Source organism: Corylus avellana, chromosome 9, assembly GCF_965113065.1.
Source record: "Corylus avellana chromosome 9, dhCorAvel1.hap1.2, whole genome shotgun sequence".
Classification (NCBI taxonomy): domain Eukaryota; kingdom Viridiplantae; phylum Streptophyta; class Magnoliopsida; order Fagales; family Betulaceae; genus Corylus; species Corylus avellana.
In genome coordinates, this window is record NC_142498.1 from 4,257,403 (window position 1) to 4,834,118 (window position 576,716).

The 576,716-nt window shown below is 36.3% G+C and overlaps 28 protein-coding genes, 2 non-coding genes and 11 pseudogenes across 47 annotated transcripts; 20 read left to right on the plus strand and 21 right to left on the minus strand.

Moving 5' to 3' along the window:
• Positions 1-8,002: 8,002 nt before the first annotated feature.
• Positions 8,003-10,794, plus strand: YUC1 (Flavin-binding monooxygenase family protein). The gene is made up of 4 exons (XM_059603882.2): positions 8,003-9,109; positions 9,201-9,449; positions 9,547-9,669; positions 10,389-10,794. Exons 1-4 carry the CDS (start codon positions 8,474-8,476, stop codon positions 10,629-10,631), a joined length of 1,251 nt encoding a protein of 416 aa, XP_059459865.1. The 5' UTR covers positions 8,003-8,473; the 3' UTR covers positions 10,632-10,794.
• A 1,136-nt stretch (positions 10,795-11,930) lies between these two features.
• LOC132170231 (phospholipase A1-IIdelta pseudogene) lies at positions 11,931-13,718 on the minus strand (annotated as a pseudogene).
• Positions 13,719-34,284: 20,566 nt separating this feature from the next.
• On the plus strand, positions 34,285-52,295 carry LUG (transcriptional corepressor LEUNIG). 7 transcript variants are annotated; one of them, XM_059603886.1, is made up of 19 exons: positions 34,285-34,360; positions 34,634-34,752; positions 35,260-35,357; positions 35,479-35,588; positions 37,154-37,561; positions 37,644-37,732; positions 38,930-39,008; positions 39,091-39,166; positions 39,407-39,456; positions 39,789-40,100; positions 40,816-41,013; positions 45,227-45,472; positions 45,554-45,686; positions 46,037-46,146; positions 46,336-46,485; positions 47,044-47,199; positions 47,434-47,550; positions 49,377-49,583; positions 51,777-52,295. In XM_059603886.1, exons 2-19 carry the CDS (start codon positions 34,721-34,723, stop codon positions 51,918-51,920), a joined length of 2,715 nt encoding a protein of 904 aa, XP_059459869.1. In that variant the 5' UTR covers positions 34,285-34,360; positions 34,634-34,720; the 3' UTR covers positions 51,921-52,295. The 7 variants fall into 7 exon arrangements, with proteins under 7 accessions (XP_059459869.1, XP_059459868.1, XP_059459870.1 ...); XM_059603885.2 differs by having other exon boundaries at positions 34,289-34,360; positions 34,545-34,752; XM_059603887.2 differs by lacking the exon at positions 34,285-34,360 and having other exon boundaries at positions 34,447-34,752; positions 45,242-45,472.
• Positions 52,296-52,665: 370 nt separating this feature from the next.
• Positions 52,666-52,821, minus strand: LOC132191187 (5.8S ribosomal RNA). The gene has a single exon (XR_009441216.1). It is a non-coding gene; the product is annotated as a 5.8S ribosomal RNA (ribosomal RNA).
• A 1,616-nt stretch (positions 52,822-54,437) lies between these two features.
• On the plus strand, positions 54,438-63,028 carry LOC132190740 (paramyosin-like protein). Its single transcript, XM_088510498.1, has 10 exons — positions 54,438-54,686; positions 54,799-54,961; positions 55,647-55,760; positions 57,453-57,632; positions 58,338-58,417; positions 59,748-59,787; positions 59,935-60,042; positions 61,147-61,227; positions 61,910-62,032; positions 62,678-63,028. Exons 1-10 carry the CDS (start codon positions 54,475-54,477, stop codon positions 62,723-62,725), a joined length of 1,149 nt encoding a protein of 382 aa, XP_088366624.1. The 5' UTR covers positions 54,438-54,474; the 3' UTR covers positions 62,726-63,028.
• Positions 63,029-71,697: 8,669 nt separating this feature from the next.
• Positions 71,698-73,877, minus strand: LOC132190369 (gibberellin 3-beta-dioxygenase 1). The gene is made up of 2 exons (XM_059605341.2): positions 73,292-73,877; positions 71,698-72,492 (listed from the first exon to the last, which is right to left on the minus strand). The coding sequence occupies exons 1-2, from the start codon at positions 73,768-73,770 to the stop codon at positions 71,889-71,891; spliced, it is 1,083 nt and encodes a 360-aa protein (XP_059461324.1). The 5' UTR covers positions 73,771-73,877; the 3' UTR covers positions 71,698-71,888.
• A 9,451-nt stretch (positions 73,878-83,328) lies between these two features.
• On the minus strand, positions 83,329-96,744 carry TIFY8 (TIFY domain protein 8). Of its 2 annotated transcripts, XM_059603874.2 has the most exons (6): positions 96,189-96,741; positions 95,033-95,217; positions 94,476-94,930; positions 94,259-94,346; positions 84,052-84,283; positions 83,329-83,665 (listed from the first exon to the last, which is right to left on the minus strand). In XM_059603874.2, the coding sequence occupies exons 1-6, from the start codon at positions 96,457-96,459 to the stop codon at positions 83,577-83,579; spliced, it is 1,320 nt and encodes a 439-aa protein (XP_059459857.1). In that variant the 5' UTR covers positions 96,460-96,741; the 3' UTR covers positions 83,329-83,576. The 2 variants fall into 2 exon arrangements, with proteins under 2 accessions (XP_059459857.1, XP_059459859.1); XM_059603876.2 differs by lacking the exons at positions 83,329-83,665; positions 84,052-84,283 and adding an exon at positions 84,300-84,490 and having other exon boundaries at positions 96,189-96,744.
• Positions 96,745-106,949: 10,205 nt separating this feature from the next.
• Positions 106,950-110,158, minus strand: LOC132190682 (Pentatricopeptide repeat (PPR) superfamily protein). Its single transcript, XM_059605723.2, has 2 exons — positions 109,539-110,158; positions 106,950-109,198 (listed from the first exon to the last, which is right to left on the minus strand). The coding sequence occupies exons 1-2, from the start codon at positions 110,125-110,127 to the stop codon at positions 107,979-107,981; spliced, it is 1,809 nt and encodes a 602-aa protein (XP_059461706.2). The 5' UTR covers positions 110,128-110,158; the 3' UTR covers positions 106,950-107,978.
• A 1,391-nt stretch (positions 110,159-111,549) lies between these two features.
• LOC132190487 (2Fe-2S ferredoxin-like superfamily protein) lies at positions 111,550-117,999 on the plus strand. Of its 2 annotated transcripts, XR_009441141.2 has the most exons (7): positions 111,550-111,765; positions 111,862-111,975; positions 114,943-114,996; positions 115,359-115,421; positions 115,720-115,782; positions 116,242-116,332; positions 117,932-117,999. XR_009441141.2 is itself a non-coding variant. In XM_059605494.2 (6 exons), exons 1-6 carry the CDS (start codon positions 111,565-111,567, stop codon positions 116,275-116,277), a joined length of 531 nt encoding a protein of 176 aa, XP_059461477.2. In that variant the 5' UTR covers positions 111,550-111,564; the 3' UTR covers positions 116,278-116,421. The 2 variants fall into 2 exon arrangements, 1 of the variants encoding a protein (XP_059461477.2); XM_059605494.2 differs by lacking the exon at positions 117,932-117,999 and having other exon boundaries at positions 116,242-116,421.
• A 4,746-nt stretch (positions 118,000-122,745) lies between these two features.
• CYC3B (mitotic-like cyclin 3B from Arabidopsi) lies at positions 122,746-130,661 on the plus strand. Of its 2 annotated transcripts, none has more exons than XM_059605491.2 (12): positions 122,746-122,831; positions 124,102-124,466; positions 124,921-125,212; positions 125,509-125,639; positions 126,407-126,499; positions 127,210-127,343; positions 127,901-127,976; positions 129,152-129,228; positions 129,315-129,348; positions 129,449-129,598; positions 129,693-129,827; positions 130,216-130,661. In XM_059605491.2, the coding sequence occupies exons 2-12, from the start codon at positions 124,137-124,139 to the stop codon at positions 130,282-130,284; spliced, it is 1,521 nt and encodes a 506-aa protein (XP_059461474.2). In that variant the 5' UTR covers positions 122,746-122,831; positions 124,102-124,136; the 3' UTR covers positions 130,285-130,661. The 2 variants fall into 2 exon arrangements, with proteins under 2 accessions (XP_059461474.2, XP_059461475.2); XM_059605492.2 differs by having other exon boundaries at positions 124,107-124,466.
• A 3,571-nt stretch (positions 130,662-134,232) lies between these two features.
• LOC132189768 (Protein phosphatase 2A regulatory B subunit family protein) lies at positions 134,233-138,024 on the minus strand. The gene is made up of 2 exons (XM_059604552.2): positions 136,386-138,024; positions 134,233-134,887 (listed from the first exon to the last, which is right to left on the minus strand). Exons 1-2 carry the CDS (start codon positions 137,517-137,519, stop codon positions 134,531-134,533), a joined length of 1,491 nt encoding a protein of 496 aa, XP_059460535.2. The 5' UTR covers positions 137,520-138,024; the 3' UTR covers positions 134,233-134,530.
• Positions 138,025-143,423: 5,399 nt separating this feature from the next.
• Positions 143,424-149,738, plus strand: LOC132189897 (C3H4 type zinc finger protein). Of its 2 annotated transcripts, none has more exons than XM_059604729.2 (6): positions 143,424-143,576; positions 144,780-144,863; positions 145,255-146,090; positions 147,609-147,734; positions 147,851-148,118; positions 149,203-149,738. In XM_059604729.2, exons 3-6 carry the CDS (start codon positions 145,429-145,431, stop codon positions 149,389-149,391), a joined length of 1,245 nt encoding a protein of 414 aa, XP_059460712.1. In that variant the 5' UTR covers positions 143,424-143,576; positions 144,780-144,863; positions 145,255-145,428; the 3' UTR covers positions 149,392-149,738. The 2 variants fall into 2 exon arrangements, with proteins under 2 accessions (XP_059460712.1, XP_059460711.1); XM_059604728.2 differs by having other exon boundaries at positions 143,424-143,559.
• A 4,881-nt stretch (positions 149,739-154,619) lies between these two features.
• LOC132189320 (uncharacterized) lies at positions 154,620-163,945 on the plus strand. Its single transcript, XM_059604003.2, has 5 exons — positions 154,620-154,771; positions 158,208-160,637; positions 161,810-161,930; positions 162,679-162,738; positions 162,831-163,945. The coding sequence occupies exons 2-5, from the start codon at positions 158,338-158,340 to the stop codon at positions 163,782-163,784; spliced, it is 3,435 nt and encodes a 1,144-aa protein (XP_059459986.2). The 5' UTR covers positions 154,620-154,771; positions 158,208-158,337; the 3' UTR covers positions 163,785-163,945.
• A 690-nt stretch (positions 163,946-164,635) lies between these two features.
• On the minus strand, positions 164,636-168,848 carry LOC132189321 (DNAJ heat shock family protein). The gene is made up of 4 exons (XM_088510651.1): positions 168,763-168,848; positions 167,139-167,457; positions 165,953-166,356; positions 164,636-165,417 (listed from the first exon to the last, which is right to left on the minus strand). Exons 2-4 carry the CDS (start codon positions 167,301-167,303, stop codon positions 164,979-164,981), a joined length of 1,008 nt encoding a protein of 335 aa, XP_088366777.1. The 5' UTR covers positions 167,304-167,457; positions 168,763-168,848; the 3' UTR covers positions 164,636-164,978.
• Positions 168,849-168,894: 46 nt separating this feature from the next.
• LOC148583603 (uncharacterized) lies at positions 168,895-173,532 on the minus strand (annotated as a pseudogene). The gene is made up of 4 exons (XR_015909138.1): positions 171,290-173,532; positions 170,808-171,180; positions 170,037-170,127; positions 168,895-169,438 (listed from the first exon to the last, which is right to left on the minus strand). The product of XR_015909138.1 is annotated as an uncharacterized LOC148583603 (transcript).
• A 3,503-nt stretch (positions 173,533-177,035) lies between these two features.
• On the minus strand, positions 177,036-180,652 carry LOC132190348 (polyadenylate-binding protein-interacting protein 5). 3 transcript variants are annotated; one of them, XM_059605318.2, is made up of 3 exons: positions 180,544-180,652; positions 178,964-179,391; positions 177,036-177,563 (listed from the first exon to the last, which is right to left on the minus strand). In XM_059605318.2, the coding sequence occupies exons 2-3, from the start codon at positions 179,387-179,389 to the stop codon at positions 177,420-177,422; spliced, it is 570 nt and encodes a 189-aa protein (XP_059461301.2). In that variant the 5' UTR covers positions 179,390-179,391; positions 180,544-180,652; the 3' UTR covers positions 177,036-177,419. The 3 variants fall into 3 exon arrangements, with proteins under 3 accessions (XP_059461301.2, XP_059461300.2, XP_059461299.2); XM_059605317.2 differs by having other exon boundaries at positions 178,964-179,422; XM_059605316.2 differs by having other exon boundaries at positions 178,964-179,428.
• Positions 180,653-181,232: 580 nt separating this feature from the next.
• PPD5 (PsbP domain protein (Mog1/PsbP/DUF1795-like photosystem II reaction center PsbP family protein)) lies at positions 181,233-186,510 on the plus strand. The gene is made up of 11 exons (XM_059604910.2): positions 181,233-181,447; positions 181,580-181,746; positions 182,589-182,697; positions 183,143-183,192; positions 183,396-183,463; positions 183,556-183,654; positions 184,512-184,571; positions 184,805-184,864; positions 184,954-185,008; positions 185,336-185,385; positions 186,223-186,510. The coding sequence occupies exons 1-11, from the start codon at positions 181,377-181,379 to the stop codon at positions 186,319-186,321; spliced, it is 888 nt and encodes a 295-aa protein (XP_059460893.1). The 5' UTR covers positions 181,233-181,376; the 3' UTR covers positions 186,322-186,510.
• Positions 186,511-186,695: 185 nt separating this feature from the next.
• Positions 186,696-216,804, minus strand: EMB2410 (embryo defective 2410). The gene is made up of 24 exons (XM_059604909.2): positions 216,656-216,804; positions 214,234-216,261; positions 208,521-208,719; positions 208,360-208,419; positions 206,742-206,846; positions 204,560-204,700; positions 199,473-199,535; positions 198,906-199,136; positions 198,720-198,803; positions 198,104-198,261; positions 196,240-196,765; positions 195,172-195,342; positions 194,979-195,038; positions 193,715-193,837; positions 192,614-192,889; positions 192,300-192,365; positions 191,974-192,102; positions 190,454-191,254; positions 190,035-190,315; positions 189,449-189,705; positions 188,819-189,057; positions 188,499-188,690; positions 187,638-187,910; positions 186,696-187,216 (listed from the first exon to the last, which is right to left on the minus strand). Exons 2-24 carry the CDS (start codon positions 216,138-216,140, stop codon positions 187,070-187,072), a joined length of 6,489 nt encoding a protein of 2,162 aa, XP_059460892.2. The 5' UTR covers positions 216,141-216,261; positions 216,656-216,804; the 3' UTR covers positions 186,696-187,069.
• A 1,332-nt stretch (positions 216,805-218,136) lies between these two features.
• On the minus strand, positions 218,137-224,429 carry LOC132189314 (uncharacterized). Its single transcript, XM_059603994.2, has 3 exons — positions 223,618-224,429; positions 219,526-219,781; positions 218,137-218,869 (listed from the first exon to the last, which is right to left on the minus strand). Exons 1-3 carry the CDS (start codon positions 223,963-223,965, stop codon positions 218,484-218,486), a joined length of 990 nt encoding a protein of 329 aa, XP_059459977.1. The 5' UTR covers positions 223,966-224,429; the 3' UTR covers positions 218,137-218,483.
• A 13,382-nt stretch (positions 224,430-237,811) lies between these two features.
• Positions 237,812-244,020, minus strand: SYP32 (syntaxin of plants 32). The gene is made up of 6 exons (XM_059604596.2): positions 243,727-244,020; positions 242,951-243,234; positions 240,991-241,241; positions 240,612-240,787; positions 239,676-239,882; positions 237,812-238,195 (listed from the first exon to the last, which is right to left on the minus strand). Exons 2-6 carry the CDS (start codon positions 243,186-243,188, stop codon positions 238,036-238,038), a joined length of 1,032 nt encoding a protein of 343 aa, XP_059460579.2. The 5' UTR covers positions 243,189-243,234; positions 243,727-244,020; the 3' UTR covers positions 237,812-238,035.
• Positions 244,021-255,830: 11,810 nt separating this feature from the next.
• LOC132191136 (Enhancer of polycomb-like transcription factor protein) lies at positions 255,831-268,016 on the plus strand. Of its 3 annotated transcripts, none has more exons than XM_059606149.2 (5): positions 255,831-256,042; positions 256,203-258,728; positions 264,107-265,882; positions 266,715-266,970; positions 267,068-268,016. In XM_059606149.2, exons 2-5 carry the CDS (start codon positions 256,287-256,289, stop codon positions 267,646-267,648), a joined length of 5,055 nt encoding a protein of 1,684 aa, XP_059462132.1. In that variant the 5' UTR covers positions 255,831-256,042; positions 256,203-256,286; the 3' UTR covers positions 267,649-268,016. The 3 variants fall into 3 exon arrangements, with proteins under 3 accessions (XP_059462132.1, XP_059462134.1, XP_059462133.1); XM_059606151.2 differs by having other exon boundaries at positions 267,072-267,164; XM_059606150.2 differs by lacking the exon at positions 255,831-256,042 and having other exon boundaries at positions 256,062-258,728.
• A 2,011-nt stretch (positions 268,017-270,027) lies between these two features.
• On the plus strand, positions 270,028-271,511 carry LOC132189961 (putative F-box protein At1g65770). Its single transcript, XM_059604819.2, has one exon. It carries the CDS (start codon positions 270,058-270,060, stop codon positions 271,189-271,191), a length of 1,134 nt encoding a protein of 377 aa, XP_059460802.2. The 5' UTR covers positions 270,028-270,057; the 3' UTR covers positions 271,192-271,511.
• Positions 271,512-276,865: 5,354 nt separating this feature from the next.
• LOC148583604 (uncharacterized) lies at positions 276,866-277,792 on the plus strand. Its single transcript, XM_088510468.1, has one exon. It carries the CDS (start codon positions 276,866-276,868, stop codon positions 277,790-277,792), a length of 927 nt encoding a protein of 308 aa, XP_088366594.1.
• A 5,264-nt stretch (positions 277,793-283,056) lies between these two features.
• On the plus strand, positions 283,057-284,503 carry LOC132190046 (F-box protein At2g26160). Its single transcript, XM_059604927.2, has one exon. The coding sequence runs from the start codon at positions 283,077-283,079 to the stop codon at positions 284,244-284,246; it is 1,170 nt and encodes a 389-aa protein (XP_059460910.2). The 5' UTR covers positions 283,057-283,076; the 3' UTR covers positions 284,247-284,503.
• Positions 284,504-285,890: 1,387 nt separating this feature from the next.
• On the minus strand, positions 285,891-288,157 carry LOC132190289 (UPF0481 protein At3g47200). Of its 2 annotated transcripts, none has more exons than XM_059605233.2 (2): positions 287,935-288,157; positions 285,891-287,350 (listed from the first exon to the last, which is right to left on the minus strand). In XM_059605233.2, the coding sequence occupies exon 2, from the start codon at positions 287,285-287,287 to the stop codon at positions 286,019-286,021; it is 1,269 nt and encodes a 422-aa protein (XP_059461216.2). In that variant the 5' UTR covers positions 287,288-287,350; positions 287,935-288,157; the 3' UTR covers positions 285,891-286,018. The 2 variants fall into 2 exon arrangements, with proteins under 2 accessions (XP_059461216.2, XP_059461217.2); XM_059605234.2 differs by having other exon boundaries at positions 285,891-287,353.
• A 998-nt stretch (positions 288,158-289,155) lies between these two features.
• Positions 289,156-290,562, plus strand: LOC148583605 (F-box protein At2g26160-like; annotated as a pseudogene).
• Positions 290,563-297,757: 7,195 nt separating this feature from the next.
• On the minus strand, positions 297,758-299,902 carry LOC132190495 (UPF0481 protein At3g47200-like). 2 transcript variants are annotated; one of them, XM_059605503.2, is made up of 2 exons: positions 299,736-299,902; positions 297,758-299,196 (listed from the first exon to the last, which is right to left on the minus strand). In XM_059605503.2, the coding sequence occupies exon 2, from the start codon at positions 299,131-299,133 to the stop codon at positions 297,865-297,867; it is 1,269 nt and encodes a 422-aa protein (XP_059461486.2). In that variant the 5' UTR covers positions 299,134-299,196; positions 299,736-299,902; the 3' UTR covers positions 297,758-297,864. The 2 variants fall into 2 exon arrangements, with proteins under 2 accessions (XP_059461486.2, XP_088366806.1); XM_088510680.1 differs by having other exon boundaries at positions 297,758-299,199.
• LOC148583606 (putative F-box protein At1g65770) lies at positions 299,858-313,455 on the plus strand (annotated as a pseudogene).
• Positions 313,456-341,701: 28,246 nt separating this feature from the next.
• Positions 341,702-341,809, minus strand: LOC132191213 (small nucleolar RNA R71). Its single transcript, XR_009441240.1, has one exon. It is a non-coding gene; the product is annotated as a small nucleolar RNA R71 (small nucleolar RNA).
• A 15,807-nt stretch (positions 341,810-357,616) lies between these two features.
• On the plus strand, positions 357,617-366,414 carry LOC132190080 (ArfGap/RecO-like zinc finger domain-containing protein). Its single transcript, XM_059604961.2, has 15 exons — positions 357,617-357,858; positions 358,193-358,312; positions 359,675-359,736; positions 359,964-360,051; positions 360,154-360,215; positions 360,290-360,389; positions 360,621-361,061; positions 362,401-362,845; positions 362,952-363,007; positions 363,238-363,402; positions 363,483-363,590; positions 363,680-363,763; positions 364,643-364,817; positions 364,906-364,951; positions 365,805-366,414. The coding sequence occupies exons 2-15, from the start codon at positions 358,214-358,216 to the stop codon at positions 365,941-365,943; spliced, it is 2,070 nt and encodes a 689-aa protein (XP_059460944.2). The 5' UTR covers positions 357,617-357,858; positions 358,193-358,213; the 3' UTR covers positions 365,944-366,414.
• A 14,278-nt stretch (positions 366,415-380,692) lies between these two features.
• Positions 380,693-389,588, minus strand: LOC148583607 (molybdate transporter 1 pseudogene; annotated as a pseudogene).
• A 23,302-nt stretch (positions 389,589-412,890) lies between these two features.
• On the plus strand, positions 412,891-413,910 carry LOC148583608 (L10-interacting MYB domain-containing protein-like; annotated as a pseudogene).
• Positions 413,911-414,524: 614 nt separating this feature from the next.
• LOC148583609 (secreted RxLR effector protein 161 pseudogene) lies at positions 414,525-415,280 on the minus strand (annotated as a pseudogene).
• Positions 415,281-455,510: 40,230 nt separating this feature from the next.
• Positions 455,511-462,677, plus strand: LOC132190819 (disease resistance protein RUN1-like). The gene is made up of 5 exons (XM_088510708.1): positions 455,511-456,083; positions 458,267-459,368; positions 459,701-459,976; positions 460,090-461,016; positions 462,045-462,677. Exons 1-5 carry the CDS (start codon positions 455,560-455,562, stop codon positions 462,675-462,677), a joined length of 3,462 nt encoding a protein of 1,153 aa, XP_088366834.1. The 5' UTR covers positions 455,511-455,559.
• Positions 462,678-465,346: 2,669 nt separating this feature from the next.
• On the minus strand, positions 465,347-466,404 carry LOC132190776 (blue copper protein 1b-like; annotated as a pseudogene).
• A 3,784-nt stretch (positions 466,405-470,188) lies between these two features.
• Positions 470,189-474,490, minus strand: LOC132190785 (cysteine-rich receptor-like protein kinase 10; annotated as a pseudogene).
• Positions 474,491-487,588: 13,098 nt separating this feature from the next.
• LOC148583610 (uncharacterized) lies at positions 487,589-488,586 on the plus strand. Its single transcript, XM_088510709.1, has 2 exons — positions 487,589-487,818; positions 488,130-488,586. The coding sequence occupies exons 1-2, from the start codon at positions 487,589-487,591 to the stop codon at positions 488,584-488,586; spliced, it is 687 nt and encodes a 228-aa protein (XP_088366835.1).
• Positions 488,587-504,931: 16,345 nt separating this feature from the next.
• Positions 504,932-505,997, minus strand: LOC132190771 (blue copper protein 1b-like). The gene is made up of 2 exons (XM_088519346.1): positions 505,848-505,997; positions 504,932-505,255 (listed from the first exon to the last, which is right to left on the minus strand). Exons 1-2 carry the CDS (start codon positions 505,995-505,997, stop codon positions 504,932-504,934), a joined length of 474 nt encoding a protein of 157 aa, XP_088375472.1.
• A 7,366-nt stretch (positions 505,998-513,363) lies between these two features.
• Positions 513,364-514,570, plus strand: LOC148583611 (uncharacterized; annotated as a pseudogene).
• Positions 514,571-527,578: 13,008 nt separating this feature from the next.
• On the minus strand, positions 527,579-529,052 carry LOC132190744 (molybdate transporter 1-like). Its single transcript, XM_059605797.2, has one exon. The coding sequence runs from the start codon at positions 529,050-529,052 to the stop codon at positions 527,676-527,678; it is 1,377 nt and encodes a 458-aa protein (XP_059461780.2). The 3' UTR covers positions 527,579-527,675.
• A 46,316-nt stretch (positions 529,053-575,368) lies between these two features.
• The window catches only part of LOC132190746 (molybdate transporter 1 pseudogene), a 1,425-nt pseudogene continuing 77 nt past the window's right edge, over positions 575,369-576,716 (plus strand).

Consider the following 576,716-nt stretch of genomic DNA (forward strand, 5'->3'; position numbering starts at 1 on the left):
GTAAGCATGACGATATCGCTTAAATATAGAAACCCATATGAATAGTTGATCAACCACCCCCAATGCCTTCATCCTTCCCTCATGTAAGCAGTATAGCACATCACCAGCAGGTAGATAGAGGGGGACAATGAAAGAAATATCTATAATAAAAGTGTGACTCATCCAAAACCATAGGGAGAAGAGTATTTTGTGTTTTATTTTTTGAAGAGTATTTTGTGTATCGTGTCTTATTTTTCAATAAGTGTTTTAATTTTTAATTTTTATTTTTAAACACTTTTCAATTGTTATTCAGAAGTCAAAAATCAGCAGGGCAACCCGTTTTAAACCCGAATTTATCTAAATTAAAAAAAAGTCAAGCCCAAAATTCACGCCCGGCGGCTAGCCACTAGTTTTGTAGGAAGGTTGGGGAATAAGTGATGGAATGCAGAATTTTTTTGGGTTTAGGAGACCTTTGTGCTTCTTCAAAGTACTGTTATACAACAAAAGTTAATAGCTAGGTCTAGTATATCTCTCCAATTATTGGTCTAAGTTCTTTTCTTTCTTTTTTTTTAACCTATATGTTTTATTACAAGATAACCAAAAGAACGAGCCTAATTTGCCCAAGGAGATTGCCAATCCTTTCCCGTCAAACATGGGAGGATTAGTAGGAGAATTATATAGGGCTCATGAAGCTATAGCCTAGGGTATTAGTTCAGGATCTTACCCTCTTTTGTTTTTTTTTTTTGTTTTTTTTTTTCCCCCTTTATTAGTTCAAAATTTTGATTACTTTTTTATTTAGTATGAAATATTAATCTAATTTATTGTTATTATTCAACAACAACTACTGATTATTGATGTGATAAATATTCTTTTCTTTTATTTATTATGTCTTTATAATGAAATTTCAAAATATTATCTATTTTTAGAGCATGTTTGAGATTGTATTTTTGAGCTGTTTGAACACCTAAAAGCGCTTTCAATTTTTTACAAAACGGTTACTTTTTTCTTCAAACGAACTTTTTGAGTGTTAAACGTATTTTTAGACCCCTCAAATGCACACCCAAATAGGCCTTTATGCAATTCAATTCAAAGAATTTAAAATAGTTTTGAGAATAAAAATACCTTTCAAAAAAAATTTAGAAATCCCACATGATTTTTTATATATGTTTTTTTTTTTCTTTTATGATCTTTCTTTTTATGAGAAATGATTGGTGTTAATAATTTGTTCATATTTATTTATTTTTTTTTTACAAATTTAATAGAGTACTCATTAGATTTAAGGAGTCCACTATTAACTTATGTAAGATCCATATAAGTCAATAAATTTAATAATTAATTTATAAGATGAAATAAAAAATATATATATATATATATATAAAAAATTATTAACACTAATAATTTCCCTTTACATATTATGGGAGATACTTAAAAACAGCCCAAGGTATTTAATAAAAAATAATAATAATAAATAAATAAAAAAGCACAAGGTCTCAGATGAAGACAAGAGTTAAGCCACGCGGCGCAAAGGTGGTCGAAAATTGGTGATCGGACGGCTGTTGACTGAAGCAAACTTGGTCCGGATGTCGTCATGGAACTCCGACTCCTGGGTGCGTACTTGGCATCCACGTGGCTCCGTGCTCGGCCCCACTCAAACGAACCACGTCTCCGCTCTTCATTATTTATTTATTCTTTTTATTTTTATTTTTCTTGGCAAACGCCCTTCGTTTCAGACGGCAATACATACACCTACCACGCGCCTCGGTGCACGCCACCACATATTTTGTTTATTGCGATTTGCGACCACCTATATTACATGTAGGAGAAGAAAAATGCCACGTACTTTTTTTTTTTTTTTGTATTAATATTTTTTGACAAGATAGTAAAAATTATTATTATTATTATAGAAATCTTAATAGTAATTCATTCAAAATTTAATAATAATTTTTAATGTCATGTAGTGACGAATTTAAGATCTTGTGTTTATAAGGGTGGGAAGCGGGACAAATAACTAATTAATATAATATTTAATATGGTCTCTTCAAGTAATGCTATACGTTGGACTCAAGTATTTATACCCAAAGGTGATGTGATTTATACCATTTAATCCATCACAAATTCTATTGCAATTTAAAAGTCGCATTATTTTTGGGGATAAGAGAAGAACATAAGTCCAGCGTAAAACATTACTTTGATTTACCAAAAAACCAACATAAATATATATATATTTTTTAATTCCAAACTCCCCTAAATAAAATATTTTGCATATCTAATTAATTGCTACTAATATTTAATTATCTATCAATGGTATACAATTATTTCGGAGTTATTTTCTTTGATACTAACGTCTAATACTAGGGCTGGCAATTTTGCCACAATCCGCGAATCCAACACAAACACGACACGAAGTTAACAGGTTTTGGTTTTGACCTAAACGAGTTCAAGTCATAATCAAGCCACTCGTTTAGTTTTCGTGTCTAACAAGTCACTCGGTTAAAAAAATTTAAAATTTAAAATTTAAAAACCCTAAACTAACGTTACTAACCTAACTGGTCCCCGTTTAGGAGTGCGATTTTAAAAATTATATTTTTAAAAATTGCTTTTTTAAAATAACTACTTTTTAAAATCGCAAAGCGTTTGGTAAAACATGTTAAGAAGTACTTTTTTTTTTTTTTTTTTTTTATCAATTAAGTGTTTTGATAACATTAGCATATAATTGTGGTTTCATGACCAAATAGGTAAATATCGTGCCAAATATTGTTTTAAGCGAAATCGTGATTTTGGTTTAAATTCGTACTTTTTCAAATAAGCACCCCTAGTCAACTTATAGAAATCGCGAATTTTTTCACGATTTTAAAATCACAATCACAAACATTCCAAAATTGCGATTTGGTTTAAAAACGCAGATTATTTTTTAAAAAACACACTCCCAAACGGACCCTCACTCTCTCTTACTGTCGCTCCACCGGCCGCTCTCTCTCACTGTCGCACCTCTCTCTCTAGCTACGCCTCTTTCTCCCTCTCTTCTCTTCACTGTTCGCTTGCTTGTGGAACAACAAGGAGCTTGGGTGATTATTTGTTGTCGATTTTTTTCCTGTAGTATTTTGATTATTTATTATGGATTATCATTCTTCTTCTTTGAGATGTTGACTCTTGCTATAATCTCTCTGGCAGTGACAAATTGACAATTTTAATCAATCTTGGACTGCAGCTGATCACATTTTGTGTGTGTTTCGAGTTATTTGTAAATATTTTTATTTTGAAAACAGATATCGAAAGAGAAAATGTAAATATTTTCATTTTGAGTTATCTGTAAAAAAATTTATTGAAAAGATATATCATTACGTTATTTTTCATGTTTTTCATTTAAACGTGTTGGGTCATGTTCGTGTATAAGTTAATCGGGTGGCAGATCACTACATATCGTAATCGTGTCGACCTGCCAATCCATTTTGTCAGTCCTATCTAATACCTTCTTTAATTTGCTAAAAAGGGTAAAATTATTCAAAATAATTTTTCATATTCTTACATATTCTAATATTTTCATGCTATGATAAAATCTTTATTGCTCTTTTGCAAAAAAAATTAAAAATTTAGAGCAAAAAAATTAAGTGGCCGTACAAGTTGAAGCGGCTGAAATGCCTCCACAGTGCCTCCACAAGAACGTGTCTTGAAGACATGAGAGACTTCAAGAGGGAGAGTTTCTGCCTCTTCTCCTTATTTTGTCATTTCTCAGGTCTAGAGAGGCATATAACGTTGAAAGATCGAGTGGATCAAATGCAAGAAGAAGAAGAAAATTAAAATCAGAATTCCCATTTAACGTTTGCTATTTATTTTCCTTTTACTTTATCTAAGCAAATGAAGAAAAATAAGGTGGAAGAGTAGGGGCGGAGGAGAAAGAATAAGGACTAAGGCTTAAAAAATCTCAATAATTATGAGCAACATTTTTTTTTTCCTAGGATTTTTGCAGGGGCGGGCGCCCCTACTTATATTCGCCATTGTTGTCATGTCAAGCAGTATGCACTTGAGAATGAGAGAGTGAGTGTGCGTAGAATTTCTCAATGCTAAAAATCAAACTCTCATCTCACTCTCTTGAAGTGATGTGTTATTGTCCAATTAGCTTTTAAATCAACTCTTGTAAAAAAATAGTAAATGACTGAGAAGAGAATGTAATTTTTAACATTTCTCAATAGCAGAAGGGTAGGCAAGTGGGGGCAATTGCCCTCCCTTCTCCAACCACCTAAATTTCAATTAGGCAAGCTTTTAAAATAGTGTGATTTGTTAGTTGCTTGCTCTAAATTATGGAGAGCGGCCAAATTATTTAACAAAACTTTATTCACCAAACAATATATATAGTAGGTGGAGAGCCAAACATGTTATACATTCACCAAGCATGCTCAATATATATATATAGTATATGGAGAGCCGCCTAAGTTTATTCCCAAAAATTTAAGTTAAGTTTTTGTTTTAACAGTGCGTTTTGGCTATTTTTGGCATTTTAGACCCTTAAAAGCATCTTTAATTTTTTTTACCAAACGAGTATTTTTTCTTCAAACGAACTTTTTGAGTGTTAAACGCATTTTTAGGCCCCTCAAACAAACACCCAAAGAGGCCTTAGAGTAATATTAGCAGTCTCACAAAAATAGTTAAAAGTACAATTTTTATTATTATTATTTTAACTACCTAATTTTTTAAAGCATCCCACTACCTTCTCTATTTTAACAATCAACTTTCATTATTCCATTTAAATATTATTTTTTAAAAAATTCTTTATTTTTTTTTAACTTTTATAATTTTGAATGTCTGTATTTTCCTAATTGTCATGTTTTTGAATATTTGTCTTATTTTAACATTAAAATTTTAAAATTTTTATTTTTCATAACGGTTATATTTTTGAAAATTTTGATGATGTGGAACCAGATGGACGATGACGGGGAGACTAGAAATGAAGAGATGCACTCGTGAGAAAATGGCGCTAAGCAAAATGGATGAGAAAAGGCAAAGAAAATGGAGGAGAGAAGCATGAGTGAGAAAAGGAAAAGAAAAGGAGGAAAGAAGAAAAAAAAAAAAAAAAGTTTTGAATATTTTTTAAGTATTTGGTGAGTAGTGACTAGTGAGTATTGTTCGCTCACTATTTTTTTTTTTTTTTTCTTTTGCAAAGTAGTGAGGCTACAAGAGAGGGTTTTATGGCTTTTTCATCAAATCACCTCACCAAAATAACAAAAAAATGGTTTTGGTGAGGCCGCTAAGAGCATTATCAGCCTCACCAAATTTTACACACCAAAATAATTAAAAGTATATTTTTCTCTATTTTAACTAGTCACTTTTTTAGAGTACCCTCAGCACCATCACTATTTTAGCAATCGATTTTTACTATTCTATTTAAATATTATTTGTCAAATATTTGTTTATTTTTTCACAAATTACTAAAGTACAAGAGAGACGAAAAATAAAGAGAGAGAGAGAGAGAAATTACTTGTTTATTCAATAAATGAGTAAATAGTACTCATTATTAATAGTACTCATTATTAAAAGTGAATACTATTCACTCACTAATTGAATAAAAAAATGTTTTTCTCTGCCCATTTTTCTTTTATGTTTCTCTCTTCCTTTAATAGTTAAATAAAGAATAAAAAAATATTTGAAAAAATATATTTAAATGGAATAAGAAAAATAATGCTCTTAAGTGATATTGGGCATTATTAGTAGCATCACCAAATTTTATTCGCCAAAATAATTAAAAGTACATTTTTCTATATTTTAACTACTCACTTTTTTAGAGCATCGAACAATCTCACTATTTTAACAATCAACATTTATTTTTCTATTTAAATATTATTTTTCAAATATTTCTTTATTCTTTTTCTACCTTTTTTCAAAGAATAATGAGTGAGAGAGAAAAGTTATATTATTTTTTATTTATTTTGTGAGTGAATAGTACTCACTAGATCAGGATCCCCCCAAATTTCTTCCAAATTTGAGATTATCTTATTATTAAATCATAGCCATGCTTTACATTTAACAATCTACAACGTGGAGGCGCCGCACAGCTGAGGGGGAGATCCCCCCTCCCCCCTTATTATTAAATCATAGCCATGCTTTACATTTAACAATCTACAACGTGGAGGCGCCGCACAGCTGGGGAGGGGGAGATCCCCCCTCCTCCCTTCCCGTTTGGTTCCCCCCCCCCCCCCCCCCCCCTCCTCCCTCTTCAATCCTTCCCCTCTCTCCCCTGATCTTCCCCCCTCTCTTCCCCGATTCCTTCCCCCCTCTCTTCCCCGATCTGTCTTTCTTTTCGGTTTGTTTTTCTTTATGCTTGTTTTTTCCTTTTTCTTGCTAGATGTTTCTTTTGGCACCTTTGTGGGTTTCACTTTTTGGGGATTCACTCAAACTTTTCCCCTAGTTTTTTGAGTGCACCACTAATCTTCTACGCGCCGCATTGCCGTTCACCGTCCTCTACCGGGTTTTTTCACACGTCCCCCACAGCGTCGAGCTTCCAACGCCCCCTTCGCATTTTTGTCCAACAAGTATGCGATCGGCTTTTCTTCTAGTTGCCGACATCCACCTAGTGTGCTCCTGTTTTTTGTTTTATTGGTTGTTTTGCTTTCCCTGTTTTTGGTTGTGTAGTGTTGTCTTGCTAATTATTGTTGTTTTTTTCCTTCTTCGTCATTTGCCTGTATTTCTTTTTGTTCGTAATAAGGCTCTGTCCTCTAATCTGCTCGCCTGATGTTTTGGTCCAGACCTTTAGGGTTGTGGATGTGAATGGAATCCTGGCTTTCAAGTTTTTGAGGAAGAGTATCGGCATGAGGTTTTTTCTAATCTCAGGGTCGAGGAATAAGAGCTACCTATGCATTAGCTTATGTCTGCATAGAGCAGATCTGCTGTTACAACTAAAGATTAGTCATGGGTTAGTGGATGTCTGGCGTCATAGATTGGACTTCAATATAAGATCTGTTTGTTTTTGCCCGCTATGATGTGTAATCATTTAGCTTCGGCTAGGATCTTGTTTGTAAGAGTTTTTATGCTCTTGATTTTCTATTAATGAGATCATATTGATTTTCCCTAAAAAAAAAAAAAAAATCTACAACGTGCCAATTGTCACACAAAATAAATACTAAAGTTAATGAAAATTTCTTTTCTCTCTCTAGTTCATTGAGGCATTAAAGTTTTATTAACTTTATCATTTAGTTTGTGTAACAGCTGACATGTTGTAAATTATTAGGTGTAAAGCATGTTTAAGATTTAATAATAAGAGAAGAGTAATGCTAGGTACTATCTTTTTATCTCCCTAAAATCCTCCTAAAGTTGGTGTGGCTTTCAAAATCACCATTGGATTAAAATTCAAATATGATTCATCTAAAATTTAATGGTAATGAGGCTCCTAGGAATGTTTTAGTATAGTGCATTCATTTTTTGTTATATTACAAAATTGATTATTATTGTAAAATCAATTAATATCTCATAATGAACATTCTCTTCTTTGAAATAAAGTATATGGTTCATGTGTGGCATATATTATTATAGGATAGAGAAAAATATTATTTCAAGAGTATTGAACAATTATAAACCATGACCCATTTCTTAATCCTTAATAAAATCATGGGGTGTATTGTATTTGTATGAAGTAATTCTACTACTTGCATTGCCATAGCTATTGCTTATTTTTCTTTCTAATTTCTTGACAACTCTTATACAAAGATCGGGATTTCATGAAATTTCTTGCCCAAAACGGGATCTCGGGTCTAAAAGTGCTCAGGCAAGTGGGTTTCGCACTCCCCTCTCTCATTTCCTACTCGAATTCTATGAAATTCGGGAAGAAAATTTATGGGAAGACAATTTGGGAAAGGAGGGTCACATGCTCAAACGAGTCCCTAGAGCGTGTGAAGTCAGTTTGAGAGAATGCGAGTGGGAGATGCCAAATTCCTGATGCTAATTGATCAACTAAAAAATTACAGTAGATTTAGACAGTATTTAATGTATCTTCTCTTTGCCCATTGCCTTTCTACAACACACCAAAGGCATCAGCAAAGCACCCCCTGCAGAGAGGCTGAGAAGAAAGGGCCTTGAGAAAGAGAACCAAATCCTTTCCTTAACATTCACGCCTCCATTAACACCCCTTCCTCTCTCTTTCTCTCTCTCTCTTTCTCTCTCTGACTGGTAAATTTACTCTTCCTCAGATTTTCTCTCTCCATCTCTCACTTCTCATAAAAACTCTGTTCCACTCTCTCTCTCTCTCTCTGCTTTTATATGCATTTAAAAGCCTCAGTCCCCAGGCACCACCCCTGATACCCTCAGAGTCTTTGGAGTTCCTCTCCCTTCCTATCCCTAACCACACTCCTCTCTCTTTAAATTCTCCTCCCCATCTTTCCTCAGCAGAAAACCTACAGGGGAGAAAGATAAAAGAAACAGAGCTTTTACATAGTCAAGAAACAGGGGAAGTAAAAAAAAGAAAGAAACAGAGCATTCTTTTTCTTTTCTTTTCTTGCGATTTTCCTACATGGGTTCTTGCAAAGAGAAAAGGGAAGAATCAGCCAAGTGTGTGTGGGTTAATGGGCCTATTATTGTAGGTGCTGGACCATCTGGTCTAGCTGCCTCTGCTTGCCTCTCTGAACATGGAGTACCTTCTGTGATTCTTGAGAGAAGCAACTGCATAGCTTCTCTATGGCAGAACAAAACCTACGACCGCCTCAAACTCCACCTCCCCAAACAATTCTGCGCCCTTCCATTACTAGGCTTCCCAGAAAATTTCCCGAAATACCCAACAAAAGATCAGTTCCTTTCATACATGGAATCCTATGCTTCCCACTTCTCAATCCACCCCCGGTTCAACCAGGCTGTCCAGACCGCCGAGTTCGATTCCTCTTGTGGGTTTTGGAGGGTCCGGACTCAAGACTTGGAGTACATTTCCCGGTGGTTTATCGTCGCCACCGGCGAGAATGCCGAGCCGGTCATACCGGAGATTGTTGGGATGGAGCGGTTCCGCGGCCCTGTTGTTCATACCAGCGCGTATAAGTCCGGCTCCGACTTCGCTAAACAGAAGGTTTTGGTCGTCGGCTGCGGCAATTCCGGCATGGAAATTAGCTTGGACCTCTGTAGACACAATGCTGTTCCTCATATGGTTGTTAGAAATACTGTAAGTAATTTTCTTTCTATAATATATATATATTTTTAAAATTTTTCGAATTCTTTTGAATTATATAAATTTATGGTATTTATATAAACAGGTGCATGTTCTTCCAAGAGAAATGTTTGGGTGCTCAACATTTGGCATAGTAACGGCTCTTCTCAAATGGCTTCCTCTAAGCCTAGTAGACAAATTCCTCCTCCTTGTGTCTAATCTCACCCTAGGCAACACAGACCAACTCGGCCTCCGCCGGCCGAAAACCGGTCCAATTGAGCTCAAAAACGTCACCGGGAAGACCCCCGTCCTCGATGTCGGGGCTCTCTCCCAAATCAAATCCGGCAAAATCAAGGTAAATACGCAACATTGTCACGTTACTGTATAACAGTGGTATAACAGCATTTTATTATGGGTCATAGAGCTGATTTTGGTGGGGTTTTTTTTTCCAGGTGATGGAAGGGGTGAAGGAGATAACAAGAAATGGAGCAAGATTTATGGATGGACAAGAGAAGGAGTTCGATTCAATAATCTTAGCAACAGGGTACAAAAGCAATGTGCCCAGTTGGCTCAAGGTAATACATGAGAGTAGTTGCTGCACCTTTTTAGTTTTACTTGTATCGTGTTATGCCATCACCTATCACTTTCCTTGGACTCATGCACACAGCAGCCAAAAACCTACAAATCTCTTCTTTTCTCCATGCAAAAAGGAATAAAATCTCTTTGGGGTGTTTGGGTTTTCCCACTTTTCAGACACACACACACATATATACATTTATTTATTTTGTTTTCTAACATATATTTACTTGTCGGGTTTTATGTATCATGAACAAATGTTTGTGCTCTTTATGGGGTTTTAGATTTTGCAAAAAGCTAACCTACAAGAAAGTGCTGCCTTTTTACTCTGTTTCTGGTCTGCAGAGAAGCTACTTGTGTTCCTGGTTTTTTAACTTTTCACTTCGGAAAATTTTTCATTTGAGAATTATAATTATAAAATAGTTTTTTGTTTTTTGTTTTTTTTTTTCAAATTAATATTGTTTCGTGCATTATTAGCGGACTTTCGGACAAAATTTCCGTTAAATAAAAAAGAATAATAAATAAAAGAAAATTCTTCCGATTCAATCCGAAAAATAATAATACACATGAAAAAAAAGCACATGTATTTTGGACTTATATTCTATTACTATTTTACTATACTGTGATGACGTCAGCATAGAATATTTATTACAAATTAATTAATTTTTTTTTTTTTTTAAGGGGAGAGACAATTAATGGTTTTATTTTTGAATCTCAGGGGTGTGATTTCTTCACAAAGGATGGAATGCCGAAAACGCCCTTTCCTGACGGTTGGAAAGGAGAAAACGGGTTGTATACAGTGGGGTTCACGAGAAGAGGCCTCCTCGGGACGGCCTCTGACGCCGTTAAAATTGCTAACGACATCGCTGACCAATGGAGGACGACGAGGGACTGTAGGACTTACCGTAATTCCCATATTATCCTTCTGAAAATAAATTGTAGAGAGAGAGAGAGAGAGTGAGAGAGACATTGGCTTTAATTTTTCGGGGGTTTAGGGTTTTTCTTCACTTTAATTTGTCGGGACTTGTAAATGCGTCAATTTTGCACATCTTCTTCCTTCTCTTGTCAAGATGTTGGTTAGTTTGTGTAAATGCAATTTTTATTATTAGAATGCCTTCTTTCTTCTTCTTCTTCTTGTTCTTCTTCTACATTTTGCAATATTTTGTATTACTTTTTAATAAGGATCCAATCATTCTAAAGGGTATGGTTGTATCTACCACGTTATCACGTCGGTACTACCAGATAAAAATATAATTTTTAATATTATTTATGGAGAATAACATCAATTAAGTTATGATGTAAATTGAGTGTTTTGTACTAACGAACACCTAAACTTGAAACGTCAAAAACTAATATAACTTTTCACATTAGATAAACTTTTTTTTTTTTCTCTTGACAAAATGCATCATAGACAAGAGCACTTGAGCTATTGTCTTAGTTGGTTTTGGAGACTTCAATAATAGAGGCTCGGAGTTCGGTGGTGGGTGTAGGGTTAGAATGAATAAAAAAGTTCATGTGATTAATTTGAATTAAAGATACAATGCTTTTTATCTCTGTTGTATTTGGCATTTTTACATTATGTGTCAAATTTTTATTGAAGATTGTTGGGATTTTACACCATATCGTGATAGAAGGGACTTTCAAATTCATTTTATACTGGACAAAGCTTTTCATTTCCTTCGATCTAGTTTTGAAGTGTTGATAGACAATTCGAGCAATAAATTTGAGAATTAATATTTGGCTCAAGTGTCCAAATAAAATAGAAATGTTATTTTGTATTTTCTTATCTTGCTCTATTGACATAGTACTGTCAACTTGCCACTGGATTTTTTTATTTTTTATTTTTTTTATTTCTCATTTTTTATTAAGATTGATCTAACGATGAATTGAAAATGACACATCAGCAGATAAAAATGCAAAAAAGACAAGAGAATACAGAATAGCACATCTCAATAAATTTTGGGTTGTCCTCTTATTTGCTTGGACAAACAAATTGCTTGAAAGTTGAATTTAGATCAGAATTCGTGACTTTAATTTTAAATGTATTTAAATAATACATATGAAAATCATGTGTTTTAAGGATAAATATGAATTTTTCAAACCCAGTTCAAAAAAAAAAAAAAAAATCAAAATTAGATTGATGAGAAAAGTTAATATCTTTTTATAATGGGATGATAATTGTTAGTTCAACAACTTCCCATTTGTCCCAATTTAAGCTAGATTGACTGAAATAAGTCTGTTTGTAAAGGTTAATAAATGTTCAATGAACCTGTAATGAGAAAAAAATAAAAAGAAATAGCCAAATTTGACTGGGAACATATAAAATAGACATAGAGTTAGATAAACTTATTTCAAACAATTTCCTTTCAGGATATTTGGGTTCCACGTGCCTTTACAGTTGGCCATTTAAACATGATTTTATCTCCACTGCTATTTTTCTTGCTCACTGTGCTGTCAGCCTTTTCTTCCACCACCATCAAATCAATGAGCTCCTGTTCCTCCGTTCAACTGTTGTCAATTTTATTTTTACCACAATAAAAATGGTGGAGCTTTTGCAATCTTACTTTAATTTAATTTTCAAATTTATGTGATTGAAGATTTTATTTTATTTTTAATATAAATAAGTGTCACTTCAATTGTCATCTATTATTTTATATTTTAATAGTTGATATAATTATTATTATATAAATTGTCGTATCAATTTATTAATGTATTATAAATATTAGTAAAAGAGCATGTTTAGAATTACGTTTGAAAAATAAAACTTTAAAGTCAAAAAGAGTTTTTGAGCAAAAGTTTTATTTTAAGCTTTTGCTAAAAATGTTTTTTTTTTTTTTTTGTTATTTTTACGTTTTTTGGACCCTCAAAAGTGCTTTTAATTTTTTTACCAAACAAATATTTTTTTCTTCGAACAGATTTTTTGAATTTTAAAAACACTTTTAGACCCCTCAAACGCAATCCCAAACATGTCATTAAATAAGCTATAGTAAAAATTGTTGTAGCCTTAAAGGTACATCTCTTATCTATTTTATTAAAAGGGAAATTATATATAAAATCCTTAGGTAAACGCGTTTTTTTAAAAAACTCTCTGGGTATTTTTTTCGGAAATTTAGTCCCTGGGTAACTCGAAACTATAAGAAAACTCCCTACCGTCAATTTTTGTTGACTTCCGTTAGCCTACTCAAAACTCACCGTTTTATCTGATTAAAATATTATTATTTTTTTTATTAATTTAATTTTAAAAATTCAATCTTAAAAAAAAAACCCCATTCTCCACCAAATCGAAAGCGCTCAAGACCGATAAGCTTGCGCCAAGGCTGTGCCCTGTTAATGTGACGCTTATCTTCTCATCTTTGTATTGCTGTATCAACCCTTTGATCTTGCTTAAAATCTGTGTTCTTGCACTGATCTTTGTGAAGGGTGAGTTGGGGTCGTCTGAGGTGTAAATAGTAAGCCAGTCGTTCATGACTTTTGGAACCTTTTTATTATCACCATCGCTATCACTACTGCTACTACCATCATCGCCATCGCCAAATTCAGCACGCGCATTTGGACGAATCAATTGCATGGCAGATTTGAGGTCAGCGTCTAACACATCAACCCACTCGTAGCTCCTTGTCGTCCCGCGCCACACGACATGTATTTCGCGTCGGCCCAGGGCGCGGCTGACGTCGTCGTTAGTGACGGCGATGTAGCCAATCCAGTTGGACTCACGGTCCCAGGACTCGCGCGACTGCGAGTGGAGAAGAAGGGCTTCAGGGTGGCCGACTTTGGCGGTGGCGTAGAGGAAGGACACGACTTGGTAGTCGGAGGCGGCGTCGAACATGACTTTGTGGAAGAATGAGGCCTTTCCATAGCGACTGGAGCCGCAGTACTTGGAGTTCTGGTCGTTGTTGAATGCGTCGTAGGTGGCCTAGCAGAGGTCGCCGCAGCGGAGGATGAGCTGGCGGAGGGAGAGGTCGAGGGGGTCTAGAAGGCCTTCCCAGTTATTGCTGCCGAGGAGTTGAGACCATTTTGTTGATTCGGCTGCTTCGGTTGCTGGGTTCATCGTCACGGCGGGGGCGTGTTTGGGGGGTGGCCATAGGATTGGGGGTTGGGGGGGGGGGGGGGGGTGGCCAGGGGTGGCACCGCCACCCCTGGCCACCCTTCAAATTTTTTTTTTTTTTTTTTTTTTTTTTTTGAAGATTGAATTTTTTAAATTAAATTAAATAATATTTTAATCAGATAAAACGGTGAGTTTTGAGTAGACTAACGGAAGTCAACAAAAATTGACGGTAGGGAGTTTTCTTATAGTTTCGAGTTACCTAGGGACTAAATTTCCGAAAAAAAATACCCAGGGAGTTTTTTAAAAAAGCGCGTTTACCTAAGGATTTTATATATAATTTCCCTTATTAAAATGATCAATGTAGATTCTTTAAGAGAAATGTTATTTCATATTCTTTAGTAAATTTTCATTCATCTTTTGTTCAAATTAACTATCGGATTTATAGTGTGGGTCTTATAAATTTAATGGTTAATTTGAAAATAAAAAATTGAATTGAAATTGATGGAAGATGTATAGCATAATACAAAATAGTATTTCTCTTCTCGGAAATAAAAAGTGAGATTTAGTGTATTTTTCATATAGCGGTTCTTTAAAATAGAAAAAGTAAAATTTGAAGAAAACTTTAGATGATTCCATGTGGATTCTCTAAAAGCAATTGTGAGAAAATAGTATTGTTATTTGTGTGTCTTGCTTGTTGATTATTTACTTGAATTAAGCAAAAAAATGAAGAAGAAGAAGAAGAAGAGAGATATGCACTAAAATTGATCCAATTGCTGGCATAAAGATGTAAAAAGGGCATCACAATCATGCTATTTAGATGAGGAATGCTATACATCACCCCACTCCCATCTCTCTCCCATTTTCATCATATCTCTCAAAAGTTTGTATAGCGTGGTTGTTCATAGTTGAGGCATGGAGATTAATTTTTTTGGTTGATAAGACCACACCATATTAACTTTGAGAGATGAATGATGATGAATATATATAATTACTTAATTGAAATATTTATAGTTTAACTAATTTCTCAAAAAATTTCACACTTTGTTTTACCATTGGAATAGAGAAAAATGATAGGATTTTCATTGAATAAATAAATAAATAAGGCCTTTTCTTAATGAATATTATGCATTCTTAGAATGTGACCATCTCTATTTCAAATGAAATTAATAGTATTTTTTAAAAAACTTATAAAGGCATTATGATACTCTCCAGTTTCGATTTAAAGTTCGTGCATTTAATAGTATACATTATATCAATATTGACACGTCTTTTAAAAAATTAAATATATATTATCTTATACAACATTAGATGTACCAACTTTAAAGAATAATGTTAGGGACCATCATTTTATCATCTTTTTATCCTCCTAAAGCTAATGTGACTTTTAAAATCACCATTAAATTTTTGATGAATCATACTTAAATTTTGATCTAATAGTAATTTTAAAAGTCACATTAATTATAAAATGATAAAAAAAAATGATGAAAAGATCGTTCCTACCGTTACTCAACTTTAAATCATATCTAAAGAATAGATAGTATTTTATAAATGAAAATGGATAGTATCCGACAACAACAAATTTAGCATTTATTGTCAAGTCAACTTTTTTACACAAATATTAAGGGAGAAGCACCAAATCTATCTAGAATTTCTGCAGAACGAAAAAGTGTTTTCAATTATTATATTGTTTTCCAAAAAAAAATGTAAATAAATATAGTGGAATGCTATGGGCTATGCTTTTTTTTTTTTAAGTATTCTTATCATCTTACGTGGATATTGTTTTCTAAAAAAATAGAAGAAATTTTTTTTACCACACTTGTCCCTTATATTTTCTTTAGAAATCAATATCTACGTAAGATCCGCAGAACTTCATGAGAACATCAGGAGGAACCGTATGTCAAAAAGTAAAAAATATTCATGAAACAATGCCCTGAAAGTGGTTGAGCCACCCCTAAATTTATTTATTTTTTCAAGTTTTAGTTTTAGTTTTTTTTAAAAAAAAATTTTATTGAGACATAGAACACATGTCATGTTTTGATTGGGTTGACATGGCGATCCATTAATAGATGGATGTACTAACCCTATCTTTATCAATAACAAATGTACTATTTATGATACAAAATAAAACTTAGGGGAAAAAAAATAAAGTCGTTAAAATCCAAATACTAAAAATGTATTTAGCCCCTAAATTAAATCAATAAAAAAATGTTTGCAGTTTTTAACCGTAGGCATCTTGCCAAGAAGCTAGTGGGCTCTTCATGAATTAGGTTGGAATCCGCGGTGGTTTTGGGGTCCCGTAAAAAATGCTTCTTATACATTGGGTAGCCACAACTCGTATTCATACAGTAACTCTACAACTTCTTTATTCTTGGACATCGTTTCGCTTTCATACTTTTTTTTTTTTTTTTTTTGACATGTCCGCACAAGAGAGGGGAGGGGGATTCGAACTAGTGACCTCCGCTTCATTAAGCATGGTCCCAGCCGATTGAGCTATCTCTTGGAGACTCTTTCATACATTTTTAACATAATTAACAGAACATATTATTATAGCATACGTTATTAAAAAATACATATGAGAAATGAAATTTAAAAACAAATTCTTCAACCTAATTTGAAAAAACTTTATTGCTCTCTTTTTCGGATTAGGACCCCCTACAATTTTAAAGCAATTGTAGATTCTCAAATCATGGAATTCATACTATTTTTAACATCAAAATGCTTGAAAAATGCTACCTACTAAAAATGTGACATATTACAGTTAAAAATTGAGTATATTTTTATCAGCTTCTTGCTTTATATGTTGTAAAAAAACTATCAGCAAAATATTATCTTTTGATTTTTTAAAGAATATGCGTCTCTCTAAAAGTGAAGAAAAAACATTTTTGGAGAAAAATTCTTATTTCTGTTTCGATAATATGTTACAATTTTAATGGGTAGTATTTTTTAAGCGTTTCGATGTTAAAAAATAAATAAATAAAGACCTAAATTTTGTAATTTGAAAATTTATATAACTTTTTTGAAATTTTAGAAAATCATCATCCTTCATTTTTCCAATTTTTTTTTTCTTCTGTACCTTTGTTTTTTTTTTTTTGGTATCAGCTATTAAGCATCAACTGATTTCAACGTGATGCTCTGCTGCCTTATAATGAGTTGGTTGAGAGTCGCGAGTCTTAAATGAGCAGAGCCTTTTCAATCTTTGAACAAATCAGAAAAGGGAGAAAAACGAATCTAGTAGGCCCACGTTTCAAAGGCTATTTTCGGTATTTAATCGCTTCATATATCGTTTATTCAGTTATACGGGCACGTGTTTCTATACGGTTTGCCATTTTTTTGAACGGGGTTTGACTCCTTTTAATTAACCGTTTAACCCCATCACCATTCATTCTCACTAGGCTACCCGGTCCCCTATAAGCAGACGATAAAATTGTCAACAAAAGAAACAAAAAATTGAAATGACAATTTTGCTCTCTAGTTTTAGAGAACGGCCCCTATCCCATCTAGACGAACCGGAGAGGATCCTGATCAGTTTCATTCATATTGAAATTTACAGTAATTTCTTGTCTAAATTGTTCTAAATTACTAAATTAGTAGTAATTTTGGTAATTGTTGTAAAAGAGTTACTAGTAATTTTGATAACTAATCTCGTTGTGAATAAAATTTTGGGCAGGATTGAATGTTGTGGGCGAATATTTTTTAGTAAGATGGATCCTTCCTACTCTCAAGAGGAACACTCAACAAATGAAAAATATAAGGCGGAGTAGGAAAAAGTGTAATGTTAAAAGGAAGACTTATGTTCTCCTTCTGTCATCTCAAAATAGATGTGTCTCTTAAAATTACAATTAGATTTGTTATAGATTACTATTGAATTATGATCTAATGATAATTTTAAAAGTTTCATTAGTTTTGAAAAGATACAAATAAGACATAAGGGTGACATTTAACATTACAAAAAAAGACACTATGTTGAGTTCCGAGACCATAAAGCCCGCAAGCACGACCGTGGCTTCATCAACATTTGGATCAAGGGGGGCGGGGGGTTAGACTTAGAATTTGAAAAAAAAAAAAAAAAAAAAAAAAAGTCAAATATTAAATAAGGAAAATATTATAAGTGTGAGTGATTAATATAATATAATTAAATTTAAATTTATTTATAATACAAATGATCATACTAAAAAAAACAGTTTCCAAAATGTTTCTTTCTTTTAGACTAGTCCTGCCTAGTTGGTTTGGAATGAAACTATTACCTCAGATGTGTGGTCCATGATCTTTTTCAATTTCTTGCTAGGGAGGATGGTTTCATGGAAGCACCCCGTTTGGCTTCTTGTGTTTTTTCTTAAGAAAGAAAAAGATATTTTCATCATTTTTTGTCTTCTTATTTGCTGGATTATTAGAAAGAAAATTTCCGTCATTATGTACAATCAATAATATATATTTTTTATTACCGGTAACCCTTCCAAGGTTGTTGGGCAAACTCCAAACTCATGTAAAGTGCCCTTCACTTCCGGTTTGTAGCTGGGCGTGGCCGAAAGAATTATTTGCATGTGTAGGGATTCAAACTTTAGACCTGATAAGAATGCCATCAAGATCAAGACTACTTGAGCCAAACCCTGAATTTCATTTTTTATTTTTTGTGTGTAGAGTAGTAACAAAATAATCTGAACAAACTTTGTTTTATTCAATGGAATCCTGAATATGAAAAATCGTAAGTTGTTTGCCATCATCGACCAAAACAAAATTATTGTTCCAGAAAGTCCTGCGCCTAAGAAAACAAAGACCAATAGAGTTTATGTTCGATAACTTTAGAACACTCCCAATTATAGTCTCAAGTAGATATTAGATAATTAAGCTCAAAATAATCATTTTTGTGTGGACAAATATTTTTTGTTGTTTAAATTTTAAGACTTATTAGTGTTATTGAATAATATTGAGCTCGGTCCAAATTTTAGGGTTATGATTTCGCACATGTAGGTGTTATTTTGTGTACTCCAATGGAAATTCGAGTGGAATATGAACATATTTTGTCCGATTACGATACTATTCTCTTGGTGTGACAAAAGCTATAAACTCAGTTTCGTGAGATTGAGATATTGATCCTTATCAGTTCAATAACGTGTTACTTATTGTGTTAATCACTAAAACGTAAACTATTTAATCATATTTATAAATTGATATGACAATTTACGTAGCAGTAACTATGCTTTGAGTTTGAGTACTCCTAACAACTAAAGTATGAATTACCACGTGTCAATTCATATGACACTTATTTATTCTCATATAAAATATGAACAATCTCATCCGTTTATGTCGTGTGTCGGATTTGTATCATATTAAGACATAGATATAAAATTATATAAATTAATTCTAATCTGACTTATTTAATTAAATGAATCAAAATAGTCGGAGAGAAAGCGACAAGATGGAGGTCAAGTAGAAGCAGTGTGCGTAGGATAACGCACGCCCGATCCCTTAAAAAGAGTTGGCGATGTGGATCGTCGTCATCATCATCTCTCTTCTTCTTCTCTCACTCACGCTGATAATTGAGACAATGATGGGGCTCTGACGCACTCTCTTACCATAGAGGAGACGATTTGTACGAAGGATTGACACCCCTCTGATTCGCCCTTTTACACTTCCCTTTCCCCTGCAAAACCCTGCTGACGCAAGCAACGTCTCTCTTTCTCTCTCTCTCTATATATATATATATATATAAAAAGTTTTTAATTTGTTTTTGTTTTTTGGGTTCCTCGGTTTGTGCCGCCATGAGACAAAGGGGCTGGTGGGAGAGAGAACAGAGGATACTACTGCTGCTATTTATATATATTTATATATATTGGTGGAATGAGGGAAAAGTCCAAGTGAAGAAGAGAGATGTGAGTTTTCTTAGGCATTGAATTCGAAATGCTCGTCACACGCTTCCAAAGCACGCGTTTCTGGGTAAACTTGCGTCATCTTTTTTTTTTCCCTCTCTGTCTCTTGCATTGCTGTCCACTGTGCAGTCTGTAGTGAGAGAGAGAGAGGACTGAGAGGCAGATTGCATGGTTTATTGAAGAACTCTCTCTCTCTCTTCTCTCTCTCTCTTTCTGTTTTTGATGGATTCATTTCATGCCTCTTTGCATGCAAATCTGATGTCATCCTACGTACCTCCTCCCCACTCTCCCCCAAAATCTGTGTGCGCTACGCGAATTTGATGATTTATTTATTTTTTGTTTTGTTTTCTTCGTACATGTGTAGAAACTGGAAAGGAACGTTTGATTTTATTCTGAAGGCCATACCTTTTTGAACTTCTTTTCTTTCCTGCTTTTTTTTTTTTTTTTTCTCGAGTAAATTAAGGATGCAAGGGAAAAAAAAAAAACATATTAGGGCACCAAATGGACGGTAAAAAACACATGCATTTTACCATTTTGACTCCCAAAATAAGGATTCCCTACAATAAGGAAGTGGATGAGAATGCTTTCAAAATCTACAAAATTAATGAGTACTAGTAGGGTTAGAGTTTTTCACTCAACTGGGTTATAACATGTAAGAAAAGCATGTCTTTTTACTGTTTCAATATAATTTCTACTAACTTTGTTAATGCTATTAAAAGAGTATGTACTTCTCAAATGCTCAATAAACACATAATAATTCTATAGACTTAAGTTAAAAGAATTTTTTAAAACTCAATTTAAAGAAAAACTTAAATTACGAGTTTGAATCAAGTAACAACATATTGTTTCTTACTACACTAAGAAATTTAAAAAGTCCCAAGTAATAAACAATAACCAACGGGGAGCGGTGATTCATGGGATCACCAACCCAGTCAACGTCATAATAGGCTTGAATCTCAATGGAGGAATATGAAGAGCAGTGAAATCCATGACATAGCGCAAGATGCAAAGAACAACAACATCATGTGTAGAGTGAGGTATACTCATAAATTGTCTCGCTAAATGAATAGTATATGAGATATTGTGTTGTGTGACTGTGAGATAAACAAGACTACCAACTAACTGCTTGTAGAGAATAGCATATGATAGAAGCTCACCATCTATGGCAAGGATCTTAACATTGGTCTTCTGAGGACTACTAATTGTCTTATTGTTTATTAGATCTTTGCTTGTAGTTGATGCTTCGTCATTGGCAGTTATTCTAAATAGATGTTAAAAATGCATTTAGAATTATGTCAGTATGTTGCATTTAAACCTCTTGAAGCATACGACGAAGGCTTTGTCTCTAAAACGTGTGTAGAGGATGCTAAATTCAATTATGTGGTTGTCCCTATCAAGGCTTTGTCTCTAGTTCATATGACTCGACCCACTTTCTCTAGACTACTAGTGTTGATACTATTCTTATTCTTATTTTATGTAGATGATGTATATGATCATTACTAGTGATGATAATTCAAGCATGCGAGGTCTTCATAATTTTCTTAGTCAAATTTTGAGATGAAGGATTTGGAGACACTCAACTACTTTCAGAGCCAGTTTGATAGACAATAATACACTAACATAGGGGGGGAATGGTATTATATAATTGTCTATTATTATACGTTACCGAATTGCCATATTTGTGACAATGTTTTCATAATGGAGTGACGATTCTTTTTAGAGATGAGCTTTGCTACAACAGCATCCAGAGAAGGAAGATGGGTGCAATGTTAATAGAGCCCGAGTCAACTTAAAGTCCTCACAAAAGGACATAAATTTGCTACAAATTGGTTTGTAGCCAATTCATATTAACTAATCTAATAAAGTGACATGTATCCCATAGCTATTAAAAAAAAATGTGAGAAGCACATGTTATTAAAAAAAAACTTGTGCTTCTCATATGTTAAGAGACACATGTCACTTTATTAGATGAGCTTGTATAAATTTGCTACAAACTAGTTTGTAGCAAATTTTTGTCCCTCACAAAAGGCCATCATGAAATATTGAAATGCATAAACTTTCAACAATCTCGATATGCCGCGAATAATTCCACATCTTCATAGCACTTTAGTTGAGGGTCTGCAGGGGATAATTGTTTCCAAAGATTATTAATTTGACAATAAAAATAAGCAACATACTGACCCAGTTCTTAATGCGTTTTATCAAGTTTAGTTTTAAGCTAGAATTGTAGTGAGGCATCATGAGTACAATTGTATCGCTTCGCCAAGAAATCCCAAGCAGCTTTCTCATTCCCAAGCTTGGGAAGAACACTATGTATGGAAGTAATTGAAGTGTCGATGAACCAAGAGGGGATTTTACTATCTCACATTCTCTCAATCTTCAAGATGATCTGCAAAAGCATCATTCTTTTCACTTTCTTTTTACTTAGTCATAAGAAACTTTGCCATAAAAATAATGCCATATTTTCACCCTCTCAATTAGAAAACCTTGATATTTTGAGCCCACATTATAATTAGAGCCATCTAAAATATTTTTAATAGGACGGACAATATGGTCGAGATTGGAAGAAGTTTGAGACTTTTTTTAAAAAAAATTATATGGCATAAACAAATACCTAGGTTTGAGCTTGAATTACTGATCGTTGACGAGAAGATATCAGATCAGGTGTGGCTGTAGCAAATTGTGAGATGTAGGCTTGGAAGGATAATAATTTGGTGTGGTGCATGCAACAAAATGAGTGTAGGACTGTGGGGTATGATTTAGATTATTTTAGAGTGGTGTGTTGAGAGGTGAAGTTGAGGGGCTGCAATCAAGTGAAGGGGGGGGGGGGGGGGGGGGGGGGGGGGGGGGTCGACTACCCAAACCTAGTAGGTTTGGAAAACTCTACCCAAAACTCAGATTCAAGTCACCATATCGATCCCCTGGGTTTCGGGTAGGGCTGTAACACTCCCAAAATTAGCCTTGGCTAACTTGGCAGGGTTCTGGCAATTACTCCAGTTAAACCAACTTGCAGCTAAATGAGGAATCGCCTCTCTAAGCATTATCAGAGTTAATGCATAGGAATGTGAAATAAAATCTAAGAAATTATTAAATCATCAAAGGACAAGTATATTCCTCGAAATCAAAGGCATGAAGCGACTAATAACAATGTAAAACAAACCTGTTGATCGCATGCAAATTTTAAAGCAAGGTCCATAGTGGCAACCATGCCACTCCTTGGTTCTAGTGACAGACTTCCTAAAATGGTAATTACAGCGTAAGTGTAAAGACTTAGTAAGTAAACCTCACAATTAGGTATGATATGAGCCCAGTTAAAAATAAATAAACGTGCAATTTTAGTAAACATTTATAACGAGGTGTTGTCTCCATTAATACACCATAAAATAGCGTTTTGATTTTCAAAAGTGTGGTGTACTACTAGCGGCAATCACCTAAGTATTTTAATGCAAAAATAATAATACTTTCATAGGTCATAACTCTCACGTACGATCTACCCGAGATATTACCCTTTCTCAGCAGGGTTGACGCTGTCCTAAGGGGCCTATAATACAATGCTAGTGCCCCAGCCATTGTACGCTATTGTACATAACACTCGCGGCACGACCGAGTCCGACCTTGAGTGGCCCACACCACTAATGATGTATGTCTTGTAGTGACCACCCATTAAGGCTGCGCTGGCCACAAAACAACTATTGGATCTAAGGCCCATATAACACATATACATTTGACCATAGAATAAAGTCTATATAATAAGCCCCTGGCCATTATACCGCACGTACCGGTGTACCATGTCATACGATGCATCTTATTAATCATTAATAAAACAATTACCAAGTAGGTACAAAATATAGTTATGCTCATATCATACTTGTGGTCAATCAACTAACATATCCCACGTTTTTAAGAAAAGAGTTCGTAAGTGTTTACTTACCTCGTACGCTCGCTTGAATCCTCCGACATCGCTAAATCCTGCTATATCGCAATACGACACGTTGTTATGCGCAGTTCTAGAGGACCGTTACAAGAAAAATACTAAGCTTTAACTGACAAAAGGATTGCTAGGCTCTAAAATACACACAAGTGGGGCTTAAGGGCCGATGTCTGGCTTTTTGACCGTACATCTGGACTCGAGGGCATACGTCCGATCAGTGAGTTAGGCCAGCCATCTAAAGTTTCAAATTGTGTTTTAAGGCTTCTATAAAATCTATAGGCTACTATATCCCCTTCTAGGCTAAGGAATAAACACATGCAACGCAAGAAAACTCAACATCATGCAATACAAGGAATCAAAGAAACTTTTGAAACTATTTTGAAAACATTTCTTGTTTTGTAAGGAAAAGAGTAAAGAGCTTAACATAACATCTTTTGAAGACTTTCAACATTTAAGAAAACAATAAAAATAGTAGTGAAAGTATAAAACGGGCAAGGGGTTACCTTGGAAATCGGCAAGAACGCACACAAATGCTTCATTTCTTCTCAAATCACAAAACTAACGAAGACATTCACTCAAGGGGTTTTAGAGGGCTTGGAGGCGAGAAATATGTTTGAAGGGCGATGGGGGTTTGGTATTTATAGGCCAAAAAAGCTGAAAACGCTAACAACTACTCTGAAAAGTAGCGGACGTCCAGTACTATTGGGGCGTACGTCCGATACTATTTACTCAACGATCCGAAGGGTGCATCATACGTACAGGTATTATCCAGTGGCTTTTCCAAAAAGTAGCGTACATCTGAGTGGTCCCCATCGTATGTCCTTGTACTATTTGCAAGTGTACGTATGGTGTTCCCCCCCCCCCCCCCTCACGTACGTCATCTATTAAAATTAGGAGCATACGTCCGGTAACCCTAGCGTATGTTCGATCATAAAGGGTTAAGCTCGGGTTTGTGCTTCAAAATACCTACGGAGTTTTAGGTTATAGGCATGGGCTTAGGTCCTTTGTTATAAAACCGGGTCTTTCAAAAATCCTTTAACCATTCCATGTAGAAAATCTTTTAATAAAAACTATTGTTTTTATTGGGGTATTACAAGGGCGGGGCGGGCTAGGAGGGGTAGGTCTGGTGTCGTATGGGCATGGTTTTTTGTAGATGCAGAAGAAGAGGAGGGAGGAAAGAGATGATCACCAAGAAGAGTTCTTGTGGTTGTGCATCCACAAGAAAAGTAGGACATTTTCTGTGTTACCGGTTGAGTAAGACCTTTTCTAATCTACATGACCCAAACCATGGTAGTTATTGTGATCTACATGACCCAAACCATGGTTCGTTGTCGTTGAGAACTTCGACAGGATTGCTGTCGTTGTTAGGGCTTTTTCTTTCTTTGATTTCATTGTAGTTTTGTTGGAACGAAGGAGAAGAAGAAAAGAAAATCCGAGGGAAAGAAAGAGAAGAGGCGTGCTGCGTGAGATGAGAGAAAAGAGGGAGATATTTTGGGGTTTTAGTGTTAAGTTACTTTTGGGGAGGACAAGGCGGGTACCCATGGTTTTAAAAAAATACAACCCGCAATCCGACCCTCCCCATGCGGATAACCCAAAAACTAACCTAGATTTACGTTTTTCTTGGAAAAAATGGGTGGGGTGGAGCTGGCAGGCATTTGCCCACCCCTACAATCAAGTGTGGCGTGCAACAGGTGAAGCCGATTGCTCATATCGGGTGTGGCACACACAAGTGTAACCGTAGGCTAGGATCTGATGTGGCCCCTATGAGGCTAGAGTGGTTTGCTTGAGCGCATGGATCTCACGCACAGAATGCGATACTGGCACTTGGTGGAGTGTGGTGGTTGGACTAACCTAGAGGTGGCACGTGAGGGCGCGTTCGACAATTTTTGGAGACCCTTTTTGACAAAAATGTTGATCTATGGGTGATAGATCCATTTTGGAGATTGATTTGTCAGATAGAGTCAACGTCACTAGCACGCGAAGGCAACAACATGGACTATAAGCAGCGCATGTGAGATTCTACTATACCAAATGAACTCCAAATTTCCGTTACATGCAAAAAAAAAAAAAAAAATCCCAACGAAGCATTTAGTCTACCAAAGTCGCAGTGAAAAACACTAAAGAAACTCTTAAATGAGAAACTACACGCGTGGGAACAAAGGCTTGTGAGAGACACCTGAAAAATGGTGGCTCTAATACCATGAAGAAAAGGACAAGCTAAATACGCTAGTATTTCTGATATATAAAAATTGTACAATAGAATGACCTACTTATAGTTGAGTGAGGCCATAAAAAGAAATTAAATACAATAATTACAAAATCACAAAATATTCATAACATATTTACAATAGCTAAATATGGTAGTAGATATTACTATAATATATGGAGAATATTATGTCACTAACATAGTGAATCTATTTTTATAAAATTATGTATATTTGGATTTAATATCAACATTCACCTCAACAAAGAACTCTCAATTATGTTGAGCATAACTCAATTTGTCCAATTTTGTTACACACACATATTGAAATTACACTTAAAAACATTGAAAAATCTGTCTAAAATGATAGAAAATGATCATCCTTATGATCATCTCAAAAAGTTAAGATAGAATACCATGATGATGCATTATATTTAGTCAGAGAATGTTATAAAGTGAAACATGTTCTAAATATAGTATAGAGAGTGAGAGAGAGCATGCACGCGCTGAGTGGAGTGAGGGTGAGGGGGGAAGCTAGCTGGGTGTGTGGGATTCTCTGAGACTTGGATGCACAATGCAGGGGTGTATCTATGAAAGTATAGGTTGGCATGACATGGCATGCAAATGTAGTGATCAGAGACTGATGGTTGTGCATGCATGCCATGCCCCATGCAAAATATTTGCTTACATGCACAAAGACAAAAAATCGAATTCTGGCATTTGCTGCCACCAATTCTTGATTTTGTTGTGTTTTTGTTTTTTGTAGTGATGAGACGATGATGATGATATCAGAAAAAGGTCCCATGAGAATTCTCCTGGTTTTGGGCCCACTTGATCTCAGTGGCATGTTGCTTTTGCAGCAGCTTAGCTTGTGCTGACACCATTGAGACTTGAGAGAGAGATTTTCTAGCCTATATCGGATTGGGATGGATGACTCAAGAGAAAAGACCTCTCAATTAATGGCGACCCTTCATGAGGTCACATCTCTCCCACCCATATGTCCCATTTCCAACTAATATTCTTTTCTATCAAACCCCCAAGCTTCCTTTGCTTCTTCCATGGGTGAATTCACCTTATATTCAAAGTATTTTGAAGTACATGTAGCACTTCTCTTACGGTTTTTACTATGATTTCGTTACAAACTCATGTGACAGTCTATATTTTTCTAAAAATGAGTAACAATACGTGATAAGTGTTGTGTATATTGCAACTCAAGTTTGTAAACGTGATAAGTGTCATGTCATGTTGATTATCATATGTGAAGTGACAATCCACATTTTAACAGCCGACATGATAAATATTATATGAATTGTCAAATTTACATTTGTAAGGAACTTTGTAAGGATATCTAGCCTCCCCTTCAATAGAAGTAGGCAAAATAGCTATTGAAAAAGTATAAATTTTTATTTTGGCTATTCATTTTTTCTATACACGCTTCAACAAATTCTCTATTCTACTCTTTATTTTCTTTAAATATTATTTTGTGTGGGAGAGAGTGTGAAAGAAAGAGGATGAAAGAGCGTAAAAGAAAAAAAGCGGGAGGCAAAAAAATAATAAACAAAATTTATAATGTGAAAACTTCAAAAAAAAAGAACATGTATTTTAGTGACATGCGAATTGGTAATTTGCTTAATGTTTCAAAAAGCCCAGTTCAAAAACTCCTTATTGGGCTTTCAAGAACCCACGGATATCCATGAACAAAATTGGTCCAAAAGACCCAAGCAGTCTCGAAAAGGACCAAGCTGGATGACCCGTCCTTATACGGATCTTAAAGCTACCTTTGTCGTTTTATTTGCCTTTCTTTGTAATGTATCCACAAAGATTGTTGGTTTGGACCCATTGACCCGAATTCGGGTTTGACTGACCTAACCCAAAAGAACTGATTCAAGCAAATACATATATATGGGCCAATACGGAAAGCCCGACCCAATTAAGCATCCAGATGGTGTGCAGACTATTTTCAAGTAATATATATGCATCATGTATGTGTACACATTACCTAAAAGGATTATTATTATTATTATTTTTTAAATTACTTTATTAAACTGCCACGTGTAAAAATAAATAAAAATTATGTGATAATCATTAGGGTTTGTTTGGCAAAACATTTTTGAGTGTGTTTTTGCTCTTTTGTTGTAACGAGATATAAAGGCGAAAAGTCTTTTATGGCTATTTCGTATTTTAAGTTGTTTTTTTTTAATGTTTTTCCTTTTAGCTAAGAAGCAAAAAACCTATCATAAAAAATGTTGTCAAATGAGCTCACTAACCTTTTTAAAATAAAAAAATCTATGTGAAAGTCACATACATTTTCAATACATATCGAGTTTAATACTAATGGTCCGTTTGTTTCAATATAAAATATATCTTAAAAAACGTTTTCCATATTTTTCGGTATTTGATATGATTGAAAAAAAAAAAAAAAAATCAATTGATTAAAATAACCTTTTTTAATTTTCGTAATATTTTTTGTTTTTTAAACCTGTAAATCATTTTATGAATTTGAGCTTATTCTTATTAAATCATCGAAGTTCGTCCAACTATTATCGGAAACTGCTAGACATTTGCTAGAGTTCGTCTTACCACTACCGAAAGCTGCAGAAGTTATGTTGAAATTCGCCAACCTTTTATATCGTCTCTTATTTTTTGTACGAGCTAAACGCCAAAAAAGAAAAGAAAGGGAAACTAGCTTTTATTCCCATGAACTATAATGCATTGGTACTTTTCCGTCATGAACTACCAACTGTGACACCCGACCCTCATGAACTACTATTTTGTGCCTAAAACTCACATTCCGTCAGTCAAAGGTGTTAACTCATACGGTCGTCTACCGGTCACTTTGCCCCCTATAAACTATAATTCAATGTCACTTTACCCCTATGAATTATAACGTATTATCACTTTGTCCTCTTGAACTATAATGCATTGTTACTTTGACCGTTTTTTATTGACATAATGAGTTTTTAACTAACGGAATAGGAGTTTTTGACACAAAATGATAGTTTATAGGAATCGGGTATCACAGTTGATAGTTTATGGGGATAAAATAAAAATTCGTTGTAGTTCATGAGGCAAAATGTAATTTTCCTGCAGAAAAATGTTGACCGAAAAACATTCAACATCTAATAAAGCTTGAGTCAAAGAAAATTGTCGTTGTTATATGCATATTAATTTCATGAAGGTGAGAAAGCGGGATTTCGGCCGAAATCAAACGAAGATAAAGAATGAAGTTAGTTGAATTGACCAAAAAGTCCGTTGGTTTTTTGTTCAAAGGACGGAATTGCCATCTACACCACTAAAAAAAAAAAAAAAAAAAAGTAAACAGTTAATGAAACTGGGTTGACTCCTTTTGGTCGCCCCCTCAATTTCTTTGCAAATTTCCATCCTTGGAATCTAAAGAACAAAAGGGAAGACACGTGGCAATGAAATAAACCACAGTGATAATTCCAACCGTTGATAGAAAGTACAAAAGATACGTGCAGTTTTAGTACTCTCCTCTGTCTAACATCTCAATCTAGGGTTCGTCAACTCTGCTTTTACACTTATTGACGTGAATATACTGGATTCTTAAAAAAAATTGAAAAATTATATAAAAAAGTTTAATTGTGATGTGACATAAAGTTTAAATTTATTTATTAGTGTTTAATATTTTTTTTCAAAAAGCAAAAAGCAATTCTAAAATATGTTATCAAATGAATCTACAAGTCTAATTCTTGATTAGGCCCCTGCTTTTACTCTTTTTGGGCCTCCATTGGACTTAATAGAAAGGAAGTGGACCAAAACTGAAGTAAATTTGATTGATGTGTGAAAAAAAATGTACGAATGTTATTTATAAAAAAGTGAAGAAAAAAAATATATTATTTTTTTGATGTAAAAAGTAAAAAATGTTGGGAGTTGATTTTGAAATGAATATTATAAGGATTTTTTTTGGGATCAGGTCCTCAGCAGTAGCTGGGGAATAGTCCATCAGGTTTTTTGTCAATTTGGATGGTATAATTTCATTTAGCCATCTAAAACTCGCCACATGTTCCATTCAAAATAAAATAATAAAATATTATTTACATTTTAAAAAATAAATGTAAACTAAAATAATAATAAAATAATTAAAAAATATGGGATAGTTGGCCACCCCATTTTCCCCATAGGGGGTGGCTGGCCACCCCAACTTGGGCATGGGGTGCCTTTCGCCACCCCCAAAGACCGGCTGGGGGTGGTTCGCCCACCTCTTAGGGTCAAACCCAACTTTTTTTTTTTTGTTGGTTTTCTTAGAAATTTTTATATTTTAGATGTTTGGTTAGGGCTGGCAATTTAACCCGTGACCTACGAACTCGATATGAACACGACACGTAATTTTAGGTTTAGAGTTTATGATATAACGTAGAACATCAATAAGTAGCGAATAAATACTTATAGATCTTGATTCTATCAACGATCTAATAAATCTTCATGATAAAACTAGATACTCTCTAGGTTTTGAAGGAAAATAGAGGAATAAACTCAACTCTGAGTAATTTTCATTAATAACAATCAATAACCAACATAAACTGATAAATTATAGGCTATAAACATGTATTTATAGTTTCAAGACTCATAAATCTAATAAAATATGAAATAAATACTCTAAAAACCCTAAACCTAATAAAATAACGAAATAGTGACTCCTAGAACCCTAATCCTACTAAAACAATGAAATAAAGACGGCTTAACCTAATTAAAACGCAGTAAATAACATAAAGGTCCCGCATGCACTCGATTGCAGCACGCGGGCGATCGATCGCAGACGGAGTGCTTGATTGCGGTCACAGCGTGCGCTCGATCACAGTACCAGACGCCCGACTTATCCAACCTGCATCATTCTCCCCTAGTTGGAGAGAATTCGACCTCAAATTCAGCCCTTTCCATGGTCCTTTGGATGCCCAATCAACTCATTCCACTCGTCGTTCCTCAAGATCAAGACAAAATTCCACCCACAATAAGCGTGACGCTTCTCATCATCATTGAAACATTTTGATAGTTGTCGTGAAAGCCCCACACACTACTTGGCAATATCTCACATTTGCCGTACTTTTCTTGTTCCTTCTCCCTTTCACGTGCCATGAAAATACTCAAGAACAGGTCAACTATTATTTCCCTTGTGAACATATAATTTTCTCATCCAAACAAAACTCACTATAATCTTCGTTAGGCGAATTTAAAATATCTTCAACACTAAGGAAATCAACATAATCAACCTCTTCACCATTAAAATTAGACACTTCACCTGAAAAGTCTTCATCAACTTCTTCATAATCGTTAATGTCAACCGTGGATTCTTCCTCTTCAGTGGGTTATCTTCTTTGGGATAGAGACCGCCAAACATTGAAAAAAACTCATCTTTTTCGTACTCTTCTGTGGGTCTTTCTTTTTCCCATGAGTCATCTTCTTCGGGCTCCTCATCATAGGTTGGTGGAGAATTCCAATCCACAAATCCTTGCGAAGGATCTTCAACATCTTCATATCTGAATTCTTTATCAATGAACTCGAATTCCTGAAACTCTTCATTCACAAATTCCCTTTCCTCTTCCACAAAATATGGATTTGGTTGATAGATTTGAGGCTTGCAAATAATGGTCAAGTTGGCCTGTTGCGGCATCTCCGTCTCAATCCATGCCCTTCGTCGTTGAGATTGCGTCCTACGAGTGACAACCAAATTATCTTCATCCACAAAGCATGGAGTTGTTTGATGGTGACGAACTTTAGGGCACCCATGTTGTTAACTCGGGTTGTGAAGGCCTCTATTTGTTTCTACAGTATCTCCACATCATCCTTCATGCGTTGCCAACGAATTGCCGATTGATTCGTCATCTCCATCGCCTCCCTAGGCACCCTCTTTTTTTCGGACTTTTCTATCTTTTACTTTTGGGTGTTGAGCTTGACACCTGCGTCCCGTGATATAGAATGAGCTTGTGTGGTTGGAAATTCCTTCCGCACTCCACGCCCCATATTGGTATAGTATGGGCTTGTGCCGTTGATAGATCTTGATTCTATCAATGATTTAAGAAATCTTCTTGACAAAACTAGATACTCTCTAGGTTTTGAAGGAAAATATATGAATAAACTCAACTTTGAGTAATTTTCATTAATAAAAATCAATAATCAACATAAACTGATAAATTAAGGGCTATAAGCACGTATTTATAATCCCAAGACTCATAAATCTAATAAAATATGACATAAAGACCCCAAAAACCATAAACCTAATAAAATAACGAAATAGTGACTCAAAAAACCCTAATCCTATTAAAACAAAAAAATAAAGACGGCTTAACCTAATTAAAACGCAAAAAATAACATAAAGGTCCCGCGTGAGCTCAATCGCAGCACGCAGGCGATCGATCGCAGTCACAGCATGCGCTCGATCGCAGTACCAAACGCCCGATTGTTATCCAACCTGCATCAGTTTAGGTTAAATAGTTCACCTGTTTAATAAACGTGTCAGTCGTGTCGACCTGCAGGTTTGCGGGTTGTCTCATATGTGTGTGTATATATATTTATAATTGGGTTTTGGGTCATTTGGGTTGTGTTGTGTCACTCATTAAATTAGCGTGTTGTGTTCGAGTTGACACATTTGACCTATTTACTAAACGGGTCAAACTCGTGTCGACCTAAACATGGAGGCGGGTCGACCCAAACCCGGCACAATAACTTGTTTTGCCACCCTAAATTAAATTGGTTTAGTAAAAATGATATATTTTCAGATTTTTGGTTGCTTAGAAGTTAGAACAAAATCGAAGTAGGAAGGCTAATAACCATAAAGTTGCAGGTTTTTAATTTTTAATGTTTTTTTTTTTTTTGGGTTTTTTCTCAAGCATTGCGCATCAAGATTCAAGATGACGATTGACGGCCATGTCAAAATCTCTCCGGACCGGTTACTTACAACGCACGATGATTCAAAATGACAGGCAATATATATATATATATATATATATATATATATATATATACCCTAAAGATATTTATATTTACCTTTTTTTTTTCTCTTTAAAAAAGGTATTTATATATTTACCCTAAAGAATTATAATATATTACATATCTATTTTAATAATCATTATGTTTTATCGGTTGGGTTGATAAATATTGTGAAAAATGCAAGTATGTTAAAATCGCACTTTAGTGTTTAAAATCGCAGCATTGTTAGGGTTATTATAGCTTTTACTGCTAGTTATTTATAAACTAATATGATAGTTCACATCACACTTATCTTTTTAGCTACTAAATAATTAAAAAAAGGCTTAAAGAACATCAATTTTCCAACTAAATCATTTAGAAATTGATGCGACAATCCATAATTAGTAAAATAATTAAAAGAAATTGACAAGACATCATTTTATTTAATTATTTCATCAATTATGAAGAACCACATTAATTTGAAAATAACTTTATAGTAAAAATTGTACCACTTCTAACACAACTCTTAAACAATTAAATTTACTTACCTAAAAATAAATTAAATTTACCTATTGAATTTTATTGCTTAATTTTTGTGTCCTTCATATATATTATGCCACATGGCACTCACGTAGATTATTAAATGAATTTATAAATAAATTATAATAAAAAAAAAGGAAAGAAAGTGTGGAATGCACGAAAAGATTCACTCTAGCTTGTGTACCAAGTATAAATCTATATTTTGATATCCAATTAGAGAATAAAAATTAAATGTATTTAATCGATCTAGCCATTCAAATATTTTTCTTTTCTTTTTTTTTTTTTTAAATATTGAGGTCCAATTACCTCCTTTTTTTTTTTTTAATAAAATTATTTATTTATTTTTTTGAAAAAGTGCTAAGAAACCAAATAAATGAATTCAAAAATTTTTTCAAACTGACATGATATTTTAAATTAAAAAAAATGTAATTCTTTATTTATTGTCTGCCACTCACGGTCTGCCACATCACTTTAAAAATTTGTATAAATTCATTTATTTGACTTTCTAACACTTTTCTATATTATTTATTTATACTATCAGGCTTTGATGCAAACAAAATCGTAGAAATGGGCATATAATTTTATTATATTTGTCAAATATATAAAAATTATTATTCTTTTTCTTTTGCTTATAACATAAGTCGTTTTGACCTTTGAATCTGGTCAAAACAGTCATTTCCACGTCGATAATCAAGGGTAGGGCTACCCACCAAGAATGATTAGCGTTAGGTCAAGGATATAAGCAAAAGTGCGAGAACTTCTGAAATAAGAAAAACATTAGGGGTCTATTTATAAATACAGGAAACTATAAGTACGACAAGAAAAAAGTCACTGGTAAACTTGGCGCAGATGAAACTCCCGAACCGTCCCTCTCTACTCACCGAATTAACAACTCCGTACGCAATACGGAACAGTAATTTCACAAACTTGTGAGGTTATTTACGTCATTTAAAGGGAAAAAAAAAAGCTGTCGTTGCACAGAATGACAGAGGCTGAAAATATGATGCGGCTTGAGGGCTGATTTGGTAAATGCAGTGAACAAAAGCCAATATGATATCTGCAAACAGCAACACAGTCCACCAAGGGCAAACGAGAAAAAATCTGAGAGTCTGTAAAATGAAAACAAAAAAGGAATAATAAAAAAAAAAAAAAACGGTTTTTTTGGGTTGCAAGTTGCAAGGTATCTCTATCAATCCTTCACTTTCTGGGTATATTATATTGAATTAAAAATAATATTAATGCATTTATATAATACCCAACACATGTTGTATTAAATTATTTTCTGGGTTTCTATTCGCTATAATTTGAGGCTTTTAGTTCCATACCTTCACAGAGATTCTTTCGTTCTATCTCTATCTCTGCAGTGTCTATTGCTTTTGTTTTTGTTGGGTATCCATGTTCAGTGACAAGAATTTGGTGTTTATGCTCTTCTGGGTTTGTGGATAATCTTCAGAGGTTTAGAGAAGCAGAAGCAGGGTTTGGCCCAAGAAATCTTTACGCTTCTGTCCTCCTGCTCGTGTGAGCAGTTGGATTCAGCACCATGTCGCAGACTAACTGGGAAGCTGATAAAATGCGAGTACTTTTTGCCTTTTCTCCTGCATATTCTTCTGTTTTCTCTATTTCTTGTTTCATTATATATGGGTTTCTCTTTTTCTTTTCAGTAAATGGCCTTCTTGTGGTGTTTTCTGTATGATTTGGGGTTCTGGGTTTCTGGGATTTTGTGGGTTCTGTTTGTTTTTTAAGTGTTTTGATTCTAGGTTTCTTATGTACTCTTGTGCTGTTCTGTATTTGTTATGTATTGTAACTATGGGTTGTTTTGGGGGTTGTGTTTTCTGATGTTTAATGTGGTTAAATTTTTGCACCAGTTGTTTTAGTTTCTAGGTATGAACTTTTTCCGGAATGAATTTGTGTAGTAACACCACTTTTCTTCGTAGGTTTTCTCTCGTCTCTGTTTTTTTTTTTACTGTAATCTTGGGTTATTGATATTTTGGCTATATGGTTCTTCATAAAAGATTAATCTTTTTCCCTAATACGCATGACTTATATATATAATATGTTCTTCCCACCATTAAATAACAGGTTAGATGTGTATATCCACGATTATTTAGTGAAGAGGGATTTAAAGGCTTCTGCACAGGCTTTTCAAGCTGAAGGAAAAGTTTCGTCTGATCCCGTTGGTAAGTATGTCTGAAAACAATGATGTAGGTATACAAGGAACTTTTCCGTTTTGAGGTTCTTTTTGTTTAAATTTTGAAAGAGATTTTGATTGGTTTAAAATATTGGAACATGATTTTACAGCTATTGATGCGCCCGGAGGTTTTCTCTTTGAGTGGTGGTCAGTATTCTGGGATATATTTATTGCTAGGACTAATGAGAAGCACTCGGAGGTTGCTGCATCTTACATCGAGGTTGGTTTAAGAATATTTTGTTACTGATATTTAATATTCTCCTTTAGGTTATTGCTTTGATGGTGAGAGCACTACAGTCACAGAGGAGGAAATGTGATAATTATCCTGTGTAATGAGAGGAGAAAGATACTTGCAGTTTAAAGACTATTAGAACTGTTCATTCGTGCTTACTCAAAATTGTTTCGTCTAAAGACACTGACTTTCATGGAAAGTTTGGACTTTGAGTCTCTTGTGCAGAATCAACTCGAGCTCTCGTGTCATCGATTTTGGGAAATTCTTGGTTCCCTTTTATGCCTCTAGCTTAGTTGTTGCTAAACAAAGCTATTTAGTCAGATCTTTTGAAAAACATTAGTTTCATGAGCTTACTGTTTAATGTTTTTGCTTTGGGATCCTGGATATCTATCAGCTAACGTTGTGATTTGCTAGTTCTAAAATTGTTGGTTTTATTTCTGTGACTAGTGCGTATAATGGATTTCTGCTGTTTATCATTTCATTTATGTGCCTCAGCTTCTGGAAATTGAGACTAACTTGCTTCTGTTTCTGTATCCGCTTTGCATTCTCCATAACAATTGTTGTCGACAATTTTTATCTTGCATTTGTCCTTGATTGTGACAACAACTGATAATCGAGAATGATGATACTTTACATGCTAAGAAGCCTAATAAAGTTGCCTTTTGAGTGATGGTTTCTCCTTCTCAGTGCTTGGTTTTTAATTTTCTTTCCTACCTTCAACAAGAGTTAATCTCCAGCCCCTTCTGCCTAACCTGTTTTAGGCATGTCTGTGTTTAAATGTTTTATATTTCTGCATTTGCTCATTGACAGTTGAGTGAATGGCAGTTTTTAAAGAGCATTGTTAGGGTTTGGTGCACATGGGTATTTTGGTCATTGATATTTTCAAACTATATAATAAAATGCCCAAGGTAGGCTATGTGAGATGTAACGAGCCTCCACTCTCTTTGAATTTTTTCATGCAAACTCTACAAGCAGCATAAAGCCCCCCTTTCATCAGGAAAAATGTTAAAGAGTAACCTATTTTGACGTTCCAATAGTTATACTAGCTTTTGTGCCTACATATGCAATTAAAATAGATGTACTACAACGCCATTGTCGCTTAAGTTTCTAACCTTTTCAATTAGAATTTTGTCCAAGTTTTTTTAACTAGTGATCTGTAGGGTGTTCTTCATGCTAGTTTACATCCTTGGAGAAACCCTTGTAGGTTGGCTGTGGTGCTAAACAAGTAATCCATCCTAAACTAGTTGAGGGCTTTCATAGTTAGGTGAAAGGGAACTTTGTGCATGGTAGGATATGTGGATTCCTTTCAGTAGAGGCATCAAATAGCCCAAAGATTTCTGTCTTCTAAATTCTGTAAAAAAATAATGTGTGAATTCCCTGAAAGTTAATGATTTATATGGTGTATCTGTTGTGCTTATGAAATTGATGGTGGACTGCAAACTTTAACCTGTACGGTATAACGGTGTTGTTGACGTTCTTATGCAAAAGAAAAAAGAATAAAGAGAGAAAGAAAGCGGTAACGGTTGGATGCTTATGTAATTATGAAATTGCAGACACAGTTGATTAAAGCAAGGGAGCAGCAACAGCATCAACAACAACAACAGCAGCAGCAGCAGCAGCCCCAACAGCCACAGCATCAACAACAACAACAGCAGCAACAACATATGCAGATGCAGCAGCTCTTGATGCAGAGGCACGCTCAGCAGCAGCAGCAACAACAGCAACAACAGCAACAGCAGCAACAACAGCAGCCGCAGCAGCAGCAACAGCAGCCACCAACGCCACAGCAGCAGCGGAGAGATGGGGCCCACCTCCTTAATGGCAGTACAAATGGCCTTGTTGGAAATGACCCTCTCATGCGGCAGAACACTGGAACTGCAAATGCCTTGGCGACCAAGATGTATGAGGAAAGATTAAAACTGCCCCTTCAAAGGGATTCTTTGGAAGATGCAGCTATGAAGGTAGGTTGATTATATGGTTTCCTTGATAGCCTGATTATTATTGTTTTTAGAAGTTTTGAACCATCTTCAAAAATCCTTGCAGCAAAGATTTGGTGACAATGTGGGCCAGCTTTTGGATCCAAATCATGCCTCAATGCTAAAGTCAGCTGCAGCAACTGGCCAGCCTTCAGGGTGCTTTTCTCTAAGACTTCACCCTTGTAGTTCCTTTTTTTTTTTTTTTTTTTTTTTTTTTGGGTGGGGGGGGGGGGGGTTAAAATATGTTTTAGTCCATCCAACTTGGAGTTCCAACTCGAGCAATTAATATCCAATAGTTTGGTCTACTGTCAATGTAGCCCTTACCTGGTTTCGTCAAAGTTGGGGCGTTAAGCTCCTTACAATTTTTTTTTTTCCTTCCTTCGACCCATCTCATCTCTCTCAACCAAAAGCCCTGTCTCTTGGTTCCTCTCTTCCTAGATACCCACACAGCCATCCTTGCACCCCGCTGCTAAACCTTGTGATTTTGGTGTTATGCATTCATTCCGCCTCTTCTCTCACTCCTCTGACCTCCACCTGAACTCAAGGGTTTCCTGCTCCAACCACCACGAAAGGCTGACTCCGTTTTGAAATTTGTCATCGATACGAGAAAACTTGTTGAGAAACCAGAGGAGATGTAAAGGAAAGACCTTAAGGTGCGCTCTTACTACCAGGAGAATGCTATCTTGCACCAAGAGCATTTTTCCTCCCTTTGCTAGAATGGAGGTTTGATCAAGAGAGAGGCAGAATGACGGCAAGGTGTTGGAGATCACAAGGTTTGGGGTTGGAGTGTGTGGGTGGGAGAGAAGAGCTTTGGTTGAGAGAGGAGATGGGCTGAAGAAAAAACAAGAAAAAAGAAATTGTTCAAAGCTTGATATCCTAGCACGGATCAGATGGAAGGACTACCTTGAAAACAAATCCAAACTGTAGAATGTTAATTGCTTAATTTGAGAATTTAGGGGACAACGACACCAACATTAGGACCAAAAAAAAAGAAGTATTTTAGCCTTTTTTTTTAACTTTAAAAATGTATTTCATGAGCCCTGGGTACCACAAAAATAAAATAAAATAAATTTTTTTGTGAATAACATTTGAATTGGGCTTGTATTTGGTTCAATGAGTACGAAAGTTTTAGAATGTACAAAAGTAATGCTTCAAATGGTTAATATTTGACAAAGATTCCTTTTTCTTTGGGAAACGAATCCTTGTGAATTTGGGTGTACACCTTCAAGTGCTATAGATAATTATATGGAATCATTTTCTTTTCTTGTCTTCAGATAATAAAGATATAACACCTAGTCATTCTTGACCCTGTATGAGCATTATTTTAGTGGGGTTTAATCTCTTTAATTTCAGGCAAGTTTTGCATGGTACAGCTGGTGGGATGTCTCCACAAGTTCAAGCTCGCAATCAACAACTACCAGGGTCGACACCGGTACGGTATTTTCGCGCAAGTGACCTTTTTGATTTTCACTTTCCTTATCCTTTATGTAGTTCTGACTTCAATGTCGTATCAGGACATAAAGAGTGAGATCAATCCAGTTTTAAATCCCAGAGCTGCAGTTCCTGAAGGTTCATTGATGGGAATTCCTGGTATTCTTTGCTCAATTTCTTTCTCTTTTGTGATTGAATTGTGTCGTTCTTCTGAATTATGAGTAGCACACTTCTGACACCATTTACTCAAATACTTTTGGTTTGTTTGTCCCTTTTAATTCAGTAGCCTAATCTACTGAATAGATTACAGAAATTACAGTTGCAAAATTTCATGAGGTTTTTTTTAATTATATTGCATAAAGATGCTTGTATCTAACATTAAAGTTCCTGTTGTTTCAGGATCAAATCAAGGTAGTAACAATTTGACTCTAAAAGGATGGCCACTCACGGTAAGTTTATTGGTTTGCCTATCTTTTAAGAGTGGATTGATTCTTCTTTTTTTTCCCCCTTCCTGATATTATTTTTGGCAAATATTTATCACTCTGTTTTGAGTGTGCGACTGCTAATGTCTTTCTTTTTAGTCTGAAATATCTGTTACTTTTGAATTGCCTTCTTGAAATTTGGTATTTGTATTCTTAGTTGTTATTGTTATTATTATTACTAACACTACTGCTATTATTACTATAATTATTGTTATTGCTGCTGCTGTTGTTATTGTATTGGTTTAACCTTTTTTTACTTATAAAAAAAAATGGTTTAACCTTTTTTTCTTATATTTCAGGGACTGGATCAACTTCGCAATGGGCTTCTTCAGCAACAAAAGCCATTTATACAGGCACCTCAGCCCTTTCATCAACTTCAGATGTTGACACCACAACACCAGCAACAGCTTATGCTTGCACAGCAAAACTTGACATCACCATCTTCTACTGATGAGAGTAGAAGACTGAGAATGCTTTTGAGTAATCGGAACATGGGTCTTGGAAAGGATGGCCCTACAAATTCTGTTGGTGATGTGGTTTCAAATGTTGGATCACCTCTTCAAGCCGGTGGCCCTCTTATGGCTCGTGGTGACACAGATATGCTGCTTAAGGTTATTCTTTCGCTGTCAATTACCCTTCCATCTGCAGTTATAGTTGTTTCTAGGGGTGAAAATGCAGATGCGTTTATTAGCAATATTCGCATCTGCATAATGCAGTTACTATTTTTAGGTATCTGCATCCGTGCAGTTATTGCGGTTATTATCCATTATCTGCATATAAGGTAATGGGCTTTTTGGGCCTTGATTCTAGTAAATACAAAAAGGCGTTATCTATATTTGAAAACTATTATTTAAATCACACTTGCTAATCATTTTGCCATAAATTACAAATCTAGCAAACATTAAAAAAAAAAAAAAAAAAAACATAAATTAAGTCTAAATGTAACACATTTATAAATGGTTATTGATGGCAATGGATCTATGGCACACCATGAATCCAAATCAGCACTGCTACAAGTCAAATCATGAATCATTTAAATGTAAAATATAATGACAATTGTATTGTAAGTAAGAGAAAGAGATGGTTCAGTACTAACGAACTTCTAAGTAAGAGAAAGAGATGGTTCAGTGTATACACACACACACGTGCGGATAGCGGATGCGGGTGGTTATTATCCGCCCGCATTTTCACCCCTAGTTGTTCCTATGTTACTTATTGCCATTGTCATTGTATGTTTTTAAGCCCTCCCCGCCTTAAGGTGTTACTTTATTTTTTTTACCATAAATATCATGGTCTCTCTGCTTCTCAAAGTCTTTGTTTCTGTAGTTAAAAATGGCTCAATTACAGCACCACCAGCAACAGAACAATAATCCACAGCAGCAGCAGCAGCTTCAACAGCACGCTCTTTCAAATCAGCAATCTCAGAGTTCAAATCACAATCTTCACCAGCAAGATAAAATGGGGGGTGCTGGCAGCGTCACTGTGGATGGTAGCATGTCAAATTCCTTTCGAGGAAATGATCAGGTCAGTCTTTTTATGTCACCGCTAAACATATATTTTCTTCGCAAGCTACAACGCTTACGGAGTTTATCGATCTATGTGCGTCTTTTTCAGTTTAAAGCTCGTGTAGTGGGCTCTTTTGTATACTTCCTGTGTACATGGGTTGCGCCCCTTGCGCTTTTTATATAATGCCTTTTACTTATCAAAAAAAAAAAAAATTTTGTGATATGCTTTGCTTGTGGTATTATCTTCTCCCTATGTGGCATTCCTTTCGCTAGTATTATTCGTTCAACTATTTTTGAGAAATGCACTATTGTTGAAGTTTTCTTGTTCCCATATCAACAACATTTTGGATTTTAGTTCTCTCTTATTCATGTGTACAACATTACTCATGTTAGTGAAATCTCACTCGTACACAATTTTTTTTTGGTTGATAAATAATCCAGTCTCATAAAAAGTGCAGGAGGTGAAACTCAAGTACATGAGAAATATACAAGAGAAATGCTCAATTAAGGGCAAGAACACAAATCAAGAAATTCTAAGACATTAGAAAAATGAGAACAGTTGCAAGCAATCATCAAAACATAAAGAGATTTGAACATAATGGCTTTTTAACTTTATCACTATCCTCTCACGATTTTCGAAGTTTTGATCGTTGTGTTCTCTCAAATACGCCACATTGAACACAAAGGAATAATCTTCCAAACTTCTATATTGCAGTAGCCTCTAAACTTACCTCTCCAAAAAGTCAATAGCTCTGTCACCTGTTGGGCCCACTCTATTCCAAAAAGACGGAAGATCGATACTTGAAGTCTCTAGCCACTTCGCAGTGGAGCAAACGATGATCAATGGTTTTCCTGCTCTTCTTACACATGCAAAACCAATCTACCACAATGATGTGCCTTTTTCAAGCTATCCGTAGTTAAAATCTTCCCTAAAATTGCCGTCTATACAAAGAACGCTACTCTCAAAGGAGTTTTATTTCTCCAAATGCTTTTCCTAGGAAAGGGTGAGCCTGCGTGGGGAATAAGTGCATTGTAAAGAGATCTAACCTCAAACACCCGCCTATTGGTAGGGGTCTAATAAATTTTATCTTTGCCACCTTGTCTCAACCTGAGAGTACAAAAGATTAAAGAACGAGGTAATCGACTTCACCTCCCAATCATGCACTGATTTGTTAAAGGTGATGTTCCAATGTAAACTGCTGATTTGTTGGTAAGTAGGAAAGTTAGAAAGAGTACTTTTAATCAACGTGATCCTACCGCCCTTAGACAAACAAATCCTCTTACAACCAACCAAACAATGTTCCATCTTCTTTATAATACCATCCTGAATTGATTTTGCCTTGAAAGAAGCCCTACTACCAAGGGTACGAGCCAAGCCTTCAACATCTTCCATGGCACCAACAAGGATTGGTTTTGATTTAGTCAAGTTAATTTTCAAACCTAAGACAACTTCAAAAGCGTAGGACAAGACAAGACAAATAATGGAGGTGATTTGGGATTGCCTCACAAAAGATCAAGGTGTCATCCGAAAATAGGAGATGAGACAAAAAGAGCTCTTCCTTTTTTCTAGACCCCACCAAAAAATCTAATAAGACTCCCTATTCATAGTAGCAAACAACATTCTACTCAAAGCCTCCATGATAACAACAAAGAGTAGAGGGGGATAACAGATCACCCTGTCTTAGGCCCCGAGAACTATTAAAGAAGCCAATGGGAGTTCCATTAATCAAAATAGAGAAACACACAGTAGAGATAAAATGTGCTATCTGCTCGCACTATTCCTCCCCAAAACCATTTCTCAACATATACAGCAAGAAACCAACCCTAATTAGCATGATCATAAACCTTCTCTAGATCAAATTTATAGAGCCTTCTCCAACACTGTTTTCAGCCTGTTAACTAGGACTTTGGAAATAATTTTATAGGCACCACCTACTAGACTAATGGAACGGAAATCCTTAATGTTCACATACCACACTTTCTTAGGAAATAAGGGCACTAAAAGTTGCATCGAGACTTCTTTCAATCTTACCTCCAGCATCAAAACTCATGGGAAACATTAATGATTTTTTTTTTTTTTTTTTGAGAACCTCCCAACAAGTTTGAAAGAATGCCTAAGAAAAATCATCAGGGCCCAAGGCCTTATTTTCGTTCAGAGCTTTCACCATCTCAAGAACCTTACTCTCCTCAAAAGCTCTCTCCATCCATACAAGCTCCTCATCACCAAGAGAATCAAAAGGAAGACCATCTAATTTAGGCTGCCAAGTAAACTGTTCAGAGTAAAGACAATTGTAGAACTTAGAGGTGGGCACGGGTCGGTTTTTGGCCTTTTCGGCTACCCGACCCGAACCTTTTCGGGTTTGAAAAACCCTACCCGAACCCGGCTACAATAAACCATATTTGCTGGGTTTCGGGTTGGGTATAAGAATCCTAAGCATCAAAATTTTCTCTTCCACGCTCCCAAGGATTTTCTCAGCAAGCAAACAGATCATAGAGAGAGAGAGAGAATAGGTTTACTCGCAGTGGGAGGAGTAGGATCAGAGAGCTTTGCACTTTGAGAATTTGTTGGGCAAATGTGACTGGTCGGTTCATTGTCGTTGAGAACTCCGATGGGATTGTTCTCGTTTTCTTCGTTGTTGTTGTTAGGGCCTTTGCTTTCTTTGATTTCATTGTAGTTTTGTAGGGAAGAAGAAAATCAGAGGGAAAGGAGAAGAAGAGAAGAAAATTAGAGGGAAAGAAGGAGATGAAAATCAGAGCGAAAGAAGGAGAAGAAGAGAAGAAAATCAGAGGAAAGGACTGGAGGCGTGCTGCCCTGCTGCGTGAGATGAGAGAAAAGAGGGAGAGGGTGGGAGATATTTTGGGTTTTTAGGGTTAGGTTACTAATGGGCGGGGCGGGTACCTGGGGTTTTAAAAAAATACAACCTGCAATCCGACCCGCTCCATGCGGGTAACCCAAAAACCAACCCGGATCCATGTTTTTCTTAGAGAAAATGGGCGGGGCGGGGCGGGGCGGTCGGGTTGGGCAGGTATTTGCCCACCCCTAGTAGAACTGCAGAATAGGCTCTCTTCATTCTGTAATATCTGAAGAATCAAAGCCACTTGCATCTAAAAATTCAACAGTGTTGTTTCTTCTGTTTGAATTAGCCATGGTGGAAAATTTTGTATTCTTATCTCCCTCCCTCGTACACAATTAATATGTGTCTCATGATCTGGTAGCGTCATAATGGGTCCAGTGCACAGCCTATATGTACTAGTTAGTAGGACTAAAGCCACGCATTCAACATTGTGTAAACAGGATTTCACCAATATGAGTAATTTTTCTGTCATGAACATGAGAGAATTTGAATCCCATCTTTTCTGAAAATTTTAAAGTAGCCATTGGTTTGTCTAGATCAGTTTTCTTAAATCTTGAGTCGCTCATTTTTCCAAAAAGTACTTATTGAACTTTCCTGACTGGCCATTCATCCTCTTTAAAACCCTCTCTTGCTCTCTTTCCCCCTACACACCAAAAAAAAACTACATCACCCTTATATTCTGAATTAGTTATATTCATAATTATGTGCTGTAGTATGCAATCAATTTTTCCAAGACACTAATTTCGAACCCATTTGTCTGTGAGTCATGTAAAACCAGTTTGGTAAACATTGCAAAGATTTAGTTGGAAATAGCAGTTACGTATTATTGGTGGTCAAATATTGATTTCTTTTATGGTCATGGTATGACCAATGGGCCTACTGCTTTGCCTTGAATCCTGAGTTAGGGATGAATTGAAAAAGGAATATGTATTGGTTCTTCCTATTTTTTATGAAGAGAGCAAATCCTTTCATTGAAGGATGAAAAAAAAAAGGTCTGGACCGCCTGCAGGAGTGATTCTGGAGATAAGTGATGTGATTTTACCAGTTACATGCTGTCCATGTTCACAGATTGATTTATTTCTTTCCCCCCCTGAAATCAGTACTATCTAGCTTCATTGTCCCTTTAATTTCAAATTTTTTATTAGAATTAGTGTTCCTTTGATTTCATGGTTTGGGAGATTAATAGAACATTATCATTAATCTCTATGCCCCACTATCTCAGACATATGCATGCGATGGGGTTTAAACTAACAGAATATTAACCCTTACCATAGTTTTTAAAAATGGGCAGAGTAGAAGCCTTTCCTGGTTTGATATGCATATCCTATTAAAATTTTGGGTAGGTTCCTAACATAGTTTTACTCGATGCATTTTAAGGTTTCTAAAAGCCAGACTGGTAGAAAAAGAAAGCAGCCAGTGTCATCTTCTGGTCCTGCCAATAGCTCCGGAACTGCTAACACAGCAGGGCCCTCCCCGAGCTCAGCTCCCTCAACACCTTCAACACATACACCTGGAGATGTGATTTCGATGCCTGCGTTACCTCATAGTGGTAGTTCTTCCAAGCAATTGATTATGTTTGGTGCTGATGGTCCTGGCACTCTTACATCACCATCAAATCAATTGGTGAGTGTACTCTTTATGTTCTTGTGTTGAGGAAGTCAAAACTCCTTGCATTGTATTCTCATTGGCATTCCATTTTGGCAGTGGGATGATAAAGATCTTGAATTGCAGGCTGATATTGATCGTTTTGTGGAGGATGAGGATAATGTCGAATCTTTTTTATCCCATGATGATACAGAGCCTAGAGATACTGTTGGTCGTGTGGACGTGAGCAAAGGTGCAGTAGATATACATTTAATTTTATTGATCATGGGTTTTATGAATAGTATTGAGCTATATCACTAGTGTAAGTACTGAAAATTTCTTGAATCTGATGCAGAAGTTTGTGAATTATTTAAGTCATGGGTCAAGGGTTTATGTATTTTCCTGCAATAATGATCATTTTAGGACATATTGGTACTTCCATTTCTGCAAATAATATACTTCCACATGGGCAAGATCATGAGATTAGTCATAAAAACTGTTGATATCTGATCTGTCCACCAGCACATGTTGGTGGTAATTGAAATTTGAACTTTTCATCTGAATTTGTGCTGTCTATCATAATTTACTTGTATTTGACGTCAGGGTTCTCATTTACGGAAGTAAATGCTATTCGAGCAAGTACAAGCAAAGTCGTATGTTGCCACTTTTCATCAGATGGGAAATTACTTGCCAGTGGTGGCCATGATAAAAAGGTGAGTGCAAGAGGTTGTGTGTGTTTTTTCTGATGTATTGAAAATTAATTTCTTGAACATTAAATTACAAATTATGTGGCTGATTTTCTTGCAAAATAAAAGAAAAAAATTGTGATTTTTTCTCCGCGAAATTTACCTATCTGGATAAAGAGTGTCTGAAATGGTTTGCTTGATGATCATGTGATGCAGGCTGTATTGTGGTACACGGATTCTTTAAAGCCAAAAAGCTCACTTGAAGAACATTCATCTTTGATCACCGATGTCCGTTTCAGTCCAAGCATGCCACGTCTTGCTACATCTTCATTTGACAAAACTGTCAGGGTTTGGGATGCTGATAATGTTAGTTGACACTCTTCCTGATTCATTATAGATTTTTTAACTCATACTTCATTTTTCATAGGTTGATCTTGATACATTTATGTCATTTACCTTATATGTTTGTCACTTTAGCATGTTTTATTAAGTATAGTAATGATGTTTTATTGAAGAGAAATGCTAAATGCTACTCACTTTTTCTTTGCATCATAAGTTGTTTGTTTGAAAAAAATAAAGTTGGATGCATGAATATGTTGCAGCTTTTGTCTCCCTTGGCTATTAATGAGGGAGCAACTTTTCTGTATAAAACAATTTCATTTGCTGACTGCTGAGAGAGCTGGGAGATTTTCATTTGTCTTCATCTGCATGAAAAGAGTACAGGGTTGATTAATGTGCTGGCAAATTGTTAATGGGTGAATGTTTTCTGTATTCTTGCATGCATGCTATTTTGGTTTTCTTTGGTGGGGTGTTGTAGTCGAACCTATAATTTTACTAAGAATGTGCTTTTTTGTATCTTCTCATTATAATGTCCCCATGAAATGGATATTGGATGTTTTGTCACTCTATTTGTTTTATATGCAGCCTGGTTATTCACTTCGTACCTTTACGGGGCATTCTGCGTCTGTTATGTCACTCGACTTCCACCCAAATAAAGATGACCTCATTTGCTCTTGTGATGGAGATGGTGAGATACGATATTGGAGTATTAACAATGGCAGCTGTGCGAGGGTGTTCAAGGTAGGATCTTATGTACTATTTGTTCAATAAGCCTTAGCTCAATCAGCACCTTTTCTGCCTTAAGAGCATAGTTGAAGGTGAGGTCATGGGTTCAAGACCCACTGGATATGCAACTTGCCAATAGAAAAAGAGTATTTATTTGATGCGGGCCTATTTTTGTGTGGATGGAATTGGGTACTGCAGTTTCCAAATAGTTCTTGGTTTGTGATTTTTAATACTCTTTTTACATTATAGGGTGGGACGACCCAAATGAGATTTCAACCCCGTCTTGGAAGGTACCTTGCTGCAGTTGCAGAGAATGTTGTATCTATTCTGGATACTGAGACACAAGCTTGTCGGCATTCGTTACAGGTCGCTTTAACATTATCTTTATTATTCTCAAATTAGACGAAGGATATGCTGCTGTTATGTAGTGAATAATTTTTCTTAGATTCTTTAAGCAGAAGTGAAGTAAATGCTGCAGAAGAGACAAGCAGTCCTGCTTGAATCCCTTTTTATTTTTATTTTTTATAACTAATAATCCCATCTCATTAAAAGCGTAGGGACACCCCTTAGTACACTGGAGGTATATAAAAAGAAAGACCTAACTAGGAAGGAAAAAGCGAACAAGGAAGTCATCAAAACTAATTGACAGAGGGGACACATAAGCTGTAGTCGAAAGATAAAAAGATAAAATGTATGGTAAAAGGATGCTAAAATCTTCTCCAATGTCCTCAAAGCTCCTATTGTTTCTTTTCCTCCATAAGCACCAAAAAAGGCAAATCGGCGCCATTTTCCACACCTTAGTACTGCTTGGCCTTCCAGAGGACCACCAACAAGCAAGCAAATCGAAAACCTGTTTGGGCAAGACATCTCTCTTGCTTGAATCGTGCAAACACCATATACTGCTTCTCATGCAGATGGCTAGTGATTGGAGTTGTCTTTTAAAGCCTCTACTTCGTGTCTCTTATTCTAAGAAGATCCTCAATGATATGCAAAATATTGCATCTATATATCATCTTAATCTGGTCTGATGATTAAGATTAATTTTGTATAATATCAATGGAAGAGGAAATTTGAAAATTTTTGCTGACTGTAAAGGAGGAAATTAAGTTCTTGTCAGTTTGTGTCAAATTTGTTTAGATAAAAGGAAAGATGAATATGCGATGTTTGGAGGCTTTTAAGCTTCTCTTTCTTGATAAACTACGCAGTTATAAAAAAAAAATCCTAGTGATGTCTGATGGCATGTATTTTGTTTTGTTAATAGAAGTGACCTAGGAAAGATTTAGAGTCTTAATGTAATTTGGTGGGCTTGGGGTCTGGAAATTAGTGGGTTTAGGGCTTAGAATTGCATAAGGATGTGATTAGGGTTTATGGGTCTAATATGGCTTGGAAGCGGTGAGAAGAAGCTGAAACGATGTACAAAATTATGGAGGACAAAGAGCTCTGGAACCCAATCGAATTTAGGACAGCCACATCATGTTTCTAGCGTTGACTCCAAACTTTATGGAAACTCTTCAAAATTGTGTAGCAACCCTATGGTTCACATATGTGGGTGTTTCAAATCTAAATATCTCTATCTCACTCATTTTAAGTCTAAAATAGGTCAAATTAGTACCCTGAATGTCTACTTTCAAATTAAATGGGTTTTGTTAAATATGAGTGGAAAGGCGCAGAATGATCTTTTCAAAAATTATTTTTGAGTTGTGAAGTACATTAGATCTTAATCACCACTTGCACATTCAATCATGGACTTAGGGTTATTAGCCTGTACAAAATAAAGTGTCTACACGCACACATACTCTGAAATGCGTCTAATTGAACTATAGTCTGTTGGTAACTAACACCTTAAATAATGGAGTTCTAATGATGGTTATGGGGCACCATTGTTTTTGTGAAAGCTACTATAAAGATTTATCTTTTTAATGCCACTCCACTATTCTTGATGGTTTACTTGGATTCTAAGGAAGCTGGCTTTTTCATCGAGGAACAGGGATTGTTAAAGTAAAATCTTTTTTCTGTGTGAAGTGCATATCTTGTTTTTAGTGATGCTAATATTGATTCTTTGCTCCTCTATAGATTCTTGAACTATTTTCAGAGCTTTTGTTTTCAAGTGTTGTCTTTGAGCTCCTGTGTTCTACCTTCTAAAACGTGGCATGGCTAACCTTCTTTCCTGGATTGTGGGTTTGTAATTGCAGGGTCATACTAAGCAAATCCATTCTGTATGCTGGGACCCCTCTGGTGAGTTCTTAGCATCTGTCAGTGAGGACTCTGTCAGAGTTTGGACACTTGGATCTGGGAGTGAAGGAGAATGCGTACATGAGCTGAGCTGTAATGGCCTTAAGTTCCATTCATGTGTTTTCCATCCTACTTATCCTTCATTGCTGGTCATTGGCTGTTATCAGGCAAGCATCTGATTTTTTCTTTGATTTCTTTTTGTATATTCTTAATAGCTCATTAAAGCTGGCGATATAGATCATTTTGATGCCTTTTTTTTTCTTCCTTCCAATGGTATTCTATTATTGCTGTCAAATTTCCTGTGGAAGTTGAACATGACCTTGAAAGAGTTTTTTTTGTTTTGTTTTTGATGTATGAAATATTATTAAAACGGCAAAAAGCGCAACCCAAGTACACATGAAAAATACAAGAGAAACACCAATCTAGAAAAAGAGTAAATCATGAAGAGTAATGCTACCCTTCACACCAATTTCTCACCGGTTGACGTGACATGTTTTAAATGGTTTTCTTTTTTTTTTTCTTTTTTTTTAAGTTGTTGACTTAGGAAGCCACTTAAAATACGCAAAGTCAGCCAGTTTGAAATGAGTGATAAATTGCTATGAAGAGCAGCATTACTCAATCATGAAAACTAAGCAAATTAAAATCTAAAGTAGCTGTCCAAAGATAAAGAGTTTTGAAGAAGAAAGACTTTAGTTCTCCCATTGTCCTCACGATCTTCAAAACATTTATAATATCTTTCCCTCCAAAGACACCACAAAAGGCAGGCCAAAACCCACTTTCACACAGCTACACTCTAAGGACTACCTCCCCACCCTCTTCAACAAGCAAGAAGGTATACGATTCTAGGCATAACCCAAGCTAACCCAAGATGACTGAAGAGAACCACTAGATAGCTTCGAGTATTCTGCTACTAAAGCTTCTTTTACGTGAGCAATACTATGCAAAACCATAAAAGATTCTTTAAGACCCTAATCCCCAAACCAGAGCTTATGTTAGAAACTAATCTTGAACCCATCACCCTACCTCAAACTTAGTATGACCAAAAAACTCATCCCAACCCCTCCTGATATTTTTCTATAACTCCGAACCTCATTAGAGCGCCTCCCACCCCATGAGCTACCGTACTTGGTGTTCACTACGATTCTCCCTAAGGACTCTCATGCACAAAGCATCAAAGCCACTTCCCTAAAAGAGAACAGCTTAACAAAAGCAAGTTTCAAACCCTAACCCTCCCTTGGGAGTCAAGTAACAAACCTTGGACCAACTAAGCAGGTGAAATTTGAACACATCTCCTAGCCCACTCCATAAGAATGCCTGTTGTAGCTTTTCTATGCAATTGGTTGGCAACATCAGCAGGAAGGGGAAAGAGGGACATGTATATCCTTTTTCTACTTGCTAAACGATGCTCAATCTTCCTAATAACACTATCCCAAATTGACTTGGCCTTAAAAAGAGCTCCCAACGAAAGGCAAGATACTTCAAAGTTAAGGAAGACACCGCAAGAACCAAATTTTATTTTGCCAGATTAACTTCTAAACCGGATACAACTTCGAGCATAAGAATAAGGCATGCAAACAACAATGTGATTTGGGTTAGCCCCACAAAATAACAGTGTCATATGCAGACAAAAGATGGGAGATATGAAGCATATTAGAGTTCTTAAACCCAACAGAAAAGCCTAGAAGAAAGGCCCCATCAACTGTAGCTTAAATCATTTTACTAAGACCTTCCATAACAATGTCAGAGCAAAGGAGATAAAAGATCCCATTGTCTCCGACCACGAGAGCTGCTGAAAAGACCAGAAGGGGAACCATTCACCAAGACGAAAAAGTGCTTATCGAAGAAATACAATACGCCATCCAATTACACCATTTCCCCCCCAAAACCACACCTCCTCAACAAGTGCAAAAGAAACTCCCAGTTAACATGATCGTAGGCATTCTCATTATGGGCTTCACAATAATCTTGTCTACAATCGTTTTGACTTATTGGCTTGGACTTTGGCAATAATTTTATAAACCCCACTCACAAGACATAGGTCTATTATCTTTGACACCAACCACCTTGGATTTCTTTGGGATGAGAGCAATAAAAGTATCATTAAGGCTTTTTTTTTTTAACTCACCTCTAGCATGAAAATCATTAGAGGTTGTCAAAATATCAGATTGACGCCTACTGACTGCCTACCAACTTCCGGCGGTCGATAGTTGGAATAAAAAAACTGTTTTGATGTTTGTTTGGTTCGATAGGTGGTAGAATTTTTATTTCGTCAGTTAACCAAAATGAACCGACTAAAGGAGCAATGGGTATGTCAATTATATATTGCTGGTTAGAGTTTCACTTTTCACTTGCTGCTGCAGTCTTTGGAGCTTTGGAACATGAATGAGAACAAGACAATGACTCTGGGAGCTCATGAAGGGCTTATCGCTGGGTTGGCTGTGTCAACAGTGATGGGTTTGGTTGCTTCCGCTAGTCACGACAAGTACGTCAAGCTGTGGAAGTGATTCAATCGTCTCTAAGTAACTACGCTTGCAACACGAGATTAGTTTTTCTTCACTGTTGATCAAATGGTTGTTGTTTGGGTCGTTTTGGTCGCTTGATCTGCTCACAGCTGTATTTTTCCTTGTGGAGTACATGGCCTCCATATTACCCCTGAAACTAACCTTGTAATATTGTTGTATGCCTGTTGTTGTTCTTGTACCACCATTTGCTGTTTTAAGTTGGGAGACTTCTTTAATGCTGTTTTAACAGGGTAATGACTCCCATCCCGTGGACTGCTTGTAACATTATGTACTCTATTTAGCATAAAGTATACTTTCTGCTGCTCCAGCATTTGGTTTGGTTTATATTTAAGTGGGTTAGAGATCTTTTTCTTTTCATGTAATCACTTTCTTCCTTCTTTGATGCTGCCGCAGATCGGTTGGATTTCACTTTTCAGTGTGTTTGCTAGCACTACATTGTGTACAACCAAAAATATGAAAAAATTTCATTAGGTTGAGGACGGATTGTCAATTCGGCCAAAATAAGAATAACATGTTTTAAGGGTAGATGTCACATGCTTTGTTAATCTATTTTTTTTTCATAAAAAGAGTAATACTAGAAACTATATTTTTATTCACCAATTATTGTACAATATTGACGTGGCATTTCCCACTACCCTCGTGAGCGAAAGCTCATGGGAGGCCAATGTTCGCCCCGCAGACCACCCTCGTCTCTTGGAGAGGCGATGGGGTTGGGGGCAAGGATGCGTGACGCCCAGGCAGATGTGCCATTGACCAGATGGCTTCGGGCGCAACTTGCGTTCGAAGACTCGATGATTCGCTGGATTTTGCAATTCACACCAAGTATCGCATTTTGCTACGTCCTTCATCGATGTGAGAGCCAAGATATCCGTTGCCGAGAGTCGTCGTGGTTTTGTACAAGATTTGCCTCCAGCCAAAAAAACATAATCTCCAAAAAACAAATTCATTTGACTATAAAAAAATATATATAGTTGTTCGCTAAAACAGATGAGGAGCTTACGAGATTCATCGGGCATATAACACACAAGTTCTAGAAGCATACTCGGTGAGTATCCTTTTTTGTTTCTCCTTAGTTCTGCACTTCTTTTTTTTACCAACAAGAGATAAAATCAACTTGAGTCTGTTGGAGGCTGTTCCTTTGGATGTTTGGAGGAATAGTGATCACCAAGTTGGTTCTGATTTGCTAGTTGAACCTGAAAATATGATCCACGGCAAAAGTGTAGCTCGCCATAACAGTACAAACAACCCCAAGTATATGTGCAAATCACTTGTAAAAGTTTGTAAAAATGTGTTAACATAATGGTACAACCACAAGCATGAGGGAGAACATGCACATGGTTATGCTTAATTATATTCTGATGTCGTTTTAATGAAAACACATGCAGGGAAACTCCAGTCTGGCTGTTCCCTTAGCACTCTATGTTAAACTTTAAAGCATCTAAATGTAAGACATGTAGAAATTCTTGCAACTACAAGACAATAGATGTGTAACACAACATGACACACATACTTTCTTTTGACAGATACCCAAGAATATACATGACTCCTAGTGTGCTCCAAAATTTTAAGCACTTAACAATAGGCAAACCATGCTGCAAAAGATGATTTCTGTTAATTGAGTTAATATCCAAAGATCTATTCAAAAAAAACCATTGAATGATTTTGGCATCATAACTTGTGTATGGGGTAATGAGATGACAGCTTAACAGAAAAGAACTCCTAGGACTTTATCTGTAGGAAAGGAACAAATATCCCTATTCTAGATGTATGAGGTGTCTCAATAAAGCAATCCTATTATAGTTGTTCCTATGAGGTATCCCTATTGTAGAATGGTATAATTGATCTTATAAATAGTAATATGCCTTGTGAGGGACAGAGACATTCACTGTGATTTTCTATTTAATTAATATGATATTAGACAAATATACAAAATTCAAATTCCGAAGTGAATGCGAGTGTTAGACTGTTAATTTGACAGTTTTGAAGATTTGTTGAAACTGTCAAATTAATATTGTGAAATAAAAATGTGGTATATAGCACTACTCTGTTAAAAGTGAGTAATTTAAAAGGGAAATATTGTATACTGCACAAATATTATGCAATTTTTTTTTTTCCTTCTCATAAATATCCTACAAAGTTGATGTGGCAGGGTGGCATGGTCTAATAGTCCTTGGATTGGCCATTGTTTAAATAAAATATCTAATAACTTCTAAATCTACCCGCATTGAGTCTGTAGGATATTTGTTAAATACTTGTGTGGTGAGTAATGTTATTTAGTAGACTGTTATACACTTGTCAATACATCTGGATGACATGATAGTGAAATTGTAAATTTATTTAATATTTCTCGTTAAAAATACATGTAAGAATTATAAATTTAATAAAATTGAATTAGGGAAAGGTTATCCTATTTTTTGCGTTGTTTTTAACAAAGCATCCTTAATTTAATTAATTTATTTTTTTTTTAAAAAGAATCGTCGCTACTCGCTCTCTTTATTTGAACTCGAAACTCGCTCGCTGAGCGAATCAAAACGACATGGCCGAGTGGCCCGAGTCTCACTCCCAGGCCGAGTCCGAGTCACCGAGTTCTGTCGGCCCGATTTTGGATCTCCTTCTCTCAGTCGGTTACGCCGAGGCCCGAAAACCCGATATTTCTGCCTCCGACAAGCTGTCCGGTGGCCTTGCCTGGTGCATCGCTGCCCTCAACGACGTCGTTCGCGATGGAATCCTAATACGCCGGGAGGAAATGCACGTAACTCTCCCCGAAATGATTGCGATAAACAACTTGAATAATTTCCGAATCAAATTCAAAATTCGATTTGCTCTTTGATAGTTAACGTTGTTGTATTATGGAGTGCAGTGAGGTTGAAAAGCGCATTGAAGAAGGTCTAAGATTGATCGGTTGCCCACACCTTCTTGAAGCTTCTCAAGTTGAAAGCCTAGACTGCAAAGCCATTTTCCCTGTTGTGCAGTGGCTTGTTAATCGTATTCGGACCGTACAAGATCATATCGGCGATGATGAGGTATCTAACTACATGTCTATGTTTTACAGTTAATGTGTGTGTGTAATTGAAATTGGAGATTGATTTTGAAGTAGTATTGTAAGAAATTGTTGTGACGCTCGTAAGGGTTTTCTGAACTGTAGAGATTAGAAGGTGAGCTGGCTTACAATGTCATAATTTGAGAACTGGCATAAATCAGCTTTTTCTCTCATATTCTATTTGTTTAGTTCACTGCCACTTACACTTCTCTCGCAAATGGGAAGGGGTGTTGATTTGGTTTTGGGATTTTAATCAAAACTTGATGAAACCAAATTAATTCAATCGAGTTGCAACTTGAAGGTCACAAGCTTAAGTTTTTCTGGGATGTGGATGTTTGATTTTTTTATTTTTTATTTGTAAAGAGAAATGCCAAACACACTCCCACTCCCACACTCCCAGCCGTGACGTTGGTTGGCAATTGGGTGAATTGGTCAGTGAGATGTGCTATGTTGTCGAAGTAAAGAGCTAGTTCAGGTTGAGGTTCATGTAGCAAGTTTGTGTTTTTGGTTTTCTGAATTGTCTGGGAACATGATTTCTTGGCTTTCCTGTTTAATTGATGTTCTTCAGGGGCATTATTTTTGAACAATAGATTTTTGGTAGTTGGGTTGGTCTGATTTACCTCTAGGCATTTTTACTTTTCTCATGTTCTTTCTTTGCTGTGCTCCAGAATCAACCAGAGGTCAATGTTATGAACGAACTCAAACTTTTACGAGAGAGAATAGAAAAGGAGGGTGCTAATATTGCCTTGCAGAAATTGACGTCACTTATGGAGTCGTTAAAGGTGTGCTGTCTTTCTGATCTGTGAGTATATTGAGAGATCTTACTCCAATGTCAACTCTATTTGTATACACCTTAGTTCATGCGATTATTAATTTTTAATTTTTGCTATTTACATGCATCTGAAAGAAGCCATCACAAGAACTGGGCTCCATGTGCAGTTCTGCCACAAACTGCAAAGAAGCCTGGTCCCCAATTCCCATTAGACTGCTCCTCTCTCTCTCTCTCTCTCTGTGTCTCTCTCTTTCTCTCATGAAATCGGAGAATGCTTTCCTTGGTGGAGTTGCTATAGAGCTCCAAGTTGGCATTTGTAGTTTCTCCTATATGTTAACATACTGAGGATAACAAATTTTTTCAGCAAAGTTAACACAAAGGGAATGAATGCTATCATAAAATGCTGAACACCAGATCTTGTTTCTTGAAGTCTGATGGAACACAAGAAATATTTTTGGCCACTAAGATTGTGATCGATCTGTCTTAATCCAAGGATTTAATTGAAGAACCATTAGGTGCCTTTAATGATGAACTCCTAGTAGTGCATCTAAATTATATGTATGCACATTCGTATATACATATTTTCGGTCTTGGTGGCATCCCCATCAGGTCTAAGATTCAAATTTCCTTGAGTGCAAACAATTCATTGGGGCTATTCCCGCTTGCAAAGCCGAAGTCTTACCCGATCCGTGTGGAGGGGGCGCTTTGCACAGGTCCGGAGTTCGGCCGCTAGGAGTGGGTACTAGATGTGGCCTTGCCTTGGAGGGTCTCTGTCATTAAAAAAAAAAAATGTTTTTATGTGTGTATATATGTAATTAGGGTAATTCTATTCAAGATTTGAAAAGAATTATCTTGTAGACGCATTAGGGAGTTGGGTCTCATAAGCTTGAGAGTTTCAATGAGTTCTGATGGAAATTAGGGATTTTTCACCATAGCATCTCATTTAGTTCATTAAAATATACAGAATCAAAGATGCTGAAAGCATTGCAAAATTAAGAAACAAGTTAGGAGGTAATGGAACTAGTATTACTATTACATGATATTTCAGAAAATTATTCAATTTAGAAGTTGATCTATTGAAGCTTTTGGGTGTTTCACTCTTTATGTTCTCTATGTGGTCCATTCTTCTTCTGCTGGTTGCCACCAAAATATTAATCTTAACTTACTAGCAGAACATGGTAGATTATTATTTTTATTACTTTGTTGTGTAACAAATTTTAAATGGTCTGGAACCATCTCTAATGGTTCATCCAAGGGGAAGGTTCACTCTATCTTTTCCCCCTTTGCTTCACCTATTGTGACCTTCGTAGGGGATTAAACTGGCTTTCAACACCAATATTAGTATATAGTACAGGGCACAATTTTGTTTTTAAAATTATATGAATCAGGGAAGTGATAATTTTATTTCGTCAGAAAATAGATAGATGAGAATTTGATCATCTTTAGGAAACCTTTGTTGTCTTCATGCATTATTTCTGTTTATGAAGTGTGAATTGCACTCATTGGTTGGTTGTGGTACTCGGAGTAGCTATTTGAGCTTGAAGAGCAAAACTTGCACATGATAGTTTTTTGTATCAATCACCTTGTCAGTTGACAAGAGAGATTCTTTATGTAATCTTACTTAGTATCCTTATTCATTAAGCTTGTCTCATTTATTTATTTCATTTGGTGGTTGATGCTCATTATTGGAAGCTTTGTTCAGGATCTGGAAAGGCAAGAATCTGAGTTCCAATCTACTTGTAGTGCAAAACGCTCAGAACTGCAAGCTGATGTTATTGAATTGGAGGGAATGATAGCAAATGGTTGTGATAGCAAGAGTATCTCTCATATTCTAAATCATTCCTTTATCGAGTCACTGGAAAAACTGAATTCAGCTAAAAAGGTAAAATGTTTAGTTAATAGGGCTCATCCTTTTGTTGTTGATGAAAGTTAAGGCACAACCTCAGGCACAATCCACTTGGAACATCATCACAAACAATATGTGTGAGATCCCATGAAATTGATGGTATTACAGAATAGATCTTTTATACAAGTGAACTAATTGAGCCAAGCTGCTTCATTTATTTTCCTATAAGCATGCATTGTTCTCATCTGAAACTTACATAATAGTATTTCTATAAAATTGCTTAAGTTTGAAATTTTTTAAGGAATTTTCTCTTTTCCCAGCAATCTTCTATGATAATTCCAGCATCACCCTCTATTTGATTTTCCTTTTTATCATATCATTTGCTAATAACATTCTGTTTGTCAATATGTATTTAGTAAAGTGAGTTTTTCCCATACAATCGTGTCCTGTTAGAGAAGACTGCCTGCTTAATTTAGACCATCAAAATTAAGCTTTTCATCTAGATTTTGTTTATGTATTCTTTTGTTCCTTCTATAGTTTTGGCAGTCGAGGTAACTGGCCAGTTTCTATGATTATAATGTATGAGTTTTGAAAAAAAGAAAAAAAGATTTTACTCTCTTGCTTCTACTTCTCTTTTGTCAGAAATCCACCTGATGTTAATTTGCTGTGGCACAAAAAACAAAGGACAGTTTGTTTTATATGGATTACTAGTAAACAATACCTGCTGTATACTTCTTGCAGGAACTTGCAGCTAGATGTATGGCAATTTTAGCAGTAAAGCGGCAGCTCGATGATGTGCCATCCCAGTCGGAACTCATCCAGTATGTTCTTTTTTCCTGACTTTCCTTTTCGCTTTGCTTTACAGCATTTTATTACTCCTTAAAATTTGTAGGTTTCTTGTACATTGAGGCGGTTTCAAACTTATATCAAGTTTGACATTTGCGAGAATTAGGTTTAATTCAATGCTACTAAGAGTCTGATGAACTTAAGAACCTTTAACTAACAGCGTTTTTTAGTGTTCAACTAAAGCAGAGGCTTTCACCCACAAAATCCTCTCTTCCAACTGATTGGAGTCGTCTTGCATTGGAATTCATTGCCATTATGACGACAAATATGTAAATAATTGGTTGAAACATTTAACATCAATAAACAAAGTGGTGGTAACACATCCCCCCCCCCCCCCCCAACAAATACATTTCTTTTCTCTTATTATTCATCAATGTAGATCATGGAGCCTTTCATTAATAGGGTGCCATGAGTATTATCTTTACACAGCATAAATCGTTTGGGGTTCAGCCCATTATTCATTTTCTATCGTGATGACATTTTTGAAAAGTTGGGAAGCTAATCTCAACAACGAAGTTGGTAAATATTGGTCATCATTTGTTATAGGATTCAGAGAACCATGTCTTGTCTATGGAATCATTTTCAATTGTTCGTGTTTCTAGAAATTTTTGGTAAATTCAAATATGGCAACTAGTTGCAATCTTGATGACTCTGCTTTCCTTACAGAAAAAGTCACTTATATGAATGTTTCTCCGTTTTTCTCTTATGTTTTTGCTATTTCCTCTGTGAAAAAGACTTTAAATTTAGAGGCTTCTTAAACTCATCATAAGGAAGCCGTGATTTCAACTTCTAGTGACACCTTTCCGCTTGTTTCTCGATTTGGATTTTTTTTTTTTAAAAAAAATCCATAATGGCTTGATGCGATTTCAACTTCTAGTGACACCTTTCCTATTGATTCTCAATTTGGATTTTTTTTTTTAAAAAAAAAAAATCCATAATGGCTTGGTGCTTTTATTACTTTCCGCCAAACAACACAAAATCATCCAAGTCAACTTTACCTTGTTTTCCCCTTATTGGAGACCCTGTTACTTATGATAAATGTCTCTGTTTCTTATTCTGTCCTTTCTTGCACTGCCACTCATCCATCTTACCATCGTCATTTTGGTTGCACGTATTTCTGAACATGTTCGTATTATTGTAATAGGTCCTTCAAGTACTGCAAATCTAATTATTCACATCACTTATCTGTATCAGATTTTATGTTAGCCACTTTTTCAGACTCTCATATCTCATGTTATAGACAAAATGTTTTAAAATAATCACTTTTTTTATATTCTGCTTACTTTCTTGATGAATATATTTCAGGTATGAACGCCGATTTTCTGAACTGTATGTCCATATCCAGGTTTAAGATTTTTTTTTTTTTTAATTGGACTTCTCTCTCTCTCTCTCTCTCTCTCTCTCTCTCTCTTTTTTCCCTGAATATGTATTATCATATATGTTCTCATTATCTCTTATAGAACTTTAGAATTGAATTTTTTTTAATGTGTAGGAAAAACATCGACAAACTCGTAAATATTATGGCACCTATAATGCCCTTTTGGAGATAAAAGAATTGATGCTAAAGGAAATATCCTTATTGAATTCAATAAGTTCACAGGTATGGATCAAATAAGACACAGGAAAATATGCTCTCTCTCTCTCTCTCTCTCTCTATATATATATATATTGCTTCATGAACAAAATTGAATGGTTGTTTTAGGTGAGTACTTGTTCAAATTTGCTCTTTTCTTCTGACATTTTGCGCTTTAGGTGCGCTTAGGCATACTTTTAATGGCATTTGTGTGCCTACTTTCTACATTTGAGTTGGATTACAAGATTATGTCACTTGACCAGCAATGGGACTGTATGACCCCAGATCAATGTTGTTGAAATGTGCAGGTCGGACTAGGGGCCAAAAAAAAAAGTGTTTGTGTTCTAGCTAGGGAAACAAGATTTGGACTTCATCATTAGGGTGGTTGTATCTCTTGTATAAGTTGTATACTTTTCGTGTACAAGGGTTTTGCCTCTTCATCTAATAAATTATTATTCAAAAAAAAAAAAAAAATCGACTTACTGACATGTAATTTACTAATATTGTTTGACCTTACGCTTTTTTATATAATGCGCTTGATTGCGTATAAAAAATAATAATAAAATAAATTTACTAATATCATTTGAGATATATTTATACTATATAGAGTTAGAACCTATTTTTGTTAAAATTTAAGCAATTTCAGATATCTTGATTTGATGTGAATGCAACTAACCATAAGACCTTACATGATACACCACCAATTTGGTTTGTAAAGCTCCCAATAATTGTCTGCCCATATATTTGGTGTGAAATCTTGGCTGGGTTTCACACTTGAGATAGATAGTCTTATTTGCTGTCCAAGAAAATAAAATTGTGGTCAATGCTACATTAGTGCATGGGTCATTTGTTATAAGTTCTGCTTTGTGGACTCAACAAAAACCTGTTCTTCCAATCACCTTCTAACATTCTATCATACACGTGATGTTCATATACGAGGTCGGACATACACTGCTCAGATGGTTCAAAACATATTTTATAGTTAAATGATACATCTATCTAGAATATCCTGAACTTGGTATGGAGTATGCTGCTTTTTTTGGTAATTTAATTATGTGTCAAGGGTTGCAGCCCTTTCCGTGACTTGCATAATTCTCACTACTGTCTCCTTTTACATGAAACTCCGTACAGTTCCAAGATGCCATTACTAGTAGTGCTGGTCGCATGAAACTTATTGATTCCATGGAGGGAATTGTGAAGAGCAGTCAACAGGTAATTTTCACATTTTGGGCAGATATGAAGGAACCACTTGCTTTATAATTTAATTAACAGACCAAGTAGGCCGTCAAGTATCCAAATTCTCATTAAAGTGTCTTTGTATTTTCTGTTTGGGCTACGAAGGAAACAATCGGACCAAAAGTTTCCTATGCTTTGTCATGAAGAAGAAATTTTCTTCAGATTGATGTATTATTTCTGTGGTTAGTTTTGAGGATTGTTTCTTTGTTTTTGCCAAATCTTAAAAAAATAAAATAAAATAAAATAAAAAAATAAAAACTTATTTCTGTCTCTAGAGATGTTGTATATATTTTTTTCTCTAACTTTCCTCTTTTCCTGGAAGTCTAATTTGTAACTACATTCTTCTACCTCCATTACATGAGTGGACATATATTTGAACTAATAATAAAATATCTTAGTGAGAAAAATTCTTTCTAATTAGGATTTGTTGCTCAAATAATGGCTGTTAGAGGAATTTTTTTTTTTTGAAGAGGGAGGGGGTTGGGGGGTGTGCAGGGTGGGGATGGATATTAATTGGGCCTGAATATAGATGAACGTGATCTTTAGAGGACAACTCAGATAATAAGAATTAAAAGAATCAAAATCAAATTTATGTTATACTTTTCTATTGAATTGCTTTTGATCATTTGAAGTTCTTACTGATGCATCCATTTTTTAGAAACAAGGAAAGGTGCAACTTGGGCTTCAAGAAGAGCAGAAGGTTTGTGACGCTCTCAAACAGCGATATGCTGCAGCATTTGCAGAGCAAAGACGTTGCTACACGCTCTTAAAATCTTTTCAGGCAAGCAGTCTAATAAATATGCAGCAATTAGTCCTTATTCTATTGGCAACATCAAACAGTTATGATAGGTTGAAGAAACTTTTGTTCTTTTGTTCTTTTCTTTTTCTTTTCCTGGTGTTGATTTGGAAGGAGCTGGTGAAAAAGTAACTCTACAGGTTACTATTAATACTAAAGAACCCAAGACCCAGTATTTTGAGACCTTACAGGGACGCATCGTTAATCGTTATACTTGACTTCTCTTGCAATTCTGTTGAAAATATATCACAAAAACAATTGTTTGGTTAAACAGAAGGTTTCTTCATATAGCATGGCCCATAATTTATAACTGAATTTCTGTGAATTGACCTATAACAATACTTCATTAGCTCCGGGTTAGATGTTAATAGTTATGTACTATTGTTTTGTCACCATTAGTACCTTCACTAGTTTCCAAGACAGAACCACGTTGGAGCTTGAGGGGGTGTTTAGTTTTGTCCCCCATAACCCAAAATTTTGGTTCCGCCCCTACTAGTTTAGATCCGATACTATTTGTTAGTATTCTGGTTGGGGCCTATTTTAATTGTCCTACTCTATCTACTATTGTTTGTAATCACTCTGAGATCACTGATTCACTGGCATGACTTAATCAAATCTTTGAATTTCCAGGAGGAATGTGCAAGGAATGAGAAACTTCGGTGCCAAAGTTCTATCTAGAAACATTACTTCCAGGTGTCAGCATGCAATTGATTTGAGTGCTTACCTACTGAATCAAGAAAGAGATCTAGTAATTGGTATTGCCTCTCAATCTTTTTATTTTTTTTATTTTTTTATTTTGGCACTTTGTAGCTCTGTAGTTTTACCTTTATTTCTGAAGTTGGCTATATTATTTATTAGGGCATAATATTTCTACTGCTTACTCAGAAATAAATAAATTGTAAAAACGAAAGCTTAGTTCAGCAATTCAACTTTTCCCCGTACTGATCACAATTATTCCTGAATATAGAGTAAGATTCTTCCCATCCCTCTTTACACAGACAATTCAGCAGCCTTACATTTTGTTTATATCTACACATGTATATGCGACTGCTTATTGCGCTCTGATTAACGGAGTAACGCTAGAAGTCCCCCTTGTGTCCCTCCAAGAATGATGTGGCTTTTAAAATCACTATTGAGCTTATGATTGACCAATATTAAATTTTGACCAAATGGTAATTGTAAGAGCTACATCATTTTTGGAGGGGCATAAAAGAGACTTTTAAAATTACTCTTAATTAGCGACCAAAATGAAGCTCTTTAAACAAAGAATGAAGGAGCTCTTATTTGATGTTTTTTAAACCATTTGCTCACTGAGCCACCCAAAACTTGTTCATTACTATTTTTTACATGCTCCTCTCTCTCATAGCTCTTATTTCGTACATACTCTCATTAGGAGTGCTAGCCTATAACCCGCGACATGTGCGGGTGATTGCAAATTAGATATTTGCACAAACTGACAAAAGCACATATATGTAAAAAGTAATAGATAATTTACAAATTAGATAAAGAAGGGAAAATTACAGTTTACTCTCCTAAAGTTAACAGTGTTTCAATTCGAACACTTGAGTTTCAATTTTTGCAATTCACCCTCACGAAGTTCCAATTTTTTTAATTCGACCAATATTATCCCAAAATTTTCATATTGCCCATAAATTTTATTTTTTATGAAAAAAAAAAAAAAATTTGGGGGTGCAAAAATGGCCAGATGGCCAAAGGGGTGATTGTGGCAGCCCTGAATTTTTTTTTTTTTTAAAAAAAAAATAGAGGCAATATGGAAAGTTTTGGATACAATTGGCCAAATTGCAAAAATTTGAAACTTTGGGGGGGTGGATTGCAAAATTTGAAACTTTGGTATTCGAATTGAAAAACGTTGTCAACTTTGAGGGGGTAAACTGTAATTTTCTCGATAAAGAAAAATTTGAGTTATTTGATCAAAATGCAACCGACAATTTATCAAGTTTATAAGCATGATGTTTATGTACCTAAAAACAGAAAACTGACATCTGTTTGAATTCCAATTCAACCAAAAAAGAAAAATAGGAGTGCATTTTAAAACATCATTGAACCATATCAATTAATGTAAATTTGTTCTTGAAACTTTTTGTTTCTCAATTTCTATTGTTTAGTAGCTTGCTGTTGTTTGTAAACCAATTTGAGCAGGCTTTCATCATTATTATGAAAAAGGGTGATGATTTGTTGTGTTTTATTATGCGTTTGTGTTTAAAACCTTGACTTACAAAATAATTTGCAATAAACACAACACAAAATGAATTTAAAAAAGAAGTCTTAAACACTGAAGACTTACTCAGCGTAGAGGGTGGTGAGGAAGAACAGAAGAATAGAGAGATAATGAGAATTTTTATTTGCTATTTGCGGAGTTTGAAGTATGTGGGAAGAAAAATGTAAGGATTATTTGATGTATTGTATGCAACGTTTCAGTGGTTAACTTAAACGCGCGTTTTATACTGAAAAGTGATACTTCTCAATTGTCAGCAAAATTAAAACGCCACATGTTGCAATGTTAGACTCTCCTCTTTATTAAATCCTCTTATATATATATATATATATATATATATATATATATATATATATATAGGATGCAATGGGAGAGATGATAGACCAGAAAGAGCGAGAAGTGCCACTGTTAGGTGTACTTCCCCAATATGCCAAAAGCTCCAGAGCTAACTAGGCTAGCCTAGTCTAGCGCTTGTACTCCAAATTGGGCCCACTAGGATTATAGCAATTCACCACATTTCTTTAATGATGTTCATGGCTACTCATTCTATGACGGTTTTTACTGTGAATCTGGTACTTTTGTGGCGGCTTCACTCAGGCACTAAGTAGCCTTTTTATAGATTGCCCCTTCCGAGATTTGAAAACATGACGTGGTGCCTACTTTAATACCAAATGTCCAAATATTAGGTACCTAATCAATACGTCAAAAGCCCCAGAGCTACCAAGTTCATAACAATGTTAGGCACCTAACTTATACGCCAAAAGCTCTTGAGCTAATGGAATGCATAAAATCAAGTCCTTAAACTTATTCCATACTAAGCAAACTCAATCTACTACATATACTCCGCTTTTGTGCCAACGTTCACAGCGGCTTGTTTATGGTGGCTTTCATTCTGAATCTAGTAACCTTTTTTACTTTCAAGGTGGTTTCACTAAGACACCAAATAGCCTTTTTCATAGGCCGTCTCCTCCTATATTCAAACTCGTGACATGGTGTCTGCTTTGATGCCAAATGTTAAAGTACAGCCTTTAGAGTTAATGAAACACGAAAAGTTAGACCCTTAAACCTATCGTATACTAGATTGACCTATATAACTCAAATTAGGCCTCCGAGAATGATATCAATCAAGAAAGATTGGAAGTATGGGAATTTGGAAGTATGCTATAAGTGATTGAGAAGTGATGGTCATATTCAAAGAGAAAAGAAAAGAGGGAAGCTTCATCAATTTTGATGGGACAAGTCTTATCACAATTTGTCTTCATTATATGTAGTAAGATAAAAAGCAATAATTTATCCTATTTTGAAAGGGAGAGAGCAGGTGACAATGCTTTGGCCTCAGCACTAATGAAACAACAGCACCCATCCACATTCATGTTGATGCAAATGCCCCATGGCCATCGATTAGGAAAAAAAAAAGCCCCATGGCCATGGATTTCTTCCTAAAGACAAGTTTGGGTGGGCCATACTCAATTTTCATGCATCTTTGTCTCCAATAAAAGATATTTTTATACTCCATGATTGAGTTCATATCCTCTCTCTCTCTCCTTTTCAGTTTCCATTTTCATTTATATCGATTATGATCTTTTTCTTAAGTTGTCAAAAAAAAAAAAAAAAAAAAAAACTGCATTTCTAAGCCTCACTGATTGGAATCATCTATATCTATTTTACGGTTAACAAATCGTAACAAATATCTCATTTCGTTGAAATGACGGTGTCAATCTACTCTTGATTATTATTATATTTTTTAACAATAATTGATTCATAGGTAGATTGACACTACCATGTCAGCAGGGATGGAACCACCCACGGCCCCTCCAAGCCATAAGGTGATCTCCAAAAAAATTTTATCTTACAAGTATCTATTATTATGATATGAGAGTGTCAATCTACACTTTTATTTATTTATTTCCTTAACAATGGTTGATCTAAAGGTAAATAATTGGCATTGTTACGTCATCACAGAGAAATAATGATGAGGGTATTGGTGTGAGAAAAATGTTACGATTCCTCTTGGTGTTTTCTTGGTGTTCTCATGATCCTACGTAGATATTGTTTTCTAAAACAACATAAAAAATAAAATAAAATAAAAAAATTTACCACACCGATCCCTCATATGTTTTTTAGAAAAGAATATCCACATAGGATGAGGAGAACACAAAAAAAAACTGTAACATTTCTCTTGATGTAGTATATAGTATTGACTCATTTACCATTAAATATGTAAAATCTAAATCAAACTATGAGATAAATTATTTCTATTTCACTTGAAATTGAGAGCATATATTCCTCAATGATTGGGCCAAGAAAGGGCCCCATTTAAATTTTTTTTTTTTTTTTTTTTTTACTTTTACAATAATTAAGAAAGGGCCCCATTTAAATTTTGAATTTGCAAAACTAGTAATTTATTTGATCGCCGGGAAAATAGAGAGAATTGGAGTTTTCCTTGTCTCCATTTCCTTTAGCTGACAAACAATGTACAGGAACATAAAAAGATATGTTTATTTTAATTAAATTCAATTTTCTTTATTTATTTTTTTAATTTTTTTTGTCTGGTACGACCACATAAAACAAGTATAGAGACACAGAAGAAACAAAAGAATGTCTGTTTCATGGAGATTCATATGTGGACAGAGCTCCGTTTGTATTTTAGCTGAGAGATTTTCTTTGTACTTTATTGGATTGGATTTGATGCAACTTGTAATTAAGTACACGCAACTGACACCACAGATAGACAGAGAGAGAGAGAGAGAGAGCCAGAAATTTTGATGGGAAGAAGCCAAATCATTTTTTGGAGGGACTTGTCCAAGTTTTATTTTCATTGCCAACCCAAAATATATGAATTATTTAGATATTATATATTATATACAATGTTCACTTGACAAATTTAATTTTTGGAGTTTGTTAATGTGTTTTAAGACTACTTTTTTTTAATTAGAAAAAATGTTATGTGATATAAAGGTGAAATAGCAATACTACATATTTATCTTCTATCTTAATCTCATACTATTGAGTTGATGTGACAGTGCACATCAACCCTTAGATCAACTTTTATTAAAAAACAAACAAAATTTTAAGGGGTGCCCATTAGCCCAATAGTTGGTTCGGTTTATGACCAATGTCCAAGTAATAAAGTTCAAAAGACTACATTTTGCTTTTATTCACTTGATGAGTTTACAATATAAAAGGCTCTATTTACAAAGCTTACCGATGAAATATAATCCTAATAAGATCTCTTAATTTAGGAAGGTAATACAATTCTCATCAAATCTCTAAGTTTAGGGTAATCTAAATATACTCTAACATCCCATCAAACTCAAAGCAAAATGTTTCTTAAAACTTAGTTTGAAAAGATTTATTTTTCTTGGAGATGGCAGGGCGGTGGCAGAGGCCGAAAACTTGTTGTATTCATGAGGCCAACTATGGGCCTTAAATAGGCATGAGTTTTAAACAATATCACAAAAGCCAAAACATGGGCCAATAAATGGCCAAGATGAGAGATAAGAAATGGCTAAGATAATTAACAATAGCGAAAATAAATAAAAGAGAATAAAGACACAAGAATTTTACATGGTTTAATCTATAAACTACGTCCACATGATAAAGCTCAAATGACTACACTTTGCTCTTATTTACTTTTATGAGTTTACATTACAAAAGGCTATATTTATAAAGCTTATAGATGAAATATAATCCTAGTAAAATTCTTTAATTTATGGTGATTCAATCTCATCAAATCCTTAAAGTTTGACTGATCTAATCTTTATCAATGGTAAGACAATCCTCATCAAATCCCTAACTTTAGGGTAATGCAAATATACTCTAATAGTAAGATCTGAGAATAGTATTTAGAATAACTTAAGAGTAAAAATTGTGTTATGTCTTTATAAGTGTTTTGTGCTTTGAGTTGCTAGTTAGTGTTATTGTTTTGAAAATATGAAACAAAATTTTGCATGAACATAGGCATACTTAGTTCTAACTTAAATATTTTAATTTAAGAAGAAATTCTTTGATCATTGGGGGGGGGGGGGGGGGGGGGTCGATCATCCTACCCTACTTGTACGAAAGGCTATCGAGTCCATTCAAGAATACAAAAATGCACAAGTAAAGTTAAAAGAGAAGGAAGTCAGGGAAGTCAGAGAAACAGTGGTTTGCCATTACTAGAAGGCTCCTAAGTTAGAGAAATAGTGGTTTGCCATTACTAGAAGGCTCCTTGGGGGGTCGTTGTTGGGAAACCCTACATGTACAAAAGGCTATTGAGTTCAAGAATACAAAGATGCACAAGTAAACATGCAAGAGAAGGAAGTAAGAGGAACAATGGTTTGTCATTATTGGAAGGCTCCTTTAGATGGACTAGTGAAAGTAAATTAGGATGTTGCAGTAAATATACATACTAAGGAGATATGATGGGCATAGGAGTGATCGTAATTGATTCTACAGGTGAGGTGTAGCTAATATTACTGGTCTAGTTGTTGCTGAATCTATTGTTGCTTTAAGGGCAATAGTTATATCATGTCTAACAGGAAGTAAACGAAGCAGCTCATAAGTTAGCAAAGAGTACACTCTCCGCTATAGAAGAAGTGATCCATATAGAGGAAGCCACTCAGTGTGTTATGATATTGTAATGATTGAACGCTTTGTTCAAAATATTTTTCAGTGATGAATGGAATGACATAATGGTTTTAATATATATAGTTTAATAACTAATATTTTAATCTAAATTTCTAATTTGATCAACACATTCTTATTATAGCAAGAATTTGATTGGTAAGGAAATACTCTTATTTAAAATTCAGAGAAAAAAAAAAAACTCAAGGAGTCAAGATTGATAAATGACATTAATGGGGATGTTCATTTCTAGAATTGTTAATGCAGGCAAATTAAACATACTTTAAAATAAATAAATGTATATAATGTGTACATATATTTATTCCCCCAAAATCTTCTTTTTAGTTTTATATATAATAATTATGTATACTATATTATATGTACAAGCTGTTTTCAAAATATTGAATCAAAATATTAAATAAAAATAAGAGTCTAGTGTTGTGCTTTTCTTTTGAAATGAACCTATATATATATATATATATATATAATAAACTTGTTGAAATTTGGAAATTTTTAAAAGAGAACGTGTTGTCCTTTTAATATAGTTCCCTGTTATGCAACAAGAAGTACTTACATGCTGTGTTGATGATGATGATGACATTATATATATATATACACATACATATATACATCATATGATGTTGTTTGTTTGCTGTAATTATTCCTGAAATTTGTATTGGGGTGCAGATATTCGTTGGATATGTGTTTTTTTTTGACATGTAATGAAAAAGGTGTTAGCTAGGGTTAAGAAACCCTAGACATGGTTGCAACTTGCAATGATGTCTTTCTTTACCTTTGCTCTGACTTTCTTGTCTGCGATTCCATATCTTCATTTCTTTTTCACACGTGTCATTTTTATTTATTTATTTATCTATTTATTCTCTGTATTTTTCTTGTAGTTTCTAGCTACTTTGTTGATGTCATTTCGTGTATAAATGTTGATTTTTGTGTAAATTATTTACTAATTTATTTCCTTATCAAACGTCGCTTGCCTTACAAATAATTATGGCATCTAATTATTATTTACATACATTGCATCATCAATTATCTTAAATTAATATTCAAACTCATAAAAAAATTAATATATTTAATTATTTTGTCCTTCATATATAGTCTTGTCCAAATTCTAGATCACTATCAATTAATTAATTAATTAATTGCAAAACCATGGTAGAAAGAAATAAAGAAACAAGACTTTGCATGATATATAACAACAAAAGGATGAAAAGGGGCTCAGAGAGAAAAGACAAAAAGAGAGAACTCTTGAGATATAGATTTTGTTTATTTATTATTATTATTATTATTATTATTATTATTATTATTTTTAATTTAATTCTTTATTTTAGTAAGCCATTCGAGATGCTTGGGAACCTAAAAAAGTACTTGTACTGCTCAAGAGAAACGAAACATAAACAATAATACTTTATTTTATTTTATTTTATTTTAGGAATAATGCTACGGTTCTCCATGTGTCTTTTATTATTTTCCTGGTTGTTTCTGCTTTTCTTTACCTGATGGGGTACTAGTGGGGTAAATTTTTTTTTTTTTTGTTTTTTATAGAAAACAATATCCATGTACGTAGGATCAAGAGAACACTAGAAAGAACCGTTGCATTTTTTTTTGGTGTGCAAGTAAGAATTAAGGTATTTTGGTATATATATAAAGTACCTACGAAAGCCCCAGCGTTTTCAAAGGTATAAAATATAAACCAGTATATTTGAATTAATTAATTAAGAGAGCACAAGCATAAACTGATTAATTAAATGCATATGATGAGTTGTTATAATTAATTTAATCTGCAATATTGGGGGGAGGACCCAGAAAGCCAACATATTTTGGAGTACTTGTTGGCATTCTAATACAAGGCATCTAATATGGGATCATATATGCTTCATTATACTTCTAGCCCTACCAAATTTAATTATACATTAAATTAAATGATCTACTATATATAGTAAACAACCGACCACTTTTTATTTCTTTCTTTTCGGATAAGTGATAATTTATTAAAAAAAAAACAAAATAACAGTTAAATCACCGTTAATTAATACTTTAGAATTTCTCTTCACGTGTAGAATCAGATTGACAATATGTAAAATATTTTAGTTGAAAACTAGGGGTAAACTATGAAGTAACAAAGGTTCGAAACTCGGCTGGGATACTATGTTAAATCATCAATTAATTGTTGCAAAACTTAAGTTCCGCTTGAATTAGCGATTTAAAAATAACAATTTACAATCTGTGATTTGAAAATGCGATTTTTAAAAACACAATTAAGTATTTGCTAAGATCACAGTTTAACTTTTAAAATCGTGTTTTCTTTTTTTCTTTTTCTTTTTTACACACATCATTGCTTGTAATTTGACAATGCAGATTTTTCTATATTTTCATTGTTATTAGTATAAGGATTGGTATTCTCCGGAATATCAGTAAAAATCACAACACGTTTGGCTTTTCTTGCCCACCAGAGCCGTAGCGAAAGCGAGTCTTCCTAGGGTAATTATTACTGCTTATGGAACCGAACTTGGGTGATCTATCCATGACCACTCCCTTTGACAGCATCCACTAATTCGCAACTTATCTTGAAAGCCATATTTCTACCCGAGCTTTTTCAGGATGCCTCTAATAACCAACGAATGGGGAATCGTTCATGAATTCAAATTCACAGTCAATAGTAGTTAATGGTTCAAATTTATCCTAAAGCACGATCTTTTGAAAGTACTCTCAAATGATACATTAATTTTCTATGATCTTGGTTTAAAATTGTAATTTTGTGTACGAAACAGCAATGTCAAATGCACTCTTAAACTCATACAAAATGATAAATTTAATCATTAACTTAATTAATACATCAACAAAAACTAAAACATTAGCTCAAAAAAAAACCGAAATTAATTAGGCAGCTAGTAATTAAATCAACCAGATTCAAAGATAGCCAATATTTCCACACAAGAACATTTTTGTCAACACACTCTCATGCATGCACGCAACTTCAGCATTTTAAGTTCGTAGAATCGAAAGGGCATTCTCGAGATTTTTGGCCTTCAAACCAATATACTCTTTCACCGCCACAGAGCGGTAACGAGGAATTATATTATCTTCCCCGGAATTCAAACCCTTATACAACGGCGAAACGACGTAGTCCGTCGGCGGGCTGTAAAAGTAGGCGACGGAAAATCGCTGCCGGCTGCCGTTGACCACGACGCGGTGAAGGGCGTTGGGAAATCGAGCATTCGAGAGAATATGCAGAATATCGCCGATGTTGACCACAAATGCGCCGGCGACCGGCGGAATGAGAACCCATCCGAGCCCCGGTTTGAAGACTTGGAGGCCGTTTGTTTCGCTTTGGTGGAGGATGGTGAGGAGGGAGGTGTCGGTGTGCGGGGCTAGACCCATGGCTTGGTTCGGGTCGGGGCAGGAGGGGTAGGAGTTTAGCTGTAGAGCTGTGGAGGCGGTTGATGGTGGTGGTGGTGATCCGCCGGAGCCGGTGGTTGAAGCCAGCCAACTTATTTCTTCGGCGGAGATTTTCAGGGAGTCGAAGATTAGGCGTGTGAGTCGCTCGGCTAGACCCTTCATATCCTTCTGATAATTTTCCATTGCATCACTGCAAATTAATTAAACTTGGAGTCAATAAAAAGATAAAGATAAAGAAAATAACTTAATTTAATTAATTTCCAAAAAAAAAGAAAAAAGAAAAAAGATAATTAATTAAGAGGGGATTAATCATTAATGCCTAAGCACATGTGGTTTGGATTATTCTTGGGATATATGAGTCAACAAGAAATGCCTAGCTAGGCACTAGTATCTCAAACTTGGTTTTTTTAGAGTCTGAAAAATACTTTTTTAATTACCCTCTAGCTGTTGGGCACAAGAGAATGTGTGAGATCTTGTAAATATTAACGTTTGAGATTTCAAATTATAATGCTAATTTTCAACGACTGATGTGTTAAGTGTTGCGTATGTAAATTTGTAAAAAAATTATAGTAAAAACTGTGTCGACCAGCACCGTCTTTTGATTGATCATGGTGATCCACATGCATGTTATATATATATATATATATATATATATATGGCATGTCCTATCAAAGGGGCCATACATGAATACCTACCTAAATGAATTATGTGTGCTCTTGGGTCCTCCAACGTGATATCCACCATATAATTCGCATCAAACAATGCGGGCCAAAAACACCTTTGTTGACTACTAACTTTCTCCCCCCCCCCCCCCCCCCCCCTCCCCTTTTTTTTTTTGTTTTTTTGTTTTTTTGTTTTTTTCTTTCCTTTTTATGAAAAGAAAAAAGAAAAAAAACTTTGCTTCCAAACAAATTCAAGAATAAAAGAAAAGCAGCTTTGATATATGAAACAGTCCACGTGCATGGAAGTGCATGGAGTTAATTAATTACCAAAACCGTTCATGGTCATGGGGCCAAAGTTCCCTAACATGATCGGCCGGAGACCCCATGATTGTGAACCCTTCATGCCACATGTACTTTGAGAAGAACGGCGTTATCCGAGCAACGCCATATCCGGTGGCCCCGCACGGCGTCCGGAGGGCCTTCAACTTTTGTCGGGTCGGCAGGGCGAAGAACCGTCCAGCCTCGTACTCAACCTCCTCTATATGACTCAACAATACTCCATGGTTCACCAACTGAAAAACACCCCACGTCTCGCATGCCTGCACTATAAGCTCGGGCGCATTGGGGTCACCGAGGTCGATGACGGGCACCGGCGACGACGACAACTCTCCGAACGAGAAATCGTTGGAGGATTCCGGCCGCCACACATGCGAGTCGGGCATGGTCCGCACGGCGGAAAAGTCGAGCGGGGCGATATGGTGGAGGTGGAGAGGGTGGTCTCTATAGACCTCGGAGAGGGTACTCATGTTTAGTTTGTAAGTTGGAAGTGAAGAAATGATGAGTAAATGGATTTTGCAAGAAGATGATAATCAGAGATTAATGGGATTTTGTTAAAGTGATAAGAGTTGGGAGAGGGTGGCTGTTGGATGATGTTGTGTCTTTTGTGGGTTTTGGATTGAATATTTATGGGAATATGTATGAATACGACAAAGGATGGAACAAACAAAACCAGAAAGTTGAGGCATCTCAAAGACTTAAAATAACAGTTTCTTTGTTCCATGATAAGGGGGACCTCTTTTTTCTATTCTTTTTGCTTTTGTGGACGAAGGACGACATCCCACTCTTCATCCACTGGTTGGAAAAATTCATACCACAAGATAAGATTCAGCTACCAATCGACGACCCAGATTCTATCCTACTTAAAAGCCCCTTCACGTGTCGACTCAAATTTCCTTCTTAATAGGCCGGTGATCAAACCCGTCAACCCATAAAATATATTGAAACAAGTGGTGAATTGGCAGAGACAGTGTTCGAATTCAGAACCTGATTAGCATGCTTCTGATATTTAATCTATCCTACTTGAACGCCCCTTCACGTGTCCACTCAAATTTTTTTCTTAATAGGCCGGTGAGACCCGCCAACCCATAGAATATATTGAAATGAATGATGAATTGACAGAGACAATATTCGAATTCAGGACTGATCAGTCTGCTTCTAATATTTAATTTATAGTCTAGAAGGATTAATTCCAAAGCAAGAGTCGACGACCGAGTTTTTAGAAAATGCACAGCAAATTTTGGTGTGATTCATTAGTCTCAAGAGAGTTTGTCGGTCGGTAGAGGTCGAGGTACAAAATTTCTATGCGTAGATTTTAAAAACATGTCAAATATATCGGTTGCTTCTATGGAAATTCTTTATCGATCATGGGCTTTCTAATAATTACCATGTGGAAAACGTATAAGACGATGAAAATAACATGCACTTTGTGTTCTCAACTATTTTTTTTTTGCTTTCCATTTTCTACAGTTTAAATTTGAAGCGTGCCGGCCTTAGAAGTACTACAGTTTTTAGTACAAACCCTTAATTTATAAATAAACATGGCAGTTCATATATGGCACATATGATCATGTGATCAACCACTAAACCATTAAATTTATTTGTCAAATTTTGTTACTTTTTTTTTTTTTTTTTTCACTTATGTTATGATACGTGGCATGCACGTGTGATATGTTACGTGAATTTCTACTAAAATTGAAATAAACGTTGTAATACGCCAAGTATTTTCCATTCATTTTTAAAAGTAAACTTCATTTTTGGAATATACACAGTACGTCTATGCACGATACCCAATTTTAATATCGGTATACCCAGAAAAGAAAGGAAAACCATTAAAACAATAAGTAATGCTATACTTTTCACTAAAATCACACCACAATCATCAGGGATGGAGCCATAAATTATTATGGGCAAGGGTTAGGAGTCAAAAAAATTTGCTGCTAGGAACTAGTACGTACCTTATAATTTTTTTTTACATTAAATTTTTTTTGTTCTTAAGAATTGAGGGGAGCCATGGCCTATGCCAGTCCCCCACTCTCTCCGTCCCTGACAATCGTACTATGCTAGTGTGGCATGGGTGCCCTTAATTTTTTCTTCCCTTTCTTTTACAATGAATGATATATCTAAGGACTCCAAGCACATGCTACATCATGTAGTATATAGGTACGTAGTATACCAATTCAAGGCCAATTATTTGTCACGACTTATGTTTTTCTTTTTCGATCTACATTTATCTTTCAAACTGAACTGGAGAAAATTTATTTTAATTCAATCTATTAAACTGATCACATCCTTAAAAAAAAAAAAAACAAAACAAAACAAAAAAAAAGAAAAAAAAAAAGAAAGAAAGAAATGCCCGAAGTTTCATACTGTCTGTCGGGGGGGTTGATGATGAACAGTGTAATTTCCATTCACATGCATATGCCTGGACCTAAAAAGAGTCGGTGAAGTGGGAAAATTTGGTCGGACCAATTAGAAACATGTTTTCCTTTGATGAAGGTGTAAGGTTGACCTCTTTATTTATTCTGACCAAATAAAAGTAAGACTAATTGCAGGCTTCACAAGTTAAAAGGGTTGGTGAATTTAAGAATCCCAATTATATTAAGTAGCATTTTCATGATTTTTTTTTTTATATATATAAAAATTAAAATTAAAATAAATAAAGACAGAAGGGTAATTGCAGGCTTGGAGCTTTGTTATAGGAATATCTACACACTACATTCTAATAATATACCTCTTATTTAGTTATTTATTTCATTAATTTTTAATTAAATTTAATATTATTACTATATTGATCAATATAATATATAAATCAATTAATATTCAAAACGAAATTATTTTAGTCAATGGTTTCATGGAAAATATGTACGTGTGGCTGAAGTCGAGCGGCACATGATTTTGGGGAAGAAAATTAAGTTGTATTTCAAAAAGGAGTAAATCATGGAGATTACTATTCTAACCTTTAGCCAACCGCCCTGCTGCAAACAAATGGAGTAAATCATGGAGATCACAAGCCTTTTTAGCTAACCGTCCTGCCGGAAATAAATATATCATCCATTTGATTTCAACTGAAATGGGGTTCAGATTTTATTTTGTTTCATATACCGCTTTATTGGAAAGGAAAAATCATCCACTTCATTTCAAATCATTCACTTTATTTCAAGTGAAATGGGATTTAGATTTTATTTTGTTTCATATGCCGCCCTGCCGGAATGAAAAATCATCCACTTTTGAATTGAAGATATTATCTTCAACCGAAACGAAAGCCAATGATCATGTATTCAACTTGATTTTCATTGACCTATACAAGTAGTCCAAGGAAATGGGGGATAGCCGAAAGAATAGAAGTATGGGACTCTACATATCATTCGACATCCCGCCAAGCCCACACACTTGTTCAACATCCCACCAGTTCAACGGATAGCCGTCCCAAACACAACTTACTTGCAACACACGTTCATAAGGATCCTATATATATGGAAAGTAGCGTATAATAGAAATGGAGAAAAGACAACTCATTAAATAGTATTTAGCCTATATAAGGATGCTAGACCCAAGTATGTTCCCATGCCCTTAATTATTAATCTCCATCTATCTCCTCCATCGTCGCCTCTATACGTTACTGACTTAAGTATCGGAAGTGGCGCTGCCACTCCCCTCCCCTCTTTGCGGCGCGCCACTCTAACCTTGATTGTCTTGCAGGGATCTCCAGATTGAGGATTAAGCATGTGGGTGGTTGATTTTACGCTTTAACACACTTCATTTCAACTAAAATGAGGTTTAGATTTTATTTTGTTTCATATATATTTTTTAACATTTTAATCACGTTATTAAATTATTGATTAAATATTTAAATTTACCTCTTTTTATGAACTTAAACTTTTGGGATAAGTTGTGATTTAATACACTTGACAACATATTCACCATGTAACAATATATACGCTATTAGATTAATTTGTGAGATTTTGAGTCTGTTTGGCATGCGATTTCGAATGCCAAAATTGTATCATTTGGAGGTGCGTTCTTAAAAAATCATAGTTTGAAAACATAGAAGAAAAAAAATCTACACTTTCAAATTGCAGGCAATAGTGTGTTTTTAAAACACATAATTTTAAAGGATAAATTAAAGTGCGATTTTAAAAGTCAAATCATGATTTCACCAAACAATTAACTACGTTTTTAAAAATTATACTTTAAAATCGCACATTTTAAATCGTAAATCAGTATCATATGATAGATTTTTTCAATTTAGTTAAAATAGGGAGAATGCTTGTCACTGCAGCAAATGGGTACTTCTTATAATGAAATCATATATATATTTACTGTGCTGTACGTTTATATAGGTGGGTATGCTCCATCTTCTCATTATAGTAATTTAAAAAGTTAATTGGGAGAGAGAGAAAGAGAAATATTAATTAAATTAAATCTCATAGTGGGATTTTAATTCTTATAAATCAGTGGAAAGTCGATTCTTCTTCTTTTGTAGTGGGTTTGGTTTTAGGGATCTATTAGGTTTGTAGATTTGTAATGTAATTTGCTTTTAAATACTAATTTTATATATATATATATATATAGTATTTTTAACCTATTTCCTGTCAAGTGAAATTGAGAGATTTCATTTTGCAATCTAAATTTTTATTTTTTATTTTTTTTTTGAAGTGTTCTTGCATCTATAATCTCTTCAAATCGGTCTTTCCTTATTTTTCTCAAATGTTCCCGTTTTGTTTTCCCTGTTAGAGCTTTGATTAGACATTGAAAATGATGGAAAAAGATTTAAGCAATTTTACTACTTAGATTGCTAGCAATTCGATAGTAAATATAAGAGAATTTTAATAAAGGCTCATCTGTCGAGCAAGCCTCGGAGGTCTCCGCCCACATGCAACAAGTGGACTTCATAAGAATTTTCTTATATTTATTATATCCTTCAAACAACAAATTACTAGAATCGAGATCGGAAAATGACCCATTTGTATCTTTTCCCCTATTTTGTCTTACTAGAGGAAAAAAAAAACAAAGAAGAGAAAAAGAAAAGAACATGGATAAAAACCTGCTTTCTCCAACTGGCGTGGAATTGGAAGTGCCTCTCACATATTTAACTCACTTAAATTCTACTCATCTTTCTCAAATAGAAAAGGTCATGGAAGTCATCGAAGCTTGGTGACTTTTATGGGAATTGAAAGCCTCTCTTTACCTACCTCTTGGGGGACTAGAGAAACCAATACAAGTGGAGGATGAGGTGAAATGGGATTCACCGTCTGAATTTCCCACATTATAATAATAATAACTCATCATTATCTTCCGAGTGAGGGGGCAAGGGAATTTTTTTTTTTTTTTTTTTATCATAATTTTTGTTGTTGGGAGAGTTGAATGTGTAAAGTTTCATAATTTAAAGATAGTAGAGTGAAAGATAGACGAGAGAATTAAGGTGGCACTAAAAAAAAACTCAATTAGTGACGTTTGGGATAGTAACATTTTTTAAAGAAAAAAAAGTCATTAAAATGCGGTGTTTTACTTTTCAAACGTCACTATTTATAAAATAGTGACGTTTGAATAGTATTACTATTCACGCGTAAAAGGTCACTATTATTGGGCTTAAAACGTCAACTTTCAAATGTCACTATTTTGCCCTTTTTTTGTAGTATGGTTTAGTCTATGGTCTACGTCCATAAGTCAAAGCCTTTTTTTAGCTACATTTTTTTCTTCTTCTTAATTATCTGATTTTATACAATACGGTATTTATAGTGAAAGAATTTGAACGTTGCACGTCTCTTCTACTTCTACATTAAAATCAATAAATTTAATTTACACAAACCATCTTGTAACTTTTGTTTCAATAGATTGATTATGTTTTTTTTAGGATAAAGTCCATATACCCCCCTCAAACTACCACCTAATTGATAATGTTCCCCATAAACTTTCAATTGTGACAATATCCCCTCCAAACTACCAAAACATTGTCAATGTCCCTCCCCTCCCCCCCAAGACTAGCAATAAGACAAAAATGCCCCTATAAAGTTTTCAATAAGACAAAAATACCCCTATAAATTAAAAAAAAATTGATTTTTAAAAAAAAACGAAAAATTTTAATTTAAAAATAATATTTAAAAAAAAAAAACAATTTTTTAAACAAAAATTTTTAATTTTTTCTTAAAACGGAAATTTTTATTTTTTTTTAAAAAAAAAAACTATTTTTTTATTTAGTTTTAAAAAACAAAAAATTTCATTTTGTTAAACGAAAATTTTATTTTTTTTAAACGTAAATTTTTATTTAAATAAAATTATAAAAATAAATAAAAATAAAAAAACGAAATTTTTCAATTTTTTTATAAAAAAAAAAATCGAAATTTTTTTAATTTTTTTCTTATAAAATTGATTTAAAAATAAAAAATAAAAAAAAAATTGGCCAACGTGTGGATTTTTTTTTTTTTTTTTGTTAGTTTTAGGATTTTTCTAGAAGTTTTAGTTTTTTTTTTTTAATTTTACTGAGGGTAATTTCGTCATTGGGGGGAACATTGACAATTTTTAGTAGTTTGGAAGGGACATTGTCACAATTAAAAATTTGGGGGGGACATTGTCAATTGAGTGGTAGTTTGAGGGGGTTATGTAGACTTTTCTCTTTTTTTTATTAAGTAATTAGAGACATATCACATATTACTATATTAAATGAAATTTAAATATGAAAAATGCTAACTACTCACTCTTTTACAACTTGTTATCATGTGTCATCAAGTTGTAAAGGAGTTGTAGGCATAGCATTACTCTCTAAAGAATTGGATGAATCAAAGGAAAAATGCTAGACTTCCAATCATTTTACAATTTTTGACACGTATGAGCATTTCGAGTATTCTAAATATCCATCTCCCATCTTAATCCAATACCACTGGGATGATATGGTAGTATCCATCAGCTCTTAAATTTTTTCTTCTTTTAATAAAGGCTTATCCAAGAGCTGAGCACATGTTAGCTCAATAGTATGGAAGTGGGATAGAAGATGAGTATGTAGCATTACTCTAAAAGTTGTAAAATAGTTGTAAAATAATGGTACGTGTAGCATTAATCTAGATTATCAAAACATTTTGCACAAAAAATGTAAATAAAAGTTGGGGGAAAGTACATTTACTATGTCGAACTACCAAGCAATTTGTAATATTTTCAACACCCCACCCCTCCACCCCCCCCCCCCCAAATGACAAAAGTATCCCTAATAAAAAAAAAAGTAAAAAATAATAAAATAATAAAAATAAATCTATAAAAATAAAAAGACAAATTCAAGAATTTTTTTTTTTTTTTCATTTTTCTAAATTTTTTATTAGGAATATTTTTGTCATTTTTTGCACAAAAATAAGATAATATAACCCCAATGGTAGTTTTGGTTGAAGGGAAAAGGGACATTATAGTTTCAAACAAAGCAATAAATAAAACACATATTACTTATTTCTCATGTTATTATAATTTGATATAATTTAACTTTGTTCTGTTTAAAATCTTACACATGCACACATATTTTTCACTTCGATCTTAATAGGTCAAAGAAATTAGATAGTATTTTTTTTTTTTTTTTTTATAACTGTGTTGTTGATAATAATAACAATAATAAAAATAATTTAGCATGAAAACTAGTTGTAATACTGATAAGAGTTTTAAGCTTCGATCAAGTTTATGTATTGTTACGTGAATATATAAATACAAAAAATAGATATTATGTATATTACGCGTTTAAATTGTAGGAAAAATAAAATATTGGTCAATAGGTTTTAATACTTTAAAACACACTCTTCGTCAATTTTCCCATCAAATTTTCTAACGTAGTTTTTACCAAATCCGTAGGTAATCAAGCAAGGACCGAACTACGTATAGGCCAAGAGGGGGGACATTGGTTTTCAAATTTTCTCTTAAATTTGTTTTATTAGGTTAAAAATATATGTATTTTTAGGCTTAAAAACTAAGTTTAGCCATTATCAAACTTAAGCTTGACCTCTCATTCATACTTTTACCCTCCAAATGAGAAACCCTAGTTTTGTTCTGATCGTAAAGTCACACACAATTACATAATAAAATAGACAGTTGGACACATCATACACATCGGTCCCATGAAATTACAATTATATCTAGAAAAGAAAAAAAAATGCCTCTTCCAGCCTCCACCCCCATAAAGAAGGGGCTTGGAGGCAGCCCTCCATCCCCACACAAGAAGGGTGGAGGTCAACCCTTCAACCCCATAGAAATAATTTGAACAGAAAAGGAGGGAAAGTAATTTTTAAAGTGATCATTAAACCCTAAAGAGTAATTATTATTTTTTTCTTTTTTTAGAAACTTAAGGAGTAATTTTTAAATAGGTTAAAACTTAAGGACCAATTTTTAATCATTCCTTTTTTTTTTTTAATATATATATATATATATATATATATATATATATATATTATTCAAAGTATTCAAGCCCATATGAAAGAAAGAGTTGACAAATTTTTTTTCTCTGTTATGAGTTGGAGGAATCTATTCAATTGACGTGTGTTCAAAATTCATATGATTCTCTTTGTTTAAAAATATATGCAAAAAAATTGTATATGAAAATCACGTGCATTTTAGACAAACGCCAATTTTAAAGAATGGGATGGAAGAAATTTTAAAGGAAAGCTTTGTCCAAAAGAAAATGAATGAATAAACAAACGAACAAATAAGAGTAACACTACATTTCACATTCATTTAGTCATTTATCAAACTCATGTCATACCGATTGATATAATGTGTTTAAGTTGCTTATACATGTCAGCCGGCGTGACATGGGTGTAAAGAGTAGCATTATTCAATTAACAAATAAAATATACAAAAGTAATCTTACTCTTCACGCTTATTTCATACCAGTTGATGTGGCATGATAAATGGGTCTAAAAAGTCACTCAATATACAAATAGATAAAAATTCATTGGGCCACCAATCAGTGGCGGAGCTAGCATTTTGTTTTAGGGGGGTCAAGATTAAAAAAATAAAATAAAACAAACATTATTACAAAAATATAATTAAGAAAATAAATAAATAAATTCAAAAAAAAATTATTTATTATTTAAAATATATAAATGTATCTTGCAATTTATTTTGTCATGCTTAACATTAATTTATTCAATTGGTCTCAAGTCTCTCAACGAATTTTTATATTTTGAAATATATATATATAAACAAATAATTTAAAATAGTAATCTAAATATAAAAGTTTACCCAAACAAACAAATAATGAACCCCTTTGGCTCGGCCGCCTCCAATTATTATTTTCTGTGTGTGTGTGGATAGACTTCATTGATGCTCATAACATCAATGCCAACCTACCCAACTCCATTAGTCAGAAGAAGGTAGCTCTTTTTCTGTTTTTTATTTTTAAATAATTTGAAAATGAGAAGATATGAGGATGAGATTCACAAGGCTAAATCCAAATTCCACCCAATTAGAGAAAGTAGTAGATTCACAAGACGTATCCCTCTTTCCCTCTAAAAATTCCAAAAAAAATCAAAATCAGGAGGCCACGTATTCCTTCTTTCTCTCTTTTTCTTTGTTTTAGAAGATATGCAGATATGGCAAAGATACACACGACAGCAACATTGTATAGCTTTACTTCTAAGACAAAGAAGTACAAGAAAAAAATAATTCCTACTTCTAGAATAGAGTACGTAAGCAAATAATACTATATTTTTTATCTCACAATTTTATTTTATTTGAAAAAAAAAAAAAAAATCAATCAAGACTACCACGTTAGCATTATAAAATAGTTGTAAGATAAATGTTGATTAAGACTGACACATCGGCATTGTAAGATAAAAATATAGTATATAGCATTTCTCCATCAAAACATATACTATATACTCTACTCAAAATATAGTATATTGTGAGTCAAAACTCATGAAAGCAACAGAAGGGGGAAAACGTTTGAAGAACATAGACTCCAAGGGTGGTGAAGTGTGAAATTAAACACTGCTTACCCTAATCAACTCCAACTCTTACAATATATGTATATATATACTATTTGATGCAGGATAATATTATGAATTGAAATGGTTCCATTTTCATGAGGCATCAAAGTAAAAGCATATTATAGATTTGGCAAAGTGCTGTACCTGATTATGAATCTGATAGCTCAATTGGGTCCCCTACAAACAAGGAAAGCCCCATCCCACCACCAAAAAAGAAAAGGGTAGAGAGCCCAAAAAATATTAGAGGAAGAATAAGCTCTTTTACCCTAACCTGTATCTAGATTTAGAAATAATTAACACCTATTCGAGTCTTAACATCATAGCTCTCTTTTTGCTTCTGGATTGGATTCTGCTGCATGAACAGGGTTGCTTGTATCTTTTGGTATAATGCTGCCTTGAAGTCCCCCTACAATAGTTTTTAGCAATCAATAACAGTACATATGATATTAAACAAAAGAAGAGAGAGAGAGAGAATCATGGCTGAAATCCTGAAATGAATGGACAAAGATCTTCATTTCATGGTCAGGATTTAAAGTTGGTACATCTTACGGTGTACATAATGCCACATTATTTAAATTTTTTAAGAGACTTATCAGCGTTGAGATCATGTATGAAATGGAGAGGATCCTATTCCGAAATGAAGTATTTCAGCAGGTGTTTTAAGATAGACTGATTTTAGGTGCCAAGACAAAGCAAAGTTAACGCATTCATGTAAACCAAATTGGATGTCACTTTTCATTCTGTATCAAACAACAGCACCTCAAAGACATGGTCATTGGGCAGGAAGATCACCTGATGGTGTTGATGTTTGATCACCCGAGCCACCTCCATGATTAGAAACACCACTGGTGGATAACCTCCCACGAAACTCCCGAGAAAGTGCCATGTTAATTGCCATGCCTCCTGTTTCATTGTCTCCACCAGGCATGCTACTTTCACCAGCTGGCCTTGCAGTTGATTTGGGCGAGAAGGTTGTTGACCAAGAGCCTCCGTTTGATCCAGCTAAGGCCATTATAACATCTGCCTGAAATATATATTTGGAAACAAATAGTGATCATGTCATGTCATGCAGAAGTAATTATTTCAGGTGCCGTAATAGCATAAAATCCAATGACATGAGGACCACCTAAAATCCCCAGGAAACCGAGAAGCATGTACCAAATACCCATGGAATTGAGATGCTCCTCTTAGTTTTGCTAGCTTTCAATTCGTCTGTTTCTTGAGAAGTGTGCTAAATGTAAATAATTCCAGTATTTAATATACAGGTACAAAAAGTAAATAATATTGCAAATTCTCTTTGAGTTAGTATTCATCAAGGACCTTATTTTTTGATAAGTAATAATGCATTAAAGAGCACAGAACGGTGCAACCTAAGTACACAAAAAGTATACAAGAGAGCAACTAAAAATGGGAGAAAGAAGAAGAGAACATAAGAAGAAAATCAGGAAAATTGATCACTAAGAATACAAGCCAGCCTACAGTCCAAGATGGAGCTATTTTTTTTCATTTTCTTTAGCAACCCTGTGTTCTGCTGATTGTTCAAGAACTTTCATGTTCATTATTTAGTATCAACTTGGAGAAACAACAAGCTACGCCAAAATATATGTATTCGCCAGTATCTTGAAGACATTGAATAGTAAATTTCATCCCATTGAAACCCACCATATCATGACAGAAATGAAAGAAGACAAACCTAAGTGAACTGAATATGGACATCAACAAAACAACTATCGTATCCAAAAGAGGAAGTAATAGGTAAGATTCCCAAGGAACCACACAATAATACTGGCACAAAATGGATGGTAAAACTTCTGCAGCTTGCATGATTTACCCTTGCATGAAGAACTAACGAATAATTTTAGGCCCTGTTTGTTGCAGAGTAAAACTTTTTCTAGAAAATGTTTTCCCCCCTCTTAAATGTTTAGGGCAGCTGAATTTTTTGTTAAACCGAAAACATTTTCAATTGACCAAAGAAAACAAGGCTAGTGGAGCATCAAATATTTTACACTTTGTTTTTGTAAAACATTTTCGGCCAACCAAAGAGAACAAAGACTTCCAATACACCACCGCAGCAGAAAACAATGTCATCTTAGTCCCCATCCCCATCCCCACCACCACCAAACCCACGATCAACCCATTGGCTCCCAGCGCGGCCATGGTTGTCCCCGTAACGTCAAGAATGATGATAACCCGCAGCCCAACATAGCGGCTTCACCAGAGTGCTAGAGCCCACGCAAGGACAATGACAAACTCCACTGCAATAGTTTCAGAGCCGATGAGGTGGGAGAGCATGGTGAGGGTGGTGCTCTCCATGGACATGATGGTGAATGTCTTTTGTATTCACATGGAGATCAATTTCAAGTTCATGTGGCAGAGGGAGAACCAATACAACTCGAACAGTAGTGGGTTCGTCAGTGGGGGGAGGGTCTTGACCAATGCACATTCGGTGGAGCACCACACCCAGGTGAAGCTCAAGAAGCAGGGTCTAGATGTCAAGTACTTGACCACGGTGTTGGCTATTGGGACCAAGTGTGATATCGGTAATGGGCAGGTGCTGATTTTGGGCGAGGGGGGAGACAGTGATGGTGGTTTTTGGTAGTGTTTTTAGAGCATTTTCAGGTTCCAGTTAAACACTTGAAAATGTTTTGTAGACCATTTTCAGGTTTGCAACAAAACACCAAAAATAGCCAGTTTTCTTTGAAAACATTTTCCGACATAAAACATTTTATGCCAAGACAAACGGGGCCTTATACAATTCAAGAAAAGCATGATGCACCTGAACCAATGAAGCGCCAAAATAGTTTTCATAATAAGCATAATGAGACATGAGTAGAACTACTACATTTAAGACTTTCATCAGGAAGATCTAGCAATATGGGAGGATTAGACAAATCAAGAGTACAAGAAGAATGTGTAAATGCATTACCGGTACTCTAGTATATCAAGGTTGCTGACATTTGGCAAGCACATGTTTTTAAGAGAAGATTTAGACATGAGAATTAGTAATGTGAATAAGCAATTCTTGCCTTAAAAGTATCCTGAACCATGCCTCCTAAACATCTCAAGTACCTCATGGTGCATGATTGTGATTGTCATTGTCTAGGAAATTCGACAACTTCCAGATAAAACATATATTTATAAAGCTTAAGCAAAAAATTTGTTGCCACACATTCAGTGCCTGTATTGGGTAGTGAATTCTTAGCAACAGCTGTGGCCCTACAACAATGAAGGGATGAAGTCATGAATAACATGATTTGCTTATGCATCCTACAGCAGTGACAGGGCCATCCAGTTAACTTAAGTTTATGTCCTACAGCCATGAGCTTATGGTGGTACCTATGAAGTATAGAAGATGTTCCAATTTGATACAACTACTGTGCACAAAGCACGGTTCTCCAAGCATCCATGGTACATAACATGCTGGGATATGGGCAGATTGTCTTATTGACACCAGGGAAATCCTTATAATAAGGGCAATGAGAGCCCAATTTCTTTTTTCATCAAAACAACCGAGTACAAGGACCTGTGCAAGTAATGACAGACACAAATACAATGAAAGACCTTTTCCAGTAATTTCCAGCTTTGATGATTGAGATACAGGATATGTGGAAGAAAGATCAACAAATAAATTTCCTAAAGTGATTTGACACCATGGGCTAAGGTTTTGTTGAAAGAAGCAACATGAAAATGAAGTTACTTCAGCACAAAACAAGCATGTTCCTGGAGTGCTTAACATGGTTGTTTCATATTCATGATCTATGGATATCATAACAATCCATGAGAGAGATAATGATGGATCTTCCTTAAAACATAACAAGACTTTAAACAGTTCATCAACAATTCCCATCATCAGATGTGAAGGCCTAAAAAATCCAACACTCTTATGAATCTAAGTGCAAGCCTGACACAGTATTTACTTCAGTACTTGTGTTGATGATTTGAGAATAGCCACACATACATTTCCAAAAACTTTAAAAAAAAGTTTTGCACTGCAATTTATAGACTAAGTAGTGCATTTGTGGATGCAGATTCTCATATTTAGCAAAGGAGTTCTACCGGTATAATTCTTCTGCATGCAGATTAGCAAACTTAGTAGTTAACTACAACCTTGGAAGTGCCAATAGTGTGTTTTGAAAGTGAGCATCATAAGCTGAATAGTACTCAGAAGACACAAATTCATAACAATTGCTGAGACAAAGCAAAACAGGAAACTGACTGTTAAAAGACAGTTAACCAAAAGATATCATTAACTGGTTTTCTGAGTTGAAGAGAAGAGAAGAGAAGAATAGAGAAGAAAAGAGACGAGAAGGAGAGAAACTGTCTTATTCCATGATTTTTGTTCCATTCGCTTACATGGGTTTAAGGCTCCGTTTGGATTTGCGATTTAAAAATGTGCGAGTTGAAAAGTGATTTTTAAAAACACAGTTAAGCATTTGGCAAAATCACAGTTTAGACTTTAAAATCGCAGTTTAACCTTTTAAATTGTGCGTTTTAAAAAAAATATTCTTACCTGCGATTTGAAAATGCAAATTTTCTACATTTTCAAATCACACTATTTTAAAAATGCAATCCCAAACAATCTATTTTCTACGATTTAGTTTAAAATTACACTTTGGGTTTAAGAAATCGCAATTCCAAATGCACCTTAAATAAGAGAGGAATACAAACTTATTATGGAAATGAATTATTAGGAGATTTCAATCATAATAATAGAAATAAATAAAAGAATAAAATCATGTCATATCATAAGTTTTCGTCTTCAACAATCCCCTTCAAGCGGAGGCATAGATGTCTCGCATGCCCAGTCTGCATAAGCCTAAAGGAAGAGCACTACTAGTCACTAGACACTCCCTTTCAGGGACGGAACTAGAAATTTTTATCGACATGAGCCAAAGTATAAATGAGAAAAATATTAAAATAGGGGGGCCAAAGAGTGAATGATAAATATATTAATATTAAATCAACATATAAAAAATAAAATTAGTATCTATTAGTGTTAAGAAAACATAAGCAAAATAATTGTTTCTTAAAATATTTCAATTTTAAATTCAATCATCTATTAAAATGAAACTCAACATTCTCCTAAATTTTGAAAATCGCCTATAATTGAATTGGGGAGCAGTAAGCGATTAAGAAAACCTTACTCTATGAAAAAACGCATTCTCCTCGTATGCACACTGCACTCTAGAAAACAATATGGATTTTGGAGAAATACGTAGGGCATCCATGGGTTTGGGGCGTTATGGTCATATGAATTTTCTGGTTTGAGAGGCCCAATGTATTCTTAAAAATTTTGGATTGTTTTTATAGATCTAGGCCAAACAAAAAATTGTGGACTACTTTCTTTTGAGCCCCGAGGCCAAACTAAATTTTTTTTTGTCTCAAATGCAAAATTTGAAAGTAAAAATAATTATAAAATTATAAAACCGGAGGTGGCCATGGCCCACCCCAATCTATGCGTAGTTCTATCTCTGCTCCCTTTGTCAAGATATCCGCAAGTTGTTCTCTTGTCTTCACATACAACGTGCAGAATATACCTACTCTTAAGTTTTTCTTTAATAGACAGTCAACTTCAACATGCTTGGTTCGATCATGTTGGGCTAGACTGTGAGCAATATTAATTGCCGCATTGTCACAATACAATCTCATAGAATCCTTGTAATCAAACCCAAGCTCTTTCAAGAGTATCTTCAACCAAAATATTTCACACACTCTATGACTCATGGCTCTATATTATGCTTTCACACTGAATTTGGCAACCATTTATTGTTTCTTGCTATGCCATATAACTAAATTACCTCTCATAAATGTACAACATCCTAGCATGGACCGTTGATCCATAATTGATCTTGCCAATCTATATCCATATAGGCTACTATTTCGAAATGATCATGTCGAGAAAACAACAATCCCTTACCTGGTGAGGATTTTAGGTAGCAAAAGATCCAGTAAACTTCTTCCATATGAGGCTCTCATAGAGAATACTTAAATTGACTCACCACACCAACATATGTACTGTCTGGGCGGGGGTGAGATAAATAAATCAACCGGCCAACCAATCGCTAATATCTATCCTCATACAACAGAGGACTCTCACTAGCTTCTCTCAGGTTCTTAGATTATCATTGGCTTTACATCTAAGCAATCATCCTTCCATGAAAAGGTCAAGGATATATTCCCGGTGGGAGATAAATATACCATGTTTTGACCTTGCTACCTCAGTGTCCAAAAAATACTTCAAATTGCCTAAGAGCCTATTTGGAATTGCGTTTGAGAAATAGAGTTTTTAAGTCAAAAAGCTCTTTTAGGCTATGTTAGAAGAATTAGGGTTTGAGTCATTAGGGTTTTGGGGGTATTTTAGTCTCTATGGTATTTCCCTAATCCTATATAATAGGATGCTTGTATTAGGTTAACATAAGTTGAATAATATAATAGCCTCCGCCTTTTGTGTTTAAACCGTTCATACAAACTATAACATGGTATCAGAGCTTGTTTCGATTCTTGGGTAGTTTAATTTTCTTCTTGGTGGCAGCACTGCCCGTGTGGGCTAACCCACACGGGCAGTACCTTCAAAGAGCTCCAAAGAGTTCCGTAGAGCTGTTTTGTTCTTGTTTTATGGTGACCGGAACTCCTTCCAGTGAGAAAAAAATATATATATATTTTGTTTGTTTTTGATGTTCTGTGATGCTGGCCGGATGGTTCTGCGGTGGTTTTCTGTCTTGTTTGAAGCGGCCGGAGTGTTCTGTGGTGGCCGGAAAAGTTGCAGCGGCCATCGGGAAAAAAAAAATATTCCGACGATTTGATGCTTTTGGTGTTGAAACGTTACTGTGTGGCCCTCTATTGATTCTGTAGTTGCTGTTTTTGAAGTGGCCGGAGTGTTCTGTCTTCTCCGGCAAGTTCCGGCGAGCTCCGGCAATGGTCCGGCGAGCCTCCAGTGACTGTTTCTGTTATGTTTTTCAGTGTTTTTCTTCTGTTTTTAGGTATTGCCAGCCTGTTCTGTGTGTTTCCGGCCAGTTTTGAAGCCCCGACGAAGTTCCGACGTATGTCCAGCGAAGCTCCGGCAAAGTTTTTTGTTTTTCCAATATTTGTTTTTCGGCGAATCTTGTTGGTTAATCATGTGAAAATTTGTTGTTTGTGATTGATGTATCCGACCGGCCTTGGATTATCCGGCGAGAACCGATCAACTGATCGATGCATCCGACCGGCCTTGGTGTTTTTCGGCGAGAACCAATCCCAAGATCGATGTATCCGACCAGCCTTGGATTCTCCGGCGAGAACCGATCAAGTGATCGTTGCATCCGACCGGCCTTGGTGTTTTTCGGCGAGAACCGATCAAATGGTTGTTCAAGTTACCAACGAGTTTTCGACCGGCGTTGAAGTTTTATTTAATTAACTTGTGTGGTCCAAGCAGTTCCAGCTTAAGGGGGAATGTTAGAATATGTTTTCTAGTTGTTTTTCGTTTGCTTGTATATTCCAAGCTGGATTCATATGATGTATATGCTCCAGCTTGAGGGGGAGTGTTAGAAGAATTAGGGTTTGAGTCATTAGGGTTTTGGGGGTATTTTAGTCTCTATGGTATTTCCCTAATCCTATATAATAGGATGCTTGTATTAGGTTAACATAAGTTGAATAATATAATAGCCTCCGCCTTTTGTGTTTAAACCGTTCATACAAACTATAACAGGCTAAAGCTTCATTTTTAAACTTTTGCCAAAAGTGCGTTTTGGCTATTTTTAAGCTTTTTGAACCCTTAAAAGCGCTTTTAATTTTTTTACCAAACGAGTACTTTTTTCTTCAAACGGACTTTTTGAGTGTTAAAAGCACTTTTAGGCCCATCAAATACGATCCCAAACAGGCTCTAAGTCTTTATTTCAAGCTCGTTGGCCAGAGAGTTTTTTAAGTATTGTATCTCCTCATCATCATTTCCAGTTACTACAATATCATCAACATACACAATCAAAGATGTTACCTTTCCTTGAATGGAATGCTTAATAAAAAAGTGTACGATTAGCTTGACTTTGCTTGCAACCAAATCTCTACATAGCCCAGTAAAACCGCTCGAACCATGCTCTAGACGATTTTTTAGGCCATACAAAGTCTTCTTTAGTTTGCAAACTTTTCCCATGGAGAATGAATCTTCAAGCCCATGAGGAACTTCATGTATTACTTCTTCTAGATCTCCATGAAGAAATGCATTTTTTACATCAAATTGGTGCAGAGGCCAATCCAAATTTGCTACTACAAAATGTAGAACTCTAATTGAGTTCATCTTTGCTATTGGAGCAAATGTTTCCTCATAGTCAATCCCATAAGTTTGTGTAAAGCCTTTTGCAACTAATCTGGCCTTGTATCATTCCATAGAACCATTGGGGCCTTATGCTTGATGGTGAACACCCACTTGCATCAACTTTCTTCCCATTAGGCAATTGAACAAGATCCCACGTATTGTTTTTGTGAAGTGCTTTCATGTCTTCTAACATTGCTGCCCTCCACTTCGGATCACTGCCTCATGTAGCTTTCTAGGAATAAACATATATGACAATTTGGACACAAAGGAACAAAATGATGGTGAAAGGCGCTGATAGGAAAGAAAATAAGATATGGGATGGTAAGTGCATGACCTAACTCCTTTGCATTGTGCAATAGGAAGATTCATATTGTCGACAACAGGTCTTACAGGATTCATATTATGGATAAAAGTAGTATTACCCGAGTCAGGATCAATGTTTGGCATGTAGCATCAGGGAAGTCTTACCTTTCTCAGGTAAACTCTTGCTGCACATATGACTTATTAGTTGGTTCAGTAGGAGACTCCTTAGTAAGCCGTTGTTTCTCTTGCTCTAACATAGGAGTAAGGACAGGTAACAAACTCAAAAACCCAAAACCCCCTCTTCACTCAAATTCTCCACCTGAAGAGGAGGTTGGGTTGAGGAGAAATATGGTTGTGTTTCAAAAAACGTAACATCCATCGAGACATTGTTTCACGATGGGGGATGATAACATTTATACCTTTAATGCGTAGGAAATAACCCACAAAGACACATTTGGGGGCCCAAGGATCTAATTTACCCCGAGTTGGACCATGAATATGGACAAAACAAACACGTCCAAACACCTTGGGAGAGTCTCCATTTGAAGTAGAGAAAGGTGGGGAAAACACTTCAAGGGGTGTTTTGAAACCTAAGACCGAAAAGGCACCTATTAATGATTTATGCAACAGTGAGTAAGGTGTCCCCCTAATAAGATTAGTATATTATCTTTCCTCGACTCTTACTATATAACATGGTCGACTGCAACGAAGAGAGATAATTCAGCCATCCAGCTCCACAGTTGTAATTTGGAGAGTTAGATTCTCACTATGAGAGGTCACATGACTCTCTACCCCTTTTGTGAGTTTCTATGGTCTAACTCGATTCCGCCATTTTGAGTTCAGACATCAAATCAAATAGCTCCAACACACAACACTAGGGCTCAAGTGAGATTACAAAGCAATAAAAGGAATACTAGAATTTTTTTTGATAAGTAATAAAAGGAATACTAGAATTCAACCATCAAAAACTACTAATGAATCAGCATCTTTTTTCTTTTGCTTTTTTTTGGCTAAACGGCTTGTAGTTTAGGACTCTTACCTATTGTTTGGCAAATTGTTGAACAACTTGTCTTTTTGCAAGGTCTTAACGACTGATCTTTTGGAAGAACTCTGTACAGCATGTCGTTTTCCAACATCGCAAAAACAACTTCCTAAACAAAGTCTTTGTGCGCTGCTGCCAGAGAGCAAATTGCCGCCGCCAACACCAAAATACATTGGTAATCCTCAAAAACTCCAAAAAGAAACCCCAGAAACCCCGACAATCCAGAGGGAACAACCCTTCACGTTCAATTCGTCAAACTGAACAGTGCTCGCCAATTGATCGTCCCGCCAAATCTCCATTGCTCATCGGTGGTGCGACCCAGATTACGCCGAGCAAAGCTTTGTCACAGCGTTCACGTGGGTTGCACAGTCGCACTGCCACAAAGACATGGGTGCAAGACAGTGCACCCAACCCAGAAGGAACTCACAATCCAAAAAAAAAAATTCAAGAACCCAGAAGTCGCCAGTTGAAGAGAATAGAAGAATAGAGAAGTGAGAAGGAGAGAGAAATTGTTTTATTCCATGATGTTTGTTCCATATGCTTACATGGATTTAAATAGGAGAAGAATACAAACTTATTATGGAAACGAATTATTAGGAGATTACAATCAGAATAATAGAAATAAACAAGAGAATAAAATCATGTCATATTGGTAGTTTCCATCTTCAACATTCTGCACACCTAATAATAAATGTCAATAATTCAAGCTCCTCTCTGGAGTAGTTTAATGTTGCAGCTCTGTCCTCTAGTGGTCAGTCATATGTACAAATTTCCACTAGAATTTTGACTCGACATTATTATTATTGGACCCTAAGCAGGCCTGCTCTAAAAACTACAATAAATGAAAACATAAATCAGAAGTGATCTTCCAACAAGCTTTGTCCAAAAAATTAACAGAAAATATATGGGTTCATGAGTTCGAAATGCTGTTATAAATCCTGTACAAGCATTATGAGGTGCACATTTAGTTGTGCATTGCAAACTGCAGTAACAATAACATGAGTACAGCTGGGAAACAAACTCACAAATCCAGGACCATGTTTCTTTATTAGCAGTGGATATATGGATCAATATAAACCTCATATACGTCTGCTGTTTTATAGATCATGCTGCCTCTGCATTTCTACAGACAATGGCAGGCAACCGTGATATGTTTGAGCCAAGTTAATACCAATCAACTATGTACTTTTCCCAAATGACTCATCAACATAAACCAATTTAGGTCCTTGTTAAGCTAGCCATAAGCTTATTCATGTAGTAGACAGTAGAATAACATACTTGCTTAAAGCTTATTCATCTACCTCACAGTAGAAACCGGAAACATTAAACAAAGATAGCCACTGTTGGTAGAAAACCAGAAAACAAACCTTGTTGGGATGGACATCATCAAAAACATGAGCTTGACCGCCATAAAATATAGTCATCTGCCGACTAGCAGATGTTGACCCAAGTCGACTGCAATCAAAACACATACAAATACATGGTGTCAAGAATCCAACTTCTCTTTCACTCTCTCCACATCACCACCCAAAAATAAAGTGAATTAGATACAGAGAGGAGAATAAATCATATTATCACATTTACCCGGGAGGAGCAGAAGATTCTGGCTCTAAAACGTTAGTCCCAGACTTCTGTCTGTTGCCACTTGGCAGCACAGCAGATGAGTTCCTCTCAGAGGCACCACTGGTGGCATTGATGGAACTCAAAATTCCAGGGCCTTTAATTCCAGTTCTAGATCCTTCATCAGCAGCTGATTGAGAGATAATTGAAGGACCAGCAGTGGCATCCCTGACTCTGTTCGAATGTACCTGATGCAGGATAGGTGCAAATTGACCCCCACGTGGTGGGTACTGCATGGCAGGGCCAACATTCATAGACATAGGCCGTTCCCATTTGGAAACATTAGCATCGGTTCTACTGCCTGTGGGAGGCTGAAACACAAGAGAAGCAGAAGTTGGCCTCAGTGACTGCATGCCAAAGAACACTTCGTCGTCATTGGACCTTCTATATCGCTCCCCCCCAGCTCCATTTCGGAGTAACTATATCAGAACATGACTAGCAATGTTAGAGAATATGAATCCATGTATGGGGTTCTTTGGCTTGTTTAAGAATGGAGAAACATCAATCACTATAATTCACACCTTAATCAAATGTGAGTTCTCGAGAGAGTCATGGTCTAAGATTCCATCTCTAGATGACCCCATAAAAGCAGAATCGGGATTATTTCGCTTACTTCCTACTATTCTGTTACTTATCTCAGGCCCAGAAATATCACTCCTTGGACCATAAAATGGAATCCCCTCGAGATGATTTCCAACCTGTCTTTCTATTAAAATTGATGAGAAAAAGAAAATTTAATTTAGACACCAAATCAGGAAAAAAAAAAAAGAAAAAAAAAGCAAGCTTTCTTAAATGTGTTTCAGCAAAACAACCACCACAACTAAGCTTCGAGATTAGTAATGCCCACCAATTAAGGTCAAAGTTGGAAGGGATCAACTTAAGGACAAAAAGAAAAATAACAAAAACAAAACAAAGCATGCATATCATCATAACACAATGGCTAAGGGGCAATAATAAGATGCTTAATTCGACTACTCACTTGGTAATCAGAAGAAACTATCAAAGGAAAAGAATAAATTGCCTATAATATACATTCAACATAATTTTATTCATCATGATTTACACCAAACCACGTTGCAAAGGAAACACTAAACACTAGATACAAAATTTAACAGAGATGTTTACAAAAAAAAAATGAATATAGAATAAAGTCAAGTCCGAAAGAAAAAAAGTGCAAGACAATAACAGATACAACAAACCCGTGTAAATAAAGTAGACACAGAGAGAGAGCCTAGAAAGCAACCAACCCGCCACTGACCTCACTGAAACAAACCCGTATCAAAGACACCCACCCCACTCCGAGACTAAGAAAAGGAGAGATATCCTTCCTATATCACCAGATGAAAATCAAGACTATCCACTTGATTACACGGACACACAACACAAACAAGAACACAATAACTCCCAATACAAATGAAATAACCCGTGAAACTACAGAGAACCAAACAACGTTTCGACATTCCCAGATGACTCTATAAACTAGAGAAAGAAAACATCAAAAATAAGAAAATCAAAACAAAACCACCCAAAATACAAAGGAAAAAACCTGTGTAAGAAAACCCAGAATCACAGAACCACCCTTGGAGCTAAAGAGAAAGGGAGTCAGATGAAACAGCAGTTGAAAATCAGAAAAGCAGAGTGAAGTGAAGCAGAGGTGTGACAGAGTGAGTAACTAACCAGAACCCAGATCAGAGGTGGTAGAGATGAGCCCTCGGGCGCCACCGGAGGAAGCCCCAATAGACGCCGAGGCCGACGGCGAGTCGGCGGCTTTGGGGGAAAAACCCACAGGCGAATCGGCGGGCTTCTTCATGCCAAGAAAGTCATGGAACATTGGCTTCGCTAGTTGTCGTTGTTGGCCTTGGCTTGCACTGTTACCGCTAGTGTTGTTGTTGCTGGTGTTGGCATTGTTGGGCATAGTTTGCTGCTGAGCCATTACTTGTACGGCCATTTCCTCCTCATCCCCATATTACTCTTCTGCAGAGCTTCTCTCTCTCTCTCTCTCTCTCTCTTAGGGAGAGCTCTTCTCCTTGTCTGGTGAGAGAAACTAGAGAGACCCAAAGAAAAAGACAGCACGATTTTCTGAAAAGATAAAAAAATAGTGACAGCCAGAGAATCAACAAGAGCTTTGTTGGAGAGAGAACAGAAGAGAGAGAGAGATAGAGAGCGAGCAATAAAAAGCAAAAGGTTCTCTCCCTCTCTGACTCTCTCTCTCTCTCTGTGTCTGAGTCTTTGGTTGTTTTTGTTTTGAGAATAAATGTTTGGCGTGGGTTTGTGTGTTTATTTATTATGCTTAATTATGATTTTAAGAAATTACTTTCCTTCTTTCTTATTTTTACTAAGAAATTATTTTTTAATTAAGTTTATTAAATTAAATATTTTCTAATAAAATTTGTTATTTTTATATGTAATTTTCTAAAAATTAGATTGTGTATTTATGTGGAAAATAATATTTCTCTTCACATTCATTTATTACACTTATTTTACACTATCTGATTCGACATGTTTTAAACAATTTCTCATATTAATCACTTTAAAAAAATAACAAAACAGAAAGTCACGTAAAACTCGTCAATGTAAAGTGAAGAGTAACATTACTAGTATGCGTGTAGTTTTAAGATTGGTTCTTATTTTGTCAAATTGCCTTACCTTCTTTCTTATTTTTACTAAGAAAGTAATTTTTTAAATAAGTGAAAATTGAAAGAGATAATACTAAACATAGACTACTCTTAAGATATTAATTTTTTAACATAGATCAAGGAAATGAAAATGGAGATTGACCTTTTGAATTAATAGAAGATATGTGAAGAATATTATTAAAAATGTAAAATACAATAAAAAGATTAAAAAAATAATTATGAATTAGTTAACTGTGAAAAATTACTGTTTTTATCTTTAGTTATTGAGGTTATTAAGTGCTCAATAACCGTTATAATAATGTTGGAGGATTCAATTATTTAAAGGAGTTCACTTTCCGGTTGGTAGACTATTTTTTAACTTATTTTCTTACAAATCTACTATTTTTCCTTCAACCTTGAGTTTATTAAAATTAAACTCAAAATTTTTGAAACTTTTACTTCTTATTGAAAGAACATAATTTTTGAAATTCGGATAGAAAGGTTACAAAACTAGAAATCAAAGGTCCAATATCTTTCTTCTTTTTTTTCTTGGAAAAAAAAAAGAAAAGAAAAAGAAAAAGAAGATTACTTCCTTACTCTATTGTGTATAAACCAATAAAATAATTTGACAATCCTAATTTTCAGATATTTGGTAATAATTGATGTATAACATATTTTAATATAACAAAACTAAAGTGTAATTTATAATTGTCATTTATTTTTAATGCATGTGATTCTCTAAGGACAATGTCATCCCGTTAAAATTACATGCTAGAAAAAACCTTAGCTCTTTAGGGAGCGCCACACAGATCCTCTCCTTGGGGGAGGAGGGATGGGTTTACTTCCTCCCTCTTCATCCCCTTGCTTCCCCCCACCCCCTCTTCCTGCCTGTGCGGGTTTTGTTTCCCGTTCTCCACCTCTTTAGGGGTTTTCACCGCACTTTGCTTCCGATCCCAGCAGCTGTTGAGCCCCCTTCAGTACACTGCCTTTTTCCCATGCTCCAGTCTCCTTGTGGGGTTCAGATCCGATTTACCTCAAGCTTGATCTTGATTCTCTTGGGCTTGGCCGCCACTCTCCCTCCGGTGCTACTCTTGGTTGTTAGTTTTGTTTTTTTGTTTCTGTTTGTCTTGATTTTCCCTGTATTCTGTTTTGGTTTTCCCTGTAGTTTTTGTTCTTGTTTTATTTGCTGGTAATAAGGCATTGTTCTCTTGTTGATCTGTGGGGTATTTGTTGTTAGTCCAGACCCTTGGTTGTGGACGAGAACTGTATCAGAGCTTTCGGGTCGAGGAGGATAAGTGTTTGGCATGGACGTTTTATGCGCCCAAGGCCGAAGAATAAACGCTACATATGCATTGGGTTGTGTCTGCCTGGAGCAGATCTATTATTTCATTTGAATATTAGTCATAGGTTATCAAAAGTTAAAATCATAGATAGGTCTTAAATGATAGAATGTTTTGTATGTATCTATGATATTGTAGCCTTGTAGCTTCGGCTATGATTTGCATTCTCTGAGCTTTGTGCTCTTGTAATGTAAGAGCTATATGCTCGTGATCCTTTTTATTAATGAGATTGAAATGATTTTTCCCTTCAAAAAAAATTAAATGCTAGAATCACATGTTTTAAGGACAAATTTTAATTCAATAAACTGAATTAAAATAATTTTTTCCAATCCATTTTAAAGAAAGAAAAATTTATTCACATTTTTATTTTATTCTATTAGTAGCTTCCACTTATGTGAGATAGAGACAAGTAGTGAAATATAAAAGAAATAAACGTTGAAATGTAGAACTACTCATAATTAAAGAAATAATACCATAAATGAGTAACTTTCATTTATTTCTCAAACCTCAATGTAGAATAATACCATAATTAAAGAGAATGGTTAAGTAAATTGGCAAATCTATAAGCTTATTATTTAAGAAAAATATAAAATTAATCCATGTGTGATTTTCAATAATCTCCTTAGAGGTATTCAATGGGTAACTCAATCAGCAGTGGACTACGCCTCATGAAGCGGAGGTCACTAGTTTAAATTTTCTCCCTCCCTTCCCTTATGTGGACATGTCAAAACAAATAATAATAATAATAATAATCTCCTTAGAGTTTAAAAAGTACACGGATAAACATAAATAACAAATAATTTTATACCCATAACTTTTATTTAAAAAATTTGACCTTACAATGTCACATTAGCAACAATTAATTATACGACACAATGTCCCCTATAATAAAACAAATTATAAGAGGTGGTTGGACGACTCCAAATTAGCTAGTTTCCGTGGGTGGATCGGCAATAGTTTCCGTCAAAATTTCAAACCAAAGTTAAATTATTTGTTATTTATGTTTATCACAAAAAATAAATAAATAAAATTCTAAAAAGCTTATAGTAAATTAGTGAAAACACTAATTTTATTTTATTTTTTCTCAATTATTTAATAAGACATTTTTGAAATTTTAATCATGGGCCCTACTAGTTAGGAATTATTGGTTATGGCCTTGCTTGGAGTCTTGGACACTCAATTGTCAACCCTTCATCCCGTTACCAACACGCTCTCTCTTTCACACTGTTTTTTTTTCTCAACAATAGAATATTATTTTTTGCAATGATATAAAAGAAAGACAAAATGTTTAATAAAATATTAATTTTCAATGAACAGTACATTTGTACAACTTATATTGGTTGTGAAATTACATTTTAGTAATATTTTTAGCCTAACATCTAATTAAATTAAAAAAATATTCAACACATCGAATCTCAATTGTTAAAAAATATATATTAAAGTACTAATTAAATAATTAAATTCATTATTTTTACTGAATTAAATTTGTAGAATAAATAAGAGTAATGATATACTTAAATTCTTAGAATAAATTGTTTTTTCATAAATAAAAAATGTTATAAATAAGATGAGAGTCCTTCTATTAGGATGTGGTGTAAAACTCAGTTTTACAGCATTTAATAGAAATTTGACACATCAAACAAAAACACCAAATACAATAAAGATAAAAACACCGTAATTTTAATTCAAATCAATCTTATGATCTTTTTCGTTAATTATAACCCGATGCCCACTACTCACCACCGAACCTCCAACCATCTCCGAGCTCTCAACACCGAAGTCTTCAAAACTAATCTAGTAGTTTTCTCAATGCATATTTTGTTTATGAGGTATTTTGTAAAAAAAAAAAATAAATTTATTTATTGTGAAGAGTTATATTATTTTTAAATAAAATCATAACAATTTCATTAACAAACTCAAAAGAAATCAAACCACTCTTTTTTTATATATATATATATTCTACATTTTTAGTTCCAACTAACCCGGCCTTAAATTTTTTTTATCTTAATATAAATTGATCAAATAATTAATTAGAACTGTCATATCTGCGAGATAATTAAGAAATAAAAGCGTAATTTTTTCCATTATTATTTTTTTAATTATAAAATAGAGTGAAAGTGATGGCAGTAAATTATTAAAAGAGCTTAAAGGGGACACGTGTTGGAGAGTAGTTGGTGGGAGATTGCGGTGGTGGAGCAAGTAATGGCCACTAGGACTTGGAAGGAATTTTGGGGCACAGGTTCTCTCTCAAGTACATTTGTTGACTGCTACCACCATTACGCTTTTACTATTATATCCCCGCAGTCCTTCCCACTTTGGGCTTACTGTACATGTTTTCCACTATTGCCCTCGCTTGACTTCATCATTCACCACATAAACCAACCTTGCAATTAATAAAGCTCAGTTCGAGTTTTTTAAGGTAAAAGAATGAAGACGATCAGACCCCTTTTAAAGGATAAAGTTAAAGAGAGTTCCTTTATATTAAATAAGATATATTTTAATTTTTATATTATATTTAAAAACTATTTTTCACCACAAAATTACTAATTAAGTTTTATATTCAATTTTTTTAATATCTTATTTTCAATTTATGAAATGATTAATCCATTTAATCTATTTTTCAATTTTTTATTAATTTTAATTTTGGAAAATTTTATTATTATATAAACAACTGTAAACACAGGTATTGTTAATAAAATTCTGTAAAAATATTTACAAATGAAAGAAACGTTATCTATAATATAAAACTATATATGACTATAATAAAATAAGTATTAAAACACATAACAATAGAACCTGATTTCACTATGAGTAAAGTTAGAAATTATCAGATAATGTTGATGTGTCAATTTCAACTAACCATTATCACATAATGTTGATGTCGTGATGTGTCAATTTCAACTAACCATTTGATCGATCATTAAAAAATACATGAACGGTTGAGATTGTCACATCAACACTGTGGGAGATAGGTTTTTTTTTTTTTTTTTTTACATGTTTGTACAAGAGGGGAGAGAAGGGGATTCGAATTAGTGACCTCCGCTTCATGAGGCGTGATCTTCAGCCAATTGAACTACCTATTGAAGACAATACTGTGGAATAGTTGTGAGATAAAAATGTAATATATAACATTTATCTTTATCAAAGATACCTTTTAGCTTAATTTTAATATTTTATGATATGATTATCAAACACTCTTAACATGTACAAGACACGTCAAATTTTCCTAACAAATAGTCATTAGTAACTAATTATTAAAACATAATCTTTGACTATTATCATTTTATGTGTAATTTATGATATGGTCTTGGGCTTCTTATCTCTTGGCCGCCAGAGGAAATTACAGTCTAATTGGAATCAAAGTATTGCCGACAGTACTATGATTTTGATTTTTTTTTTTTTTAATTTCTTTTTAGATTAAATTTGATAATCTAAGAGAGATTGTTAGGTTTTGATTTTTAGATTTATGTTTATGTGTGTATGGTAGCCTCTCAAATTCCCACAAAATAATAATAATAATAATATAGAGAGAAGAGAGGTGTATTATATATAGGTTAATTTTTCGGGAGAGATAATGCACCATAGGTTCCCATAGCTCTTACCGAATGTGAAAGCGCCAACAGACTAGAGACAATAGATAACATATGCTTATGAAAGGCACCAAGAAAACGGTGACTTTGATACCATAAAATTATGCTTTGATATCATGTTATCACCTCTCACATATCAACTCTAATGTTATGTTAAATTACCACTTGATTTATGACTAACAAACCGATTGTGAAAATTGATTTGTAAGATGTAGAAGAGACAATTGTGCTTGTGGCATGTGAAGACAACAATAGAGATTGTAGTCGGTGCATGGAGGTTCGTGCTGGATCAAATGAACTCTCAAATTTTGTTAGTGTAAAAATTAACCTCAACAAAGCGTTTGGTATACTATTGTCCAAGTGAAAACACACAAAAACATCTCTTAAATGAGAAATTGAATGGGTGTAGAACAAAGGCTTATGAAAGGCACAAAGAAAACGATGGTTCTGATAGTATGAAGAAAAAGACAAACTAAAAACTTGATCCAGCTGATTACCATGGCTATGGTCATTGCAATTGAAGTTACCTTTTGATGGCACTAGCTAATGGCTTTTGCTAAGCACTTTCCCTTACTTTTTCCTGTGTTGGTCATCTTCTTGGCCATGCATCACACCTTGAGTGACACATGAAACACACGAGACTTGGATCAACAAAACCAATCATTTAGTGGAGGATTTTGGTTTTTGTTTACTTGTTGTCCCCATTATTGTCTCTTTTTATTCGGATTTTCATAATTAAAAATAGAGATAAATGCAAAATTGGTCAATGTAGTTGGCTTAATTACAAATCACTCTCTATGATTTAAAAAATAATTTATAGGTCCCTAGGGTAGGCCAAAATAACATTTTACTCCTTAAACTCATTTTCCATTAAATGACTTAACGGAAACCGTTACATTACCACATCACACCCAATAAAAATAAGACACGTGTTCTTTTTTATTTATGCTTTTAAAAAATAACAAATAAGCTTTTCCACATCATTTTGAGGCTCCAACATACACTTCTTGTCAAATTAAATAAACCTAATCCCTCTATATCCTTTGTACTGCTGTCATCTTCATCTTCCCTAGCGATTCTTGTCGTCGTCTTCATCTGCGTCTGAGATTTGGGCATTTGCGTTTTTTGGCAATGCTTTCTATGGAAACAATCTCTCCCTCTCTGTGTTTTTTTTTTTTTTGTTCAATGGCAAGTACTTTCTAATTTGTGTTAAATAGATGTTGGAAGATGGTGGCTTTAAAAAGCAAACCGTAGGTTTATCTTTTAAAAAGTGATATCTTTTTTGAGATATGCAATTATTTTTTTCTTTTGTTGGGCTTGTTTTGCTCCTTAGTGTGCATGTGTAAGATGGTGCTTGTGCTTGTAAGAATATTCATCTGTGGATGTAAGTCTTAACGGAAAACGCAGATAAAGAAGACGGCAAGAATCGTTGGAGAAGATGAAGACGACGGTGGTACAAGAGAAATAGAGGGATTATGTTTATTTAATTTGACAAGAAGTGTATGTTGGAGCCTCAAAATGACGTGGAAAAGCTTATTTGTCATTTTTTTAAAAGCATAAATAAAAAAGAACACGTGTCTTATTTTTATTGGATGTGATGTGGCAATGTAACGGTTTCTGTTAAGTCATTTAACGAAAAAATGAGTTAATGGAGTAAAATGTTATTTTGGCCTACCCTTGGGACTTATAAATTATTTTTTAAACCACAGGGAGTGATTTGTAAATTATGCCAACCACATGGACCAATTTTACATTTATTCCTTAAAAATAAAGGAAGTTGATCATATTATTTAGTTAATGAAAAAAAAAAAATCATATTTTAATTTATTATTTTGCTTCCTTTATTTAACAAAAAAGTTAATGTTAAGAGGAATATTTTCATGAATGATCCAAAAATTTTCTTTCGAGAGAAATTAAGGGAGTAATTCATTTATTTTTCTTTTAACATAAGAGTATAATATTGCCCTTTGGGCTTTATCCTGTGAATGTAGGTCGTTGATCGAATCACGTAAATATTTTTGTGTTATTTATTTTATTCCGCTATTCTTTTATATTTCTATGATCTTTATGAATTTCTTCATAAACAAGAGAAAATATTAATCATTTGGTGTATTATTATATATTTCGTTTTTTCTTTTTCCATCCAATCTCTCCTTTCAAACATTAAAAATGGCTCAATTCACTAAAAATTTACAAAAAAAAAAAAAGAAAAGAAAAGAAAAGAAAAAAAATGTAGCCAATACACATATTTTATACATATGTGAGCTATATATATATATATATATATATATATATAAAGGGTATCTAATGGTACAAGAAATATTAAAGAACTAATTTGAGTGTGAGACCGAACTGATTTACTGGTTATTTAGAAGAAAAATAAAATAAATGATAAATTTAATAATTCGGTAATCCATCCCCATGACGTCCACCATTTCTTTATTAGTGTATATGGAGATAAAAAAATCTCAAAAAAAAAAAAAAGTCAGTTTGTTTACGTGCATGTATATCACGTGAGTTTGAAAAGATTATTAGTTCGGTGATAAGTTCAAATTCTAACTCATTATTTAAAACAAAATTAAATGAACTAAATTTAAATATTTAATATTCGACTCGATTTTATTTTATTTTCTTATATATATAAAAAAAAAATGAGAGTAGGTATAGCATTCCTCTTATATATATTGTTTTTTAATTTTTCCATCCAATCTCTTGTTTCAAACACTAAAAATTGTTTGATTCACTCAAAAAATACAAAAAATAGGTGAAGTCAATACACATATTTTATAGGCAGAGACGGAGGGAGGGGGGGACCGGGGTGGGCCATGGTCCCCCCCAAAATTAAGGAAAAAAAATATTATAAGTAAAAAAAATAATAAAAAAATTAAAAAAAGTAAAGTTAAAGTTTTAATTTTAGTTATTTGGCCCCCTCAAAAAAAAAAAAAAAAAAAAATTGGCCCTATTTTTAATTTTGTTGGCTTATACCTACTAAGTTTTTTTATTTTTTGCCCTTACTTTCAAATGTTCACTTTTTTTGACCCTTACGGTAGTCTTTAGTTCATAAAAAACAACTAAAATAATTTTTTTTTATAAAAAAAAATTTGGTTGGCCCCCTCCCATAAAATTTCTTGGCTCCGTCCCTGTTTATAGGTATGTGAGCCTCATATATGTCACAGATTGACTTACTCGAGAACCGAAAAAAAAATAAATAAAAAAAATCTATAGGATAGATATAAAATGTACAACTAAGGAAAAAAAATGCATAAAATAAGATAATTAAGCAAGATATGGACTCAGTTTTATATTATCTTGGTTAACAACATTAAAGTCTTAATTAATTCAACTCTTGTTATGTTTCAAAAATTTCCATGGGATCACGAGCATGATTCTTGAAAAATAACAAAAATTGTCTTAATCACCGATTCAAGGAGACTAATCCGAGTTTAATATCACGTATAATATATATTAAATTGGGTTGGAGGAATTTCCTTTAACCTAGTTTATAAAAGTGACATGTGTTCTTTGAACCTGTGAGATGGACATGTTTTTTTAATAGTAAGGACAAAGTTAAAATAAATTTTATTAAAAACTCATGTGAATCTTACATGTTATTAAAAAAATAGACACATGTCACTTTTATAGATTAGGTTTAAGGAAATTCGTTCTACCCAATTTGGAAAACTGTATCCTATATATATAATCACGCATGCATTGCACAGCCTTGCTTACAATAATAGGGAGTAAATAAAATCTTAATTCATCAATAACAATAACATGATAGTCTCGTTTAATTCCTAACAAAGGTGAATGCCGGGATAGAAATTTCCTCAAAACAACCCACTTTAATAAATGCTACGTATCTTTTAACATATTTGCGTTCCTCAAAAATTAATGTTTAGGTTAAAAAAAAAATGCGCCGCTCACATGTTGAAGAACACTTGGCATTTATTAAAATGGGTTGGAGGAAATTTATGTCATGATTGTCTTATGTTTGAAATTTTAAAGGAGTCAGGGGGCACAATTCTTCTCCAATATGGGTTGAAGAAATTAATTTTTCAAAGATATTTTTTTAAATTGAGTTGGATGAGCTTCCCACTCCTTCAATTCAATCTATAAAATTGTCACGTGTCTCTTAGCATGTGAGAACCACATGTCATGGATATATGGCATTTTTATAAACTAGACCGGAAAAAGTTTTTCCAACCAAATTTCGTTTACGATAAGGTTTTTTTTTTTTTTTTTTTTTTGGAACAACCCAATTAGTAGGAAAAACAGGATAACTTTGTTGATAGGGAGATGATATGCAAATCTCCCCCAAGTCGATTCCACGTTTGGCTCCAATGGGCAGCTAGCACTCCCCCACTACGTACGGCATGAAAAGCAAAAGCATAGGCGTGAAACTTATTCAAAAGATGCAAAACACGTGCTGAGCTACACAAGAAGTCAACGAATCCATAAATACAATGTACTTCTTCTCGTCATCCCATTCTGAATATGATTAAACCTAATTATCATCTTCTAATTTAATCCTTAATTTCTCAACCACTCAATACAAAACATCCCACGCCATTACATTCTTATTAGGTTGCCTGAGAATTCCAGCTCTTATTTTATTTATTTTCAATTCCAGCAGAATCCAACCCTTGATCTTCTAACAAAATTCATGACCAAGGTGCCCTTGATGTATCAATGTGCAAGTGGTGGCACTACTCAGTTGACAAAACCCATCAGACCTCAAGAATTATTAGAGCCATCACATCTTCCAATGCACGCCATGTTTACACCTTGGATTGGGATCTCTTGAAATTTGTTGTCCAAATTGAATGCAATCCTGCTGTCACTATATGGAGGGCAAATTATTTAGGGGGGACCGGCTTGGCCTTAATAGAGTAGTTTTTGCTAATTGGTCCCTCCTTAAAATTTTTTTGGCCCTAGGTCCCCAAAGTCAAAGCGGTTCCGTCCCTGTCTCTAATATATGGGGAAGTCATTAGGAGTGTAAGCAGGCTAAGAAGAAAGATAAGTCACTACAAAAATGCACAAGGCTTTTTATTTAACGAGCAATGCATACCACTACAAACCTTTTAGGCCTTTGTGGCCCCAATGACATCCTGATAGAAATGCTCGCAATCAACAATGTGGCAGGTGAAAGTTTGCTATCCTTGACAACGCAATAGGGTGCAGCTATCTGACAATCTGTGCAAGAATTTCCTCGCCAATAAAGTGTTTAGTCTAGCACTCCCAATCCCTATTTAGCAACTGTTGATAGGCCTTAATCAATGTCCCATCAGAACCCATGTCTACTGATTTACAAGAGAATTACCGTTCACATTCACTTTCATAATCACATCCTCGCCTTGGCCTTAATAGAGTCCAATATTTTGAGACTAGCTTCCACAAGACCTTCATAGATAGGAGTCTGAAAGCTTTTCCCTCATTCCTGGTCAGGGTTCTGGAGACCAAGAAAACAGAAGCTCTATTGTGCAAGTGATCCCTGGTGAAAGATGGAAGTGGTGGAAGTGATTGCAGCATCAAAAACCCTCCAACCCCATTATCAAATCCTAAAATACGTGCACCTCAAATTCCTACAAAATTTTGATTTAATCCTCCAGCATCCAACTCACCTTCCATTGTTTCTTCAATGAACAATCCCCAAAACTCGTCCTGCACATGCTCACGGGTTCATATTTGATTTGAGCGACTTGATTTCAGCCATCCATTAGAAAGCTGCACGCATATCATTTACTGGAAGCTGGATAAGTTTTAAGCACATGCTAACTTGTAAAACACAAAAAGATCTCCAATTAGTCGTCCATTAGTCATTCCGATTCAATATCTAAGTTCAACTTATTGCATGTGCAATTAAAGAGTTCTTTACTCCTCATGCTGGCTCAAAATTTTGAGTACTTGTAGATTCATGTACTGTTAGTTTTTCTTCTTAATTTCCTCTATCAACTGGTCTGCACTTGATACAACATTCTTAGATGTATTACGACACTTAACAAGTTCTCTTGGATCTGTACAAGTCTTCAACAAATCAGACATTGCTTCGGCTTTCTGCATTATAGATGTTTTCTTTGCGCGTGATGCATCTCCTTCCCCCCCATATGTATTTGGCAACTTCATTGAATGAGGGACAGAAGACATCATGTTCCGTAGTTTCTGTGCCATTTCATTCATTCCTTGTTTCTTTAATTCATTGTTCATTCTCTGGAAAGTAAGATACTGAGGAATTATGCCCCTCCGAATCATGTCCTCAAACTCTGCAACAGCCTCTTCAAATCTATGCATTTTGCAAAGCAAATGAACCAACATAGTGCTTGTAGCTAAGTCCATATCACAATCCCTGGCTCTCATTTCCTTGCTAACTTGAACTGCTAAGTCCAGTCTCTCCTCCTCACACAACATTTTCATCAAAAGATGGTAAGTTAGACGATCTGGTGTATACCCAGATCCAATCATCTTGGTATAAAGGTTCATACCCTCCTCAATCTTCCCATGTTTAGAGAAGTACCGAAAGAAATAGTTATAGGTTGTAGGAGTCGGCAAAAAGCGGTTATTTATCATCATCTTAAGGATCTTACTAGCCCCTACAAGATCTCCTGCCTTACAATAACCCTTCACCAGGGAATTGTATGTTGCGATAGTGGGCCCTGATTCTAAAACCAAAAACCGCTCCATCATCCGCATTGCCTCTTCAAACCTCCGGGCTTCTCCCAATGCATCAATTATTGGATTATACACGATCGCATTTGGCTCAATTCCTTCCCTTCTCATCTCATGCACCAATTCAATTGCCGTTTCAGCACGACGCATCCGGCAATACCCTTCCACAAGAGTGCCATACGTCACAACATTTGGTTTCACATCATCCATTTTCATCTTCTCCCAAAGCTGCTCTGCCTGTTTGAGTATCCTTGATCGAAACCATCCATTCAAAAGTATATTATAAACCCGTATTGACGGAACCCAACCTGGGTCCAACTTCCTTCTCTGATCTAAATATTTTGAGGCTGGCTTTACATGCCCTTCCTTACAAAGGGAATCCAACAAAATCTCAAACAACCTCATCTCTGAATCCAAACCACGAATTGGGTCTAAATTACATGCAAATTCAAATGTCCGAATCGCAGGTTGGGTCAAACCTACAGAAGTTTACCATAACATTAGGATCACAAATCTAACAGCCACAACTTCAGTTCCATATGCCAAAACATCACCAAAAAAATTCTTAATAAGATGCATAATCAGATATCCCCATTTAAATAACAATGAAAATTCCAAAACTTCAACTCAAATTTCATGCAAATTCGTGTCTCCTCAATTACATTACATGTGAATTTGCATTGCAAAAATGCAACTCTAAAATACAAACTCAAAGCTTAGCTCCAATTACATGCGAAAGTTAAAATTGTCCAATGCGAATCATCAAGCAAGGCCAAATTCCATAATCAAATTACTTGCAAAATTCAACCTTGTTATTACCTGCGCGAGCGTAGCGTCTGATCATAACCGCAAACGTGTCCCTAGAAACCAAGGCGCGCTGTTCCTCATCTCCACCAATCCGATCAAGAACCAGCGACCACGCGGACTCGAACTGCTTGGATTTCGCGAGCACATTGATCACGGAGTTGAACAGCGCCGCAGAGGATTGAAACCCAGGCCGCTTCTCCGCCCAAACAAAGAGCGTGTGCAGCAATTTGGGGGAAGAATCAAACCGTTCAAACACGGCCTGTAGCAGAGCCGGGTCCGGCTCGATCCCTGCCCGGTCCAGCGCAGCCTCGAGGGGTGGACCGGGAGAGATGGTAGGGTCAGCGAAGAGGTCAGAAATGGTGGAGAAATCATTTTGCGAAGAATTGGGGTTAGGGTTAGGGTTTGGATTCGGAGGTGGAGGAGAGCATTGTGGGTGGAGCAGTGGGGGCCACTTGATGAGGGGGTTACCGGGAACGGAGAGCCATGATTGGTCGGAGGAGAAACGGCGACTAACGGTTTGAAGATAGCCGTTAGGGTTAGTGTTTGGTTTGTAGAGGATGGAATATAGAGAGAGGAAACGGAGAGTTCTGTGAAACGGCATTTGGGAGAGAGAGAGAGAGAGAGAGTTTACTGTAAACTGTGTGGAAACAAAGAGAAGTTGTTAATCACCTGAAGCAGACTTTTGTTGTGGGGATGGAGTCTATTAAGGCGAAATCTTCAATTTCAGATTGCGCCTTGACAACTCTTTAACCTAAGTTTTTTATAAAGAGGCGACAAGTCGACTTAATAAATCTCAAAATAATCTTTAAAACCATAACATTGGGAAATGGATCTTTCCATTTCAAATCCTCTCAATTTCCTAAAGTTAGTGCATTTAGAATGGTAGGGTTGTCCAAAAATTTTAACTTCAAAAATTTGGACAATTTTACCCTTCTAAATATACTAACCCAAGGAAATAGAGGAGATTTGAAATAAAAATTATCCTTTTCCATAATGTTGAAAGTATATATTTTAATTTTTTTTAATAATTTGAAAAGAAAAAAAATACACAAATAATTCTCAAACTACCACGGTACCACCCCTTCTTCAATTTTGTCAATGTCCTTTCTAAACTACTAAAGGATGTCATTATCCATCGGAAGGCTAACAAGAAAATAGAAAAAAACGTTTCTAATGGATCACTCAATTGATTGGGAACCGCACTTCATAAAGTAGATGTCACTAATTCAAATTAATCTTTCTCTTTTGTGAATATGTTAAAAAAAAAAAAAAAACCATACAATTTTTTAATAAGACACAAAATATCTTTATAAATATGAAAATAAAAAATGATTTTTTAAAATTGTTTACTTTTTTTTTCTTAGATTTTTTAGTTTTTTTATAATAATTTTAGGAATTTTTTAATTTTATGAAGGGTATTTTGTTATTAGGGACATTTATCGAGACATTTGAAGACGTAAAATAGTTGTTTTGAATTAAATTAATGTATTATTTACTCTCTTAATTTTCATATATTACATATTTATTATGTAACTCTCATGATTCTCATAAGTTACATATTGATTATGTAACTCTCTTAATTCTTATAGGTTACATATTGATTATGTACTTATTATATTCTTGGCCCCATTCAACTATAAATAAGTTATTTTATCGTACAATTTCTATCAAGTGAAAAAAAGATGTAGCTAAGAAAAAACTTTGACGTGTGAATATAGGTCATAGGCTGAACCACCTTAATCTGTTTCTCTTTATATTTTTTATATACTTTAACATGGCATTTTTTGGTAATTTATAAGAACGTTAATATAATTCGTAATTTTTGGTAATTTAGATGAGACATTAACAATAAGGTGAGAGTTTGAAGAGGCATGTGTATTTTTTTCGTAATAATTTTTTTTTTTTTTAAAAAAAAAAAAAATCTTATTTTTAAAGATAAAGTTTTTTAGCCATATTGCGTCGACTGTCGAGAAGCTCGTTCTTTTGCTTTAGCTATAAAACCGAGAGCCACAGTGCGAGAAAATCAAATAGTAATAGAATGGCTTCCCTGAAGTTCACGGCAATGTCGCTCCGGCGGCCAGATTTCTCCTCCGGGACCGGAAACTACAGGAACGCCGACGCCGTCAAGCTGCACCTCAGAAAGAAACGCATCTCTGTCTCGGTGGCTGCGAATTCGCCGGAGGAGCCGTCGCCAGCTCCACCACCGGAAAAGCCAGAAATCGAGCTGGAGTTCATCGGGGTGCATTTGACATTCGAATTTTGTTTGGAATTATAGAATTTGAATAAAATAAAATAAAAAATGAAATTTGATTGGTTGTGATTTTGGTCATGGCAGCCGAAGCCTGGGAACGACGGGTCGTACCCGGTGGAGAGAGCCAAAGAGATTAGTGGTGAGAAGCTTCTGAGGAACATCATGTTGGATAACAAGATTGAGCTCTACGCCACGTATGTAAGTCCTTTTTCTTTTTCCTTTTTTATTTTTTTATTTTTTATTTTTTATTTTTTATTTTATTTTTTTACTTTTTACATTTTTATAAGAAATGCTAATATCACTTTTATAAGAGATGGTTTTTTTTTTTTTTTTTTTTTTAATTCACTTTTTGGTTTTAGTTTTTTCTTCAATGAGCCTTGTGTGTGGGACTTCACCCCAACTAATATAGAAAATAGTGAATTTTATTGATTAATTTAATTGACTAATAGGCTCAACACATAAAATATTCAATTAAATTTTGAGATTTATGGATGCAAAATCGGAACTCAAAACCTTTGCTATAATACCATGTTAAATCATTATTTATTTCAAAAACTTAATTTGATAAAAAAAAATAATAAATTTAATCATTTAATTAATATATTAATGCCGACCTAGGTTGATCCCAAGTAAATTATTGTACAAGTTGGTTTCAAAATCTTGACCTATTATGGCAATGTGCTTATTTAAGGACCGGCTTATTATTTGATTTCAAATCAATACTAAATTGTTTAAATTGTTTAATCGCTTTTTTAAATCTTTTTTTTTAAAAAAAAAAAATCCAAATTGTTTAAATTTGTACAAAATAATCACGTTTAGGCTCCGTTTGGTTCACGGATTAGACCCTTGGATTGGACTAACTAACACTAGGTATAACTAGTCCTTTGTTTGGTAACACTCTATTCCTGGGAATAGTCTATTCCTATAGAACTACTAATCTCATACACACAGGGTTAGCTAAGCCACTAAAAAATGAGTGGCTTAGCTAATCCATTACTGTGGGATTAAAATTAATGTGTAAAATTGCCCAAAAAAACCCTATCCTTCTCACACCCACAAGGTTCTCACGATCTCTATCTCTCAAAGTGAGTCTCAGTTTTTTTTTGTTCGTTCTCTCTCAATTTTTTTTTTTTTTTTTTTTCGTTTTCTCAGCTTTTTTTTTTCCTTTCTCTAGCAGTTTTTTTTTTTTTTTTCTTCTCTCTCAGTTTTTTTTTTTTTATTATTATTATTATTATTATTATTTTTTATTCTCTGCAACGTTTATTTGATTCTGTTTCTTCATCTCTCTGTTTTTTCTTAAAAAAAATGTTTATACCGTTTATTTTTTTTATTATGTTTCTCCTTCTCTCTTTCTCTGTACCGTTTCTCATTTTTTTTTTTTTAAAAAAAAAATTTTGATTCTCTGTAACGTTTCTCTTTGATTCTGATTCTCTGTCTCTCTGTTTTTTTTTTTTGTTTTTTTTATTATTTTATTACTTTTTATTGTTATTGTTAGATTTTATCTTTTAGTAAACTTTGGACCCAGATTTGATATGATGATTATGTGATTTTTTTTATATAAATAAAAAATAAAAAGCCCACATACATGACATAATTAAAAAAAAAATTAAAAAAAATTATAGTATAGTTGTTTTTGTTTTTTTTTTAAAAGGTCCTTAATAGTATAAATTGTATTTATATTATATGGGTATTTTAGGAAATAAGATCACAATACGATTTCATTCACCAACATATTGCATTGTACCAAACGAAGGAATATGATTAGTTAGTCTATTCCAGCGTTACAACCAAACAAAGGAATATGATTAGCTAATCTATTCCACACTTTTCTATTCTCAGTGGTAGCTAGTCCTTTTTCAATGGACTAGACAATCCGCGAACCAAACGAGGCCTTAGTATTAAACAAGTGGCTAGATTGTAATTTTCTTTTTTACTACCCATTGTACATCAAACGCACTTAAGCCATGAACCTTAATATTTCTACCGTGCGCATTGTTACTCAAATGACATCGGTTAAGTAGTGAGGATGGCATGATTTTTGGTAAAACCCCTTCTTAGTAGCATCTAGTTTGCGGATTACTACCGCAAGCGGGTTCGAACCCGTGACCACGAGGAAGAAAGAAGGAGGGGAATTGAACTTTATCCCCTGCTGCTTTACCAACTCAACTATCACCTTGGCGGTTGAGGATGGCATGATTTGTTCAACCCTTATATGTTATTCCAAGTGTTGAATTTTATGAGGAATAATAAAATACGAGAGTAAAAAATGGGAATTGGATCTCTCTAATTCATAGTTCAAATTATATTTTACAAATTCACTGATGTATTTTAAATGAAGTGGCATTATATACACTGTTAGATGCAACACAATAAAATATGGATCATCACCATTTTAAATCATGTTAATCGCTACTATCTCTGCTATTAAGCAATAATTCACTTTCCAATCACTTTTTTTTTTTCCCAAAAATTCCGAAAACTATTTCTACCATTGATATTTTATAATGTTATATAGTTTAGTGATATGTTAAAGTCTTATTATCTACAATAAGTGCAAGGACATGTATGTGCCATTTGACTCATGAGGGTCAAATTGGGAAGTGCATGTTTTCAATTTCAACTTTTAATTAGTAATGGGAGTGTAAGATTGCCAGCTACTTACTGCCCAACGTTATATATAATTCTCATGTATATTTTAAAAAATAAGTGAAGCCTAGTGGTGTCTTTTGCACTACCAATTGGTGTTTACTTTCTTCTTCGATAATGATTGTCTATGATGATAATTCTCAACAATGGAAGTTGTATTTTTTTTGAGGAAAAACTACACTTAACTTCCCTGAATTTTCATCACTTTTGTAATTACCTCCATAAAGTTCAAAAACTCTCAATTTAGTATATCGAACTTCCAATATTTTTTGCAATGTCACCTCTCGGTTAAGTTTTTTAGTTAAATTCTAATGAAGGAATGTCAAAATTACCAAAATACTCCTTTTAAAAAAAATTGATAGCCTTTGAACTTTGAGAGGTAATTGCAAAAGTGATGAAAATTTAGAGGGGTTAAGTGAAATTTCGCATTTTTTTAATTAATATGTTGATTGACCAGTAATGTACATTTTAGTTGTATTTTAGATGATCTAATGTGAGATGGTGGTTACTTTTGATTAGGGAAAAGTGATGAATTGTGGCGGTGGTGGAAGCTGTGGAACTTGTATTGTGGAGGTATGATTCTAACATTCATCCTGCACTTTCTGCTTTTCATCAATTTCTTAAGGTAAAGCTTTTATGATGTCAGACTCTCTAAAAGAACATTTTTTCAAAAATTGGTTTGTCTAAGGAGTGTTTTCTGCACATTGTTTCCAAGTTTCTACACAAAATGTCTAGACTTTTACAAGTTGAAACGCAAAGATATCAACAGTTTGTTTCTGTTCATCCAGAAAAGGAAAAAGATAAAGATGCTTCTTGGGAGAATGAGCAATATATGAGTAAACCAAAGCAACAGTTGAGGCATATTTAGGAGACAGATAGATGCAGAGTGAGTGGCTTTCTAATTAAGTGCAGCTTCCTTGTTCCTTGTTGTGCAGATTATTGATGGAAAGGATCTTTTAAATGAAAGAACAAATACAGAGCTCCGGTATCTGAAGAAGGCAAGCTTTCCCTCTCTTTTGTAAACACTCCCAACCTTTCAAGCTTCCCCAATTGCTAATAAATTATTGAATCAAATGGTAATAATGGTCTGTAAAAGGCTCTAAAGGTGTTAAACATCAATAGTGAAATTTGGACGTTCAAACCGTTGCTTCTATAAAAAAAAAATGATAGCATTTCCCATAATTTAAAGCAGTGTGAATTACTCTCTTGGTATGTTAAGATTTTTTTTTCTGTTCATCATGAAAATTCAGTTTTTAGAAAATGGCTAGTTTGGCTAACTTGAGTTATTATGTACAGAAGCCCGAATCTTGGAGGCTTGCTTGTCAAACTATTGTGGGAAATAAGGAAAATTCTGGCAAGGTACTTTCCAAACAATTTATTCTTCTTCAGTTGCCACTGTCAATGTTTTTGAGTTAAAATCTTTCTCCCATCAAACTCCACATTTTTATTTCCTGCTGAAACAAATAACGCCGCAGTGAATTAGAGGGTTGGGAGCTTTTCTATTTTATCCAAACTTCATGTAGTTTTGCTCCATTGACTTTGAAACTAGTAAGAAGAATTGAAGTTGTTCACTAATGTGTGATTAGCTTAGGGTTTTGTGATTTCTATCTAATCTCTTATTCTGTTCAGATGAATGCTTCGTTTATGCTTTTACCGTTATACGAATCCTAACTTTTTGAGTAGACCTACTCTGGATTTTTGTAAATTACATATTTCTGGTAGATAGATTAATTTAGTTTTATCAACTGAAATGAGAGCACCATGGTTGTTTTGCATTTAACAGAGCTAATAGTTTTCCTCTCTAATTGTTGGTTGTAGGTAGTGGTTCAGAGGATTCCCCAGTGGAAGAAGTAATTAAGAGTTGACCCTATTCATTACACTAAAAACATGTTTACATTCAAAACAGATGGTAAGAATTTTAAAATTCTTAGCTTGGCATGCAGAAATAGATAATGTATATTGTTCAGATGTTACTAGTAATCTCTGCATATTGGTTTATGATCTGTCCACATGATGGAATTGGCAAGTTCATTTTTATTGTTGAAAGCTTTGTATGCTTATTACCATGCCATATGTAGGCCATTTGATGATAAATAGAGGGAAATGGTTGATTTTTCATTAGTCTGAATTTCTTGTAGAAACAATTTTAGCTAATGTAGTCTTGTATAGTGTACTCATTCTCCTCTGTCTAATAAAAAGAGCAGTCAAAAGGAAAAAGAAACCCTTAATTTGAAGTCCTTCAGAAATTAAGAATCCAATATTTTTCTCTTATTGGGCTCTATTAGGAATTAGTTTGATAGTCACATTGAGAATCCTAGTAGGTTAAACAGAGTGTCTGTACAAATATGTTTCATTGTGTTCAAAGCACTCGGTTTGATTAATAAACTATTAAATATTTTCAGTTCTGAGGCACATTGACCTTATTGTGTGTTCTTTTCTCTCTATTCTTCTTCTTCTTCTTCTTTACACCAATTTGAATTGCCTCTGAGCAGTGACAAACTTTCTCCCTTTTTCTTCTCCATTACAACTCCAGATCAAGCTCTTCTCCTTAAATATTAAAACTCACAATAATTCATGCTATATCTATCACATTTTTTTAAAAAAATCCCTTTTTATCTTTTTAAATGCTTAAGAAATTCTCATTGCAAAGTTAAAAAATTATAAAAATGAAGTTATATGAGTTTATACAAGTCAAACCAAGTATATAGGAGTTCGGCTCGTTTAATAAACGAGCTGAAATTTCTGTTCAAGTTTGGTTCGTTTATTAAACAAACTGAACTCAAGTCAAGTTCAAACTGTTTACAAACAACTCAATTCATTTGCAATCCTATCTAAATCTGTCTTACATTAAGAAGTTCGAGAGGTCTTTGCCAGACCTAGTTACCATTTTGGAGGACACTGGAAGGTTTTCATTTCAAAGAAAATTTGAATCACATTGACCCACAATATGCTTACAAAGAGCCCTATCAGTAACTCTGTGAAGTATTTTCCTCCAACCCCAAGAACTTTCCCTTGGAACTGAAACCAAAAACTCCTGCCATTTAAGTAAATAAGCTTGCACCCCTGTAACCCAAATGGATTCAGACTCTGCAAACAAGTTCCCTTATATTCTAAAAGAACCTAGACCTTTCATATTTTAAAAAAACTTAAAACCATTTTTCAAACACAAGGTTTGGAATTAATTCTGCTTCATTTTTATTAAAATATAATCCTTTAAATAGCAATCACTTTAAGATAAACCCCTACAAAGATAACTAATGCAATACTAACTCTAAAATAAATAACTAGATAACTAAAATACAAATAGACGCATGTTTATCTCTAATCTAAAAGTACTGATAACAAAACTAGTCTAAATTAATCTTAAATGAAATCTAATTCATATTAAATATAAGTCTACTCTAATATAATGTCTATTTTATCACTGGGTTACTTCCGTAACAACTTGATACAGCAGCTTTCTTCCAATTTGTGACTTTCCTTCAACCTAATCCACCCTCTTTTTTAGGTACACAAAGTAAACCCTATGCTACTTCTCCAAAAGCTATGACATCAGGGACATTTCACAAATAAGCATTGAACTTTTGCACAATCAACTTTATGTAACGTTTTTTTTTTTTTAATAAAAAAATAATAATAATTAAATGATTAAATTTACCAATTTTCACGTGACACTCCATATTTTTAGTGGCTGACTAAACAAATGTCAACGCCAGATTCTTGTTAATTATCGACAAAATTGTATTCTATGCTCTTATTAAACTCAAGCAAGTGCCGAGTAAAATCAGACATTATTCTTTTATTGGGCCACAACGAACATTGAATAGCAACACTATACATAAAAATTGTGTTCAAATTGTTTCGATGGGAGAGAATTGGGAAGGAACACAATGGAAGGTGTTGGGAATAATTTCACTCTATTAGCCCACCAGATACATAATGGGCCTCAAGACCAATACCAACCCTCCAAAAGAATAATGGGCCACAACTTTTTCTAGAGCAAGTTGAAGTAGAAGACCTAATCATATCCTATATATAGGCCTCTATACCAGGTATAAACCCTAGACTCAATTATTGTATATTGGGCAGACTTTTTTCAAATTAACTAACTTAGGCATCGAAGTGAGACCTGCCGGCACCCTACCAACGACGAGTTCTCTTAATTGGTTGTTGTCTTGCAGGAACACGGTACCTCAAAGAACACGAAGAACGTCTAGATCACACCAATCGGAAAAACTGTTGGACAAAAAAAATGTCTCAACAGAAGGGAACAAGAAATCCCACAATTCACTTGTTTGGAAAACTATGTATTCCTTTTGGTTTAACGGTACTAAAATGCAATTTTAAAAAACATGGTCAAGCCTTCGGTAAAATTGTTATTCATCATTTAAAATTGTACATTTTTAAAAAGGCACCACTCGCTTGCGTCTTTTTTCAAACGCTTTTCCAAACAAGGTATTTCTGCAATTTTGTTTTAAAACAAACTTTTATCTAAAAAATTACAAGGTTAAATGCACTCTAAAATACTGGAGGGAAGTTTTTTCTACTATTATATTTTGTTAAGCCGAAGTAATGGGGACAAAAGATTGCAATAAACAAATAGCTACTTAACTGGCTACGAGATCAAATTGATTGCCCAAGGCCCTAAGTCAACTTGAAGCACATGTGTCTTGACCAGTGACCACTTGGCTAAGCCAATAATTCTTAAAGAGTATTTAGGGTCCGATCGGTTTGCGATTTCAAAAATTGTGATTTAAAAATAGTTATTTTATGATATATAATTTGAAAACATAGTTAAGAGTTTGACAAAATTACATTTTAGCCTTTAAAATTTTTCATTTTAAAAAAGCATCACATTGTTTACGATTTGAAAATGTTGTTTTTTTTTTAAATGTTTTCAAATCGAAATATTTTAAAAACGCCATCTCAAATGATCTATTTTTTGCAATTTTGTTTAAAATATACAAAATCACAACGCCAAATGCACTATAATAACTTGGTCCTTCACACTATTTGAATGTGATTTTAGACTTTTAATGAGGTGATTAGGCTTTGTTTGATAATTAACACTGGTTTTATTTCTTTTTTAAACAAAAAATTAACAAATAATCCAAAACAAAAACACTCAAAATTATTCTCATATTTTTTTCAAATAAAAAACAAAATATATATATAAATGGGTCATCAAAATAGTTAAAAATGGGTGGTTGAAAAGATTGATAAGTTTTGGCATTTTCTATTAGCATATTCATCTTTGTGGAGCCCCATTTGGGATCCCTTTGAAGGAGCCTCACGTTCCAGAGTCATGGAAAGTCACTGGCTTTTGTTTGTGTTAGGATTGGTGCAGTGGGGGACCGTGGGACAAGTTTGGTCACAAATAAATGTCTGTCAGGAAAAAGTGCCTGCGCTTACTGTTTACTTATCTTTTTTTCCTTTACAACGCTCTCGATCTGTTCAATAGGTGTTCCGACAGCTTCATTATACTCGGATCCCATCGGAAGTTGAGAATGAAGCCTAACTTTCAAAAATTCAAATCTTCTCCCATTTTATGTTTACTACTATATGGCTTAAAGTCCTTGCAACGCTCTCGATCTGCTTGAATAAGTGTTCGGATAGTCTCATTGTACTCGAGTCTTATCGGGTAACAGGTACGACGATGACATACCAAACCCAAATTATTCTTTTGAAACCAAGCAAGCCATCGGTGCATAAAGTTGTTTTCGGAATGGAGATCAACAACGTTAGCCGTCTAATTTGCTAACAATTTGGTTAGCTATTTATGTGCCTAAATAAATTTTGACTATTTAGCTACCTAATTGGACAACTAAATTTTATATAGACTCTCTCGTAATAACTATTAACAATTTAAATATTTAATTGTTGTTGTGAATTCCAATATTGTTTTTTATAAAGTCATTGAATATTGATAGATAAATAGAGCTGCTAAAAAAAAAAAAAAATGGCTATCATTGAGTTAGTGTCGATATAACGGGCCAATGAACATCGGTTATGAAGCGTGGTTGTATGTTACGATCCTAATTGAATATAAACTCTTCAGCATACTCTCTTTCTAAGCTAGTTTTCATGAGTAAAATTTGCATCAAAATGTTGTTCGAATAGATATTCAGACAACCTCGTTGCATCCGATCCCCATCAAAAGTCAAGAACGAAGCCTAATATATTGACAAATCACACCCAAATGATTCCTTTGAAACCAAACAAGCCCACAATGCATAAAGTTCATTCTCTATCCTCCACAATTCCTTTGTTTCCTTCCAAAAATATGCCAAGGATTCAGATTCAATGGCATGTGAAGAGAGGGGGGAGCGTATGCCAAATATTCCTTCATTATATATTTTACTACTTTAAAGGGTCAAAGTCCATATGATTAAACACTCAAAATTCAATTAAAATACTACTTTTAAGTGCTCTATCTCTATCTAACCAAATTGGTCTTTCCCCAAACCTTATTTAATCACTTTGGATCAAAAGATGGGCCCACTTGGGCCAAAAACAGATGCTGTTGGCCCACACCTCTTACACTTTGGGCCTGCCTCCTTTCGGGTTTTCCCATTAAGTGAAAATCGGCCCTACTCGCACCGCCCGCCGGAGCGCCCTTTCCCAAATTCCCAATTCAAAAAAGAAAAATCATGACAAGACAAAAAGGCACCCTTTCCCTTTGCCTTGAAGCAAAGCAAGCAAGTCAACGCAAGATATTTGCTAACATTTTTCAAAATCCTTTCATGAAAGTTCCAATTTTCTGGTTCACAAAAACCAGATTTCCGTACAATTTTTAAAAAATGGTAAATTCTCAAATTACGTAATTTAAGCCGTTTCTTTACACGTAAATGCTTCGATTTTGCAATTTGAGAGGGGTCATCTCATAAAAAGAAGGTAGATTTGTAGTTTTCATGTCTGTTTAGTTTAACGGTTTCAAATCGTGCGGTTTGAACCTTCAAAAACACAATTCTTTTGTTAAAATCGTGTTTTAATGCATCCCTCTTGCCTACTGCGCGAAAATACAGATTTTTTTTTTTTTTAACACGTTTTCAAACTGTCATTCTTTTTAAATGCACTCCCAAACAAAATATTTTTCATGGTTTTTATTTTAAAATGCATGTTTTTTTTTAGTAAAAAAATATAAATTTTTATTATTATATAAGGGAGTAAGCATTTGAAAATACGAGAAGTGGTAGAAAACCAAACAAATGAACCTAGAAAAATTTTCAAATTAACGTGGCAATGGTTTTTAAATTAAAAAAAAAAATGCAATTCTCTCTCCTTTGTCTGACACTCACGGTCTGCTACGCCAATTTGAAATTTTTTTTAGATTTATTTGTTTGGCTCTCTAGCACTTCTTTGAAAATACATATAACATTTCTCTACTTTATAATTAGTAAATTTAATAATTTCACAAATTATGAATTGTTATATCAATTTGCAAGGAATTTATAATAATAAGGCTAAATTATTACTATTATTTTTTTTATAAGCACCTTATGAGATTACCTTCAACATTCAAAACAAATCCCACCATTCAATGGGTCTAATAAATTACACAAGAATAACAGTTTAAATTAAATGACTTTTAAGTTTTAATCATTCAATTCAAGTTAAAAATTTCAAATAATTCACAAACAAGTAATAAATCATCGAAGGAACACTTGAAAAATTCACTATTGATATTTTTTTTTCTTTGTTTCACGTGTTATATTAAAAACTAAGTATATACTATATGGGATATGGATAAGGTGCAATTAGTTGAGAATATCAAATAAAATTTACAATATCTATTTCATGGTCGGTATACACAAGTCTTGATACGTTTTTTAAAATATTTAAATATTGTAAAATTATGTATACCGTTAGATGCACAAACTGGCTATTTTATTTGAAATTGAGAGGATCCTTATCCCACATACAAAGAGCGGATATGAATTTCGCCAATTTTGACAGACTGCGGTGCGAGGCTAACATGTCCGAGCACGTAAAATCTAGACCCACCCTCCCAATGAAGCTGCAATATAAACAGTTAATTACATTTACACCCAATTTTATCCTAAAATTCGTGCCCATAAAAGGAAAACAAAAAGAAAAAAAAGTATATATATATATATATATATATATATATATATATATATATATAAAAGAGGTTCAAATGCAAAAATGAATGATATTCGTGGAAGCAGAAAAAGCAGTAGTGGAAATAATAAAAAATTCCCCTTTGGAATTTGGAAGTTCAAACTGTACCTTCGTCCCGCCCAGTCAGACGCTCCGCTTATATCCACGCGCTCACTCTTTCTTTCTCTCACACACACACACACTCTCTGAACTCTCTCTCTTTCTCTCTTCGGCTCGGAGCTTTCCCAGGCCGCGCCTGAAGGTCTCCAGGAGCTCCTAACAACACTGTAAGCTCCGAGCTCTCACATACTCTCTTCCACGCATTTTCAATTCGTCTTTTTTTTTTTTTTTGGTATAATTTTTTTTTTTTTGTTGATTTTCGAAATCGCGTGAATTTCGTAATGCTGGAGCTTCGTTGTTTTGGATTTGTATCGATGACGCGTCACAGATTCTGTGTGAACTCTCTCGAGTTCTTTCTTTTTTCAGTTTCGTGAACAGATCTGTGACGGAGACGCTCTCTTTCTCTCTCTCTCTCTCTCTTTTGTTTTTGTTTGGTTTGGTTTGGTTTGTTTGCACATTTTTACTTTTTTTTGTTTGATTTGAAATCTTTGGTTTTTCCGTCGCTCTGAGCGGCTTCTGATTTCTCTCGTCTCGGGGGAATTTATCGGAAAAATTCGGGTCAATGAGTTTAATCCGGTGCTTTTGTTCGTTTCGTCGAGTTTAGTGTAGTATATTTGAAAGTTTTAGAGAAAATCTATGAGAAGTTAGGGTTTTGGTTTGGTTTTAAGATCTCTGTTTGGTTCCTGAGATATTGTTCGAAGCGAAAAAAGGAACAAAAGAATTCGTTTTTAACTTTTTTTTTTTTTTTTAATATTTTCATTGACTCGAGGAAAAAAAGTAGAATGTCTACTGAGCTGGACCTTGTGATCCATTTGGCTTTATTTATTTAATTATTTTTTAAAGGAGAGTTTTTTTGTCAATGGAAAATTTTATTTTCTACTATTTTCTTCTGGTTTTATCAGCTACCAAACATAGGATATAGAGTAATGACGAGCTAAAACAAAATGCACTAAAATTGTTTTAGGCTCCTCTGATTTTAGCCTATGACTTCAGTTATTCTGATTAAACTGAAATTTGCAACTGTTTTTCTCTTTGGTTTTGCTAAGCATTATATAAAACTGAACCTTCAAAAAAAGTTTATACAGGGAAGAGAGGCTAAGTTCCGAATCTAACCTCAGTAATGTGGAGTAAATGTACCTTAAATTTGTGACACAGAAGGGGAAAAATATAGCAAAGCTAACTTTAATTCTGTGAAATTGTTAATCTTTTACATGTGCACGCATTGGCATATCCGCTAAGTGCATGCTTGTGGTTTTCACTCTCTCCTTTGTGTTGCAATGTCTTGGAAAAATTGTTACTGCAAAGGCTTTGTCGAGTTGAATTTTTTATGCTGCTTGGGTTGAAGGGATAAATTGCATTACATCTTTACATGGGATTTTTCCAGCTTATAGACCAGCTGCTTGTTCCTGTTATCTCACAATGAATTGGTCTTAGAAGTGCAGGTTCGATGCAGACGATTTCACATTGAATTCATGCATTGCTCTTTTACAAGGCATGCAAATATGGATAAAGAAAATAAAACTGCTGCCAAAGTTGAAGAGTCTACTGTTCGAATCACACGAGCACGGTCCAAAGCCATGAGCGGACCAGGAGGGACATTCCCGTCCTCTAAACCTTCTTTTAAGCAAGGCCAGAAGCATGATCTACGGTCAAAGTTCAAAAGAGCAGCATCAGATGAGAACAAAGCTTCTGTGGTTGCCCCTTCTGGCACACAGCATAAGAGAAGGGCAGTGCTGGCGGATATGAGTAATATCGTATGTGACAATTCACTTATGAACCGTATCCATGCATCAAAAATTCAGGTAAGGATTTGCCATCTTTTAGTTTGTGATTTGATATGCCAATTTCAAAGTAGCAAGATTTTATGATAGTATTTGTCTAGTAACTTTCAATTTGTTAAAAATTACTATGGTATCTTGAGTTGGATTACATTGTAGTCGCACGGGTGTGTTGAGTGCCATGTATTAGGTCAATTTAGACTATATAACCAATTATCTAAAACCCAATTTTGACGATTGTTTTAGAATAATCACACAGATGCAATTAGCTTTTGACGAATTGTTTCAGAATAATCACGCAGACGCAATTAGCTTATCCCTGTGCTATGACATTTATGATTACCCAAAATTAGGAGACTGTTCTTGACAATGACCATATTAGTAACTATATTGTCCCATAGGTTTTGACTGGTTGCAAAATATATCAATACTTGCTAAATCATGTGAACTTAGTATCATTGACATTGCTGGTTGACAGACTAGGAAGCAGGCTAGAAGAGGTCCTGGAAAGAAGAACAATATGGTGGTTGCAAGAGCCACTCAAGATATGTCAGCTATGCAAGGGGATGCAAAAACAAAGTTAGCTGAAGAATTGTCCAAAATAAGGATGGTGGAATCACAAGATGTCACCTTACTAGTTAATTTAGAAAAGGAAGAGTCTAGCGAGCAAAGCATGAGTAATAGCATGAGGGAATGTGGTTTAGCAGATCAGATGCCTCTGGTACAGGCTTCCACAAAACCTGCTGGGCTCCAAAGTTTGCCAGAGAAAGGTTTGTTTTCTGTTTCAAATTTCTCCCCGGGATGCTACAGTTTATGAACATACTGTTTAACTGACAAAATTGTACAGTAACTTAATGCGTCCATTTCATAAATTATATAAGTTTTGAAGGTGATGTGAAAAGGGGTTCATGTTGTTACATTGTTCATTTAGTTAATGTTATGGCAGAGAAAAAATATCATGAATTCAGAAAGGATATTACTTGTTAGTCAGAAAGATGTTTCTAGGTCATTGCACTCTGTTTCTAATGTTATATTATCTGTGATGCTCTTTGATTAAATAATGCAGAAGATATGGTCTGCAAGGAATTGGGAACCTCAACCGGTCCAGACATTGTGGATATTGATTCGAACTTAAAAGATCCTAAAGCCTGCAGCTCATATGCCTCTGATATACACAGTAATATACGTGTTGCAGAGGTTTGTACTGCAAGTAGTATTCATTTTGAATTCACTTATTGCTAATTCTATAGTCCATGCTTAACTGCAAATCCTGCTAGTTGCATGTTTTAAACACATTATCACATAAAACTTTTGAATAATTGGTGCTGCTTCTTTTTCCATCGTTGAAAAGTGTCTTTTGTGTTGACGGCATAATGGCAGTACATAATCATCAAGTTTCTTTAAAATTTTAATAATAACTTGTGAGTATGTCTCATTCAACAGAGATAGAAGCACAAGGTTCCCGATATTTTTTATGTTAGTTTTTTGTTTCAAAACTCAAAATTTCACTTATAAATGGTTCTTGGAAAAGTACAGGATTGCTAACTTACAAGTTTATTTTAATAAGTGACATATGTTAACTATTATGGAGGGGTTGGTGTAATGGCAAGGGGCTTACTCCCGAGTGGTTTGGTGAGGGGGAGAACATGAGTTTGAGTTTCCATGGGCACGATGCTAAGGGGACGAGATTCATGCCCATTGATCCATTCTCACTAGTTTCTTGCTACTATGCCCTTGGGGCCGAGGCCAGGGTAGGGCTTAGCTCATCTTGAGGGAGCGCATGCAGATTTTCCGCATTGTAGGCCCATCTAGACCCCTTTTGACCTGCGCCCCAGTGAGTAAGATGCAATTGTGATAAGTCTAGCTGGAGAGTTCCAACCTCTTGTCCTCCTGCCCTCTCACCCTTTTTGCTTAGTGATAAAAAAGTGACATATGCTAACTTGTAAAAAACTCTCCTTCCTCAGCTTGACTGTAGGCCATCAACTAATTACATGGAAAAGGTGCAGCGAGATATCACTCCAAGCATGCGAGGAATTCTGATTGATTGGCTTGTGGAGGTTAGTAAACATCCAAATTGATATTGCTTTAACAAACTCAATACTTTCTCCTTTTGTTAGATTTTGAAAAACTAGGCCAAAAAATTTAACAAATTTCTCAATTGTTGTCCATCTACTATTTTCTAGTGCTAGACTGCTAATATGATATTTATAATATCACTTGTATTTGTTCTTCAATTAATTTAAAAGGAGCTTTCTGTAATTGTCAAGTAGCCATTACCCTCTCTATTTCTATCTTTCTTTGTTAATTTGCATCGTGTTTTCACTCGTCTTCTATTTAAATATGTTCTATTTATTGATTGATAAGTTATTTTGGCAGTTACTGGATTTTAAACCTAGGGCCTCATCCTTCACTCAATTCTTATGGAAGAGGAACTGCTATTTGGCCATAGTTCATTGGCTGAATCATGTAAAATATATATATGGATTTAAAACTACTTTAGGGTCCAGCTTTGTTGTGCTCTTTACTAGAAAATAATCTAGTGCTTAGATATCGACAGTAGATTGCTACTTTCATTATTTATCATGTTCTAAATACAATGTTGTTCTATTTCATCTTCAAAGAATATTTTGAATTTTGATTTAGTTATTTATATATTTTTAGCCAGAAGAAAGGATTGGAGACCTATTTTGTTGATCTGCGAGTAATTTCCTAATTGGATGTTCAATGGGTTAGTCTTGGTCTTTATCGATTTGTCTCTTTTTTTCAGGTTTCTGAAGAATATAAGCTTGTTCCAGATACACTTTACCTCACAGTGAATCTCATCGATCGGTTCCTCTCTAAAAATTATATGGAAAAAACAAGACTCCAGTTGCTTGGTGTTACTTGCATGCTAATTGCTTCGTAAGTTCTATAGTTTTTGGTGGTTCCAGTAAATAAGGTGCAGCAGTTTTCTACATTTGATTTTTTGATGAGAAATGTTTTCTCATTCATTAAAATGTTTCCAATTCAGAACTATGGTTTTGTATAAGATAAGTAATAATAATGATGATAATGCCAAGGACAATTATGAATATTATAAGATTTAAATAACATTTTTACAACTCCCCTATTTTCTAGTCTTCTAAAGATGACGTGTCTCAAATTATAAAATTGGATCCAAGGTAATGAGACAAGAGTGTCTTATAATTATTGTTTTTTAGGCTAATTGCTGAAGTCATAGACACACGAAAGACATCTCTGTGCCTTTGTGTGTGTGTGTGAGTGAAGTAGTGTCTATCTTCCTCTCTTGTGTTGCCGCCATTAGTTAGTTCTTAACATGAAATTAGCTCAATTTGTTTGAGTCAATATATGCCAAATCTTGAGTTCACTTCTTGGTGTTGATAAATTAGATGTTACGTCTATTTTTCTATATCATCATGGGATTCTAAAGTCTGCTTCTTTTCTGTTGTGGCTTGAAGGAAGTACGAGGAAATCTGTGCACCAAGAGTGGAGGAATTTTGTGTCATCACAGACAATACCTACATGAGAGGAGAGGTACACTCTTGCTACTTGAAATTTATGTTTATGGCATCCATATTTCTGGCAAGTCATTGGCATCCCATTTGATGTTGTAATCAAACTTAATATTCTGAACATAAAAACTAGTGCATAGCTTTGCTGCATCAATCATTATCTTGAGGTTGGTCATAATTTCTGAAACTAAGTTGTATATATGTACACATTGACCAAGAAATAATGTGACAAAGTTCTTAGAGAAATGATGTGGTGGGTATAATAAGATGGAAGTCATCTTAGATGATTTGGTGAATGAAGAAGATCTAGTAAGGAGTGATTTTTGTACGAGTTGAAGGCCAGGATGAATATAAGGAAAGGGTCAAAATGAGTGCGAGTAACTGTTTGGAGGAAAGATGCACTGGCCCGTGATTTTTTCAAGATTAGTTGAGATACATAAAATTTTTTAAGCAATCGGAAGAAGTAATTGATTGAGCAGTTGCAAGGTTATTTAAAGTCACTGTAAAGGCAACCAACCAACCTATCCTCGAACATTTACTGAGAAAAAAAACAATTTATTATTAAGTAGTCAACAATAATATGGACACAAATTTCTTTCGAACCAGTTTGGAGGAAATTTCTTCCATTCCATTCTAATAAATGCCAAGTGTCCTCTAACATGTGAGATGCACATGTTTTCTTTAACATTCTTTAATGATTATTTATTATCTTTCTACTAATCTAGGAACTCAAACATTGATTTTTAAGGAATTCAAACATTTTAAAAGATACTTGGCATTTATTAGAGTGAATTGAAGGAAATTTGTGTCTTATGAAACCTTGTATCTCCAAAACTTAAAGAAAAAGGAAAGGAAGGCGAAACTCATTAATGATAATTTAATGAGGCACTTGCTGCAATTTCAGGGCTAGCCTCAATTTCCAAGGTTTATGCCTTATGTAGTAATGTGAGTCTTATTTATGAGGCTCCCCCTGTAAATTTTTGTCTCTAAAACTTAAGTTGCAGAACTTTACTCTAGTCTCATAAAAGCCCTCCTGTAAGTAGAGAAGAGCAATTTGTTTTCTTTGAAGAGTTCTTCAAATTCTTTTGGTTTATATCTCAAGTTTCCAGACCACGTATCATCCCCTCATTCTAAAAGAGGGATGATCAGTCAGATATACTGATGTATAAGTCCCTGATTGTTGACATCAAATGGCAGGTATTGGAACTGGAGCGTCAAGTTTTGAATTTCTTGCACTTCCAGTTATCTGCTCCCAGCACAAAAACATTTCTCAGGTAATGCACCACCTTTATGTTTTTCGAAAATGGCATCTAATAGTGAACTAACTAATCTCTATGATCCTCAAATCTTTGGGTTTCAGGAGATTCATTCAAGCAGCACAAGCTTCTTACAAGGTATTCTAGATTATGGTATTCTTCATCTCTTGTATTACATTTAAAAAATCAATTAAATACAAAAGAAAACTAAATTTTCTATTCTTATTTTGTTGTACAGCTTCCTTCTGTCGAACTTGAGTTCTTGGCAAATTATTTAGCAGAATTGACACTAGTCGAATATAGCTTCCTAAAGTTTCTACCTTCCCTCATAGCTGCAGCTGCTGTGTTCCTTGCTAAATGGACACTCAACCAATCAGACCACCCATGGGTCTGCAATTTCCCTCATTCCATTTGAAATTTTTTTGTTCCTTTCCATTAGAAGAAAAATGTCTGAAAAAGTTCTTGATGTGCACTTGATGCAGAATCCAACTTTAGAATATTATACCAGTTACAAGGCTTCAGAGCTGAAAACTATCGTTCTAGCACTCGAAGAATTGCAACTGAACACCAACGGTTGCTCCCTAAATTCTATACGCGAGAAGTATAGACAACAGAAGGTAATAGTTTGTCGTGTAGGACTACATGAAAAAGTTTATTTCTCTCAAACTGTAGTTGAATTACTTATCTTTCCAGTTGTTTGCATCTCCTAATGCTTTTGTAAGAAAATCTATGACTCTGTTTGGCAAAGCCGGAAGAAGTCTTAAGGATTTCTCATTCAGCCTCTCTGAACCAACTCTCATTTAGGTCAAACTAAGTGAACCAACAAAAAAGAAGCATTAGTTTACCTAGCTCTTAATGTGATGGTTGCTTATAATCAGAACAACTACAATGACAGCAGGCCTTTTGGGTTCCTCAAAGTGTGCTTCTTAAGCATTAACATGATACTAAAAACTTTTCTAATATTCCTTTTAGAGTATCCTCATAAAATGGCATCTCTTATGGCAGTTCAAGTGCGTGGCGACTTTGACCTCTCCACAACCGGTTGTTTCACTCTTCTATAATCAAGATATCTGATTCCCTAATGGCTGAATTGAAATATTTGGGGTGGAAGGGCTCTCTACATTCTGACCATATAAGGGTGATCCACATCTCAAGTTACTAATTTTACTGTTAATTAATGTTTACAATTCTTGTTTTTTTTTCTTTCACATTGCCGTTTGTTGTAACATCTGATCCAGATCTGGTGCTTCCAGATCTCGGCCCTTGTAACCTGAAATTGTTAGAGCATGACACATTTAAGGCAGTAAGTTATATGCCATTCGGCAGAATAATTTCAAAAACTTCCTATCCCATTGGAAGTTTTAACAGCACCTAGGATTCCTGGGTTGCAAATTTGTGACAGGAAATGTAGCTATTTGAGAATTAATGTATCCAAAACCTTATTATGGAAAGGGAAAAAAAAAATTTGCTCCTTTTTTGCAGAAAAGTAGTTTGCAATTTAAATATAGCATTTTCATTGTTGTTTGTAGGATTCACTTCTCCATTTGGTCCTTATGCTGTTGTATCTTTAAATAGAATTTGGCCCATAATGTTTGTACATTTGTAGGCACTGACATGTGAACTAGTGCACATACACATGATCAGAGAAGCTCAAGTCTAGAGAGCTTCAGCTCCACTTACAAGTTCATCAGTACTTATATTAGCCAAAAAGAGATGAAAAGTAAACATATCAGTGAAATACAGGTAATGCCTGAATTTTTAAGTGCATCATTTAATCATTGTGCAAGCTTGCAGCTAACATCAAATAAGCGTTGTTGATGTTGGGTACCCAAATTCAAGGCTAAGTTCTTTGGAAGTCAATAATTGACATTCTAGTGCAAGATCCTAGGATCCAATCCCGTCACAGCTCCCCCCACCTACTAGAAGCTATGGTAAAAAAGAGTTCAAAATCTAATAATTTACTGACTTAGCAACATTTGGATTCATGATATCCACTGACCATTTTGTTCCTTGAGACATGTCAGTTATGATTTGAACCACAGTTTGCCACTCAAGTTGCCCATTTTGTTCCTACAAGTAGGCTATGCAGGGAAGTTTTGAACAAGACTTGATGTTATCCCAATGCATGTCGGATTTGGTTGTTGAAGAGGGAAGGAGATGGGGTGTAATGAGGTTGCCTATTATAGGTATGGTTGGCGGGTTGAATTTGAGTCGACCCGCTTAACCCGCTAACCTGTTAAGGGTCAATTCAAACATGATCTATTTAGTTATATAGGTCAAACATTTCAATCTTAACATGACACATGAGTGACTCATTTAATAAACGGGTTGACCTGTTTGATCTAAACACAACTTGTTTAACTCGTTTGATCTAACACAACACGATTCATTTGACTTATTTTGAGCCAAATATTACTCGTTTGACCTGTTTTAACATGTACTTATTATATATATTCATAAACTAGTCAAATGGGTCAACCTTTGAGTCAAGTGAGTTGACTTGTTTATAACCCAAATCCTAATCTTATAATTTTGTGTCGGGTTCGCAGGTTGTATTGTCAGCTTTAATTATAGGCACATAGGCCTTTATTTGGGCAAAAATTGTCTGCTTTAATTATAGGCACCTAGGCCCTACCTTATTTGGGCAGGTGCCCAAACAGGTAGGGGTGTCAACCCGGTCTGGTTTCTCGATTTTTGGCCAAAACCGAAGACTGGAACCGGGAACTGGTACCCCACCCCAGTTAACCGGGGTCTCGATTATCGGCTATATATATATATATATATATATATATATATATATATATATATATATATATATATGCTCCTGGTTCCGATAACCTGATAAAAATTGGGTCTCAAAAACCAGGTACTGGAAATGGCGCACCTGGTTTTTGATTTTTCCAATTGGAACTAGAATCGGGTTCCCGGTTCCGGTTTCCTGATAATTTTTGACACCCCTAAAAACAAGTAGGGTCTGAGTGTCCTTCCACATGAGTTTGCCCATTACACATGCGATATGCAACCTCAAACCTCATTGCACGGAATGTGATTATGTGAATATGTTGAAGAGGAAAATATGACAACTCAATAGGATGGATTAGTGCAACATTTGAAAGATTTAACAATTTTCTTTTCCTAGAACTTTTTGCCACTCGTCTCATCTGTGTTGTGACATCTGCTTAGCTTTTCCTACTTCTAAAGCCAATTCTTTACTAGAAGATGATGTAGCAAGTAGCCAATGATCAATCACTATGCGATAATATGCCTATTCACAAATAAACCACTTTGTTATAAGCCTTAGATGTTGACCTCATAATAAGATGTGGCTTTCCTATAATAGCATTATAATAGATAAAAAGTGGAATAAATAGGTTTTACCGTTTTAGAGGACCTCACCTGCAACGTACACATTGCTTAGTAATTAATTAATTATTCTTTGCAATGTTATTCAAAGACATAATTGAAATAGAGTTACAACCATACAACTTTCACTCCTAGTGCACAACTGCTAAAAGACTCCAAACACTGAGACATCTTACAAATGTTCTCTTATTGAAAAAAAAAAAAAAAAAAAAAAAAAAAAAAACTCCATTGAGACATATTAAAGATGTGAGTAATTCTAGGTGACCTACTTGTGTCATACTAAGAATGATGTGGCTATTAAAATCACCATTGGACTTATGATTGATCATTATTGAATTTTAATCAAATGATGATTTTAATAACCAAATCATTCTTAGTAGGCCACCTAGAATTACTCACATCTTTAAGATGTCTTAATGGAGTCTTTGGCAGGCGGTTATTAAAAACCGCTAACTGCATAGGGTGGTTGCGGTTAGCGGTTTTAGGGGGTAAAGCGCCTTCATTTATATATATATATATATATATATATATATATTTCATTTGTATTTGGATTAATGGATTTGGGTTATTTATGACTATGTATGTGAAATATTTAATGTGGTATGTGATTTTTTTTTTTTTTGACATGTCCACACAAGGGAAGGGAGAGGGGGGGATTCGAACTAGTGACCTCTGCTTCTTGAGGCGGGGTTCACAGCCGATTGAGCTACCCTTTAGAGACTAAGCCTTATTCAAAAATATTGGCTTTTTTTTTGGAACATTTTGGCCTTAAACTCTTAAAATAAGCCAAAAAAATACATCAATTAAAGGCTCAAAACACTTAAAAAGCCTAAAATCCCACATTAAAAAAAAAAAAAAAACGGTTATAAAACCGCCGGTTATTGGATTGAATAACCGATAATCGCCGATTATAAAATAATTGGTAACCACCTAGCCAGCTGCGGTTATTAAAAATCAATAACCGCCCAAGACGGTTGCAGTTATAGCCTACAACAGCCGGTTATAACTGTTTGAGCACCCCTAAGTATAGCATTTCTCACTATAAAATAGACATCACCCATATAGGAGTTCGACTTGAATACTTCGAAAATGGGGGCTGGTGAAAATACAAGGGCATGACTATTATAATAAGAAACAATTTCAAAAAAAAAAAAAAAAAGTATGTATGCAGGGCATACTTGCTTTTCTTGTTTTCATACGGACCCATTATCATTACATTGCGTCAAAAAATTGATTTTAGCATACTTGTGCAAATTACTTGATAGGAATGAGACACCTATAAAATCTGGGGTGAACTAACCTGCTAAATGCTTAAAAAAATCTTCAATCTCTCCCAGAATAATTGTATACACATTCCCACAATCACTCCAGAAATCTTCCAAAATCTAAATTGAATACTGTCAAGAAAAGCCCATTTCCCAATAAATAAGAACTATAATTTAAGAGTAATATTAGAAGTCATCTTTTCATTCGAATGCAAAGGTTTTTCCTTCACAATAAGTGAAAGCGGGACCACTCTGCCACAAAAGAGTAAAGGAAAAATAAATCCGAATAAAAAAGTGGTTCCTAGCATTACTCGTGCAAAAAGAAGCTCACCTTTATCATTCACTAACACAAAGGTACGCAGGCATTTGGAGAGAGAGAGAGAGAGGACAAAAATTGATCAGCCATTGGCTGGTACAGAAGATTTTAGTCCCACTGCATGGCCCTTCCCATTACTTTTTCAAGGAAGCAATTAACATTTCCACACGGTAGCAATGGAAAATACAGGATCAACACAAAGTTACAAGTGGCTGTGAGAGGACAATCCAAAAATAATTTCCCACCCTCCAAACAACAGCCATTTTAGTACATTTCATCTGTTAAGTGCCCACTTCTTCTGGTTTCCCACCACCATAAAAAACAGGAAAAGAGAAGAAAGAAAAGCTTGGCACAATCAATTAATTAGTAATGGCACTTAACAGGCAATTGAGGTTGCTAAAGGAGCTACCAGAACAGCAGTATTTCCAATTATCGGCTGGAGACTGGCTGCATTCTCTAATTGCTCCCATGCTTCCTTCCGTTTCTCAGCCGCCAGGCTTTGCTTTGCTTCTTCCTCCTTAAAATGAACATCACAGGACATGAAAAGCTCGTCATCCATCTCCATTAACATCTTTTTAACATTTACACTTAAGTTGACCACTGATTGGTTCCAGTGGCTCTGGGCATTCCTTTCTAAGGCTGGAAATATGATGGGAAGAATCACCTCGCGGTTATGTGCAATCAAGTTGACAATGTGGTCGTTATTCCATAAGAAAAGGGCCCTTTCAGCTACCTGAAAAAATAAGTTGAGGCATCGCAAAAGCTATTTAGAGAAAAACAGATAAATTTTTGGTTGGGTGGAGAGGGAGGGAGAGTGCAGTTACTCAAATGACCCCACAAAAGGAAGAACAAAATCGTGGAACAATTATAGCGAAATTGCGGAACAACTAATGAGGAATAAATGATACAGTGCTCAGACAACCACACAAGAATGGCATAAAAGCCTAAATATCTTAAGCAGAATTGGAAGCTCAATTGGACAAAATGTCTACACTATTAGTGCACAGAAACCGTCAATGCTTGATGTTAAGTGAGACCTTCAGAATCTCCAGCCAAAATATAGCTAACTGCAAGAGTTCTGGGTACCATACAAATGGCTCCTAATGCGCATGAAAAGTTTAATGGATACTCTAGAACCCCAAGCCCTGCTCATATATTGTCTCAACTTGGCTCTACTTCTAGCCATGCATGGCAAGGTGACAGAGCTTACCATCATTCCATTCCTAACAAAAAAAAAACATCCCACCAGTTTGTACAGCTGTACAAAATTTCATATAGTTAACCAAGCTCCAAATCTTTATTTTTATTTTTTGCAAGTCAAGCTGCAAATCTCAAGTTCTTTTTTCTAAAATCTAGACGAGGAAAACACAATGACCACCATTCTGCACTACTGAAACTAAGCAAAACAAAAAGTGCCAACTAAAGAGCCATCACAAGAACACGTATCATTCCCACAATCATGTGACTGACAACAAACGTATCATCTAGCACAGTGAAAATGTTAAATTGAACCCAGTGAAGAGTAACGTGTAAACGGTAGAAGTCTCTGAAACAATATGGCATGTACCAAGGGAATGTCTATAGAATAGACAAAAAGTGAACATTAGAAGCAGTTATGAATGAAATTTACCCCAAAAAGAGTAGTTATAAATGACAATCTGATAAAAATAACCATGAAACAGATGCTGCTATTAAAACCCTTTGGGACCAATACATTCTCTAGCAGAAACTGGTAACCAATATGAAAGACGACAAATCTGCTCTCTTGTTGCGGGTTGTGATCTCAAAAGCTAATGAAAACTTAGGAATGAAATGAACAATCTGCTGTCAAGTTGCATTATGCTGAGTAAAAGCAGATTCAAAACCTACATGCAGATCCATAACATTCAAAACATGGTTCCATGTTTTCCTACATGATCAATGCCAAGATAGATTTTTGACACCAAGTGCATAGCCCATTCTTATGTCTAAGGAAATTTTAGTCACATTTACCATAATATTACTTTGAAGCCCCAAAGACATCTTCTTTAAAACTAGTTAATACTTCAACGAGTCGACCGCGTAAAGAGGGTAAAATGCATCAGAATATCTTATCCGAATAAAGAAAACAAATCAAATGCCCCTACACTAGCAGTAGCAGAAAAAGAGAAGACGCTATTTTGCAAATCAAGAGGTGCCAAAGCCAACCAGAGATTTGCAACAAACAAAAACGTTAGGAAAGAAAACAATACCTGAAAGTGAAAACTATTAATGCAGCATCCAATCCGCCAGAACAACGGGAACATGACCTTCTGGAACTCCACCATGTTAATCGCCTCCAAAATCTCCTCTATCTCCCCCAAAAACATCACCTCCTTCTGGCTATTCGTCACGGGCCAGTACTTCAACAACCCCCTTATCACCGTCGCCATCAACTTGGGCTCCTTCTCCACAAACTGCGATACACAGTAAGACAATTGCTGAAAGTAAATCCCCACAGACTTGGGCTTGTGCAATGGAACCAACACCCTCCACAAGAAAATCTTGTGCTCCTCTTTCAAAGGCAAAGCAAACCCACTAATTATGCTCCCAAATATCTCCAACAGCTCGGCAATCCCGTTGTGCCTCTCCGTCTCAAAAACAAACCTATAGAAAACATTGTTGATTGCCTTGCGAATAAAAGGTCTGTGAACCATAAATTTCCCATAAATTCTGTGCAGAATCGTTTTCAAGCACTCTCGCTCTCTGGGGTCCTCCGAATCAAAGAGCTCTAGCAATCTCAGAATAAACGAATGGTCTACGTATTTCTTCGCTACCTTGGCGTCGACGCTCGAGGAGTTGACGAACCTAAGCAACAAATCGTAGACCAAATGCAAATGAGGCCATGCCGGGTCGAACACCGGCTCGTCCTCGTCGTTCTCGCCCGCCCCGCCCGATCCGGATCGGTAGCTCGGCGGGAAGACCCGGAAGAGATTGGCCACGCACATACGACACGTAGCGTGGATCGCCGCCTCGGTGAACCGGATCGACGGCCCGCACGAGGCCACAAAGTCGACGAGCTCGATTAGGGTTTGGCGCTTCACGTCCTTTTCGACCGGGTTCTTGGCCGGGTCGTAGAAGTCGAAGGTCATGCAGCAGAGGCTGACCTTGCTCACGAAGAGCCCCATTCTCTCGCCGCTCGGCACATCCCGGAACGCCACCAGCGGCTCGATTCCGGCCACCACACTAGCCGGAAACACCGCCGTTCGCTTCGACGTGCCGCCCGAGGCGCCCCCGCCGTTCGATCGCGAGGATCGGGTAGTGTCGGAGCGGGGCGAATCGACCGAGTCGGCCTTCGACGAAGACTTGTTGCCCCGTGGGAGTTTACTAAGGAATTGCTTGAACATGTTTGCGACTTCGTGAGAAATATCAATCAAAGGCCTGCGCTTTCTAGATCAAACACCCATTAGGGGCCGATTTGATATATCTACAAGAACCCTAGATCTGATTCTAATGAAGCTATGAGATCCCCACGTTGTGAAAGATTTGGGGCAGTGGGGAAACTCCTTGCGACTGCATTGGGCATTGATGAAACACCAGATCTTGAACGTGTGGGGGTGCCGTTCTAGAATCAGGCAAAACTGGATTCTGAGTTTCCCTCCCGAACAGCCAAAAGTAGTAAGTTTTCAGGATCTCAAGCTTCTTATTCTTCCAATAAAATTAGAGAGATAAAGGGTAATTAAACCAAAAAAAAAAAAAAAAAAACAGATACTTAGATAAAAAGAAAGAAATAGAGGCGATGGAGATCTAAGAAGCATGTAATGGCTGTTTGATCTCCATGAAAACAAACGGACGAAGTTCCTGGTTTTCTTTTTTTTCCTCGGTCGATGAGAAAATTGTGGCATTTTCTCGGAAAAAATGTTAGGTACTTCTCCAGACAAAATAATAATAATAATAATAATAATAATAATAATATCAGTAAAAAATAAAAATAAAAAAAAGTATTATTTTTTATTTTTTTGAATTGTAAAATGTACGTGGACAACAGTCAACAGATCAAATGACGAGGCTTTCCCAAGCTGTGAATGGAAAAGTATTATTTAAATAGCTTTTTTTTTTTTTTTTTTTTTTTTAGGTGTACTTTCTATTTTAAATAGTCAACTTTTATCTCCATATATTGGTATAGTAGTGTGAATTAACTTACAAGCGGGATAGTTATTAAACGCAACTAATTATTATTATTTGTTTTCTGGTATTCGCATATACGGATGATGCGGATGCGGATACAGTTAACAAAAATTACTAACCACGTTGTAGATACATATAGCGATTTTAGGGTAACTGCAACTGCAATTTCATAGGTTTTAATTAGGATAATTATGTAATTTTATATGTTTTAATTATGACAAAATTGAAATAAAGGGTATCAAAATCCCACATGAGACGCACGTGTGGTGGGATGATTTTCGTCCAATTAGACTGAAATTAGTAACGGAGTATATGAATTGAAAATTTTTAAAACATTAGAGAGTACATTGCCAAATTTTAAACATTAGAATTCAAATTGAAAAACTCCTAAAACTTCAAGAGTAAAGTAAATTTTCTCCTTAAGGTAATGTAGGGAGTTTGTTAAAATGGGTCTTTTAGGAGTTTTGTTATATTTTTAGAGAAAAGTTAAATGTAAAGAGCCAATTGTGAATGCTATGATCTTATATTGTTCATTCTGTTTAATACTTTGAACTAATAAAGCATTTTTTTAAAACCAGCCAAAAACACTAAACACAAGCCTAAAATATTTTAAAAATCGTTTAAAATAAGTTATAATAGAGGTAAAAAGAAGACTCAAAAAGTTAAAAAAAAAAAAAAAAAAAAAAAAAAAAAAAAAAAATAGGCCCAAAATGCTAATTAACTTATATGCCGCAGTATCTAAAGTTCCAGTATTGTTCTACAGATCACTCGAAAGAGTCTGTTAATCCTACCAAGAAATGATTAAGGGTTTGAATATACCATTTGGAAAAAAGTTACGAGTTAATACAGAAAGAGAAAGAGTGGTAGAGTAGAGAAAGAAATAATAAAAATAAAAATAAAAATAATATTTAATTAAAATGAAGAGATAAATAATAGGGTAAAGTCTACATACTCCCCTCAAACTACCACTCAATTGTCAATGTCTCTCCAAACTTTCAATTGTGACAATGTCCCCTTCAAACAACCAAAACATTATCAATGTCCTCCCAAATACTAGCAATAAGACAAAAATGTCCCTATAGATTTTTCAATAAGACAAAAATACCCCTATAAATTCAAAAAAATAAAATTGATTTTTTTAAAAAACAAAAAAAAATTAATTTAAAAATAATTTTTAAAAAAATAATAATTTTTTTTTTAAACGGAAATTTTTATTAAAAAAAAAACGTTTTTTTTTTATTTAGTTTTAAAAAACAAAAAATTTCATTTTATTAAACGAAAATTTTATTTTTTTAAAACGTAAATTTTTATTTAAATAAAATTATAAAACAAAAATAAAAATAAAAATAAAAAACGAAAATTTTCAATTTTTATATATTTAATTTTTTTCTTATAAAATTGATTAAAAAAAAAATTGGCCAACGTTTGGATTTTTTTTTTGGGTTAGTTTTAGTTTTTTTTTTTTTTTTTTTAAGGGTAATTTTGCCATTGGGGGGCGGACATTGACAATTTTTGGTAGTTTGGGGGCGACATCGTCACAATTGAAAGTTTGGAGGGATATTATCAATTGAGTGGTAATTTGAGGGGTTATGTGGACTTTCTCCTAAATATAATATACTAGAGTTCACATTGAAAAAGTAGTAGTGCCATTTCTATTAGGAAGTAGTGTGAAAAATTTTAATACACACTCCTTAAAAGAAATTTGACATATTAGGTAAAAACACCAAAATAATAGAGATGAAAATTGAAAACACCGTATTTTTATTCAAATCAATCTCACTAATTTTTCCATTCGTTATAATTTAACGCCTACCACCTACCACCAAATTTTTCACCTACCTCTGATCCCTCAACGCCGGAGTCTCCAAAACTAACCATGATGGTGGCTCGTGTAGGTTTATTAATGGGTATTTTGCTTATAATGCATTTTGTTGTGAATGGATATATTATTTTTTGATGTTTTAAGGTGACGTGAGAAAAAGAAAGAAATAGAGGCGATGGAGATCTAAGAAGCATGTAATGGCTGTTTGATCTCCATGAAAACAAATGGACGAAGTTCCTGGTTTTCTTTTTGTTCCTCGGTCGATGAGAAAATTGTGGCATTTTCTCGGAAAAAATGTTAGGTATTTCTCCGGACAAAATAATAATAATAATAATATCAGTAAAAAATAAAAAAGTATTATTTTTTTTTATTTTTTTGAATTGTAAAATGTACGTGGACAGCAGTCAACAAATCAAATGACGAGGCTTTCCCAAGCTGTGAATGGAAAAGTATTATTTAAATAGCTTTTTTTTTAAGTGTACTTTCTATTTTAAATAGTCAACTTTTATCTCCGTATGTTGGTATAGTAGTGTGCATTTACTTACAAGCGGAATGGTTATTAAACGCAACTAATTGTTATTATTTGTTATCTGGTATCCGCATATACGGATGACGCGGATACAGTTAGCAAAAATCATATAGCGATTTTAGGGTAATCGCAATTGCAATTTTATAAGTTTTAATGAGAATAATTACTAAAATTTTAAGTGAGACATATGTGAGATGATTTCCGTTCAATTAGACGAAAATTAGTAACGGAAGATCTGAATTGAAAATTTTTGAAACATTAGAGAGTTACATTGCATATTTTTAAATATTGGGGTTCAAATTGAAAAACTTCTAAAATTTTATGGGATAAAGTGAATTTTTCACTTAAAGTAATGTAGGGAGTTTGTTAAAATGGGTCTTTTTAAGAGTTTTGTTATATTTTTAGAGAAAAGTATTGTAAATGCTCTAATCTTATATTGTTCATTCTGTTTAATACTTTGAACTAATAAAGCATTTTTTAAAACCGGCCAAAAACACTAAACACAAGCCTAAAATATTTTTAAAATCGTTTAAAATAAGCTCTAATAGAGGTAAAAAGAAGACTCAGAAGAGTAAAAAAAATAGGCCCAAAATGTTCATTAACTGATATACGGCAATATCTTAAGCACCGGTATTGTTCTACCGGTCACTCTAAAGATTGTTAGTCCTACCAAGAAATGATTAAGGGTTTGGGTATATCATACGGAAAAAAGTTACAAGCACTTATATTTAATACAAAAATAGTGGTAGAGTAAGGGTTTTCTCACTTTCTCTCTAGCGCTGCAGCCTCAGGTAAGCCCCCTCCCCCAGGCCGTTTGTTGCCTCCCTCCTCCCCCTCGCCTGCCCTTGCACCGGGTGCTAGTAGTTTACTTGATGTCCCTGGCTCAGGTTGCCTCCTTCCTACCTTTTCTCTGCCGCCCCTTTCTCTTTGTTTCGCTTTTGTCCTTGGCGGGACTCTCTGGTTGTTTTCTATTCCTTTCCTTTCTGTTTTTTTGCTGTGTTTTTGTGTGATGTTCTTGTAGCCTTACTTGTGTGCCACTCGGTGTGGGTGCTGATTTTGGGGGTTTCTTTCAAACTCTCCCTAGTTTTGTTTTATGTTCGCCGCCGATTTCCTCCGCCCGCTCTGCCGCCCACCGTCCGATGCTAGGTCTTTCCTCGTGCCCCTCCAGCGATGAGCGTCAACGTCCCCTGCTATGATGGTTTTCCAGCCAACTAGCGATCGGTTTCGCCACCCTCCATCTACTGTTTTGGGCTTTTTCCGCGTCTCCACCGGGTCGAGCTTCCATCATTCCCTTCCGGTGTCGGTTTCCGGCAAGTGCACAATCGGCATCCACGCTGCGTGTGCATGTTCCCGTTTGTTTTATTTTCCTTGTATTGTCTTTGTTCATTTTTTTCCCTGTATGCATTTCATTCCTGTTATTTGCTTGTAATAAGGCCTTGCCTCTTTGGTTCGCCAACGTTTTATTTCGGTTTTCTTGTTTCTGTTTTGTAATAAGGCTTGGCCACTCGATCTGCCTGCTTGGATGTAAACTAAACTTTGGTCCAGATCTTTTAGGTCGTGGATGTGAATTTTAGTCAAAACCTTCGAGTTGTGGATGTGAACTTCATCCTGGCTTTTGGGTCGAGGAGGAATTTGCGCTACCTATGCATTGGATTGCGTCTGTCTTATACAGATATGTTATTTCAACTGAAAACTAGTCATAGGTTAGCGGAGGTTTTAGGTAATGTTGTATCCTTATAGCTTCGGCTATAATTTGCATTTTCAGGGCTTTGTGCTCTTGCGATGTAAGAGTTTTATGCTCGTGATTATTATCAATGAAATTAGAATGTATTTTTTTCAAAAAAAAAGAAAGAAGAAAGAGTGGTAGAGTAGAGAAAGAAATAATAAAAATTAAAATAATATTTAATTAAAATAAAGAGATAGATAATATATTAGAGTTTGTATTGAAAAAGTAGTAGAGCCATTTCTATTAGGAAGTGGTGTAAAAAATTTTAATATAGTCTTTAATAGAAATTTGATACATTAGGTAAAAACACCAAATAAATAGAGATGAAAATTGAAAACACCGTATTTTTAATTCAAATCAATCTCATTGACTTTTCTATTCGTTATAATCTAACGCCCACAGACACCATCAAACTCCCCACCTTCTTCTGACCCCTCAACCTTTGAGTCTCCAAAACCAATCAAGACGGTGGCTCATGTAGGTTTATTAGTGGGTATTTTGCCTATGATGCATTTTGTTGTGGATGGTTATATTTTTTTTTTTTATGTTTTAAGTTGATATGTTTGCTTCTTATTGAAAGGTACAAAATATCCCGCTTATACTACAACCTAATTGAAGCTATTATCTTAAAAGTAGTATCTAAATTTTTTTTTTTTTTTTTTAAAAAAAAGTCTTTTTTTTTAGCTAAATAAAATATACAATGTTGCTAGAGATTATTTTTTTAAATTAAATCACATGATTTAAATCCAGAAATGTAAAGATCATAGGCATTTCACCAAACACCTAGGCATTGTCGACAGTTTTGTATATAGCTCAAGATCAAAGGCCCCACGTCCGGACGATGTTACGGCGGTATCGTAAACGGAATACTTGAGTTCTTGTCAGTTCCGGACCGTCCAAGAGTGGGACGGATATTTGCCCAAACCGCACGGAACCTTTTATGATATATTATATATATATATATATATATTCTCAGGTGACGCCGTGAAGCAACGGAGGTCCAACAGCTGACGTTATCTCTATCTCTCTCTCCGCCTCCTAATAAAGCGAAGCGACAAAAAGCAGACGCGGATGTAAAAGAAGTAAAAAGAAGCGAAGCCAGAGACGACTCCAAATACGGTACCGTTTCATCGCTTCCGATTCTTCCTTACCACTGTGACACCCATCGCTAAGCCCAATCTGGTACGGCCCCAATGCTTGTAGGAATCTCTGGTTGTGAGTTTATTTTTGCAATTTCTGGAATCTCTGGTTATGGGATTTTGACTGCCCGATCGTTCTTGATGAGTCAACGTTTGAATTCTAGGGTTTTGTAACTTTTTTTTTTTTTAATGAAATTATCGATTGCTTTAAGTTTCATTGTGAAATTAGTTTTTATTTTTCATCAAGATTAAATTTTCTGTTTTATGTAATCTTTGTCCATTATAATTGAAAATTTTACCTCAACAACGTCTAGTGGTTGAATTTGATTTGTTTTCTTGAATTTTTTTTTGATTGGCAAGTTACACTTACAGCCGGTGAGTCTTGAACCCACACCGTTGTGCCATTTAAGCTATTTTCTTAAGGCATTGTATAGTGAAACTATGGAATTTAATATCATTTGAGCTGAATTCTGTTCTGTTTGGTGCTTCTTCTTTTTTGTCACAAATTTATTGTCTGTCTCTTCTTCCAATGGCTAGTTGTTATTAGCCATACCTTGCTTGGTTGCCAAAAGGTGGGAAAAGCGAAGAATTTTCTTTTCTTGAGGTTTGAGAAATCAAAACATCCGCTCAGCTGTTCATAATATCACTATTAAGTTTAGAGTTCCTATTTCTTTGGTTTTTGAGAAATAAAATTCCTCTCAACAGTGCATAATATCATTATGTTAGGAAGAATAAAGAAATTAGAAGTTTCGAGTTTTCATATCTTGGGTTTAAGAATTGAAAACATCTTTTCAACTGTGCATAATCTCAGTCTTCTTATCAAAGATCTTGAAAAGATCTTTCATAAGAAGACAGTGAGATTATGAAAACATCTTTTCAATTATCATCTTTTTGGGAAATAATAGATTGTCTGTACAGTGCATAATATCACTGTTTTCGCTTAATGAATGGAAGAAAGATGACATGACATTTCACTTTCAGTTTGCTTTCTTTGTGAAGAATTGGAGGGTTAGGTATTTGGTGCCATGCATGGGACTGCTCTCACGAATCTTATTTTTCGATTAATATTAATTTTTATTCTTTCTGTTTGAGATTTTTTCTTTGGTAACTCCTAAAATTTATATTGTATCGGCTTGATGTTCTTAAAAAGTTTTATCAGTGATGGCCAGTAAATCAGTACAACTCTGAAGAATCTCATGTTTTTGTGATTTGTATTCTGTTGTTTGAGGAACAATTTTTTACCCATTAATTTACATCAAATAGGTTTGGTGATCTTGTCAAGTTTATCAGTGGTGGCCAGTGAATCGGTACAGCTGTGGTGGTTATAAACTAGTGCAAGTAAATCAGGTTCTTTTTTTCCCCCCACTCTGAGTAAATTTGGCTGTGATGTTATATTTATATCTCTCTTGGTTTTAACTTAATAAAAAAAAATGTGGTTAGTTTGTTACATAATGTACCATCACCTTTTCATGTGTGACTTGCATTTGGTTGGCTGTTAAGAAATCAGAGGAAAAGAAAGAAAATCAATTTTGTTTTTAAGTTTTTTATATTGCTTTTGTATCCGAAAAACGAAAGATCATCCAAACCAAGACAAGTAGTAACATCACTCCCACATGGGTTGTGGTTTTGCTGTAACCAGTTAGAGCAAAGAAAATCTGCATATTCCATTCTTACTTCACCTCTATTTTCTAGCCACCATTTTTTTTTTTGGCTAAGTTGTTACTTTGTTTTTTAACAGAAGGGAAGTTGTTCAATTCTCCACGCCTAGTGGTGCCAAGTAATTTAAGTTAGTACAAGTTGAAAGGACAAGAGTGACATTTGTTTCACCAAAGTTGGGACTGGGATGTAATCACAGTGTCCTTGTTATACAAGTCTATGTTTTCCTTATTCCCATCTGGCTTGGTGGACTTAGATGGATGTTCCCTCGGCGGAACTACCGTGTGAAAGTCAAAGTGATACTTGCCCATTGTTAATGGAGCGGCCAGAATACCCTAACAGTAGCGAGCACATCATTGACATACCGGGGATTGCCGATGTATCCTCATCGAGCTTGCCTCATGATAGACGCTCTAATAGCATAAACACATCACAGCTGGAAGACAGACCTTCAAGTAGCGCTAGAGTTTCCATATCCCAACCCCCAGTTTCTTCCTCTAATGGTACAAATTCCAGGAACTCCTCGCATGTAAGGAGGGGAGATGCCCGTCGACGCAGGAGTCCATTGAATTCTGGGGTATGGATATCGATTGAACTAGTTCTCACTCTGGGCCAGATCATTGCGTCTATTGTTGTTTTGTCTTTGTCAAGGCATGAAAATCCACATGCGCCATTGTTTGCATGGATTGTGGGTTATGCATCTGGATGTGTTGCCACCCTCCCCCTTCTTTATTGGCGCTATCGCCATCGTAACCAGGTTTCAGAGCAAGATTCGGCTCAACCCCATCAGACTTCTCAGATTAATGTTCCTGCCGGGCCATTTTCTCTGTCTGTTAGTAGGAATTCAGAAGGAGAAGATCATCAGACTGCTGTTGGAACCTCTAGAGGCAGTCAACATTCAGGAGTACTGAGTGCAAGGTATGGTTTGTTATTGCTATTTTAAGCTGTTTATGCTTGGAGTGTTTTACACCACTTGTTTTCCCTGTTGGAAAAATTTACATTCTACCATTTTGTGATGAACTGTTAAATTGCATGAGTGACTGAAGCTGTTTTAAAAACTTGCTTTGAAGATTGAAGTTCTTAAATCCAACGCTATAGCTGTAGTGCTTTGGTTGGTAGTAATAGATGTCTGGTTCTTCAAAGGATTGTGGCTACAGTTTGGCCATGGATGCAGAATTGGATGTTTGGAATGGAAGGTACAATGACCATGTGATGGATTTGGAAGTCTAATGCGGAGGAATGTGTCAGTACAAAATTGTTGCATCATGTGTTATGTGTATACGAAGCCCTTCTGTGTTTTTTTTTTTGTCATGCTCTTTTCACCCTTATTATCTCTCTCTCCCCCTCCCTCCCCACCCCCCCCCCCCCCCCCCGTACCCCCCTCCCCAGTTTATCTTTAGGTATGAGATACCCCAATTGCCTCTATATCTTCCCCTTTTGTCATGTTTTGCAAATCAAGAAATTGCACTTTGAATTTGAGTCTTTTGAAGTGTGCACACCTTGTGGCTGGGCTGTTAAATCAACTTATCAATCTCCTTTGCAGTTGGTCATTTTGTGCTGTCATAATAATTCAGTCATTTGTGGAATAAAATTTTGATAAAAAAAACCACGATATTCACTTGTGTGGTCATTGTCTAAATGGCATTGGATGTATTTTTATTAGTCCCTGAGTGCGTGCTTTCAGCATTGTTGCTATCTGAGATTGTAGAATTCTGTACAGTGGGTGAAAGAGTTGATTAATTTTTTTTTTTAAAAAAAAATGGTGCATTGGCCTTTGGCTAAGAGCTAAGGCGGGTACTTTTCTGAATATTTGGAGCCCATACTGCCAGAACTTGAAATCCCTCAGTCATCGGTGCTGGCTTTGAGTATGGGCAGAGGCCCGGATTTTGTGGATTTCTTTAGTTATTCAGGTGTTGATATATGCCCCCACAAAGTTGTGCTTTATAAAGTTCTATGCCTCCTCTTGTATGACCAAGTGGCACATTTTGTAACTGGACTCCTCTATTGCTGATTTATCTATGCTCTTTCTACTGAGCATTTTCCTAAAGTTTTTCCATCTTTACCTGTATCAGTCATTGCTTTAAACTATTTTTGTGATCCTTCAGTAGTGACTATCATTGTCAGTTGTTAAAGGATGACAATTCTGAAAGTGTGATCTGTAATCATCTGTCACCAGGTGTCTAACTCTTTGAAACAGCTAGTTTTTCGGATTTTTTTAGCTGTCATGTTATTGAATATTTAAGATTTTGAAACTTTTCAGTTGGAAAAGCTCGACTCATTTTATATGAGCTTTTTTTTAAAAAAAAAACATTTATTTCTATTGCTAGGCTTCCTGTATTTATTAAATGCATGGGTATTGCAAATTTGGTAGGAGAGTTGTATTTTTATTTTATTTTCTTTTCTCCCTTTTTAGATAAGCTCAACTTTATGTTGCAGGATTAAGGTACTTGTGGAATACTTCAAAATGGCCCTGGATTGCTTTTTTGCGGTTTGGTTTGTGGTTGGCAATGTGTGGGTCTTTGGAGGGCACGCATCTGCTGGTGATGCTCCTAATTTGTACAGGTATCGCTCTGTGGTGTCTATTCCTTTCTAACCTTTTCATTTTTGCATTTTGTGAGAGCACATCCCATTTCTGCACTTTGTAAGAGCTCTTATTTCTGCATCTTTTTGCTTTGCAGGTTATGTATAGTGTTTCTTACCTTCAGCTGTATTGGATATGCTATGCCCTTCATTTTATGTGCAACAATCTGCTGTTGTTTGCCTTGTATAATCTCCATCCTTGGGTTTAGAGAAGATCTGACACAGACTAGAGGAGCCACACCTGAATCAATTGATGCCCTACCAACATACAAGTTTAAGTTGAAGAGAAGCAACTCAGGTGTCAGTGAAGGTGGTGTTGTGGCTGCAGGAACTGAAAAGGAGCACCTGTTTTCTGGAGAAGATGCTGTAAGTCTTCTCTCATTATCTTCTTGGCCTCCATTGTGAGCCTTCCATGTTACTTTCTTTCTGTTACATCATACCTCATCATTGCTAGAGGGCTTCTGTCATGTCTTTTTCTTTTCCTCCATGGAGAAAGTATGGCTATAATTGCTGTTCTCATTGCTTTTTGGTTAAGATGAACCATGCCCATATAGTGATTAAGACCTTGTGATTTTGATAAGATGAAATGAGAGGTTCATACTTTGGAGGGTTTGTAGATTATTACTTAAAAAACAAAAGAATAAAAAGAGGCTCATTCCTTGGAGATTTGTACTACTTGTTTAATGGTGTTTCTGTGTTTTCTGTTTTCATTTCATTGACCAGTCAAGCATAGCATTTTATATAACTTAATCATGGATGTGGAGTCAGTTCCTAATTTTCATTGAACTTGTGAAAGGTTTGAATTAATATAGTTGGAAATATGCGAGTTTCCATTTGAATATTGAGTGAGTCCTTGAGTTGCATGTTCTGGTTCTACATGCATTCAAGTCCCTGATAGAAAATGGTCAGAAGATGTTGAGGATTTGAAAATTTGAATCTATTGGATTATTTGTGCAGTATTAGGTTAAGACTTGCAATCTTGAAAGAGTAATACTCTTTACACCCATTTCATATTGACTAACATGGAAAGCCATTTAAAACATGCCACATCAACTGGCGTGAAATGAGTACAATAAATGGTGTAAAGAGTAACATTCGTCTTGAAAGGTTGACCTGTTGAAGAAAATTGACCATGACTCATACTTTCCTTTTTTGTTTTGTTGTTTGAAGTTAGCATTAGACAAACTTGTTTGAACGTGCAAAATAGATTTCTCAAATATTGAAATTGCTGCATCACATTTTTCTTCTTGCTGCCAAATACTTAAACCAGGACCTGATTGTCCATGACATGTTGAGGCTACATTGAGCCAGTTTTCACTGGAACAATTATGTTTGGTTAGGGCATATTGTTCCTTTTACATGGCTGCATACATAAATGGCTGGTGGTGGTATTGTTTTTGTTTTTGTTGTTATTCTTTCTGTTGCGTTAATTATTTAGTAATTTGTGCAGGTTTGTTGCATCTGCTTGGGAAAATATGCAAACAATGACGAGCTGAGAGAGTTGCCATGTTCCCATTTTTTCCACAAAGATTGTGTGGATAAGTGGTTGAGGATCAATGCCTTGTGTCCTCTTTGCAAGAGTGAGGTAAATGGGAGCATTTTGGGTGGTTCACTCTCTCGGCTAAATGGTAGCCAATGACAGAAGGATGAAAGAATATGATAATATATGTATGAACGAACTGCTACTTTTTAAAAACTTCTGGATGGTTGGATGGTTGCCCAAATGCACCCAATTCCATTCTTTTTCGATTTTCTACCCCAGTTTTGGGTGAGATTTAGCTTGCTAGATAGATACTTTGAAATTGCGTTTGGCAGCCTCTGAGGTGTAGCAAATGTTCTTCCAGTGGCAGCATCATGTGGCCATGTGAAGGCCCCCTTTTTTATTTGGCAGTCAGAGTGAACAGATGATTTTATGTAATTATGATATACGAATATGTAGAACAGAGATGTTGCGAGCAGGTAATAGATCATCGTTTCTAGTTTGTATTTTTGCTCCTTTTTCTCTCCATCAACACAACCAATGCTCAAAGAAATAGGATCATTTTCATTTCAAGTGGGGGTATAGATTAGATTGTCTTGCATCTAACTGTATGTATAGGGTCACGTCATTTTAAGAATATGGATCTTAAGGCAACATATGTTTGTTTTTTCTTTCTCTTCTTTCATGGAAGTTGGAAGGTACATCTAATGTTGCTCGTTCACTTCCGCGAGCAACCTCCAGCCACCCATTCCACCGGCGCATGGGGCGCTCACACGCTGCCCTCTCCACTGGTGCATGTGGACTCTTTTTGGTGGTATCCGGTTTCAGATCTTCTTGTCGAGAGCCCATTCTCGCCTCTTTTCTTAATAAAATGTTTTCTCTTTTATCCGAAACAGTTTTAGAACATGTTCTTTTGTCTAAGGATGCAGAAAAATGTGATCTTCAGTCGACTACCTCATCATAGTCATAATTATTGCACCATCTTTTCGGTGATCTACTTATTGGATTGCATCACATACCCCTCTCCTCGGCCTTTTGGTCAAGAACTATGGGGTCAAATATGTCTAGATCCATTTTTCCATTTTATTTGTACTTTATTTTATTTTATTTTATTGCATTGTGATGACTGTTTTAGGGTTGTTTGTCGGGGTCTTCCACCCTGCCTTTTCTAATTTTATTTTGTTTTAATGGAATGGCTCTCTCATATATATATATATATATTAGACTAAGGGTGCGTTTGACATTGTGATTTTATAGAACAAAAATGAGATTTTAAATCAAATCGCAGAAAATTGATTATTTGAAATTGCGTTTTTAAAAATTTGCGATTTGAAAAATGTATTATATCTGTTTTTTTTTTTTTATATATATATTGCATATAAATAGGTGCTTTTTTGAAAACTCATAATTTTAAATGCTAAATTGCTATTTTAAAAGCCAAACTGCGATTTTGCCGAATGCTTAATTGCGTTTTAGAAATCATTTTTTAAAATTACAAACCCAAATGGACGTTAGACTGTTTGTATACGGTTTATTTTGGTCTCTTTCACTACAATTATTAAGTGAATTGCACGTTGCTATGTCATCAAACATTTGTAGATTTAGACCAAACTAATTCTCTCAAATACGTATATGAGGTTCATTTTTTTTTTTTTTTTTTTTAATTTTTTGAGAGTTATATGAGGTTCAATTTGAGTTTGCGAATTAAAAAGTTTTAATCTGATTCTTATAAGTATTTTAAATATAAATGATATCGTATTTTCATCTAACAATGTAAAAAATCGTCACTATAATTTTGGAGATGCAATTTTAATGAATGATAAATTTGCATTAAAATTGTTTTTTATTTTTTTCAGCCAAAAGAATATTGTTATTATTTTAAAATTAAAATTAAGATAAGAAACTTATCACTCTTTTCTTTACACTGTGTTCTTTGAAAAATAAGAGGAATTAAAAAAAAAAAAAAACCATTAAATGCAACAAAATCTTGATAAAAAAATTATTTTAAATGATACGACATCATATATGTCATTAAATGCAATCTTAATTATAAAATGGTTCGTCTCCATTTTATCCAAATTAAATTTTGCCTCCAAATTAAATTAAGAAACATGAATTTATGCATTGCATGTAAAATTAAAGTAAGAAAATCTAATCATGGGCATGTAAAATCCAAACATGAATTTCTACAAAAGTGACAAGAAATTCAAAAATCCAAACAGCAATTCAAAAAATCCTTACATAATGTATAAGAGAGAAAAGGGACAAAAATCATTACATAATGCAAACAAAAGTCCGGCAAGAGAGGCAGAGACTAGCGAGGAGAGACGGAGACGGGCGATAGAGCGAAGACCGGCAACAAGCAACAGAGGCATCGAGCGGCGACAGCGATACAGAGACTGGAGAGAGACAGGGAGGCAGGCGGCAGAGACAGAGAGAACTAGTTTATCCGTTTAGGGTCAGATGAAAATGATGAATATATACCCTTTGAAAAACTACGTCATTTTTTAGTAAGAAATGATAAATTAATGGTTAAAAAATTACCAATAACTTAAGAGAAAATGGTTAAAGAATACTCTAAAAAACAATTTGTATTATATACGTATAATTACAGTCTATATGGACTTATAAGTTTTTATTTTATAATATACACTGGAACTAAGTTTCTAGGTACTTAATTGTTGTATTAGTATGAATTTATATACTTATGACTTATGTCATATTATATATATAATTTGTTGTTATATAATCATATGATTTAATCATTAGTTGATCATGTGACATAATCATATAAATTATAATGATAATACATTAATACTTCAATTATAGTTATAAGTGTCCCCAAGAGGTAGCTCAATCGGTTGTGAACCACGCTTTATGAAGTGAAGGTTACTAGTTCAAATCCTTCCTCCCCGTTCCCTTGTATGGACATGCCAAAAAAAATTGAAAAAAAAAATGTGGTTATAAGTGATACATTGTTTAATCCAATGCTAATTAATAATTAATTTGATATTATATGAAACGTGATTATCATTGTGCATGAATAATATGAATCATATGATTAACTTGTATACTTATGACTTATGTCATATTATATATGTATTATTTATTATTATATAATCATATGATTTAATCATCAATTCATCATATGATATAATCATATAAATTATAGTGATAATATATTAATACTTAAATTGTGATTTAATTATCTCAAAAAAATTGTAATTTAATCACCAATTGATAATGTTATAAGTGTAAATATTATTATTATTATAAAAATATATATTATATAAAAAAGCGGTTAGTGGTTTTTCACTAACCGCTTTTAAGGCGGTTAGCGGTTATTGTGGCGGTTATTATGGCGGTTATCAGTTATAGCTGTTAACTACTCGCCTCTTCGGCCCTACATATAATTGTGTTTATGTCAACTCATATATTCATATATTTATAATTTGACACGACACAAACCCAACATATAAATCGAGGTTGTTGCCCTACTAAATAGGTTGCTTTTATCAACTGCATAAGAAGCATTCCCATACCATTTTATTTTTCCTTGTATAAATCGAATAAGCATTGTTAGGAATAATTTCACTCAACTAGCCATCAAATCCTGGGCCTCAAAGCCAATGACAGGCCCACATAGTTGCCAATTGAGTAAGACACAATCTGAATCTAAGTGAGATTCTATTGGAAGAATCTGGTCTAATAGTTCTATTTCAAGTTAAATTGGAGTAGGAGCCCAGGTTAAATTCAAACTCTCATGACTCCCGAATTAATTTGAAGAAGGAGACCTAGTACAGGTCTAAGTTTACTTCTTAACCTATAAATACACCATTACATGTATTAACCTAAGACTGAAATCTTGTGTATTGATTAGGGGTGTAAACGAGCCGAGCTTGAGCGAGCTTCCCTTGTTCAGACTTGGCTCGTTTAAATTTTACTCGAGCTCAAGGGCGAGCCAAAAAAATTGAGCTTGAACTAATAATAAGTCGAGCCGAGCCAGCTTGCGAGCTGACTCTTATATTTAATGTTTTTTTTTTTTTAAAAAAAATTAACTTCAAGTACTCTGAAACGGCTTAAGAAGTTAGTTTGCATATGAGTATTTGCTTAATCTGGCTAGTCGAGTATGGAGCCTGAGTCAACACAGCAAGGCATTTGGTTTCAAAGATAGAGGATATGCATCCTTTTATAGATAAGCAAACTTGGAGATTAATATTTTCTTAACAATGTGGGACAAGTTAATAGGTTGCATTCAGACTGCATCGGGACAACGCAACCTACAAAAATCTATTTTTTCAACGTCTGTCTCTCAATCCCCCTTACCAGTCACAGCGCATCTTCCACCTGAACTCTCATTTTCCACTATCACACTCTCGCTCATCAAACAGGTAGTGATAGTGTTTGGGTCTGTATGATTCTTCAATAGTTTATGCTTTTTGCAATCTCCTTCAATAGTTTCTACTTGATTCTTCTTCATTTCGTTTGGGTCTGCTCTAATTTAATCGAGGTCTTTTTAATGATTGCTTTCTCTCTCTCTCTTTGATCATGAAAGGTTTAGAATTTTTCATTATCTAACGCTTAAATATAAATACAATTTTAAGATTTTAATAATTATGAGATTTATAATTAATTATGTATTACTTAGTTTATATATATATATACACACACACGAGCTTATACGAGCTTATTCACGAGCCTAGCCGAGTCGAGCTGAGCTTGCTTCGTTTAATATTCGAGCTAGAATTTGTGTTCATGAAGTGCTTCATTTAATATTCGAGTCGAGCACGAGCCGAGCTTATGAGAGCCGAGCCCGAGCTTGCTCGCGAGACGCTTCGCTCGCTTAACAGCCCTAGTATTGATGCATACACTTTTCTCCAAAGAACTAACTTAGATATCAGAATTTTCGCTTTTCTGCAATGACAGTGGGAACACATAAGAAAAAAAATGATATATATATACATAAAGGTATTGAATAATATTATCAAATATACTACTATATAATTAGAATGACATGACACTAAAAATTTGTAATTATTATTTTTTGTTTTTTCCAAGTGCTTATTTAATGACTAATTTTTTCTATGATATCATCAAATTATAAGACAATCATATACAATTTACAAAATAATATTATTCAAATATATTGTTGTCTGTTTGAAGAGTTTTTGTTTTGTTTGGAAATATCATTTCTAGAAACAAAAGTTCAAAAAAACAAAAAAAAAAATAAAAAAAAAATTGAAAAGGTTTGAAATCAATCAAACGGCCCAGATCATCCCAGCGGGGACAAGAATACTCCACGTGTCAAATACAGCCTCTAGAGAACCGCTCCCGAGCTTTATCACGGAGACGAAGTCGTGGAGCACATATATCTGTTATCCCTTTAGGTTTTTAGGGTTTCTAATCCTCAAAAAATAAACGAAAGCTTTGTGAACCCAAGCCTCTCTCTCTCTCTCTCTTGCTTCTCTCTCTCTCTGTCGCTCTCTGAGCTCAACTTTAGACTGCGTTGTCGCTGATTCTCCGGCGAATCTACGATCAGGTACTCGTCGCCACCATCCGAGCCTAACCCAACTTTGTAAACAAAACCCTAGGATTTCTGTTGAATTGATTGTATGTGCGTATATATTTATAATTTTTTTTTTCCGAGGTTAGTGTTTTTCCCTCTCTTTTTGAATGTGAATCGGTGTCCTTTGAATTGGGTTTTGCTCGTTTCGTGTTGATTTAGTGGTATTTTTTCTTTCTTTCTGAAATTAGGGTTTTTGAATCGATGAAAAATGATTACGTATACTTGTGAAAAACCCGTTATTTTCGTCCGTGTATGAGTCGCGTTTTACTCGTTTTCTGCTGATTTCTGTGATTTATGAGGTTAGGGTTTTCTGGAAGTAGATTGGTGAAATCTGATGATATATTCATTTCTTCTTTGTGAAAGCAAATTGATGAAGTATGATTTGGGTCTGCTGGTTTTTGGATCCTACTATTCAGTTTTGAAATGAAGAATTTTGGATGTAGATGATGAGACTGGCTACCGCTTGCATCTAAGTAAATGGATTTTTTATTATTTTGTTTTGCTCCTCTTACGTTTAAGAGCTATTCCCTATCAGCGAGATGATGAGGATTCTGTGATAGGTCGACCGGGAATTGGTTATCAAAAGTTTGTTTGTAGTAGTGTATTTTGTTTTCATGGTATGAAGCTTGAGAAAAATCTGATTGGAATGTTTGGTAAATTCTTTTTTTTTTAATTTTTATTTTTATGTGAAGTGGAACATATGTAGCATGCAAGAATTTGTTTATATTCTTCGATCAAAGGTCTCAATTAAGCAAATATAGCCTTGGTTAAGATGTCTATCACACTTATCATTTTTTTTTGTTGGTCCCAACATCCCATTTTTGCCATATATTATCTGGTTAACTGTAACCTGTCAGTTGTATTGAACGTTCTATGTGATTTGGAGTTATTTTGTGATGTATTTCTTGGTTTTTTTTCGACATGCAGTGATTCTGTTGCGACATCTTTTGTATGTTTGGATTTCCTTATGAAAACTTAAATGCTAAAACATCCAGATGGAAGCATGCCTATCTGAGTTGAATCATAGAAAACTATTTGTTGAAAATGAATCATGATACATCAGAAGTTAGAAACTGAACCATCTTGAGATTTTTATTGGGCTCACATACATTTGTCCGCCCTTATGATTTGCCATGTTATATATCTATTGCAGAAATTGGTGGCTGATGTAGTTATTATTATAGTGTGGTTGAACTAGAATCAGTTTATTAGTGGAAGCATAATTATGGGGTTGTTCCAAATGTATTAAGCAAATGTTTAACCATAGCTTACATTATGAGTTAAAACTTCTAAAGACATCTTTGGAGGAATCAAAGTGTGATTTTTCATAAGTTCTGCCATCAAGGATCAAATATTTTGAGCGTTGTTCAACTTCCTCTGGTGTTTGAGTGAGGAATCTTCCTTATGATTCCTTCCCTTTCTCAAACATCCCCCTTCTGAACAAAACCAAATGGAAGAAAAGAAGAAAAACTTAAGTAAAGATAATAGAGCATAAGCAGTTAGATACAATATTTCAATGGGTGACCAAGGTTGGGATACAACTTATGTGCATAAATGGGAATTTATTTGAGCTGGCTCATTCACTTATTTTTTAGTAAGTTTTGTTCTCAACAATTTTGGACAACTGTTGGTTTTTTATTTTATTTTATTTATTTTTAAATAAAAAGATTAGTAATGATAACCTCAAAATGGAAGAACATCAGAAATGAGAGTCGGCTTCTGCAATTAGCAGCCATTGAAGCGAACTGTGCAGATTTGTCAACTGCCACTGCTTATTCCCGTGCATGATGATATAGTGTGTTAAACCAGGTGTAATGGTGTAAAATAAGCTAAAGTTAAGAGCTACAAGTGAGCAGATATTAAAAAAATTGTTATAATTGATGTTCCTAATTTTGTTTGCAAGAAAAGTAAATTGCAAATTATTTCCATGTTTATGTTTAGTATCCGTCTTTAAGCTATTGCAGAAGGGGTGCTTTTTCAGGGTATTTTACTGTATGGGACGCTTTCTTAAATGTTTGATAACAGTTGGTTTTAGGACTCTGCAGGTAGCAAGAACTGAACTCAGCCTTAACCGGAAATTTATTTTATTTTATATTTTTGCCTTGTTGCAATAGTGTATCATACAAATTTAAGGCATGCTATTTCAAAAGACTTCAAACTCGTGTCATCGTTTTGATGTTGTCTTTATCTCAAACCTCATCTTTAAAATGCAATTAATGAGCTTGTGGATTAGAGAGTTTTATATTAATTTTAAACAAAAACGTTAGTATATTACTACTAATAATTATATTTTGAGGGAGAAAAAAGAAGGGTTGGGGGTGGGGGGGCAGGGACGGTGTTGTAATTAAAATATGACCCCAACTATGCTGTGTCATTTAAAGTTGACAAGGACCTTCTGGTCAAGGTCTATTTCTTGGGATTGCATCTCTTTGAAAGTTAATCATTGATCTAGTTGGTGGTGATTGGTAAATTTGGCATCTTCACTTGGGAAATCGGTTTGCTGTGAAGGGTTGTATCAAATATCTCCACCATTTGCAAAAAAGCAGTTATAAGGGGAAAAAATGCCAACACAAATAGGTAGATAAGGTGACGTGCATGGGTGCTGTCATTGATGCATTAAATTCCATCAAAACTAGATAAGAGTGCTTGGGCGAGCATAGCGATGACCTCCAGAGAAGTCTGAGTGTTACACTCTCGTTTTATTTCTATTCCTTAAAAAGTAAAAGATAAGCTACAATGAACTCTTAATCCTCTTTAGGAGTTCCTGAACATGAGACTTAAAGACATCAAACAACAAGCAAGTCCCAGCACTTGGCTTGGTAAATCCGATAGAATGACAAGAAACAAAAATTAAATCTTCCGAAGCACATCTAAGATTAAAAGTGAAGTATTTTCAAATGACTTAAAAAGTCAAGATTTTCAATTCTGATCTCGTAAGTGGACGTTTCTTGGTTTTTATTTTTTTTATTTTTATTTTTATTTTTTTTTTTGTTCTGGTGGATTTTTGTTGTACGAAGTGTATGTTTTAAAAAATCTGCTTTCGAGGCCTAGCTGATTGTTGTGGACTAAAATTATTAACATACGTGGTAGCTGCCAGTCATGTCCTTGTGATATATCTTACATAGTACTGTTAAATAATATCTTCATGTTAGAAATATTGAGAAGTTCATTGGCCTTGAGCATTTTGACTCACGAGTGTCTTAACCTGTACGCATTCACCCGCCCAAAATCGCTTTTCATAAATTTGTTCTATTGTAGTGTTTTACTCTCTGGTTGGTCTTGTGATTTTATGAGTTGTTAAATGTGAATTCTCATTTATCCATGTCTGAGAGATGTTTTATTTTGTCAGTCTTTCTCAGTTTGTAGTTATTTAATGATCTTCAGCTAAGTATATCCATTTTGAATGCAGATTTTAACATTATTATCAAGGATTACCTGGATGTACAGCCTTAATAACATTCTATGAACTGTACTGGATCAAGAAACTAGTGGAGATTCATATTGTGCTTTTATAGTAAGTTATTTGTTGCTAGTCTAGCATGTCAAACAATCTTGTGTCTCGGCAGTTATCTATACCAAACATGCAAATGGGTCAGTTGGAACCCATTCTGAACAAAGTGGACCCATCGGTACAAGACATGCAAATGGGACTGATGGGATCTGTATCCAATGGTCCTGCAGCTCATCAGCATTCCATAGCAAACAAGCAGATGGGACTAGCGGATCCCTTGTCCAGCAATCATGGGTTGCAGAGGTTCTCAATATCAAACATACAGACAATAGGTATGGAACCCAGGGGAAATAATCTGGGCTCACAGCAGTTTATTACCAAGCAACTGGGACCAATGGAAACCATGCTAAACAGTGCAGGCTCCCAGCAGTTGCATGCACCAATTAAGCGAAAGGCACCAATAGAACCTCCTTATAGTAATACTTCTCCAGAGCTGTTATCAATTCCTAATAAACGGGTAGCACAATTGGAACATAGACCTTGGTTGCAGCATGCATCTGGACCAAATAAAAAAGCTGTACAGATGCAATCAATGCCCACCACGCCTGGATCACAACATTCTCAAACACCAAACAAGAAAGTGTACAGTAAATCTGGTTCCCAACGTTTTTCTGTTTCAAGAAGTCAAACTGCAGTGATGCAACCATCTCCCAAGGTTCAAACTGAATCTTTTGAGTCAGTAAGGTCCAAAATGAGAGAGTCATTAGCTGCTGCACTGGTGTTGGCTTCTCGGCAGAAAGAAGATAAATCTATGAGTCCAGAAAAGAATTCTCAGAGTGACTCTGCAAGTTCTCCGGGGCAGATTCAGAAGAATACACAACCTGCTGCTGCTGCTGCACTTGATAATGTATCTGTAGAGCCTAAAGTGAATTTGCCCTCTCATGAAGATTATTCTGCTCAAAAAAGCAATAATGCTGAAAGTTTGCCCGTGAAGATTTCAGCTGCTGAGAATGCTGGTTGCTATACACAGACCCGGAAATCTGATGGACAAGAAACCCAATCAAGTAATGTTTTTCCTGTGCAAGATGTTTCTTTTAGCGATGACTTCTTTGCGAAAGATGAACTTTTGCAGGGGAATGGACTTTCCTGGGTAATGGATTCTGATATGCAGGTGGTAGGAAAAAGGGAGTTTCATACTGCCGAGGAACAAAAGTTGGGGCTTGATGCACAGGGTAGAGGTCAGAAAGAAGTCTATCAAAATCCAGAAATAGTGGCATTTGAAATCGAAGTAGAACTCTTCAAATTATTTGGTGGTGTGAATAAGAAGTACAAAGAAAAAGGTAGGTCTCTTCTATTCAATTTGAAGGATCGTAGTAATCCTGAACTGAGAGAAAGGGTTATGTCTGGGGATATTCCCCCAGAACGGTTATGTTCTATGACAGCTGAGGAACTTGCTTCTAAGGAGCTTTCTGAGTGGCGAATAGCGAAGGCAGAAGAGCTTGCCCAAATGGTAGTTTTGCCTGATGAAGTTGATATTAGACGATTGGTGAAGAAAACACACAAGGGCGAGTTTCAAGTAGAAGTTGAACAAGATGACAGTGTTCCAATGGAGGTTTCTGTTGGGACAAGTTCACTTACTCCAAGAGAATCAAAAAGCAAGGAGATGGAAGCCCCTCACCCATCTAAAGCTGATGGAGTCAAGGATGAAGTGGATGCTTCTGGTGAAAAAAGTAATTTAGGCGTCCGGAATGCCCCATATACGCTCACTATTCCTTCCAGTGAGGGTACTGATTTATTGCAGGGGCTCATGGTGGATGATGTATTGAAGGATGCAGAATTTCTTCCCCCTATTGTATCTTTAGATGAGTTCATGGAATCTCTTGATTCAGAGCCACCGTTTGAAAATTTACCGGTGGATGCTGGAAAAATGACCACCAATTCGGATGAGGATGACTTAGAGCCAAGCTCGGAGTCGAAGTCATCTGAGCCAACTTCGAAAGACATTGATATTGCCACCGATGAACCTGAAAAAGTTGATGCAACATACTCAAAATTGGATGGTGACCAGAAATCCAATGATGGCGATGCTGGTGTGAAATCCAGTGACGATCATGCTGATATGAAACCCCGTGATGGTCGGCCTGATGTGAAATATAATGACAGTGAGTCTACTGTTGAACCGAGCGATACACATGCTGATGCAAACTCCACTGGCAGACATGCTGAAGCGAAAACCATTGAAAGTTATGCTGATTTGAAAGCTAGTGACCGCCGTGCAAAATCAGAAAATGTACCTCCTGCTGGTGTATCCAAGGGTGATTTTATCTGGGAAGGCTTACTTCAGCTGACCACCTCAGCTATGGCTTCTGTGATTGGCATCTTCAAAAGGTGTGTGTTTAGTAGTATATATTATTTTGTGTTGTTCTGTGCTGTAAATTTTACTTATTTATTTGTTTGTTTAAACTGCAAGATTGAGCCTAAGATCTACATGATTTTTACGATTAACTTGTTTGTTTGATATAGTTTTGGATTATGTGCCTGCAAGAGTGCTTCATTTACTGTGTATAGATTTGCGTGATGCAGTTATTATATATTGAAAAAAAAGAAGAATCTATTGTATGTTATGTGTTTTGAGTTTTGGAATATCTACTGTGTTGCTGTAAGTACAGCTTATAAAGTATTGATATTACGTCAGACCTGCATCTAGGTTCATCTTTTTGACATTTTAGAAGTCTGAGCTTGTCAATTTTGACTTTGGACTTATTTATGTCTTACATATTCATGATTGTACATTGTTCGAGTTGGGATCCTTTCTGCAACTCACTGTTTAATAGTTTATTGGTAATCGCATTTGGCACATTTTATTTATGTTTCTTGTTACTTTTTTGGTCTTAATTCAGATATTTATATATTTTGGTCTAATGTGGAACATTAACATCATGTGGAAGCGGTGGTGCTAGTTTTGATTTATTGTTAGAGTCAGAAATAAATGAACTTTGGTAACTTGGTATTTGAATTTACTATGCATGGTGATCCTTGTTGGATTCAATATTTCGGTTTGACTTGTGCTTCCTTCTTCTCTTACATGATCATAGGACGAGAGTTTCAATTTGCATGACAATGAATGTCATGGTTTCAATTGAATTTTTGATGCATTTGACTATTGCCATTTATAATATGAGAGGAAATTTGGGTATGATTTGATGTGTCGAAAGTTGGTACTTGAAAAGAATGTGCACAACATTGGAATATAACGTTGGCCAGAACTTAAACCACAATAATCTTACATTAGGGTTGGTTCTAAAATCTTTTTGTAGTATTTCTGGATGGATTAAAGTGTCATTTAGAAAGAGGGTACACACTATGCTAAGCGTCATCTAAAGATGCTTTTGGATCAAAATGATCAATAATTCAGTGGATAATGTGAAAACGATTAGTGCAGCTGGCCTATTTCTATTTCTAAATAATAGGCTCGATAATGTGATCTTCATTGAATTTTGTTTTCTGAAAGAATCATGAATCTCTATGTTTTAATTGATAATCAAATTTTCTTGTTATAGTGGTGAGAAAACAACTGCAAAAGAGTGGTCCACTTCACTTGAGATCAAGGGGAGAGTCAGACTTGATGCATTTGAGAAGTTTCTCCAAGAGCTTCCACTGTCCCGAAGTCGTGCTGTCATGGTATATCATGTTTCTTTTCATTGTATTACTGTATCATATTATTCTATCTCCAGAAAAAGAAAACGACCCCGTATCACTGTTTTGATGCTTCCATCAATCGCCCTTTTGGCACTCACTCAGTTTAGTGTCTTCTCATATACTAATGAGATTTGTTTTAGGCTAAAGAGACGGTGTATCTTCATCAGATTTGGTTTGAGAAATTATGAATTAAAAGAAAACGAAAACAAGAATATTTCTATGGATAAGTGATGTGTGTTATATATATTTTATTCTGTCCCGTGTGCTCAGGTGCGCTCGTGCATTCTGGACTTTCTGGTAGAAGTAATAAAATGTATTTAATCACTTGAACCAAATTTCATATTTTGAAAGCATCCTCCCCTTATCCTGTTATTGAAATCAAACCCCACTACTTTTAGCACAAACTCACTTAATGCTCGAAGACCCATTTACTTAAATCGATGATGAAATTTTCAACCAGATTAAAAAAATAATAATAATAATAAAAAAATGAAAATTGTTCAATTGGCACAGCCTCTGTTGGATGGTTGCTTTTAAAGAGAGAGAGAGGGAGAGATTGATAAGAACATAGCTGCTCCTGTCGTATAGAAGTTCTCTCTCAATGTGAGAAAAATTAAATTGAATACGGAGGGGAAACTTTTGCTCGCACAAAGACTCGAATTCTGAGTTTAGTTTTTTATATATATATGCGTATTTATATTATTATTGATGGAAATCTCTGTTTTTGCAGGTTATGCATTTTGTTGTCGTGGAGGGATCCCTTGAGAGCGAGCATGCTAGTCTTAACGAGGTAAGAAGCATGGTATATATAGTTGTGTAATATTTGTGTTGTTGGTTGTCAGTCATTGCCATTACCTGAAAATCTACCTCTGCCTGCTGCAGGTAGCAGATTCTTATGTTTTGGACGAGAGAGTGGGTTTTGCTGAGCCAGCTCCCGGAGTCGAACTTTATTTTTGCCCGCCGCATAATAGAACACGAGAAACGCTCGGCAAGATCCTCTCGACTGAACACGTTGAGGCACTTAATAATATTGATAATGGCCTAATTGGTGTTATTGTATGGAGAAAGGCTCAGTTAACTTCCAGGATATCACCCAACTCTTCGTCACAGCAGAAACATAAAAAGCAAAATATCACTTCTAGGAGACACCAAGAGACAAATATGAATTCCAATTTCACACCCAAACCAAACCCAACTCGCACCAATTTTGAACCCTCCCCTGATGATGATGACGACGATGACGATGTTCCTCCCGGGTTTGGCCCTGGTGCCCGGGACGAAGATGACCTTCCCGAATTCAATTTTTCTGGTGGTGCAATCCCATCCCCGCAACCCAAATTTGCCCAAAATCCCCCAAGGGGGCAGAGGCCAATTCAGTCACTTTCTCAAACCCCATCTCGCCCTGTGGACCAAATGAGGGAGCTTATACAAAAATACGGGCAACCTAAAATTGGTGCACCTTCAGGAAACTGGCAGGACAATAGAGGTTTCGGGGTGGCGGTTCAGCCGTGGAATGACGACGATGACGACATACCGGAGTGGCAGCCACAAGCCCCTCAGCAGCCCGTTCATGGCTTTCATCAGCCGACTTTGCGACCACCACACTTGGTAAACCAACCACCTTTGGGATCTGTTCCGCAGCAGTCAATGATGTCGTTACAATCGCTGCAGCCTCAAGGCACTTGGTGGGTTCCTCCCGTGCAGGGGAGTGGCCAGCAACCAAATAATATAGGTTGTCAACCCAGTTTAGGGCAGTTCTACGGCGCACCCGTTCGAAATGTTGGCCAGCCAGGCGCAGGATGGCGACAAAATCCCCCTAAAAGTAGAGGCTTTTGATATATATATATATTTTTTCGTTCTTTTCCTTGTATAGCAGATGCCATTTCCTTTTTTTTTTAAAAGATATGTGCAGTTCTGTAACCATAAATGTTTTTCAGGGTTGGTTAGCTTTGTACCGAAAACCAATTTTGCCGTGCAATAGAAAAGGGTCCTTGTTATGCACGATCTCAATGGTTGTCTGGATAATGGGTTAGGATAAAAATTGTGGAACTTTCGAGTTACCGAAACATCACGGGCAATGTTATATGTTACATTTTTATCCCTAAAACTATAAGAATAATTATTTTTACAAAGACTAATCCAAAGTTTGGTTGCCACACTTTTGCGTATAGTATTATTACTAGTGTGTATTTCATGCTTTATTTACATATAAACTTTATCTTTTGGGCATAAAATATTGGACTTTTGAGTCAACAAACTCTTTCCCAGCAATTGCAGCATATTTTATAATCTTATTAATGGAGAGTATTTATTTTACTTTCGAGATTTTTATTGCATCTAATAGTGTAGATGATGCTGATAAAGATTCTCTTTATTTTAAATGAAATAGATAGCTTTTTTATTTGATAGTCTGAATTTAAGTTGGTGCATATGAAGTCAATATTAACACATCTTTTAAAGAATTTAATTTAATTTATATATTTGAAATGAAGAAGTCGTATTAAGTTATATATTTGCAAAAAGGAAAACATAGCTGTACATTGAATTGGAGCAGAACACACATCTGCATTTCCTACTGGTTCTTTGATTTATTTTCAGAGCCTGTCCATATTCTTGAGTATATATGTGTGTGTGTGTGTGAGAGAGAGAGAGAGAGAGAGAGAGGTTTCTGTAATAGAAGCAAATCCTATCCTCAAGTGACAATGATAAATAATATAGAACAGTTGGATGAAAAAAAAAATACAACATCTGGGAAAGAATTACAGAGGAAAAACAGCAAAAAAAAAAAAGAAAAAAGAATCAGTCAATCACATCAAGCAAATAATAGTGACAAAAGAAAAGGCATAGATGATACAACTATAGTGGAACTGTAAGGTATAATCAGTAAACTACAAAAGGGAAACCTATTTAAGTACAACATTTCTCAGCATGCTGTTATCTCTCCCAGTGTTGGAACACCAGAGTTTGATGCATTGGGCAGAATGCAGCCTTAGTTTTTCAGTGGCAAACACAGAGAAGAAGATCAGCTCCTCAACCCCCCAAAGCACGCTTAAGTCCTGCTTTTTGCTCAGGTGTCAATCTGGTAGGGAACTTCACCTCGAATTTGATCCTTAAATCACCCCTATTGCCGGGTTCTTTTACTATCGGCATTCCCTCTCTGGCAACAACCACCTCATAACCGGGGTTCACAATGTCGGTCACCGGAATCGATAGACTACGGCCATCGAGCGTCGTAAGATTTACTGTCGTCCCTCCCAACGCCTCGGCTAATGACACTCTATGGTTCACAATCAGGTCATTGCCATCTCTTTTGTAAATATCATGGGGTTTCTCATCAATCACAAACACCAGGTCTGCTGGGAGCTGGTTATGTTGTTCATTCCCTTTGTCTGGGAAAGTAATTTTGGTTCCTCTCTTCCATCCAGGCTTCACATCAATTGTTAATATCTCTGTTTCTGGCACTTGTCGTCTGTAATGTAAATTTCACAGAAAAAAAAAAAAAAAAATCAAATTAGCCTGGAGTCAGGCCAAAAAGCAATCAGTGATGATATTTATAATCACAATGATTCTCTCTTTTGGCTAAGAAATGAATTTCATCACTTAACGATTAAAATCAGCATGTTTGAGAGCAACATGACATTTTATCTATGTTCAGAAAAAGAAAAAAATGAAGAAGTGAAGAATGGTTATCATTAAATGAAAAAAAAAAATATGACATATCTATATTTTGCAAAAGATTGGTAGGTTGGTAGTCTTAATTTCACCAATAATGGATTTCAAATTTATCATTCTGCAGAGTAGGGTAGCATGATGGCTCTTAGGTAAGATGTAAGATCACTTTGGTCAATAAACAAAAAATGTTTAAATCCATCAATACTTACAATACTATAACTCTATTGTACCATGGCAGAAGATAAAAGCAATAGTTTCTAATATCTAATTCAAACAGCAGTTTGATTGAAGGAACTAAAAATAACAAGAGTTTAGAGGAAAAAAACATATACCCATTGGCATTAACCAGAGTCCTTGAAATCTTCATTTTCCTTGTTGATCCAGAGTAGAGCTCCACAAGGCTGCACGGCAGTTTGCTTTCCACAGGTGGTGGTTTCTTTGGCACGCTGCCCTCGCTATAAGATCGAAAGATATTTTCGCTCCCACCGAATCCCCCAAAAATCCCCGATCCATCCGACTGGAACCGCATAGATCTCCCAGGTCCTGATGAACCAAATCCAAAAGGGCTACTTCCAAAGAATTCTGCAAAAATGTCCTCTGCATTCCTGGGGTTGAATCCATTCCCCGCACTGCCATTTCCAAATGGGAACCCACCACTGCCAGATGGAGGCATATCTTTCAACCCTTCCTCACCATATTGATCATATATAGCCTTCTTCTGCGGGTCACTCAATACCTGAATTCACAAATTTACCAAAAAAAAAAAAAAAAACTTAAAAAAATCAAATTCCACTCAATCTCAACTAAATGCAATATTAACTTGGTTAACCTGAAAATTCCAAATGTAAAATCATAGACACTATAATTAAGGAGCCAAACTGACATTAAGTGAAAGCACTGCTTCTAAGCCCTATTTGATTGCCGAAAAATTGTAGAAAAAGAAAGAAACTTTGACGAATATTTAAATTATTTGATTGGTTGATAGATGAGATGACAGAATATGGAAATTCTGTCAGTCAATTGAATATGAACTCAACAAAGCCATATATTCCATTGTCCCTGAATATGGAAATTCTGTCAGTCAATTCGATCCAGAGCCATGCCTTCACTTCCCTTCATCTTGTATTTCTCACCATCTCAACCAAGATGATCTTGAAACTTGAAACAAAATACATAGGACTCTCAACTTTGGTAAATTGACATAACTTCTATAATTGATCCATCTCATCATTTTCATTTTAAGGGTATCAGCTACACTAAGATCACTATCATGTTGACTATCCATATTCCACACCATACTATTTTTCTGGTGAGAAAAAAACAATATAATTGAATGGGACCAAAAAAAAAAAAAAAAAAAAACTCAACTTCGATCCTCCAATCACCCAGAAACCAAGCAAGCCATTAAAGAATTAATAACTAAGCCAGGAAGCTTTAAAATTAGAGAAAAAGAAATCCCCAATAGAAGAAAACAGAAACAAAATCTAAGGACAATAAAAGTGGGAAAGAAAGCTTTACCTCATAGGCTTCGGAGATCTGCTTGAATTTGGCTTCGGCGTCTTTCTTGTTTGTGGGGTTCTTGTCAGGATGCCATTTCATTGCCAATCTCCTATAAGCCTTCTTGAGATCATCATCGGTGGCATTCCTGTCCACTTTCAATACGCTGTAGTAATCCAACCCCATTTCTGATCTGAACCCAATAAGATGTTCGATCCAAACCCCCCCCCTAAATCTTCAAAATTTGACCCTTTTCAAGAACACCCAGATCATCAAACTGGAACCTTTTGCTCAGCTCTCACACTTTCTCTCTTGTCTCTGAGAACTACAAGTCAAACTCCTGAAGAAACTACATGAAAATCGACACAGAGAGAAAGAGATGGGAAATCTGAAAAAATGGGAATTTTTCAATGTGATTGATCTTTATTTCAGAGTTTCGTTGCAGAAGTTTTTTACGTCGAAAAGAGGGAATCTGAATGAGTCTATGGTGGTTTTGGTGTCTTGGGTTGAGAGAGTTTCTTCGTCAAAGTTACGATCAATGTTCGATGGAGATTTTTGGCTTTGATAAATTATAAACCGAGAGTTGCGGGTTTTTGTTTGTTTATGGTGTAAGCAAATTCAATTCCGGGATCATCATCATATTGTTTATTTGATTTTGTTTTCCTTCGTTTGTTTCCGGGGAAAATGTGTTTCTTCTCTTTGTGAGCGCCACGTAAAAATAATAATAAATAAATAAATAAATAAAAAGCCCTTCTAGTCTTCTACGGGCCAAATAAAATCCTCACCAATCGTGTGCATTTAGCAGTCTAGGCATTGCCACGTCATTTATGTAAAATAAATCTACATCATTTTCAATAAATTCTAACATCTCAACTATCATAATTTTTTTCATAATAAACTAATTATAAAAGAACCGACCAGATTTCATAGCAACAAAATCTTAAAAACGGTTTCTTAGTATAAAATACTAGAAACCGGTTTATTACTTAATCCTCTTGAGTTACACAAAACTAATGGATATTATGTATACTTTATAAAAACCGATTTCCTTTTTTCAACCAACTCTACTTTCCATCAAAGTAGGAGTCCAAAAGAAAAAAAATACTTTTCTTGGATTAGGATTAGGAGAGCCTAATAGGATTTTATTATTATTATTATTATTATTTATCATTTTCATTATTAAATCTGTAAGACTTCTTCTTCATATGTGCTTACAATTTAAGCAGAGAATCTAGTGTCGAGATTCAGTGGGATAAGGCTTAGTCAAATTTCTCTTATTTCTATAGTTTTTTTTTTTTTTTAGGAAGTCTCCTATTTCTATCTCATCGCATGCAGAAAATTTCATGCATTTTTCATTCATCCTCTCAAATGTGACTTAATTTTTAAAATATCATTGAACTTGAAATTATTATTATTGAATTTTGATCTATTGATGATTTTAAAAATTAACACAAGAAGAACTCTAGTCCTCTTAGCATTACTTGCATCAACGATACTTCAACAATGAACTTTTCACATGATTTTCATGTCAAGTCAAATGGTTTCTCCGCCACTCCGGACAAAGTTTCTCCAATATATATATATATATATATATCTTAAGAACACTTTGCATTTTTTGAAAGAAAAATGTCCTCTTTGATATTACCTGTAAGCGAGTAGGGCACTGAGAACTGAGAAGGTAGGGACACCATATGGCTTATTGCAAGTGCTTGACAAGGTTCTTGCTTGTGTCATAAAAATAAAGACATTTCTTATTGATCTGAGGCAAATAACAAGAAATCATAGCTTAATTACTGAGCTTCAAATAGAACACCAGAAAATCACTTCAACGATTTTTGGCAAATTGGCAAAAAAGTAGAAAACCAAAGTGGAAGAAAATAATCACCATGCTTTACAGTAATAATCAACACCACTCTGCATCTAACTGCTAATACAGTCCAAAACCAAACCAGGGGAGATCTTTGTCATCCAAAAGGTTTACGCATAATGTATATCTCACTCCCACTCCCTAACGTGGTACTAAAAATTATCATTAGATTTTGATTGAAATTTTGGATCCAATGGTGATGTTTAGTACCACACCAAGAAATGTGCAAGTTGGAGTATGGGAGTAAGAGTATGTGTAGCATTTTTCTTTCAACATACATAATTTAGAAATAGCTTTGTCAAAGAGGAGAGATGAATCATTTGGAAGGCAGGATTCATCTTCACTAGGTTGGCAAAAGAAATTCTCAGCTGTTTAAGAACAAGCACTTGCCATTATTGACGATGGTTCTCCCCGGGCATGTCTCAAAAGCTCTGCATATGGTGAACGAGAACAGCTGCAGCAGAAGAGACAAACGGTGATTAGCCATGAAATGGCACAAGGAGAAACTGTCTTGAATGATGATCATATCAACTATCAAGTACTCGACAGGAAACTCAATCCAAGAGTTTGGCAGAGGACTCACTCAGATTCAAAATGGTACACTGCTTTTAGTATTTCTAATCATTAATTAAAATGTTACTCCTAATATCAAAACGATCATGATAGCAGCAAAATGCTTATTGGCTACACAAAATTTTGCCAATATTTTCTAAATTCACGAAAGCAAAATCTTTTAAGAGAATGCTATAGTGGGTGCTATCCCCTTCTACTACTGCTGTCTTGTGTAATAATTGAGTACCTTGCCACCCATATTCTAGTGCGGTGCATGTCTATTACCATATACCTTTGCTTATATAATAGAATGAGGAGTGCAAACTTTTAGAGGAAGCCATATTGAAATAAGTTAGTGATCTGACCTTCAAGCTAAAGTAAGCTGTCAGACCAATTGGGATACAAGTATCAGTTAATATTTACGTGCAACACAGAGAATTGTAATCACAAGAAGAATAAGCAAATGCAGCTAGAAGCACAGAATCACAAATTGTATCAACCTGGGGAGCATCAACTTGCCAGGCGGGGATACAGACATATACCATTATTCTCAACTGACTCCAGGAATTCCCTGGATACAAGGACATTAATCTGCCAAGTTTGAAAGAAGCCAAGTTAGAGAAAATAATTATTGCTGTTGTTCTCACAATGTTCTTGACCATGATATCAGACAGAAATCAAATGTTACAGTAATTTTAACACCTCCACACAGATAGCCAATTGGTAGACCAACTATAGTGTTTTGACAATCTTGATACGAACTTAACCAAGGTAACTTTATGTCCCCAAACAGCTCCCTGGAAAAGTTTGAGCAGGTCAACATGAGTGACAAATGAAAGGGAATGATTCATCCCATTGATGACTCAACAAATCAGAGGTTGCAGTTTATAACATATGAAGCATGCACTATTTATCCAGATTTTCCACATGCACACACACACACACACACAAAATATATATATATATATATATATATATATATATATATATATATATATATATATATTGCAAGAACAAATATAACAGAAAAAAATCCAACCAAAACTAAACAAGTAGTTGAGCCTTTCTTTATAAGTTAGGAGTGATATCAAAATGGCAGTTCCAATAACGCGAAATTAATGTTTCTCAGAAGAAGACACATAAAACCAGTGATCAACTGAGGATCTTTCACTGATTGAGATTTGTTAAATGTTAATTCACAACTCAAGGTTATAATTTGAACGAAACCATCAACATCTCATATTTAGCATAAGAAGTCACGATAGGCATACCCCGATGTCAACAGTTTGGAATCCAGGAACGGCCAACGAGCTCATTACATTCTGCACAAAAATAGAAAATTGGAAGCGAGGACGAGTTTATGAAGCAGGAGAGATCCAGTTTAAGTGAGCACAAGATTAGCAGTTCCTTAATGCATCTGAAGCTTCAGGAGCAACTCTCAAGCATTTGATTAAAGAATGCACTAGACATACCAAGCAACATCATCAGTAATCTCCGACAAAAAAATAGTAATGTGATACTAGGACAACATGATTTTGTACTTGATAGACCTATCCCGAGACTGTAGAACATAAGGGACCTCTGATAGTACTTATTCACATATCCAAAGGATTTGACAGACAAGATACCTGAGACAAATTTATCCTGAAACATATTTACATCAAATTTATTGCGTAGCTATATGATCACTTGGGTCCATAGTTCGATGAAAAGTCTTAGAATATAAAACAAATATAAATTAGAATCTGCATACCTGATTAAAGGTGTGTTCTTCTCGGGAAATTCAGATGATGTGGGAGTAGCAAGCTCAACGATTCTGTATTAATTAACTTGTTATTGCTCGCGCCGAGTCCCTTTCTTAAAATTGCTGCATTGGCAAAATCCCTAGAAGTTTTGTAACTTCCGGATATTTCTTCATCCAACCCCTTGCTCAGTTAAGAATTTCAAAAGTTTGCTCATTAGGTTGGCACCCTTCCATTACCTTAGTTATCAGCAATGAGATGAACGCACAAACCTGACCTCTCAGGAACATTGCCTTCAATAGGGTACTGTAAATTGCAATACTTGGAGTAAGCCCATTCTCTAGCATCAAATCCCTCAGCTGGAGAGCAATTAATAGCTTCCCTTCCTACTAAGGCCCCTTGTCAAGGACCCACAGGTATAAACATCTGGTTTTAGCCCCTGGGTGTACATGTCCCTAAACAGTTGACCAACCAGCATGCTATTACCCTCCCTTCTGAAAGCACGTATAAGAATATTATATGAAGTCATATCAGGTACACATGCAGTGTTCCTAAGATATTCAAAAATCCCGTGAGCACTTCTTAGTAACCCATTTTTACAGAGTTTGTCCAGCAGCATATTAAGAGCGATTGTAGTGGGAGTAGGGCCATTACGCATCATGTATTCCATTAATTTCAAACATTCTGAAAATTTCCCCACTGTACAGAAATACTGAATCAAGCAAGTTGAACTAACAACATTAAGCTCAACCCCTTCATGCTCCATACGAAACAAAATCCTCTGAATCACCGAAGAGTTACCCTGTTTGCATGCTGCAGACAAAATTGTATTGAAAGAAACTACATCAGGTCCCTTATTTTCCCACTCAAAAGAGTCCAAGAGCTCCAAAGCTTCTTCAATACTATTCTCCCTACAAAAACCTTTTAGAATTGTGTTATAACATACAATACTTGGCGTAAAGCCATCTTCCATCATACTCTTCAACAGAGACAACGCCTCTCTTGATCTTTTATCACAACACAAACAATTGAAGTATATATTATATACAGCAACATCCAGAGTACAGCCCCTTGATATCACATCAAGCAGTATTTTGTGAGCCATCCCTATTTTGCCTACTTTTAACATGCCTCCAGCCAAGGCAGCATAGGTGTATGGATTGGGTGAAAACCCTCTTTGATCAATCACCTGAACAAGCTGACATATTTTTCCCACTTTATCTTGATGACAAAGTTCACGAAGAATTATATTATATGTAATCAAGTCTGGATCACATCCTTCTCTTTCCATCCTACCCAAGTATTCCAATGCCACCTCAACCCTACCAGCATCACAAAGAAACTTAATAATTATAGTGTACGTTCTGAGATTTGGCTTAAAACCATCACTTTGCATTATATTTAAACAACGAAAAAGATCATCCCCAAAACCTTCTCTACCAAACCCATACACTAAAGCAGTATAAGTGCATACATTTTGGACAATACCCTTCTTCTTCATCAAACAAAACAATTCCAAAGCTGCATAACTCTGACCAGACTTACATAAAGCCCATAGAATGAGATTGTAACTATACACACTACAAAAATAACCTTTACCCAGAAGAGCAGATAACACGGAATATGCCCCACGAATCATCCTAGCTTTGGTGAGCAAAGAAATCAACAAGTTCAAAACGGGTTCAGTTGGGAAATACTCCAACCTCAGCATTAACCGAAATACACCAAGTGAACAATCCAAACTTCCCAATTCAAGTGATTTTTTCAACACTTTCAATAACATTGTAAATGACGGTACAAACCCACTTCCACACATCTCATTGGCAACAAAAAACATGTCTTTCAAATTACCAAGGGATAACATCCCATTAAGAAGCACATTGAAAGTTAAGGCGTTAGGGGCTGGCCCAAATTTTTTCATCCCAAGATAAACTTCAACCAACTCTTCCAACAACACATTCCGTGACCTCAAATAGCAGTACATCAAAGAATTGTAATCATACACAGTAGGCTTTCCAGGTGCATTTCTCATAGAACTCAAAGTTTCTAGAGCTTTTCTAAAGTGACCTGAGGTGGCATAATTCTGCATTCTACGCTGTAATTTGATGTAATCACAATCATGGGTACTGCTCTCTTCTACAAAATCGATGGTTCTAAGAGCACAGGAGGAAGAAAAATTGACAAAGAAACGAACAATATTGCAAATTCTATTCGAATAATTGGCTGTAGGAACAGTACAAAGAAGCATTGCAGGTTAAAGAAGTGGAATTTTGTAACCAAAATAGGTGAAATAAAGCTAGATAGATTGAGAGATTGAAGTAGAATTTCATTTAGTGAAAGCTAGGATTGGTTTGGTCGCAGAGATTAATAGATAAAAGAAAAGAAAATTTCTGAAAAAGCCTCTCACTTTGTTGCATCAATTTTAAACTCTCGCAGACTAAGCCTGAATTTCTTTTTCTTGTTGAGGATTTGAATTTTCATTCAGCTTCCAAGTAAAAGAAGAAAAACACAAAATTCGAAATATTCTGTTTCACTTATTTACCTTTTCTTGGCAACCAAACAGAGCATAACTATACCAATAAAAGATGAGATATACAGGCAGGGAATCTTCGACCCTGAAGGATGAATAAACCCTAGCATGAATTGCCATTGAAGAACAAGAGGAGCCAGGAGGTTTAAACTTTAACGGTGAGGTTTCGAGATGAAAGAACGGCGTCGTTAAGATTAGCAGTTTAAACGACACATTGAATACGATGGAAACGACCCACAAAAAAAAAGAAAAAGGAAAGGACTTTCCCTGTCAACTGCCCAAAAATGTAGAATAGATTATTTTTGGTCATAAGATATAAGATTTTTTTTTTGAATAAAGATATAAGATTTTTGGGGTAGGACAGATACCCCTCAAAAACAACAATTTTATTGTGAATGTCTACTCAAACCATTAAAAAATATCTTCCCTAAAATTAGAAAAAATTAAAATGTTTCATTTTCTCTCCCAGTTCTCCTCCCGTCCTCCTATTTTTAAAAATTACGGTTTGATCCGTGAAGACATATGGGTCTCACACATGAGCTTCACATATCCAATGCTAATTTTGAAAAGTGAGAGGATGAGCTCAATTTTTAAATTTTTAAGGTTTTTATTTATTATTATTATTTTTTTGAAGGGTAACTTTATCTTTGGAGGTAATTGACGTTTTCCTCTTTGTTTTTTTTTTTGGGTAGTTGAGGCCCTAAGGGGAGACATTGCGCCATTCATTAGTTTGGGGGAGGAGAAGCATTGACAATGAGGTGATAGTTTTAGGAAAATATGTGTACTTTTTTCAATATATATATATATATAGTCTTGGACCCCTCGACTAAAATGTGTCGCTTTTGGAGGGCAATAAGCCCATGAAAGAATGACATTGTTTTACAATGTTTCATATCCATTGAAAAGCCTCACCCTCCAATTAACCACCCCCACCCCCCCGAAAAAAAAAAACCAAGAATAGAGCTGTCCATTTGTTTTTTTTGTTTCTTTCTTTTTCTGACTGGAATTTTTTGCAATTGCCTGCTTCTTGCAATCGGGTAGGCAATTGAGAGAAGCTTTTGATGGGGTCCACATATGAGTATCAATACGGTTACAGTTAGCGATTATTAACAAAAAATGTTAATGTAGCCACCTTAACGGCTATTAAATTTTACTAATAACAACTGTAACTGTAGTGGTTAGCAATTAGTTATTAACTGCCGGTTAGTGGTTAGTAAAACATGTACCCGTCCGCTATAACCACTTTTTCAAAATTGGGCATTTTGGGCCTTCTCAAGATAAACATATAACCAATTTTTCAGTTTTTGGCTTTTTTATTTTTATTTTTTTATTTTTTTTATCATTGTAGCATTTTTACCTCATTTGTTTTTTGCATTTTTAGTGTCTTCTTGGCCAAATTACTATAAAAAGAGCCCATATTGAAAAATCAAAAATATTTGACCCCAAATTTACATTTACTTGTACTTAAAAAAAAAAATTCCTTAAATATAAATCATAACCTGTTAAAATTTAATATAATTAACTTGAATAAAGTATTTGAATTGTCATTGAATCATACGATTGAGTATTGATCTTATACATTTATATTATTCATATGCATATATGTATAATTATAATTTGTAACATACATGGACTTATAAATTTATAACATACATTGGAACTAAGTTTTTAAGTACTTAATTCTTATATTAGTATGAATTGGTATACTTATGATTTATGTCATATTATATATGTATAATTTGTTATTATATAATCATATAAATTATAATGATAATACATTAATACTTCAGTTGTGGTTATAAGTAACACATTGTTTAATCCAATGTCAATTACTTAATTTGATATTATACGAATCACATTATCATTGTCTATTAATAATATGATTAACTTTAATAAGTATTTGAATTGTTATTGAATCATATGATTAAGTATTGATCTTATACATTTATATTATTGAATATGCATAATTGCATATATGTATAATGTATTATGACATATATAGACTTATAAGTTTATAACATACATTGGAACTAAGTCTCTAAATACTTAATTGTTGTATTAGTATGAACTTGCATACTTATGACGTATGAGTTATGCCATATTATATATGTATAATTTGTTATTATATAATCAAATGATTTAATGATCAATTGATCATGTGATATAATCCTATAAATTATAGTGATAATATATTAATACTCAAATTGTGATTTAATTATCTCAAAAAAAATTTGTGATGTAATAATCAATTGATTATGTTATATGTATAAATATTATTATAATTATAATTATAAAAATATATTATATAAAAAATGCGGTTAGCGGTTACGGTTAGTAAACCTAATAACCGCTATCGGTTATAGCAGTTAACGATTAAGACGGTTAAGTGGTTATAGGCTCATAGCGGTACACCCTTAAAACTTGTTAATATGTTTTTGGATGGCGCCACATCTTTGGGGTTGAATCGCGCTCCCGTAGAGGTGCTTGGGGTTGGCTGCGTGCCACCCCAACCCCTTCTCTCTCTCTCTTTTTTTTGGGTGGTTTTTAATGTTTTAGTTTTATAATTTTTTTTAATATATAATTTATATAGTTTTACACTTTTATTCTGTGTGCCATATGTTGCAATTTTATTGGGCACACTAATGAAATATGTTAAGTTAATAGACAAAATTTGAGTGGAAGGAGTAATTTTTTTTAAAAAAATACCTCATACACTTATGATATGAGTTCATATGAGAACTAATTATAAATCAAGTAAATCATAAATAATACTTTTACATTTTTTCCTCCGTTGAAAATTGAAGGAAACTTTGACAAAAATATTCGTTTACCCGCCAAAACAAGAGAGTGGCTTTTCAGAAAAAGACCTAACACCTAAAGACCCCACGTGCAAAACATGAGCTCTATTATTAGGTAGATTAAAATTTAGTCATTTCAATACACAAAAAAAAAAAAAAAAAAAAGGAGAAGAAGAAATTATTTAGTCATCCCTGCTAGACCTCGATATCATTTTTAATAAAATAATGCTATTCTTCACATTTATTTTAAACCGGTTACGTAGCGTGTTTTAAATAGTCTTTCATGTCAACCATTTAAACAAAAAAAAAAATCACTTAAAACACACCGTGTTCAATATAGGTTTAGTTAAAAAGTGATAACCATCAACAATCAACACTAAGCCTTGGTAGCCTAATAGGTGTTTAATGAGTAAAAATAAACATCATAAATCAGCAGGTTAAAATTGTGGTATATTTCGCAACAACACATGCTACAAGCTTAAAGCATCACATATCCAGAGCTTCAGATGACATTAGAATTATAACCTTACAGAGCATATACCCCAAGCAAGACAAAAGCATAAAAGAAAAACAAAACAGCAAAGATCCTTTCATTTTGAACTAAATGCAATCTGCACGATAGCTGCACAGGAGGAATCTGACCCATCAAACAAAAACAATGAGCCTCAGAACTATACAACCATAGCGTCTGATGTCTGCCATCTCCAAGAAGATGCCCTATTTATATGCTTCTTATCCACAAGATCAGATATACCAACCAAAACAAATAAGATTGTTGATCACAAGGTCAATCAGAAGACAATCGCCCAAGCCCTAGGAGCTGGATGAAGCAGCACTGGTTTCGCCCTCTACATTCTTCAGTTTCAGTGGCGCACAATCGGCTGAAGATCCAAATTCTGAGACATCACCGATGTCCAAAGTGTCTGGAAGACTTTCAGAAGACTCAAAAGGTTGGAACTGTAAGAAGAAGGTAAAAAGAAGGCAATCACTAATTAAAATGATCGACAGTAAAAACATAAGATTAGAGTTCAGCTTATGATAATAACGAAGCCGAAAATATGCAACTCATATTGACTAATGAGAGTGGTTATTCGGAAGCTAATATTTCTAAACTTGTGTTTCTGAGCGTGCATCCAGACACACGTGCCCCTCTGTGTAGACGTGTTCTCCTCACGGTAAAAGACAACAACCCAAATTCAATCTATAATTTTTACCAGCTCCAAGATCATATCTGCAATAATGCAAAAACAAACTGTGCCACTGAGTTTCAGTGCCAGAAGTAACACACAGCTAGAGGTGACTACACAAAAAAGCTCCATAGGAGTCTTCAGACCATTTCCCACCAACTGACAAAAATGGTATTTAATGTCTTGCCTTTTAAGATATTGAGGCCGAAAATAACAGCAGATAAAGGTTGTCTGAGCCTTCAGCAAGATTAAAACAGCCAACTGAAGTAACAACTTCTATTTAAGCATGTGGTCCTAAGGGTGAATATATATGAACCGAATCTTGGTAATTTTTTTGATAAATGAACCGAGTCTTGGTAATACTTCTTAAATTCCAATGGCTAGTTAATTGCTCCTAGAATAATATTCCTAACCTTTTTAATTAGTAAATTACCATGCCCTTAGTGGATCTTGAACCCCACGACCTCATCCTCCATCACATTCTTTTGGGGAAAAGAAATATCATTTGAGTCAGAGTTCATTGGTAAGATCTTTCTAGTGTTTGTAGGTCCAGAAATTAAAGTACATGACATAAATTCTATTAGATTTTCTTTGGCCTAGTAATCATGGCATCCACATGAAAAGCTGAAAAGCTTTCTGATGCAACAAAAAAGTAATATTGTTCTCATATCAATGTTATTCAAAATTGCAGGAATTGTGGCACATAGGTATTTACAAGATAAAAGTGCCCAAATTTATTGATTTACTTCCTACACAAAGTGGTTAAAGTGGTAGGTGAAAAAATATTGACAAACATCCTTTTACCTATAAAGCTCTATTTGGTTTGCTACAACCTTTGAGATGGATCCCTTTTACCTTCTCTTGATCCCAAATTATAAAGAAAACTCATAAGACAATATGAACTGCCATAGTCATACCAAAGAATCAGAGAAGTTGTTTATTGTTTCAAACTTTTCAATATTTGCTACCACTAGACCAGCACTTTTCTCACTGTGCTGTACGGTACCATAATCTGAAGTCAAACTATTGGTATGGGGCTGAAAAACCAACACCAAAATAATAAAAAAATTAAATGGAAGAAACTATAGAGAATAAAGTCTACTTTGACCACCTGATAATATTATGAATGTTGTTTAAAAACTTCAAAATTAATAAAGTTTACTTTTTCACCTCAAGTTGGTTCAGCATGTCAACAGTGGCTTCCAAGTCACCATTATTTGCCAGATAGACATCATTAAGGGACTGATCAGATAAACCAGGAAATGTCATCTGAAGATATTGCAAATCCATGTCAAATTCTTCATCCAGTATCTGTTTATCTGTTGCTTGATTCACATTTTGTGGTGATGAACCATAACCATGGGCAGGGTGGCTCTTCACTGTAAAAACTTCACGACTGGGGAATTTTTCAGTACCATGGGCATGAGGGTCGAGAGAAAATTTTCTATGGAGCTGTTCAGGGGCTCCAAACTGGACAGACTCATTGCCACTCCTATAGTCTTTTGCTGTCACATAAGTTCTATCTTTATTATCTCTTTGGGAGAGCGGAATGTATGATGCTGCATATGGATTCAGGGAAGATACTCCTGGCTTCATGGCTTCAGTTCATTAACAAAAACAAAAGATCACCTTTCCCTTAAAAAAACCCACTATTAGCAGATCCGGCAAATAGTGAAATAAACTTAATCAAAACAAAACAAAACTTCAACGCTTTACAATAACAAGTCATATACAATATAAAAAAATAGGATTTAAATGATGTTGACTAGTACAATAATAACAGCAGTCGCACTTCAACATAAAGTGCTAAAGAATTCTTGTTATCATGAAAGTACTCAAAGGGACATTAGCACTGTTTTTATGTATATATATAAATGAAGTATTACAAAAGGTTGTGTGTAGCATTGTAATCCAACCATGTCATTAACGAACTCAAACATCTTTCGACCACGATTTTCCTCTAACATTCAGAAAGCTGGAATAATTATTTGCAACTTCCATATAATTCATGGAAGTTGTATTCAAGTAATCAGAAGATTCCCCTATAACAGGCACTGGATATCTCCTAAGGCAATAATACATAGTTTGAGCACATAAATTTGTTGCACCAAATAATCACAGAAACCCGATATCAAGCAGACTACTAACCTTTTGTCCAACCATACTACTTGAAATCATAAATCAAGTTACCACCCCAGAGGGCTCTTTAACAATCTCTCCCTCTATCTAAAACTTCCCACATAATAATTCCACAACTATAACCACAATAAAAGCGCATTAAACCAAATTATACACAAGGAAATTATTATTTTTTTCAATTCAATTGCTAGACTCGGACCAACAAAATAATCGGGTAAAGAGTTCCTACGACTTAGCTTTCGTTCATACCCATTAATCACGTATCAATTCCAAACCCCTAACGAAGAACGAAACAACCATACCATTCGAATTTTCATATTTAACTTTTTTTCCCTTTCATTTCCAGACTATTTATGTATTTTAATTTTTTCAGAAAGACTTCCAAGTAATCAATTGCCATCCCATAACAAATTTAATTCAAACAAAAAGGGAATAAAAACCAAGATACAAAAGTCAATCTTGATTCATCAAAAAAATTCCAATCGTTTCATTCCGGTAAAGCTAGTGTAACAAGAAACCCTAAATTGAAAAAGAAAAGACAATATTCAGTAAAGTTTTTTTAAAAAAAATCACAGAAAATAATAGCGATTACGAATTGAGTGGAAACTCACCGGAGAATATCCGAAAATTCGAAAAGAAATGAAACCCTCACTCTTCAGACCGGTCAGTCAGGAGCGCAAAGAAATTGGAGAAGCAGAGATTGAGAAATATATAAAGATATATATAGCGCGTGTCTTGGGGGAGATTTTCTGTATTGAAGAGTTCGTAGTGCAGTGTAGGGTCTGTTTGGTTACAGGTTTACCTTAACCGGGTTAGAAATGTTTCCGAGTTTGGATTTGATTGGCAGCCGGTTTAACTGCTTTTTGGCGCCGTTTTTTTTAACTTACCAGTAACCACTTGATAATCCCCCCCAAAAATAATAATTAAAAATTTATAAAAAATTTTGCGAGATTTTATTTTCTTATATCTAATTATTAATATTACTTAATCCTTTAAACGACGTAGTAATGTACACACTTTAAATAATTTTTTTTAAAAAAAACTATATATAACTGAGAAATAATATAATGTATTGTATTTTTAACCATTTTTACAGAATGGATGAATTTATCATTAAATATTAAATTTATAAAATAAAATAAAATAAAAAATGAAAAAAATATTGACGTAAAATTTTTCGGTAGAGACAGGTGTTGGTCTTTCAGTGACGTGGCAGGGTTTTATTGGATAAGGAATCCGACCTTTACTGAAACAAAGTGTCCTACAACTCGGAAGAAACCAAACATCATATATCTTATAGAGGATATCGCATTGGGAATCTTACCTCAAACTGTAGAGAAACCAAACCTATCTTCTCAGCATGAAAAACTGCAGAAATCCAAGTGGATGAGCTAACAATTTGTATTAGAAGAAAGCAAGAAGAGAGGAGAAGGTTCTAAGAACAATGGTTCTCTCTCCCTCTCCTTCTCTCTCCATTCCCAACTCTTCTCTTCTTCCACACCACCTCTGCTTCAGGTTCTCTCTCTCTCTCTCTCTCTCTCTCTCTGTGAGTTCTTAATTAGCATGAATGTATGTATGTATGTATGTATGTGTTTGACTCTTTCCACAATCTGTGTCTCATGGGAAATTACTTGTGTTGGCAATCAGAAAGCAGGCGAGAAGTATGCTAAACCACAAGAAATGTAGAATACATGGGAAATTACAAGGAATTGCATGTGCTACTTCAACACCCACTTCGCAAAATGGTTTTTGCAGAAGGGATTTGGTGCTCTTCGGCCTATCTTCTTCATTATCTATAATGTTACCATCTTTAGGTACGCTTCATTTGCTCTTATTCTGCTCTTTATTTATTATTTTATATAAGAGGCTATTTGAAATTGGGTTAAGGATATTTTAAAGATGATTTTAGTCCATAAAAGTTGTTTCAAGCAAGAATAGTCTGTTTGATAAAAAAATTTAGAAATATCTTTTTGAACTTTTTTTTTTTTTTTTGAAAAATTTCAGAAAATTCTCTTTTTAACTTTCTCTCATTTTTGATGCTACTCGCAATTAAGAGTATCGAACTCTCAATTTCTATCGATTACCTCATTTAGTTAAGATTTTTTCGTTAATTTTTGTCAAAATGCCCAAAATATTCCCCTTTTTTTTTTTAAAAATAAAATAAAATAAAAAATTACAAAGATGTGTTTTATATATAAAAAAAAATATATATACGCCTGAATATTTACAATTTTTTATTTTTTATTTTTATTTATAATAAAAAAACATGAAAATTCTAATGGAATTGGGTAATTTAAAGTAATTCAAAGTTCAATACTCTTAATTGAGAGTTTTTTAATTTCGAGGTACTTTCAATACGCATGGAAGCTTGGGGGGGGGGGGGGGGGAGGGTATAACTTTATCTCTCAACCATTCTTAAACAGGCTCTAAGTTTATCTTAAACAAGCTCTAAGCCTGATTCTGTTTGTTTTTAGATCTTTGTATACATTGAGAAATATAATAGGGACATTGACTTTCGATGGGCAAATTGGTGGTTTTTAAATTGATTTGGTTTTCAATGTTTAAGTTTATTGCTTCTTGGGTTTTCTAAATTTTGTTTTGTTGTTGGATTTTAGTTTCTTAAAGACTTCATATTAGCAAAGCCTCTCTCTTGCAGATTCTCTGGCTGAGGAAGAGTTGAAAATGACTTCACTTGTTGATGATGTAAATTCTTATTCTTATTTGTACCCAGTGGAGTTGCCATCTAAGAAGTTCCTCTTTAAATGGTAGGCCTTTTGCATCAAAATATGAAATTCTTATAGCTACTTCATTTAAACAAAAGAGAATCATGTGTTGTTTTTTGCAGTAAAATATGTTCTTCTTGAATTTACTATACTTTTTGAAGCATGTAAGGATGAATTGTAACACATCTTTTTATATGCCATAAGATTAGAAAAGATCATTTAAAAGAAAAAATTCTCACAATTTTGTCTCAGATTCCAATTGTTTAATATATCTGACCATTGCTAAATTCCTAGACTGTTTTCAAAACCAGATATTCCAAGTTCACCAATAGTTCTCATTTTTTTCTTTGTTTACAATAGTATAGGATTTTTTCTTTCCCAAAATTAAAATGCATCTGACATTACTCAAAAGCAAGGTAGTCATCTTCTTTATTTCTATTGTGCATCCTTAAATGGTAGGAACCTAACTCTTTTCATATATTTAAAGGGTGGAATCTAGGAAGCCGGAACGCTATTCGTCAGCCGCACCACTGTCTCGTAAGTGCAGCTAACATGTCTTGCTTTGCACCACTTTTTCCGCAGCTGTTGCAATTTCCAAGTTCTACCTGGTGCATATAGAGTTTTTGGAACATCACTCAGTGGCTGTTTTTATATCAATCTATAGGAGAACATGAAGCAATGAACCCTGATCACCTATGTAATGCTAACTTGATATTTTTTTTTTCTTTAATATGATACAGCTGATGCACGCTTGCGCATTGTTTCAGAGCGTGTTGACATTATTGATAACCTCATCATATCTGTCTCGGTAACTTTTAATTTTAACCATATTGTGCTTGCTAAGTTAAATTTCCTTTTGGTTATTTCTCAAGGTTAATGATTTTATTTCCTTTGATTCAGATAGGTCCCCCAAATTCACAGTTTATAAAAACAACGGACAAGAAGACATGGACTGCAAAAGATGTTGCTGATTCTGTTTTGTCTGACAAGTCTGCCTTGGTAATTGAGTCCACCTGTCTCATATAAACTTGCCCTTCAGTTTTATGAAGTGCATTTGGTAGGTCAGCTACTCCATCTAGAACCATTGTCCCAAGGAGGAGAGCATAGGCAATATATTGCATTAGAAGTCTTGAAGTTTTATAGGGTAACTTCAGTTTTTTGACCCATTTAATACATTAGATTTTGTCATGGATCTTCCATAGGATTCTAAGCCTCAGTGAGTGTTAAAGTATTGATTAAATGATTAAAGTTATTCTTTCTTGTTAGCTTAAGCTTTTAGGACAAGTAGTGATTTAACATGGTATCAGAGTAAATGTCTTGAATTTGAGCCTTATCTCTGTTATTCACTTCCATTTCAATTAAATATTTTACGTATTGGGCCTCACTTATTAAAAGGGGAGCTTAAGCCTACACGTGAGAGAGAGTGTTATAATATTACGTAAATGTTTAAATTCATTCTTTCCTATTAGTTTAAGCTTTTGAGATAAGTAGTGTTTTAACAGTGAGAAGAGATTCCTTTTTACTTGCCAATCTCAAAAAGTGTATGCTGATTGACTATGGGCCTGGAAGTATGTGCATGCATATCAAGGTGTTTAAAGACTGAAAAGGAAAAAAGCTAATATAGCCTTTCATTGTTATGAAGTAAATCACGTGAGCAATATATTTATACTGGTTACAAGCATGGAGTAAAAGGTTTATTGGTTGGATGTAAGGAACAATAATGGACATTATCCATAATAGTAGTGCTTATGCCTTTATCTATCTTGTGGTGTGTTGCATTCTCTTCCTTTCAAAAGCTTGATTGAATCCCTTGAAGTTGATTCTACATTGGACTAATTTGCTACTATATCTTGCAGCGAGTAACCTCAAGTCAGCGCATGGCTGAGAGTTCAGTTCTTGATGCACATTCTAGTGAAGTAAGCTCTCAAACTTTGCTTCCATTTTATAGTTTTCCAACATTGACCTGAATATGATAAACAAAATGACAGAACTAACGCCTCCAAAAGCATCATTGAAGAAGCTATATTCAGCTATAAATGTACATGACACATCCATTCACACATTCATGCATACATATGTGTCTCCATGTTTGTCTATTTGTATGTCTTAATGTGTGAAAGTAGAACTTGATTGGGGTTACTTGTTCCAGATTGATGGGGAGCCATACTGGTATTATGAGTACCTCGTTCGCAAATCACCTACAAAAACTGTAAGTGTTTATATCTTCAGTAGCAATTTCAATGCAAAAGTATGAGCAACTCTGTTAATGGTTTTCAATGCTTCCATCAAAATTTCCAGGCTCAAGAATCAAACCTTTTTCGACATTATGTTGCTTCAACAGCTGAAAGAGATGGTATGACCCTCTTATTTCTCAGTTCTATTCTTTGTTATACACGTATAAGAATGTATAAAAACTTAGTGATGCTTTTTTTCGATTATGGGTTGTATTTATACAAACTTAATCATGCCTTTGTTGATTATATTCTACTGTTTTTGTTAATCCTGTTCTTGAAGCTTTCTTGAAATTTATTAAAAGATAAACTTTAGCCATTTGGGACCTCAATCATATCCAATTTCAGATTGGTGGAGGGAAAAAAAAAAAGAAAATTTGTAATCAGATGTCTTTTTTACTGTAATATTTTGTCAGATCTTGCTCGACGTGACAAAAACTGAATTGCAGGTTATTTGTACTCTCTAAATGCTTCAACCCTTAGCAGGCAGTGGAACAAGGTAAGTCCCTCTCTCTCTCTCTAGCTACTCTGCAAAAGTAATACAAACTGTAATAGTGGTTAACAGGAAATTAACAATCACTTCATGTTGCATGTATGGAATCTGTCTCATTATTGGTCTTTCATGAGTTCTTGCTGGGATATGAAATCTTCAAAATTGCAGTTTGGGGGAACATTATTTTTTTGGACAAAGTTTTTCTCTACTCCAGTCTATTAAATTGATGTCTGTCTGTAAAATATGTGATTCTTACATGTATTTTTACAAAGTTTAACAGAATATGTGATTCTTCTGTGCATTTTTAGAAATGCATGTGAGAATTCCATGCTTTGAGGACAAATGTCGGTTTAATAGACTAAAATTATAGGAATTCATTTTCTCCAACCCAATTTGAAGGAGAACTATCTTCTTTTTTATTTTATTTTTTATTTTATGCAAGTAACATAAGAGAATAGTTAGTACATACTTTGCATGACGTTTCTCATTTTCTCCAACTCTCATCTTTAATCATTATAACCCCAAGAGGTTGGCCTAGTGGTTAAAACTTGTGGTATTAGGGAGTATTACCCCATAAATTCAAAGTTTGAGACTTGTTAGATGCAAACTCCCCCTTGGGGCCACACCCCTGGTGTAAAAAGCCAGCGATTTATCCTGATCCGTGTAGAAAAACTTCTTAGGGTGGCGTGCACGGGTCCGAGGTTTATTCTACAAGGGTGGGTCCGAAGGGCCCTGCCTTGTCGAGGTTTTCCGTCATTAAAAAAAGAAAAAAAAAATGGCATTTATGCGAAGATGTCAATTAGGAATGAGCTTAACTGAAAACTGGATTTTTATGTGATGCAGATGGGGCCATTTCTGGAGAAAACTGTGGCTTCTTTTCGCCTTATTCCTCCCACGGAAAACTATGTTCCTCCATACAAGGATCCATGGAGATTTTGGTGAAATATTTTACTTTTGGTCTAAATACTCTTTTGATTCTTAAACAATTTAAAGGTAAGTCATAGTTTCCCCTAGGTTGGCATTTTGTCCGAAAGGAAATTGTTTTAAAAGGCATAAGAACATCTACTACATGCAAACGTTAATGGCTTGTTCCATTGGCTCTCATGGAATACAATTCTCTTTTCATTTTAAGTGACGGATACACTATTAGATTGTAAAATCTAATATGAACCATAAAATAAATTTTCTCCATTTCAATTGAAACAAAGCAAATCCTGATCCAGCTCAAATGTGTTTGGAAAACATTTGAGTGGTTGTTGTTCACGAATTGGGTTATGGTAGAAAATACTTCTATACACTCAATTCAAGGAAGAATGAAGTTGTTCACTTTCATGATTTATGCGAAAAATACACATCATATAAGAGAACCCATTAATTGGGATGAAAATGTTAAACGACAATTTCTAAAAGAAATGAAGATGATTTGTGATTATCCCTAACAACAAGAAGGCTCATGCTATGCCCAAAACTTAAATCAAGCAAAAAATTGTTTTCCTTGATACTTAAACTTTGTACAAAGTAGGATGCCTAAATATGAACAAGCTCATTCATTTTTTGAGCAAAGAATAATAGTATCTACCTTTACAATAACTATACATCTAAAAAAAAAAATGCTACCCTTTTCCTCTCTCACTAGTGGAGGTACCACCTGCATAGCAAAACTTTTTGCCGGCAGAGCATGGCCAGTGGGTCAATCTTGTGATGTGGCAGAATATTCAAAGAGAAGGCGGTTGGATGGAGCAGATTGTAGGAGCACTCGAAGGCGGCTTGTTAGCTGGTAGATCAAGGTCCACTGCATTGCCATCTCTGAGTCTTTCATCTGCCTAACAATGGAGGCCTAGGAAAACAATAATAATGCGGGGAAGAAAAGATAAGGAAGAAGATTGCGGATGCTTTAGATGATAATAAACAAATCAAGGAAAGTAATAGGGAAAACTACACTTATCTCCTCAATCTACCACTCAATTTGCAATGTCTCTGTAATCTTTTAATTTGGTTAATGTATCCTACCGATTTACCATTGGGGTTGCAATGTCCCTCTTTTGCCTCAAAAAGACAAAAATACTCATAAAAATTTGAAGGAAAAAAAACCCACAGCATTTTCTTTTTTGGGTCATTTTGCGGAAGGGGGATGTTGCAAATCAGATAGTAGATTGATTGATGAGATAGTTTCCCCAAAATAATAACTAAACAAAATTACAATTATCAGTTTCAAAAATGTGAAAATTCCAATGCAGGGTAAAGAGTTTCAAGATAACCTGAAGGCGTTTCCCTAGCTGGACTTCAACCTCAGTACCAAACGAAATATTATTGGCCAGAGATTTGAGAGGATCAACTGTAGGATCAACAGAGAGCAAACTAGGGATCTGTGGTGCATATACTAGCCTCCACCTAGCCTGGCCAAATTCTCCCTTTCCTTCAATTCTTGGCATTAATGTTTCAAGTGTTGCAGTTGCAAGTTTTTTGAATGCAAGCTGGCCATCACCTTCCAAAATGGACTCTGCCAATTGACTCTCAACGACTCTAGCAGCCTGTGTTGATGGAAAAGATTGATGAGATCAAATCGCTAAAGTCTAAAGCTGTAAAGCATGACAAACATTTCAATCCGAATTTTGAAATTGCAACGATAAACTAAAGTAGACATCTAAGGCAAATCATGATCGATTTGACCATGCGGCATGTAGACGTGGTAGGCAACAAGAACAGAATTGCACAGAGAAATTGCCCACACCCACTACGCTAAATTTAAGTACATTTTTGCATCCACAAAGCAAACTTTCAAAACATAGGGAAATTTGAAAATCAGGTTTGACAATATGTTTGGCAGCAGTGAATGATTTGATCTTTTATTTGTTATTAGTTCATCTCTTTAGATATTCAAAGAAAGAATTATTATTCAAAAGTGAAAATGGTCATGATATCCTCTAGCTTCTTTTTCTTTTTAACACTTTTAATGTATCATGGTCCTGGCATATTCTGAACACTTTACACGTGCATGCATAATGCAGTATGAAAATAATTCATAGGGAGAAAGGCTTTATAGCTTAAGTTCCAGAAGCACTGTCTGCTTATTAACATAAATGGAAGGAAACTACAAATTCTGGAGTATTAGATGTTACCTCAAGAGGTGATAGTACATCCTGTTCCACAGAGCGAGTTGAGGTTACTACCAGTTTGTCCTGCCAATTGCTGGCTCGACTCTGAATTCTGAATTGCCACTCAGATCCAACCAAAGCTAAATCTAGCATTGGATCTAGTCCATACTCAGGCTCAAACTTCGCTACATTTAGATGCTCTCGTTTAAGCCTCACCTGAATTTGTAAAGGTCAACATCACATTTTCACCAAAAAGTAAAAGTTGGCCCATAGAAAAACTAAGATAATAATAAGCAGTGCAAAAGAAAATTTGCACTACAAAGAGAAGGAAACATTAGGCTCACCTGAGTTGCCACAAGATTCACATCACCATTTTCAAATGTTAGAATGCCTTTAGGTTCTATCCATTTCGGATGAGCTAGGCCATTTAGCTCAAGCTCTCCACTAACAGCAAAATTCAGAATCAAAGGATAAACTATCCTCAACTCTGGTCCTAGAACAAGCTTCAAATCACTGAGGCGGACATCAACATTTGGTTTGATGTTCACTTGCTCCATTTCCTTTTCAACTTCAGATGATTTAACTGCCAAGGTGCAAAAATAATGTAAACAAAGCAGAGTTTGCAAAACAAGTACCTAAAATGTTTATTAGTTTATATGAAAAATATCCCCCAAAAATTTAATCCTGCTGCTATGTTTATTTCAAATCCATGAATTTAACCTCTGACACATCAATATTAATTCTCATTTGTTTGGTAGACATTGACCCAAACCATTCCAAAATATAACCAGAGCAGAAATATGAAAGAAAGAGCACACAATTGAATTTGGTAATTCCAACCAAAAGCCCAATATATGGAGCAGACAGATATAGCATTTTTGACCAATCCTAGTTTGGATATAGAAAAAAAAGCTGGTCATTAACGTAAAAGTTTTACATATCTCAGAGAAACTTATGACATACTAATGTATCACCTGAGGGTTGGGGAAATTTGGCCAATGAAGTAGCAGGTTCTGAACTGAAAAACCGTGAAACATATCTTGAAGCAACTGCATGATTGACGCCACTACTAGAAAGCTGGGACTGATTCGATGCCAATCTATTAAAATGAGCAGCTCCACTACCCTTATCATGGGGTAGATATGCTTCTCCATGACTCAATTTAATATTCCCAGAAATGGTTGGTTGCAATATAGAACCAGTTATTTGCATCTGAGTGTCAACCTGGCCACTGTAATTTCAGCAGGATGTTAGTTCTGTATGGGCAAGATGAATGGAGAAATGCAGTTAGAAAGAAATTAAAGAAAATAAAAACTAGGGATTATAAGCTCAGTTGTGAAAAAATAATCAACATTCATAGAGGATAGATATCTTATTTCTATTTTTGGACAGTGACCACAAAACAAAAACCAACATACAGCCAGGAAATATGTCATTAAATGTAAACATGAACAGAGGAACCACACCATGGACATATATACCCAAAATTAAGTTGACATCAATGCTACCAATGACGTAGAACATATGCTTTGTGAAGGTCTTTATGTTTGAGTTATAAACCTTAGAATGTTCTTTGCCCGTACTTCCAGAACTTCACATTTCAAGTCAATTTTATCACCAAGGGATGCTTCACTGGTTCTGAGGGGTAGATTCCCTTTCACAAACAGCTTTCCTTTTCTGCTCACCCTACTATCCAATGATGTGATGCATAACCTATTTGATTTCACATGAACAGTGCCACCAAAGTTTGTGAGTGGTTTTCGGAGTACAGGTGAAGATATAGATGCCTTGTGGAATGATGCAGATCCATTGAGCACGGGTTGCTCAACTGTACCTCGCACCTATTTATTTGAAACATATAACAAACCTTAAGAAAGTAAAGTCTATCAAATTGCTTTAAAGTGCAATTCAAAAATTTTGTTTGCAAGCATAACCCTATAGATAAAATAAGCCCATAGTGTGTATTTGACTTGGCCCACCTGGAGCATAATTTCCGCATTGCCATGAAGCCAATTAGCATAAGGAGATAAAGCTGTTAACAACATCATGCCCCCATCTTTAATATCAGCATCAACTCTAACTTCTCCTACATCTAAAATGTTCCAGTTTAAACCTTTCAGGCTTTCTGCTAACTGAGTATCCCAACCTTCTTCATTTCTATCTCTAGAAACTTTCTTTTCACTGGCTTCATCAGCAGACCCAGTACCCCTTTCTTTCAACCAAGCTGCTCCACTTTTATCTGTTTCAGCATCTTCTTCCGAAAGGACAAAAGTAACAGGGACACTTCCTTGAATGTGCACATGACCATTTTGAATGATAGGTTCAAATTTTGCATTGAATAGAAAACGACTGGTCGAGGTCAGGGAAGCAACAATTTCGGCACGTCCAAGATCAATTCCCCCAATGGCACCATCAAGGAGCCTTACTTGCACATCACATTCTGGTCTTGCAAGACTCCCTCTGAGATCTCCTTCCATGTGCAATATACCCCTGATTGGTGCTAACAATTGCCGCAAAGAATGAACAGCATCACTAGCTGAAGATTCAATGACCTGAACCAACGTAGGGACTAGACTAACAGGAAAGTTTAGAACAGCGAAATGAAGATTGGTTTTAGGCCCCAACAAAGTCCCATCGGCATGGATTGTGGCATTATCATTCTGGATAAAAATTCTGTCAAGGCGCAAACCATCATCATTGCTGTATGCACCAACTGCCAAAACACGCTGAGTTTTATAGGATCCCCACTCCCAGTCCTCCCCATGAAAGTCAAATTCTGTCTGATAATATACACAATAACAAACCAGATGACAAAATTGGAAGCCAAAGAAGTCCAGAAAACATTAATGAGAGCAATGAAATGAAAATATATCTTCACCAGAAAATATAAATCAGCATAGAACCCTTTTCATTTTTTGGGCAATGGTGCTGGAGTGTAAAAGAATGCATGAAAAGAGCTTCGAAAAGGGAGCCTCAGAGATCCATGTGACCATCTTGGAACTTAAAAGCAATTTTCATATCAAAATTACCTAAAGATCTAATGCTCTACAATGCATGCATGCATGAGGCAGAATGGTACACTTTAGACATGTAAAAGGCGTAAACTGCAGACATGCACACCCACATATATGGATACACAAACCCACACATTCATGCAATGGAAATGAAGGGCGACAACGCATGTAATTTTCTTCAAGTCAGATTTACAAAGATAGAGCCAAAAAGAACAGGAAATTTTAACACATGTAATTTTCTTCAAGTTAGATAAGTATAACTAGGACTAACAACTAATAACCACTCTACCAAATGAGTAACATTTACAAAGGTTGTAAAATAAGAAACGTACAACAGGACCTCAGTACTCGTAACATAGGTTTTTAATGCACCCCAACATCTGATGGTCCAGAAGATAATGCATTTTTGGCAGTCTACATTTAACCATTGACTTCTTTCAAGAAATACACCTATGATATTTGAACAAGGATCTAAAGATATCTACCATTGTGTCCCCATTGCCTCCACCACTTGCATCAAGAGAGCCACGCCAGCGACCTTTAAGTTCAGCCAAACCTGGAAGACTTTCTTCGAGAATAACTTCATCTGATGAAGTGTAATGTTCCCGTATAACCTGAAATGTTATACAGCTGTTAAAACAATAAAAACATGAAATTTTGAGCCTCTGATATTTTGTATGCTGTTCATCTTATTACCAATAAGAAGGTAATAGAAAAAATTCTATCAGGTTTTATGAGCACCAAGTCAGAGTCATCAAGTATTGGAGAATTTAATGAGAAATGAATAAATGGTTTTTAATCAACAGAGTACCTCAAGCATTTCTTGAATATTTTCAGCATATAATCCCGCTGACTGCAAACTCTGAATAAATATGTCCTGCATACAGGTGTCATAGACATGCACAATCAGGATTCTCTTTTCACAGAACTATGATTTATAAAAGAAAAACTACAAATATCCTAGTGATGGATATTAAAGAATTTAAAATACGAAATGCAAAAATGAGGGAAATTTCTTTATTTTGCCTTCATTTTTTTTTTTCAAGCAGACAAATGCTACTAAGCTATGCCCAGATGATTATTGTGATATATATTCATCTCCAACTTATTTAAGTGGAATACAACCTTTGATCTAGAACGAATAGCAGGATCCGTGATTCTAGAAAGAAGTCTGCCAAGTGGAAGCATCTCGGCAACCTCAGCTCTAGGAACTTCAAGTCTCATTCTCCACCTTCCCATAGAAGATATGACACTACCCAGATGCCCGGCCATTGCCCTTTTGAGCAAGCCACCCCCGTCCTTGCCAGCAGGGCTACGATCTCGGGTACCAGGCAAGACATATTCACCTTGAAGCTCATAAAGGCTATTGCTTAGTTCCAGAACAGTTTTCTCAACAGTGATCTAATCAACCAGTACATCATTAGACAGGTCATTCATAATGCAGTAATTGTACATATAAAATTACATATATACCAGAACTTGTAAAAAATGAAGATAAAATAGTATGGTTATATTGCAGCAATATACAGCTATAACTTTGTTTCAGGACAAGTTTATCAACAATGTTGTAAAAAATATTGCATTATCTCCCAATGTGATTATTGTAAAACAATAGTAAGCATCTCATTTTTGGAAAAAGCACGAATTCATCATAATTGACAATATAGAGATTTACTAGTAGCTATATAATCTAGAATAATTTTGAAGGTAATGGACGGAAAAGCATTTAAGATATCAACTGAGCTATAGAGACAACAAAAATAGCAAGAAGGTAGAGCATGTATTCTGTTTGGAAGGAAGTCAGCATGGTAGAACACAAATGGTACTGACCAATGCAATTTAGGCCTACTTTTGTAGTTTAAGAATTGAACTTGGATAGACATCTCATATTAACCATGTGAACAACAAACTCCTTCATTTTTTTTTTTTTTGTTTTACTTCCTAGGATAGAGATTGGAAAACAGATAGATATCTCAAATCTTAAAATCTTGTTTCACCTCTGTACAGTTTCTCTTTCGTATTTTTCCTTTATATAATATATTGGCATTTGCGAGGAAGGGGTTAATCCTATAACGTATGATATTCAATACTTTTAAATACTCATAGTTGGAGAAGCTCAAGGTACGAGGAAGTGAGTCAAGAATGTGTTCAGTTTTGATAAATTCTCAACCAATGAATGCATAAAAAGGACAGATTCAAGACACAAACTATAGCTTAAGGACTCACAACATCCCCACTCCATCTAGCAGCCACATCCAAGGCTTCACCTAGCACACCGCTGAATTTTGGCTGAAGCACAGATAATACTCCATGACCTCTTCTCTTCTGAAGATTAAGCTGAATTTCTGCCTGAAAGTAAACTGCTGATTAAAAACTATCAAATATAAATAATTTTGAAGCTTCACCCAGATTATGATTCCAGTGAATAGCACAAGCAGAGATCATAAAATATTTTCACCTCTACTAGCATTGGAAAGAAAATACAGCATATCACCATTGACATAATTGCCAGAATGCATTTAAAACAAACAAAAAAAAAACTTCCAGAGAATTTCATAAAAGACTGAACGAGGAAGAAAAAAGAAAAATTGGTTCAATATAGCTCTTTCAGTTATTTTTCCCCATAATTACCAAGGAGAAAGATTAATGACTACGTTGCAAACAAGAAATTAAGAAAGCTTTCCAACAAAAGTCCTTTATTTTATCCCTTGAAGATTCTAATTCCCTCTAGAGTTGCATTCATACCATGGACAACAACATTTGACAAATAATCTCTCTATTAAATACCTGACTGCTAGAAACGGGAAAAGTGTTTCTTCTATAAGTGGATCATCTCCTGCTGCAATTCTATTTTTTATACAGCACTCACTTGAGCTTTTTGTCTTAAACAGATTATTGAGTCCTCATAAACATCAATTTTCCATTTTGTTAAAAAAAAAAACTTACCAGGGCCCTCTTACCCCCTACATATGCTAACCATGTCGATACTGTCCTCCTCCCTACCCCTTAACGTTACTTTTTACTTTCCACTTGGCACTAAATAAAGATCTTTACAAGATCCCTTTTTAAGTTCACTGATATGACATTACATAAAAATTACCGCCTACATAGGAGACAGCAGGATTAGACGAACAATGGTTTACAGTGGGGAAGGAATCAACGTATAACAATAAAATCTAATTAGATTTTGTTATATTGTCTGATACTGGTGTTCTCCCTCCACCCTCCCCCTCCAACAATATTTTCAGGGTTTCCAGCAAAACGGTAGATAACTAGTTGTTTTTCAGAAACTATTTTCAACTTACATCAAAAGAAATGATTACTAAATATGGAATATTTCTGAATGGTTGGTTCACCTCATAATGATTGGACGCACATTAAAGACTATCAAATAGCAAAATTGGAGACAGAACAATGGAATCAAATTGCTACTTACCATTGGCCAAAGAAAAAAAAAAAAAAAAACGAGAAAGAAAGGAAGACTGCTTACTCTTTGTATTGTTCCCCGCAATGAAGCCAGCTCCAGTTCATCAAGTGGCAAATGACGTACCTACAACCAGCTCACGCAAAGTCAAGAGAGAGAAATAACTTATATTCTCAAACTATTGCTGCTTTTATAAATAAATAATAAAACATAGAGAAATAAAACTAAATTACTATAAAAAGAACAAAACTAAAGGCACCTCCAAGTTAGCAGAATGTAGTGGTCGAAAACAAACATTAGCTCTCAGTTGTCCCTTTTGAAGGGAAAAAGACAGCAATTTTCCATTTTGCAGATTATCTTCACTACTAGGCTGCAGTGGCTCTACAACCTCCACCGTGAGGCTTTCATCTGGTCTACCTGTGGCATCCAACTGCATTACCAGATAGAGCTAAGATTTGAGTATAACCTAGTAAGCAAAGCAGGACCATATAAAAATATGTAGAATTGGAGTAGATCCATGATGATAGTACCTGACCTCTCCCATCAGCATATTGCATATAACCAAATTAACAAATCAGTCTTACTAAGCGCAACATAGATCACAGTTCTTATTTAAATAACTTAATGAAATTTATTCCATTGGAGTCCCATTCCCGAGTGCAAGTGCAAGGCGAAGAGAAGAAAAGCTGCTTATTATGCCACTCTTTTGTGACTATGCGTAACCCATCCAAGTACTGGCAACCAAAATAATCAGATACTCCTAAATTTGAGCAGACACTTGCGTTGTTGGACGCTGAAATATTTGACATTGATTGATTGAAATATTATAGTATACTGTTGTCTTCAGTCCATTACCAACTACAAATGAGAGAGGGGGAGAGAGAGAGAGAGCATTCATGGAATCAGATACCACTTTATATAATACTTTTGCACCAAGAGTTAATATTCTTGCAGGTCTAGGCAGATATATGAAACATCATATACTTCAAGCTGTTTTTGCTCCATTGCTCCCTCGAGTGTATAAGAAGCTTACCAATACTGAAAAACTATATAGAAATACGTTTGGGTTCTACAAATCATAAAATTTCCACGACCGGGGTGTTAAAAAAAAAGGATTGGCCAAAACATTATTAAAATAGGGCCACTTAAGGCTACTTGACATTCCACCATCAAACAAGAAAAGTGCTGCTTGCCAGATATCACCCACAATGGAACAAAACTTCTTGATTCCTTTTTGGAAAAGTGGAATTTGTACAAACAAAATTACCATCTGAAACTCATTTATTTACAAATAACTTGCATAGGAGTTGAAATTTCTACACATTACCTTGATAGACTCGCGTGAAATGCTCAACTGTCCAGCCAACTGAGGTGCTAGCATCAACTGATTCAGCTTGAGACCTGCGATTGAAACCTCACCAACAAGACTATCTGTTTTTCCTTTATCTGACATTTCCACAAGTTGCTTAGTCTTTTCAAAACCAAAATTTTGGTCGTTAGTAATACTTGAAGGCTTTAAAACCTTCCCCTGAAACTTGATCCTTCCAGTTGCTTTCAAATGCATGGGTCTTGGAGAGTCAAAAGGATAGGAAGATATCCAATTGAAAAATTCAAAACCACGCATTCGTAAATCCAACTCAACTCCATCAACAACAAATGGCATGACACTCTTTGAACCACACTTTCTGTTGAGCCAGTCTTCTTCAAGATAAGACGTTTGAATTTTTGTGGACAATTCAAAAGCAACAGAAGAAGAATTCACAGTGATGTAATCATGTGAAATTATGATATGTCCTCGAGCATCACTAAAGGAACCTTCAGCTTTTGAAGCAATCCATTTAATATCAAACTTCCTACATTCAAAAATAATGTTGCATTAGCCAACTTGAAGAACAATTGGACATCCAGAATAATAAAAATTAGGCTAAACTATGATTTTGTCCCTCTAAGATTAGATTTGCAGTCAATTTGATCCCTGAAGTTTCAATTTTAGCAAAGTCAACCCTGAAGTTGGAATCATTATCAATTTGATCCTTTTGTTGATCTTCATTAGATAATCACTTAAATGTGTTGTGGATGCAAAAGCCAATAAAAAAAATAGAGGAAAAGCAAAAGAAGAAAGATGAAGCCAGAGAAATTCGATGATACGAGATCTAAGATGGATTGAAAGAAATTGAAGGGGGGGGGGGAGGGGTAGAGAGAGAGGGAGAGAGATAGTGAGGACGATTAACGCAGATCTACCTTTCATGAATTTCATGATTCCTAGTTACCTTCACAAGTTGTCTTCGTAACATTAACTTTATCAACAGTGGTCCTTATTAAAGAGGTTTGAAAACCCAAGGTTAAACTCAGTTTCTCTCAATCTTTCCCAATTTCCACTTTTCAGTTCATTTTCATTTTCTTTCTTTCTTTTTTTATTTTCTTACCCAAAGCTATTCCTCCTGAATCTTCTCTGCCCCATCCTCACTCATCATCCCACCCCCATATCTACTCCTCCCCTCTCTGTGCTCTCGCTTGTCTCCCCCCCGCCCCGCCCATGCATGTCTCTCTTTCTATCTCCTTTCCCTCTAATTTTTCCTGTACCTTTTCTTCTCAAACCCACTTACAACTAAAAGCACAATTCCCAATCCTAAAAAATAGAAACTCAAACCCATAGAATCAAGTACAAAAATCCTGGAAATTGTTGACAAACATGGTGGCAAAGAAGGCGACAATGTGGACGATCATGAAGACGGAGATGACCCATGTATTGCCCCTGCAGCACCAAGAGAACTTCTTGAGAGGAAGAGTCCTCTGGGCTTGGAGAGTTTCAGCGAGATCAGGGTGGTGCTGGAGGATGAGAGGGCTTGATTTCGACGTGGCTGTGATCAGTGCGTGATGAAGATCATCCTCACATCTCCCATCATTGAATTTCTCTGGCTTTCATCTTTCTTCTTCTCTTTTTCTCTATTTTTTCATTGATTTTTTGCAACAACACATTTGATGACTATTTTTTACCAGAGATTGACAAAAGGATCAAGTTGACAATGATTCCGAACTTTAGGGTTGACATTGCTAAGATTGAAATTATAAGGATCAAATCAACAACAAACCCAAATTGTAGATCAGCCTAAAAATTAAGCATATGGAACTTATAAGCAATAACAAAAGCAAAACTTAATCAACAACAAAGAGGATTCTAAGAATCTTACGGTCTCAAAAGAGATCCAGACAATTTCGTTTCTCCATTTACATCCCCTAATTTGAGTGACATCATATGAAGATATCCAGGTATATACCGATGCATGATTTTATCAAAGGACAAATTTCCAGAGAAATTCACATCTACTGCTCCATCATCCACCTCACCCTGCAAAAATGAAGTTTTCTACATCAAGATGAAGAAAAACATTACTCCAATGAGTTATCACCACAGATTTCAAAACAATAATTTCCTATAAGCTAGTCAGCCCCCTAACTAAAGTTAAGACACTACACTTTACACCCATGTCTTTTAGGACTAATTAAAAAATGACTGCCATCCAAAAGCCATCCATAAACATGTTACAATGAGCTCATAAAGAACTAAAACAAATCCCACTACAAAACGCTTCTCTCTTGACACCCCTAAGAAGGGGAAGTTGAACTGGCTTGCCAACCAATTACCATTTTAGAAATGATGGCAAATAAATAAAAGCCACAGAAAGGGAAAACAGCAGGGTCGCGAGGAAGCAACTACATCTCTATACACAATCAATTCGGGAAAGGGATGTCTTGCATTTATTAATCACAAACTAGAGATAGGCTATTTCATAAGCAGTTAGATACCTCTGGGCAGATCCATGCATTCCCTGCCCCTCGAATTTCACCTCCATCGACAAGGCTAGCTCTAATTCCATACAAGTCAGCAACCTATCACATGCAAAGTAAATTTACAGGATATATTATTGTACTTACAGAGAATAACAAGTCACCCTTAGGTTTCTACATGTGCTAAATACCAATAGAACTTACACAGTTATCAGTGTTAAAAGTGAAATTGGCTGATAAATATGAAAGTGGAACACGGTCAAAAGCTGCCACCGCACCGGCTTCTTTACTTTTTAACATCGCTTCAGATGCACACGATGCAGGAAAATCAGAAATTGAATGAGATATCTTCCTAGAAACCATTCCACTTCCCACGAATATTGGAGCATCCAGTGGGCCTTGACAGTTAAATACAGCAGTTACTGAACCAGCCAACTGCAGTTGATACAGAAAGAAAATGGACATGAACATAAAGATGAATGGGCAGGATGAATTTGTATGCCTGTATTTTTTGCGAGTTTAACAAGAACGACGAAAAAAAAAGGGGAATATACGTGGAATAATGCACCTAGCACTTAAGTTCAACGAAAAGAAAAACAAAAAGACCCTCTATAATATAGGGCATACATTTTTTAGCGAGACAATATTCAGCACTCTTAGAATGGACAAAATCTACCAAAACAGAAATAACACAGTACATGTACACCCTATCTTTAGGCATCAGCACTTTTAGATACTAAAGAGTCAGATTCAATCTCAAGTCACACATACCGGGAACAATAGAGGCTTCATCTTGAAAGTTTTCATCAGGGCATTTACTTCAACGCAAGGAACCTAGACATAAAAGTACACAGAATATTAGTTGGATGCAACACTAATGAGGAAATGAAAGAACAAATGAGCTATTTAAAGCTACCAGTTGAAGCTCAACGCAATGCCTTGATTTGGGAGTACAAGTCTGTTACAATAAGATGGTTCATGGATATGAACCTTTTTAACCTAAATATACCCTCATTGATAAGACACGGACAGGAGGAGAACCACCATATATCCAATGCTAGACACAAATATGTATACACACAAGCAAAAATATGTTTGGGCCTTCTTTTTCTTTTTTCTTTTTTTTTTCTTTTTTTTTTTGGCTTATGATGCAGTGTGTTTAGAAGCAACAGCCACATTGATACCACATCTCATTAAAATAAGCAGATCAAACAACTTCCAAACTCTTGATGGCAGCTGCGGCGGCACAACATCCTACAAAAAATATGCTTGTTAACATTTTTTTTTTTTTGATAAATAATGTGTATTCATTCAAAGCACATAGGGACACAACCCTAATACACATAGAGTATACAAGAGAATTTCTAAATTATAGAAGAATATAATTCCAAGAACTCAAAAAAATTAGAAACTGGCAATCTATTCCATACCACTCTCCATGTATACAAGGATTGTAACATCATCTGCTTCATCTTTAGCAATCCAGACTCACAATCTTCAAAACTCCTTGCGTTCTGCTCTCCAAAGACACCACATTAAACACAAAAAAGCTAGCCTCTAGATCTTCAAAGTATTATGGTTTCCCAATTGTCCCCTCCAACTTCCCAATAATTCGCTCACCCTTAGAGGCATAACTCAAACAACACCAAACAACTAAAGAAGCGTACTCCACAATTCTGTTGCAACCTCACAATGAAGTAGTAAATGATCTATGGACTCCCCGCATTATTCACACATACAACACCACTCCACCACATTAACGTTACTCTTTCGTAAATTATCCAATTCACACATACAACACCACTCCACCACATTAACGTTCCTCTTTCGTAAATTATCCAAAGTTAAGATTTTTCCTAAAGCCGCCGTCCACACAAAGAACACCATTCTCGAGGGAGCCATAACTTTCCAAATACTCTTCCAAGGAAAAGTGAACCTTACAGGATTGGATGAAACTTGATAGTAAGACTTAGCTAAAAATTATTTCCTTTTAGATGGAATTCAACAAATTGTATCCTCCTCACCTTCATGCTTTACTCTTTGAGAATACAGCAACTCAAAGAACCCAGAAACCACTTTCCAACAAATTGTATCCTCACCTTCCAATGTTTCCATTCTAGAACTGCAAATGATCCGCCACCTACACATCCTTACCAGTTACCACAAGCAATAGTGAATAATTCTGGAAATGAGAACTTCAAAAGCTACTCCCCACACCAAACATCATGCCAAACAGCACTTTAGATCCATCTCCTACCTCATATCTCACAAGTAAAAGTACTTGTTATCAAAGCCTCTATCCACCGTAGTAGACATCATCCTACTTAATGCCTCCATAATAACCACAAACAATAATGGAAACACTGCCATAATGTCCTCTTTTAAAACCTCCCAGCATTTCTAGAAAATCCATCCGGTCCTAGCGCCTTGTCTCCATTACAATTCCTCACTGCATCCAACACTTCACTCTCCTCAAATTCTATTTCCATCCAACTTCTGTCCCCCTCATCAATTGAAACGAATGAGAGACCATCCACCTTTGGTCGCCACCTATATTGTTCAGAATACAATTGGTTATAGAAGTTCACAATATGATCCTTTACTACTCATAAATCAACAGTCATATTCCTATCAACCACTAAAGACTACACTGAATTATTTCTCTTATGCGGATTTGCCAACAAATGGAAAAACTTTGTATTATTGTCTCCCTCTCTCCACCAAAAAGCCCTACACTTCTGTCTCCAACTCACTTCTTCTATATGGATACTCCTTTCCAATTCTCTAGAATAGTGTTCTTTCTTAAGTTCTTCATCTTCAGTTCATGATCTTTACCTCTGCAATCAGGTCTAGCTCACAAAGACCCTCCAAAGACTACAAATACACCCATGAATATTTCTCAACAACCCCGCGATCCAATGGCCCAAAGTTTCCCCATACTTAGCACCAATAACTCATCTTCCAAAGATTGACCCCTCTGTTCTCCAAATGCCACATCTCCTAAGCTTGTGATGAGACTAAAAACATGACTTTCGGCGCGTGAGATTGCTATTAGAGGTGTATCATTGCAATTCTGGTTGCTTTAGTTCATGTGAGTTGAGAGATGGGATACTTGGGATTTTTCTATGTGAAAGCTAAATCATTTGAGATTCGTCCTGAAATTAGTGTTGGTGGTGCACAGTTAGCAGAGAGAAGTAGAGGAACTTTCAAAGTGGTGGTCCTGGGGAGGCTGAGCGTAGGATGACTGAGGAATTCAATGGAGGCGCTGCTAAAAGGAGGGGAGTTGAGCAAGTTTTGTACAAGTGGGCAATATGGTGTATATCTTGCAGCTGTGAGCCAAAAATCATGGAAGATTCTTGGAAATATCGAAATATCCATCGCTAGCATTACTTTTTTTTTTTTTTGATAAGTAATGTAGTATATATCAAAAAAAGCGCAAAGCGCCTCTAAGTACACAATAATGTATACAAAGGAACCCAATCAAACACCCAGAAAAACCCAGAAAAAACCCAAACAAACCAATCAAAAACCCAGAAAAACCCAATCAAACCAAACACCCATCCAAAGGGGAATACAAGAGACCCAACCAAACCCCAAGAAAAGCCCTAGTGCATCTCAGGTGGAACCCTAGTGCACCTCAGGGGGAAAAGAAAAAGCATTTTTCGATCCCAAAAAACCCCTCCGACGCCGGCCCTTCACCGGAGAGATGGAGCAATCCAGATTATTGAGCTCCCTCAACCCCTTAACCTTAGAAGCAGAAACTTCAACCTTAGGGGCAGAAACTTCAACCTCAGCAAGCAGGTCCTTGTTCTTATGCAGCTGCTTTGCGACTTTTTCCTTCACCCTCCGGGTGTAAAACAGTTGGGACGAGGATATAGAGGAGTAAATGGGAGTACCACTCTCTGTCATGCGAGGAAAAGGACGGCTAAGATTCCTCCCCATCTTAGCCGTCCCATCGAGAAGGGAAGTAGTCGAGAGTGAAGTGCATCCCTGGGACGAGAACAAGGAGGTAGTAGCAGGCGAAAAGCCAACTTGAACCTCCACCGGCGCAGAGGGAACCAGAACAGGGTCCTTTCCCTTAGAAGACAAAGAATCCTTCAACACCACCGGAGCGGGAGAGACAGCTCTCGGACTCAAGAACCCACGACGAAACAAACCTTTCTCCGGAGAAGAAGGACGAACAACCAGCTCCTCCTCCCCCGAAAAAGGAACCTCCCTGCAAGAGCTCGCCGGAGAGTCCACCTCCCAAGGAACAGCGAAGGCCTCCTTGAGAATAGAAAGACGAGCCGAATCAGAAATCTCCGAAGACACAGTCGCACCCCGGCAGGTTTCAGGCATCAAAGAAAGAGAACCCTCCCAGTCCCTGCGCAACGTGCTCGCCGGTAAAGCCTCCGCAGAAAGGGAAAAAGTAGCCCCCTGAGAGGACCCGTCACCGGCAGACCCAACAATCTCGCCCAAAACTCGCACCGGAGAGAGAGAGAACACTGCCGGGGAAGACCCATCGCCGGAATCCAAACCGGTAACCTGCAAACTCAAAGAAGACCTAGCCAACGGCTCCAAACACTCTTCAGAGGCTAGAGGAATCCCAGCCGATACAGACTCCAAAGGTAATGAGAACGAGTTATGGACTGGATCTGAGAAATCCGGATCCAAGTACTGAACCGGATCCAAATTCTGACCCAAACCCACTTCAGAGACCGACCCGGAATCACAACCCAAAGCAGAAGTTGATAGGCCCAAAAAACGAACCCTTTTACTCCTGCGATTGGGCTTCGAGACAACCCCTGCACGGACCCGGTCCAACTTACGTTGGATTTGCCCTAGAAGCCTCAACAATCCACTAATACCGATCTTGCCCTTCTTCTTCTTCCTCAAACTCACTGACCCAGCCGCCTCCGCCAGAGGAGAAGACATGCTCTCCAACGCAGAGCAATCCACGGCAGAACGCAACCCCAAACCGTCATACTCCGAATCCCAACAAAACGACCCCGGAAGCAAATCGAGAGACCTCGGATACTCAACTGCTCTCGCCTCGACGCCCGGAGAAGATCGAAGGACATCCACGAAAGACCTCCTGGAATCGACCCCCAAAGAAGGACCATCCATTAGAAACCCCGCCGAAGATGGAACCCCCGACTCCGCCGTACCATCCGACTCGATCTGTGCCGCCATCAGTTGCCGAAGCTCTCCCGCGAAACGCCGCCAGCCCCTCCCAAAACGTCCCTCCGGAAGCCAAATGACTCCCTTACGACCACCCTCAGCCAACACCGATACCTCCAAGAACCTTCCGGCCTTATTACCTCCCCCGTGGACCATCGTGGCCTTATCACCCTCACGGTAAGATTTGGCAATTTCTTCCTTCACCTGAACCTGAATCGCCGCTTCCACCGTTTCCACCAACCACGACGAACACCGAATGCTCGCGTAAATATACCCCACGAAACCTTTTCTCCTCTCCTCCAGACGAAGGTTAGGACACCCAACCTTTGCCGAAAGGCAGAAGGTTTTGGCTTCAAAAGAGAATCTGCGTTCCATACGCCGAACCCTAACGCGCAGCACCAGCCGCGCCACCGATCGCAGAAAAAAACTTTCAAAAATTCAAATTTTGAAATTCATCCGAGTCTAGAGAGAGAGAGAGAGAGACATTCTAGAGAGGGAGAGAGAGAATATCTTACATTACTATTCAGGGAAGAAAATAAAAATGGAAAATGCTCAACATATAACAAGACAATGCTCGCAATGTATTGTTACAATGCTCAACATATAGCATTACAAAGGGATGTATTGACCACCAAAAAGCTAAAACATTACAGCTTCATTCATACCAAGCCAAGGGCTATAGTAAATGCAAGAATTACCTGGCACATTAGATGAAACTCTCCTTCCTCAGGATGAATGCCAAAATCTCCAGAAGCTTCTAAAGGAACACTGCCAAACCAGCCGCTTCCATTGTGTACAAATATTCGTTGACCACGGAAACATAAACTTGCTGAAATATCCTGCATTGAAGACATGTAGGATACATCAAAATATGTTAAAACTTGCTAAAAGAATCTTTTTTCAAATTCAAATGCAGTATAATGGTACCAAATGTAATCAGTATAAGCTTGAAGCATGGCATGGCATGAACAATCATAACGACAACTGTGAAGCAACTAAATCTGGTCAAACTTAGACTGAAACAAATATAAAGAAAATCACTGTGCTGTTAAAGCGTAGTAGGAAGATGATAAACGACTTAACAAAGATTACTAGGACTGGGTTAGAAGAGCAGTAGATCCATTTATTTCTTAAACCCAAGGCCATTTGTCTTTTATCCCAGCACCAACTGTAGATTTACATGAGCTTCCTCTAGTTTCTGTATTACCTATACTGCACCAGCTATAAATGATACAGTCATTGGTCGTCATTGACTATGTCAAACACATCTTAGCCAATTTCTTCTCGTTGTCTGGGTCAGAGCACTTATGGGGTATCTGTTGAAATGCCAAAACATTTCTTGCTCTAACCTTCATATAAAAGAGAGATCTGAATCTAAAACATAATTTCAAACCAAAAATCAAGCTTAAAATAGAAACAATCTAAATTACCGAACAAGAACAATGAAAAAAGAATTGCCATTGAAATGCCCATTCCTAAATAAGAAAACCTTTTAAATCCATATAGAATCTAAACCTAAGCCCAAGAGTAGTCAAATACTCTTCCACACAAGGGGAATGCCACAATCTCAAATCCTGCTATTTACCAAACCAAGTACCTCAAAAGGGAAGTTTAACACTAAAAATGACTGGACAATTTAATCAGAGAAGCAAAAAAAAAAAAGTATATATAATATAAGTAATCAGAGAAGCAAAAATGGCAGGATTCTGTCAGTTTTTTTTTTTTTTTTTTTTTTTTTTTTCTTCAATGGACTGCAAAATATATATTTTAGCCCAGAAAATGAAGGAAACTCTCTATTGACAGCTCAATCTTCACAGCAAAAACCATTCCAATTCTGCCTAAAAATCTCTTCAGGTGATCAAAAGACCCTCCCTTTTTCAGTATATGAGATTTGGACAGAAGTATATCATCTCATTCAATCATCCTCGTCAAATTTAATCTCCACATATTAAATGAAGTAACCCAGAGTATCCTTAAGAGTTTACTGCCGAGTCCAAAACCACCGGCACTCTTGAAAACCCAAACCACAAAAGCTACAAATAGAATGACAAAATACAGCCAGTACTTAAAAGCTGTGAAATGGCACCACATCTAAACTTCTCCACCTAGTAAAAAAGTACACTTACTCTCACCAAATGGCTTGTATTTCCTGATATATAAAATTATAAAAGCATCAATTTAGGTTCATGGGGTCATAATTTGTTCCAGAAAAGATATAGTACTTCATGCCACAACATCAATAAACAAAACATCACCTCCAAGCACCCATGAAAGTCCTACGCACCAACGGTTCACCTAAAAATCAAATCATCAATAGCACAAAATGCGTAGATCACATGCTAAAAGACACATGATACTTTTAGAAACTGGATTAGAACAATTTTCCTACAACCTAAATTGTTGGAAATTTCTATCCTTGTTGGAAATTTTATGATCCCACTTGAGGATGGAGTGCTCTTATCTAATCAAAGTCCCATACTTATACGTCTAAGTCTTTTGAGAGTACTTCTACTGTCTCCATGGAGGTCATACAACGTTTGATGGCCCAACTTGCTGCCTCCCTCACCACTTATGTCAACTCTTAGCACATTCAGGTATAACTATGAGTGTCGAGTACCCTTAATGCCACCCTTGTGTTCAATCCTTGGACCATCGATTCTGGAACAACTAATTAATTATATGACAAATACTTCTAATCTTTTTTCATCTTACTCTACATGTTTTGGTAAGTGTAAGTATATGACCCAGTAACATCACAAATACAGTTGTCTCGCTAACAAGCAACAAAGAGATATTAAAACTATGATATACTGGAACATTGCAAAAGCATCTCTGACAAGAAGGGGCAGGCATTTAACAACAAAAGAAACTAGGACATACCGAAAATGATGATGGAGCATCAAATATGTGAAAGGCCAATCCCGTCACATCAAGTTGCCCATGAAGATTAGGAAACAATTCTCCCCTTGACATGCACAAGTGAACCTGAAATCAGAGCATGTAGATGTGGTCCACAAAAGTTTCCCAAATTAGACCAGAATATGGGAGAAAATGCAATCTTTGCCATTGAATGAATCACCAACTATATCAACTTTATTGAGAAAGTGAATAAGGTAACCAAACAAATATCCTTGTTAAAGTAAATCTAAATTTTCTCTTTCCTGTTACCTAATAAAAAATAGATGGCCAAATTACAATTTCAAGTTATCTACTTGAAATTTATCTAACATCTTAGTACTAGCATCTTATTTATCAAAAAAAAAAAAAAAGTTATCTAACATCTTAGTACTACTCAAGGAAGATAATTAAGAACCTCTCTACAGCGTATGTGTACCATCCAAAAAGAATTTACATGTTTCTTAAACAATGAAATGGTTTAATTCCACCAAAATTTGAACTAATACATTGAAATGGGAATTACCTCTGCAGGCTATCTCATAATAACTATTATATCTCTAAAAGAGAAGAGATGAACTATAGTGGCTGGCTTACTTATTAAGAAGAAGAAAAAAAGGTCCAAAAATCTCATGTTCCAAATAACCAACATAAAATGTATATTCCCTCTGGTCCACAACAAATGGAGTGATTTCTTTTTGAGCTGTCTAAAAATGTATGAAAGTTTCAGAAAATGAAAGCATTTATCCATTAATTCCCATATTACCCTTAAATTTTAACCCACCTGAAGGCTTTAGGAAGATTGTTATGTGTCTTTTTGTTTTTTCACTAAAACGTGTGTTGTATACAAATTCTCATTTATTATAGAACATATGGAATAATGCTTAGCTTTAGTAGACTTAAGTTGTCCAAGAGACATACTACTCTTTTTTTTTTTTTTTTTTTTTTGATAAGTAATGTTGTATATATCAAAAGTGCAGAGGGGCGCAACCCTATTACACAGGGAGTATAAAAAAAGAGGGCCTAGTTAGAAGGAGAAAAAAGAATAAGAAATTCAGAAAAAACTAATCACTAACAGAGCGCCTAGTTAGAAGGAGACAAACTACTTATTAGCGTATACATGTTTTAAAACATCTTGCTCGAAATAAAATCAAACAAGAAATTGGCACTTTATCTTTTGATAAGAATTTTTTTTTTTTATTGAGTTGAGAAGTCATTTTCAGCTCTAAAGGGTGTCTCCTCATTATAGCCCAATTATATGGTATTTGAAAGTGGAACAATCACTCCCATCAAACCCCTCAAAGCATGCCTTTGAGAAGCAAACATGTGAAGACAAAGATTCCCCCATCTTTTCTCCTTGAGTAAAACCCAAAAACCACTTGGAAGCATTAAAAGAGCTTCAACAAATTTTCTAACATACTAAAGTCCAAATTAAGGGGGAAATTAGAAAACCCATAACAAAAGACTAAATGCCAAAGCAGCTGTTAAAATTTAGAATGGGATACATGTAAAGAGTTCTAATACAGATACAATAAGAGGTCTAAATTTGACATATATCCTCATTTGATATTGGTACATGGAAAGGAGAAGAATTAGAAGGAACCTCGCCGCTTGCCCTTCCTTTAGACCAGAAGATTGGAATCTCTAAAATCCTTTCAAAAAGCTGCACAAAAAGACAAACAGGCACAAGGCATATAAATAAACCATTCAACCAAAAGGCATGCAACAGAGTGTTGGCAGTTTTGACTACACTGTATACCTTACCGGAGCAAAGAGGTTGGCAACTTTTAAATTGGCATGCCATTTCTGCTCAAGAGTGTCAACGAAAACATCTGCGGACAACCAGCCTCCATCTTCAGACAATACATCTGATTTCCACATCATACAGTTGCCACTCAGTTGTACGTGCACACAACCATAGTGATTTTGAAACTTCACATGTCCATTGACGTTCTCCATCTCTCTATATGTAATCATAAGTGCTTCAATTATTGCATAATTGCAGAATTTTGTTATTATACATAATCAATTTCATTTCATTTTCTAGCAGACAATATCATCCATAATCACTTCTATTTTAATCAAGCTACAAATACACTCAAATGAACCATGATTCTAAGCTCAAAAATTAAATTCAGAATTTTTTTTTTTTTTTTGATAAGTAAGTAACTGATTTTATTAATAGCGTAGGCGTCCCAAAGTACACTGGAAGTATACAAAGAGGATCACCTAACTAGAAAGGGAAAAACGTACAAGGAAATCGTCATAGCTAATCGAAACCGGGAAAACAAACGCTACAGTCCAAAGATACAGAGTATGGAAACAATAGGATATAATGTCCTCGAAAGACCTCTCCTCATCCTCGAAGCACCTATTATTTCTCTCTCTCCATAGACACCAAAAAAAGCAAGTAGGCACCATCTTCCAGACTGCAGCACTCCCCCCCCTTCCTGCAGACCACCAACAGGCTAGCAACTCGAACACCCGACCAGGCATCACCCATGATAACCCAAACTGGCCAAAAAAGGCACTCCACAAAGCAGACGCCACCTCACAATGAAGAAGAAGATGATCCACCGTCTCCTCACTCTTCTTGCACATCCAACATCTGTTTACCACAATCACATTTCGCTTTCTGAGGTTATCTAAGGTCAGAATTTTCCCCAAACCGCCGACCACGCAAAAAACGCTGCCCTTGGAGGAGCCTGTGTCCGCCATACACTCTTCCAGGGGAACCTCCTCCCTCCGAGCATGCCAAGGAGAGAAAGAGAGCCTTGACCTTGAATGTACCTCTTTTAGAAGAATTCCACCTCTTTTAGAAGAATGCCAAGGAGAGAAGAATTCCACCATGATTGAAATTCAGAAATTTCAATCATTAAATATCTAGACCTTTTGATGGGAGCTTCGTTTAAGGCCAAATTTATAGGGGGGTGGCATTATTATTATTATTTTTATATAAGTAATGTTGTATATATCAAAAAGCGTAAAGGGGCGCAACCCTAGTACACAAGGAATATACAAGAAAACGCCTAAGATGAAAGATGAAAGAGAACAAGGAAATCTGAAAAGTTGATAACTAATGGAGCTGAATAAGCAGTTGTCCAAGTAAAGAGGGAAAAAAAAAAAAGAAATAGAACTTGAGCTCCTCTAAGGCCCTCTTGATTATCAAAGTTCCTATCATTTATTTCCCTCCATAGTATCGACATAAGGCAAAGAGGCACCATCTTCCAAATAGCCACACTCCAAGGTTAGCCCCTGACCACCAACATGCAAACAAATCCGCCATTCTATTAGGCATAACCCAGGAAAGTCCATAGCGACTGAAGATGGTGTTACATAAGGCGTTGGCAACCTCGCAATGGAAGAGGAGATGATCGATGGATTCTCCATTCAATTTACATAAACAACACTAATTTACCATGATAAGTTGTCGTTTCCTGAGATTGTCCATAGTAAGAATCTTCCCCAAAGCCGCAAACCAGGCAAAGAAGGCCACTTTTGAGGGAGCCTTAGTCTGCCAAATACTCTTCCAAGGGAAAGAGGGATTGTATTTGTGTGCTAGGATTTTGTAAAAAGATCTAACATCAAAGATCCCTTTGCAAGACAGGACCACCAAAGCTTGTCCTTCCCTCCTCTTCTTTCTCTGAAAGAATACAACAAAGAATAGAAACAGGCCCGGATATCCACTTCCCAATCATGAACCAAATGGACAAAGTTGATGTTCCACTGAAGGGTGTCACTCGAATAATCCTTCATATAAGCAATGTTATATAGAAATGGAAAAGCTGCCTTGAGGCTTGCCTCGCCGCACCACACATCGTCCCAAAATCTAATCTTTGACTCATCACCCGGGTCAAATCTAGTACGACTCAAAAAGAACCTCCGCCCCCTTTTGATGTACTTCCAAAGTCCCACCCCATACGACCTTGGGGAATCAATAGAGCACCACATGCCCCAATTGCAGCCATATTTGGCGTCCACGACAGCTTTCCACCAAACCTCGTCTTTGTTCGCATAACACCACAACCATTTCCCTAAGAGGGCTTGATTAGACAATCTCATGTTGTGAATCCCTATGCCTCCTTCAGAGATGGGAGATCAAACTTTGGACTAACTAACCAGGTGATATTTAAATTCTTCACCTACTCCACCCCATAGGAAATCTTGTTGGAGCTTCTCTATGCGATTTGCCACTGCGGCAGGGATGGGAAAAAGAGACAAGAAGTACGTGGGTAAGTTGGAAAGAGTGCTTTTAAGGAGGGTAACCCTACCTCCCTTGGACAAATACATTATTTTCCAACTAGCCAATCGACGCTCAATTTTTTTCGACAATGCCGTTCCATATAGACTTGACCTTAAAATGAGCCCCAAGGGGAAGGCCAAGATACTTCAAAGGTAGAGAAGGACGTCTTGGATCCTAGGATGCTAGCTAGCTCAACCACATTATCCACATTGCCCACAGGAACCAACACTGACTTGGCCGTATTCACCTTTAAACCAAAAACAGCTTCAAAACAAACAAGTAGCGCTCGCAAGGAGCAAATATGGTTAGAATTAGCCCCATAAAAAACCAATGTGTCATCTACAAATAGCAAGTGAGATATGTTGACCATCTTGAAGAGTCCATACTCCACAGAAAAACCTAAGAGAGAGCCATGATGAATAGTAGCGGAAATCATTCTACTAAGAGCCTTCATAACAATAACAAACGGAAAGGAGGTCCCCCATGAGAGCTACCAAAGAAACCAGAAGGAGAGTTGTCAATCAAAACGGAAAAACACACCGACAAAATACAATGTGCTATCCAAAACCACCATTTCTCTCCAAAACCACACAATTTTAGCAAATATAGCAAGAACTTCCAATTGATGTGGTCATAGGCCTTCTCCATCCAACTTGCAAAGCACCCTTGGTTCGCCAGACTGGATACGAGTCCAGACATTCAATAGCTAAAAGAACCGAATCCAGGATTTGCCTACCTTTAACAAAAGCATTCTGAGGCTTGGAAATGATCTTCTCCACAATCCTCCTCATCCTATTGGCAAGAACTTCTTATTGAGAAGATTGAGCATTGTTTGGCTCGATGGAAGAGGATGCATTTGTCAAAGGGTGAGAGGGTGACCTTGATTAAAAGTACTTTATCTAATCTGCCTACTTACTTCATGTCTCTTTTTCCCCTCTCGATTGGTGTTGCCAACCACATAAAGCAGTGGCAGTTTTTATGGGGTGGTATTGGTAATGAGTTCAAATTCCATTTGGTTATTGGTCTAAAGCGTGTTTTTCAATCTCTGAAGGAGGGCTGGGTTCCGTAATTTACTTTTCTTCAACCGAGCTCTTTTGGGAAAGTGGCATTGGCATTATGTTCAAGAAAGACAGACCTTTTGGAGAGTGGTTATGGATTCTATGGGGTAGGTGGTGTTCAAATGAGGTCAATAAGATATGGAGGTAGTGCTTTGGAAGAATATCAAGAGGGGCTCTGGGGAGTTTTCTAGTCATACTAGATTTGAGGTCAGTAATGGCTCCAGAATTAGATTTTGACATGATGTGTGGTGTGCAGAGCATGCCCTCAAGGCAGCTTTTCTAGATTTGTTTAGTTTGCCTCATTGTAAGGATGCTTCTGTGGTATAGATCATTTCAAGTTCTCTAATGACTCTCATCAATATTCATTTTCTCAAAGCAGCGCGTGATTAGGAGGTGGATTTTTTTACCTCGCTATTCAATTTGTTATACTCCTTTAGAGAGGTGAAGACAAGCTTTGTTGTGTACCTTCCAAGAGAGGGTTGTTTGATGTTAAATTATACTACAATGCCCTTGTCCCCTATGATTACACTCATTTACCTTGGAGGAGCATTTGGTGGAATAAGGCTCCCTTGAGAGTGGTGTTCTTTGCTTGGTCGCCCACCTTAGAGAAGATACTAACCATGGATAATCTTAGAAAGCAGCATGCCATTGTGGTTGATTGGTCTTGTATGTGTAAGAAGAGTAGGGAGTCAGTGGACCGCTTTTTACTCCATTGTGAGACGGCTAGTGCCCTACAAAATACCATCTTCAGCCTTGAAGGGTGGTTGGCTTGGGTTATGCCTTTTCGCTTGCTGGAAAGGGCATTTTGGTAGGCTTCAGAATGCCACCATGTGGAAGATGTTCAGTCTTAACTTACGTGGTGTCTTTCAAGGGAAAGAAATTATTGGAGTTTTAAAGACCGCAAACCGATGGAGGAATTAAGGGGATTTTTTTTTCAAGACTCTTTATCATTTGACAGCTGCATTTGACATAAATATTTCTAGTTTCCATGTTTTTCTTGATCTTTTTTCTTCTTCTACCTAGGGGTTTCTCTTGTATACTTCGTATGTACTTGTATTGCACCTTTTGCGCTTTTTAATAAATTGCGTTTACTTATCAAAAAAAAAAAAAAAACTCACCCAAGTTTCATATACACACCTCTGAAGTAAAACTGTAAAAGCTTAAAACCCATAATCAACTATTTTGGTGCTAGGAACAATCAATACACACACAAATGCACACCCACATGTATACATATGGCAACAAATTATCTAAAAGAAATCTGCACAACCCCACACAACCAAATAGCACTAATTATTTCAATGCCCATTTGGAAATATTGTGACACCTCACCAGTTTTTTAACATCAATAAATATGAGAAGCATGATGGGTTTGCTGTCAGCTTAATGTAAAGCAGATATAAATAGGTTTAAGTCAATCTGTGGGACATGCGCCTCTTAATAAAACCTACCAAAGCCAAGAAAAATGTCTGAATTAAAGCGTCCTACAATTGTTCCCATCAATTCTAAATCATTTAAAAAATTTCATTACAAAGGCCAAGCTGTAAGAAAATTCTATAATTTATTGTGCTCTCCCAGTTTATAACTTGTTTCATCAATCTCTTACATCAAGGGCAAGGCCAAAGACCATCTGGATTGAAGCGCTGAAACCTTTGAAAGTGATTTAACTATAAATGATCACAAATAGATTGCAGCTGGATCTTCTGGCCAGCATGATAACACAAGCAGACCTTCATCACCCAAATTGGTTCATTAGTAAGAGACATGTTTTCTTGTCATCCATCTCATATGGGAACCACATATTTGATTTCAGCTTGGCCAATACAATGATTGTCAGTATTCTAACAAACATGACTATTCTAGCTTTCAGCTAACATGTAGATTAGTTCCAATATCAGTTGATTAAAGCTTATCATTTTCCTTTTTCTTTTTCTTTTTTTATAACTTCCCATGTTTTTTGTACTATAATGTTCACGTAAGGCAACTGATTAAAACAGTCCGACCAGGAATCAGCCTCTTAAGAATTCAATGGAAATAGTGAAAATACAAGCAATTGGGTTCAATAAAGGCAAAGCAAAAAGAAACAGTATAAATTGTTTAGTGACCTAAGCCAGTGAAAAGGTTATCTTACATTTGAGAACAAATTAGACATAAATACAATAGAATTGGCCCTCACCTAGGTTCCCTGTCACCATATGCAAGTAGCATCAGTGTTCCGCCTTTGAAATGGACAGAATCCAATGTAACGGGAAGCATCTTCTGAATTCCTTCATTCTGCACAACATCGAACCCATCATCAAGTTCTGCAACAAAATCTTCCACCTTAAGACCCATGCCTGACTTCAGAGATTTCAAGGGACCAATGAGAAGATAGGTTAACAGCTCCCCCACATTCCTAGGGAAAGATGGCAAACATGATTTTAGGCTTAGGGGCCAAATGGGAACAGGAAGGTACTTTGAAAGCCAAGGCTCAAGCTTTCCCAAAGTAGAAGTTTCAAATGTATGACCTCTTTGACTCCCGAACATCTCATCATGAACACATAAACCTTCATTTTTAACATTACAATTATCGGGGTTAGCAGCTCCTGCAACATCTTTTATTGATGGCAAATTTTCACCGATTTTCTGATCTCTTACAGTCACGGGAGATAGATTGTGAACAAAATTACCATTTTTACCTACAGTACAGTCCTTGATTCCAGAATCTCCGAATTGTTTTGCATTCTGAGTATCAACTGTTAAAATTTCTTCACGACTTCCCATCATATTAGTGTCAGCATGACTATCAACCTCACTTTTCACCAAAAGTGAGTCAAGGTTCATAACATCATAATCTCGAGATGCCTCTGAAAGTTCAGCAGACTTCCCATTTGATAGACCCTGGAAGTATGCAGCCGCTGCTAATGCACTGCGCTCAAGAATTCTTCTTTTGGCAGAAACACCAGAAGCAGAAATGTCAATTCCATTAGCCTTCCTCTTGAATTTGTATTTTTTAGGCCCTTTTATCACTCTAGACCAGAATTTAAGCCCTAAACCAGGAATCTTTATACCAAATGATTTCTCCAAATCTGCATGCTTCATATCATAATCAACTCCTGTGTCCATGCAGTGATGATCCCTCCAGTGCATCTTCTCATCCATGCATAAGAAAGACTTGGAGTCCGTTAATGCTGTTGAATGAATCACATCCTCTTTTATAGCATCAACTTCGGATACAATCGGACTTTTTTCAGAAACAATGTAACCCATCTTTGCAGCTTCGCTAGCTGCATCATCCCTTTCCCTTTCCCAGCGAGTAGCCGCTTCCTCTCTAGCAACCCTCCTGGTTTTTGTACGATAATCAATCCCTTCTTCAGTTGAGAGGTGCCTCTGTAGACTACCTTCAGATGAGGGTATCCCTAACCAACTGTAATCCTTCTTTTGCACAACAAAGAGACTTGGGTGGGACAAAACTGCATCAATTACAATCTTCCCCCTCCTCAGACTTGCAAAAGGAAGAACACGAAGTTTCACAGTGGGGACCTCACCACAAGTAAACTCTTCTTTATGAGGTCCAAATGAACACGACTCCAACGTAATGCTCAACGGTGAAATCCTTCGGACCTTACCAAAATCAAGCTCACGCTGAATATGTTCACTGAGTGCTGAACAAACAGAGGGCAAAAGGTTACTTTCTATAAAACCCCTGGCTTTTGTTTGCCCATACCATACCAATAGGCATACCCCAGATATCACAGCCACAAGCACAGAACACCTAACTAAAAGTAACCCCTCTTCCCACAAGGGGCTCAATGACCTAATTAGCGCCTTGCTTCGAGAAAAAGGCTCTTTAACACATTCCACCTTCAACCCATTTTTCGACCTAAGGGCTCTCCTCAATAACTCTACATTTTGCCCACAAAAATTCGAAAACCTAATCACCTGAGCTATCCAAGGATCCTGTTTTGCACATGTACACCTGCGAAAGACCCTTTTCACAGGCTGTCCTCTACTGCTCAGATAAACAAACTTTCCTCTGTTTCTACCATTTGAAGAGCCACCAAGCGAAGTCCCAAGAAATGGGCAATGGAGTTTTACACTCATTATCTCCCTTCAAATATATAACTCCACCAAACGGCGACTCATCCGTCGGGGACCAAGAACCAGCTCTCAGTCCCCCCCAAAACAATTCATAGCATCACAAAGCGGCCAAGCATTCAAACCCCTAACAAAGTAAAAAAACCACTTCCAGTTAAACCTTACAAAAGGAAAAAGACTAAGCAATAATCACGTAAATGGATTGCCAAGAAAATTGACAAAACAAAACGAAAATAAAACTAGAAAAGCATTGAATCGTGAACCTTACGTTGCTCTTGAACGTAAAACAGCCTCAACTTTTATTAACAAACAACAAAACAAAACAAAAGGCACAAGAACAACGAAAACATATTCAAACCGTTTCTTTCATGCGTTTTCTTTTCTGACCAGCCAAACAAGTATAAAAGAAAAGAAAAAAAAAAATTAAAAAACGTTGCATAGAATTGTGATATTTGTTTACGTATTACACGTAGAATGGGAAATGAAATGGAATCGGAGGATTTGGAGGAGAAGATTAGAACCTGAAGCGGAAGAATTGAGCATTTTCCCGGAGAAGGTGAAATAAAAGGGGAAAGAAGAGTGAGATTTTGTTGCTTGGAATAGGGGGTTTTGTTTCAGTTCCCTTTCCCTCCGGGACTATCTTTCCGCTCTTTCTTTGTGAATATTTCGCTTTGGCTTTTGTTTTGCTTGAATTGCAGGTGGTTTTGTGTACGGGGGAATGGGGATATCGGACCGGGTCTCGTTGACGAAAATGCCACTGGGGGGAGTCCTTGAAATGACGAGAATGACCTTATCTGAACTCGTACTGAACAACGATTGGTAATGAATGAGCTGAGCTGGTCTCTTTTTAATCAATTCTTAATTGCATAATAATTATATAAAACCACAAAACACACTTTTCAAAACATTTTTTAAAAACACACCCAAACAAAAAAAAAAAGAACACTTCTTTTTAGCCCGTTTGGTAAAAGAGCTTTTGTTGTGAATTTTTTGTTTGAATGATAACGAGAAGTTATTGATTTGATATAAAGATTTAAAAAAAAAAAAAAAAAAAAATTGAATTACGAGAGAAAAGTGAAAAACATTATTGTATGGTAATATAAAAGACAAAAGATGTAAGTTAATTATGAAACTATTGGTGAATGTTAATGTTGGAGAAGTTCATGGAGACCATTGGCATATAGTTTCACTTAATCAATCATAGGATTACTATTCTATTTGTTTAGAAGGAGATTCTCTCATTGTAATTCTAACTATCAATAAAGTTTAGATTTTTTCCAATTTGTTCAAAGTTAGACCGCTTGAAAGACCTTCGAAAGTGCTAACTACATAGCATATAAACTCGTAAAATAGGTTGCTTCCTACATAATTTTTGGAAACATTCACAATTACTCTCATTTTCGTTATTTTGCTTGGATTAATAGTGGGAAAGACCCACCTTAGAAATTTCCCCATTTCCTGAATTGTTTTTAAAAAATTAAAAGACAGGAAAAAGGATACTCCCTAGCAACTTCTTAGGGACATAATTAATCCGTTGGGATCTAAAATGCACATGGAGTTGTTGCTCAAGGAAAATCGCACGTGGAGTTGAGTATATTAACAGTTAATGACTGAAAAATGGAACAAATTCAATTATTGGCACATTCATATTTTTTTCACCATTCTTCAAGTTCTCAAGTTGTAGTAGCAAATAGACCCACATGATCATCCACCCAAAATTAAACCCCTTTGACAATCCCCCACAAAAGCACACCACCAGGTTGCTTACAGAAACTAGGGAGTTGTGTTGTTGAGCCAAATTACCTAAATATTTTCTGCATAAGACACTAAAAAGTAAAGCTAGTTTTCTCACCGATTAACATAACATAAAACATAAAACGAAATCAGTGATAAATGGACATCATTCGAGTTGTTAGAAGGAACCTAAATGCTGAATTCCAATTCTCATGGCCCATAAAGGCTTGGATTACTCTTTCAGAAAGAAGTAACACAAGATTCCAAAGAAACTATAATAATTTTTCAGTGCCGAAGATTCATTCCATAAGATAAGAAAAAAGAACATGGGAAGAAATAACTACAAAAATACAGAGCTACCAAGTTGAACTACTTTCCAGTTTCAAAGGAAGAATATTCAATGAGCAAAACTGTCAAAATGAAATGTCCCACGATAATTGACCAACCATAAGATCCAAAAAGCCAGAAAGAAACCTCCTTCAGTCCACGGAAATACAACTAAATGTCATCTTTCACAAAACTAGAGCCAAGTTTATTTCGTACTTTCATCTGAACATCAAGAGATGCGTATTCCTATATAGATGTTGAAGAAAGGTCTGCCGACAAAAACATCGTTTACCGCACTGGCTGCTGGTTGTAATGGTTCTTCTCTTTCTTCTTTGCTGCCGCAAGTCTTGCACTCCTTGCAGCAGCCTCTTGAGCAGCAGCTTTTGCAGCAGCATCCATCTCCTTACTAGATTTCTTCTTCTTCATAGATGCCATCTTCTTTATTCGCTCCTTCATATCAACACCAGATGCATCCTCCTCTGTCTGTTCAGTACCAGCAGCTTCATCTGGCCCATTGGTCGCTTCTGAGTTGGGCTGATCCTGGGATTCTTTCACCTCCTTGGAAGTTTTATCCTTCTTTTTCTTCTTCTTGGCGCTTTTGGACTCTGAAGAGGCATTTTCCTTCTTTTCTCCATCTGTGTTAGCCTCCCCATCTTTCTTCTCTTGTGAAGCACCTAAAGATGCAAGTCAAGAAAATCATTTGCTTAGACGAGATGTAAACATTATTTGTTCATAAGAAAGGATAACCAAATGCTTATGGGCTGATATACATCTTAGAATGCATAACTATCATCACACCAAAAATAATAACTACTATAAAAAAATCAAAACCCAAAACATGAGGAGTAACTCACATGATAATACGAGATTCTAATAAACCCAAGTATTCATATCTCAAACATTTTGTATCTTAGAAACTATTCCTGAAATTACAGAATACATGTGGTCATTCAAGGACCTCAATATGACAACCGACCCTAAGCTTCAAAGGTTGTGGTTCACCATGCATGCATCCACACATGCAGAGACATGCACATGCATATGCCGCTATGTGCTTTTGTGTGTGAGTGAGAGAGAGACATCTATTGCATAACCCTAGAAAAGACTTTGTTAGGTTCTTTTTTTTGACAAGTCGTCGATTCTTGGAACAAGATAATTCATGATTCAGCTTTTTATAGTTTCTTAGACCTCAAGTTAAAAAGACCAAAAAAGAGAAAGTGCAAAGTGGAATGCAGAACAAACTTTGCACTTTTAAGCAGGAAACTAAAATAGGCGTACAATTAAAGAGCATCAGACAGAGTTTCATTAACAGATAATAGGCCACATTTACCGCTCGACTCATCTTGACCATTGCTCTCATTCTGGGTAACTCCAAAATCAGCCAAAAGGGCCTCAAGTTCTGCAAGCTCCTTCTTCTTTTTTTCCTTTTTCGAAAGCTGCCTCTCTGTCTCCTTAGGTGGCTCAGAAACTTCAGGAGTTTTCTTCACCACTGGTTCAGGGTGCACTGGAACCTCTGGTTCATGGTCATGTTCATCCTCTACATCATCATCGCCTTCATCAAGAATATCTTCTTCACTCTCAGTTTCCTGTAATCATAGAGGCAAGCATTTTATAATTTCAGTACAGAAAACAACACTAATTTTCATCAGCAATTCCCTTCTTTTTTTCTTTTTTTCTTTTCTTCTTTTTTTTTTTAAGACGGGAAACCTCAACAAAGTATGGCCCTTCGGACCCACCCCTGCAGAGTAAACCTCGAACCCGTGCACTGCACCCTCGAAAGTTTCCCTACACGGATCAGGGCAAATCGATGGCTTTAACACCAGGGGGTGTAGCCCCTAGGGGAAGTTTGCACCTAGCAAGTCTCGAACTTGGGATCTATGGGGTGATACTCCCAAAGACCACAAGTCTCAACCACTAGGCCAAACCCTTGGGTTTTCCCATTTTTATAGCAAGCAATAATGAATTTATTTGCAGTTGCATAAGCAGAATCATTTGAAAAATAAGTTGATTCTATAAAACAAAAGCTAAATCTTACCACTACAGACAGCAAAAGAAAAACAAAAAACAAAATTCCCTAACAGCTCGTGTCATAACCATTCAGCACGGCTATCATGAAGCCTTTAAATTTCATTATGTCTAGTAATTGATCCCAAATCAAACAAAGCAATGTATTAAGGAAGCCTGACATTACTGCACTTAAAAGTTAAGAACTGTGCTACTCCTACTACAACACCCAAGAGGATGCGATAAGAGTTTTATTTCTCTTACATGAAACAATAATCTGCAACATTCATTTGCAATGGAAAGATATTTCAGACTTATTAATTGTTTGTGCAATTAGTTTACATTTACAAAACTATGTCAGAAAATTGTACAACTCACAAAGATGAGAACACACCATATGCCATCAGAAATTATTGAATACATTCCTGCTCCAAAAGAAAAAGGTAAACAACGTGATACCATTATAACCACCCTAAAACTGCCACTAACCCCACCATCAAAAAACAAGAAAGAAAACACTAGTTCTGACTGTACTTCTACTGTAACTAGATAATTCCATTCAAACCACTTCCATCAGCCACTTGTACGACCATGTGGCTATACTTTAATCCACTTGTCTAAGTCACCAAAATCTCTTCAATGAAAAAGCTCACTGATACTGATTAGGCCATTCCTTCAAAACAAACTACAATATAAGCCATTCTCTTCTACAATCTATTGCTGCCATATCTTGTTAACAATATTTTAGGACCATCCATCAACTTTGTGGAAGTGTTCCAAATTCCATAGACCTTGGTACATCATCAACTATGGTCTTTCTCAAGCATGCCTTCATAACCACGCATTCACACAAGTCGAAAAGGATTATAATTTATAACCTTACTCCCACTAAAAAATCGTAAAACAAAACATTTTTAACAAGAAAAAAGCATAAATATGACAAAGCACACAACCAAAACATATTTAAAATTTAATGACCGCATAAGCCTCTTAACTAGTAAAAAAATACATTTGCACAAACGTCATATTGAGAAACATAAAATCATCGTTGCTAAGATTGCACAATACATATCATATCGAAGCTGAAGTGGTAAATATCGTGCCTTTGTATTATGGCCATGGTTCTCATGCGATACAAGGGGCATATTGTGCGATACAGTTATTGTGATACAATCTCATGTACACATGATTCCTATTCTACAAAAGATCCAACAAGATCTTATGAATCTGACTCAAATCTAGATGGACCCAAATGTCAAAAAATCAATCTTTTTTGGGGAACAATTTTGGCTTCTTCAAGCAAGCTATTTTCCCCATACCTTTTTCTCATTTTCTTGGGCAAGACCCACTTACATTAATCCACAAAACAGTAGCTCTTGGAGCTCCCCAACTCCGATGGCTTGTAAGATGATGAGGATAATATCTGCATTTTTTTTTTTTTTTTTGATAAGTAATAATGATATAAAGCAAAAGCGCAAAAGGGTGCAACCCACATACAAGGGAAGTATAAAAAGAGGGCGCCTAAGAGGGAGAGAAATGAAAGAGGAAGTCAGAAAAACTGATTACTAAAGGAGCAAGCCAAGCGGCCGTCCAAGAATAAAGAGTAAAAAAGAAAAGAAGAGTAAGTTCCTCTACAGTCCTAATGGAATTCTCAAAACATCTAGCATTTTTTTCGTTCCATATACACCACATAAGACAAAGAGGGATCATCTTCCACACCACTGCACTTCGAGAACACCCTCCCGATCACCAGCAATCAAACAAGTCCCTTACCCTGCAAGGCATGACCCAAAGCAACCCAAACCCACTAAAAATAGTATGCCAAAAGCACTTGCAATCTCACAGTGAAGAAGAAGATGATCGACTGACTCTCCGGTCTTCTTGCACATACAACACCATTCCACTACCACAAGGTTCTTCTTACGCAAATTATCGTGAGTCAAAATTTTGTCTAGGGAAAAAAGCCACTCGCAGAGGCACCTTAGTACGCCAGATACTCTTCCAAGGAAACACCTCATCATCAAAGTTGGACAAGGCCTTGAAGAGCGACTTAACCTCGAACTTACCCTTCTTAGACGAGGTCTAGCGAATACGATCCACAATACCTAGGGAAATCTTGCAAGAGTACAACCGATCAAAGAAAGAAAAAACCATATCCGTCTCCCAATCCTGGACGGGCCGCACAAAAATGACATTCCACTTGACAACCTCATTCCTCCAAGTAAAGTTATCCTTCACCCAATCTTCTTTGTATCTAGCAATACTGAACAGGGACAGGAAGGCATGCTTCAAAGAATTTTCCCCACACCAAATATCATGCCAGAAACGAACTTTCGAATCCACCCCCACCTCAAACCGAATACCTTTGGCAAAGAAGTTCCAACCTTGTCGAATATGCTTCCATAAGCCGACACCATAGAGCCCAAAACCTCCTTCGTGCACCACCCACCATCCCGGCCTTCATACTTAGCTTTGATAATCTTGTACCAAAGAGCCTCACTCTCATTCGCATATCTCCAAAGCCATTTCCCTAAGAGAGCTTGATTAAACTGATGCATATTCCGAATGCCAAGACCACCGGAGCGCAAGGGACAACAAACTTGATTCCAACTTACAAGATGCAACTTAGGCTCATCTCTGCATTGAGTTTGAAAGTATATTGCTTTTGATTTTTTCATTAAGAAATATCTACTTTATGTCTAGTCTAGTACTCCGTATAACATGTATTGTGGACATTTTTGCAATGCAAATTTCTTTAAAGTCTGGCAACTTAAGAAAGAAAAATATACTTATCAAAAACTTCATAATAAATAGATTTTAGTGTTTCAAGGATTCAAACCTTAATCTTGTCATACATCTTTTTGACTTGTATACCACAAGTGAGAGCTTCTCCTTTTGAGCTTCAACCCTAATATAGTTACATAAATTTCAATGAATTGATTTATGCCTTCTTTTCACAATATGCAGACATTATTCTTCATAAATTTTCACATGTGTTTCTGTATCTTACAATAGGTGATACAATATTTTAGATTTTCTGGCCATTAACTTAGGATCCAACAATAATCCCAACACCCACTTCCTCCATTCATAGCCACGAGGCAGCTCCTCATTTCAAAAGTCATGTATGGAGTTTACGACACAATTCGCTATACGCTATACAAAATAAATTTTTGAGATTGATTCGCGATTTGACAAGCGTGCATAAAACAGCGACCAACCCACGAAGCATTCTTACAACATTTATGAAAAAACAACACACAAAAAGTAAAATGTTAAGGCATTGACGCGGAGGATCCATATCACCATCATCAGGCAACAAAATCAAATTTTGAAGGCATAGAAAGAACAATAAACATAGAGCTACAATCACCAACTCATACAAATAGAGCAACAAAAGCAAATAAAACGCCCCCACCTCTAAGTGGCTGTCCTGCCCTTTACTCTGCTGCTGGTCCTCCTCCGCCGCGCCCCAGGATGTCTGTGGCGGGGCGGCAGTGGCGTAGTAGTCTTCGTCGTCTTCATCGTCGACGTCGGCCCAGGACTTGACAGTCAACGGGGCAGGGGTCCAGAACACCTGGCGCTCAGGCTCCTTGGGATCGGCCTGGGCCGAGGCGGAGTGGGCCTTGGAGGAATGGGCCTTGCTGCCGCTCTTGCGGTCCTTATCAGACTTCTTCTTCTTCCGCAGAGTCTCGAGCGCCGCGAACACGTTGGTGTTGTTGATCACCATCGAACCATCGTCTCTCCTGCTTCCACCGCCCACCATATCTGCTCGGCTCCCAGATCGGCCCCAAGAGTGTAAACGAAAGATAGAATCTGAGGGAAGCGAAATGTATAATTTTGCGTAAATTTCTAGGAAATCGAATCAGAGAGGAGCTCCTTATAGTTTTAGGGTTTCGATCAAGCAAAATCTTATCCAAAAAAAAAAAAAATACTATTATAAATTTATATATACTGTGTTGGCAAAAATAAAAAGGGATAATATTACAATTCTGAAAGAAAATTTTGTCTCGACAAATAAAATTGATGTAAAAAATCGAGGGTTCCTCGAAGATCAAAGATTAGGCGATGGTTGTGACTTGTGAACGCTGGGGAGGGATAAAAGATTAGGGTTCGGTGAGAGGAAGATTCAGAAAAAAAGAGAAGTTAATAGAGAGAGCGATCAAAGTTTGTTGTGTTTGCAGAGAAGTAGGGCTGAGATTGAGAGAGAAGATAACGCAACGGGAGGAGGAAGAAAGAGGAAAATTTATAGGGTTTTGTTTTTACCCAACGGTACTTCAATTGCGTTACAATTACGAACTTTGCAACATATTTTCTCGAAATTGCAAAAGACGGTGCTTTTTTCTTTTTCTTTTTTTTCCTTTTTTTTTTTTTTATTTGACTTATTTTTTAATCACAAGCTTTAGTATTCAGACACGTGGAATTCCCCTAACCCATACGTACCGGATAGTCAAGTCACACCGACCGTAGGTGGACCCAAATGGGATTCCTGAATATCTCCAGCCCATATTTATATTAAAATTTTAAAAAAAATAAATAAAAAAAAAAAACAAATGGGATTAGTAAAATGAATAGTTTTTATTTTTATTTTTAAAAAGAATAAAAATAACCTATTATAGCAAATTTCATGGCTGAGGTAGGAATAATTATTACTCATGGAGAATGAGGATGGCAATTATAAGTATTAGATCCGTAGAGCACAATTTGCACCCTCAGAGCATTCTTTGAAGTCTCACTAAGCTTAATTTTTAGGAGAAAATTTACTTTACAACCTTGAAGTTTTATGAATTTTTCAATTCGAGCCTCAATATTTAAAAACTGGCAATTTACTTTCCTAATGTTTCAAAAATTTTCAATTCAAACTCTCAGTTACTAATTTTCGTCTAATTGGATGGAAATCATCTCACGTGCGTCTCACGTGGTATTTTGATGCCCTATAATCTAATTTTGTCCTTATTAAAACCTATGAAATTACGTAATTACTCTCATTAAAACCTATGAAATTGAGGATAATTACTTAATTTTATAGGTTTTAATGAGGGCATAATTGGAATAGATGGCATCAAAATCTCACGTGAGATACACGTGAGATGATTTCTGTTCAATTAGACGAAAATTAGTAACGGATGGTCTGAATTGAAAATTTTTGAAACATTAGGGGGGTACATTGCTAATTTTTAAACATTGTGGTTCGAATTAAAAAATCTCTGAAACTTCAGGGGGTAAAGTGAATTTAACCATATTTTTTAGTATAACTTCAATACGGTCTTTGCACAAAGCAAGGGTTTTGTGCCCACCATTCATAAGCTGACACATCACCTGGGAACAAAATAATAACATGTGTAACAAAACACATGATTCATCATTTTTTATTCTTAAAAACAAAACCCTACTAACACAATCTCCACCTACCGCCTGCCTCCCCTCCCCCACTGTCCGCCACGCCAGACGTCATCCTCGTCGCATCTAGCCACGCTGGCCGGTATCTCTCTCCCTCTCTCTCTCTCGGTTGCTCTGACCAATGATGCATGGGCGGTGGGGTTCTAGTGGTTGCGGCGGAATCAGATCTACAGTGATCTGAGTCTTTCTCAGGGTATCTCTCGCCCTCTCTCTTAGTCTCTCTCTCTCTCAGATGGCGGTGGGGTTTTCTTGGCCTTGTGTGTTTCTTCACCAGCGCCAGAGATCTTCTCCACCAGCGTTGCCCTTCTTGGCCTTGTGTGGATTTTCTCTTCCTCTCTCTCAGTCTCTTTTTCTCTTCTTGGTAGCTCTAAGCGGTGACGGTTGGGATTAGGTGACGGCAGCGCAATCTGAGATGGGCAGCACCGGTGGGATCAGGCGTCGAGTGGCGGTGATGGTTGGGAAGGGTGTTGTCTATATTTTCATTTGTGTGAGGTTTGGTTATTAGGAAGAAATAATCTAGTGTTTTGCATGAGTTTTCTTACTTTGTTCCAAGTTGATTTGTCCATTTTTTAGTGGCGGCACAAATGAGGGGTTTTGTGCAATGATCGCATAGAAGATGCACTCCTTATTTTTTGATTATTTTGGTAAGTCAAATCTTTAAAAATCACAAAAAACACTTTCCAACAGCCTCACCAAAATAACGATTTTGGTTTGGTGAATGAATAGTACTTACTAAAGATAGTAAGTAGTATTCACTCACCAAATGAATGAGAAATAATATAAATTTTCTCTCTCATTTCCTATTCTTTGAAAAAAGTTAAAAAAAAATAAAAAATAAAGAAGTTTTTGAAAAAGAATATTTAAATGGAATAGTTAAAGTGGATTGTTAAAATAGTGAGGTTGCTGAAGTACTCTAAAAAAGTAAGTTATTAAAATAGAAAAAAGTATACTTTTGGTTATTTTGGTGAGTAAAATTTAGTGAAGCTGCTAAGAATGCTCTCACCAAAACCTTTTTTTGGTTATTTTGATGAGACAATTTGGTAAAAATGCCTAAAAAACCTCATTTTCAGTCACACCACTTTGATGGAAAAAATAAAAAATAAAAATAGTAAGCGAATTACTATTCACTCACCAATTGAATAAAAAAATGGTTTCTCTTTCTCCTTTTTGCATTTATGTTTCTCTCTCTTTCTTTAATAGTTAAAGAAAGAATAAACAAATATTTGAAAAATAATATTTAAATAGAATAGTGAAAGTAAATTGTTAAAATATGGAGACTGTTAAAGATGCTCTAAAAAAGTGAGTAATTAAAATAGAGAAAATTGTACTTTTGGTTATTTTGGTGAGTAAAATTTGATGAGGCTGTTAATAATGCTATTATCATATATTCTAACACCAAGATTGTTCTATTCCACTTTTTTTTTTTTCTTTTCTATTTCTAATAAAATCTATCATATTACGCGTATCAAACACACTTTTTAAGTCTCAATCACTTCCTTAAATGTATGAAAAACTTTTAAAAAGTTGTTGCAACAGACTCTATTGGGGTAGGTTTGGTAAGCGTAATGACTATTTCATTAGGAAAATGAATAGCCTATATTAAGAATAGAATAATGTAGAATAAAATATTGTTTGTGTTAAAATATAGAGATACTCTAACACTTATAATAGTTATTCTCATGGCCCATAATTGAGAGGAATAGATATTCCTCAATTTATGGGATAGTCATTCCTTCATGAACCGTGGGAATCATTATTCCACAACTATTACATTCCACCTTATTATATTTTCAATAAAAGTTATCTTTTTTTTTTTAATTGAATAAACATTCTACGTCCCGGATGTAATATTAGTATTCCCTAAACCAATAAAAACCCAAATGAACCAAAAGTGCTATAGTATTACCCTAGATCTAATATAGCACTTTTGCTTTCCTTACAATTATTATTCTTATTTAGAAAAAAAAAAAAAAAAAAAAAGCTTTATTTTTCCTCTATTTCATCTTTCTTTTCCCTGTCATTTTATTTGAAATAATATTTAAATGACTTTTTCTCTCTCTCTCTCTCTCTCTTTCCCCTAACATTTATTTAAAAGAATATTTAAAGCATAAAGGGAAAGGATAAAAAAAATTTATTGTGGAGTTTATTTAAATAAGGAAGCAAAAAGTATCTTAGTTATCTAAATCTAAAGGATAAAATGGTATAGAAAAAAAAGATAATGGGAGTTACTATGGAGTTTATTTGAATAGGGAAGCAAAATGTAACTTAGTTCTCCAAATTTAAGGCAAACTTAAGCAAAGTTGCTGCTAGTACTTTAAATGTATGTAAAACTCTGGGCGTGGCAAAATGGGTTGGTGGGTCGACACGATTACGATCCGTAATGACCTGTCACCCGATTAACCTAAACACGAACATGACTCGTTTAGATAAACGGGTTGAACTCTCAAACACAACACAAAAAATAACTGGGTAACTAATGTAGATCGGAGTGCTTGGGACTTCATGAGGAAGAGTCGGGCAAATGTGAGTGTGAAGGGACTCTAAGGAGTCATAATACCATCGCAGTGTCCAGACATGACATCCGTGTCCGGACATGGGGAGTAATTCAGAGTTTCTGGAATTTGTGTCCGAACATGGATCCTGCATGTTAAGACAAGTCATCAATATTGAAGTCTCGAGAAAGCCTGTCTAGACAGGGCCTCTAGCTGTCCGGACACACCTATGTTATTTTTACGCACTTTGTTAGTGACTGTCCAGACAAGCCTTGTAGGATTACTAATCCAAATCTATTTCGTATTATTTTTAGGTTTAGGATTTGGGGACATATAAATACATGTATTACAGACCCTAGAACGTAGCTTTTGATTATTATTCAGTTCTCTTCAATAAGAATACTTAGAGTTGAGTTTCTTCATTATTTTCCTTCAAACCCTAGAGAGCATTTAGCATTTAGAGAAGATTTCTTTGAGTCGTTGATAGTATCAGGATCATAGAAGTATTTATTCCTTCTTCTTATTGTTATTCTTGCATATCATGAGTTCTACGCCGCATCAATTGGTATCAAAGCCTAAGTTTCTTTCTAGGGCTCCAGTCATAAGACCACAGTAAGGTACATATTTCTTATTCCACGATTGGATAATTTATTTAATCATTTGAGTGGAGCAACGGTATTCACAATTCTTGACTTGAAGAGTGGGTACCACCAGATTTGGGTGCGGCTTAGTGATGAGTGAAAGACCGCGTGCAAGATGCGAGAGGGGCTCTACGAATGATTGGTGATGCCATTCAGGTCGTCTAATGTTCCGAGCATATTCATGCGAGTTATGAATCATACGTTTCACCTTTTTATTGAGAAATTTGTAGTAGTCTACTTTGATGACATCCTTATCTACAGCTCCGACCATGAGGTGCACATCCGACATGTACGTGATGTATTACTTGTGCAGTGTAGGGAGAAATTTTATGCGGCACACTCCAAGTGTTCCTTTATGGTGGCCTCCATTCTTTTCCTTGGTTATGTGGTGTCCAAGGATGGGTTGGCGGTGGTCGATAGTGGAGGTTGTCCAAAACTGGCCTATTCCCACTACTCTACATGAGGTCCGAAGCTTCCATCGATTGGTGTCATTCTGTCAACGCTTCATTCATAATTTCAACACTATAATTGTGCAAATCACTGAGTGTATGAGGCAAGAAAATTCTCTTGGGGGGACACAGCTACTACCGCCTTTGAGTTGATCAAGCTCAAATTGACCACAACCCCATTACTTGTCCTTCCATACTTCGACTTGCCTTTTAAATTGCATTGTGACGTTTCTAAGGTAGGCCTTGGAGCGGTACTCAGTCAAGGAGGTAAGCCAGTTGTATATTTCAGTGAAAAGTTGAAGGGAGCACAACTCAACTATAGCACCTATGACATGGAGTTCCATGTGTTGGTGCAATCACAAAAACATTAGAGCTCATACCTCACCTACAACGACTTTATCTTGTACTCAGATCACGAAGCGCTGAAGCATGTAAATAGTTAAGATAAATTGTCATCTCGACATGCCAAATGGGCCACATATGTGCATCAATTATCATTCACCATCAAGCACAAATCAGCGGCTTTGAACAAATTGGTCGACGCCCTCAATAGGAAAACAACACTATTGACGACCATGAACTCGAAGGTACTCAGTTTTAAATTGTTAAAAGATTCATTTTCTATTGATCCATTTTTTGGTCCTATTGTCAGTGATGTGTCTTCTAGAGTAATGGGAGATTTTGGGTTGCATAATGGGTTCCTTTTCAAAGGCACTCAAATTTGCATCCCCGAAGGTAGTCTACGTCTGAAGATTATTCACGAGCGCCACAATGAAGGTTACATGGGGCGGGATAAGACAATCCAATTGGTGGCAGAGCAATTCTATTAGCTGAGCTTAAGGAAAAAGGTGGAGAAACTTGTGAGGATTTGTTGCGTATGTCAAGTGTCCAAGGGGACGGCTACTAATGTCAGGCTATATATGCCCTTCTTATTTCGGAAAGGCCATGGACTAATGTGAGCATGGGCTTCGTGTTGGGCTTACCAAGGACCCAAAAAGATAATGACTCCATCTTTGTGATAGTTGATAGATTCTTTAAGATAGTGCATTTTATTGCTTGTAAGAAGACCTCTGATGTAGTAAATGTGGCACAATTGTACTTTAGAGAGGCCTATCGCCTCCATGGACTACCATTGTCCATAGTTTCCAACCGCGACACATGGTTCCTTAGCCACTTTTGGCGGTGTTTATGGCAGATGTCGCACACAAAACTCGATTTCAACAGCGCCAACCATCCACAAACGGACGGACAAACGGAGGTCGTCAATTGATTGTTGGGGGCATTACATCAGAGCTTGGTGGGGGAGCATCTCAAGTCATGGGATCAGAAGTTGTACCAAGCCCAATTCGCCTTCAACCGGTCAAACAACCGGAGTACTGGCCTTAACCCATTTACCATCATTTATAAAAGTAATCCTCATACATCGTTGGATTTGGCACCTATTCCTAAGTTGAAGCGAACACATACTAAAGCTGAAGACCGAATTGACCAAATCCAGGAGGGCCACAAGCCAACCATCAAGAATTTACATGAGTCGACGGCAAAGTATAAGGTGGATGCGGACAAGAAGCAATGTGCCCTAGAGTTCGAGGAGGGGGATTTTGTGTAGGCTGTTTTGACAAAAGATAAGTTCACTATTGGAGAGTACAACAAGCTGGCTACCTGCAAGATTGGCCCGATAGAAATTGTGGAGAAGATCAATCCAAATGCCTACCGGTTGAAACTGCATAGCCACATCAAGGCGTCTGATGTCTTTAACATCAAGCACCTTGTCTCGTTCACAGATGACTCTTCGGACGAGGATACGAATTCAAAGGTGAATTCTCTTCAACCTGGGGAGAATGATGTAGATCGGAGTGTTTGGGATTTCATGAGAAAGACTCGGGCATATGTGAGTGTGAAGGGACCCCAAGGAGTCAAAACACGATCGCAGTGTCTAGAGATGACATCCATGTCTGGACGTGGGGAGTAATTCGGAGTTTGTAGAATTTGTGTTCGGACATGGATCCCACATGTCTGGACAGGTCATCAATATTAAAGTCTCGGGAAACCCAGTCCGAACGGGGCCTCTACCCATCCGGATGCACCTATGTTATTTTTACACACTTTGTTACTGTCTGTCCGTACAGGGGTATGTCCTGTTCAGACAGGCCTCGTAGTATTACCAATCCGATTATATTTTGTATTATTTTTAGGTTTAGGGTTTGGGGCCTAAAATACATGTATTACATACTCAAATAATTAACTAAGCTTAGGTAGCTTAGTTAGAGGGTTAATTTGAACTTTGAGTCAATAGGAACAGCTAGAAGGGTATTTTGAAAATTTCAAACTTTTTGACTGGACGTGCGGCCGAGGACCACCGTACATACGCTATTGTCTTTAAGTGAGGACGTACGTTGGGGGACCATCGGACGTACTCTGCCAATAGTACGCCGTACTCTACAAATAGTACGCGGACGTACACCTCAATAGTATTAGACATACTCTACTTTTGGGTTAACCCTTGGATAATACATGGACGTATGCTACAACCTTTGGACCGCTGAGTAAATAGTACCGGACGTACACTGTACACCCTAATAGTTTCAAACGTTCGCTACTTTTCACTATAGTTGGTAGCGTCCTCTACTTTTTCTCACCTATAAATACCTTCTACCCTCAACGTTTAAACTTCATTCTCACCCCAAGCTCTCTGAAATCCCTGTGTGAGTGTTTTGTGAGGATTTTATGAGTTCTTGGAGAAGGAGAGGAGATTTCTTGGAGGTTTTGCTTTAAGGAGGTAATCTTCTAAGCTTAGCTTGTTCCTTAGTCATTATGTTGTTTAAGTGTTTTTCATAGTTAGCTTAGTTGGTAGTTTGTAGCTTCTAGTTATATTGTTGTCCTTAATCTTGGTTTAAGCATATGTTAGCGTTTAATTCTTGTTGGGCATATTTCTTTTTGCATAGAGGTGTTGTTTTGAGATAGGAGGTTGTAAGAATCATTTTGGTAGCTTTAGAACTAGCTTAGGACGATAGGAGGACGGTTGAACCAAATGAGGTTTTACCTAAACCTTTTGGGCAGACGTACGACCACAAGAAGTATGAGCCTTCTAGGCAGACGTACCGCCACGGACCCGAATATACGGTCAGAAGTGTTCCAGGGAATGCCACTTTGGCCAGTCGTCCGATAGCCTCTGTTTTCATGTTCTAGATTTGTTTTAGCTGGATTTAAAACTAATGATAGATTTTTTCTCAGTATTCGAAGTTATGAAGCATCAAGGGAATTTTATGGAGGAGCCTTACGACTCGGGTGAGTACAAACTCACATGGATGCTTGTTGTTACTTTTCTTGCATTACACGTCTATTCTTTATATATCAAACATGTATATTTTGCAACTCTCATGAAATACATTTTGGAGCTACTATGAACTCTTTTTTGTGAAAATGTGTGTTGATTAATAAGATAACAATGAGACTTATAAAACTATGCATATAAAAGATTGATAAGATTAATTGCATTGTATGATATGATACACCGATACGTGCGGGATAACAGTCATTAGCTTACTATACAGGTTAACTTTATGGTCAAATGTGTATGTGGGAGGGCTTTGAATCCAATGGTTTTGTGACCGGGCACAGTCATTCCCTAAGGGATGATCACTACAAGACGTACATCATTACTGGTAGGGGCCACCCGAGGTCGGACTCGGTCATGCCACTAATATTATGGACGGTAGCGTACAATATCCGTGGCACCGGTGTTGTATTATAGGTCTCTCAAGATAGCGCCAACTCTGCTAAGAAGGGATAATATTTTGGATAGACCATACAGTTGAATTATTACTGTTACTCATGATTATAAACATATATTATATCTATATCACATCTATGATAAACCGTCAATCCATCATCTCATAATGTTGCGTGTGCTTTATAAACAACTGAGTTCACTATTTAATAACAGGTACGTCATTTGCATTTATACTCACTAAGTCGTCGGACTTACCCTTGTATTATTTCCCTTTTTTCTCCATATGTGCAATTATGCGGTTATAGATAGTTTAATAGAGATGGATACCACGAAGCTTCCAGTTATTGTGGAGGATTTGACTCGGGAGATGCTTGATGACTTATTATGAGCTTAGGCGGGTACTCATGGTAATTAGTACGTTGCGTTATGTTGTAGACATAAGAGCTTGATGTATGCTTGCATATTAAGGTATAGCATGAATCACTTGTAAAGATGATGATATGTATAGTATTTTAGCTACTTTGATGATCCTTGGTAGGTGCGCTCGTTGTAATGATTAATATTTATAGAATCTTTTTGTTTTCGCTGTTTAGTATCCTCTCTTTTAAGAAGTAGAGGTCCCTGAGTCTTATTTCGCGAGGGATAAGGTTGGGAGATGAACCGTGAAATTAATTACCAGTTAATTAATTTTCGGGGCATTACATATTTATCTCTTCTTCTTACTGTTATTCTTGCATATCATGAGTTCTACGCTGCATGAGTAACCCAACATGACCCGTTTAACCCATTTAAAATAACCGGTAATATCAGGTTGACACGACCCGACACGTTTGATTGAAAAATAGGAAAAATAATGTAATAATAATACCAATGCCATTGAGATTCAATAGAATTCACAAATTACAATATGATAAAAACATAATAGGTTTAATTGTTAACAAATTGCCATTTAATAAAAACATTCACCAAGATTAGCAATTTTCAACTCCATAGTCCATCATAGCAATCAAAACTCTAAAAAAATCCACATGTAGTTGACTTCCTTAGTGTTCTATATACCAATGGGAAAGCCAATAAAAGCTATAGTACAACCCAAGATTTTAAGTAGTTCTTTACTTTTTTACATCAATTATTGCTAAGCACAATCTCCCGATCCTCGTTGTATCTACCTTGCCGTTTGATATTATTATTCTTATCTTTGTAAACAACATTAGCATGTGGAATGATGAGTCCACTACTTAGTAAGCAAACGAGCTGGTGCTAGTGTATAACTAAGTGAACATTTCATAACCAATCATATGTAAAACTTAACTTGCAATAGATCATTTTCTCACTTTTTGAATACTAAATGAATACCATTTCTATAAAATTGCTATTTGTTCTTGAAGAACAAATTGCTAAACTAATTTCGTTTAAAACATAACAAAAACTAGTGTTAGATCCCAAAACTAAAATCTTATTATTTTACTTATTCTCCTTTTAACCCTAAAATAACTTACACCTATTTGGTTTGGACCTACTTCCTTAAATCCCAACATATCAATCCCCATTCTCTCAATGGATTAAAAGCCTATTTAAACTCTTATGAATCCTTCTCATGAAATATATTTCAATTCAAAGCCTAAATTATTCTTTCTATCCTCGAACAATCCTATTTTCCAACTATGTACTGGAAAAGCTGAAAAAGCTTTTGAGTTGCTTAAGAATAGCCAAGGCTGGTTCGATACATTTTGAGACATAATGCGACATGGCCAAATGTCATTTTTTGATTTGTTCGACGTGGATTTCCATTCTTTTCATTTTTTGGGATGCAAGATTATTAATAAAGTTATTATATTTAAGACTTCATATTCTTCCCAGCATAATTGATGTTGGAGCACAATAGAGACTACTTTTCATATTCTACTGACAATTTAATTGAAATTGACGTTGCCACCTTGGAAAAAGTTATACACATTAGACTTTCATGAATGTGAAAATGAGAAACTAAACAAGTGGACATTCCAAAAATTTATATACATTAAAAAATTTATAATGTTGGACAAGAAATGGAATGTTCCTATAAACTTATTATTATTATTATTATTATTATTATTATTTTGTTTTTAGAAAAAAAAAAAAAAAACAAAAGATGAAATAGAATGACTACATGTCTAAAGTCCATAAATTCTCATTTTCATGTCTAGAGATTTTTAAGGCCCCAATATTGAAAATTATTTTTACCATAATTGAGGGCCTTAATTAGAGACTATATTAACTTATTACAATATTAGAGCCTTAACTTTTTTTGTAAACACTTTTATTATATAATTATGGACGACCACCTAATTGTTTAAGGATTGAGCCAGCATTGGTGTTAACGATGCCAGATTTGACTGTTACCTTTGTTATTGAAGTGAATACCAGGCATGTGGGCAATGGAGTGGTTCTAGCACAAAAGTAGGGGTGTAAATGAATAAAACCACTTGCAAACAAGCTTGGGCTTGGTTCAATTAAGTTCGGCTCGAAATTGGTTCAATTATTAAACAAACAATGGTTGTACAAAAATTTAAGCTTGTTTATTAAACGAACCAAACTCGTAAAAAGTCAGCTCTCGTAAGCTCATATAACTTCATTTTTATTATTTTAATAATATTATTTTAAATTTATAATGAAAATATGTTAAGCATTTAAAACAAGTTCTCTTCATAGTGTAATAGATATACCTTGAATTATTGTAATTATGAGTTTTGAAATAGATATATGTGTTTATGTGTATGTACGTGTGTTTGTGTGTATAATGAATGTATTATATACATACTATAAATTTTAAGATTCGAGTTAAATTATCAAATTAGTCAAATAATAAATCTTAACAATAATAATTAAATAACTTTTAGGGAAACTTCACTTACCCCTGAATTGTCACCTATTTTGCAATATTCCTCTAAAATTCAAAATCTCTCAATTTAATGTATCGAACTTTTAATTTTTTTTCAATCTCCTCCATCTGTTAGGATTTTCCGTTAAATCCCAACAAAATTCCCAAAATACCCCACTTTTTATAGAAAAAATATTTATTATTATTATTATTATTATTATTATTATTTGCAAAAATTGAGGCATTAGTATTTTTGCAAATACTGTTAAATCCAGACCAATGCCTTAATCTTTTTAATTTTTTTTTCCTAAAACAAATAGAGATATTTTGGGAAAAGTTAATGGAAAATTTACCGGAGTAGTGAGATTGTAAATAATTAAAATATTGATACACTAAATTGAAAGAAATTGCACTTTAGGGAGACATTGCAAAGTAATGACAATTCAGGAAAGTTAAATGAAGTTTCTCCTAACTTTTATTAGTGTGAATTACAAAAAATAAAAAATAAACAATCACGGCGTTTACTTTATTCATAGAATGAATAAGTTACTTGAGTAACTTGTAAAAAAGCTTGAGCTCGTTCAAAAAAATAAATGAACAAATTACTATATTAGTGATAAATTTCGCTTCATACACACTATTCGGACAGGCCAATGGCTCGACCGTCCTCACCATTAGTAATCTGTAATATGATTTGTCGAATAAGAGGAAAATTGATCATCTTTCATTTCAATTGAGAGGAGACAATCAATTGCTTTGGGAGATGTAAAATTGTCATTTCACTTTTTATAGACAATTTTATCCCTCAAATATAAATGACCAGCTCCTCTCCATTTCACTTTTTGAAGCACTAATATTATTCCTCTTACAGTTATTTAAACACAAAAAGCAATTTCACATTTAAAGACAAAAGAGTTTTAATATCCAACTTTACTCTTCTTAAATAGTTTGTTTGTTTTTATTATTATTATTATTATTTTATTTATTTATTTATTTATTTTTATTGTATCCGAAAGTGATATTGACAAGGCCAAGAAACCCACTTCATTTGAAACCATAGGCAAGTATTGATTACAGTAGCAATGCAACACCAATAACTAGTGGAATAAGTGAAATGAAAGAGAATTTATTTTACTCATATTAAATTTTATAAATTAAATGGTTTTATGTTATTGATTACAGTAGCAATGCAACACCAATAACTAGTGGAATAAGTGAAATGAAAGAGATTTTATTTTACTCATATTAAATTTTATAAATTAAATGGTTTTATGTTATTAAGTCATTTAAAATTTTAAATGATGTAGAATCATGCTTAAATGACATGACACCATGCACGGATAAATACAACAAAACAAAATTCAAAACCCTAAAATAAATTATCTCCATTTCACTTGAAATGAACAAAGAAGAGAAAAAAAAAAAAAAAACAATTAAAAGCTCCAGAGACGAAGAAAACAGGTGATAACTGACGAAGTATGAGTAAAGGATTCCATTGGAAGTTAAAGGGATTATAACTTGTTGAGTTTTGATTAGAATAGAGCTCATTCACAGTAGACTTGTCAGTACATGGTTTTCTTATCGTCTAGAAGTTAACAAAACCCTGCTAATGTTTCTAAGCAATCTCAAAACCCTAGAAAACAAATCCATAAGGGGTACAGGAACCAACAAAATTCTTTACTGAAATGAGTCAAACTAGTATATTTCAGTATCTAATCTAGGGCAAAGTAAATATATAATATAGCTTCAAAGCCCTTGAACTCAACAAAATTGCCAGAAAAAAGGAGGAAAGTCGGTTTCAGAATCCCATTCCAAAAGCAAAATTTAATTGCTTTGATGTATGACCATGAAAGTACCTTTAAATGACGCAAATCCACTTCCCAAGGATGACACTGAAAATAGGACATATTTGGGGGTAAAAAAAGAAGCATGCAGCAAAAAGGTAAGCAATACATCTTCCTCAGTACACTACTCAGAGTGAAAGACTGCAAGTGCAATAATACAGAAACATAATATATAACAAATATGGAAGAGGACTAACAAATAATTTTCGCAATTCTCATTGTTTTCAACACCTTGTACACTCGCAAGTATCCATACATTATACATATGTATCACAGGCCAACTGAATACTAATTTTATATCTCCCTGCATGAATATTTGGTTAAAGCAAAATGGGGTATGGAATGAATATTAACGACTAATCACCCGGGAAAAACACAACATTTTCTTCATTCTTTTTCAATTTGTCTCCACAGTGACTATGCCACAAAAAATAGAAAAACCATGAGGAAAAAGATCAATACAAAGAATATCTTGATCATCAGCCACCTATTAGATGATATGCTGTTCAGATACTTGAGCAGGGCCCCTTGTGCCCCCTCCACATTTGCCACTGTGTCATCCATGTTCTCATCAATCCTGAAACAAAAACACCAACATCAATAGTCAAATTTGAAGTCCAGTTCAAGGGTCAGAAAACAATGAAGTATTATTGTAAATGCACTTCATGAAAGCCCATTCACATTTTTAACTGTTGAAGCATGTGCAATTGTGAATGAAATTGTTTCAAATAGTTGCAAATTCATATTTATCTTTGCAATGAAAAATGCAATGTGTACACGGAAAATTCAGGCCATGTGAAGGGGCAGATGGCTATGGGTGTGTTATCTTGCACAGCTAACCAACCCAAAGGTCTTGATCCAAGTATCTAGAATAAGTGTGTTTCATCATCTTCCCAAGGGTAGCTATGAACTCAATGCATTTAGCTAGCCCACCTTAAAGTTTATTATGGCAGAAAACTAACACTAAATATCATCAATGAATGAGTTAATGGCTTCATTGTTTCTGTCCCAGTTACCAGATACCCAAGAACTATGCACACCCAATGGCTTCATTGTTTCTGATCTCATAAAAATCTCCAACTTAAGTCCTGACAAACTGATGGAAGAGAAGACGTTAAAAGATCAGAAACATCTACCTACTAACGAAAAACTCCATCGCAATCATCTGATGAAATTTACTACGAAAAATTGGAGGTTCTTAAGAAATTAGAAAAATCGATATAGATCTCAGAACAACAAGAATAGAGTTATTTGTATTTGGATGAGAGAGAGAGAGAGAGAGAGAGAGAGAGAGCTTTTAAGGCACAATTGGTTCAGAGTTTGAGCCTGTCACATTTCAGCGGGAATATTCTGATGAGGTCAAGAATTGGTAAAAGGAATAATTGCCAATTTCATAGATGTAGGCTTTTAGAGAAGGATGCCTCAAAATATTACCATCCGAAATTAGATTTTAAATTGTCTGAAACTTAAATATAATCTTCTCTCTGGTGGAAATCTTATGTGTAGTGATCAAACTGCCGTCTCACTAGTTGATACAGTACTAATGAAATAGAGCTGAAAGCGAAATGAGAGAGAATCAGAAGAGACTCACTCAAAATCTAATATAGCAAGTCTAGTTAAAAGAGAGATATCTTGGATAATAAGTTACCAATATATTACGTAAAAATGTAAAACACGAAAATCAAAATCTAATATATCGGACTACGTTGTCAAAATGCACCCTAACCTTCAGAGACGACCAAATTATTGAGCAAAGCTTTAGTCTAGGTAACTTTACCTTACCTTGCTTAGTTAATGAAGCTTGTCTTTAGGCTCGTATTTAGCTCAGTCATCATATAATTAGCTTATGCTCAGTTAATCAATGCCATCACTTAATACAAGCAGTTTCAATCAAAACATAGTGAGTGATTTATGATGTAATGATTCACTCAAAAGTCAAGTAGCTGGTATTACTACTACCAATAATATCTGGAACATATACTGGAATATAAAGTGATCAGTGTGAACCACAATATATATGTACTGTGCCAGAATGATTACTGTATATGAATTACAACCTGATGGCAATCTCTCCTTGCTGAGAAACCAGGGTTGCCAGCTGGTTGAAGATGCTGCTGAGCTCATGAATAGTTGACTCAACATTCTGAAGAGCTTCAGCTCTGCTCTGCATGTAACTGTCTTGCAACGGAACCATCTCCTGTTTTTGCTGTTCATGGTGCTGTTGGTGCTGCAGCAATGGCTGACTCTCCCCATCCATCTGCTTTCTGTAAATTTAGAAACCAGGAATAAGGTTTCACTCGGAATAAATTCAAAACTTTAAGGCACCTGAACCTTGGTTCAGGTGTAAAGGGGTGGGTTGCTGCTGGGTAGGTCTAAGCTTCAACACTTGCCCAAAAACTTCATTAAAAAAAATCACAATTAAACCAAAGTTTCAACTTCAAATCAACTCAACACTGCAGAACTTGTCTTTACAAGAAAAATTAGAAATGGCATGATTGAAACCAAGATAAGAAAAAAAAAAAAAAAAAAAAAAAAAAAGAGTATAAATTTCAAAACGCTAGCAAGGAGAAGTCTCACACTCATATTCTCGAGTTTACAAGCAGATACAACCAGAAAAAAATTATACAATTCAATGTTCTGCATAAACTACGATGGCATTCACATTTTTTAGCATCATAAACATCTAATCCATACATCAAAAAAAACTCAGAAAATGCCAAGAAAAACATTGACTTACTAGATGTCAAAAGAGTTCAAAAAAATATACACGCTAATCATACATTAACCATATATTCTTGATGAATTAGATCATACATATTAACTCACACAATAGCTGATTAATGATAAGGACCTAGTGTTTCAGGTCTTCAAAAGGGTATATTGTGATACATCAATTAAACAACAATAACCCTCCCCTTTCCACCTTTCCTATGTATTGCTCAGAAAATAATAATAGTACAAGTGGTGCCTTCCCAGCAAATACAAGCTCTTACCCAGAAAACGATTGGGATGAAGATGGTGATCCATTAGCCCATGGAAGAGGAGGGGCATTTGAGGTGCTTGCGGCTGACCTGGCAGCCAGCGGACGCTGACGAACAAAAGGATTTGTAGAATCCTTAGAAGCAGTGGAAGAAAACAGCTGTCTTCTGTTCTCATGAACCTTCAAGTTCTTCATGAAGCCAATAAAATACTTTTAGTCTTGGAAGAAATAATAAATAAATAAATAAAAGAGCAATAAAGCGACAGTGATGGAACAAGCAATGATGCACTCTAATTGAGATAACCAGCCTAATTGAACAAGCAATGATGCACTCTAATTGAGATAACCAGCCTAATTGAACAAGCAATGATGCTCAGCAACACTGGACTTACCTCTGTTCTCATGGTGAGAACTTCTTTGAACTCTTTTGTGGTGCTCATCAAACGATTCTTGAGGTCATCTACAACTGTGGTTGAATGACTAGTGGTGTCACTAGAGATATTCCCACTCTCATTTCTGGAGTTGGACAGGAGCTGAAGGTCTACCACTGCAGAGTTTAGTGCAGTGATATCTTGCTTGATAAGTGCTGTCAGCTCCTGGATTTCTTTGGTGGGGTCATCAAAAACTGAAGTCCTCTTTGCCACTACAAATCAATAAAAATAAATTAAAAGTAAAAAAGGTTGGAGTCGTCCTTCACAATGCATTTAAAATGATTACAACATTGGGGAAAAGCGAGCAGGTAACAGTAGGATGTGGTAAGGATTGACAAGTTAGCAGAAATATTGGGTTGTAAAGTAGGAGCATTACCTATATCGAATTTGGGGCTGCCTTTGGGATCTTTTCATAATGTGGAATGCAATTTTAGAAAAAATGGAGAGGAGGTTAGCGGGAAGTAAGAAGTTATACCACTCTAAAGAGGGGAGATATACTCTTCCCACAAGGTAAGCTTTCTAGCTTATCAACTTAATTTTTTTCTTTCAATTGCAAAAGAATTGTTTAGGCATGAGGTTGGTGATATGAGTTCAAATATCATTTGATGGGTTGGAATGTGGTATCTTTGTCTGTTAAAGGCGATCTGAGAAGTAGAAAACTGAGCAAGTTTAATCAAGCAATATTGGGAAAATGGTTGTGGCAATATGAGAAGGAAGGGGACCACTTGTGGAGACAAGTCATGGGCACGATTTTATTTATTTTTAATGAATAATAATTTAGTAAAGAAGAAAAGCTCACCTACACAAAAAACAGGTTATAGCACAAATTGGGGATAATGGATTTTGGTTTCAGTGCATGGGCCTCATTGGTCAAGTTCACAAAAACTATAAGTGGATGGGAGAGATTATGAAGTTTTGTAGAAATTTAGTAGGGAATGGCATGAGATTTCATTTTGGCATGATATGCAGAGTGGGAGGTTCTTGTGAAGGATTTATTCTCTGATTTGTTTTTGATAGCTGTGGAAGTTTCATATATGCGTAGTTTCATCTCTGTGTATTTTGAGAGAAGGGGGCAAGCATTGGAATCATTGTTTTTTTTTTTATAAGTAGCATTGGAATCATTATTTCATTTGAGAATTCCAAGATTGGGAGTTACATTGGGTTCCTTGTTTGAGAAGCTTCATTCTAGTTTTTCCTTCAGGTAAAGTGTGGATAGATAGTGTTATAGGTTGACCAGCAAGGGGAAATTCGATGTATGTTCTTGTTATAATCCTTTGAGAGGGTTCGCCATTGTCATGTTTCCTTGGAAGAGTATAAGGTGCGTTAAAGCAGCTTGGAAAGTTGCTCCCTTTGTATGGACGGCAGCTATAGGGAAGATTTTGACAAAATGGTGAAAATCATTGTAGGAATGACTATTGAGGTATGTTCTTGTTGGAAATGCAAAGTTTGGGCAGAAGAGGCAAAATTTGGTGGGTGGTTCCAGCATGCAATATGTAAAGTACATGGAAAGAATGGAACAATAAGTACCTTTAATAGTGTTCAGCCCCCTTTAGGTTCCATTAAGCCCATGTTCTTAAGATCTTTGTATGACTGGATGATTAATTTAGGCAGTATACGGTACTCTTTGTTTCTTACTTTCATTGATCTCCTACTTTTAGATTATAAGTTATGGAGATCCTCTACAACCATTAATATCACCAGTATTTAACTATCCTATTAGAAGAATGCCTTCACATCTCTTGACATCAGATTTTATGGTAAATTTCCAACCTGGTAATTTAATACTTGATAAATATTGAAGAAATAATATCGAAAATTCCAGCAATATTCTAAAAATGAATTCCTCATCCAAATTGTATGTAGAACAAACAATAAGCAACATAAATTAACCTTCTAGTGAGACTTTGGGTTCATCACTTACACTTTGCCAGCTTTGCAAGCTTCTGAGACGTCTGGTGTATCCCATACCCAATCTTGGAAGCCCTCCTGTTGAACTCGGACTGTATCACAACTGCGGATCGTTGTTCCTCCGACTTTGAGCTACTACTTGGCCCATTTGGTACCGACCCTGACGAATATGACTTCTTACGCTGCTCCGCTATACTCTGGAACTCGTGTGTCCGATCCCGGAACGACGATTGTGCCGATTTCGTATGCATTTTCCTAATCCCACTTTAAATTGAAATTCTACAATAACATAACCCCCTGAAATCACAGAAATTCGTTCAGATCTTTCGATTTGAACTCCAGAAACCTCTAGATACAGATAAAATATATTCCAAGTCCGAATGTTAAAGATTTCATCGTCTAAAACAACCCCAATTGAGTTATAAAAAAAACTATTTGACCTAGTTGATACCATCTGTTGATTTTCTAAATTCCCATCAGTTTTTCTCAGCAACATAATTCGCCTAAACGTTGAAAACCCCATAAATTCATTAAATTCATATAAATTCAATTGGTTTCAGAAGGAAACAAAATGAAAAGAAGAGGAAAATTAGAATTTCGAATCTTAAAATTATTGCTATACTAGGACCGAATAGCTGATCCTAGTAGTGTATTGGGTTAGCATTTTTTTCTTTCCTGGAAAAATACAGTAAACGCTTAATTCGGACTTTACATTATCGTTTCCCTTCCCATATTTTCTCATCAACCAATCAGGAACAGGAAAATCAGGCCAATAGCATGGAAAATCACCTCTCAAAATGCGAGATCTGAAACCCTAGAGCCGCGGAATCAATGCAATTCTCGTAAACTGCCTCCAATTTCAGGAACGAAGCGAATGAGTTCCTAGATCTGGATCGAGTTCAGCCTTCATGGCAATTTGACAAAGAACCCTGGTACTACGTCGGATCGGGTGAAAAATGGAAATAACAAAGACAAGTCTAGATTTGTGGAAATGAGAAAGGTTTGTGAAGAAAAGTGGGCGATACGAAGATTCATGAAGAGCTGGACGAGAGAGAAAATTGGAGGAAAATGCTTTTAACGGCACCGTCTTGTAGTTACGTTTTCTGCACTGGACCCCTTCTTTTCTTAATGTTATTTTCTAATATTGTATATCATAAACGATAATAATAATAATTAATAATCAAATAAAGTCGAAGGATTTTTTCTATTTTGTCTATTAAATTGGTGTGTGTATATATATATATATATATTAAAAATTGCTCTATCATAATTTGTACTTTTCTAACATTTTATTCTCTATTTATGTTACTCCATTTTTATTAGTTTTTTTCTTTTTATTATATAGGAGGTTGAAGTTTATGTTTATGAAATTAATTACTTGTCCTTTTCTTTAATTATGTAGCAAAACGAAAAATCCATTCATATCTAGAAAAACTTGTACTTTGGATCCATTCATTTCTTAATAACTATTTTTTCCAAACTATTACCTAATTGACAACGAATTTTTGAGCCAAAAAATAAAAAGGAAAAATCCGCATAAACTTTTCAATGCCACTCAATTAATAATGTCTCTCAAGGCCAATACAAAGACAAAAATGACCCTAGATGTTTTTCAATATGACAAAAATACTCTAATAAATTTGAAAAAAAAAAACTTTAAGAAATAAACGAATCTTTTTTAAAAAATTCACACCCTAGTTTTTTATTTATTTTCTGTTTTTTTTTAAATATTAGTTTTAATTTTTTAATTTTTTAATTTTATTGGAGGTATTTTTGTCATTGTGTGGGACATTGACAATTTTTGGTAGTTTAGGGGGACATTGTCTCAATTGAAAGTTTGGGAAAACATTATCAATTACGTGGTAGTTTGAGAGGGATACGTAGACTTTACCCAAATAAAATATATATATATATATATATATATATATATATATATAGCTATTAAGTTGTTTAGCAAGTAAAATGAATGAAATTTGATCATTTTTATTGTAAGTCAAAATATAAATGGAAAACTTCACTTTAGACCTTCGAACTACCACGCGTTACTTATTAAATGTATTTTGTGGCTATTTTGAGTACTTTATTCCTCTTTATCCCTATGAAACATTACAAATAATGTATTATCTTTGTTTTTTTTTTTTTTCAAAAGCGCATTTGTGATCCTGCTCAAGCTTAAGAATATCGTCCTATTTGATGTCATTATGACTTTATACATGGGTTGTAATATTTAATATTTGACTTGGTAACGGGTCTTCGACTGAGATATTGATGATTTTCCTATTTTATGATGTGATATGATGCTGTATTTTATCAGGTTATTATGTGATGTGATGTAGTCATAGTTATCTTGTTAGTTATCTCGTAATACAAATGACTTTGTGTAATGCCCCCAAATCTGGTATTGACTAGCCTAGTAGGGTTACTAGCAATTATCTCAAATCAACCAACTGGTAGCTGACTGAGGAACTGCCCCTTTCTAGCATAATCAAAGTATATGCATAGGAATGTGAAATAAATCTAAGGAATTTAAAATCATCACATAAGCATGTATCATCATCAAACAAAATGATGTATATCCTGTAGTGACCCGCCAATTATGGTTGCGCAAGTCATGAAACAACCATTGGATTCAAGGTTTATATAACATACTCGTACACATTTGACCATATAATCAAGTATATATAGTAAATTCATGACCATTATACCACATATACCAGTATATCATGTCATACGATGCATCTTATTAAATCAATTATAAAGACAGTTACCAAGTTGCATAAAAGATAAATATGCTCATATTATATGCGTGCTCAGACAGCTGACATATCGCATGTTTTTAAAGAAAGCAGTCATAATACCTCATACATTCGCTCGAGTCCTCCGACATTCCGAATCTCTACTATAACGAAACATGGCTATTGTTATTCGCAATACTAGAGAGTTCACTAAAGAAAAAAAAGGTCCTAATTAAATACATCTAGCTAAAATATCACAAAACTCTATTTATGTGCATTATGTGATCTGGTCGAACGTTCTATCCAATGAGCTAATGTTCGGCCATAATGGGTAGAGAACGTTCAGGTAAAGTCTTAATGCAATGTTTGGGCTTCTATCTTCAAGTCACCATGTTACAAACTACACCCTAAGCTCCAAACAAGTTCATACAACATAGTGAAACATGATAATATGAAAACCAAGGAAAACAATGAGTGCTTATAAAACATTTGAAAACCCTTCTTTTCATATTAGGATAAATTGTACACAAGTTTAGCATGACATCCTTAAAACTTACAGAAAACAAGAATAATAACAAAATCATATAAATACTTGGTGAATGGTCAAGAGTTACCTTGAAGATGACAATAATCCCCAAAAACCTTCTCATTCCTCTCAAGAAAATTTCCTTTCACTTTAGGGTTAGGGTTGTAGGTGTAAGGGGAGGCTTAGGAACGAATGTGAGATATTTATAGGGGTGGAGAGGCGTGCTCCCTCCTACAAGGTGGATAATAGGTTAAAAATTCTTTTCAGAGATGTTTCTGCCACTAGGACATTCCACTCTCAATGGTCACTACAATGGATTGGTTTACATCCACAACAACGTATAACGTATCTCTGCAATTTGGAACCCATTAATTAAACATTACAAGGAGTTGCCACTTGAGATGTTAAAAGAGTTTTCTGTTTTACGCGAGGAAAATGGCATTCGTACTGTTATTTTGTTTAGGCACGACCTAGTGAACGACGACTATAAGGTCATGAGGTTAGACATTGCTTTGCCTCTTCAAATTTGTTACTCCTTTTTCCTACCCTTATGCCATGAGAGTAGGGCTGGCAAAACGGGTATGTGGGTCGACCTATTTATGACCCACGGGTACCCGCGACCCCGTTTAGTTAACGGAATGGCCCCACTAGACACGACACGACACGACACAGAAATTTTCACGGGTCACCCGACACGACCTAGTGAATGGTCAAGAGTTACCTTGAAGATGACAATAATCCCCCAAAACCTTCTCATTCCTCTCAAGAAAATTTCCTTTCACTTTAGGGTTAGGGTTGCAGGTGTAAGGGGAGGCTTAGGAACGAATGGGAGATATTTATAGGGGTGGAGAGGCGTGCTCCCTCCTACAAGGTGGATAATAGGTTAAAAATTCTTTTCAAACTGTCAGACTATCGGTCATTTCTCACCCGACGACCTCTCTCTTATCTATTAAAAACGACCACGTTTAACAAATCTAAGACCATTGGTTGAGTTTATCGCAAAACCTAGATCCCTTTGTTTTCAGTTTTTCCTCCTTTGGCCTCTTGAAACCCTAACCTCGATGACTCTACAATTGAAAAATTCTCCAATGTCGAGTCTCACACGCCCACTCCCAAAAGACCTAATCAACATAATACTTGTCCTATTACCCATTAAGTCTCTCGTAAGATTTTAGTGCATTTCACAATAATCATTGTTAAAGGGTATCAAGAAGCATTTCTTTTCCAGCGGATCATACATATCAGAATTTCTGTCTAAGATGATGCGTACGCGATCTCGGTTCACAGCCATGGAGACCTAATCAGCCGAAAGATTTCATCAATAAGCATTTCAAGCTCTCCATGGCTGCCAACCGAGATCACGTTGTCTTGAATTGAAACGCTGATATGTATGATACATCGGGGGAAGAAATTCTTCTTGATGCGCTTTAACGACAATGACCAGTTCGATATTGCAAGCTTTGTGAAGATGTTTCTGCCACTAGGACATTCCACTCTCAATGGTCACTACAATGGATTGGTTTACATCCACAACAACGTATAACGTATCTCTGCAATTTGGAACCCATTAATTAAACATTACAAGGAGTTGCCACTTGAGATGTTAAAAGAGTTTTCTGTTTTACGCGAGGAAAATGACATTCGTACTGTTATTTTGTTTAGGCACGACCTAGTGAACGACGACTATAAGGTCATGAGGTTAGACATTGCTTTGCCTCTTCAAATTTGTTACTCCTTTTCCCTAGCCTTATGCCATGAGAGTAGGGCTGGCAAAACGGGTATGTGGGTCGACCTATTTATGACCCACGGGTACCCGCGACCCGTTTAGTTAACGGAATGGCCCCACTAGACACGACACGACACAGAAATTTTCACGGGTCACCCGACACAACCCGTGAGACCCGTTTAAAATAATGGGTCGTACCAGGTCGACACGACCCGACACAACCTGTTTACCCGTTTGACTAAAAAAATGATTTGTTTTTGTTTTTAAATGATATAATAATAGTTTTAGCAATTATATCTTGAAATTAAACTCCTAGCAGGCTAGCCGCACCAAATCACTGAATAGTTATAAGATAATAGGCTTAATTGTCTAATAAAAAAAAAAAAAAACAACAACAACAACAACAACATCATCATTACAAATTTACAAATACAAATTGGGTTCCCATTTTTGCCACTTGTTGTCCACTCTTGAATAGTTGTATGATCCACAAATATGCTCATTTTAACATGCTCCAAATGAACTTGGAATGTCACAAGAATTGATACTGTCCAATGTCAGAACATCCTCTTCTTCGTTATCCACATTCATTAAAGCTTGTTCTATATTAAAAGATAAGAGAAATTGATGTTATTAAAGTAAGATAAAAAAATACAAGTAAATGAAAAAAAATTAAATATGCAAATAACTAATATTGCCTTGTTTTCCATATAACCAATCTCTAGTGCAAACTATGCCTCAACAATATCAAGTTTAAGTGAACTTCTATACTGATTAATCACACATCCACCAATACTAAAAATGGATTCTGAAACAACAGTAGAAATAGGAGTACTCAAAATATCATGAGCCATGACAACTACTTCAGGATAACGAAATTCATTTCGTTTCCAAAATGAAAGGATGTCAAATGTTGCATTCTTATCCACATACTTGGGTTCATCCAAATAAAGTTCTAATTGAGTCTTTTGTGCATTAGAATCGACTCCATCAAATGCTAAAAATTCCTACATGAAAGAGAGAATATAAACACAAAATTAGTAAGTGGTTATGAGTATATATATTAGGGAAAAATGCAGTTTACTCCCCTGAAGTTTCAGGAGTTTTTCAATTTTAACTCCAAAGTTTAAAAATTGGCAATCTACCCCCCTGAAGTTTCAAAAAATTGCAATTTAAACATTCTGTTTAATTTTTCCGTTAAATTGGACGGAAATTTTTTTAAAAAAGCCTGAGGGCAATGATGTAATTTCATAGATTTCCGTCTATTTTGATGAAAAAATTAAACGGAAGGTTTAAATTGCCAATTTTTGAAACTTCAGGGGGATAGATTGCCAATTTTTGAACTTCGGGGTTAAAATTGAAAAATTCCTGAAACTTCAGGGGGGTAAACTGCATTTTCTCCTATATATTATATACTAAGTTAGTAAGTTACTAACAAGCTAAGAAACTTATGATATTATTCACCTTTTCCCAATCTGAGTCTTATTATGGCTGAACGACTGTGGAGCTTGAAGTTGTAGGAGCACTTTACTTCATAAAAAGTTTGGTTAACCTTTTATAAACATTCTCATACTCATCAGAATCAACTCCATAAATCTTCGTATAGTAGTACTTTACAAGGCGAAGCTTGTAACGAGGATTTAAGATAACTGCAATGGCCAACGCTACACTAAATTCTAACCAATATTTCTCAAATTTAGTGAGCATTTGATTTGCCATTAATCTCTTATACCCATCTTCGCTCACAAGTTCTTGCTTTAAGTTCACATAAATCAATGCAACTATAGGAAAGTATAAATTGGCTGTGGGATATTTGGTACTAGAAAAAGCACATGTAGCACGATAAAAGCAACCTAAGAAACTACTGATATCAATCATAAAATGTTTGGAGATTTTTTTACAAAAGATAAAAGAAAATGTCAAATTAGGAGATTAAGTGTAATTCTCCAGAAAGTTTCAATGAACTTTTATATATCTTGAGTGAATTCATGATGGGCGTATATGTTACATCTATGTAAATGGACGATAATGTTGTGACTGAAATAAAGGTTTATTTCGAAAATGACAATTTAATTCACATTTTGCCTTTATAAAATGTCTAAATTCTAAATTAAGACAACATCGAGGTTTGTAAGGTTTGAGGTTCCCGAGAAAATTCAAGATAAAAGGCAAGAGCCAATAGGGGATTCAAAATGGAGAAAAATGTCAAGTATTCAAACTTCTATACTACATAAACATACAACTTGATTTTCATAAGCTTCTTGAATAATGAATAATGACCTTCAAAGGCTCAAATGGGAATTGCCTCCCCACTGCTTCTAGTTCCTTTGAACATTTTTTGTTCAAAGTGTCAGACATTGTAACAAATAATCGGTCCACAACATCCATAACCTGCACAAACAAGCACTATTCCTTAGTAAATTAAGGACCATCACTAAATGTAGATTTGAAATCTAATTTTACCTCATCATAATCACTAATCCACATTTGAACATCGAGACCTGTAAACACACACAAATGCCCATGATTATATTATGGTCTTAAAACGTGACCAATCTCAAAAAGACGAGGTCAGTATAAAGTCAGCAACGACATCTTCACTTGGGGCATTTAGTAAGTTTGGCGGGGTGTGTATTCCAACAAAATCTTCAAATGATAACAATTCTTGAATTATCTGCAAAAGGATGTTCAGCTTAAGAACATTACCAACAATATATAAAGTATTGATGGTAAAAAAATGGAAATCATAATCCAGAAATAGCAGGAACTTGCGAAATTAACTTCACTCGTGATTCTTATAATTCCTTGATTAGCAGGCATTTGTAGGTCAAGACACCGATGCCTCAAACGAGTATCCCGGTCAACCCACACAATATTTTCTCCAGCGTGCACCCATCATATGATCCAATAATAAATATACATGCAGATAGCCAAAAATATGTAATAATACAAGGTTATAAGGGCCTTCAGCAAAGCATAAGAAAAATGCAGAGATCTAGATATCCTTATTAATGGATGTACCTGCAAAGCTTTTTCAATTTCCGCTTCACTGTGAGACAAATCTTCAACTATAAAGGGCAACGATATTGTGGGCTTGATTAGGCAGTATAACTTTAGCACTTGAACTTCAACCTTCAAGGATAAAAGCATTGTTATGCATATAAAAACTTCAATCATACATAAATACCTACATACATTATTATACTAATAGCTTAATTTGAGATTTCACGAACAATATGTTGATTATAATTTTTAATATTATTATACCAATAGTTTAATTTGAGATTTCACAAATCACAATGTGACGTATCTAATGATAGTACGTAAATCATATGATAATTATATGATATTATCTACTTTTTTTTTTTTTTTAGGGAAATTCATTATGATTCCATTGATTGAGTAGTCAAGAGCATAAGAGCTCTTTACAAACCCTGCCCAATCTTCAGCTTATAGAACAGATCTGCTCTAGTAGACTCCTTTCGAGGTAAATGTAGCACATTTTCCATGCATAAGCAAAAGACCAACACCCAAACTATTCCTTTCTAGACCCGAAAGCCAGAAAATTATTCATATCCTCAACCCAAAGAACAGGACAACAAAACATACACGAAAATACAAGGAAAAAAACAAAGCAACTAAAACCCACAAACCAGCAGCACCATCGGAATGAGGAGCAGAGGGAAGCAGCCACAAGATTATAGCCGGAGTGCAAAAGACATAAAAAGGCCACATGCACCAAAGAGAGGTTGCCAGAAGAATCTGGTCGGAGCGCAACAGACCATGCATCGGTGCGTGATTGCCCAAAAAAGATGCTGAAGGTGCCGTTGGAAGCGGGCAGAGCTAGTGAGCGCAGTGGTGGGGCGCGTGTCGAGGTGGGTATGACGGAGGGAAGTAGATCGAGCTTTGAAAAGTCTAATCCAAGAGCCTAGTCAAAACTCAAAAAAAGACACGACCGAAGATGGTGGACGACATCGGAATTGAGCTTTCTAAAAACAAAAGAATGGGGTGGAAAAGGCGGGGGGTGAAGAAAAGCAGGGAGGATGGAGGAGAGGATGGGGAGAGCAAAAGTTTCCCCCTCCTCTTGACGGCGCTTCTGCTAAAGAGGAAACCCTAATCCAAAGTTCAGTTTATATGGTATTATCTAGTTATATTCATATTATATACAAATTTTTCCTTCTCTTGTGGGGACATATCAAATAAATAAATAAATGGGTAAATGTATAATAACTCCCTGAATCAACCCTCCAAAATTTAAATCTCCCTAAGTTGTTGTTGTTGTTGTTGTTTTTTTTTTTTTTTTTTTTTTGGAAAATTTAGTCCATGGGTAAATTGAAATGACAATAAAATCCCTATCTTCAAAATTTTTTAACAGCCGTTAGGGTCACTCAAAATGCACTGTTTTACCTAATTAAAATATTAATTTTTTATTAATTTAATTTTAAAAAATTAAATCTAAAAAAAAAAAAAAATTTTAAAAAAAAATTGAAGGGTGTGCCACCCTTGGCGACCATCCAGCAGCGGCCGCAAGCCACCCCTAGGGGGTTAGCCACCTTAGGGGGGTTTGGGATGGCCCGTAGGCCACCCCTCCACCATGGGGTGCCTCACGGCCACCACATGGGGGGTTTGGGGTGGCCTGCGGGCCACCCCTCCATCGACGGGGTGGTCGCGAGCCACCCCAAACCCCCTAGGGGTGGCTTGCGACCACCCCTGGCCACCCTTCAATTTTTTTTTTTAGATTTAATTTTTTACATTAAATTAATAAAAAAAATATTTTAATTAGGAAAAACGGTGTGTTTTGAGTTGCCCTAACGACTGTTAAAAAATTTTGACGGTAGAGATTTTATTTTCATTTCAATTGACCTAGGGACTAAATTTTCAAAAAAAAAAAAAAAAAAAAAAAAAATTTAAGGAGATTTAAATTTTGAAGGGTTGACTCAGGGAGTTATTATACATTTACCCTAAATAAATAAGAAGTAATGAAGTATGATAATATAGATATAAATATTAATTAACCTATATTATATATATTCGATCGTTATCTAGGTCGAGCTCACGAGCCTAAAATGAGTCGAGCTAGTTGGGGGAGTCGAGCCTTAAACGGGTCGAGCTCACGAGCCCCTGCCGAATTTAGTTGGGCGAGTCGGGTATGTGTCATTTGCTAATTGAGCGAGCTTGTTCGGTAACGAGTCGGGTTGAACAGTATCGATCTCTATTTCAAGTCGGGTTTAGCCGGGCGGGCATTGAGTGGGCTCACGAGCTGGCCGGCTCATTTGTAGCCCTAACTGTCACTGAACGTTCACATTGGTTCTAAGGTTGTAGGTGGAATGTTTGGTCAATATTCAATGTGTCAAACTTTGGTTAACGAACATTCGTTGTAGTCCCCTGCCAAACGTTTGGCCAGAGAGTTAGGATTAGGTTTTTAAAGTTATTTTTCAAATGGGGTTTGATTAAGGGATAAATCACTTATTTGAAGGTTTTAAAAGAGTTTAATAAGCTCAAATGAACCCACCTCGCCCCCCCCCCCCCCCCCCCCCGGCGGCCTTTTTTTTTTTTTTTTTTAGGAAAATCATTCTTATCTCATTAATAGAGGAATCAAAAGCATTAAAATTCTTACAATCACAGAACATAACGTTCTGAAAGATCCTAGCCGAAGCTAAAAGATTAAAGTCGTAGCTAAAAGATTACACATCAAAGACGCCAAACATCCGCTAACCTATAACTAATCTTCAGTTGAAATAACAGATCTGCGCTACGCAGACACAAACTAATGCATAGGTAACTCTTGTTCATCGACCCTGAGATCAAAAGGACCCCATGCCGACACACATCCTCCTAAACCTGAAAGCCAGGATATCGTTCCCATCCACAACCCCAGGGGTCTGGACCAAAATAACAAGCGAGGAGATCAAGAAAGAGGACATGACCTTATTATAAGCAGCAAGAAAAACAAGAAAAATACAGGGAAAATCAAAGTAATACAAATAAAAATTTAAAAATAGGAGCACACTAGGCGGATAACAGCAGTCGGAAGAAAAATCGATCGTGTGCTTGCCGGAAACCGATTCGTAGATGGCGTTGGAAGCACATCGCGGTGGGGACGCGTGAAAAGACCCAGCAGAAGATAATAAACGACAAAGCTGGCGCAGAGGAGATCGGCGACGCACTCAAAGAAATTGGGGGGAAGTTTGAGTGAATCCCCCATGAGCGGCACCCACAAAGTGTGCCTAAACAAACACCTAGCAAGAAAAAATAAACAAGCAAACAAAGAACAACAACAGGGAAAAGAAAGCGAAATCCAAAAACAAACACAAAAAAGAAAAGAAACACAGATCGGGGAAGAGAGGGGGGAAGGAAAATGGGGAAGGGAGGGGGGAATAGATCAAGGAAAGAGGGGGAAAGAGAGAGGAGGGGGGGGGGGGGGGGGAGAGGGGGAGAAATCCCTCATCCTCAGCTGTGCGGCACTTCCTTAAGCTCTGCTAGGGTTTTGGGATTTTTCTGGCCCAAGTGAATTTTTTTTTTTTTTTTTTTTTTTTTTTTTTTTTTCACACTTTGTCTTCTACTGTTAGCTTATAATCAGTGGGACCTGGTATCTCATGAGACTTATTTACTTGTCAATGGGTTCGAAGAGGTGCACCGAGTTAATTAACATGCAATTAATATTGGGGTAGTTACACGTAAACATACTAGATTGAGGTTGCATTTTCTCTAAAATCATATCCAATAACTATTATTACATTTTTCCCTATAAAAGGATTATAATTGCTACAATATAATACCACTGTGCATTTCATTGCGGGACTATACCATATTGTAGCCTAACCATTTTACCATTGGATTACATTATCTTCGTCACTTTGGGATTACGTTGGGAAGTAAAACTTTTAAAGTCAAAAAAGGGGTTTTTAGAAAAAATTTCAATTTTAAACTTTTTTTCAAAAGTACATTTTTACTATTTTTAGAGTAAAATAGTAAAAAAGTTTAAATCTCAGTGATCAATTTAATAATTTTTTTAAACATAAAATATTAAATACTAATATATGAATGTAAGATTAAGGGAATATTTACGCTAGTTTTTGAAGTTGATTATTTCTATAAAATTTGATTACTCCCTCTCGATCTCCTCAACGTCAAAAATGAAAAACCATCGCCACGCGGGACGCTACTATTGGACATTTAGATATTTCCGTGACCACACAGTCTCCAAGCCAGTCTATTTGTTTGTTTCGTTGACTACGTCACCACGTACGGCTACAATTACTCGCTTGTATACCAGCATGTAGCACCAACTCGCCTCTTTAAGCTCATGCAAAGTGGCGCTGTCGTAATAAAAGCAACTTTTTTGCCACGTGCTTTTCCCATAAAGCGAGTGCAAAAACCACAGCAGCTTCAGCGAGTAGCAATCGACACTGCCATATCTTCCTTTATTATATAATATTTTTTGTGAATATTTTTTGAGTGAGAAAGCATTGTTGCACTATCATTCGTTTTATGGCGCCTCTGAAATCAAAAGCCCAATGGCATTTTCGATATTTCATTAATAAGCAGGGTCCATTAATAACCAATAAATGGAAAAAAGTTCAATGAACTTTTTATTGTCCAATATGCCAATTTACCAAAATTGTGTTGCTTAAATATCACACGTCTCCCAAAATAGTTTCGAATCTCAGCCGTCCACGTAGAATAAGACGTAGTAACCACCGTTAAGATCTCTCGCGTTTGCCCCAAAATTTATTAATCGAAGGGCCTAAATCGGCCCAACCAAATCCCCGCCATAACTTCCGAATCCGGCGGCGTGTAGGTCGCCACGTAGCACAATCCGAACCGTGCATAAATTTTCAGTCTATTATTTTCATTTTACTTTATTTTTTTTTGGTCATTTTCGATCTAAACCCTTACTTTCGAAGAATCAAAAGAAACCCTAGCTCTCGTACCTCTGTCGCGGTAAAAATAAAGAAGGAACAGAAGTATCAAAATTATCGAAAATTAATTTCGGAAATCGACGAATCTATTAGGGTTTCAAATCAGAAGGCCAGATTCAAAGCCTGGTATATGTTTATTGTTTGTGATCTTCACGATTTTGCGAGGAATCGGTTTTTCGGCTTCATGTCGGTTCAGGTACGTATGTGAATTTCATTTCATTTTATAAATTTATGGTAGAGTCGTTCGATTTTGTTTGAGGATTGATCTGAATTCGTGGGAATGGGGTTTGATCGTTTATTTTTGTGTCGTCCTGGGGATTTTTTTGGTGATTTTTGGTGCGGTTTTGGTGTGACAGATCTGAAAAATGCGTAGGGGCATGTATGATGGAATGTGAAAATTGGGGGTTTTCGGTTTGGGTGTTTGGATTGAGGAAAGGTTGATGGAAAATAGAGTAGAAAACTCTGATGATGGCGCTGCAATTCCCAAAAAATCTAGATCGTTGGATCTTAATAGTTTGTATCAATATAGGCTAACGAAAGAGGGTCAGAATAAGAATTTGAAGAGGAAGAATAGTAGTTCCGAGGACGGTGATGAAAGGAGGAACAAGAAGAAGAAGAGTAGGAAAGAGGTGTCTCTGAGTACTTTCAAAGACGTTAATGATAGAAGTGTAAAGAGTGTGGATGACGTGTATAGCAGTCGGTTGAGTTCTAGTTCCCACGATACAAAGGAATCAAAGTCGGGTTTGAGTCAGAAATTGAACAGCTATACTGCCTCTCTCAGTATAAATGATAATGCCTTTCGGATCCCGAAGCGTAAGCGGGGTTTTGTGGGGCGGAAAAAAATTGAAGGTGGTCAAGTGTTGAAGCCGGTGGGCAAGTCTAGTAGTAAAGTGGCTCTTGTTGATCAGATAGCCAAGTTAAGTCCTGATGATTCTGGCACCCAGGTTGAGTCTTCTAAAGTTAGACGAAAGCAAGGTTTTGATGAATCTAAGGAAAATAGAAATAGTGAGTCAAATTTGGCTGGGAACTTGAAAGAAGAAGGACCTGCTGGCCATTTGGTTGTAAACAATGGTAATTCGTCTTTGAAGAGGTCACAAAGAAATCGTAGAAAAAGGAAAGATTTGGCATCGGGTAGTAAAAGTGTAGTGAAGGAGGCTGTGTCTTTGGTTGATAATTCTTCTAGGATATCTGATGATTCACGAGAAGATGATGAAGAGAATCTTGAAGAGAATGCAGCGAGGATGCTATCATCTCGGTTTGATCCAAGCTGTACTGGGTTTTCTTCAAATGGCAAGGCTTCTGCATTGCAATCTGCAAATGGGTTGTCTTTTTGGTTATCTTCAGGTCAGGATTTTGTTGGTCGTGGGTCTAAGTCTTTATCTGGGTCAGAATCTGCATCAGTTGATGCTGCTCTGAGAGTACTGAGACCAAGGATTCAGCACAAAGAGAAGGGACACTCAAGAAAAAGGCGCCACTTTTATGAAATCGTCTTTAGGGACTTGGATCCTTATTGGGTATTGAACCGACGAATCAAGGTCTTTTGGCCTTTGGACCAGAGTTGGTATTATGGTGTTGTGAACGAGTATGACAAAGAAGGGAAGCTTCATCATGTCAAATATGATGATCGTGATGAAGAATGGATTAACCTCCAAAATGAGAGGTTCAAACTTTTGCTGCTCCCTGGTGAAGTTCCTGGTAAGGCAGGGAGGAAAAAATCAGCTATGAGAAATAAAAGTGTTGATGAGGGAAAAAGAAGCTTGAAGATCAACAAAAAAAAGGAAAAGAGAGACTTTACTGCCGAGGATGATAGTTGTTTAGGCAGCTATATGGACTCAGAACCCATCATCTCATGGTTGGCTCGATCTACTCGTCGCATCAAATCATCTCCTTCATGTGCTACAAAGAAACAGAAGACGTCTGGTGCATCTTTGCAGTCTTTGTCAGCAGGTTTGTCTGATGAAGTTGTCAATCTACATGGTTGTTTGGACAAGGGTTTGTCGAGAAAAAGTAAGTTATCTAGCAAGTCTGAATTGCCAGACAGATTAACTGACAGTGGAAGGCTAGAGAGGTCTGCCACTGGCACTACCTGCCCTGAAGAGAGCAAACTGCCTATTGTTTATTTTAGGCGGCGGTTCCGCAAGACAGGCCCAGAATTGTCTCATATATCCAGGAACAATCCTGTCTGTAGAAGTGCACCTGGTTCTGTTGCTTCTTGCCGTATTGTTGATGAAATTGGGGATTTTGAAGAGCATGATGTTTCACTTGGAAGGTTGGACTCTGATTTGCCTTTGTGGTCAACTGACAATGTAGGGTCGTTAGATTTTTCTCTTTCATTGATAAAATCAGGGCAAATCAGGTTTGAGTTGAACTTACCAGTGCGGTTGGTCCTGAATGACTCATTTGGAGCGGAGAACTTTTGGTTATTCAGAGCTATATTTCTGCTTCAGCATGGTATGGTGATGATCATGTGGCCAAAGGTTCAATTGGAGATGCTTTTCATTGATAATGTAGTTGGATTGAGATTTCTCTTGTTTGAAGGTTGCTTCAAGCAGGCTGTAGCCTTTGTTTTCCTGGTCCTGAGAGTATTTTATCGGCCTAAGGAACAGGGGACATATGTAGATTCACAATTGCCAGTAACTTCAATTAGGTTCAAATTCTCATGTGTTCAAGATCTTAGGAAGCAGCTTGTGTTTGCATTCTACAACTTCTCTGAATTGAAGAATTCGAAGTGGGTGTACCTAGATTGTAAACTTAAGAGGCATTGTTTACTTACCAGGCAACTACCTCTGTCAGAATGCACTTATGATAATATTCATGCATTTCAAAACGGAAGAAATCAGTTACCTATCACTTCTGCTTGTGGGCGGCCCTCCTCTGTCAAGGTATTTCTTTTGCTTTTCCCTGAATTTAGTTTGTGGGTTCTTCTTATGTTTCCAACAATATGCCCCTTTCCTCTTCAAGTAGTTAATTACCTCTATGCTTGATTTATAACTTAAGAGTAAGGGTGGCAATTTCGGGTTTATGCATCGGGTGGGTTCGTGTCGTGTCTAGTCTTAGGTATATGATTATATGGGTTGATCCGAACACAATCTATTTAATTAATCAAGTCAGTCCTGTCAACTCTAACATGACCTGTTTAACTAAACAGGTGACCCATGCAATCCATCAACCTACAAAATTATTAGATCTAAACCCAAGACTTTATATCAATTTTGATATTTTTCTCAGTATATTTGATGGTAAATAGTGAGGAATCATTAGGGAATAAAAAAAACATATTTGTTAAAAAAAGCATCAACTTCCAAGTAAATTAAAGTAACTCAGGTTTAGAAACACAATTGGTAGACAGACCATACCACATGTATTGAATATATTTGATTTAACAATTTTTTTTCCACAAATCCATGGAGAACCCACAAAACGTAAAAGTCTCACAAGCAAGTAGGGCTATATTCGAGTCAAGTCGAGCTGAGTATTAGATTTCTTGGCTCAGCTGAACCATATAGGTGTTCAAACTCGGCTTAGACTCAAGCTGAGTTTTGAACAACTGTTTGTACTCGGCTCACCAAACCCCTTGTCGAGGTCGAGCTTGAGCTTCAACTCGGCAAGGATACCATGCTGAGCCCTTGTCGAGTACTTGATCGGCTTGGCTTGAAAACTTAGAAACATTGAATTGGTTAAAACCACAAAATCCAAGTATCAAAGAGCCCTTAAAATATTTAGATCCGACACATAACACAAAGTACTCGTTGTCTTAGTACCACCGTTGAAACAATTGAAGAAAACAGGAGGGACAAAACAATCTAACAAATATAATACTATAAATGAAAAAGATAGACTCAGTTGCGAACCTGAATCCCTTGTCATTGTTGGCGGCGGTGCGGCCCTTGGCCTTGCGGTCGAGCAGGCACTTGTGGCCCTTGTCGAGGTGGAGCTTGGTGATGACCACCTTGGAGTGGTCGGAATGACGTAGATGGTGGACCCATTGACCTTCTCGCTAGTGGTCTGCTTGATGTGAATGACCCACTTGCGGTGAATATCATGTATATGAGTAGTTATGGGGGTAGATTGAAGAAATAACATGTAGAACCAAAAGAAAAAAATGAAGATAACAATCGGGGTTTTTGTTTACTTATAAAAAAAAAAAAATGGAAATTAGGGTATTTGTGAAGATAGAAGCTGAGATTGGGATGATTGTGTGGGGCGAGCTTAATTGGTTGGGGTTCATGCCCCATAAAGCGGAGGTCACTAGTTTGAATCACCTCTCCTTGTGCAGAATTGTCAAAAAAAAAAAAAGTTGGAATCCATTGTAAGTGTGAGAATCTGGAGATTATTGAAAAAGTTTTATATATCAAAAAAAAAAAAAAAAAATTATCAAAGGAAATAGAAAGGCTTGAGGATTTTTGGAAGACAAAAAGTTGGGAGCTCAGACAAAAAGCATTGATTTGGACATTGGGAACCACATCAGGCCTGCTAAGGAAGTTAATTCACGGGTTGAAACTTGAAATGCATTTGAGGAGTGCTTTTTTGGCCAACGAATTTACCTTGTTATTGGAACTAGCACTAGGTGTCAATTTTTAGTAAACAGTTGATGGTGTAGTTTCTATTTTCTGCTACAATCTTCTTTTTACAAGGCACGTCTCTTCTGCTGCTCAGAAAAAAAGGTATACCTCTTCACTCCTTGAAATAATAGCTGCCATGATGCCATTTATTGGATTCAAGTGTTGGTGCTCATGTGCCTATAATTTTTTTTTTTGATAGGTATATTCTTGTTGGTGGTCATGTGCCTAAAAAATTACAAAATTATACATTGTCCTTGCATAGGTTTGTAGAGAAAATACTGCAAAAGAATTTTAGGACAGCGTAAGCAATGAGTGTCAAAGGGGTCTTTGCAGTTAGGGGCTTCCTCTTATATACTTCCTTTGTACTTAGGGGCGCCATATGCTTTTAATGATGTGTCGATTAAATCAAAAAAGAAATAGTGTGAATGGCTTTTAATATGTGTGAATCACATGAAAACTGTGTTTCCTTGCCCACTTGCCACATGATGTGCTGCTGGCCTTAGTTGACCATTGTATGTAGCAGATGGTGCATCCTAAGCTTTTTAATTTTGGAGTTTAAACCATTGACTGCTCAAACAGTAAGAACTCCTAACAAACACAATATATTTAAAATAAATTTCTGCAGAGAATCCAAGACGAATTCTTGCTAACAAATTAATTTCTTTGGAGGAATTACTCATAATTGGTGGCGTGCCTCTTATTATGACATAATGAAAAATATATATAATGTATAAACATTTATAAAACTTAAATGCAATTGTGCAAATAATTTTATAGTGGTATACATACTTATAATAATTGTGCTATATACTAATTAATTTAATATAATTAAGTTAGTATATATTATTTTTGTAAATAATGAGTCATGTTACACATCATTCTCCATCCCATCCCTTTTGCAAATCAACCATTTGGATTTCCCACAAATTCAATGGTATTCACCCATTCACTGTATGGAGAAAGATGGGATGGTGATTTATTTTTATTATTATCATAAATAATATATTATAAGGAATAGTAATATTTAAAATAATATAATGTATTAACATATATTTATTAAATATATTACTATAACTAATATATTATAAGTGTATAACATATTGTATATATATGTTCTATATTTTATAGGTTACTCAAGTATTGAGTAACTACTAACTAGTATATAACTTTTTTTTGATAAGTAATGTAAAATTTTATTGAAAAAGCATAAGGCGCCTCTAGTTACACAACCTGTATACACAGGGACTCTCACAAGCCCAAAACCCAAAAAACAGCAAGAGCACTCATAAATCAACCAACCCAAAATGCCCACCAACCCAATACCCACAAGGCATCAAAGCCCAAACCCCTCAAACGCTAACAAGCATGAGCCTTGCCCTTTCCACGCCTAGATGATACTCCCTTCCCATCATAGTTAATGGAGCATTCCAAATTTAGAAGCTCCCCTCTACCCTTAACCTTTTGAGGGCTGTCCTCTATATACTACCTAGTATGTAACTGTTGTTAATATGTTTACTGAAATAGTTATTAAGCGCACCCTTGCCAATTTGCGTGCATACTTCAATCTTTCTTTCCTCTCCCGGCGAGTGTTGCTAACCGTATTGAGAAGCTCCAACGTGATTTCTTATTGGGTGGGCTAGGTGAAGAGTTCAAATATCACTTGATGAGTTGGTCCAAGGTTTGTTCACCAATCTTTGAGGGAGGGTTGGGGTATTCGGAACTTGATAGTGGCGCTATAGGCCGTATTGAGAAGCTCCAACGTGATTTCTTATTTGGTGGGCTAGGTGAAGAGTTCAAATATCACTTGATGAGTTGGTTTAAGGTTTGTTCACCAATCTTTGAGGGAGGGTTGGGGTATTTGGAACTTGATAGTGGCGCTATAGGCTTGAGAGAGAGGCTTGGTGGAGAGTGGTAGTAGAACTCTAAATTTGGCTGTTCATGGGGTGGGTGGTGTTCTCTTGAGCCTTTTGGAGCATTTTTGGTGGGGTTATGGAAGAATATCAGGAAAAGATGGGAGAAAGTTTTGTGTCATATTAGATTTGAGGTGGGAGATGGATCCAAGATTAGATTTTGGCATGATTAGTGATGTGGGGATGTGGCTCTAAAGGAAGCTTTTCCAATTTTATTTGGTATTGCTTGTGCAAATGATGCCTCTGTTGAGGCTTAAGAGTTTTTGGGAGGTTCCAACCAATGGAATGTGAGCTTTGTTAGAGCGGCGCATTCAGGAGGTGTATTTTTTTGCCTCATTTTTCAAGGTGTTGCACTCAGTTAGAGTGAGAAGAGAAGTGAAGATAAGCTATATAACATATAACATACGTATAAATAAAAAAAATAACATACTTATATATAAAAAAATATATATGTATGAGCTAACAAGTTGAACTGAGCTTCTACGAGCTATGTTCAGGAGCATTAATGGAGTTGAGACGAATTTATATGAGTATGTCTCGTTTAATAATCGATCATAATTTTGTGCCCACAAACAACTCATATATTAAATGAATCGAGTCCGAGTCGAGTTTATTTGAGCCGATCTCAATTGGGTTGGTGAACGGACTCTTACAGCCCTACCAGTAAGTATAAACTAAAAACATATTCTATCTTTGTGTGGTTGACAACAAAGCAATAACCCCCCCCCCAAAAAAAGCCTAGTCTTTTTTCAGATAATTAATAAACCAATCTCATTAAAAGCGCAGGGTGCCTCTAAGTACACCGGAAGTAAACAAAATGAACCACCTAACTATCAAGGGCAAAAGCCTAAACTTGTAGCTCATAAAAATATAATTACTTAATTGCCATTAGGCTGAGTTGCGCATTACCCATAAGCCAAAATCAACCTAAAACACAATCTATATTCTCTATCATGTGGTATTCTTGGTGGCATGGGCTTCGTGGTGAGGGAAGAGGAAGGCGGTGTGGGGGCTTGGCCATGAGGTTGACGATGAGATTTTTGTTTGGTTTATGGGAAAAAGGTTAGCGCGCTGATCTGTAGAACTATGGTGGGGGCTTGGCTATGCGTCATAGTAAACTCACCTGCCGGGGCGGTTTTCCTTCTATGCGGGCAGTTCTATTTCCAAAGGCAGGTATCACCAGCCAGAGTCACTGATCTGTAGGATTCTTGAGGCAGATTGTAGATGTTCTTTTAGCGATAGTCATGGAGAGCTAAAAATGGCGAGAAAAGAAAGTGAGGTTTTAGAAAATATAGTGTTCTATACTTACGGTTTTTAAGGGTAAAAATATAGTGAAATTATTCAAGTTAGGCAGGTCAATTGCAGGTTAAATGGGTTGACATGAAATTGACCTGTTTATTAATCGGGTCAACCCGGTTTAACCCGAACCCTATTATACTAAACCACAACCCTCTAATTTCATATTGTGTTCTTGTCGGAGTTTGCGGGTCGTGTCAAAGATTGTGAGCCCTAATGCTATCTATTGCCTTCTCTCTCTCTGTCTCTCTTTTGGGATGAATGATTTTTTATAACACCACAAACAATTACTATTGTCTTTTCTCCTTATGCATTTAATTTCAAATGATCACTTCTTCACCAGCAGGTAGAGTGCCAGTAAGCTTAATAATAAAGCAAAGAGACTAGTATTATCTTTGTTGATATGGCCTTGTTACGCATTTAAGTGTGGGTATTTTTCTATAATGTGGTTTATGATTTGTATTAACTTCTGTAAATTTTTCCACCAACCAGGCATTATTGAAGAGTTCTAGGCAGGGCATAAGTGTCATGGGTCTTGCCAGAGATTGCACCTATGTGAATGTGAGTCAGCCTTCATCTAATTCCAATGAGATGCACAAGAAACTTACTCCATTTGCTCTTTGTTTCGCTGCTGCACCTACTTTCTTTCTTAGTTTGCATCTGAAGCTGCTTATGGAATATAGTGTGGCTCATATCAGTTTCCGGGACCATGATTCAGTAGAGAATTTAGGGAACTCTGCGAGATTCATGGTGGATGACTGTTCTAGTGTGGAGGACTGCACTAAGGATGTTGTCGGGAATAATTTGAAGTCCTTGTCTAAGGAAATTGCTTTTGATGGCTGGCTTTCTTGTGCTAAATCAGAGGACAGAGATTTGATAAAGTCCTCCTTGAAGTACAAAGATGTTGATCTTAGTGTTGCTGGAACTTCTGCGGTTTTGCAGGATTCTGAAAAGGTTGGGACTGATGCTACCGTCCAGGTGCAGAAGTGGCAAAGCCACCATTCAGAGGCTGAGCAATGTGCTTTGTTGCGAAGACCGTCAGTTGACAGAGATAAGGCTGATACCAGTTCCCATTCTTTTCTGAATGGTCTCAGTATTGAAATTCCAGCATTTAATAAATTTGAGAAGCCCGAAGATGGGGGGGAGTTGCACAGTGCTCAACATTCTGAGGATGGGGAGTTACACAGTGCTCAACATTCTACGGATGTGTCTTGGAATATGAGTGGTGGCATCATCCCCAGCCCCAACCCCACTGCTCCCAGGAGTACATGGCATCGAAATAAAAATAATTTGTCATCATTTGGATACCTCTCTCATGGTTGGTTAGATGGGAAGGCGGACATCTTCCAAAATGGTTTTGGCAATGGGCCCAAAAAGCCACGAACTCAGGTTTCATACTCGTTGCCACTCGGAGGTTTTGATGTTAACTCAAAGCATAGAAGTCATCACCAGAAAGCACTTTTTCAGAAACGTATTAGGAGGGCTAATGAGAAGAGATCATCAGATGTTTCTAGAGGCTCTCAAAAAAACTTGGAGTTGTTATCTTGTGATGCAAATGTGTTGATCACACTTGGTGACAAAGGGTGGAGAGAATGTGGGGCACAAGTTGTATTAGAGATTTTTGATCATAATGAGTGGAAGCTTGCTGTAAAAGTTTCAGGAATTACAAAGTATTCATACAAGGCACATCAGTTTTTGCAGCCTGGTTCAACAAACCGTTACACTCATGCCATGCTGTGGAAAGGAGGTAAAGATTGGACCTTGGAGTTTCCAGATAGGAGTCAGTGGGCTCTTTTCAAGGAGATGCATGAAGAATGTTATAATCGGAATATTCGTGCTGCTTCCATTAAAAACATTCCCATTCCTGGGGTTCGCTTGATAGAGGAAAATGATGATAGTGGAACAGAAATAGCATTTGTTCGCAGTTCTAAGTACTTGCGGCAGGTTGAAACAGATATTGAGATAGCTTTGGATCCATCGCGTGTATTATATGACATGGACAGTGATGACGAGCAGTGGATTTCGGACAATCCAAATTCCTCTGAAGTTGACAACTGCAGCTTGGGAAAGATTGCTGATGAGATGTTTGAAAGGACAATGGACATGTTTGAGAAGTCTGCATATGCTCAAGAGTGTGATCAGTTTACATCTGATGAAATAGAGGACCTCATGGATGGAGTTGGGCCCCTGGGTGTAATTAAAACCATTTACGAGTATTGGCGGCAAAAAAGGCAAAAGAGGGGTACGGCTCTAGTCCGACATCTTCAGGTATCTCCTGAATAGCTTTCCTATCATTTGTGATGATTATTTTTTGGTACCATCTGACATAAGCTAATTTGGTGGTATGTCTTACCCTAGGTGGTAGTGTACATGAATTATCAAAGGAACTCTGGCTTCTGCTGTGACAATGTTGATTTTGTTTACTTTCATTTGATGACTGTTTTGCAATTTTTAACACTTCTTATTGGGTTTTGTTGTTAAAAAAAGAAGAAGGCAATACATAATGATGTATGCGTAACACACACACGCACACACACACACATGTTTGTGTACACCGACAAAATGAAATAAAGTAAAATATTAGCCACTAATATTTGAGAAAATTTTCAAAAGCAGAAATGCTTCTAAACTTGGAAGTAATTATTCGGAGCATTCAAACACTCATGGAAGCTGGGGGCTTATGAGATGAGCATGAAATTTGCTGAAAATAAGATAAAAGAAGAAGAGATGAAATTTGAATTGAACATCACTGAAGCGTTGGGAGGAATGCATTTTCTGGGTCTCAATTGATGTGCAATTTGAAAAGAAATAATCATTTTTTTTTTATTACTCGTCATATTGCTTACCCTAATGTTGTCTGGTAGGTCTGGTTTTCACATCTTTGAATTCGTCTTAATATAGGTGTACAAAATTCAGTGGTGATTTATTGTTAATTTGGGGGTCATCTACTTTTGTTAGGTTTTGACTTGGCATGCAATTGCTTCCAATTCCTGGTTATTTTGCTTATGTATGTATGATCTGCAAGTTGTTTTTATTTATTTTTTATTTTTTTATTTTTTTCACTTCACCATATCGCAATGCTCATTTTATTGTTTTTCAGCCACCACTTTGGGAAACGTATCAACAAGAAGTGAAGGAATGGGAGCTAGCTATGACCAAAATCAATGCCAACCTCCCAATGGGATGTCAGGAGAAGGCTGCACCAATTGAAAAGCCACCCATGTTTGCCTTCTGTATGAAACCACGGGGATTGGAAGTTCCCAACAAGGGGTCAAAACAAAGGTCGCAGAGGAAATTTGGAGTTTCTGGGCAAAGCAATGCCATTGGCGGAGATCAGGATGGTTTTCTTGCTTTTGGTAACTGTCTTTATACTTGTACATATTTACTATTACTATTTTAACTAATTTTTTTTTTGTGAACCTTTTTCTTATTTGGTTTTATCTGTTGCCTCAGGAAGAAGATTGAATGGGTTTGCTTTTGCGGATGACAAAGTTTTATACCCGGGCCACAGCTATGAATCTTTAGATGATTCTTCCCCTTTGCCTCAGGCATCACCAAGGATATTTTCGCCACGGGATGCAGGCAGCAGAGGAATTTTGTCTATGAGCACTGATGGGTTTGATAGGAATCATATCCCAAAACTTCAGAGAAATAAGTCAAAGAAATTTGGGGCATTTGTATCTCCTAATGACCAGCAGATGGTGATTTCATACAATCAGAAAATGATGGACAAGAGAAATGGGCACCATCGATGGAATTTAGGACAATCTGAGTGGCCAAGACGGCAGCATTATCACTTAGATGGGTCTCAGAGGCACGTCCTCGACCAGTTGGATGGTTCTGATCTTGACGAGTTCAGGTTGCGTGACGCATCTGGTGCTGCGCAGCATGCTATTAACATGGCTAAGCTGAAGAGAGAGAAGGCTCAGAGGTTGCTTTACAGAGCGGATCTAGCCATTCACAAGGCTGTGGTTGCTCTTATGACTGCTGAAGCTATGAAAGCTTCTTCAGAGGATTTAACTGGTGATGGGTAGAATGGCCAAACGAGAATCTTTTGGATAAAGGGCTGTGTAAATTCACCAATTCCTGAAGCCTGCCGTTTGCGTTGTGTTTTTACTGGAATCGATCTTGGTTTATACTTCTTCAATGGTGGTCGCCCTTTCTCATTCTCATTATTCACAGAATGATGATGAAGCTGTGAGCAGTGAAAGAGGAGTTGCTGCTTCAACAATGTGATTTCCGAGTTCCTCCCACAAAAGTTTTTTTTTGCCAGCATGAATTCTACTCGGCTCAGTGCAATTGTTGTACTGATCCTTTGCAGGTTATAGGGGCTTATGGAATTTTTGGCTGCAAGTCTTCTATGTACAGAAATTTTTTCCCCTTCCCCCCACCTCTTTTTTTTTTCTGCTTGGGTTCTTGCCCCCTTCCCCTTGACCTCAGTTGAAGTGTTCGATAATTAAAGGAGCATTTGGTGCAAATGGTACAACACTATATATATATATCAACCAATGAATCACACTTTACTGCCTAATTAAAGGGGAAAAAATGATTAATGCAAATTTAAATCCATCAATTACTTTGCAAAGTCTTAAAGGTAAAACATAAAATTTCCTCTCAACCCACGGCTAGTTTTTCGTTGAAGTTTAAAGATCATTTTTATTACTTTTAAAAATAAAACTATGCCAGATTATTAAAAAAAAAAAAAACGATATGTATTTTAAGGTAATACGACTTTAATTTTTTAATTGTTAACGTTTAAAAGTTGATTTTTATTGTTATGTCAATTCAGTTGTATATAGTTTTTTTTTTTTTTTTTTGGCCTGGGCTACAGCTGGCCTGCACTGTCAACGGTAACAGGCAGCTTGCACCATGATTCCTTCCTTTTGAAGGCATTGAAAAAAAAAGAGGTAAACTTCATTTAATCATAATTTCCTACAAACTATCACCTCAATGATAATTTACTTTTCAAACTATCAATTGTGACAATTTATTCCAAAACTATCAAAACAATAACAATTTATCTCCAATTTTAACAAAATGACAAAATTACCATTACTAAAATAAAAACAAAAAAAATTAAAATTTATAAAAAATAAATAAAAATCAAAGCAGGGATGCTGGACCACCCCTGGATGGTGGCCGGACCACCCCTAGGTAACTCGGGATGATCCGGCCACCCACCAGGGGGTGGATCGGCCACCCCCGTCTCATTAATGGGGTGGCCGGCCAGGGGTTGCTCGGCCACCCCCAAGATGTTAATGGACCTAAGCTGTTTTCAGGGGTGGCCGGCCACCCCCGAGGTGTTTTTGGGGAATAGCAGAGCCACCCCATGTACCTGTCACCCATGGGGTGGTTCTCGAGCCACGCTTGTTTTTTTTGAACCTTTATTTATTTATTTAATTTTAAATTTTAAATTTTAAATATATTTAATTGTTTTTTTTTTTTAAAAAATTTTTAGGTGTATTTTTGTTTTATTGAAAATTTTATATGAGTAATTTTGTCATTTTGCTAGCATTATGGGGTAAATTGTCATTGTTTTGGTAGTTTGAGAGTAAATTGTTGTCATTGATAGTTTGGGCAGTACATTGTCATTGAGATGATAGTTTAAGGGGGTTAAAGTGGACTTTAGTCACTTTACCAAAAAAGAAACAAAAAAGAAAATGGAGAGTTCTTTTTTTAAGGGTTAAATACTATTCCAGTACCTGTGGTTTGCACCAAAATCAAATAGCCACTTGTGTTTTCAAAAATATCACAAATGGTACCTGTGGTAAGCCAATAAACTCACTTGGTACATTTGTCAAGATTTCGTTAAGTTTTTAACGGAACACCACGTCACCCTTACACGTGGCCGCCACATGGCGTGGTACCTGAGTTCTTGGGTGCCACGTCATATATATATATATATCCAAAAAAACAAACAAAACCAAAACCAAAAAAAGAAAAATGAGAAGAAAGAAGAAAGACTCTAGGGTGGCCGAATCACCCCATAGGGGGTGCCCAGCCACCTCTTTTAGCCTGGGGGTGGCTCTTAGGCCTGAACCACTCCAAATCGGCCACATGGGGGTGGTTCATGGCCAAGGGGATGGTTTGGCCACCCCCAGACGGCCGGTCAAAAGGGGTGGCCGGGCACCCACTATGGGGTGGTTCGGCCACCCCAATGTCTTTTTTTTTTTAAATGGCATGACACCTAAAAATTCAAATATCACGTCACATGTAAGGGTAACATGATGTTCCGTTAAAAAACTTAACTGAATCTTGACAGAGATACCAAATTAGTTTATTAGCTTATCATATATATACCATTTGTAATATTTTTAAAAATTCAAATGGTCATTTGGTTTTGGTGCAAACCCGAGAACCCGAATAGTATTTAACCTTTTTTTAAAAGCAAGTAGTCGGTGGGTGGTCGAAAACTGTGGTGAGTGCAAGCAAGGCAGAAAGAAATGGGAGAAAGAGTGAAGTGGTCGGATCTTCCGACGGAACTATTGACGATGATCGGGAGGAGCCTCGACACCCGCATCGATGTTCTCCGATTTCGCAGCATCTGTAGCTCGTGGCGTTCCTCTATCCCTCCCTTTTCCGCCAACCCTCCTCGCTTTCCTCTCCAATTCCCCGACCCCAACACTGCAACCTTGACTGAGCCTCCGCGATGGCCACCACGACTAGCTTTTCTCTTCCAAACTACTCTCTATTACATTCAAACGCTCAATCCTTCAACTTCTTCTTCTACTTTGTCTAACAAGGGCTGGTTGATGAAGGTTGACGAGTCAAATTCGGGCAAGCTGCGTTTTGTAAACCCAGTACTCGACAGCCGCACAAGGTACACCATTACTAGACCCAAGACCTTGAATTTATTGAACTTTCGTGTCGTTGAATTTGGTAAAGCCTATACGCTTCAATTCCAACTTCCCCGTAAAAGACGATATGTCCCTTTTCCTTGTGTGGAAAAATTGGTGGTGTTTCCGAATTCAGCATGGACAAATGTAGACGAGTGTTCAATTCTCATGATCTTTGTTGACGGAAAATTGGGTTTTGCAAAACGTGGGGATAAAAAGTGGACCCTTGTAGGTGAAAGCTCTAGTTATGATGATATTATTGTTTACAAAGGCCAATTCTATGCCGTTGATAGGGTGGGAATAGTTTGGTGGATCGAATGTTCATCCTTGAAACTGGTACAGTTTTCGCCTCTGTGTGGGCTGGGTAGCCAGAAGCATTTGGTGGTGTCGTGTGGAGCTCTATATGTTGTTGATAAATACAATGACATTGATGATGATAGAAAGGTAGTTGGCTTTAAAGTGTATAAGCTGGATGAAGAATTGGGTCAATGGGTTTTGGTGAAAAGCTTGGGCGACCAAGTGTTTGTTTTGGGTGCCGATTGTTCTTTCTCTGTTTCGGCTCGAGGATGTTCTGGATATACAGGGGATTGCATTCTCTTTATTGATCATCGAGATGAAACACTAGTGTTCAATCTAAAGGATCACAGCATTCATGATCATTTTGGACTTTTCTGGCCTCCCGATCATACTGGCCTCCCCCAAGCTGATGGATGGGTGTTTGATTGTGAGTATACATGGTAGCTAAATCGGCTAAAAACCACGCCTCATGAAGCAGAGGTCACGAGTTCAAATCTCTCATTTCGGTTTAGGACAAAATTTACTTATATATAAATAATCTGTGTTGGATTTGACTGTGATAGTGTTTTGAACTTTTTTCCCCTAGGGATAGAATTTCCTTATGTTTGTTTGGGATGGTATTTCCTGAATTCATCAATCTCGTTGTCTTTTATCGGCGTGTTTACTTTGTTATGATATGCCCTTCTCTCTTTCTCTCTTTCTTGTAACACATCTCCTTTTTGTAACACATTGTTTGATAATTGCTACTTATTCACAAAACAATCCATGATGGTGGTTGGTATGATTACAATTTCAAAGATCAATTATCCATGTTAAATAAAAGTAAGATTATAGCTTGCTTACAACTTGGACTGGCTAGTATCTTGTAGAAGGTCCAAGTTATTTACAGATTGAACAAAGTTTTGTTCCAAATTTGATCCAAAAATGCATGCATGTCAGCATAATAGAGTAGGTTGTAAAAAATTCATCTGACCCAATTCCTAGGAATGTTTAACGTATTTTGAATGCCGTCTACACAAAGTAATTACAGTCGATAAGCAAGCCCTTAATTTCAAGTCACAAAAGTCTATGATATTGAGGATCTTTCTCCCTTGTGGCAACATTCCATTTTGGAGAAACTTTAAATGGATGAAAAAATCGAACCCTTTGGGTTTAGACGACCCTTGACTATCATACTTGTGAATTATAGACAACATAAGAAAGAAGTACCCCCTATTTTGTCACTGTTTTACTTCTATTTTCCGTAAGATTAAATTTACTTCTTCGTATTAGTGTAACCTTTTGGGATAAGTGGTAATTTAACATCTAGTGTGCATTGGATGCAAGCTAAGGGTGCCATGTTTGTAATTGAGGATGCTTGGCATCGGCTTGCAACTTGTGCCTGTGGCACCCCCGATTTGTGTCGTGCGCACATGATAGTGTTGTACTGTTGTATGTGTAAGAAGAATGGGGAGTCTATTGATCATATTCTTCTTCATTTTTTTTTAATTTTTATAAATAATTAATTTCATTGATAAGCATATAGGGGTGCAACCCTTATACACATAATGTATATGAAGAGAGTTCCCTTTACATACTAAAAGAAGAACAAAAATCGACAATTTTAATGAAGTTAGAATATTGAGAAATATTACACGCCCATGTCCAACTAAAAAGCAATTTGACAAGGATGTTCTTCAGCTCTTCATTTGTCTTCTCACGATCTTTAAAATATGTTGCAATTTGCTCTCTCTATATGCTCCATATTAACACAATAGGCTATCCTCCACACATTTGGAAGTTAACTCCATAATTACCTATATGCATTTTCACCCATAGTTAAAGGATAGGCTTAAGATGAATTGTAAACTCGTACATCCTGAATTACCTATGCATGATTCTGGCAAGTAGAATCGTTTATCCTTGATTTTACGCTCTTCAGAGGTAAGTCCGAAGGGCCCTACATACCTCATAAAAAGAAAAGGAATAAAACATAAAATTTCATTGAGAAGTGCCATCTTCCAAATTCAATGGTAATTTTTAAAAACAAGAGAAAAAGACCCATATCTTCCAAAAACAAGAGAGAATATATTATTATATTATTTAAAATTTGTAAATAAATGAGAATTGATAGCAATAAAACAAAATTTGGAATATATGGGTCTTCCTGACGACAGTAGAAGAAGGAAGAAATGGGAGTGAGAGTGGAGTGGTTGGATCTTCCGAAGGAACTATTGCTAACGATCGTCAAAACAGGCCATGTTGGTGGTTAGTATGATTACAGCCTCAAAGTTCAATCATCCATGTTAAATAGAAATAAGATTATAGCTTGATTACGAGTTGGATCTTACTACATTAATCCAGTACTCCGGACTCATTTACTGATTTGGGGGTGGAATGCCAGCTACACAAAATATGATCAAGTTCTAGTTGGTAATTTGATTGAGAGTGATGGTGTTTATAAAAAGGAAAGGATTGAATTGAAATTAGTTATCCACTTAGGGTAGGAGTGACCACATACAAAGTTATTAATTAAATTCCTCAATGACCTCTGTTTAACCTAATGAACATCTTTTATAGAAGGATCCTTTATTGAAACACCTAATGAATATCAAATACTAGATAACTACCTTATTTGAAAATATCAAATACATAACACATTTTTATGCAGCTTTATTTTATTTTCTTTTTTTTCTTGGTAGGTGATTTATATGAAGTTATTTTTTGGATTTGCTTGTTTCTATATTTGTCAGCCATTCTATGTTTTCATAATATTATGCTAGATCACATTTGCAGCTTGAGGGAGTTGGGTTCTGTTTTGGTGAGCTGTAATTGTCTAGATGAGTGATAGTTGCATTTTCTTAGGGACACCTCTCATGGTAGTGCTTCACGTAATTTGAAGCCTTCTAGCTACAAATCCAAATGGAGAAAGAAAACACACATCGACAGACACAAACAAAAGTTCTTTTATTTTGACATTGCTGGATTGTTATTGTTATGTCCTTTCTATTCTCCCCCTTCTCCCCCCCCCTCTAGTTTTTAATAATTTAGATAGGTTCATTTATTTTACCAACTTACGAATTCGTTTTACTACAGGATATGGGTTCCAGTCTCTTTGACTAAGTGATTGAGCCTGTTGGTTTGTATGTATGGAGGCTCTCTTATTTTCAGGTAATACTTTTAGTAGATGTTACGAGATTTTGAGTATGTAATTGGCTGATTGTGGTATATGGTTTTTGTAAGTGTTAAATATAATGAGTCTAAGGGTGAAATCATGCTTGAAAGGGATGCAAATCAATCAAGATCTAAGTAGTTATTTAGACTTATTGCATGCAGTATCTGAGCCTTGCCCATTTATCTGAGTTGGTTACTTAGATCAATGGGGTTGTCTAGAGCTTGGAAAGTGGAGTCTAAGGAGTTTGTGATGATCGTGAAGGATGGAGATACGGTGTTGAAATTGCAAGAGCGATGTAGAGGTAAGACGCATTCGTTAAGGCTGAATTGGAAAGAAGCGGTCTGGCTATTGAATATCTTTGATGAGCTGATGGCGGTGGAGGACTCAAGGGTTTTTTGGGACGATTCTACTCGTAGTTTTCCACGTACGTTAGCCCAGAAATGTTTCAATAGGCATGGGAACTTTCTGGTTCTAGAGGAGCTGGATGGAAGAGAGAGGAGAGGCAGAGTAATGGTGCCAGAGGGTAGGCACAGGAAGGGTTGGGATCAGTTTCAGTCAGAGTTGCGAATTGCCATTGATTTTGCTCAACCATACGTTGGGGAAATAAGGAAGGTAGTGACAGGGAAACAGAGAAGGAGCTTTTCAGAGGTCTTGCTTTCATCTTCTAAGCAGGTAGAGGAACCGTTTGGGTCTTATGCAGAACCGGTTGCGAGAGTTCCCAAATGGATGTTAAGAGGTAATGCAGAGACCAGCAAATTGTCTGGGCCAAGTTCTCTTGCTGAATGCTATGCTGGTCGTGAGGTACAGGTAGCTGCTCCGGCGAAGGGTCCGGCGGTTAGGTATGTGGGGAATAGCGGAGCTAGCTGTGGGAATAGTGGAGCTAGCTCAAGTTTCGAGGAGAAAAACAGTAAGGAGCATGCTTCTGGAACGTATGGGCAGGGTTGCGTGTGTGCGGGGGGGAAAGAAAAGATGAAGATTTCCCTGTTAAAGTTACAGGAGGAAATCAGGATTTGTCTCGAAGGGTTAGGCGTTCGATGCTCTTGTAGTTGTGGGTCTGGCCCTCTTAGGCCTAAAATTTTCCAGGTGGCCCATCTAAGTGGACTGCCCAGGAACCAGCCCATGGTCCAACCCAAGCTTTTGGCAGGTCAGAAGGATAAGGCCTCTGTTGAGGATATTGGATCCGACAAGGTTCTTAAGTGTTATAGTCGGAAGGTAGTGGGTAAGGCGGGGGATATGGGGGCCTCATCTTCTAACATTGGGCATCTGCCTTCTTCGATTTTCACTAACTCAGATTTTTCGGCCATTTCTGGGCTACCGGCAGAGGCGACGACGATGGTTGCGCCGTTAAGGAAGGGGTCGACGATGGAGGTTGCCGATATAGCAGCTGCGCTCTCTCCGGCAATAGGTCCTGTCGCTCCAGCTCTGGCGTCGACGTGGGATTGCGACTCAGGCCTGGGCATTCCGGGTAAGGAGCTGACGTTGATTCCTGGTGTTCCAGCTATGGCGTCGTCTGGTGTTGCTTTGTCGGTTCCTTCCGGGTCAGCTGTTGGTGTTCGTGCGGCAAGGGAAGGCGCTATGGGCGCCGAAATAGTTGCAGTGCTCTCTTCGGCGATCGGACCGGTCGTTCCAGCTTCGGCGTCGACGTGGGTAGGTGACTTCGGCCTGGGTATTCTGGGTAAGATGCCATTAATCCTTCAGGCAGGGGACCGAAAGGAGGTTTCATCTTGTGTTACGTTGTCGGCACCTACTGGGTCAGTTGGTGGTGTTCGTGCGAAGCTGAAGAAGCCAGTTTTGGGACAGCCGGAAGTTATGATGAAGTGTGGGAGGGATCTGGTTCAGCCGGCAAAGCTGTCGGAAAAGGAATGGAGTGATCTTCAGGATGAGCTCCCTCCGGGTTTTGAAAGATGGGAGATGCCGGATATGAGTACGAAGAAGACGGGTGAGGACTTGGGGGAGGGTAATGCTGTTGATCAGAAGCTGATCGAGTTGCAGGGGGAGATCCATCCGGGTTTGGAGAAGTGGGAATTGCCAGGAGTGGATAATTCTGTGGGGTGGAAGGGGGCTATGGTCAGCGTTTGTGATGAGAGTTTTTGCTCAGTGGGAGAAGCTTATTCTGGAGATAAGGACAGCAGTTCGCAAGGTGAGTTGTTGGTTCCAGACTCCTTAGCCTTGGTTCCTATTGAGGTTCAGGAGCCTATTACAGTGGAGTTTGTTACACAATTTAGCAAGCTTGTGGGTGTCTCTTGTGATGGAGAAGCAGAGAAGTTGGAGGAGGCTTTTGGGCTCATCATGGCTGGTAGTGAGGATAGTGGTAAGGATGCGGGAGAGGCATTGAAAGAGAGAGGGGCTGCAGTAGCACAAACGGGAAAAAAAAGGTAAGAGAGAGCTTAATAACCTTAATTCCTCCATTAATTATGAGATGCATAGTGGAAGTTCTGTGAGGGACTGCAAAAAGGGGAGGGCTAATCGGATTATTTTATGAAGCCGAAAATCCTTTCTTGGAATGTGCGGGGTTTGAATTTAAGGGATAAAAGGCTGAGGGTAAGAAATTTGCTTAGAAATTGGAAGGTGGATATAGTGTGTTTTCAAGAAACTAAGGTGGACTTTGTCACAAACAATTTTGTGAGGAGTTTGTGGGGGTGTCCTTATGCGGAGTGGTGTTATGTCCCTTCTAGAGGGGTGTCGGGGGGTATTTTGGTGTTGTGGGATAGAAGAGTAGTTTTGAAGGTGGAGGTGGCTCTGGGCAATTTTGTGGCGGTTTGCTCATTCAGAAATGTCGATGACGGTTTTGCTTGGGCTTTTGCGGGGGTGTATGGCCCTAATAGAGACAATTTAAGGCGTTTCCTTTGAGAGGAACTGGTGGGCCTTATGAGTTGGTGGGATTTGCCTTGGTGTATTGGCGGGGATTTCAATGCCACTTTATTCCCTAGTGAAAGATCCGGGGGGACTTATTCTCGGGTTGCGATGAGGGAGTTTGCTGATTTTATTTCGGAGCAGGGTCTTATGGATCTCCCATTAGCTGGGGGGGTCTCTACTTGGTCTAACAACCATTCCTGGTCACGGCTAGACCGATTCCTAGTCTTTCCGGAATGGGAAGCTTGTTATCCAAGTATGCGACAAAAGAGGTTGCTTCGGGTGTGTTCGGATCATGCTCCTATTATTCTTGATTGTAGTTGCTTATTGGGAGGCAAAAGACCCTTCAAGTTCGAGAATATGTGGCTTAAAGTGGAGGGCTTTGTCGACAAAGTAAGAAGTTGGTGGGAGTCCTATCATTTCCATGGTATTCCAAGTTTTATTCTGGCAAAAAAGATGCAAGCTTTTAAGGGGGACATTAAGAGTTGGAATGACCAAGAATTTGGCAACGTAGGAGGAAGCATCAAGGCCCGTATGGATGATATAAAGGCTCTTGATAGGGTGGAGGAAGAGAGAGGGTTATCTGCTGATGAGATTGAGAGGAAGAGGTTGTTAGCCAGAGATTTGGAGACTCTTTTGTTACAGGAGGAAATTAGCTGGAGGCAAAAATCTAGGATTCGTTGGTTGAAAGAGGGAGACAAATGTACGAAATTTTTCCATCAGATTGCTAATGCAAATAGAAGACATAATTCTATTGAGTCTCTGATTGTGGGTGGCTCTACTACTTTAGATCAAGGGGTCATTAGCAATCACGTTACCAGTTTTTACGAGTCTCTTTTTTCAGAGAGCCTCAACTGGAGACCGAGGCTGGATGATCTTGATTTTGATATGTTGAACTTTGGTGAGGCTTCTAGGTTGGAAGCCCCTTTCGAGGAACGGGAGGTATGGGAGGTGGTGAAAGGTATGGATAGGGACAAGGCGCCAGGCCCGGATGGCTTTTCTATGGCCTTTTTTCCAGGATTGCTGGGATGTGATTAAGGTGGACATTATGGCGGTTTTTACGGAATTCCATGAGCGAGGTAAATTTGAAAAAAGTCTTAATGCTACGTTCATCTCTCTCATTCTGAAAATACATGGAGCTTCCGACATTAAGGATTTTCGTCCGATTAGCCTTGTGGGAGGGACTTATAAGATTGTGGCAAAGGTCTTAGCCAACAGAATGAAGAAAGTGATGGATAAGGTCATTTCTAAACCCCAGAATGCCTTTGTTAAAGGTAGGCAAATCTTGGACTCAGTTCTTATTGCCAATGAATGCTTGGATAGCCGCATCAGATCAGGGGAACCTGGCTTGTTGTGCAAATTGGATATGGAAAAGGCCTATGACCATTTGAACTGGAAGTTTCTACTTTACTTATTGAGAAGGTGCGGTTTTGGAGAAAAGTGGTGTTCCTGGATCGGACATTGCATTTCGTCTGTGCGTTTCTCGGTTTTGATTAATGGTTCTTCTTCCGGTTTCTTTGATAGCTCACAGGGAGTGAGGCAAGGAGACCCTCTTTCTCCTTTCTTGTTTGTTCTAGTCATGGAGGCATTTAGTAGGATGATCAATGCCGCGATTAACAGGGGTCTCATCTCTGGTTTTTCGGTGGGAAGTAGAGAGTCAGATCGGCTTATTGTCTCTCACCTTCTCTTTGCTGATGATACTTTAGTTTTTTGTGGGGCAGATCCTAATCAAGTTAGAAACATTGGCGCTTTACTCGTTTGCTTTGAAGCCGTTTCTGGGTTAAAGGTGAATTTGGCTAAATCTGTCTTGGTCCCTGTTGGTAGTATGAATAATGTGGGCATTTTGGCCGACATTCTTGGTTGTGGTTCAGCTTCTATGCCTTTGAAGTACTTAGGTCTCCCTTTGGGGGCCCCGTTTAAGGTCAAGGCCAGTTGGGAGGACATGTTGGAGAAGTATGCCAGAAGGTTGGCTCCATGGAAACGCTTGTATTTGTCTAAAGGGGGGGAGGATTACTCTCATTAAGAGCACCTTATCCAATCTTCCCACCTATTTCTTGTCTCTGTTTCCTATCCCGGCTTCAGTGGTGAAGCGTATGGAGAAGATTCAACGGCATTTCTTATGGGGTGGGATCAATGACGAGTTTAAGTTCGATTTGGTTAGTTGGAACAAGGTATGCTCTCTGATCTCTGAGGGAGGCTTAGGGATACGAAATTTGCGTTTGATGAATAAAGCTTTGTTGGGGAAATGGCTGTGGAGATTCGCACTTGAGAAAGAGGCTTGGTGGAGAAAGATATTGGTGGCGAAGTATGGTGCGGTTTGGGGTGGTTGGCGTTCTAGGGTGTCCAGTGGTTCGCATGAGGTGGAGGTCGTTTCATTGTCACATTAGATTGGTCCCTGGATGCGGGTCCAACATCAGGTTTTGGGAGGATGTTTGGTGCGGTGACACGTCTCTCAAGGATGCTTTCCCTAGTCTCTTCAATATTGCTACCAATAAGGATGCGTCTATTGCGGATAGCAGGGAGTGTACAAATGGCTCCGTGCAGTGGAACATTTCTTTCATCCGCAGGGTTCACGATTGGGAAGTGGAGGTTTTGGCATCGTTTTACACTCTCCTGTATTCGCACTTGATGCGTGGGGTAGGGGAGGATAGGATGTGGTGGACTTCTTCACGTAAAGGAAAATTTGAGGTTAGATCTTATTACAAGATCCTTGCCTCTAAAGATCCTTCCCCTTTCCCTTGGAGGAGTTTATGGCGCACTAAGGTTCATTCGAAAGTGGCTTTTTTTGCTTGGACGGCTGTGCATGGGAAGACTCTAACCTTGGATAATGTTCGGAAGAGAGGTATTGTTGTGATTAACCGTTGTTGCATGTGTGAGTCGGATGGGGAGTCAGTTGATCATCTCTTTCTTCATTGTGGGGTTGCGCGGATGTTGTGGAATGCCGTCTTCGCTCGTTTTGGTTTGTGTTGGGTGATGCCTGGTAGCGTCAGGGGGTTGTATGCTTCTTGGTGGGTGGGAGGCAATTCTCGTAGCGCCGTTGTGTGGAAGATGGTTCCTCTTTGCCTTATGTGGTGCATTTGGATTGAGAGGAATGCTAGATGCTTCGAGGACTCGTCTAGGAACATTGACGACCTTAGACACTTTTTCTTGTACACCCTTTTCACTTGGACTACTGGTTGGCTAGCGCCCTTAGTGTTTAGCTTCCCTGACTTCCTTTTTATGTTTTCTTCTTCTTTTTCCCGTCTTAGTCCCTCCTTTGTATACTCCCTGTGTACTAGGGTTGCGCCCCTCTGCGCTTTTGAATACATCTTTATTACTTATCAAAAAATGGTTTTTGTAAGTGTTAAATAGTTGGAATGGTGCATGGTTTTCGAGTCTGTAGTTGTATGAATGATTATGGTTACAAGATTTTCAACCGTGATTTTGTTTTTCATGGTTGCATAATTGTGTAAAATTTGCCTCAAGTGCAATTTTTATTGACTGTGACTTGTTTGATATGGATGTATTGGTCGTTAGAACTTTTAGTGAATAAGTGCACTCGTTGCATGTGTTATTGTAGAGATAAAAGAAGCGATGAAATATAGGGTTTGTCAAGGGTGGATTGTCATTAGATCAATATGAGGACCTTTGGTTTCTGCTATAGAAAAATCCTTTGTATTTTTTAATGGTTTCTGCTATAGAACTTTCAGTAAGTACGTTGTTTGATATCGTCCCTAATGGGTAGCTCAATCAGATGAAAATTACGTTTCATGAAGTTGAGGTCACTAGTTCAAATTCACTCCCTCCCTTTTCCCTCTTCTTATACAGACTAGGGCCGGCAATTTTGACACGACCCGCGAATCCGACACGAACACGACACGAAGTTAGCAGGTATTGGGTTTGGGCTTATTGGGTTCGGGTCTACCCGATTAAGACCCGATTAAATTCGTGTCTGGCGGGTCGACCCGCCAGACCCGTCACCCATTTAAAAAAAAAAAAAAAAAACTTGAAACAACTAACACTAACCCGTGAGTCCGTGACCCCGTCTAAGTGTCTAACCCTAATCCCTAATTCCTGAGACACTTCTTTCTTCTTTTCTTCACACCCCACCCCAGTCCCTCCCCACTACGGCGCCGCAGGCCGCACTACCCCAGGTCCCCAGCACAGCAGCCGCTAGCCTCCCCCCAGTCTCCCTCTATCGCAGCTTTGCAGGCAGCCAGGCACCAGGCAGTACCCCCCCCCACCGCCTCTCTCTCTCTCTCCCTCTCGGCTCTCTCTCTCTCCCAGCGCCTCTCTCTTCCAGTCTCCCTCTCGGCTCTCTCTCTCCCTCTATCGCAGATTCGCAGCTTCGCAGGCACCACCAAGCAACAGCTCCCCCCCTAGTGCCAGTGCACCACTCTCTCTCCCTCTCGGCTCTCTCTCCCAGCGCCTTTCTCTTCCAGTCTCCCTCTCGGCTCTCTCTCTCCCTCTATCGCAGATTCCCAGGCACCACCTGGCAGTAGCTCCCTCCCACCTGCGCCAGTGCACCACTCTCTCTCCCTCTCGGCTCTCTCTCTCTCTCTCTCTCTCTCTTTCTCATCTCTGCCAATGGCATTGGTAATTTGGTATATTATTAATTTATTATTAATATTACATTATTTTTTCCATTTTTCATCAAGGATTTTTTTTTTAACGGGTCGGGTCGTGTGACCTATTTAGACATGGATCGTGTCTACCCGATATGACCCGGTAATTTTAAACGGGTTAAGTGAGTCGTGTCGGGTTACCCGGATATTTTTCGTGTTATAATCGTGTCAGACCAGCTAACCCGTTTAGCTAAACGGGTCGTGTTCGTGTCTAGGGTAATTGGGTCGCGGGTCTTAACGGGTCGTAATCGGGTCTACCCCATTACCCGTTTTGCCAGCCCTAAATTACAGACATGTCAAAAAAAAAAAAAATAAATAAATAAAGAAGTTGTTTAATGTTGTGGCTCAGTAACAAAAAGTTTAACGTTGTGAAACTCCTATTTACACTATTTGACCAGGTAAACTTTTATTTTTATTTTTTTTTATTTTTTATTTATTAAAAAAAAAATCATTTTTGCAACCCTTTTCTCTTTCTTGCTTTGTTCTCCATTCACATCAGCTGTGCATACACCCTAGTCTCTTCCGTTTTCATTTTCCACCACCAGCATGGCTTTCCCAGGCTTCTAGCATGTCATATAATAATAAGGTGGTACAAAATTAAAAGCACAAGAGGTTTCTGAAACATCCTTGTTATGCCGAATTTAGTAATTTTGTTCCCACTTAAAACAACTTACTTTTAATTAGAATAATAGAGTGACTTCATTCGTATGCCAAATTTGTGCACTAGCTAAAATGTAATCACACACAAATCAGACATGTTAACATTGACATTATGTACACTGTTAGATACATCAATTTTAAACCAAATTGTAAGATAAATACTATTCATTTAATTTGTAATAGAAATGAATAGTATTTAACATGAACAAGCTTTTCACTCAAGGTTATCTTTAATTGGAAAGTCTGCGGCTAAGAAAATCATTGGGAAGTAGTTTTGACTTTGGCCTTTTATTTTTGAACAAGAAAAGTTCAATGCTCTCATTTTTTTTTTTTTTTTTTTTAATTATTATTTTTATCTAAAGGTATGGGATAAACTACTATACAAATCAGTAAGGAAACTGTTGATATTAAAGATAATAATTTCCGTTTAGGTCTCATTTGGTAAATTTTTTTAAAAACAGTTTTATATTTTCAAAACAAAACACATGATTTTCTAACCAACAATTCGAAACATAAAATATCTTTTGAAAGATAAAACACTTTTCAAATGTGGGCTCTTCTAAAAATACTTATCATTTTTATATCATATCAAAACATTTTTTTTTTTTTTTTGTTCCCAAGTGCCAAGTGGTAGTTTAATCGGCTGGGAATCACGCCTTATAAAATGGAGGTCATTAGTTCGAATGCCACCCCTCTCTCTCTTGTGCAGACATGTCAAAAAAAAAAAAAAAAAATCATTTAATTCTTTGCATAGGCTATAGCTGCTGGCCTGCACTTGCACCAGTGCACCATGATTCCTTCGAATTAGGATTCTCTTCAGTTCATTAAAACTGAATTTTTGTTCACTTAAAAAGTAAAAAGACAAAAATATCCATATAATATAACTAACTAAATATTATTTAATTCAAATAAAATGAAAAGAATCCTTTTCCAATTCGTTCCTTGGAAAGGCCCTTGAGAGAAAAAAAAGAAAAAAAAGAAAAAAAGAAAATGAATTTCTTTTTTGAAGGGTTTTAGGGTGGTCGAGTGGTGTGGTGAGTGAAAGCACGAAAGAAAGAATGGGAGAAAGAGTGAAGTGGTTGGATCTTCCGACGGAACTATTGCCGATGATCGGCAGAAGCCTCGACACCCGAATCGACGTTCTCCGATTCCGCAGCGTCTGTAGCTCGTGGCGTTCCTCTATCCCTCCCTTTCCCGCCAACTCTCCTCGCTTTCCTCTCAAATTCCCCAACCCCGACGCGGCAATCTTGAATGAGCCTTCGCAATGGCCGCCACGACCTGCTTTTCTCTTCCAAACTACTCTCTATTACATTCAAATACTCAATCCTTCAACTTCTTCTTCTTCTTCTTCTTCTACTTTGTCTAACAAGGGCTGGTTGATGAAGGTTGACGAGTCAAGTTCAGGCAAGCTGGTTCTTGTAAACCCAGTACTCAACCGCCGCATCAGGTACCGAATTACTAGACCCAAGACCTTGAATTTATTGAACTTTCGTGTCGTTGAATATGGTAAAGCCTATACGCTTCAATTCCAACTTCCCATAAATAAAAGAAGATATTTCCCTTATCCTTTTGTGAAAAAATTGGTGGTGTTTCCGAATTCAGCATGGACAAATGCAGACGAGTGTTCAATTTTCATGATCTTTGTCGACGGAAAATTGGGTTTTGCAAAACCTGGGGATGAAAAGTGGACCCTTGTAGGTGAAAGCTCTAATTATGATGATGTTATTGTTTACAAAGGCCAATTCTATGTCGTTGATAAGGTGGGAATAGTTTGGTGGATCGAATGTTCATCCTTGAAATTGGTACAGTTTTCGCCTACTCTGTGGGGGCTGGGTAGCCAGAAGCATTTGGTGGAGTCGTGTGGAGCTCTTTATGTTGTTGATAAATACAATGACATTGATGATGATAAAAAGGTAGTTGGTTTTAAAGTGTATAAGCTGGATGAAGAATTGGGTCAATGGGTTTTGGTGAAAAGCTTGGGCGACCAAGTGTTTGTTTTGGGTGCCGATTGTTCTTTCTCTGTTCCGGCTCAAGAATTTTCTGGATATAAAGGGGATTCCATTCTCTTCATTGATAGTGGAGATGTAACACTAGTACTAGTGTTCAGTCTAAAGGATCACAGCATTCATGAGTTAGATTCCTGTAATCATTTTCAACGGTTCTGGCCTCCCGAACAAACTGGCCTCCCCCAAGCTAATGGATGGGTGTATCAATGTTTGTATACATGATAGCTAAATCGACTAGAAACCACACCTCGTGAAGTGGAGACCACTAGTTCATATCTATCCTTCCGCATTAGGACAAAAAATTTACTCATATATAAATAATCTGTGTTGATTTGACTGCGATAGTGTTCTGAACTTTTTTCCCCTAGGGATAGAATTTCCTTATGTTTGTTTGGGATGGTATTTCCTGAATTCATCAATCTTCTTGTGTTTTATCGGCGTGTTTACTTTGTTATGATATGCCCTTATCTCTTTCTCTCTTTTTTTTGTAACACATTGTTTTGATGATTGCTACTTATTCACAAAACAATCCATGATGGTGGTTAGTATGATTATAGTTTCAAAGTTCAATTATCCATGTAGAAGGTCCAACTTGGATTGGCTAGTATCTTGTAGAAGGTCCAAGTTATTTACTGATTGAACAAAGTTTTGTTCCAAATTGATCCTCCAACCTATTTTATTAAACTTACATGTATCCAAAATGCATGTGAGATATATATGTCCAAAATGCATGCATATTAGCATAATAGAGTAGGTTGTAGAAAATTCATCTGACCCAATTCCTAGGAAAAATTTGTCTTTACTGAGTTGGGTAGAAATGTTTAACGCATTTTAAATGCCATCTACACAAAGTAATTAAAGTAGATAAGCAAGCCCTTAATTTCGAGTCACAAAAGTCCTTGAATATTGGGGATCTTTATCCCTTGTGACAACATTCCTTTATGTAAAAAGTTTAAATGGATGGAAAACATGGAACCCTTCGGGTTTATACGACTCTGGACTATCATACTTGTGAATTCTACACAACATAAGAAAGAAGTATCCCCTGTTTTGCTTCTATTTTCGGTAAGCTTGAAGTTCTTGTTTTGTCATTGAAATATTGTATATGCACTATTGTTTAAGAAGAGATGACTTTATGTCATTACCTAAATTAAGATTATGAATATTTTAGAGGTTGAGTAAGGCTTGTGTCCTCTGTCTTGTGTGCATTGGATGCAAGCCAAGGGTGCCATGTTTGTAATTGAGGATGCGTGGCATCGGCTTGCATCTTGTGCACGTTGCACTCCCGGTTTGTGTCGTGTGTACATGATGGTGATGTATGTGTAAGAAGAATGAGGAGTCTATTGATCATCTTCTTCTTTATTTTTTATTTTTTGATAAATAATTAATTTCATTGATACGCGCATAGGGGCGTAACCCTTATACACATGATGTATATATAGAGAGTTTCCTTTACACGCTAAAAGAAGAACAAAAATTCACAAATTTAATGAAGTTAGAATATTGGGAAATATTATTTTCATAATTTAGTTTTTTCCAGAAGCTTCAACACCATTATAACCTTATCATTATTTCAACAACAATTATAATATCTTTTTCAATCAAACAGGAGATTTGAGATTGAATCTTGCCCACAACGAATCAAGAAAAAGGAGGCAAGGATTATAAGGACTTCAATGAACCAAAATTTCTTTTAGGTGATTAATGCTATAATAAAATATTGTAATAAAATTCTTTTAATTTTTTATGCCTGCAGTTTGAATGCTCGGTATATGGTCAGAAAAAGAAAAAAGAAAAAGAAAAAGAATGCTAAGTATATATTCAATATTCGCTATTCTCTAGGGAAAGACTTGAAAATAAAGAGAACCCTTTATTGAAGCACAGATACATTGATATAATACACAGTAATACACACAAGATAACTCACCAAAACACACACAAATCTGATTTATTTTTTGAGAGAAATGCACATACACTAAGACAAGCACCATTGCTTAACTGGGGGTGCATCCATAGTAAGTTAAGATAGAGCAAAGCGTTTGTAACAAGCTAAAAAGTAGAATCAGCATGGCAGCTATAACAGACAAGCTCGTCCATGGATTGTTAAAATAATCGCGCTTCAAAATTGCTCGCCATCTGTTCCGACTGCACCTATAATATGCATTAACTTCACTGTAGAGGTCGGTGTAAAGGAAACCATAGTCATAAGCATCATTATAAACCCAATTGCCCAAACTTACTATATCGTGAGAGCTCAAAGAGATTTTTAGAATTTTTCGTTGTACGAGAAAATCTACATCTTTGCTAGTGTTAACAAGGTCCTTCAAGACCTTACCATAAGAGCTCAATTTATGGACTTTGCTTGGATAACAATGTTCAAATGCGACGAGGTTTTTGAAGATTGACAGTGTGATCTCAGAAACTTGTATCAGTGGGAGTGTCATCACTCCATCTTTGAAAGTGATATTGAGCGATTTCATCTCTTGTCGAGTTTCGAATCTGACTCCAGCTTGCACAAGCTCTGTCACAGACGGAATGGGATCCACTTTTGAGAATGACATGTGATTAGCCTGTGTTACTTGATATGTTTCAGCATAAGAGTTAAAGAGGCAGTCGAGTAAATGCTTGTATTGGATTTGGCGGTCATCACGAGTGCGTAGGACATATAGGGGAAACGAATTGAGAAGATTGAGTAGCGACCTTCCTTCAGCATTTGACTTGGTCAGCTTGAATAAACAGTCAAGCACTGGCCAAGGAAGTTGATTCTCAAGCAGAAACAAGTCGTGTGTTATTTCCCAAGCCATCCATGACGTATTGAACACTGGATCATCCTTGTCTCGTCGCACTTCCTCCGGAACTGAAGCTTTACGGAAGAATTCAATGATAAAACAACCATCAACCACCATCATTTCTATGAATTGCTCTTCAGTAAAATTAATTTCTCCTGCATAACATCCACGACATTCTTGCTCAATACTACCAGTAGCTTCTATAAAGCACTCCAAAGTAGTTTCTGTAGTTGGTGCTCGATTGAGGAGGCAATGCAAATACCATAACTTAATTTTTTCCATTGTTTGAAGCTTCTGCTTTCCGTGGTGAAATGGGCCAATTGAAACTATTTCTGGCTCATAACAACACTCTATTTTACTGCGTAGTCTATCCGGAACTCTATGTATGGAACATTTAGATGGTATTGGAGACTTTTGGCAAAGCTTTCCATGAATCGAAGATATTAGATTTTCACTCAATTCTGTTATTTTCATGGATGTTCACCGTTGTTCTCTGTATTCTTTCTTCTTGCCAATTCCAAATAATATGTAGGAGATCTGCTTTAATAATTAAAAAGAAAAAAAAGAAAAAAAAATACATAAAATTACTTAAAACCATGGTTTTAAGTATTGAATTGACCATTCTATAAAAAAACATAAAATTAATTCAATTGGGCATTATATATATATATATATATATATATATATATATATATAAAGTTGAGTATATATGTGTTTTTTAAAAAATACACCAGACTCGGCCTCTATGAAAAATAAGTTTGACTCCTCATTAATACTTTGGCACCAGCCATTAGATAAGAAATCTTGGTTCCATCCATATATATATATATATATATATAGAGAGAGAGAGAGAGAGAGAGAGACAGAGAATGCCCAATTCAATTAATTTTAAATATATAACCTTCATGATCAAACTTAAATATATAACCTTCATGATCAAACTTAAATGCCCAATTCATTAATTTTAAATATATAACCTAATTCCATTTTTTTTATACACAAAGTGATCAAACTTAACACGTGCTATAAAAAAAACAGACAAACATAGAAAGAAAACAGTTGATTTAATATCTATTATTAGCAGGAAACAACAAAACACAAGAGATTGTCTAAAAGCAGACCTGGTTAAGACAAACGGCCTTCGCTGAGGAAGCTTTCAAAGAAGATATAAATATATGATCATTTCTTCGAGGCGTCTGAACTTTCAAGACAATTTAAAGACAAAAGAGCTAATGCTTGAAGCATGATTCCTCTCAATACTTTTAAGGTATATTGCCGTGGATCTTGATCCACACACCTCAGCTTATCCAACTGCACAAAACCAATCAGAAATTGGCAAAAACCATGTGGCACAGAGTAAAAAGCAAAAGAAAAAAGCTACTCTCCTGCAGCCTCCCCCACTCCTTGTCCTTGGTCTTCTTTTGGAGGGAAAATGAGAGCCTACATAACATGGCTTTTTCTTTTTCCTCACTTTCTTTCACTTCTTTGATTTTTTTGTTTTTTTTTTGGAAAGTAAAGAATTTAGCTGAGATTCTCCATATTTTCTAAAATATGACATCCTTATATTTTAAAATTTGAATGGTTAAATGTAATATATGGCTCTTTTTTATTATTTTTTATTTTTTTTTTTTTTTTTTGAAATGGAGGGTAGAGAGTTATTAATTGCATATTCTTACCCCTAAAACGGTTAACCATCCCGTTTTAGATGGTTAACAATTTTTTAGAACAGCTTACAAAAGTGAATGGTTAGCACTTGGTGGTTATTGGATGATTAATCTTACGTTCGTATACTTGAGAGCACTAGCAGTAGAAACCATATAGCTCATTCCTTTCTCTATGTTTACGAAAAAAAAAAAAAACCATAAAAACACACCCACATCAGAATGGATTGAGATCTCCTTCAATTACCCAAAATTGGAGGATCTTATGTTACGAAATCCTGATCCTTCATTTTAAATCTAATGATCTATAAAATAATTTAAAACTCGGTAAAACAAAAGGCAGCTTAAAATCAAAATTTTCGGAATCCCCATATTTAACATACACTAAGGGGTAGTTACAGTGTTTTCCAATGCATTGTGTTAGGAAACACGGTAACTACCCAATGCTTTATTAAATTATAAACAAATCATTTTCTCTTCTCTCTCCTTACGCGTTCTCATGAAAACAATATAATGATAAAAAGAAAAAAGATAAAAAAAAAAATTAAAGATAAGAGTAAAAAAGAGTATTTAATTAAGATAGGAAAAAATAACGGGATGTGAAGTGCTTTAAAAATATTTTATAAGAAATAAAAAAGTAGTTTTATTTGTTCATTCCTTTCTTCCAACACCCCTGAAAAAATGAAAAAGAAAAAAAAGAAAATGGAAGTTCTTTTTTAGAGTAAGTAGTCGGTCGGTGGTCGAGTACTCTGGTGAGTAGAAAGCAAGAAAAAAATGGGAGAAAGAGTGAAGTGGTCGGATCTTCCGACGGATCTATTGACGATGATCGGCAGGAGCCTCGACACCCGCATCGATGTTCTCTGATTTCGCAGCGTCTGTAGCCCGTGGCGTTCCTCTATCCCCCCTTTCACCCCAACTCTCCTCGCTTTCCTCTCAAATTCCCCAACCCCAACCCCGACGCTGAAACCTTGACTGAGTTTCCGCCAGCTTTTCTCTTCCAAACTACTCTCTATTACATTCAAACGCTCAGTCCTTCAAGTTCTTCTTCTTCTACTTTGTCTAACAAGGGCTGGTTGATGAAGGTCGACGAGTCAAGTTCAGGCAAGCTGCGTTTTGTAAACCCAGTACTCGACAGCCGGACCAGGTACACCATTACTAGACCCAAGATCTTGAATTTATTGAACTTTTGTGTCGTTGAATTTGGTAAAGCCTATACGCTTCATTGGCTTCAATACCACCTTTATGGTGAATACACATATAAACCCTTCATTACAAGAACATATCGCCCTTTTGATTGTGTGAAAAAATTGGTGGTGTTTCCGAATTCAGCATGGACAAATGCAGACGAGTGTTCAATTCTCATGATCTTTGTTGACGGAAAATTGGGTTTTGCAAAACATGGGGATGAAAAGTGGACCCTTGTAGGTGAAAGCTCTAATTATGATGATGTTATTGTTTACAAAGGCCAATTCTATGCCGTTGATAGGGTGGGAATAGTTTGGTGGATCGAATGTTCATCCTTGAAATTGGTACAGTTTTCGCCTCCTCTGTGTGGGCAGGGTAGCCGGCCAGAAGCATTTGGTGGTGTCGTGTGGAGCTCTTTATGTTGTTGATAAATACAATGACATTGATGATGATACCAAGGTAGTTGGTTTTAAAGTGTATAAGCTGGATGAAGAATTGGGTCAATGGGTTTTGGTGAAAAGCTTGGGCGACCAAGTGTTTGTTTTGGGTGCCGATTGTTCTTTCTCTGTTTCCGCTCGAGAATGTTCTGGATATAAAGGGGATTGCATTCTCTTCATTAATAGTAGAGATGAAACACTAGTACTAGTGTTCAGTCTAAAGGATCACAGAATTTATGATTTAGCGTCTTTCTTGTGTCATTTAGCTAGTGGATGGGTGTATGATTGTATGAATGTGTGTCTAAATGATAGTTAAATCGGCTAGAAACCACGTCTTGTGAAACAGAGGTTACTAGTTCAAATCTCTCCTTTCGGTTTTGGACAAAAAATTTACTTATATATAAATAATCTGTGTTGGATTTGACTGTGATAGTGTTCTGAACTTTTTTCCCCTTGGGATAGACTTTCCTTATTTTTGTTTGGGATGGTATTTGTCTTTTATCGGCGTGTTTACTTTGTTATGATATTCCCTTATCTCTTTCTCTCTTTCTTGTAACACATTGTTTTGATAATTGCTACTTAATCACAAAACAATCCATGATGGTGGTTAGTACGATTACAGTTTCAAAGTTCAATTATCCATGTTAAATAGAAATAAGATTATAGCTTGATTACAACTTGGACTAGATAGTATCTCGTAGAAGGTCTTTGTTATTTACTGATCGAACAAATTTTTCTTCCAAATTTGATCTTCCAACCTATTTTATTACACTTATATGTATCCAAAATGCATGTAAGATATGTATGTCCAACATGCATGCATGTCAGCTTAAATGACTTAGACTAGCTAGTATCTTGTAGAAGGTCAAAGTCATTTAAACAAGGTTTTCTTCCAAACTGGATCATCCAACCCACTTTATTAAACTTACATGTCCAAAATACATGTGAGATTTGTGGCGCAAATGCATGCCGACATACATTTCAGACATATGTCAGCATAATAGAGTAGGTTGTAAAAAATTCATCTGATCATGTTTGTAGGAAAACTTTGTCTTTACTGATTTGGGTAGAAATGTTTAACATATTTTGAATGCATCTACACAAAGTAATTACAGTAGATAATGATGCCCTTAATTTCGAGTCAAAAAGGTCTCTGAATATTGAGAATATTTCTCCCTTGTGGCAACATTCCTTTCTGGACAAAGTTTAAATGGATGAAAAGCATCGAACCCTTCAGGTTTAGATGACCCTTGACTACCATACTTGTGAATTCTAGACAACATAACAAAGAAGGACCCCCTATTTTGTCACTGTTTTGCCTCTATTTTCCTTAAGCTTGAAGTTCTTGTTTTGTCATTGAAATATTGTATGCACTACTGTTTAAGAAGAGATGACTTTATGTCATTACCTAAATTAAGATTATGAATATTTTAGGGGTTGAGTAAGGCTTGTGCCCAATGTCTCCTGTGCATTGGATGCAATCCAGGGGTGCCATGTTTGTAATTGAGGGTGCTTGGCATCGGCTTGCATCTTGTGCACGTTGCACCCCCGGTTTGGGTCGTGCTCACATGATAATGATGTATGTGTAAGAAGAATGGGGAGTCTATTGATTATTCTTTTTTTTTTTTTTTTTGGATAAATAATTAATTTCATTGATAAGCGCATAGGGGCGCAACCCTTATGCGCATGATGCATATAAAGAGAGTTCCCGGACAAAAATTCACAAATTTAATGAAGTTAGAATATTGAGAAATATTATTTCCATAATTTAGTTTTTTCCAGAAATTTCAACACGTCATTATAACGTTATCATTATTTCAACAACAGTTATAATATCTTTTTCAATCAAACATGAGATTTGAGATTGAATCTTGCCCACAACAGATCAAGAATAAGGAGGCCAGGATTATAAGATGGACTTCAATGAACCAATTTTTTTTTTTTTAGCTGATTAATGCTATAATAAAATATTGTAATAAAATTCTTATAATTTTTTTATTTTATTTATTTTTTTAATTTTTTATGCCTGCAGTTTGAATGCTAGGTATATGGTCAGAAAAAGAAAAATGCGAATAGGAAAAGACTTGAAAATAAAGAGAACCCTTTATTGATGCACAGATACATTGATATAATACACAGTAATACACACAAGATAACTCACCAAATGCACTCACCAAAACACACACAAATCTGATTTATTTTTTGAGAGAAATGCACGTACGTACACTGAGACAAGCACCATTGCTTGATTTGGTCAGCTTGAATAAACAGTCAAGCACTGGCCAAGGAAGTTGATTCTCAAGCATAAACAAGTCGTGTGTTATTTCCCAAGCCATCCATGACGTATTGAACACTGGATCATCCTTGTCTCATCGCACTTCCTCCGGAACTGAAGCTTTACGGAAGAATTCAATGATAAAACAACCATCAACCACCATCATTTCTATGAATTGCTTTTCAGTAAAATTAATTTCTCCTGCATAACATCCACGAGATTCTTGCTCAATACTACCAATAGCTTCTATAAAGCACTCCAAAGTAGTTTCTTTAGTTGGTGCTCGATTGAGGAGGCAATGCAAATACCATAACTTAATTTTTTCCATTGTTTGAAGCTTCTGCTTTCCGCGGTGAAATGGGCCAATTGAAACTATCTCTGGCTCATGATACTCCATTTTACTGCGTGGATAGTAGTTTATCCGGGACTCTATATATGGAACATTTAGATGATATTGGAGACTTTTGACAAAGCTTTCCATGAATCAAAGATGTTAGATTGCTTTCTTCTATTTTCATGGGATGTTCACCGTTGTTCTTTGTATTCTTTATTCTTGCCAATTCCAAATAATATGTAGGAGATCTGCTTTAATAATTAAAAAGAAAAAAAAAAAAAAACATAAAATTACTTAAAACCATATTGATTTCTTCTTTCAAGGTATGTGATGATATTTTTCACACAACAATATTTTTTTTTCCTGAGCTCACCAACAATACTTGTAACTAAAAGAAGATAGATTAACCCGATTAGAGATTTGATCAACCGATAGCACCAAGCTTTGTAACTCAAATTAATTAAAGATGGGGTTTATGAAGAAGTTTTTCGTGAAACAGATCAAGTTGGGTTTTAAACTCCATTCCTTATTAATTTAGTGGCAGAGCCAGACATTTCATAATGTAGGGGCCCAAAAAAAAAAAATTTTGTGTCCAAAATTTTTTTTTTGGCGTCCAAAAATTTTCTTTACTCTAAAAATTTGATAATTCATACAATATATGCATCACAAAAAAAAAAAAAAAAAAAAAATCTATAAAAGTTCATAAATATGTGCTCAAATTGATATATTAGAAATGTAACATGTTGTCACTATATCAAAAAGACAGAAATACACAAAAAGTGTCTAGAATTGCACTTTACGGTTTCTTAGAAGTACAAAATATCAAGTATCGAATCTAAATCGAAGCTCTCAGCAATTTCCCTTTCAATATAGAGAACTAAACTATTTGCAAGAAAATCATCCTGTGTTTATAAGATGTGCTTTATTTTGTATATATGCGGGCCATCTTACAATTATGCTAATTGCTAAACAAATTCAATTATTTATAATGGCCCAATGGGTACCATACTGACACTACTACCACTAACATGTATCATTCTCTTAATTACTAAACAATGTCATAACACAATAGTTGAACAACCTGAACATCATCAATATAACACTTCCAGAATAAAAACAAGTAACCAGATTCTTGGGATTATGGAATACCTTAGTGTTGGAAGCTCACAGCTGTGAACTCCACCGATGGTGGTTTGAGGTGGTGGTGGTGGTGGTTTGATCAGGGTTATTCTTCCCCTGTTTTTACTGTGAGTTGCCAATAAATGTTGAGATTAAGTTGGTTTGATTTTGTTTTTGTGTTGATAATGGTTCCGCTCCTCTGCACAGGTTTCAGAAATTTTGATTGTTTTCCCCTGTTTTGTGTACTATTGGTTGATTGTTGCTTGTGATGAATAGTCTGACTTTTTGATGCAGCATGACTTCGTAGGCTACAACGAATAACAACATTAAGGAACATATAGATAATTCTAGATCTTGAGTCTATCAAAGATCTAAGAATTATTCTTAAAACGATAGAGTCTATCTAAGGTTTGAAAGAAAATAAGGAAAAAACTCAACTCTGAGTATTCTCATTCATCAAAACTCATTCATAAACAACAACTACCTTTCTGGAGGCTATACGCATGTATTTATAGACCTCCCAAAATCCTAAATCTAATAAAACACAAAATATAAACTCCTAAAGCCCTAAACCTAATAAACACGAAATAAAGTCGGTTTTAAAACAGATAAAGCTACGCGTTCGAACGTGACATATGGCTGTTCGAATAGTGTCTACATAAAACGTAAATAACATAAATTAACATATGGCCGTTCGAACGGTGGCTTCTGTCCGACTTCAGTGGCTATAGATGACTATCCGATTTGCATCATTCTCCCCTGGTTGTAGAGAATTCGACCTCGAATTCAGCCAGTTCTTTCTACAGTCCTTTGGATGTCCTGTCAACTCGTTCCATTTGCCCTTCCTCAAGATTAAAACAAGACAACACTCCATGATAAACGTGATGCTCTTCATCATCGACATACCTTGATGTTTGTCGTGAAAGCCCCACACACCACTTTGCCGTGTAGACTTGTCATGCTTTTCTCGTGCTTTGTTCCTTCTACATGCCTTGAAGATACTCAAGAAGGGGTCAACTGTTGTCTCCCTCATGAACATATAATTCTCCTCACTTGCATAAAACTCACCACAATCATTGTTAGGAGAGTTTAAAATATCTTCAATGCCTAGGAAATCAACATAATCAACCTCTTCATCATTAAAATTAGGCATGTCACCTAGAGGGTCTTCATCAACCTCATGAGGTTTGGAAACCGCATCAGAATCTATAATACCATCCTCGGGTCCTTCCTCTTCCAACTGGTCATCTTCTTCGGGGTAGAGGCTGCCAAACATGGTAGAAAACTCATCTTCTTCGTACTCTTCCTCTAGGCCGAATAGCAAAGATCTTTCATTCGGATCTTCCTCACTGACATCGTCATCATAGGTTGGTGGGAATCCTAATCCACGAATCCTTGTGAAGGATCTTCAACATCTTCATGCTTGAACCCTTCATTATGGAACTCAGATGCTTGAAACTCTTCATTCACAGATTCCCTTTCCTCATTCACCAAATATGGGTTTGGTTGATGAATTTGAGGTTCGCGAATAACAGTCAAGTTGGCCTATCGCGGCATCTCTGCCTCAATCCGTGTCTCCCTAGACACCTCTTTTTTGTAGGACTTTTCTATTTTCTTTGTCACAGCTAAAGACCCTTGTCTCCAATTCTGTGATTTTCGGCCCATGGTATAACTATGGGGCAAAAAAGCGACTCGCCTATATTTCAATAGTTCCTCCCAACTATTGATTTTCAATTTGCCTTGCCACACCCTAGTTCGCTTTAGTTGTTGCCACCACGCATCAACTCTTCCCCGGAATGTGTGTACCACCAAAGAGACTCGTCGTTTATCGGGCACCCCTTTGAATTCAAGAACCTCTTCAACAGTCACCACCCAATCTAGAAATTCTTCGGGTTCTAGATCCTCTTGGAATTTCGGAATTTTGAGTTTGAACCTGTTCACCCATTGATTGGCATGAGCTTGTGCATGGTGTTGATGTCCGTGCGTTCGGCGCTTCGCATAAAGGTTCCCATTGTGACCACCCATATTGGATAATCGGGTAGCGAGGGTTTTGAATTGAGTCCTCTTAGCCTCGACTTGCTCCTCCATGTGTTGCCAACGTTCAACGATAGATTTGCCTTTCGCCTTTGCGTACTGCGGTCTTGGTTGGTGATAACGATCGTTAGGCCCACCACCCATGTGCTGCAAACGAATTGTCGGTTGCTCCTTATGTCCTGCTTCCGTGTGCATGTGCACTACGTTCATGTTTGCTAGACGGTCGCTCCTCTCCATTCATGGAAAATAACTTAAGCTCTAATACCAACTGATGTAGCGTGACTTAGTGGGTTGCAGCAAATAACAACATTAAGGAACAAATAGATAATTCTAGATCTTGAGCCTATCAAAGATTTAAGAATTATTCTCAAAATGATAGAGTCTATCTAAGGTTTGATGGAAAACAAGAAAGAAACTCGACTCTGAGTATTCTCATTCATCAAAGCTGATTTATAAACAACAACTACCTTTTTGGAGGCTATAAGCATGTATTTATTGACCCCCCAAACCCTAAATCTAATAAAATACGAAATATAGACTCCCAAAATCCTAAACCTAATAAACACGAAATAAAGTTGGTTTTAAAAAAGATAAAGCTACACGTTCGAATGTGACATATGGCCGTTCGAACGGGTTTCGGTGAAAAGGTTGGGCGACCAAGTGTTTGTTTTGGGAGTCGATTGTTCTGTCTCTGTTTCGGCTCGAACCTATTTTATTAAACTTACATGTATCCAAAATGCATGTGAGATATATATGTCCAAAATGCATGCATGTTAGCATATACAATAGAGTAGGTTGTAGAAAATTCGTCTCACCCAATTCCTAGGAAAAATTTGTCTTTACAAACTTCGGTAGAAATGTTTTACATATTTTGAATGCCATCTACACAAAGTAATTACAATAGATATGCAAGCCCTTAATTTCGAGTCACAAAAGTCTATGAATATTGAGGATCTTTCTCCCTTGTGGCAACATTCCTTTCTGGAAAAAGTTTAAATGGATGAAAAACATCGAACCCTTCGGGTTTAGACAACCCTTGACTACCATACTTGTGAATTATAGACAACATAAGAAAGAAGTACCTCCTAATTTGTCACTGGTTTGCTTCTATTTTCGGTAAGCTTGAAGTTCTTGCTTTGTCATTGAAATATTGTATGCACTACTGTTTAAGAAGAGATGACTTTATGTCATTACCTAAATTAAGATTATGAATATTTTAGAGGTTGAGTAAGGCTTGTGTCCTATGTCTTGTGTGCATTGGATGCAAGCTAGGGTGCCATGTTTGTAATTGAGGATGCGTGGCTTCGGCTTGCATCTTGTGCACGTTGCACTCCCGGTTTGTATCGTGTGCATTGATCATCTTCTTCTTTATTTTTTATTTTTATAAATAATTAATTTCAGTGATAAGCGCATAGCGGCAACCCTTATACACGTGATGTATATAAAGAGAGTTCCCTTTACATGCTAAAAGAAGAACAAAAATTCACAAATTTAATGAAGTTAGAATATTGGGAAATATTATTTTCATAATTTAGTTTTTTCCAGAAACTTCAACACGCCATTATAACCTTATCATTATTTCAACAACAATTATAATATCTTTTTCAATCAAACAGGAGATTTGAGATTGAATCTTGCCCACAACGGATTAAGAATAAGGAGGCCAGGATTATAAGATGGACTTCAATGAACCAAAATTTTTTTTAGGTGATTAATGCTATAATAAAATATTCTAATAAAATTCTTATAATTTTTTATGCCTGCAGTTTGAATGCTAGGTATATGGTCGGAAAAAGAAGAAAAAAAAAAAGAATGCAAAGTATATATTCAATATTCGCTATTCTCTAGGGAAAGACTTGAAAATAAAGAGAACCCTTTATTGAAGCACAGATACATTGATATAATATACAGTAATACACACAAGATAACTCACCAAAACACACATACAAGTCTGATTTATTTTTTGAGAGAATTGCACGTACGTACACTGAGACAAGCGCCATTGCTTAACTGGGGCTGCATCGGTAGTAAGTTAAGATAGAACAAAGCGTTTGTAACAAGCTAAAAAGTAAAATCAGGATGGCAGCTATAACAGACAAGCTCGTCCATGGATTGTTAAAATAATCGCGCTTCAAAATTGCTCGCCATCTGTTCCGACAGCACCTATAATATGCATTAACTTCATGGTAGAGGTCGGTGTAAAGGAAAACATAGTCATAAGCATCATTATAAACCCAGTTGCCCAAACTTACTAAGTCGTGAGAGCTCAAAGAGATTTTTAGAATTTTTCGCTGTACGAGAAAATCTACATCTTTGCTAGTCTGAGCAAGGTCCTTCAAGACCTTACTGTAAGAGCTCAATTTATGGACTTTGCTTGGATCACAATGTTCAAATGCAATGAGATTTCTGAAGATTGATAGTGTGATCTCAGAAACTTGTATCAGTGGGAGTGTCATCACTCCATCTTTGAAAGTGATATTGAGCGAGTGCATCTCTTGTCGAGTTTCGAATCTGACCCCAGCTTGCACAAGCTCTGTCACAGACGGAATGGAATCGACTTTTGAGAATGACAAGTGATTAGCCTGTGTTACTTGATATGTTTCAGCATAAGAGTTAAAGCGGCAGTCGAGTAAATGCTTGTATTGGATTTGGCGGTCATCACGAGTGCGTAGGGCACCTAGGGGAAACGAATTGAGAAGATTGAGTAGCGACCTTCCTTCAGCATTTGATTTGGTCAGCTTGAATAAACAGTCAAGCACTGGCCAAGGAAGTTGATTCTCGAGCAGAAACAAGTCGTGTGTTATTTCCCAAGCCATCCATGACGTATTGAACACTGGATCATCCTTGTCTCGTCGCACTTCCTCCGGAACTGAAGCTTTACGGAAGAATTCAATGATAAAACAACCATCAACCACCATCATTTCTATGAATTGCTTTTCAGTAAAATTAATTTCTCCTGCATAACATCCACGACATTCTTGCTCAATGCTTCCAATAGCTTCTATAACGCACTCCAAAGTAGTTTCTTTAGTCGGTGCTCGATTGAGGAGGCAATGCAAATACCATAACTTAATTTTTTCCATTGCTTGAAGCTTCTGCTTTCCGTGGTGAAATGGGCCAATTGAAACTACTTTTGGCTCATAACACTCTATTTTACTGCGTAGTCTATCCGGAACTCTATGTATGGAACATTTAGATGGTATTGGAGACTTTTGGCAAAGCTTTTCATGAATCAAAGATGTTAGATTGCTTTCACTCAATTCTGTTATTTCCATGGATGTTCACCGTTGTTCTCTGTACTCTTTCTTCTTGCCAATTCCAAATAATATGTAGGAGATCTGCTTTAATAATTAAAAAGAAAAAAAAAAAACATAAAATTAATTGAATTGGGCATTCTATATATATATATATATAGTGACAGAACTATTAATAGACGAAGGGGTGCCATGGCCTCCCTAATTTTTAAATCTTCTGTTACTTTTTTATTTTTTTTTTTTTTATTTTTTTATATATATATATATATATAAAGTAGAGTATATATGTATTTTTTTTAAAATACACCGGACTTGGCCTCTATCAAAAATAAGTTTGACCTCTCATTAATACTTTTGGCACCGGCCACTAGATAGGAAATCTTGGTTCCGTCCATATATATATATATATATAGAATGCCCATTTCAATTAATTTTAAATATAAAACCTTTACGATCATTTATATAACCTAATTCCATTTTTTTTATACACAAAGTCGTCAAACTTAACACTTGCTATAAATAAACAGATAAACATTGAAAGAAAACAGTTGATTTAATATCTATTATTAAATATACTTTATAGCAGGAAAGAACAAAGCACAAGAGATTGTTTTAAAGCAGACCTGGTTAAGACAAACGGCCTTCGCTGAGGAAGCTTTCAAAGAAGATATAAATATATGATCATTTCTTCGAGGCCTCTGAACTTTCAAGACAATTTAAAGACAAAAGAGCTAATGCTTGAAGCATGATTCCTTTCAATACTTTTAAGGTATATTGCCGTGGATTTTGATCCACACACCTCAGCTTATCCAACTGCACAAAACCAATCAGAAATTGGCAAAAACCATGTGGAACAGAGTAAAAAGCAAAAGAAGAAAGCTACTCTCCTGCAGCCTCCTCCACTCCTTGGTCTTCTTTTGGAAGGAAAATGAAAGCCTCCATAACATGGCTTTTTCTTTGGAAAGTAAAGAATTTAGCTGAGATTCCCTCATATTTTATAAAATATGAGATCCTTAGATTTTAAAATTTGAACCGCTAGATGTAATATATTGCTTTTTTATTTTATTTTATTTGTTTGAAATGGAGGGTAGAGAGTTATTAATGGTGATTATTGGACGATTATAATCGTACGTTCATATACCTTAGAGCAATAGTAGCAGATACCCTATAGCTAAACCATAAAAACACACCCACATCAGAATGGATTGAGATCCCCTCTAATTACTCAAAATTGGAGAATCTCATGTTACGAAATCGTTGCCCTTCATTTTAAATCTAATGATTTATAAAATCATTTAAACCTGGGTAAAACAAAAGCCAGCTTAAAATCAAAATTTTCAAAATCCCCATATTTAACCTACACTAAGGGGTAGCTACAATATTTCCCAATGCATTGTGTTAGGAAACACGGTAACTACCCAATGCTTTATTAAATTATAAACAAATCATTCTCTCTCATCTCTCCTTTATGTGTTCCCATGAAAATAGTATAATGATAAAAAGAAGAAAGAGAAAAAAATAATAAAGATAAGAGTAAAAAATAGTATTTAATTGATATAGGGAAAAATAACGGAATTTATTGTGAAATGTTTTTTTATAGGGAATCAGAAATTAGTTTTATTCCCATAATTCCTTTCTTCCAACACCCTTGAAAAAAACAAAAAAGAAAAAGAAAATGGAAGTTCTTTTTTAGTCGGTCAGTGGTCGAGTACTGTGGTGAGTGAAAGTAAGAAAAAAATGGGAGAAAGAGTGAAGTGGTCAGATCTTCCGACGGATCTATTGACGATGATCGGCAGGAGCCTCGACACCCGCATCAATGTTCTCCGATTTCGCAGCATCTGTAGCCCGTGGCGTTCCTCTATCCCCCCTTTCACCCCAACTCTCCTCGCTTTCCTCTCAAATTCCCCAACCCCAACCCCGACGCTGAAAGCTTGACTGAGTTTCCGCCAGCTTTCTCTTCCAAACTACTATCTATTACATTCAAACGCTCAATCCTTCAAGTTCTTCTTCTTCTACTTTGTCTAACAAGGGCTGGTTGATGAAGGTCGACGAGTCAAGTTTAGGCAAGCTGCGTTTTGTAAACCCAGTACCCGACAGCCGCACCAGGTACACCATTATTAGACCCAAGATCTTGAATTTATTGAATTTTCGTGTCGTTGAATTTGATAAAGCCTATATGCGTCATTGGCTTCAATACCACCTTTATGATGGATACACATATAAACCCTTCATTACAAGAACATATCGCCCTTTTGATTGTGTGAAAAAAAAATTTTCGGCCATGGATAAGCTCTTAAAGCCCAACGGGTCCCAAACCCAACCTAAACTAAACGGAATACCCGACAAGGCCTCAGACAAGCTTTCCCCGAGGAGTCTTCGTAAACCGAGGAGGTCTCGGATAAGAATCCGAGACCTCCCCTCAGTTGATATCAGATGCTGAATCCGAGACGCAATTCCTTGAAAGCAAACAGTCAAGAGCCAAGGGTGAAACCGCCATTGTACAACTAAAGATATACAAATATTCAAACTAGTCCCAGTGATCATTATCCTACTAACAATCCCTACACAAGCGGGATAAGGTGTTATTAAAATTCAAAAGGTTGTTTAACTCAAACAAAAACCTTATCACTTTGTCCCAAGATTCCTACCCTTATCAAATAACTGCGAAACAGATATTTAAGGATGGGAATTCCGAGACGTGCGGGAAACAAATTCCACTCCATGCCTATAAATACAAGTCCCGATTTCCATCAAAAGTAAGTGCAATCTTAGCTCTTAAAACTTTGGTTGCTTAAATATTCTTTCCTCACTTTCTGACTTAGGCATCGGAGCTCCCCCGCCGGGACACCACCGGGGGCTCTAATCCTGTTTGTTCTTTTCTATGTGTAGCCTGAAGCATGCACGAAGTTGTCAGCCCCTCCTTAAGGCGTGCCACGTCACCATCTCTGAAAATTGTGTATCAACAGTTTAGTTCCATCTGTGGGAACACTTCTTTTCATTTGATCAATTCTTATCATTCTGATATGGTGACTACACGCTCCCGCTCTCAATCGGTGCTTCAACCTGACATACCTCGTGCGGCCACTGGAGCACCTCCTGGCTTAGCTGGGTTTATGAATCAGATGACCGAATCCATGAAGGCTTTGCAGAAGCAGAACGAAGATCTCGCCACTAGGCTCATGGTTGCTGAAGACCGAAATAGTCGAAGGGACTAAGAGAGGGAAGAGAGGAGGATCAAAAGGCACGAGGATAGGCGCGAGAAGGAGAGACGCGCCAAAATTCGTAAGGGGAAGAGGCCTCGAGGTTCTGATCATGAGCATGATACAAGTTCAGTTCAAGCCAGACATCACACAATTGTCCAGAATGTAGAAGACAATTAGCGGACGAACCCCGAGAGGTCTCGTCATACTAGATCTCGACCGGAGCGGTCTCCCCGCCAGGAGGATCGTCGTACTGAAGGGCATAGCGAGAGCAACGTTAATGCTGACTTACAGGATCTTAAGAAAAAATACGAAGAGGTAATTCTCCTGATTGCCAATGGCGGAGATCAGTCCAATGCAGGGGAGCTCATGGAGAACACGAATTTGCCCTTCACTCCTCGGGTCATGAATTTCCCCCTCCCTGTCAAATTTAAGATGCCCTGAGTTAATACCTATGATGGCACCGGGGATCCAGCGTACCATATGGAGATTCTTCGTGCGCATTTTATCCTCCATGGTACCCCATACGAGATTTCATGTAGGGCTTTGCCCTTAACTTTGTCTGAAGTAGCTAAGGATTGGTTTGGTAGGCTCCCAGCCAATTCAATAGATGATTTCAAGACTCTCAGGCACCTCTTCTTAAGTCCGTTCTTGGCTACCTGAAAGAGGAAGAAAAATCTGGCTTATTTGCTATCCCTTGTCCAAGGGAAAGAGGAGTCGTTAAAGGAATTCATGCTCAGATTCAACCAGGAGAAGCTGATGATTGAAAATCCGAGTGAGCAAACAGTACTTGATGCTTTGATGAACGGGGTAAGGGCTGAAGGGCCACTGATGGCTGAGCTGTCGAAAAGTTCTAAATTAGTGACTCTCAGTCAATTCATGAAGAAGGCTGATGAGTACATTAATTAGGAAGAAACTGTCAAAGCTCTCATGAAGTCTCAAAGGGAAGAAATTGAAGCCAAGAGTAGCATTATGAAGACAGCACCAGCTAGTGTTGGAAAGAAAGAAGAAAAGAATGTGAAGAAATTAGGGAAGGTGGTCCAATCGTACCCAAGGATGGACCCTTGGAAGTTGCAGAGCCCGAAGTTCACTCCACTGAATACTAGCTTGACTGAGGTATTCATGGAGATAAGGAGGGATCCCGCCTTCAAATGGCCAAGCAAGTTGAAAGGCGACCCTAAGAGACGTGATCCTCAGAAATACTGTGAGTATCATCGTGACCATGGTCACTTAACCGAGGAATGCATAACCTTGAGGCAGGAGATTGAGAATCACATCAGGAACGGGAAGTTGTTGAAATTTCTGGCAGATGAGAGGAATCGGGGAAGGAATTAGGAGCCTTCGTTGCTTGAAAGAAACCAAAAAGCTCCTAAAAACCAAGAAGTAAGGCCGAGAGAAGATCGATATGTTGAACCGATACACAATCAGCAGGCAGAACCGAGACGAGACAGGGATGCCCATCAGCCTCAACATCAGGATGTTGTAAGGGAGATCCACACCATCTCGGGAGGACTAGCTGGTGGAGGAAGTTCTAGTTCATCTAGAAAAGCTTACGCAAGGAGAACGAAGGCTGATGACGAAGTGTTGTCGATAGGAAGACCTTCAAAAGTAGCAAAGAAGGAGGTGATGGCTATATCCTTCTCTGAAGAGGACGCTAGGGGGGTAATAGTCCCCCACGATGATGCATTAGTAATTACGCTAATGGTTGCCAACCATAAAATCCACTGAGTCTTGGTGGACAATGGTAGTTCGGCTGACATTTTATATTGGCCGGTCTTCAAACAGATGGGTGTTGACCAAGACAGGATCTAACCGTTTGATTCACCATTGGTAGGGTTTGCTGGAGAACAAGTCCAGCCAATAGGACTCATCTCCCTCCCGGTTACAGTAGGGACAGCTCCTAGGCAGTCTACAACTATGGTGGACTTCTTGGTGATCGGTCGACCGTCTGTATACAATACGATCATTGGTCGACCGTCCCTTAATAAGTTGAAGGCTGTAACCTCAACTTACCATTTGAAGATGAAGTTTCCTATGGAGGAAGGAGTAGGAGAGGTGAAAGGAAATCAAGCTGCGGCAAGGAAATGTTATAATATTTCCCTCAAAAAATCAGATCCTACTCTGTTGACGGTCGGCGTGGTGGGTAGCTAAAGCAAAGATCCCCTAAAGGGGGAACCTGCCGAGCCTTTGGAAGACGTGGAACTGGGAGAGGGAAAAGTAGTAAAGGTAGGAACACAGCTCGCCTCGGGAATTCGAGACGCTCCCGTAACTTTTCTCCAAAGAAACATGGAAGTATTTGCGTGGACTCATGAAGATATGCCGGGAATCAGTCCCGATGACATCCTCCATCAACTCAATGTGGATCCAAGCATGAAGCCAGTGAGGCAGAAGCTAGGAAGTTTGCCCCCGAGCAGAATATGGCTATCGCCGAGGAAGTAGAGAAGTTGCTCAAGGCTCGGTTTATAGAAGAGGTATATTATCCCGACTGGTTGGCCAATGTGGTGCTGGTCAAAAAATCCAACTGAAAATGGAGAATGTGCGTGGACTTTACAGACCTCAACAAAGCATGCCCAAAAGACAGCTTTCCTCTGCAACGCATTGATGCATTGGTAGACTCGACAGCTGGATATGGCCTGTTAAGCTTTATGGATGCTTTTTCTGGTTATAACTGACCGAGGTCTGTATTGTTACAAGGTTATGCCTTTTGGTCTAAAGAACGCGGGAGCAACGTATCAGAGTCTGGTTAATCAGATGTTTCGAGACCAGATCGGGCGTAATATGGAGGTATATGTTGATGACATGCTCGTTAAAAGCATGCTACCTAAAGGTCATGTAGAAGACCTGCACGAAACGTTTAGAACATTGAAGGAATATGGGATGAAGCTGAATCCTGCAAAGTGTGCATTTGGAGTGGCCTCGGGTAAGTTTCTCAGTTACACGGTGTCAAACTGAGGAATAGAAGCTAATCCCGAGAAGATCCAAGCAGTCTTGGATATGCAATCACCTAAGAATACGAAGCAACTTTAGCAATTGACGAGTAGGATTGCAGCGTTGAACCGGTTCATTTTTCGGTCGACTGACAAGTGTCTACCATTTTTTAAAATCCTCAGGAAAGCATTTGAGTGGTCCGAAGAGTGTGAAGAGGCTTTTAAGCAATTGAAGAAGTACCTGACAAGCTCACCACTGCTAAGCAGAACTGTTCCTGGAGAAGTATTGTATCTATACTTAGCTGTCTCCCCAACAGCTATTAGTGCTGCCCTCGTCCGAGAAGAAGACAGCGTTCAGAAACCAGTTTATTTTGTCAGCAGAGCATTGAGGGGGGCTGAAGAGCGGTACCCTCAGACGGAGAAGTTAGCATTTGCGCTGACTATTGCTTCCAGGAAGCTACGCCCGTATTTCCAAGCACATACTATAAGAGTCTAGACCGAGTATCCATTGAAGAAAGTACTCAGAAAGTTAGATCTGTCTGGCAGATTAGCTAACTGGGCAATCGAACTCGGAGAATTTGATATTGAGTTCCTCCCAAGAAACGCTATCAAAGGACAGGTATTGGCCTATTTCTTAGCAGAATTCACCAACCTACCTGTCACACTAGAATGTCTGAAAGACGAAACATGGGTAGTCTACGTAGATGGAACTTCAACAAGGAAGAATGGTGGAGCCGGTGTTGTATTAATCACTCCGGATGGAGAAGAGTTATGCAGCTCCCTAAGGCTGGAGTTCAAGACCATCAATAATGAAGCTGAGTATGAGGCAGTTTTGTTAGGACTCGGTTTGGCCCGAGAGATGGGGGCTGAGTTCGTCGAATTACGTAGTGATTCACAAGTGATCGTCGGACACATCCGAGGAGAGTTTGAAGCCAGAGGAGGTAAAATGAAGCAATATTTATCAAAAGTACAAGATTTACGAAATGCATTCAAAAAATTATGTGTTATGAAGATCCCAAGAGAAAAGAATGAAAGAGCTGACCGGCTAGCCCGGATGGCATCGACAGCAGTTAACGACGCCGAAGAGCCTGAAAGTCCAATCCAGACTTTAACAAGACCTGCAGTAGCCGAGACAGTCTCGGTCTCGGTTACCGACACTATACCGGAATGGCAGAGGAGCATAAGGAAATACTTAGAACAGGGAATTCTCTCATCGGATAAGAAGTCAGCAATGCAAATCAGAACTAGAGCTGCCAGATTTACCATCATCAATGGAATTCTGTACAAACGAGGCTTCATGCTACCACTCCTCAAGTGTATCTCCAAAGAAGAAGGTGATTATGTCCTTCACGAGATCCATGAAGGTATTTGTGGTAGTCACTCAGAAGCAAGAGTATTGGCGCATAAAGCAATCAGAGCCAGTTTCTATTGGCCGAATATGAGTCGTGACTCGGTACAGAAAGTCAAGAATTGTGACAAATGCCAACGCTTCGCCAACATTGCAAAACAACCCCCAGAATGGGGGGTGTGCAGTTCGCGGTAGTAGCAGTGGATTATTTCACCAAATGGGCAGAAGTTGAAGCCCTAGTGAACATTACAGCCAAAAGCATAGAACGGTTCTTGTGGAAGAACGTTGTATGCCGCTATGGTATTCCACATGCATTTGTAACTGATAATGGGAAACAATTTGACTGTGAGTCATTTCAGGAATGGTGTGCAAAGCTTTATATAAGAAACTACTACTCTTCTCCAGCTCATCCCTAGGCTAATGGGCAAGTAGAAGCTACCAACAAGACAATTTTCAAAGTTCTAAAGAAGAAACTTGGAGATAGAAAGGGTGATTGGGCAGATGATCTTCCAGAAGTCCTGTAGGCATACCAAACAACAAAAAGAACACCCACCTAGGAGTCCCCGTACACCTTGGCTTTCGGGACCAAGGCAGTCATACCAGCCGAGGTGGGCTCGGGTAGCTACTGAGTCGAGACTTTTCATCCCGAGACTAATGATGAAGGTCTCAAACTACATTTAGACTTGCTACAAGAGAAACGGGACCAAGCCCAAGTAACCATGTCGGCGTACCAGGAGAAAGTGGCTCGATATTTTAATAAAGGGGTCAAGTACAGAAGCTTCAAGATCGGGGACCTGGTGTTGCGCAAGACCACCATTGCCACCAAAGATCCGGCCGAGGGAAAGTTAGCCCCAAACTCGGAAGGACCCTACAGAGTGATTGAGTGGAAAAGGGCAGGAGGTTATTGCCTTGAGAGCATGGAAGAAAAAGCACTCCCCAGGCCGTGGAATGCCGAGCACCTCAAAAAGTACTTTATCTAGCTTATTTTAGTCAAGTGATTCTTGTTTGATTCTCATTCGATTCTTATTTTCCTTGTAATTTTCATTACATTTTATTTCATTAAATAAAAGAATCTCTTGAAGTTTTGATCATGTTTCAAGCATTTCGAAAGCAAAGTAAATCAATTTACCCTCAGGGTAGATAGCCGAAAGGCCATCAGGAAAATTTGGATCTTTCACGAAACCAAACCTGGTGAGACATAGTTCTTCAAACAACCTGTAAAAGACGTAAAACCTTCAAACAAGGTGTGTCCGAAGAAGGTTAAAACTAACAACCTGTAAAGGACATAAAACCTTCAAACAAGGAGTGTCCGAAGAAGGTTAAAACTAACAACCTGTAAAGGACATAAAACCTTCAAACAAGGAGTGTCCGAAGAAGGTTAAAACTAACAACCTGTAAAGGACATAAAACCTTCAAACAAGGTGTGTCCGAAGAAGGTTAAAACTAACAACCTATAAAGGACGTAAAACCTTCAAACAAGTTGTGTCCAAAGAGGGTTAAACTAGTGACTTATAAAGAACATAAAACCTTCGAAAAAGGTGTGTTCGAAGAAAGTCAAATGAGTAATCTGTCAAGAACATAAAACCTTCAAAATAAAAAAAAGTGTGTTCGAAAAATATTACTAATTACTCCGAGATATATATATATATATATATATATATATATCTCAAGTTTGTGATTTACAAAAGAATCAAATGTACTAACTACTTTATTACAAGCCAAAAGAAAAAGTTTAGCCTTCTTTGGGGTCTGCAGATGGAGCCTTGGAAGCAGATGGAGTCTCGACACCATGTCCAGAAGTGGTCCCTTCATTACCCGAAAACTCCTTGGAACCCGAAAACGGCTGATGAGCAAACCTGTCGATCCCCTCGGCATTGGGCATCAGATCCGACCCGAGATTGATAAGCTGTTTTAAAGCCTAGTCAGAAACGGGAATGGTCTCAGGCTTCACCGTGTCAAGGTCAAAAGTGCGAGCAGGATCCTTGGCCCAAGACTGAAAGGTCTCGAAACCAAGAATAATCCCGTCGGCCCATGCACTATCCCGAGTCCAGGAAGCATACGACAGTTGCTGCAAATAGCTGAAGGATCGCGCCTCGGCTTCTTCCAGTCGTAGCTTCTTTTCTTCAAGCTTTCCCCAGAAAAATTTAAGTTGTTCCTCGGCAATTGCCTGGCCTTCAATGGCCTCTTTAAGTTTGGTATTCTGGCCGGCAGCCTCAACCTAAGAAGCCTTCAACTGCTCTAGAACCTTTGCATGCTTCTCTTCAAGTTGGTGCAGGTCCTCCTTTACGATGGAGTGATCTTCTTGGAGCTTTGAGTGATTAGCACACAGGGTCTGCAACTCAGAAGATAGATCCGAGGCCCGAGACTCAACTTATGCAAACTCAGCTTGAGTCACCTACTGCTGCTGGCCGAGAAGGAGCAGTTCTTTGTCCTGTTGAGCCAACATATCCTTCAGTTTAGCATTCTTAGCCTCGAAAGTTGCAAGCCAGCTTCAGAGGCTCTCGGATTCTGAGGCGGACTCTTGGAAAAACTTTCTGAAGTAACAGTATAAGACTACTGACTTCATAGCTCCCTGCAACAAACAAAGTTAATCAAACAGAGCACAAAGGCAAAAAGGAAGCCCTATGAAGAATGATACTTACACACAACTGGTTGAATAACATCGACTCTGCCATACCCCTGGCAGAGATGTCTCGTTCGCCCGTCAAGCTATCTTGGGGAACCAGCTCTACCAAAGCTTGGAACGGGTTCCCCAGTAATTGTCCACCGAACTGAGGCAGAGGCTTCTCCATGGTCCATTCAACATTCTGAGGCTTCACCAAGGTGTAGTGAGAGGAAGCCTCGGAACCAGTACTAGCCTCGGCCTTAGGAGTCAGGGTTGGGGCCCGAGACACGTTCTTAGGCACCGCAGTCAGAACTCGAGGCTGCTCCTCGGCTATCGGGGACAAGACCCGAGGCCTTACTTCTCCCACTTCGGCGCTCGGTCCATTCTCTTCCGGCTCCATCCCTACTGAGCTATATGAAAATGATCTATCAAGAGATACTGAATGTTGGCGCCCGAATGGACTGGTGATATCGACCCCACAGGGATAGCGGTAGTAGGAGCAGTACCGAGAGGTTCTAGGGGAGTCGCCGCCAAGGGCGTTGCAGCAATGGGATGGTTTGCAAGGATGTTCTCATAGGTCGATATCGGAGCCTCGTTAGGCTCTGGATTAACCTTCCTCCGTGCGGCCAAGAGGTCGGCAAAGAGGGATTTCCCCTTCTCAGCATCGATAGCAGGGCCCTTGCCCTTCACTACCCTCCTTCTCTTCAACTGAGGAGCCTCACACTTCTCAGGCTCATCAACCAAATGCAGAGCCTTCCTTACCCAATACCCATCTACCTTCTTCTTGCCTTTGTCAAGCATAGGCTTTCGAGGGGTAGCGCCATGGGTATTGACTGCTGGAGGGCCCAAATAAACAGCTGGACGAGATGGTTTCTTCCGAGACCCACCGACGTCCTTTCTGTCGGCATATAAACAGCGGTTCAGAGCACTAGTTGTAAGCAATTGCTTGAAGGTCATGATAGACTCATCCCTCTAAGCCCAGGCCAGAACCGTGTTAATATGGGCCGTCTCGTCCTCCGACAAACACAGATTCTTGTGGAGACCAAAGTGGGGGGTAGTCGTCTCCCGGGGCACTCGAGGCCCGTCCGCTTTCTCTGAAGGAGCAAATTTCTATTGCCCCTGCGCAAAGAAATATTTGTTTTTCCATCCATGGTTACTAGTGAAAGTCTTATCCATAAGAAATAGTTTTCCCCGTCTTGACTGGAAATTATATAGCCCATCACTGTTGGGATTCTTCTGGAGTCGGTACATCCAGAGAAATTCTGAAACCGATAGGTTCTTTCCTTCTCCAAGGGCCTTGGGCCAAACAACCACACAGGCGAAAAACATCCTCCAGCCATTGAGGACCAATTGGTGGGGAGCCACATTCAGGCGACCGAGAAGCTCACGAACGACTATAGGGAAATGAAGCTTGAGGCCTGCACGAAACATTTCTTCATAAAGGCAGACCTTGTGGCTCCCAGCGCCTATGATTCAGTGCTCGTCAGTCGAAGTTTCAAAACAGAGTTTCACCATGTTTGGGATATAACAGTCCAACCTGATTCAGTGCTCGTCAATCGAAGTCAGATCTGGCTTCCACAAGGCTGGTAAGTTTTTCCCAAACCACCATCAGACCCTAATCCTTTTCCTTGAGACATAGTCAAAAGAAAGAGCAGAGCAGAAAAGAACAAATGTTGCAAAGGCGTGATGCGAATAAGAAAGAAACAAGAGAGGAGAAAGATTTTATAAAGTAAAGATAAGAACAAGAAATACCAAAGGATTCTCCGAGACATGAGTGCCATAAATGCGGCTAAAAAGGCGCCTCTGTAAATTCCGCATGACATCTGACAGCCGGCCAATGAAAAGACGTCTATCCCAGCACTGACACTTAGGGCAACCGATGCGCCCTCGGTCATGTCAATTGTCTCGGCAAAATTTGGTTTTAGGTTTCACGCCAAAATTCAAAATCCAAATTTCCCGCCTCAAAGGTCTCGGATTTTTTACCCAAGTATAAATTCAGAACGCTGATCCATCGATGAACAAAAATTTCCATAATCTTTCAGATCAAAAAATTTGGGGGTAACTGTTGGGCCATGGATCAGCTCTTAAAGCCCAACGGGTCCCAAACCCAACCTAAGCTAAACGGAATACCCGACAAGGCCTCGGACAAGCGTTCCCCGAGGAGTCTTCGTAGACCGAGGAGGTCTCGGATAAGAATCTGAGACCTCCCCTCAGTTGATATTAGATGCTGAATCTGAGACGCAACTCGTTGAAAGCAAACAGTCAAGAGCCAAGGGTGAAACCGTCATTGTACAACTAAAGATATACAAATATTCAAACTAGTCCCAGTGATCATTATCCTACTAACAATCCCTACACAAGCAGGATAAGCTGTTATTCAAATTCAAAAGGCTGTTTAACTCAAACAAAAACCTTATCACTTTGTCCCAAGATTCCTACCCTTATCAAATAACTGCGAAACAGATATTTAGGGATGGGAATTCTGAGACGTGCCGGAAACAAATTCCACTCCATGCCTATAAATACAAGTCCCGATTTCCATCAAAAGTAAGTGCAATCTTAGCTCTGAAAACTTTGTGTTAGTTATTGTGTTGGCTTAATTCAGTTCCAAAATGCAGAGGCTACTGTTCATAGACTCAAACAGTGATATAGAATGCTCAGAATCCAATCTCGACCGTTCATAATGTAGATTCATGTGTTATGAACATTCCTGCAAAATTTCAGCTCAATCGGACCACAAACGCCCATCGATCGGAGCTGTTGATCAAGACTGGACAGGCCGGGTCCTGACCGCAATTCCCCGGGTCAGGACCGCAATTCCAGAAACTAAAATTTTACCCCGCAAAGCTGTGTCGGGACAGCCCTTTAACATGTCCGGACCCCCCGTAAGTTTTAGGCCCAAAAACATGATTTTAAGTGGGTTAGGTTTAGGGTTTTGTCGGGGGTATATATACATCATTATAGAAGAGAGAGGTACGAATTTTCGCCCCCAGAGAGTTCGTCGGAGGCTGTGCTAAGAGAGATCATATGTTGTGAGCGTTAATTGAATCTCTTAGAGTTTTAGTTATTCCTTTGATAAATCTACGGTTGAGAAGTCTATCGGAAGGGTCCGGTAAATGAGAATCACGTTGGAGAAGATTGTGAGCAAGGAGACGAGTTGTAGGCTTGTCGATCTTACAGAGCCAAGGTCTTGCAAAGGGTTGTAAGTGTTCCTAGTGTCTGTAATCTCTAGATAATCTTTTGATAGTGATTTTCTGGGTTTGGCTGCCCCGGAGAGGTTTTACTTTTAGATCGGTTTCTAAAAGGTTTCCTCTTCGTAACCAAAATATTTGTGTCTGCCTCTTTATTGCTTTATATATTTTGGGTGATTGAATTGTTTATTGCTTCACAATATTAATTCCGCATAAATTGTGATAAACAAGTTTTTGGAGTCGGCATAGTATTTTTCACTTTGGTTGCTTAAATATTCTTTCCTCACTTTCTAACATAGGCATAGGAGCTCCCCTGCCAGGACACCACCGGGGGCTCTAATCCAGTTTGTTTTTGTCTGTGTGTAACCTGAAGCATCCACGTAGTTGTCAGCCCCTCCTTAAGGCGTTCCACTTCACCATCTCGAAAAACTGTGTATCAACAGAATTGGTTGTGTTTTCGAATTCAGCATGGACAAATGCAGACAAGTGTTCAATTCTCATGATCTTTGTTGACGGAAAATTAGGTTTTACAAAACATGGGGATGAAAAGTGGACCCTTGTAGGTGAAAGCTCTAATTATGATGATGTTATTGTTTACAAAGACCAATTCTATGCCATTGATAGGGTGGGAATAGTTTGGTGGATCGAATGTTCATCCTTGAAATTGGTACAGTTTTCACCTTCTCTGTGTGGGCAGGGTAGCCAGAAGCATTTAGTGGTGTCGTGTGGAGTTCTTTATGTTGTTGATAAATACAATGACATTGATGATGATTCCATCGTAGTTGGTTTTAAAGTGTATAAGCTGGATGAAGAATTGGGTCAATGGGTTTTGGTGAAAAGCTTGGGCGACCATGTCTTTGTTTTGGGTGTCGATTGTTCTTTCTCTGTTTCCGCTCGAGAATGTTCTGGATATAAAGAGGATTGCATTCTCCTCATTAATAGTAGAGATGAAACACTATTACTAGTGTTCAGTCTAAAGGATCACAAAATTTATGATTTAGCGTCTTTCTTGTATCATTTAGCTAGTGGGTGGGTGTATGATTGTATGAATGTGTGTCTAAATGATAGTTAAATCGGCTAGAAACCACGCCTTGTGAAACAGAGGTTACTAGTTCAAATCTCTCATTTGGTTTTGGACAAAAAATTTACTCATATATAAATAATCTGTGTTGGATTTGACTGTGATAGTGTTCTGGACTTTTTTCCCCTTGGGATAGAATTTCCTTATGTTTGTTTGGGATGGTATTTGTCTTTTATCGGCGTGTTTACTTTGTTATGATATTCCCTTATCTCTTTCTCTCTTTCTTGTAACACATTGTTTTGATAATTGCTACTTAATCACAAAACAATCCATGATGGTGGTTAGTACGATTACAGTTTCAAAGTTCAATTATCCATGTTAAATAGAAATAAGATTATAGCTTGATTACAACTTGGACTAGATAGTATCTCGTAGAAGGTCTAAGTTATTTACTGATCGAACAAATTTTTCTTATAAATTTGATCCTCCAACCTATTTTATTAAACTTACATGTATCCAAAATGCATGTGAGATATGTATGTCCAACATGCATGCATGTCAGCTTAAATGACTTAGACTAGTTAGTATCTTGTTAAAGGTCAAAGTCATTTAAACAAAGTTTTCTTCCAAACTGGATCATCCAACCCACTTTATTAAACTTACATGTCCAAAATACATGTGAGATATGTGGCGCAAATGCATGCCGACATACATTTCAGACATATGTCAGCATAATAGAGTAGGTTGTAGAAAATTCATCTGACCCAGTTTGTAGGAAAACTTTGTCTTTACTGATTTGGGTAGAAATGTTTAGCATATTATATATAAGTTTTGAAACTATATTTGATATCAACGGATGTCACATAATTAGGAAGGCAAACAAATACATTTTTACTATATATTATTTGTTATTTAGATTAACTTTCACTTGGAGGTTTTTTTTTGTTGTGCATCATATCTACTCACTTAGAGCCACCCAATTATTTGTGTAAAAGTTTAAAGTTGCTTTTCCGTAAAGATTTAGATATTAACATTATTTTTAAATACTTTTTATATATAATATGAAAAAAAAAATCACATAATAAATTACATTTATTATTATTGAACACCGGGAATTATTCACATGGCTAGTTTGCTTGTGCTTCCCAAGTAGTTATTTTTAAAATTGTGAATATCAAGAAAAAAATTGGAATTATGTTTTGATGGTTTAGAGAATAGAAGACAAAATTGAGAGTATATGTTTGTGAAGATGAACTAAATTGTATATAATTGGAAATATTAAAAGTAAAACTAGAAATAAAAAAAGAAGGGGTGGTTTTCGACATAGACAATAAAGGCCTTTGCTTATTCCTCAATAAAAAATTACAAATGACTTCAATAAAAAAGAAAAAAAGAAAAAAGAAAAATGAAAACAATTACAAATATGCAAAAAGAACTTGCAAGTTTAGCGGGATACATAATTAATTTAACTTAATTATTGAGTGAAACATACACTGAGTTTAGCTTTGAAGCATCCCTATAAAGCCTATTGAAGGAACTTGTTGCATCCTCAATATTCAAATAGAGTCCCAGAATTCCTTGGTGTTTAGAAAGGTGATTTTCTTGTTTTTTCTTTGATCACTGTTCAAATGCGATGAGGTTTCTCGGTGAATATTTTGTCGCCTCCCAAACAAACCTTAGAGGGATTGTCATTACTCCATCTTTGAAAGTTATATCGAACATGTCGTTGTTTATGTTTTCAACTATGAATTTAACTCCAATTTGCACGAATTATATTATAGACGAAATATGCAGAGGCGGACCTACGTCCAGCCTTGGGGGGATAGATGTCCCCCCAAAAGTTTTTTAAGCCATTGCTATCAGGGGTATTCAATGAGAAATTATGAGAAAAGTCCCCCCAAATTTAAGTGTCCGTCCTTCAGAAATGTTTGCTCTCCTTTTGGTGTGTTAATTTGTTCTCACATCCTTTGTCTCTTCACTTGCAGCCTTGCATGCCTACTTAACCAGTAAACTTGCAGGCCTACACTACAAATTTAATAAGTTACTTCATGCAAATCTGGGGGACAACCTTGGGTTCATAAACTTGAATTTAACATTTACATTTACATTTACCTTTAGCTTTGGGGACAACTTTGGTTATTTTGTGGTCATTTGGGTACATAATATTTGTTTTGGCATCGCAAGTTAAATGGATTTATCATTTATGATTACAAACACACATATAAAGAGTTGATATATGTTAGAGACATCTCTTCCAATGAGAACTCTACACAAGATAATCTCAAGTTAAACAATATATCTGGATAAAGCTTATAGCAGATTAGTTAGATAACAATTTCTTGTTAAACTTATCTCCTCGTATATCTTATCACTTAGTGTTTAAATCTCATACTAAGTGTAATCTCATGTAAACATAATTCTATAAATACAAAAGCCTAAACCAACGTTTGGTAAGGCAACAAGCATATCTTATATGGTATCAGAGCGTTAGACTCACGTCTTTCGATCTTTTTTTTCTTTCTTCCGCTTTTTCTCTTTTAATGGCTACCCAATATTCAAACCTTGTTACTTTCACCAATCTCAACCCTGTCAAATTAACTAGGGACAATTATCCATCATGGTTGACTCAAATTGTTCCCTATCTCAAAGGTGGGAACGTCTACGGTTATGTAGATGGCTCGATTCCTTGCCCTTCCCCAACCATCAAAACTACCAAAGATCAAGTTGTCACCGAGACACCTAATTCTGCCTATCAAACTTGGCAGATGCAAGATCAAATTATCTTAGGAGCAATTACTTTAGCAATCTCTGAAAAATTGCTGCTTCATATTACTCGCTGCAACACCTCGTGCAAAGCCTGGATGGTATTAGAGACGTTGTTCAAGTCTCAATCTCGTTCACGCATCATGAATATGCATCATCAATTATCCACTTTGAAGAAAGGCTCTTCCTCCATAGCAGACTATTATCATCGTTTTCAGACTCTCACCAACACTCTTGCTGTCGTGGGTCATCCCCTCAATGACCTTGATATACAAGGTTTCTTCCTCGGTGGTCTTGGATCTGAGTATGATCCGTTTGTAACATCTGTTCTCACACGTGCTGACTTGATATCAATAGAAGAATATTTTACTGCTCGTGGTTCCAATCAACGTGGATGTGGGGCTCGCCATGGATATTCGCATAGCTTCAACTCTTCATCTGGTCGTAATTCTAGCAATATCTCACGACCATACCGTGGCAGGGGGCGCTTCAATTCATCTACACGTGGACCACCATTCGGCAAACAAGCAAACCGCCCACTCTGCCAAGTTTGCAATTGCTATGGACATATTGCTCTTGACTGCTACAATCGCTTCAATCAAGCATACTCACGTGAATCTCGTGACCTGAGCTCCACTCCACAAGCATACCTCACTGCTCCTTCTTCCAGTGGCGATCTCAATTGGTATCCCGATTCTGCTTCTACCCATCATGTGACACCTGATCTTGCAAATCTGAACGTCACAGCTGAGGAATACATGGGGACATATCACAGTTGAGTTGGAAACGGTAATGGGCTTTCCATAAAACATATTGGAAACACCCGTCTCTTTCTCCCATCCTCTACTATTGATTTACAAAATATATTGCATGTTCCTCATATATCTCAAAACTTAGTCTCTGTCCATCAATTCACAAAAGACACAAACACATTCTTTGAATTTCACCCTTTTTATTTTCTCTTAAAGGACTACCGAACCAGGAAGCTCTGATGTGCAAAATATCTACCTAAATTAATAGGTAAATAATTGAACGTTTTACCTGCAAGTGCACAAGGTCAACATGGTAGTATACGGTGCAAGTACAGGATCATTCCCACGAGGATTGCTGAATTTTCATTTAAAAGTAAATTCCTTAAGTAAAATAAAGATTGACTGAGTTGATAATGATAAAAAGGTAGGGCTTTGATATCCACCACTAACTATATTAAGCTAATATATCAATATGCCAATGCTTTGATCAAGTTATGTCTATCTAATGTTTGTCAACTTAAGGGCATGGGTGTATACTCCTGAAGCTATAGATTTCCCTAAGCAACAAGTTAGGCATGGTGTATACTCTAACTCTTTTCTTCCCTAAAGGATTTAGCATGGTATGTACTAAGTTGTTCTTTAGAAAAACATATGTTCTATGGAAATCGACAAACACATGAGGCCTAGGGCATGAGTGTATACTCCCGGTTCCCCATGTTGATTAACCCAAGAATCCGGCGTGGATATCTCTTGTTACTTATGTTAAACCCAGGACTCGGTCATCCAAATTGATTTAACTAACTAGTCCATACCACATGCATATGTTGATCAGGCACACACATATAAGGAATTCATGCAAGCAGATATTAATCAAGTTAAATAGCACAACAAGATCATCATAAGGGCGCCAATATTGAAATATTAACAAAACATAACTAGGGCTTCAATCTAGCCCTACTAAGTAAATTAGCTACACATAGAGTTGATGTTAAACATTTTCATAAAATAAAGAAAAGAAAAGAAAAGAATAAACCCGAGACTTGAACTTGAAGAGCTCCTATTCTTCATTTTTCAAGCCTCCTTATTCTAAAGGCTTAAGAGTTTATTTATAGGCTTTAGAAGTTCTTGGAAAAGTAGTAAACCCTAGGGATTTCGTAGGGTTTCAATCCTATTACAATTGGAAGTTGGAAAACCCTAATATGGAAATAGGGACATTCTGGCCACCACTTGGTGTGTCTCATGCGCATGGGTGCGATCGATCGCAACCCGTGTGCGCTCGATCGCAGGTCTGCGATCGATCCTCCTTCTGGCATGCGCTCGATCGCTCCTGGCTTGCTTTGTGTTATGTCCTCTCTGGTACTACGCTCGATCGCAGGTACCCTGCGATTGATCGCAGTGTCAGGGAGTTCCAATTTTCTTCCTCTTCTCTTTTTGAGCCCAAATCACCTAGTTTTACATCATTTTCTTCCAAAAGCCTGTAAAAGCATGAAAAACACAAAAAGGAATTAAAATGACCTAATTAACCAAAACCAAAGGATTAAAACATGCACGTTAAGGGCTGAAAATATGAATATTTTAGCGCTTATCATGCTCCTGCTCCACGACTGGAATAAAAATAGCCTTTATCAATTTTTCCATTCAACAAATAAACCACCTACTTGTGCCATGGTGGGTGAGCGAGTCTTAAAGTCTCAATGGCACTCAAGGTTGGGTCATCCTGCTTTGAAAGTTGTTTGTCGTGTCCTTTCCGGTTTTCATCTACCTGTTGCTTCTTCAAAAGACTCCATGGCCTGCCCTGCCTGCCTGGGTTCCAAAAGCACACATCTCAAATTTTTAGCATCTTCATCTACCGCCACGTGTCCATTAGAATTAATTTATACTGATGTATGGGGTCTAGCTCCTGTTCTTTCTAGATTTGGCTCCAAATATTATGTATCTTTTTTTGATGCCTATAGTAAATACAAGTAGCTCTTTCCAATATCGTTCAAAAGTGATGTTAGCTCAGTTTTCTTAAAATTCAAATCGTATGTCGAATGCTATTTCAGTTCCAAAATCAAATCTGTTCAATCTGATTGGGGTGGCGAATATCGTCCCTTAAATAAATTGTTAACTCAATTTGGCATATTTCATCGAATCTCTTGTCCACACACTCATCAACAAAATAGTGATATTGAACGTAAACATTGACACATCGTCAAAACTGGATTGGCACTTCTCTCTCATGCTAATATGCCTTTACATTATTGGGATGATGCTTTTTCAACAGCTTGCTACTTAATCAATCGCATGCCTACCCCTGTTCTCTCAAATCGTTCACCTTTTGTCACACTCTTTAATTGTCAATCCGATTATAATTTTCTTTGGGTTTTTAGCTGTGCTTGTTGGCCTAATTTACGTCCTTACAACAAAAATAAATTTCAACCCCGATCTATCCAATGTCTTTTTTTAGGCTATAGTCCACAACACAAAGGATACAAATGCCTTCACCTACCTACATGACATCTTTACATCTTGAGAGATGTCATCTTCAAAGAAGAAATATCTCCTTGCAAGAAAAATCCTCTCATCCAAAATCCCACGACACCCACTACTTCACAACACAATTCTCTTCCTTCCATAATACACACAGCCTATCACCCACTCAATTCACTTGAAAATGGGCCTCCATCTCCTCAAAACCCATCCTGCCAACAACAAATACCACCCAGCCCAATACCCATAATACCCACACCCATAACTGATGTGTCCAATGATTCTCTAGAAAACGTGTCACCAAATTCCTCACAAACCGTGTCCTCTACTTTCCCCTTGGCCGAAACACCATCTTCTTCCCTAGAGTCTGCAACATCTCCCTCTCTGCAACCTACCCCCTCAAATAATTCCAACCCACATCATCCCATGGTCACTCGTGCCAGAAATAATATATCAAAACCAAAATCCTTCATAGATGGCACTGTTAGGTACCCACTTCCTCATACCCTTATTACTGAATCCTCTCCTATTGATCTGGAGCCAACATGTTGATAAGCGCTAAAAAATTCATATTTTCAGCCCTTATCTTACATGTTTTAATCCTTTGGTTTTGGTTAATTAGGTCATTTTACTTCTTTTTTGTGTTTTTGATGTTTTTACAGGCTTTTGGAAGAAAGTGAAGTAAAACTGGGTGATTTAGGCTCAAAAAGAGAATATGGGAAAATTGGAGCTCCCTGGTACTGCGATCAATCGCAGGGTACCTGTGATCGAGCGCAATACCAGAGGAGATGTTGCACGAGCCAGGCCAGGAGCGATCGAGCACAGGCAAAAGAAGGATCGATCGCAGACCTGCGATCGAGCGCACACGGGCTGCGATGACGCGCACCCGTACGCTGGAGGCATTCCAAGTGGCGGCTACAATGTCCTTATTTTCATATTAGGGTTTTTCAAACTCCAAATTGTAACAGGACTGAAACCCTGCGAAAACCCTAGGGTTTACTACTTTTCCAAGGACTTCTAAAGCTTATAAATAGACTCCTAAGCCTTTAGAATAGGGAGGCTTGGAGAAGGGAGAAGAATAGGAGCTCTCAAGTCAAGTTTCGGGTTTATTCTTTCTTTTATTTTATTTTATTTTATGAAGATGTTTAACTTCAACTCTATGTGTAGCTAATTTATTTAGTAGGGCTAGATTGAAGCCCTAGTTATGTTAAACTAATATTTCAATATTGGCGCCTTGTGATGATCATGTTGTGCTATTTAACTTGATTAATACCTGCTTGCATGAATTCCTCATATGTGTATGCCTGATCAACATGTGCATGTGGTATGGACTTGTTAGTTAGATCAATTTGGATGGCCGACTCCTGAGTTTAACTTAAGTAACAAAAGAATCCACACCGCGATTCTTGGGTTAATCAACATGGGGAACCGGGAGTATACATGCCCTAGGCCCTGTGTGTTTGTCGATTTCCATAGAACATATGCTTTTCTAAAGAACAACTTAGTATATACCATGCTAAATCCTTTAGGAAAGAAAAGAGTTAGAGTATGTACCCATGCCTAACTCGTTGCTTAGGAAAATCAATAGCTTAAGGAGTTAGGGTTTAACCCTTACGTTGGCAAACATTAAATATGCATAACTTGATCAAAGCATTGGCATATTGATATGGTAGTTTAACATAATTAGCGGTGGATATCAAAGCCCTACCCTTTGTTATCATCACATCAACAATCAATCTTTATTTTTTTTTTTTTGCCTAAGGAATCTGTTTTTAAACATAAATTCAGCAATCCTCGTGGGAATGATCCTGTACTTGCACCATATACTACCATGTTGACCTTGTGCACTTGCAGGTAAAACGTACAATTATTTACCTATTAATTTAGGTATATTTTTGCACAACAAGTTTTTGGCGCCGTTGCCGGGGATTGCGGCGAATTTTGTTTAAATTTATCTTGCTTTAGTTTTGATAGTTTAATTTTCAATTTTTAATATAGTATTAGCAAAAAATAAAAAATAAAAATAAAATCAAAAAGAATTTTTTGTTTCCCTTCACTTTTCTGTTTTCTGTTACAGGATGCGGAGTGGCATTCTGTGATTGCAATCAATCATCAGCCAAGTGCGATCGAGCGCATTGCGATCGAACGCAACAACCTGCGATCGAGCGCAGTTCCAGAGAGCATCCAGACCAGGCAATATTGAAGCTGCCAAGTTCATGCAAGGTCGTCGATCTCTAGCCTCAACCGTTTTTTCCCTTGATCCTGAAATTGAGCGGACAATTCGACAACGACCTAGAGACAAAGAAGGAGAAGAAGAAGTTGAAATGGAAGACATGCAAGAAAATCCAATTGGGCAAAGAACCCTAGAAGCAAATCCACCACGAGTGAGGAGACCTATGAAGCAAGCGTACGTGCCAACAAACCTCCATCAACCCTCATGCATAGCATATCAACCGGAGGTGGATGGTAGTTCGCCCCAAATTCTCAATGCATTAACCCACTTCAGAGGCACAGCGACTGAGGATCCCAACTTGCATCTAAAAGAATTCTTTGACTTATGCAAGTTGCAGAATGTTCAAGACCTAACTCCAGAGAGACTCAAGTTAGTTCTCTTTCCTTTTTCCTTGAAAGATAATGCTAAACTGTGATACAATTCCTTGCCTACAGAATCCATTCATACTTGGGAAGAATTGACCACCAAATTTCTGAAGAGGTTTTTCCCAGCCCAGAAGACAAAGCAACTTAAAAGGGAACTTCAAATGTTCCAACAACAAGATGGAGATTTGTTCTTTGAAGCCTGGAATCACTTCAATTCTTTGCTCCTAAAATGTCCACATCACAACATCCCTCAAGATGAGCAAATGCAAATTTTTTATGAAGGATTAGATGATACTAATAAAGGGATGGTTGACTTATCTTGCGGAGGAACACTTATGGAAAAAAGTAGTGAGGAAGTTGTGGAACTTTTTGAAACATTAAGTGAGCATTCACAGCAATTCTGTTCAAGAGGAAGGAGAGGAGTTAAGGGCAAGGGCATGTATGAAGTGAATCTCAGTGGAGGATCAACTCATCAGTTGGCTGCAGTACAAAAGAAATTAGATATGCTTGTCAAGGCCATGACTGTTCAGAAAACTTCATCTCTGCAACAAGACACACGATTCCAGGTATGTGCTATTTGTTCGCATCTAGATCACACCACTGAGAAGTGCCCTTTTGCAGAACAAGAAGAGGTAAACTTTGTGGGCAGAACAACTACCCCCACAAGAATAACCCATACTCTAATACTTACAATCCAGGATGGCGTAACCATCACTACTTTTCCTAGAGTAATAATCAAGGACAGCAGAAAGGGCCCCAACAAGCAAGTCAACCAGCTCAAGAACCAAAGATGAACCAACTAGAGAATATGATACATAACCTGGTGACTTCACAACAACAATTTATGGCTGATCAAAAACATGTCAATACAAAGACTGAGCAAACCATACAAAAGCTGGAAGTGCAAATGGGTCAGATGGCAAAGGAGCTGAGTGAGAGGAAGCAGGGGGAATTCCCAGCTCAAACAGTACCTAATCCAAACAATCACCAGCAGCTGAAGGCAGTCACAGTTCAAAGAGGTCCCACTCCTACACGAGCACTTGAGCCTAAATCTGAAGAGCTCAAGTGCAGCTCTTCACACTAGGATTCCTATAGTCACCAGTAGATGCGTTGAGCAGGCAAGACCCTCAAACGCATCTACCCACAATAGTGGTACTGATGCTATTAAAAGGACAGTAACATTTTTTCTCTTGTCTTTTTATCTTATTTTCTTTCCTTCACATATGTCTTGATTTTCTCTGATGTTTTACCCTTTTACTTTTCTTATATTTAAAAAAAAAAAAAAAAAAATTGACATTCTGGTACTACGATCGATCACAGAGTATCTGCGATCGAGCGCAGTAACCAAGAGAGGCTAAAAACTCTCTGTTAGTGAGATCGAACGCACCTCAGGTGCGATCAAGAGCACTATGCCCAGACATGCGCACCTCTGGACGAATGCAATCGAGCGCACGAGATGTGCCATCGAGCGCACTCGGCCAGCAAGGCCTGCGAGCTATTTAGGTCACTTTTTCCCCATGGCCCACAACCTCTCTCCCGACGCCGTACAATCCCATTTCACACCTCCACCTCCGGCACTCCTTCTTCTCTCACTATTTCACCCAACATTCACCAAAATCACTCCCTCACCACCATCTAAGACCTTTTCCGGCTACGATACCACCATCTTTCACCAAAACAAAACTTCACACATCCCATTCTCACTCCAACCCTCAAACTCCGAACACTCATCCAACCCCAATTTCTCTTTAATTTTTTTTTGCAATTGTTGGTATTTCTCCACCCACATTGCTTCTGTGTTGGGATTTTATTTATTTACAGGGAGTTTAAAGCATAGTTGGCCGGAGTTGTCTTTGAAGTCTTCAGAAGTGCACACCACTTGTTCGACGAAAGTTCCCAACCAACTTCCAAATGCCTAGAACACGTGCTTCATCTTCCAGAGGGTCAGCAGCTCATACTGTTTCTCCCCCACCAGCCTTTGAAGAGTGGGAGCTACTGTTTGAAACCACCTTCGCCATCAGAGAAGATTTCCAAAACAACGAAGCAACTCAATGGGCAGTTGCAGAGTTTAGGCGAAGGGGTCTTAAGAAGCTGTTCAAACCGGTCACCTCTACCGTCTACCGAAAGCTGGTCGTAGAATTCTACGCCAAGCTCTCTCATGACCGTGGCAACCCGGCAGCGATCTCCTCCAAAGTTCGGGGGCAAATAATTCATGTGACGAGAGCCGACATAGCTGCCGCCTTGCAATGCAATGATGAGCATCCTCCCGAAACTGCAAATCTTGCCGAGCAACCGGCCCGATATTATGTGACGGAAATCATTGAAAACATGTGTCAAGGGCTCTATGCGGATGCACACCACAATGCTAGCAGCCGGTCCAAGTTGCCGCAAAGGCTATGGTTCGTGGATTCGGTACTTCACCGAAATGCTTTCCCCTTGGGACACAAAACTCAAAGGCGTGATCAATTCCTCCAAACTCTCTACACCTTCCACAAGGATGCATGGTACTCCATCCCCGACATCATATGGACCCAGATCTACAAATTTTGGAATGGAGTGCATGTTGGGGGAGCAGAGTTCACTCACTCATGGGGGTTGCCCTTCCCTTACTTAATCACACATATCCTTCGAAAAAAGGGTATCAAGGGCACTGCAGCTGACGAGCCAGTCACGACAACTCCAATATTTGGCATTCGCCAATGGAATAAGAGCTACTCCCATATGCCCCAAGCACTCCCGGAAGCTGGGGAAGAGATGGATGAGGCCAAACCAATGGCTGAAGACGAACTAGCATCTGAGCCGGAAACGGACAATGATGATGAAGCTGCTATTATATTTTAGCCATCCAGTACCGAGCCCTTTGTGACAAAATGGAAGGACTTCAAAGAGAGCTCGTTGATCAACGAAGGGAGGCCCGGGAAGATAAGGTCCACATGAATCAACGCTTGACTGCCATGGAGGAAGCCATGCGGTCCATCCTGAGCCAATTACCCCCGCCACCATCTGGAGCATCCACTTCTAGACCACATTGAGAAAGGACTACAGCCTGGCTAAAGACGTAAAACTTAGCGCTCATGGGAGGCACCCCATAGCATATCCTTTTATTTTGTAGTTTGATTTATATTTTGTTGTGTTTTCATTTGTGTTTAGTATTTTAGGTTTTTTTTTTTTTTTTGGTGTTTTGTCATTTCTTTTCCATTCTGTTACTGCGATCGATCGTACCACACATGCGATCAAGCGCAGGTCTCCATCTGTGATGCTGCCGCACTCTATTAGTGCGATCGAATGCACAACATGTGCGATCGAGCGCACTTGGCAGCATCCCATAGTTATTTTTATTTTGTTCTGTTCAATTTTTATTTCGTTTTAGTTTTGTTCCTTTTTACTTGTTTGTATGTTTTATTATTTTGCAGGGACAAGTGTGCTTCAATTCAAGTTTGGGGGTGTGCTACGAGCCATGCTTTCCAAGACTATGTCCACCATCTCCTGGGTACATTCTTTCCTTAATCTAAACACATTGGGGACAATGTGTCATTTAAGTTTGGGGGTATGGGCACACAAGTTCACACACTTTGTCCCAATTTCATGTTGTTTGTTTTGTGTGTTGTTTGAAAAAAAAAAGAAAAAATATTTTTGGATGTTCTTGTTGCTCAAAAATTTTAGGTTGATCTAGAAAGAATTGTGGCTTGAATTCATCAATGAGCTTAAAAATTTTGAACACATGATCTGATGAGCGAATCTGTTAGTTTGGTTACTTGCTTAGGCCAATTGAAAAATCACATGTTTGATCTAATCACACAGGCACATTAGCACATAATTTGTGAGGAATGACATAAGGTCTAATGTGTGTGTTTTTGCATCTTGGATGAAATTGGATGACTTATTAGATGACGCTTGGCATATATATTAAAAAAAAAAAAAAAGAGTGAAATAAATGATCATTGATGGCTTTTCACTGAGTAACTGGACCTCTTGTTTCAAAGCACTGAGTGTTCACGTCAAAAGTTGAAAAATTTGGATTTGATCATTGTCATGGTTAGTTGGTTTTGTAGCCTTTTTGACTCGAGTTAGTAGGTCCTTAGGGGTGTCTCTACACCTAATGCCCTAAAACCACCTGGGTTGGGAGCCATTGACTTAACACTCACTACAAGGGTCAATTAGAAAGCTTAAGAGAACCAACATTGCACAACCTGACCAAAAAAAAAAGAAGAAGAAATTTGCCTTGTGTCATTCTAATAGGAATTTTAGTGAATTTTGAGATTTGTAAACTTTTACATATTGGAAAGATTTGGAAGCCTAATTTTTTATGCTAATTCACTTTACACTGTTTTCAAACTTGTGATATTTTAGCATGTCCTTTGTAAGTAATTGCACTTTGAGATTCCAATTCATTATGAAGATGGAGTTCATCTTTTTAAGCTTGCTAATGAATAAAAATCATGATCTTGAGTAATGCTTTAATTTTTGGGATGACATGAACTGTGCATGATGTTTGTGGGTAAAATTTATGGAAAACCTTCACGAGACTTCACTCGTCCACTAGGGAATTCCTAGTGGTTTAAAAGGCTTGTTGCATACGCTAAATGCAATCGTACATCCCACGAAAGATGGATTTATCTTTTGTTTTCTGTTTTTCCATTCCTGTTTTTTGTTTTGTATTGCTAAGGGACTAGCAATATGTAAGTTTGGGGGTGTGATAAGCGCTAAAATATTCATATTTTTAGCCCTTATCTTACATGTTTTAATCCTTTGGTTTTGGTTAATTAGGTCATTTTACTTCCTTTTTGTATTTTTGATGTTTTTACAGGCTTTTGGAAGAAAGTGAAGTAAAACTAGGTCATTTTACTCCCTGGTACTGCGATCAATCGCAGGGTACCTGCAATCGAGTGCAATACTAGAGGAGATGCTGCACGAGCCAGGCCAGGAGCGATCGAGCGCAGGCAAAAGAAGGATCGATCGCAGACCTGCGATCGAGCGCACACTGGCTACGATAGAGCGCACCCGTGCACAGGAGGCATTCCAAGTGGCGGCTACAGTGTCCCTATTTCCATATTAGGATTTTTCAAACTCCAAATTGTAATATGACTGAAACCCTGCGAAAACCCTAGGGTTTACTACTTTTCCAAGGACTTCTAAAGCCTATAAATAGACTCCTAAGCCTTTAGAATAGGGAGGCTTGGACAAGGGAGAAGAATAGGAGCTCTCAAGTCAAGTCTCGGGTTTATTCTTTCTTTTCTTTTCTTTTATTTTATGAAGATGTTTATCATCAACTCTATGTGTAGCTAATTTATTTAGTAGGGCTAGATTGAAGCCCTAGTTTTGTTAAACTAATATTTCAATATTGGCGCCTTGTGATGATCATGTTGTGCTATTTAACTTGATTAATACCTGCTTGCATGAATTCCTCATATGTGTATGCCTGATCAACATGTGCATGTGGTATGGACTTGTTAGTTAGATCAATTTGGATGGCCGAGTCCTGGGTTTAACTTAAGTAACAAAAGAATCCACACCACGATTCTTGGGTTAATCAACATGGGGAACCGGCAGTATACATGCCCTAGGCCATGTGTGTTTGTCGATTTCCATAGAACATATGCTTTTCTAAAGAACAACTTAATACCATGCTAAATCCTTTAGGAAAGAAAAGAGTTAGAGTATGTACCCATGCCTAACTCGTTGCTTAGGGAAGTCAATAGCTTAAGGAGTTAGGGTTTAACCCTTAGGTTGGCAAACATTAAATATGCATAACTTGATCAAAGCATTGGCATATTGATTTGCTAGTTTAACATAATTAGCGGTGGATATCAAAGCCCTACCCTTTGTTATCATCACATCAACAATCAATCTTTATTTTGTTTTTGCTTAAGGAATCTATTTTTAAACATAAATTTAGCAATCATCGTGGGAATGATCCAGTACTTGCACCCTATACTACCATGTTGACCTTGTGCACTTGCAGGTAAAACGTACAATTATTTACCTATTAATTTAGGTATATTTTTGCACAACACATGTTTTTTGTCAGCAATTAAGAGCGAAAATTGGAGACAGGCTTTGAACACAGAGTTCGATGCTCTACTAAAGAACAACACATGGACACTGAAGCCCTCAAATTCAGCTACCAATGTCATTGGGTGCAAGTGGGTTTTTCGGGTAAAGAGGAAAGCTGATGGTTCGGTAGAATGCTATAAAGCACGGCTTGTAGCGAAAGGTTTTCATCAATTAGCTGGAATTGATAATGATGAGACCTGCAACCCTGTAATAAAGCCTACAATATTTCAGATTGTACTCTCTCTCGCCATCTCTAGAGGCTGGCCACTTCATCAGATAGACATACAGAATACATTTCTCCATGGCAATCTGTCCGAGCATGTCTACATGTCCCATACTCTTGGCTTAGCACATCCTCAACACCTGCATCATATATGTAAGTTGAACAAAGCCCTGTATGGCATCAAACAAGCACCCCGGGCTTGCTTTTTCAGACTCAGTTGCAAACTCCTAGCTCTTGGATTTTCTAACTCAAAATTAGACACATCTCTCTTTTTATAAAAATCCAAGGAATACACTATGTTTGTGTTGATTTTTGTGGATGATATATTGATAACTAGATCCAGCTCCCCTACAATTCGTGATCTCCTTGCTACCATTCACAATGAATTTGCAGTAAAAGACTTAGGCAAACTTCATTTTTTTTTGGGCATCGAAGTTGTCCCCTCCTCTAATGGATGTATTCTCTTTCAACAAAGATACATTGTGGCTTTTTTGAATCGCACCAAAATGTTAGAAGCCAAACCAGCCATGTCCCCCATGGCCTCATCCACACATCTCTCGGCTTATGAAGGTGATATTTTCCACGATTCAACTCTATATCACAGCACTATTGGAGCATTACAATACCTCTGCATCACTCGCTCAGACATCTCTTATTGTGTAAACAAGCTCTCTCAATTTATGCAAAACCCAACTGAGTGTTGATATTTGTGACTTGAATAAGACAAGTCAATACACGTGGTGCCCATTGCAAGTTGCTGTTTAGCCTAGGAATACTTCTCCTAGTTGGATTCCTTATGTGGTGTCGTGGCATTACATACCGACTTTGAGTCCTTGCCCTGGGAGGTTTTGGAGTACTTCTCTAACTTGTATTAGGAGTACTATTCTGACTTGGAGTTGGAGTCTTTGCCCAATATATAATGGCATGGTGTTGTGCGGCAAAGTGTAGAGCAAAAAAAGAAAGGTAATATTTGCTTGTGTTTTGGTGTGCCAAAAACGTGTGGGACAAAACGTGAGATAGGGATATCAGGAGAGTACAAGGGCAGCAAGAACAAAGGGGTACCGCACAGGGAATTAGAAAAGCCAAGTGTGGTGTTTTCTTCTTGGTGGTTTTTGGAGGAGCCAAAAACAAGTGATTAGAAGTAAAAAGTGCTGCAAACTGTGAGAAGAAAATAGAGATCAGCCGCCATCTGTTCCAGCAAAAGAAGAGTTTGTACATCTGTCTTTTGTATTCTATTTTGGGAATAATCTCTCTTGTGTGATAGTGAGATTTTGGTGTATTGGGGCTTTGGGATCTGAGTGATTTTCTCTCTACTATTTTTGTACTCCATCTTTTGATAGTGGATTTTCTCCGGGTCGTCTCCGCCAGCGGATGTAGGCTTGTTAAGCCGAACCACTTAAATCTTTGTGTCGTGTGTGATTGCTTATCTTTGTTATTCCGCATTCTTCTTATTTTTCGCATCTCACGGGTCTTGGGAAATAGGATTAATTTCCTAACACTGAGCTACATTGGCAAGCAATAAAACGACTGATAAGTGCTAAAATATTCATATTTTCAGCCCTTAACTTGCATGTTTTAATCCTTTGGTTTTGGTTAATTAGGCCATTTTACTTCCTTTTTGTGTTTTTGATGTTTTTATAGGCTTTTGGAAGAAAAGAAGCGTTTTTGGACAAATTCCAAGCTTAAAGGACAAATTGGGAAGACCTAGAAGATATGGTTAAGCTTAGCCAATCATGGTTAAGTTTAATCAAATAGAGGAAAGGATCAATTCGGAATTTCTCACATTGAAGTCAAATCGGATTGGATGAAAAATTGGATTCTGAACATGTATCGGTATTTTGACCATAACTTTCAGCTCAGATATCCGATTGAGGTGATTCAATCGGCATTGGAAATCTAACTCAAATGGATACAAATAATTGTGAAATAGAATTTTCCCAATTCGGAGCGTCGCAAGTCAGGACCGCAATTCTGGGCGAATCCTATTCCGATTTGGACTTAGGTTTTCTTTATCCTAATTGGGCTTGGACTTAAAACTCCGAATTTTGTAGGTTTAATTTTGTAACAAGGACTTCTAAAACCCTATAAATAGACCTCTTAGGCTCTAGGAATAGGTGTGGAGAAAAGAGGCACAAGCTCTGGAAAGGAACTGAAGGCTGCATCAAGAGGAGTTTGGGTTTTTCTTCTCTTCCACCTTTTATCTTTATTATGTAGTTTATATTTTATTTAGGGCTAGATTGAAGCCCTAGTTATGTTAAATTAATATTTCAATATTGGCGCCTTGTGATGATCATGTTGTGCTATTTAACTTGATTAATACCTGTTTGCATGAATTCCTCATATGTGTATGCTTGATCAACATGTGCATGTGGTATGGACTTGTTAGTTAGATCAATTTGGATGACCGAGTCCTGGGTTTAATGTAAGTAACAAGAGATATCCATGCCGGATTCTTGGGTTAATCAACATAGAGAACCGGGAGTATGTATCCATGCCCTAGGCCTTGTGTGTTTGTCGATTTTCATAGAACATATGCTTTTCTAAAGAACAACTTAGTATAGACCATGCTAAATCCTTTAGGCAAGAAAAGAGTTAGAGTATGGACTCATGCCTAACTCGTTGCTTAGGGAAATCAATAGCTTAAGGAGTTAGAGTGTAACCCTTAGGTTGGCAAACATTAAATATGCATAACTTGATCAAAGCATTGGCATATTGACATATTAGTTTAACATAATTAGTGGTGGATATCAAAACACTAATCCTTTTTAGTTTTTGTTTATCTTTTATTTTATTGAATTCAATCGTGACAATTGAATTTTATCTTTTAATTAAATAGGAATCTATTTCTAAACATAATTTACCAATCCTCGCGGGAATGATCTCGTATTTGCCTACTATACTATTGTTTTGATCTTGTGCACTTGCGAGTTAAAACGTACAATTATTTACCTATTAATTTAGGTATATTTTTGCACAACAACGACTACTACGCTACCTCAAGCAAAAAGTGGAGTATGGTCTTCAGTTTCAGAAGTCCAACACCAATGCAATTCAAGCCTTCTCGGATGTCGACTGGGCTTGAAGCAGAGATGATCACCGTTCAACAGGGGGCTACTGCATCTTTCTCAGTGCCAATCTAATTTCTTGGATCTGCCGAAAGCAACACACTGTTGCTTGTTCATGTACGGAGGCCGAATACAAAGCTCTCTCCAACATTGCTGCAGAACTATCGTGGATCTTATCCTTATGTTCTGAATTGGGATTACACCTCTCCACAGCTCCTACCCTATAGTGCGACAACATTGGAGCTACGTACCTATCCTCCAATCCCGTTTTTCATGCAAGAACCAAACATGTTGAAATAGACTTTCATTTTGTCCATGACATGGTTGCCAAGAAGACACTCAACATCAGATTTATATCTAGCAAAGATCAGCTTGCATATATTTTCACTAAACCATTGTCCTCATCTCGTTTTGGATTTCTTAGAGACAAGCTCAACGTTCATTCCGTACCGTTGAGCTTGAGGGGGCGTGTTAGAGGCATCTTTTCCAATGAGAACTATACACAAGATAATCTCAAGTTAAATAATATCTCTGGATAAAGCTTGCAGCAGATTAGTTAGATAACAATTTCTTGTTAAACTTATCTCCTTGTATATCTTATCACTTAGTGTTTAAATCTCATACTAAATGTAATCTCATGTAAACATAATTCTATAAATACACAAGCCTAAACCAACGTTTGGTAAAGCAGCAAGCATATCCTATTATCAAATCTTATAATATATATTTATGTGCGTACGTAAGTTTGTCCTCCCAAACTACAAATCCTGAGTCTGCCCATGAAAATATGCTATGGATATATATGAGATTACTTTAGCACCAACCAATGTTATTGTTCATGTTCCAATTAAGGAGTTTCATGTGCAATTAAGTATATGCTCGTGTATAAGGTTATTACGAGGAACCATTCTAGTGTTAAATAAAAAAAAATAAAAAAGAAAGAAGCCTGCTATTACGAGTAAAAAACAATTTTTATTTTTTATTTTGTATCATTTAAAAGTTAATTAAAAAAAAAAAAAAAAAAAAAAAAAAAAAAAAAAAAAACATAAAATTACTTAAAACCACATTGAGTTATGCTTTCAAGGTATGTGATGACATTTTTCACACACCAATACTTGTAACTAAAAGAAGATGGAGACTGCCTTATGTTATTTTATTGCTGAGAGACAAAAGGTGCATATTATATAAAGAGATAAATAGTTCATGTAATATCTATTATCAAGTATAATTTATAATAGTTCTTTTGAATACGAAGAACACATGAATTTATGTTTATAGTAGGAAATAATTTATAATAGTTCTTTTGCTTTTTTGTCACTTTCTTTCAATTCTATGATTTTCTTGGGGAAAATAAAGAATTTAGCTAGGAGTGTATGTTAGGGTTTATAGCATTTGGTGTGGTCCAATCCTATAGGTCACAGTGCACCACACATGCACTCTTGCACTCGTATCGTTCCTGGGTCCCTTAAAGGGGTTGAACATGAAAGATTAGCAGGATGCACAATTAATTTAACTCATTTATTGAGAGAAACACACACTGAGATTAGGCTGCCCACAATATGCATTCACTTCATGGTAGAGGTCGAGGTAAAGGAAAGCACCTTATGAAGCATCCTATAAAGCCTATTGAAGAAACTTGTTGCATCCTCGGCACTAAATAAAGACCTAAAATTCCTTGGTTTTTCAGAAAATCTATATCTTGACTTGCTTTAATAAGGTCATCAAAGAGCTTAGCATAAGAGGTGATTTTACGGTCTTTGCTTTCATCACATTGTTCAAATGCGATGAGGTTTATGAGTGGATATTGTATCTCCTCCCAAACAAACCTTAGTGAGATTGTCATCACTCAATCTTTAAAGTTACATTGAACAGATAGTTGTTTATGTTTTCAACTTTGAATTTAACTCCAGGCGCTAGTGACGAATTTAGGAATTTATTTTAACAGGGGCAGGTATAAAATAATAAAATATAATAAAGCTGCGGCCTGCGGAAGACGACCTACTGCTCAGACATGAGAAATTCATTACCGGCTTTACAAAACAGAGTCATGGCGTAGTAGTAGCCAACAACAATAAACAAGCACAAAAAAAAAAAAAAAAAAAAAAAAAAAAAGTTGGTAAAAAGTAGTGCAAAATACCATCTCCTTCAATTTATTTTGATTTTTGGTCTGAAATTTGGGCTGGGCTAAGTTTTATAGGGGCTAAAAGTGTCAAAGATAAGAAATTTGAGTTTATAATTTTATAAGAGCTAGTATAAAATTTGGGCATAAAAATATTTTTTTTTTAAAAAAAGAAAATAAAGTTTAGAATTTTTTTTTTTAAATGGAAAAAAATATAAAAAAGCCTCCCAAACTACCAGTTGTTTGCAATATAGCCCTCCATTGTTCAAAAGCTACTAAAGTAGCCCCCAAACTATCAAAATATATCAAAAATGCTACTTATTTTTTTATATTCCTATAATACCCATATTCTTTTAACAAATAAAATAATAAAATAATTGTAAAAAAAACCAAACAATTTTTTAAAAATACAAAAAAACCAATAGGCGAATAAATACAAAAAAAAAAAAAAAAACAAAAGTTTTTTGGAATAAATAAATAATTTAGGCCAACTACAATGACTAATTTATGCCAACTACACTGATTATTCATGTTGTATTAAAGTAAAATCAATGGTACGGTTCTTGAGATATTCCAAAAAAAAAAAAAAAAAAAAAACAATTTAGTCCCTGGAGTCAGATTCTGTTAAAAAGTTATGTTTATTCGCCCATTGATTTTACTTTAATCATAAAGTAATTTGTAATTTAGATCAACTACAGTGACTAATTATTTATTTATTCCAAAAAATATTTATTTATTTTTTTTGTATTTATTCGACAATTGGTTTTTTTTTCACTAATTTTTTGGTTTTTTTTTTTAATTATTTTATTTGTTAAAAGAATATGGGTATTATAGGAATATAAAAAAATAAGTGGCATTTTTTATACATTTTGATAGTTTAAAAGGGAGCTTTAGTACCTTTTAAACTTTAGGGGGTTATATTGCAAAGAGCCAGTAGTTTGGGCTTTTTTGTATTTGTCCCAAAATAAATTTTCCAGGAGCATCCGCCTCTGACTCCAGCTTGCACGAGTCATATTACAGACGAAATATGCTATTGATATGAGATTACTCTAGTGAAATCCAATGTTATTGTGCATGTTCCAATTAAGGAGTTTCGTATGCGTGTACAAACAGTTGCGGTTTGAGAGGAAAGCAAGGAGAGTTGGGGTGAAAGGGAGGGATAGAGGAACGCCACGAGCTGCAGATGTTGCGGAATCGGAGAACGTCGATGCGGGTGTCGAGGTTCTTGCTGATGATGGGCAATAGATCCGTCGGAAGATCCGACCACTCCACTCTTTCTCCCATTTCTTTCTTTCTTGCTTTCACTTACCACAGTACTCGACTACTTACTTTAAAAAAGAACTTTCATTTTCTATTTTTTTTTTTTTAATTTTCATGGGCGTTTGGAAGGAATGAATCATATTGCGGGCTAAGGTATACGAGCATAACGTTTGGTTATAATCGTCCAATAACCACCGAGTGCAAACCGCATATTCACTTTTGTAAACTGTTATAAAAAATTGTTAACCATCTTAAGTATGCTGCCCGCACCATGATTCCTGCTATGTGTGAAAATAATTCAACAACTAGTGTTCCGGATGTTAAGATTTCTACAGCAACCAAAAGTGTTTCAAACTCCTCACACTTATCTAATACAGTACCTCATCCTTGTACACGTGATAGAGTTGATCTCTCCTAGTTTGAATTTGTAAATTATGATCTACATTTTGAATCTTGTAATTGTAGATAATTAGTTTGGGCTATAGCTTGTATTTTTCGGTAGCCAGAAGCATTTGATGGTGTCGTGTGGAGCTCTTTATGTTGTCGATAAATACATTGACATTGATGATGGTAGAAAGGTAGTTGGTTTTTACTCATCAAAAACAAAGGTAGTTGGTTTTAAAGTGTATAAGCTGGATAAAGAATTGGGTCAATGGGTTTTGGTGAAAAGCTTGGGCGACCAAGTGTTTGTTTTGGGTGCCGATTGTTCTTTCTCTGTTTTAGCTCGAGAATGTTCTAGATATAAAGGGGATTGCATTCTCTTCATTGATAGTAGAGATAAAACACTAGTACTAGTGTTCAATCTAAAGTATCACAGGATTCATCATTTAGTGTCTGAAAGATAAAATACTAGTTTACAAACTAGTTACCTTTCTGTTTCTCTCTCTTCTCTATCTATCTCTTTTATTACTAAAGACAAAGAACAAAATTAGACTAGAGAAGTGTGGAGGAAATCTTCTTTATATTTCACTTATATAAAAATACATCTTACGAGGCCTATAAATAAAAGCATTCAAAGACTAACTTACAAGGCTTTTACTTCTCCATATTTATTGTAATAAATAACAAAAACTCATCTCTAAGTTAAGACTTCAGTTGAGAATTAAATAAACACATGAGTTTAGAAAAACTAAAGTCCCTTATTAATTAAAAGAACTTATAACTTCTACCATTTGAAAAAAAACTCTTACGTTTTGATTTGTTTAGTTTCCAACACAGCCCATCAAATCAAAACCTCCTCATGCCAAGCATGTCTCTTAGCCTCATGAAAATTGCACCTGATAATGGCTTAGTAAATATATCTGCTACTTGTTCAGTGGTGTGGCAATACTGGAGCCCTATTGTCTTCCGCTTGACATGGTCTCTAAGAAAGTGGAACCTAGTGTCAATGTGTTTACTCCTCCCATGTTGCACGGGATTCTTTGATAACTTTATAGCTGATTGGTTATCCACGTAAATCACAGTTGGTTCTTCTTGTGGATGTTCCAGTTCCTTCAAGAGATTCCTTAGCCAGATAGCTTCACAAACAGTAGACGAAGCCACCACATACTCCACCTCACAGGTAGACAAGGCAATGATTTCTTGTTTCTTGGAAGTCCAAGAAAATGCTGAAGAACTAAGATAGAACACATACCTAGTAGTACTTTTCCTATCATCTTGGTCACATCCCTAATCACTATCTGAATAACCAACTAATTTTGCTTCATCACCATAGGCATAGAATAAACCAAGATTCAGAGTGCCTTTGATGTACCTTAGGATCCTTTTTGCAGCTAACCAATGAGTTTCCATTGGTGTCTCCATGTATCGACTCACAAGTCCAACTCCATAGACAATATCTAGCCTTGTGATTGTCAAGTACCTCAGACTTCCAACCAAACTCTTATAAAGAGTTGGTTCAATAACTCGACAATCTCCTTCTTTTGACAACTTTATGCTTGTTTCAACTAGGGTATTCACAGAGTTGCAACTATCCATCTTGAATTTCTCTAAAATCTCCCTCATGTACTTCTTTTGGGATATTAAAATTACACCCTATTGTTGCTTCACTTCAATACGAAGGAAAAAGGACATCAACCCGTTGTTTGTCATCTCAAACTCCTTAAACATTGATTGCTTGAATTCCTTGAACATTTCATCACTATTTCCTGTATATAACAGATCATCAACATATAGGCAAATGATTAGAAATTCACCACGATGGTTTTTCTTCATATAAACAGCATGCTCATATGGACATTTAGTGAAACCGTTCTGATGAAGGTAATTATCAATGCGTGCGTTCCAAGCTCTTGGTGCCTGCTTTAAGCCATATAACGCTTTCTTGAGGCGGTACACCTTGCTTTCTTCTCCTTCCATTATAAAGCCTTCTGGTTGTTGTACGTACACCTCTTGTTCAACGATGCCCATTGAGAAAGGCTGACTGGACATCAAGTTGGTATATTTTCCAATTGTGATGAGCAGCAAGTGCGATCAACAATCTCATTGTGTCAAGTCTCGCAACTGGTGCAAAGACCTCTTCATAGTCGATGCCATACTTTTGTTTGTACCCTTTAGCTACTAGTCTTGCCTTGTATCGAGAAACTTCACCTTCTGCAGTGCGTTTGATCTTGTACACCCATTTGACACCAATAGCCTTTTGGTTTGATGGGAGTGTTGTCAACTCCCAAGTGCCATTCTTTTGATTAGCATGTATCTCCTCCTTCATTGTGGATCTCCAACAATTTTCTTCAACAGCTCCTTAATGGTAAGAGGCTCATGATCAGCATATAGGTAGAAAAGATTAGTCTCTCCACCTTCTGTTTGCTCATAGATTTCCCTGAGACTTCTCATCTTACTTTGATTTGTGGAGGATCTTCTACTGCTACCTCCCATAGAAGATGTAGAGTCCCTCTGTGCTACGGACAGTGTGGTAGGCTGAGAAGATGGTGGGGTACTTGGTGGAGCTTCTGTTGAGAGCTCTTTAGGCTCCTCTAACACTTGTTGTTCTTTGGCCTTCTCTTCATCGCTCCAGCTCCACACACTTTCTTCATCAAAGATAATGTCTCTACTAACCCCTAATTTCTTTGTTAGTGGGTTGTAGAGCTTGTATGCTTTCGACTCTTCGCTATATCCGAGAAAGATACATTTTTCACCACAATCATCAAGCTTCTTCCTCTTGGATTCGGGAACTTGAGAATATGCAACACACCCAAAGATTCTTAGGTGTGCAACACTTGGCTTGTGGCTGCTCCATGCCTCTTGAGGTGTCATATTCTTGACACTTTTGGTAGGACACCGGTTGAGTAGATAAGATGAGCACGCCACAGTTTCTGCCCAGAATTGTTTTGGCAGCCCTTTCTCCTTGAGCATAGTTCTGATCATATTAAGAATGGTACGGTTCTTTCTTTCGGCAATCCCGTTTTGCTGTGGTGTGTAAGCAGTAGTCAACTAATGCTTTATGCTTTGTTCCCTGCAATACTTATCAAATTCTTTTGAGGTGTATTCTCCACCTCGGTCAGAATGAAGAGTTACAAGCTTATGGGCACTTTGATTTTCAACAAGGGCTTTGAAGTTCTTGAATACAATAAAGGCAGCTGATTTTTGTTTAAGAAAATAAACCCAAAGTTTTTTGCTAAAGTCTTCGATGAAGGTAATAAAGTATCTATTATCTCCTAAGGACATGGGCTCTATTGGTCCACATATATCGGTATGAACCAGTTGCAATGGTGATGTTGCTCTCCAAGATTTGCTACTGGGAAAAGGAAGTCGTGCCTGCTTGCCAAGTATACATCCTTCACAAATGTTGCTCGGTGGCTTGATCACTGGTAACCCATGCACCATGCCAAATGAAGATAATAACTTTAGGCCGCTAAAATGTAGATGGCCAAAGCGAAGATGCCACTTCCATGACTCACTTTCCTTGAGTCCATAGAAGAACTTCTCAGACTTTGTGTTAAGATGTAGCGGGAACATGTGATTATTGGTCATTGGAACACGAGCCACAATTCCTCCATGTGTATCTCTTAAAATAATAGAGTAGTTCTCCATATGTATGGTCTACCCCTTCTCGAGCAGCTGCCCAGTGCTAAGAATATTGCTTTTCATGTTAGGCACATAATAAACATCAGAAATGTACCCTTTCTTACCATCATTTTGATAGATTTTTATCTTCCCTTTGCCTTCAACTAAGAGTTTGGTGGAGTCTGCCAAGTTCACTTTTCCATGAACTCCTTCTGTGAGTTCAACGAACAGATCTTTCTTCCCACACATACGATTGCTTGCGCCAGCATCGATGTACCAAACCTCATCTTGTGAATCTGAAACATCATGAGTGAGAAGTAAAATAGAATCACTACGAACCTCATGTGTTGCTTCTATGACATTTTCTTGTTCATCATCTTTGTCCCAACAATTCGAGGCATAGTGTCTAAACTTCTTGCAGTTGTAGCATTGGATATTCTTTGTGTTTCCACGTCCATATGTGGATCTTCCTCTTCCTCGATAGTCTCCTTGTCCTCGACCTCTGAAGCTTTGAGTCTACTGTTGACTTTGATGTGGTTGTTGGAAAATACCACGCCCCCGACCTCAACCACGACCACGGTTGGAGTTGAATTTTCCTTGATCATTTAGGGTCAGTTTTGACTCTAGTGCTTGTTCTAATACACCAGAATTAGCATTCTTCTGCATCCTTTGCTCATGTACTTGCAATGAACCCAACAACTCCTCAATTGTTAGCTTCTCCAAGTCCTTAGACTCTTCGATAGCTACAACTACATCTTCAAATTTAGAGGAAAGGGATCGAAGTACCTTTTCGACGACTCGGATGTCATGGACTTTCTCATTGTTTCTTTTCAAACCATTCACGATTACCAGCAATCGTGAGAAATAATCAGACACTGATAAGTGCTAAAATATTCATATTTTTAGCCCTTAACTTACATGCATTAATCCTTTAGTTTGGTTAATTTATGCCATTTTACTTCATTTTTATATTTTCATTGTTTTATAGGCTTTTGGAAGAAAAGAAAGCGTTTCTGGAAAAATTCCAAGCTTAAAGGGCAAAATGGAAAGACCTAGAAGATATGGTTAAGCTTAGCCAATCATGGTTAAGTTTAATTAAATACAGGAAAGGAGTAAATCAGAATTTCTCAAAGAATAGTCAAAATCGGATAGGATGCAAAAATTGGATTCTAAACATGTCTCGGTATTTTATCATAACTTTCAGGTCAGATATCCGATTGAGATGATTCAAGTACCATTGGAAATCTAACTCAAAATGATACAATTCATTGTGAATTATCATTTTCCCAATTCGGAGCGGCGCAAGACCAAAATCACGTCGTAAGTTAGGACCGTAATTTTGGGCGAATCCTATTTTGATTTGGACTAAGGTTTTCTTTATCCTAATTGGAGTTGGACTTAAAACTCCAAATTTCCTAGGATTACTAGGGCTTCTAGGACTCTCCTAAGCCCTATAAATAGACCTCTAAGCCTCACAATTCAATAGACAACTTTGAGGAGAATTAGAAGGAGACAACTTGGGGAGAGGAATTTGGAGGCTACTTCTATGAGTGGTTTTCGGTTCTTTCTTTCCCTTCTCTTTTCTTTTTATTTTAATTATGTGTAACTAACTCTTAAGGAGGGCTAGATTGAAACCGTTATTATGTTTATTTAATATTTCAATATTGGCGCCTTTGTGATGATCATGTTGTGATATTTAACTTGATTAATTCCTGTTTTCATGAATTCCTCATATGTATGTGACTGGCCATTATATGCATGTGGTATGGATTAGTTAGTTAAATCAATTTGGATGACCGAGTCATGGGTTTAACATAAGTAACAACAGTAATCCACACCGGGTTCTTGGGTTCATCAACATGGAGAACCGAGAGTATACACCCATGCCCTAGGCCTCATGTGTTTGTCGATTTCCATAAAACATATGCTTTTCTAAAGAACAACTTAGTATATACCATGCTAAATCCTTTAGGAAAGAAAAGAGTTAGAATATACACCCATGCCTAACTCGTTGCTTAAGAAAATCAATAGCTTAAGGAGTATACACCCATGCCCTTAGGTTGGCAAACATTAGATATTCATAATATGATTGGATCATTGGTATATTGTTATATTAATTGAGCATAATTAGTGGTGGATATCAAAGCCTTGCCTTTACCTTTACTTTTTCATTTATCTTTTTATTTTCTTTTTCTCAATATCAAATCTGTGACAATTTGATCTTTTAATTAATTCAAAACAAAATCACAATCTCCGTGGGTTCGACCTCTTGCTTGCTGCACTATACTATTGTTTTGATCTTGTGCACTTGCGAGTTAAAATGTACTAAATATTATCAATTAATTTAGGTAGTATTTGGCACAACAAGTTTTTGGCGCCGTTGCCGGGGATTGTTTGACTTTGTTTGGAATTTTTTCTTTAATTTATTTTTGTTTTAAATTTTTCTGTTTTTATTGTCTTTTCAACAGTTTCTGTGCCTCTGGAGGTGCGATCGATCGCACATCCAAAGGGCATCACAATTACTGCACTAATTACAGATCTGATTTATTTCTTTTATTTTTATTTTTCTTTTTATTTTGTTATTTAATTTTCTTTTTGTTTTAATCATGTTGAGAAACAATACACCTCTGGTGCGAAAACCTATGGAAAGTTCATTCAGTTCCTAGATCCTCAACCAGCCATCATGCATTAATTTCCAGCCCATTGTGCAGAGCAGTTACGATTTATCTCTGTTGCTCAATATGATTCCACACTATAAAGGCACACCTACAGAGAACCCATATTGGCATATTCGAGAATTCTGTGATCTCTGCAGGACTCAAAATGTTCAGGGTTTAACTCCAGAAGAAATCAGGTTAATCCTCTTCCCTTTTTCTTTAAAAGATAATGCTAAGAGATGGTACAATTCTTTGGCCGCAGGTTCTATTCATACTTGGGATGAGATGGCCACAAAGTTCTTAAAGAAGTTTTTCCCAGCCCACAAGATAAGGCAATCGAGAAGGGGAATTTTGACCTTCCAACAAAAAGATGGAGACACTTTCTTCGAGGCATGTTAACACTTTAAAGAACTACTTCTCAGATGCCCTCATCACAATATATCTCAAGACGATCAGGTACTGGCATTTTATGAGGGTTTAAATGATCTTAACAAGGGTCTTGTACATTTAGCTTGTGGTAGCATGTTGATGGAGAAAAGCAACAAGGAAGCCATGCAGCTCTTCGAGACATTGAGTGAGCACTCCCAACAATTCACATCTAATGGGAGACAAGGACTCAAAGGAAAAGGCATATATGAAGAGAGCACCAATGAAGGAATTCAGGGTCAAATGGCTGCCATGGAGAAAATGCTGGACATGCTCACGAAAGCTATGACTAATCATAGCAGTGCTCCTATTCAACAAGTTACACAAATCTAGGTATGTGTCATATGTTCCCATATTAACCACACCACTAAGACTTGTCCCATGTTTTCAATGGCAGATCAAGAGCCATCTCCCATCTATTGGCCTTCACAACACCAAGAAGAGAAGCCATCTCCACAGTTCCATGGTCAATCATACTCTTTTCTTAGCCACAATGAAGCCAATATGCAACTGTTGGAATACACTACCAAGATAGAAGCTCATGAAGAGGAGCCACCTCCCGTTAATTGGCCTCAACAATACCACGAAGAAGAGTGTCAAAGTCAATTTGTTACCAATCCTAATGAACAATACATGGAGGAAGAGTGCACTTACCATCATGAGCAAGCAATTACCACATTAAGGAGTGAAGAAGCGGTTGAAAATCAAGGGGAAGAGAGGAAGGAGGAGCAAACTGAGGTTCTAGAGGAACCACATCAGGAAAAGAAAGAGAGCACTGAGACTTTTTCAACATCAGCTCCTATTCCCAAATTACCAAGAGTCCGAGAGAGAAGTCATCTGGGGTTATGTGATGAGCAATTTGAGGACATCAAGATAGAGAAGCTTCCTGAGTTTTCTTCTTACTATATTCCAGTTCATGATTCCCCACCGGATGAGCAACTGTTTGAGAAAACTCAAAGTGGTCCTCCCCGATCTATAGACAATTGGAAGCACCTTGCAACAGAAAAGATTCATTCCCTTTGGTGCAAGAGACGGAAAGATCGGTGCTTCAAGTTTAAAACGCCACAGTCTGGCTGAAGACGTTAAACTTAGCCCTCATGGGAGGCACCCCATAGCATATCCTTTTGTTTTGTTGTTTGTTTTATTTTATTTTGTTTTTTGTTTTCCGTTGTATTTTATTTTACTTTGGTGTTTTAGTGTTTCAAGTCTTTTGTCATGTTTTACATTCAGTTACTGCGATCGATCGCAACTTGTGTGCGATCGAGCACAAGTCTCCACTTGTGTTTCATTGCATTCTGTCAGTGCGATCGCACACACCATGTGTGCGTTCGAGCGCACCTCACCCACACATGCACTCCACTGCGCGAGTGCGATCAAGCGCACCATGCGTGTGATCGAGCACACTCGGGCAGCAAGCCACATGACCTATTTTGGGTCACTTTCCCCTAGTCCCCACTTCTTTTTTTTTACACACTCCATCACTGCACCCACACTTTCACCAACACACCACCACTCTTCCTCACTTCCACCGGCCTTCAACCACCACCATCATCGCATATCACACACACATCACCCCATAGTTTCTCTTTTTATTTTGTTTAGTGTGTTTTAAGTTAATCTTTTTATTTATCTTTAGTTGTTTCTTTTTACTTGTTTGTGTGTTTTCATATTTTGCAGGAACAAGTATGCTTCAATTCAAGTTTGGGAGTGTACAATGACCCATACTATTCCAAACAATTCGTCCATCTTCCAGGTAAATTCTTTCCATGTTATAGACACATTGGGGACAATGTGTAATTTAAGTTTGGGGGTATGAGAGGCACCTTACACACACTTTGTCCCAATTTTATTTTATTTTTTGAAAAATCAAAAAGAAAAAATATATATATGTATGTTCATGTTTGTCTTAAAATTTTGGTTGATCTTAAAAATTGTGATTTGATTTCATTGGTGAGCTTAAAATTTTGAACACATGATCTAATAATTGAGTTTTTCAGTTTGGTTACTTGCTTAGGACAATTGAGAATTCACATGTTTGATCTGATCTTACACAAGCACATTAGCACATAATTTGTGGGGTATGACATGAAAGTTTAATGTGTGTGTTTCTATATCTTAAGTGAAACTGGATGATTTATTAGTTGGATACCTTGGCATATATATATATATATATATATGATCATTCATAAGCTTTTCACTGAGTAACTGGACTTCTTGCCTCAAAGCATTGAGTGTTCACGTCAAAAGGTGAAGAATTTGGATTTGATCAATGTCATGGTTAGTTTGGTTTCGTAGCCTTTTTCACTCGAGTTAGTAGGTCCTTAGGGGTGTCTCTACACCAAATGCCCTTAAACCATCTGGTTTGGGGGTCATTGACTTAACACTCGTTACATGGGTCAATTAGAAAGCTTAAGGGGGCCAAACATTGCACAACCTGACAAGAAAAAAAATAATATATATATATGCCATTGTTGGTCATTCTAATAGGGATTTCAGTGAACTTTGAGATGTTGAGACATTGCACATTAGACATAATTGGAAGCTTCATATTTATGTGCTAGTTCACTTTACCCTATTTTCAAACTTGTGATGTCCTACCATGTTTTTTGTAATTAATTAAATTTTAAAATTCCAATTCATTGTGAAGATGGAGTTTATCTTTTTAAGCTTGCTAATGAATGAGAATCATGGTTTTGAGTGATACCTTAATTTTTGGAATAACATGAACTCTTGCATGATGTTTGTGGGTAACATTTCTTGAAAACCCTCACGAGACTTCACTCGTCCACCAGGGAGTTCCTAGGGGTTTAAAAGGCTTGTTGCATACGCTAAATGCAATCGTACATCCCACGAAAGATGGATTTATCTTTTATTTTTTTTGTTTTTCCATTCCTGTTTTTAGTTTTGTATTGCTAAGGGACTAGCAATATGTAAGTTTGGGGGTGTGATAAGTGCTAAAATATTCATATTTTTAGCCCTTAACTTACATGTATTAATCCTTTAATTTGGTTAATTTATGCCATTTTACTTCATTTTTGTATTTTCTTTGTTTTATAGGCTTTTGGAAGAAAAGAAAGCGTTTCTGGAAAAATTCCAAGCTTAAAGGGCAAAATAGGAAGACCTAGAAGACATGGTTAAGCTTAGCCAATCATGGTTAAGTTTAATCAAATAAAGGAAAGGAGTAAATCGGAATTTCTCAAAGAATAGTCAAAATCGGATTGGATGCAAAAATTGGATTCCGAATATGTCTCGGTATTTTGATCATAGCTTTCAGCTCTGATATCCGATTGATATGATTCAAGTGCCATTGGAAAGATAACTCAGAATGATACAATTCATTGTGAAATAGCTTTTTCCCAATTCGGAGCGGCGCAAGGCCAGAATCACGTCGCAAATTAGGACCGTAATTCTGGGCGAATCCTATTCCGATTTGGACTTAGGTTTTCTTTATCCTAATTGGACTTGGACTTAAAACTCCGAATTTCCTAGGATTACTAGGGCTTCTAGGACTCTCCTAAGCCCTATAAATAGACCTCTAAGCCTTACAATTCAATAGACAATTTTGAGGAGAATTAGAAGGAGACAACTTGGGGAGAGGAATTTGGAGGCTACTTTTAGGAGCGGTTTTCCGTTCTTTCTTTCCCTTCTCTTTTATTTTTATTTTAATTATGTGTAACTAAGTCTTAAGGAAGGCTAGATTGAAACCTTAATTATGTTTATTTAATATTTCAATATTGGCGCCTTTGTGATGATCATGTTGTGATATTTAACTTGATTAATTCTTGTTTTCATAAATTCCTCATATGTATGTGACTGGCCATTATATGCATGTGGTATGGACTAGTTAGTTAAATCAATTTGGATGACAGAGTCCTGGGTTTGACATAAGTAACAAAAGTAATCCACATCGGGTTCTTGGGTTAATCAACATGGGGAACCGGGAGTATACACCCATGCCCTACGCCTCATGTGTTTGTCGATTTCCATAGAACATATGTTTTTCTAAAGAACAACTTAGTATATACCATCCTAGATCCTTTAGGAAAGAAAAGAGTTAGAGTATTCACCCATGCCTAACTCGTTGCTTAGGGAAATCAATAGCTTAAGGAGTATACACCCATGCCCTTAGGTTGGCAAACATTAGGTATTCATAATATGATTGGATCATTTGCATATTGTTATATTAATTGAGCATAATTAGTGGTGGAATGAAAGTTCTGCCTTTACCTCTACTTTTTCATTTATCTTTTTATTTTCTTTTTCTTAATATCAAATCTGTGATAATTTGATATTTTAATTAATTCGAAACAAAATCACAATCTCCGTGGGTTCGACCTCGTGCTTGATGCACTATACTATTGTTTTAATCTTGTGCACTTGCGAGTTAAAACGTACTAAATATTATCTATTAATTTAGGTAGTATTTGGCACAACAGACATCGATTCTCCATCCTTCATGTGAAGAGAATCGGACTCGCTCCGTAATGATTGGAGACGGACCCGTTTCACCCTTTTATCTCCTTTGAAGTTGGAAACTAGAATCTCCCATGCTTGTTTACTTGTCATTGCTTGGGCAACTTTCTCGAAGGTAGACTCGTCCAATGCTTGATAGAGTAAAAACAAGGCCTTTTTATCCTTCACCCTTTGCTCCTTAAGAGTCTTCTTCTCATCTATTGTGTATTCAGCTTCCTCCTCATCAGTGGGTTCCGTAAATCCATCGGTAATGACTTCCCACAGATCTTGAAACCCAAACAGGGCTCTCATTTGGATAGACCATGACCCATAGTTATCTTTTGATAATCTAGGGATTTGTTGCAGGACTATGTTGGAACCCATTTCTAGAAGGGACAAAAATGGGAATTGGCACAACTAAGATCTGATACCAATTTGAAAGATAAAATACTAGTTTACAAACTAGTTACCTTTCTATTTCTCTCTCTCTCTCTCTCTCTCTCTCTCTCTCTTTTATTACTAAAGACAAAGAACGAAATTAGACTAGAGAAGAGTGGAGGAAATCTTCTTCGTATTTCACTTATATAAAAATACATCTTACGAAGCCTATAAATAGAGGCATTCAAAGACTAACTTACAAGGCTTTTACTTCTCCATATTTATTGTAATAAATAACAAAAACTCATCTCTAAGTTAAGACTTTAGTTGAGAATTAAAAAAACACATGAGTTTAGAAAAACTAAAGTCCCTTATTAATTAAAAGAACTTATAACTTCTACCATTTGGAAAAAACTCTCATGTTTTGATTTGTTTAGTTTCCAACAGTGTCTTCTTAAGATTATTTTGAATGGTTTTGGCCTCCCAAACATATTGGCCTCCCCCAAGCTAATGCATGCATGCACCAATGTGTGTATACATGGTAGCTAAATCGGCTAGAAATCACGCCTCATGAAGTGGAAGTCACTAGTTCAAATCTCTCAAACCGGTTTAGGACAAAAAATTTACTTATATATAAATAATCTCTGTTGGATGTGATAGCGATAGTGTTTGAACTTTTTTCCCTAGGGAAAAAATTTCCTTATGTTTGTTTGGGATGGTATTTCCCGAATTCATCAATCTCGTTGTCTTTTAGCTGCATGTTTACTTTGTTATGATATGCCCTTATCACTTTCTCTCTTTCTTGTAACACAGCTCCTTTTTGTAACACATTGTTTTGATAATTGCTACTTATTCACAAAACAATCCATGATGGTAGTTAGTATGATTGCAGTCTCAAAGTTCAATTATCCATCTTAAATAGAAATAAGATTATACCTTGATTACAACTTGGCCTAGCTAGTATCTTGTAGATGGTCCAAGTCATTTACTGATTAAACAAATTTTTGTTCCAAATTTGATCCTCCAACCTATTTTATTAAACTTACATGTATCTAAAATGCATGTGAGATATATATGCCCAAAATGCATGCATGTCAGCATAATATAGTAGGTTGTAGAAAATTCATCTAACCCAATTCGTTGGAAAACTGTCTTTACTGAGTTGGGTAGAAATGTTTAACGTATTTTGAATGCCATCTACACAAAGTAATTACAGTAGATAAGCAAGCCCTTAATTTCGAGTCACGAAAGTCCATGAATGTTGAAGATCTTTCTTCCTTGTGGCAACCAACATTCCTTTCTGGAGAAAGTTTAAATGGATGGAAAACATGGAAGCCTTCGGGTTTAGACGACCCTTGACTACCATTCTTGTGAATTCTATACAACATAAGAAAGAAGTACCCCCTATTTTGTCACTGTTTTGCTTCTATTTTCCCTAAGCTTGAAGTTCTTGTTTTGTCACTAAAATATTGTATATGCACTGTGATAATAAATAAGATTGGTTGCTGCCGGCCTTCAACTTAAGAAAAAACTCTCAAAGGATGGATTGAGTAGAGCTGGTTGAATGGAATGATTTTATTTTTATTTTTTTCGATCAAAACTACTGTCTAAGAAGAGATGACTTTATGTCATTACCTAAATTAAGATTATGAATATTTTAGAGGTTGGGTAAGGCTTCTATCCTATGTCTTGTATGCATTGGATGTAAGCTAGGGGTACAAATGACTGTAATTGAGGATGCGTGACATGGGCTTGCATCTTGAGCCTGTGGCACCCCTAGTTTGTGTCGTGCGCACATGATGGTGTTGTATATGTAAGAAGAATGGAGAATCTATTGATCATCTTCTTCATTTTTTTTTTTTTGATAAATAATTAATTTCATTGATTAGCACATACGAGTTCAATCCTAATTGAGTTCACAACATGATAACCAATACACCATGTGTATTATTACTCACTAAGTCATGGACTTACGGTTGTATCTTTTCTATGTGTAAAATATGTGTTGTTTTATAGTTGGCTGACCTTTAGATGCCGAATTGAGTGAGGAGGATTAATTTCAAGGCATTTGTGGCCATTTGGCATAATGATAGTGATCAGGTTAACGCTTGAGGACTCATCGTAGAATTTCTTAGGCCGTTTATGGTTATTAGTATTCTTGGGAGATGCTGTAGACATATAGTTTTGATGAATGTTGTGTAGTAAGGTTTAGTTTGAATCTTTTATAACGATGATGCGCATAGTATAATTTCAGTTAATGTAATGACTCTTAATAGACTCTCTAGTTATAATTATTAATACTGATAGAATAATAGAAATCTTATGTTTCCATGGCTTAGTATTTTCTTTTGAGGAGTAGATGATTCATTGGTCTTATTCCTCGGGGGAATTAGACAGGGAGACAAAATCATGAAGTTAGTTTCCAGTTAATTAATTTCTTGGAGTGTAACACATGTGGTTACTCAAGATTTATGAAAACCCACCATCTATTTCTATATAAAAAAATTTCTGATTTTGAAAACCATATTTTAAGTAAACATAAGGGAGAAGTTTTAAATAAGGGCTCATGTCACAAAAAAAAATGATTAATTAAAATTGTATTTACTTACTAAGCTGCGTACTCATCATTTCCATGGGTAAAATTGTTGAAATTGATAGATATATCCAAAGAGGGTGGGGAGGAGTTTTACCAACACCTATATTAATCTTCGGAAGGTTGACAAGTATTATGGAGGAGTTCTACCAACACCTATATTAATCTTCGAAAGGTTGATAGGATATGGCACTTTTGTAAACGTAGTATGTAGTGTTTTGTATAAAGTTATGTAATGAATGAGATATGTAAGAGCATCCTCAATGAGCTCTCTAAAATTTACTTTTAGCTAAAATTTGATTAAATTCTACAGAAAGCAAACTCCATCAAGCTCTATATTCCCTTCTCCATTTTAGGGCTTATCAAACATCTCCCCACATTTTGAGAACAAAATCCTTTCTCTACTCAATTTTTTATGTTTTTATATTTCCTCTCTCTCTCTCTCTCTCTCTCTCTCTCTCTCATGGGTTAGTGGGTTGCTTTTGAAAATAAAAAATGAATGAATATAGAATAAAAATTAGATTTAAGCCAGTTCCATCCACAGACGTGCCTCACCACCGCCTTTACCGGTTGTTCCGCTTCCCACCGCCCACCACTGTGTCTGTGCCTTCATCGGACTCCCATGGGCTAGCGCGTGGGATTTATGTGCCAGTGCGTGGTCTTCACGCTCTGGCGTGTGTTTATCACACACCGTCGCATTGCCTGTCTTTGCCCTCCAGACCCTGCTCCTCTTAGCCATTGCTACTGTCGAAGGGTTTTTGCTATTGTATTTCTATTTTTAGCTTTATTATATATTTCATGTTGTTGTTGTATTCTCTTTTGTTGTAGCTATTGTCTTGGGTTTATGTCTCCTTGTTCTAATGTGGTTTGATCTACCTTTGGAGACTTTTGCTCATCGATCTTCGATAGTGTCCTCTCGGTCCTCAGCAATACCTTCCTCTCAACAACCACTTCACGGTGGTTGTTGCCATTACCTCTTGGGGCTCCCCACCGTCCCTCCTTGCCATTTGTTACCGCCTTTTGCGGCCCTTGGAGAGGCCATGATAGTTTCTAGTTCTTCTGAGATTATTAATGGATCCATTGCCTACTAGTTGTATTTGTTTTTATTTTGATATTGCCTTTGGCGTTTGACCTTTGTTGTTGGGGTATCTACCCCTTTATGGTTGTACGATCCCATGTAACCCTTTTTCCATTATTAAATAAAAAAAAAAAAAAAACACACGAAGCGCAACTAAGTTCAAGATAATATGCACGAGTAATTAATTAAAACACATATTAAAAATTCAAAGTGCGGAAACAAAGGTATAAAAATTTACAAAAACAAATTTCTAATAAAAGTAGAAATATTTCTTGTCTTGTACACAATGCACTTATTAAAGAAATAATTGCACTTTTTGAAATTCTTGTCAAGATGACTTCTTCTAATCACATCTATGCTAGTCTTCGCTGCCATCCCAGCCACCTACTACGCAACTTCTTGACCTGAAAAAAAAAAAAAAAAAAAAAAAAAAAGAAATTCTAAAGTCGAAAACTCTTTTCAAAATTTTTTATTATTTTTCTTTGCAAATAAAATTTGGGGAACATGATGCTTTTATCGTCTGATAAGTTTTACAATAGTGGGGGAATATGGTTCTCAACATCCAAACTATTCAACCTCTAAAATGTAGACATGCATGCATAACGAAAAATTTAACATAGTCCCTGTCAACTTATAATGCCATTTTAATCACTTTGAAACCACCAATATAAATTCAAAAAGTGAGACAGGCTTGGTGTGTATAATTTAAATAACAAAGGAAATGTGCAATAAGTTGTATTGTGGTGGAGGATAAAAATAAAAAAGACAAAAATTACACTTGACCTCTGAAGCTGATTTCTGTTTTGCAAAAACACCTCCAAAAATCAATTTTCTACATTTTGCCAATTCAAAACTACCATTTATTGTTATTTACACACTCCTTTTGATCGTAGTCTTAAAATAGATGGAAAGTTCAGCACAAGATAGGCATGTACAAAATTTTAAGGGGAAACTACATTTTTCCCCAATGAACTGCAACGCCTTGGCATTTTGCCCCATAAACTACCAACTGTGACACTCGACCCCATTAACTACTATTTTGTGCCCAAAACCCCCATTCCGTCAGCTAAAGGCCCCTTCCGATAGTCAAAGGCGTTAAGTTAGACAGTCTACCCGTCACTTTGCCCCTATGAACTACAATTCATTGTCACTTTGCCCCCATGAACTACAACGCATTGTTACTTTGATTGTCTGAGTTAACACCTTTAATTAACAGAAGGAAGGTTTTTGGCACAAAATGGTAGTTCATGGGGTCGGTCACAGTTGGTAGTTCATGGGGGCAAAATGCGTTGTAGTTTATGGGGGAAAATGGGGGAAAATGTAGTTTCCCCAAATTTTAACTTGAAAGGCTCAAATTCTCCTTTCGTTTAAAAAAAAAAAAAAAAAAAAAAAAAAAAAGGAAGGTTAAGGTAAATAGAAGAATGATTTAGGTAATTTAAATAAAAAAATTGACCTGCAAATCACATGTGTAACTTCTCATCTACTTTAATAAAAGCAACTAATAGAGTATGTGAATTGCAACGAAATGGTAGTTTGAAAGAGCTAAGTATCATAAATGATAATTTGGTCTTTTTGCAAAAGAAGGTGTTAGTTGAAGGAGATTAAATATAATTTTCTTAAGAAAAAAATTGACAATAAACCTTTTATTTCTATCCTGAAAATGTATAAAAATGATAAAGTGTTCTTTTACAATAATTTTTTTTTTTCTCATATATTATGGAACAATCTTCTCCATAAGTGTGTGATTCGTATCCATGAAGAGAGAGCTAGAGAAGTAGTCGCGAACCTTCTACCAAACTTGGAGCTCATCGGTTCTAAACGTAGATATTTATGGCTTCTCCATTTGTTTTTCATAGCAGTTTGCTATACATGATCATAATGGATGCCAGCATGTTCCGAGTCAACCACACAATCATAAAAGCACTTTCCTATAACATAGAAGCAGTTAGTGGGATAATCCTTAGGATGTATTGGGTCCTCAAAGAGGCAGAGAGTAAGATTTACAGCAACACATAGCCGATTAGGGTGTTTTTCTTCACACTTTTTAAGTGTTCTTTCAATGCAATGGTCGATATAAGATATATTCTCATCATCAAGATGTAATGGATGAAGTTTGATTGGTAGTGGAGTGGGTGCGATAGAGAGAGAGGTAGGGTCATTAGTATGCACTTCGAATATTATGAGGATAATCGACTCCATCATTACCAACATAAGCTTTATCATACATTTCCTAGCCATCATATTTCTCCCGCTCTAGCAATTATTTTTTTTGAACGTCAAATACAGAAGCTATTTATTGGGATTAAATCCTTGAAGTGTTATCGTAGTTAAAGAACTTGTGACCCTTGAAATAGAAACTTCTTATTCAAAGAGTGTTTTTTAAGATTTGTAGCTTTTGGAAATATGAAAGTATTATAGCTAAATAACTCTTTGTTCAAGTAATGTCTTTGGCTAGGAGAATAATGTTTTACAAGAGTTTGTTATGCAATTAATATGTGACTATTGAAAAAACCCAATATTTTAAAAAATTTACCTAAAAGAACATGTGAAGAGCTATCGTCATCTAAGCTCAAGGAAATTAAAAAAAGAAGAAGATGTATCATCCACTATTCACAATATCTTAGATAAAAGCCACAATTTTGAAAGAAGTTATTAGTTTGTAACAAGTGGCGAGAATGAAATATAGGAGTGCCAAGTGTAAATCAACGGACGATTCATTTATGCAAAGAGATTATAAATGGTGAAAGTTACAAATAGAAGTGACTTGTTGGATGTCACATCTATAATAAAAGAGTACTAATAAAGAATAATCAAATGAGTCATTACAATTATGAAGAGACATTTGAAACAATAAACCTATACGCGACACTAAAAAATAACTAACATAAAAAATAAAATATTTAAACGCAAAAGTTAGCAATAATTGAAAAGTTTGTTTTGCAAAGTAAAATTGCTCATTTTTATATAAACTTTCAAAGTAGTTTAATAACCTCTATTCATTTGAATTCCCATAGAGTGCAATATAGAATTCATAATCTATAAAATAAAAGTGGCAACCTTTTCTTTTCGATTAGTTTTCCTCTACATCTTCCAATGGTCCCTTTGCTATATATATATTTTAAATTAAAGAAAATATTAACAAGAAAATGTTTGCCTCCATCATGAGCTTGCTCCGCAATATTGCTGTGCTGAATTGGTATAGTGCTTCTCCGGGTTGATTTTCTCTAAATAAATCTTATAGATATTAAGGTTTATTCAATAATAGTATTTTTCAGCAAAAGAAACTACAATTAAAAGCTTCTACTATATGTATGTGCAGATGTTTCTTATCTACAAGTTGTCTTATTTTGGTTCACACATGTTTTTAGCATCTAATATTTTGGTTCATTTAATGCCGGATCATATAGGGAGAGCGGAATGCAAGATGGTTTGAAGCTCGTGAAAAGTCGAAGGAAGAGCTCAATACCATTTTGAGAAGGTTATCTTCGTTGTTATAACTTATTATTGCCATTTGGAAAAAAAGTATATATACCGTTGAATAAGATCACAAAAACAATATTAGCTTAGAAAAGTTTTTTGTTTTTTATTTTTTCAAAAAAAGGTAAAAATTGATAATTAATTTGGTGAAAGTGGCATTTGAAAAAAGCGTTTGTATTTAGGATCCTCGAAAGTCTCTCTCTCTTCTCATGCATGGGCATACATGATACATGCAAGGATAAATGCCTTCAAAGTTATTAGTTTCTATAGTGGCACACAACCACTGCCTTGGGGTCTCAAGATCATCACATGTTATGTGTAGTCATTGTTAGGTAGTCGGTATGTTATGAAGTATCTATTAGGTTATTTAGTTCATTAATGTTTTATAGTTGTTTTATTATTTTAATATTGTTGTGTGTGTAGGACTCTTATGTTATTATCTTAAATTATGTGACATTATCTTAAATCATCAATTGTATCCTTGAATCACAAAAGATCTCTAAGAATCACTCTACACATTGAAAAGAAGTAAAACAATTAAAATATTAAACCCAATAAAATCAGATAAATAAAGACTTACATGAAAGTATTAATGTTCTTCATCGGTGAAGTTCCATCCCTAACTTTAGTTGATAATTTAACTCCACATAAACCTAAATCTAAAGAAAACCTAAACTAAAAAGAGAAAAACTGTAGAATTTTGCTTTATGGAATTCTGTATATTTTCTTAAATGCAAAGAGGTCTATTTATAGGTCTTGCTCCTTGACTTACAAGATGATAGATAATATTCTTTTTGCTTAAGCCTTGCTTATTCTTGAACAAGTATATTGGCCAATTCATTTACATTTCACTTATCTGTAATAGTGTTGTAATAAATTAAAATAGCCCATACTAAGGAGGCAAGGAATTCAGGATCATTTGCACAAGAAAGAACTCATCTTCATTCATCCCAAGTGCCTTCAATTTAGAATATAGATTTTTCATCTCAAGGATATGCTCATGCATCCCCATATCTACCATCAAATTTCATGGTAATAAGTTCAACCATCAATGTCACAACAAGAGTCTTATTAGCTGAACGAAAACGTTCTTCCCCATTTAGGAAATAATTACTTAATATTATTCGCTATACTCATTCACATAAACATATTGCTCAATCTGTCAAGACTTGTATATAGTCTTTTCTTCCGCATTGCTTGAATCAGTAATAGCAGATGGTTTCTCAGTCTGGAGTACTAAATCAAGATTTAGAACACCAAGGTGAAACTGAACTTGTTCAAACTAGTCTAAGAAATTCATTCCATTAAGAATCACAACAGATGAAGTATGCAAATATAGCAAAATAAGACTAATGTTTCAATTAAATAAATGCTCACTACATTAATGCTTTGAGTTATCAAACCTAAAATAATATTTCAATAAGTAGTAATACCGCAATTCACCTTTGGGTGGAAATTACGATATACTAAATAAATAAATAAATAAATAAATATATATATATATATATTATGGTGATTCCCTCTCACCTATAGGAATAATTAATAATGCACCCATAATTCGATAGGTTTATTACCTTTGGGTATCAAGGTCCAACTCTTAATTAAGGATGCACATTAATTATCCTAGTTTAATTTATCAATCACTTGAAAGGTGGTGCACCTTTGGGCCAATCCAAAATATTCTTGTGATTAGAAAAACCGTCAAAAATTTGCAATGTCATTATCTTAATACCTAGGATATGGGTATTAAGTTTCAAACATATGACTTGGAATCTATGAATCCTTTTAGCTGAGTCACTTTAGTGATCACCAAACTGTTTCATAATATAGACCTCAATTCGAAATAATGATAATGCAAACCGAATAGTCATAATATATCTTTTTAACATTGATTGATACAAATATTCACCTTTATAGATAACAAAAGTAACACATGAAATACAATAATCAATGTCTTAAAGACAACATTTACTGCCATAACATTAATTCAATTCTTTAAAGCAGCAATAAATTTGGGGAAAAGGATCCTCTCTATTTCAAAATCCCTCAATTTCCTTCATTTAGTGCATTTTGAAGGGTATTGCATTTAATGTATTACCATCATTAAACTTTTTGGACAACACTACTTTTCAAAATGCACTAAATGGAAGAAATGTGGGGATTTTGAAATGGAGACGATCATTTTCTAAATAAATTTGGAGCAATGTATTTTGCGAATAGAAAATATATTTACTTAAAACTTTTGTATCTGTCAATATTTATAATTTGCACTAAATGATCTTTGTAAACTGTGCACCAAAAGTTTTGCACAATAAAAGAAAGAACTCGATTAATCATATAAAAATAAAGACATACATGTGTACACAATAAACATTGATAAGGTTTATTGTTCATACGTACACAATAAAGATGAACCAGCCTTCATTGCACATAACAGCCACGAGTTCATTCTTTTAATGGTGCATATGTTTTGTAATTATGCACTTTATGCAAGCCATTGTCATATTTTAAACATTGATACAAAAATTCAGAATGATATATGCCAAACACGTACCAAAATGGCTTCTGAATATATTAGCAAACTAGTAGAAACCATAACAGCAAAAAAATTATTTGCTGTTACATGTTGGGACTTTACATGAACAGTATCATTAATCAGTCACATGTCATAAATCATAATTACGAAACGGGTGTACATCATGACATGCATAAAATAAAGATAGATTCCAAATTTAGTGTACTATAATTATAGAAACCTCAATTTAGCATCTAGCCGTTTTAGTTTTGCATACACAAGTGACAAATACAAAAAATCACATTGGTATAGGCAAAAATAAATTACGATAGATACGGATTTGATTAAGAGGTTTATTATATATATTTAACATATTTCTTAATGGAAAATCATGAAAGTTACAACTCAAACTTTGATACCACATGTAAAACATAAAATTGACATAACATACTATAACTTCTAAGATATTAATTTCACAATAAATTAACAAAATAAACATATATATCAGAATCCATTGATTCTTTTAATTATTCTTTGAAAACATAAACACTAGAAATCGGTTTCTCTTGCTTGACCCACTTAAGGTACACAAAGATGATGGAAATTGTGTACATTCATAGGGCAGAGAGAGGACCGGTTTACTTTATTCCTTTATAACTCAACTTCTCATCAAAGTAAGAACTAATTCAATAGGAAATCACTTCTCTTAATTAATTAACCAACAGTTTATTAAATATTAAGATTAAATAATCTCATAACTTAAGGAGTCTAATAAATACTCATATGTGCCATGTCATGTGGGACATTAAATTTTTACAAAAATTTCCAAAATACCCATTGTTTTTTACAATAAAAAAAATATTACAAAGATTTTTTATATATAAAAACACCCTAAATCTTTACAATTTTTTAGTTTATTATTATTTTTTTTATAAAAAAAAAAACTTCCCATGAGAACCCAAATTTTAGGGCGAACATGAACTGCCACCCCTAAATAAAAGTGTGACTGTGTGATGTATGTCATTACTCTTTTTAGATTAAGTAATGCTAGAAACTAAATTTTAATCACACAAATACCCTCATAATGCTAACATGACCGTCGAACCAATCCTTAAATTCTCTTTTTTGACATCACAAGGTTAGTTTGGACCGACATGTGAACATCGTGGAATAATTATAAAATAAAAATGTGATTTATAGTATTTCTGATCATATTTTAATCATATTTTTTTTTCAAATTAAATAATTAAAAATTAACTTTCAAATTTGAGAAAGTATACAGCCGTCCAAGTTCAGCCAAGCCCAACGGCCACCAAAACCGACCGTTATTACCGGCAACTTTCCCTCCCTTCCTTTCGACCTCTCTCTCAGTTGCAAGTAAAAGCACCGAGTTTCTCGCAGACAATGTCCGTCCCAAATTTCTCCAAAACTCTGCAATTCTCTGCAATTCGGCTTGGCTATCCCTCACCCTTCTCCTTCTTCTTCTTCAATTGTTTCCTTCACAATCACCGATTTCTAGGGTTTCTCTTCCGATACGTTTCGCTTAGGCACAATTCTCCATCATTACCAGGTTTCTGTCTCCCTTCGCTTGCTGAGAAAATCGTAAAACGAGTTTTTTTTTTTTGTTTTTTTCTTCTTCTTCTACTATAAATAAATAATAAGAGGGCTCGTTTTAGAAAATGAAAATCAGCGCTTGTCCTCTGTTTGGTGGCTGAGAAAATGTAGGATAAGGGAGCGCATTGTATTTGAAGTTTTGTGTTTCACATTGTATTGGTTGCAAGGGGAAACTAAGAAATGGAAAACTACCTGAAAGTATATAAGATTTTTCTCTTCTGCCTGAAAATATATAAGGTTTTTATTTTATTTTATTTTTTTTCTAATGTATCGAGTTTTGTTTGTTAAAGGAGGTGAAAAATTTTCGATCAATGGCCAATCGGATGAAGGAAGACGAGAGAATTGAAAGGATTATCCGTGGTCTTTTGAGGCATCCTGAGAATCGAAGATGCATCAATTGCAACAGTTTGGTATGAAGTTTTTTTTTAATAATATAAAACTTGAAGAATTAATGCATATTGTATTCTGATATTCTCTTATCATGCATTCTTTGTATGCTGCAGTTTTACAAGGTTACCTGCAAACTCTCTGTTTGTTAAATTATCTGAAGCATTTTCTACTAATTAAAATCTGAGAGTGGTGAAGACATGCTTACTTTTTATATATTGTATTTACATGTTAAGAAGGATGTAGTTAGAGCGACATACGAGAAGATATGAAAGAAACTATGGTTAATGTCAACCATAGAGCTTAGTAGGATAATCGGTTTCACTAATCAATAACATGTCACTGTGCATAGTTTTAAATCCAGCAATGACATATCACCTTATTGAAATATAATCAATTTGAAGCTCTTGTATGTTTAGGGTGTCTGCAAGTGCGTGCAAGACAAGTTTCATTATGATGCTTTGTTCTGAAGAAAGATTATGCCATGGAGATATATACAAAGCTATAAGTTCATAGGCTGTAAATCATAATTAAGGGAAGTTGAAAGTTTACTGAAGAGCAGGAGTGGATTTTTCATCTTGTTTTTATAATGCCTTGAGGAGTGGTGTTATCAAGGCTCAGTTCTTGTGGGCCTCATTGCTAAAGTTTGAAATATGCCAGGCATAAGCCTCGTATTGGGAGTACTTACAAAAAAAAAGGCCTCTGATGAGAAATTGTTAGAGTATTAATTAAATTTTTAAATCAACTATTTGCTATCATCTTAAACTTTTGGAATGAGTACCGATTTAACATGGTATTAGAGGAAAAGTTTTGAGTTCGAGCCTTATCTCCATAATTCACACCATATTTAAGTTAAATATTTCACGTGTTAAACTTTATTTATTGAGAAAGAGTTGAAGCCCACATGTGAGGGGAAGTGGTAGAATATTAATTAAATGATTAAATCAACAATTTCTTATCAGCTTAAGCTTCTGGATAAGTAGTAATTTAATATAAGTAGTTTGAGATCTCTGTGAAGGAAAGGGTTCTTGACATCTAACTGGGATGAGAGTTGGGCCATTCAATCACTTGTCTTTTCACATACACACAAATATATATTTTAGTTTTTCTTTTTCACTCTTTTAGGGTTTTAATTGTCTTAAACTACTCTCTTTGTCTCTTATTTAGGCACATAGCTAATGTTGTTCCATGCCTTCCCTTTTCGTCAATTTTATCTGAAATGTGTGTTTCGTTAGTCTTGGATTTCAAAGTGACAATTATGATCTTGTTATCTGTTCTTACAGTATGCAGTGGCATTTTCTCAGAATTTTTTCCTTGTAATCTATGGTTTCATATGATACCATTTGATAAAATAATACTATGACTAACATATAGTCTTCTAGCAGGGACCACAATATGTTTGCACAAATTTCTTGACATTCGTTTGCACAAACTGCAGTGGAGTGCAGTAAGTATTCATACTTGTACATCCACTGCTTTTCTGTAGATAATGCTTGTTTCATTTTTCGTTTTTTTCCTTGGTCCTTTCATGGTGCATCTGGTTTTCACATAAGTTCTACATGACATCATTTGAATTGTCATCAGCCATGTTCATTTCGGTACTCAATGATCTGACTTGAGTTACTTAATAGGCATCAATTTAGAGTGACTAATTAATTCTTTTAAGTATTCCAGTCGGGAGTTTACTCACCGAGTAAAATCAGTGTCAATGGCTAAATTCAGTACAGAAGAAGTTAGTGCTCTTCAGGCAGGGGGAAATGAGGTATCCATTCATATTCAGTTGTAATTGATCCAGTTAGTGCTCTTTCTTTTCATCTAAATATACTTCTTTGCTTCCCATTGTTTAACTTAAATCATTTCACAGCGAGCAAGGCAAATTTATTTTAAAGATTGGGATCCTCAGCGCCATTCTTATCCTGATGGGAGGTGGTTATCAAATTCTTTTATGTTGATCTCAGTACTTCATATTTAGTGTTTCTGATTCACATATTTGCTTCCAGTAATCTTCATAGACTCCGGGATTTTATTAAGCATGTCTATGTGGATAGAAAATACACTGGAGAGAAGACCGATACTGTTGAGCTTCCATCACTAAGATTGGTAAGCTCTGCATTATTATATACGCAAGACCATGGATCATATCCTTATTTTAAAATTTCATTTTTGTGCTGTGGAAAGCCTATCCAACAATGATCTTCTTATACTATTAACACTTGCCATCTCAACAATTTTGGACCTCATAAATCTAGATATGACGGACAATTAGAAGTATTGAGTGCTCTCCCACTCAAAGACCTTCATTTAAAAAGAATATTTGTTTTTATTTTACAGAATGACAAGGAGTCTCATAGCAGGAAGGTTAGTGCATATAGTGGTGGATCTAGAAGCCCACATTATGAGAAAAGACACGAGCGGCGTCATAGTGAAAGATCTAGTCCTGTTCGAAGAAGTGTGGATGGAAGTGTCAAATATTATTATGATGAAAGAAGAAGTCCTCGATATGCCCAAGAAAATTCAAGATATGGAGTTCCAAAGAGAAGTTCTGCCCGCTTTGAGGTTGTTGATGACAGGTTTCGAGATCATGGGCATGGAAGCCGTAGGTTCTCAAATACAGAATCCAAGCCAGGAATCAGATTACCTGACTCTCAAAAGAACATGGATAGGTCCCATTCCCCAGTGGTACGCACTGTTAGAGATATTTTAGGAGACAATATTACTCCTCTACAGGTAGACGAACTTTCTAAAGCAACTGATGGTCCTGCCCATAATCAGGTGTATAATTGCTATGCTAAACTAAAAATTTGGTTTTTGTATAAATAGTTCTTTTTTTTAAATTTTTTTTTTTTTTTCCTTTAGACTTATTTGTTAATGATGTTCTCTTCCTTTGGCCTGTTTTTGTTGTGTGTTCTCTTTCATTCAAGAACATAATTATGCTTTTTTAACTGCCTTCATCTGCCATGTATTGCTTAAGGAACCGTATAAAGGTAGTCTATTCCAGGGAAGCTACCTCCACAGAAATTCTACCCGGAGAGTATTCCACCAGTGAAATTATGTTTTTTTGGATGAATAAGCTTCATTGAAACCAACAAACGAATATACACACCTGACTTAACTGGTACTCTAACTACACAAAACATCAAACAAACTCCCTCGCTACTTACTGTGCACCTCAAACTACCTCACAAAAAAACAAAACTCACAAAACCAACTCAGTAAACCTCATATCTACGAAATGACAAACCATCTGAAGAAAAACACCAAACACCAACCCAACTTAGTGGTAAGCACCTTCTCAGACACTCCCCAATGACAGTAGAGGTCCATGTTTGTAGCTGTATTAACAAATTTCGAGAACCTGTATTTCGAGTCCTTACCTCCTAATCAATCCTTTTAAGAATTTGTTCCTCAGAATTCAACTTATTACCATGACAAATATCATTCCTGTGATTCCAAATATTGTAGTAAGCAGCCCCAAGAGCTAACTTGCAAACCACATCTTGGAACAAAGCACCTTGAAGCTCAGCAATTCCCAAAGTCACAACTTCATCCCACTCAACCCGAATTTTACCCATAGCACATTTACACATAATAGACCTCCAAATTCTTTGGCTGAAGCTGCAGCAAAAAAATAAATGATCCCTTCCTTCAATGCAGCCCCTACATAAAGCATATAAAACATCCGCTTTGTAACCCCTCGCCAGTAGTCTTTCACCAGTAGAGAGAGCATTCCTTAGAGGTAGCCAAAGAATAAACCCTTCTCTAGGAATCGCATATGAAAACCAGTGGAATTATAGTTCAGTCTTTTACTTGAGTGCAGTCTCTCTACTTAATCTCTCTTCTGAAAGAAATATTGATCATCATGTAACTCCGTGTCGAACTTACTTATGTTCAGTATATATATTTTCCCTTGGTGTTGACGCCATAGTGTATTGTTTGACTATGAGTTAGTCTATTACAGAATGACTTTTCCAGTGCATGGGTTCTGATTACTGCTTTTTTTGAGCTTTGCAGATTGAATTTGTTATTCCATTAGCTATGGAGTCTAATCTGTGTATATTTTTGACCATCCTAATCCAATATACACTTATTCTTCAAGAGTTTCTCATTGCAGAAAATCGCATCTTGCGGTGACCAGGGTTCCACTGATAGGAGTCCAGCAGAATATAAAAGCAGATGCTCAGGAAGCTTGATTGATTTTAACCCTGATTCTATGCCCCTTGATGCTGAAACCATACCACAGACACAGCAGGTGCCTCACTCAGATAATGGTGGCTACTGGGCCTCATTTGAACATCCTGCAATGGAGAAGGTGCAAGCTCCAAGTGAAAATACTTTGGAATCTTTATTATTCGAATTGTCAGTACCCTCAGTTGTACCTGCTAGTAACAACATGTCTGAACGACCTAATAATGATGCACTATCACCAGCAACAGGAGGCAACATCCCTGCAAGTGGTTTTTCGCTGGCTGCCAGTGTGCAGCAGATGCCCACTAGTGCCAGTGGTTCTACAACTGTATCGACTTCTAACAATATGGCATTAGTACCTTCTGATGGAGGTACAAGCTTCAGATAGTAGTATTGGTGACTCTGCTATTAAAATTCCTGACAAACAAGAACTATCAAACATGCAGCAATGTCATCCTAATGCATCCCCCATTGCAGATTGTACCCCTATCATGCAGCAGATGAGTCCAACTTTTGGAACTCCGAGTTATCAGGTGAGACACATGATGAGGCCTTTTCTATACTTTCAATATTCATGGTCAAATCTAATGTAGGCACATATCAAAGACCAGCAAACTAACATGAAATCGTTTAAGATGGTTGAATTTTACAGAAGAGAAACTTTAGTATTGGCTGGTAATGACAAAGAATGTTTAATATTTAGAAGTTGAATCATTATTGCTTTTTCTTTTTCTGGATAAAATTTGTTCCTTTTCATCTCCAGCCATGGATTTCCTCAACTCTACCTAATAGACAAGGGCCTTTGAGTGCTTCTGCTGAACAATCTTCTCAAGCTCTCTCAAAATCAGATCAAGGCACCAGTTCTGGAGTTGGAGCTGAACCTCTTTCAGTGGAAACCAAGCCTAGTGGAAGAAAGGAACTTCCGGCAGTTATAGCATTTCCTCAATACTATTCAATTTTCCATCAAATTTTTTTTTTGATGATATATATAATAACTGTTTTTTGTAGGACCTTTTTACTGCAAGCTACTCAACGGGCACTGCACCAGTTCCAGGTTGGCAAAATGGTTATCCATATGGCATGGGATTCAACATGCAGTATTATTCTAATGCAATGGTACGCTAAGAACCAAGATAATCAACTTGAATAAATCTGTACTAATATATGCTGGCTGTTGATTTGCTAATATGGATTTTTTTTCACAGCCTGTGCCAACATTTCCCAACTCAGCAAGATCGGCAAACCCATTTGACCTTAATGATGAAAGAACTCAAGTGCAGGCCCCACCAGTATGCACAACATTCCAACTGATTCTGTGTAGTAGGATCACTGTTTATATTTTTCTTTATCCAAGCGTTTTCTTGGACATTTTCACACCTTCTTAAAGTATAAACTGTGCTCCTTCTATGAATGGTTATTTTATCTTGTATCTGTTGTCAGCTAAGAATTACTCGAGTAGAGGAGCAAACAGGTAGAGCAAGAAGTATGTCTGGGAAATCAAGGACTTATATGCAAATTGAGATACCTATAATATATGCACTAAATAACAAATCTTGATTATACCTAATATAAGCAGACATACATTCTTATCTCATATTCGTGTGCTGAAGGTGATTTGACTGCAATAAGATTCTCCAGTAGTCATATAGTGTCTCACGAAATATTTGTTATTCATATTCTTGAGAATCCGTTCACCACTTAAAAAGCATGACGCTTGGATATTAAAACGAGGAGACATATGGCTGTGCTGATATAACTATTTTGGTTTGACATAAATATGTATATGACAGCTTTGAGGCTAGATCACATGCATATTTTATGCTGAGGCGAATGGTATCTTCAATGAAAATTAGCTACACAGGCTCTTTCACATCTCTACATTATCATCTCTTGAACTCTTGGCAGTATGCTGGCAATTTTTAATTACTGGTTTTGAGTGCAAATGGGCAAACTGTTCCTTCTAGTACAAAGCCCTTAATAAAGATTGATCTATGATGACTTGAACACTTGCATGAAGCACTTTAACCCAATTGATTATAAAAAAAATTAGTAATGACATGTTCTGGTTTAAATTAAAATTTTCTTTGGAAGGCCTTTGTTTTAAACTTTTCAATAAAGGAGAGAAAACTTGTTTTAACCTTCAAAAATATGTGTTGTCTGTGATGTAGTTTCCTTCCATGGCATCTTTACAAGGTGCACTGCCGAATGTGTCAGCTGCTAACAGCTTATTGAGTGCTTCAAGTCTTGGTGGCCAGTCTCCGGGTTTGATGGCACCTCAATCTCCATCTTATGCATCTGCAGTGTCTCCACATTCTCCTTCTTTTGTATCGGACATGTCTCCTGGTAAATTCACTCTTTTTATCTTTCTTTCTTATGAACATCCATTCTTTGATGGCCCTAGTTTTGTTTATGTTCAATTTAATAATTTCAGGTGCATACATGGGGCTGCAAGTACATAATAATGTGCTACTATCCAGGTATCATGCTGGCATGAGTTTTCTGTTTCTTTTTCTTCTTTTTTTTTTTTTCAATTTGAAGGGAAATTCTGGTCAAATGGGACCATCTTGAACAATAATACTTCATCAAATGCCACCATTTTGGCTTCCTTTCATTTTACTTAAAGCAAATGTTGTATTATTTTTGTTTGAAAACTTTCTTTTATTTTTTTTATTTTTTACTTATTTCTTTTTTAAATCTGGGCAGCGTGGGGATGGGGCATTAAGAGTTCAAAATTACACTGTGGAAAGAAAATTGTCCTTGTAGATTGTAGTTTGTTAAGTCCATTCAAAGCCTTATATAAGAAGGCCTTCTTTTTATCCAAAAGAGGGGTTATCCTTGGTAATAGGCTAGGGGTGGCAATTCGTGTTCATGTGTCATGTTCGGGTCGTGTCAAGGCAAGGGTATAAGATTATATTAGTTGACCCTAACCTGATCAATTTAATTAAACTAGTCAAACCCCGCAACCCTAATTCTCTAACCTTGTATTGAGTTTGCGGATCATGTAAGAAATTGCTAGCCATTATGTTGTGTGTTGGGTTTGGATCGTGTTGAGACATGGATATAAGACTATATAGGTTAACTCTAACCTGACCTATTTAATTAAACATGTTAAACTCTTCGTGTTGGGTTCGTATCGAGTTCGCTGGTTGTGTCAAAAATTGCCAGCCTTAGTAATAGCTTCTACCAACATCTCTACCAGCCCTTCAATCACAATATAATGCTTTATTACAGAGCTACACATATCTCTCTCTGATCCCTCGTCCAATGATGATATGATCTCCATAATTGAAAAAGAAAAATAATTCAGGGTTTTCTTTTGTGTCATTGTAGATCACAAGGAGTTGGTGGATTTGGCAGTGATGGAGCTATATTTGGATCCTTAAACACAACTCAACAGTCAACTGGAAGATACTCAGCTCCAAGCACCCCAAATCCTTTTTCTTCAATGGGAGGAAACCCTTTTGGATAAATCAAAGAACAAAAAGTTCTTGCATCCCGTTCTGTCATTTTCTTTTTGCCCCCTAACATCTTCAGGAAGAAGGCTGATATATTTTTGATTGAAGATTAAACTAAACGAGTAATCTGATTGGGTTGTTTGTCTATTATTGCCTGGTGAAGAGTATAAGAATATTACAAATGCTAAGAGAAGCGCATGGAGAAATTCATCCCAGACCAAGATTCTCTTCAAGATCATGGTAGTTTCAGATCAACTTATTGCATATATCCTGCTTGCTTATGGGCTTCCATCCTTCCCTGTGATATGTTTGTCTTCACATCTTTGTGATCTTGCCTCCTGCTGTCACCAAGATAATACTGAACTGAAGCTAGAGCTCTTTGATTGGTGTAAATATGAAATGCTATATATTTTTCATTCAAAAAACTTGAGAAAGAGAACCAGGGCATTACTATAATCATATCACTTTATGAGAAATCATTGCATCATGACTGTACTTCTTTAGTGTTATAGTTTGTATGAACGGTTTAGACACAAAAGGTGGAGGCTTTTATATTATTCGGCTTATTCAACTTATGTTAACCTAATACAAGCATCATATTATATAGGATTAGAGGAAATACCATAAAGACTAAACTACCCCAAAACCCTAATGACTCAAACTCTAACTCTTCTAACACTCCTCAAGGTGGAGCATATACATCATATGAATCCAGCTTGGATACACACAAATGAAAAACATACTCTATCACTCCCCCTTAAGCTAGAACAGCTTGGAGTACACAATACAAACAACAAGATAATTAAATAAAACTTCAATGCCGGTCGAAAACTCGTTGGAAACTTGAACAACCAAGATTTGATCGGATCTTGCCGCAAAACACCAAGGCCGGTCGGATACATCAATCACAACATTGGATCGGTTCTCGCCGGAGAATCCAAGGTCGGTCGGATACAACGATCTTGGGATCAGTTCTCGTCACAAAACACCAAGGCCGATTGAATACATCAATCACCAACAACCAACAGCAAACACATGATTAACCAACAAGTTTTGCTCGAAAACAATTACTGGGAAAAAAAAACTTCGTAGGAGACTCGTCGGAGCTTCAAAACTGGCCGGAGACAACCAGAACATGCCGGATGTACCTAAAACAAAATAAAAACACTGAAAACAAATGGGAAATAGTCATTGTGGGCTCGTCGGACCTTCGCCGGAGTATTGCCGGAGATCGCTGGAACTTGCCAGAGAAGACACAACATTTTGGCCACTTCAAAACAGCAACTACAGAAGCAAACGGTGACCACAGATCAACGTTTTAACAACACAAACATAAAACAGCCAAATTTTTTTTTTTTTTTTAATCGCTGTAACTTCGCCGGCCAACACACCCAGAACCCGTCAGTGACAACACACAAAGAAGCCAAGACAGGTTGATGACAAAAAAAAAAAATTCTTTCTTCAAAAAACAACCATCGTCAGCAACATATTTCAAGACACTGCCTGTGTGGGCAGTATTCCCACATGGGTGGTGCTGCCACTAGAAAAACACTCAACAAAACAACAAAAATAGAGCGGAAAAACACTGCTACAAACAAAGGGCTAAGGATTCAAATCCTAAGACTTTGATACCATATTATGTTTGTATAAACGGTTTAAACACAAAAGGCGAAGGCTATTATATTATTCAACTTATTTAAGTTATGTTAATTTAATACAAGCATCCTATTATATAGGATTAGAGGAAATATCATAAAGACTAAACTACTCTAAAACCCTAACGACTCAAACCCTAACTCTTCTAACATTTAGCATTAGGGTTATAGCCTTTTTTGCTTGTGCTAGACTTTCAATAATGGGAAAGAAAGTTTGGAGATAGACATTGTGGAGTGATCAATCACAATTCACAAATTCTAAACAAGAGTGTTGCATTTTTGGTGCATAACTTGTTTTCCTCTGCACTCCAACAAGTGGAGATAAGGAGGTGGCCATAAAAGGCAAAGGTGTGAAGGCATTGCATGTGATGGATATTTTTGTGGTGATAAAGCAGGGAAGATTTTTCACTCCTCCAATTACTTATTTGTTGAGTTTCCCATTGGGATAGCAAATGGTCAAACATAACCAGCCGGAATATATGGTCGCTGAGGAGGATACTTGATTTGACAGGTGTGTCATCTCCAATGAGGCAAAACTAAGGAGAACTCATGATTAAGCTTTGAACTCTTTTTTTAGCTTAAATTGTTTTTCTCTGCCTCCATTTACTTCGTGTTAGCGTTAGTTCGAGCTTACTTTGGAGAAAGATTAAAGAGAACTGGTATTAGAGCCGTAAAATTTGCAGAAGAGAAATGATAAATACTATACTGTTATTTATTTATTTATTTTTATTACAAGGTTCATTCAAGAGATGATGAGCACTACCACATTAACCCAATGGGATGAAGGTGAAATAAGGTGAAGTATCTCACATTACTTTTAAGTTCTTGGAAGGCCTGTATCCTTTTGTCTTCCTCTGGCCCCCTCCAAAAGGCATGATAAGAGCTGTAAATCAAAGTATGTGGTGCGTAGATTGAATCTGGCCACAATCTTACTTCAAGGGAATGAAACAAATTAAAAAGAATTTTATTTTATTTTATATTTTATATTTTATTATTATTATTATTTTTTATGACATAGAACTTCTTAAAGACAGGGCCACTTCGTGACCCATTGTCAAATAATTTTCGGATATACGATTCTACCCATAAGAACCATGTATCGATTGAGTGAAGATTCAAATAGCCAATCTTGTGGTATTTACCAAACAAGTCAACCATTCAAGCTGACCTTCAGGGGCTAGAAGTCATTTGCCCCTCCCCCACCCCAGCCCACCCCCCAAAGTTTCATATATATATATATATATATATATATATATATATAATCTATATAGGGAACTTAGATGTGGTTATTAACCGCATTCGTAAAACCGCTATTCGCATCCACATATGCGGATAGTGGTTTTTATTAACTCCATCCACGTATACAGATGGTGGATAGTTGCGGGTGGTGGATGTGGGCGGTTATTATTCTCGTGCAGTTACACCCCTACTAGCCAGCAGAGAAGAGACAAAAGTACTAAGAACTTGTTAACTGTTTCTCAGGAGAGAGAGAGAGAGAGAGAGAGAGAGAGATACCCATCAAGCAAGCAACCAAGATTACAAGAAAGAAACATGGCTATATGATGGATCCATTCGCATGATCTTTGTTAAATTACCACTTTTCCTAAAAACTTAAACTTATAAAAAGAGATAAATGTAATCACTTAATCATTATTTTAACACTCTCCCTCACGTGTGGGCTCAAACTCCCTTTTATTAGGTAAGGCCCAACACGTGTAATATTTAATTTAAATGAGGGGTGATTTGACAGAGTCAAGGTTCGATCTCATGACCTTTGGCTCTGATACCATATTAAATCACTAGTTATCCCAAAAATTTAAGCTTATAAGAAAAGATAAATTTAATCACTTAACTATTACCCAAACAATCTTTACTTAAAATATTTCTTAACCTTAGAAGCAAACGCACAACAATCCCACACACAAAGACAAGTGCCGCACTTGAGCATCACAAAGGATTCTTAACCAAACCCAACAAAAATACCATAAAAGGTGAAGGAAGTGAGAAGATTATTTTTCTGAGTTCTCCTCATCATCATCCTTTGATCACCACCAATCTCTCTTTAATCATCCTCTTAATCCTGATCTGCACCATTAGCAATAACAAAAAAATTAAAAAAATAACAAAAAAAAGAAGAAAAAAAAACACAAACAATAGCCAAGACCAACCCATCGTCGCGGATTCTAAGTATAGATATTTAATGCTTCTTCATTTGCTCTTAATAGCAGTCTGCTATACATGATGCATGATTGATTTCATAAATTCTCAAGTCAAAGAAACAATCGGAATAGCACTTGCTTAGAGCAAGGGCCAACAAGATGGGATAATCTTTAGGATGCATTGGGTCCTTAAAAAGGCATTCAAGAAGCTCTTTAGCAATACAGAACTCAATAAATTCTGATGATTCGCACTTTTCAATTGTGCTTTCAACGCACTGGTGGATATAAGTTATATCCTCATTATCAAGATGGAATGGATGAACGTTGGTTGGTAATGGAGTGGGAGCGGAAGAGAGAGGGGTAGGGTCATTAGTATGAACTTCGAGTGTTACGACAATAACCAATTCAATCATCACTAATATAAGCTTTATCATACAATTTCTACCCATCATATTTCTCACACTCTAGAAATTCTCTTAGTTGAACATCAAATACATAAGCTATTTATTGGGAGTAAATCCTTTAATTGTTATCACAACCCTTGAAATACAAACTTATTTCTCAAAAAGAGTTTTTTTTTGAAGAATTGTAGGTTTTAGAAATATGAAAATATTCTAGTAAACTGACTCTTTGTTCAATTAACGTCTTAGGCCCCTCTCAAACACAAACTTCTTATTCAACAAGAGTTTTATAAGAATTTTAGCTTTCGAAAATATGAAAATATTCTAGTCAAATAATTCTTTGTTCAAATAATGTCTAGGAGAATAAGATTTTACATGAGTTTTTTTTTTTTTTTTAATTTTTTTATTATTATTTTTTTTTATGTAATTAATACGTGACTCTTGGCAAGAGTCATCTATATTAAAAAATTAACATAAAAGAACATGTGAAGAGGTATCATCAATCACGCTCAGTAATATATATATATATAATAATAATCCTCTCACTAGTGTGAGAGCTTCCCACGTCTCTTTTGTGAGGCTCTCCACCTCCTCTGTGAAGCCCTTCGAGGGAGGAGGGATGGATTTTTTCATCCCTCCTTTCCCCTCTTCCCCAATCTTCGTCCCCTCCTTATACGCACCACCACATCGATGCTTTCCACCGTCAATGCTACTGTTTTTGGACTTTTTTTTTTTTTTTTGTCCCGTTGTTGGTTTTTATTTCCTTTTATTGTTTTGTTATGAGGGTTTTAGTCTCCCTATACCTTTGTTGTTTTTGTTTATTGTGGAGACTTGTGTAATCGGAGGTTCATTCGTCCTCTTGGACAAATCTAGTTCAATTTTGGCTGTGCCTCTTCCTCAACAACATCCTTTTGGTGGCTGTTGTAGCTTTCTAGCGGGGGTTTGAGAAGAGTTAAGAGACTTTTCGAGGTTCATGCCCTTTCTTGTGCCCCTTTTGCTTTGGTCACTGATTATGCAGCCATTTTCTTTGCTTTTGCCCATGTTACATAGGACTGTGTCAATTGTTGACTAATTTTCTATTATTTTTGGGTCTTTTGTTGGGGAGCTCAGGCCTTTCAATTTTTTATTCCATGTAACCATTTTCCCTATATGCTTAAAGAAAGAAAAAGAAAGAAGAAGAAGAAGAAGAAGAAGAAGAAGGCAAGGAGGAGGTATCATTCAATATTCACAACATATTAGATAAAAACCTGAATTTAAATAGTATTTTTAAAGAAGTTCTTGGCTTAAATGAAGTGGTAATTAAGTACGTAATAATGGAGCGCCAAGTGTAAATCATCGAGAATTACTTTTATAAGGAATTGGCATAAATTAAGTCTTTTATGTCTTTCATTGAGAGGATAACATATCAGCATAAAACAATAAAAGTGAGTGTTGTGAAAACACCACAATATATATATATTTTTTTCCCATGAATCTTGTCATTGAAAGGGAGCTTCTATTGCAACAAAACTTTTGGTGACACATAAAATGTTGTAGGAAAATGTATGCATTAGCGACTACAAAATCGAAATATATATAATTATATTGATAAATTCAGATTGGCATATTTTATGCATTAAATGTGAATTGTCCATGAGTTTCTTGTAATTTATGTTTAGTTACTACTAATATATGGATTTTTTTTTTTTTTGTTAGTTTGCTTTCGTGTGCTTTAGTTTTGGAAGATGTCAAAAAAAATTGACTTCTTTTTTTGTAGAGTTTATTTCTGTGATCGATGAATTTTTTTTTTTGTTAGTTTGCTTTTGTGTGCTTTAGTTTTGGAAGATGTCAAAAAAAATTGACTTCTTTTTTTGTAGAGTTTATTTCTGTGATCGATGATTTTTCTTGTGAATTTTGTATGGATTTTTGATAAATTTTTTGGTGGTTTTTTTTTTTTTTTTGTTAGTTTGCTTTTGTGTGCTTCAGTTTGGAGTAGCGCGGTGAAGACACCAACTTGTTGTACTGCTACAATTTCTATTTGTGTACCACCTTTTTAGGCTTATTACAGAACATCTTACTGAGATTTTTTTTTTCCTAGAACTTTGGAAGGTTTAGTACATTCTTTTGTTTTTATTTTTCTAAGTATATATATATATTTTTTAAGAGTTATAGTGATACATAACACAGAGAACCAGGCACATGCATTGCACTTGCCATCCTACCAGTATTTACTAAATGAGTCAACCATTTAAGCTAACTCTCACGGGCAAGGAATGCAAATGTGCTTATTAACTGTATTCTCATGCCCTAAAATCGCTATTTGCATCTGCATATGCAAATAGTGGTTTTTGCTAATTGCATCCACACATACAAATAGCGGATAATTGTGGGTATCGGATGCAGGCGGTCATTATCTGGCCCGCATTTACTAGCCAGCAGAAAAAAAAAAAATAATAATAATGCTAAGAACTTGTTAACTGTTTCTCAGAGAGAGAGAGAGAGACCCATAAAGCAAGCAACCAAGATTACAAGAATGAAACATGGCTACATGATGGATCCACACAGATGATCTTTACTTAAAATATTTCTTAACCTTAAAAGCAAATGCACAACATGTAAGAAATTTCATTTAAAGTATGTCCCTTATGTCACACATATTATTGTGATTATAAAATATATATAATTACGGTGTTCAGTGATTTATTACAATTAAAGCTTATTTTATGAAATCAAATATTCTGAATTAAATTGTCGATTTAATTCTTGTGGAAACAAATATTTGAATTCATTACTGATTTTATTTTGTGGAATCAATAATTGTATTGATTATTTATTTGATTTTCATTCCTTGATGGGAGGAATAATTAAGGTAACAGCTCTAATTGAGGGTCCCTGACCTACTTATAGATAAGGCCTGTGTATTTCATCAATTGACACTCATTGGTAGGCATAGGTCATAAGAACCTCTCAATATTTTTTAGTTTTCCAGATTTTGTTTCTGTGAAACTGTTCTTCAATTAGTTTGAGCAAAGTAATGCAAGAGGAATTTATATAATTATTCATTCTGCTGCTAGTTTTATTGTTAATTAGCATTTAATATATATAGTATTCTTACACAACAATCCCACACACAAAGACGTACAAGTGCCGCACTTGAGCATCACAAAGGATTCCTCCATGTTGTTCATGTCCCAACGAACAAGAGCAGAATCACGGCCAGTAAAAGCGAAAACCACACCAAACAAAGGGTTAAATACTCCAAACCCTCCTGGGATTTCCCAACTTTATTTTTCCCCTCTGGGTTTCATTTTTATCATAGGAGGTCCCTGTGGTTTTGATAATAGACCAAGTTAGTCCTCCGTTAGTTGACCGTTAGTTGACTTAACGGAATGCCACGTGGACCAATCATATGTTGACACGTGGCACCTACTTAATTTGTTTTTTTATTAAAAAAAAATGCATTTTCTAAAAAAAAAAAAAAGAAAAAAGATTGGGGGTGGCCGAGTGATGCAGCGTAGGATTGTGGTGAACAAGAAAACTGCAAGTTGAAGGGGTAAATATTTCTAAGATTGTGAGACTATCACAAGAATCAAAGAAATCTTCTTAAACAATAGAGACTATCTATGCTTTAAGGAAAAACAACAAGAAACTCAACTCTGAGTATTCTTATTTAACAAAACTCAATAATAATCATAAACTGAATTGTTAAAGGCTATAAGCATATATTTATAGCCCAAGACCCCTAGCCCTAAAATAACAATGAAATAAAGTAGAAGTCTACGAAAGACAACTAAACCAAATATAAGACTAACAAAGAAACCTAATTCAAATAAAGATTGAAAGATAAGATAAAATAAACAACTAACAAAGAAACCTAATAAAAAACTAAAAGATAAGATAAGATAAGATAAGATACGCTTTGAATTCCAATCTACATCATCCTCTCGAGGTTGGAGAGAATTCGCCCTCGAATTCAGACTGTCTTTTCCACGATCCTTCGAAAGTCTAGTCAACTCATTCCACTCGCCCTTTCTCAAGATCAAAACAAGGCAACACCCCACAATAAGCATGATGCTCTTCATTACCAAAATATCTTGATGGTTGTTGTGAAGGCCCCACACACCACTTGGCAATTCTCTGGATTTTCCGTAATTCTCCCTTCCATGTGCCATGAAAATCTTCAAATAACTAGCAACGACCCCGTCACTTTTTGATAGAACATTCCCTTCCACCAAATAGATCTCATCACAAATTTGGTTAGAAGAATTTGACAAAATAGCATCTATCCCAATGAAATCAACATAGTCAATTGGCTCAACACTAAAATCGAAGACTTTATCTTCGGGGCTCTTATCAGGCACATGATATGTAGAATTGTCATCAAAAAGTGCAAAACTATTCGAAAGATTTACCTCTTCCAAGGATTCCTCTTCTTCATGAAAAATTGCAAAACTCTCTGAAAGACTTACCTCTTCCAAGAGTTCCTATTCTTCATGAAAAATTGCTATACTCTCTAAAAGGTTTACCTCTTCCACTTGTTTTCCCAATTCTTCAAGCCTTTTAGGACTCTTGATGTCGTGCAGATGATTAGTAACATTAGTTCTTGGTACCAAATCAAGTTGAGGTTGAATGTCTCGCAATGATGGTATCACTTTCGGTAATTCTACTCGGACTATGTCGACACATCTCCCCAACAGCTCCTTTATCGGCCCCGGCACCTCTCCCTTGATGCCGCTTTCCTTGTCCGTCAACTCCTGCTTGGCTACAAATGATTGATCATTCCCTTGTGAAGGTTTTGGTTCCGCCCATGGGCTATGTAGCAACTACAATTTGGTTTTACCAAACATGAAGTTGTATGTGTTCTTTGTTTCATCATGGATAGCAGCTCTATCATATTTCCATGGCTTTCCCAACAATAGGTGACACATATCCATGTCGACCACATCACACCACACATGATCCACATATTTAGCTCCAATAGAAAAAGACACTAAACAATGTTTAGAAACCGTTACCTCGTTTCCTTTCATGAGCCATTCCAACCGATAGGGAGTACGATGTCTCTTGGTCTCAAGCCCTAGCTTCCGAACCGCTTCCTCCGAGACTACATTTATACCACTCCTTGGATCGATGACAAGCTTGGCCACCTTGCCTCCCATGGTGCATGTAGTCTGAAACTGTCGGTACATATCTCCAATGTATAGGGGCACCGATTGATGCTTGACCTCCTCCATCGCCCAAGACATCTTTTTTTTGTAGAAATTTTCTATTTTTTCTTTTTGGGTGTCGGGCTTGGCGCCTGCATCCCGTGATATAGCATGGGCTTGTGCCATTGGAAATTCCTTTCGCACTCCGCGCCCTGCATAAGGATTGACAAGTTCATCGTCAACAATAAATTTGTTTTCCGCCCCCGTGTATCTCAATTTTGGTTGACGACGACGAACGCTTGGACCATCCATGTCGGCCAAGTGATCGGTAGGGACCCCGTGTTGGGTGCGCGCACGCCCTTCCTTCCGCACGGTTAGACCACCAAACCTCTCCTCTATGTGCTGCAAACGAATCGCCGGTTGCTCCTTATGTGCTGCCTCTGTGCGCACGTGCACACCTCATTCATGTCTGCAAAGCGGTTGCTCCTCCCCATACTTTCCATTGAGCTCTGATACCAACTTATGCAGCGTAGGATTGTGGTGAACAAGAAAACTGCAAGTTGAAAGGGTAAATATTTTTAAGATTGTGAGACTATCACAAGAATCAAAGAAATCTTCTTAAACAATAGAGACTATCTATGCTTTAAGGAAAAACAACAAGAAACTCAACTCTGAGTATTCTTATTTAACAAAACTCAATAATAATCATAAACTGAATTGTTAAAGGCTATAAGCATATATTTATAGCCCAAGACTCTTAGCCCTAAAATAACAATGAAATAAAGTAGAAGTTTACGAAAGACGACTAAACCAAATATAAGACTAACAAAGAAACCTAATTCAAATAAAGATTGAAAGATAAGATAAAATAAACAACTAACAAAGAAACCTAATAAAAAACTAAAAGATAAGATAAGATAAGATAAGATACGCTTTGAATTCCAATCTACATCACCGAGCCACCCCCTTGGCCATTTGGGGTGGCTCGGCCACCCCCATCTGGCCGGATGGGGGTGGCCGAAACCACCCCCAGTGGGTACCGGGGGTGGCTCGTCCACCCCCATGGAGCCTAGGGGGTGGCCAAAACCACCCCCAACCACCATTGGGGGTGGTTTCGGCCACCCTCAAGGCTCCATGGGGGTGGCTCAGCCACCCCCAGTGGGTATTAGGGGTGGTTTCGGCCACCCCCTTGGGCTCCAAGGGGGTGGCCGAGCCACCCCCATCTGGCCAGATGGGGGTGGCTAGGCCACCCCCATGGTTAAAGGGGGTGGCCGAGTCACCCCCTTGGCCATAAGGGGTGGCTCGGCCATCCCCAATCTTTTTTTTTTTTTTTTTTTTTTTTTTTTTAGAAAATACATTTTTTTTTAAAAAAATAAGTAGGTGCCACGTGTCAACATGTGATTGGTCCACGTGGCATTCCGTTAAGTCAACTAACGGTCAACTAACGGAGGACTAACTTGGTCTATTATCAAAACCACAGGGACCTCGTGTGATAAAAATGAAACCCCAGAGGGGAAAAAATAATGTTGGGAAACCCCAAGGGGGTTTGGAGTATTTAACCCCCAAACAAAAATACCATAAAAGGTGAAGGAAATGAGAAGATTATTTTTCTGAGTCTTCTCCTCCTCATCATCATCCTTTGATCACCACCAATCTCACCAACCCATCGTCGCGGATTCTAAGTGTAGATATTTAATGCTTCTTCATTTGCTCTTCATAGCAGTCTACTATACATGCTACGAATGTTATTCGTGGCGGATTGATTTCATAAAGTCTCAAGTCGAACATACAATGGGAATAGCACACGATTAGAGCAGCGGCAAAAAGGATGGGATAATCTTTAGGATGCATTGGGTCCTTAAAAAGGCATTTAAGAAGCTCTTTAGCAACAGCAAACTGAATAATTATTTCTGATGATTCACATTTTTTAATTGTGCTTTCAACGCACCGGTGGATATAAGTTATATCATCCTCATCAAGATGGAATGGATGAAGGTTGGTTGGTTGTGGAGTGGGAGCGGAAGAGAGAGGAGTAGGGTCATTAGCATACACTTCGAGTGTTACAACAATAATCAATTTGATCATCACTAATATAAGCTTTATCATACAATTTCTACCCATCATATTTCTCACTCTAGAAATTCTCTGAGTTGAACCTCAAATACATAAGCTATTTATTGGGACTAAATCCTTTAACTGTTATCACAACCCTTGAAATACAAACTTCTTTCTCAAAAAGAGTTTTTCTAAGAATTGTAGCTTTTGGAAATACGAAAATATTCTAGTAAACTGACTCTTTGTTCAATTAGTGTCTTTGGCCCCTTGGAAACACAAACTTCTTATTCAAAAAGAGTTTTATAAGAATTTTGGCTTTTGAAAATATGAAAATATTCTAGTAAAACAATTCTTTGTTCAAATTATGTCTTTGGCTAGGAGAATAAGATTTTAGAAGAGTTTTTTATGTAATTAATATGTGATTCTTGGCAAGAGTCAACCATATTAAAACATTAACATAAAAGAACATGTAATGAATTGTATACAAAGAGTCAATTATTTCTTATCATCTTAAGCTTTTGAGATGAATGATGATTTAACATGGTATCGGAACAAAGGTCCTGAGTTCGAACCTTATCTCCATAATTTACACCTCATTTAAGTTAAATATTCTACATATTATGCTTTACTTATTGAAGAGAAAGTGGAGCCTACGTGTGAGGGGAAGTGTTAGAATATTAATTAGATGATTAATTACCCTTTCAAAGTTCAAGAACTTTCAAGTAAGGGTATCAAATATTCAAATTTTTAATTTCTTTCAATTACTCCATTTATTAGGATTTTCCATTAAATCTTGTCAAAATTTTCAGAATACCCCTTTTTTATTGTCAAAATTAAAATAAAAAATTTTAAATATTCAAGAGTTTATTTTTTTATTAAAAAAAACATTTGCAATATTTTTTATTTTTTATAAAAAAAAAAATGGAGTATTTTGAGAATTTTGACTATATTTAACAGAAAATCGTAATGAAACGGGGTAGTTGAAAGAGATTGAAAGTTCAATACCCTTAATTAAGAGTTTTTAAACTTTGAGAATAGTGTCAAAAAGTAAAAGTTCATGAAGAAATTTTGTGAAGTTCCTTTCATTTTCTTGGTCCTTTCATGGTGCATCTGTTTTTCACATAAGTTGTACATGAAATCATTTTCTGAAGTTCCTGTTATTTTCTTTTTGCATATTTCCTGCTGGCTTAATAGCTTCCGTCCTTCCCTGTGATATGTTTGTCTTCACATCTTTCTGATCTTGCCTTCTGCTGTCACCATGACAATACTGAACCGAAGCTAGAGCTCTTTGATTGGTGTAAATATGAAATGCTATATATTTTTCATTCAAAAAATTTTGAGAAAGAGAACCAGGGCATTACTATAATGGATGACTTTTTATGAGAAATCATTACATCATGACGGTAAAAAAGACAACAGAAAAATAATTTCAGGGAAAAAAGTAAAATTTATATTTTTTATGCGCGTTCAACTGTACAATAGAATGACCTATTTATACTTTAAAGCTATAATATTCTTATTATATTTACAATAGTGAATAAGGTAGCAAATATTGCCATAACATGTAGAGAATATTACGGAAATATTTTGTCATATAAATGAGAATACTGTAACGTAGAATAATGCCAAAATACTCTAACAATGAATGTGCTTCTTTAGCAGTAGGGTTGTAGCCTTTTTCTGCTTGTGCTAGACTTTCAATAATGGAAAATAAAGTTGGAGACGAAATATTTTTGGTGCATAACTTATTGTTTTCCTCTGAACTCCAAGTGGAGGAAAGGAGGTGGCCATAAGAGGCAAAGGTGTGAAGGCATTGCATGTGATGGTGTATTTTTGTGGTGATCATAAAGCAGGGAAGATTTTTCACCCATTCAATTACTTATTTGTTGAGAGTTTCCCATTGGGGTAGCAAATGGTCAAACATAATTTAACTAGCTGGAATATATGGTTGCTGAGGAGGATACCTGATTTAACAGGTGTCATCTCCCATGAGGGAAATGTCAGAAAGAGAAGGTTGCCATTTAGTTTTAAGTGCTTGAAGGATACTGTATCCCTTTTTCTTCCTCTTGCCCCCTCCAAAAGGCATGATAGGAGCTTTTAATTAAAGAATTTGGTGTGTAGATTGAATCTGGCATAAGGAACAAGTCACCTGCAATATGATTTGTGGTTGAGTAATGCAAGAAAATCACGTTTTTATGATCATAATTTTGCTGCTTGATCACGGGTTGGTTAAGGTTGTCACATAACAACATTGTAGAATAGTTGTGGGATAAAAATGTGGATTTCCTCAATTCCCCCCTTTTCCTTTTACTAGTTTGCCAATATATATATATATATCTTGCACATGAAGTGGAAAGCTGCGTAGCCAATGTACTCTTAAGGCGAGCCAGATCATGCCATCGAGAGATAACAATCAAACTTTATGCACAGAATAAAATCATGCATGTAATAAAGGTCAATCTCCACTGGATGGGGATCTCTTAGAATTTTTTGCCCAAATTTCATGTAATATGGACAAAAAAAAATAAGAGAAAAGTGTCGGGGAGGGCGGAATTTCCTACCCAAATTCTATGGAATTCGGACAGAAAATTTTAGGAGATTCGCATCCATCTCTACTTCAAATCATTAGCACATAATCAAAAAGATATGTAATGGCTCATTGAGTTCTCATTTCATTTGTCTCTTTATTCACTTTCTTTACCTTTCTTTATTCGGTAAAAGCAGCAATCTTACTTCAAGGGAATGAAAGAAAAGAAAAAGAAAAGTTAAAAGAGTGCTAGGAGTCGTTTTTCACGCCTTAAATGTTAAAGATTAAAAGACATAGATATCATCATATTGCACTTGCTTTGGATGGCAACTCAGTTGAATTCTTTAATTAATTTGAAGTGCTCTGAGTAGCCTTCTCAAGGAAAATAAGTAACATAGCCAACAGAAAAGACAGAAAAGTAGCTTGGGACTTGTTTCATTACACAATTTTTTTCTTTTTTCTTTCAAAAAAAAAAAAAAAAGGGTTAAAATATTAACAAACAACTTTTCTCATCGCATAACATTCACAAAAAACTCAAAATTACTTTCACCTTCGTGTTTTTGTCAAACACCACCTTAGATCTTCACTCTCTGCACTAAGAACTTGTCAACTGTTTCTCAAGAGAGAGAGAGAGTGAGAGATACCCATCAAGCAAGCAACCAAGAATGTGCCTCTAAACACTCAAGCACATTCTTGAGTGTGCTTTTTTATTGATAGCAGCAAGTGGGGACTAAAATGTATGCTTCCAGGAAAAAGCTAGCATGCAGCTAGCAATTCATGGCTCATCTGAAAACCACTAAAAATTCAGCCATTACAAGAGCAATTAATAAACAAGGATGCTTTTTGCATGAGCCGTTAACAAAGATGACACAAGAACCTTAATTGGCTAATCATCTTTACTTAAATTATTTCTTAACCTTAGAAGCAAATGAGCAACAATCCCACACACAAACCCAAGAGCAGCACTTGATCCCACTAGAGAAACTGCTGTGCAAAGAAGCATCACAAAGGATTCCTCCTTTGTATTCATGTCCTTTGAAGCCATGGCAAGTTCAATTCCAGCAAACAAGAGCAGAACCCCAAGGACACCAACAGGAAATTGGTTCAAAATCTTCACCAAAGAGCTCCCTAACACCAAACCCAATAGCAATTTGGCTGCACCAAGAAGGGCCACACACCCACCACTCCTACCAAACTTGTACTGCCCAGCTAGCCCGCCGGCGCCGTGGCAGCTCGGCATGGCTCCAAACCAGCACTCGATCATGTTCATTAGCCCGACGGTCCTGAAAGTGACGTCGCCAAGAAGTCCCTCCCCAGAAAAAGATCCGACGACAGCTTGCAGCAGCAATCACAGAATTCAATATTGACAAGAGGAGTTGAGGAATTGTGCCCTTGGTGAACCCTTCCTTCCATGCTTGCTTAGATATCTTTACTACTTCAATAGATGACGGTCCAAATTTAATGTCTCCCACCACTCTAGGCCTTCTCATAAAAGCAAAACCACACCCAACAGAAACACCATGAAAGCTGAAGGAAGTGAGAAGATTATTTTTCTGATTCTTCTTCTTCTCCTCCACCGCCTCCCCTGCCTTTCCACCTCCTCATTACCTAAAACACCACCAATCTCTCTCACATCAACATCCTCCTCTTTTTCCTGTCTTGCACCATTAACAATAACAATAAAACATGCACAAGCAATTGCCAACACCTACCCATCCAAACCAATCCTGGGCCTATTCTTCCCAGCTTTGGACTTCGAAAAATCCTGAACTTTTCTAATGTATTTGACGGCAGTCAGAGCAAATGACAAGCCCTGTGCCAGCTGGACACCCCTGACAACAGACAGAGGAATTATCTTGAAAACTACCTGCATCAACATAGTGACACCCATAAGAAATAAAATCCCTCCGGTCAGTATTCCGGCAGCCATGGTTTCCGGGACCCCAAATTCAGAACACGCAGAAATTGCTGCAGCGGCAATGGCCTTCATGGGTTGCATAGGCATGGGGACACTGTTGTGCAAATTTATTTAACTCGCAAGTGCACGAATCGATTGTAGTTTAATGGATTGCAAGTGCGAGGTCGATCCCACAGAGAATTGTATTTTTGAAAGAGCAATTTATATCTAAACTAATTAAATCCTAATCTAGTTCCAAAAGGGTTTTGATAATTAAAGGATAAATATAAACTAAATAAAATAAGTAAATCTAAGAATAAAGGTACTAAGGTTTGGGAATTCACACTCACCAAATCATAACAACATACTTTATGTTCATCAATATGAATCCGAAGTTCTCACAAATTAAATCATAGATATGTTTTACTATACTTCAAAGAATTAATCAAAACCATCCCATGTATCAATTCATTGACCAAATCACAAAAGGAATCCAAATTAAATCGAAACACCAGATGTATCCGTAGAACAAATCACAAGGGATATCCAATTTTTATGAGTTAAAAGCCAAGCAATCAATCATATGAAATTATCTCAAATCATCAAATGTATCCTTGAATCACAAGAGATATCCAAGAATCACTCCATACAATTGATTAGAAGTAAAACAATTGAAATATAAAAACCCAATAAAATCAGAATAATAAAAACTTACATAAAGGTGATGTTGTTCTTCATCAGTGAGGCTTCATCCCCAACCTTAGTTGGGAATTTAGCTCCACATAAAAAATAAAATCTAAACCTAAACCTAAACCTAAAGAAAAACTAAACAAAAGAATTTTGCTCTCTAGGATTGTGTGTCTTTTCTTGAATGCAAAGAAGTCTATTTATAGGCTTAGGGAAGTCCTAGAAGGCCAAGTAAACCTAGATAATTCGGAAGTCTGTCTCCCAGTCAAAATAGAAGTCTGAAATCGGACTAGGATTTGTCCAAATTTGTGTCTCTTAATTGCGGGGCGATTTTGACATAGAAACCGTCCGAATTACGAAAATTCTATTTCACAACATATTTGTAGTATTTTGAGCTAGCTTTCCAATGCCGTTTGAATCACTTCAATCCGATATCCGAGCAGAGAGTTATGGTCAAAATACTAAGACATGTGCAGAATCTGAATTTGAATCCGATCCGAAATCTTATCAAATCTGAACTTTAATCTGATTTAACCTTTTCTTGGATTTGGTTAGACTTAACCACATCATCTAGGTCTTCTCAAAGTATGCTTTCTTCCAAACTTCGCATTTTTCCCTTTAAAGCTGTAGTTTTTCTTCAACGACCTACAAAATACTAAAAACACAAAACTAACACAAAATATTAAATAACGACACAGCTAAAGGATTAACTAATGTAAATAAAGGGGTCCAAATATGCAATATTTGGCACTTATCAAACACCCCCCAAACTTACATTTTGCTAGTCCCTTAGCAAAAGAAAACGAAAAATACAATGAAAGCAAGAAACATAAATCCTCTTTCGTGGGAGAGACGATTGCATTTAGCATATGCAATAAGCCTTTTAAACCCCTAGGCATCCCTAGTGGACGAGTGAAGTCTCGTGAGGGCTTAACAGGAATGATACCCACAAACATTGTGCACTATGTTGTTAACAAGAAAGAAGTTTCACATGAACCATGGTTCTTATTCATGAGCAAACTTAAAAAGACAAACACCATCATAATAGTCAAAAGGAAATCCAGAATCAAATCACTCATAAATGGACAATTTAGACTTCATATGTTCTGAAATGTGTAAAGTGTAATTAGCATATAATCATGAAGCTTTCAGCTTAAACTCAAGATAAGTTCCATAAAATTTGTAAAAATCTCTATCAAATGATACAACCAAGGCAAGATATACATTTTTTTTTTTTTATTTTTTATTTTTTTTTTTAGGCTCTGTAATGTCTAACTCCCTTAAGCTTTCTAATTGACTCATGTAACAAGTGTTAGGCCAATGACTCCCAAGCCAGGTGACTTTAGGGCACTAGATGTAGAACATCCCTAAGGGCTTATTAACTTAAGTCAAAAAGGCTACAAAGTCAGATTAGCCATATCATAAATCAACACTGAACTTCACACCTTTTGACGCGAACACTCAATGCTTAACGAGGCAAGAGGTCCAGTTACTCAGTGAAAAACTCAACATGATCTTTATTTTCTTTTTCCTTCTCTTTTTTATTTATTTATTTATTTATTTTTATATCTTGAAAGCTAATGGTTATTCATCAATAGGTCATCCAACAAATCTCAAAGAGAACAAGCTTAAGCTCAAACATCATACCTCACAGAAAACATGCTAATGTGCTCATAAAAATTTATTTCAAAACAAGTGAAATCTCTTTTACCCAAAAATAAGTCAAAGGACTCAAACTTCTAATGGCATAATGATGATGTTCAACCCTTTAAGCAAGCTAATGAAATGCAAATCACAGTTATAGTTTAATTCAAACTTGACAACAACATAGCACAATTTTTTTTTTTTTTTTTTTTCAAATTTTTTAACACAAAATGACAAATAAAAATAAACAAATAAAAACAAAAATAAATAGACAAAGTGTTTTTCCATACCCCCAAACTTGAATTACACATTGCCCTCAATGTGTAGTATAGAAATACATTACCGGAAGTAAGGAAATCGGAGTGTGAACAAGGCTAGGGCGTCCCCCAAACTTAAACACCAAAACACCTGTCAACAAAAACTAACAGCAATATATATATATTTTTTTTCACAGAAACGAAACATCAAAAGATTAATTGCTGTTAGAGACAAAAACCAAATAAAAAGAAATGCACTATAATGAAAGAGGAAAGAAAGAATTTGTGGAGTGAAGTGCAGAAAATAAACTGGAGGAGAAAACTTTACAGCGCTTCCCCCTATCATGCGGATGTCCAACCAATCCTTTCCACCCTTTCTTCTTCAAAACTTCATAGCCCTCTAGAAGGATGTTTCGCCATCTTATGTAGACTTGCTTGCTTCGACAGATCTTCTTAGGAAAGTGGTTCCTAGATTTGTGTGCTTGTGTGCACAAGTCCATGAATATCTTGACATAAGATGGCTCCTGATGTGCCTCAAGAGGGACAGTGATGCAGGCAGGAGCTTCAGTACTCACTTCCATGTCACTGGGCAGATTAGGATCCATTGGGGGCTCACTATTCTCATGGTGCTCAACTTGCTTAAGATGCTCAACTTGCTCATCTTTCTCTTCCTCCTCTTTGTTATCCACAATTTCCTCACTCTCAAGTGTGATGGTGACTTGGGCATGCTCATGATAAGAATTTTCGGAATCATCCTCATCAATCATGTAGTGTCGTTCAGCCATCAGCTGACTTTGAAGCTCTTCTTCCTCATTGTTATCCTCTATGCTATCATTGTCCCAATATTGAGTCATTGGTTTAAGTTGATGTTCAGATGGATGTTCATTCTCACTCTGCCCAATCCATTCTTCCATCCCTGCGGTAGCATGAGTATTGGTATCTTTGAGCTCTTGATTGAATTGACGCAGTTCATCTTTGAGCTCTTGATTGAATTGACACAGTTCATCTTTGAGCTCTTGATTGAATTGATGCAGTTCTTGTTTCATCTGGAAGTTGGACTGGTCGACTTTTTCTATTAATGTTTTCATCATGTCTTCCAGTGATGACTGTGGTGCAGGCTGTGGCACTTGAGTGGTAGACTGATAAACAGGAGGTTGAGCTTGATGATCGAACTGCGGATATTCTGAATGGTGCAATTCATCAAATTGGTGAGCATAATTTCCTGTAACTTGAGCTGACCATGAGAAATTAGATTGGTTGCTCCAGTTCGAGTTGTAATAATTGAAATTTGAATCAAACCCTGGACTGGAGAAAGTGGTGTTCATTTGCTCATATGAAAAATTAGAATCTTGTCCCCATGATGGACAATCACTATAATGATGATAAGGATTGGAGCAGTATGAACATGGATTATGTGGGTAAAAATTTTGAGGGTAGTTGGTAGGAGTTGGTGTCCTATAACTAGGAGATGCATTAAAATCATTAAAATGAAAATTCATGCTTCCCCCTCACTTTTTAGCATGCAAATATCCCACATAAAACATTAACCAATATTTTTTTAATTTTTTTTTTTTTTTAGTTTTAAATAAAATAAACTAAAACAAAAAAAACGACTAACTAACAAAAAATAAAATAAAATAAAATTTAAATTTAAAAACTCACAAAAAGGACCAAAAATTAATTTTTGGCAAAAATCAACGGAATTGTTGCAGTTGCTGCCTATGCTGTGAGTGCGCTCGATCGTGCTAATGTGCGGAAAGTACTGCGGCAGAACTGTAAAACAAGCCAAACAAAACAAAAAACAACAAGAAAAATCTTTTTTTTTTTTTTCTTTTTTTTATTAGTAACACGAATAAAACAAAACAAATTGCAGAAAAATAAAATCGTAATTATAACTAGTAGAAGAATAAAACTAATTTAAATATAAATTGGTTTCAAAAATTGAACAATTCCCCGGCAACGGCTCCAAAAACTTGTTGTGCAAATTTATTTAACTCGCAAGTGCACGAATCGATTGTAGTTTAATGGATTGCAAGTGCGAGGTCGATCCCACAGAGAATTGTATTTTTGAAAGAGCAATTTATATCTAAACTAATTAAATCCTAATCTAGTTCCAAAAGGGTTTTGATAATTAAAGGATAAACATAAACTAAATAAAATAAGTAAATCTAAGAATAAAGGTACTAAGGTTTGGGAATTCACACTCACCAAATCATAACAACATACTTTATGTTCATCAATATGAATCCGAAGTTCTCACAAATTAAATCATAGATATGTTTTACTATACTTCAAAGAATTAATCAAAACCATCCCATGTATCCATTCATTGACCAAATCACAAAAGGAATCCAAATTAAATCGAAACACCAGATGTATCCGTAGAACAAATCACAAGGGATATCCAATTTTTATGAGTTAAAAGCCAAGCAATCAATCATATGAAATTATCTCAAATCATCAAATGTATCCTTGAATTACAAGAGATATCCAAGAATCACTCCATACAATTGATTAGAAGTAAAACAATTGAAATATAAAAACCCAATAAAATCAGAATAATAAAAACTTACATAAAGGTGATGTTGTTCTTCATCGGTGAGGCTTCATCCCCAACCTTAGTTGGGAATTTAGCTCCACATAAAAAATAAAATCTAAACCTAAAACTAAACCTAAAGAAAAACTAAACAAAAGAATTTTGCTCTCTAGGATTGTGTGTCTTTTCTTGAATGCAAAGAAGTCTATTTATAGGCTTAGGGAAGTCCTAGAAGCCCAAGTAAACCTAGATAATTCGGAAGTCTGTCTCCCAGTCAAAATAGAAGTCTGAAATCGGACTAGGATTCGTCCAAATTTGTGTCTCTTAATTGCGGGGCGATTTTGACATAGAAACCGTCCGAATTACGAAAATTCTATTTCACAACAAATTGTAGTATTTTGAGCTAGCTTTCCAATGCCGTTTGAATCACTTCAATCCAATATTTGAGCAGAGAGTTAAGGTCAAAATACTAAGACTTGTGCAGAATCTGAATTTGAATCCGATCCGAAATCTTATCAAATCTGAACTTTAATCTGATTTAACCTTTTCTTGGATTTGGTTAGACTTAACCACATCATTTAGGTCTTCTCAAAGTATGCTTTCTTCCAAACTTCGCATTTTTCCCTTTAAAGCTGTAGTTTTTCTTCAACGACCTACAAAATACTAAAAACACAAAACTAACACAAAATATTAAATAACGACACAACTAAAGGATTAACTAATGTAAATAAAGGGGTCCAAATATGCAATATTTGGCACTTATCAAACACCCCCAAACTTACATTTTGCTAGTCCCTTAGCAAAAGAAAACGAAAAATACAATGAAAGCAAGAAACATAAATCCTCTTTCGTGGGAGAGACGATTGCATTTAGCATATGCAATAAGCCTTTTAAACCCCTAGGCATCCCTAGTGGACAAGTGAAGTCTCGTGAGGGCTTAACAGGAATGATACCCACAAACATTGTGCACTATGTTGTTAACAAGAAAGAAGTTTCACATGAACCATGGTTCTTATTCATGAGCAAACTTAAAAAGACAAACACCATCATAATAGTCAAAAGGAAATCCAGAATCAAATCACTCATAAATGGACAATTTAGACTTCATATGTTCTGAAATGTGTAAAGTGTAATTAGCATATAATCATGAAGCTTTCAGCTTAAACTCAAGATAAGTTCCATAAAATTTGTAAAAATCTCTATCAAATGATACAACCAAGGCAAGATATACATTTTTTTTTTTTTTTTTTAGGCTCTGTAATGTCTAACTCCCTTAAGCTTTCTAATTGACTCATGTAACAAGTGTTAGGCTAATGACTCCCAAGCCAGGTGACTTTAGGGCACTAGATGTAGAACATCCCTAAGGGCGTATTAACTTAAGTCAAAAAGGCTACAAAGTCAGATTAGCCATATCATAAATCAACACTGAACTTCACACCTTTTGACGCGAACACTCAATGCTTAACGAGGCAAGAGGTCCGGTTACTCAGTGAAAAACTCAACATGATCTTTATTTTCTTTTTCCTTCTCTTTTTTATTTATTTATTTATTTATTTTTATATCTTGAAAGCCAATGGTTATTCATCAATAGGTCATCCAACAAATCTCAAAGAGAACAAGCTTAAGTTCAAACATCATACCTCACAGAAAACATGCTAATGTGCTCATAAAAATTTATTTCAAAACAAGTGAAGTCTCTGTTACCCAAAAATAAGTCAAAGGACTCAAACTTCTAATGACATAATGATGATGTTCAACCCTTTAAGCAAGCTAATGAAATGCAAATCACAGTTATAGTTTAACTCAAACTTGACAACAACATAGCACAATTTGATAGAGATTTTTCTGAAGCAGTGGCAAAATTGTTGTTCGACATTTAAAATTACAGTTTAATCTTTAAAATTATGCGTTTTAAAGAACTGCTAAGAATATATTAGATATTAGTCTAGGGTTTCTTGCCCACTACTTATTCTTTCTCTATATATAGAGAGTTGTGTAAGCATATCATACAATATTAATCAATACAATGTAGTCCATTGTTTCCTTCCGCTCTCTCTCTTATCTCTCTCATTCTTACGCTACAATATATTCTCCAATATATTTAACATGGTATCAAAGCCACTTTTCTGTGGCTTTCAATAAACGTCTTTTTTGGCATTTTCCTTTTGAAAAATTTCAGTCTTGTTGCCCTACATCAAGTGCTTCCAAAATTTCTGCTGCCCATAGCCTAAAAAGTTGTGCCAACCTATAAATTTGTAGCTGCTCAATCTATAGTTTTCGAGAACAGCCTCACCGGAGTTCTCACATGTTTTCACGTACGGCTCTTAGGTTCTACAGTTCAAGCACTCCACTGAAAGTTTACAGTGCTGCTTCTTCCTTCCACGGTGGTCCAATTGCCTCAAAATTAGTGCCAATCTTTGGATAAGACGCCGACTAATCCAGATCCATCAAGATCTTTGCCACCTAAGCTATCACGCGCTCACACGCGCCGCCCGTAAGGCTGCCGTGTTATCCACATGCCGCCACATTCAGTGGATCAGCCTCGTTTCAGCACTGTTCGATAGATTTGCCGCCGGTCATCTCAATTCCGTCCAGAACGCTGTCAAAGGAGCTCCGACGCTCCGGCAGAAGGTTCTGCGTGTGGGCGTCACGCTCCCCAGCACCGCCCTGGTGTAGCGTTTGTTCTACACGCGCAAAGAGTCTCCACTCTTCCATGCAGCCACGTGTCACCCACAGAGATCACCAAGTCAGCCCTCATCCTACGTCATCATTTATTGCCACGTCAACACTGGCTAGTTTGACTTTTCTACGTTGACTATTGACTTTGACTTCTCTTAGAGTTGACTATTGACTTTGACAACTCTCAGAGTTGACTAGGTGTTTCTTACTCAATTTGTCGTCCTGATTTCAAATTTGTAGTCTGTTTTTGCTTTTTGCATCTCTATATGGCACAAAATGATATTCTTCACCAAGTTAGAGGCGTTTATTTTGTCCGATTCAAGTCGGTTCATACATTGTTCAATTCGGTTCCAAAGCCTTTTTCAGCGCAGTTCAACCCTGTTCAATCTTCTTGCGGTGGGCACTTTTGGGTCAGACCAATCTTTCATCTAATCCATGGGTTCGGGCCAAACAGGCCCCTTTCAACCGACTCACTTATGCCTTGCCAACCGCAGTCATCACCGGGCCACATATCTCAGCCGACCAAGCCAGCTAGTTCATTACTAGAATATGGATTTTGGGTTAGACCTTGCAACGGTCCGCAAGTTTTCAGGCGTGATTAGCCCTTTCAACCGGCCCTCCTTAGCTCAGCCGATTAGGCGAGATGGTCCAAAGGTTTCAGGCATGATTAGCCCCTTTAAAAACCAAGTGAACCAAGCTCCAGCCTAAATACATAGCTCAATCTAGGTAGAATCCACCGGTCTCTAGCAACTTTTATGGCGTCACTCTGGCAATTCTTTCGACACAAGCAGCTTTTTCGGCGACTTCAACTCTTTCTTTCCCTTTCTGCTACCCAAACTCAAACTTATACCTTGAATTTGAGGGGGGATGTTAAGAATATATTAGATATTAGTCTCGGGTTTTTTGCCCACTACTTCTTCTCTCTCTATATATAGAGAGCTATGTAAGCATAACATACAATATTAATCAATACAATGTAGTCCATTGTTTCCTTCCGGTCTCTCTCTTCTCTCTCTCTCATTCTTACACTACAATATATTCTCCAATATATTTAACAAGAATAATGCAAAACTAGTCATTGTGGTTTACCTGATTTGCAATTTGCTCATTGTAGTTTCAAAATAAACTCAAAGGTCGTTAAGGTATGTAAAAAAAAAATTGAGTCCTTATAGTCAAATTTTGTTCATTGACTTATCTGATTTTGATAACGTGGAACGTAAGAGTCAATAGAATTATGACACATGTCACATTTAAGTCAATCTCACACTAACGAAATTTGTTAATTAAATTAGTGAGCGAAATTTGACTGTAGAGACTAAATTGGTTTTTTGACATATTTCAAGGACATCTGAGTTCATTTTGATATTATAAGGAGTTAATTGTAAATTAGGTAAACCATATGGACTAATTTTGCATTTTTCCTTAAAAAGGAAAAAAGAAAGAAAAGAAGCAAAATTTTTGTCTATAAAATTGCAATGCCAAACGCACACTTGATAGAATGCTAGACGACTATCATATAACTGAAATGATGTTGTTAGTTCTTGTGTTGGCTTAATTCAGTTCCAAGATGCAAAGGTTACTGTTCACAGGCTCAAACATTGATATAGAATGCTTAAAATCAAATCTCCACCATCCATAATATAAATTCATGTGTCATGAACGTCCCTGCAAAAGTTCAGCTCAATCGGACCACAAACGCCCATCGATCGGAGCTGTTGATCAAGGCTGGACAGCATTTCCAAAATGCTGTTTCACCCATTGCATGCCCGGTCTGGACCGCATTTCCAGAAACTTTATTTTTGCTCTACAAGGCCGTGTTCAGACAGCTCATTAACCTGTCCAGACACCCCATACCTATTATGCCCAAAAACGTGTTTTTAGTGGGCCTAGGTCTAGGGTTTGATGTACTAATATATATACATTATTATAGAAGAGAGAGGCACGAATTTTCACCCCCAGAGAGTTCGTCGGAGGCTGTGCTAAGAGAGATCATATGTGATGAGCGTTAAATTGAATCTCTTAGAGTTTTAATTATTTCTTTGATCAATCTATAGTTGAGAAGTCTATCGAAAGGGTCCGGTAAAGGAGAATCACGTTGAAGAAGATTGTGAGCAAGGAGACGAGTTGTAGGCTTGTCGATCTTACAGAGCCAAGGTCTTACAAAGGGTTATAAGTGTTCCTAGTGTCTGTAATCTCTGGATAATCTTTTGATAGTGATTTCCTGGGTTTGGTTGCCCCGGAGAGGTTTTACTTTTAGATCAGTTTCTAAAAGGTTTCCTCTTCGTAACCAAAATATCTGTGTCTGTCTCTTTATTGCTTTATATATTTTGGGTGATTGAATTGTTTATTGCTTCATAGTGTTAATTCCGCATAAATTGTGATAAACAAGTTTTTGGAGTCGGCATAGCGTTTTCAATTGGTATCAGAGCGGGTTCACTCTGTTTGGATTAAATTTCTAAGTGAGATCTATTGACTCCTGTTTGCTATGAATACTTCTCAAGGGGAATATGATCTTATAAACTCCTTCAACAATTTGTTGGAAAAATTCACTCTTTTGAGACATCAATACACAAATTGTTTGGAGGATTTTCAAGATCTTAAACATGTGAAAGAATCTATTGTTACTAAATTGTCTGAATTAGATGTTTTAATTGATTCTTTAAAATCTGAAAATCTTGTTTTAGGTTCTAAAGTTGATTTGTTAGAGAATAAATTAAAAGAGTCAGAAACTCAATTGGAAAAATTCTTTAGCAATTCCCTTGAGAATATGTTGCATACTCAGAATTCTGATTTTGATAAATCTGAGTTAAATTTTGATTGTCATGTTGCTTTGTCTTCTGACAATGATTCTACTTCCGAGATAATATTTGTTAAATCAGAAAAAGTATAAGACTCTTTGGTTAAAAGAAAAACAGTAGCTGCCTCGACCTCATAAGGTAAGAAAGTTAAGAAAATTCATATTGAACCTTGTGTATCTTACCCCAAGTATAAAGTCATCCATCTTCCTAGGAATCTACCTCCTAAAAGGTTTATCCCTACATGTCATCATTGTGGAAAAGTTGGTCACATTCGACCCAATTGTTTTAAATTGAAACCTCATATGCATAAAAATAAAAATTATGTTTCTAGGAAAGAACCTTTGGGGTTATGCACAATGATGATGGGAGGTTTGTGTAGATTAGACAAGATTAAAAATGTTCACGTCTCTACACTTTCTTTCAAGAAGGTTTGGGTTAGGAAGGATTATACCATTCACCCATTAAGGGGGCGTGGTAGTGATCTCACCTAAAGTTAGGTGAGTCAATAACTTGCCTAGGATTGATTGTTTTGCTTATTTTTTAATATCTTAGAGCGAGTTATTTTTCTTTGCTTTGCATTTTTTTTTTTTTTGCTTTATTGTTTATGCATTGCATTGTTTTTGTTGTTACACTTTTTGTATGAAGAGTGTATACATGGTTGTTTTGAGATTCTTGTTTTGAGGCATATTCATAAAGGACTTTTCAAGAAATTTATATATCATGATCTTTGAAAGGCTTATAGATGTGATGTTGTGTACGGACCACCAAGATTTTTGTCTACTTGCTAATCAAGTGTTCATGAATGTGTAATGTCTTGTGAAGACCTAGAAGTAGTTATTAAACCAAATCATTATTTTGTAGTGTGACCTATAAGATGTGATGAAAGTTTAATGCCAAAGGATATTCATGTATTGCCTGTTGTAATCTCAATTCAAGCATGTTGTTTTTTTTTTTTTTGTTGCATGACATTTTTGTTTGTTTTGCATTTGTTTTCATGTGTGTGCATTTCTTTTGTGAAAATTTTCAAAAAGACAAAAATATGTTACTTTGATTGTTTTCTTTTCTTTCTTTTGTCTTATGCACCTAGATGACTAATTTCTCATGTTGCTTTTTATGGATTTAATTCCTTGCGTCTTGGAATGTTCTTAATATGCATGAGATGAAAATTTGCGTCAGTGGACTTGTTTTTGTGGTTACCTAAAGCCTAAGCTTATGTGGTACATGTTGCCTATGCTTTATCTTTTGTACATATTTAAGCTTAAATTGAGGTTTTGTTTCACTTTATTTGTGAGGTCTGTTAGGTAACAATATGAGGTTTTTGACTAGTCATATTTTTCAAATTGACCATATGCTAGTTGAACCTAAGGCTTAAAAATTTATGTTTTCTCTTTTGTGATGAGCACCAAAAGTTTAAGGACACTTTCTCAAAGAGAAAAATAAACAAAATAGTGAAACAAATAAAATCAAAAAATCATATTCCAAAAGGAATTTATTTCACTGTGTCAAACTTGTGCAAAATGTTTTACAAAGAGAAATGTATAGGATGAGAGTAGCTAGGCCCTAGTATGATAAGGTTTGACTTTTGATTTGATATACTTGTCAAAACCTTATGGTGGTGAAACTTTCTCCTCATTTTGTAAGTTGAAAATTTTTCTCTTTGGATGGCTTACACACACACACCACACAAGCATGGGTTGAATGGAATATTTTTCTTTACTTGGGTTAAGCAATATGAGTCTCTTGCTATTTCTAGTCTCATGTATATTTTGCATATTTGGAGCATGTTTGAGATATTCATTGTGCAATACATGAGTCATTGATGTGTGTATCGTGTGTGTTCATTTGACTTTTGAGGGGGAGAAACATGTTTTGCTTTTTTAGCTTCTTGTTGATTATTGAGTCATATGTTGAGGGGGAGTTTTTGGTGATGTGTGTTCATGATCTTGCATTCTACGTCATTTTTTTGTGATCATAAGTTTTATTTCTGTATTCCTGTTCCACATATGCCTTGATGTATTTTGTGAAGTGTTTCAGGAAATATGAAGACCTTTTGTCATTCTGTGACAAAAAGGGGGAGTAAATATGGGGAGATGATGGGATTGGCTCGGCATTTTGGTTTTGTCACTAAATTGCCAAAGGGGGAGTTTGTTAGTTCTTGTGTTGGCTTAATTCAGCTTCAAAATGCAGAGGCTACTGTTCACGGGCTCAAACACTGATATAGAATGCTTAAAATCAAATCTCCACCATCCATAATGTAAATTCATGTGTCATGAACGTCCCTACAAAATTTCAACTCAATCAGACCACAAACGCCCGTCGATCGGAGTTGTTGATCAAGGCTGGACAGCATTTCCAAAATGCTGTTTCACCCATTACTTGCCCTGTCCGGACAGGCCTTCCCCAGGTCCGGACCGCATTTCTAGAAACTTCATTTTTGCTCTGCAAGGCCGTGTCCAGACAGCCCATTAACCTATCCAAACACCCCGTACCTATTATGCCCAAAAATGTGTTTTTAGTTGGCCCAGGTCTAGGTTTGATGTACTAATATACATACATCATTATAGAAAAGAGAGGCACGAATTTTCACCCCCAGAGAGTTCGTCGGAGGCTGTGCTAAGAGAGATCATATGTGGTGAGCGTTAAATTGAATCTCTTAGACTTTTAATTATTCTTTTAATAAATCTATAGTTGAGAAGTCTATCGGGAGGGTCTAGTAAAGGAGAATCACATTAAAGAAGATTGTGAGCAAGGAGATGAGTTGTAGGCTTGTCGATCTTACAGAGCCAAGGTCTTGCAAAGGGTTGTAAGTGTTCCTAGTGTCTGTAATCTCTGGATAATCTTTTAATAGTGATTTCCTGGGTTTGGCTGCCCTGGAGAGGTTTTACTTTTAGATCGGTTTCGAAAATGTTTCCTCTTCGTAACCAAAATATTTGTGTCTGCCTCTTTATTGCTTTATATATTTTGGATGATTGAATTGTTTATTACTTCATAGTATTAATTCCGTATAAATTGTGATAAACAAGTTTTTGGAGTCGGCATAGCATTTTTCAGATGTGATACTGAAAATTAGTGTTTAAATGAATAACGACTTATAAGAAATAAAATTAAGGCCCCATTAACCATTTGGTTGGCGGAATAGACCCTTGGACTAAAATAATTATTCCGATGGAATAGCTATTTTTTGGTTTAGTAGCCTATTCTTAAGAATGGTTATTCCCGTGGGAATAATGATTTCCTTATGAAAAAGAATACATATTCCTCTAAAAACTTAATAAGAAGAACAACTATTCCTTAGAAATAGACTACATTTTTCAAAAAAAAAAAACAAAAAAACAAAAAACATCCATATTATTTTTTATAATATAAAAAATAATATGACAATTGTATAACAATATACCAAATAGCAGTTCTGCTTTCTCTTTTGTAAATGGCATATGGCATTTGGCGGGACTCCATTGCTTCAAATTTTCTTTTTCTTTTTTCCGTGAGAAAAGAGAAGATGGTTGGACTTTCTCAAAAGTGACTTTTACTAGGAAACAAAATGCTGCTTTCGCATATTTTGCATCGAAAAGGAATTTATGAAATCTATTTCTACCGTTAACTTTTAAAAAGTTAATTTGACACGACTGTTTGGCATACATGAAATTGGCGAGAATAGGCATTATTGGGGGAAAAGCAGTGAAGCCTTTGACCATTAGTGGTGGCCGATGGTTTTAGACGATGGCCGGCAGCTTTAAAACCTATTTTCTATCCTTGTCTTTCCCTGTCTATAGACCCTCTATCACACCACCTCCCCACCCCCACCCTCCACCACCCAACAAGAATCCTTTTCATTTCCTTGGACTTACTCACTTTCCTGCCCCCCCTTTTTCCTCCACTCCGTTTTTTTATTTTTTTATTTTTTATTTGGTCAAGATTTAAAGTTGGTGTATGTCACACGATATATCATGTGATGTTATCTAATGGTATATATCATTGATATCATGTACATCGTTAGATGTATCAACTTTAAATCTTGATCATGATTTTCATTTAAAATATAGACGATCTTGGTCCACCCCCACCGTCCACCACCCAACAAGGATCCTTTTCATTTCCTTTGACTTCCACACTCCCCCGCCCCCCTTTTTTTTTCACTCCGTTTTCTTTTCTTTTATGGTCAAGACTTAAAGTTTGTGTATCTCACACGATATATCATGTGACATTATCTAACGGTTTATATCATTGGTATCATGTGCGTCGTTCGATATATCAACTTTAAATCCTGGTCATGAATTCCATTTGAAATGTAGACGATCCTAGTCCACCCACCCTTAGGCTAATAATTATTTTTAAAGAAAGTAGTTTATTAGAGAACAACTTTCAAGCTTTGTTAGGAGAAATCCTTTCACATAGGAGAGACAACATGTATGTAGAACTCCCAGGTATGAGAGATCACATGCATGTTGTTTGATTAAAGAGTAATGCTATCGACACACACTCTCAAATTTTAAAATAACCATTAAATTTGGTATAAATTATTATTGAATTTTGATAAAAAGTCACGCCAAGGAGAATGTCAGGTGTGAGAATGTGAAATAGATTAAAATGGAAAGGATCTCATTAGTGTACTTAGGAGGGTTAAAATGATCATTTTATTTTTTTGACCACTTTACTCGTCTTAAATGTACTAACTGAATTCACTCCATTTCAAATCCTTTTCGGTGAGAGTGCATATAACATTTATTACTCTTCATTAAATTCCTCTATAGGGATCTTTTATTAATCAAATTTCTTAAATAGGCAAAGCAACTACAATTCAATTCTTTAGCATATTTGTCAAAATGCTGTTTTCACAAATATATTTCTACCCATGAATGAACTTTTAAAAAGTTAATTCGACATGATTGCTTGCTTGGCGTACACGAAATTGGCGAGAGATGAGAGTAGGAATTATTGGGGAAGAAAGTGAAGCCTTTGACCATTAGCGGTGGGTAAAGTGATCGAGAAAGAGAAGAACCCAAATCTAATTATTGATTAGATATTAGAGGGTGGACGGACCCTTTTTTTTTTTTTTTTTTTTTTAAGTTAAAACCTATTATTATGTTTTTCTGTCGACTCCATTGCTTGCTTCCCCCCCCCCCACCCGTTAAGTAATTTATGAGAGAACAGCTTTTAATTATAAAACTGTATGTTTCTAATGAGTATTTCAATCGACTGAGAATCACGCCTCATGAAATGGAGGTTAATAGCTCAAAATCTTCTCTCATTTTCTCTTTCTTTATGTGGATATGTCAAAAAAAATCTTGAGGGTGGATCAAGGGCCATGTTTGTTAAACAACATGGCATTGTTCATGCATTTTGAATAATAATAATAATAAAATAATGATTAGTGTAGAAAAGTTAAAAAAAAATGGTATTGAAAAGTTAAAAAAAAAAAAAAAAAAAATTGTTTTGTAGTATTTTTTTATTTGAATAGTTAAAAAAAATAAATAATGTGATATAAAAAATAAAAATATTTTGATGTCAATTTTTTGAACAAAAATCAGGTGAATAGGGTTTTGTTTGTTTAACAACACCACCCAAAAGAACCTAAGTACTGTGCTGCTTGTGTAGTTCAAGATGTCTTTTCTGTTTGGCTTTATTCGCTTTCCTGTGTTTGTGTCTTTTCACCAATCAGCCTAATAAAAAAAAAAAAAAGGGGAAAATCTCTTCTTTTCTTTTTCTTTTCTTTTCTTTTTTCTTTTTTTTTTTTTTTGAATAAAGAAAAACACATTTTGAGTCATCAACAAATGGGGCTCTTTGAAGTTATGTAGGGAGAAGAAATCTTAGGTATAGAAGAGCTTTTATATTAAGTCTCAAGTGACGAATAAAGTTTTTTTTTTATCCTATTTTATATGTTTTCTTTAAGCTTTTCAAAAAGAAAGATTTCCTTTTGAGCTAATAGGGACATTTTCATAATTTAAAGTTTAATATGATTTTCCATATATACCAAATACCAAAAAATGTTTTCTGTTGAAAACATTTTCCAAAGTCGGGGACCCGACAGGGACTCCACCTGATTTTCCGTACATGCCAAATATAGGAAAATGTTTTCTAAGAAATCATTTTTAGAAAAATATTTTCTGCCAAAAATATTTTCCGACATCGGGTCCCGATCAACTCCTGGTAGGGTCTCGGTAGGGTCCTAGATAGGTCCCGGGCAAGTCCCGATTGGGTCCAGGGCAGGCCCGGTCGTAATTTAAGGTAGCAGATCTAGGCAACAATTATTTGGTTGTTAATCAATTCTTTTGCATGATTGGATCCCAGATTTTTTCGAACATAGAGAGCAACCCATTGAATTCAACAACAATCTCAATTAACTCACAAATATTTGAGAGAAAGTGTAGGTAAGAGAAGGAGAAGTCCTCAAGGGGTAGCTCAATCAGATGGAGACCACACCTCATGAAGCAGAGATCACTAATTCGAATGCTCCCTCCCCCCTCTTGTTTGGATATGTCATCATCATCAAAAAAAGAAAAGAAAAGAAGGGAGGTTAGAGAGGGAGAAAGAGTAACGAGTATAGAGGGACTTGGAGACAAGGATGGATTTCAAATTCGTAGTGAGATCGGATTTTTTTGAAGGTTAGAGAGTTCTCTGGGAATGGCAAAATGGGGGTGGCTGGGTGGCTTCCGGCCACCCCTTTTCCAAAAAAAAAAAAAAAAATGAATTTTTTTTTTTTATATTTTAATTTAATTTAATTTTTTTTTAAATTTTTTTTAATTTTGTATATGGACATGTGTCAAGATTTTAGGGGCACTGACATGGATTTCCGTCAATTTTTTGACAGAAGTTTGACGGAGGTACCATCTTTGTCGTTATGTGTTGTAGTATATGTGTTACAAACAATTGTTTTTCTTTTCTTTCTTTTCAAACCCTTTTATTATTTATTTAATATCCAGCAAGTGGTTTTTTAGAAATAATTTTGTGACCGTTTGGTCATGAAGGAGCATTTAATTTTTCATACGTTTTTTACCATGAGTCATTAAACCTATTGATTTTTCTTTTACCATTTTTGACCGTTGGCTATTAATATGTTTTATGGCATTTTGATTCTTCAATTGCTTTGAATATTTGGTTATTACTTTAATTTGTTTTGTTGTTTATGACATTTGGGAGAATCAACAACCCAACACGTTATATATATATATATATATATATATATATCACCAAAAAGAGTTTTTGATATATATATTAACCCCTTTGGGCTTTGGTTAAAAATGCTTTTGTTATTTTTACCACATTCTATTTTCGTGTAGTTGGCGGGTTATTTTTCATTCCCCACTAGCAATTATTTTTGGTGTTGTATTTTGTCATCTACTTTGAGGAAAAAAATTGTTCTATTACTCTTCGTTGTTGGAAGTGCGTCCTTAACGAAGGTAGACGCTATAGTCTAATCTTGGGAGGTTGCATGTCAAAAGATCCGATCGCACCGAGTTATATACTCCGAGAGGCACGAATCAACCTTTAAGGACAACGCTTTTGCATAATTCTATAGTATTGTGAGATCTTTCCATACTCTACTTTTTATCTCCCGTATTTTATTTATTTTATTGTTAATTTTCATATTGTAATTATTTTATATCAATGAGAATTTGTACACCATCCAAAATTATTTCCAACAATCTTAAAGGTTGATTTCATGATGGTTCCACAAATATTTTGATTATATCATAACAATAGTATTTAAACTTATGAGAAGTCAAATACTATAAGAGTTTGTGGTATGCAATTCGCATACGAGAAAGTTGAGATCAATTCTTGAGTGGAAAGATTTTATTATGAAAAAAATCTGATAATTGATTTATTTATCAGAAAAAGAGTTTAATGTCATGTGTAGGCATTGTAAGTGAAAATATTTTGACTAGAAGAGGTTTTGATTATTTGACCCCAAATTTCGTTAATTTAATTTGTTTGTCAAATAATATTTTTTTGATTGGGTCATGAATCTTGCAATAAAAATTATTAAGCCTTTTATGGATTTTTAGAACTTAGTAATTTCTATTGTGATATGCTGAGTTGGTTAGAAAACATTTAAATTGATTAATAATTAAAAAAATGAGTGGTTACTCATTTTGTGATGAAGAAAATACATAGACATTGCTAATTGTGTGCAGAGAATACCACTTTGCTAAAAGATTTTTGCAGGTAAGCACATAGTAAGAGGAAGAGATGTGGTGCGTGTATTGAGTTGATTGGTTCTCACGACACCTAGTTGGTGTGTGGTGGCAACCATATATTTGGAAGATCTTGGAGTAAAGCTGTTGGCTTTGCTTGAGTTTTAAACTCTAATTCATAGGTCTTATTTTTTTTTTTTTAAGACAATATACAATTTCATTTATTAAAAGAAAAATCAAGTGATGAAGGTGCTCCTTGATTGAATTGAAATTTATATTACATGAATATTGTATTTGATAAGCGGTGACCCTTTGTTGATTATTCTATTTCAAAAAAGAAATAGCATCTAGCTCTTATGTTGGCTATGGCATGCTAGATTAATACTTTAAAAGTATTTGCTAATTTTTCGACTATATCATTTAGCTTTCAAGTTTTCCTGACATGATGATTAGAAATAAAATATATGTGATTATTGAGGTTCATTTGGTATATGATAAATTTATTATATCATAAGAATGATATAAGTGGCAATTTATTAAAATGAGCCAATACTAGTTGATTATTATATGGTTGAGCTTGATACTTTGCAAATTTATTGGGGCTTTGGTTAAAAAGATTTTCTTTTAATATCTTGATAGAATTTGTGATATGCAACCACTATATATATAATATGTAAGGATCATGTTGAAAAATCACAAGTCATGATTAGTGTTTGTTTTTAACAAATCAATGCTTCAAGAAAACTATCAATTGAGAAAAAGAAAGAAGAGGAAATGACATATCATACTTAGAGAAAGATGAGTTCATAGAAGTCATTTCTTAAAGCACTTGTAAGCTATTAATGAAAAATTTATTTTCTTGTGAATATTTGGTTTATTCCATTAATCTTTAGCATGATAGATTTATACATGTAAATCTTGGCTACATCAAGGGAATGAAAAGAAATTAGAATAGTGGAATAAATGATGAATTCTATGATTGTCAGTTTTGGGCTATTCACCAAAGTGTGGGGGGAAGCCATTATTTGGTTTGTCACATTCATAAGCATTGTTTGAAATACCTCGAAGTGTGGGGGTATTTGACAAATGTTATATTACTCGAACCTAGCATGAGGAAACTTGGTTTTAAAACCTATGATTGTGATTTTATTGGTTTTGCATATAATAGTTCATGCTATAGATTCCTTATTATCAAGAGTGGTGTTTTAGATTACAATAATATTATTGAATCTAAAAAATGTTATTATCTTTGAGCATGTGTTCCTTTGAAAAATTAGGAAAAAATATTTCATGATTTTTTGGTTTTTCTAATAAAATTGTTGATGATGTGTAAGAATTGAGAAGAAGCAAGCGAGCTAGAATGAAAGGAATCTCAGTATGGATTTTATTGCTTATATTGTTGATGATGATCCAATATGTTATGGTGAAGCAATTAAATCTCTTTTTGATGCATTTTTTTGGTTAGAAGCTATAAATAATGAATTAGAATAAATTATGTTTAATCATGCTTTGGAACTCGTTGAGTTACCTTCTAAGAGCAAATCAATTAGTTATATATAGGTGTTTAAGAAGAAGCTTAAACCGGATGATACAATAGATAAGTACATGTAGACTTGGTAGCTAAAAGCTACAAGTAAATGCAAAATGTTGATTATTTGATACTTATTTTCCGATTACTAAAATTGCATCTTTTGGAATGTTATTTGCCATTGCTTATATTTATAAACTTGTTGTACATCAAATGGATGTCAAAGTTATTTTTCTAAATGATGAAGAAATTTATATGGAGCAACCCGAGGGACTAGCAATCCCCGGTCAAGAATATAAAGTGTACGAAATGGTGACATTCTTGTATGGATTAAAGCAAGCTCATAAACAGTGGCATGGCAAGTTTGACAAGGTGATGTTGTCTAATTTATATTTGATTAATGGTGCAAGTAAATGCATAGCAAGTTTTACAATAATGAATGTGTCATTATTTGTTTATATATATATTGACGACTAGCTTATTTTATTTTTGTTTAGCTAGCATTGATGTTGTGCATGATACTAAATATATTTCTTGCATATAATTTTGATATGTAAGACATAGGTAAAGTTAATGTTATGTTGGACATTAAAGTTATTAGAGATAATGATGGCATTATTTTATCTCGGATATATTATGTCGACAAGATGCTTAAAAGATTTAAACACTTTTATTATACACCTATGTCTACAGACTCTACACCATATGATTTAAAAATACAATTGGTTAAGAATCATGGTGATGGTGTTTTTGCAAGAAAAATATGCACAAATCATTGATATATAGCTTGATGTTTTGACAAACTATATATGCCATGATATTACTTATATTGTTAGTAGATTGAGTAGATATACTCATAATCATGGTATTGAGCATTGGGATGCTATCTCTAAATTGTTGAGATATGCAAAGGGAACAATTAAGGTTGGTTTGTCATATTGTGATTATCCTTCTATATTGAAAGGACTTGTGTTTACTCTAGCTAGAAGAGCTATCTCTTGGAAGACTTCAAAAAAGAATTATATAGCAAGGTTTACTAGGGAGTCAGAGTTAATTGCCTTGGAGAAGGCAGGAACTGAAGATGAATGGCTAAGAACCTATTGGTTAATTTATTTGTCTTTATATGCTAACACAGTTCCACCTACGTGTTTATTGTGATTTTCAGGCTGCTAAAGCTCGAGAAAAGAGTTTATAATGAGAAAGTGCACAATATTGTGAGGTAGCTCATTGAGACCGGTATATGTCCATGGACTTTGTGAGGTCATAAAGAATTTTGCAGATTCTTTGACCAAGCCACTAGCAAGGAGGCTAGTGAGAGGGGATATGACTGATACCCAAATTATGACACTGTGATTGATACCCAACCTCTGTGATTGGAGATCCTATGACTGAGGTTTAATGGGAAACAAAGTCACATGTGATCACGGTATAGTACTATCAATTTATGTTTATTAACTATCTTGTTGAAAAGATTAGTGATAAGTTCATCCCTATGGTATAAGACAGTACAAGATGCAAAGTGATTAAGGGTGAGCTTAAAGCTCTTAATGGGTCCATAGTCCCTATCTGTTGGGATGGGGTGTTCCCTGCACACACTCTTAATGGATACCACCTATATGAGTGTGGATGTGCTATCTCCTATGAGACTTGGGTAGGTCTCTAGAGCGCTCATGAAAGCCATTTTATGGTATAACAACAAAAGATGCAGAGTGAGTGAGGATGAGTTTAAAACTCTTAATGGGTCCATAGTCCATACTTGTTGGGATGTGATGTTCTCTGCACATATTCTTGATGGACGCCACCTATGTGAGTGGAGGTAGTGCCGCCTGCTATGAGACTTTGGCAAGTCTCTACAGCACTCATGAAACCCAGAGGCGCATGGCCTGTATAAGGCGCCAACCCGCTATAGAACAACCCAATTTTCTTTATTTGATTTGATCTAATTTTTTTTTTAGAAAGTTATGTAGGTGATATGTTTGGTCAACTTGTGAATTTGGTTAAAAGAGTCAAACTCTACCACGATTCATTAAGTTCCTACTTATTTATTCTAGGTGCGGTTAAAACTTTCGAGTACCACACTGATGCATGCTTTAAATCTCCTTCTATTTTAATGTTTGTAACATGTGGGGGATTGTTGTAATATATGTGTTAAAAACAATTGTTTTTCCTTTCAAACCCTTTTATTATTTATTTAATATCCAGCAAGTGGTTTTCTAGAAATAATTTTGTGACCGTTTAGTCATTAAGGAGCATTTAATTTTTCATACGTTTTTTACCATGAGTCATTTAACCTATTGATTTTTCTTTTACCGTTTATGACCGTTGGTTATTAATATGTTTTATGGCCTTTTGATTCTTCAATTGCTATGAATATTTGGTTATTACTTTTGTTTTGTTATTTATGACATTTGGGAGAATCAACAACCCAACACGTGTTATGAATGCATTCATGCATTTGGTGGATGACCATTTAGTTCCATCTCTTAAAATTCTACATATTCATGTCATCTTTTAGAATTCCTATAATATCTATGTAATACATTGATGTACCCTTTTGTTTCATATTCCCCCTTTCATATTCCTTAACCTCCCATTATGATTCCATGCCTATAAAAGGGAGTATTGAGTTGTATGTAAATTGCATAATAATAGAGAAGAATTATACATAGTTCCTAAAGTACTAATTTCACATATTGCAATCTCTTAATATTGTCTTGTCATTTTTTTTTTTTTTTTACAACACATTATCAGCACGAAGCTCTAACCAATTGTTGTGTTCTTTTGATCTTCAACATCAAAAGCTATCTGTGAGGTATTCTCAATTCATTGTAAGTTTCTTTAACATTTAGCAATCTTACTATCTATTTTGTTAATTAACATTTTAACATATGCTTAGAAATTTTTAGTGTTTTAAGAATTATATTATAACATTTGCATATTATGATTCATGTGAGATTTATATGAACTAGAAAGTTATCATACTAATGCTATGAATATAATGTCTTATAATTTTATATGCCTGAGGGATATAAAAATTGAGTACCTCATAGTAAATGATCCCTTGACCTTGTGGAATAATTTAAGGGAGAGATATGAGTACCAGAAGACAGTTATCCTCCCAAAAGCTCGTGATGATTGGATGCACCTGAGGTTGCAAGATTTCAAGAGTGTCAGTGACTATAACTCTGAACTCCTTAAAATCAGCTCACAATTAAAATTGAATGGAGAAAAAGTCACTGATATGGATATGTTAGAAGAAACATATACCAAATTTCATGCCTCGAATGTGCTCCTGCAGAAATAATATCGAGAGCGTAATTTCATAAGATATTCTGAACCGATATCTTGTCTTTAGTGGCTGAGCAAAACAATGAGCTATTAATGAAAAATCATCAATCTCGTCCAATAGGTTCTACACCATTTCCTAAAGCAAATGGAACCTCATTTCATGGTAATATAGGAAACCATGGTTGTGCATGTAGACGTCGTGGAAAAAAGAAATTATAGAGGTCAAAGGAAACGTATTCATAATTCTTGCAAAATAAATACTTCATACCACCAGAAGTGGAACCACACTGAGGCAAAATAAAATGAAAACAAAGGTTTACAGAATAAACCTATAAAGAACTATGAAGATAAATGTTACAAGTGTGGTATGAAAGGACATTGGTCACATACCTGTCGTATGCCTAAACATCTGATAGACCTATATCAAGCCTCCATAAAAGAAAAGGGGATTGAAATTAATTTTTCTAATCACAGTAATCCTGAAGATTCTCCAATTTTTCTTGATACTCTAAATGGAGAGGGTAACATTCATCTTGATGTTTCCGATTTCTTTGTAAACTCTAACACAAAAGCTGATCTTTTTATTAGTGACGAATATGTCTACAACAATTAATATGTTTTCATTATGTCTTAATCACAATATGTTTACATTGTTAAATTTAATTGTATTTTGTTATTTTCTTTTTTGGTTAATGAAATTTAATATATATTTTGTTTATATATGGAGACATGGGTCATATTGATGGAATGATTAATTCCAAGATGATTGGTGAAAATTTGTGTCTAGCAGACAGTTGTACAACGCACACAATTCTTAGAGATAAGAAATATTTTCAATACTTGATATTAAATAAAGCTAGTGTCAATACAATATTAGGTTCATCAAACCTAATCGAAGGCTCTAGAAGAGCAAATATCATATTGGAAAAATGAACAAAATTTTGTATTGATGATGCTTTATATTCTTTTAAATCTAGAAGAAATTTAATCAGTTTTAAGGATATTCGTCTAAATGGTTATCATGTTGAAACCACTAATGAAGGCAGTGACGAATATCTTTATATTACTTCAATAATTTTGGGCCAGAAGCTCATATTGGAAAAAATGCTTGCTTTCTCTTTCGGGTTGTATTATACAACAATAAGAACAATTGAATTACATGTTGTGATGCACTATAAATGCTCTAATCCAAAGATGTTTATGCATTGACATGATTGTCTTGGACATCCACGAACGATTATTATGCGTCGAATAATTAAGAACTCGCATGGGCATCCCTTAAAGAACCAGAAGATTCTTTTACCAAGTGATTATCCTTGTGCTACATGTTCTCAAGGTAAACTTGTTATCAAACCATCCCCTTCTAAGGTAATTGTTGAATCTCCAACATTTTTACAAAAAAATCATGGGGATATGTGTGGGCCATTTAAATATTTTATGGTTTTAATATATGCATCAACTAGGGGGTCATATGTTTGCATGTTTTCTACTCATAATATTGCATTTGATAGATTTCTTGCTCAAATAATTAGATTACGAGCACAATTTCCTAATTATCTAATTCAATCTATTCGGATGGATAATGCAGGTGAATTTGCATCTCAAGCATTTTATTACTATTGCATATAAATTAGAATTAATGTTGAACATCCTATTGCTCATACTCATACTCAAAATGGTTTAGCTGAATCGTTTATTAAATGATTTCAGTTAATTGCTCGACCTTTGCTTATGAAAACATATTCCCATCACTAAGGAGGGAAAAGTCGTTGCCAGAAGCATGACAAGAAATCACTTGGAATAATTCGACATTATCTCATTTTGATTCTCGTACAAATCAATGTGAACTAGAAGTTCAGAGGATAATTCATTTACAGAGTATTGCAAATCAATTGCCAGATGCATTTACTGACAAGAAGAAAATAGTTAAGCCTCACATTCTAGCTGCTAATATTCCAGCAAAGATAGAAGTCCCTGTAGGACAATCAATTAATATAGTAACAAATAAGTCTAAGGCATGCCTGAAGCATGGAAGACCTATTGATGCAAAGGATCAGATTTCTCGGAAGAGAAAAGCACAAGGAAATGAAATCGGCGCTCCTAAAGAGGCCTTACCCACAAAACAAGCAACGAAAATTGATCCATCCAAACTTTTTGTACAAAATTTTCCTGGAAAAGAATCTCCAGAAGAGGAACCTCTTAAAGAGGAATCTCCTGAAGAGTTACCCCTGAAGAGGAACAGGTACATGAAAATAATGAGATCTCAATAAATTATGCAAGTACAGGAGAAATATTAGATAGAAACAAAATTGTTGTCGACAATATATTTTCATTTAAAGTTGCATTTAACATTACCAGAAGTAATGATGATATTGAATTACAAACCGTCGAAGAATGTCTACGTAGAAATGATTGGCCAATGTGGAAGGAAGCAATTCAGGCAGAATTGAACTCCCTAGCAAAACGTGAAGTATTTGGACCTGTAGTCAAAACTTCTGAAGGTGTATCGCCTGTTGGATACAAGTGGGTATTTGTACGAAAACGTAATGAGGAAAATGAAATTGTGAGATACAAAGCAAGACTTGTTGCACAAGGTTTCTTGCAGAAATGATATTGATTATGAATAAACATATTCCCCTGTAGTGGATGCAATTACATTTAGATTTTTGATTAGCTTGGTAGTTACAGAAAGTTTGGATATGCATTTAATGGATGTGGTTACAGCATATTTATATGGATCACTTGATAATGATATATACATGAAAATTCCTGAAGGATACAAAATGCCTGAAGCATATAATTCCAAATCCCGAAGTATTTATTCTATCAAGCTACAAAGATCTTTATACGGGTTAAAACAATCTGGACACATGTAGTACAATCGTCTTAGTGAATATCTATTGAAAGAAGGATTTGAGAATAATCCAATTTGTCCATGTGTTTTCATTAAGAAATCAGAATCTGGATTTGCTATTATTGCAGTTTATGTAGATGATTTAAATCTTGTTGAGACTCCAGAAGAGCTCATAAAAACCGCAACTTATTTAAAAAATGAGTTTGAAATGAAAGATCTTGGAAAGACAAAATTTTTCCTTGGCTTACAAATTGAACATTTTCCAAATGGAATTCTTGTTCATCAGTCAATATACACAGAAAAAGTCCTGAAGCACTTTTACATGGAGAAAGCTCATCATTTGAGCACACTAATGGTTGTTCAATCACTTGATGTGAAAAAGACCCTTTTTGCCCTCGAGAAGATGACGAAGAAATTCTTGGTCCGGCAGTACCATATCTTAGTGCAATTGGTGCTCTAATGTACCTTGCAAATTGCACACGACCTGATATAGCATTTTCAGTTAATTTATTAGCAAGATACAGTTCTGCACCAACTCGAAAGCATTGGAATGGGGTCAAACAGGTTCTACGTTATCTTCGTGGAACAACTGACATGAGATTATTTTATTCAAGAGGTTCAAATTCACAATTAGTTGGATATGCAGATGCGGGTTTTCTTTCTGATCCGCATAAAGGTAGATCTCAAACATGATATCTATTTACATGTGGAAGTACTGCTATTTCATGGAAATCTGTCAAGCAAACACTTGTTGCTACTTCACATCACTCAAAGATTATTGCAATTCATGAAGCAAGTCAAGAATGCATATGGTTAAGATCAGTAATTCAACACATTCGAGAAAAGTGTGGTTTATCCACAATCAAAGATAGCCCGACAATATTATATGAAGATAATGCTGCTTGTATCACACAGATCAGAGGAGGATATATCAAAGGTGATAGAACCAAACACATTTCACCGAAGTTTTTTTATACGCACGAGCTCCAGAAGAGTGGTGATATTGATGTCAAGCAGATAAGATCAAGTGACAATTTGTTAGATTTATTTACCAAAACATTACTAACTGCAACATTTAAGAAGTTGGTGAATAACATTGGAATGCGCTGACTCAAGGATCTTTTATCATAAACAATTGAAGCTCTTCATGCTAATGAGGGAGAGTAGAATGATTAAGCTGATTGTACTCTTTTTCCCTCGCTAAGGTTTTTCCCACTGGGTTTTCCTTTGCAAGGTTTTAATGAGGCAGTCCTAAAGCATACGAAGACACACAAGAATATTGTACTCTTTTTCCTTCGCCACAGTTTTTTTTTTTTTTTCCACTGGGTTTTTCTTGGCAAGGTTTTAACGAGGCATATTCTTAGTGTATGGTCATCCAAGGGGGAGTGTTATGAATGCATTCATGCATTTGGTGGATGACCATTTAGTTCCATCTCTTGGAATTCTACACATTCATGTCATCTTTTAGAATTTCAATAACATCCATGTAATATATTGATGTACCCTTTTGTTTCATATTCCCTCTTTCATATTCCTTAACCTCCCATTATGATTCCATGCCTATAAAAGGGAGTATTGAGTTGTACGTAAATCGCACAATAATAGAGAAGAATTATACATAGTTCCTGAAGAACTAGTTTTACATATTGCAATTTCTTTATTTTGTCTTGTCATTTTCTTTGATTTTATAACAACACGTTATATATATATATATCACCAAAAAGAGTTTTTGATATATATATTAACCCCTTTGGGCTTTGGTTGAAAATGCTTTTGTTATATTTACCACATTCTATTTTTGTGTAGTTGGCGGGTTATTTTTCATTCCCCACTAGCAACTATTTTTGGTGTTGAATTTCATCATCTACTTTGAGGAAAAAAGGTTGTTGTATTATTCTTGGTTATTGGAAGTACGTCCTTAACAAAGGTAGACGCTATAGTCTAATCTTGGGAGGTTGCGTGTTAAAAGGTCTGATCGCACCGAGTTATATAGTTCGGGAGGCAAGAATCAACCTTTAAGTACAACGCTCTTGCGCGATTCTATAGCATTGTGAGATCTTTCCATACTCTACTTTTTATCTCCTGTATTTTATTTATTTTATTGTTAATTTTCATATTGTAATTATTTTATATCAATGAGAATTTGTGCACTATTCAAAATTATTTCCAACATTATGTAAACCCGTGGTACTTTCTGTGATAAAAACTAAACTCCATGAGAAAAAAAAAAGTTGTTAAATCACATGATGCAAAAAGGTATCTAACCATTTTTTTTTTAAAAAAAAGTAATAATAACACTCTCACTAGAGTGAGACCTTCCCTTGTCTCTTTGTGAGGCTCTCCACCTCCTTCGTGAAGTCCTCCGAGGGAGGAGGGATGGATTTTTTCATCGCTCCTCCTTTCCCCTCTCCCCCAATCTTCGTCCCCTCCTTATCCGTGTTCTCCTTTGGTTTTCTTGTTGTTCTCCCTCCATTTAAGCAGTGTCAACCTCACCTCCATCGCCATTGTGCCTTTCCGTTGCCTCGGATCTAGCTAGATCTAGTATGATTTTATCAAAATTTGGTCAGGATCTTTCCAGATTTGGACTGGATTGGTCTAGATCAGGCCCACGTGCCATCTTTTGCCTCCACTTCTCTACTCCTCGGTCTTACAATTGCTCCTTTCCTAGCCTCTTCCTACAATGGGTTTTAGTCTCCCTATACCTTTTTTTTGTTTTTGTTTATTGTGGAGACTTGTGTAACTGGAGGTTCATTCCTCCTCTTTGACAAATCCAGTTCAGTTTTGATTGTGCCTCGTCCACAACAACATCCTTTCGGTGGTTGTTGTAGCTTTCGAGCAAGAGTTTGAGAAGGGTCAAGGGACTTTTCGAGATTAATACCCTTTCTTGTGCCACTTTTGCTTTGGTTATCGCTTATGCGGCTATTTTCGTCGCTTTTGCCTAAGTTATAGAGGATTGTGTCAATTTTTGACTAATTCTCTATTATTTGTTTATATTTTATGTACTGTATTTCTGTTTTGGGTCTTTTGTTGGGGAGTCCAACTCTTTCGATTTTTGATTCCATATAACCATTTTTCCTATTTGCTTAAAAAAATAAAAGAAAGAAAGAAAAGAAGTTCTTTGTTTAAATGAAGTGTTAAGTATGTAATATGGAGTGCCAAGTGTAAATCATCGAGAATAACATTTATAAGGACTTGGCATAAATTAAGTCTTTTGTGCCATTCATTAGGAGGATGACACGTTAGCATGAAACAATAAAGTGAGTGTTGTGGAAACACCACAATATTTTTTTTCCATGAATCTTGTCACTGAGAGGGAGCTTCTATAGCAACAAAACGTTTAGTGACACATAAAAGGTTTAGAAAAAAGTATGCATTAGCGACTACAGAATCAAAATATATATAATTATATTGATAAATTCAGATTGGCACATTTTATGCATTAAATGTGAATTGTCCATGAAACTATGCTTAGTGCATGTTTGGGTCTATGGTTGCAGACCCAAAACGAGCGTCTAAAGCCTCAAAAGCTTGTTTCAAGAAAAAATAAGGTCGTTTCGTAAAAAGGTTGTCAAAGGGCTTTTGAGGTTTCAAATGCTCAAACCTACGTTTGAGTGTAAGCTGGATAATGAAGCATCTGCTCAAGCAAACTTTTAAGAAGAAAGGCGCACCGCAGTTTTGTGTTTAATGAAATATATGCATGTACAAATATACCCTTATGAATTCACGCAAAGACAACCATACCCATATATAAGCATCTCTTCGCACCCTTCGATAAATCCTTCTCGTTGCCACAGTTGGTGCTGCTCTAGAGCGAGGGAGATCGAGGCAGGTGAGTTATAGCTCCATTTGATTTTGCTTTTGCTCATCTCTTTTTCTTTTTCTTTTTCTTTTTTTTTTTTTTTTTTTTTTTTTTTGTCCAATAAAACACATATCTTGAAATTTATTACAAAAACACATATATGAAAAATATAGATGAATATAGAATTGTATAGAGAATAGAAGAGAAGAAGATAAAAGAGAGATAACTGGGTTTGAGAGTGAGACAGTGATAGAAGGGTTTCAGTATGGGTTTGAGAGTGAGACAGTGAAGACGGGTGTGTAGTGGGAAACCCCACACGTAGGTTCTTCTGCCCCAAAAAACTTGGAAACCCCCACTGCAGCACGCTACAATTTTTGTTTTTGATTTTTTTTTTTCTTAAAAAAAAAAAAAAAAAAAACTGCCCCACTTACCTACATAATTATCCCACATGGGTTCTCTGCCAATATTCCTTGCCCAAAACATTGGTTCTCTGCCCAAAAAATTGCCCCAATTGCCTGCATAATTATCCCACTAGGCTAGGCATGCATTGGAGTGAGTTGGAGTGAGTGCAATTTACTGCCAAAGTGCAAATATACGACATTTGTTATTCTTATTTGCAAAACTTGCCACATCATGCTCAATATATATATATATATATATATATATTTGAGGCTTATGAAGGAAGAGAATGATAATGGCATGAAAAAACAATTAGTTCACGTGAATTATTTACTGCTTTTTCTATTGCAGAAATTGGATTCCATTATTTTTTTGTTGTTGCCCTTTTGTTTGATGGACATGCATATTTTTCATGTAAATATGAATTTTTGCATTCTTTCAGTTGATCACTTTAAACAAATTTTTAATTGTTAATAGTTTTTAACATACTTTTTTTTTTCTTTATAATTTTATCAGCTTATTTATTGTGTGACAAACATGAGTAAAAAATGTCAAGGCAATGTTACTGTTGCTACTGTAGATACTCAGATAAAGAAAGTAGTTTGGACTAAAACAATGCTAGAAGATTATCTTGACATATGTATTACTGAGATTCATGCTGGTAATCGCCCATGAACACATTTCAATAGGACATGATGAAAAAATATCATAGATACATTTAATGAAAAAACTAGAAAACAATATTGCTATAAACAACTAAAGAACAAGTAGGATAGTTTGAAAAAAGAGTGGAACATTTGGAAGAGATTAATAGGCAAGGAAACAGGCCTTGGATGGGATCTGGTGAAAAGGACAATTGATGCACCTGACGATTGGTGGGAAAAAAAATTGCAGGTACTATATTTGTACTTATTTGTTTTTGTTTAAATGATTTAAAAAATGTTTTATTATTGACTTTAGATATACCTAAATACAGGAAGTTTCAGAAGCAACCAAGTTTCGCACGACAGGTTTGGCTTATGCTATGAAGGTGGAAATATTGTTTAGAGATATAACTGCCACCGGGGAAGGATCTTGGGCACCATCCATAGGGTTGGCTCCTAATGATATTGGTGCCATAGAGGCTGTAGATGTAATGCTTGATGAAAATGACAATGTTGTAGAAGGTTTGGATGTTTTGGATGATGAGCCAAACTCAATACACATGGCATTGATGATATTCCTTCTGATTTATATACGCGGGATAAAAGAAATAAAAAGTTTGGTTTTGCGGTTCATTGTAAGAAATGAAAGAAAGGAGTTCAAATCGTTAGTCAACATTTGAGTCGTATTTGTGATGTAATAGAAAGTAAGAATACAATGACATCTAAGAGCTACAATAAACCTGGATGTAATATTTAGGAGGTTATAGATTTTGTTCAGGGGATTGCTGAACGAGAAAATGACAGTGACATCCTGAAGTTTGCAATATAGGTATTTCTTAAGAGATCACATAGAGAGATGTTTGTGACTATCAAAAAGCCATGGTTGCAGATTGACTTTATCAAGCGAATGTGAAATAGAGAAATTAACTGTTGTAGCATGGAATAATGTTGCTATTTTTTAATGTTGTTTTGTTATGAACTATTTGAAAAGCTGTAAGGATTTATTTGAATGTTATTTAATTATCTTTTTTATATGTTGATTTGTGTACTAAGCTGAATATATTATAATATTTCATAACTACGTAGATATCTCTTTTTCTTATTTTTATGGGTGCTTATATATTTATTTTGTTTGTATTTCTTTATTTTTTTTCCTTACAGACATGGACAATAGTGATTATAACACTCAAGATGATACAAGTGATAGTGATTATGGTGAAGAGGAAAATGAAAATGAAAATGATGTTTTTACTCTAGTAGCTGCAGCAATATGTTGAGAATATGGTTGTATATTGAATCACATTGAATAATGTACATATGAGGCCTATATATAGCGGCTAATAAGACACAATAAATATACATAACCCATGTGGGACTACATGACATATAATCTAACAGCCCCCTTCAAATGCAAGGTGGAGAATGAGATACCAACTTGAGTTTGGAAACAAGATCACGAAAATGCCCTGAAGGATGTGACTTTGTAAAAATGTCCATGAGCTGATCATGAGACGTGACACAATGAAGCTATAGTGAGCCCTGAAGAAGATGATAACAGACAAAGTGGCAATCAATCTCAATATGTTTGGTCCGTTCATGAAACCCGTCATTATGAGCAATCTGAATAGCACTCCTGTTGTCACAGTATACAGGAGTAGCAGTAGTAAGAGAGACACCTATATCATGTAACAGCCATCGCAACCAAAGAAGCTCTGAGGTGGTGTCAGCTAGAGCACGATATTCCGCATTGGTGCTAGATCGAGCAACAACAGTTTGTTTCTTACTTCGCCAAAAGATAAGAGAGGTGCCAAGTAGGAAACAGTAACCAGTGGTAGAGGGACGATCTGTGGGATCACCTGCCCAATCTGCATCGGTATAAGCAATTAGTTGGAGAGGAGACTGAGAGGATAAATAGAGCCCATGAAATAATGTCCCCTTCAGGTAGCGAAGGATGCGAAGGACGACTAAGAAGTGAGTGAAGTAAGGAGCAGCCATAAACAGACTCACCTGATGAATAGCATACGAGATATCAGGCTGAGTGACAGTAAGGTAGACAAGATTGACAACTAAATGCCGATATAATGTAAAATCATGAAGAGGCTCTCTATCATGAGGAGTGAGGCGAGCATTAAGCTTAGTCGTTGTGTCAACAATCTTATTATCTGTGAGATTGGCCCGAGAAATCAGATCAGAGATATACTTGGCCTGTGTCAAGTAATAACCATCAGAAGAAAAGGAAATTTCAATGCCAAGAAAATAGCTAAGGGTGCCAAGATGTTTCATCTCAAAGTGCTAACTAAGGAACTGCTTAAATTCCTAAATACTAGTGATGATCATGTCATCAACATATAATAGAAGAAGTATGGTGCCCTGGTCTGTGCGACGAAGTAACAAGGTTGAATCATAAAAGTTGATGGAGTATACAAGGCTAGAGAAAATGGTGCTAAACTTAGCAAACCATGCTCGAGGAGCCTGCTTAAGTCCATATAGAGCTCGACAGAGACGACAAACCTTGTTTGTAGGCGGAGATAGTCCAGGAGGTGGCTGCATATAGACTTCTTCACTTAGATCGCCATTAAAGAAGGCATTTTTGACATCCTTTTAACAAAGTGACCAATGTCGAGAGGCAGCAACAACCAGCAAAGCACGCACAGAAGAGAGGCGAGCAACTGAGCAAAAGTCTCCTCATAATCCACACCGTACTCCTGAGTGAAACCTCTGGCCACAAGTTGAGCCTTGGACCTGTCAACAGTACCATTAGAACAAGTCTTGATTTTGTAAACCCACTTACACTCAACCACAGACTTTCTAGGAGGCAAGTTAACCAAATCCCATGTATTGTTCTTGTATAAAGCATCAAGTTTCTCCTTCATTGCAGCCTGCCAAAGAGAGTTAGTGGAGGCCTCTCGAAAGGAGTGATGCTCATGCAAGGTAGCTAAGGCATGAAAGTAATGAAAATTCTGTAAATGGGACGAGAGAGATCTTACTTGGGTGGATCGACGAAGGTCAGGTGGTGGAGTGCAGACCGGATCCTCGGATGAAACAGAACATGAGGATGAAGGCGGAGTGGCATCGAAAGCATCAGATGACTGTTGTTTGAGCAAGGGAGACTCTGGCAAGACATTGCTGGTGGGAGATAGAGAAAGAGGAATCTCAAGAAGTGTAGTAAAGGGAGGAAATGATGGCATGATGAATTTGCCGACTTCGTGGAATAGTCGATGCGCCCAATAAACTACATGACGGGAGATGCGAAGACGATGAGACACACGATCATAACACCAATAGCCCTTTAGTTCCACTCCATATCCAAGAAAACAACATAATCGAGAACGAGGCTCAAGTTTGGTGTGCTCATGAGGTTGGAGTAAAACAAAACATGGAGAACCAAAAACACAAAGATGGTGATATGAGGGGACAGGGCCAAACAACTTCTCGTGAAGAGTGCAATTATCAAGGATAGGGGTGGGCAACTTATTGATTGAGTAGATAGCTGTAAGAGTGGCTTCACCCCAAAACGGGGTAGGAACAGATGTGGAAAGGAGAAGAGCGCAAACAGTGTCTAAAATCTGCCTAAGTTGACGTTCAGGTCAACCATTCTGTTGTGAGGCGCCTGGACACGACAAGTGAGGAATAGTGCCATAATGTTTGAGTATGACTTGGAAATCATATCGAGTATATTCTAAAGCATTATTAGAACGAAAAGCTTTGATGGGTTTTGACATTTGGGTTTCAACTATTTTGGCAAAAGTACGATAAATATCCAATAATTCAAAACGAGATTTCATTAAAAACACTCAAGTGTAAGGCGAGAAATCATCAACAAAAATAACAAAATAACGTGAACCACTGATAATACATATGCCGAGTCCTGGGTTTAACATAAGTAACAAAAGTAATCCACACCGGATTCTTGGGTTAATCAACATAGGGAACCGGGAGTATATGCCATGCCCTAGGCCTCATGTGTTTGTCGATTTCCATAGAACATATGCCTTCCTAAGGAACAACTTAGTATAAATCATGCTGAATCCTTTAGGAAAGAAAAGAGTTAGAGTATACGCCATGCCTAACTCGTTACTTAGGAAAATCTATAGCTTTAAGAGTATACGTCATGCCCTAAGGTTGACAAACATTAGATATGAATAACATGATCAAAGCATTGACATATTATTATATTATCTAAGTATGATTAGTGGTGGATATCAAAGCCCTACCTCTTTACCTTTTCATTTGTCTTTAGATCTTTTTATTTCCTTTTCACAATATCAATTCCGTGACAAGTTGATATTTTAATCAATTCAAAACAAAATCACAATCCTCATGGGATCGATCTCGTACTTGCTGCACTATACAATTGTTTTGATCTTGTACACTTGCGAGTTAAAACGTACTAAATATTATCTATTAATTTAGGTAGTATTTTGCACATTAAGTTTTTGGTGCCGTTACCGGGGATTGCGGCAAATTTTGTTTAAAATTATTTTCCTTTAGTTTTGTTATTTTAATTTTCAATTGTTAATTTAGTTGTTAGAAAAAAATCGAAATTATTTTTCGTTATCCCTAATTTTTCTGTTTTCTGTTTCAGGTTGCGGATTGGCATTCTGTGATTGCGATCAATCGTCAGCCAAGTGCGATCGAGTGCACTGCGATCGAACGCACTAACCTGCGATCGAGCGCAGTTCCAGGGAGCATCCGAACCGGCAGTACTGAAGTTGCGTAACTGAAGAAGTAATTCAGTTGATGCAAGGTCGTCGATCTTAAGCCTCAACCGTTCTTCCACTCGATCTTGAAATTGAGCGGACAATTCGACAACGACCTAGAGACAAAGAAGAAGAAGAAGTTGAGATGGAAGATTTGCAAGAGAATCCAATTGGGCCAAGACCATTAGAGGCAAATCCACCATGGGTGAGGAGACCAATGAAGCAGGTATATGTTCCAGCATACCTCCATCAACCCTCATGCATAGCATATCAACCGGAGGTGGATGACAACTATTATATCTCTCCCTAAATCCTCAATGCATTGACTCACTTCAGAGGAATAGCTACTGAGGATCCCAACTTGCATCTTAAGGAATTCTTTGACTTATGCAATTTGCAGCATGTCCAAGGCCTAACTCCAGAAAGACTCAGGTTAGTCCTCTTTCCTTTTTCCTTGAAAGATAATGCTAAACTGTGGTACAATTCCTTGCCTGCAAATTCCATTCATACTTGGGAAGAATTGACCACCAAGTTTCTGAAGAGGTTTTTCCCAGCCCAGAAGACAAAACAACTTAAAAGGGTACTTCAAATGTTCCAACAACGAGACGGAGATTTGTTCTTTGAGACCTGGGATCACTTCAATTCCTTGCTTCTAAAGTGCCCACATCACAACATCCCTCAAAATGAGTAGGTACAAATTTTCTATGAAGGATTAGATGATACTAACAAAGGGATGGTTGATTCAGCTTGTGGAGGAACACTTATGGAGAAGAGTAGTGAGGAAACTGTGGAACTTTTTGAGACATTAAGTGAGCACTCACAGCAATTCTGTTCAAGGGGAAGAAGAAGAATCAAAAGCAAGGGCACTTGAGCCAAATTCTGAAGAGCTCAAGTGCAGCTCTTCACACTAGGAGCATTACAATCACAAGTAAACACGTTTGAGCAGTCAAGAACCTCAAGCGCATCTACTCAAAAAATGGTACTGAAGCCACTGAAGGCGGTAACATTTTCCCTCTTGCCTTCTTCATCTTACTTTCTTTACTTCACATATGTCTCAATTATCCTTTATGTTTCGTTTTCATTATTGACCTTTACTATACTTTTCTTTTCTTTTGTTTTCTAAAAAAAAAAAAAAAAATTGACATTCTGTTGCTACGATCGACCGCAATAAGGATGCGATCGAGCGCAGTAACCGAAAGGTGGCTCGACACTTTCTGTTAGTGCGATCGAACGCACCTTAGGTGCGATCAAGCCCACCTGACCCATACACGCACATTTCTGGCCGAATGCGATCGAGCGCACCAAGTGTGCGATCGAGCGCACTCGGACAACAGGGCCTGCGACCTATTTTAGGTCACTTTTCCCCTGACCCCACAACTATTCTCCTGGCGCCGCACAGGTTCTCACACACACCCTACCTCCAGCATTCGTCCTCCTCCCATTTTTCTCTTAGTTTTCATCAAAACCATCACACCACCACCACATAAGTCACTTCTCTGGCCACCATACCACCATTTTTCCATCACAACCCCTTCATACATCCCATTAACAGCCCATCTCCAAACACTCACCTAGCCTCCGATTTTCTCCTATTTTTCTTGCAACTGTGGGTGTTCATCCACCCACATTGCCTCTGTGTTGGGATTTTCTTGTTTTTGCAGGGAGTTTTGGGCATCTTTGGCCGTAGTTTGTTTTTTTTGGTCATCAGAAGTGCACACCACCTATTCGACAAAAGTCCCCAATCAAGCTCAACATGCCTAGACCCGGTGCTTCTTCCTCTCAGGGGTTCGAGGCCCAAGCCATTTCTCCCCCACCCACTTTTGAGGAGCGAGAGCTGCTGTTTGAGACCACCTTCGCCATAAGAGAAGACTTTCAAAACCATGAGGAGACTCAGTGGGCAGTCACCGAGTTCAAGCGAAGGGGGCTCAAGAAGCTGTTCAAACTAGTCACCACCACTACCTACCGAAAGCTGGTGATCGAATTTTACGCCAAGCTTTCCCATGATTGCGAGAATTTGGTTGCTCTCTCTTTAAAGGTGCAAGGCCAAATTATTCATGTGACTCGGGCCGACATAGCCGCAGCCCTGCAGTGCAATGATGAGAATCCTCCAAAAACTGCAAATCTTGCCGAGCAACCGCCCCGATACTATGTGGCAGAAATCATTAAGGAAATGTGCCAAGGGCACTATGCGAATGCCCACCATAATGCCGGCAGCTGATCCAAGCTACCTCGAAGGCTGTGGTTTGTGGATTCCGTTTTGCACCGAAATGCCTTCCCCTTGGGACACAAAACTCAAAGGCATGATCAATTTCTCCAAACTCTTTATGCCATCCATAAGGATGCTTGGTACTCCATCCTCGTCATCATTTGGAACCAAATCCATAAATTTTGGAATGGAGTGCACATTGGGGGAGCAAAGTCCACACACTCATGGGGGTTGCCATTCCCCTACTTGATCACATACATTCTTTGGAAAAAGGGCTTTAAGGGCACCACAGTTGATGAGCCAGTCACCACAACTCCAATATATGGCCTTCGCCAATGGAACAAGAGCTTCTCCCATATGCCCCAGGCACCTCCAGAAGCTGGGGAAGAGGCGGATAAGGCTGAGCCGATGGCAAAAGATGAACCGGCAACTGAGCCGGTAGCAGAAGATGAGGAGGAGGCCTCGTTTGACTTTCTCGCCGCCCAATATCACTCCCTTTGTGAAGAAATGGCGAGCCTTTGGAGAGAGCTAGCTAATCAAAGAAGGGAGGCTCGAGAGGATAAGGCACTAATGGATCAACGCCTAGCTGCCTTGGAAGAATTGATGCAAACCGTCCTCAGCCGTTTGCCACCACCATCTGGAGCATCTACTTCTGGCCAGCACTGAGATGGGACCACAGTCTGGCTGAAGACGTAAAACTTAGCGCTCATGGGAGGCACCCCATAGCATATCCTTTTTTGTTTTGTTTCACTTATGTTTTGTTTTTATTTTATTTTGGTGTTTTTTGTGTTTTTAGTGTTCTGTCTTCTTTTCCATTCTGTTACTGCGATCGATCGTACCCAGCATGCGATCGAGCGCAGGTCACCATTTGTGAGTTCAACACATTTTGTTAGTGCGATCGAACGCACCATGCGTGCGATCGAGCGCACTTAGGCAGCATCCCATAGATATTTTTTTTGTTTAGTGTGTTTTAAGTTAATCTTTTTGTTCATCTTTAGTTTTGTTCCTTTTTACTTGTTTGTGTGTTTTCTTATTTTGCAGGGACAAGTGTGCTTCACTTCAAGTTTGAGGGTGTCCTATGAGCCATGCTTTCCAAGACTATGTCCACCATCTCCCGGGTACATTCTTTCCTTTACTTAGACACATTGGGGACAATGTGTCATTTAAGTTTGGGGGTATGGGCATACATGTTCACACACACTTTGTCCCAATTTCGTGTTATTTGTTTTGTGTGTTGTTAGTTTATTTGAAAAAAAAATATATATATACATGTTCATGTTTATCCCTAAATTTTAGGTTGATCTAAAAGAATTGTGATTTGAATTCATCAGTGAGCTTAAAATTTTGAACACAAGATCTGATGAGTGAATCTGTTAGTTTGGTTACTTGTTTAGGACTGTTGAAAAATCACATATTTGATCTAAGCACTCAAGCACATTAGCACATAATTTGTGAGGAAAGACATGAGGTCTGATATGAGTGTTTTTGTATCTTGGATGAAGTTGGATGACTTATTAGATGACACTGTGGCATATATAGTAGGAAAAAAAAAAGAAAATAGAAGAGAATAAATAAATGATCATTGATGGCTTTCACTGAGTAACTGGACCTCTTGTTTCAAAGCATTGAGTGTTCACGTCAAAAGGTGAAAAATTTGGATTTGATCAATGTCATGGTTAGTTGGTTTTGCAGCCTTTTTGACTCAAGTTACTAGGTCCTTAGGGGTGTCTCTACACCTAATGCCCTAAAACCACATGGTTTAGGAGTCCTTGACTTAACACTCGCTACAAGGGTCAATTAGAAAGCTTAAGGGAACCAACATTGTACAACCTAACCAAAAAAAAAAAAAATGAAAAAATGAAAGAAAAAGAAATATGCCAATGTGTCATTCTAATAGGAATTTCAGTGAATTCTGAGATAAGGAGACATTGCATATTGGAAAGATTTGGAAGCCTCATAATTTTGTACTAGTTCACTGTACACAATTTTTGAACTTGTGATGATTTAACATGTCCTTTGTAAGTAATTGCACTTTGAGATTCCAATTCATTGTGAAGATGGAGTTCATCTTTTTAAGTTTGCTTATGAATGAAAACCATGATCTTGATGTGATACTTTAATTTGTGGGATAACATGAATTCTTGCAGGATGTTTGTGGGTAACATTTCTGGAAAACCCTCACGAGACTTCACCACTCCACTAGGGAATTCCTAGGGATTTAAAAGGCTTGTTGCATACGCCAAATGCAATCGTACATCCCACGAAAAATAGATTTATCTTTTGTCTTCTGTTTTTCCATTCCTGTTTTCAGTTTTGTATTGCTAAGGGACTAGCAATATGTAAGTTTGGGGGTGTGATAAGTGCTAAAATATTCATATTTTCAGCCCTTAACTTGCATGTTTTAACCCTGTGATTTTAGTTAATTAGGCCATTTTAATTCCTTTATGTGTTTTTCATACTTTTGCAGGCTTTTGGAAGAAAATGAAGTAAATCTAGACGATTTGGGCTTAAAGAGAGAAGATGGGAAAATTGGAGCTCCCTGACACTGCGATCAATCGCAAGGTACCTACGATCGAGCGTAGTACCCGAGAGGAAACAGCATAAAGCAGGCCAGGAGCGATCGAGCGCATGCCAAAAGAAGGATCGATCGCAGACCTGCGATCGAGCGCACACGGGCTGCGATTGATCGCATCCGTGCGCAGGAGACACATCAAGTGGCGGCTAAAGTGTCACTCTTTCCATATTAGGGTTTTCCAACTCCCAATTGTAATAGGTCTGAAAACCCTACGAAATCCCTAGGTTTACTACTTTGCCAAGGACTTCTAAAACCTATAAATAGACCCTTAAGCCTCTAGAATAGATATACTTGGTAAGGAGAAGAATAGGAGCTCTTCAAGTTCAAGTCTTGGGTTTATTCTTTTCCTTTCTTTTATTTTATTTTATGAAGATGTTTAACATCAATTTTATGTGTAGCTAATTTAATTAGTAGGGCTGATTGAAGCCCTAGTTATGCTTTGTTAAATTTCAATATTGGCGCCTTTGTGATGATCTTGTTGTGCTATTTAACTTAATTAATGCCTACTTACATGAATTCCTCATATGTGTCTGCCTGATCAACATATGCATGTGGTACGGACTAGTTAGTGAAATCAATTTGGATGGCTGAGTCCTGGGTTTAACATAAGTAACAAAAGAAATCCACACCGGATTCTTGGGTTAATCAACATGGGGAACCAGAAGTATATGCCATGCCCTAGGCCTCACGTTTTTGTCGATTTCCATAGAACATATGCCTTACTAAGGAACAACTTAGTATAAATCATCCTGAATCCCTTAGGAAAGAAAAGAGTTAGAGTATACGCCATGCCTAACTCGTTGCTTAGTGAAATCTATAGCCTTAAGAGTATACACCATGCCCTAAGGTTGACAAACATTAGATATGCATAACATGATCAAAGCATTGACATATTGTCATATTATCTAAGTATGATTAGTGGTGGATATCAAAGCCCTACCTTTACCTTTTCATTTGTCTTTAGATCTTTTTATTTCTTTTTCACAATATCAATTCCGTGACAAGTTGAAATTGTAATTAATTCAAAACAAAATCACAATCCTCGTGGGATCGATCTCGTACTTGCTGCACTATACTATTGTTTTAATCTTGTGCACTTGCAAGTTAAAACGTACTAAATATTATCTATTAATTTAGGTAGTATTTTGCACATCATCGAGGACTACTTGAACTGTCAAAATGCTTTCGCTGGAATGATGAAGAACCAGATGATGGTGCAGCCAACACTGTATGACTGGGCTGAGAGCGCATAGTCTGTGATCTAGCCTCAGCACGGACAAGTTCAAAGATGGCAGTGCCCAAAGTGGGAAGAGGAGAACGATGTAAAAGTTGCACACGAACAGACCCAAAATCATCACTTAAGGCCATCAAAAATCGCTGAAGGCGATGTTGATCTCTACGTGTAACATACATCTCAGCATCAGTAGGATCCTTCCAAATAAGATTAGAGACATCAATTTGGTTCCAATAAGAATTGCATGCAAGCAAGAAAATCATTAATACTCTGATCAGGTTCCTGCCTCAGATGAAAAAGCTCAAACAGAAGCTCATACTCGTGAGCACCGTCCACGGCAGAATGGCGAGAAGCAAGCATATCCCAAGCACCCTTTGCTTCATCGAAGCTGCCAAAGAGTGCAGAAATAGATGGGATAGTAATGTTACGGAACCACGTAAGAATCTGATGATGCTTACTATCCCAATCAATAAGATGAGTGGTGAAGGCGTCCTTTGATTCAAAAGCCCCTTTAACTAGCTTTTTGACCTCCCCAGTCATAAAGCCAAAGCTTGCGGCCTTTAAGAAAGCTACACATAGATTGGGACCACACCATATAGTTTGTGCCATTCAATACAATCTAAACATGATGAAGAATCTCGTTTTGTGCCATCTAGAAGGGTCAAATGCAAAAGCAGACCACAAATATGAAATCAGGACGGAAAAATAGAGTAGAAAGCACCTGGTCAAATATGGAAGTCAACTAAAAAGTCAACAGTCAATGGTCAACGCAATGCTGACATGACATTGGATGACGTTGCACTAGTTTGTTGTGCCAAATACTACCTAAATTAATAAATAATAATTTGTATGTTTTAACTCGCAAGTGCACAAAATCAAAACAGTAGTATAGTGCAGCAAGTACGAGATCGTTCCCACGGAGATTATTGATTTCGCTTAGAATTGATTAAAATATCAACTTTGTCAATAAATTGATATTGATATATTGAAAATAAATAAAAGATAGGGCTTTGATATCCACCACTAATCATGCTCAAACAATATAACAATATGCTAGTGCTCTAATCATATTATGAATACCTAATATTTGCTAACCTAAGGGCATAGGTGTATACTCCTTAAGCTATAAATTTTCGTAAGCAACAAATTAGGCATAGGTGTATACTCTACCTCTTTTCTTTCTTAAAGGATTTAGCATGGGTGTATACTAAGTTGTTCTTTAAGAAAGCATAAATCTATAGAAATCGACAAACACACAAAACCTAGGGCATGGGTGGATACTTCTGGTTTTCCATGTTGATTAACCCAAGAACCCGTGAGGAAATTCTTTTGTCACTCTATTAAGCCTAGGACTCGATCATCCAAATTGACTTAAATAACTAATCCATACCACATGCATATAATGGCCAGTCACACACATATAAGGAATTCAATAAAGCAGGACTTAATCAAGTTAAGCATCACAATATGATTATCACAAAGGCGCCAATACTGAAATATATAAACATAATTAGGGCTTCAATCTAGCCCTACTAAAGTATTAGTTACACATAATTAAAATAAAACTAAAAAGAAAAAGGGAAAGAAGAAACCAAAAACGACTTGTTGAAGTAGCCTCCAATTCCTCTCCCCAAAGTTGTGTCTAAAGATGGTCCCTTGAATTGTGAGGCTGAGAGGTCTATTTATAGGCCCTAGAACACTCTAGAAACCCTAAAAATTGTAGCTTTTACATTCTAGTTCGCCTAGGGTTTTGAAGGGGTGAAAAAGAGCAATTTTCGGAATAGGGCGCTGCTGCCTTGCTCTTCACGCACGGGTGCACTTGATCGCATCTGGGATCGATCGTGTGGCTTCTGCACTCGATCATAGATGCGATTGATGCTGCTTCTTGTGCGCACAAGCACAAGCCTGCGCTCGTTTCTTGACATCTCTCTTGCAGTGCCCTCAAGCACAAGTCTCCTGCGATCGATCGCACTATCAGAACCTTTAGCTTTTCCCAAATTTGCTCTTTAAGCCCCAAACTTCTAGAAATTCTTCCTTTTCTTCCAAAAACCTATAAAACAAAGAAAATATAAAAAGGAAATAAAATTGCACAAACACTAAGGAATTAACAAATATACATTAAGGGGCTAAAATATGAATATTTTAGCACTTATCACACTCCCAAACTTACATATTGCTAGTCCCTTAGCAATACAAAACTAAAAACAAAATCAAAAACATAAATCAAAAAAATAAATCCATCTTCCGTGGGATGTACAATTGCATTTAGTATATCCAACAAGCCTTTTAAACCACTAGGAATTCCTTAGAGGATGAGTGAAGTCTCGTGGGGGTTTTCAAGGAATGTTACCCACAAACATTATGCACAAGTTCATGTTATCCAAAATTCAAGTGTCACTCAAAACCATGATTTTCATTCATTAGTAAGCTTAAAAAGATAAAATCCATCTTCTTAATGAATTGGAATTTTAAAATCTAATCATTTACATAAGACAGGCTACGGTATCACCAGTTCGAAACGGTGTAAAGTGAACTAGCACACAAATATGAAGCTTCCACTTATTTTCAATGTGCAATGTCTCAATATCTCAAAATTCACTGAAATCCCCATTAGAATGAATCACTATGACATAACTTTTCTTTTTCTTTTTCCTTTTTCCTTTTTTTTTGGTCAGGGTGTGCAATGTTTGGTTCCCTTAAGCTTTCTAATTGACCCATGTAACGAGTGTTAAGTTAATGACTCCCAAACCAGGTGGTTTTAGGGCATTAGATGTAAAACACCTCTAAAGACTTACTAACTCGAGTCAAAAAGGTTACGAAACCAAACTAACCATGACATTAATCAAATCAAAAAATTTCACCTTTTGACGTGAACAACAATTCTTTGAGGCAAGAGGTCAAGTTACTTAGTGAAAATCTTATCAATGATCATTTTTTTCTTTATATATATATGCCAAAGTATCCATCTAATAAATCATTTAGTTTCACTCAAGACATAGAAACACACACATCAGACTTTCATGTCATACCCCACAAATTATGTGCTAATGTGCTTGTGTAGATCAGATCAAACATGTGAATTCTCAACTGCCTAAAGCAAGTAACCAAACTGAAAAATCCTATTATCAGATCATGTGTTCAAAATATTAAGCTTGCCAATGAGAATCAAATCACAATTTTTAAGATCAAATAAAATTTTAAGACAAACATGAACATGCATATATATATATATATATATATATACACACACAAAGATAAATAACAAAAATAAGGATAAAGTGTGTGCAATGCATGTAAATGTCCCCCATACCCCCAAACTTAAATTACACATTGTCCCCAATGTGTATATAGCGTGGAAAGATCTAACCTAAGAGAGGAATAACTGTCTGGATTGGTATGGCTCCTAGCACACCCCCAAACTTGAATGCAAGCATACTTTTCCCTGAAACACAAAGCACTAAAGTAACAATGGGAAACAAAAACAAAATGAAATGAGTCTTATGGTGTGATAATGTGATAATATTGGAGCATTATCCTTGGTATCCAATCCTGTGTTCCATGCTAGAACTAAACACATTGAGGTAGACTATCACTTTGTTAGAGAGAAGGTACTCAATGGTGATAATTTGATTAAGTTCATCTCCACAAATGATCAAATTGCTGATATTTTTACTAAAGGTTTGCCCTTTGCTCGATTCATCATTCTAAAGAACAAGTTGTTCATGGTTTCTCCCCCCATCAACTTGCGAGGGGTGTTAAAGCATGCCACGCTTTCAAGGGATCGAGCGCAGGCTCGAGAGTAGTACCAAAAAAGGTTGTAGTTCAAGTGTTGCACTCGAGCACAGTCTTGAGCGCAGTACCAGAGAAGTTTGACCATCAAGTGCAATCGATCGCAGTACCAGAAAAGAAAGACGAGGATCAGGTTAGGCTGGGCTCGAGCGCAAGTCTGATGCGATCGAGCGCAGATGGGCGTACAAGGCAATCTCGCTGCTGCAGGAAAGCTGAAACTCAATATGGAAAGATTCTCTATATCCCTCAACCTCCTATGACAGCATATAAAGTAGGTTTGGGAGTACGAGCTGGCTGTGATCAAATCGTTTGTAAAAGGAAAGAAGTTTAACTATTGAAAGACTTGGAGACCAAGCTAGCCAATGAGAAGATCTCCTTTTCCTTGTAGTAAAATGATTTGTTGTAGATTCTGAATTTAGGGTTAGCGTGTCTTATGTCTAGTTGTATATATATTACACCAATGTAATTGTAAAAGTTGTCAACTTTGAATATACCTTTTACAAAGTTTTTCACGACTTAGCCGGGCCAGCTTGGGCCGCTCGCTTGGCCGAGCTTCGAGTCACCCTCGCCTGCAACTTGGGCTTTGCTGGGTCTTGCTACTTGTCGCTTCAATTCTTAGGCGCCATTAGGGAAACAATAGAAGAAAGAAGGCCCCTGTCTGATTGTCTAACTCTCTCTCCCTCTCTCTCTCTCTCTGACATTAATTCATTTTCCCGCTAGGTGAATTTAAAAGGACGGTTTGGATTTTGAGTTGAGGAGATAGATTGGGCATGTGAAAAGGTGAAATCGACAAAGATGAATATCAAATAATTTCATGGATATACAAATTTGTTTATTTTTTAAAAAATAACAAAAAGGCAGAGAAGAGGGTCAACCACATATTTTCTTAGGTTTTATTTGTTCATATTTTTTATTATTCATTAATACTTTTATTATTAAAAAGAGAGAGAGAGAGAGAGAAGAAGAAAGTATTATTAAACAAAGAACCTATAAATATTCTTACGAGATTAAGTTGGATTATAGTTTGATTCAATTCTAATGTAAGCTCCGTTTGTTTCGGAGTAAAATGGTTTCAAGTGAAACTATAACCCAACTTAATCTTGAAGAAATATTTATAAGCTTTTTGTTTAATAATACTTTTTTCCTTTCTTTTTTTTTTTTTATGAACAACAAAACTCCATTCCAAGTATGAATGAAGAAAGAATAATGGAGCATATATAACTATTGGGCTACCAACTTGTTTTATTTCTTGGCAATCATGTGACAGTTGGATATGTTTGACAATAATTTTGAAAAGTGTTTTCTTAATTTTGTTTTGTAAAAAATATTTTGATATTGTAAAAATGTTTGTGCTCTAAATTGTTTATTAATGATTATATATATAATCCTTGGTATCAAATCCGTGTTTTATGCATCATCCCCCTCCTTGGTATCAGAGCTGAACATGCAAGGAGGGGGAAGATGCATAAAAAATAATCAATTGAAAATAATTGAAAATAAAGCAGTAGAACCATCCATGTAGTTGGTAATTGCAATTAAAATAAACATGATGCAAGAATTTCCAGAGTAAGCGTAAAATTGGAGCTTATAAAAGAGAAATGGAACAAATAGATAATGGAAAGTTATCAAAAGATTTAATTAATAATTAACAAGAGTACTTACAGATTCAAATGTAAGCTGGAAGTAGTGAACTTACACAAGAGCAGAAAAGATTACAAGTAGGACGCAGCAAGATTGTTGCAGAGGGATTTCAGGTGTTTAGGCTGAAAGCTTCTGCCTTACAATGAGGGGGACCGTGTCCTTTTATAGACAAAGCCCAGCAGGTAAAAATTACATCAGAAATTTAAACAGTAAAAGTAAATACTGTAGTGCCCGCAGGCATTGTAGCAAGTACTGTGATGTTGGCATAAACTGTAGTGGAACTGTGCCATGATGATTTGGCAAATGTCTTAAATAAAATTTAATGAATGGTGCCACGGAGGGCAAATGGACTGTAAACGGTGCCACTGAGGAGGGCAAATGAACTGTAAACGGTGCCACTGAGGAGGGCAAATGAACTGTAAATAAACGGTGCCACTGAGGAGGGCAAAACTGTAAACGGTGCCACTAAGGAGGGCAAATGAACTGTAAACGGTGCCACTAAGGAGGGCAAATGAACTATAAATCTTCAATTCCGGGGTAGTAATCGTCTGGACTGTCTCTGGGAAAACCAGAATTCCCATACCATTCTCGCATGGGGTTGAAAGTAGCTTCAGAAGATGCATCAGAATTTTCATCTTCATCATAACTGTCATTGAGAGATTTGAGCAATGCTTTTAAGATATCCTTCTTCTCTTTTTTCTTCGAAGATGATTTTTTCTTGGAAGAACTGGAAGAAGTAGCAAGAGCAGCGGCCTTGTTGGGAGGAGAAAGGAAAGTGCTGGGAGTTATCAGTTGAGCAGAATTGCCGATGTTTAATTGTTTAGGAATTGGAGGAGCTTGGATTTTTGGTAATTGGGCTAGAGCTTTGACATTGTCAACTATATTATCAGTTCGTGGGTAATTATCCCACCACTTAATGTTCCAATGCCGTTCTAGTTTGTCACCAAGAATAACATATTGCCATTTGATGATCCACGGAATTTTGAATTTTTTAGCGAAATGGAGAGTGTGGGGAAATTTGGCCCCATGTTCATCAGTATTGTAAATATTTTTAAATGATTTAAAAGCCTCAACGATTTTTAACGGCAGAATATCAGGAATAAGACCAAATTTTGTCCACCAGTTGGAAAACTAGAGGGGGAGAATGCCTCCAAATTCTTTATCAAAACTTAAGAACCAAGAGTGGTCGAATTTGGGATTTTGGAAGAGCATGAATTTGAACCAGGCATTGACATAATCGTAATAGCAAACAGGGATTGGGAAATCATCTAATTTTCTGGGTTGTGAGGGATATTTCCCCCAATCTTTTTCAAGAATGATTCTATCAAAATATACACTATGATAGATGAGTTTTTGGGGTTAGACTTACTGTAAATGGGTTGAAAATGGACAAATTTTGTTTGGAGTAGGATATTGGTGTAATAAGAAAGAGTTTTTTTAGGACGTTCAGGAATCCAATGGAATTGAGGGGGAAAGTAGGAAGTAGCAATTTGAGCAGAGAATTTAATGTGAGAATGATTTAATTCAATATGAAACAAATGTTCAGAATGAGGAAGAATGATATAAGCTGAGGTCTTATCGTATTTAATAAAAGGAGCAGCAGTTTTTTGGGAAGCGATGACAAAAGGGTCATAATCCAAAATGAGAGCACTGGAGTAAGTGGCTGGTGATTCGGGATTGAAAGCTGAGAAACGGTTGGCTAGAGCAATAGATGAATTGGTAGCTAGAGGAGAATTGGCAGTCTCTGGTTTCAAAACCAAAGGCTTGGATTTAATCTTTTCTTTGTCCTTTTGCTTGCCATGCTGGCACTACAAAAATTCACGAGTGAGAAAATCTAGAATAGAATTGTTGGAGCCTTTAATGTATTCAATATCAAATTCAAAAACACTTAAAATAGCTTGCAATCTAGCAAAAATTTGTTAACATCCTTTTGCAAAATATATTTAGCAGATTTACAGTCAATGCTTAATAAAAGCTTTTGATTTAACAAATCAGATTGAAATTTAGTAATGCATAAAACTACAGAAAGAATTTCGTTCTTAATGGTACTATAATTAGCTTGAGCCTTATTCCAAGATCCAGAATGGAATCGAACAATTTGCTCAGGAGATCCTGGAGAAACAATTTGTTTTAGAATACCTCCAAAGCCAATTTCAGAAGCATCAGTTTCAACAATTTTGAAAGCATTGTCTGAAGGAATTCCTAGACAGGGTAAAGCCTTGACATGGGCTTTAATTTCTCGAACAAGAGAAGTGTGAGTGTCAGTCCAGGGGGGCGGATTGCTTAGCAAACGGTCGAACAAAGGTTTACAGTGTTTTCTCAAATCTTTGTAGAAGTCTGCAATATAATTTAAAGAACCAAAGAATCTTTGGAGCTAATTTTTATCAATAATGATATCGGGAAATTTATCGGCAAATTGATTGGCTCTATCAATGGGTCTTATCCGACCTTCAGAAATATCAAAACCAAGGAATCTAATTTTGGTTTGGAAAAGCTTGATCTTTTAAGCAGAGACAACAAGTCCATTGTGTTTGACTGTTTCTAGAAACGAATTCAAATGTTTCCAGTGTTCATCAGCAGATTTATAATAAATCAAAACATCATCAATGTAAACGATAGTAAAGTGACTAAAGGGATTGAAATATCATTCATGATATTTTGGAATTTACTAGGAGCATTTTTAAGACCAAAAGGCATAACATTCCACTCATAATGCCCAAACGGGGTGGTAAATGCAGTCTTATACCTATCTTTATCATCAGTTTGGATTTGCCAAAAGCCTAACTTCATATCGAACTTAGAGAAAACCATAGCCTCACTGATGGGACTAACTAAATCCTTTCTATTAGGGATGGGGTATCTGATCCATTCTAGTACATCATTGAGTGGTTTATAATTGATTACAAGCCTAGGAGTTCCCCTTTCGACTTCAGCATTTTTCATTACATAAAAAGCCGTACAAGACCAAGGAGACTTGCTCTTACGAATGATACCTTTGGCAAGTAAATCAACAATCTCCTTTTGGCAAAAATCTAAAGTTTCAACATTCATTTGAATGGGTCTGGCTTTAGTGGGAATTTTATTTTCAATTTTTTTTTTTTTTAATATAAGGTAAGGAAACAATGTGTTTTTTCCTATGCCAAAAAGCAGTAGGAAAGTTAGAACAGAGAAGATCAATGATGCGAGTATTGAAAGAGGCAATTTTAGATTGCAATAATTTATCAAAAAGTTGTTCAGCAATCTTTTTGTATTTAACTTCTTGTTTTAAAAAATTTAAATGTTTAGTTTTAGCAGATATAATGTTAAAGTGGCTAATATCAATTTCAAATTTATTAGCAAAATAAAATTTTACTTCAACACCCATTTTAATAGTTGAAACACCAGATTCGTCAACAAATAAAGGATAAAGCATGCAAATGAAAGGAAGACCAAGAATAACTTTTTCAGTCATATTTTTAACAAGAACAACAGGAGTATCAAAACAAATATTACCCTGACAAACATGTATACTATTTAATTCATATTTGATTTGCAAACGGCTTCACTGGTAGAATTCAACCTTTCAGTTGATTTTTCAAAATATTTACTGGGCACTATTCCTTCTTGAATACAATTTAAATTAGCACTAGAATCAATCAGAGCAATGGTATCAAAGGCATAATCAGGAGCAATGACAATATGAACTTTAGAATACCATTTAGGCGGAACAATCTTGTTAATAAGACTGATAATCTTGACTTCATTGGAAATCACTCTATTGCTGGTTTCCGCTTCATCAGAATGCTTAGATTGCTTATCATTTTCATTATTGAAATTGTGATCTTGAAAACAATTTTGGATTTTCAGTATTAATAGTTGTTGTTTTAAATCATTATTATCAGATTTAATAGTAAAAACGTCATTTTTTAAATCTGCAATTTCTTTCTTGATATTACTAATCTCATGCTGCAAATCTGAGATAGTAATTTCTTTGGATTTTTGTTTAGAAAATCATTCGAGTGTTCCATCAAGAGAGATTTTTGCATTGTTAGGTTTATTATCGTTTTTAATCATTGTGTTTTTGAGTTTTTTAAGGTAGTCTTCCCTGAGTTCAGGATTTTCAATTTTTGAAATTAAAGTAATATGCAAATTTTCTTGTTCTTCAGTTTTTGTGAGAACATTGCACGATTTAACATTTTTCCAGCAAGAATCATTACAATCAATTTTGAAATCATTATCAGAAAATTCACTAGCAGAATGGTAATCAAAGTCACTTGAAGTTGCTAAAAAATCGTAATCGGATGAATCAAAAGAATTTACAGATTGCAAAATTCTAAAAAGAGTTTCTTTTTCAAGGTCATCCATTTTTAAAGCATTAATTTCTTTTTTCAATCTTTTGGGTGGTTCAAGGCATTTGTCAGCAAAATGTCCTGATTTTCCGCAATTAAAACATTTTCCTTTAGAAAAATATTTATTAAATTTGGAAGTATTCTTTTTGGATTTATTAGCTGGAGATTTTTTAGTGGGTTTATTAAAGTTTCTTTTCTTGTAATTGTTGTAATATGGAGTGGGTCTTTTCTCGAAAACTTTATCAAGTTTCTTTCTATTTCTCCTTGATGGAGCCATAGGAGGTAACCCGAATTGTTCATAAAAATTACCCATTTCATATTTGGCTTTTTTAGTATTCTTCAGTTGTTGTCTTATCATTTTTTGATCAATACCCATTTTTAGGCCGAGTTTTTTAACAGTAGAAAACAAATCACCATTAGTTAAGTTTTCATATTCAATCAATCCAGTGTTGGAGTTAATGAGTTCATCTTTAACTTTATGAGCAAATAATGAAGGTAATCCATCAGTAAACTTTTCTTTCCAATAGGATTTTTGACTATCAGATCTAACCATAACACGGGAAAGAAAAACATCTTGATACCATCTATAATCAGACATAATAGGACAACGAAGATTATTCTGGAAGTCAGAAATGCGAGAAGTGATGTTAGAAGGAGTTCCAATGAAATGTTTAATAATGGTATAAATTAATGTGTTCACACTGTCAGGTTCACTAGTGCCACGTTGTTCACCAAATATTTGTAAGCCATCTTCATCTTTCTTGACAGCTTTTCTAATTGTTTCTCGAGATTCTTCAGTGAGGTGTTTATCCCACCAATTCCGAAGCGTTCCGGAGAAACCCGTAGAAAGCAAATCAACAATTTCTGATTGACTTAAATTGTGATTAGTAACGTAAGCATTAGCAACCATGGACATGTGATTCATTTTATTCAACATTTCTTGTTCAAACAAGCCATCAATGTTCCAGTCATAAAGTTTATCAACTGAAACGGAAAGCTGAGATTGAAAAAATCTTTCTTCAAACTATAAATCAGGAGGAGTGGGTTTTGAATACCAATTTTTTGTGAGATTAATGGGTTTGGTCTTATCAAAAATTCTTTGGAGTCTTTGATCTGGATCGAAATTTTCTTCAATCATTTTAATGTTAAAATCAGAAGGATATTGAGAATATTCAGAGTTTTCTGAATCAGACATTTCATCGATTTTATGGAGGACACAAGCTTGTCCAGAGCTGGAAGCTTGACTAGTTTTTAGATCTTTCAACATTTTTTCAATTCTGTCAACAATTTTTTGGCTAGTGGTTCTTAGGCCGAGATTTTTCCTTTCTTCAGGTAAAGAGATGATTGGTTTTTCAATTTTAACACCAGAGGTATTGGGAGAGTCGATTTTATCTTCAATATGATCTAATTGTTGGACAATAATATGCAGGGATTGGTTGACAAAATTATTTTGCTCAATGATCTTTCTGGTTTCATTGTGAGCAGGAGCAGGGTCAGAATTTTTAAAAGGGGAAGATTTAACAGTTGTGTTAGTTCCATCAGTCTTGATTAGTAAATTTTCAAGAGGTGGGTGAGAAGCTTTGACAGATGTTTTATTTTCTTTAACAAAAGATTTTTTAACAACATTTAAAACATTATTTTTGGGGTAATGGTTTTGAAGAAAATCGAAAAACAAAATATGTTGTTGTGCTTTGATCATTTTTTTAGTCCAACGGGTTTTGATGATGGATCTTTCTTCTTCAGAAAACTTCAAGTGATAAGCATGTCATAGTGATCGGTTTTCTTTTGAAGAAAAATCTTTTTGTAAAGCAGGCCAATCGATTTGGGAAAAGAAATCTTTAACGGGAGCATGAAGAACATTTCATTGATGAGGGGGAGGAAGCGGTGCATTAAAATCTGAGACAGAAGGAGAAAGAGATCCTCCATCATCATCAGCTTGAGTGGGAGGAGGAGTTTGCTTAGTAGTGTAAAAAGTAGAAGAAACTTTAGAATCATCAGAAACACCTTTTAGTTTTAAATCAGGGTGAGCAAAAAAATTTTCAACATCTTGATCTCTTCGTCAGAGACCTTCTGAAGTGGTTAAGCCAGCGAAAGCATTTCTTCTTTCATTGATTAATAAAGGCCTTTCTATTCTGTTAGGACAGTTCAAATCGGAGAAACTGATTTTTATAGATCCATCTAAATACTGCTGGATATAATCAAGATTACTGGTATCGTTTACTACTCTGGCAGGCTTAGATACATTCTCCAAGAGCCAATCGTTGGGAAGGTCAATTTCATCCATTGAATCATTCTAGGAGTTCATATACTAGCATCCTGAGTAGAACTTTGGATGAAAACAGTAGAGCTACTAGAATTCTTAATAATAGCCTGAGGATTTAGATTAGTTTTCAACAATTTGTAATAAATACGGTAGATGATAGCAAGAGGTCTGCCACCTTCTTCCATATCATAACCAGAGGTTAGTACATTCAAGGTTAAAGTTTTAAGAATATGAATATCATTCAAAGCAAGAGTTAAGTTAGGGAATGTATCAAAATGAATGGGACCATTAAACAAAGAAGATTGTATCATACTAAGAATACTAGTCTGAAAGTTAACAACTCGAGCATCACAAAGACATAATAAAACAGAGGCATTAATGCCTAATTTTGTTTAAAGGATTAACAGCAACTTGAATAGAACCAACATGCAAGAACTTAAATCCTTTAGCAAGCGAGTCATTGACAAACTTTTTATTAAACAATTGAAATTTCTCATTATTACTAGAAATAGCAAACGTTTGTTCAACGGTTTTAACAGAGTATTCAGCCTTAAAAGTGGATTTTATCCAAGAAGTGGTGTAAACTTCATTAGGAGAAAGTTTAGGAATATTCCATTTATCAAAGCTAAAAGAATTATCATCATGAACAGAGAAATGTTATCTATTAACAACATCTGATGGTAACGAAGACCTAGAGCTAACGGAAGAACTGGATCTCCACATCTTGAAAAGCTAAAATCTAAAACTCTCTTTTAATCATAGGCTCTTCTCCAAAAACTCACAACACATACACTTGGCTAAAACTAACCCTTCACCATGCCCTAAGATGCCAAACCCAGGCTTAAGACAGGATTTATAGGTCAACCGAGGTTACCTAACGGGGTGGTTGGTTTATAAGTAAGAGAAAGAGATATGAGGCAAAGAAAGTATAAGATCGGAGCTAAGGAAAACATGAATCAACAACTCCGTGTTATATATATATATATATATATATATATATATATATAGATATATATATGTTTGTTAATGTTTTTTAGGTGGTGTATTTTTATTTTCTGTTTGAGAAGTACTAGGGAACCAAATAAATGAACCCAGAAAAATTTTCAAACTGACGTGACAAGGGTTTTTAAATAAAAAAAAAAAAAAAGAATTCTCTCTCCCTTGTCTGCCACTTACGGTCTGCCACATCAGTTTGAAAATTTTTCTCATCTTATTTGTTTGCTCCCTAGCACTCCCCTTTTTGTTTTGAAAAAAAATATTTTGATGTGATCAAACTAGAGAGGGGCTAATCAGTTAGTGTGAGCCATTTAAAGTCCCTTTTTTTTTAAAAAAAAAAAAAAATTTTATGGGCAATCTTACCATTCCCGTCTAAAAGTAACTTTTTAGTTCCCATCTTCTATAAAGGTACAAGTAATTTTAAATGTTTTATGAGTATTTTGTGTTTTGGATTATTTGTTAACATTTTTTTTTTTTGAAAAATAGAAAACTCAGAAGAAAAAATAAAGGACAAAAAAAACTACTTATATATATATATATATATATATATATATATAGTGTCGGATTTAAGGTTGGAGTTGATCCTAACTTTTAGTGCGTAAACAAAAAAAAAAAAAAAAAAAAAAGCTAACAAATAAATATTTGGATAAAAACTTCTTACAAAATACTAACTAATTTCTAAAAGTGACATGTATCATACGAGTAAGGAGAGAAATTTCGTCCTCAAGAGGTAGCTCAATCGGTTGGGACCGAACCTAAGAAGCGGAGGTCACTAATTCGAATCTCCCTCCCCAATCTTGTGCGGACATGTAACAAAAAAAAAAAAAAAAAAAAAAAAAAAGGACTAAAATTTCCTCCAAACCAGTCTGGATGAAATATCCTCTTAGAACAACATTTTAAATGTTTATAGACACTAGCTTGGCACTATTTTAAACGGTTTGGAGGATATTTCCTCCATACTAGTTTGAAGAAAATTTATGTCCTTCAAGTAATGATATAAGGAGAGTCATCCTAGAATCCTTTCAAATATGACATGACTTTTAAAATCACCATTGAATTTAGGATGATTATTATTGAATTTTAATCTATTGATGATTTTAATTTAGTCTTCCTTATACCTTTACTCGTATCATTAACATGTAAGAAATACATCATTCAAAGCAAGAGTTAAGTTAGGGAATGTATCAAAATGAATGGGACCATTAAACAAAGAAAATTGTATCATACCAAGAATACTAGTCTAAAAGTTAACAAAACGAGCATCACAAAGACATAATAAAATAGAAGCATTAATGCTTAATCTGGTTAAAGGTTTAACAGCAACTTGAACAGAACCAACATGCAAGAACTTAAATCCTTTAGCAAGCGAGTCATTAACAAACTTTTTACTAAACCATTGAAATTTCTCATTATTACTAGAAATAGCAAACGTTTGTTCAACGGTTTTAACAAAGTATTCAGCCTTAAAAGTGGATTTTATCCAATAAATGGTGTAAACTTCATTAGGAGAAAGTTTAGGAATATTCCATTTATCAAAGCTAAAAGAATTATCATCTTGAACAGAGAAATGTTTTGTATTAACAACATCTGATGGTAACGAAGACCTAGAGCTAACGGAAGAACTGGATCTCCACATCTTGAAAAGCTAAAATCTAAAACTCTCTTTTAATCATAGGCTCTTCTCCAAGAACTCACAACACATACCCTTGGCTAAAACTAACCCTTTACCATGCCCTAAGATGCCAAACCCAGGCTTAAGACAAGACTTATAGGTCAACTGAGGATACCTAACGGGGTGGTTGGTTTATAACTAAGAGAAAGAGATATGAGGCAAAGAAAGTATAAGATCAGAGCTAAGGAAAACACGGATCAACAACTCCGTGTTATATAAATATATATATATATATATATATATATATATATATATATATATATATATATATGTGTGTGTGTGTGTGTGTGTGTGTGTGTGTGTGTGTGTGTGTGTTTGTTAATGTTTTTTAGATGGTGTATTTTTATTTTCTGTTAGAGAAGTACTAGGGAACCAAATAAATGAACCCAGAAAAATTTTCAAATTGATGTGGCAAGGCTTTTTAAATTTAAAAAAAAAAAAAAAAAATGCAATTCTCTCTCCCTTGCCTGCCACTTACGGTCTGTCACATCAGTTTGAAAATTTTTCTGGGCTTATTTGTTTGCTCCCTAGCACTCCCCTTATTGTTTTGAAAAAAAATATTTTGATGTGATGAAACTAGAGAGGGGCTAATCAGTTAGTGTGAGCCATTTAAGGTCCTTTTTTTTTATTTTTTTTATTTTTTTTAACTATGGGCCATCTTTCCATTCCCGTCTAAAATTAACTTTTTAGTTCCCATCTTCTATAAAGGTACAAGTAATTTTAAATGTTTTATGAGTATTTTGGGTTTTGAATTATTTGTGAACATTTTTTTTTTTTGAAAAATAGAAAACTCAGAAAAAAAAAGGACAAAAAAAACTACTTATATATATATATATAGTGTCGGACTTAGGGTTGGACTTGATCCTTGCGTAAACAAAAAATAAAATAAAAAAAAGAAAATGCTAACAATTAAATATTTGGATAAAAACTTCTTACAAAATAGTAACTAATTTCTGAAAGTGACATGTATCATTCGAGTAAGGAGAGAAATTTCGTCCTCAAGAGGTAGCTCAATAGGCTGGGACTAAGCCTAAGAATCGGAGGTCACTAATTCGAATCTCCCTCCCCAATCTTGTGCGAACATGTAACAAAAAAATAAAAATAAATAAATGATAGAAATTTCCTCCAAACCAGTCTGAAGGAAATATCCTATTAGAACAACGTTTTAAATGTTTATAGACACTAGCTTGGCACTATTTTAAACGGTTTGGAGGATATTTCCTCCAGACTAGTTTGAAGGAAATTTTTGTCCTTCAAGTAATGATATAAGGAGAGTCATCCTATAATCCTTTCAAATATGACATGATTTTTAAAATTACCATTGAATTTAGGATGATTATTATTGAATTTTAATCTGTTAATAATTTTAATTAAGTCTTCCTTATATCTTTACTTGTATCATTAACATGTCAGAAATACATTATTTTTAGTTTATTAAATTTTTGTAGGACTTATGAAAAATTTAGTTCGGATAGCATTTTATGAGATCCACTGTACCACGTCCACACATTCCCAGCTCTCCACTGTAACACGTGGACGGATCATCGAAGGGTCAGGATGGGTCCAAGAAAAAGAGAATCATCATGCACTCCTACAATCAAACAGTCAACGTCTGGATGTTGATTTTATTTAGGGAAAACTTCACTAAGGCCCCCTGAACTTCCGGCCGTTTTTGCAGACCCCCTCTGAACTTCAAAAACTCTCACTTAGACCCCCTGAACTTTGATTTTCTCTCATTTTGGACCCTTTTAACTTTTTATACCCATTTTACCCTCGACTAAAACTACGCCGTTTTGGACTTAAACAAAACTACGTCGTTTTTACTCCAAAACTACACCGTTTTGAGCTTCAGAACTACATCACCACCCAACCCAAAACGACGTCGTTTTGGTCATTAATATTAAAAAAATAATAATAAAAAAAATAATTTAAAAAAAAAAAAAAAACAAAAGAAAAAAAAAAGAAAAAGAAATCGGGGTGGCTGAAGCCACCCCCTTGGCCAAAATGGGGTGGCCGGACCACCCCATTTTTGGCCAAGGGGGTCGCTCAGCCACCCCTGGCTGGTCTGGGGGTGGCTGGACCACCCCCTTGGCCATGGGGGTGGTCCGGCCACCCCCAAAAGGCCGAAAAAAAAAACGCGGGGGGGGGGGGGGGGGGATCGTGGGGGTGGCCGGACCACCCCCAAGGGGCTGGGGGTGGTTTCAGCCACCCCATACGGCCGGTATGGGGTGGCCGAAACCACCCCAGCCCCTTGGGGGTGGTCCGGCCACCCCCAAAGCACCCCAATCCCCTTTTCTTTTTTTTTTTTTTTGGGCCACGGGGGTGGCCGAACCACCCCCTTGGCCATGGGGGTGGTCGAACCACCCCCAGATCGGCCAGGGGGTGGCTCCAGCCACCCCCGATTTCTTTTTCTTTTTTCTTTTTTTTTTGTTTAATTTATTTATTTTGCTTTTCTTTTTAAAAAAATAAAAAATAAAAAAAATTAATGCATAAAACGACGTCGTTTTGGGCTGGGTAGGTGTTGTAATTTTAGGACACAAAACGACGTAGTTTTGGGTGAGGGTAAAATGGGTATAAAACATCCAAAACGACGTAATTTAATGTTAAAAGGGTCCAAAGTGAGAGAAAATAGAAGTTTAAGGGTTCAAAATGAGAGTTTTTGAAGTTCAGGGGGGGTCTGTATAAACGGCCGGAAGTTCAGGGGGCCTTAGTGAAGTTTCCCCTTTTATTTATGAATCTTGTCTTTTTTATATAAGTGATATATTTGTACATAAATCAACATCTAAAATATAATTTGAAATCATGAATGGAAAGCCCTGCATTAATTAAGTAGAATTATTTTATTTTATCTTATTTTTGTAAAAATTTCCAACTTCATTCATAAACTGAATGATACGAGTATAAAAACTTGAACAAAAGAGCACAAAGCTCTACATGCCTAGAGCAAATAGCTCTAATATTACAACATCACGGATGCCTTAGGGAATTTCTTCAATCCAAACTTTATTCATAACTTGTTTTACCTTTGATTTTGTTAGACCATGAGCCGTTGCGAGAATAATAGTCACAATTTAAGACTATGACTCACTTACAGTTGAAGAATATCACTGAACCACACTTAAAGACTATCACTGAGTTACAGTGAATAGTTGAAGACTATTACCTAGTAACCTAGCTAGAGTAGAAGTTTATTTATATCCAACATGATTCTCCTAATAGAAACATGTTATATTATAAATATTACTCGAATAAATAAGAGCTTAATGGAGCTTTATTAAGGCTTGATCTTGTGGAAATAGATCATAGACCGAACCACGTAAATCTCTGTGTCACTATCTTATTATTTTCGTATTTTTATTTCTTTCATATAATCGTTGTTTTTTTTTTTTTTTCTTCTTCTTAATTTCTATTTCCTCCTTAGAACTAAGAATGCTGCAAAGCTGAAAAAACACTTGGGATGTTGGGTCTATCAAAACAATTTTAAAACTAAAAATAAATAAATAAATAAATTTCTCCAATTATTTGTGGGAGAATGAAATTAGTATTATTATTAGGGTTTAAACACTTTATTTTTTTCTCTTTTAGGGTTTCATTTGTATCACAGGAAGTACCTGTGGTTTTTATAAAGACGGAGATAGTACCCCCATTAAAATTCCGTCCAAAATTTAACAAAACGCCACGTCAACAGCATTTAAAAATCGCCTCGTGGTCATATAATTAATTTTTTAAAAAAATTAAAAAGATTAAAAAATTAAATTTTTTTTTTTTTAAAAAAAAAAAAACTTTGGGTTGGTCGTAGCCACCCTTTGCTATTTGGGGGGTGGCCACCAGGCCACCCCTAGTTGGCCGGTTTGGGGGTGACTCACGGCCGGATGGGGGTCGCCAGCCACCTCCCAATTGGCCAAAGGTTTTTTTTTTTTTTTTTTTTTTTGAAAAATATAATTTTTTAATCTTTTTAATTTTTTTAAAAAAAATTAATTATATGACATGTAGCGATTTTTTATTGGTGCTGACGTGGCATTCCATTAAATTTTGGACGAAATTTTAACGGAAGTATCATCTCCGTCTTTATGAAAACCACATGTACATCCTATAATAAAAATAAGACCTTAAGGGAGAAAAGTTAAAGTATTTAAATCATAGGGGCAAAAGAGTATTTAACCCTTATTATTAATACAACTTTCATCTAACTTCTAATTAACACGTGCATTTTTCTATTTTCTCTCTCTTTATGAGGGGACAGAAACTTGGTGCAGACATGAGGAAAAGAAAAAAAAAAATACAAAAACGTATTTTTTATCCTATGATATATTACAACACAATTTTCACATGATTTTAAGAAAATCTATAGCAAATAGCTATGACTTGACCCAATAACTCGAAAAGGAGAGGCAAGATTCTTTGCTAGGGGATGGATGGAACCGAGATAGAACGAAAACAATTTGGAAAATTAAATGGGATATGAAAGTTCCAAATTCGGCAAAGGTATTTATATGGCGAGCGTGTCATGATATACTCTCAACAAAAGTCAATCTCAAAAAGAAAAAAATTGTCCAAGATGATCTGTGCATTTTTTGTTGCAGGGAGGAAGAAACTGTTTCTCATATTATATGGGAGTACCCATGATCAGCTCTGATTAAGGCCTATTATTATTAAACTAATTTTTTAGCATCTTACTGATCTTAGCATTGCGAATATGTATTGCTTCACAAACCATTTTTCCTTCATCTTCTGGCCCTTTTCTTGGACAGACAAAATAGAAAGTAAAGCCAAAAAGGTGAAAGTCCATCTCTTCATTCTCACCACATATTTAGTTCAAGACACAATTTAGATACATAACTTTGACCCAACTTTTCTTTTATTTGGTCATTTTTTTAATAAACAAAATTAAAAATTAAAAAAATTTCTAAAGAATAACATGTCCTTTTTTATTTGGTATTTTTTAAAAAAAAAAAAAAAAAAAAAAATTGGCATTTTTCTTCATAAAAATGGTGAAGAAAAATGTCATTTTTTTTCTTTAAAAAAAAAAAAAAACAAATAAAAAAGGGACCACACAAGATGTTATTACTTCAAGATTTTATTTATTTATTTTTATTTTGCTTTTTAAAAAAATGACCACATAAGAGAAAAGTTGAGCTACAAGTTGTCTCTATCATTTCTCTTATTTAAAAATGGTTGTTGTAGTATTCTCAATCTTTGTTTATATATATATATATATATATATATATATATATATATATATATATATATATATATTGTTTTTTGTATATACGAATTTATGTATGTGTCTATATGTGGTGGGTAGAAGATAGCAAACATATATTTTTCCAGATTTATCCTACTACACGGGGCTTCAATCCGCACAAACTGCAAATCCTTCCATAGAAAGTCACAATATGATGCATATAACTAATCCCTCACACTTATGGAGTAATAGATTTAATTTTAGACGTACAACATGTTTGTGGTTGTGTTTGAGAAATATAACTTTTAAGTCAAAAAGTATTTTTTGGAAAAAAAAAAAAAAATCATTTTTAAGCTTTTGTCAATTTTAGTCATTTTTAAGCTTTTTGCACCCTTAAAAGCGCTTTTAATTTCTTTACCAAACTGATATTTTTTTTTTCAAACAAAATTTTAGAGTGTCAAACCCATTTTTAGACCCGAATATGAAAACCCTGTTTTAAGCTCACAAAACAAGATTTCACAAAGTAGTTCGACAGTGATTGTGGACAATCAAGATAAATATAAATTATTTTTTTGCAATGCCACTTTATTATTATTATTTTTATTGTCATTATTATTTATACTATTAAGAAAGAAATATTATTTTCATTGTAAACACAAGAGCATGGTGTAGCCTTCACGACAATTTCAATGATAGAGGAATGCTTCAATGGTCATTGTCAAACCACCCTAAAATCTCTTAATTATCTCATTTTTTTCTCTTGCTTTCGCTACTTTTCTCTCCATTTATATTTCATTCATTACAATTTTCTACACTTTGATCGATGATGGCGGAACAAGAACAGATGGAAATGCATGAATTCACTCCCAAGTCTTTGGTTGACGCCTGTCCCGTATTGAATAGAATGTTAAAAATTAAAGGAAAAATTAAGTTTCAGAAGTTTTTTAATTTGAACTCTAAAGTTTAAAAATTAGCAACGTATCACCCTAATGTTTCAAAAAATTTCAATTTAAACCTTTCGTTACTAATTTCAGTTAAATTGGACAGAAATTTAAAAAAAAAAAGAAGCCTGAGGGTAATTACGTAATTTCATAGATTTCTGTTCAATTTGATAAAAATTAGTAACTGAAGGTTTAAATTGAAATTTTTTTAAACATTAGGGGGTACATTGCCCATTTTTAAATTTTGGGGTTCAAATTGAAAAACTCTTGAAATCTCAAGAGGGTAAAGTAGATTTTTTCCAAAATTAAAATAAAAAAATAAAAAGAAAAGAAAAGAATTTGGCATTTTCAAAGAGAGACTTTAGGAAGGGGCGGAACCATCTTATGGCTTGGGTAGCTGGTTCCCAAAAAAATAAATTTTTTATATAATAAACCTTTAACTTAATTTTTGTCCCCCTCCCCACCCCCCCCCCCCCCCCACACATATATATATATATATATATATATAATTTTGTCTCTTAAATTAAAAGTTTTAGTTCCGCCTTTGACTTCATATCTAAGTGGATTGGAGTTTATTAATTTGTGCTTTCAAAAAATGCAATGAAGGAGTTGAAAGTGCTTCTCCAAGGTCTGAACAAATTGGTCTTGGGGCTAGAGACGGGGGGTGGGGAACTCCTAAAACTTCTCCTTGTCTACGGTAGAATTTTTCCTATGCCATGGTTATGCCCCTCCTTAGCAACTCTGATGGACAAATGTTTTTAGGAATGCCTGTACCTTGGGACTTGAGTTTACTTTGATTTTTTTTATTTGTCACCGTAAGAAATTTAAAACTTTCAAAAGAATGAAAGGTTGAAGATGTACGATTAATTTTCTATTTTCTTTTAAAACGCATCATTTCACTAAATAAAGTTTCATGTTGGCTGATTAGTTGAGGCTTCGTTTGCTAAATGGTTTTGGCGAAGGCAAAGGCAACCTACTTTTTTATTTTTTCAATATTTTTTTACTTTTTACTTCACATCAATAATTTTTTATTACTATTCAAATAAAAAAATTACTACAAAACAAAATTTTTTTCATTTTTTTTATACCAAAACTTTTTAACTTTTTCAACAAAAAAAAAATTCTTCTTTTTTTTATATCAATCAATTTTTAGTACAATATCAAACCAAAACCGAAACAAAATTGTTTAAGAAACCATCCCTCTCTTGTTCCCACTATTTTCTTGACGTATAAAAAAAGTTCTAACTTCACCGTGTATATAATGAAGAAAAGACAATTTGTTTTTCACTTGTTCCCACTATTTTCTTGACGTATAAAAAAAGTTCTGACTTCACCGTGTAGATAATGAAGAAAAGACAATTTGTTTTCTTAAATAAACCATTGACAAGACAAGACACCGGCACAAGCGCAAAAGTCATATAAAAAAATCAAACTTTCCATCGCATTTTGTTCAAAACAAGACAAAATAAATAACAAATAACAAAAAAATTAGCTAATTTATCACATCTCAATTTCTGAGCAAAAAAAATAAACAAAATGTATTTTTTGTTAAGTTAAAATGCTAGTAAATGTTTACGCTTTTAACACACAAGTTAAAGACACTTTCACCTCACGTGAGAGTTGAGACACCAATTTTAGAGCCATTTCCCAATCAAATCCAAAAAGCAATTGTCAAATCTCCCTGTTCCCTTGCTTTGAGTTTGTTTTCATTTAGTGTGTGATATTTGCAAAATCAGAATACATCTTACAAAAATTTGCTACGGAATTTTCTTCTTAAAGACTTCAAATTTCTCTAGTATTCCTTTCTCCATTCAATAATTGGCATCATCTGCTTCAAATTTCTTTGGTGATTATTATGTATATCCATTAGAATCTGACTTTGATGTCGGACCTAAAGATGACCCAATTTCATTTTCACATGTCATGAGTGATGAAAACTCAAAATTTTGGTATAATGCCATGGTAGACGAAATAGAATCTATGGCTAAAAATCTAGTTTGAGAAATTGTCAAGTTACCTAAAGGAGTTAAAGCCATTGGTTGTAGATGGGTTTATAAAACCAAGAAAGACTCAAATGGTAATATCGATCGATATAAGGTTAGACTTGTAGCTAAGGGATTCACACAAAGAGAAGGTATTGATTACCATGATACTTTCTCTCCAGTTTCTAAAAAAGATTCATTTAGAATAATCATGGCATTAGTAGCTCATTTTGATTTAGAGCTACATCAGATAGATGTGAAAACGGCTTTCCTTAATGGGAGTGTTGAAGAAGAGGTGTACATGAAACAACCTGAAGGGTTTTGTTCTGATAAAGGTGATCAATTAGTCTGCAGGTTAAAGAAATCTATTTATGGACTAAAACAAGCATCCCGTCAATGGTATTTAAAATTTCACAATGTTATTACTTCATTTGGATTTGCAGAGAACATTGTGGATAATTGCATATACTAAAAATTTATTGGGAGTAAATTTGTTTTCTTAGTCCTATATGTTGATGATATCTTACTTGCAACTAATGATTTGGGTCTACTGCATGACACTAAACAATTTCTTTCCCAAAACTTTGAAATGAAGGATTTAGGTGAAGCTTCTTATGTCTGAGGCATTGAGATTCATAGAGACAAGTCTCAAAAGATGTTAGGTCTGTCTCATAAAGCCTATATTGAAAGAGTTTTAGAAAAATTTACAATGCATGAATGCACACCCAATGCGGCACCCATATTGAAGGGCGATACATTCAATTTAAGTCAATGTCCGAAAAATGTTTTGGAAAAGAAAGAAATGGAAAGCATTCCTTATGCATCTGCTGTTGGCAGTTTAATGTATGCACAGGTTTGTTTAAGACCTGACATTGCATATGCAGTAGGAATGTTAGGAAAATATCAAAGTAATATGGGAATGGAACACTAGAAGGCTGCTAAAAAGGTTATGAGATATTTACAAGGAACCAAGAATCATATGCTGACTTATAAGAATGTAGATTATCTAGAAGTGGTTGGATATTCAGACTCAGACTTTGCGGGTTGTAAAGACTCTAGAAAGTCCACTTCAAGATATGTCTTTATGTTGGCAGGAGGTGCTATATCATGGAAGAGCACCAAACAGATGATAATTGCATCTTCTACTATGGAGGAAGAGTTCATAGCATGCTTTGAAGCGACTTCACAGGCAAAATGGTTAAGAAATTTTATCACAGGGCTTCAAGTTGTGGATTCAATATCCAAGCCGTTACGAATTTACTGTGATAAATTGGCAGAAGTTTTTTTTTTTCTAAGAATAACAAAAGTGGGAGTAGAACCAAATATATTGACATAAAGTATCTTGCTGTAAGAGAGAGAATTAAGGAACAAGAAGTCTCTATAGAGCATACAAGTACAACTTCTATGATTGCAGATCCCATGACGAAAGGGCTCTCAATAAAGACATTTTCGAAACATGTAGAGAGCATGGGATTAGTGAGCTCATTTTATGCTTGATTAAATTCTTATTATTTAGAGTACTCGTTCATTGTCAAAACAATGTTTATTTTTGTGCACATAAAGTATTTGCTCCAATACAGTTAGACCCAGAATAACTTATTGGAAGTTATTCATAAAGAATTATACCATATACAGATTTTATTTTTTAAAGATTCATACATTGTAATATACGGAAGGAAATGTTGCTATAATAACATAACCACCATGATTCGTGTATTGTATCTCTCTTTAAAGTGAAACTAAAGCTTTAGTAGTCTTCAATTTGGCCATATACAGTTTTAGTTACCCAAACGATTTTAAAATGTGTAATGTGAGCCAAGTGGGAGAATATTAGAATTAATCTTCTATCAGGAGACTTAAAGTAGCCCACGTGTCACATATATTATATGTATATAGTATATTATATATAGTTTTTATTAAACAAAAAACTTTGGGTAATTAAAGTACAGTTAACTACTAAAGGTGAAAATGTGTTTTATTTTCACCAAGTGTTGTCTCCCTTGATGGAAGGAAGCAACGTAAGATAAATGGATAGGGGTTTTGGCATATATAAAAGACAAGCCCGTGATATCCATTAATCACATCTTTAACATGAAAAACATATAGGCCAAAAATCCTTATCTATCACTCTCCAACAAAGTGAGGGTTCTATGATTGCGAATTGAGAGTTCTGGGATTGTGAATTTAGCAAACATTCAACAAGTATTCAATTCAAGTACTTAAACAACAATGACCAGAGGTTAGTATTTCTTTTATGTTTATATAATTTTCTCAAATTCTTACATCTATATGTGGTGGGCAGAAGATAGCGAACATATTTTTCCAGATTTATCCTACTACACGGGGCTTCCATCTGCACAAATTGCAAATCCTTCCATAGAAAGTCACAATATGATGCATATAACTAATCCCTCACACTTATGGAATAATAGATTTAATTTTAGACTTACAACATGTTTGTGGTTGTTTTTTAGAAATAGAGTTTTTAAGTCAAAAAGCATTTTTTGGCAAAAGATTTATTTGTGAACTTGCCAAAATGTGTTTTAGCCATTTTTAATCTTTTTGGACATTTAAAAGCGCTTTTATTTTTTTTTACTAAACAAGTACTTTTTTCTTCAAACAAACTTTTTGAGTGTCAAACGCACTTTTAGATCCCTCAAACGAATCTAAAAACTCTATTTTGAGCTCACAAAACAAGATTTCACAAAGTAGATCGACAGTGCTTGTGGACAATCAAGATAAATATAAGGGTAAATATATCATAAATCCCTGAGTCAACCTGTCAAAATTATAAAGTACCTAAGTTTTTTTTTTTTTTTTTTTTTTTTTTTTTTTTTTTTTTTCTAACAATTTACTCCCTGGGTCAATCGAAATGCCAAATTTCTTTTTGTAACAGCCGTTAGACACCTCACTAAAATATTAATTTTTTATTAATTTAATTTTAAAAATTAAAAAAAAAAAAATTGAAGGAGGCCACCCCCAGGGAGTTTGGGGGTGGCCAAGGGTGGCACTGGACACTCCTTCAATTTTTATTTTTTTTTTAAATTTTTTTTTTAAAAAATTCTAGATTTAAATTTTAAAATTAAATTAATATTTTAATTATTTGTCTAACGGCTGGTAAAAAAATTTGACGGTAAGGAGTTTATTAGCATTTCGATTGACCTAGTTAGTAAATTGTCGAAAAAAAAATTTAGGGACTTTTTAATTTTGACGGGTTGACTCAGGAACTTATGATATATTTACCTTAATTATAAATTTTTTTTGTAGTGCCACTTTATTATTTATACTATTAATAAATAAATATTATTTTCATTGTAAACACAAGAGCATGGTGTAGACTTCATGACAATTTCAATGGTAGAAGAATGCTTCAATGGTCATAGTCAAACCACCCTAAATTCTCTAAATTATCTCATTTTTCTCTATTGCTTTGGCTACTTTTCTCTCCATTTATATTTCATTCATTACAATTTTCTACACTTTCATTACAATTTGCTTCAATGGTCATAGTCAAACCAATGGAAATGCATGACTTCACTCCCAGAGTCTTTGGTTGGCGGAAAAAGAACCGGATGGAAATGCATGAATTCACTCCCAAAGTCTTTGGTTGGCGTAAAAAGAACCGATGGAAACGCATGAATTCACTCCCAAAGTCTTGCGGAAAAAGAACCGATGGAAACGCATGAATTCACTCCCAAAGTCTTTGGTTGACGCCATTCCCGTATTGAATAGAATGGTAAAAATTAAAATAAAAAATAAAAGAAAAGAAAAGAATTTGGTATTTTCACACAGAGAGATTTTAGGGAGGGGCGGAACGGCTTGGGGTAGGTGGTTCCCCCAAAAAATAAAATTTTTTTTTAATAGACCTTTAAAATTTAATTTTTGTCCCCCCAATATATATATATATATATAATTTTGTCTCTCAAACTAAAAGTTTTAATTCCGCCCTTGACTTCATTTGTGAGTGGATTGGAGTTTATTTGTGCTTTGAAAAAATGTAATGAAGGAGTTAAAAGTGCTTCTCCGGGGCTTGAACAAAATTGCAATTGGTCTTGGGGCTCGGGGCGGAGGAAGGAGCCCGAGGGGGGGCATTTGCCTCCCCCCTCCCCCCCTCAACTCCTAAAAATTTTCCTTACCTTTCGTAGAATTTTTCTTATGCTATGGTTATGCCCCTTCTCACCAACTCTCAAGGGCAATGTTTTTTTGGAATATCTGTACCTTGAGACTTGAGTTGACTCTAATTTTTTTTATTTGTCACTGTAAGAAGTTGTAACTTTTAGAAGAACGAAAGGTTGAAGATATATAGTTAATTTACTATTTTCTTTTAAAACACATCCTTTCACTAAATAAAGTTTCACGATGGCTGACTAGTTGTTCACTTGTTCCCACTATTTTCTTGACATATAGAAGAAGTTTTGACTTCATTGTGTAAATAATGAAGAAAGGACCATATATTTTTTTTCTCAAATAAACCATTGACAAGACAAGGCACTTGCACAAGCACAAAAGTCAAACAAAAAAAATCAAACTTTTCATCACATTTTGTTTAAAACAAGACAAATTTTCTCAAACTACCAACCCAATGACAATTTATCCCTCAAACAATCAGTTGCGACAATTTACCCTTCAAATTACTAAAACAATGACAATGTACCCACAATTTTTTTAAAAATGATGAAATTACCCTTACTAAAATAAAAACAAAAATAATAAATTTTTATTTTATTTTTTCAAAATTTTAAGGGTATTTTTGTCTTATAAAAATTATATAGGGATAATTTCGTCATTTTTTTAGCATTGGGGGGTACATTATCATTGTTTTAGTAGTTTGGAGGGTAAATTATCATAATTGATAGTTTAGAGAGTAGATTATCATTGGGATAATAGTTTGAGGGGGTTAAGTGGACTTTACCCTAAAATAATAATAATAATAATAATAAATCAAGCAAAATACAGCACGTTACATTCAAAGTTCAAAAAAAAAAAAAAAGAAAAAAAAAAAGAAGGTACATTACATTTAATTAATAGCAGCTCTAAAAGAAATAACAAATAACAAAAAAAATTAGCTAATTTATCACATCTCAATTTCTGAGCAAAAAAATAAACAAAATGTATTTTTTGTTAAGTTAAAATGCTAGTAAATGTTTACACTTTTAACACACAAGTCAAAGACACACTTTCACCTCGCGTGAGACACCAATTTTAGAGCCATGTGCCAATCAAATCCAAAAAGCAATGGTCAAATCTCCCTGTTCCTTGCTTTTTTTTTTTTTTTTTTTTTTTTTTTTTTTTTTTTTTTTGACTGTTCCTTGCTTTGAGTTTGTTTTCTTATGTGTGTGATATTTGCAAAATCAGATATACATCTTACAAAAATTTGCTACGGAATTTTCTTCTTAAAGACTATATTCTTGCTGATAGTTAAGAGTAGTAATTACTAACGTTCCTGCTCTGCTAGTTAACGCGCTTTGGACGATTTTTTTTGTTGTTTAGCCCACAAGATCTCCATCAACAATTAAATAATTGATGCAGTGCAACTTGACTTTGATATCAATTAATGCAGCGTGTCGTGATTAGTTTGCCAAGACAAACAAGATAAGAATCACAACTCTTCTTAAAACTAATAATCAATCAAGGATTTAATGTGGATAGAAAAGAAAATCACTTTTAAAAGTGTTTTTCATTGATAACGGTCAAAATAACATAATAAATTAAGGCTATAGATAGCCATTACATATATTTATACTACCTAGACTCCTGAACCTAAGAAAACGCTCAAATAAAAGTTTGTTTATAAAAATTTATTGGAACTTGCCTGAACGTGTAAGAGGCTCTTTTGAATCTAACTATGGTTTCCTCGTATTCTTACTTGAATTCTCAATTCACACAGCAGCTCGTTCTAACCCAACTTTAAACTTGTGCATCTATAAATAACTCATTCGAAACCAACTTCATATGAGTTATTGAACGAGCTATTTTGTCAACTCGTTTTAAAGCTTGTTCAAACATAAATTACGGACGAGCAATTTTGTACAGCTTTTCAATTTTCTTTTTACGGTCTATTTTAACTCAGTAAACATTTGAATTAGAAAAACTTAATGAAATATGACTTTGTAACCCTCTAAATGAGCTTTCCAACGCCATTAATTATGTCTCCATATGATGTCAGAATCGCTATATATGTCCCTTTTGTTAAAGCAAATATGATTGAAAATTGTCCTCTATCAACAACCTTCATTATTCGACCTATGGCCCACGAAGGAATGTGGGTCAAACACGGTAGAGGATTTTCTCCGATCCATTTTGGATTGGAGAATATCCAATTAATAATTAGGATCTCTCTAAGGTCATAAATGAAACATGTCCCATTGATAGAAATAATAATAAAATAATACATATATTTTAAATTTAATTAAAAAATAATAATAATAAGTTTTAAAAAATAATAAAATATTAAGGGGTGGTCGGACCACCCCAGTTGGGCTTGGGGTGACCCAGCCACCACCTGGGGTGTTTCGGCTACCCTAAATTTATTTTTTTATTTTTTCAATCTTTATTTATAATTTTTATTAATTGGCAATCAAGGATTTAATGTGGATAGAAAAGAAAACCACTCTTAAAAGTGTGTCAAACACGGTAGAGGATTTTCTCCCGTCCATTTTGGATTGGAGAATATCCAATTAATAATTAGGATCTCTCTAGAGAGATCCTAAGGCCATAAATGAAACATATGTCCCATTGATAGAAATAATAATAAAATATTCTATATATTTTAAATTTAATTAAAAAAATAATAATAAGAAGTTTAAAAAAATAATAAAATATTAAGGGGTGGTCGGACCACCCCAGTTGGGCTTGGGGTGGCCCAGCCACCACCTGGGGTGTTTCGGCTACCCTAAATTTATTTATTTATTTTTTCAATCTTTATTTATAATTTTTATTAATTGGGATGAAAATTTTTGAGTTAAGTTGAAATTTTTTGAGTTGAGTTGAATTGAGTTTAAAAAATTGCCAAACATGAATTTAGAAAAAATTTCAGTTTGAGTTGGAAAATCTTGCTTCCCAAACAAGGGCTTCAAATTTCTCTAGTATTCCTTTCTTCATTCAACAATTGGCATCTTCTGGTTCAAGAGTTCCAGTAAATTTGTTCCATTGAACTTTCAAACTTCAAGCATTCAACTCTTTAACGGGTCCATTCAACTGTTTCTTATAAAAATTGAGCTATGTAATTAAATTTTTATATTTAAATTTAGATTGTTCTTTTAAATCAATTTTTTTAATATTTATATTGCTATTCTTGATAGTTGTTTTTGTATTTAATTATTTATGAATATATATTTTTTGCATATTTTAACGGTATAAAATATATAATTGTAGATATATGAGATTATAGAGAAAAATAACGATTTTATTGAGCTCCAACTAAATTTTTATAATTTTTTTAATACTCTTAATTATTTTTGTTCAACTTTATTTTTGTATTCATCAAAAAAATTGTGCCCCCATTGAATGGACATCTTGGCTCCGCCACGTCTTGGCTATTTGAAGTCAATCTTGGCTCTTGATACAAAAGTTTGCACTAATTTCTACCTCTAATTTTGATTTTCCTACCACGACCAATTTGAACCATGAATCAACCATGAAAATGACCACATTAAACATCACAATCAGGCCAACTCACAAAAAAGAGACACGCATGATGGCTTTTTGTTTGGCTGCAGAGAAAATGTGGGAGATAGACGAATCACTTGGTTCTTGGTCAAGCTTTTCTATGATGCTAGCATTCATTTTTCAAAATCATTCGAATATCAATCATACATACTAGAGTCTCATTTCACTGAGTTGATAAGGTTGATGGGCACTGCTACGTACATTAGCCCAATAAAATACATATGAGATGAAATATAATATGTAGCATTACTCTCCACCAATTACTCTTTGGCCATCATTGTAAGGATTCTCGTTTGTTTTGACATATAAATATTGAAAATCCACGTAAGAATATTTAAGATCGTGGTTAAACTTTAAATCATTATAACTCGAATCTTATGATAAAATTTGGTGTTAGTTTGTTAAAGTTAGACGAAAATTAAATAAATTATTCCTTTAAATGACAAAGGGTTAAAAAAAAAAAAAAAAATGCACAATGTAACCCTTAAGAGTATGCCTCTGGGCCGAACCACCCCAAATTCTCTTGTCTCATTTTTTTTCTCTTACTTTCACTACTTTTCCCTCAATTTATATTTCATTACAAGTTACTACACTTGCAATGGAGAAAGATGAAGAAGCATTTATGGAAGTGCAAAATGGCGAAGAAAATGTAATATATCCACAAGTTAGAATTGTGATGGTGGTGGAGGAAGAATTGATGGAAGTGCTAATTGGCAAAGAAAATGTAATCCAATTTCAACGCTTCATTTGTGAATTAAGATTACGGGAAACAATATTAGCCATTAGATAAGAGAATGGTGAGATTGACTTTAGGTGTGAGTGTCCAATCACATGACTTTCTTATAAGAAAGGATTTATATATGTGTGCTTTGAAAAAATGCAATAAAGGAATTGAAAGTGTTTGTCTTTTCTCTAACATCTATCACGGGAACAAATTTATGACTTTCTTATCATCTTTGAATTCAAATTGCTTAGAAGAAAAGTAAGAGAATTGAAAGAGCTTCCTTCTTTTTCTTTGAAGTTTCTTTCAACTTTTTGTGTCCAAATCAACCATTATTAGTGTAATTTATTGTTCCAATTTGAACACGGGAACAACTACACAAAAAGTCGTTCCCGTGTTGAGATTGGATCAATAATAGTGATGTGTTAGGGGATAATCACATCATAACAGCCGTGGTTATCCCCACACCATATTTAACTATTTAAAGGGATGCCTATCTATAAATAGTTAAGGGGATGGAGGATGAAGTCCATTCAGCTTTCTTTTAACTATTTCTCTTCGTTTTCCTCTTGGATTTCCACCCTTTTATCCTTCCAAACACTTTTATTCATTTTACTTCAAATAAATTATCAAGTTAAATCAAGTCTTTGGGAGTTGAGCCATGGCTATCAGAACAGCGAGATCTCCTGAAGCCATCTTCTCTTCATCTTCTTCCCCTCATTCCAACTGGATCTATGACGTTTTCTTGTGTTTCAGAGGCGAAGACACGCGCAAAAACTTCACCGACCACCTCTACTTTGCTTTGAGAGATGCTGGAATCAAAATCTTTAAAGATGACAATGAGCTCCGAAGAGGACAGTACCTTGCATCCGAATTGATACGGGCAATCCAAGGATCTAGAATCTCTATCATCGTTTTCTCAAGGAACTATGCAGCTTCGAGGTGGTGCATGGAGGAACTTGTGGAAATTATGGAGTGTCGAAGAACTTTGAAGCAACTGGTTCTACCTATATTCTATGATGTTGAGCCCTCTGATGTGAGAAACCAGATGGGTAGTTTTGCAGAAGCATTCGCGAAACATGAAGAGCATTACTTGTTGGACATGGACAAAGTTCTCAAGTGGAGAAGAGCTTTGTGTGAGGCTGCTAATTTGTCAGGGTGGGATCTAAGAAAAACTGCAGACGGGTAAGTTTGTATAAGTAATAGTTTTGTCTTTCACCTACTATATATTAGTACATTTATAGTATCACATTGCAATATGTTTTCTATATATACATATATTATAATATGCACATTTGTTCTTTTTTTTTAAAAAAAAAAAATCTAACATAGTCAAAGTATATATATATATGATTATTGTTTTTAGCAATGAAATCAAACAAAAAAAAAATTGATAGAATATAAAGTAAAATAAAATAAGAACAAGAAAGTACGAGAAAAATGAGAAAGAGATAAGCAAAGAGTTTTGAGGTGGTTCCACCCTAAAAACGTACTTCTATTGTTTATAATGTCTAATATATATATATATATATGGTTAAATTCACTTTACCCCCTGAAGTTTCAGGGGTTTTTCAATTCGAACCCCAATATTTAAAAATTGGCAATGTACCCCCCTAATGTCTAAAAAATTTTCAATTCAGATCTTTCGTTACTAATTTCTATCTAATTGGACGGAAATCATCCCACGTGCGTCTCACGTGGGATTTTGATGCCCTCTATTCCAATTTTGCCCTCATTAAAACCTATGAAATTACGTAATTACGTAATTTCATAGGTTTTAATGAGGGTAATTACGTAATTTCATAGTTTTTAATGAGGGCAAATTTGGAATAGAGGGCATCAAAATCCCACGTGAGACGCACGTGGGATGATTTTTGTCGAATTAGACAAAAATTAGTAACGGAGGGTTTAAATTGAAAATTTTTGAAACATTGGAGGGGTACATTGCCAATTTTTAAACATTGGGGTTCGAATTGAAAAACCCTTGAAACTTCAAGGGGGTAGAGTGAATTTTCGCCATATATATATATAAGCCAAATAACTTTTTAGAGGTAGTCCAAAATTACGACATGTGGTATGAACCGATTTTTTTAAACCGGTTTTTGAAAGGCATAATTAAAAAAAAAAAAAAAGGGGAAAACTTCACTTTAAACCCCGGAACTACCACCCCTTTGACATGCCCCCCTCAAACTTTAAAACCTCTCATTTTAGACCCCTAAACTTTCAATTTCTATCACTTTGGACATCTCCATTAGATTTTAAACGTTAAAGTTAGACAATGATGTTTATACCTTGACTTTTTTATAAAATTCCAAATTCATCCTTAATTTAAATTAAATTTTTTTTTTAAAAAAAAAATTATTAAAAAAAATCTCAAGGTGACCCATGGTTGGGCCACCTTGTAACCTTTTTTTTTTCAATTTTTTCTTTTCATTTTTTTCATAAAAAGAAAATTGAAGGGTAATTTTGTCTTTTTAAGGGTTTTAACGGCAAAAATTGACGGAGGGGATCCAAAGTAATAGAAATTGAAAGTTTAGGGGTCCAAAGTGAGGAGTTTTGAAGTTTGAAGAAAGCATATCAAAATGGGTGGTAGTTTAAGGGTACAAAGTGAAGTTTCTCCTATATATATATATATATATATATATATATATAACTTGATAATTGCCCAAATAAAAGAAGGTTGTCGAGAGTAAATAAGTCTACAAGAAGAAGAGTTAGTTAAGAAAGTTGTGGCCAGAATTACTCACAAGGTAATATAGTGTTATGGCTAAGCCAACTCTTGTGCTCATCTCAAGTATTACTTCAACTTGAATGATAGTTGTAGTTTGTTATTACCTTTAGAGGCATTGATAGAATTCAAATCATGGTGGAAATTTATTGATGTGATTTGATATTCCATCAAATCATGTGGGAGAAAAAGCCTAGTTGACTTGGTTTATTTTGACCTACCTTTTGCATACATATAGGCCACCTTTTAGTTTTTGAGACAGAAAGAGTGGAAATAACTAGAGAAAATGAAGAAAACCCTTTGCAACTACGATATAAAAAATCTTACTTTGCCAACTGCACTATAGGTTTGAAAAGAACAAAACACTATTCTTTGTCATGGAATTAAAAGCAAGGGTAATTTTTTTGGTCCGTGTGAGAGAGGTTTTGAGTCTATTGGATTTTGGGTTAACATAATTCTATGGTATAAAAATTTAGTTTCTTCAAACTTTGACCCATTAGTATGGTAAATGCTAATGAGTTAAGGATAATGGCCAAAACTAATATGTTCTAAGTTTTTACATATTCGCGTATATGAAACTTATATTTCAATTCTCTCTTGTATAATGTGACTCTACCTAACTTCTTAAAATAATTTCCAGGCATGAAGCAAAGTTTATTAGGAAAATTGTTGAAGAGATTTCAAGAGAACTGAACAACACACACTTGTTTATAGCACTCTACCCAGTTGGAGTAGATTCTCATGTTCAAGACATAACTTTTGGGTTAAATGTTGGAGCTAACGATATTCGCATGCTAGGAATCTTGGGAATGGGCGGAATTGGCAAAACAACCATTGCTAAAGCCATTTATAACCAATTTTTTCATGGATTTGAAGGTAAAAGTTTTCTTGCAAATGTTAGGGAAACTTCCAAGGAACCTAGGGGTCAGGTTCATCTCCAAGAACAACTCCTTTTTGACATCTTGAAGACAAGCGAGATAAAGATAAGTAGTGTTGATAGAGGAATCAATATGATTAAAGAAAGACTTTGCAATAAAGCAGTACTTGTGATACTTGATGATGTAGACCAAATGGAGCAATTGAATGCCATTTGTAGAAGGCGTGAATGGTTTGGTTTGGGAAGTAGAATTATTATAACAACAAGAGATGAGCATTTGCTAAAGGAGATAGAAGTGGATAGTGTATATAGAGTTACATCAATGAATGATATTGACTCTCTTGAGCTCTTTAGTTGGCATGCCTTTAGGAATAGTTATCCTATTGAAGATTATACTGATTTGTCAAGAAGTGTCGTTGCTTACTGTGGAGGGTTGCCACTAGCACTTGAAGTTTTGGGCTCATTCCTTTTCTCTAGGAGCATGCTAGAATGGAAAAGTGCATTAGATAAATTGAAGGGGATTCCTCATGAGCAAATTCAAAATAAACTTAGAATAAGTTTTGATGGACTAAGCGACAATACTGAAAAGGATATATTCCTTGACATATCATGTTTCTTCATAGGAAAGGATATAGACTATGTTGTAAAAATATTGGATGGCTGTGGTTTTTTTGCAAAGATTGGAATTAGTGTCCTCATTCAGCGGTGTCTTCTTAAAGTTGGTGAGACAAACGAGTTTACAATGCACGATTTGTTGCGAGACATGGGAAGAGAAATCGTTCGTGAAAAACACCCCAACGAACCTGGGAAATGGAGTAGATTATGGCTGCATGAGGATGCATTTGATATATTGACAAAGCACGAGGTAATAAGAACTTTCTCAATTGAAAACATTGAAAGAAAAAAAAAAAAAAAAAAAAAGAAGCATTTTTTTTCTTTCCAAGATATATTTTATTCGGGAAGCAAATGCGTACTAATTCACACTGATCATATGCCTTGAAAGTGTAATCCATATATTTCTTATTTGAAAATAGGAACATTTTTTTTTTCTTTCCTAACATCATTCTATTGTTTTTGTAGTTGCAAACATGATTACATTATATTAAGCAAAGTGTAATAAATGAAATGATTAATAAGAAAGATTATGTGATAAGTTTGGATAATCACTTGTCTTATGCAATTCTTGTGTTTTTACAGGGAACAAATGCAGTTGAAGGACTTGCTTTAGAATTGACAAGTCTAAGTAAGATGAATTTCAATTCAAAAGCATTTATTAAGATGCAGAGACTAAGATTACTCCAACTTGATCACGTACGACTCACTGGAGACTATAAATATCTTTCCAAAGAATTAAGGTGGCTCTGTTGGCATGGATTCCCTCTAAAGTTTATTCCAAATGACTTTTATCCAAGAAACATAGTTGTGATTGACTTGCAATATAGCAATCTCAAAAAAGCTTGGGAAAGTCCCAAGGTAAAATAATCAATGATTTATTTATTTATTTATTATTATTATTATTTTTATGTTCTAGGCTCTAATATTACGCTTTCCTTCCTTTTTCATTGGTTGTTTTCTCATTTGTTTAGCAGTTGCTTGAGAAGATGAAAATTCTAAATCTCAGTCACTCTCATTATCTAAGCCAAACCCCTGACTTTTCAAAACTCCCAAATCTAGAGCAATTAATACTTGAAGATTGTACGAGTTTGCTTGAGGTTCACCACTCCATTGGAGATCTTAGTAATCTTGTTTTGGTGAATTTGAAAGATTGCAAATGCCTTAAAAGTTTGCCAAGGAGTTTCTATAAGTTGAAGTCTCTAGAAACTCTCATTCTTTCTGGGTGTTCTAAAATGCACAATTTAGGTGACAACTTGGGGGAGATGGAATCATTGACAACTCTTCTTGCAGACAGAACTGCTATAAGACAAGTGCCTTTTAGTATAGTGCAACTTAAGAATCTCAAATATTTATCTCTATGTGGGTGTAAAGGATCATCGTCTAAGTCATTGCCATCACTCTTTTGGTCTTGGATATCACCAAGGAAAAGTCCTAAGTCAATCAATCTACTGCCTGCTGCACTACAAGGCCTGAACTCACTAACACACTTATGTCTCTGGGATTGCAATTTATCGGATGACGGAATTCCTACAGATCTTTGGAATTTATGTTCTCTTAAAATTTTAGATTTACGATGCAATAGTTTTGAAAGCCTATCAACAAGCCTAGGTGGTCTTGCGAAGCTTGAAAATCTCAAATTGGGTCACTGTAGAAAGCTTAAATCAATTCCGGATTTACCAGCAAGTTTGATTTTTTTAGATGCAAAACACTGCACTGCACTGGAAAGAATGCCTGATCTATCAAAGCTCTCAAATATGAATGGTTTGCACCTTTCTAACTGTCACAAATTAGTCGAAATTCCAGGTTTGGATAAGCGTTCAAATCCTATTGTGTCTGTTAACATGGAAGGGTGCATGAATGTGACACATACTTTTAAGCAAAGCTTCCTACGGCTACAGGTACATGTTTCTCTCTCTCTCTCTCTCTCTCTCTCTTAATTTTTAGGAGAAACTTTACTTTAGACCCCTGAATTATCGCGCATTTTGACAAGCCCCCAAAATTTCAAAACCTCTGAATTTGAACCCCTCCGTCAGATTTTAAACGTAAAAAGTGAGGCAATGGCGTTTATACCCATGATTTTTTTATAAAATTCCAAATTTATCCTTAATTTCAAATTAAATTTGTTTTTTTTTAAAAATTATTATAAAAAAAAAAAATCACAAGGCGACCCACGGTTTGGCCACCTTATGAAGCTTTTTTTTTTCTTTTTTTTAATAAAAAGAAAATTGAAGGGTAAATTTGTCCTTTTAGGGGTTTTAACGGCAAAAATTAACAGAGGGGATAAATTGCATCAAATTGAAAGTTCGAGGGATGAAATTGAGAGATTTTAAAGTTTGGGGGCTTGCCAAAATGCGCGGTAATTCAAGGGTTTAAAGTGAAGTTTTCCATAATTTTTAACTAAAATAGAATAAGGGGAGAAAACATTTTTACCCCCTTGAGCTATTCACCCATTTGCACTTTGACCTCAAATGTTTAAAAAGTGACACTTGACCCCCCAAACTTCCAAATTGTTGTAAGTCGACCATTTTGACTTTTTTTTTCCCAAAATGCCCCCATCCCAAATTAAAAAAAAAAAAATTAAAAAATGAAAAAAAAAAAAATTAAGGGGTGGCCGGCCACCCCAGTTGGGCCTAGGGGTGGCTTCGACCACCCGAGACTAGACACTCCTTAATTTAATTTAATTTAATTTAATTTTTTTTATTAACTTGGGATAGGGGCATTTTGGGAAGAAAAAAGTCAAAATGGTCGAATTGCAACAATTTGGAAGTTTTTGGGGGTGGGGGGGAGGGGTCAAGTGTCACTTTTTAAATATTGGAGGTCAATGTGTGGAGGAGGATTTCAACTTAAGACCTCTGTTATGATGCCATGTTATCTCGTACCACTTAGTTAATACTTTAACATACATCATCCTCTGCTGTTGTAATAGGAATGGGTTATGCATGGAGTTGGTAGAGTGTTTGGCATTATCCTCCCCGGCAATCAAATCCCCGATTGGTTCACGTATCAGAGTGAGGGACCCTCGTTATATTTTAAAGTACCTACTGTTGATCCCATATTGAAGGAGTTTGGTCTATGTGTTGTCTTTGCATCACGTGTTCAAGTAGTATCTTCATATAAATCTAGCGTGTCATATATCAACCATACCAAGAATAGTGTTCTGACTAATTTGGCAAGAACTGATGGCCCATTCCCTCCTGGAGATCACCTAATTCTAGGCAATCTTGTTCTTACCAATGATTTTGAGGGTGGTGATGAAGTAGAGGTTCTTGTAGATTGGGGGCCTGAAACCATTGTGAAGAAAATAGGGGTCCATCTAGTATATGAAAGGGTTGTAGATGGAAAAGATGAGGATCATGCCATTGTTGTCAGTGATGATGAGGATGACAATAACAATATAGAAAACAGATGCTCCTCTAAGAGAAAAATGAGATCTCCAAATATGATTGATGATTCACAAAATTTGATGAAAGAGAAAAAGCTCAAAAAGCTGGCTACAGAGGAAAACGATTATTCTTTTTACACTCTTGAGACGAGATCTCAAAAGTTTCAACTTGAGTAGTTGTAATATATATATATATATATATATATATATATATATATATATATATATATATATATATATTCTTGTCTCACATGTATTGTATAATTATTGAAATATGTCATGCTTCCAAGTGATTGTCAATGCAAGTTTCCTCTACAGTCTCCATATGCCATCCATCATGCTAACTTAGAAAATAATCTATGTATGTTACAAGCCACAATAAGTAAATCCTAACATAGAGGTGTCAAAATTACCAAAATATTCTTCATCATTTTTTTTTAAAGAAAAAAATGCAAAAAGAAAAAAAAATGCAAAAAGCAGGCATTGGTCAAGATTCATTGTATTTGATAATTTCTTATTAGTATAGTTTCTGATAAGTCACAAGTGTAAAGAGTAGGTAGTCCTTAAAAGGTAGCTCAATTGGCTAGAGATCACGCCTCATGAAGCGGAGGTCACTAGTTCGAATCTCATTTCTCATTTTCCCTCCTTCCCTTTTGTGACTGTGTAAAAAAAATAAATAAAAATAAGTTTACTCTATCTTTTAACTTCAAAAAAAAAAAAAAAAGGGTAACTATGTATTTTTATTTTCCAACTGTACATATCATTTGTAATGATTTCTCTATATATTGAATACACTTCAAAAGGATCAATTATCCTGGCCAAATCCGGTAATTTTATGTACCATTTTTTTTATCCTCTAAAGTTGTAGCATGGTTTCTCTAAAAAAAAAAAAAAAAAAAAAAAAACTAATTTCTATGCATCACATGCTATGGAGGACCATGCTACATCAACTTTGAAATGATAAAAACGAGATAAAAAGATGATGTATAACATTATTCGACCAAATCTCTCTTGTTCATCATTTCTTACTCTATCTAAACTCCTCATACAATTCCTGAAACTATATATGAAAGCCATTCCCAACGAAAAAACAAAAAAACACTATTGAGAAGCATATTAGGAAATAATAAGCTATATATATAAACTTTGGATCACACTACAACTTAATGACGCCTATCTTGTCTTCAAGGAGTAGCTTAATCTGCTGGATATTGCGTTTCATGAAGCAGAAGTCACTAGATTGAATCACCTTCTCCTTTCCCTTTCCTTGTTTGGACATTTAAAAAGCTAAATAAAAAATTGACACCTATCCAATTTCTTTTCTAACAATCCCATTCGGTTTTAGCAAACGAGTGCACAAGAAATTCCATACAACTTATAAGTTGGCAGTTTTAATTATATTCTGGAGATAGTACAATTTGTATTCCCATATTAAAAAGCAGAGATCATTATGGCCATAGGATTGTCGTTTTGATCATTGTTTGTTGCTTGTAGTAGAAAATTAGAAGAACTATCTTTAACACGCATGATGGATGTGTCATGAATACTGAATATTTAATAATTGAAAAACCTCTTCCTATCAGCTTAAGCTTTTGGGATAGCTGATAATTTAACATGGTATCAGAGCAAAGGTCCTGTGATCAAATCTTGTGTTAGAATATATTATTTCCTTTGTTAGAATATTTTATATTTCCGTTATTTAATTTGTAATGTAAGGTTTATTTCTTTCCTTACGTATTTTAGGGTTTAATTTGGGTTTCTTGGTCACTACTCATTGTCTCTCTATAAATAGAGAGTTATGTAATATTAATTGATACAGTGAATGTACAAGATGTAGCCCATATATCTCTCTCCGCTTCCGCTCACTTTTCTTTCTCTTTCATATTTTAGTATTTTATATTCTATATATATTTCAACATGGTATCAAAGCTATATATATTTCAACATCTTGACTCCATCAAATCATCCTCTATTTTAATTAAATATTTCACAATGATTAAACGATTAAATTTATATCTACTTACCAGCTTAAGTTTTGGGATAACTGATAATTTATCTCTTCCCAATTTGCTAGCATGTGATTAGAATCTTCATGCAGGTGGCCAAAGTTTATCTTCATGCTGGTGAACAATTAGGTTATTCAAATTTAATTGAAATTTATATAGTACAAGAGACGAAGGTTGTGGGGTCCACTTGTCTCGAGTAGTGAATCCTAGTCTACACTCGAGGTTGAAATAATTTTAGAAGTCATTCTTGTGTCCCTCTTGTGTCGCTTTATGAATGAGGTGGCTTTAAAATCACCATTTGATTAAATTTAATAATGATCAATCACAAGCCCAACAGTGATTTTAGAAGCCATATCATTTTCAAAGTGACTAAACAAAAAGAATATAAGAGTAACTTCTAGCATTACTCCTCGAGTTTGCTCAAAGCAGGCGAGCTCTATAGCCTCCTCTAAAATTTGGAAAGCAAAATTATAGTGGATCCTCATCTTTTAAATAAAGCCTAAAAGCACAGACTTGTACATATTAGCATTATTGTCCTATAAACAATCAAATTATGTTTGAGTTGATAAAATGCCAAAACTTCTATTAAAAGCCATTTCCACCCCCTCTTTATAATGTTAAATTGCCTAAACCCCACCTGTTGTTTGCAAGATAATTTAACAAATATGCTCGAATATAGTATTTGGTACAAATATAGAGCACAAATGGGTTATATTTCAGAACACACATACTACTATAAATCAAAAAATTCAGATCCAATACAATGCAAACAACTAATGAATTCAATACACTCCTCAAAAATGAAAGGAGAATTTTAACTATAGTACTATTGATCTAACTTTAAACCATGATCATGGCAAGGATGCCAAAAACAACCATCATTCACCCATAATATATAGGTTTAACGCATTCCTTGGCTACTGAAACAGGAGAAGGTGCTGGAGACACTGTCTGAGGAAGCACTGTTATGGCAAGTTTTTGGTTTCTATTCTCACAATGTTTGGCATTACCACAAATATACCATTTTCTTCCCGAGGTTACTAGTGTAATCATATCATTTCCACTAATCAGGGCCTCAATTCCCAATGGTGCCACACATTGTTGGAAGTCAGTTCCATTGACTTTAAGAACATTATGAACTCCCTCTTGATACTTGAAAACTGCACCAAAAAGTTAATTCTTCCATCATCAATCAAACTTAAAATAAATACATTTACAATTTTTTTTTTTTTTTTTTTGAAAACTCAATAAGAAACAAAAATGATCCACTAGCAACCCCTTAAAAACAAGATAGCTTCAAAGTCGAGTAATGTTTTGTATCAAAATCCGAATGAACATGATTTTCCTTTAAAAAAATTGGAGTAATGCTATGGGAGTGGTTCCCTGTCCACTTTTTGTAAAGGAAAAAACTTTCTATTCGGATAAGATATAATCAATACTTTAACGTTCATCCTTACGTGTAGTCTCAAACTTCATTTTAATAGGTGAGACGCAACACCTAAAATATTTAATTAAATTGGAGTGAATTGACGGAATCAAAGTTCGGACTCATGACCTATGGCTCTGTTATCATGTTAAATCGCCACTTATTCTAAAAGTTTAAGCTGATAGGAATATGCAAATTTAATCAATACTTTGTTAAAGTATTGATTTGAAAACAAACATGGGCAAATAAAACTAAAAAATTATATAAAAAAAATATGGTAAGTACAAAAAGTTTATAGAGTTAATTTACCAAGAGTGTCACCGACATGAAACTCCTTTCCTTGAGCCCAAGCTTGGTAGTCAAAGTTAATGGTCCAACCCTTGTCATCACCAACCACAAATTCTGTGGCCAAAATTGAAAGGACAAGAATTGCTATGATTGCAAGGATGAAGATATATTGGGAAGATGCCATTGATTCTCTTTATTGTGTTGTAGGTCTCAAGAACTAGAAATGGTGGGTATTTATAAGTCAAAGATCTCACATCTTGACCGTCTATGGACGGCAATGCCAAATGGCACAATTAATTTAATTTGTTGGAGTTGTTCAAGAGCTAGGCCTTTTCTTTTACATTTTGGACTGCTTGCCGGCTTTTAACTTTGAGATTATTGCTGCCATTTTGTGTCAAATATTAGTTAAATATAAAATTTTAATTTTTTAGACAAGTGGTGATCATTTAATGTGATATTAGAATAAAACAGAAGTCGATCATTAGTTCGAATCTTAACTTGGTGTGTTTTCTTATATTTTAATTATATATTTTTCATGTTGTGAGAGTTTGAACTCACATATGAATGGATTTAAAAATTATTAATTATATAATTGAATTTACCACTTCTTATCTGTTTAACCTATAGAAATAAGTGATATTAACACAACGATGTTAGATGATATTATGAGATTTGATTTAATATATTTAATTTTAATTGATTGTAATGATTTGATTTTATTGATATGATTGTAATCATATTTAATTATCATACATATCTATCTCATTTTTCCTATAAATATGAGTATTTTGTAATGTAAAAGTTTCAAGTGATCAATAAGAGCGAAATTCCTTAGGGCTTTAATGGTCTGTATAATCTTTATGTATTTTTCTATTTTTTTTGTTTTCATTTAAATTTCTTTATATTGGCTTTTCTTTTACAGCTAGACGAATCGATGTTGCTAAGATTAATGCATGGATATGGGAGTGTGTTTCTCAGTTTCTTTAATTTGGTTTATAGTTTGTACATAAGTTTGCATTATGCGATAATTAGGATATTTTATATTATTATTAAACTATTGATTAAATGATTAAGTTTGCATTATGTGATGATAAGGATATTTTATAGGGTTAATAACTTTTTAGTACTTACGTTTTCACTTTTTTATTTTTCATACCTAGGTTTCAAATCGTATCACAAATGGTACTTGACTCATGGATAAAGACCAATTTAATACCTTCGTCACATTCTATCAACCGAACTAATTTCGGCCACCCCATTCCAGCCCTAAGCCACACTCAATGGCTAAAATGGGGGTGGCCGGCCACTCTCATTGGCCAAAATGGGGTGTTCGGGCCACCCCATATTTGTCTTTTTCTTTTTTTAAGTTTTGATTTTTTAAATTATTTTAATTAGTTTTATAATGTTTTATTTTTGTTAGGATACGTGAGATGTTTTTGTTATAACACATGTCAATTCGTTAGTTTGATTGATAAAATGGTGACGGGGGTACTAAACTGGTATTTACCTATAAGTCAGGTATCATCTGTGATACGAATTAAAACCTAAGTGGAAAAAAATAAAAATAAAAATAAAAACTTAAGTACTAAAAAAGATATTGACGTTATTTTATATTATTATTAAACTATTGATTAAATGATTAAGTTTGCATTATGTGAAACTTAACTTTGTGTTGACGGTCCTTGAATAGGTTGCTATAAAATGAGAAGATGAGCTTTTGAGAATCACCTCTTTCAAATAAGATCTATATTAAATTCCTTCTAAAAAAAAAATCCATATGAAATTGACAAGAAATGAAGCATAGAATAATATGACCATTAATATCACGGTCCTCTATATTCATTCAAGGGAAATGGAGAGATCCATTCCATGGTTAAAATGAAATTGGTGAAACTTTACTTATACTTCATGATGTAATTTTGAAGTTTAAAAATTTGCAATGTTGATTTCCTATGTTTAACTCTTTTTAATTTACCCATTTTTTAGTTAAAATGTCTGTAATACCCATGTTATAAAAAAATGAAAATTATAAAAAAATAAATAAATAACCTTGGACCCACCCACAACTCGGCCATGGGTTTGGACTAAACTTTACTTGTTCATTAAGAAAATGGAAGCTAAGCAATGCTAAAAGTTACTCTTGTATCACTTAAAAAATGATGTGGAGCGACACAAGAGTGACTTCTAGAATTACTCCTCAAAGCTGGGTTCGATCTGCTATGTATGTGGGAATTGGAGGTTAAGGACTATTTTATGAATAATGTTAGAAATCGTCTTTTTATTCTCTTTTGATCTTTTTCAAAGTTGATGTAACTTTTAAGATTACAATTAGATCAAGTTCAATAGTAATCCATCACAAATTCAATAGTAATTTTAAAAGGCACATCAATTTTATAAGGGTAAAAAAGATCCTTAACATTTCTCATATTTTATAGTAATTGTTTTTTGTTTTTGTTTTTCCGAAATAATCACTCTTACTTTTTACTTAGAAGGCAATCTTCGATTCTTCACTACTACTGGCTACTGCAAGCAGGGTTGAGTGTTAGTCGGCAATGTCGGTTTCGGTAGAAAAATTTTATTTTAGCCTTTCGAAAAAGTCGGAAATTTCACCAACTTATTCCGCAAATTTTTTTTATCGACACCGAATGGCGGCCGGTAAAGTCGGTTCGATAATGTCAGTCGGTAATGGCAATCGATAATGTCAGTATGTGGAAAAATGGAAAATTTGTTTGTAAAGTCGGTCGGTGAAATCAGTTCGGTTAGAAAAACCTCTTCAGCCTACCACATCGAAAAATTTGGAATAGAAAAAAATCATCCCGCCTCCCGTCTGTCATCTAATTGGTCACGGTCGATGTCGGTCGAAAGTCGGTCAGTTAGCGGTTAGTCAGTGAATTTGCTCAGCCCTAATTACAAGTGCAGCGTGCTTGCAGTAAGCACTAAAACTATAAGCAAGTGGCAAGGAATGTCTTGGATCAACCAACCTATCTTTTACACATCGTACCATTTTGACAGAGGATAAAAATCATTATCCATCACATCTTTTACTCATCTACGAATAGTGAATGGATGAATCCCCCATTGAATTTGTGTATGGTCCACCAAGAAAAATGATATAATTCATTCATTTTTCAACCATCTTTTGACTATCTCCATAGTGAATGGATGAATCTACCATTAAATTTATATGGGATCTACATGAGTCCACAAATCTAATGGTTGATCTATTGAACTTATAGGATTAAGATAGGAAAAATATGGAAAAAAATATTGACGTGAATCATTTCTTAATGTAGGATGATATTTACCTATATTTTCGGTAAGAACGAAAAATAAGGAAAATATCAAAAATAATATTACAGCAGTGCTGCTTGATCAAAATTTTACCCGTTCTCAGACAATGGAAGTGCAAAAGGAAAGATTGTCACTATTTCCGTTGATTGTCAATTTTATATTGAGATTTTATTTATTTTATTAGGATTTTATTTGTAGAAGATTTTTATTTGATTAGGAATTATTTCCTTTCCATAATAGTATTAGATTTACTTTAATTATTTCATTTCCTTATTATTATGATTATGTTTACTATTGTTACTAAGATTATGTTTACTTTCTCTACAAGTATTTCTCTTCAGTAAATATGCTACTTTGTAATGTAAAACATGGACTTAATTGAATTATTATAAAATCAGAGAAATTCTCTCAAACAAATGTGGAGTTTGTATTCTTTTCTTAACCTACGGGTTTGAGCTTATCTTTGAGTAAAAGACGAAGACGTTTCTCCTAGCAGAATCAAATACGTTGCTCTTTGATTAGTTACTTTAGTCTTCCCCTACGTCGTTTCTCCTTCACAAATTTGAGTGGTCCAAATATAAAACAACTTGCAATTAAAGACACCTACTTATAACTCAAATACTTTAGAGACAAAATTACGAATGGGCATCAAGTTCTAAGCATAGAAGGAGATGCACCTTGTTTTCTTTGTATTTTCATTTCGGATCAGGCATCAGCCACCATAATGCTACCGAGGGTATACACCAGTAATAGATGCTTCATCAACAGACATGGGCAGTGATTTGCTTCTAGATTGGTCCGTCTTAATTTGTCTTATTTGATTGCATGTTTTGCTCTCCTACACTGCTAAAGAAATATGTTGGTTCTTTAGGTAACGTCAGAGGAATCGAGTAACTGTTTAGCATGAGAACTATGGATTCTGTTGTTGGCCTATCAACTAGGTCATTCTGTACAGATAGTAAGTCAATATGGAGACATTTAATGACTTCATCTCTCGAGTAAGAGTCTCCCAATGTCGGATCCATCAAATCCAAGGGCGTTCCATCCCTCCAAAGTTTCCAAGACTGTATCAATTGGTTAAGTAATATTACAAAAAAATCACTTGTCTTCCCCCACACAAATGTGATGATGATTGTATCAGCATAGGAAACAAAAAATTAGAACATTTGGCTCATACTACACACATGGCTCAAAAGGTGTCTAGCGGTACCATCTGATTGATTGAAAGAACTGATCTTCTTTCCACTTATAATCTCAAGAATTAGGACACCAAAGCTATATACATCTAACTTTCCAGAGAATTGTCCATGTATGGCATACTCTAGAGACATGTAACCATTGCAAACCAGCATTATTAATACAAAAATGTCAGCCACAAGACATGCATGCTCACTTGTGGCTGACATAAACAATGTAATGCACGTAACATTACTTACAATGTGCCGGCAATCCTACGAGGGTTTCCTCGAGTTTGATCAATTCCAAAAATCTTTGCCATACCAAAGTCTGAAATTTTTGGATTCATATCCTCATTTAACAAAACATTACTAGCTTTATGATCACGATGTATAATTCTGAGCTGAGAGTCTTCATGAAGATAAATAATTCCTCGAGCAACCCCTTTAATAATTTTGTAACATGTTGGCCAATCCAGTTGTTTTTGTCTTTCAACGTCTATGTATTCACCGAAATTCAATATTCACGTTAGAATCATGAACTAAAGTCAATTATATATCAAAATAATTCATTTAATCAAGAAAATAAAATTTAGTTTGTTCTACTCTTTTAAGTTCTACAACACTCAATGAATTTTTTTAATAGTTAATCGAATTGTTAATTGAGCCTTTCTTGAATGAAAAACTCGTACTAATTTTATATGACATACAAAAAAATTAGATATATGCCTGTAAGAGACAAATCATATGGAAAGTAGTCTGATTTTTGTTTTGCAGAAATTCGTAGACAAGTATCTTTTCTCCTTTTTCTAACCAAAATCCCCATAGCCTTACAAGATTTCTATGTTGTAGTTTGGCAACCACTACAACCTCATTTTTAAATTCTCCTACTCCTTGTCCAGACTTTTTTGATAACCTTTTTACAGCTATTTCTTGACCATTAGAAAGTATCCATTGGGAATGTAGTTTAAGAAGTTGTTAGAATAGTTTACTACTTACAATTCCTATAATCCCAACAAATAAAGCTTAAGCATTTTCGGATTTTGCATTACTAGATATGCTATACTACTTTTTTATTTTATTTTTTTTAAAATAACGAAAAAAATAAACAAAAATGAAACCAAATACCCCATAAATAAGTAGAAAAAAAAAACCAATAATTTACCTTGTAAACCGCACCAAATCCGCCTTCACCTAGCTTGTTAGTATCTGAAAAGTTGTTGGTGGCTTCTTTAATTGTAGCAAGACCAAATTTCAAGGACTCTATAGTAGTAATATAATTGGCAGCTGCACAACAAAATAGTAAATGTACGTAACCAAAATTGTAACATCAGAAAATATACTAATCCATAAAGTGACACTCAGATAAGTTGCGGTTAACCGTCAAGCAGTTAATATGAGGGGTCAAGTGAGCCACGCACCTGGTAGCTAGGCGGTCAGGACACCTAGCTACCAAGCGGATCCGGATCCCCTCTAATGGGGGAGAAATTGGAGATTCTCCAATTGTTAATAGTAGCTCTTCATTTTAAATCCAATGGTCTATAAAATCATTTAAACCTCGATAAAACAAAAGCCAGCATTTAATGCCTCGGTTATACAAAAACAGCTGACATTTTATAAACTATTTGATTTAAAATGAAGGGACAGGATTAACAATTGGAGAATCTTCAATTTCTCCTCAATTAGAGGGGATCTCAATTCCAACCAAGCATGCACACAACTTCATGCCCTCTCACTCTAGCTGCACAATAATTGCATCTTATCCAAATCCCATAAAATTAAATCATTTATATTTTACCACCACCTTCTTGTATGGTATTGTACTTCTTTCTTGCTCTCCTTCTAAGGAAGCAGTAGCCCATAACGAATAGCATAGCACAAACAGAAATCGGAGCAACAATGGCAATAATTGCCAACAATGAGATTTGACATTTTCCTGCATAAACAATATTATTCTCGTTTCATTTATAAGCTGTGGGGTAGAATTGTTTGTAATTATAGGTGTATTCTAAATAATAGTAATAAAAAAAATATTTTACTGACAAGTAGGCAATATTTATTAATTATAGTAACCTATGTTCTTAAGTTGAGCTAAAAGTAGCCATAATTAGAGTACAGCAATGTCTTCTTCATTGTTTGGTATAATACTAATTATATCTTAGAAGTTTGGCATGATACAAAGTAACTTTATCAAAATTGAATGCTAAGGTATTTTTGTACATCCCCATTAAGGATGTTTTTGTCAACCTTCTATCACAGTTTCTTTGAAGATTAACTTTGATGTTGCTACTAATGCTTCTTTTTCGGCCACTGCTAAGCAACTCAGTGGGTGACATCATCTTAGCATTGACCAAAAAAGTTCATTCCACTTATGTAAAAAGGGAGAATCCATGGCTGCTCTTACAAGGATACATTTTGTTAACTCACAGGGCTACAACAATTTGTTGATTGAAGTTGTACTCTTTGGTTTCCATTTTTGCTATTAACAATCAGAACCTCTTCACTGAATGGACAATTGCTCCAATTAATCATCGCCGAAATTAGTTGAAACTACATCATTTTCAAGTTTGGAATCCTACAAAAGTTTTTTGAGAAAACTGGTCTTCGGGTATTAAACGTTAAATGACGTTTATACCCCTGAATTTTTTATAAAATTTCAACTTTACCCTTAATTCCAAAAAGATTTTTTATCTTAAAAAAAATGAAAATTAGGGATATTTTGGTCTTTTTTGGCATTTCTAACGGCTAAATTTGATAGAGGGGTTCAAATTAAGAGCAATTGAAAGTTCAAGGGACTAAATTGAGAGATTTTAAAGTTTGGGGGGAGTTTGTCAAATTGAGTGAAAATTTAGGAGTTTTCAGTGAAGTTACCCTTAATATTTTTAACTTGAGGACAGAAAATGAAAAACAGATTCCCTTTTCATTATGGTATTTATACTTAGGGGTCATCCTCAAATTATAAATAAAAGAGCGGAGGGCAGAATCAACAGTAACTTTACCAGAACTAGGTGGAGGAACAAGTGCTGGATTTGGCGTTGGCGCCGATGTTGTGTTTACCGTCAAGTAAAGCGGGTACACATCATACCAAAGATAGCAACTCGGAAGCATTACTCTGCCACTTTTCTTTCCTGCACAGAAACCTGACATATTCTTCATTGCTATCTGAAGACACCTATTGCAATTGTAACCTGACAGGTCCCGCGTGCACTACACAAGGGTGTATAGTGTTTGTGAAGCTGTGAACTTCGCTTCGTTTGTCCCAAACTTCTTGGCTCCAGACGCAACATTTGAAAAGCTACTTGCCAATCCGTTCATTGTTGCCGTCACTAGCTCATTAAGCCGGTTAGGCACCGAAACTATATCCGTGCTTGAAATAGAAGAGGCAGGTTCGGAGGCCATGGTGGAGAAGATACACAAGTTAGAGTAGCGTAACATGCACTCCAAGTACAAAGCCACGGCCACTTTCTCCTCGGCACAGTATTCGACTATCTCTTTGGTTGCCACGGCGACACAATTTTGGCATCTACGGCAGGGAGGTCACCGCGGCACAGAATGAGGCCGTAAACCATGTCGACAGAGTTTCTGACGGAGGTGTTGTAGAATTCCAGGTTGCTGGTGGCTTTGGAGGAGAGGTAAGCGAGAAGGCGAAGGAGGTTGCATTGGTAGTTGCTATTGGCGGTTAAAGTGGTTGTGTTTGTGCAGATATGGTTGTAGACAATTGGAGCAGCTTCAGTTGGGGTTTGGCTAAGGAAGCTGATAAGCATGGAGAGGAACAAAAGGGTCATTCTGAGGTTGTACCCCATGATCGATACAAATATAATCACCAACCTAGCTTGGAATCAATTTTTCTCATAACATTTTACAATACTCGATTAGATACGATGACTGATGTACAAATTTAATTGTACTCGCAAGTGCACGAGTCGTGTGCAATATAGCGTGTGTGCAAGTGCGAGGTCGATCCACAGGGATTTGTGTTGTGTAAACCAATTTCTATTTAAACCAACTCTATTTTAACCTAGTTCCGAATTTTGTGATTTTTGTCGTGCAAAATAAAACATAAACTAAAGAAAATAATGAAATAAAATGGTAAAGAACACTAAGGTTTTAGAATTCACTTCGCCAAATCTTAACTCTATATTCTCGTATTTGTTCCTACAATCGAAAAACTATATTCGATGTTTTACAAATATCAAGTTTAAATCATTCAATGAATCCACCCATTTTTACAAATCACAACAAATATCCGATTCGAAATTAAATCATCCTATGTATCCGTTTGGTTAACGAATCACAACGGATATCCGATTTCAATCGAATGATTTGATGTATCCGAAGGATGAAACACATCAAATATCCAACTCCAACACATAATAGTTCATCACATTCAATTAAAAGATATAAATCAAGCAATTGAATGAAAATCTACAACATCCTTAGTCGAAGTCAAAATTGTATAAACAAGATACGAGAATACATGAGTTTGTCAATGACGAAGCTTCATCTTCAACCTTAGTTGAAAGATTTAGCCTCTCATGATAACAAAAATAATCACCAATTTAATTGTCATCATCGAAAGAATAAAACTTACAATGGAAAACAAAGCAAAAGCTTCCCCACGGCAATACGTCGTAATTCAGCTTAAAACGGCCTCCTTCAATTGTGAGGCTTAGAGGTCTATTTATATCGCTTAGGAGAGCCCTAGAAGCCCTAGTAATCCTAGGAATTTCGGAGATTTAAGTCCAAGCCCAATTAGGATAAAGAAAACCTAAGCCCAAATCGGAATGGGATTCGCCCAGAATTGCGGTCCTATCTTACGGCATGATTTTGGCCTTGCGGCGCTCCGAATTGGGAAAATGCTATTTCACAATGAATTGTAGTAGTTTGCGTTAGCTTTCCAATGCCGCTTGAATCACCTCAATCGGATATTTGAGATGAAAGTTATGGTCAAAATACCGAGACGTATTCAGAATCCAATTTTGCATCCAATCCGATTTGACTTCAAATTGAGAAATTCCGAATTAATCCTTTCCTTTATTTGATTAAACTTTAACCATGATTGGTTAAGCTTAACCATATCCTCTAGGTCTTCCCAATTTGCCCCTTTAAGCTTGGAATTTTTCCAGAAATGCTTTCTTTTCTTCCAAAAGCCTATAAAACAAAGAAAAATACAAAAAGGCAGTAAAATGTCCTAATTAACCAAAACCAAAGGATTAAAACATGCAAGTTAAGGGCTGAAAATATAAATATTTTAGCACTTATCACACCCCCAAACTTACATATTGCTAGTCACTTAGCAATACAAAACTAAAAACAAGAATAGAAAAACAGAAAACAAAAGATAAATCCATCTTTCGTGGGATATACGATTGCATTTAGCGCATGCAACAAGCCTTTTAAACCCCTAGGTATCCCTAGAGGACGAGTGAAGTCTCGTGAGGGTTTAACAGGAATGATACCCACAAACATTTATGCACTATGTTATTTCATAAACAAGGACTTCCACACAAACACATGGTTTTTAACATCATGAGTAGGTTTATCATAATGAACACCACAATCACATCATCAAGATAAGCACAAATCATTCAACTCAAAGATGGAAATTTGAGACAACACATGTTCCAATAAGTGCAATGTGAGACTAACATAAAATCTGGAGGCTTCAATTTATTCTCAAACTTGGGTGTACTTTAGATGTGATAGGAATTTGCTCAGATGAAACAACCAAGGCTTAATTTTTTTTTTTTTTATTTATTTATTTTTTTTTAGTATAGGCTGTGCAATGCTTAGCTTCCTTAAGCTTTCTAATTGACCCATGTAACGAGTGTTGGGCCAGAGACTCCCAAACCAAATGGTTTTAGGGCACTAGATGTAGAAACATCCCTAAGGGCTTAATTACTCAAGTCAACTAGGCTACGAAGCCAAACTAGCCATACAACCAACCAAGTTAGGTTTCTCATCTTTTTACGCGAACACTCAATGCTTTGTGAGGCATGAGGTCCGGTTACTCAATGAGAAGCTCAAACTGATTTGATTTTTTTTTTTTTTTTTTTTTTTTTTTTTTTTTTTTTTTTCAAGCCATGGTTTCATCACACTTCATCCTACCTATCTCAAAATATACCCTAATCAAGTCAAATCTTATACCTCACCGATTCTGTGCTAGTGTGCTCGTGGTGATAAACTCGAACATGTGAAATCTCTCTAATCCAACAATGAGTCAAAAGACTCAGATTCCTACTGACATGCTGTGTTCAAAATGCTAAACAGACCAATGACATGCAAACCACAGAATAGGTGTTATCCTTGCTTAATCAATAACATAGCAGATTTTTTTTTTTATTTGTTATTTGTTATTATATATATATATAACAAAACAACACGAATAATTAAGGAAAAAGACAGAGAAATGTCTACCCCACCCCCAAACTAAAATGACACATTGTCCCCAATGGGTCCAGAGATACAATACCAGGTGCGCGGCGCAAGTCGGGTGTAACATAGGAGAATGCTCCCCCAAACTTGAATGGTAGACACTTGCCGTGAAAAACACAACAGAAACAAACAAACAAGATAAAATGGTAAGGGAAAGAATGAGGGTTGCCTCCCACAAGCGCTAAGTTTTAAGTCTTCAGCCAGACTCTCCACAAAAGACGACAATCACTCAGAATAACTCGGATCCTCCAACAATGTCGTCTCAATCTCCTTACTCCTCAACTCTAAGAATGGTTTTAATCTCTGTCCATTTACCTTGAAGGTGTTACCATTCTGAGGATCCTCAATCTCGATGGCCCCATGAGGAAAAACTGTCCGAATGATAAATGGGCCTGTCCACCGAGATTTCAACTTGCCTGGAAAAAGATGCAGCCGTGAATTGTAAAGAAGGACTTTCTCACCAGGCTCAAAAGATCGTCTCAAAATGCTCTGGTCATGAGCCTTCTTCATCTGTGCCTTGTACAACCGTGCAGATTCATAAGCATCATTCCTCAGCTCCTCTAATTCATTGAGTTGGAGCTTCCTTTGTGAGCCAGCCTTCAAAAGATTGAAGTTCAGCTGCTTGATAGCCCAATATGCTCTATGCTCCAACTCCACGGGAAGATGACATGCCTTCCCGTACACAAGCCGATAGGGTGACATCCCAATCGGGGTCTTGAAAGCTGTCCTATATGCCCACAGTGCGTCACTCAATCGCATAGACCAATCTTTTCGATTGGGGTTTACCGTCTTTTCCAAAATATGCTTGATCTCGCGATTGGAAACTTCAACCTGTCCACTCGTCTGTGGGTGATACGGGGTGGCAACCTTATGTGTGATGAAATACTTCTTCATCAACTGCTCAAAAATCCGATTGCAAAAATGCTTACCTCCATCACTTATAATTGCTCGAGGCGTACCAAAACGAGCAAAGATAGTGTCTCTCAAAAACTGGACCACAACTCTGTGGTCATTGGTCTTGCATGCAACCGCCTCCACCCATTTGGACACATAGTCCACAGCAACCAAGATGTACAGATAGCCAAAGGAGTTCGGGAAAGGTCCCATGAAATCGATGCCCCATACGTCAAAAATCTCAACAATCAGAATGGGACTGAGGGGCATCATATTCCTTCTAGAGATACTCCCTAGCTTCTGACAACGCTCACAAGATATACAATAAGCGTGGGCGTCTCTGAAAAGGGTAGGCCAATAGAATCCACACTGCAAAATCTTGGCAGCGGTCTTCTTAGCACTGAAATGACCTCCACAAGCATGATCATGACAAAAGGAGATGACATTGGATTGGTCATGCTCAGGTATACACCTCCTAATGATCTGATCGGGACAATACTTGAACAGGTAAGGATCGTCCCAGAAAAAATGTTTCACCACGGACAAAAATTTGGACCTATCTTGTCGCCCCCACTTCTGAGGCAGTTGGCCGGTGACAAGATAGTTCACTATGTCAGCAAACCATGGTGCGGGCTCATGAGCAATGTGCATCAATTGCTCATCAGGGAAAGTCTCCGAAATGGGGCTGGCGTCCTCAGTGTAATCCACAGTCAATCTAGACAAATGATCCGCCACCACATTTTCGGAACCCTTCTTGTCCCGAATTTCTATGTCAAACTCCTGAAGTAGCAAAATCCATCGGATCAGACGAGATTTAGCATCTTTTTTGGAAAAAAGATACTTCAATGCTGCGTGATCTGAAAAGATGATGACTTTAGATCCTAGCAAATAGGATCTGAACTTGTCTAGCGCAAAAACGACTGCTAACAACTCCTTCTCCGTGGTGGAGTAGTTGAGTTGTGCATCGTTCAGAGTCCTGCTCGCATAGTAAATGACATGGGGGAGTCTATCAATACGCTGCCCCAAAACAGCTCCAACGGCATAATCCGATGCGTCACACATGATCTCAAAAGGTACACCCCAATTGGGTGGCTGAATAATGGGTGTGGACGTCAGAATGCTCTTGAGGTCCCCAAATGCTTTCTGGCAATCCTCATCAAATACAAATGGGGCATCCTTCACCAACAACTTGCACAAAGGCCTGGCAATCTTGCTAAAGTCTTGGATAAACCGCCTGTAGAATCCTGCATGGCCCAGAAAAGAGCGAACCTCCTTCACTGTACGTGGGGGTGGAAGGTTGGAAATCAAATCCACCTTCGCTTTATCAACCTCAATCCCCCTCTGAGATATGACGTGCCCCAATACAATACCTTGCTTGACCATAAAATGGCACTTCTCCCAATTGAGCACCAGGTGCTTCTCCTTGCACCGTACTAATACCAAAGTCAGGCGGTGCAAACACTCATCAAAGGATGAACCAAAGACAGAGAAATCGTCCATGAAAATCTCTAAGAAACGCTCTACCATGTCAGAAAAAATACTAATCATGCACCGCTGAAAAGTAGCGGGTGCGTTGCCTAACCCAAAGGGCATGCGACGGTAGGCGAAAGTCCCAAAAGGACAGGTAAATGTCGTCTTCTCCTGATCTTCGGGGTCCACAGGGACCTGGTTATATCCTGAATAACCATCCAAGAAGCAATAGTATGCATGCCCAGCCAAACGTTCCACCATCTGATCAATGAATGGGAGTGGAAAATGATCCTTCCTTGTGGCGGCATTTAGCTTGCGGTAGTCTATGCAAACTCTCCATCCGGACTGAATACGAGTTGGGACCAACTCATCATCCTTGTTCTTTACTACCGTCAATCCAGCCCGCTTTGGCACAACATGAATTGGGCTTACCCACTTGCTATCCGAGATTGGATAAATGATCCCTGCATCCAACAACTTAATCACTTCAGCCCTCACAACCTCTTGCATAGTTGGGTTTAACCTTCTCTGTGGCTCCCTCGATGGCTTGGCATTCTCCTCTAAATGTATCTTGTGCATCACCACCGAGGGACTGATCCCCTTGATATCCTCAATGGTCCAACCGATAGCTTCCTTGTGCTGTCTTAACACCTCTAGCAATTTTTCCTCTTGAGCATCAACCAAATCCGAAGCTATAATCACAGGCAAAGAATCTGCTGGACCTAGGAACTTATACTTAAGGTTATCCGGTAGAGGCTTAAGTTCCTTCTTTGGGGGATCAAGTGTTGTTGTCTCCTCCGTCTCACTGCTCACCAGAGGAGCAGTCTCCAAAATTGCATCTGCTTGCTCAAGCAACTTGTCCAAATCTAAATCCTCTCCGAACTGAGCAAAGCATGCCTCCAAGGGGTCTTCTATGCTTGATTCATTCACTGTCTCTTCCATAATCTCCTCTATCAAGCATACATTTCTCACTTCATCATACTCCAATGGTTGTTTGCTGATATCAAAGATATTCAGCTCCACTGTCATATTTCCAAAGGAAATCTTCATCACCCCTGTCCTACAATTAATCAGGGCGTTAGCCGTAGCTAAGAATGGTCGCCCTAGAATCACCGGTATTTGAATGCCAACATTCTTGACCGGCTCTGTGTCTAGCACAATGAAGTCCACGGGGAAGTAAAACTTATCCACCTTGATCAAAACATCCTCAATGATTCCCCGTGGTATCTTAACTGACCTATCAGCCAATTGAAGTGTCATGGACGTGGGCTTCAGTTCCCCTAACCCTAATTGTAGGTAAACTGAATAGGGTAGGAGATTCACGCTCGCCCCAAGATCTAAAAGAGCCTTCTCAATTCGACTGACTCCTATCGTGCAAGAGATGGTAGGACACCCAGGGTCCTTATACTTAATGGGCAACTTGCACTGAAGGATGGAGCTAACTTGCTCGGTCAGAAATGCTTTCTTTGGGACATTTGTTCTTCTCTTAACTGTGATCAAATCCTTCAAGAACTTCGCATAAGAAGGCACTTGTTGGATGGCGTCCAAAAATGGAATATTGATTTGGACTTGCTTGAACACTTCTAGAATGTCCTCAAACTTCCCTCCTTTCTTGGGGGCTTGCAACCTTTCAGGGTAAGGTGCTTTCGGCATAAATGACCTAGGAGGGTCCTCAATAATGGGTGTGGCTGTAGATGGCTCGGCATCTCTCTTCTTTTTGTTGCCACTCTTTTCCTTTTCTTGCCCTGCAGGGTCTTCTTCTTTCTCAGCCACCTGATTGTCCACTTGTCTTCCTGACCTCAGAGTGACAATTGCTTGCACATGTTCTTGTCCGTGTGCAGGATTTGAGGAATTCCCAACCATATATTGACCTTTTGGGTTGGGCACGGGCTGACTGGGCAATTTCCCTTTTTCTCTCTCACCCAAGTGATTGGCTATCTGTCCAATCTGACTCTCCATCTTCGTAATTGCTTGGGTGTTAACCATGGTGGCATTCTTTACTTCATCTATTGCTTGGGTATTTGCCATGGTAGAGTTTTTGAGCTCTTGTATGGTCTGGCTATTCGATTGTATGAATGCCTTCATCGTTTCCTCCAGCGATGATTGTGACGAAGATGCAGGATGTTGCACTGGTTGAGTTGAACGACCATGATTCTGTGAGGGAAATCCTTGATTCATTGGTTGGCTCTGCTTCCATGAGAAATTAGGGTGGTTCCGCCACCCTGGTTTGTATGTCTCTGAGTATGGTCCGCTTGCTTGCTTCCTAAAGTCATTAAAGGCATTCACTTGTTCCATGGCGCACTCGGCAAAAGCCGGTGAAAATGGACAATTCTGTGCTAAGTGCATAGGATTAGCACAGATTGAACAGCCATCAACATTGAAATTGTTGGCGGCATTTACGGATTGACCCACTGCAAGGGCTTCAACCTTCTTGGTCAGAGCATCTATCTTTATCCTCAAATCAGTGTCCTCCTTAACCTCATAGATGCCACCTTTCTTGGGAATACGGGCAGATTTATCCCGACAACTCGAAAAATCCCACTGCTGTGAGCTGTCGGACAACTTGTCTAATGCCTTATATGCTGCATCCCCTGTCAAACTTAAGAATGCTCCCCCATTCATTGACTCGATCATACTACGGTTGGATTGGGTCAATCCTTGGTAGAAAAATTGAACGAGTCTCCACTTCTCATATCCATGTGGGGGGCATCTTATCAACAACTCCTTAAACCTTTCCCAACACTCTGAAAATTTCTCATCCTCCTCTTGAGTGAAGGAGCTTATTTCCTTTCTGCATTCATTGACCTTTGACATTGGGAAATACTTGTTATAGAACTTGCTTAACAAGCTTTCCCAAGATGTAATGGATCCGGGCGTGTTGGAGTCCAACCATGCCCTAGCTTTGTCTTGTAGAGAGAAAGGAAATAGTCTGAGATGAACAGACTCTTCGGAGAAATTTTGAAATTTGAAAGTGGCGCATATGTCCTTGAATTTCTTTACATGACTATAAGGATTTTCAAGTTCTAGACCATGGAACGATGGTAGGAGTTGGATGACATGAGGTTTCAAATCAAAATGAGTAGCATTGGTTGGTGGTAACACTATACACGAATGGGATGTAGTGAAGTCCACAGGTGCGAACAACTCCCTAAGTGACGTAGTGAAGTCCACATTCCAAGCTCTAGCTTGCTCGGGATTTCCAGCTCTAGCATCCTCATGCTCAACCCTAGGTTCCTCTATGTTATCTTGTTGGTCTCCCATTTCACCTCTATCCTCACTCTCAACAGGTGCTCTCCGAGTTCTCCTAAGAGTTCTATCAATGTCGGGATCTAAAGGTGTCAAATCTAAGTTTAGGGATCTCCGACCAAGCATACACCAATCTCGAGTGTTCAAATAAACTGATTAAACAACAATGAATAATCACAGAAAGAACACAAACAACCAAACAAAAAAAATAGAACTAACTATTCAACAACAATATACAAAAGAAATTTCAAAACAACAACAAAAAAAATTGTGCTTAGCTGCTTCTGGTGATGCACTCGATCGCAGATGTGCGTTCGCTGTGCGCTCGTGCGTACTTGCAGAATGGATCAGGCGCAGGCACGCAGGCTGCTCACCGAAAAGGCTCGAGTGCGCTCGATCGCAGATGGAGTGCGATCGATCGTACTGACAGAAACTAAAATTCTCAGAAACTGCAGCAAGAAAAACAGAAACAACAAACCCCTTTTTCTTTTTCTTTTTTCTGTTTTTTTTTTTTAAGATCAGAATGGCAGAAACAACAACAAATACAAATACAATAAAATAAAATTGCAAAAATAAAACAACTAGTAGAAAAATAAAACCAATTCAAATAAAAATCAATTTCACAAACAAACAAATCCCCGGCAACGGCGCCAAAATTTGATGTACAAATTTAATTGTACTCGCAAGTGCACGAGTCGTGTGCAATATAGCGTGTGTGCAAGTGCGAGGTCGATCCACAGGGATTTGTGTTGTGTAAACCAATTTCTATTTAAACCAACTCTATTTTAACCTAGTTCCGAATTTTGTGATTTTTGTCGTGCAAAATAAAACATAAACTAAAGAAAATAATGAAATAAAATGGTAAAGAACACTAAGGTTTTAGAATTCACTTCGCCAAATCTTAACTCTATATTCTCGTATTTGTTCCTACAATCGAAAAACTATATTCGATGTTTTACAAATATCAAGTTTAAATCATTCAATGAATCCACCCATTTTTACAAATCACAACAAATATCCGATTCGAAATTAAATCATCCTATGTATCCGTTTGGTTAACGAATCACAACGGATATCCGATTTCAATCGAATGATTTGATGTATCCGAAGGATGAAACACATCAAATATCCAACTCCAACACATAATAGTTCATCACATTCAATTAAAAGATATAAATCAAGCAATTGAATGAAAATCTACAACATCCTTAGTCGAAGTCAAAATTGTATAAACAAGATACGAGAATACATGAGTTTGTCAATGACGAAGCTTCATCTTCAACCTTAGTTGAAAGATTTAGCCTCTCATGATAACAAAAATAATCACCAATTTAATTGTCATCATCGAAAGAATAAAACTTACAATGGAAAACAAAGCAAAAGCTTCCCCACGGCAATACGTCGTAATTCAGCTTAAAACGGCCTCCTTCAATTGTGAGGCTTAGAGGTCTATTTATATCGCTTAGGAGAGCCCTAGAAGCCCTAGTAATCCTAGGAATTTCGGAGATTTAAGTCCAAGCCCAATTAGGATAAAGAAAACCTAAGCCCAAATCGGAATGGGATTCGCCCAGAATTGCGGTCCTATCTTGCGGCATGATTGTGGCCTGCGGCGCTCCGAATTGGGAAAATGCTATTTCACAATGAATTGTAGTAGTTTGAGTTAGCTTTCCAATGCCGCTTGAATCACCTCAATCGGATATTTGAGATGAAAGTTATGGTCAAAATACCGAGACGTATTCAGAATCCAATTTTGCATCCAATCCGATTTGACTTCAAATTGAGAAATTCCGAATTAATCCTTTCCTTTATTTGATTAAACTTTAACCATGATTGGTTAAGCTTAACCATATCCTCTAGGTCTTCCCAATTTGCCCCTTTAAGCTTGGAATTTTTCCAGAAATGCTTTCTTTTCTTCCAAAAGCCTATAAAACAAAGAAAAATACAAAAAGGCAGTAAAATGTGCTAATTAACCAAAACCAAAGGATTAAAACATGCAAGTTAAGGGCTGAAAATATAAATATTTTAGCACTTATCAATGAGCATGGTGAACCTGATTGACTTGACCCAAGTCAAGAAGCAAAGTCAAGCAACCCAGAAAATTCGTCTCAGTCAAAGTTTGGAAAATACCTCACCATTGAAACTGGGGAACAACCAAATTTTTGAGCCCAAGAGTCCTTTGGCAAACCCTTTTGGGTGATAGAGTAATGGGGTATATATAATTTTGAATTTTTTGTATTGAAAATTTGAAAATTTTTATTTTGTAGCTATTTTTTTTTATTTGAATAATAATAAAAAAATGAATGACGTAGTATAAAAAGTGAAACAAGTAAGAATGTTCTAATGTTATTTTTTGAGAAAAAATAATGTGACTTTGGCTCAACGTATTAGAGTGACATTTGAGAATATTAGGTCTTGGCTTTTGTATGATTTGTGTTACACATAAAAACCCATCACTTGAACCCATGGGTCAAAGGCCCAACAGCCCGAGAAAGCCCAATACATCTGAATGGGCTTTATGAATGTATGAATGTGACCCAGCATAAAACAACAAATGCGGCGTTGTTTCTTACGTCTCGGTCGACCTGTGATAAACCAAAGACTGACTGCTCTACCACAACAAATCTCCTACACTTAACATCCAGATGCATCCATCACAGTCAGGATACGACTGGCTACATGAACAACTCACATATGGCAACATCATGGGAACGGTTATGATCTGCTCTTAAAAGACTCTTGACAGTTACGCGCCATCCTCAGAATCCTATTAATGTCGATATCGGCTTCTTACCAATCATAATGACAGGAGACACAAATGTTAACTTTGCCGGCCATTAAGCCCAAATCCCAGATCCTCTGCCCGGTCACCATAGCTACATCTGTATGATCAACTATAAAAGACCTCACTTTAGAGGTATGCATATATACAACACTAAGCTCTATACTGAGTTTGCACAAACACTGACTTAAACATCGGAGGAGGAACTGCTGGCCACCACTAGGCGCATCCTCATAACGTGTGCTCTGGTTTTTGTAGATTTGAAAGGAGGCACGAAGAAGAAAGGAGTGGTTTGGATTTCCCTTGAGTCCACCATACCGGAAACTATAACAACAGTTCGGCGCCATTTGTGGGAATGATAATTCATTCTTATGAAATAAAAAATCAGTGATAATGCTGAACACAAGGTCCAACAAAAGTCAAGCCCACAGTGAAGAGATAACGACACAGGCCAATCAACAACCACCACCAGCGCCCTAAAATGCAGAAGACAGGGAGCGTATTGCTTCTCTTGAGGCGCAAGTGGCACTCCTAGTCCAGCAGAACGAAGAACTGCGCCTCTGATTTCCCCCTCCATCCCAACCTAAAATCTATCAAAATGGACATTCGGAGGAACAATCATGGTCATCACTCTGATAACCAAGATCACCATTCTGATGGCCACAATCGCCAAGGTGAAAGCCGCTGCCACCCGCATAACGACGGCCAAGGAAAAAATGGTCGCACTGAATGCGATGCTCGGGAGAATACCCCGTGAAGCAAAGTGGACATAGCCAAGCCGGAGTTAAAGACGAAACTCGAGGCCATGGAGAAAGAGGAGAAATGTAAAGCTGCGGTGGTACAAACTTTTCACCGGAACGGAGATGCCCTTTACCAGACAAGTGATCAATCATCCGCTCCCCAAAAAATTCAAAGCTCCTCAGATCCCGAGCTACAGTGGGGTCGGGGATCCAACCGAGCACCTAGAAAATTACTAGATGCATATGGCGTTACATGCCACACCCAACAAAATTGCGTGTAGAGCCTTCCCTACTACGCTCTCGGGAAATGCTAGAGAATGGTTCCAGAGTTTGGTACCTAATTCTGTGGGCACCTATGAAGATTTGGCCCAGATTTTCCTCATTCACTTCTTGGGATTCAAAGAAAGGAAGAAGCCTTCCGGATATCTCCTAACGCTCCACCAGCGAGAGGGGGAGAGTTTGAAGGAGTTCATGATTCGGTTCAACACTGAAAAATTGAAGGTAGAGGATCATACCGATGGCGTAATCTTTTCCGCCATCTACAACTGTATGTCATCCGAGGAGCCAGTCGTGAGGAAAATCGCGTGAAGGCAACCGAACAACCTCCAGGAGCTATTAGATAAGGTGGAGGAATTTATTAACGAGAAAGAGACCTTGAGAGCAATAAGGCCAGCTCAAAAAATTCATAAGAAATTTGAAGAGAAGAATAAGAGGGATCATCCAGGGCTAGACGCTCCGAAGCCCTTCAAGAAAAAGTTCAATGATTACAACTTCACCCCACTCAATGCCAAAATTTTCGAGGTCTTGATGGAAATCAAGAAAGACCCGTAATACTGAAGACCTCCCGGGGCTCCACAAAATCAGAACTCAGATCATTATTGTGAGTTCCACGAAGCTAATGGACACTACACAAAAGGCTGCATTGCTTTAAGGCACCTCATCGAAAAGTTTATCAGGAACGGTAAACTCGTTCGGTTCCTGGGAGAGCAAAGAAGAGCGGCCCCTCCCAGGGAAAACTATGTCTGAGACGTGAATTACCATCATTCCCGAGATCATCGGCAACAGGAACGTTATTGGAGCACAAATTTTGACTGCAAAAATTGGGACAGATATCCTCGGGAGAACAAAGCAAGACAGGAAGAGCCCAGAAAAGGACATGCTCACCTAACCCGTGAGCCTCAGAACCGAGCAAATATTCTGGAAATCCACACCATAATTGGTAGATTTGCTAGAGGAGGTGAGTCAGGAAGGGCGAGGAAGGCCTATGCCTGATAACTGGAAAGCTCTCACGAACTCTATAGCATAGGAAGACCAATGAAGCAGCCCAGAAGGAGTGCGATGGTGATTGGATCCTCAAATGACGACTATGTGGGTATATCGTTTCCGCATACAAATGCCTTGGTTGTCATATTGACAGTGGCAAACCACAATGTCCATCGCATCTTAGTGGATAATGGGAGCTCAGTAGACATCTTGTATTGGTCTGCATTCAAGAAGTTGAATCTGGGACAGGAGAAAATTGTCCCAACCGACTATCCCTTGATGGGATTCGTAGGGGAACAAGGCAGGTAACGGTGATGATACGTTTTCTATTGGTCGACCGACCATTAGCTTACAATGCTATCATTGGAAGAACGACTCTCAATGAACTGAAAGCCATCACATCAACTCCGCATCTCAAGATGAAGTTCCCAAAGGATTATGGAGTGGGGGAAGTAAGGGGCGATCAGCGAGCGGCCCGACAATGTTACAATATCTCTATGAAAGAGTGTCCAAGGACCCCGGCCCAGGGGAGCGGCTATAAGAAGGATAGATAGCAATTAAAGGGCAGTGAACCAGTCGAGGATCTTGAGGAATTCTAGGTCGGCAAGCCTAACAGGGTCGTCAAAATTTGGTCTGAGTTGGACCCGGCTGTAAAAGAGAAGCTCGTATCTTTCCTCCATGAGAATTATGACGTATTCGCTTGGAGTCATGAGGCCATGCCAGGCATATCACCTTTGGTAATGGTGCACAAGTTGAATGCAGATCCTAGTTTCAAGCCAGTACAGCAAAGTCGAAAAGGATACTCGGCTAAGAAAAGCAATGCCGCTGCCGAAGAAGTCAAAAAGTTGTGCAAGGCTGGATTCATTAAAGAAATCCAGTACACCACCTGGTTGGCGAACGTGGTGTTAGTTAAAAAGTCAAATGGGAAATGGAGAATGTGTGTCGACTTTACCGATCTCAACATGGCGTGTCCCAAAGACAACTATCCTTTACCATGGATAGATCAACTTGTCGATTCAACTTCTGGGCATGAATTATTAAGCTTCATGGAAGCATTCTCGGGGTATAACTAGTTATCCATTCACTAGTGATAAGTGCTAAAATATTCATATTTTCAGCTCTTAACTTGCAGGTTTTAATCCTTTGGTTTTAGTTAATTAGGCCATTTTAATTCCTTTTTGTGTTTTTCATACTTTTGCAGGCTTTTGGAAGAAAATGAAATAAATCTAGATGATTTGGGCTCAAAGAGAGAAGATGGAGAAAATTGGAGCTCTCTGACACTGCGACCGATCACAGGGTACCTACGATCGAGTGCAATACCCGAGAGGATTAAACACAAATTAGGCCAGGAGCAATCGAGCGCATGCCAGAAGAGGATCGATCGCAGACCTACGATCGAGCGTACACAGGTTGCGATCGATCGCACCCGTGCGCAGGAGACACATCAAGTGGCGGCTAGAATGTTCCTCTTTCCATATGAGGGTTTTCCAACTCCCAATTATAATAGGTCTCAAAACCCTATGAAATCCCTAGGTTTACTACTTTACCAAGGACTTCTAAAACCTATAAATAGACCCTTAAGCCTCTAGAATGGACATGCTTTGTAAGGAGAAGAATAAGAGCTCTTTAAGTTCAAGTCTCGGGTTTATTCTTTTCCTTTCTTTTATTTTATTTTATGAAGATGTTTAACATCAAGTCTATGTGTAGCTAATTTATTTAGTAGGGCTAGATTGAAGCCCTAGTTATGTTTAATTAATATTTCAATATTGGCGCCTTTGTGATGATCTTGTTGTGCTATTTAACTTGATTGATACCTGCTTGCATGAATTCCTCATATGTGTGTGCCTGATCAACATATGCATGTGGTATGGACTAGTTAGTTAGATTAATTTGGATGACCGAGTCCTGGGTTTAACATAAGTAACAAAAGAATCCACACCGCAATTCTTGGGTTAATCAACATGAGGAACCAGGAGTATACACCCATGCCCTAGGCCTCGTGTGTTTGTTGATTTTCATAGAACATATTCTTTTCTAAAGAACAACTTAGTATATACCATGCTAAATCCTTTAGGAAAGAAAAGAGTTAGAGTATACACCTATGCCTAACTCGTTGCTTAGGGAAATCTATAGCTTAAGGAGTATACACCCATGCCCTTAGGCTGACAAACATTAGATATGCATAACATGATCAAAGCATTGGCATATTGTTATATTAGCTTAATATAATTAGTGGTGGATATCAAAGCCCTACCTTTTTATCATTATCAACTCAATCAATCTTTGTTTTACTTAAGGAATTTATTTTTAAACGAAAATTCAACAATCCTCGTGGGAATAATCCTGTTCTTGCACCATATACTACTATGTTGACCTTGTGCACTTGCAGGTAAAACGTACAATTATTTACCTATTACTTTAGGTAGATATTTGCACAACAACTAGTCCAATCAAGAAAAGACAGCCTTCATGACGGACACGGATCTATACTGTTACCGAGTAATGCCATTCAGATTAAAAAACACAGGAGCCACATATCAGCGACTGGTCAACAAGATGTTTTGGCAGCAGATTGGGCGGAATATAGAAGTGGATGTGGATGATATGCTGGTGAAGAGCATACAAGTGCCTAGCCACATCACAGACCTAGCCGAGGCATTCGACACATTAAGGCGCTACGGGATGAAGCTCAATCCTTCCAAATGCGCATTCGGAGTATCCTCAGGTAAGTTCCTTGGATTCATTGTCTCCTGGAGAGGAATTGAAGCTAATCCCAAAAAGATCAAGGCGATTCTGGACATGCAAGCACCTCAAAGCACGAAGCAGCTTCAACAACTGATGGGAAGGATAGCGGCACAAAATTAGTTTGTCTCTCGTTCAACTGACAAATGCCTTCCTTTCTTCAAAATTTTGTAGAAGGCCTTCTCCTAGAGTTTGGAATGAGACAAAGCTTTCCAGGAGTTGAAGGAATATTTATTTAGTCCACCGCTGCTAAGCCAACCGGTGGAAGGGGAAGCCTTATTCCTGTACTTGGCGGTGTCCTCATCAACCATAAGCTGAGCCTTAATCCAAGAAGAATAGGGAGTGCAAAAGCCCTGCATGGAGCTGAGGAATGATACACTCGAATCGAAAAGCTAGCTTTCGCCTGGGTCACGTCTCCTCGAAGATTGAGACCATATTTTTAAGTGCATACCGTCAAGGTGTTAACTGAATACCCTTTGAGGAAAATCTTGCAAAAGCCAGACTTATCGGGAAGACTGGTCAACTAGGCCATAGAACTCGGGGAGTTTGACATAGAATTCCACCTGAGAATATCTTTAAAAGGGCAAGCGCTGGCTCACTTTTTGGCTATATTCTACGATGCCCCAAAAAAGAAGAAATGCACCTAGGAGAAGCATGGGTAGCATTTGTAGATGGATCCTCCACTCGGAAATACAGTGGGGCTGGGGTTGTGCTCAATGCACCCGGCGGAGAAGAATGCGAAGCAGCTGTACAGTTGAAATTCACCACCACCAACAACGAAGCCGAGTATGAGGCCATAATTGCCGAAATGAATATAGCCTAAGAAATGGGAGTGAAGAACCTAAAGGTCAGAACTGATTCCCAAGTGGTGGTCGGACACGTTCAAGGAGAATACGAGGCATGAGGAAACAAAATGAAGAGATATCTGACAAAAGTAAAGGAGGTCATGAAATTCTTCGAGATGATAATTTTTACAAAGGTGCCCAGAGAGGAAAACCCGGAGGAAGAAATCATGGTGATTGGCTGTCCGATTCAGGAGCTAACAAAGGCCGCGATTATCCAAGTGGATCAAGTTGCATGCATTGAGGAGAAAGGGCAATGCCCAGAATGGGGCCATGATATACTACAATTCCTTAAGGAGGGCAAGCTGCCATCCGTTAACAAGTTGGCTCAGAGAATCCACATCCAAGCGGCACGCTACACGTTGGTCAACGGGGTCCTATACCGGAGGAGTTACACCCTCCCTCTGCTCAAGTGCCAGTCAAACATGAGGCCGCATATGTACTCAAAGAAATCCATGAAGGAGTATACGGCAGCCACTCGGGAGGAAGAATGCTAGCCCACAAGGCTATCTGAGCAGGATATTATTGGCTAGGAATGAACTGAGATTCCCATGAAATGATTAAACACTGCAACAAATGCCAACGGTTTGACAGAGTATTGGCCAATCTGTCCGAAGAATTAAGCCCGGTTTTGGCTCCATGGCCTTTCGCGCAATGGGGGGTTGACTTAGCAGGCCCACTAACAATTGGAAATGGAGGATGTCGATTCATCGTAGTCGCCGTTGACTACTTTACTAAGTGGGCAGAAGCTGAAGCATTTGCTACCATAACCACCGAAAACATAAGGAATTTCCTATGGAAAGCAGTTGTTTGTCGATACGGTATCCCGCACGCTTTCATGACCGACAATGGCAAACAATTCGATTGCGAACCATTCCGAAGTTGGTGCGCCGAGCTTCATATCAGAAACTCCTTCTCGTCACCCTAACATCCTCAAGCCAACAGTTAGGTAGAGGTGAGAAACAAAACTTTGATGAAAACTTTGAAGAAGAAACTTGAGGATAAGAAAGGAGCATGGGTGGAAATCCTTCCAGAAGTGCTATGGTCATACAGAACCACAATCCAAACCCCAACAGGAGAAACCTCTTTCTCTCTGGCATTCGGATCCGACGCAGTCATCCCAGTAGAAATGGGTTCGATCAGCTTCCGAGTGAAGCACTACAACCCCAAGATGAATGAAAAATGAATGAAGTTAAGCTTGGACCTACTCTAAGAAAAGAGGGACAATGCTCAAACAATGATGGCAGCTTATCAGCAAAAAACAGCTAGATATTTCAATAAAAAAGTGAAGCCGAGACAATTCAAGACTAGGGACTGGGTTCTTCGGAAGGCTAGCATAGCCACCCAGGACCCAATGGAAGGAAAGCTCGGACCAACACGGAAGGACCATACAAAGTCATTCAGAGTCATCGGCAAGGAGCCTATTACCTACAAGATGCAGAAGGAAAGCCGCTGTCAAGACCCTGGAATGCCGATTGTCTAAAGAAATACTATCAGTAATTGTTCAATTTTCATTTTATTTCTTGTAATTCTTGAATATTTCAATATTAAATTTATTCATGACGACTTACTTGAGCGTCGGAGGACCCTCGGTCAAAACGACCATTGGACCCGGTGACGAGTTCCCTGTCTTGCAGGGCACAAGGGAGTAAGCCCTTACCAAAAGAAAAATCCCTCATCTAGAAAACAAGGGAATAAACCCTTAACAAAATAATCCATCGTCTCGAAAACAAGGGAGTAAACCCTTAACAAAAAAAAATTCCTCGTCTCGGAAACAAGGGAGTAAACCTTTAACAAAAAAAATCCCTTGTCTCGGAAACAAAGGAGTAAACCCTTAGCAAAAAAAAAAAAAAAAAATCTCTCGTCTCGGAAACAAGGGAGTAAACCCTTAGCAAAAAATTCCTCATCTCAAAAATAAGGGAGTAAACCTTTAACAAAAAAAATCCCTCATCTTGAGAACAAGGGAGTAAACCCTTAGCGACAAATCCCTCAAGACCCAAGCATTGCAAGGCAATTCGAGGAAACTCTATGTCAGGCACAGCTGAGGGAATAAAAAATGTCAAGAAGAGGATTCTCCATACAAAGTAGCATGCAACACATCAATGGAATCAAAGGAAACGCAACCAAAGGCGCCACTCACGGATCGACACCTGTTTCATCGATTCTTGTGCTTAGATGCGAGCCACATCCAAAAGGACGCGTGGACAAACAATGGCGCATTTTTGCGGATAGAGAGAAAAAATTTGAAGAAACGAAAGATTGCAACAGATTGCTGAATATCCGGGGCGCATAAATGTCAGGCGCCATAAATGGTCAAGATGCCAAGAACAACGGCTAAGAGGAGCCGAGCAGAGTACAGCACCCGAACAGTCTACCCTTGAGAAAGGAACACTATAAGAAGATCTAAAGTTTGAATTCTCTCCTCCCGAAGTCTTGGCAGAAGGAATTCGGGGGGTAATTGTTACACATAAACCCATCACTTGAACCCATGGGTCAAAGGCCCAATGTCCCGAGAAGGCCCGATACATCCGAATGGGCTTTATGAACGTGACCCCGCATAAAACAATAGATGCGGTATTGTTTCTTACGCTCTCGGTCGACCTGTGTTAAACGAAGACCGACTACTCAACCACAACGAATCTCCTACACTTAACATCCAAATGCATCCATCACAGTCAGGATACAACTCGGCTACATGGATAGCTTACATATGGCCAAATCTTTGGAACGGTTATGATCTGCTCTTAAAAGACTCTTGACAGTTACGCACCATCCTCAGAATCCTATTAATGTTGATAACGGCCTTTTACCGATCATAATGACAGGAGACACGAATGTTAACTTTGCCGGCCGTTACGGCGAAATCCCGGATCCTCCACCCAGTCATCATAGCTGCATCCATATGGTCAACTATAAAATACCTCACTTCAGAGGTACGCATATACACAACACTAAGCTCTATACTGAGTTCGCACAAACACTGACTTAAGCATTGGAGGAAGAACCACCGGCCACCACCCAGCGCAGCCTCTTAACGTATGCTCTAGTTTTTATAGGTTTGAAAGGAAGCACGAAGAAGAAATGAGTGGTTTGGATTTCCCTTGAGTCCACCGTACCGAAAACTGTAACAACAATTTGTTTCTACTTTTTTCTTTGGGATGGTGAAGTTGTTAGAAATATAAATGAAATAATAGAAAAAAATATGAAGGCAAAAGAAATTAGGACTTTAAGGCTTGCTGACAATATCTTTAAAACCTATTTTATCCCATTTTTAAATGTTAAGAGATTTAACAAAATAATTTAGAGTTTAACTTACATCAGGATGAGCCTTAAAACCCCATTTTTACAGCATCCAATCAATAATTGACATATAAGCAAAAACATAAAAAGTGCACAAAAATAACTTGGACCAAAATACATTAAATTTCGAAAGCCCCTACCATGCGGTTACTGCACAGGAGGGGTGTTTTGCAGCATCCATTCATGTGTGACACACCACCTATTTTATTTTAACAAAATAAGATCAAAATACTAGATAATAACAAACTAACAACTAAACCGCCTACCCCGGCAACAGAGAACCCACCGGCAACGGCAGACCCAGCTGTGGGTCAGCCTTGGGTCTGGCGTGACCCACGGCTGGGTCTGCCGTGACCCAGCCCTGGGTTACCTCTTTGGCGACTTTGGGTCACCCTCTCCAGCTACTTTTCTGCCAAACCCAGCCTCAAAAATCGATTAGGATGCCACAAAACGCATTTCTAATGCCTCAAAAATCGATTCTAATGCCACAAAACTCGTTTCTAATGCCTCAAAACTCAATTTTGGATTCAAAACTAAAACCTAGGGGGAAGGTTAACCCTTTTTGGGATTTTATTACCCTAAAACCGGAGATCACAGCACCAAAGCCATGCTGTCACTCACTGCACCGAAGCTATGTCGTGGGTCTCACTGAATCAAGACCCATTAGAAAAAACCAGAACCAGACCCATCAGAAAAAACCAAAGAAAAAAGAGAGAAAAGTTACCTCTGTACGGTGGCGCATTTTAGCAGACCCACGGCCGACGAGACCCAGCCATGGGTCTTGGTGGCTGGGCAAACCCAGGCCGGCCGCAAACAGACGGTCTTCTTCTTTGTCTCTTTGATTTCAACTTTTCTTTTTCTTTGAGTTGAAAATCAAGTGCATTAGGCTGTAGGTTTTTTTTGTGCATTTTTTTTGCTTTATGTGATGTGCCCTTCTTTTATTGGTTGCTGCAAAACAACACTTTTATGCAATGACTTAATTGAAGTTAAAATTTTAAATTTTAGGGTTATAAAATCCCTAAAGTGTTAACCTTTCACCTCTAGGTTTTAGTTTAGAGTCTAAAAATGAGTTTTGAGACATTAGAAACTGATTTTTGGGCATTAGAAACGGGTTTTGAGGCGGGTCACGACCTGATAGTAGGGGCTCTCAATAGTTCAAAGAATTATGTTACTTTAGAATAGCTTTATGGGGAGAATAGCATACAAAAAAAATTGTAGGAGAAAGAAGTAAGAGATTGTGTCATTGCCTATGATCAAACGGTTATATTTATAGTGATTTTGGACACATCTAACGGCCCAAGATTATTTGATCAAATGGTCATGAATTGTAACCCTTCCAAAGGGGCTCGCTCAAATCTTTTAAATATTGCCTCATAGAGCCTCCATGCACGTGGCATGTGACACGGGCAATTTTGCCCCCATTACCTTTTTTTTTTTTTTTTTTTATCACTCAATTTATTTTTAATTGAAGAGGATTTTTTATAAACAAGTTGGCATTTTTGTATCTAGCCAACGTGGGACAAACTTTTTTTTCCCTACAACTCAAAATTTTGGTTTTGCCTCCAAAATTTTGGATTGACTTGAAAGGGAGAAAATCTTTCAATTAAATGAATATAAAACTTTTAGATATAAAGTAAATTTCATAATTATTTGAAATATCCAAAATAAATTATTTATTTATTTACATTAAATAAATCTAACAGAACTTTCTTCTGGTCATCAACGCCTATGAATATAGGCTTGTTAAACCGAACTACATTACTTTATTATGTTTGTTTGAGATTCTCAAATTTATTTCGTCACAACAAATTGGTATCAAAAATTTGGTTTTTATTTTGCAGGATGACTAGTTAGTAAGGATTATGGTAATAGTTTGCCACCCAACAAAGAGAAAGAAAGGTAAGCCCATGGAAAAATTTGCCACATTCCATAACAACTTTATGACAAATATAAAGAATCTTGAGGTGATAACATGGAGATAGTCTTATAGGAGCCAATAATTTCATACTATTAAGAGATTTGGGTAGGCTACTTAAAGTGAACCTGAACCTCCTTCAAATATATATTTGAAAATAAACTTCTTTCTATCAATTATATTCATAAACTATATTTTTATAGACTTGCAACTTACTCCAACTGCAAAACAACTGAAAGACTTTTAAACTCTTACTATCATGCTTCATCGACAGACATGGGTAGTGATTTGCTTCTAGATTGATCTGACTCTATCTCATTTGATTGTATGTTTTGCTCTCCTACACTTCTAAATAACTGTTTAGCATGAGAACTATGGATTCTATTGTTGGCGTATCAACTAGATCATTCTGTATAGATAGTAAGCCAATATGGAGACATTTAATGACTTCATCTCTCGAGTAAGAGTCTCCCAATGTTGGATCCACCAAATCCAAGGGTGTTCCATCCCTCCAAAGTTTTCAAGCCTGCATCAATTGGTTAAGTAATATTACATAACATGTGATGAATATGATTGTATTAGCATAGAAAAACAAAATTAGAACATGTGGTTCATACTACTCACATGGCTCAAAAGGTGTCTAGTAGTACTGTCTAATTGATTGAAAGAACTGATCTTCTTTCCACTTATAATTTCAAGAATTAGGACACCAAAACTATATACATCTGACTTTACAGAGAATTGTCTATGCATAGCATACTCTAGAGACATATAACCACTACAAACCAGCATCATTCATATACAAATGTCAGCCACAAGACATGCATGCATGCTCTCACTTGTGTTACATAAATAATGTAATGCACGTAAAATTACTTACAATGTGCTAGCAATCCTATGAGTGTTTCCTCGAGTTTGGTAGATTCCAAAAATCTTTGCCATGCCAAAGTCTGAAACTTTTGGATTCATATCCTCATCTAACCAAACATTACTAGCTTTAAGATCACGATGTATAATTCTAAGCCGAGAATCTTCTTGAAGATAAATAATCCCTCGAGCAACACCTTTAATGATTTTGTAACGTGTTGCCCAATCTAGTTGTTTTTGTCTTTCAATGTCTATATATTCACCAAAATTCAATATTCACGGTAGAATAATGAACTAAAGTCAATTATATATCAAAATAATTCAATGAACCAAGAAAATAGAATTAATATTCAGAAAATAAAATTTATTTTGATCTACTTTTGTAAGTTCTACAACACAAAATGAATTTTGTAATAGTTAATCGAATTGTTAACTAGGCCTTTCTTGAATGAAAACTCATATCTAATTTCATATGACGTACAAAAAAAAAATGATATATGCCTATAAGGGACAAACCATATAGAAAGTAGTCGAGACTTTGTTTTGCACAAATTCATAAACAAGTATCTTTTCTTCTCTTTCCAAGCAAAATCCCAATAGCCTTACAAGATTTCTATATTGAAGTTTGGCAACCACTATAACCTCATTTTTAAATTCTTCTCCTCCTTGTTTAGAACTTTTTGATAATCGCTTTACAGCTATTTCTTGAGCATTAGAAAGTATCCCCTGAGAATGTAGTTTAAGAAGTTGTTAGAACAGCTTACTACTTACAATTCCTATAATCCCAAAACCTAAAGCTTAAGCAATGTCAGATTTTGCATTACTAGATACACTATACTACTTTTTAAAAAAATAAAATAAAACTTCAAAAAAAAAGTAACATAAAATGAAGCTAAATAGCCCAAAAACAAGAAGAAAAAAATAAAACAAATAATTTACCTTGTAAACCGCACCAAATCCGCCTTCGCCTAGCTTGTTATTATCTGAAAAGTTGTTGGTGGCAGCCTTAATTGTAGGAAGACCAAATTTCAAGGACTCTATAGTAGTAATATCATTGGCAGCTGCACAATAAAACAGTAAATGTAAGTAACCACATGTGTAACATCAGAAAATATACTTATCCATAAAATAACAACGGGATAAGTTGTGATTAATTGTCATAACAGGCAGTTAATATGGGACAAAAATTTACTACAAATTGATTTGTAGTTAATTCATACAACACATTTAATAAAGTGACATATGAGAATTATATGATTTTTTAATAACAAGTGAGAAACATATGTTTTTTTTAATAGTTTTGAAATACATGTCACTTTATTAGATAGGTTTGTATGAATTAACTACAAACCAATTTATAAAAAATTTATGTCCATTAATATGAGAGGTCAGGTAAGCCAAGCACCTGCTAGCTAGCGATCTGGACATCTAGCTACCAAGCATGTGGACAACTTATGGATTGAAATCCCCAACAATAGTGGGAGAATTACGAGTGGATTTTTTTTTAAATCCTGGCCATTCATTTTCATCTAACAGCAACAAATCCGCCATGTGTTTAACTTAAAATAATTTATTAAAAAAATCGGGTGGTTCGGCTATCCCATTTTCCCCCTAAGGGATTGCCGAACATGCCAGCTCAGCCTAGGGGCTGATCTCGACCACCACCAAAGGCTGGTTGAGGGTGGCCGACGCCACCCCCATGTCCCTAGGGGGTGGTTCGGCCGCCCCCTAGGGCCAAATCCGTAAAGGGGGGGCCCAGGGGTGGTTCAGCCACCCCCTAGGGCCATGGAGGTAGCGTCGGCAACCCCCAACCAGCCTTTGGGGGTGGCCGACGCCACACCCTAGGCTGAGCTGGGGTGGCCGGCCACCCCTTAGGGGGAAAATGGGGTGGCCGAACCACCCCATGTTTTTTAGTAAATGATTTTATTATTTTATTTTATTTTATATTTATTTTTAAAATTTAAATGATATTTTATATTAAGTGGGACACGTGGCAGATTTGTGGTTGTAGGATCAAAATAAATGGCCAGGATTTAAAAAAAAAAAATCCATTGGCAATTCTCCCACTATTGCCGGGGATCTTAATCCACTTACATGTCCTCTCACTCTAGCTTCAAAGTAATTGCATCTTATCCAAATCCCATAAAATTAAATCATTTATATTTTACCACCACCTTTCTGTATGGATTGTACTTCTTTCTTGCTCTCCTGCTAAGGAAGTAGTAGCCCAGACAAATGACATCGCACAAACAGATATTGAAGCAACAATGGCAATAATTGCCAGCAATGAGATTTGACCTTTTCCTCATAAACAATATTATTCCTGTTGCGTCTCCAAGAGGTAGCTCAATCGGCTGGGATCACGCCTAATGAAGCGGAGGTCACTAGTTCGAATCCCCCTCCCCCTTTTGTGCGGACATGTCAAAAGAATATATATATATATATATATATATATATATATATATATATATATATATATATATATATATTATTCCAATTTCATTTATAAGTTGTGCGGTAGAGTTGTTTTTTTATAATTTAATGGTGTTTTCCAAAGGACATAAATTTCTTTTAAATTAGTTTGGAAAAAATTTATTCTAACCTATTCTAATAAGTGTCAAGTGTTATCTTTCACATGTTTTCTTTAATATTCTTAATAGTCATTATTAATTTTTGAAAAATCTAAACATGTTAAATGACACTTGTCACTTATTAGAATAAGTTGGAAGAAATTTCAAGTAGTGATATATAGCACACTCGGTGTGAGTGAATAGTGCTCAAGCTGGATGAACAATCCGTTTGGATTTAAAAAGAAAAAATTATATAAAAAAAAAGATTAAAAAATTTTTGAAACAGTAAATTAGTACTTATCTTTCACCCGACATGAGCACTGTTCACTCACAAGTCAGGTGTACTATATATCACTACTCATAAATTTGTGTCATTTTCTAAATAATAATAAAAATAATATTTTATTGACAACTAGGCAATATTTATTAATTAGTGGTAAACAAAATCTTAAACCTACTGACCAAAATAACCTATTTTCGTAAGTTGAGCAAGGTAACCATAAAAAGACCAACCACATGTCTTAGCTTCTAGCAATGTTTTCTTCATTGTTTGCTCAAAGAGTAATACTACATGTACTCATATTTTTCACATCTAATTTCTCACACTTATAAATAGCTTTTAAAATCACAATTAAATTTGTGATGGATCTTTATTAAATTTTAATCAAATGATAATTTTAAAAGTCACATATGAATGTTTTTAAAAGGTTAGGCTCCGAAACACTCTATTGGCTCGAAAAAGAAATGCTAGGTTAATGGACCATGGTGGAGAAGATATACCGGTTAGAGTAGCGATTGAGAAGATATGATGGAATCAATTTCTCTGATACGTTGAGCATGGTGGTGGCAGTTGTGAAACCAGTTGTAACTCTAGCTAAGGACCATGATACTCAAAAATGGAAAGTATCATCAACAAGCAACCATCATACAACAAAGGATATTGGACAATGCACAGAAAGATAGTCAGTGTGCACACCATATCCCAGCCATTAATCCTTATTTGAGTTTCATTTTCTTTGTATATTTTTAGTATTACTTTCCATGTATACGTCAACGGTCACATGTTTATTTTGTGTATATAATGCCTAGTGCATTCCAATGTAAATAACAAGGAAGAATTCATTGCATTACAACTTCTTACATGTATCAGAGCATCTTGGTTAACACCACAATATCCTCAAATGGCTTTCTCATCCACACCTCCCACTACTACCACTCTTCAACTCCTTGGTTTTACAACCTTCTCCTTCAAAAAGTTAGAAGTTCCCAACAGTTGTATGAGTTGGTTAACACAATTCAATCCCATTTTCAAAAGTTATGATCTGATGGGTATTGTGGATGGCACTGAGCCATGTCCATCGAAATATTTGCTTGATGAATCAAGAAAAATGACTAATGTAGTTTTTCCTAACTACTCAATATGGCCCAAAAAAAAAGGACCAATATCTCCTAACTTGGTTCACCACAACACTCTCGGAGAGTGCATTGTCTTCCATCTATGGATTAAACATAGCTTGACAGGTGTGGAATGCACTTGCTTCTTGATTTCCATCTTAATCGAAAGCAAGAGTCTCTTATTTGAAGCAACATGTTATGTGAATGATTTTTGCAAACACAAACACATAAAGGGGATATAATTTAGGTTCTGAGCTATACTTTAGATTCTGAGGGAAACTAGACCTTTTAGATTTTGAAGAAACCTAGAAATCCTTTTTCAAACACAATATTTAGGATTAATTCTACTTAATTTATTAATGAACTTGATGTCTTTATATAGACAATTATAATGCATAGTGAAAATAAAAGACTAAGTAGAATAAACTACTCTAATGATAATACTTATCTCTAATATTTAAATTCTAGTCTCTACTTTTAATGTTATCTATAAAGATAATATATTATCCTAAGGCATTTTAATCCTAAAATACCTCTATTATTAGACCCCTAACACAGCAGCATCAGTCACTGTAGCAAGGTCCCCTAATCAATCCAAATCATGGGTTGATCAACTCAATGCAGTGGGAAAACCTGTTGATGAGGATGACTTCATCACCTACATGAATGGTCTAAATCCATTTTATACAGGATTTATTACGATCTTCACTTTGCTGCATCGAGAGGTGACATGCACCTTTGACAACTTTCAAGTTGTAATGCTGAATCATGAAATGCTTCTTAGACACCATCGGCATCAACAACACCCTGAATTGGTTGATTCTGGTAATTTTGCACTTTACTCTCACAAAGACTCGTGGTCCATATGGCTCAAACAAAGGCGAACACACATATCAAAACCATAGCAACAATCAACCTAACAGAAACTCCAAAGGTAACTTCTTCTCAAAGAATCACAATCACAATATATATAATAGCTAGCATTTTTATTTTTATTTTTTCTTATATCATTAAAATATATATTTTTTTTTACAAAATATATGTTTCCTATTTGTTCTTACATTTTTTTTTGTAAAAATCTTAACATAGTCCCCAATGAAGGGCCAAAATATGAGAGAAGAGAAAATAGAGAATATTTTGGGTTAAAATAATAGATATGGAAGCTAAAGTGCTACGGGGAGGAATACGAAAGATAAGAGGTTATAAGAAAATTGTTGTGAATGCTCTTATACTGCCTTTTGTCCCGAAAAATGTTACTAAACATTTTCAAGTAATGTCTTTTAGCATTTAGTTTTTTTTCTATGAGGCACTTTCACATATACTTTTAAGAAAACAAAAAAAAAAAAAAATTGCTAAAGTATCCTTTGGCTTATTGTTGCCATAATGTTTGGCCCTTTTTTTTGCATATTGTTGTTAAAGGCTTATTTCTGGTCATCGCTGTTGGTTGCCACAAAATCTAGCGAGTTTCTGGCCACCCTCCCCACCTATGACATCCACTGCTATCGTCTTTTTTTTAAAAAAAAAATCAAACTCAAGATTCCACAATTGTTCACCTTGAGTTGATGGGATGTTAAACTATATTATGAGATTTGATTTCAATTATCTTACTGTAATTAATTCTAATCTCCTATAATCAGATTTGATTGGATCTCCTACCTTTTAAGTAATCATGTTATCTCCATATTTGTATTATTCTCATCTACCCTAGTTTTCCTATAAATATGATTGTTTTATATTATAAATGTTATCAAATCAATAAAAACAAAATATAGTTCTTAAGAACATATGTTTCTGTCTCTTTTTATTGGCAACCCACTCTCCTTCCCCTCCCTTTATTTTTCACCTCTAAAAAAATAAAAAATCAACATCTTTTTAAAATTACTTTTTCTACTTTTCTCTCACAAAAGTCAACCTCTTATTACTATTTTTTTAAAAAAAGTCAAAATGATTTACCAAACACCATCATGTCTACACCGCTCATTTCCTTTGTTATTATGTTTTCCTTCACGAGGATAACTTCTATAAAGGAGCTGGTGTTGTGCCTACCAATAAGAATAGGCCACCTAGGATTATTGCACCATTTCAAATAGGCACCAAAACACAAGATTATATAGGTTTTTCCATTTTTTTTTTTTTAAGAAATTGCAAGAGGGCTAAAGGTGGCTCATTGCCACCCCCAGCCCCTCTGGGTGGCAGGCAAGCCACCCCATATAGGCAGAGGTGGCCGCACGGCCACATCCAGCCCATCTGCAGTGGCTGAGGAGCCACCCCATGGGTGGAGGTGGCCCGCACGGGCCACCCATGCAGATCTGGGGTGGCTCTCTGGCCACCCTAGATGGGCTGGGATGGTCGCACTGCCATCCCCAGCCCATCTGGGGTGGCTGGCGAGGCACCCCATGGGCAAGGGTGGCCGCGTGGGCCAACCCAGCCCATGGGGTGGCTCACCGACCAGCCCAGATCTGCTGGAGGTGGCCGCGTGGGCCACCTCTGTCCATAAGGTGGCTCGCCGGCCACCCCCAAATGGGTTAGGGGTGGCTGGCACAGCCACCCATGGCAAACAGGGCGGCGGCAAGCCGCCCCTACCTCCCTTTGGGTGGCTGCCGGCCACCCCAAGTGCGGGTGGGATGGCCAGCCAGTCACCCCTTTGTTTTTCTTTTGTTTTTTTAAAGGGGTAATTACCTTTTCCCTCCGTCAACTACAATGCATTGTCACTTTGCCCCTATGAATTGACAACACTACTGCCCGACCCTATCAAACTACCATTTTGTATCCAAAACCCTCATTCCGTCAGTCAATGGCGTTAACTCAGGCGGCCAACCCGTCACGTGAGCTCCACCTGAAAAACTCTTGAAATGACAATGTGTTGTAGTTGATGAGGGAAAAGTGACAATGTGTTGTAGTTGATGGGGGAAAAAGGTGGGATAGAAAATTTCAAGATGGCATATGGGGTGCACGTGACAGGTTAACTGTCTGAGTTAACGCCTTTGACTGATAGAAGGGGGGTTTTGGGTACAAAATGGTAGTTTGATAGGGTTAGGCAGCAGGGTTGTCAGTTCATGGGGGCAAAGTCACATGTTGTAGTTGATGGGGGGAAGGTAATTACCCATTTTTTAAATAACTAATTGGTTTTTTTAATTATTTTTCTTTTTATATTTTGTATAATTTGGTGTGGTAATGTTTATTTCTTAAACTTAAGATTTTTCTAATATGCTGAGGTGTCAATGGCTGATTGGTGGGCACAAAGGAGCTGCTTTACACCAGCTCCTTATAGAAGTTATCATTTTCCTTTACTTGCCGATTATAGGATTCAAAACATCTGATAATATATTTACACCACTTAGAAAAGTCAAGCCACTGAGAAAAGAGAAGTGATACATTTCTCAAATTTTTGTTTAAAAGTTAGTTCCCAAATGATGTGTCTTCATCACATGAGCTTTATTATTTTGAGAAATGTGTCACCAACTCGTAAGATGGTAACACATCATTTAGGAACTAATATTTGATGAATATTTTTTAGAAGTATAGTATTTCTCCTGAGGAAATTTCCGCCCTCTCTTCATAATGTTAAATATCCTAAGCCCCACCTGCTGTTTGCATGATAATTTAACAAATATGCTCAAACACAGTATTTGGTACAAATATAGAGCACAAATGGTTTATAATTCAGAACACACATACTACTATAAATCAATAAATTCGTATCCAATACAATGCAAACAATTAATCAATTCAATACACTCCACTAACATAAGAATAGAATTTTAACTATTGTACTATTGATCTAACTTTAAACCATGACCATCACAAGGATGCCAAAAATAGCAATCATCCACCAATAATATATAGGTGTAACGCTCCCCTTACCTACGGATACGGGAGAAGGTGCTGGAGACACTGTTATGGTAAGCTTTTGGTTGTTGATCTCACAATGATTGGCAACACCACAAATATACCAATTTCTTCCCAAGGTTGCTAGGGTAATCACATCATTTACACTAACCAAGGTCTCAATTCCCAACGGTGCCGTACATTGTTGGAAGCTAGTTTCATTGACTTCAAGAATAGTGTGGGATCCCGCTGTATACTTGAATACTGCACCAAGAAGTTGATTCTTCCATCATCAATCAAACTAAAAAGAAATATATTTACACGAATTAATTGACAACTAAATAAGAAACAAAAATAATCCACTAGCAACCCCTTAAAAACAAGGCAGCCTCAAAGTCGAGTAATGCTATGTAACAAAATCGCCAAATCGGAATGGAAATGATTTTCCTTTACAAAAATTGGAGTAATGCTATGGGAGACTCCCTGGCCACTTTTTGTAAAGGAAAAAACTTTCTATCATGATGAAATATAATCAATACTTTAACACTCTACCTTATGTATGATCATCTCAAACTCCTTTTTAATAGGTGAGAGCCAACATCTGAAATATATAATTAAATAGAGATGAATTGACGGAATCAAGATTTGATCTCATGGCCTATGGCTCTGATACCATGTTAAACCACTACTTATCTAAAAAGTTTAATCAAATTTTTAAAGCTGATAGCAAAAATGTATATTTAATCAATACTTTAACAAAGCGTTTACTAGAAAACAAACATGTGCAAATAAAACTAAAAGATTACATCAAAAATATGGTAAGTTGAAGGCATACAAACAAAAAGTTTATAGAGTTAATTTACCAAGAGTGTCACCACATGGAACTCCTTTCCTTGAGCCCAAGCTGTGTAATTATAGTCAACGGTCCAACCCTCGTCATCACCAACCACAAACTTTGTGCCCAAAATTGAAGGGAGAAGAATTGCTATGATTGCAAGGATGAAGAAATATTGGGAAGATGCCATTGATTCTCTCTAATGGATCTAAAAAAACTAGAAATTGTGGGTACTTATAAGGCTCCGTTTACTTCGACGTAAAATGGTTTTCGTTGGAAAATATTTTTAGGGAAGTCATTTTTCTTGAAAATTTTTTATGTTGAAAAACTTTTACGGCGTTTACCACGCGCATGGAAAATAATTTATATATATATATATATATATATATATATATATATATATATATATATATATATATATATATATATATTTTCCAATAAGGTCCCCGCCGAGACCTGCTCAAAACCCCACCGGGACCTGCCCCAGACCCGCCTGGGATTTGACCAGGACCCGCAGAGGACTTGTTCGAGACCCCGCCGGGACTTGCCTGGGACTTGTCAGGGACCTACCCAGGACCCCGTCGAGACTTACCCAGGCCGTGACTTGGACTTGACCGGCACACGACCTGGACTTGCCCGAGACCCCACCGGGACCTACTCGGTACTTGACCTGGACCAGCCCAGGACTTGATCGGGACTTGACCGGGACCTGCCTGGGACCCGCCCAGGACTTGACCGGGACTTGCTCGAGACTTGACCCGGACCTCACCGGGACTCGCCCGGAACCCCACGGGAGCTTGACCAGGACTCACCCGGGACTTATTGGAAAATATATATATATATATAACAAAATAAAAATATATATATTTTCTGTGCGCGTGGTAAACACCATAAAATGTTTTCTATGGAAAGCATTTTCAAGGAAAATGATTTCCTTGAAAATATTTTCCACCGGGACGTGCCCGAGTCTCGGTCAAGTCCCAGTTGAATCCTAGGCAAGTCCCGGGCGGCTCCTGGGCTAGTCTCGGGCAGGTCCGGTCAAGTCTCAGGTGGATCCCAGTCAAGTCCAGGTCAAGTCGTGGGTGGGGGTCCCGGGCAAGTCCTAAGCGAGTCTTGATCAAGTCCCAGGCGGGTCCTAGTCAGGTCCCTGTCAAGTCCCAGGCTAGTCCCGGGCGGGTCTCAGGCAAGTCCCGGGCTAGTCCTGGTCAAGTCTCGGGGCGTTTCCCGGCGTGGTCCTAGGCAAGTCCCGAGCGGGTCCCGAGCAAGTCCCGGTCAAATCCCGGGCAGGTCCCAGTCAAGCCCCGGGCGGGTCCTGGTCAAGTCCTGGGCGGGTCGCAAGCAGGTCCCGGTCAAGTCCTTGGTGGGTCCCAGGCAAGTCCAGGGCTAGTCCTGGTCAAGTCTCGGGCGGGTTCCAGCGGGGTCCCGGGCAAGTCCCGGGCAGGTCCCAACAGGTCCGGTCCGATCCCGGGCGGGTCCCGGTCAAGTGTTGGGTGGGTCCCGGCAGGGTCCTGAGCGAGTCCCGGCCAGGTCTCGGGTGGCTCTTGGGCAAGTCCCAGGCGAGTCCTGGGCATTTCTTGGCGGGTCCGGCCCGATCGAGTTCAAGTCTCGTGGGGTCTCGGGCAGGTCCTGGAAGGGTCCTGAGCATGTCCTGAGCAAGTTCCAGTCAAGTCCCAACTGGGTTCCGGGCAAGTCAACACCGTAAAATGTAGAAATCATTTTCTGGAAACCATTTTACGTCGAAATAAACGGAGCCTAAGTCAGAAATCTCACATCTTGACAATCTATGGACGGCAATACCAAATTGCGCAATTAATTTAAGGGAAACTTTACTTTAAACGCCTGAAATACCACGCGATTTAATATATCCCCTCGAATTTTGTAACCTCTCAATTTGGACCCCTGAACTTCCAATTGCAATCAATTTGAACCTGTCCATCAATTTGTGCCGTTAAAACCCCTACGAAGACAAAATTACCGTTCAATTTTCTTTTTATTAAAAAAAATTGAAAAAAAAAGGGTCACAAGGTGGCCCAATCGTGGGTCACCTTTTGATTTTTCTTTTTATATATAATATATTTTTTTTAATTTCTAATTTGAAATTAAGGGTAAATTTGGAATTTTATAAAATAATCAGGGGTATAAACATCATTATATCACTTTTAACGTTTAAAATTTGACGGATGGGTTTAAATTGATTGAAATTGAAAGTTTAATGGTCCAAATTATGAGGTTTCAAAGTTTGAGGGATATGTCATATCGCGTGGTAATTTAAGAGTGTAAAGTAATGTTTCCCTATTCATTTAATTTGTTGTTGTTAACGAGGCCTTTACTTAAACATTTTGGATTGCGGACAAGTTTGAGACTAATGCTGTCATTTGTGATAAAATATTAATTAAATTTTTTAGATAAGTGGTGATTTAATGTGATATCAGAATAAAGCTAAGATCATAAGTTTAAACCCCGATCACTTCCTATGTTTCCCTACCTTTTAATCAAATGGGCGGCTTGAAATCATAACTTCAAAGTTTAAAAATTGGAAGTTTAAGCGGTTTTACAAAAATTGGAAGTAAACGTGCTATAAGCGGTTTTGCAATAGTAACTTCAAAGTTTAAAAATTTGCAATGTCGCCAGTCAGTATCCCATGTTTCATCTCCTTTTAATTTTATCCATTTTTTTTAGTTAAAATGTCAAAAAAATTCCTTTAAATAAAACAAAATGAAAATTATAAAAATAAAAAATACTTTGGACTCACCCACTACTTGGCAGTGGGTCTGGACTGAACTTTATTTGTTCTTTAGGAAAATGGAAGCCAATAGAGCCCGAAGCTGGGTTCGATTTGTTACGAAAGTGGGAAGTAGAGGCTAAGGATTATTTTTTGTTTTCTAAATAATCATAAAATTAACAAGTTATGATTGAGGAGTATGACCCGTTTAAATAAAAGAGTCGGGTAATAGTTGATTTTATATAGTCTTATATCAGTTTCTCGATATAACCCGAACCTGACACGCAACACTAGGATTTACAATTTTTGTCACGACTTTCGAGCCTGACAAGCACCCACACGAAATTAATGGGTTAAAGGTACGACCTGTTTAATTAAGGTTTACCTATATAATCTTATATCCTTATTTTGACATAATCCGAATCCGAACAAAGAAATGAAAAGGATATGCTATGGGATGCCTCCCATGAGCGCTAAGTTTAACATCTTCAGGCAGACTGTGGCACTTTCAACTTGAAGCACCAATATTTTCTTCTCTTGCACCAAAGAGAATGAAGTCTTCCTATAGCAGAGGGATTCCAATTGTCTGTAGATCGGGGTGGACCACTATGAGTTTTCTCAAACAGTTTCTCATCCGGTGGGGAATCATGAACTGGAAAAAAATAAGAAGAAAACTCAGGGAGCTTTTCTATCTTGATGTCCTCAATTTGCTCATTCGGTAGCTCTAGCAAACTTTTCTCATGGACTCTTGGTACTTCGAAAATAAGAGCGGATGTTAAAGAATTCTCAGTGCTCTCTTCTTTTTCCCGATGTGGTTTTTGTGGAACCTCATTTTGCTACTCCTTCCTCTCATCCACTTGATTTTCAATCACTTCTTCACTCGTCAATGTGACAGCTTGCTAATGATAGTAAGTGCACTCATCCTCCATGTAGTGTCCATTGCAATTGGCCACTGATTGATCTTGGAGTGCTTCTTCTTTTAGGGTCTCTGATATTTGCTTGAAGTGATCTTCTATCTTGGCCATGGTGGATTGTAACCGTTGATTATAGGCCTTACTGTGGCTAAGAAAAGTTGACATTGTTTCTTCTAAACTAGCATGCGCTTCTTCTAATGCAAAATTCTTCAGAGGAAGTATCTCTTCTTGGTATTGTTGAGGTGGAGAGGAATATGAGTAGTCATATATGAGAGATGGTTCCTCTTCATGAGCTACTATCTTGAAAATGGATTGCCTCAAACTGGGGCTAAGACAAGAATCGGATTGACCATATAACTGTGGAGATGATTCTTCTTCATGAACTTGTGGTGCTTGAATTCCACGAGCTTGAGCTTGCCACGAGAGATTAGACTGTTGGCTCCACGACAGCTTACAAGAATCAAAATAGCTATCGTTCCCGGTCTAGAGAACGATGTGATCATATGCCCAAAACAATCGTTAGATGTCTTATTGAAGGACATTCTCTACTATGGTGAAAAAGGTCATGGCAAAATGAACATGGTCCATGGGGAGTCGGATTGCCTCCCCACATGTGTGAAAACAAAAATGAAATAACAAAAAGAAGTTAAAAATTAAAAGGGAAATAAAAACAAAATTAAAAATAAAACTTACGAAGATGCAAACTCGAATGACCCTGCATGAAACGAAAAGAAAAAAATCAGATCTATAATTAAAGCTGTTTCTATGCTGCTATCCAGATGTGCGATCGATCGCACTAGCAAGAGTGCGCTCGATCTCACTGGTACGCTCAATCGCCCTAGAATGGACGCTCGAGTGCACCGCCGAAGGCAGAACAGGAAGTGTAGCGCCCTATATTTTAAAAGTCTTATTTTAGAGATATTAATTTGATGCTAGGATTATATTAATATTCATATTAGGCAATGATATTAATTCTTGAGGAATTTATGATATTGTATAATGGTAATTGGAGATTGGTAGTTGTATAATAGCAAATGGAAGGTGGAACAGTATTTGGAATGTAGAATAGTATAGGGTAGGTAGAATAGTAAATAGTAGGTATAATAGTATTTGGTAGGTGAAATTAGTAAAAGCAAAGTAGAATTGTAAATGAAAGGCGGAGAAGTATTTGGCTTTTTTCCTATAAATAGAGCTTCCCCCTTCACAAATTTCACCACTCCTCTCCCTTCTCTTCAACATATTCTTCGTTCTTCCACTTTCTATTCGGTCTTTCTTCTTTCTGTGAGTGTTTACACAGAGCAGAGAGAGGAAGGGCAAGAAAAAGCACTGCAATAAAGAAGGAACACGAGAGAGAGAGAGAGAGAGGGAGAGAGAGAAAGAGAGAAAGAGAGCTAGCAGAGAGATGGTCAGAGGTAGAGTTAGAGGGAGAGGCAGTGAGACGAAGATAATTCAGAGAAAGATTGAGACAGAGAATCAGAGATTGAGAGGGAGTTTTTGGAGATAGTGGGAGATATTGAAAGAAAGAGACTGTGCGAAGCAGAATGGGTTTCAACAAGTAATTACCTTTGATGATCCATTCATGTATTCCACTGTAAGTATTGTTACTTACTAAGAGTGATATTGATATTTAATAATACAAATCTTTGTAGTTTTATTAAATGTCTGGCCTTTTGATATAATTGTTTCAACAATGATTTATATTATCGTGAATCAATTGACCCATTACTTCACAATTTTTGTAGTGTTTGCAGGAATGGAAAGTCAAGGTAATTATGCAGTTGTGATTAGAGCTTCATATTTGAGATGTACAGAGAATCTAAGTTGGTGAAGTTTGTCTAGAGTTTATACAGTCAGATAGATTTGTGTAAATGCCTTATTCGGCATAATTGTGGGTATTTTGTATAAAGAAAAGTATTTTTAAGAGTATTGTTTTGTACTAATAAATTTCAGATTTTCTGCTGTGTAAGATTATTTCAGCATAACACTTGATTTGTTTACAAGATAAAATAAGAGAAATATTGGGATGTTACAGGAAGTGTAGAAGATTAAAATAAAAAAGAAAAAATTAACACAAAAATAAATTAATGGAAAACAAATTCCAAAGAAAATCAAACAATCCCCGGCAAACGGCGCCAAAAACTTATTGTGCCAAATACTACCTAAATTAATAGATAATAATTGGTATGTTTTAACTCACAAGTGCACAAGATCAAAACAGTAGTATGGTGCAACAAGTACAAGATCGTTCCCACACCAAGCTCAAATAATATAACAATATGCCAATGCTCTAATCATATTATGAATACCTAATGTTTGCCAACCTAAGGGCATGGGTGTATAGTCCTTAAGCTATAGATTTCCCTAAGCAACGAATTAGGCATGAGTGTATACTCCCGGTTTTCCATGTTGATTATCCCAAGACCCCGTGAGAAAATTATTTTGTCACTCTATTAAGCCCAGGACTTGATCATTCAAATTGACTTAAATAACTAATCCATACCACATGCATATAATGGCCAGTCACACATATATGAGGAATTCAATAAAACAGGAATTAATCAAGTCAAGCATCACAATATGATTATCACAAAAGCGCCAATATTGAAATATTAAATAAACATAATTATGGCTTGAATCTAGTCCTACTAAAGTATTAGTTACACATAACTAAAATAAAACTTAAAAAAAAAAAAGGGAAAGAAGAAACCAAAAACGACTCCTTGAAGTAGCCTTCAATTCTTCTCCCCAAAGTTGTGTCTAAAGATGGTCCCTTGAATTGTGAGGCTTAGAGGTCTATTTATAAGCCTAAGTAACACTCTAGAAACCCTAAAAATCGTAGCTTTTACGTTCTAGTTCGCCTAGGGTTTTGAGCGATGAAAAAGATCACTTTCCGGAATAGGGCGCTACTGCCTTGCTCTTCACGCACGGGTGCGCTTGTTCGTGGCCCGTGTGCACTCGATCGCACATCTACGATCGATCGTGTGTCTTCAACGCTCGATCGATGCTGCTTCTTGTGCGTACGAGCGTAAGCATGTGCTCGTTTCTTGACATCTCTTTGGTAGTGCGCTCGAGCGCAGGTCTACTGCCATCAATCGCTCTATGAGAACTTTTAGCTTTTTTGAAATTTGCTCTTTAAGCCCCAAACTTTCAGAAATGCTTCATTTTCTTTCAAAAACGTATAAAACAAAGAAAATATAAAAAGGAAATAAAATTACACAAACTAACAAGACTAAGGAATTAACAAATATAGATTAAGGGGCTAAAATATGGATATTTTAGCACTTATCAGTGCTGACGTGGCAGACTGGAGCGCTTGGCATGTGTGGTGCATGCGTGAAAGTAGGCAGCAGCGCTAGGCGCATGAATCTCACGCGCAGACCTTTGTGTGGCGCGTGGCTTGGCGGAAGCAGATTCTGTCGGTGGTTCTGGACTCCCCGGAAGGAGAGCTATCGATCGGTGGGCTAGCAGAAGCAATCAGACCACCTTGGCAGCTTGTGGCGGAACGGTAGTGGCGGAATTGCTGAAACTTTAAGCGGCGCATATGGGAGTGTGAGAATTCCGATGGAATTGTGTGCGGCGGCTCTATGACAGTTGTCTTCCGAGCGTTCAAGCGATATAGTGATCCGCTAAAAACTACGAAGAGAAGATAGAGAACCGTAAGGGACAGAGGGTAGGATTCGCCGGAGAACACTAGCGGCGCAGAAAAAATAATACGAGATGCGGAAAAAAAAAATTAAGTTGATTCAGAACCTGTGCTCTGACACCATGTTGAGAATAAGGTTGTATATTGAATCACACTGAATAATGTACATAAGAGGCCTTTATATATAGGCTAATAAGACACACAATAAATATATATAACCCATGTCGGACTACATTACATATCATCTAATACAGTAGAATTTGTTGAGAACTATTATATGCCATATATTGCAAAGGAACCTTGTAGGACCTTTTCTCAAACTAGGTATAAGTGGGTTATGGAGATTCTACAAGGTAATCTTGATAGGTGCAAACAAAATTTCAGAATGGAAATACACGTATTTATTTACTTGTGTAAAGAGTTGAAGGAAATATATCATTTAAAAGGTACTAGGAAATTAACTGTTGAAGAGTTGGTGGCTATATTTTGGAATACTTTAGGCCATGGATTTGGAAATAGAATAGTGCAAGAAAGGTTTCAACATTCAGGAGAAACAGTTAGTAGACATTTTACTCATGTTTTAATGGCCGTTTCGAGAATGACGATTGACATTATTAATCCTATTGATAGGGAGTTTAGGGATGTTCCAAGCAAAATTCGTGATGATGAGCGGTATTGGCCATACTTCAAAGATTGTATTGGAGCCATTGATGGAACCCATGTGCCAGTTAAAATTTCTCCATCAAAACAAATACCATATATTGGTAGAAATGGGATTCCTACTCAAAATGTTATGGCTGTTTGTGATTTTCGAATGTGTTTCACCTTTGTTTGGGCTGGATGGGAAGGTACTGCACATGATACATGTATTTTTTTGGAAGCTATTCGAAAGGAAGAATTACGATTTCCACACCCATCTAGAGGTTTGTATTTAATAAAAATAACAATTATTAATTATACATGAAAAAAAATATACTTTTCAATATTTTTTATGACCGTTATTTGTATATTTTTTTGCAGGAAAATATTACTTGGTAGACGCAGGATATTCTCACATGAAGAGATACATGGGGCCATGCAAATGGGAGTGGTATCATCTACCAGACTTTCGCCGCGGAAGCAAACCGAGGGGTATGCATGAAACTTTTAATCATGCACATTCATCACTTAGATGCACTATTGAAAGAATATTTGGAGTTTGAAAAAATAAGTGGAAGTTATTACATTGCATGCCGAGTTTTTCTTATGATAAACAAGTAAAAATTGTGGCAGCGTCTATGGTTCTTTATAACTTCATTAGGAAGCATGCAATAAAGGATGCTGAGTTTCAACCATATGATGATGAGGAGGATTTAGTACCTACTAATAGTATAGGCGATGACGAAGCACAAGATGAGTCAAGCATACAACAATCAAAGATGTCCAATGAAAATTCTATGAATATTGAGCGTGATTATATTGCTAATCTACTTGTGACCCGTTAATGTTCTTGTTTTTTTTTTTTTTTTTTTTTTTCTTTTCTTAAATGTTGTTTTGTTATAAACTATTTAAAATGTTGCAAGGATCTCCTTGAGTGTTGTTCTTTTTTATGTGTTAAATACTTTGAAGTGTTGTAGTGTTAAAAACACTTCAAATACTTTAAAAAAAGAAAGAAAAAAAAATGATTGACATCATTTTTTATTACATATAAGTACAAAAGAAAGAAAATATTGATGTTTTGTTACATAAACCATTACAAAATAATTTTTACTTGTGAAAGCTAACATTAACCATTTTTATATAAAAAGGTTGATATAAAATGAAAAAAAAAAAAATCATTACCAACCTTAGGCCTTTATTGGAAAACATGCAATGATTTCATGTAAAATGACATATACTGGTGTCACAGAATGATTTTTTTTTTTTCAGCTTATACTAAAAAAAATCATCACATGTCCTTTATTGTCATTTTTCCAACTAAAAGCACTTTTTTAGTTTTGTTACCAAACATCAGTAACATTAAAAAGGCATTTAAGACATGTAGTTACCAAACAGGTATACAGCTTTTCAGTAATAGCACTTTTGCCAAAAGTTCACAGGCAAAAGCTCTATATCCAAAAGCCCTATTTTCCACCGTAATCCCAAACAGGTTCTTACACTACTTCAATATTAAACCCATTGTCATATTAGCGTAATAGCAGAGACAAAATCTGTAATTTTGATGAAAAGTGAAAACCCATGAAATTTCCAATTTTCCATAAGTTTGTGAATCATATTTCTGGTAATTAAGGTTTATTGTAGAGCAAGTTTCGTGATAATTTATTTAGTAAGTTGTGGACTTACGCAATTACTTTTCTACTATCAAATACCTAGGTGTTTTGCATATTAGCAGGTTGTCAGGCTCTAAAGTGAGTATTTCGCTAGAATGAAAATGCCAAATGAAAGACTCGTATTGTCATGTTTGAGTAAATATACTAGTTGTGATTTTGTAGTAATATTCATTAATTTGGAAGCTCTGTGTCTATATTGATGGTGATTAATTTTATTTGAAGATGTTAGAATAATTTTCAGCACGGTGTGAATGCGTTCTCCAAGATCAAACCTGAAAGAACAAACAAAGCAAACACGAAGAGAAAGCGCCCTGTGTTGAACGAGATCTCCCTCTGACGCTCAAGTTAGTTCTCTGAGAAAGGTGTATATTCTCTCTATCTATTTCAGTGTGTGTTTATACTTGGAGCTTGACCTATTTATAGGCTGATAGGTTCACTCGGACTAGAACTCAATCTTCCACCTTATCCAGGCCTTGGAGCTTGATTTGAATTGAGAGTAGCGGTTGTATACGAACTCTAATGATATCCCTATGATGTGGGATAATCATGAAAGGAGTCCTTAACTCGATGGAAATCAACCGGGAGTTAGTTATGCAATTGGGTTCGAATATAGGAATAAGGTAACGCCCGGGCAATTAGGGGATCTGACAACCTCGGGTGACCGGACCTTGGCGACATCTTCTTCTTCCCACTGCCGATTCTAGTGGGTCACACTTATGAGGACTTAGCCCATGGCTTCATCTCCATGCTGTGGGCCTTTGGTTTACTGGGGCCAGAACAGGAAGTTTATTTTCCCAATAGAAGATATTTTAATTTATCTCAGATAATTCTTTTCCGCTTTCCACTATAGTATACTTTGATAATTAGTGTCTAAATAGTAAATTCAGCTAATTACAAGTTAAGGCACTATGAGTAACACTCTCTCTCACAACCCACCTCCACTTCTTGTCTTCAACCTTGTACGATTTGTCATCAGCCGCAACATCTGCGCCTGCATCGAGCCCACCCAAGACTAAGTCGAGAGGCTTGGCTTAGGCCAACACTCCTCTGGACTCTAGTTGCCAGACAGACCTCATCGGCCTCACTTCCTGTGACGCCTGCGTGTCAGCCGGCCAACTTCGAGGTTCAACGAGAGTTGATTTCTATTGACTGTAATACCTCTTAGGCCAAAGCTGCATATTGCTTTTACAACCCTTAATTTGCATGTTTTTTTCCAGTTGGAAGTGCATTGAAATTGACTTATTTGTTATTTTAAGGTGGATGAACCCATCATGGGGTGTTTGTATTTTCTTTGTCAGTTTTAAATTGGAATATGGAATCAAGACATAGATTTTATCTAAAATACTAGAGCTTAAAAAAAAAAAAGGAAAAAAAGGCAAAATCAGATCATGTGGTTCACCGGATTTGCAATTAGATTTCTGTGGAATTAAAATGAACTCAGAAGTCGTTGAGGTGAGTCATTGAGGTGTGTTAAAAAAACTATTTAGTTCTTATAGTCGAATTTCGTCCACTAACTTAATAAATTCTCATAGAGTGAAACATTAGAGCCAATAAAATTGTGACATGTGTCATATTTAATTAAGTGTCACACTAATGGAGTCTGTTAAGTTAGTAGACGGAATTTGGCTATAGGGACTAAATTAATTTTTTTGTCATACCTCAGGAACCTTTAACTTATTTTGATACCATATGAAACTAATTGTAAATCAAGTAAACTACATGGATTAATTTTACATTTTTTTCCTAAAAAAACTTAAAGCGGGCCCTAAATAGTTTCAAAATTGTTTAAAATAAGCCATAAAAAGAGGCCAAAGAAAGCTCAAAACACAGAAATAGGCGAAAAAGACCCATTACTTGGTAGGCAGTTGGTTAACGGTACGGCTTTGCCTTCAACAACAACAATAATCGCATGGATAACGATTAGGTTGTCAGCTAGCGTGTGGAAGATAGGTTTCATTATGACGCTTTGTCCTCGAGGAGTGATGCTATCAAGGGTCAATTCTAGTGAGCCTCATTGCTAAAGTTTGAAATATGCAAGATATAAGCCTCATATTGGAAGTATTTATTAAAAAAAAAAAAAACTTTTATAGGAAGTTGTTAGAGTATTATTTAATTGATTAAATCAATTATTTCTTATCATCTTAAGCTTTCGAGATGAATGGCAATTTAATATGGTATCGGAACAAAGGTCCTGAGTTCGAACCTTATTTCCATAATTTACACCTCAATTAAGCTAAATATTTATCATATTGGGCCTTACTTATTGAAGAGAAAGTGGAGCCTACATGTGCAGAGATCCCCTCGAATTAGAGGGGATCTCCAATTATCTATAATCACCAATTTGGACCGTTCATTTTCATCCAACGGTCTAGATTGGTCCACTAAAATAAAATAATAAATTACTATTTTAATTGAAAAAATAATTCAAAATTAAAATAATAAAAAAAGAAATGGGAGAGAAATGGGGTGGCTGGCCACCCCAGGTGGTGGCTGGCCACCCCTGTTGAGAGCGAAGCCACCCCTTGGCCCTTGGGGGTGGCCGAACCACCCCCATGGGCCATGAGGCATCCTCAAACGGCCGCTGGTGGCTTCTGCCACCCCCAAGGACCAAATAAAAAAAAATTAATTTTTTTTTAGCCCTTGGTGGTGGCCAGCCACCCCATCTCTCTCCCATTTCTTATTTTATTATTTTGATTTTGATTTATTTTTTTAATAAAATAATAGTTTATTGTTTTATTTTAGTGGACCAATCTAAACCGTTAGATGAAAATGAATGGTGCAAATTGGTGATTGGAGATAATTGGAGATCCCCTCTAATTCAAGGGGATCCTGATCCGGGAAAATGTTAGAATATTAATTAGATGATTAATTACCCCTTCAAATTTCAAGAACTCTTAATTAAGGGTATCAAAATTTTAATTTCTTTCAATTACACCATTTATTAGGATTTTCCGTTAAATCTTGTCATAATTTTCAGAATACTTTTTTTTTATTATAAAAATTAAAATAAAAAATTGTCAAGGTTCAGGCATTTATATATATATATATATATATATATATATATTTTATGAAAAATGGAGTATTTTGGGAACATTGATTATATTTAAAGGAAAATCGTAATGGAATGGGGTAGTTAAAAGAAATTGAAAATTTGATACTCTTAATTCAGTTAATTGAAAGTTTTTAAACTTCGAGGATAGTGTCAAAAAGTAAAAATTCATGAGGAAATTTTGTGAAGTTCCTTTCATTTTCTTGGTCCTTTCATGGTGCATCTGATTTTCACGAAGTTGTACATGAAATCATTTCTCTCTTGTAAACAAAAGAATATTCTTTTGTTTAATGCAATGGAAACAAGATAAGATGTAGCCTTCTATTTTATCTTCGTTTTCATCTCCCTCTTCTCTTTCTTCTTCTTCTCTCTTTACAAACCTTCAGCTTTTTCACCGAGTAAAATCAGTGTCTAAAATTTGACATTACTTATCATAAATAAAAATAAAATAAAATAAAAGAACATAAAGTTTTTGCAACCTTCTATCGTTTTCTTTTTGCATATTTCCTGTTATCTTGCCTTCTGGTTTTGATATGTTTGGCTTCGCATCCTTCTGATCTTGCCTTCTGCTGTCACCATGAGATCATCTTTGATTGGTATAAATATGAAATGCTATATGTTGAAGCAGTTTCCGGTATGATGAATTCAAGGGAGTCCAAGTCTCCGAGATACGTCTTTCGTGGTTCACCTTTCTGTAAGCCTTTTAGTAAATCTGCAAAACCAAAGCACTCATTAATAGGATGCACCAGGTGTTGGTTGGCGGTTTGTCCTCCGATGCTTAAGTCAGCATGTGTATTAGCTTAGTATGCGTATTCGTCGTTTTTCATACCTTCAGAGTGAGACCTTTTATAGTTGAGCATGCGGAGGTGGTTATGATGGCCGGGCGGAGGATCTGGGATTTGGGCGTAACGGCCGGAGTAGTTAATATTTGTGTTCCATTTCTTTATGACCGGTAGGAGGCCGTTACATACGTTGATCTGAGGACGGCCTGTATCTGCGAGGCGTCTTTAAGAGTAGGATCGAAATCGTCCCGGTGATCCTGCTATGCGCGAGCTGTCTATGTGGCTGAGTCTTGTCCTTGATATGATATATGTATCCAGACGTTACCCCATTCCTGGATTTTGGCTGTCCGAGAGCGTAGGGGCCGATGTCGTATCTGTTGCGTTGCATTGGGCGTATTTGGTGAGCCCATTTGGATGTACCGAGCTTTCTTGGGCTCATGGGCCTATGACCTGTGGGCTCGGGTGATGGTTTTATGTGTAACAGTTACCCCCCGAATTCCTTATGCCGAGACTTCGGGAGGAGAGAATTCAAACTTTGCCCGATTGGTTGCAGAAAATGCGAAAATAGCGAAGGAGCTTTCTGAGGTTCGGCTTTTCGATGAGGGCTTCGAAAACTTTCTGAAATGCTTGAGGCTCAATTATCTCATTCAGAAGATGCCCATGAGAAGCTTGTAAGTGATTTGGAAGCTTCCCAAGCCAAGTGTGATCAATTTCGCCAAGGGTACCGCTATTGAAAAGCTAAAGCGGTTCGTTATCTTGCGGAGCTGTCGTTTGTTCCTTGGCTTCGGGACTTGTTGTGGGCCCGCAGGTTTCATTAGGGTTTTGAGAATCATCGGTACCTCACCATCAGTAGAGATTCTTTTGGCATCGACCCCACTACAGTGGAGTCAAATTTCTTGGAGGTGCCAATTGCTGCTATTGACGAAATGGTTGACGCAGGCATGGAGTTGATTCCTGATGGCCCAGAAGTCAATGTGGATGGGTTCCGCCAAGAAGCGAATTTACCCCCAAAGCCTTTTGGTCCCGAGATCCTCGTAGATGACGATACCAATGAAGTGGGAGTGGTTTCCCATACTTAAAACATTTTTGATTGTTTTGTATAAGGACTTTTGCTCCTACTTATTCAAACTGCTGTTGGTCTTCTTGATATTTTTTGGATGCTTTGAATGCATATCTGAACTGTCTTTGATCTTCCAATATTTTTTAGATGCTTTTATATTTCCTGGCACCTTTAAATGCCTCATTCTCGTGCTCCTTGCAATTTTGAGGCAGAAATTGCCGAATTACGTTTACTATTGGAGGCACGGGAGTAGTGCTTGGTGGATCGCTCCAACCAGTTGGCGAAGTTGACGGCCAACATCGAATTGAAGGATTACCAGTTAGCCTTCGATTCCTCTGCTGCATTGCGCTACATCTTTTGGCTTTGTTTGTTTGTTTTGCCGTGCTTGGATATGTTGTGTTTGATGAATCCTCGGTCTTTCTGGCTGAAAGCCTGGTCAGGTTTTGCAAAGGGCTGGCTCCCTTGTTTCCGAATTGGGCGATTTTTTTGCTAAAGGTTTACTCCCTAGTTCCCGAAGTGGGAGATTTCTTTTGCTAAGGTTTACTCCTTAGTTCCCAATGCAGGCAAGTTTTTTTGCTGAGGGTTTACTCCCTAGTTCTTGAGATGGGAGATTTTTTTTACTAAGGGTTTACTCCCTAGTTCCCGAGATGAGAGATTTTTTTGTTGATGATTTACTCCCTAGTTCCCAAGATGGGAGATTTTTTTTTGTTAAGGGTTTTCTCCCTCATTCCGTGGCGAGGAGATTTTTTTTTTTTTGTTAAGGTATTTCTCCCTTGTTCCGAGGCGAGGAGATTTTTTTATGAGATTTTTTTTTTTCGCTAAAGGTTTTCTCCCTTGTTCCTGAGATTACCTCAAGACAGGGAATTTATCACTGGGCCCAAAGGTCCTTTTGACCAAGGGTTCTCTAACGCTCAAATGAGTCGCTATAAATTGATCTTTATAAATAATCAAGAATTACAAGAAATGAATGCAATGGAAAATTACTGATAATATTTTTTTAGATGATCAGCATTCCAAGGTCTTGGCAGTGGCTTCCTTCTGCATCCTGTAAGTAATAGGCTCCTTGTCTATGGCTTCGAATGACTTTGTATGGCCTAGGGGTGGCAAAATGGGTACCTGACACGACCCAAGTACGACCCGCGGGTACCCGTTACACGATTAGCCTATACCCAGACATGACCTGTTTAGCTAAACGGGTAATCAGGTTTGACACGATTATAACACGAAAATAGCCGGGTAACCCGACACGACCCGTTTTACCCGTTTACAATAACCGGGTCTAATCGGGTAGATATGACCCGACACGACCCGATTACCCTAAACTATAAAATTAAAAATAAATAAATAAATAAAATAAAATAAAATTCAAAATTTTAATAATAATACTAATACAATAATACATCAATATAGTCAATGCAAAAAATTGAGTTCCAAGAGATTAAAGGCTTTAATAAAGGATAAGAAAAAATATATATATATATTGGAAAGTGACTGTAATTGACAAATTGTACTCCAAAAGAAATTACTAAACTCATAATTTTACCTAAACTTAAAAGTTAAAAGTTAAAACAAGTAAGTTCATTTATTAAAATAGTCCACTTATTATTTAGTCCCACATGTAATGAAAGTGTTAAAAAATTAATTTAAACAATGAAAATCACAGTTTTCTTATTGGCTTACTCTTTTGTTGGTAATTATGTTCTTAACTCATTTCTTGAAGCAGGCTTCCTTGTCCCCAAAGGCTGAAAATGGTAAAGTAAAAGTCTTAAAGTCTGTAAGTTAGTAAACATGAGTCGTCTGACTCCTCGTGCAAGGCAGAAAAAAAGAGAAAAAAAAAAAAAAAAAAAAAATCCGGGTCTGGCGAGTCGCAAGGCAGAAAAAAAAAAGAAAAAAAAATAAAATTCGGGTCTAGCGGGTTGACCTGCCAGACCTGGATACTGTGCGGGTTTGACGGGTCGACCCGCCAGACCCGCACAGTAATTGTGTCTAGCGGGTCGACCCGCTAGACACGAAATTTTCGGGTCTTAATCGGGTAGACCCGATAACGACCCGAACCCGATTAGCCCAAGCCTAATACCTGCTTTTTTCGTGTCGTGTTCGTGTCGGGTTCGCGGGTCGTGTCAAAATTGCCGACCCTTGTATGGCCTCTCCCATGTTGGTCCGAGCTTTCCGGCCGCTGGATCCCGGGTGGCTACGCTGACCTTCCGAAGGACCCAGTCCCCAATCTTGAACTGTCTCGGCTTGACCTTTTTGTTGAAGTATTTGGCTATTCTTTGTTGATAGGCTGCCATCATTGCTTGAGCATCATCCCTTTTTTTCCTGGAGCAAATCCAAGCTTAGCTTTATTCCTTCTTCGTTCATCTCGGGGTTATAATGCTTCACTCGAAAACTGATCAAGCCGACTTCAACTGGGATGACTGCCTCAGATCCAAATGCCAAGGAAAAAGGGGTTTCTCCAGTTGGTGTCCGGATGGTTGTTCTGTATGACCATAGCACTTCTGGAAGGATATCTACCCATGCTCCTTTCTTGTCTTCAAGTTTCTTCTTCAGAGTTTTCATCAGAGTCTTATTTGTTGCTTCTACTTGACCGTTGGCCTGAAGATGTCCGGGAGACGAGGAATAATTTCTGATATGGAGTTCGGCACACCAACTTCGGAAAGGTTCGCAATCGAATTGTTTTCCGTTGTCGGTTACAAAAGCATGCGGGATACCATACCGACATATGATTGCTTTCCAGAGGAAATTCCTTATATTTCCAATGGTTATAGTGGCCAATGCTTCTGCCTCTACCCACTTGGTGAAATAATCAACAGCAACCACGACAAACCGATACCCTCCTTTTCCCATTGGAAGTGGGCCCACTAAGTCGACCCCCCATTGTGCGAAGGGCCACGAGGCCGTAACCGGGCTTAATTCTTCGGGTGGATTAGCTAGCACTCTGTCAAAGCATTGGCATTTGTCGCAATGCTTTATCATTTCATGGGAATCTCGGTTCATTCCCGGCCAGTAATACCCTGCTCGGATGGCTTTATAGGCTAACATTCTCCCTCCCGAGTGGCTGCCGCACACCCCCTTGTGAATTTCTCTGAGCACGTATGTGGCTTCATCTTTGAATAGACATTTGAGTAGAGGGAGGGTGTAACCCCTTCGATATAAAACACCATCGACTAGCGTGTATCGTGCTGCTTGGATGTGGATCTTCTGTGCTAATTATTATTGGATGGCAACTTGCCTTCCTTGAGAAATTGTAGGATGTCGCGGCCCCAATCTGGACACTGCTCTTTCTCCTCAATGCACGCCACTTGATTTGTTTGGCCAATAGAAGGTTTGGGTAGCTCCTGGACTGGGCTATCAACTGTTATGATTTCTTCCTTGGCCGTGAAGCCCATACGAGCTAAGGCGTCTGGTTGCGAGTTTTCTTCTCTAGGAACCTTTGAAAAGGTTATCTTGTTGAAAGATTCCATGATCTTCTTCACCTTCTCCAAATATTTCTTCATTTTGCTACCCCGAGCCTCGTATTCGTCCCGAACGTGTCCGACCACTACTTGGGAATCGCTTCTGACCTCCATGTTTTTGACTCCCATTTCCCTCTCCATGTTCATACCGAGGATCATGGCCTCATATTCAGCTTCGTTGTTGGTGGAGCGTCAATAGGTACTCGGACGGTTTCTTCCTTTCTCTGAAACCCAGGAAATGGGTGAGAAAAATCCGAGCTAGATCCTCGAAGGTAGCCACGGAATTAGGTACTAAGCTTCGGAACCATTCCCTAGCGTTTCCCAAGAGTGTAGTCGGGAAAGCTCTGCATGCTATCTCGTCAGGAATGGCATGCAGCGTCAGATGCATCTGATAGTTCTCCAGATGCTCGGTTGGATCTCCAACTCCACTGTAGCTCAAAATTTGTGGTGTTTTGAACTTGTTGGGGAGTGGATGATCGATTACCTGTTTGGTGAAGGGCGTCTCCGTCCCAGCAAAGAGCTTGCTCACCACTGCATTCTTATACTTCTCTTTCTTCTCCATGGCTTCCAGCTTGGTTTTTAACTCCGCCAATGCTTTGTCTAACTCCCCTTGCAGAGCCGTGATTGGTAGTGGTTTTGCCGTTTTGCGGGAGTTTTCACCTCTGCGAGTATGGTTGCTTGGGGGAGGGCGACTCTTGCCTTTATGGCTGTGACCGTCAGAGTGGAAGTTCTGGTCAACGGAGTGATGATCATGGTTTCTTTGCCCATCTGACCGTTCAACCTGATTGACTTGGGATGGAGACGGAAATCATAGTCACAGCTCCTCATTCTGCTGGATCAGAAGCGCTATTTGTGCTTCGAGAGAAGCGATGCGTTCCTTGTCGCCGGCATTCTGATTCCCCGGTGGTGGCCTCTGATTGTCTTGCACCGGTGGTTCTTCAGTGTGAGCTCGGCTTCTTGACCTTGTATTCACCATTGATACGGATATTTGTTTTTGTAAGAACGAATAGTTGTTTCCACAGACGGCGCCAAACTGTTGAAGCAGTTTTCGGCACGATGAATTCAAGGGAATCCAAGTCTCTGAGCTACGCCTTTCGTGGTTCACCTTTCTGTAAGCCTTTTAGTAAATCTACAAAACCAAAGCACGCGTTAAGAGGATGCGCCAGGTGTTGGCCAGCGGTTCCTCCTCCGATGCTTAAGTCAGTATGTGTATTAGCTTAGTATGCGTATTCATCGTTTTTCATACCTTCGGAGTGAGGCCTTTTATAGTTGAGCATGCGAAGGTGGCTATGATGGCTGGGCGAAGGATCCGGGATTTGGGCGTAACGGCTGGAGGAGTTAATATTTGTGTTCACTTTCTTTATGACCAGCAGAAGGCCGTTACATACGTTGATCCGAGGACGGCTTGTCTCTACGAGGCGTCTTTAAGAGTAGGATCGTAACCGTCCCGGTGATCCTTCTATGCGCAAGCTGTCTATGTGGCCGAGTCTTGTCCCTGATATGATAGATGTATCTGGACGTTAAGTGTGGGAGGTTCACTATGACCCCATTCTTGGACTTTGGCCGTCCGAGAGCGTAGGGGATGATGTCGTATCCGTTGCTTTGCATTGGGCGTATTTGGTGAGCCCATATAGATGTACCGGGCTTTTTTGGGCTCATGGGCCTCTGACCTGTGGGCTCGGGTGATGGTTTTATGTGCAACACTATATATTTTTCATTCAAAAAAACTTGTGAAAGAGAACCAGGGCATTACTATAATGGTATGACTTTTATGAGAAATCATTGCATCATGACTACAAAAAAAAAAAAGATAAAAAAAAAACAACAGAAAAATAATTGTTGAGAAAAAAATTACATTTTTTATGAGCGTTCAACTGTACAGTAGAATGATATATTTATACTTTCTAGCTATGATAGTCTTAGCATATTTACAATAGTGAATATGGTAGCAAATATTGCCATAACATATAGAGAATATTTCCGAATATTACGGAAATATTTTGTCACATAAATGACAATACGGTAATGTACAATAATACCAAAATACACTAGGGTTGGAGCCTTTTTTTGCTTGTGCTAGACTTTCAATAATGGGAAAGAAAGTTGGAGACAAACTTTGTGGAGTGATCAATCACAATTCACAAATTGTAAACAAGAAAGATGGAGACTAAACATTTTTGGTGCATAACTTGTTTTCCTCTGAAATCCAAGAAGTGGAGGAAAGGAGGTGGCCATAAGAGGCAAAGGTGTGAAGGCAATGCATGTGATGTGGTATTTTTGTGGTGATCATAAAGCGGGGAAGATTTTTCACTCATTCAATTACTTATTTGTTGAGAGTTTCCCGTTGGGGTAGCAAATGGTCAATGTGATGTGGTATTTTTGTGGCGATCATAAAGCGGGGAAGATTTTTCACTCATTCAATTACTTATTTGTTAAGAGTTTCCCATTGGGGTAGCAAATGGTCAATGTGATGTTGTCTTTTTGTGGCAATCATAAAGCAGGGAAGATTTTTCAGTCATTCAACTACTTATTTGTTGAGAGTTTCCCATTGGGGTAGCAAATGGTCAAACATAATTTTAATAGCTGGAATATATGGCTGCTGTGGAGGATACCTGATTTAACAGGTGTCATCTCCCACGAGGGAAAACTCAGAAAGAGAAGGTTGCCATTGCCATTTACTTTTTAAGTGCTTGAAGGATACTGTATCCCTTTTTCTTCCTCTTGCCCCCTCAAAAAGGCATGATAGAGCTTTTAATTAAAGAATTTGGTGTGTAGATTGAATCTGGCATAAGGAACAATCCAGGGCAGAGCTATGACACCCAAATGAATTGGTCACTTGCAATATGATTTATGATTTATTAATGCTAGAAATCACTTTTTTTTTTTTTTTTTAATCATAATCTTGCTACATAGTTGATCACGGGTTGGTTAAAGTTGTCACATAACAATATTGTAGAATAGTTGTGAAATAAAAATGTAGTTTTTCCCGCTTCCCCCTTTTCCTTTTACTATTTGCCATTATATCTTGGACATGAAGTGGAAAGCCGCGTAGCCAATGTGCTCTTTAAGGCAAGCCAGATCGAGCCATACTAGTTTCTGTTTACTTTCCAAGTGGAGAGATAACAATCAAACTTTATGCATTGAATAAAATCATGCATGTACTAAAGGTCAATTTCCACTTGATAGGGATCTCTTAGAATTCGCTGCCCAAATTTAATGAAATTCGGACAAAAAAATAAAAGAGGAGGGTCGGGGAGGGGTGGAATTCCCTACCCAAATTCTACGGAATTCGGACAGAAAATTTTAGGAGATCAGCATCCATCTCTACTTCAAATCATTAGCACATAATCAAGAGGATATAAAATGGCTCATTGGGTTCTCATTTCATTTGTCCCTTTCTTTATTCGGTAAAAGCAGCAATCTTACTTCAAGGGAATGAAACAAATTGAAAAAGAAAAGTAAAAGCTTGTTTGCGAACACACTTTTTTTCCGTCAAAATATTAATAAACAAATTTTTTTCACCAAAAACTCAAAACTACTTCCATCTTATGTCATGTCAAAACAGTTTTTTTAACCAAATCACAAAACACCTAATATATATATATATATAATCAAACACCTTCACTCTCTGCACTAAGAACTTGTCAACTGTTTCTCAAGAGAGAGAGAGAGAGTGAGAGATACCCATCAAGCAAGTAACCAAGAATGTACCTCTAAGCATATTCAAACATGGACACAAGTTTGCGACGAAACATGGTTGCTTTTTTATTGATAGCTGCTAAAATGTATGCTTCCAAGAAAAAGCTAGCAAGCAGCAACTCATGGACTCATCTGAAAAGCACTTAAAATTCAGCCATTACAAGAGCAATTAATAAACGTGGATGCTTTTTGCATGAGCCGTTACAAATATTACACAAGAACCTTAATTGGCCCGCTAATCATCTTTACTTAAATTATTTCTTAACCTTACAAGCAAATGAGCAACAATCCCACACACAAACCCAAGTGCAGCACTTGATCCCACTAGAGAAACTGCTGTGCAAAGAAGCATCACAAAGGATTCCTCCTTTGTATTCATGTCCTTTGAAGCCATGGCAAGCTCAATTCCAGCAAACAAGAGCAGAATCCCAAGGACACCAACAGGAAATTGGTTCAAAATCTTCACCAAAGAGCTCCCTAACACCAAACCCAATACCAACTTGGCTGCACCAAGAAGGGCCACACACCCACCACTCCTCCCACCAAACTTGTACTGCCCGGCTAGCCCGCCGGCGCCGTGGCAGCTCGGCATGGCTCCGAACCAGCACCCGATCACGTTCATTAGCCCAACCGTCACCGAAAGCGATGTCGCTGAGAAGTCCCTCCCCGGAAAAAGATCCGACGACAGCTTGCACACAGCAATCACAGAATTCAATATTGACAAGGGGAGTTGAGGAATTGTGCCCTTGATGAACCCTTCCTTCCATGCATGCTTAGATATCTTTACTACTTCAATAGATGAGGGTCCAAATTTAATGTCTCCCACCACTCTAGGCCTTCTTATAAAAGCAAAAACCACACCCAACAAAAACACCATGAAAGCTGAAGGAAGTGAGAAGATTATTTTTCTGATTCTTCTTCTTCTCCTCCTCCTCCCCCGCCTTTCCTCCTCCTCATCACCTAAAACACTACCAATCGCTCCTTCATCATCATCCTCCTCTTTTTCCTGCCCTGCACCATTAACAATAACAATAAAACATGCACAAACAATTGCCAAAACCAACCCATCCAAACCAATCCAGGGCCTATTCTTCCCAGCTTTGGACTTAGAAAAATCCTGAACTTTTCTAATGTATTTGACGGCGGTCAGAGCAAATGACAAGCCCTGTGCCAGCTGGACACCCCTGACAACAGGCAGAGGAATTATCTTGTACACTACCTGCATCAACCCAGTGACACCCAGAAGAAATAAAATCCCTCCGGTCAGAATTCCGGCAGCCATGATTTCCGGGACCCCAAATTCAGAAGACCCAGAAATTGCTGCGGCGGCAATGGCCTTCATGGGTTGCACAGGCATGGGGACACCGTATATTGCGCCGGTGAGAATGTTGTAGATTCCGGTGAATATCAATGTTGTGCCTAAGTTGAGGTCATTTGCTAGTGTCAAGGCCAAAACTATTGGTATAAACGTGCCCAAGTCCCCCATTGCACCGTTCAACTCGGCCCATTTCGATCGGAAAACCAGATTGGCTTTCAGTTTGTCTATGATGTTGGCCGGAAAGCCGCCGGAGGAGGGTTCGTGGGAATCTTTGTGGGGTTGTTGGGAGTCCATGGAAGTGAGAAATGTGAATGCAAATGTGCAAAGTCGGGGGTACTTATAAAACGACAAGGTAGAGAGGTTGGTAGAGCGTCCTTTTTTCGAAGAAATGATGTGAGAGGACGCTGCTGGTTGAACTCTCTGTGCCGCAAGTTGTGGCCTTTGGCATTTATCTGATGTTAACCGCGATTTCATCACCTGGGGTTTACCTTGGCTGCTACGCCACCATCGAATCTCAATGGACTTTGGATAGATAATCAGGGAACACGATTCGTGAAGAAACAATAATACTGTTTATGATCGGTTTGGATTTGCGATTTTAGAAAGTGTTTGATTTTTTCAGATGCAATGGCAAAATCGTAGTTTGACATTTAAAGTTGCAATTTAACTGAGTCCTTTAAAATTGTGCGTTAAAAAAAAAAAAACAAAAAAACACAATTTTTGTCTATGAAATTTCAATGCCAAACACACACTTGGTAAAATGCTAGACGAATATCATATAATTGAAATTACATGATAGTAAAAATTAGTGTTTAAATGAATAACGGCTTATAAGAAATAAAAATTAAGGCACCATTTAGTTGGCGGTATAGACCCCTAGAATGAAATAACTATTCTTATGGAATAAATTTTTTTTTTTATTTAGTAGGCCTATTTCTAAGAATGGTTACAACAATTTCCTTACGAAGAAGAAGAATACATGTTCCTCTAAAAACTTAATAAGAAGAATAGACTGCATTTTTTACCAAAAAAAAAAAAAAAAAAACATACATTATTTTTCATAATATGTCTGGTGTAGGACAATATACCAAACAGCATTTCCCTTTTTCTCTTTTGTAAATGGCATTTGGCAGAATTCTATTGCTTCCAATTTTCTTTTTCTTTTTTCCGTGAGAAAAGAGAAGATGGTTGGACTTTCTCAAAAGTGACTTTTACTAGGAAACAAATTGCTGCTTTCACATATTTTGCATCGAAAAGGAATTTATGAAATCTATTTCTACCATTAACTTTTAAAAAGATAATTCGACACGACTGTTTGGCATACATGAAATTGGTGAGAGTAGGCATTATTGGGGGAAAAGCAGTGTAGCCTTGGACCATTAGTGGTGGCCGATGGTTTGAGATAGAGAAGAGACCTAAAAATTGATTTTAGATTTAGACGATGGCCGGCAGCTTTAAAACCTATTTTATATCCTTGTCTTTCCCTGTCTATAGACCCTCTATCACTTCACCTCCCCACCCCCACCCAACAAGGATTTTTTTCATTTCATTTGACTTCCGCACTCTTTGGCCTCCTTTTTTCCTCCACTCTATTTATTTTATTTTATTTTATTTTATTTTATTTATTTTATTTTTTATTTATTATTTTTTTTTTTATGGTCAAAATTTAAAGTTTATGTATTCCGGCCACACAATATATCGTGTGCCGTTATCTAACGGTATATATCATTGATATCATTTACCCCGTGATGAAGGAAGGGGGTGGCCAGAATAGGCCATGACCACCCCGCAACTCATAAAAAATAAAAAAATAAATATAAGTTATTTTTTATTTTATTTTTGCATATTGGCCCCTAGCAATATAATTTATTGGCCAATGGCCCCTACCCATATTAAACTTTGCCTCCATCTCTATATACGTTGTTAGATATACAAACTTTAAATCCTGATCATGAATTTCATTTGAAATGTAGACAATCCTGGTCCACCCACCCTCAGGCTAATATTTATTTTTAACGAAAGTAGTTTATTAGAGAACTGACTTTCAAGCTTTGTTAGGAGAACTCCTTTCAAATAGGAGAGACCACATGTATGTAGAACTCCCAGGTAGGAGAGATCGTATACATGTTTGATTAAAAAGTAATATTACACACACTCTTAGCATTAAAAATGACCATTGAATTTGTTATAGATCTTTATAGAATTTTGATCCAACACTGATTTAAAAAGCCACGTCAAAGAGTGTGAAAATGAAAAACTGATTGAAATGGGAAGGATCTAGTTAGTGTATTTAAGATGGGTAAAATAGTCAAGGTTTTTTTCAACCACTTTACCCCTTTTAAATGTACTAACTGATTCACTGAATACTCTCCATTTCAGATCATTCTATCATTTTATTACTCTTCATTAAATTTCTCTATAGGAATCTTTATTAATCAATTTTCTTAAATAGGCGAAGAACCTACAATTCAATTATTTAGCACAACTAGTTCATCATTTTGTCTTCTTTTTTCTTGGAAACAAAATGCTGTTTTCACAAATATATTTCTACCCATGAATGAACTTTTAAAAAGTTAATTCGACATGATTGCTTGCTTGGCGTTCCCGAAATTGGTGAGAGATGAGAGTAGGAATTATTGGGGAAGGAAGTGAAGCCTTTGACCGTCAGCGGTGGGTAATGTGATTGAGAAAGAGAAGAACCCAAATCTAATAATTGATTAGTGATTAGAGGGTGGACGGAACCTTTTTATTTTTTAAAGTTAAAACCTATTATTATGTTTTTCTGTCGACTCCATTGCTTGCTTTCCCCCCCACCCGTTTACTAATTATTTTTAATCAAAGTAATTTATGAGAGAACAACTTTTAATTATAAAACTGTCCATTTTTAATGAGTATTTCAATCGGCTGGAAGTCATGCCTCATGAAATTGAGATCAATAGTTCGAATCATTTTCTCATTTTTTTTGTTCCTTATGCAGACATATTAAAAGAAAAAAAAAATCTTAAAGGTGGATCAAGGCCGTTCGTTAAACAATAGGGCACTGTTCATGAAATTTGAATAAAAAATAAAAAATAAATAAAGGATAAATATCTTATTTACTATTGTGGTTTAACTTTATTTTTTGACTCCTAGAGTTTACTTTTTATCACATGAAGTCCCTCTAGTTTGTCTAAAGACGAAGATGGTTCCTCCATCAAAATTTCGTCCAAAATTTGAAAGAACGCCACCTCAACACCAATCACGGTGTGACACATGTTCACATAATTAATTAATTGAAAAAAAATATTTTTTAAATTGAAAACATTAAAAATTATATTCAATTAATTTTAAAATAAAAAATTAAATTTAAAAAAAAAAAAAAAAAAATCGGTCAACCCCTTTGGCCATTTGGGGGCAGCTGGCCAACCCTTTTAGCCATGGGGGTGGTTCGGCCAAGGGCTTTCCGGCAAATGTATGTATGTGTGTGTATATATATATTTTCAACTGGCCCTTGGTGGGCCATGGGGTGGTTTGGCCACCCCCAGACCTATGGCCACTCCTATTTTTTTAAAAAAATTTAATTAAATATAAATTTTTTAATGTTTTTTAATTAAAAAAAATATATTTTTTTAAATTAATTATATGGACACGTGTAAACCTGTGCTTGGATGGCGTTCCATCAAATTTTGGACGAAATTTTGACGGAGGGACCATCTCCGTCTTTAGGCAAACCAGATGGACTTCCTGTGATAAAAAGTAAACCTTAAAAGTCAAAAAATAAAGAAGTTAAACCATATGGGTGAATAAGGTATTTAACCCAAAAAATAATGATTGGTATAAAAAAGTGAAAAATTTGTATTGAAAAGTGAAAAAATTTTGTTTTGTAGTAATTTTTTTATTTAAATAGTAGTAAAAGGTAAATGATATGATATAAAAAGTAAAAATATTTTTATGTTCATTTTTTTGAGAAAAAATGAGGTGAATAGTTTTTTAAAAGAGTAAACATGTACACCAAACAAGACAACCTAAGTATTGTGCTGCTTGTGTAGTTCAAGATGTCTTTTCTGTTTGATTTTATTAGCTTCCTGTGTTTGTCTCTTTTCACCCAGCAGCCTAATAATAAAAAAAGGATAAATTCTTTTTCTTTTTAATGAATAAAGAAAAACACATTTTGAGTCATCGACAAATTGGGCTCGATCTTTGAAGTTATGTACGGAGAAGAAATCTTAGACATAGAAGAGATTTTATATGAAGTCTCAAGTGACGAATAAAGTTTTTTTTTTATCCTATTTTATATGAACTCTTTGTTTTCTTTCAGCTTTTCAAAGAGAGAGATTTCCTTTTGAGAAATATTTTTTATGTTGTTTCTTTTATAATAAATTCACTTAAAATACATGAAGTAATAATATAAGTCCATTTTCTCTCCCTCCGTGAATGATTTCTTTAAGAATTAAAATGGGAATTTATCACACATGGGAGTTTTGGTCCATACTCTAAGCTTCTTGTTCATACTCTTTCATTGACAAAGTAAAGAGAAAAATAGGGAAATATGACGACAGCATTATTTTTTTGTTTTCCTTTTTGGTTTGGATATAAGAGCATTTTTATTGACAAAGTAAAGAGAAAAATAGAGGCAAGAAAATGAAATTTTAATATAATCTTCTTTGCCTATTCTTCCTCCAAATTTTATTAATTTGTTTAATTTAATAGGCCAAAGAAAAGTTTTTAAATAATTCGCGCCATACACTAGAAAAATATAATATTTTTAAAATTTTGTCTCCTATATAAACTTTAATTTAACATTCTGCAGCTTCTGCTCAATCGATCAAAGTAAACTATATATAGACAACTATATGACAAATGTACAATTGATAAAGGAAGTGACAAGAGAGAACATCCCTGCCATGGGTCTAATTGCTCTCCTAGACGTCTAATATGACAAATGTACAAAAGAGGTCTCATTGCACTCATAGATCTCGATTGTATGTTTAATGAGTAATGTTATTCTCCACCTATTTATCGCATCAATGTCACATCCATTAAAGTGATATGCTTTAAAGGGTTGACATGGGAAGCTATTTAAAACAATCATTGTCAACCAGTGTGACATGAATGTGAAGAGTATCATTTCTCATGTTTAATTATTTAATATGACAAATGTCATGGGTCTAATTCATGCACCATCATGCCTCACGGCACCCCCAAGACAGGTATTCTAGGTGCCAAACCATTCTTGGCATCATGCATTTAAAGCAACAAACTTCCGCCCTCTCATGGCAACCCATTGCCTGATCCTAGTGTTTATCAACAAGTTGTGGGTGCTTTACAGTATTGCAGTACTCTTACTCGGCATGATGTTGCATACTAAGGCTCGGTTTGGTTTGCGGAATAGATCCTTAAATTGGACTAGCTAACACTAGGTATAGCTAGTCATTTGTTTGGTAACACTCTATTCTTGGGAATAGTCTATTCCCATGGGACTACTAATTCCATACACACAGGGTTAGCTAAGCCATTCAAAAAATGAGTAGCTTAGATAATCATTTCCTGTGGGATTAAATTAATTGTATAAATTGCTACAAAAAACCCTACTTGTGGGATTAAATTTCGTTATCTCTCTCTGATTCTTCTATATTTCATTCTCTCTCTCTGTTTCTCTATCTCTTTGTTTCTCTTTTCTCTGTCTCTATATTTCGTTCTCTCTCTCTTTCTCTATCTCTCTCTCTTTTCTCTCTGATTCTTCTAGTACAGTTTTTCTGCAAGTGCAAGCAATTTTTTTTTTCTTTGTGCCTTCTCCCTTTTCTGTATCGTCTCTCTTCTCTGTACTGTTTCTCTTTTTTTTTTTTTTTTTTTTTTTTAATTTTGTTTTCTTGATTTCTTTTAATTCTCTATACCGTTTCTCTCTGATTTTTTTCTCTCCATCTCTCTGTTTTTTTTTAAAAAAAAAAAAAAAAAAAATTCTGTACTCTTTTTTTTTTTTTTTTTTTTTAATTTTAATTTTAATTTTAATTTTAATTGATGGAGAAACAGAATCTACAAAGTTTTTATAAATACAAATATATAATCTGTTTTTTGATTTCTTTTGATTCTCTATACATTCTCCAACTGTATTTTTTTGATTTCAAGATTGAGTTGGATTTTGTTTTCTCCAACTATATTTTTTTTTTATATAAATAATTTTGTAGCATAATTCAAAAAAAGAAAAAAAAAAAAAAAAAAAAAAAGGCCACATACTTGACATAATTAAAACAAAAGAAATTATAGTAAAGTTGTTTATGTTTCAAAAAAAAAAAAAAAAAAAAGAGAATGAAATTCATTATTAATATAAATTGTATTTGTATTATAAGAGTATTTTAGGAAATTTGATCACAATATAATTACATTCACCAACATATTGCATTATACCAAACGAAGGAATATGATTAGCTAGTATATTCCAGTATTATAACCAAACAAAGGAATATGAATAGCTAATGTATTCCACACTCTTTTATTCCTAGTAGTAGCTAATCATTTTTCAATGTATTAAACATTTCGCGAACCAAACAAGGCCTAAGTCAATCAACTTTGTCAGTACTTACATAATTCTACTAAAGAAAGAGGGCACTTCGCTATTAAAGGGCACTCCAAACCACGGTTTATATTTTACCAAAGGAAAGCTTGCATTGTTAGAGGCATTTTGTGATTTTGACAGCCGATCAGCAACAGGCTTTCGGGTAGTGTGCTAAGAAGCAAACCGTGGTATCTCGGTCCTCTATTGAAGTAGAGTTTCGTGCATTAGCTATGGTTACAATTAAGGTTTATTGGCTTGGAATGCCTTTTAAGGAACTTCATGTTTCAAATTTGTATACGTACAGTTCCTATACTATTTGGTGTGATAATATTATTGGTGCATTAGCCCTGCTTCAAATCGTGTCCTCCATGCTCAAACTAAGCATATAAAATCTATTTTCACTTTGTTCAAGAGAAGGTTATTAATCATAACATTTCTGTTCAATATGGTCTTTCTACTCAAAATCAAATAGCCGACGTTTTTGTTTCGTATTTCTCCTGCGACAAGCTCATGGTGCTTGCCTCCCCCATTAAACCAGAATATTGGGAACACTAATCACGGAATATTCGCGACAGCTTAAGAGGATCATGAAATCCTCCAACCTCACCCTCACGAAAGCCTCTAAGTTATACGTGATTCTTTCCCCATCTACCTAATTGATTCCATATATATATATATATATATATATATATAGTGTGTGTGTGTTGATGACTGCCATATTCCATACTCATATATATATATATATATATATATATATATATATATATATAGTGTGTGTTGATGACTGCCATATTCCATACTCATTCATGCCACCTCCCACATTCCATCTACTAAAGCCATCACATTCTTCCAATACTCACCCATGTCAACGGCAACCTCGTTAGCGGTCCTTCTCGGTTTGTAATTTAAAAAAATGCGATTAAAAATATTAATTTTAAAAAATGTGATTAAAAATAGTGATTTTAAAATTGCATTTTTTGTTTATGAAATCGTAATACTAAACGCATTTGAGTAATATTATAAATCACTCTTGTGTCATTCTTGTATCCCTTCAAGAATGATGCGACTCTTAAAATTACCATTGAACTTATAATTGATCATAATTAAATTTTAGTCAAATGATAATTTTAAAAGTCACATCATTTTTTGAAGATCACACAAGTGACAAAAGAGAAACTTTTAGAATTACTCAACGCAACCTAACTTGATTGATCTCCTCTCACCATGGAAAAGAGGATGTAGACGGGATTATATATCTCTTATTATCTATATATTGATTCTTGTTTTGTAAATTGACTCATCTATATGTTATGAGTTGTGCTATACATCTGTTGGGAGATAAAACGATTATAGAGTTTTTACCACTTGTGAGTCTCTTAATATTGACCCAACTCCTCCTTGCTTGTGAGTCTTTTTATATTTCCAAAAGTGTCTCACGTCAAGAGTTGCGGATGGAGATACAACTCTTAAACCCAACGCGTCCAGACACCCGTCCCAAGAGAGTAACCATGGCTTTGATACCATTTGTTAGGAGATATATAAAGCGATTATGGAGTTTTACCAAGAGTACATTAGTATACATAGTTGAACATAACTCTAGTCCAAAAGCTTAAGGTAATGGGCTAAGGTCTACTTAGGTATATTAAGTACTCTTTTTCCTTTATATTTTCTCAATGTGGAACACAACACTCACAAATGCACTCACAACAACATCATTTTTCGATCCTTTTTCTCGTTCCTCTAGACCCACATGAGCCCTACATACTTAATTTTGAAAATTTGAAAGATGAAAGAAAGACCTGAATTATTTCTCATATGTTATATAATAATAAACGTGACACTCCAAAAAAAAATATGGAGGGAGCAATATTCATTCTTTCAGTAAGTGGAGTACTGCCCATGTGTGACACCAGAGATAAATCTAATTAAGGCATCTGGTCATGTTGACAAATTCACATACCTTTTTGGTTCATGCTTCACGTAACAGACCATTTTTCTCCACTTTCTTCTTCACCTAACAAAGCACCCACATCCACGTGGTTTCCATGCTTCAAGTAACTGGCCTTTTTTCTCCACTTCCTTCTTCACCTAACAGAGGCTTAATTGGCACCGTTGCTGAGGTACGTACCTGCCGTTACTGCACCGCGACCAGGATCGGCAGTTTTGGAAAATGGGCGTTGGTGCTCCCGTGAGACCACCACACCTTCCGCCATGTCCAAAGCACGCACGGGCACCGTCAAAGTGGACATATAACTTTTGCAACCATATCCTTAAGTTTTAAAACAGTGTTAATTTATGGTTATCACCTTTCAAAAGTTTTCAATGTAAATCATCCAGTTCAAATTTAGTGTTAAATCTTAATGGTTAATGTGATCTTTACGTTAAATCCCTATCTACTAAACTCATTTTCAAGTTTTTTTTTTTTTTTTAATTTTTTAAGCTTTTTATATAAAAAATTATTTAAAATACTTTACATCAATAAGTAATAAAATTGGTGTAAAATAAGTATAATAAATGAGTTTGAAAGATAAATTTACTTTTTTTATTAACTTTTAACGTGTGAATTTTAAAAAAACATACGAGCTGACATGCCTAATGATTCGGCTAGTCTAGCTTTGCATGCGGCTGACGTTGTCGTATTGATTGGATTGTCTTGGTACATATCGTCGAATATAATGTGACAGCACCGTTAAAAGAATGAAATAATTTTTTTGGATTTCCTTTCTAATCTCATAGAATAAATTAATCACTTTCAAACTTTAAAGAGCTATGCGATAAAAGTTCAATGATTGAATATTTTTTTACTTTATAAAACAAATTTTTGCTTCTTGTTCGTCCATTTTTTCTTTTAAAAGGCGACTTCTAAGTGGAAAGCTGCGTAAACAAACCACTATAGATAGCATGCTACATCAATGTGGAAGATTTGACCTTTTAATTACTTAAATTATAAACGAATAAAATCATCCATAATGGTTTATCAGAGATTCAGAGATATAATGAAGAAAAAGAAAAAAAGATTATATATATGATATGATCTTCCCAAGATCTTAATTCTTTTTCTTCTTTATTCATATTCTTCAACTCTTCTTGGGAGTTATTTGGTGAAAGCAAAGTATAAAAAATATACTGCACTGTTAAATTGAGTGGGCAAATAGTCCTCCTTGATGTATAATTAAGTGTGATGGCCAAGATTTATCTTCTTGTGCGGATATGTCAAAAGAAAAAAAATAAAAAAGTGTGATGGCCAAGATAAGTTAAATAATTAATAAATCTCACATTATGGCTCTTCCCTACAACTGAACAACACCTTAACAATACAATGAATTCATTTTTTATAGGGTTAAATATCTAATACTTCCTAGGTTTGGAAACTTTATTTTTACCCTCTTGGGGTTTGGTTTTTATCACAGGAAGTCCCTGTGATTTTGATAAATGAACAAGTTAGTCCATCCGTCAGTTGACCTAACGGAATTCCACGTTGACCAATCAAATGTTGACACGTGGCACCTACTTAATTTTTTTTATTTTTTCTTTAAATTTTTTTTTTTTAGAAAAAAAAAAGGAAAAAAAATTGGAGGTGGCTCGACCACCCCCAAATGGCCAAGAGCCACCCCCAATTTTTTTTCCTTTTCTTTTTTTCTTTTTTTTTTTTTTTTTTTTTTTAAATACATTTTTTTTTTAATTAAAAAAAAAAGGTTAAATACTCCAAACCTCCCTAAGGTTTCCCAACTTTATTTTTTTCCCCCTGGGGTTTCATTTTTATCACAGGAGGTCCCTGTGGTTTTGATAAATGACCAAGTTAGTCCATCCGTTAGTTGACCGTTAGGACTGACACGTGGACCAATCAGATGCTGACACGTGGCACCTACTTAATTTTTTTAAAAAAATTAAAATAATGTTTTTTTTTTAAAAAAAAAAAAAAAGAAAAGAAAAGGAAAAAAAATTGGGGGTGGCCGAGCCACCCTCTTGGCCATTTGGGGGTGGCCGAGCCACCCCCTTTGGCCATGGGGGTGGCCTGGCCACCCCCATCTGGCCGGATGGGGGTGGCCGAGCCACCCCCTTGGGCTCCAAGGGGGTGGTCGAAACCACCCCCAGTACCCACTGGGGGTGGCTCGGCCACCCCATGGAGCCTTGGGGGTGGCTCGGCCACCCCATGGAGCCTTGGGGGTGGCTCGGCCACCCCCTTTGGCCATGGGGGTGGCCAGCCTTGGGGGTGGCCGAAACCACCCCCAATGGTGGTTGGGGGTGGTTTCGGCTACCCCCTTGGCTCCAACGGGGGTGGCCGAGCCACCCCGTTGGTGCCTAAGGGGGTGGCCGAAACCCACCCCCAAGGCTCCATGGGGGTGGCCAAGCCACCCCCAGTGGGTACTAGGGGTGGCCGAGCCACCCCCTAGGCACCAGGGGGTGGCTCGGCCACCCCCAATTTTTTTTCCTTTTGTTTTTATTTTTATTTTTATTTTTTTAAATATACATTTTTTTTTAATTTCAAAAAAATTAAAAAAATTAAATATGTGCCACGTATCAGCATTTGATTGGTCCATGTATCAGTCCGTACAGTCAACTAACGGATGGACTAACTTGGTCATTTATCAAAAGCACAAGGACCTCTTGTGATAAAAATGAAACCCCAAGGGGGAAAAAATAAAGTTAGGAAACCCTAGGGGGGTTTGGAGTATTTAACCCTAAAAAAAATAAAATAAAAAAAATTAAGTATGTGCCACGTGTCAACATCTGATTGGTCCATGTGGAATTCTGTTAAGTCAACTAACGGTCAACTGACGGATGGACTAACTTAGTCATTTATTAAAACCACAGGGACCTCCTGTGATAAAAAACAAATCCCATGGGGATAAAAATAAAGTTACCAATTCCCAGGGGAGTATTTGGTATTTAACCCTTTTTTATATCTTATGATTGCTTTTGGACACAATTTTTCCTTGAATTTGGACTGAAAGATTTTTTTTTTTTTAATTCAGTTTATAAAATTATCATGTCACTTAACATATAAGAGGTATGTGATTTTTTTAATTAGCATTTGAAAATCATATTGTATTTTAATAGAACTATATTATAAAAGAGTAATACTATAAATTGCATTTTCATCTCATAAATTGTACTAGACTAGGAACCTACCTTATAAATTTTTGATACCAATGATTCGACCATGCAAACTATAAATACTGTTTTTTATTGTATAAAGGAAGAGATTACTCGACATATTTTCATATCGCTAGGGCACCTAGCTATTTCAAATGTGTATTCCATTTTTGCAGAGTAGGGTTAACTGTATTGTATGTGCCAATTGCCATTTAGCCAATAAACCCATGGATATCGAGGTTCCACAAGAGGATTTCTTGATACTATATTTGAAACAGTTGTTGGAATTCCTTATCATATGCAACTGAAACAAGTTCTTGCTAATAAATAAAAAAATGAGCTTTGAATGTGGGGGCAGTTCTTATTTTATCCGAGGGGTTTGAATTAGCCCCCTTGATTGTCTTTCACCCAAGATTAAAGAAAAGATAGATAATCTATCTTTTCAAAACTATAGCCCCAATAAAATATATATATATTCTTGTGATAGGTCCTGTTCCTGATTAGAAATATAGCGAAGTCGGCTTTCAAATTCTTTCCCCACACCCCACTAGTCAATGTTAAGAAACAGAAAAGAGAAATCATCTAACATTGCACAATAATCGTGAAATAAAAATATAATTTTTAGCATACTCATTGAATTAAACAAAAAAATAAAAAACATATGACTCCCACACGTTCAACACACACGCCTACACTTTGATTGTCCTCCTACCCTATTTTGAAAGAAATTTATGTCAATTACACATTTTATATATTATTTAAGATATATTGTATTAAGGGATAGGCATGGGAAGTACTGGTGAAGTTAGGTCGGTCAAGACACTTTAATTGGTAATAGCTGTCACTTTTCAAAGGATGATGGTTGCTTGTGAGTGGGGGACGCGGCGTTGAAGATGGAGATGGCGGAATTGAACGTTGTAAATAAATCACAAACCCACTATCTTTCACTCATTTTTCTCCATCTTTCCCTTTTTATAGCATTTTCTTTTTCTTTAGCAACCTTCATGCACGATCCAAGTCGGCAACTTCTTAATTCACAAATTATGTATGTATCTATAATTTGTAATTTTATAATTTTGGCTATGATTTTTTCAGAATTTTTGATCTGTAATGTAAGAGCTTTTATGCTCATGATTCTTCATCAATTAATGAGTTTAGAATGATTTTCCCATTAAAAAAAAAAAAAAAAAGGTCAGCAACTTCTTAATTCACAAATTACGAAGTTTGAGCTTTTTCAATCAAACAGTAAACTCTTCCACTTCTACTTCCACTTCATTTACTACTCTCTGTCTCTCATCAATTTTATAATCATATTTTTAAACTTTAAAAGATGTTAATTTAGTGTATTTATTTTTCAATTTCGCCTATTGTTATAATTTTTTGTTAAATCTTGTCCAAATTTACAAAATACCCCTATTTAAAAAAAAAAAAAAAAAAAAATTGAAACATTCAAATGAGTGTAATTTTGCAGATTTCATTAAATTTTTTGAAAAATTTCGTGTATATCATTATGCTTTAAATATTTCTATGCTAATTTATTTGTAGCTTTTAACAATGAGAAATTATTTTGGTTTGAAAAGTTTTATCAAAATGAGTTTTCAACTAACCAAATCATAACCAACTTGAAATATTCATCTATAGATCATCTAAAGATGAATTTTCAATGGTCAAAAATGATTGGCAAGATGACAGAGATGAAAAAGAATGTTTTATATCCATTAGCTTCTTAATTGGGTGACATTCACATTCGCCATCCATCCTTACCGGCGTTTTCAAACTGTAATTTTTAAAAAATGCAATTATAAATAATTCAATTTTTATGATTTGGTTTAAAATCGCGATGTCAAACATACATAGTACTAGCTCCCACAATTATTGTTGAAACAACTTTTTTGTATAACATATACATAATTTGAATGATAAATTGTTTTCAATGAGTAGTTCAATCGACTGGGGACCACACTTTATGAAGCGGAGGTCACTAGTTCGAATCTTCTCTTCCCCTCTTGTGTAGATATGTAAAAATAAAAATTGAATGAGAAATTAGTAGACGAATGATCATTTGATCACATACATCAAGAAAGTATGTTCAAAGACGGTCTCAAATATGAAAAAAATCATCTAAACTACCATTTTTTTTTTTAACATGTCCATACAAGAAGGGGAGAGATTCGAACTAATTAATGACTCCTACTTCATCATGAGACATGGTCCCAGCCGATTGAGGACAAAAAGATAAAAAGAAAAAAAAAAAAAAAAATTGAAAACATAGGTTATGATTAGATTTACTCCACTCACCTCGCCCCAAAAAAAAGATAAATGTTTATTTTTATTTTCTTACATATCTCCTGTTCATCTCCATACAAAAGTAAGAAACCAAACACATCTTTTTTTTTTTAAAAAAAAAAAAAAAAAAAAAAAACAAAACAAAACAAAACAAAACCCTTTCGCTTTAATTTCAGTCTTATCATGTGATAAACAACATTCTGATTCGTGTGCATGAGTAATTCAGAAGTCAAAAGATTTAAAGCTCCTCCTAAGCATAAACTTTGTTAGATAATATATAATTAATTGCATGATTACCTACAATAAGTCATTGATAATCTTAAAAAACAACAATTTCCCCAAGGGAAAGATGTAAAAAGAGAAGACAGTGGCGGCCGGTTGTGGCCTGAAAACGCCCCTACATTTGTATTCATGTCTCATTAATAATGCATGGAAGAAAAGATGAACATCGTGTGAATGACTAAATTCAAAAGTCAAAAGATCTAATTAAGCTCCTCGTAAGAATAAACTTTAATTATTAGATAATATTTAATTAATTGCATGATTACCTACGATAAATAGAGATGTTAATTTGTGTTCGCGTATCGGGTTTGAATCGTGTCAAAGCATGCGTGTAAGACTATATAGATCAAACTTATCAACCATAATCTTCTAATTTCGCATGCGTGTAAGACTATATAGATCAAACTTATCAACCATAATCTTCTAATTTTGTATTGGGTTCGTATCTGGTTCGTGAGTCATGTCAAAAATTACTTGACATTATGTCGTGTGTCTGGTTCGAATCGTGTTGGTTTCGGATTATGTCGAAGCATTAGTATCAGACTATATATATAAGTTAACTATAACCTAACCTATTTAATTAAACAAGTCAGACTTCTCAACTTTAACTCTATAATTTTGTGTTGAGTTCATGTCAAGTTCAATGATCGTATAAAAAATTACCAACCCTAACAATAAGTTATCAATAAACTTAAAAAACAACCACTTTTCCCTCGATGCCGGCGGGTTGGTGGCTATAGTAATTAGCTAGCCCTACAATTTGTATTCACATGTGATTCATGAAGGGGAGAAAAAGATGTCTGAAGTTGTAATTAACGTCGAAGACAAATTCACCCCTATAGTTTGTATTCACATCTGATTAATCATGCAGGGTAGAAAAAGATGTGTGAAAGAGTAATGACTAAGTCAATTTCACTGCAACTCTGAGCTCACCACCTAGGTAAGCATCAACCTTTTCAGTCAATTTTTGATTGTGTATATCTTAGTTTTGACAAGACAATTTTTTTTTAAATTTCGTTAGTGGAAGATAAGAAAATGGAAACATTCTGACTAGTTGAGGGAGTCAGGAAAGTGACAACTTAATTCTTATTCGAGAAACTACACTTACCTACGATACATAAAATAGAAAGAAGATGGTAGGATAGTTCGAGGCACCTTGAACCTCCCAATAAATAGCTTCTTATACTTTTATTCTTCAACTCAATCAGGGTATATTATAACCTTACGAAGCAATATGATAAGAGTAAAACCACACTCGCTGCCGGCTCAACTCGTAGGCAACCATTTGCCCAATACCTACTTAATCCTTCAACAACACGTCGAAGCCCTATTTTCTCAAGGTTAATGGGTGTTTTTTTTTTTTTTGACATGTCCACACAAGAGAAGGAAAAAAGGGAAGAGAGATTCGAACTAGTGACCTCCCTGTCATGAGGCGTGATTCCCAGCCGATTGATCTATCCCTTAGAAAATATCATTCTATAACATCCGAGAGTAGGGTTGAGGAGTCTGACTCATTTAATTAAATAGGTCGGGTTAGGGTTGACTTATATAGTCTTATATCCATGTTTCGACACGTTCCGAACCCGACGCACGAGATAATGCCAAGCAATTTTTGACAAGACCCGTAAACCCGACACGAACTCAATATAAAATTAGAAGATTGAGCTGGTTAATGATTTGATCTGTTTAAGTAAATGGGTCAGGTTAATGTTGACCTATATAATTTTATACACATATTTTAACATGACTCAAACTTAATATGCGAACACGAGTTGCCTTTCGTAAGTATCTCAGCATCAAAAGTATAAGACTCGTCTAAACATCAACCTGACCAGCTTTAGTCTTTTTTATTAGTTAAATTCCACAACACATAACTTTCTCTTAGGGCAAAACCCAACTTTTCAAGTCAGGAAAGTTTATGTTCAAACCCTAATTTCTCCTACGTAAAAGTTCTGGTGGTTAAGCCATGTTTAACCTAGTCACAAGAACTGAAACATTCCTTGGGCATAAATCATGTAAAATGACAAAATGCGATTGCATGCTATTTTGCTATTTTCAACAATTCATTACAACAAACCACGTCTATAACATTACGGCCCAATTCTAAAATTTCACAGATTCCGCCATACAAATAATAATCATATCCTTGATAATTTTGAGAATTAATTATTTTAATTCTTTATAAAAAAAAAAAAAAAAAAAAAAAAAAAAAAAAAAACAGGGAAAATACATTTTACTCTCTGAACTATCCACTCATTTGCACTTTGACCTCCAATGTTTACAAAGTGACACTTGACCCCCCCCCCCCCCCCCCCCAACTTCCAAATTGTTGCAATTCAACCATTCTGACTTTTTTTTTTTTTTTTTTTCCCTAAAATGCCTCCATCCCAAGTTAAACTAAATAAATAAATATAAATTAAAAATTTTTTTTTAAAAAAGTTAAAAAATTAAGGGGTGGCCAGCCACCCCCCAGACTAGACACCCCTTAATTTTTAATTTTTAATTTTTTTTTTTTAAAACATGGGATGGGGGCATTTTGGGGAAAAAAAGTCAGAATGGTCGAATTGCAACAATTTGGAAGTTTGAGAGGGTCAAGTGTCACTTTTTAAATACTGGAGGTCAAAGTGCAAATGTGTGGATAGTTCAGGGGGTAAAATGTATTTTTCCAAAAAAAAAACAATACCTTCAACAAAATTGTCAAAATACATATTTTGGCCACTTCTTAAAGAAACAAATTTTCATTTCTTCTTCAAACATTATTTCACCAATACTATGACCTTATTATAACAAAATTATCACAAGCATAAATACTTCAAAATTAGATCCAATTATATAACAACACATGTCGTTATATCATTGGATCTGACGTGGCAAAATAGCCATTAACAAGCAATGGTTTTAATTTTTAGTTATTATATATTTATGTATATTTTATTATAGGTGAAACATGTCATTATATCATTGGATCTAACGTTGCAAACTAACGGTATTCGTTAAGATTTTGGATAGATGTTAACATAGTACGGACTTATTTGTTATTTTGGCATACCATAGGAAGCTCTTAGAACATTTTTATACCACAAGCATCTCATTGCAAATCTATTTTTATACCACAAGCAACTTATTGCAAATCAGTGTAACCACATGAACAGATTTACATTTTTCCCTTAGATCGAAATAACAACACTTTATGAATCCAAATTTCAAGAGAATATTGAACCAGCATTTTTCCTAAGATCGGCCATTATAATTTATAAAGTTTATATGTTTTTGGGTTTTTTCATCACTTGGCTATATAAAAAAAGTTTGGCATTATAACAGTATGAAAATTATAATTGAGTCAAAGTAAATTTTGCACAAAATCAACTATTAGGGCCTTTTTAAGATTTTGATTTCCCTATCATTTGGCCATCCTAATTTTGATATAATGACATTATTAAAACATTATATCAATATTAGGATCAAAATTAAAACATTAAAAAAATGTAAAGTTTCTAATAAATCCCTGAGTCAACGTTGGAAAACAAAAAAGACCTTGAACTTGTTTTTTGAATTTTTAGTCCATGAGTCAATCAAAAAGATGTTATAAGCCCTTTTGTTACATTTTCTTCAAAATGTCTAACATCCGTTATTTAATCTCAAAACTTACCATTTTGCCATGTCAATTTTTCATTTCCACCTCACTTTTAAATATATTTTTAATTTAATTAAAAAATCAAATCTATAAAAAAATAAATAAAAATTGAAGGGGTGGCTAGCGGTGGGGTGGCCACCCCAAACCCATCATGGGGTGGCTCGCAGGCCACCCCCACCCCAACACCCAAGGGGTGGCCACGAGCCACACCGTTAGGAGGTTAGGGATGGCCGCAAGCCACCACAATACCCATAGGGTGGATTTGTGGCCACCGCCGAGGGGGGTTAGGGGTGGCAGCGAGCCACCCCGTGGTGAGGTTAGGGCTGGCCGCAAGCCACCCACAAACCCACTATGGGTGGCAGCCACCCCATGGTGGGTTTGTGGTGGCCTGTGAGCCACCCCTAACCCCCTAGGGGTGGCCACAAAGCCACCCCTAACCTACTTGGCTGGCAGCATAGCCACCCTATGGGTGTTGGGGTGGCTTGCGGCCACCCCTAACCTCCTTATGGGGAGGCTCGCGGCCACCCCAAACCCACATGGGGGCGGCCGCAAAGCCACTCCATGTGTGTTGGGGTGGCCTGCGAGCCACCCCTAACCCCTTAGAGGTGGCTTGCAATCACCCCATGGTGGGTTTTGGGGTGGCCAAGGGTGGCAGCCCCACCATTGGCCACCCTTTCAATTTTTTTTTTTTTTTTTTTTTTTTGGTAAGATTTGATTTTTTAATTAAATTAATAAAAAATTTAATATTTTAAAGTGAGGTGGAAAGAAAAGCTGATGTGGCAAAACTGTGAGTTTTGTGAGCCAATGACAAACATTAGACATTTTGAAGAAAATGTAATGGAATGACTAATGGTGATTTTAATAGCCACATCATTGGGCTTGTGATTAATCATTATTGAATTTTGATCAAATGGTGATTTTAATAGCCACATCATTCTTGGAGGGACTCAATAAGGACACAAGAGGGACTTCTAGAATTAGTCCATCTTTTCAATTGACTCAAGGACAAAAAATTCAAAAAAAAAAAAAAAAAGTTCAGAGTCTTTTGTTTTCACATGTTGACTCAGGGATTTATTAGAAACTTTCCCTAAAAGCAATTGATACAAAAAATAACGAAATCAAAAAGAAATTAAGTCATAAATGAACTAAACTAGGAATTAAATCAAAGTAACCATTAAAAAGCAATTGGACATTAGTTAAAACTTAAATTTAAAGAGTTTGGAGAGGGAAAGCTCACCAAAAAGCTTCCTCCTCTTCTCCCACACACTTCCCACACCTTTTCACACCCCATTGGCGAAATGAAGGGGAGGGGTCTTGGGGTATTTATGGGTCTTTGGAGACCATGGTTTTTCAAGGTTTTCAAAAAAAAAAAGAAAACCCCATTTTATTTGGCCCATAGTTTTGCATCTTAGGTGGCCAATGGTGATTGGGTGAGGTTCCAAGCAGGTCCCAGGGGGGTCCCGAGCGAGTCCCGGTTAGGTCCTTGACGGGTCCCGAGCAAGTCCCGGTTGGGTCCTGGTCAAGTCCCGTGCAGGTCCCGGCGGTGTCCCGGGCAAGTCCCAGGCGGGTGTCCAGGGCAGGTCCAGGGCAAGTCCCAGGCGAGTCTCGGTCAAGTCCCGGCGAGGTCCCGGTGAAGTATCGGGCAGGTCTCGGCGGGGTCCCAAGCGGATCCTAGGCGGGTCCCAGCGGGGTCCCGGCCAGGTCTCAGGTGAATCTTGGTCCCGGTAGCGTCCCGGGCAAGTCCCCGGCGGGTCCCGGTCAAGTCCCGATGGGGTCCCGATCAAGTCCCAGGCAGGTCTCGGCGGCGTCCCGGGCAAGTCCCGGTCAAGTCCCAGGCGGGTCACGAGCAAGTCATGGGCGAGTTCCAGTCAAGTGCTGGGCGGGTCCCGAGCAGGTTTTAGGCAGGTCCGGGCGGGTCCCGTTCAAGTCCAATCAGGTCTCAGGTTGGTCCTAGCGCGGTCCCGAGAGGGTGCCGGCGAGGTTCTGGGTGGGTCTTGGCAAAGTCCATCGATTTAAGAATGAGATGCTTACGGTTGGAAAATGGTTTACGGTTTTAAAAACCATAAACCATTTTCCGAAAATTAAAGAAGAATTTTCAGTCAAAATGAAAATATTTTCCGTTGACCACTATTTTATGTCGAAGTAATCACTGTAAAATGCGAAAATCATTTTACGTTGAAGTAAACGGAGCCTAAAACTAAAACTGATCAATACATGATCCACTGCTTATGTTCATTGGTTCCACAGCTTATGTTCATATGTTGTTGTTGTTGTTTTTTTTTTTATTTTTTTGAGGTTGGACGAATGTTTCTTCAGTTGAGAACAAATCAATGATAATACTATAGTAGTTGTAGCCAATATGATCGTTGCTCAATGCATCTCAACAACCAAATAATTCAATTTTCAAACAAAGTTTCCTCATAAGTACTCGTGTGTTAATTAGTGTTACTGAACTTTTTTACCAGAAAACAATTAATGTGTAATGTATCTTTAATATGCTGCTTTTGGAGATTTTGATTTGTGGTTTTCTAAATATATACTTGGTTAGAGTTTCCTTAATTTCATGATGTTAGATTACCTAAATGGCAACTTTTTATTCCATATTTGACATTGTTTGATGGCGTCACTCTGCATATATTTTCCCAATTTGTCATGTTTTATTAAGTTGCTGAGTGGCCCTTTAGGCTGTTGGATTAGAGTCAACGAGTGTGAAGACTATCATTGATGGGTTTTTACCCCCAAGTGTGGTTGTAGTGGCCATGATGGTGGTTACTGCTTGGAGGCAATGGAAGATTAATTGGAAAGATATGGCTGTGATTTGCACCAATATTGATGGGACATTGATGTCAAATGTTGTCATGATATGAGAAATCATGTTAGCAAAGAAGATGATCGAGATGGTAGACAATGGTGAGTGGTTGGGGATGAGGATCATGAATTGACCATCATATATCAATGCCAAACGAGGAGATTTGAAGCAGCAAGGCCAAAGGATGATCATCATCATCATGTTTTTGCAGTAAAGGTCTTCTACAATATGTTGTCTTTTGAATACCTTTGAATATGTAAAGGAAAGTTCAAAAAGCGTTAGTTACGTCTATGCTAATATCTCAAAATGATTAGTCAAAGAATTGATTAAAAATTAAGTTCAGTATCATCTACTAAGAAACCAACGTGGGACTTAGAACTCATATGCGTTTTTATAATTCTGCCCACTAAAATCCTCCTCGTCAAGTCATGCAGTACTCTAGTATCACATGGCATTATTATGACATTTTTATACTATTTGTAATGACGCAGTAAAAGCATTAGCCATATTTGCGTTATTACTAAAAAATGACTGACTCTCGCAAGCTTAGGATAAGTTAGTTACGTCTGTACTATTATCTCAAAATGATTAGTTAAAGAATCGCAACATTTTCACCGTGCAGCATCCCTATAATCCCTTTCCTTTTCCTACATATAGGAAAAATGTCAACAACAAAAAAATCATAAAAAAAAAAAAAAAAAAAAACCTATCCACAACAGATACCTATCGTTCCCAAAGCATTGGGAATGCTATAGTTCTACCAAACCCTCTCTCATCTCTTTACTTTTTATTGGGAATTGTGTTGAAATTTTGTAACAAAATTGAGGATAAGTAGAAACTTATATTTTGTAAAGAAATAATATTTAATTAATATAGGAAAAAATAAGGGAAGCTATTGTGAAGTGTATTCCAATAGAAAAACAAAAAGTAATTTTGTTTCTTAAATTTAATTAAGAAAAATCAAAGGGAAGCTACTGTAAATGTTCAGAAACCAATATAAGACTTACCACTTATGAATGCCTTTATAATCCACCCACTTAAATCCACCTCGTCAAGGCTATGCCACACAGTACTCTAATATCACATGGTGTTATTATGATGCTCTTATACCATTTATAACGATATAGAAAAAAACATTAATCACATCTGTGTCATCACCCAAAAAAGACTGTCTTTCGCTAGCTTTCTATTCTTTGAATACCCCCATTGGTATTTAGGATTTTTTGTTTTTTTTTCTTGTTGGTCTTGTGATCACCCCCAGCCATTTTCCACGGCAGAGGCAGCCTAGCATCACAGAATGTGTATCTTGTCGCTGCAGCTCCACTTGCCAACATGTGATATCACTTACCATTTATAACAATACAGAAAAAAACGTTAACCACATCTGTGTTATCATTCAAAAAAGATTGTCTTTTGCTAGCTTTCTATTCTTTGAATACCTCCATTGATATTGAGAAATGCTTGACTTCATTCAAAAGTTCATCTTTTGGCCATTTTAATCTTAGGTGGCATGACTCATTTTCCAGAAATCTATTAATTTATTGTTTAAAATCTATTAATTTTAAAATGCACTATGCTACCTAGGTTTAAAATGACCAAGAGATTGATTTTTTAATGAGGCCAAGCATTTTTCATTGGTATTTAGGATTTTTTGGTTTTTTTTTTTTTTTTTTTGTTGGTCTTGTGATCACTCCAGACCATTTTCAATGGTAGAGGCAGCCTAGCATCACAGAAGGTGTATCTTGTCGCTGCAGCTCCACTTGCCAACATGTGATATTTTAAATTAATTAAATACTTGCGAGGGGACATGTACTTTTGAGCCATAATATCTTTTTAGTATATGGGGTTTATAGTTTTCAGTCCCTAATTTTCAATTTTTCTTTTCAAAAACGGAAAATCTTAAAATGTGCTTCACTGTACTACCAGAATACTAAAATCTCACATTTTAAGGACAAGAGAAGGTTGAAAACACATTTTAAGAAGAAAAAAAAAATAGGGGAAAATACTTTTAGTCTCCTCAAATTACCATCCTTTGACACTTAGATTACCAACGTTTAAAAAGTGACATTTAATTTTTCTAATTTATCACTTATTTACAAGTTATACATTACGTTAATGGAAAAATATAAAAAAGCCCCATCAACAAACATCCGTTTTTAAAGAAGTCTCATAATGTTTAAATGTGCTAAAGTGGTCCACCAAACAAACAATGTGTATCAAAAAGGCTACAAATTTTTTTATATTCCTATAATATCCATATTCTTTTAAAAACTGAAATAAAAAAATTAATAAAATAAAAAACTAAACAAAACTATTTTTTAAACAAAAAAAAAAGAAAAAAAAAAAACCCAAAGGGTAGATAAATACAAAAAAAAAAAAAAAAAAAAAAGGTTTTTTTTTTTTAATAAATAACAAATTAGTCACTAAAGTTGGCTTAAATTACAAATCGCTCGTCAATGCCAATAAAATGGTGACACATGTCATTCTTCATAAAGAATATATAAATATATTATACTAAAAAATGATTTTTTTTTTTTTTTTTTAAATTAAGGGTTAATAACTTTTTAGTTCTTGGGATTGCAATTTTTTAATCTTTTCCCTAGGGTTCCAAAACAGTCACAAATGGTACCTGAACTATGGGAAAAGACGAAATTGATACCTCCGTTAGATTCCGTGAGAGAAAATTAACGGTCTGCCACGTGTCACTCTGTAACACTCCGATAAATTATCACCTATTTATGAAAGTAATACAAATCCTTTGAACTAAAGATTTCTGGAAGGACAGGCCCAACACAGAAACCCTAAGACCTTCCTTAGTGGGCCTAAGCCCTTGGGGCCTTTTTGCGAGCAAAAGCCCAACTCCACCTTCTCTGGACGAGTGCTCGCTCAAGGACCACACCGAGCGCTCGTCTAAACCTCACGCTACCCTCGTGAAGAATGTACTCTGAGCCCTTTTAGCCTTTTCAAACAGTACACGAGTGCTCGCGTAAATAGGACACACGAGTGCTCGTTCCTTTTTGACAGAATGCCCATTTTACCCTCGACTTCTCTCTACTATAAATACCCCCATACCCCCGTCGACCCAGCCCTCAATCCCACCTCTGAAACCTTGAGAAAACCCTACTTCTTTGTCATTTGAAGGGTAAGTGAGCCTTGTGAGAAGCCTTGGAGAAAGGAGTGTTCTTGGAAAACGAGCTTGTTAAGGTAACCCGCACACCCTCTTTTTATGTGTTATTAGCCTTTTGATTTTAGTAGCTTAGTTGTTAATATCTTGAAGTTTTAAGATTTCCAAGTGTTGTTTTTACTCTCTTAATATCATGATTTTTAAAAATGCTATAATACCTTTTCTTAGAACGTTTTCAAAAGAGAAGCTTTCAACCTACCTTTATTTCCATTAAAATTGCTTGGTGTTATGTTTCACATTCAGATGTGCCTATTCCTTTAAAAGAAAGAGAAGCATTTTCAAATGTCGTTAAACACTTCCTTGATTCATTATGTTGTGTTTTTCCTGTGATGCATGTGTTTATTTTAAGCCTAGATACCAACCCATAGTGTTAAATAGAGGACTATAAGCATTTTAGCAGCTTCTAGCCAAAATCCTAGCCCTTGGACGAACGCTCGCCCTTGGGAACGAGCGCTCGACCAGAGGCCGGCTCTCGTGCTCCTTAACCCTTAAATGCCCAAAGGTTTTAGCGGCTCTTTGAGGTAGAAGGAACCTCGTAAAATTCTTTGGTACTGCTTATAACGGTAGGTCGTCTTTCATTATAGTAGGGATTCGTGATGTCGAAGGGATTAAGCGAGCATACGTAAAATTCTCTAGTACTGCTTATAACTATAGGTCGTGTTTCGTTATAGGAGGGATTCGTGATGTCGGGTAAGCAACCACTCACAAACCGTTTCCTTAAAAACATGGGATATACCAGTTGACTGACCACGCGTATGATATGAGCATGTCTACTTTTCATAACAACTTAGTAACTGCTCTAATAACTGCTGATAAGATGCATTGTATAACATGGTACACTGGTACATGCGGTATAATGGTCATAGGCTTACTATATAAACTTGATTCTATGGTCAAATGTGTGTGTATTATACGGGCCTTGGATCCAATGGTTGTTTCATTATCGGCGCAGCCTTAACAGGCGGTCACTACAGGACGTACATCATTAATGGGGTGGGCCATCCGAGATCGGACTCGATCGTGCCACTAGTATTATGGACGGTAGCGTACAATATCCGGGGCACCGGTGTTGTATTACAGGTCCCTCAGGATAGCGTCAACCCTGCTGAGAAGGGGTAATATCTCGGGTAGACCATACATGATAGTTATGACATATAATCATTAGTTTTCTACATTAAAACACCTAGGCGATTGTCGCCAAGAGTGCACGACTCTTTTATTGACCAAACCTCACTTTTATGGTGTATTAACGGAGACAATTCCTCTTTTAACATGTTTACTAAAACTGCATGTTTCTTTCCGCTTAATAATAATGAGCTCATGTCATATTAAATTGTAAAGTTTACTTACTAAGTCTTTAGACTTACACTGTTATTACCCTTTTAGGAAGCATGTCACTACGACACCAGCGTGGCGCGGTTGCCACCACAGCTTTATCTTAAGATTCTTCATTTATTATCAGGTTTGGCTTTTGTTAACTAGTTGCTCCATGTCTTAACATGAGGAATATAATTGTCCCTGTAATGATTTGTAGTTTTCTCAAGTTTTATCACATTCCTATGCATTAATTCTGATAATGCTTAGAGGGGCGATTCCTCATTTAGCCACCAATTGGTTTAAGTGGCGTAATTGCCAATAACCCTGCTATATTAGCCAAGGCTAAATTTTGGGGGCGTTACACACTCCCAAAATATGCAACATGTCCTTTACAAAATAATAATAAAAATAAATCATAAAAATAAATAATTAAAAAATTAAAAAAACAAAAAACAAAACAAAACCTTTAAAAAAAAAAAAAAAAAAGGAAAAATTTAGGGTGGCTGACCACCCCCATTTTGGCCATTGAGCCACTCCCAAGGCCGGTCTAGGGAAGGCCGAACCACCCCCAAGGCCCTTGGGGGTGGTTCGGCCACCGCCAAGGGCCAAAAAGGGGGCTGCCAAAACCACCCCCAAAGCCCTTGGGGGTGGCTCGGCCACCCCCACAGGCCATGGGGGCGGCTTTAGCCACCCCCTACGGCTCCTCTAGGGGTGGCAGAAGCATCCCTAAGGGCCAAAAAGGGGGTGGCCAAAACCACCCCCAAAGCCCTTGGGGGTGGCCCCCATAGGCCATGAAGCCACCCCCTTCGACCGCTCTAGGGGTGGCCGAACCATTCCTAAGGGCCAAAAATGGGATGGCCAAAACCACCCCCTTTAGTCTTAGGTGAGCCACCTCCAAAGGCCATGGGGTGGCTATAGCCACCCTCTGCTGCCGGCCTGGGGTGGCTTTAGCCAACCTCATGGGCAAAATTGGGGTGGCCGAGTCTTTGGGGGTGGCTTTGGCAACCTCCTTTTTGGCCCCTTGGAAGTGGCTGAATGTAATACCCCGAAACAATTGTTTTTATTAAAAGACTTTTTACAAAAATGACTAATGATTTTATAAAACATGGTTTTATAACAAAAGACCTAAGCCCATATACATAACCAAGACTCCTAGGAGTATTTGAGGCAAAAACCCAAACTCACCCCTTTCTGACCGTACGTACATTAGGGGACCACCCATACGTTTGCCTCTAACCTATATTGAGTACATATAGGGGACCACCTCGTACGTACGCTACTTTTAGGTTAACCATTGGTTAATGACTATACGTACGATGCAACCTTTAGACCGCTGAGTAAACAGTTTCGTACGTATGCTACTTTTCAAAACAGCTTGTAGTGCCCTCAGCTTTTCTCACCTATAAATAACATGCTTCCCCTCATCCCTTGAACACATTTTTCCCCCCCAGGCTCTCTGTAATGCCCTGTGTGAGTGTTCTTGTGAGTTTGAGAGTGAGATTTGGAAAGAAGGAAGAAAGCCTTATGTTCTTGCTATATTCTAAGGTAACCCCTTGCCCATTTTAATCCTCTTCAAGTTGTTCTTTTTGCTTTTCTAATGTTATAAGTTTAAAGGCACCATGTTAAAGTTCTTGTATTCTTTTCTAACAAAACCAATAAATGTTTTCAAAAGATTTTAAAAAGCCTCTTTGATTCCTTGTATTGCTTGATATTGAGTTTTCTTACGATGCATGTGTTTATGCAATAGTTTAGAATGAGACATAGTCACCTATAGATTTCATAGAAACCTTAAAACACAGTTTGGAGCTTTTAATGGAATGCCTAACTCACTGACCGAACGTATGTCCTCGAGCCCGTATGTACGGCTAGGAAGCCAGGCATCTGCCCTTAGCCTCACTTGTGTATTTTAGTGTCCAACAACCCTTTTATTAGATAAGGCATGGCATCTTAATCGTAGAGGTCCTGTAGTACTGCGTAAAACGATGCGTCGTATTTCGTTTTAGCAGGGTTTTTGCGATGTCGGAGGACTCAAGCAAGTGCATGAGGTAAGTAAACACTTATGAACACTTTCCTTAAAAACGTTAGATATGTTAGTTGACTTACCACGCATTTGATATGAGCATGTCTTCATTTTTGTAATCACTTTGTAACTGCATTAATAGCTGGTTGATAAGATGCATCGTATGACATGGTACACTGGTACGTGTGGTATAATGGTCATGGGCTTACTATATAAACTTGATTCTTTGGTCAAATGTGTGTGTGATATATGGACCTTAGATATAAATGGTTGTTTCGTGACCGGCACAGCCTTAACGGGTGGTCACTACAGGACGTACATCATTAGTAGTGTGGGCCACTCGAGGACGAATTCAGTCGGGCTGATAGTGTTATGGACGGTAGCGCACAATGGTCGGGGCACCGACATTGTATTATAGATCCCTCGGGACATGGCCAACCCTGCTGAGAATGGGTAATATCTCGAGTAGACCATACATGATAGTTATGACCTATAAAGCATCAGTTTTTCTCCATTAAAATACTTAGGCGATTGTCACTGGGAGTACACCACATTTTATTAAACCAGACAATATTTTCAAGGTGTATTAACAGAGACAACACCTCTTTTCAATGTTTACCAAAAACTGCATGTTTATTTCTGCCTAATAATATTGAGCTTATGTAATACCTCATTGTGAGGTTTACTTACTAATTTTTTTATATTTATGCAGTTATTACTCTTATAGGAAGCCTATTTCTTGAACCCCAAGAGTGGTACGGATGCCACTACAGACTTTACTTTAAGATTCTCATGTTGTTATCAGGTGTGGCTTTTATTATTGATTAGTGCTCCATGTCTTTATTTGAGGAATATACTTGTCCCAGTAATGATTTATAGTTTTTCTCAGATTTATTTTACCTTCCTACGCATTAACTCTGATAATGCTTAGAGGGGTCATTACTCAATTAGCCACAAGTTGGTTTAACTGGGATAATTGCCAGTAATCCTGCCAGGTTGGCTGAGGTCAGCTTTGGGATTGTTACATTGAGCCACCCCTAAGGGCTTTGGGGGTGGTTTCGGCCACCCCCTTTTTGGTGTCTGGGGGTGGCCGAACCACCCCTAAGGCCTTGGGGGTAGTTCGGCCACCCAAGACTAGCCCATGGGGTGACTAGCTAAAATGGGGTGGTCGGCCACCACATGAATTTCTCAATTTTTTTTTTTTTTTTTTTTTAAGGTTTAGTTTTTTAAAATATTATTTTATTATTTTTAATTTTTTAGGACACGTGGCATTTTTATATGGTGACACGTATGACGCAGTGTAACAGAAACTAACAGAGGTATCAATTTTGTCTTTTTCCATAGGTTAGGCACCATTTGTGACTGTTTTGGAACCCTAGGGGCGAAAATAAAAAACTTTAAACACAAATACTAAAAAAGTTATTAACCCTAAAATTAATTTTTTAGTTTTTATTTTTATTTTTTTCTTTTATGAAGTTTTTTTTTTTTTTATTTTAATTTTTAAAAGAATAAGGGTATTATAGGAATATAAGAAAAATTTTGGCATTTTTGACACACTTTGGTAGTTTAATGAACCACTTTAGCACATTTTAAACATCATGGGGCTCTTATAAAAACGATTGTTTGTTAAGGGGGTTTTTTTATATTTTTCCCTTACGTTAATTAGTATCTGCCATTAAAATGAACGAAAAATGTCACACGTGAGGCACGTATGACTAATTTATTTACTTAAACTATCTAAATTACCTCTAAATTTTTTTAAAAATCTTTGAATCTTTTCCATGATAGTGATTTTCCAGCTTGGATGCCATGCAGTGGGTTTTGCCTTTGTTTTGTTAAAATAATTTTCCACTTCGTCAGCAAATATTTTTGTTTTGGATGTATGAATTCTTTTATGGTTTTGAACTCAGTCTCGTACTCTAACAATTAGTATCAAAGTAGGTTTGCTCTTTTTTTTTTAATTGTGTCTTCATTGTGCTCATTGAACCCCGCTGTCATGAAACGTTCTTCTTCTTCTCTAGGTGCACTCCCTATCTTTGATGGGATTGATTATGCACATTTGAAAGTTCATATGAGAGGTCACCTAAAATTAATGAACGATAGTGTGTGGTTTATTTTTTAGAAGGTTTGGGTTAAAGCAGAAGGTTATTATGAAAATTGGCACTGAGATGATATTGCTAAGAGCAACTAAATCAATAGGGATATAAGTGCTATTTTTAGTTGTGTGTCAAATGAGGAGTTTTAGAGATTCTCTGTGTGAATATTGGAATGTTTGGGATACTCTTGAGACTACCCACGAGGGAACCAAAGATGTGAAGCGGTCAAATATTCAAATGATGATCTCTAGATTTGAGAAAGTCAAGATAAAGGAATATGAGATCTTTTGTGAGTTTTATGCCCAATTGTGTGATATTGTTAACTTTATTTATGGTCTTGGTGAGAAAATCTCTTAAATCAAAGTGATGAAAGACTTTCTCAAGACTTTTACTCATCCGCTTGACATTTTGAAAATGGGTTGATTGGAGAAAATTTTGAGATTGCTTCCTCAATGTTTTGATTCCAAAGTAACTGCCATTGAAGAGAGCAAGGGTATGGACTTCTTAAAAGTAGATAATCTTTTAGGTTCCCATGTAACTTATGAGAGTAAAAGGATTCAGCTTAGAAAGAAGAATCTTGCTTTAGGATCCTCCAAGAAGGATAAAGAGGTTGTTGTTGAATCTTCTAATGAGGAGTCTTCTGAATGAGAGATTATTGAAAGTTTTATGGAAACTGTTTTGGTTTTCTTAACCAAAAACAGCAAGACACTTGTATATATTTATAGCCAATGGGCTCAAGAGATTTACAAGAGAGAAGAAGATAGCTTTACAGAAATCAAGGAATAAAATAAATACATAACAGAAAACTAAGACAGAATTAAGGATCAAGGAGGCTTCTCAAAAACCTGCTAAGAGAGGTGAAAAAGGCAGCAAGGAAACAGGGAGCAGCCGACATGCAGAAATCCTAGAGAAAGGCAGCTTTTAGCTTGTATTGAGGATTGATGGATTGTTGTTGTCAGTAGTAGATTCAGTTGAAGTTAGGGACTTGTGTGGGCTGTTGATTTCAGGGGAAGTGCAGAGAAAGAGGGAGTCTTCTTCTGGTTGTGAATGAACTAGCTGGTTACTATTTTTGGTAAGAAAGTTATCCTTAACACCCCCCCCCCCCTCCCCCCGAAACTGAGGGGAGGAACAACCTTCAAAAGTGGACAAGCGATGGAGTTGAATGTCCCTGTTAGCTACCTTTTCGTGAACAAAGTAAACATCAACCTCTATATGTTTAGTACGAGCATGGAAGACTGGGTTAGAGGCTAATGCAAGAGCTCTTGTGTTGTCACACTAGAGAGTGGGAGAAGAGGGTAGGGAGATGTGCATATCCCTGAGAACCATGCGAATCCAAAGCAGTTCAACTATTGTGAGAGAAAAGGACCTGTATTCAGCTTCAGTACTTGAACGAGAGACAATGTGTTGCTTCTTGGCTGACCAATAAATCAAATTAGGACCAAAGAAGATCCCAAAACCAGTGGTAGAGCACCTGTCATCTAGATTGCCTGCCCAATTTGAGTCACAGAAGACATTGAGAGTGAGATAACCCTTGTGATAATGAAGGCCACAGTCAACAGAGCCTTTGAGGTAACGCAACACACGTTTGGCAGCTATTAGATGAACTAAAGTGGGAGCATGCATATGTTGATAGAGTTGGTTCACTGAGTATGCAATATCAAGTCTGGTGAGGGTGACATATTGGAGAGCACCAACTATATGCCGATACTCAGTAGGATTGGAGAGAAGTTATCCATCAAATGTTGACATTTTGGAACCAAAAACACATGTTGCTTGATCAGTGCTAAAATATACATATTTTAGCCCCTTAATTTACATATGTTAATCTCTTAGTCTTGTTATTTTGTGATGCTATGTTTCCTTTTTGTGTTTTATGTCTTTTTATAGGTTTTTGAAGAAAATAAAGCATTCTTGGAAACTTTCAGACTTCAAGGGAATTTTTGGGAAAATCTTGCAGTTGAGATTGAGCACATGTAGACTAGGCTCGAGTGCGCTACACCTAGGCTCGTGCACAGCAGTGCTCGAGCGCCAGAGAACAAGGATCGAGCGTCAGATGCCCGCGCGCACAAGATGCAGGCTCGAGCGCATCAGCACTCAAGCGCAACAGAGAGTGGGATCGATCATAGCCATGCGCTTGAGCGCACCACTACTAGGATCGAGCGCACTTGCACAGCCAAATTGCAAAAAGACTCCTTTCTCAAACCAAATTAGGATTTCAAAGTCCCACTTGGACTAGAAGTTAGACCTTCGATTTTACTAAGTTTACTAACGATTCTAGGTTTTTTCTAAAACTATAAATAGATCTCTAAGCCTCTAGGAAAAAGTGTGAAGAAAAAGGCACAAGCTTTGTAAAGGAACTGAAGGCTAGATCAAGAAGAGTTTGGGTTTTTCTTCTCTTCCCCATTTATTTTGTTATGCAATTAATATTTTAATTAGGGTTAGATTGAAACCCTAATCATGTCTCTTTAATATTGCAATATTGGCGGCTTTACTACAATTATATTTTAGGTGTTTAACTTGATTAATTCCTGTTTAATCGAATTATTCATATGAATGTGCTTAATAACCATATGCATGTGTTTGAATTTGTGTTATTTGAGTCAATTTGGATGACCGAGTCCTTGGCATAATAAAGTGACAAAAGAACCTCATCACAGGTTCTTGGGTTAATCAATAAGGGGAACCAGGAGTAGATACCATGCCCTAAGCCTCGTGTGTTTGTTGATTTCCATAGATTTATGCTCTTTTGAAGAACAACTCAGTGTAATGCTAATCCTTTGGGGGAGGAAAGAATTAGAGTAGATACCATGTCGAGTTCATTGCTTAGGAAAACCAATAGTGTTGTGCAAATTTATTTAACTCGCAAGTGCACGAATCGATTGTAGTTTAATGGATTGCAAGTGCGAGGTCGAACCTACAGAGAATTGTATTTTTGAAAGAGCAATTTAAATCTAAACTAATTAAATCCTAACCTAGTTCCAAAAGGGTTTTGAATTTTGGTTTTAAAAATCAAAAGACAAACATAAACTAATTAAAATAAACTAAGAGATAAAATACTAAGGTTTGGGAATTCACACTCACCGAATCATAACAACATACTTCCATCTTTATCAATATTAATCCGAAGGTCTCATAATTAAAATCTTATATATGTTTTACTATGCTTCAAACAATTAATCAAAACCATCTCATGTATCCATTCATTGCACAAATCACAAGAGGAATCCAATATCAATTAAATCATCAAATGTATCCATAAATCACAAAAGATATCCAATCTTAATTGAAACACCAAATGTATCAGTAGAACAAATCACAAGGGATATCCAATTATTTAGGCAAATAAAATCACACAATCAATTATGTGAAATTATCTTAAATCATCAAGTGTATCATTGAATCACAAAAGATATCCAAGAATCACTCCACACATTGAAAAGAAGTAAAACAATTCAAATATTAAACCCAATAAAAATAAGATAAATAAAGACTTACATGAAAGTATTGATGTTCTTCATCGGTGAGGCTTCATCTCAACCTTAGTTGGGAATTTAGCTCCACATAAAAATAAAACCTAAATCTAAAGAAAACCAAAACTAAAAAGAGAAAAACTGTAGAATTTTGCTCTCTAGAATTCTATAACTTTTCTTGAATGCAAAGAAGTCTATTTATAGGCTTAGGGAAGTCCTAGAAGCCCTATTAAACCTAGATAATTTGGAGTTCTATCTCCTAGTCAAAATAGAAGTCTGAAAGCGACTAGGATTCGTCCAAATTTGTGTCCTTTAATTGCGGGGAGATTTTAGCATAGTAACCGTCCGAATTAGGAAAATCCTATTTTACAATGAACTGTAGTATTTTGAGTTAGCTTTCCAATGCCACTTGAATCACTTCAATCCAATATTTTAGCAAAAAGTTATGGTCAAAATACTGAGACATATGCAGAATCTGAATTTGAATCCAATCCGAAATTTTATCCAATATGAACTTTAATCCAATCTGATCTTTAATCCGATTTAATATTTTCTTGGATTTGGTTAAACTTAACCACATCATCTAGGTCTTCTCAAGGTATGCTGTCTTCCAAAGTTTGCATTTTTCCCTTTAAAGCTGGAGTTTTTCTTCAATGACCTACAAAATACTAAAAACACAAAATTAACATAAAACATTCAATAGCAACACAACTAAAGGATTAACTAATGTAAATAAAGGGATCCAAATATGCAATATTTGACACTCATCAAATAGCTTAAAGAGTAGATACCATAACCTTAGGTTGGCAAACATTGGATATCTAGATATAATTGGAATATTAGCATATTGTTAATCTTATTTGAGTATGGTTAGTAGTGGATATCAAAACCCTAATCCTTTTTAGTCTTAGGAATTTTAGTTAATCTTTTATTTTAATTCAATTTGTGACAATTTTTTTAAATCCGTTAATTAAATAGGAAAATCTTTCTAATCATAATTTAGCAATCCTCGTGAGAATGATCTCGTATTTGCCTGCTATACTACCGTTTTGATCTTACGCACTTGCGAGTAAAATGTAGCGATTATTCGCCTATTAATTTAGGTGGGTAATTGTCACAACAGTGCTCTGTATGGCTTTGAATCTATCATGTGAGTGCAATCAAGGAGATCCAAGACATATTTGGATTGTCTAAGGTGTAGACCTGTAGTATCTCGGACAGCTTGGATTCCAGGAAGTATCCAAGAGTTCCAAGGTCCTTGATAGCAAAGTTAGCTTGCAATTTGCTAATGAGCAAATTCATGGTGTCTTCATGGTTGCCACTAAGGATTATGTCATCTACATAAACCGAGAGAAAGATGTGAAATTGGCCATGATGATAGAGAAACAGAGAGTGGTCCACTTGAAAGCCACTTAATCCTATGTCTAAGAGTGCATGAGATAAATGAGTGAACCAAGCCCTTGGAGCCTATTTTAGTCCATAGAGGGATTTGTTTAGCTTGCACACATGATTAGGATAGGAGGAGTCTATGAAGCCTTGAGGTTGTTCCATGTAGACTTCCTCATCTAAGACACCATAAAGGAATGCATCAGACACATCCAGTTGCTTGATTGTCCAATCAAATTGCAGTGCCAAGGCTAGAATTAACTGAATGGTGGAAGGTTTGATAACAGGGCGGAAAGTTTCATAATAATCAACACCACTCAACTGGTCAAAGCGTTTAGCTACAAGACGAGCCTTAAATCTGTACACACTGCCATCTGGTTTTTGTTTGACTTTGAACACCCATTTGTTCCTAACAACATTATGATGAGGAGGCCTGGGGCATAATGTCCATGTTTGGTTGGAGATGAGAGCATTGTATTCAAGTAGCATGGCCTGGACCCATTCTGGTTTGGTAGCAGCATTTTTAAAGGTTGAAGGTTCTAGAGGTAGAGATACAACTCGAGGAATTAAAATGGGATGTTTACTAGAATGGAAGAGTTTGAATCCAGGGAATTCTTTGGGCTTTAGATGGGCTGTCTATGATCTACTGATGATTCGATTGGTAGGGGCAGTAGGTGAGAGTGGAGGTTGTGGTGCAGCAAGGTCCAAAGAGAGGGTAGTGTTAGGAGGAGATGTTGGTGGATATGAACAGGAAGGTAATGGGTCATCTTTAGGAATGTCTAAATTATTTGAAGTTGAGTCTTGAGGTGCAACAGATTCAGGGTGACCTAAGGATGGCAATTCAAAGGATGGAGAAGTAGTAGCAGAAGATGGATCATCAAAATAATGAGACAATTCAGTAGGTAAAGGATTTGGTAGAATCACGGAGGATGTACCTGAGTTAGGAGTGACCTTGCAGAATCCTTGTGAGAGGAACATACCTTTAGCATGAAATTGGTTTTCATCAAAGACAGCATTTCTGGAGAGATAAAATTTGTGAGTTTGAGGATCGAAGCACCTATACCCTCTCTGATTAGCACTATAGCTCAACAGAATGCAGGGTTTGCTTTTAAAGGATAATTTGTGATTGGCATAAGGTCTAAGAAGAGGATATCATAGGCAGCCAAATGTTCTCAGGATGGTGTAATCAAGTGCTTTGCTGAACAACTTGGAGAAAGGTGATTCATTATGAATAGTAAGGGAAGGTAACTTGTTAATGAGAAAAGTGGCTCTAAGGAAGGCGTCTACCCAATGCTTTGGTCTATGTTCTCTCTCAGCAATGCCATTTTGTTTAGAGGTATGTGGACATGTTAATCTATGAAAAATTCCATGTTGAGTGAGGAAGTGCTTAAAGAGAGTGGATGTGTATTCTCCACCATTATCTGATTGGAATTGTTTGATTTTAATGGAGAACTAATTTTCTGTGAGCAATTTGAACTTGACAAAGCATTGATAAACATCACTTTTATTTAATATAGGATATAGCCAAGTGAAATGACTATAATCATCAACAAAAAGAACATAGTACCTACATCCACTTAGAGATGGAACAGGAGATGTCCAAACATCTGAGTGAATGAGTTCTAAGGGACTAGTAATGCATATAGTAGAGTCAAAGAAAGGAAACTTCTTGGACTTGTGAAGTTGATAGGCTTCACAAATCCTAGTTTTGTCAATGGAACTAGAAAAGGGAAGATGCTGGTTCGTCAAAAGTTGCTGGAAAATAGAGGAGGAAGGATGTCCAAGTCTTTGATGCCAAACCAAATTAGTGGTTTTTACTTCAGCATAGGCTACAAAACCCTCCTATTTATTTAGATTTTTCTAATGTAGAGGGATAGGGTATAGTCCATTCTCACTTGGCCCTTGGAACAGCACACTTCCCGTTAGGTTGTCTTTCACATTGAAACTTGATCTAGTTAGTGCAAACCAAGAGTTGTTATCAAGGCATAATTTATTAATAAAGAGAAGGTTAGCAGAGACATTCGGGCAATGTGTATATCTTTGAGTAAAAATTGGGATTTGTTGGAATGGATAAGGGAAGAACCAATGTTTTTGATATGCAAACATGCTCCATTGCCTACTCCCACAGTGTCTGCACCATTAAAAGGTTGGGGACAAATGATGTTGGTGGCATCTGCTATGATATGAGCATTGGCACTAGAATCTGCAAACCACTCTTTGCTTTCAAAGTCTTCATTCATGGCTGCCACCATGGCTGCGAGTTGAGTTAGAGGGTGCCTGCCTTGGTAGGTATAATCCATCCTATGGTAGCAGTAAACAGCACTATGATTACTTTTTCCACAGATTTGGCAAGGAGGCTAAGGACCTTGATCATCATTGACTGGGTGACTGGTGTTGCCTTGGTTGGAGTTCCTGATGAGACCAGGTTGAATGGAGGTAGGGTGACCACTATTGCCTCTAGGGAGATAGCCAATGTTGTTCTTGGCAGCAAAGTGTTGGCTGCGTGGATTGAGTCTTGGAGGGAACCTTGGCTTCCTAAAGTTAGTAGAGTTCAGATGGTTGAAGTTTGAAGGTCTCTGATTGTTGGTGTACAAGGCAAAGCTGTCAGTTTCAGGTGTGAGGGCCTTATGCTATTGATTTTCCAGCATGATCTCATGGCTGAGTAGCTCAAATTGAAAGTCAGCAAAGGAATAGATGGTGACAAAGGTGTTGAAGAGTCGATTCAGGACACTTACAACAAAGGAGATGAGGTCCTCATCTTTAACAGGTGTACCTACAGCAGACAATTCATCTGCACACTATTTGGCCACATGTGATTTTGATTGAGAAGCATGCCTGGTAGCAAGAGTGGTCCAAGCTTGGTGTGATGTGTTCAAATCGTACATCGAAGACACCAAAGGTGGATTTAGTGAATAGATGATCCAGCTCAGGAGGAGCTGGTCTCTCTTCTACCATGTAACATAGGCAGGGTTCAAGGTTTGAGTGTTTGCTTCACTAGTGAGGAACTGAGGAGGGCAGAGATCAGTGCCATCAATCAGTCCTTGGAATTCATTGCCACGAAGTATGGGATGGAATTGTTCAACCCATACTAGGTAGTTGGGACCTTCCAGCCTAAAGATTTGGGAAAAGTTAGGCATGATTGTGAGGGTTGAGTTTGTTTCTGTTGGTGGGTTGGAGGAGGACGCTGAAGAGGAAGAGGCCATTGATTTGAGCATTGGCTCTTAGGATGGCTCTGATACCATAAAAGTTTTGAAGGAAACTGTTTTGGTTTTCATAACCAAAAACAGCAACACCTGTATATATTTATAACCAATGGGCTCAAGAGATTTACTAGAGAGAAGCAGACAGCTTTATAGAAATCAAGAATAAAATAAATACATAACAGAAAACTAAGAGAGAATTAAGGATCAAGGGGGCTGCTGAAAAACGTGCTGAGAGAGGTGAAAAGGGTAGCAAGGAAACAGGGAGCAGCCGACATGCAGAAATCCTAGAGAAAGGCAGCTTTCAGCTTGTATTGAGGATTGATGGATTGCTGTTGTCAGTAGTAGATTTAGCTGAAGTTACGGACTTGTGTGTGATGCTAATTTCAAGGGAAGTGCCATGAAAGAGGGAGTCTTCTGCTGGTTGTGAGTGAACTAGCTGGTTACTATTTTGGGTTAGAAAGTTATCCTTAACAATTATGTCATGTTTAACAAGGAAGAAAGTGGTATATAGGGCTTTGCAGGATGGAGAAACTTGTAATAATAGTTCACAAAGGGAGTCTAATGATGGTCAAGGTCTCCAAGTGGCCTTTAATCAACTCTACAAGGAGTGTGTGGATGCTACTAAAAAGGGTATAAGTCTTGTCAAAAGATTGAGCACAGTTCAAGAAGAAAATATATGGCTTCATGATCTTTTGGATGTGGCTAATAATAATGAGATTTCCTTGAATACTGAAAGATATTTCCTAAGTAGTAGGTTAATTAAGCTTGATTGTGCCTTGGATAAATTGAGAGGCGAGAACTTTTTCTTGTTAGATGGAGTTGATGTTCTAAGGGAATCTAAGGATACCTCTAATGTTGACTTTCTCACCTCTAAAGTGAATAAAAGAAAAATCCTTTGTTTTCAAAAAAGAGAAATACTAGGGGTGGTGAGTGCCGAATGTTGCATATTCAAGCCCCTTAACTCGCATATGTTAATTCCTTGGAATTATTATTTATTTGATTTTGTTTTGTTTTCATGTTTTCAGGTGTTTAATAAAGATACAAGAAAAACCATTTATTCTTGGCTTAAAGCACACTTTGAGAAGATTTAGCATACATCTTAGTATTTTGACCATAACGTTCTTCTCAAGTATTGGATTGAGGTGAAACTAGTAGTCTTAGAAAGCTAACTCAAAATGATACAAATCATTGAAAAATACAAATTTCCTAATTTTGACGTTTGCTATGCCAAAATCGCCCCACAAGATAAGATCGCAAATTTGTCAAGTGCGTAGCTGCGCTCGAGCGCACTCGTGCTGGGAAGTCTGAAAAGAGCCCGAATCCACCCTAGAAAAGGTTTTTAGTCTCCTACTTGGACTAGGAGACTGACCTACAACTTTTTTGGGATTCCTAAGGCTTCTAGGACTTATTTGCTCCCTATAAATAGACTTCAAACTTGAAGAGAATGGTGTGCTCAGTTTTAGACAGAAATTATCTCCTTGGAGGCCTAACAAGTTGAAGAGGAGAGGATCATGGCAGGAAGCCATCCCAGCACCACGATGAGCGGCTAATTCTATAATAGGGCGTTGATGTAGCCATTTCCAAATAATAATGGTTTAATTGTATTTTAATTTGGGCTTTTCTATATGATGCATGATGGTTGTATAACTGTGAGAATTGATCTTAATGTTTATATTCAATTATTATGAATATCTTCTCTTGTCTTAGAAAGTCTTTTATATTGATTGAACTCAATCCTTCATATTTTTTGTGATTATATGAATGATTGTCATACAACGGTTTTAACTGATACATGATCAATATGAATTTGATAGGCCATGCCTAGAGAAGACAGATTGTAATACATCCTAACTTAGTGTAATTTAAGTAGACAGTTTGTGCCAACCGAAGATGGGTTATGCCTATTCATTGATTGTGTATAGCCTATTGAGGAATTAGATAGTCCATACCTAGAGAAGACAGATCGTACCGCATCTTAGTGGTTAGGTGGATTGTCCGTGCCAGCCGAAGATGGATTATACTTATTTCTTAAATGATGATATTTTTTTAACTACTCGAGTGAGACGAGCTCTATATCATGCATACTATGAATTTCCCTTATTAATTTATGATTGACTATTGTTATGCGGTTAGTGGTGAAATCAACCCTCTATTCTATCTCTCATATTTTTTATCTTTATTTTTATGCATTTACTTTTATAAAAACAAAATCAAATCAATCTCATTTACATTAAGTTATATTTAATTTTTATAAACTTGATAACAACACCCCTGCAGTCTTTGAGGTTCGACACCCTCTCTATAGCTTTATCCTACAATGATTCGTCCTATTGCGAGTGGTAATTTATTATTGATATACTTTTGCTTTAAAAAGACCACATCAAGGGGTACTAACTATTTTACTAACAGAGGCTTACTAAACTAATGTGTAGCTCATTCATTAGTACTTGTTATGTTTCTCTTAATTAATTGTTTTGTTTTTCTCCAAAAAAAAAAAAAATTGACTTTTGTATTTCATAGCTTTGCCTAGCTAACATGTGAGCTGTCTCTCTTCTTGACATGTTTTCGTCTTGTCTTCGCTTGTGAAATATTTCACACACAACACTTGACTTGCTTAGTATTGAGATTTCTTCAAATACCTTGTGTGAGTTCAAAAAATCATCACATGTGTGTATATATTGGATTGATTGAGATACACAAGTTTTCATTTTGTGTTCATCATGTTCATGTTAATGATGAGCCCTTATTGTGTGCTTTTAATAAACTTTTGTTGTGGGTATCATCTTTTCTTGAATTTAAGGTATGGTTGAATCTATTATTGCTTTTAATTGTTTTTTACCCTCTTTAAACCTAGGATTGCAATTTTGGAGCTTTTATTGATTGATGAAAATATCATGCATATATGTGCTTTAGGAGTAATTATCTTGTTTTTTCATGCTTTGATGTGCATAATTCTTGAGTTGATTCAATGCCGTTGAGATTGTCTGAAACCTAGGGTTTGAATAGTACAAAATCGGGGATTTTTTATTATCTGAGTTTGAACAAGAAATTGTTGCTTGTTTTGTGCTAATTAAGTTTGGTAATGTAGTTACTTGGTCATTTATAAGTTCTCCCATACTCTATTCATGGGACAGAGTTTTCTTTCAAATTGGGTTGGAGGAACTTCCTTCAACCCAATCTATAAAAATGATATGCGTTATTTTTTTTATGACATGTACACATGAGTTTTTAATATTATTTATTTCAATTTTGTCCTTGTTATAAAAAAACATGTTCATCTCACATGTTTAAATGACACGTGTTATTTTTATAGATTGAGTTGGAAGAAGTTCCTCCAACCTAGTTTGGAGAAAAACTTTGTCCCTATTCATGTGATTAATTGTAGGAAGATTTTTGTTGATTTTGGCATGTGCAGTGGGAGTTACGATGGAGTTAGTACTGTTAATTTCCTTATGAATGTGGTGTCCCATTGTTTCATAAGCATTCTTGTTGAATTGTTGTACATATAGAAAGCATCACCCCATTTTGCATGTCCAAATATCAAAGTCCCATGGTTTCATAATTAAGTAATCTTTATGATCAGTTGACTTTGGATAGATATTTTTCTTTGTCCATCATGACAAAAAGAGGAAGACGTGTTTTAATTTGATTCGTGTGGCTATTTTGTGTTACTATTTTAAGTCTTTTTTTTTTTTTCTTTTATAATTGTGGGTTATTTGAAGGGAGCTAAGTTTTCTACCTTGAGAGGGAATTCTTTATTTGCTTAAAATGCTTATAATGTAGTCTTTTGTCTGGGTTGATTGTTGTTGCTTCATAAATTGTTTACAAACTCCAATATGGAACATGAAAGCCATTCTTGTTCAAATCTCAATGCTTTTAATGTGTTTGCTTATTGTCTCTAGACAACAGGTAAATGGCACATTTGATCTACTGTAAAAAAATAAATAAACAAATAAATAAACATTAGGGGAAACTTCACTTATCCTCCCTATACTTTCGCGGTTTTTGCAGACATCCCCTCATTGTTCAAAAACTCTCACTTTGATGTATCCAATTTTCGTTTCCTTCCATTATGCTCCTTCCGTTAGGATTTTCTGTTAAATCCTAACGGAGGGGTATGAAATTCCAATCTTGCCTTAATTTTTTATTAAATTTTTTTAAAAAAAAATCTTGACCTATGGGTTTACTGGTGGATCTAACCCACCCGTATTGTGACCCACGGGTCATATTATTATTATTATATTTTTTTTTAAAAGAAAAAGTTGACGGTGTTTGACCCACCGGGGGTCACAAAGTGACCTACCGGCAGGTCACAAAGTGACCTCCAGTGGGTCACTTTGTGACCGGCCGGTAGGTCACTTTGTGACCTCCAGTGGGTCACTTTTTTTCTCTTTTCTTTTTTTTTTTTAATTTTTTTTAAATATAATAATTATAATAATAATTTTTTATTTATAAATAAGAGTAAATTTGGAATTTTAAAAAAATTTATGGGTATAAATGACTTTTACTCATTTGACCGTTTGATTTAACTACAAAATCTTAACAGAATGGGCAAAGTGAAAAGAAACGAAAGTTGGATACATCAAAGTGAGAGCTTTTGAATAATGGGGAGAGTCTGCAAAAACCGCGAAACTATAGGGGATAAGTGAAGTTTTCCCTAAACATTATATATATATATATATATATATATATATATATATATATATAAGAGATTCTAGAATATAATCCAGATTAGGAAAGTTTACTTTCTAAGAAGATTTGACTTTTTATAATCCTTTCGTGCACACTTGGGTTGTCTATCTCTCTCTCTCTCTTATCTTTCTTTTCTTTTCGTCTGTTTTCGCTGCTGCTAGTGGGGGAGAGTTCTTTCATAGTCTGGTGTTTCCTTGTCAACTATCTGCTTCCCCAAAAATAAAAAAATAAAATATTCAAACTTTCTTACTAATATATGAGAAAAAAAAGTACATGGTCACCTAATTATGAGCTCATAATTAATTACATGCTCATTGTTGTCTTGTTGAATTTGCTGTTGCGGATCTTTTTCACTTGGTTCCTTTCCTGGTAAATCAAAGGTAACGTTATGCAGGTTACCAACCTGCTCTTGTCTATCAATGTCATTCCTTTTCTTGAAGGGGAACCAAGGTTTGGTTTAAGACGTGACGTCTTTTAAGTAAATTTTTTTTTAAAAAAAAAAAAGTTCACTTACCCTTTTTAAGTTGTCCTCCCTTTTTTCTTAGAGCAGAAATCTTTGCTAATTGATAATAAGATCAAGAGCATAAAGTTCTAAAAAATCATAACACAAAACTATGAGGTTACAACATCCAAGCTAGGGAGGGAGAGGATAGGAGCGGGGAAGAGAAGATATGCTCCATACGCCTCTCAAATCTAGTATTATGAGGAGATAGAAGAGACAATATCCTCCTTAAACTACCAAAAAATTGATAATGACCCCTCTTAAGACAAACAAAAAGACAAAAATGACCATAAATTTTGTTCAATAAGACAAAAATACTCAAATAAATTTGAAAAAAAAAAAAAAAAAAAAAGGAAATTAGTTTTTATTTTATTTTACTATGTCTATTTTTGTCATTGAGAGGACATTCTTAATTTTTTAGTAGTTTAGGGGGATATTATCACAAGTGAAAAGTTTTTTTTTTTTTAGGGGACATTGTCAATTAAATGATCGTTTAAAGAGGGTATGTGAACTTTTCAGTTCTTTTTAAAATAACTAGCATAAAAAATTATTTAAAACACGTCACATATATCAGTATGAAATGAATATAATAAATAGTATGTAATGAATATAATAAATATTAAGGGTGAAGAGTAACTAAATCAACCAACTTGGATTATATAGTTTTTTTTTTCTTTTTCTTTTTTGTGAGTTCTTGGCTTAATTACATGTTATGCATTGAAAACTTGGCTATCTCTCTCTCTTTTATTTTTTTATTTTATTTTATAATATTTATTTTTTTATTTTCAAGGAGTTGCATCAATCGAGTTTATTCAATTAATATAGTTAATTAATGAAGCCCTCTAAAATTTGATTAAGAAAGCTTGGGCTTACTTTACTCTCACTATCATATTTGAGTTGAAAATGAGATTCCCTTCTTTAATTTGCATATTCTGCTTCGATTCCTTGCACAATTTCAACTAGGGCTGTTAAGTGAGCGAAGCGTCTCGCGAGCAAGCTCGAGCTTGGCTCGCATAAGCTCGGCTCGTGCTCGACTCGAATATTAAATGAAGCACTTCATGAACACAAATCCTAACTCGAATACTAAATGAAGCAAGCTCGGCTCGACTCGGTTAGGCTCGTGAACAAGCTCGTATAAGCTCGTGTATATATATATATATAACACATAATTAATTATAAATCTCATAATTATTAAAATCTTAAAATTGCATTTATATTTAAGCGTTAGAAAATAAAAATTATAGACCCTTTGTGATCACACAGAGAGAGAGAGAACAATCATTAAAAAGACCTCGATTCAATTAGAGTAGACCCAAACGAAAGGAAGAAGAATCAAGCAGAAACTATTGAGGGAGATTGCGAAATACAGAAACTATTGAAGAATCAAATTTCAAATAGATCCAAACAGTACTATCACTACCTGTCTGGTGAGTGAGAGTGAGAGAATGGGAAATGAGAGTTCAGGTGAAAGATATGCTATGATTGGTGAGGGAGATTGAGAGAGACCTTGATTTTTTTTTTTTTTTTTGTAGGGGGTATTGTCTCAATGCAGTTTGAATACAACTTGTTAACTTATCAAACATTGTTAAGAAAACATCAATCCCCAAGTTTGCTTATCTATAAAAGGATGCATATCCTCTCTTTTCGAAACCAAGTGCTTTGCTGTATTGACTCAGGCACCAAACTTGACTAGCCAAGCTAAGCAAATGCTCATATGCAAGTTGGCTTCTTAAACCGTTTAAGATTACTTGAAGTTTAATTTAAAAAAAAAAAAAAAAAAAAAAAAAAAAAAAAAAAAAAAAAAAAATTAAATATAAGAGCCAGCTCGTGAGCTGGTTCGGCTCGACTTATTATGAGCTCGAGCTCGATTTTTTTGGCTCGTCATTAAGCTCGAGCTCGAGCTCGAGTAAAATTTAAATGAGTCAAGCCTGAACAAAGGAAGCTCGCTCAAGCTCGACTCGTTTACACCCCTTATTGTCAACTACTATTTTTATATTCCTTTTCTTTTTTTTAAGAGACGTGCTACCATATATATATAATAAATATTTTTTTTTCTTTTTTTTTTTTTTTTTATGGTAGATTTGCTATTCGCGTTGGTTGTTTTTTTGTTTTTTAGTCGGTATGAGTTGGATGTCAGCTTTACTATTTGGATCAGGATCGGGTGCAAATAGAACAGCCTATTACACGTATCACGGTCGTTACTCAATTGATTTTCTTTTCTTTCTTTTATTTTTTAAGCATTCCTTTTACTAAATTGGGAAGATAATAATTGTGCAGCTTCAATTGTTGCACATTTCGAACAAAATGGCCTTTTTTTTTTTTTTTTTTTTTTCCTTTTTAAGCAAACAATAGGGTTATCTTCAATTGTGTAGTACTTCACATACAGTATCATCCGATTAAACATTTATCTTAATTTTTTTTTTTTTTTTATGATGGTTTATTTTATAGAATAAAATTATATTTTCATTTAAACTAAAATAGAGATGATTCATTTCATCGTCAAAATTTTATTTTACTACCGTTAATGATGACAAATTATTTAAAAGTTTGTAAATATCATGATGGCGTGAGTCCTAGGTATGTAAACGAGTCGAGCTTGAGCGAGCTTTCCTTGTTCAGGCTTGGCTCGTTTAAATTTTACTCGAGTTCGAGCTCGAGCCGAGCTCAAGGCCGAGCCAAAAAAATCGAGCTCGAGCTCATAATAAGTCGAACCAAGCCAGAGCTAGCTCTTATATTTAATTTAATTTTTTTTTAAAAAAAAAAAAAAATTAAACTTCAAATACTCTTAAACGGTTTAAGAAGCCAGCTTGCATATAGGCATTTACTCAGCCTAGCTAGTCGAGATTGATGTCTGAGTCAATACAGCAAGGCACTTGGTTTTAAAAATAGAGGATATGCATCTTTTTATAGATAAGCAAACTTGTGGATTGGTGTTTTCTTAGCTATGTTTGATGAGTTAACAAGTTGTATTCAAACTGCATTGGGACAACGCTCCCTACAAAAAAAAAAAAAAAAAAAAAATCAACGCCTCTCTCTCAATCTCCCTCACCAGTCATAGCGCATTTTCCACCTGAACTCTCATTTCTCACTCTCTCACTCTCACTCACCAGACAGGTAGTGATAGTACTGTTTGGGTCTGTTTGATTCTTCAATAGTTTCTGTATTTCGCAATCTCCCTCAATAGTTTCTACTTGATTCTTCTTCCTTTCATTTGGGTCTCCTCTAATTGAATTGAGGTCTTTTTAATGATTGCTCTCTCTCTCTCTTTGATCACAAAGGGTCTAGAATTTTTCATTTTCTAGCGCTTAAATATAAATGCAATTTTAAGATTTTAATAATTATGAGATTTATAATTAATTATGCGTTACTTAGTTTATATATATATATATATACACACACACACACACACACGAGCTTATACGAGCTTGCTCACGAGCCTAACCGAGTCGAGCCGAGCTTACTTTGTTTAATATTCGAGCCAAGATTTGTGTTCACGAAGCGTTTCATTTAATAATCAAGTCAAGCACAAGCCGAGCTTATACGAGCCGATCTCGAGCTTGCTCACGAGCGGCTTGCTCACTTAACACCCCATTGGCATCATGATATGATCATTATAAATTGTTATCATATTATGATTTGTTTATAATTTGTAAGGACGTAATTAAGGTACATGTAGCCAAGATGAAAGTGGAATTTTTCCCTAGATTTGAAGTGTTTAAGTATAAATAACATATTTGTAAGGAAGTACTTCCCACATGAGCCTTACATTTAAGTATAAATAAGAAATAAAAAAGATCAAGTGGTTCTGAAAAAATGTTAGTTAACGAGGTTCCAAGTGTTTGACAACTCATTTTTAGATGCGGGCAACCATCAATGAAATTGTTGACTTTGTGTAAAGGACAATACAGGATCATATACCCTTGGGCTTATTTTACTTAACGGCGTCTGAATCAATATAAAAGACACCCTAATCTTACCCCTAATCTTACCTCACCTCACCTCACCCCATCTCACCTAAGAATTTAGTACAAACACGGCACAATTCTATTCACATTTACTTCGATATTTGCATTCACAATCTCAGTGACTAGTGCACTTTCATGGAGTCCCAAAATCCCCAAATCCCACCACCCCATGACTTCAAAGGCCCACCTGAAACCGCTCGCCCCTCGCCCATCCCCGGTTTTGCAGCCAACATCGTAGACAAAGTGAAAACCAACCTAGTTTTCCAGTCAAAATGGGCAGAATTGAATGGGGCAATGGGAGACTTAGGTACATACATTCCAATAGTGCTGGCCCTGACACTAGTAGATGGCCTTAATCTAGGCACAACATTAATATTCACCGGGGTCTACAACATTATCACTGGTGCCATCTATGGTGTCCCCATGCCAGTCCAGCCCATGAAGTCCATCGCTGCCGCAGCCTTAGCGGGCCCCGGTTTCGCTGTCCCGGAGATCATGGCTGCCGGAATTTTGACCGGGGGAATGCTAATTGTTCTGGGTGTCACGGGGTTGATGAAGCTGGCGTATAAGTTGATTCCTCTATCTATTGTTAGGGGAATTCAGCTAGCACAGGGCTTGTCATTTGCACTGACTGCGGTTAAATACATCAGAAAAGTGCAGGATTTTTCCAAGTCAAAAGCTAATGGGAACAGGCAGTGGCTCGGGCTGGATGGGTTGGTATTGGCTATTGTTTGTTTTTGTTTTATTGTTATTATTACTGGTGCAGGTGAGGAATGCAGCGGCAGAAGAGATGAAGAAACAGATGTTGATTTGGGTGTTGATGAAGAAAGGCCTAGAAGAAAACGAAGAAATTTCAGAAAAATTATCTTAGCTTTACCTTCAGCCTTTATTATATTTGTGTTGGGTGTTGTATTGGCTTTTATAAGAAAGCCTAACGTGGTGCACGACATCAAATTTGGGCCGTCTGCTATGGAAGTAGTATCCATCTCAAAGCATGCATGGAAGGAAGGGTTCATAAAGGGTACAATTCCTCAACTCCCCTTGTCAATATTGAATTCCGTGATCGCCGTCTGCAAGCTGTCGTCGGATCTTTTTCCGGGAAGGGACTTCTCGGTGACATCGCTGTCGGTGACCGTCGGGTTAATGAACGTGATCGGGTGCTGGTTCGGAGCCATGCCAAGCTGCCACGGCGCGGGCGGGCTAGCCGGGCAGTACAAGTTTGGTGGGAGGAGTGGTGGGTGCGTGGCCCTTCTTGGCACAGCAAAATTGATCTTGGGTTTGGTATTAGGGAGCTCTTTGGTGAAGATTTTGAGCCAATTTCCTGTTGGTGTCCTTGGAATTCTACTCTTGTTTGCTGGAATTGAGCTTGCCATGGCTTCAAGGGACATGAATACCAAGGAGGAATCCTTTGTCATGCTTCTTTGCACAGCAATTTCTCTAGTGGGATCAAGTGCAGCTCTTGGCTTTGTGTGTGGGATTCTTG

Excerpts from the sequence above, each read along its gene's own strand:
- TIFY8 (XM_059603874.2), bottom strand. The coding sequence starts at position 96,459 with ATGGCCGTACAAGTAATGGCTCAGCAGCAAACTATGCCCAACAATGCC. Across the intron at positions 95,218-96,188 it reads CACCTCTGATCTGGGTTCTG|AAAGACAGGTTGGAAATCAT; the intron begins GTTAGTTACTCA and ends CAATTTTAATAG. Across the intron at positions 84,284-94,258 it reads ATGATGTCCATCCCAACAAG|GCAGATGTTATAATGGCCTT; the intron begins GTTTGTTTTCTG and ends TATATATTTCAG.
- LOC132189897 (XM_059604729.2), top strand. The coding sequence starts at position 145,429 with ATGGATGTTCCCTCGGCGGAACTACCGTGTGAAAGTCAAAGTGATACT. Across the intron at positions 146,091-147,608 it reads TCAGGAGTACTGAGTGCAAG|GATTAAGGTACTTGTGGAAT; the intron begins GTATGGTTTGTT and ends TTTATGTTGCAG. Across the intron at positions 147,735-147,850 it reads GATGCTCCTAATTTGTACAG|GTTATGTATAGTGTTTCTTA; the intron begins GTATCGCTCTGT and ends TTTGCTTTGCAG.
- CYC3B (XM_059605491.2), top strand. The coding sequence starts at position 124,137 with ATGCATTGCTCTTTTACAAGGCATGCAAATATGGATAAAGAAAATAAA. Across the intron at positions 127,344-127,900 it reads ACTTGCATGCTAATTGCTTC|GAAGTACGAGGAAATCTGTG; the intron begins GTAAGTTCTATA and ends TGTGGCTTGAAG. Across the intron at positions 129,229-129,314 it reads AGCACAAAAACATTTCTCAG|GAGATTCATTCAAGCAGCAC; the intron begins GTAATGCACCAC and ends TTTGGGTTTCAG.
- LOC132190080 (XM_059604961.2), top strand. The coding sequence starts at position 358,214 with ATGGCCAATCGGATGAAGGAAGACGAGAGAATTGAAAGGATTATCCGT. Across the intron at positions 360,390-360,620 it reads AGCTTCCATCACTAAGATTG|AATGACAAGGAGTCTCATAG; the intron begins GTAAGCTCTGCA and ends TTTATTTTACAG. Across the intron at positions 363,764-364,642 it reads CTCAAGTGCAGGCCCCACCA|TTTCCTTCCATGGCATCTTT; the intron begins GTATGCACAACA and ends TCTGTGATGTAG.
- SYP32 (XM_059604596.2), bottom strand. The coding sequence starts at position 243,188 with ATGCATACGAAATCGGCACAATCGTCGTTCCGGGATCGGACACACGAG. Across the intron at positions 239,883-240,611 it reads TCATCCCAATCGTTTTCTGG|AAAGCAGATGGATGGGGAGA; the intron begins GTAAGAGCTTGT and ends CTAAATTTACAG. Across the intron at positions 238,196-239,675 it reads CAAGGAGAGATTGCCATCAG|GATTGATGAGAACATGGATG; the intron begins GTTGTAATTCAT and ends TTTTTGTTTCAG.
- EMB2410 (XM_059604909.2), bottom strand. The coding sequence starts at position 216,140 with ATGAGTGTAAAACTCCATTGCCCATTTCTTGGGACTTCGCTTGGTGGC. Across the intron at positions 199,536-204,559 it reads AGTTTCATCTAATGTGCCAG|GTTCCTTGCGTTGAAGTAAA; the intron begins GTAATTCTTGCA and ends TTTTATGTCTAG. Across the intron at positions 198,804-198,905 it reads CTTTTAACACTGATAACTGT|GTTGCTGACTTGTATGGAAT; the intron begins GTAAGTTCTATT and ends TGCATGTGATAG.
- LOC132189321 (XM_088510651.1), bottom strand. The coding sequence starts at position 167,303 with ATGGGGTTGGATTACTACAGCGTATTGAAAGTGGACAGGAATGCCACC. Across the intron at positions 166,357-167,138 it reads AGATCTCCGAAGCCTATGAG|GTATTGAGTGACCCGCAGAA; the intron begins GTAAAGCTTTCT and ends TTGTGAATTCAG. Across the intron at positions 165,418-165,952 it reads ACTCTGGTTAATGCCAATGG|ACGACAAGTGCCAGAAACAG; the intron begins GTATATGTTTTT and ends TTTACATTACAG.
- LOC132190740 (XM_088510498.1), top strand. The coding sequence starts at position 54,475 with ATGGCCGAGTGGCCCGAGTCTCACTCCCAGGCCGAGTCCGAGTCACCG. Across the intron at positions 60,043-61,146 it reads TGAATTCAATAAGTTCACAG|TTCCAAGATGCCATTACTAG; the intron begins GTATGGATCAAA and ends AACTCCGTACAG. Across the intron at positions 62,033-62,677 it reads CGCTCTTAAAATCTTTTCAG|GAGGAATGTGCAAGGAATGA; the intron begins GCAAGCAGTCTA and ends TTGAATTTCCAG.
- YUC1 (XM_059603882.2), top strand. The coding sequence starts at position 8,474 with ATGGGTTCTTGCAAAGAGAAAAGGGAAGAATCAGCCAAGTGTGTGTGG. Across the intron at positions 9,110-9,200 it reads ATATGGTTGTTAGAAATACT|GTGCATGTTCTTCCAAGAGA; the intron begins GTAAGTAATTTT and ends TTATATAAACAG. Across the intron at positions 9,450-9,546 it reads TCAAATCCGGCAAAATCAAG|GTGATGGAAGGGGTGAAGGA; the intron begins GTAAATACGCAA and ends TTTTTTTTCCAG.
- LOC132190348 (XM_059605318.2), bottom strand. The coding sequence starts at position 179,389 with ATGAAGCCAGGAGTATCTTCCCTGAATCCATATGCAGCATCATACATT. Across the intron at positions 177,564-178,963 it reads ACATGCTGAACCAACTTGAG|TTCCAACCTTTTGAGTCTTC; the intron begins GTGAAAAAGTAA and ends TTCTTCTTACAG.
- LUG (XM_059603886.1), top strand. The coding sequence starts at position 34,721 with ATGTCGCAGACTAACTGGGAAGCTGATAAAAT. Across the intron at positions 39,167-39,406 it reads TTCATTGATGGGAATTCCTG|GATCAAATCAAGGTAGTAAC; the intron begins GTATTCTTTGCT and ends CTGTTGTTTCAG. Across the intron at positions 47,200-47,433 it reads GCTGTGCGAGGGTGTTCAAG|GGTGGGACGACCCAAATGAG; the intron begins GTAGGATCTTAT and ends TTTACATTATAG.
- LOC132190495 (XM_059605503.2), bottom strand. The coding sequence starts at position 299,133 with ATGGAAATAACAGAATTGAGTGAAAGCAATCTAACATCTTTGATTCAT.
- PPD5 (XM_059604910.2), top strand. The coding sequence starts at position 181,377 with ATGGTTCTCTCTCCCTCTCCTTCTCTCTCCATTCCCAACTCTTCTCTT. Across the intron at positions 183,655-184,511 it reads TGTCTGACAAGTCTGCCTTG|CGAGTAACCTCAAGTCAGCG; the intron begins GTAATTGAGTCC and ends TATATCTTGCAG. Across the intron at positions 185,386-186,222 it reads TTAGCAGGCAGTGGAACAAG|ATGGGGCCATTTCTGGAGAA; the intron begins GTAAGTCCCTCT and ends TATGTGATGCAG.
- LOC132191136 (XM_059606149.2), top strand. The coding sequence starts at position 256,287 with ATGGAAAATAGAGTAGAAAACTCTGATGATGGCGCTGCAATTCCCAAA. Across the intron at positions 258,729-264,106 it reads GGCGGCCCTCCTCTGTCAAG|GCATTATTGAAGAGTTCTAG; the intron begins GTATTTCTTTTG and ends TCCACCAACCAG. Across the intron at positions 265,883-266,714 it reads CTCTAGTCCGACATCTTCAG|CCACCACTTTGGGAAACGTA; the intron begins GTATCTCCTGAA and ends ATTGTTTTTCAG.
- LOC132189314 (XM_059603994.2), bottom strand. The coding sequence starts at position 223,965 with ATGGTGGGCGGTGGAAGCAGGAGAGACGATGGTTCGATGGTGATCAAC. Across the intron at positions 219,782-223,617 it reads GGCAGGACAGCCACTTAGAG|GAAACTGAGAGTGAAGAAGA; the intron begins GTGGGGGCGTTT and ends CTATGATTACAG. Across the intron at positions 218,870-219,525 it reads TGGTCAAGATGAGTCGAGCG|GTGCTTCACAAGAGAAGAAA; the intron begins GTAAATGTGGCC and ends TTGCATCTTTAG.
- LOC132190744 (XM_059605797.2), bottom strand. The coding sequence starts at position 529,052 with ATGGACTCCCAACAACCCCACAAAGATTCCCACGAACCCTCCTCCGGC.
- LOC132190771 (XM_088519346.1), bottom strand. The coding sequence starts at position 505,997 with ATGGCATCTTCCCAATATTTCTTCATCCTTGCAATCATAGCAATTCTT. Across the intron at positions 505,256-505,847 it reads AAGGAAAGGAGTTCCATGTG|AATCAACTTCTTGGTGCAGT; the intron begins GTGACACTCTTG and ends TGATGATGGAAG.
- LOC132190682 (XM_059605723.2), bottom strand. The coding sequence starts at position 110,127 with ATGCCGTTTCACAGAACTCTCCGTTTCCTCTCTCTATATTCCATCCTC. Across the intron at positions 109,199-109,538 it reads CAGACGCTACGCTCGCGCAG|GTTTGACCCAACCTGCGATT; the intron begins GTAATAACAAGG and ends AAACTTCTGTAG.
- LOC132190487 (XM_059605494.2), top strand. The coding sequence starts at position 111,565 with ATGGCTTCCCTGAAGTTCACGGCAATGTCGCTCCGGCGGCCAGATTTC. Across the intron at positions 111,976-114,942 it reads TTGAGCTCTACGCCACGTAT|GGAAAAGTGATGAATTGTGG; the intron begins GTAAGTCCTTTT and ends ACTTTTGATTAG. Across the intron at positions 115,422-115,719 it reads AGCTCCGGTATCTGAAGAAG|AAGCCCGAATCTTGGAGGCT; the intron begins GCAAGCTTTCCC and ends TATTATGTACAG.
- LOC132189320 (XM_059604003.2), top strand. The coding sequence starts at position 158,338 with ATGTCAAACAATCTTGTGTCTCGGCAGTTATCTATACCAAACATGCAA. Across the intron at positions 161,931-162,678 it reads CCCGAAGTCGTGCTGTCATG|GTTATGCATTTTGTTGTCGT; the intron begins GTATATCATGTT and ends CTGTTTTTGCAG. Across the intron at positions 162,739-162,830 it reads AGCATGCTAGTCTTAACGAG|GTAGCAGATTCTTATGTTTT; the intron begins GTAAGAAGCATG and ends TGCCTGCTGCAG.
- LOC132189768 (XM_059604552.2), bottom strand. The coding sequence starts at position 137,519 with ATGTTCAAGCAATTCCTTAGTAAACTCCCACGGGGCAACAAGTCTTCG. Across the intron at positions 134,888-136,385 it reads TTAATAGTTTTCACTTTCAG|GTAGCTGAAAGGGCCCTTTT; the intron begins GTATTGTTTTCT and ends TTATTTTTTCAG.
- LOC132190369 (XM_059605341.2), bottom strand. The coding sequence starts at position 73,770 with ATGAGTACCCTCTCCGAGGTCTATAGAGACCACCCTCTCCACCTCCAC. Across the intron at positions 72,493-73,291 it reads CATGACCATGAACGGTTTTG|TGATGCAATGGAAAATTATC; the intron begins GTAATTAATTAA and ends ATTAATTTGCAG.
- LOC132190289 (XM_059605233.2), bottom strand. The coding sequence starts at position 287,287 with ATGAAAATAACAGAATTGAGTGAAAATCTAATATCTTCGATTCATGGA.
- LOC148583610 (XM_088510709.1), top strand. The coding sequence starts at position 487,589 with ATGGTGATTGGATCCTCAAATGACGACTATGTGGGTATATCGTTTCCG. Across the intron at positions 487,819-488,129 it reads TTCGTAGGGGAACAAGGCAG|GGTCGTCAAAATTTGGTCTG; the intron begins GTAACGGTGATG and ends CAAGCCTAACAG.
- LOC132190046 (XM_059604927.2), top strand. The coding sequence starts at position 283,077 with ATGGGAGAAAGAGTGAAGTGGTTGGATCTTCCGACGGAACTATTGCCG.
- LOC132189961 (XM_059604819.2), top strand. The coding sequence starts at position 270,058 with ATGGGAGAAAGAGTGAAGTGGTCGGATCTTCCGACGGAACTATTGACG.
- LOC148583604 (XM_088510468.1), top strand. The coding sequence starts at position 276,866 with ATGAGGGAGTTTGCTGATTTTATTTCGGAGCAGGGTCTTATGGATCTC.
- LOC132190819 (XM_088510708.1), top strand. The coding sequence starts at position 455,560 with ATGGCTATCAGAACAGCGAGATCTCCTGAAGCCATCTTCTCTTCATCT. Across the intron at positions 459,369-459,700 it reads ATATATTGACAAAGCACGAG|GGAACAAATGCAGTTGAAGG; the intron begins GTAATAAGAACT and ends GTGTTTTTACAG. Across the intron at positions 459,977-460,089 it reads AAGCTTGGGAAAGTCCCAAG|CAGTTGCTTGAGAAGATGAA; the intron begins GTAAAATAATCA and ends TCATTTGTTTAG.